Genomic DNA, 576,716 nt, shown 5'->3' on the forward strand with positions numbered 1-576,716 from the left:
CAGGACCTTTTCAGAATGGCAGGCAGTGACTAGTGGGGTACCGCAAGGCTCAGTGTTGGGACCCCAGTTGTTTACAATATATATTAATGACTTGGATGAGGGAATTAAATGCAGCATCTCCAAGTTTGTGGATGATATGAAGCTGGGCGGCAGTGTTAGCTATGAGGGTGCAGGGTGACTTGGATAGGTTAGGTGAGTGGGCAAATTCATGGCAGATGCAATTTAATGTGGATAAATGTGAAGTTATCCACTTTGGTGGCAAAAACAGGAAAACAGATTATTTTCTGAATGGTGGCCGATTAGGAAAAGGGGAGGTGCAACGAGACCTGGGTGTCATTATACACCAGTCATTGAAAGTGGGCATGCAGGTACAGCAGGCGGTGAAAAAGGCGAACGGTATGCTGGTATTTATAGCAAGAGGATTCGAGTACAGGAGCAGGGAGGTACTACTGCAGTTGTACAAGGCCTTGGTGAGACCACACCTGGAGTATTGTGTGCAGTTTTGGTCCCCTAATCTGAGGAAAGACATCCTTGCCATAGAGGGAGTACAAAGAAGGTTCACCAGATTGATTCCTGGGATGGCAGGACTTTCATATGATGAAAGACTGGATGAACTAGGCTTATACTCGTTGGAATTTAGAAGATTGAGGGGGGATCTGATTGAAATGTATAAGATCCTAAAGGGATTGGACAGGCTAGATGCAGGAAGATTGTTCCCGATGTTGGGGAAGTCCAGAACGAGGGGTCACAGTTTGAGGATAGAGGGGAAGCCTTTTAGGACCGAGATTAGGAAAAACTTCTTCACACAGAGAGTGGTGAATCTGTGGAATTCTCTGCCACAGCAAACTGTTGAGGCCAGTTCATTGGCTATGTTTAAGAGGGAGTTAGATATGGCCCTTGTGGCTACCGAGGTCAGGGGGTATGGAGGGAAGGATGGGGCGGGGTTCTGAGTTGGATGATCAGCCATGATCATAATAAATGGCGGTGCAGGCTCGAAGGGCCGAATGGCCTACTCCTGCACCTATTTTCTATGTTTCTATGTTTCTATGAAACATATAAAATCTTAAAGGGATTGGACAGGCTAGTTGCAGGAAGATTGTTCCCGATGTTGGGGAAGTCCTGAATGAGGAGTCACAGTTTGAGGATAAAGGGGAAGCCTTTTAGGACCGAGATTAGGAAAAACTTCTTCACACAGAGAGTGGTGAATCTGTGGAATTCTCTGCCACAGGAAACAGTTGAGGCCAGTTCATTGGCTATATTTAAGACGGAGTTAGATATAGCCCTTGTGGCTAAAGGGATCAGGGGGTATGGAGGGAAGGCTGGTACAAGGTTCTGAGTTGGATGATCAGCCATGATCATACTGAATGGCAGAGCAGGCTTGAAGGGCCGAATGGCCTACTCCTGCACCTATTTTCTATGTTTCTATGTTTTTATAAATGTCTGAAAGAAAAGAATTTGTGAGGGCAAGAAAATTGCGAGCTACTAGATTGTTCTTTCTTGGACTCCGTATTCCTTGGACTTCCACACAGAGAGTGGTGGGGGCATGGGTGCACTACCGGTGGCGGTGGTGGAAGCAGATACAATAGGGTCTTCTAAGAACCTCTTAGATAGGCATATGGAGCTTAGAAAAATAGAGGGCTATGCGCTCGGGGAATTCAAGGCAGCTTCTAGAGTAGGTTACATGGTTGGCACAACATTGTGGGCCAAAGGGCCTGTAATGTGCTGTAGATTTCTATGTTCATATGCATTCTATGGGCTGAATGGACTCTTCGGATGCTGCAGCCAAATTGTGATTCAATTATTTAATATCATTTGGAAACTTACAAATTCACTGCCCTTGTCCAAATAATTTCTATAAATAGTTGGAAGAGTTTTAAGATCAGCCTTATGTATATCATATTCAGTCTTGATTTCACTCCAAATATTCTCTTTTTCTGACAAATCTGTTTCCTTTATATTATATCCCTAGATATGAATTTCCCTCAGGTCTTATATGAACCTTAGCATACAGTTTTCCATGTGTCTGAAGACTTTAATCAACATTGGTGGATCAAAGAAGTTATTGATAAACCTTGCCAATGCTGTGAATGTTTATTTGGTTAGTTATCTGTGAGTAATTGGTTATCCTGCTGAACAGTTCTTCATGGACAACAATGCAGAGATTTCGATTCATGGTCATCCTGGCTTGACAGAGGAAAACAAAGCCTTCAAATATAAAGCAAATTAAGATGACTTGAGTTGACATCACACCTCTGGAGATTTATTTAATAAGCAATGCAACTTTAATTTGTTATATCATCTTCCGCGCGCTATTTGGAACTCCACATTGGAGAGTATACTCCGGCTGCAGCTTTCGATTGCTGACCTAATTGTGCTCAGTCCAGCTCCCCACCAGCATTGCTCCCTGATTGCAGCACAGCCACACAAAACTTCTGTTTTGGCAAACTCTACTGGATCCCTTTCCACATCTATTCCATAGATGTTGCCTGACCTGCTGAGTTCCTCCAACAGTTTCTGTGTATTGCTTTGGATTTCCAGCATCTGCAGATTTCTGCATGTTTGTGATTTATATCTTACCCAATGTTGTTTGGAATACCATAGGTGATAGCGTCGTCCTGTATTGGAGTTTGAAATATGAGCATAATCCCTTGTGGTACTATTTGTCAAATAGCATTGACTCTCTTCAATGACATCAAGCTGAGCACAAGCAATTTTCTAAGGATTTCTTTTCCCATCCAATTGAGCATAGGAGTCATGAGATGCGGGCAGCAGATATTACACACCATCTTCTGTTCCATGATAATCCCCACAGAAGCAGATCATCTTCTTGACCTGGAATAATACTTCAATGTATGTAGTCTAATCACTATCTGTCAATTTTTCCTGCTTCCCATTCCAACTGAGCTGCTCTTCCACTTGAGTTTTCAGTGTACAGGGTATTGGCCTGAGATTACAGCTTGGCATTCAATTTTATGTATAAATTATGACTGTGCCCCTGGAGTTCTGGTGTAGGAATCCTTCATATTGATTGCCTTGTGTTCACTTAATTGGTTGCCCCTTGTTGCAGTCAGCTTTTCCTGCTACAAGTCAATGCAGTATGTAGTGAGACTGTGAGGAAGGACAGGCAGATGATAGGAAAAAATTTGCAGTCAGTGGGATGGGTTAAGGGGCAACATGGGGTAAAATCGAAAAGAGTGTTGAATACAGAACCGAAGGTGTTATACTTGAAATGCACGCAGTATACGGAATAAGGTAGATGTAGCGCATTTAGAGATTGGTAGATATGATGTTGAAGGCATCACTGAGTTGTGGCTGAAAGAAGATCATAGCTGGGAGCTTAACATCCAAGGATACACCTTGTATCAAAAGGACATCCAGGTAAATAGAGGGGTTGGGATGGCTCTGTTGGTAAAAAAAAAGAAATAAAATCTTTGAAAGAGGTGACATTCATTCAGATGATGTAGAATCCTTGTGGATAGTGTTTAGAAACTGCAAGAGTAAAAAGACCCTGATGGGAGTTAAAAACAGGTCTCCAAACACTAGCTTGGATGTGGGTTACAAATTACAACAGGAGATAGAAAAGGCATCTAAAAAGGGCAATGTTATGATAGTCATGGGGGATTTCAATATGAAAGTAGATTGGGAAAATCTCATTGGCGCTGGATTCCAAGAGAGGGAACTTGTGCATAACGCCCTGGTAAAAGTTTTACTGCTAATGTTGTACGACATTTCATGTGATGCTCTTTCTGTATAAGCAGTGTGTTCTGCTGGCAGTGGTTGGATTGCAGTTAATGTTAAGGGATGCTTAGGAATGTGTGTCATCCAATCAGGAGAGTGGAACTGGGAGACGGTTCTAGAGAACGCTGGGGGAGCAGTTTTTGTGACAAACGCTAAGGAGGGTTGAGGTCTCTTTTTTGGCAGGAGATGGACAGAGAAGGAGCTTGAGAGGACTGGCCATAGAATTCGATCCGGCAGGAACATGCGATCCAGTGGAGCCCAAGACAGAAACTTTTATTGGGAAGTGGTGAACAGCAGCCACTGTGCACATGTGACTGTTTAAGTATAATGGTCCCTTATTCTCCACAGCGGGAGGAGAAGATGGCGGCGCGCCACGCATGCGCAGCCCTCCAATGAAAAATGATATCGTGTCTGTTAAATAGGGGCTGTGGACAATTCTGATTTGATGGAGAATGGACGTGAAAGCACAGACGAACATCCGGAGAAATTTCTGAAACACCTGTTCGCTGCTGTCGTTACTGTGTGGTCGGGACTCTTTCGGAGGGTAGGCCTCAAAATCCCCGGCCTTGCCTGCTTTTGGCGATCGAGAAGGAGGTCGAATCGTTCGGACAGAGATGGCTCTCAGTACTCGGTGCTGGAGAGCTGATCAGAGCTCGAAGTTTTCGGACGACTCAGAGTCAGATTGTGGTCGGCATGGCAGGGAGAGTTTTTCTTCCTTCTCCCATCTGCATGAGATGTGGGACATTTGAGAAACTTTGAACTTTACCATGCTCACGGACTTCTTCATCAAGTTATGGTATTGTTACACTGTTTGTAACTATATGTTATAATTATCTCTGTTTTGTCAGTTTTTTCAGTCTTGGTTTGTCCTGTGTTTTGTGATATCACACCGGAGGAAATAATGTATCATTTTTTAATGCATACATTACTAAATGACAATAAAAGAGGACTACGTGTCTTCATAATCATATTTTTTCTTTTTTTTCTTTAATAACTGTTTGCTTAAGTTAACTTCCTTAAATATATTTCTTTATAATTGTATGCGGTGCACAATCTATTATTTCTTGCCGATGGGTGATTGCCAGGTGCAATGAATCACACAGCATTCACACAAATCAGGGTTTTGGTAGGTGGAACATCCCAAACTTATGGATTTGGCGGGATCAAAGTCGTATACACCTTAGACGCTATGTGATTGCCCTAAGAATGATTAAATGGTTTGAGTTTAAGCCTGTGTTAAACTATTGTCTGGGAAAGTGATTAAGATACATGATTATGGATGCCACAGTGATTAAGCGTTGGTGTGATTCAAAGAGATTGCCCACAACTAATGCTTGTGTTCTGAGTGGGGTGGATACCTGCAACCCAGATGGATTTAAAAACGTAAACACGAGGAATTCTGCAGATGCTGGAAATTCAAGCAACACTCATCAAAGTTGCTGGTGAACGCAGCAGGCCAGGCAGCATCTCTAGGAAGAGGTACAGTCGACGTTTCGGGCCGAGACCCTTCGTCAGGACTAACTGCTCTTGGCTCCATCCCTCCTCTTCCTGTCTTCTCCTATCATTTTGGATCTCCCCCTCCCCCTCCCACTTTCAAATTTCTTACTAGCTCCTCCTTCGGTTAGTCCTGACGAAGGGTCTCGGCCTGAAACGTCGACTGTATCTCTTCCTAGAGATGCTGCCTGTCCTGCTGCGTTCACCAGCAACTTTGATGTGTGTTGCCCAGATGGATTGTTGGTTAGGATTTTAAGTACTGTTAGAGCATTAGGGAAAGTTACAATCATGGAGTGGCAACATGAGTAAATGGAGGGGAAAGGTGTGTTAATTCAGTCTAGTGTTGGCATAATGGGAGTGGACCTGCCTGGTACCAGTGGAGTTACTGGAGAGGCGGGGCTATGGGCCACCCATACTTCCAGAGAAGAGGGGAGTGTTATTGGGCATGCTGAATTTGATGCTGAGTTTCCCGTAGCTTTAAAGACAAGTCTCTGTGGAGTGAGGGGAAGGAGTGGTCTTACGTGGAAGGTCTAATGAGTGCTCCACTGGAGGGGTGAAAATTCTGAGTTGGTATCAGCCCTGACATCCCTGGCAGATAAATGGCAAAGTGCACTGGCATAGAGTCAAAGTTATCGTAGGCTGAGAATGTTCTCAGGAGTGAAGGCCACCTCTGAGCGGGAGGAGGAATATGAAACTTGGGCGGAGCAGACCTCTCAGGTGCTGGGTGAGTGGCAAAGCTCTGATAATGTGAAAAGGCAGCAAATGGGAGAGAGTCTAAAATGTCCAACTGCTGAGGTAGTGAAGTTCATCAAGGCAGAGAACGCCTTAACTACTTTCACAGACTGCATACAAGGGCTGGAAAGCATTTTTGGCACAATGAGAATCCCAGTGGATCTCATGATGGGGATTAGGAGCATGTTCCAAGAGAAAGGAGAGAAACTTTCAGCCAACGATTTTCAGCTGTAGAGCCAACTGCTTTGCTTGTGGCAGAAAGGAGTCATTCAACTAGCTGAGGTGAACCAATAAAGGAGGATCAAGTGGCAAAGGGCGCACGGTCACAGGACATGATTGTTTTAAGATGCGCCCCCACCCCCCTCGTTTGTTGAGCCGATCAGAGAAGTAAGAGAGGAGGAAAACACATTAGAGGAGCAGAAGGCCTCTGTCAGAAGTGTACGGTCCTCGGTAGTAGACCCTGTTCCTGAAACAACCCCTGATGTCCCACAGGCAGGGTGTTACAGGAGCTTGTGAAAGTTTTAGAGCTGAGGTATCTCAGCTGATATCGGTGGGTGCTGTCACTAAGCAAGCCAAAGCCAATAGGGAGCCGGACCTACTGATGGGAGGTTCTAAGCAGAGGGCAACTATTGAACGGGGTCCCTTGAAAAGGGGAGTGCCAGTATTGTCTGATACAACTGTGGTGCAGAGGGACATTTCAGGCGGGAGTTTGAAGGACAGGAAAGCCTTTGGAAAGAGAGCCCATGGTTACTTAAACAGAAGGGGAAGTCGGGAAACTTCAGAGAGACCCAATGAGGGAACAGCCTGGCATCTTGAGGGGAACACATTCCAATCAATGTATCAAGGAAAACCCTAAAGTGAAAGATCCTGTTCCTGAAGGCATAGTGGGGCCAAGCTCCAGTGTATTCCTATGGATCGAGGGTATTTATACTTGAGCCACACTTGACACAGGTTCTTAGGTTACTCTGCTGTACCATTTACCGTTGACACCGCTCAGTGTCCTAGAGCTCTTGTGCCTTAGTACTGATGACTACCCGTATGATGGTTACTTGTAGTTGAAGTTGGAGTTTTTGGAGGCAGATGTGTGCGTAGCTGAGGTTCTTCATACATTAGCGTTGGTTTGTCTGGACCCGGTCGAGAAGAGTGAAGCTTCAATTCTTGGGGGAACAAATACTCCAATTGTGAGGAGGCTAGCGGGAGCCTACCAGGAGAGAGTTGAAGAGTCCCACCAGAAGACACGGTACATCATTAAAGACCCCTCACACCTTCTCCATGAACTGATTGTTCTTCTGCCATCAGGCAAACGTTACAGGAGCATCAAAACCAAAACCACAAGGCTACTAAACAGCTTCCTCCCACAGGCAGTCAGACTGCTAAATAGCTGCTCTACCTGACTCTGCTTTGGACACTTTTAATTTGCACTGGACACTTATAACTTGATTTTAATTGACATGTGGCTGTTGTGTTTTACCATTTATTGTTATGTTTATTATTTAGTGTTGCGTTTGTTATGTTATGATTGCACTGCCCCTGAGAAACGCTATCTCATTCTGCCCTGCAGAGCTGATGTACAGTTAGAATGACAATAAAGTTTTTTGAACCTTGAATCTTGAAAATCTTATCCATTCACCCTGTGTTCAGAGCTCCTTTTGAGGAAGTGTGCGCCTGTCCTAGACTGGATGATGAGCATAAACAAGGGACTGTGTGGTACACCCAGTTCAAACCCATCATGTTACAGCCAGGGGAAATAGCTAGAGATACAGGAATCCTCAAATTTCCAATGCCTGATGCCAAGGCCCTCTTAGTGGATGCTCTGGAAGACTATGAAGAGGAGTTATGTTTACCTGCTGGGGTACAAGTGAAGTACACCTTCTTCCCGAGTCTGTAATGTCTAGTTTTCCTGTGGGACAAGCAGGAGAGAAACCATCTCCTGGAAAGGAGAAGTTGACACCCAGATCATTCAACTTTGGTGACTCTCCAGTACCTGGAGATTGGAAGAGGAGACTGACAGAGAAGATGTTCAAGTTTGAAGATGTCTTTTCTACTGACGAGTTTGATTGTGGTTGTTCCAAGAGTACTCGCCACGTCATCCGAGTGACAGAGGACACCTCTCTCAGGGAAAAGTCTTGGCAACTGGCACCTGCTGAGGTGGAGGATGTATGGCAGCATCTGCAGAAGCTGAAGGAAGCTGGGATTATCACTGAGTCCAGGAGTCCCTATGTGTCACCCATATTGGTGGTGAGGAAGAAGAATGGGAAGATACGGATGTGTGTAGACTATCAAACACTGAACCGACGCATAGTGCCTGAAAAGTATACTGTTCCAAGGATTGGATATACACTGACCTGCATGAGTGGAGTGCAATGGTTCAGTGTAATGGACCTGAAGGGTGGGTATTGTCAGATGCCCATGACTGAGGCTGACAAAGAGAAGATGGCATTCGTATGTCCACATGAACTCTTTCAGCTTGAAAGCATGCCCCAGAGCACATCGGGAGCCACGGCTATTTTCCAGCGTGTCATGGAGAAAACTATTGGGAATATGAACTTGCTGGAGGTGCTGCTGTACCTGGATGATCTCATAGTTTTCAGGTCTGCCCTGGAAGAGCATGAGGCGAGACTACTGAAGGTGTTAGGCCACCTGAAGGCAAAGGGTTAAAACTGTCATTGGGTGTGCCAGTTCTGCAAAACGTCTGTCAACTACGTTGGGCACATAGTCTCACAGACGGAGTAGTTACAGGTCTGTCTAAGATAGAGGCGGTGACCACATGGCCAAGGCCCAAGAATGTAAGCACTCTACGCTCGTTCCTTGGATTCTCTGGGTACTATCGAAGGCTCATGAGGACTATTGTTAAGTGAGTCACCCTTTCAATCAGTTTCTGTGCAGTTACCCTCCCCTGGGGAAGAACGAGAGGAGGACAAAAAGAGAAGATAGTAAAGGTTATCTTAGACCTTCGGAGTCTTTTGGAAGAAGGTGGGATGCAAAATGTGAAGAGGCCTTTCAGTTGCTGAAAGAGCTTCTGATGAAACTGCCTGTGTTGGCTTTTGCAAATCCCCAATTGCCATATGTACTGCATACAGACTCCAGCCAAGAGGGCTTAGTTCTATATCAGGATTAGGGCGCAGGGTTGACACCTGTCGCTTCTGAAAGCTGGAGTCTGTCACCCTCTGAGCAAAACTACCCCACGCACAAATTGGAGTTCCTGGCACTGAAATGGGCTATGGTGGATAAGTTAAGTGATTATCTACATGGTGCCAAGTTTGAGGTGAGGATGAACAACAATCCATTGACTTGGGGAAATTGGATGCCACAGGCCATCGTTGGTTGGCAGCGTTGTCTGCCTATGATTCCAGCCTGACGTACCGACGGGGGAGCCAGAACATTGATACCGATGGATTGTCACGACGCGCACAAGATGAGCTAGAAATGGACAGAGAGTGGAAGAACATTCCTGCACCTGGAATTAAAGCAATGTGCCAGTTTTCCATCATGGGGAAGTCAGAGGCGAGGACAGGGCAGGATCGAGCGGTGGACCATTTGGGAGCTTCAGGTTGTGCCATTTCACAAGTTTACTGCAATCTGACCATTCTGAATACAAAGCAATCGCCTGAGTTGAGTCCAGGGGAAGTGGCCGCCACTCAGTGAGATGACCCTTGCATCGGTACTGTTTGGTCAGCTGCTGCAGAAGGGGACGTATGAAACACCCTGCCGTATCTCTACTGCTGAGAGAATGGAACAAACTGGAGTTGAGGAGCCAGGTTCTATACGGGGTCACGTCTCCTCCAGACAGGCCTCAGTATTCCCAGTTGGTCTTGCCTGAGAAGTATCGAAGGATTGTGTGAAGTCACTTCACAATGATTCTTATCATTTGGGGTTTGACAAGACCGATGGATTGGTCCGAGATCGGCTCTACTGGTCCCTAATGAAGCCTAAGGTCAAAGAATACTGTAAGTTATGCATTCGATGTATTCGGAGGAAGATGCTGTGTATGAGGGCTGCTCCTTTATCCCTTTTGCAGAGGGCGGGGCCACTTGATCTGGTGTGTATGGATTCCCTCCCTACAGAGCCTGATTCCAGCAACACGGCGAATGTCTTGTCTGTTACTGATTGCTTTACCAGATATGCTCAAGCCTTCCCTGCAAAGGATCAGAGGGTCTCCATCGTGTCCAAAGTGCTACAGGTGAAGTATTTCATTCATTATGGCTTTCCCAGATGGATACATAGCGTTCGGGGACGGGATTTTGAGAGTAGGCGCATACATGAGTTACTGAGCTGAGAAGTTAAACACTATGCGTTATCACCCCCAGCCTGGGAGGTTCAACCAGACATTGCTAGACATGCTCAGAACCCTGGAGATTCAACAGGAAGAACAAATGGATTCAGAATGTTGGACATCTGGTCCATTGTTACAACTGTACACAGAGTGAAGCTACTGGATACTCACCAAGTTATTTGATGTTTGAGCACATTGCTTGTTGACCTTTGTTTTGGGATTGGTGGGGAAGATTTGCCACAGAAGATCTATCTGAAGTATGTGTCTGACATGAGGAGGGAATTGAAAAACATTTCTGAACTAGCAGAGGTCTCTGCTACCAAGCAGAATCAAGGAAATGAAAGGAGATATGATCAAAAGATTAGGTTCTCCCAACAGTTCTAATAAGGAATTTGGGGCTACCAGGGAAGCATAATTTCACCGATTGCTGGATCACCAGGCCTTACGCAGTGGAGAGTCAGATGCCAAATGTGATTACTTTGTAAAAAGTTGATTACTTTGTAGGTATATAGCCCATAGAGTCAAAGAGTCATAGAAAACTACAGCCACAGAAACAGGCCCTTTAGCCTATATAGTCTGTGCTAAACCATTTGAACTGCCTAGTCCCATCAATCTGCACCCAGATCATAGACAGACTCACAGAAAATTCAAAAATTTTCAAAGGAAGAGTGTTCGCATCCAACAGTGAGGCACAGCAGAGGTTCTCTGCAGGTTTGCAGCTGTATTTCTGCAAATGGAGTTAGTGATCTGGTCAGAGTTAATGGAGTCCTCAATGCTGAGAACTACAAGCAGATTCTCATCCATCATGCAATACCATCAGGGAGATGTCTAATTGGTCCCAGCTTCATTCTGCAGCAGGATGATGACCCCAGGCATATGGCCAAGGTCATAAAGAACTATCTTCAATGAAAAGAAGAACAAGGAGTTCTGCAACAGATGGTGTGGTCTCCACAGAGCCCTGATCTCAACATCATTGAGGCTGTCTGGGATTACCTGGAGAGAAAGAAGCAAGTGAGACAGCCAAAGTCTGCAGAAGAACTGCAGCAAGTTCTCTAAGATGCTTGGAACAACCTACCAGCTGAGTTTTTTTTCTTTTCAGACTGCACGATTTTGTACTAAGAGAATTGATATAGTTTTATAAGAAAAGGGTGGTCACACCAAATACTGATTAAGTTTCATTTTTTATTGATTACTGCTCTTTATAGTATTTTTTTGCTATTTAGAAACTTCTCATTTCATTATTTTTGAAAGCATCTTCACTTTACAATTTTTTTACATATTCCTAAGACTTTTGCACAGCATCTTAAGAGGAGAGTTTGATGGCTCTGGGCTTGTACTCACTGGAGAAGGGAGATCTCATTAGAACCTACCAAATATTGAAAGGCCTAGATAGAGTGGATGTGAATAGGATGCTTCTTATAGTGGGTGAGCCTCAGAACAGATGGATGTCCATTTAGAACAGCGATGAGAATGAATTTCTTTAACCAGAGGATGGTGAAACTGTGAAATTCATTGCCACAGATGGTTATGGAGGCCAAGTCATTGAGTATACGTGGAGTGGATGTTGATAGATTCCTAGTTAGTCAGGGCTTCGGTGGTTATGGGGAGAAGGCAGGAGAATGGGGTTGAGAGGCATAATAAATCAGCCATGATGGAATGGTGGAGCAGACTTGATGTGCTCGGTGGCCTCATTCTGCTCCAATATCTTATGTTCTTAAAACACAACTTACTGCTAGTATGATCGTTATGGCAATTCCCTGAGCTGAAATTGGCTGTGAATGATGACTTAATTGCAGCCAGCAGAATTTAAGCAAAATCTATTGAGCTGTGATATATAGGAAGAGTTGAAATGCATTTATTTAAATAATAAAAATATCAAGAACAATACACTTATTTAAAGAATAACTATCTTATATCCTTAAATATAAACATTTTGCACTCCACAGTTCCCAAGGAAACATTGGATTGTGTAGAAGGAGAAAGGATTCAAAAGAAGGGAGTAAGGTAGTCAGCACATTCTGCACACCACAGTTCCCATGGAGATATTCGATCGCATAGCATGAGAGAGATTTCAAAAAAAAACAGGCGGGAGCAGTTGGGACGTTTTGCACACCACAATTCCCAAGGAGATGTTGGACTGCATAGCAGGAGAGTGATTTCAAACAAAGCGAACAAGGGCAGTCAAGTAATTATGCACAACACAGTTTCTGAGAGATATTGGATTATGCATAAGTAGGCACTTGGCAAAAGCCGAAAAAAATAAGTTAGGTTCAACCAGAGCGGACATTGTGGGAGTGGCCATTGTCTGAGAGGGCCAGTGTTAGAGGGGGAAGTTCAAGCATTGGCTCACAAAGGCTTTGGCGAGGAGAGGTGAAGGCTTTAGGTAGATTTTTTCATTTAATTATTCTTTCTTTCTTTCTTTCTCATTGTACATTTAGAGCAGCGAGGATGCCAGGAAAGCAATAGAATGCTCCTCTTGTAGGATATAGGAAGGCAGGGAAACCTCCAGTGTCTCTAATAACTAAATCTGGCTCTGTGGCTCAGAAGAGCGTTGGAGAGAAGAGGCAAGCTGTAGTGATAGGGGAATCAATGGTCAGTGATTCTGCCGACGAGAATAAGATTCCTGGATGAGATATTGTCTTCCAGGTGCCAGGGTCAGGGAGATCTTGGATCGAGTCCAGAGCATTCTAAGCGGGAGGGTGAGCAGCCAGAGGTCATCATCCGTGTCAGTAGCATTGACATGAGTAAGAAATGTAATGAGGTCTTGCAAAGTGAGTTCAGGGAGTTACATGCTAAGTTAAAGGACCTCAAGGATTGCAATTTCAGGATTGCTACCCAAGCCATATGCTAGTGAGGCAGGTGAGAGCAATTCAGATATTTGGAGGGACGGTTTGCACCTGAACTGGAGGGGGACTAATATCCTTGTTAGACAGTTTGCTGTTGCTGCATGCAGAGGGGGGCAGTGGTTAAACTAGATTTACAAGGGGATAAGAATCAGAGTGACAGAATAGATAGTAGAGTGGTTGTGGAGAAAGATGTTGATAGCCTACATACAAAGTCTGGAATCAAAAGGTTGAGCATAGTGAAACTACTGTTCTGAGTTGCAAGGAGTATTGTAGGAAAGGATCAGCACGTGGAATTATGTCATTGCAGCCAGAGTGAGATTCATTTGCAGGAGGGGTGGGATTGGTAGTTCATTGTTCTAGGGTTCTATTGTTTTAGGTGTTATAGAGCAGTATGGATTAAAGGGGGAGAGGTGGCATTATTAGTCAGGTAACATGCACGACAGTACTCAGAAAGAACAGTCTGGAGAGTTTGTCTACTTAGGCTATATGGGTCGAAGTGAGGAATAAGAAAGAGATGACCATTTTAATGAGATTATATTGTGGATCACACAACAGTCCATGGGATATAGAGGAGCAAATTTGTAGAGAGATCACAGACTGTTGCAAGAAACATAAGTTTGTGATAGTGGGTGATTTTAATTTTCCACATATTCATTCTGTAAAAAGGCAGGATGGGAGAGCTTGTCAAATGTGTTCAGGAAAGTTTCCTTAATCAGTACATAGAGGTTCCAACTAGAGAGAGTGTGATACTTCAAGTCAAATCAAATCAAAAAACTTTATTGTCATTCTAACCGTACATCAGCTCTGCAGGGCAGAATGAGACAGCATTTCTCAGGAGCAGTGTTTCTCAGTGTTACTTGATCTCCTATTAGGAAATGAGACAGGGCAGGTGACAGAGGTTTGTGTAGGGGAAAGCTTTGCATCTAGGGATCATAATGCAATTAGTTTCAAGATAAATGTGACGAAGGATAGGTCTGGTCCTTGGGTTGATATTCTAAATTGAAGAAAGGTCAATTTTGATGGTATCAGAAAGGATCTGGCAAGTGTCAACTGGGACAGGCTGCTTTCTTGCTAAGGTGCACTTGATAAGTGGGAGACTTTCAAATGTGAAATTTTGCGAGTATGTGATGTGTATGTTTCTGTCAGAATAAAAGGCAAGAGTAATAGGGTACAGGAACCTTCATTTTCAAGAGATATTGAGGCTCTGGTTCAGACAAAAAAGGAGATGCACAGCAGGTGTAGGCAAGAAGGAGCAAATGAAGTACTTGAGGAGTATAAGAAATGTAAGAAAACTCTTAAGAAGAAAATCAAGAGTGTTAAAAGAAGGCACAATGTTGTTCTATCAGACAAGGTAAATGAGAATCCCTCGAGCTTCTATAGATAAATTGAGAGCAAAAGGATAGCAAGGGACAAAATTGCTCCTCTTGAAGCTCAAACTGGTCTCCTATGCGTGGAGCTGAAAGAAATGGTGGAGGTCTTAAATGGATTTTTTGTATCTGTATTTACTCAGGAGATGGACACAGAGTCTATGGAATTAAGGCAAAACAGCACTGAGGTCATTGTCTGTATACATATTGCAGAGAAGATGTTTGCTGTCTTGAGAAAAATTAGGGTGGATAAATTCTCAGGCCCTGATAAGCTGTTTCCTCAGACTCTGTGAGATGCTAGTGTAGAAGTATTCCAGAGACCCTAGAAAATATATTTATGCCATCCATGGGTGAGGTGATAGATAATTAGAGGTTAGCTAATGTTGTTCCATTGTTTAAGAAAGATTCTAAGAATAAGCCATGAAATTTTAGGTCGGTGAGCCTGATATCAGTAATGGGTAAGTTATTGGAAGGTATTCTGAAGAATGGGATATATAAGTGATATATATATACACACATATATAAAATGGGATAGACAGGGACTGATTAGTGATAATGAATATGGCTTTGTTTGTGGTAGGTCGTGTCTAACCAAGCTTATATAGTTTTTCAAGGAAATTACCAGGAAAATTGACGAAGACAAGCCAGTGGATGTCATCTACATGGACATTGGCAAGGTCTTTGACAATGTCTCACATGAGAAGTTGGTCAAGAAGGTTCAGTCATTTGATATTTAAGATGAGGTTGTAAATTGCATTAGATATTGGCTTTGTGGAAGAAGTTAGAGAATTGTAGCATATGGTTGTCTCTCTGACAGGAGACCTGTGACTCATGGTCTGCCACAGTGATCAGTCCTGGGTCTGTTGTTGTTTCTCTTCTATATCAACCAGTTGGATGATAATGTGGTAAACTGGATCATCGGATTTGCTGATTACAGCAAGGTTGGGGGAGTAGTAGACAGCGTGGAATACTATCAAAGATCTTTCAGCAGGATCTGGACCAGCTGAAAAAACGTGACTGAAGAATGCCAGATGGAAATTAATGCAGGCATGTGTAAGGTATTGTGTGACAAGTTAAAGGATAATACACTAAAGATCTGTTAAGTTTAAAAAGGCAGAAAATTCAATGCTCTGATAAGGTTAAAATGATCATACGGTCATGAGCAACAATTTATAAGGTGTTTTAAAATTGTTTAAAAACAGTAAAAACATATGCTAAAAGGGGCTAAAATGCTAAAAGGTATTTAATTCATTTCATTCTTTAGTTCATTCTCTATTGTTAAAAGTTAAGCTCTAATCGTATTAGAAGTGATCTACAGAGTAGCCTTGATCTGCTGGCCTGAAGTCGATTGGTCTCCACCCACGTACTCAGGAGAAAGCACGGTCTTCTCCTCATTTTAGTAAATGCTCTCAATGAGGGAACAACCCATCACTGTTGTGATTATTTCTCCCCGTTTTTCAGGTATGTTGTCAGTAATTTACCCTGTTAAAGGGGTCATGATAACTTTTTAATATGTTTAAAGTGTCAAGAGAGTGTTTATGTCATGTTTTGACTAAGTTGAGAATAATGTTTGCTGATTTTATTAAAGAGTGTGAGTGAGTGAAGTCACCACCATTTTGTGTATCCACACCGAGTGCTTTTGCTGTTTTGTGAGTTTACATGTGCACATCTGTAAATGTATTTTGCACAATTGTTTGTGTATTGTTTACTTAGTAACTTTATTAAGTTTTGTGAGAGTTGTCTGAGCTAATGCTACTTATTATTCACCAGTAATAGTAGAGAAAATGAGAATTATGTCTCAGGGAAATACTGTATAGTGCTGTAATTTACAGAGGGTATGTATTCTGCCGCACCCAATTTGTTGTGAAGATATGTTTTTGTACTTTGTATATATTTCTGATTTTTTAGTAAATGCTCTCAATGAGGGAACACCCCATCATTGTTGTGATTATTTCTCTCTGTTTTTCAGGGGCGTAAGAGTTACACTTTGGGAGGACAAACCAAGGTAGGACTTACACAGATTATTAAGCACTGAGGACTGTGGTAGAACAAAAGAATCTGGGAATACAGATCCATAATTTGTTGTTAAATGGCATCACAGGTAGATAGGGTTGTAAAGAAAGCTTCTGGCATTTTGGGCTTTATAAATCAAAGTACTGAGTACAGGAGGTGGATGTAATATTAAAGTTGTATAAGACATTGGTGAAGCCTAATTTGGACTGTTGTGTGCAGTTTTGGTCACCTACCTACAGGAAAGATGTCCAAAAAATTGAAAGAGTGCAGAGAAAATTTACAAGGATGTTGCTAAGACTTGAGGACCTGAGTTATAGGGAGAGGTTGAAAAGGTTAGAACATTACTCCCTAAAGCATCAAAGAACAAGGGGAGATTTGATAGCGGTATACAAATGACAAAGTACAAAGAACCATCACCCAGGGAGGTGGAGGGATGCTTACAGGACTGCACTGAGTCAGTGGACTGGACAGTATTCAGGATTCAACTTTGAGTCTGGAAGAATATGCCACAGTTGTCACTGACATCAGTAAAACCTGTGTGGATGAGTGTGTGCTTACGAGAACATGCTGTACATACTCAAAGGAAAAGCCATGGATGAACCAAGAAATTTGTAGTCTGCTGAGGGCTAATTTTAAGTCTGGTGATCCAGCACTGTACAAGAAGGCCAGGTACAACATATGGAAGGCTACCTCAAGAGCAAAGGAACAATTTCAATTGACTTTAGAGGCTGAGTCGGATGCATGTCAACTCTGGCAGGGTTTACAGGCCATTGCTTCCTACAAAGCAAAACCTAACATCATGAATGGTAGTGATGCTTCAGTCACAGATGAGCTCAATGTTTTTCATTTACATGTTGAAAAGGAGAATAAAACTGCAGCTATGAGGAACCCCTGTAGCATCTGGTGATCCTGTCATCTCTTTCTTGGAGGACAACGTCAAAATGTCTTTCAAGGGGATGAAATCTCCCAAGGAAACAGGTACCAATGGTGTACCTCATAAGGCTCTGAAAATCTGTGCCAACTAACTGGTGGTGGTGTTCAAAGACATTTTCAATCTCTCATTGCTACAGTTGGAAGTTCCTGCCTATTTAAAAAGGGAAACTATCATATCAGTGCCCAAGAAGGGCAAACAAGAGGAATTCTGCAGATGCTGGAAATTCAAGCAACACATATCAAAGTTGCTGGTGAACGCAGCAGGCCAGGCAGCATCTCTAGGAAGAGGTACAGTCGACGTTTCAGGCCGAGACCCTTCGTCAGGGTGAGTTACTGTACTGACTGTTGTCCAGTAACACTCACATCTACTGTGATGAAGTGTTTTGAGAAGTTAGTTATGGCTAGAATCAACTCCTGCCTAAGCAAGGACCTGGACCCACTACAATCTGCCTATCCCCACAGTAGGTCTATGGAAGGTGCAATCTTATTGGCTTTTCACCAGGCCTTGGGTCACTTGGACAATACTAATACTTAAATACTTACATTAGGCTGCCATTTATTGACTACTGCTCAATGTTTAACGCTATTATTCCTACAGTTCTGATCAAAAAGCTCCAATATATAGGCCTCTTTTAGTCTAAGAGATGGCTGAGGCAAACTAAGTAGCAACTTTGGAAAGCAAATTGGGTAAGCATTTGAAAGGACTATATATGGCCGGTTGAATTAAAAGCAGGATAACTGAACTGATTTGATGGCTCTTTCAGTCAGCATACACAAGTATGATAGCCATCTAGTCTCCTTCTCTGCAACATGATTCTTTAAATCTTTGGTTAGATGTGACATCAGGGAACACTCAGCTTTGGAAACTTTTCAGAACCACAGGTCTTAAGATACATATTCCTTCTGTTTATTATGTTAGCTCATATTCATTGTACTATATATCAAATCTTAAAACGTAATTTACTCTGACTCTTGCTCCAACAGCTCTATTTTCAAGTTATCCATTCTTGGATGATTGTTAGTAATAGTATGGGAAAGATTTATCTCTGTTCCTAGTTGCTTTAGGGAAGGTAGTTTTCTGGATGAGTGATAACAGTTCAAGTAGTAGAGATGGATCTTGCAATGCCATGAGATACAGGACTCCAGTATTTTGACAAAGAATCAGTGGTATAAAATATGAGCCAAGAGGGTGGAGGTAAGGTAATGACTGGGTACAGAACTGGAAGAGAAATTGTAGGATCCCTTGAAGATACAGTTTTCCTTCAAGCTGTCTGAACTTCTAGGCTAAAATTCTGACTTCATTTCTCCTTATTATTCATACCATGCTGGGACTGAGTATTCTGGATTCAAGTAAGTATAAGAATCGGGAGGACAACATACTCAGCATCTCCAAACAAACTGTATCAGTCATTCGAACAAAACCAAATAACATGTCTCATGTGAGATCTGACACATTTCCACCAGAGGGATAAATGTAGAAAGTTCATATCAAGTATGAAACTGAAGCCATTCAGATCTAAGACTGAAGTGGTTTGTTACCTGCATCCATTAGATGCTGTACGACTAACTGCATATTGAACAGTGTGACCGAGAGCTTAGCTTAAGGCTCCTCCTATCTGCAGCAGTGTCCAGAAAACATTTCTTCATAATTAGTCTTGATAGTTTATTCTTCTTCTGTTCCATTGAATTATAGAATACACCATTGGCTTCAAAGATATTTTTAGGTCATCATACTGAGAGAATTCAGTTCCTTATACATTTATTTCCCAGAAGTGAAGAATCAATGTTGCTCAAAGAAAACAAAATATATCCAATAACAGAGAAATAACTTTCTGCATCTTGCTCAGAGTTCATACCCACCTAGCCCTGACTTGTCACAAAATTCGGATCTGGTATACTGTCCACTCACCTGTACCTATTTTTCATTAATCTATGGAGCTCACTTCAAGAAATGTAATAATTTGTCTTGCTCATTTGTACAATCCACAACTATCGACTAATCAACAGAAATGGTTTTGGAACGAAGATTATTGTGGTGTTACACTTCTCAATTTGGCATAATTATTCTACTTCTAATGTAGTTATGTTAACCTCAGCAGTTCCTCCAGAATCACCATTGATCAGGAGTTTAACTGGAACATCACGTTGTATTTTGGTGAGATGGGAACTAGATACTTAGTAACTGATGACACACCACCTGGCTTCTCCATGGCTAACTACCTTCTTCAGGACATGAATCAGAAGGGTTATTGGATATTCTCACTCCTAAAAATATGGCAATCCTTCGATAATGGAGAAGATTCTGAGAAGCAGGATTTATAAGCATTTGGAGAGGTATAATCTGATTAGGGATAGTCAGCATGGCTTTGTAAAGGGTTGGTCATGCCTTACAAATCTGATTGAATTCTTTGAGGATGTAACAAAACACATTGATGAAGGAAGAGCAGTGGATGTAGTGTATATGGATTTCAGTAAGGCATTTGATAAGGTTCCCCGTGCCAGGCTCATTCAGAAAGTAATGAGGGATGGGATCCAAGGAGACCTTGCTTTGTGGATCCAGTATTGGCTTGACCATAGAAGGCAAAGAGTAGTTGTAGATGGTTCAGATCCTGCATGGAGGACAATGACCAGTGGTGTTCTGCAGGGATCTATTCTGGGACCTCTCCTCTTTGAGATTTTTATAAATGACCTGGATGAGGAAGTAGAAGGGTGGTTTAGTAAGTTTGCAGATGACACAAAAGTTGGTGGTGTTGTGGATAGTCTGAAGAGTTGTCAGAGGTTACACCAGGACATTGATAGGATGCAGAACTGGACTGAGAACTGGCACATGGAGTTCAACCCAGCTAAGCATAAGGTGGTTCATTTTGGTAGGTGAAATTTGAAGATAGAATATAACATTAATGATAAGACTATTGGTGGAGGATCAGTGAGATCTTGGGGTCTGTGCCCATAAGACACTCAAAGCTGCTGCGCAGGTTGACAGTGTTGTTAAAGAGGTGTATGCAAAGTAGGGCAAGACCAAAACATATGAGTTAAAGAGGCTATCTGCCCCGAACATCTATCACAAAAAGGATTAATATGCGAGTAAAAACGCGCTAACTTATCTTTGGACATATGTGCTCTATGAACCACTTTAAATTGAATTAGGGAATGTTTAGCACAAATAGAGGAAGTATTAACTAATTGTAAAATCTGCCCCCAATCATCCACAGAAATGGTAAGCCCCAATTCCTGTTCCCAATCTACCCTAATCTTATCAAATGGAGCTTTCCTAAGTTTCTAAGTTTCCTAACTTTTTGGAGAGATATTTTTAATATTATTTCTAAGGTATTAAATATAGATATCTCTCCTCACCCTATTACTGCTATTTTTGGACTACCTAAAATTTCTAGTAATCTTTCCCCTTCAGCCCGTAGAATGATTGCATTTCTTACTTTAATGGCGAAAAGATGTATTTTACAACATTGGAAAGAGCTTAATGCTCCAACTACCTTTTTTTGGTTTTCTCAGACGATTTTATGTTTGAATTTGGAGAAAATTAGAAGTAACCTTTATGATTCTTCATTTAAATTTGAACAGATTTGGGGACCTTTTATTCGATATTTTCATTTAATGTAATATTTACCCTTCTTGTTTTTTTTCACTGTTTTTAATGGAGGTCGGGATTGAGGACGTGATTTTAAGTTTAACTCTGTTTGGTTTCAAGTTAGCCCATTGCTTTGCTTTGCTTTTAGTTAGTTGCACGGTGGGTTTTTTTTTGGGGGGGGGGGTTTCTTTTTTTCCATTGATATATATAAAATTTAGTATACTATTATGTTATCTTGGTTTCTTATGTTTAAATTACATTGTTTGTAGTATTTTTTTTTGGTATTGATACCTTCTGGAATTTTATTATACTTTAACATTGTATTATTGTTTATATGGCTTACCTTTTTTGTATACTTATTCAATAAAAAGATTTAAAAAGAAAGAAAGAAAAAGGTGTATGGTGTATTGGCCTTCATCAATCATGGGATTGAGTTCAAGAGCTGTGAGGTAATGTTACAGCTATATAAGACTTTAGTTAGACCCCACTTGGAGTACTGTATTCAGTTCTGGTCACCTCATTACAGGAAGGGTATGGATGTTATAGAGAGAGCGTAGAAGAGATTTACAAGGATGTTGCCTAGATTGGAGTGCATGCCTTATGAGAATAGGTTAGTGAACTTTCCCTTTTCTCCTTGGAGCGATGGAGGATGAGAGCTGATGTGTGGATAACCAGAGGCTTTTTCCCAGGGCTGAAATGGCTAACACAAGGGGACATTGTTATAAGGTGCTTGGAAGTAGGTACAAGGGGGCTGTTAGAGGTAAGTGTTTGACACAGAGAGTGGTGGTGAAGGTGGTAGATGTGGATACAATTGGATATTTTAAGAGACTCTTGAATAAGTACATGGAGCTTAGAAAAATAGAGGGCTATAGGGAAGGGAAATTCTAGGCAGCTTCTAGAGTAGGTTACATACTCGGCACAACGTTATGTGTCGAAGGGCCTGTAATGTGCTGTAGGTTTTCTATCTGTCTATGTTTCCATGATAATCTTTAAAATTCACCCGTATTCAGGAAAAACAATTGACTTGAAAGGCTTCCCACTATGATCTTAATATTCAGACCCTTCAGAAAGGGTGTTCCGTGGTTACAATATGTGTAATCTACAAAATGCACTGCTGAATGTTGACAAGGATTGACATGGCCTTCCCAAAAAATACGATGACAAGGTTTTGCAAGTTCAAAGGGAATACGCCTGCGGCGGGCATGGTGGAACACTACAAAATGTAAATTCCACTCCAAATCACATTCCATGCTGACTTGGAAATTTTCTATCACTCTTCATTATTAACATGCAGTTGGATTCTGATCCCAAGGATTTTTCAAGAGTCAAGAAACTGTCATAAAAACTTGTTGCTTCATGATCATTTCACTAACTGCTCATAGAACAGAGGAAATGGAAATGGAAAATGACAAAGTATAATAGCTGAGAACAAAGAACAGAAAAAGATGCAGGCCAATGTGCTCAGCCCTTTTTATATCATAGATAAGAGACTTTCCATTTAAATTTGTAGATAAGAGTTAACCAGTCAAATAGCCCCCATTCAAATAATGCAATGTCAAAGAAGCTTCCAGAATGATACAAAGAACTACAGCTACTAGGCAGCACACTGAAAAGTTAGGTGTATAGAGGAAATTATATAAAATACAAGCAGACATGAGAAAGTTAAATTGAAAAGTAAATAATAATTATCAAGTTTAATCCAACAATCCTCCCTTTGATTCTAAATCACACATTTAGAATCATGACATCTTAAAATTCAGAGGCAGAAAAACTTGTGGTATCTACATTAAATATAAGATAATCATAAAATACCTTAATAGAATTAAAATCTAGCTTGCACAATTTACAGGTACTGTGCACAAGATAGGGATGTGAATGAATGTTCTTCATTTTCCTGATGAATGCATTTAGATTAGATTAGATTAGATTAGATTATGAGGACACGCAGTCCTTGTTTATTGTCATTTAGTAATGCATGCATTAAGAAATGATACAATGTTCCTCCAGTATGATATCACAGAAACACAAGACAGACCAAGACTAAAAAACTGACAAAACCACATAATTATAACATATAGTTACAACAGTGCAAATTAATACCATAATTTGATAAGGAACAGACCATGGGCATGGAAAAAAGAGTCTCAAAGTTTCAAAAGTCCCATCATCACACGCAGATGGTAGAAGGAAGAAAACTCTCCCTGCCATGAACCTCCAGCGCCGCAAACTTGCCAATGCAGCACCCTGGAAGCAGCTGACCACAGCCGACTCTTGGGTCTGTCCGAAAACTTCAAGCCTCTGACCAGCCCTCCGACACTGAACACCGAGCACCATCTCTGCCGAGCGTCTCAACCCTGGCCCCGGCCGCCAAGCACCAAGCAAAACCAAGGATTCAGGGCCTTTCCCTCCGGAGATTCTCGATTGCACAGTAGCAGTGGCAGTGAAGCGGGCATTTCAGAAGTTTCTCCAGATGTTCCTCTGTACTTCTCACATCTGTCTCCATCAAATCAGGTTTGCGTACGGCATCCTACTTGAAAAATACAGATATCATTTACCGGAGAGGGCGTGTGCATTTCCAACAACTCAAAGGATTTCAGCACCTTAGATAGCACCTCTTCCTAAGTATTATTTTTTTGCTGCACAAATACTGATAGGCTGCGATATCTATCATCTACAAAATGCAACACTCAGCTATGTTACCCTCCAAATGTGTGAAATTCTCTACCACAAAGCACTTGGATAGGAGGCATATTGGTACAGTACCACCTGAAGAATTTTCCCTTCTAAGGCACACATTGTACTCACTTGAAAAAAATATCACTGGTCAATGATCACTTCTGAGTACAAATCTCAGAACCAGTACTTTGGGATTACTTTCACCAGAGGGACTGCAGTGGTTCAAGAAGGCAACACATGACCATCTGCTCCGGGGCAATTTCAGATTGAAGATAATTAATTGAGTGTTAATTAATCAATTAATTAATATAGATAAGCAATAAAGTAAGTTGTTTACTGCATAAGCAGTTACCTGATCTGTCTGTGGAAAGCACTGTCTTTTCTGGAGATGAGTAAACTGAATAGGGGAAGGAGGAGAAGAGAATTTTTGAGGGATGACAGCACAGGGTTAAACCTGGAAGACACCTCCACTCCGCTCCATCAACTATGATGCAGGACCTTGGGTGCAAGTGAACCCAGGCATTTACAATCAGCAGCAAAAATTGGGCTGATAGGTCTGTGAACAAACAGTTCACAGACGGGCTGATCTTTGCAGATGACTTCCTGCACCAATTATTTTGAATAGAAATGACAAGGAATTATTTTAAATTATAAAACAATGTCATTTTGGGTGTCACTTTAATTCAAGTATAGTTCAGTACTTTTATTATGATATATGTGAGTATGATTTATTCAGAGCAGTGCATGAAGGTCAGTTACGAAGTAATTAAAGTGAGCATACTAAGAAACACAAATGGTGAATAGAATCGAAATTAGGGGGCTTGGTAACAATAAGTTCTTGGCTAATTTTCAATAGCTCCGAGCATAGTAAAAAAATACAAAATGTTTTCTATGGGGGTGCAATTAGGTAAAATAGATTTAATGTTCATTTACCCTCATATTACTGGAACCTTGGAAAAGTAAATCTTCAATTTTAATTTTCTTCTGGATAATGGCACCTGATTACTGATTCGACATCAACATCAAAGAATTCAAATTCATTATCAAAGTATGTAAGCAGTGTACAACCCTGAGATTCATCTTCTTCACACACAGACAGCAGTAAACCATGGCACCCGTTCAATGAAAAGGAACATTGACACCTATAGTGCAAAAAAACTAATCGTGCAAAAGCAACAAGAACATCAACTACCTCCTTGTGCAAAAAAAATTGTGCAAACAGCAATAGGAAAGAATGAGCAAAAGCACAGAAACTAAATACAATATTGAAGATTCCATATTCATTTCAGCTCAGTGCTCATTACCTGGAGGCCACCCTGATTCAAAGTCGCCCAAAATAACAACAGAAAAAGGAGCAAACAGGAACTACAGTCCAATTTACAAACCACAAACTCAAAACTTTGGTACCATCTTCCAAACAGATCGAAGGCGAGATAGACCATTTAAACATAGACACCTTCCCTCACTGCAGTCATTATCATGTTTGCATCATGATTATTAATTTCTACTCTTAATTTTTTGATTATTTTATATATATATATATATATATATATATATATATATATATATCAATTGTTATTACAACATTGAAAGCCCTCTTGGCCTACTAGATTTTTGACAGCTCTCTGAGAAATTCCACTCCTTAACTACATTTCCTTGCAACTCATTCTCATCACATTCCCACCAATTCCAAAAACTTTACCACCCACCTACACTGGGATAAGTTCACAACAGCTAATCAACCTTCCAGTCAGCACATCTAATGCAAAATGTGCAGACTTTTATAAATAAGACATGAGAAACCCAAAGTGTGTGTTTGTTTAAGAACTGCTACAGACTATCCCTCTGGAAATTTCTAGAAAACATTATTGTAACCCAGTGGTTAGTTAGTCTAATGACATCACCACAAAGGTGAGCTCTGTTTAGCTTTGCATGCTCAAGATAGTGCTATTGCAAGTAAAATATCTGGCTGAATTTTTTATGCTGAATGATTCCCACAGCAACTGAAATGCCAGGCCTGCAGTTCACCATTTGTATGATTGAGACTCATAGTCATAGCTCTGTCACAAATATAATCAGCAGGCTAACATTCACTCACATTTTAAAAGGTCATTTCTACACATGCCCGTTCAAACATGAAATCTTAATCTGGACTGAGTGCTTTCATCCATTAATCGACACAGAAACTAACTTCTGCACATGATTCAGAAATGTGTTGATGGAATGCCAGATCTTACAGAGTAACTGCATGGTCTCCATCCTTCTCTGCTGACTTGCAATAAATTTGATGCTTTTGGGAGGTGGGTTGCAAATCTTCTGTGGTTTCCATGATGTCCTAGAGTCATAGAAAGGTACAGCATGAAAATTGACCCATCTAGACTGTGCTGAGGCATTTAAACTGCCTACTCCCATCGACCTGCAGCATAGCTCTCTATACCCCTACTTTCTTTGTACCTATCCAAACGTCTCTTAAATGTTGAAACTGAGCTTGCATACACCACTTGCACTGGCAGCTCGTTCCATACTCTCACAACCCTCTGAGTGAAGAAGTTTCCCCTCATGTTCCCCTTAAACTTTTCACCTTTCATACTTAACCCATAACCTCTAGTTGTAGTCCCACCCAATCCCTTGTTTGGTAAGGCATTGAGTACCAATCGGGCATAAGTTTGCCAATAATGTATGATCATATTCCACTAACAAATTTACCTTTTTGTTTTTGTACAAAGCCTGTTTTTGGGCATTTGCATCATAAACATCTAGCACAAAAATGTTTTTCCCTAAATTGTTTTAACTCTTTTTGATGTATAGAGGGAATAGTTCCCTTTTCCCAATGGAACCAGTCTTTGTCTGCCACAATTTCTAGTCTTGTCATAATATCTGCAACTCTCTTGTCATGTCTATCTTCCCTTTCCCCATGCTTATGTTTCAACCTGAGACTTGCCATGATTGATCATGAGCTTCTTGGGCTCATCTTAACAATAAATCATCAGCAGCTTCATTATTTTAATGACTATTATTCCTCATTATCCTCACTGTCAGTGTAAAATTGATGTGGATTTAAAAAAAAAATTTCCTGAAGTCTATTGCAGAGCATATAGGCTTACGGACAAGGGATGTGTACATCTCCATCAAAGTGTCCACTGCCCATGCCTCCAGAACATTTTAGAAAACAGCACTCCAACCTAGAGAGCAGTTTGTAACTTGACTGAATTTTTTAAAAGAGAACAATGATAGTTGGCATAGACAGAAAGTCCTCTGTGTTCCTTGAAACTGCAATATTATGTGAAATGATAGTAAATGGATCCTTCTTCTAGATTGAGACAAAATTATCTTGTGGTTGGGGCTGGGGAGCAGGGCAGCAGAGATTTGAGAACTGGAGGGATGAAAGATGGAAGATATATATTGGTTTATTGTTGATTATTGTCACACGTATCAAGATACAGTGATCCAACCATGTTGATGTCGCGGCCAAGAAAGTTCACCAAAACCCCTTACTCCTTCAGGAAGCTAAAAAGATTTGGTCCATTGACCCTTACCAATTTTTTTCAAGGCACCCAGAAAGCACTTTGTCTAGATGGCAGCTGCTTTGCACGTGACTGTAAGGAACTGCAGAGAGTCATGGACACAGTTCAGCACATCATAGGAGTCATCCTTCCCTCTATGAACTCTGTTTTACTGTAGGCTCAGTAAAACAGCCAGCATAATCGAAGACCCCACCCAGCCTGGACATTCTCTGCTCAGGTAGAAAATACAAAAGTATGGAAGCAGGTACCACCAGGCTCCAGGACAGTTTCTATCCTTCTGTTATCAGACTCTTGAACAGCTCTTGTCCGATAAGATGGGCTCCTGGCCTCATAATCAACTTTGTTATCTTGCAATTTATAGTTTACCTGCACTCTACATATCCAGTAACTTTTACACTATATTCTGTGTTGTTATTCTAGCTTACTACATTGGCTAATGGTTTGATCTGCATAAACAGCATGCAAGAAAAGCTTTTCACTCTGACTTGATACACATGGCAGTATTAACCAATAACAATACCAAGACATTGATTTGCATGCCGTCAATACAGATTATTTCATGACATAAGTACATAAAAATATCAGCAGAATGCAGAATAAAGTGAAAGTATTACAGAGAAAATGTCTTGCAGGAAGATGACAAGGTTCAGGGGCCATAATGAGGTAGGTTGTGAGGGTTTCTGTCCCGTACTTCACTTGGAACTCTGAAAAGTGACAAAGAACCTGACCAGCTAGTGAACTATGATTTAATAATAAAAGTCACTAACAGATTGCAATTTGATAATGAAACAGTGATGTATGTAAAGATATTAAGAAGGACTACCTGTAAAACCTCTCCTACCCACCTTTTGCTTCATTTCTGTTTCCATCTCTTTAGTGTTAAAATGTAAGTATGTACAAATGCAAATGCCTTATCTGAGACTGGTAAATACAAAGCAAATCTTCTGTTCGCTGGTAAGTCATGCGGTTGGGAGCATCATGTTTCTACCAGTGTGCTCCTGAGCAGTCTCCTCAGGAGAGTCAAGGCCCTGTACACGGCAAAGCTTTCTGGGTCCTAACTGCCTACCCCATGCTGGAATGTTGTTATCCAGTAACTACAGAGATACTTTTGTATTATAATAATCAATTAATGTTGCTAATTTTATTACAGCTGGTATAATTGCAATACAGCACCATTATCTGCTGACATTAGACGAGTTAATATCTATAAATTTAAACTTTTTCATTGGCTCCTGGTACTTAAAGAGTGATTTTTCCTTCTGTTTGCTTAATTGATTCCTTGCTCAAATAGGATCCTCATTGAAACCATCTAACTATCAATATGGATGTATTAGTATATCATATATAATTCTCCTTAAGGTGTTTCATAGTTATTAGAGACTCTGAGTCCTGCTCAGCATCCGTCATTGGTTTAATGAAATTAGTAAATGTGCAATAATCGGCAGTGTGTGTGGCCTCACCCTGAGGCTTTGCAGAAAACCATGCTTTTGGCCCATTCCCTCACTTGCTCTAAGCCTATGATAAAGGCTCAAAAATGAATATTATTGATTAGGATATATCAGAATATGAGCAGATATGTACCTTTAATTGTTTGCTTGCATTCTGGTCAGAAAAACTTGTAAATGCCAGCAAGTATGGGAATGTCAGCAAACAGTCCACCAAGTGACACATTCCAACTACCTGAATGGCAACAATTTGAGAAAATGAGGATACAGCAGTTGTAAAAGAAACCATAACACTTTATCATTTCACCAAGATATTAGTATTATTAAACTAAAGCTATAATAAATGAATTGTTCAACTAATTGCATTAAAAATGCATATTAACTATATTAAATAAATAGTAATACCGTAATAGTTTATATTATTTATGAAGAAGTTTTCATAAATTTCCTATATTATGGATGATAATAAATAATGGATCTTTCATTAAGTGATGAGCTTTTGCAAATATAAAATAAACTACGTAATGCTTAAGTAATCTACTATACACGTTTAGCATTTGAGCTAGGATAAAGTCATTTAATTCAAAATACAAACGTACTTCAGTGTAGTAGAAATGTAACTGCAAACACAAAAGAATAGTTTTACTATGAAACACCTTAAGGAGAATTATAGATGATATACTAATACATCCATATTGATACTTAGATGGTTTCAATGAGGATTCTATCTGAGCAAGGAATCAATTAAGCAACAGAAGGAAAAATCACTCTTTAAGTATCAGGAGCCAATGAAAGAGCTTAACTTAATAGATATTAACTCATCTAAAGTCAGCAGATAATGGTGCTGCGTGATTGCAATTTTACCAGCTGTAATGAAATTAGCAACATTAATTGATTATTATAATACACAAATATCTCTATAGTTACTGGATCAGCAGAAATTACAGGCCAATTTTCCAGACCTAGTCTAGTACCACCCACTGGGAGTAGATTGGAGGTCACACTTGATGTGCATTTTGATAGGGAGTTATGATCATTTCTATGCCGTATGTCTATTCCACACACGGTCCCAAGTGTAGAAGTTCAGTGAGCGGACTATGTCAGTGGGATTTCCAGCAAGCATTCAGTTCTTTAAAGGCTGCTGCATTCAAATAAGGGGCATCTCCATGGGAAAGTTGTTCTAGTCAACAGAGCAAAGATCAACTTTCTTTAGTCTACTGTGCTGTATGTCTTTTATGAGAATGTCAAAGAATGAATGTTGCGAAATTTTGAATACATTCAGCCCTGTGGAAGATTGATAGAAGTGTACTGGCCAGAAGTTATGTTTTTGTAGTAACATCACATGTAAAAATGCAGATAAACGGTCGACTTTTCAGGATGAAAGGCCTTGGCCCAAAACATTGACTGTTTATTGCTTCCGATAGATACTGAGTTCTTCTAACATTTTGCATTTGCTTCTCTGCATTTTAGTATTCGCAGAACTCCTTGTGCTAATGTAATGGAAGTTTTTTTTTCATATGTCAAATTGCTCCAGTTAATTAATGCCAAATATAAGGCTGTCTGGTAATCTTGAGCTTGCTCACACATCCATATGCATGAACACTGCTGCAGAAAGCATTTGTTGCTGGGGGACAAGTGTGAGCTCTTGTTTGCCTGCATTCTATTAAGAAAAACTTGTAAATGCCACCAAGTATGGGAAACAAAAGGCCAACAAAAGATGCCAGCAAAATAAAAGTAGAAAATGTTGTAGATATTCAGCGGGTAAGGCCACATCTGTGGGATGAGGATTATTGTTCTTCAGTTCAAGGCTCTCCATTTTCTTCCCACAGGCATGGTCCGACCTGCTAAGTGTTTTCAGAATTTTCTATTTATAGTTTCCACTTCCAGCTTCTGAAGAAGGATCTTGGCCTGAAACGTTGATTGTTTATTCTTTTCCATAGATGCTGCCTGACCTGTTGAGTTCCTCCTGCATTTTGTGTGTGTTGCTTTGGGCTTCCAGCATTGGCAGGATTTCCCTTGTTTATTTTTTTCTGATTTTCAAAACCTACTTGAAAACTGTACATTTATAGGCTCACACAAGGTTAGTTGACACTGCTTTCAATATGTGGGTTGGAATATCTCTGCTTTTTTTTTTGTAGTGTACTGATCATTTCTTAAAGGAGAAATCCACTTCTCATTGGCAGTAATAGTGGAGCAGAGAAAAGATTTTGATTATTGACCATGAAACTTAAGGGAAGATGAGAAGATGGGAAAGACAGAAGATATAGTAGCATAAGTGACATTCTGAAGGTGTAAACAAAACAAATGTTTGCTCAGTGGCCATTTATGCAAGTGCTGAATTCATACTCGGAGATTATTGTTCTTTCTCTAATCAGATAGAACAATATATTTTCCTGCCATAATTTGAATCTTTAAAAAGACATTATCAGCAGCGCTTCATACTTTACATAGTTTCATTGCTACTGAGGTGAGCATTCGGTCCATGATGATGGACGAGAAAAGTTTGTTTATCTCAACTGATGTCTTTATTGCAACAAGCACAAAGATAGACTGGGTGATATAACCCGGGGTGGGGGGGAACCCAATCAGTCACATACAGATGGAGGGGGGTGCAGTAGTGATTATTACGCACCCCAGTTACAGTCAGGATGACCCACAAACACACATGTGAATATTTGTACAACCGAAGCTAAAGTTTAACAATAAATGAACTTGCACATCTCACCATAATCCCATGAAAGCATTTTAAAACAAGAACAATAAATAGCACTGGACACTAGGAATGCGGGGGCGGGCTGGCAGTGGTGCCCGTGGGAACGCCACACTGCCCCCACCTGAGGGGTCAGCTGTCCTCACCAATTCCAAAGTCCAAAGGTCCAGCGGTGGTCAACGTCGCATCCTGGGGCGATGTGTGGTGTCTGTAGCCAACTAGCCAACTAAGCCCACCCCCTCCGTGGAGGCCTTGATTGAGTTTGGCAAGAGGCAGGGCACCCTGGATAACCCTTCCTCCTTTCACCTCACTGGTTCCTTTCTTCAGCCTTGCAGCATCAGCAGTGGCCATTCGGTCGCAGTGCAACACGACTGCCTTCCACTGCTCAGGCAACTGCACCGCACCCAGGATACCACATCAGAGATGCAATTAAGCACCTCTCCCAGTCCCTTTCAAGCTTCCAAGCTTTGGGGATAGTCCATTAATCTTTTTTTTTAGATTATGAGAACACTCAGTCCTCTTTTATTGTCATTTAGAAATGCATACATGCATTAAAGAAATGATACAATGTTTCTCCGGAGTGGTAGCACAGAAAACAGGACAAACCAAAGACTAATGCTGACAGAACCACATAATTATAACATATAGTTACAGCAGTGCAAAGCAATATCATAACTTGATGAAGAACAAACCATGGGCACGGTAAAAAAAAGTCTCAAAGTCCCCAAGTCGATTGACTCCTGAGTCCCCGATAGCGGCGGCAAAAGGGAGAAACTCCCTGCCATTAACCTCCAGGCGCCGACAACTGCCGATGCATTGGAAGCAGCTGACCACAGCCAACACTGAGTCCGTCCATCCGAAAACTTCGAGCCTCCGACTAGCCCCTCCGATACAGCCTCCGGAGTGCCATTCTCTGCTGAGTACCTTCGACCTAGCCCCGGCCGCTGAAACAAGCAAAGCCAAGTATTCGGGGCCTTCTGCTCCAGAGATTCCAGTCACCACACAGTAGCAGCGGCAGCGAAGTGGGCATTTCAGAAGTTCTCTAGATGTTCCTCCGTACTCCCACATCCGTCTCCATCAAATCAGAATTGTGCACAGTCCCCTCCCTGACAGATTACAGATATCATTCACCGGAGAGGCCGTGCACGCTGTCGTCTGGGTGGGACAGTGGCCCAAACTGGAGCCCCCACCAGGTACTACTGCACTGGCACCATGGACTGGTATCTTGGCTCCTTCTGGGACATACAAGTGTTGCAGCAGTGCGTGAACATGTCCTGCCTGTACCCAGGCCAGTAGAAGCATTGACTCAGCTTGCTCAATGTCTTTGCAAACACAAAAAGGCCGGCCCCCACCAGCCCGTGCATCAACCACAGCACTGTGGCATGGAGCCCCTCAGGGGACCACCAAGCGCAGGAGATGACCGCCGCCATCGGAAAGCTGCCACCGCCAGAAAAGTAGCCTATCGCACACCTCCAGTGTGCCCCACTGGGAGTATAAGGCTTTGGTCTCTGGATCGAGGTAGGAGACCTCAGCCCACTCTGGCCACTGTCCCACACTTACCCATCCCCTCACCTGGGGCAGCCCAGAATCGCTCACCTGCTTGCTGTACAGCTGCTGGTCAATGGTGGCGAGGTCTCTCTCATCGCTAGCTGCAACCACTGCTGCTTGCCCCCGCTTCTGCTGTGTTACATCGAGCCGCTGAGGGGTGCTGTGCCCTGTGGCGGTCCGCTGTGAGACTGGTGAGGGTTGTTGCTGCCCCTGCTGGGTCCGCTTTCTGGAGCCGCCCTGCCGGAAAGCCACGGCTTCAGTGTTACCCCCGGCACATCCACACGGGTCTCCAAGTGGGATTGCTGGTCCAGGCCAATGATGCAGGAGTCCTGAATGTCGGCTAGCCACACCTCGTGCTCCACTGTGTTTCCCCCACTGCGATGTGCAGCCTCCTCTTCTCTCGCATCACTGCTCTGTCGCTGGTGACCATAGCTAGCTGGACTGCCATCGTTGTCCACCCAGGCGAGGATGGCTTGTCTGTGTTGGGGAGAACACAGGGATGGATGATAGTGATGTTTGACCCCGTATCCACCAACCCATGGCATCCCTCCACCACACAGTCCATGTATAAGCCTTACTCTTCACCTGGATGGCCCACCCAGAGAGGTGACAACGTTTAGGGATCCTGCTGGAGGTTTCGGGCTGTGCTGCCCGCTCCATGTTTCACGATGGCTGTGCTGGGCCATAGCGTGGTACCAGGGCAGTCCCGGGTCACAAGGCCTGCCTCGCCACACCGGAAGCAGAGACTGATTCATGGCACATGGAGGGCGGCTGGGTCCTGTTCGGATCTGTCTCATAAGCTCCTCCTTGTTAGTTTCCTCCTCCGCCTAGGTGACATGAGCCTGGTCCTGCGGCGTTTAGGGTGACGCTGGAATGCCTTGGCGGTCTAGAATTGTCTCTGCCCTCTCCACCTCGGCCAGCGATGATGGTTTTGTCAGGTGAACACCTGCCAAAGGCACTCTGGCGTCAGTGCCTCTACAAAGGCACGGAGCACAAACTCTTCCTGGGCTATGGGAGGGAACTGGGACATCTACCAGGCCTTCTCCCCACAGCACCACCTCCTGCCCAGTCCTTCCCTCATTCCTTCCTCCAATGTCTCTCCCCAAAATGCTGCTCCAGCATCATTAAGAGGGCCTGTAGTCACATAGCTCAGCCAGCGTTAGGTCACGGAGAGCCAGCAGAGTACCCCCTTCCAGTGCCAGGACAAGATGCACTGCCATATCAGAGAGGCTCCACCTATTGTGCCATGCGGCAAGTTCGACTTGTGCCAGGTAAAGCTCCAGGTGTCTGGCACCATTGTATCTGGGGAGCTCAGGGCGGACCTTGTGGTGTTAATCGCTGAGGCCTGTTGGTCCTCCTCTTGTTCCGTGGTGTTGGGGGTGCCTGCCATGTTGCCCATCCTACCATAGCTGTGGAGTCTTGGGTTCCCTGGTGTGGGCCATGAGGGAGGTGGGTGATATGCTCTGCCATGTTTCCCGGGTTGGGGAAACTGGGTACGCTCACCACTTTGGGGTTCCCTGGAAAGGCACAATGCTGGGTTTCCAGGTGCTCCCTCTGGTTTGGCGTCCCATCTTCGGGAGCCCAGCCCAGGGTTGCAGTGAAGGCATACTGCTCGGTCCCTCGACTTCTTCCCCAGGTTTTAAGGTGCTCCATCTGATATCATAGCTCCTCAATCTCGCCATTAATTTCTAATCCCACTCCTGCCACCAATGTGGCGAGCTTTTGTTCCAAGATGAGAGACGTGTTTATCTGAAATGATGCTTTTATTGTGACAATCACAAAAACAGACCGGGTGTTATGACCTGGGGAGAGAACCCATTCTGTCACACACAGACAGGGGAGGTGATTATTACTCACCCCAGTTACAGTCAATGTGACCCACAAAAAAAATTTGTGAATAACTGTATAACCCAGACAAAAATGTAACAATAAATGAACTTCCCAGTATAATCCCACAAAAGCATTTAAAACAAGAACAATAAATAGCACTGGCCACTAGGAATGCTGGGGCATGCTGAACACCACTGCACCTTCCGCGACCCCCCCCCCACCCCCTGGAGCGCCACACAACCTTTCCCTTTGATAGTGTGTTGTAATTAACATGCAAAATTGTCACTGGTGTTGGATTTCTACACATCAACTCTATACATTCAACATAAAAATTTATTAATCAATTATGTAATTATGTAATATTTCAATTATAACATCGATAAGATTATTCCCTTGCACTCTAATTGTTGTGAAATACAATCTAAAGTTTTAACACATTTGCCTAACATGAAAGAAAATCTGGAATGTTATGAACACTTTATCTTTCATAGCAATTAATATTTCATATTATTTAATTGTGTATTATGAGGACACAAATGTTATTTACCTAATCTGCTCCCATATTGAATAAAATTAGCAAATTTGACAGATGGACTACTGTATGTGTAATAAATTTGAAAGTGGCTGCTAAAAGAACAATATATTGGAAACAAATAATACTGGTGCGTTGATATAAAGGTTTTATACACTTCAGCCTTTTCCATCCTTTAGTAAGATCATGGCTGATAGGAAAACACATGACTATTTTTCTGCCTCATCTACTTGAAAGCCAAAAGAAAATTTCCGGTGCTGGAAATCTAAGATAAAAAAAATGTATTTTGAATGTTTAGTAGGTTGGGCATCATCTGTATAGAGAAAAACAGAAGATACTGATTCAGGTCGATAACATTTCTTCAGATGTTCCGGTGAAAGGCCATCAATGTGAAATATTAACCAATGAGGCTTGATCTCCTTTGAATTCACCAGAGTAAGGCTTTAATATATTCAATTTATAGTCTTCTGTGGGAGAGAAATTCTATGAAATCAAACACATTAACGAATGAAATGTCTCTTCAGTTCTAAATGGCAATTTCTTATCCTAAAACTGTAACTCTTGTTCCAGACTGCTCAGCCCTTTTCCCAGCATTGACCCCGTTCAATCATCCTCAGGAGTTTACCGGCTTCAACTATTCACTTCTCATATTTCTAATTTTAAGGGAGTTTAGGTCTATTCTATCAATTTTATTTCCATTTGAGAATTACTTCATCAAGTTAATCATATTCAGAATTTTACTAACTTATTATGAGCTGCTGACCCTGAAAATATGAATGATCTTTCTTAATGTGGAACCACCATTACCCAATATTTACTCACAAACAAGCCTGATACTCAATTACAAGCTCCTGTGAGATAACTTGCCGTTAAACCTGTAAAATATGACAACAAACTATGTTTGGATCATAGAAAAAAAATAATGAAAACATTATTGATTGTTAAGAATAAAAGAAAACAAAAATAAAACAGAACATTTAAGAATAGGTGTTAAACTAAAAATAGTAATGACATTTAATAAATTCAAAATAAATAATTTCCTAATGCTTACCTTCCTCTCCATTCAACTGGAAGCAAGCACCATTCCTGAACCAGATTTAACCCAGTTTTAAGTTTTCAGGTGAAATCACTGATTATAAATGCTGAGGTATTGCAACGTTTTGCCAGTGTTATCCATTTGGAGTCCAACATTGTTGTGTGCACCAGAAAATGCTTTCAAAGAAAGAGAAATAGGCAGGAGGAGAAGATGGTGGCGCGCCGCGCGTGCGCAGCCTTCTGGTGAAAAATGATATCGTATCTGTTAGATGGGGGCCATGGACAATTCTGATTTGATGGAGAATGGATGTGAAAGCACAGAGGAACATCTGGAGAAATTTCTGAAACGCTCATTCGTTGCTGTCGTTACTGCGTGGTCGGGAATCTTTCGGAGGGTAGGCCTCAAAATCCCCGGCCTTGCCTGCTTTTGGCAACCGAGAAGGAGGTCAAATTGTTTGAACAGAGATGGCGCTCAGTACTCAGTGTCGGAGAGCTGATCAGAGCTCAAAGTTTTCGGATGACTCAGAGTCAGATTGTGGTCAGCATGGCAGGGAGAGTTTTTCTTCCTTCTCCCGTCTGCGTGAGATGTGGGACATTTGAGAGACTTTGAACTTTACCGTGCTCATGGACTTCTTCATTAAGTATTGTTGCACTGTTGTAACTATATGTTATAATTATGTGGTCTTGTCAGTTTTTTCAGTCTTGGTCTGTCCTGTGTTTTGTGATATCACACCGGAGGAAATATTGTATCATTTCTTAATGCATGTATTACTAAATGACAATAAAAGAGGACTACGTCTCTTCATAAACTAAAAAAAGTACATTTGGGACTTTTACTTATGCTGGAATCTGGAGCTTGATGGAATTTACACAGATGATTGCCACTCCTTTCATATAGAAGTATTTGTATTCCCTTGGAGAACCCAGTCCACACTAGTGTAAGCATCATAATATCAACTGATATAGGTCAAGTGTATACTTTACTTGGTGTGGACTACAAAACTGCAGAAAGTATTTGAAGTGCATATTTGTCAATGCCTGGTGCAGTTCGGCAAAACTTTCTTACTCTTCTACTTACCGCAACACGTATCTGCCTTGCTCTACCTCTGAGTTTCATTTCTTGGAATGTGGAAGTTTTGGAGAGGGTGCAGAAAAGATTGGCCTGGGTGGTGCCTATTATGAGGAGAGGTTGAACAAACCTGCATTGTTTTATTTTCTGTAATGCCAGAAACTGAGGGGTGACCTGATGGAGATTTATTAGACTATGAGAGGCATAGATAGAGTATACAGCCAGGCTCTCTTTTCTCATTGTCTAATATTAGAGGCCATCTAGGGGATAAGCTCAAAGGATATGTGCAGGGCAAGGTTTCTTTTTTTAAACAGAGATTGGCGGATGTCTGGAAAGCACTGCCAGGGATGGTAATATTCCAAATTCGATGGAGATGGTTAGACAGGCACATGGATGTACAGGAAAAGAAAGGAAAAGGACACTGTATAAGCAGAAGGGATTAGAATCAGAATCAGGTTTATAATCACTGACATACTATATGTTGTGAAATTTGAGGTTTTGTTGGCAGCAGTATAGTGCGAGACCTAAAATTAATGTAAGTTACAAAAATAAATGGTAGTGCAAAAGACAATCAATAAGGTAGTGTCCATAGGCTTGTGGACCATACAGAAATTTGATGGTTGAGGGGAAGAAGCCGTTCTTAAAATGTTGGTATCAGATCTTCAGATCCCGGTAGTAGGAAGGTGAAGAGGCCATGTTCCAGATAGTGAGGGTCTTTAATAACGGATGCTGCCTCTTGAAGATGTCTTCAGTGGTGAGGAGGGTTCTGTTTGTGATGGAGCTGGCTGAGTCTACAGCCCTGTGTTGTCTCTTGTGATTCTTGTATTGGAGGCTCCATACCAGGCCATGATGCAACCAGTCAGAATGCTCTCCACTGTGTATCAGTCAACATTTGATTTAATTATTGACTTGATTAGTTTGCAAAGCATCACTGGGCAAAGGACCTGGTCCTGTGCTGTGCTGTTCCATGTTCTATTTCTGAGCTTTGAGTGTAAGATTATCCAAATTTCTCTCAAAATAATTATTTGTAATTCCCCTCACATACAAAATATTCTACTCTGTTTAAATTAAATTTAGCCATCTCACATTTTTACCCACAATACATCCCACATCACCTTCCTTTATTCTGAACATCATGGGAGATCACTCAGCCCACCAAATCTTCCTCAGAGACAAATCTCATGGCCCTTTACTTTTACCAGTAATCTTTCCTCCCATTCATATCATCTCCAACCATCTTCTATCACTCACCCCCACACTATATAGAGTGCGCGGCCAATTAACTATTCGACTCACACAGTCTTTGTTGTAGGAGGAACTGGATTACCAGAAAAAAACCCATGCTGTGACAGGGAAGATGTGTGAGTCCCCACCGACACCAGACATCAGGACTGAACACAGATGACTGGAGTCAGTAGGAAGCAGCTCAGCTGGCAGAACCAGTATGCCCCCAACTCAGTTATCAATATCTAGAGTCCCATGGCAAATTCTTCATGGTTCACTTTATTACTTAGATTTATACCATCAATAACTGAAGATAGATTATACTGCATCCCTCATAAATGTCATTGATATGGATTATACACTGTTGAGATCTCAACAGAAAACCCAGTTACAATCTATCAGTTACAGCCTGGCCCATGTAAAAATGAACTATTTTCCTTATTATCTTTTATCCCCCTCAACAAATTCTCCCAGATAAATTGTACCCTTCACACCATGAGTTCTTAATCTTTGGAGTATCTTTCATTTATTAGTTCCAGATATAACACATACCTCCTTATCAATGATAATAGATTTGGTGGGTTTTTGGTCAAGTTTGTGGACAATACAAAGATAGGTGGAGGGACAGATAGTGTTGAGGAAACAGGGAGTCTACAGAAGGTTGTGGACAGATTAGAAGAATGGGTAATGCAGAGGCAGATGGAATACAGTCTGGGGAAGTGTATGGTCATGCACTTTGGACTGTAGGCTCTTTTTCTAAACAGGAAGTGAATTCAGAAATTGGTGATGCAAAGGAACTTAGGTGTCCTTGTGCAGGATTCCCTAAAGGTTAACTTGCAGGTTGAACATGTAGTAAGGAAGGCAAGTACAATGTTAGACTTCATTTCAAGAGGACATTTCTGGAAGACTAAGAGTACAAAAGCCAGAATGCAATGCTGAGATTTTATAAGGCATTGGTCAGACTGCTTTTAGAGTACTCTGAGCAGTTTTGGACTCCATATATAAGAAAGGGTGTGTTCACATTGGAGAGGTTCCAGAGGATGTTCATGAGAATGAGCCTGGAAAATAAAATGTTAATGTATGAGGAGCATTGCATGACTCTGCAGGTACTCAGTGGAGCTCTGTGAAATAAGAGGGATCACGTTGAAATCTACTGAATATTGAAAGGCCCAGATCGAGTGGACATGGAGAGGATGTCTCCATTAGTGGGAGAGTTTAGGATCAGAAGGTACAGCCTCAGAATAGAAGGAGTTCCTTAAGGACAGAGATAAGGAGGAATTCTTTATCCAGAGGCGGAAAATCTGTGATACCCTGACTAACCAAGGACCTATCAACCTCCATTTCAAATATTCTCAATGACTTGGCCTCCACGGCTGTCTGTGGCAATGAATTCCACAGATTCACCATTCTCTAGCTAAAGAATTTCCTCCTCATCTCTGTTCTAAATGGATGCCTCTATTCTGAGGCCATGCCCTCTGGTACTGGACTCACAGACTACATGAAAACTCCTCTTCAATTCCAGTCTGTCTAGGCCTTTCAATATTAAATAGGTTCAATGAGATACCCCCTCGTTGCTTTAAACTTCAGCAAGTACAGGCCAAGAACCATCAAACGTTCCTCATAGGTAAACCTTTTCATTCATGAATCATTCTTGTGAAAATTCTTCTGAATCTCTCCAATATCAGCACATCATTCCTTGTAATTTCTTAGTCTCTCCACATCTGATCCCTCTATGAGGATTGGCTCATGTCCCCTTGTTCTATCCTTCCTGAAGTCCACAATCAGCGCTTTCCACTGACACTGAGTGCAAGGTTTTTGCTGCGACACCATTCAACTAGCTGGTATATCTCATTCCTGTACGTCCTCTCATCTCCGTCTGAGATTCTGCCAACAATGGTTGTATCATCAGCAAAATTATAGATGGCATTTGAGCTATGCCAAACCACACAGTCATGGGTATAGAGAGAGTAGAGCAGCGGACTATCCACACCCCCTGAGGTGTGCAGGTGATGATCGTCAGTGAGGAGGAAATATTACCAATCCACGCAGATTGTGGTTTTCCACTTAGGAGGACAAGGATCCATTGCAGAGGGAGGTACAGAGGCCCAGGTTCTCTAGCTTATTCATCAGGGCTCTGAGAATGATGGTGTGAGATGCTGAGCTATAGTCGGTGAACAGCACCCTGACATAGGTGTTTGTATTGTCCAGGTGATCTAAGGCCTATGAAGAGTCATTGAGATTGTGTCTATAGTGGGGATAAGCAAATCACAGCGGGTCCATGTCCTTGCTGAGACACAGCTTTATTCTAGTCATAAGATACAGGAGCAGAGTTGAGCCTTTTGGCCCATTGAGTCTGCTCAAAAATTTCATCATGGCTGATCCATTTTCCATCTCAGCCCCAACCTGCCTTCTCCCCATAACTCATAATGCCCTAACTAATCAAGAATCTATCAACCTCTGCCTTAAGAATACCCAATAACCTGATGAAGGTTCTCAAGATAACCCGAAGAAGGGTCTTGGCCCAAAATGTTGACCAATGACTCTTTTCCACTGATGCCGCCTACCCTTCTGAGTTCCTTCAGCATTCTGCGTGTATTGCTTTGATTTCCAGCATCTGCAGATTTTACTTTGTTTGCGTAAGGATGAGGAAGGGGTAGCTGGTTTACAAACAGAGACAATGTGTAGTGAATTTAAAAACACAAACACGAGGAAATCTTCAGATGATGGAAATTCAAGCAACACACATCAAAGTTGTTGGTGAACGCAACAGGCCAGGCAGCACCTCTAGGAAGAGGTGCGGTTGGTGTTTCAGGCCGAGACACTTCGTCAGGACTAAGGAAGAGCTAGTAAGAGATTTGAAAGTGGGAGGGGGAGGGGGAGATCCAAAATGATAGGAGAAGACAGGAGGGGGAGGGATGGAGCCAAGAGCTGGACAGGTGATTGGCAAAAGGGATATGAGAGGATCATGGGACAGGAGGCCCAGGGAGAAGGAAAAGGGGGAGGGGGTGAAACCCAGAGGATGAGCAAGGGGTATAGTGAGAGGGACAGAGGGCGAAAAAGGAGAGAGGGATAAAGAATATGTGTATATAAATAAATAACGAATGGGGTACGAGGGGGAGGTGGGGCATTAGCGGAAGTTTGAGAAGACAATGTTCATGTCATCAGGTTGGAGGCTACCCAGACGGAATATAAGGTGCTGTTCCTCCAACCTGAGTGTGGCTTCATCTTTACAGTAGAGGAGGCCATGGATAGACATTTCAGAATGGGAATGGGACGTGGAATTAAAATGTGTGGCCACTGGGAGATCCTGCTTTCTCTGGCAGACAGAGCATAGGTGTTCAGCGAAATGATCTCCCAGTCTGCGTCGGGTCTCGCCAATATATAGAAGGCCACATCGGGAGCACCGGACACAGTATATCACCCCAGCCGACTCACAGGTGAACTGTCGCCTCACCTGGAAGGACTGTCTGGGGCCCTGAATGGTGGTAAGGGAGGAAGTGTAAGGGCATGTGTAGCACTTGTTCTGCTTACGAGGATAAGTGCCAGTAGGGAGATTAGTGGGGAGGGAGGGGGGGGGACAAATGGACAAGGGAGTCGCGTAGGGAGCGATCCCCGTGGAAAGCAGAGAGACGGGGGGAGGGAAAGATGTGCTTAGTGGTGGGATCCCGTTGGAGGTGGCAGAAGTTACAGAGAATAATATGTTGAACCCGGAGGCTGGTGGGGTGGTAGGTGAGGACCAGGGGAACCCTATTCCTAGTGGGGTGGCGGGAGGATGGAGTGAGAGCAGATGTGCGTGAAATGGGGGAGATGCATTTGAGAGCAGAGTTGATGGTGGAGGAAGAGATGTGCCTTTCTTTAAAAAAGGAAGACATCTCCCTCGTCCTGGAATGAAAAGCCTCATCCTGAGAGCAGATGCGGCGGAGACGGAGGAATTGCGAGAAGGGGATGGCGTTTTTGCAAGAGACAGGGTGAGAAGAGGAATAGTCCAGATAGCTGTGAGAGTCAGTAGGCTTATAGTAGACATCAGTAGATAAGCTGTCTCCAGAGACAGAGACAGAAAGACCTAGAAATGGTAGGGAGGTGTCGGAAATGAACCAGGTAAACTTGAGGGCAGGGTGAAAGTTGGAGGCAAAGTTACAATGTGTAATCTTCTTTCAGCCACATTTCAGTGACGTGTTCAATGTCATACATACCAACCTGTACCTATGCTAAAAGTTCATTTACATTATATTCCAGTCATGTATTCAACACCCTTTTTGATTTTGTCCCCATTTTCATTGCAGCTCATCCCATTGGTTGGAATTTTGCCCTGAAATCAGCCTCTCCTTGCTAGCCATCTCACTACACATTGGCTCTGAAAGCTCCTGGGTCCTCAGAGGTTGAATGTTCTGCCTCAGAGGGTTGAATGTCTGAGGGGATGGTAAAGACCCGACACGGATGAGAGCTGGGATCAGAGGTGGGAGGGGAGAGGCTGGGGGTGTCAGTGGAGAGGGGAGGGTTGGGGTGAGAGGAAGACGGAGCCTCTGAGGACCCAGGAGCTTTCAGAGCCAATGTGTAGTGAGATGGCTAGCAAGGAGAGGCTGATTTCAGGGCAAAATTCCAACCAATGGGATGAGCTGCAATGAAAATGGGGACAAAATCAAAAAGGGTGTTGAATACATGACTGGAATATAATGTAAATGAACTTTTAGCATAGGTACATGTATGACATTGAACACGTCACTGAAATGTGGCTGAAAGAAGAATACACATTGTATCGAAAGGACAGGCAGGTAGGCAAAGTGCTGAATCTACAAATTACAATGAAGATAGAAAATGCATGTCAAAAGGGCAATGTTATGATAGTCATGGGAGATTTTAATATTCAGGTAGATTGAGAAAATCAGGTTGGTACTGGATTTCAAGGGGGGAATTTCTAGAATGCCTACAGGATGGCTTTTTAGAGCAGCTTATTAATTGCAAGTTCGGAGGAAGAACTACAAAACTTAATTGATATAATTGTTGAAGTAAGTGCAAAATTGGGTCTATCTGTCAATTGCAAAAAGATAGAATGTACGGTGATATCCAAAAAGAAGGAGAATCCTATCTGCAGGCTGAGAATAAATGGGGAAGACATAAAACAAGTACAGAACTTTTGCTACTTAGGAAGCTGGGTGACATCAAATGGCAGGTGTGACATAGACATCAGAAGAAGAATAGGGATGGCAAAAGACACCTTTACGAGAATGAAGAGTATACTGACCAACACTAAACTAGGCATGACAACCCACCTCAGAGTACTGAAATGTTACGTTGATCCAGTTATGTTATATGGCTCAGAATGTTGGACAATATCTAGTAACATGAGGAAATGAATTGAAGCAGCAGAGATGTGGTTTTTGAGGAGGATAGAAAGAATATCATGGATGAGACGAATATCTAACGAGGATGTCATGAACAGAGCAAGCACAAAAAGCGAAATAAAGTATGAGATCATGAAAAGGCAAAGTAACTTCATTGGACATGTGATTAGGAAAGAGGAGTTAGAATGCACGGTAATTATGGGAAAGATTGAAGGGAAGAAAGCAAGAGGAAGACAAAGACAAATGATGATGGAGGCAGCAGCTAGAGAACTAGAAATGAATACCACACTTTACCTGAAACAGGAATGTGTGGGCCATGGCAGTCAAAGCTGAAACTGGGCACAGCACCTGATGATGATGATGATGATGATTGTGGCTGAGCTCACTATAAGTTTAGCTACTTAGAAGTGGGTATTGCGCAATGAACCAGAATTGATTAGGGAGCTTAAAGTAAGGGAGCCCTTAGAGTACAGTGATGTTAATATGAGAGAATTCACTCTGCAATTTGAAGAACAGAAGCTGCAGCTAGACATGAGCATTACAACGGAGGTCTCAAGGTGAATTACAGCGACATTTCCTTGCCCGCCCAACACCTCCCTCTGCTGCTCCTTCCCTCTTTTCTTTCTTCTGTGGCCTTTCGTCTCTTTTAGAAATTTACTTCCCAGCTCTTTGCTTCATCCTCTCCCCCCTCAGAATTCACCTGTCACCTGATATTTCTCTCACCATCCCCCCACCTTTTAAATCTACTCCTCAGCTTTTTTTTCTCCAGTCCTGCTGAAGGGTTTCGGCCCGAATCATCGACTGTACTCTTTTCTAGATGCTGCCTGGCCTACTGAGTTCCTCCAGTATTTTGTGTGTGTTGCTCTGATTTCCAGCATCTGTAGGTTTCTCTTGTTTGTCGCGTGAGAGATGATCTGGCCACCACTGATAGGAAGAGGGCACTAGCAGCAGAGCAACAATGGCTAGAATTTTTGGGAGCAATTTGGAAAGTGCTGGATAGATCCATCCCAAAGAAGATGTATTCAAAAGGTTGGATGACATAACTGTGGTGGACAAGAGAAGTCAAAGCCAACATAAAAGCCAAAGAGAGAGGTTATAATAGAGCAAAAGTTAGTGGGAAATTAGAGGAGTGTGGAGCTTTCTAAAACCAACAGAGGTTATAAAGAAGCAAAAGATGGAATAGGAAGGTTAGATAGCCAATAATATTAAAGATAATAGAAAACGTTTCTTCAGATAAGTGAAGTGTAAAAGAGGGGCGAGAGTAGATATCAGGCCATGGAAAATTATGCTGAAGGAGTTGTAATGGGGACAAAGAAATGGTGGGTGACCTGAATAAGTATTTTGCATCAGTCTTCACTGTGGAAGATATTAGCAGTATGTTGGAAGTTCAAGTGTGTCTGGGACTGGAGTGAGTGAGGATGCCATTACTGAGGAGAAGGTGCTTGGGAAACTGGAAGATCTCAAGATAGATAAGTCACCTGGACCAGATAGTCTACACCTCAGGGCTATTAAAGAGGTAGCTGAAGAGAATCTGAAGGCAAGAGAAATGATCTTTCAATAATCAATGAATTCTGGCATGGTTCCAGGAGAATGGAAAATTGCATATTTCACGCCACCTCTCAAGAAGTGAGAGAGGAAGAAGAAGAAACTATAGGGCAGTTAATTTAACCTCAGTGGCTGGGAAGATGTTGGAGTTGATTATTAAGGATGTGGTTTCAGGGTGCTTGGATGAGTATGATAAAATAGGCTGTAGTCAGCATTGTTTCCTTATGGAAAAACCTTCCCTGACAAATCTGTTGAAATTCTTTGAGGAAATAACAAGCAGATTAGACAAAGGAGAATCAATGAATTTTGTGTACTTGGATATTCAGAAGGCCTTTAACAAGGTGCCATACATGAGCCTGTTTAACAAGTTAGGAGCTCATGGCATTACAGGTACAGGAAACATACTAGCATGGATAGTGCATTGACTGGTTGACAGGAGGCAAAGAGTGGAAATAATTCGAGCCTTTTCTGGTTGTCTGCTGGTGACTAGTGGTGTTCCACAGGGGTCTGTGTTGGGACTGATTCTTTTTACGTTAAATGTCAATAATTTGCGTGATGGATTTGATGGCTTTGTGGCCTAGATTGTGAATGATATGAAGATAAGTGGAGTGATAGGTAGTTTTGAGGAAGCAGAGAGGCTACAGAAGTTTTTAGACAGATGAGGAGAATGGGCAAGGAAGTGGCAGATGGAATAAAATGTTGGGATGTGTATGAATATGCACTTTGGTGGAAGAAATAAAAGTACAGACTATTTTCAAAATGGAGAGAAAATTTAAAAGAAAACTGAAGTGCAAACGGATTTGGGAGTCCTCTTGCAGAATTCCTTAAAGGTTAATTTGGAGGTTGAGTCAGTGATGAGGAAGGCAAATGCTTTATTAGCAGTCATTTTGAGAAGACTAGAATATAAAATCAAGGATGTAATGTTAAGGCTTTAAAAAGCACAAGGGAGGCCACATTTGGAGTATTGTGAGCAGTTTTGGGCTGCTTATCTAAGAAAGGATGTGCTGGCACTGGAGAGGGTTCAAAGGAGGTTCACGGAAATTATTCTGTCATTGAAAGAATATGTGGAGCATTTGTTGGCTCTGGGCCTGTACTCACAGGAATTCAAAGTATGATGGGAGGGGGAGGGAGCGAACGTTGACTCAGACCATGAGAGGCCTGTGTCGGGTATTTTCATGTTTCATGCAGATTGGAAGTCTGTGTGGGGCACCACTCCTCGCACAGACACTAGAGCAATGTTTGGTTAAGTGCCTTGCTCAAGGACGCAAACACGCTGCCACAGCTGAGGCTCGAACTAGCAACCTTCAGATCACTAGACGAACTTCTTAACCACTTGACCACGTGCCCAACACTAATGATGGGAGATCTCATTAAAACCTATCAAATATTGAAAGGCTTTGATAGAGTGTTTGTGGAGAGGATGTTTCCAATGGTGGGGGAGTCTAAGACCAGAGGACACAGGGTCAGAGTAGAGGGATGTCCATTTAGAAAGGAGATGAGGAGGAATTTCTTTTAACCAGAGAGTGGTGAATCTGCGGAATTTGTTGCCACAAGCAGCTGTGGAGGACATGCCATTGGATATACTTAAGGCAGAGTTTGATAGATTCTTGATTAGTCCAGGCATGTAGGGATATAGGGAGAAGGAAGGGGAATGGGACTAAGAGGAAAACAATGAAATAGCAGAGCAGACTCTTGGAAAACAAAACAGAACAGGTGACAGATGTGTGTGCAGGGGGAACACTTTGGAATCTAGTGATCAAAATTCCACTGAGGCCCTCCATTGATCAGGGTCAATCATGGCTAGTATATCGTAACTGTCTATATGATATGTAAACCAGTACCCATGCCAGAGCTGTAGGACGTGGAGAGCAAGCTGTTGTCCATGTATCAGGCTCTCCCTCTCCACAAAGCTGATGAATCCAACGAAATGGCAGAGACCAATAACGTTTGGCACCAGGAACATCACAGGAGTTGCCAGTCAGTGTGGAACTCAACATAGGGACTTCAGTTCTGGATCTTTCAGCTTACTCCCAACGCCATCCCCGTGAGTGAGTATAGCCACAGGGCAGTGGAGATTTGACTTCAGACTTTTCATACTCCAAGATGAGCTGCGAACCCTGGCTGATGAGCCCCGTATGCCTGAATTTGCTGCTTTTATGGTGGCAGTAAACCTCTTTTGGACCTTCTCTTGTCTGTAGAAACAGTTCTGCTGGGCTTAGTAGCCAAGCCACGCCACGTGTGAAGGCCAGGAGCTGGACTTGGGTTGTCAGAGGCTATTTAAGATACACGCCATTAAGAGCATTTAACAGGTAGTAGGTGGTTACCCCGACTACCAGCTCTCCTCCCCCGGCTGTGACAACCTGAATGAACTATTAGTTACAAGATAATGATGGGGAAGGACAAGACTCTTGGATTCATCTTTGGATTGCGATGCTGAATTCGAGAAAGGCCAATTTTGTGGCATCTGAAACGATCTAGCAAGTATGGATATGTTGTTTTCTGGTAAAGAGGTGCTTGATAAGTGGACGGTTTTCAAAGGTGAAATATTAAGAGCACAAGATTCGTATGTTCCTTTTGGAGTAAAAGGCAAGGCTAGCAGTTTTTGGGAATTGTGGTCATCAAGGATTATTGAGACCCTGGTTAAGAAAAAGAAGGACAGATAGGATCAAATGAGGCACATGAGGTGAACAAGAAATGCAAGAATCCTCTAAAGAGAGAAATCAGGAAGGTAAAAGAGGACATGAGGTTGCAGTGCTGTACAAGGTGGAAGAAAATCCCAAGTGTTTCTATCGCTATCTTAAGAGCAAAAGGATAGGAATAGACAAAGCAACACACACTGGAAGAAATCAGCAGGTCAGGCAGCATCTATAGAGATGAATAAACAGTTGATGTTTCAGGCTGAGGCCCTTTTTCAAGACTGAGAAGGAAGGGGAAGGTTCCAGAATAAAATGGTGGTGACAGGGGAAGGAGGTTGACTGGAAGGTGATACGTGAAGCTGGGTGGGTGGGAAAGGTCAAGGGTTGGAGAAGAAGAAATCTGATAGGAGAGGAGAGGGGACAAAAGGAAGAAGAGAAAGAGGAGGGGATGCAGGGGACAAAATAGGCAGGTGAGAAGAGTTAAAAGGCCAGGGTGGGGAAGAGGGAAGGTGAAAGGATTTCTTTTACTAGAAGAAGAAATTCCATATTCATGCCATGAAGTTAGAGACTACCTAGAAGGAAGTTGATATGTTGCTCCTCCACCCTGAGTGTGCTAAGATATCAGGCAAACTTGAGGGTGCCTGGGCTGTGCCAAGCTGAGGCCATGAACTGACATGTCAGAACAGGAGTGGGATTCAGATTAAAAATGTTTGCCACTGGGAGGTTCTGCTTTTGTCGGATGGAGCAGAGGCGCTCGATGAAGTAGTTCTCCAATTTACAATGGATCTCACCAATGCATCGGGAGCACCGGACACAATAGAATCCCAGAAGAATGTCAAGTGAAGTGTTGCCTCACCTGGAAGGTCTATTTTTGGGCCTGAATTGAGGTGAGAGAGGAGATGTATGGACAGGTGTAGCACAGAGGTCACCTGCTGGGATGTGCCAGGAGGGAGATTAGTGGGGAGAGAGGAATAGAAAAGGGAATCGTGGAGAAGTGAACCGCACAGAAAGTGTGGGGGGGTGGAAATAAGGTTAAGTTTAGTGGTGGGATCCCTTTGGAGATGGCAGAAGTTGTGGAAGCTGATGTGTTGGATGTGGAGGCTGATGGGATAGTAGACAACAGACATACCTGGTCTTCTTGAAGATCAATGTGGTCGTCTATGCGTGGAACCTAAACAAAGAGGGGAGAGTTGGAAGATTTGTAACAGTATATACTTGGGAGACAGACACAGATTGTAGAACTGAGACAAATAAAGTAGTGAGGTCATGGACCACACCTGGATTACGGAAGAGTAGGTGTAGGCTGTTTGTGGCAAATGAAGGTGGATAAATTGCCAGGGCCTCAGAAGTTGTCCCTGTGGGAGGCTAATGCAGAATCTCCAGGGACCCAGGCAAGGTTAGTTAAAATATCATTAGTCATGTGTGGGGTGCCCGAGGAGACAGGAGGGGTAACTAAGGTTGTCGCATTGTTCAAGAAAATTTCTGTGAAATAGCTGAGAAATTTTATTTATTGATTTATTGAGATAAAGCATGGAGTATGTCCTTCTAGCCCTTCAAGCCGTGCTGCCCAGCAAACCCCAATTCAACCCCTAGCCTGATCACAGGAGAATTTACAATGACCGATTGACCTACTAACCAGTCCATCTTTTGGAAGGTGGGAAGAAACCGGAGCACCTGGAGGAAACCCACATGGCCACAGGGAAAACGTACAAACTCCTAACAGGCAGTGTTGGGAGCCTGATTGGTTAGTCATTACTAACCAATCTTAAAATATTTTGAAGAGTTACCATGATATTTGTCTCTGACTAGAGGCTTGTAACTAGTGGTGTGATGCAGGGATCAGTGCTGGGTCTGTTGTTGTTTGTCATCTATATCAACAATCCAGGTGATAATGTGGTACACTGCATCAACAAATTTGTGAATGTCACAAGAATGGGGGCAGAGTGGGCAGTGAGGAAGGATATCAAAGGTTGCATCATAAGTGTTGGGATGTTGGTGAGGCCAGCTCTAGAGTATTGTGTGCAGTTCAGGTCATCTGCCTACAGGAAAGATGTCTATAAGTTTGAAAGAGTGCAGAGAATATTTAATGGATGTTGCCAGGGCTTGAGAACCTGAGTTATAGGGAAAGGTTGAATAGAGTCATAGAGCAACACAGCATGGAGTAATACAGGCCCCTTGGTCCAACTGGGCCATGTGGACCACAGGATTCTCCCTGTTAGTCCCAGTTGCCCATATTTGAACAATAGCCCTCCAAGCCCCTCCCTTCCTGTTTCAGTCAAAATATCTCTGAAACGTTGCAATTGTACCATCTTGACAACCTTCTCTGGCAGCTCACTGGCCTCTGTGTAAAGAAGTTACCTCTCAGGTCTCTTTTAAACCTCTGCCCTCTTCTCTTGTATTAATGCCCTCTAATTTTGGACTCCCCAACTCCGGGAAAAAGCATTCAAGTTCAAGTTTAATTATCATTCCTCAATACATCAATACAGCCAAATGAAACAGTGTTCCTCTGGGGCCAAGTTGTAAAAGATACACAACACAACACAGCACAAGACACACACAGCACATTCAAGATAGCAAGCACACATACAGTTATGCAATAAATATATATATAGCTCCTTTCCCTCAGTGACATGTCTGCAAATTGATTGTGCAGTTCCTGCCAGAGAAAAATAGACCATCATCTGTATCTATATTTCACGTGATTTTATAAACTTCTGTGAGGCCACCTCACATTGTCTTGCACTCCAGGTAATAAAGATCCTGTGTAGCCACCTTCTCCGGCACTCAGGCCCTCTAGTCCAGGCAACATCCCTGTCCATCTTTTCTGCACCCTCTCCAGCTTGACAATATTTTTCCTACAACAGAGTGACCAAATTTCTACACAGCACACCAAATGCAGCCTCACCTCACGGTTAGTACTTTATTCCCTGGAGCGCAGGAGAATGAGAGCAGATCTTATAGAGGTATACAAAATTATGAGGGGTATAGATAGGGTAATTGCAAGCAGGCAGCTATTAACGAAGTAGACGTTTTTCCCCTCAGGTTTGGTGAGAGTGGAACTAGTGATCATAGGTTTAGGGTGAAAGGTGTGTAACACCCTGGTAAAGTTTTCACTGCTAACGTAATGGTCTTTCTGTAGAAGCAGTGTTAGAGTTATGGTTAGAGATAATGGGTGCTTCGGAATACGAGCCAGCCAATCAGGGGAGCGGAGTTTTCTTTGTGTGCCTGACACCGGTGTGAGCTGGGGTCTTTTGTTTGGTGAGTGATGAAGTGAGAGGACGCTGGAGAGAACTGGTTGTAGGATTCGAGCCGGTAAGGATCATGATTCGTCGGAGCAGGGTATGGAAGTCTACTGAAGATCAGTGATTATGACGTTTGGAAGAGTTGAGCTCCAAATGTGCTGTGCACATTTGACTGTTTAATTATAATTGACCCTTTTTGTTTGTTGACTTTCTTTTCTTTACTAACCCCTTAGTTAAGTTAACATTCATAAATATTATTCTTGTAATCGCATGCAGTGTGCAGTCTGTTATTTCTTGGCACTGAGTTGTAACAGGGTGGCAAATTATACAGCATCCACACAAACCAGCGTTTAGGGTGAGAGAGCCATCCCAATCTCATGAGTTTGGCATGATTGGAATGTGAATCCCATAGACTTATGCAGCCCAGGGAAACCAGGGTTTCATTGTGGGGGTATCATCCTGGTTTGATCCAGTGGGTTGTGTATGTAAGCCTGTGTTAAACTATTGTCCGGTAAAGTGATGAAGATACGTGCCTATGGCTGCTGCAGGGGTTGAGCAGTGGTGCGAATCCATGGGTTTACCAGTAACGAATGTGTGTGTATTGAGTGGGGTGGACATTCATAGCCCCAGTGAATTGTTGACTGGCACAGAGTACCGTTAAAGCCTTGGGAACAGTTACGATCATGGAGCGGAGATTTGACAAAATGGCCGGCAAAGACTTTGTTTTAGTTCAGACTAGTGCTGACGTAACAACAATGGTACTACTGGGGCCCCAGGAGAGGAGAGGGGTTGGGGGCGTGGGGTGTCCATACTTTCCGAGGGAAGGGGAACGTAGGCGAGCTTGTCAAATCGGATGCTGAGTTTCCTGTAGCTGGGGGCGGAAACTTCAAAGGTAGGTTGCTCTTGTTTCTGCAGAGCGAGGGGAAGGAGTGGTCTGATTTGAAAGGTTTAACGAGTCCTCCAGCAAGGGGAGAGCATTCTGAGTTGGTATCGGACCTTACCTCCCTGGCGAATAAATGGCCAAGTGGCCAGGTGCAAAGTCCCAGTTATCATAGGCTCAAAAATGTTCTTGGGGATAACCTCCAGCCCCCGAAGGGGAAGAGGATTATGAGACTTGGGTGAAGCAGACCTCTCAGAAGCTGGATGAGCGGCAGTGCTCTGATAATGTGAAAATACAGCGGCTGACAGAGAGTCTGAGAGGTCTGGCTGCTGACAAAGTGAGATCCTTAAAGACACCGAGCCCTGTGGCTATATCCATGGGCTACATGCAAGTGCTAGAAAATGTTTTTGGCGTAACGGGAAGTCCAATGGAGCTTATGACGGGGTTTAGGAACATGTTTCAGGAGACGGGGAGAAACTTTCTGCCGACATTTTTCAGCTGAGTTGCTTGCAGCATGGGGGCCATTCAAGCTGCTGAGGTGAATCAGTTAAGAATGGACCAAGTGGTGAAAGGCGTGCAGTCACAGGACATAATTGCATTGGGTCTCCAAGTGTCTCATTAGACTCGCCCCCCTGTCCTCGTTTGTCGAGCTGATCAGAGAAGTATGAGAGGAGGAGAATGCGATGGAGGCACAGGCTACAGTCCTCAGTAGTAGCCCCCATTGCTGAAGTGACCCCAGGTAGCCCACCCCTGGTTGTGTTAAAGGAGCTTGTGGCAGAGTTAGAACTGAGATGTCCCCGTTGTTATCGGTGGATGCGGCCACCCTGCCTGACAAAGCCACCAAGGAACCGGGTCCAATGAGGGGACAGACGAAGCAGAGGGTTGCTATTGAACAGGATCTCGTGGGGCGGGGGGATGGGGTGGGGGCAGAATAACTGGTATAATCTGCTATAACTGTGGGGAAAAAGGACACTTCAGGCGGGAGTGTGCAGGACCGGAAAGCCTTCAGAGAGTGAGCCCCCAGGTACCCAAGCGGAGAGAGACGTCAGAAAAGACCCAGTGAGGGAACTCGGGGAGAACACATTCCAATCAATATTTCAAGGGACATCTTAAAGCAAAAAACCCTATTCCTGAAGGCTTAGTGGGGCCAAGCTCCAGTGTATCATTACGGATTGATGGTATTTATGCTGGAGCCATACTTGACACAGGCTCTCAGGTTACTCTGCTGTTCCGTTTGTTTTACAACTGATATTTGATGCATTAACCATTGACGCCACTCAGTGCCTTAGAGATCTGGGGTATCAGTACTGATGACTACCTGTATAATGATTACTTGTCATTGAAGCTGGAGTTTTTGGAGTAGCTGAGGTTCTTGATACATTTGTTTTGGCTTGTCCGGACCCCGTCGAGAAGGGTGAAACTCCATTTTTTGTGGGGACAAATATCCTATTGTGAGGAGGCTAGTGGTATCCTGCAAGGAGAAGGTTGGAGACAGCTTTCTGAATACTTTGTCCATTCACCATGTGTTCTGAGCTGCTTTTGAGGAAGTGCGTGGCCGCAGTGGACTGGATGATAAGCATAAATGAGGAACTGTGCGGTACCCAGTCCAAACCAATTGTGCTACGGCTGGGGGAAGTAGCTAGAGTGACAGGAAACCCCAAATTTCCTGGAATGCCTGATGCCAAGGCCCTCTTGGCAGATGCTCTGAAAGACTACGAAGAGGAGTCACGCTTACCTACTGAGGTATTGGTGAGGCTCGAACTGCAGAAGCTCTCAGTTGTATAGGTCAACAGGATGACAGTGATTCTCAGGAACACCTCTGAGAGGGAGGTCACCCTCAGGTGGGGGATGTCAATGACCCACCACTTTCTGATGATGGTAGTGTCTAGTGTACCTGTGAGAAAAGCCAGGGAGAAACTCTCTCAAAGAAGGGAAAATTAACCACCAAGTCATTCAACTTTAGGGACTCCCAAGTACCTGGAGGTTGGAAGAGGAGGTTGATAGAGAAGATGTTGAAGCTGGAAGATGTCTTTTCTACTGATGAGTTTGATGTGGTTGTTCCAAGGGCACTTGCCACACCATCTGGGTGACAGAAGGCACGCCGTTCAGAGAAGGGTCATGGCAACTGGCACATGAAGAGATGGAGATATTCTGCAGCATCTGTGGAAGCTGAAAGAATCTGGTATCATCACTGAGTCCAGGAGCCCCTGTGCGTCCCCAATATTAGTGGCCCAAAAGAAGAATGGGAAGGTACAGATGTTTGTAGACTATCAGACTCTGAACAGGCATAGACCCCGACTGGTATATGGCCCCGAGAATCGAGGATGCATTGGCCTGCCTGAGTGGTGTGAAGTCGTTCAGTGTGCTGGAGTTGAGGAGTGGATATTACAAGATCCCCATGGTGAGGCCGACAAAGAGAAGATGGCATTTATATGTCCACATGGATTCTTCCAGTTTGAAAGGATGCCTCAGGGCATAATGGGATCCCTGGCACCTTTCCACAATGTCATGAAGAAAACAGTGGGGGACATGAACTTGCTTGAGGTGCTTGTGTACCTGGATGACCTCATAGTGCTCGGCTCCACCTTGGATGAACATGATGCGAGGCTACTTAAGGTGCTCAGCCACCTGAAAGCTGAAGGGTTAAAACCTTCCCTAGACAAGTGCCAGTTCTGCAAGACATCTGTCAACTATATTGGGCACATAGTCTCATGGCATGGAGTAGCTATAAATCTGTCTAAGATAGAAGCGGTGACCACATGGCCAAGGCCCCAGACTGTAATCGTCCTGCGTTCATTCCTTGGATTCTGTGGGTAATATTGGAGGTTCATAAAGGACTACTCTACAGAGAGTCACTCTCTAAATTAGCTTCTGTGCGGTTACCTTCCCTTGGGGAAGAAAGGAAGGAACATGAGAGGAGAGGATGGTAACAATTATCTAAGCCCTTCAGAGCCTTTTGGAGCAAGATGGGATACAACATGTAATGAGGCCTTTCAGTTGCTGGAGGAGCTGCTGAAAACGCCTGTGTTGGTTTTTGCAGACCCCCGATTGCCATATGTACTGCATGCAGATGCCAGCAGAGAGGGTGTAGGGGGTGATATGTATCAAGATCAGGGCACAGGATTGAGACCTGTCATGTTTGTCAGCCGGAGTCTGTCACCCTCTGAGTGAAACTACCCCACGCACAAATTGGAGTTCCTGGCATTGAAGTGGGCTGTGGTGAAAAAGCTAAGTGACTAGCTAAATGGTGGTGAGGATGGATAATAACCAATTAACATATCCTAACCTCAGCAAGATTGAATGCCACAGGCTATCACTGGTTGGCAGCATTGTCTGCCTACGATTTCAGCCTGAAGCACCGGCCAGGGAGTTGGAACATTGATGCTGATGCTTTGTCCCAATGTGTGCATGAAAGGCCAGACAGGGATGAAGACTGGGAGAGTGTTCCTGCACCTGGAGTTAAAACAATATGCCAGTTTTCCCTCACAGAGACGTCAGAGGCAAGGCAAGTTCAGGATCGAGCGATGGATCATTTGGGAGCATTCCACCAGTTTACTGCAAACTGACTGCTCTGAAGCCAAAGCAGTTGCCTGAGTTGAGTCCAGGGGAAGTGGCCACTGCTCACTGAGGTGACCCTTGCATCGGGACTGTTTGGTCAGTAGCTGCAAGAGGGGATATGGCCCAAGTGGACAAGATGAAATACTCTGTGGTATCTCTACTGCTGACAGGATGGTTCAGAGTAGAGTTGAGGAACCAGATCCTATACTGGGTCATGTCGCCTCGGACCGACCTTGATGTTCCCAGCTAGTTCTGCCTGAGAAGTATCGGAAGATTGTGTTGAAGTTACTTCATGATGATTTAAGAGTTGACAAGACCTATGGATTGCTCAGAGATCCGTTCTACAAGCTCTGAATGAAGCTGGAGATCAAACATACTGCAAGTCATGCATTCAATGTATATGAGGGAAGACGCTGCCTGGAAGGGCCACTCCATTATCTCATTTGCAAAGTGCAGGTCCACTTAGTCTGGTGTGCATGAATTTCATATCAATAGAACCTAATGTCAGCAACAAACGAATGTCTTGGTCATTACGGATCACTACACCATATACAGTACAGGCCTTCCCTACAAAGAATCAGAGGGTGTCCACTATGGCCAAAGTGTTATGGGAAAAGTATTTTGTTCATTATGGCCTCCCCAGGTGAATATCTAGCGATTAGGGACAGGATTTCAAGAGTAGGCTCATACATGAGTTACTTAGCATGCTTGGAGTCAAGAAGTCAAGGACTACACATTATCACCATCAGAGTGATCCCTAGCTCGAGAGGTTCAATTGGACCTCGCTAGACATGCTCAGAACTTTGGAGATCAGCAAGAAGAACAAGTGGAGTCAACATATTGGGTATCTGGTCCACTGCTACAACTGTACACAGAATTAAGCTACCGGGTACTCACTTTGCTATCTGATGTTTGGGCGCAAAGCGAGGTTGCCCGTTGACTTCTGTTTTAGGTGGGGAAGATCTACAACAGAAGACTTATCTGAAGCATATGCGTGACATAAGGAGGGAATGCAAAGGGCATATAAACTAGCCGAGGTCTTGACTACCAAGCAAAATCAAGGAAATAAGAGAGGGTTAGGTTCTCCCAACTAGTGCCCGGAGACTGAGTTCTCATAAAGAATATGGGGCTGCCTGGGAAGCATAAATTGGCTGACCACTGGGCAGCTAAGCCCTATGTAGTGGAGAGTCAGATGCCAAATGTACCAGATTGCCAGGTGAAACTAAAGGATACAAATGGGCCTGTCAAGATTCTCCTTCGTAGCCACCTTCTACCTCTGGCACAAGAGGTACGTGTTGAACCACAGCTTGACCTGGACCCTACACCAACTAAGAAGGCTCTGCGGAAACATGGAAGAGCAGAAGGACAACAGTGGAAGGGTCTGGACAAGACCTAACCACTGAATGTGATACGGACTCAGAGGGTGAGGAAATGGGAGCATGGTATATGCTGCTCTTTGCAAACTCACAAATAATTGACGAAGAGATTCCCAATCTTTCCCCTGAATAATAAGTTTACTGTCCTGGATGCTGTTGATGGGGACGACCGTCCAGGTGTGAGCCACTGTGGTAGGGCCTCTGGCACTGAGTCTGACTCTGTGGTGCAGAAGGGTGGGACAGAGAAGAGGAGAGCTGTCGTCATTGGAGACTCTATAGTCAGGGGAGCAGACAAGACATTTTGCGGACATGAGAAGGACACATGCATGGTCTGTTGCCTCCCAGGTGCCAGGGTCCAGGATGTCTCTGACCGGATGCACGACATCCTGGTACAAGAGGGAAAGCAACCAGAAGTCGTGATACATGTTGGCACCAATGACATAGGCAGGAAGAGGGATGAGGTCCTGAAGTGTGAGTTTCGGGAACTAGGCAGAAGGCTGAAGAACAGGACCTCAAGGGTGGCGTTCTCAGGATTGCTACTTGTGCTATGTGATAGTAATAGTAAGAATTGGTGAGATGGCAGTTGAATGCAAGGCTGAGGAGTTGGTGCAGGGGGCAGGGTTTTAGATTTTTAGATCATTGGGATCTCTTCTGGGGAAGGTGGGACCTGTACAGATTGGATGGGTTGCACCTGAACTCGAGGGGGAGCAATATCCTTGCAGGTAGGTTCGCTGGCATGGATCAGGAGGGTTTAAACTAATTTGCAAGGGGGATGGGACCCGGAGCGATAGAGCAGTGAAAGAAGTGCATGGAGTAAAGCCGGATCTAACATATAGAGAGGCTTTGAGGAAAGAGAAGCAGAATAAACGGTGTAAAGGTAGTAAGGTAGAAGGGCTGAAGTGTGTGTACCTCAGTGCAAGAAACATCAGGAACAAAGGTGATGAACTGAGAGCTTGGATACATAAACATGGACTTATAATGTAGCTGCCATTACAGAGACTTGGCTGGCACCAGGGCAGGAATGGATTCTCAATATTCCTGGATTTCAGTGTTTTAAAAGGGATGGGGGGACGGTGGGGAGGAGGGGTGGCATTACTGGTCAGCGATACTATTACAGCCACAGAAAGGGTGGGTAATGTAGCAAAATCGTCTTTTGAGTCAGTATGGGTAGAAGTCAGGAACAGGAAAGGAGCAGTTACTCTATTGGGGGTATCCTATAGACCCCCTGGTAGCAGCAGAGATACTGAGGAGCAGATTGGGAGGCAGATTTTGGAAAGGTGCAAAGATAACAGGGTTGTTATCATGGGTGACATTAACTTCCCTAATATTGATATGCACCTGATTAGTTCCAAGGGTTTGGACGGGGCAGAGTTTGTTAAGTGTGTCCAGGACAGATTCCTGTCACAGTGTGTTGACAGGCCAACTAGGGGGATGCCATACTCGATCTAGTATTAGGGAACGAACCAGGTCAGGTCACAGATCTCTCAGTGGGTGAGCATCTGGGTGACAGTGACCACCGCTTCCTGGCCTTTAGTACTATCATGGGAAAGGATAAAATCAGAGAAGACAGGAAAATTTTTAATTGGGGAAGGGCAAATTATGAGGATATAAGGCTAGAACTTGCTGGTGTGAATTGGAATGATGTTTTTGCAGGGAAATATACTATGGACATGTGGTTGATGTTTAGAGATCGCTTTCAGGATGTTAGGGATAAATTTGTCCTGGTGAGGAAGATAAAGAATGGTAGGGTGAAGGAACCATGGGTGACAAGTGAGGTGGAAAATCTAGTCAGGTGGAAGAAGGCAGCATACATGAGGTTTAGGAAGCAAGGATCAGATGAGTCTATTGAGGAATATAGGGAAGCAAGAAAGGAGCCTAAGAAGGGGCTGAGAAGAGCAAGAAGGAGGCATGAGAAGGCCTTGGCGAGTAGGGTAAAGGAAAACCCCAAGGCATTCTTCAATTATGTGAAGAAAAAAAGGATGACAGGAGTGAAGGGGGACTGATTAGAGATAAAGGTGGGAAGATGTGCCTGGAGGCTGTGGAAGTGAGCGAGGTCTTCAATGAATACTTCTCTTCGGTATTCACCAATGAGAGGGAACTTGATGGCGAGGACAATATGAGTGAAGTTGATGTTCTGGAGCATGTTGATATTAAGGCAGAGGAGGTGTTGGAGTTATTAAAATACATTAAGATGGATAATTCCCCAGGGCCTGATGGAATATTCCCCGGGCTGCTCCATGAGGTGAGGGAAGAGATTGCTGAGCCTCTGGCTAGGATCTTTATGTCCTCGTTGCCTACGGGAATGGTACCGGAGGATTGGAGGGAGGCGAATGTTGTCCCCTTGTTCAAAAAAGGTAGTAGGAATAGCCCAGGTAATTATAGACCAGTGAGCCTTACGTTTGTGGTGGGAAAGCTGTTGGAAAAGATTCTTAGAGCTAGGATCTACAGGCATTTAGAGAATCATGGTCTGGTCAGGGACAGTCAGCATGGCTTTGTGAAGGGCAGATCGTGTCTAACAAGCCTGATAGAGTTCTTTGAGGAGGTGACCAGGCATATAGATAAGGGTAGTGCAGTGGATGTGATCTATATGGATTTTAGTAAGGCATTTGACAAGGTTCCACACGATAGGCTTATTCAGAAAATCAGAAGGCATGGGATCCAGGGAAGTTTGGCCAGGTGGATTCAGAATTGGCTTGCCTGCAGAAGGCAGAGGGTCGTAGTGGAGGGAGTACATTCAGATTGGAAGTTTGTGACTAGTGGTGTCCCACAAGGATCAGTTCTGGGACCTCTACTTTTCATGATATTTATTAACGACCTGGATGTGGGGGTAGAAGGGTGGGTTGGCAAGTTTGCAGAGGTTGGTGGTGTTGTAGATAGTGTAGAGGATTGTCAAAGATTGCAGAGAGACATTGATAGGTTGCAGAAGTGGGCTGAGAAGTGCAGATGGAGTTCAACCTGGAGAAGTGTGAGGTGGTACACTTTGGAAGGACAAACTCCAAGGCAGAGTACAAAGTAAATGGCAGGATACTTGGTAGTGTGGAGGAGCAGAGGGATCCATGTCCACAGATCCATGAAAATTGCCTCACAGGTAGATAGGATAGTTAAGAAAGCTTATGGGGTGTTAGCTTTCATAAGTTGAGGGATAGAGTTTAAGAGTCGCGAGGTAATAATGCAGCTCTATAAAACTCTGGCTAGGCCGCATTTGGAGTGCTGTGTCCAGTTCTGGTCGCCTCACTATAGGAAGGATGTGGAAGCATTGGAAAGGGTACAGAGGAGACTTACCAGGACGCTGCCAGGTTTAGAGAGTATGGATTATGATCAGAGATTAAGGGAGCTAGGGCTTTACTCTTCGGAGAGTAGGAGGGTGAGAGGAGGCATGATAGAAGTATACAAGATATTAAGAGGTATAGATAGAGTGGATAGCCAGCACCTCTTCCCCAGGACACCACTGCTCAATACAAGAGGACATGACTTTAATGTAAAGGGTGGGAAGTTCAAGGGGAATATTAGAGGAAGGTGTTTTACTCAGAGAGTGTTTGGTGCGTGGAATACACTGCCTGAGCCAGTGGTGGATGCAGATACACTAGTGAAGTTTAAGAGACTACTAGACAGGTATATGGAGGAACTTAAGGTGGGGGGTTATATGGGAGGCATGATTTGAGGGTCGGCACAACAATGTGGGCCAAAGGGCCTGTACTGTGCTGTACTGTTCTATGTTCTATGTTCTAATCTTCCTTACGCTGAGGCGGGTGAAATGGGGGGAAGCAGTAGTGGGCAGGCAGGTTTACGGTCAGACAATGATGGGAGGCTGGACTCTAAAGTAACTGGGCATGAAGCTGAGCTCAATCAAGTGACATGGCGACCTGAGTTGGTGAGAGGCACAAGTAATGGACAGGGAGGTGCCTTCTCATGTTGACAGGAAAGAGGCCAGGGTCTGAAACTGAAGAAGTAGATCATGGGTAAGGAGATCTCATAAAGTCAGGAACCCCCAGATCGATTTGCCTATGTCGCACTGGGTGAACAGAAAATGGCGCCTATCCCTTTGGTGAGATATGTCACTGCCAGTTACACCTGGATCAGAGGTCACGATATCATGAAATTTCTGTGAGGATTTGTATTATTCATGAAGGGTGATAAATTATCTCAAAGTCAGGAGGACATGGCTAGTTTTGGTGGGGGGAGAGTGTAACATCCTGGTAAAGGATTAACTGCTAATATTCCAATGTATTTCATGTAATGGTCTTTCTGTAGAAGCAGAGTCTGGGTTATGGTTAGAGATAACGGATACTTTGGAATGTGAGCCAACCAATCAGGGGAACGGGTTTTTTTTGTGCCTAGCACCGGTGTGAGCTTTGCACATTTGACTGTTTAATTATAATGGGCCTTTGTTGTTTTTTTTTACCTTAATTTCTTTACTAACCCTTTAGTTAAGTTAACATTCACAAATATAATTCCTTTAATCGTATGCAGTGTGCAGTCTGTTGTTTCTTGGCACTGAGTTGTAACAGGGTAGCAAATTACACGGCAATCCACACACGCCGGGGTTTTGGGTGTGAGAGCCATCCCAATCTCATGGATTTGGTGGGACCTGACTGTGCATGCCCTAGACTTGTGCAGCCCAAGAAAACCAGGTTTCAGGTGAAATATTTAAGGGGAATTGGAGAGCATTATCTGAATGATGGGGATCCTTCATAATGGATGCTTCTTTCCTGCAACAATGCTCCATGTAGATGTACTCAGTAGTACGAGGGCCTTTACCGTGATGGACTGGGCTGTATCCACTACTTTTTGTAGGCTTTTCAGTTCAAGGGCATTGGTGTTTCCATTCCAGGCAGTGATGCAGCCAGTCAATATACTCTCCACCACACATCTGTAGAAGTTTGTCAAGCTTTTAGATGACATGCTAAATCTTTCTAACCTCTAACAAAGCAGGGGCACTGCCATGCTTTCTTTGTAATGGCAGCTACTTGTGGGAATCAGGACAGAATCTCTGAAATGCCCAGGAATTTGAAGCTTCTGACCCTCTCCAACTCTGATCCACCAATGAGTACAGGCTCAGGGTTTCTGCCTTTTGTAGTCAATAATCAGCTCCTTGGTCTTGCAAACTTGATGTGTTGATTGGTCTAATCCTGCTCCTATGTCTCATGGTGTTACAGTCTTAGTCCATGCAGGCTCTAAGGCAATCCCATTCCCACACCTATTTCCCTGTAACCTATTCCCCTTCACTTATTCTCCTGACAACCTGCTGTCAGGGAAGCTCCTCACTTCAGCAGTGGGTTCAAGAACAGGAGAATGTAGAATGAAGGGTCTTGGCATGAAATATCAACAGTTTATTCCTTCCCTTAGATGCTCCTTGTCCTGCTAAATGCCTCTAGATTTTGACTGTGTTCTTGTAGAATCAAGATATTTGCTAAATAAACTAGGAGTGATGAAAGGAAATATTTTTACACTTCAATTATTTAAGGTCTGGAGGGAAATGTCTGTTGGAAGAGTGGAGGCAGATTCATATGTTATATTCACTCAAGAGTGACGTGTACCCAGAGTCCTCAGGAATGTGACATTCACAAATCGGACACTATTTACATAGAAAGGACAATATTTCCAAATGTCTCAGCCATTTCTTTGTTTCCAACCACAATTTTAACACCGAATCTCTCATAACCTAGATAAGGGGCAGGGAAAGTGAACAGTCCCACTTCTATCATTCCCAAGGTCACGGACACAGGGTCACCATGAAAAACAGTTATTCCTTTCACCCTCATGACATTATTGTAACACAGACAATGACTTAGGCTTTTGCTAAATACAGAGGTGTTGAGACATGACCACTTAGCATGTCATATCACAAGGCCACTGTGACACAAGCGGGACGCATCACAATGAGATGCATCATCACCACCAGATTCAAACTCTGGTTACTTGGAGACCAGACACAGATAATGCAATAATGTGGATGCCAACTGCCGTAAAAACTCTAAGAAGAAGAAGAAGACCAGAGGCAGATATATGCAAGGCAGGAAGTATGTATGGTGGCTACGTATCAAAGCAGGTTCAGGGAAGGAAGGAATACTATGGATCCAGTGTTGTGTCCAGAGGATGAAATAAGAAAAGCTCAAGTAAATAAAGAGACAGTGGTTGCAGTTTTTTTTTCATGTTGAGAAAACTTATGATATGTTACGGAAAGAGGGGCTCCTAATCAAGCTACTTTTATAGGGAATTGGTGGGGGGTGATGTTCAATTGGGTTAAGGACTTCTTAAATGGGAGAACTATTCAGGTGAAGATAGGATCAGAGCTATCAAGCCAGTGTGTTGTAGAAAACGGGTTGCCTCAGGGGAGTGTAGTGAGTCCAACTTTTTTCCCCATTTTAATAAATTATATATTTATAAATATTCCAATGGAAGTGGGGAGGTCATTGTTTGCAGGTGATGGGGCTTTGTGGAAAAGAGGGAGAAATATTGAACGTATAGTTACAAAAATGCAAGATGGAATTAATCAAGTTGAAGAGTGGCGGACAAAGTGGGGTGTTAAATTTTCAGTGCAGAAGACAAAAGCCATGTTCCTTACAAGGAAACAGTTCAGGGGACTTAATATTAATCTATATGGAAGTAACCTGGAGAGTTGAAAGTTTTCAGTTTTTGGGAGTGCACTTGAGATTAACATGGAGAGAACATGTTAGATATGTAGTTAGTAAATGTGAAAATGTGATAAATGTCATGAGGTGTCTTGCTGGATTGGAATGGGCTGCTGATTTTGCATCACTGAAATATATTTATGTAGCATTAATAAGATCAAGATTAGACTATGTAAGTATTGTATACAGGTCAGCAGCAAAATCTGTGCTGGCAGAACTGAATATTGTGCAAGCTCGGGCTCTAAGGGTGTGCTAGGGAGCGGTTAGAACTTCCCCAGTGTGTGCACTCCAAGTTGAGCCAAATGAAATGCCATTGGGGCTGCGGCGTAAACAGCTGGAGGCCAATTACTGGATTAATTTAAGGGGGCATGGTGATAGCCATCCTACAAAAAGGGTGTTGCAGACATGCTGGGAGAAGGAGAGGACACAAAAAGAAAGTTTTGGCTGGACAGGAAAGCAAACGGCAAAAGATATGGGTGTATTCGATAAAGAGTTTTGTGCAAGTGTGGTGTGGCCTGTTAGACCTTTCTGGGTATTAGAAAATCCCTCTGTAGATTTGGAATTGCTTAAGATTAAGCACAGTAATAAGACTGCTGATATACTCAGTGAATATCATACTTATAGGGAATGTAAATATAAAGGCATACAGATTTTTACCGATGGATCAAAGGATCCAGAAACAGGTGCAACAGAATCTGCAATTGTTGTACCAAGTTATCGAGTGGAAATTAGCAAGAGAACACCCGATTGCTTGAGTGTATATGCAGCTGAAATGTTTGTCATGTTGTTAGCACTAGAATGGAGTGAGCTGGTTGATTGTAATAATATTGTGATGTGTAGCAATTCTGTATCAGCCCTTGCAAGCATTAAGGTGTGTCACCAGGATCTGCTTTATGAAATCCTGTTTGCAAATTCAAGACTGGCTAGACAAGGCAAAAATATCGCATTCATGTGGGTTCCAGCACATTCGGGTATTATGGGAAATGAGACAGGGAGATAGGCTGGCAAAAACAGCAGTCAAAAAAGGATCTGTAGAGGTCAATATTAAACTATCAAAATCAGAGGGGAAGAGCATAGTGTGGAGAAGGATAAATCAACAGTGGCAGCAGCATTGGAATAGAGCAGTAAAAGGAAGACATTTACATTCAATTTAGAACAGAGTAGATATGGGAAGAAGTAGGAGAGTAAAGCAGAAGGAGCAAGTAATTATAAGTAGATTGTGAATTGGGCACAGCAACCTTAATGGCACTCTGGCCATCATAAATAAGCATCCAACAGGTTTTTGCAATCTATGTCAAGAGACTGAAACAGTAGAGCATATCCTTATTTCATGCTGGAAATTTGCACAGGAAAGGCAACAAATGTTACAACAATTACGCAAAATAGGATTGGTAGAGAACAGTGTTAAAGGTTTATTGGAATATGGGGAGAGTGATCAGGGAGGAAATGGTTGTTTAGTTTTTTAAGGGCAACGGGACTGGAAAGACGGCTTTAAAGTGAATGGACAATGAGGGACAATAAATCCTGAAGATGGTAGTAATGCAACAGTGTGGATACCAACTGCTGTAAAAACTCAAGGAAGAAGAAGGATTCTTGCATATCTACATAGATAGTTCAGAAGATCCAGTGACAAGTCATTCAGGTGTTTCTGTTTATGCTCCAGAATTTCAGGACGAACAATTAGTGAGGTTGTGCATGACATCAGAATGAGAGTGTGGTGAAAATGAGAGTTGTCTGAGGTTATAATGGAATGGAGACCACCTGGGAAAATGGGCCAAGGAATGGCAGGTGGAACTTAACTGGGCAAGTACAAGTTTGGGAAGTTAACCAGAGTAGAATATGCAGAGTGAATGACAGGGGCCAGGGAGAGTTGTAGAACAGAGAGACCGAGGAATAGAGGTACAGAATTCCCTGAAAGAGGCGCACAGGTAGACAGGGTAGTGAAGAAGGTGTGGATGGATTCTCATGCTGTGTAAGTCTTTGACTGTCAGTGTAAATGGTCCTGTCATTGTCTAGTTGTAAGCCGATGGATTTACTTTCTCTTTCTTCTGCCAGAGCAACAAGACTGTCAGAGGATTGCGAAGTTTTAAAACCAACAGAAGCCAACTAAAAGAAGATATAAGGATGGAAAAGATGGAATACGAAGGTAAGCTAGCCAATAATATGAAAGAGGATACCAAAAGTTTCTTCAGATATACAAAGAGAATAGATATGAGACCATTATAAAATGATGCTGGAGAAGTAGTAATGAGATACCAGGAACTGGCAGATGAACTGAAAAATTATTTTGTATGAATCTTCACTGTGGAAGACACTAGCAATATACAGAAGTATGAATGTATCAGGGGCTGAAGTGAGTGAAGTTGCCATTACCAAGAAGAAGGTTCTTAGGAAACTGAAAGGTCTGGTAGATAAGTCTCCTGGATCAGATAGCCTACACCCTAAGGTTCTGAAAGTGCTGGGTGAAGAGATTGTAGAGGTAAGTGTAATGGTCTTTCAAAAATCAATGGACCCTGACATTGTTACAGAGGACTGGAAAATTGCAAATTTCACAAATTTCGCGACACATGCCGATGATAATAAACATGATTTTGACTTCATGAGGGGAGAAAGACAGAAGAAAGGAGATTATAGGATAATTAGTCTGACCTCAGTGGTTAGGAAGATGTTACATTCATTTGCTAAGGATATGGTTTCAAGGTAAATGGAGGCACATGATAAAGTATATCAAAGTTTGCATGCTTCCCTTAAAGGGAAGGTCCTGCCTTACAAATTTATTAGAACTTTTTGAGTAAATTACATGCAGGATAGACAAAGGAGAAATGCTGTTTGTTGTGTACTTAGAATTTCAGAATGCCTTTGACAAGGTGCCACTCATGAAGATACTTAATAAGTTAAGAGCCCATGGTATTACAGGAAAGATATTCACATGGATAGAGCATTGGCTGATTGGCAGATGGCAAAGAGTGGGAGTAAAGGAAGCCTTTTTTTGGTTGGCTGCTGGTGACGTGGTGTTCCACAGGAGTCTGTGTTGGGACCACCTCTTTTTATGATGTAGGTCAATAATTTGGATGATGGAATTGATGGGTTTCTGACCAAAAATATGGACATTATGAAGACAGGTGGAGGGGCAGGTAATGTTGAGGAAGCAGGGAGGCTGCAGAAGGATTGAGACAGATTAGGGGAATGGGTAAAGAAGTGGCAGATAGATTATAGTGTCAGGGATTGTATGACCATGCACTTTGGTAGAAGAAACAAAAACATACACTATTTTCTAAATGCACAGAAATTTCAAAAGTCTTGGGTCCTTGTACAGGATTGCCTAAATGTTAATTTGTAGGTTGTGTCGGTGGTGAGAACAAATGCAATATTAGTATTCATTTCGAGAGGATTAGATTATAAAAGCAAGGATGTAATGTTAAGGTCTCATTTGAAGTATTATGAGCAGTTTTGGGCTGCTTATTTAACAAAGGATGTGCTGATATTGGAAAGGGTTCAGAGATAGTTCATGAAACGTTAATTTAGAATAGAGATGAGGAGGAATTTCTTTATCCAGAGAGTGCTGAATTTGTGAAATTCATTGCCACAGGCAACTGTGGAGGCCAGGTCATTGAGTATAATTAATGGAGAGTTTGATAGATTCTTGATGAGTTAGGATATTAAGGGTTACTGGGAGAAGGCAGGAACTTGGGGCTGAGAGGGAAATGGCAGAGCAGACTCGATGGGCCAAATGGCTTAATTCTGCCCCTATATCTTATGGCCTAACATACAGAGTGCATGACAGGGCTTAAGGAGAGTGGTAGAACAGGGAGACCGATGGTTTACAAGTACAGAGTATCCTAAAAGTGGCAAGTGGACAGTTCAGGTTTTTTGAACTCTAACCAGGTTATTATGTTGATTTATTTCTAATTTTATAAGTTGCCATTTCTGTGTGCCGATGTGTGTTTGTCATTCCAAATAGTTCTGCCTGAATTAGTTTGGTCTGATTGTTTCTTTGTGAAAATTGATAATGGGAGTTTCCCTTGTTGGACGTTCATGTCCAGTCTTCATGATCCTGCATCGGCAACTTAACCAACCCTGCTCCAGCACTAGGCTCAGGTCAGCATTGCTCAGAGTTACCACACTGGCACTGGAGAGGACCCAGTCCATGTGGTCAATTCTGGCCAAAGGTAGCCAGGGGCATATAAACGTTCCTCATATGTTAACTCTGTCAGGGGCATATAAACGTATCATATAAACGTTCCTCATATGTTAACTCTGTCATTCCCAGAATCATTCTACGTCTGTAGTTTATTTTGAGGAGCTGAACTACAACAGTTAAGCTGCTTTGTTTTAATCCTCTGTTGGCTCGATCCACGGCAATTGTTACTCTCATGGACTTGGTTGTGTTAATTTGTCAGTGAATCAGAAGTACAGGTTTCCCCCGCCATCCAAAGGTAGAGAGTTCCTATGAAACGGTTCGTAAGCCAAAATGTCGTAAAACGAAGAAGCAAGTACCATTTACTTATATGGGAAAATTTTGTGAGTGTTCGTAGACCCAAAAATAACCTACCAAATCATGCCAAATAACACATAAAACCTAAAATAACAGTAATATATAATAAAAGCAGGAATGATAAGATAAATACACAGCCTATATAAAGTAGAAATACATTTCCACAATCATTACTGCACTGTTCTCTGCAGCGAAAATCTCACGCAAGCGCTGTTGGCAAAAATACCTTCTCCAGTAACCTTTAAGCTATGAAACTGCCAAATCATACCAAATAACATGTAAAAATACACAGCCTATATAAAGTCGAAATAATGTATGTACAGTGTAGTATCACTTACCGGAATTGGTTCAGCGCCGAGCACACTGATGATGGTGTGTTAGGCTGAGTCGTCGGAGTTTGGGTGGTGCAGTGGCCCCCACTCTCCAGGCCGCCGACAGATACCGAACCGCGAAGCATGCAGTGGTACAGCGGTAGCTGGGAGGCACACAGCACATCTTTAAGAAAAAAGCCGAAGTAAACATGCTAATTAATTAGGTGCTGCCTGGCACATAATTGTCGGCCCAGATCAGTGCCGATTTCCGAATGCGTCGTCTCTGATCTGAACCGACAATTATGTGCCAGGCGGCACCTAATTAATTAGCATGTCTATTTCGGCTTTTTTCTTAAGGATGTGCTGTGCGCCCCCCCAGCTACCGCTGCATTCTCCACGAATCGCGGGGTGGTGGGATACTGGTGTGTCATCTCGTCGTCTGTTTCCGTTAGAACAGGCAGGTCATCTTCTCCTATAACTGCCCGCCTCAATGTCGAAAGTCAAGGTTCATCGTCTGCTGTGGCTGATGCGGAAGGCTTGCTTGACTGCTGAGCCTCGCGCATTTTTCTATCATACAGTTCTTTGTAAGGACTCAAACCATCCTGCAAATATCCCCTAAACCTACGTACCCTTTCAAAATTAAAGTCGTACTTTATCATTGCAGCGAAAATCTCACGCAGTTGCTTCACGTTCAGTTCCCGGACAACTTCACTTTCGGTCCGTTTGCTACTGCATTCAGTTTCAATTGTTATCTTTTCCTGTTCCAATTGCATCAGCTCTTCATCTGTCAGTTCTTGGTCATGGGATGCCAAAACCTCTTCAACATCATGTTCGTCAGCTTCCACAAGCCACACTCACTTAGTCCTTATTTCGTTCACCATGATCGAAACGCTTAATTATGTCTAGTTTTACGCTAAGTGTATCACCCTTACGAGCTCTGTTAGGCTTTTCCAATACCTTAGAGCTCATCTTGCAAACAGCTGCTCACAGGCATGTGTTTAAGCAATGCCGTTCCGAATCTGAGGGAGAGCGCTGCCTTTTATCGCGCGCTGATTTTTTTTCGTAACAGTGAAAACACCTTCTGAAAGCGAAAGCAGGGTAGTAATGTAGGTCTTTCGTAACAGTAAGGTTTCATAAAGCGAATGTTCAAAAGCGGTGGATACCTGTACCATACTTTTCCATGACACTGACTGAGTATTCAATAATGAATTTTCAAGAATCACTAGATTTTGGAATGGTTCCAAGAACAGGAAAATTGAAAATGTCACTCCACTCTTTAAAGAGGGAGGGAGAAAGAAGAAAGGAAGTTATAGGCTAGTTAGCCTGACTTCAGTGGTTGGGAAAATGTTAGAGTCCATTATTAGACCATAAGACAAAGGAGCAGAAGTCAGCCATTCAGCCCATCGAGTCTGTTCCGCCATTTTATCATGAACTGATCCATACTCCCATTTAGTCCCACTCGCCCGCCTTCTCACCATAACCTTTGATGCCCTGGCTACTCAGATACCTATCAATTTCTGCCTTAAATACACCCAATGACTTGGCCTCCACTGCTGCCCGTGGCAACAAATTCCATAGATTCACCGCCCTCTGACTAAAAAAATTTCTTCGCATTTCTGTTCTGAATGGGCGCCCTTCAATCCTTAAGTCATGCCCTCTCGTACTAGACTCCGCCATGATGGGAAACAACTTTACCACATCCACTCTGTCCATGCCTTTCAACATTCGAAATGTTTCTATGAGGTCTCCCCTCATTCTTCTAAACTCCAAGGAATACAGTCCAAGAGGGGACAAACGTTCATTATATGTTAACCCTCTCATTCCTGGAATCATTCTAGTGAATCTTCTCGGTACCCTCTCCAACGTCAGCACATCCTTTCTTAAATAAGGAGACCAAAACTGCCCACAGTACTCCAAGTGAGGTCTCACCAGCGCCTTATAGAGCCTCAATATCACATCCCTGCTCCTATACTCTATTCCTCTAGAAATGAATGCCAACATTGCATTCACCTTCTTCACCACCGACTCAACCTGGAGGTTAACTTTAAGGGTATCCTGTACGAGGACTCCCAAGTCCCATTGCATCTCAGAACTTTGAATTCTTTCCCCATTTAAATAATAGTCTGCCGGTTTATTAAACGTGAGGTTTTGGGGTACTTGGAGGTGCATGATAAAATATGCCAAAGTCGGCATGGTTTCTTAAGAGGAAATCTTGCCTGAGAAATCTGATGGAATTTATGGAGGAAATAACAGGCAGGATAGACAAAGGAGACTCAGTCGATGATGACAAATGGACATTCATGTGGTTTTTGACAAGATGCTGCACATGAGACTGTTTAACAAGATATGGTATTACAGGAGAGATAGTAGCATAGGTAGAAGATTGTTTGACTGGCAAAAGGCAAAGAGTTGGAATAGTGCCTGCCAGTTTTCACTGGCTGCCGGTAACTAGTGGTGATCGGCAGGGTTCAGTATTAGGACTGCTTCCTTTCAGGTTACATGTCAGTGAGTTGGATGACAGAATCTATGGCTTTGTACCCAAGTTTGCAGATGTACAAAGGTAGATGCAGGGTAGATAGTTTAAAGCAAGCAGGGTATCTGCAGAAATAATTGGACAGATTGGGAGAATAAGCAAAGAAGCAGCAGATGAAATATATTGTAAGAAAATATATAGTCATGCACTTTGGTAGGAGGAATAAAGGTGTGGACAATTTTCTAAATAGGTAGAACATTCAGAAATCAGAGGTGCAAAGGAACTTCCATAGATTTCCCTAAAAGTTAACTTGAAGGTTCAGTTTAAAAAAAATATAAACACGAGGAATTCTGCAGATGCTGGAAATTCAAGCAACACACATCAAAGTTGTTGGTGAACGCAGCAGGCCAGGCAGCATCTCTAGGAAGAGGTACAGTCGACGTTTTGGGCCAAGACCCTTTGTCAGGACTAACTGAAGGAAGAGCTAATAAGAGATTTGAAAGTGGGAGGGGGAGGGGGAGATCCAAAATGATAGGAGAAGACAGGAGGGGGAGGGATGGAGCCAAGAGCTGGACAGGTGATTGGCAAAGGGGATATGAGAGGATCATGGGACAGGAGGCCCAGGGAGAAGGAAAAGGGGGAGGGGGGGCAAACCCAGAGGATGGGCAAGGGGTATAGTCAGAGGGACAGAGGGAGAAAAAGGATAGAGAAAGAATGTATGTATATAAATAAATAACAGATGGGGTACGAGGTGAGGTGGGGCATTAGCGGAAGTTAGAGAAATCAATGTTCATGCCAAGGTTCAGTTGATTGTAAGGAAGGCAAATGCAGTGTTGGCATGATAAGGCTTTAGTCAGACCACATTTGGAATAGTGTGAGCAGTTTTAGGCCCCCTGTTAAAGAAAAGTTGTGCTGGCATTACAGAGGTTCCAAAGAATGTTCACATGAATGATTCCATGAATGAAAGGATTAATGTTTGAGGAGCACTTGAACACTCTGGGCCTGTACTCTATGGAGTTTGGATGAATGAGGGGGATCTCCTGAATGAAGCGAATATTGAAAGGATTAGATAGAGTGGATATGAAGACAACTTTCAAATAATCTGTGAGTCTAGGGCCAGAGCGGATGGCCTCAGAGCAGAGGATGTTCATTTAGAACAGAGATGAGAAGGAATTTCTTCAGCCAGAGGGTGGTGAATCTGTGGAATTCATTACCACAGATGGCTGTGGAGGCCAAGTCATTGTGTATATTTAAAGCAGAGGTTGTTAGGTTTTTGGTTAGTCAGGGTGTCAAAGATTATGGGGAGAAGGCAGGAGAATGGGCTAGAGATGGAAAACCAATCAGCCATGATGAATTGACAGAGCATCTCAACTGCTGAATAGCCAAATTCTGCTCCTATGCCTTATGGTCTTATTGAAGACATTAGTGAGGCTACTCTTGGAGTATTGTGTTTAGTTTTGGTCGCTCTGCCATTGGAAGATGCTGTTAATTTGGACGGAATGCAGAGGAGACTTACGAGACTTTTGAGTTATGGAGAGAGGTTGGGCAGATTGGGACTTCATTTCTTAGTGTGCAGGAGATTAAGGTGTGACTTTACACGGGTTATAAAGTCATAAGGGACGCAGATGGGCTGAATGAAGGCAGTCTTTTTCCCCACGTTTGGGGAAGCAAGAACCAGGGGGCACAGGATTAAAGTGAGAGGGGAAAGATTTAATGGAGACCCAAAGTGAAAATTATTAACCCAGAAGGCGGTGCAAATATGGAACAAGTTGTCAGAGGAAGTGGTTGAGGCAGGAACATACATTAACAACATTTAAAAGACACTTGGACAGGTACATGGATAAGAAAGGTTTAGAGAGGTACAGACCAAGTGCATGCAGATGGGACTGGCTCAGATGGAGATCCCTCCAACCCCTTTCCCTCTTCACTCTGCCTTCTGCCTTCTCTACTCTCATGTCATCCAGTTCAAGAATATATATTCACTTAAGAATAATGATGTCACAACAGGTCCATCAACAACCACAGGATATCGATAACATTGACGAATGCTTCCAGACCACTCTCTGTGATTGGCTCCAGGATGATGACATCACTGACTAAATTGACCAATCCCATGGCTCTGATTGGTCCCAGAGCTCTAACATTTCAACAGGTTCTGCACTAATGGTCCTGTGATTGGCTCTGGGTTTTTTCCACGGTGATGGTGATTGGTTCCAGAGCTCTGATATCCCAGTGCAATCTGACCAATTTCACCTTTATGATGGACTCCACCAGTGGCTCTGTTAGCTCCTAGCCTGCTTCACTGGTGATTGACTCATTCCCTGTAACCCAGCAATGGGCTTCTCTCCAGCCCTCACCTCTCTCTCATGGGCAGTACTTCAGCAACAACATCAGCTTTTGTCTTCTGTGCACTGCCATCATCCATTGGCTCACCTGCATCAGCATCACTGAATGGCTCCTACCCTATAACACTGCTGATTAGCTCAAATAAGAATCCCTACTGGGTTATCTCATTGGCTGGCATATCATTGGACTCCAACCCAACACCTTTGTATGGCAACACCAATGTGCTCATCACAATTCCAATGCAACAGCCCCGATTGTCCCATTGATTGACACCAGGATGTCACCTGTGATTGGCTTGTTGTCAATTTCAGTATGACTTTGCAAATTGGATCCTCCAGTGATCCAAGAATGACAACACCAATTGGTTCACTAAACAATTCAACTCAGGTGGCACTTCCAATGACTCAAGTACAATACCATCAACTGGCTCCTTTGAAGACTCAGGCATGGTGCCACTGATTGGCTCATCCCCTGGGTTAGCTCGGTGTCAGCCAATGAGCTCACAAAACAACTTAGATTAGATCATGCTGGTTGGCTGATTGAATGATCAGTGTTGACTAATCCGGGAGCACCTCAAAAACTCCACCGGTGACGCCATCTCTTCGGCCCCTAGCCCCACACCCTCCCCTCCCTCACATTCCACAAACCCCCACCTCTACCCGAACACTGTCCTGGCAGTCCTTGCTGCCACTGCCTGGGCACTCCAGTGAGAGAGCACCTCCCTCCTCCTCCCTCATCCCTACTGTTCTCTCCCCCTCCCCTCACACTTCCCTTCACCTCCATCTCCTACCCTCCCCTCCCACACACCCTCTCTCCACACCCTTTCCCTCCCCTCCATCCCCCACCCCTCCTACACACTTACCCCATCCCCTCCCCACCACATTCCCCCCTCTGGAACCTTGTGAGGGAGCCATCATTCCATACTCCTCCCTCCCATTCCTCCTCACTCCCCCTTCCATAATCCATCCCCCATCCTTTCACTCTTCATTCCCCTCCCCATCCCCTACCCCTCTCCCTACACCTTACTCCCCTCCTCTTCTCCCTTCCCCTCTCCTTCACCCTATCTCTCTTCCTTCATCCTCCCCCTCCCTGCCCCTCACTCCTCTCCCCTTTCTCCCTCACCTACCTTCCATCCCCCCAGCTGTGTGTGTGAGAGAGACCTCCTCTCCCCTCCAGCCTCCTCCCTCCATCACCCATGCCTCCTTTCACCCAATGCAAGACTCGTTTCCACCATAACCCCAGCAAGCTCCGCAACTCCATGTGGGCACCACGAATCCCAGGCATACAACAACCCTCGTATGCACAGCCGCCCTCATCCTCACCGTAATCCTCCAGTCATCACAATCCTGATGGGCACGGCCACACCAGCACACTGAAGCACACACACACACACAAGGCCCCATGTGCTGCAACGCCTACACATCCCACAGCACCTACTCAGAAACTACCATAGGCACAACTACCCCTGTACACACCACAAGCCCCTTGACCACCAGAATTCCAGTCCTCACTACATCCCCCCACGATACCACAGCCTCCGCAGTCTGGAACTCTTGCACACAGCATAAGTTTCACGTGCACTGCAGCCCCACACACACTGCAACTCCTGTGGGTACAATGCACACTGCAACTACCCTGCCACCTCACATTCCATTCGCACCCCGTAACCTCCATGCATTCTGCAACCTTTACTCACACTGCAAAACTCGCGCACTGCCCCCAATGCAACCCGTGTACATAGCAAATGCCATGCCCACTGCGAACCCCATATCCAATGCAGCCCAAATGCACACTGCAATACACACACACACACACACACACACACACACCACACAATCCAAAACCCCTGCACACACCTAACACCCCTATGTGCACTGCAACACATGTACACAGCAGACCCTGTGTGCACTGAAACCGCTGTGCATACCACAACCTTCACGCCCACTACAAACTCATAACAACTGGACACCCCTTCCCCATTGCTCCTTGCCAGCTCCCCCTTCCCCCACCCTACACCTTCTCTCTCATCCACCCTATCCCAGCTCTCACCCTTCCCCTCACCCATGGATGAGAGCCAGATCCAAGATGTCTCTATCAGGCATCTAGTACCTCCTCTCTGGTCCGAATCCTTCCTGGTCCACAAGGTTTTGTTGAACACCTCAAACAGTACACGAGTCCAAAATTCTTCTCACCTTCTCCCCATCAACAAAGCCGGCTGGCAGTGGGGCTGATAGTGTTTGGGCTAAAGGCAGGTGTTCACAGGCTTTAACTTGGAAATGTGGAAAGTGGAATTGATCTTGAGGGTCTTGCAGCGTCGGACTAGATCTTCAGCTGCAGGAACCCTAACCTCTACCTCCTGCTCAGAGAAGAGTGGCGGAGAATAACTGGATTGGCATTGAAAAGGAAACATCCTGTGTGGCAAATGCCGTAAAGTGTTGTGGGCGACCTCAACCCGCACCAAATGGTCGCTCCACTCGGTCAGTCTTTCAGAGGTCAGGCATCTTAGGGTACATCTATATCTTGGTTCACCTGCTCTGTCAGGCCATTGGACTGTGGGTGAAACCCAGAGGAAAGACTTTCTGTTGCCCCAATAAGTTTACAAAATGCCCTCCAGAAACATGATGTGAATTGCCGACCATGATCCGACACAACGTCCAGCAGAAAGCCATGGATGCTGAAGACCTGCTGCAGGACAAGCTCAGTGTCTCCAATGCAGATAGAAGTCTATTCAAGTCAATGAATTTGCAGGCCTTTGAAAAATGATCCACAATTACCATGATAATGGTCTTCCCCTTGGAAGGAGGAAGACCTGTCACAAAGTCCATGGAGGTGTACCCATGGTCAGTCCGGAACAGGTAGGGGGTAGAGAAGCTCTTAAGGTCGGATATGAGGCTCCTTGTTCTGGGTGCACACCTCGCGTGCCTGCACATACTGTCAAACTTCCTTTGTCATTCCAGGCCACCAATACTTCCTCTTGATAATCTCAAGGGTCCTGGCAATGCCTAGGTGAGGAGTCATTGTTGATGAATGTCCCCTTTGGAGTACCTGGGGCCGGACGGAACTTGGGACAAACGGCTGACTTGGAGGACTGTTCTTAGAAATGTCCCCCTGTGCTTGCGTCAGCGAACGAGAATGTCAATTCCCCAACAAACTGGTTCTACCACCTTGGCTTGGGGCAAAATTGTCACACTGGGGGGTGTTGGAAGTGGACCCAAATCCAAGACACAGACACTGAAGTACAAGGAACAGGACTTGACTAGAGTAGGGATGTGACAGGATACAGACAAGTAGCAGGGACAAGAACGCAGACTAAGGCTTGGACCCTGAGCCCGAGACTGGACAAGGATCCAGAACCTGGGTCTTGCCTCAGGCTCGGGCCCCAGAACCAGGCATAGACATGATATGACTGCCGGACTGGAGGCTGGGGACTTAAGGATTGAGGTTTGGAGACAGGCTTGGAGACAGGCTTGGGGTCTTGGGTCTTGAGGCTTGAGCTTGGAGACAGGCTGGGGTCTTGGTCTTGAGGCTTCAGCTTGGAGACAGGCTGGGGTTTTGGTCTTGAGGCTTGAGCTTGGAGACAGGCTGGGGTTTTGGTCTTGAGGCCTGAGCTTGGAGACAGGCTGGGGTTTTGGTCTTGAGGCTTGAGCTTGGAGACAGGCTGGGGTCTTGGTCTTGAGGCTTGAGGCTTGGGGTCTTGGTCTTGAGACTGAAGGCTGGGGTCTTGGTCTTGAGACTGAAGGCTGGGGTCTTGGGTCTTGGGTCTAGGGTACTTCGAGGCTTGTGTATGGATTCCGAGCCAGAGACTGGGCAAGGACCCAGAACCTGGGACTTGACTCGAGCTCGGACTCCAGAACTAGGCGAGGACAAGACGAGGCTACAGGACTGGACATGGGTTGGGTGTGGAACTCCTGGGTAGGGCGAGACAGAAGGACAGGTAAAGGTACATGGACAGGACTTGTATAGGACTGGACTAGGTACGGACTGGACGAGGGCCTTCAGGAGAACGGAGCCTTGGACTAGAAGAGACAGGAGCATGGAACACAGAGCCAGGACCCCTCCTTGGGAACAGGATGGAGTGCCGGGACTCATACACAGAACATAGAACATGAAGAGATGGATCCCAATACAATGTGGCGGCAAACAGCCAGATCCACCTAGCGAAGGTGTGGACACAGAGAGAACATGCCACACAATAAAAGACAGTTCCTTATCTTGACTTAAAAAGGCTACAGTCTTGCTCCGGCAGTAAGACTTCAGTGATACAGGCAGGGTATCCAGGCTAGCTGAGCAGGCAGAGAGTCAGGCGAGGTGTCCGGGCAGAGAGTCAGGCGAGGTGTCCGGGCAGAGAATCAGGCGAGGGGGGAAAAGACAGGAGGGGAACAGGACAGTTCAGCAGGAAATCCTTGGTTTGCAGAGGTATTTATGTCTCAGCTCCAAAATGAGAAACGTTCCCACAACAGAAACTGGGGAAAACTAGAAACCCCGGAACAAGTAACCTTGGACCAGACCGTGAATCGGAACATGGATTTCACAGACCGGACTATGACAAAAATGGTGGTTGGCTACTCTTCTCATTCTGGTTCATCAAACTGATGGGACAAGGCATCTGGTTTCTGATTTTTGACTCCAGTCAATATGTCAGAATTAAATTAAAGTGGTTAAAGAACAAAGAACACCTGCCCTGCCTGGAATTCTCTTGGTCTCCTGATTATAAGCCAAGTTCTTGTGGCCTGTCCAAACAATAGAAGAGTTCTTGGCCTCCTCTGGCTAGTGCCACCATTCTTCTAAAGGTAACTTAACTACAAGAAGCCCCTGATTTCCCATGTCATAGTTCACCTCTACTGGGGGTAGCTGCCTGGAAAAGAATGCAGATGAGTGCAGTTTATTGTCGAAGCTGTCTGCTGAGACAACACTGTACCCACTCCAACAAACCAGGGTGTCCTCCTCCGCAATGAAGTGAAGGTCCAGGTTAGGTGCAACCAAAATGGGAGTTGTTGTAAACCTCCTATGAGCTCTGCGAAGGCAGCCTCTGCTTCAGTAGTCCAAACAAAAAGACCCGTGGATCTCTTTGTTTTTACTGCCACTGGAGCCACCACTGAGCTGAAGTTTCTGATGAACTTTCAGTAAAAGTTGGAAAATTCAAGGAATCGTTGGACTTGTTTCACACTGGATGGCTGTGGCCAGTGTCCAATGGCCTGCATCTTACTAGGGACCATCTTGAGATTGCCATTAGAGGTGATGAAGACCAAAAGAGACATGCTGGTTCTGTGAAATTCAGACTTCTCCAGCTCGACATAAAGTCCATGATCTAGGATATCTCTGACGTGAGCGATGTGCTCCTCCATGGACTTTGAGAAAATTAGGATGTAATCCAAGTATACGAAGGAGTACTTATGGAGATCATCCCAGAGGACATGATTTATAAAGGCCTGGAAAACTGCTGGCGTGTTCCCAAGGTCAAAGGGCATGACCAGATACTCAGAGTGCCCTGTCAGTGTGTTCAACACTACTTCTACTCGTCCTTTATGCAAACCAGGTTGTATGCACTCTGCAAGCCCAGCTTCCAGAATACTCTGGACCCTTGGAGAATCTCGAAAGCCATGTTCATGATTGGAAGAAGGCAATGATTCTCGACCGTTATGCGATTAAGTCCTCTATAATTAATACAAGGCCAAAGACTCCCATCCTTCTGCTGTACGAAGAAGAAGCCAGTGCCAGTTGGTGAAGTGGAGGGCCAAATGAATCCCAGGGCAAGAGCCTCCTTAATATATTCCTCCATAGCACTTCTCTCTGAGAACGCGTATAATCAGTCCTGTGGAGGACAAGTACCTGGCAGTAGATCTATTGCACAGGCATGGATTCAGTGTGGTGGAAGAGTCGAGGCCTTTCCCTTACTGAAGCCCTCTTCCAAATCCTTGTAAACAAAGCGATTTCTACCAGATTGGATGCTGGAATTACCCCCAAACCTTTCTCCGATGATGACTGATGACTTCTGAGACTCTGTTGGTAGTGGGAGTGCTTTGGAAGGCCCCAGAGTCCCCCCCATAGGTCCACAGGAGTCTTTAGTGAAAACAGAAGCTAAATCACAGACCAAATCCTCGACTATCTCCTCAGATATTAGCAGTGAGGTGAAACAAATGGTCCCTGTGCTCCTGGGACTAGGTTCCAAAAATATCCATCTTAGAGCCTTCCCTTCAGATGGAACCTGGCAACTACAGCCCTTTGGGGACAGCCACAGGGCTGCAAGGAGAGAGCGGGCAGAGGGGTAAGTTCGAGGACTGACGCAGAGTGGTGACAGGATAGGAAACGGGATTTTCTTTCAGGTCAGACAGAGCTATGGAGAGAGAGTGAGGTGGGACAGTGAGACATGGGAAGCAGTGGTATTTGTTTGGGGACTGGCTCAGGCTGTCGTATACTATTTTAACTACCCTATCAATTTGTGTGTCAACTTTGAGTAATCAATGGGTTTGGACCCCAATATCCCTCTGTTCCTCCACAAGGCTGAGTCCTGCCATTAACCTTGTAATCTGTCATCAAGTTTGACCTCTCACAATGTATCACATCACACTTTTCTGGATTGAACTCTCATCTTAGCTCTGCATCCTGTCAATAGACCTTCTGACAGACCCTCTGAATGATAACACCAATGAATTTGAAGTTGCTCTCTACCTCTGATCCCCCCGATGAGGACTGGCTCCGGGATCTCTGATTTCCTACCCCTGAAATCTTTCTTTCTTTCTTTTTTAATCTTTTTATTAATTTTCAAGTTTATAAATATAATAACAATAGTGATACAAAGAGATTGGAATTACCTTATTGTTATTAAACATATACAAAAAAAAGACTGCAAATAGTAGAAGTGTAATAGACTTCCAAACTCTTGATATAGTTAATCATGGAAAAAAATAAAAAAGAAAAGGATATTGCAAAGAAACCCCCCCCAAAAAAAAACAGAAAAAAAACAAAAAAAATAGAACTAATGACTAAACCCAAAAAAAGGCAAACAGAACAAAACAAAGCTGAACCAATATATTAGATCGAATACATTCATTAATGTCGTCAACTCCACTCCTCTATTCATATATTCTAAGTTAATAAAAAGGATTCGGAAAAGGTCAAACTACATCATATGAAAATATTGAATAAATGGCTTCCAAGTCTCTTCAAATTTAACCGAAGGATAAAATGACACTTCCAATTTTTTTCTAAGTTTAAAGGTGATATAGTTTGGGAAAACCATTGAAATGTAGTAGAGGGTTGGTCTCTTTCCGATTCAATAAAATGGATCTTCTGGCCATTAGAGTAACAAATGCGATCATCCAACAAGCTGAAGAGGATAAAGATCTATGTTCCGTCACTGGCAAACCAAAAATTGCCGTAATAGGATGGGGTTGTAAACCAAAACGCAAAACTGTTGAAATAATATCAAAAATATCTTCCCAAAATTTTTCCAAGAGAGGGCAGGACCAGAACATATGAGACAAAAAAGCCACCTCAGAGTGACACCTGTCATATATATGACTTATATGGGAGTAAAAATGAGCTAGTTTATCTTTAGACATGTGAGTCCTATGCACTACCTTAAATTGTATCAGCAGATGTTTAGCACATATAGAGGAAGAACTAACTAATTGAAAGATTTTTTCCCATTTCTCTATAGGTAGGCAGAGTTGAAGTTCCCTTTCCCATTCATTTTTAAATTTATCAGATATACCTGGCTGTATTTTCATAATTGTATCATAAATAATTGCTATTAATCCCTTCTGATAAGGATTTAAACCTAAAATTTTGTCTATGATATCAGTAGAGTGTGAAATTGAAAACGTAGGCAGCACAGTATTTAAGAAGTTTCTTATTTGTAAATACCTAAAAAAATGGGATCTCGGCAAGTTATATTTATTAGATAACTGTTCAAGAGACATGAAACAGTTATTCAGAAATAAATCATGGAAACATGTTATACCCTTCATTTTCCATATCAAAAAGGCTTGATCCATAATTGAGGGTTGGAAAAAAATTAGATATAATAGGGCTTCATAATATGAATTTGTTCAAACCAAAAAAATTACGAAATTGGAACCATATTCGTAATGTATGTTTAATTATTCGATTAACCAATTATTTATTCAATTTAGAAAATACAAAGGGAAGTGAAGTTCCTAAAATAGAAACCAATGAAAATCCTTGTACAGAGTATCCTTCAAGGTTTACTAATTGTGGACTTGGAGTTATATCCCAATGTTGTGTCCAAAATATTAAATATCAAATGTTAATTGCCCAGTAATAGAATCTTCAATTTGCCAATGCTAAACCACCATCTTTCTTTGTCTTCTGTAAATATTTTTTACTTAACCTGGGATTTTTATTCTGCCATTTATAAGAGGAAATCTTAGAATCAATAGTATCAGAAAAAGATTTAGGGAAAAAAATCGGTACCGCTTGAAATAAATATAAAAATTTAGGTAAGATAATTATTTTAATAGCATTGATTCGGCCAATCAGTGATAGAGACAATGGGTACCATTTAGTAAGCGATTGTTTACTCTGACTAATTAACAGTGAAAAATTGAGCTTGAATAGGTCCTTATGTCTCTTAGCAATTTTAACCCCCAAATAAGTAAAATAGTTAGTAATCAATCTGAATGGTGAACATCTATCAATGGGAATCTGCATATTTAATAGAAAAAGTTCACTCTTACCAAGATTCAATTTGTAACCAGAGAAACTACTAAACTGAGCAAGCAAGGATAATACTGCCGGAATGGATTTCTCAGGGTTAGAAATATATAATAGTAAATCATCTGCATATAGTGATAATTTATGTATCTCATTCCCACGGGTAATACCAAATATATTAGGCGAGTCATGAATAGCAATAGCTAACGGTTTCAGGGCAATATCGAATAATAATGGACTAAGAGGGCAACCTTGCCTAGTGCCACGGAATAACTGAAAAAAGGGAGATCTTTGATTATTGGTAAATACCGAAGCCAAAGGAGTACGGTATATCAATTTAATCCAAGCTATAAATATCGCACTGAAATTAAATTTCTCAAATGTATTAAACAAATATATCCATTCGACTCTATAAAAAGATTTCTCAGCGTCCAATGAGATGATGCATTCTGGAGTTCTAGGTAAAGAAGTATAAACAATATTCATTAATCTCCTAATATTAAAGAAGGAGTAATGATTTTTAATAAATCTAGTCTGATCAACAGAAATAATTTGAGGTAATACATTCTCCAGTCTCTTTGCCAATATTTTCGAAAAGATCTTAGAATCCACATTCAACAAAGATATAGGCCTATAAGATGCACATTCAGTAGGATCCTTATCTTTTTTAAGAATTAAGGAAATAGAAGCTCGATTAAAAGATTGAGGTAATTTACCTACAGATACTGCGTCCCTAAAGGTTCTACATAACAAAGGAGAAAGTATAGTAGAGAAGGATTTAAAAAATTCTACTGTATAACCATCTGGACCAGGTGCTTTACCTAAATTCATTGAGGAAATAGCATTTTTTATTTCTTCTACCATAATAAGTACATCTAGTTTTAAACGTTCATTAGGTGGTAATTTTGGAATATTCAATTTCTTTAAAAATTCGTGGATTAAAGTGGAGTTATCAGGAAATTTTGATTGGTATGAAGAGGTATAAAATTCTTGAAAGGATTTGTTTATCTCACCATGATCAACCATCAGAGTACCGTCATTTTTACGAATCTTAACAATCTGGCGTTTAACCGAAGCCAATTTCATTTGATTAGCCAGTAGCCTCCCAGTTTTATCACCATGTATATAGAATTGACTCCTAGTTTTAATTAGTTGATTTTCAATTGAAGGTGATAGTAATAGACTATGTTCCATTTGAAGTTCAACTCTGTCTTTAAAAAGCTCTTGATTAGGAGTAATAGAGTATTTTTTGTCGATTTCTTTGACCGTGTCAACCAGCTTAAGTATTTCCTCATTAGTTCACTTTTCCAGTCCAGCAGAATATGAAATAATTTGTTCATGAATATATGCTTTAAAAGTGTCCCATAGTACCCTGCTGGAAATTCCTTCCGTAAAATTCATTGTGAAGAAAAAATTAATCTGTTCCTCAATAAAATTAACAAAGTCCGAGTTCTGGAGCAGAGTGGTATTAAATTGCCATTGTCTAGTACTAGAAGAAGTATCCATTGACTTAATAGATGGTTTCAATGGCGCATGATCGGAGACAACAATGGAGTCATATTTGCAGTCAGTAACAAGTGGAATTAATCGAGAGTCAATATGAAAGTAATCAATTTTAGAATAATGATGATATACATTTGAAAAGAATGAAAACTCTTTATCGTTGGGATGTAGAAATCTAACAAATTTCTGAAATTCCGGAGTCAATCATAAAAGAGTTAATAAGAGTAGCCGATTTGTTCGGGAGTGCCTGATTAGACATAGATCTATCCATCAAAGGATTTAAACAACAGTTAAAATCTCCACCCATAATCAGCATATAATCGATTAAGTTAGGAAGGGATGTAAAGAGATATTTTAAAAATTCAGGACAATCAACATTTGGAGCATAAATAATAACCATAGCAACTTTTATGTTAAATAACAGACCAGTAATTAACAAAAATCTACCATTTGGATCTGAAATAGTCTCATAATGCAGAAAGGAAATTGAAGGATCTATAAAAATAGAAACACCTTTCACTTTGGATTCGAATGGTACTGTTAGCCCTTCCAAAACCTAAAAAAACGCTGATTATTCTCTTTCCGCACGAGTTTCTTGTACGAAAATAATATGAGCATTCATCCTATGGAATACTTTAAACATTTTCTTCCGCTTAATCGGGTGGTTTAAACCATTTGTATTCCAAGAAACCAAATTAGTAATCTCATCCATAGTACTGAAATTGAGCATAAGGTATGTAGAGGGTTAACCAGAATACAAACTCATGACCCCGGAAGAGGAAGAAAGGTTCAAAGAGGAACCGGAAGTCACGACTTTTTGGACATTTTGGTAGTTTCAAGTCAGCCTGTTTAAAGAAAAATCTAAATTAAAAATAAGAACAAAAACACCACCCCCTCCCATAAAAACCCAGAAAACAGCCAGAAACTGGCCAATGCTAAATCTAATGCTAAATCTCACCCCATCTCTCCAGAAGGCAACCCAAAAGAAATATGTTTTTCTTAAAAAACACTACCCGTGGTCAAAAAAGTAAAAAAGCAATTACTATAAATGAAAAGAAAAGACTACAACAAATACAAACATAATATAGTTTCTCCTTACTCATATTTAAAAAAAAATAGACCAAGCGCCAACTCATATTATTAAATCTTCATATATAAATGATCGGAAATGATGCAACAAGAAAAAATAAATTCTGAGAAGAAGGAAAGCAATCCACCATCTTAAGATGTAATACTTCTCCAGTTAAGTTTCAAAGAAAAGGAAAATCAAACACTGAATCTACTACTTAATTACTCTCAAAAGCAAAAAGATTAAAAGTGAAAACTACAAACAAACACTAACGAAAAAAAAAGAAAAAAGCCGAAAAGCAAGTTAGGAAAAAAAAGAGAACAGTGCATTAGTTAGTCCTTAGCAGAGGGCGACAGATTGTTGAGAAAACTTTGAGCTTCATCTGGAGTTTTAAAGAAACGATGAGATTTATCCGCCAGAACAATTCTCAAACACGCTGGGAACAGTAACGCTAACTTGAAGCCCTTACGATAGAGTTCTGACATCTGTGGTTTAAAAGCCATCTGTTCCCTCAATACTTCCGGGCTGAAATCTTCAACGATGCCAAATCTGAAACTTTGAAATTTGATCATACCTTTCCACCGAGCAGCTTGTATTACTTGTTCCTTAATATGAACATAGTGAAACCAGACAATGATAGGGCTCGGTTTAAATTCTTTGGAAAGTTTGCGGCGTAATGTACAATGGGCACGTTCTAGCAATGGAGGGGCATCCAAAACTTCTGGACCAAACACATCCAATAACAATTTAGAAAGGTATTTAGTAGGATCGCCCGTCTCAACATCTTCAGGAAGCCCAATTATTCGCAGATTCTGTCACCGAGAACAATTTTCAAGATCGATAATCTTTGATTTATAATGTTCCAACTGCTGAGATGTTGAAGCTAGATTTTTCTCAAGAGATTCAATTTTTCGGTCCCTGTTTTAACCAGCTTCATCTAGCTCTGAAATTCTAATGCATTGTTGATCAACTTCGCGTCTCAACGATTTAACATCATCTTGAATCGTTTTCAAAACGTCTTCGAACACGGCAAATCTTTGGTTAAGTGTATCCTCTAAAAGTTTCGACATGGTTTCAAAAGTTAATGGAATTTGCTTAGATGCTTTGGGATCACCATCTTTCTTTCCCGTTCCTGCCGGAATTCTTCCTGTTTTTAACTTCTCGTCCTCTGGTCTGCATTTTCGGTAAGTTGAAATCGAAGTTCAAAGATATCATTGTGGTATAAACCCTTTAGTGTAGATATAGATAAAATAAATAAGAGAAGTAAAAGGAATAAAGGGAATGAAGGTAAAAGAAGTAAAGGAAATGGAATGAAGCCAAAGTGTATCTCACGCCATGAGCGCCTCCTGGAGGGTCCCCCTGAAATCAATAATCATCTCTTTGGTCTTGCTGACATTGAGAGAAAGATTGATGCTCTGACACCACTCAGCCAGACCTCCCTCCTGAATGTTGATTCATCGCCACTTTTATTTCGGCCAACAACAGCAGTGTCATCAGCAAACTTCAATATGGCAATAGAGCTGTGCTTAGCCTCACTGTCATTCATATAAAATGAGAAGAAGAGGGTGCACCTGTGCTGATGGAGATTGTGGAAGAGATGTTGTTGCCAATCCAAACTGAACAGGACTGAAACCCCCACCATGACCATCCCCTGCCCCCTATCCAGGGACCTGTGCTTTCCTTCCAGATGAAGCAATGATTCAGTCGTACGTTTCACCAATCTAATCCACACTGCATTCGGTGATCACACTGTGATCTCCTCTGTGCTGGAGAAACCGAAAGCAGATTAGGTGAGCGCCTGGATTCGGTCTTCAGGAGAGACCCTAATGTTCCCTGTTACTGTCTCTGGAGCAGCCATTAATCTGAAGCTGAACATGGTGGGCTTCCCATTTTGTGGCTGGACTGTTGGGTGACACTTGCGGGCTGCTCCAGTACATTCGTCGAGGTGTTAATTGTTAATGCAAATGACGCACTTCACTTACATTTCGATGTGTATGTGATAAATAAATTACAGAAGGGGAACAGTCAGCGAGGGTTTCACAAACCTCCCACTGGAGAGAGCAGGAAATCTTCTCCAAAGCCGCCATTCCGTGAATGGAGTCGGCCGTGCAGGGACAGCACAGGCGCTGCCCGACCCGCTGAGCTCTTCCAGCGGCTGCCGTCTCTGGAGCCTCCTGTCACTCTGCCCTATCGGTCTGTGGCTCCCTGCACTGCGGCACTGAGGACTAACACAACACTGAGGAAAGAGGAAAGACCATCATCGGTCTGGGAATGTTGCAGCTTCTAGCTTCCATATTGAACTGTACAGCAGCACTACGCATGCGCAGCCGGCTGCAGGAAACAGCAGAAGCTCGAGGTGCTTTCAAATGGCCTTGTGGCAAGATACAGGACCACGGCGGAGCTTTGGACTGTGACCAAGGAAGGAGGTGCTTGCGTCCAGGGAACCTGTAGAGGCGAGAGTAGCTGGGCCTTGCGGCGAAGCGCAGCAGAGCTACGGGATGAGACAATGAGGAAGGCACGCAGCCCAGGGACATGTAGTGGTGAGAGCAACATGGCCACTTCGCCACCACTGAGGAAACATACTTGCTGCAACAAAATGGAGCCTGTATTGTACCAGAGTGCTTTGTGAATACTGTTTGTGTTCCATTATGCTGATGGAACCTGAGCCCTTGCCAAACTGCAGACCAAATCTCCATTACTGGAAGAATGCCAAATACAGTGATTAAGACCATAAGATATAGGAGCAGAATTAAGCCATTTAGCTTATTGAGTCTGCTCTGCCAATTCATCATGGTTGATCCATTTCTCCTTCAGCCTCAACCTCCTGACTTCATGTCCTGACTAATCAAGAACCATCAAACACTGTCTTAGATATACAAAATGACTTGTCCTCCACAGTAACCTGTGGTAATGAATTCCACAGATTCACCACTCTCTAGCTAAAAAAATTCTCTTCCTCATCTCTACTCTAAAGGGACATCCTTCTATTCTGAGACTGTATCCTCTGGTTTTAGACTCCATCACCACAGGAACCATCCTCTCCATATCCACTCCATTGAGGCCTTTCAATACTCGATATGTTTTAATGAAATCCGCCCCCCATTCTTCTGAATTTCAGTGAGTACAGCCTCAGAGCCATCAACGCTTCTAGTATAATAAGTACTTCAATCCCACAATCACTTTTGCGAACCTCCTTTCAAACTACTCCAATGTCAGCACAACCTTCTTAGATTGGGAACCCAAAACTGCTCAGAAAACACCAGGTGAGGCCCCTCCCTTGCCTTATAAAGCTTCAACTTTACATCCTTGCTTTTATATTCTAGTCCTCTCAATATTAATGCTAACATTGCATTTGACTTCCACACCACTGACTCAACCTGCAAACTAATCTTTAGGGAATTGTGCACAATGTCTCTCAAGTCCTTTTGCACTTCAGATTTTTGAATTTTCTCTCCATTCACATAATAGTCTATGCTGTTATTTCTTCTACCAAAGTGCATAACCATACACTTTCCAACACCATATTCCATCTGCCACTTCTTTGCCCATTCTCCTAATCTATCTAACACCTTATGTAGCATTTCTGCTTTCTCAAAACTACCTACCCCTCCATATACCTTCATATTGTCCGCAATCCTGGTCACAATGCCATCAATTCTGTCATCCAAATCATTGACATATAATGTAAAAAGAATTGGTCCCAACACAGACCCCTGTGGAACACCACAAGTCACTAGCAGCCAATCAGAAAAGGCTCCCTTTATTCTGGCTTATTGCCTCCAGTCAGTCAGTCAATGCTTTATCCATGCTAGTATCTTTCCTGTAATACCATGGTCTCTTAAATTGTTAAGCAGACTTATGTGTGGCACCTTGTCAAAGGCCTTCTGAAAATCCAAGTACACAACATCCAGATTCTTCTTTGTCTGTCCTACTTGTTATTTCTTTAAAGAATTCCAACAAATTTGTCAGGCAAGATAAAGCCCTTAAGAAAATAATGCTGACGACAGCATGTGTTATCATGTATCAGAAAACTCATCCTTAATGATGAATTCCAGGCTCTGAGGTGAGGCTAACTGGCCTATAATTTCCTCATTTCTTAGAGAGTGGAGTAAGATTTACAATTTTCTGGTCCTCCAGGTGACTTATCTGATTTAAACCTTTCAGTTTTCCAAGCACCTTCTCCCTAGTATAGTAACTTCTCTCACCTCTGTCGCTTGACACTCTTGAATTTCCAGCATACTGATAGTGTCTTCCACAGTGAACACTGATGCAAAATACTTATTCTGTTCATCTGCCACTCCCTTGTCCCTCATCATTACCTCTCCAGTATCACCTTCCAATAGTCCAGTATTTACTCTCACCTCTCTTTTAAACTTCATATATCTGAGGAAACTTTTGGTTTCCCCTTTAACATTATTGGCTAGCTTACCTTTGCATTCCTTCTTTACCTTCTTTATGACTTTTTTAGTTGCCTTCAGCTGTTTTTAAAAGCTTCTCAATCCTCTAACTTCCCACTAATTTTACCTTATTACACACTCTCTCATTGGCTTTGATGCTGGCTTTGAATTATTTTGTCAGCATATAGTATCAATGATTAAATTTGAAAGGTAAGAGTGTCAGGGAGACCTCTGGCAACAGAGGTATACCAGAAAAAAGAATAAGTAAGAGTGGGATTTGTGGAAACTGAGTTCATAAATTTAATCCCTACAGGTCGCTGTAGTAAACAAAAGAAAGAAAAAATACGGTAAGTATGGTGAGGAAGAGTCCAAGTCGTTTACTGTAATTTAACTATATACAGGTATATAACAAATATAATCACATAAAGTATATTGAAACGAGACAACATTTCTTCGAACCAGGGTGTAAAGCACAGCAGTCATATAATACACAATAACTTGCAGACTCCAAGTTTCCTGAACACTATCTACCCCTCCACCTATCTATGTATCATCTGTAAATTTGGCCACAAAGCCAACAATTCCATCACCCAGCTTATTAACATATAGCATGAAAAGCAGCAGACCCAACACCATCTCCTGCTAAAACACCACAAGTCACCGGCAGCCACACAGAAAAGGCCCCCTTTATTCCCACTGTTTGCCTCCTTCCAGTCAGTCAATCTTCTATCCCTCCCCGTAGATTTCCTGTAATACCATGGGCTCTTGGTTAGTAGCCTCATGTGCGGCATCTTGTCAAAACCTCATGAAAATCCCAGTGAACATCTTTTTAGACGATCCTGCCTGTTATTTCCCCAATGAATTCCAAAGATTTGTCAGGCAAAATTTGCCCTTAAGTAAACCATGCTGACTTCAGCTGATTTTATTGTGTGACACAAAGTACCCCACAGCATATCCTTAATAATGGACTCTATCTTCTTGCCAACAACTGAAGAATGCTAACTGACCTTTAATTTCTTGTCTTTTACCTCCTTCCCTTCTTAAGAGCAGAGTGACAATATTCCAGTCCTTCAGAACCATGTCAGAATCGACTGCTTCTTGAAAGATCACTACCAAAGCCTCTCCAGTCTGTTCAGCTGCCCCATTCAGAACATTGGGGTGTTGGCCATCTGGTCCAGGTGACTTATCTACCTTCGACATTTCAGCCTCCCAAGCTCATTCTATTTGGTAATAATGACTGTACTCACTTTTGTCACGTGCTAGCAAAGTTCTTATTCAGTTTTTTCACCATTCCTTTTTTCCCATTACTAACTCACCAGTGTTATTTTCCACCACTCCAATGTCCAGTCTAGGCTTTATTTTACTCCTCATATCTCTGAAAAAAGTTTTTGTCATCATCTTTTATGTTACTGACTACCTTTCCTTCATATTTCATCTTTTCTCTCCTTATTCTTTTTTAGTTGGCTTCTGTTGGTTTGTAAAACTTCCCAATTCTTCAGCTTCCCACTAATTTTTGCTGTGTTGTATGCCCTCCCTTTTGTTTTTTTCCTGCCTTTGACTTTCCTTGTCAGCCACAGTTGCCTCATCCTCCCTTTTGCATACTTTTATCTTCGGGATGTATCCATTCTGCACCTTCTGAATTGCCCCCAGAAACTCCAGCCATTGCTAGTGTGCTGTCATCCCTGCTAGTGTCCCATTCCAATCAACTTTGGCCTCTCCTCTCTGATGCTTCTGTCATTCCCATCACTGCACTGTAATACTGATACATTGGGGAGGGTGCAGAAGAGGTTCACCTGGATGCTGCCCGGAGTAGAGGCATGAGCTACTGTACAAGGAGAGGTTGGGCAAACTTGGGTTGGTTTCTCTGGAGTCGCGGTGGCTGAGGAAAGACCTGGTAGAGCTTGATAAGATTACAAGAGGCACAGATAGAGTAGATAGCTGGTATCTTTTTCCCCCAGGGCTAAAATGTTTAATACCAGAGACCGTGCATTTGCAGAGATGAGGAGGAATTTCTTTAGCCAGTGGAATCCGTGCAATCCATAGCCACAGATGGCTCAGAAACCGAGTCAGTGGGTATATTAAAACAGAAGTTGATAGGTGCTTGATTTGTAAGGGGATAAAGGTTATGGGGCGAATGTAGGAGAATGGGGTTGAGAGAGAAAATAAAAAAAACAGTTGGACAGGAACGCAGAGAGGAAACTTTGGAGGGAGATGGGTCAAGCACAGGCAGATGGGACAGACTCAGGTGGGGGTTCGTGGCATGCACGGAGCAGTGGGGATGAACACCGGTTCGTTTTTCACTGTCAGACCTTCACTGAGGCCATTTCTCATCGGTACATGTTTTATAAATAATACATTTCAAAGTTTAAGTTAAGTCAATTTATTATCCAAGTACAAGGGGGGATTGATAAGTTCGTGGCCTAAGGTAGAAGGAGTCAATTTTAGAAAACCTAGCACATTTATTTTTCAACATAGTCCCCTTCTACATTTACACACTTAGTCCAGCGGTCATGGAGCATACGGATCCCTTCTTTGTAGAAGTCGGCATCTTGGACCTCCAGAAGTGGTCCACAGCAAGGGGTGATTGATAAGTTTGTGGCCTAAGGTAGAAGGTGATGAGTTATACAGCTCTCATTACATGCACATGCAGTTCAACTCTTTGAGTGAAAATGCAGAAAGTTTGTTAATAATTCATCTCCTTCTACCTTAGGCCACAAACTTATCAATCACTCCTCGTATGTTAACCATGTACTATCTAGCATTCATTTACTTGCAGAAAACTTATTGCTTACCCCCAGCCTGGAGTACGGAATGGGGCCAATTCCAGAGACGGAGGGTGAGGGAGTCTGGCACCTTGTGAGGGTGGCCTCTTTCCATCCTCCTCCTCCTCACTTCCCCACCATTCCTACTGCCCCTCCATTCCCAACACTGCCCAAACCATCCCCCTTTCTCCCCTGCACCTCCATTTCCTTCTCCCTCCCTTACTCCTTCCTCTCCACCATCCTCCTCCTCCTGACTCGTGTTCCTCATCCCCTCCTGTTCATTCCCTCTCCCCACTCCCCTGCTCCTTCCTCAATCCCCATTCTTCATCCTTTTCCTCCTCACTACTCTGTTCCTCTTCCCTTCCCCCTACTTCTCCTCCCTAATAGGGAGGAGGAGCACAAGGGCGTTAGAGTGAGACCGAGGAAGGGAGGGACAGCGGGAAAAGGGCATTAAAAACGGGGTTCCCAGTTGGCGCAAGGTTTGCATTGCAGGTGAGGGTTGCGGTTTCGATGTAGTGTGCGTGGGAATTGCAGTGTATGTAGGGACATTCAGTGCACGTGGGGATTGATGTGTGCATTGAGTGTGGCATTTGCTGGGCACACAGAGGTTCCGGTGCCTGCGGAGGGGAGTGCATGATGCTTGCGGTTTTTGCAAAGGTTGCAATCCAATGTAGGTGGGGGATTGTAGGGTGCGTGCGCAGGGGATGTGATGTGGGTAGGGGAGCTGTGTTGTGTGCTGTGGGGAGGCGGGGGTTGCAATGTACGTGAAGTTTGTGCAGTGTCCAACGGTTCCAGAATGCGTGGAGGTTGCGGTACTGCGGGGGGGTGTATGCAGTGAGTGCTGGACGAGTGGGTGGGAGGTAAGGGTAGGGATGAGGAAGGAAGAGGGACGTGCTCCCTCACTGGATGACCCAGGTAGCGACGGTGAGGACAACCAGGACATGGGCAGTGGGGAGGGAGGGGAGGATGGGACTAAGGGCTGAAGAGGTGGCGTCACTGGTGGAGCAGTTGGGAGGTGCTCCAGGATTGATCAGCACTGATCGTTCAATAACCCAATCAGCAGGGTCTGATCAAAGTTGCCCGGCCAGAACATTGGCTGACACAGGGCTGGCCAAACAGTGGCGCCGAGTTTGACTCATTGGAGGAGCTAGTCGGTGCTTTAGTCATTGGAAGAGGCAGTCAATGCGACCTGAGTTGAATCTTTTAGTGAGCCAATGTTGAAGGATTGAAGGATCCAATTGCAATGGCTGTACTGAAATTGTCGAGAAGCCAATCAGAGCTGATGTTCTGATGTCGATCATTGGGCCAATCGGGGCTGTTGCATTGCAATTGTGACAAGCCATCAGTGTTGTACTACATCTAATGACATGCCAGTCAGTAAGGTCACCCGTGGGGATCCTTATGTGGGCCAATCATCGGGGTTATTTGGAAAGGAATCACTCCTTGTTGATGAAAAAGGTGAGCCAATGGGTGATGGTACTCCATTGGAGCCAATAGCTGATGCTGTAGCTGAAGGGCCGCCCACGGGCAAGAGGAAGGGGGCCAGAAGCTAATGGGGCCGCTGGCGGAACCCATCACAGGGGTGAAATTGGTCCAGCTTCACCGTTGTCATGGGAACAATCACAGGGCCATTGGTGCAAAACCTGTGGAACCTGTCAGAATCCTGGGACCAATCACAGCCAAAGCTACTGTAAGTTGGTGATGGCATCATCCTGGAACTAATCACAGAGACTGGTCTGGAAATGAGAAAATCTGCAGATGCTGGAAATCCGTGCAACACATATAAAATGCTGGAGGAACTCAGCAGGCCAGGCAGCATCTATGGAAGAGAGGACAGTTGACGTTTCGGGCCGAGACCCTTCTTCAGGACTGTAGAAAAAGTTCACTTATCACCTTCTGTTTTTCTCTCCCCTCCCCCATCTTTTAAATATATTCCTGAGCTTTTTTCTCCACCAAAACGTCGACTCTACTTTTTTCTATAAATGTTATTTGGTCTGCTGAGTTCCTCCAGCATTTTGTGCATGTTACTTGGATTTCCAGCATCTGCAGATTTTCTCTTGTTTGATATGAGCGAACTTATTAATGACATCATCATCCTTGAGTGAATTATTTCAGCTGGTTTAAATAGCCTAGAGGTAATGGATGGGGAGGGTGCAAGGGGTTAGAGGGATTCCCAGCTACCTGCATTTGGCCTATATCCCTCGAAACCTTTCCTATCCATGTACCGATCCAAGTGTTTTACATGTTGTTAATGTATGTACCTGCCTCAACTCCTTCCTCTGGCAGTATGTGGGCTGTCCTCCTGGTTAATAATTTTCACCTCGGGTCGCTATTAAATCCCCTCTCACCTTAAACCTATGCCCTCTGGTTCTTGATTATCCCAACGTGGGGGAAAAGACTGGGATCATTCACCCTATCTGTTCCCTCATGGCTTTGTACTCCTGTATAAAGTCACCTCTTCGTCTCCTGCACACCAAGAAACAAAAAGTCCCAACCTGCCCAACCTCTCTCCATAACTCAGACCCTCCAGTGCCAACAATAGTTTTGTAAATCTCTGCACTCTTTTTAGCTTAACGGCATCTTTCCTATAGCAGAGCGACCAAAACTGAACACAATACTCTGGGTATGGTCTCACTAATGACTTTCATTAGACTATAAGGCATAGAAGCAGAATTAGGCTACTCTGCCCCTTGTGTTTGCTCAGTCATTCCATCATGGTTGATAGATTATCTCTCACAACCCCATTGTCCTGCCTTCTCCCCATAACCGTTGATACCCTGACTAACCAAGAACCTATCAACTTCTGCTTTAAATATACTTGGTTTCCACAGCTGTCTGTGGCAATGAATTCCACAGATTCACCATCCTCTGGCTAAAGTATTTCCTCCTCATCTCTGTTTTAAATGGATGCCCTCTACTCTGAGGTTGTGCCCTCTGGTCCCAGACTCATAGACTACACAAAAAATCCTCTTCACATCCACTCTATCTAGGACTTTCAGTATTCAATAGGTTTTGTGAGATTTCTACCCTCCCCCCCCATCCCCCCTCCCCATTCTTCTGAACTTCAATGAGTACCCAGGCCCAGAGCCATCAAACACTCTTTGTATGTTAACCTTTCATTCCTGGAATCATTCTCGTGATCCTTCTTTGGAACCTCTGCAATGACAGCACATCTTTTCTGAGATAAGGATAAACTCTTAATATTCCAAATGCAGTCTGACCAATGCCTTATCATGCCTAAACATTACATCCTTGGTTTTATATCCTAGTCCCCTTGAACTGAATACCAACATTGGATTTGTCTTCCTTACAATCAATTGAAACTTTAAGAAAATTCTGCAAAAGGGCTCCCATGGTGGTTTGCAGCTCTGATTTTTGAATTTTCTAGCTATTTAGAAAATAGTCTAAGCCTTTATTTCTTCTACCAATGTGTATGACTATACACTTCCCGACACTGTATTCCATCTGCTACTTCTTTGCTCATTCTTTCAATCTGTCCAAGTCCTTCTGCCAGATTCCTTGCTTGTTCTAAGCTACTTGCCCTGCACCTATCTTTGTATCACCAGGAAACATGGTCACAAAGCCGTCAATTCTGTCTTCCAAATTGTTGACATGTAACATGAAGAGAAGTGGTCCCAATACCAACCCCTGCCAAACTCCACCAGTTACTGTCAGCCAGTGAAAATAACCCGCAATATTCTCACTCTTTGCCTTTTGCCGTTCAGACAATCTTCTATCCATGATAGTATCTTTACTGTAATACCATGAGCTCTTATTTTGTTCAGCTGCCTTATGTGCAGCACTTGTCAAAGACCATCCACTGACTCTCCTTTGTCTACCCTGCCTGTATCCCGAAAACCTCATCCTGAATCATAGACTCTCAACATCTTCTCAGCCACTAAAATCAGGCTAACTGGTCCATAATTTTCTTCTGCCTCCTTCCCCTCCTGAACAGTGGAGAGATATTTGCAATCTTCCAGTCCTCTAGGAACCATTCGAAAATCTAGTGATTCTTGAAAGGTTATTAGCAATTACTTTTAAGATCATTACTCACACAGTCAGAGTCATGGAAAAGTACAGCATAAAAACAGGCCCTTTAGCCCATCTAGTCCTTGCTGAACTATTTAAGCTGCCCAGTTCCATCAACCTGCACCCGGACCATAGCCTTCCAGATCCAAACTAATCTTAAATTTTGAAATCGAACTCACATGCACAGCTTGTGCTGGAGGCTCGTTCCACGCTCTCACGATCCTCTGAGTGAAGGAGATTGCCCTCGTGTTCGCCTTAAACTTTTCCTCTTTCTCCCTTAATCCATGACTTCTAGTTGTGGTCCAACCCAACCTCAGCGGACAAAGCCTGCTTGCGTTTACCTTATCTATAACCCTCATAATTTGGCATGCCTCTACCAAATCTCCATCATTCTACATTCCCAGGAATAAAGTCCAAACCTATTCCATTTATCCCTGTTACTCAGATCCACCAGTCCCTGCAACACCCTTGTAAAATTTCTCTGTACTCTTTCAACCTCATTTACATCTTTCCTGTAGGGAGGTGACCAGAACAGCACACAGTACTCCAAATTAGGCCTCACTAATGTGTAATACAACTTTAACACAACATCCCATCTTCTACGCTCATTAATTTATGAAGACCGATTTGCTGGTCTATTTCTGGTTTATTTTAGAGTCTTTCTTAAACAGTGGAACAACATTAGCTGTCCTCCGGTACCTCATCTATCACTAAGGATGATTTAAATATCTCAGCTAGGGTACCTACAAATTCTGCACTTGCCTTTCACAGGGAGAGGGAGCAGCTTGTTAGGAACTGGGGATTTAATCACCCTGATTTGCCTCAAGGCAGCAAACACCTCCTTCCCTATAATCTGTATAGGGACCATGATCACTGCTGGTTTTCCTCACTTCAATAGATTGTGTCCATCTCCCAAGTAAATATCAATGCAAAAAGTCCATTTAAGATCTTCCTCCATCTCATTTGGCTTCCATACATAGATTACCATACCAATCTTCCAGAGGATCAATTTTGTCCCTTGCAAAGCTTTTGCTTTTAACATGTCTATAAGAACCCCTTGGGATTTTCCTTCACCTTGTCTGCTAGGACAACCTCATTCCTTGTTTTAGCCCTCCTGATTTCTTTCTTAAGTGTTCTCTTGCATTTTTTGAACTCCATAAGTACCTCATTTGTTCCTACTTGCATATACCTGCTAAGCACCTCATTTGTTCTTAAGCAGGGCCTCAATATCTCTTGAAAACCAGGGTTCCCTAAAACCTGTTATCCTTACCTTTTATTCAGATATGTACATACTGTATAAGATTTGTACTCTCAAAATGTCACTTTTGACAGCCTCTCTCTTACCAAGTACACCTTTGCCAGAAAGCAGCCTGTCCCTATCTACATGAGAGATCTTTTCTGATGCTATCAAAATTGGCCTTTCACCAGTTTAGAATCTCAACCCATGGACCAGACCTATCCTTTTCCATATTTACTTCGAAACTAGATGCAAAGTGATCCCCTACACAATCTTCAGTCACGTGCCCTGTCTCATTCCCTAATAGGAGATCAAGTATTACACTCTCTCATTGGGACTTCTAGGTACTGATTAAGGAAACTCTCCTAACGCATTTGACAAACTCTATCCCATCTAGTCCTTTTACAGTATAGGAGTTGCAATCAATAAGTGGAAAGTTAAAGTCTCCGACCATTACAACCTCATGCTTCATGCAATGGTTTGTTATCCCTCGACAAATTTGTTCCTCTAAATCCTTTGGACTGCTGGGTGGTGTGTAATGTATTGCAGCCTCATTAACACGGTCATACCTTTCTTATCTCTCATTTCCACCTGTAAAACCTCAGTCAATGTGTTCTCCAGTCTGTCCTGACTGAACATTGTCATGACGTTTTCCCTGCTAGTAATGCCACCCCTCCCCCCTTTAATCCCTCCCACTCTGTCATATCTAAAACATCGGAGCTCCGGAATACTGAGCTGCCAGTCCTGCCTCTCCTGCAATCAAGTCTCACTAATGGCTACAATAACATAATGACATGCGTTGATTCATTCCCTGAGCTCATCTGCCTTCCTGCAATACTAATACACAACTCAGAACATTAATTGTACCATGCTCAACCTTTTGATACCTGACTTTGACTGACATCTTAATAACGTTGGTCTCCACAAGCTCTCCACTATCTGTTTGGGCGCTCTGATTCCCATCCTGCTGAAACTCTAGTTTAAAATGCTTGTACAGCGCAGGCGAACCTCCCTGCTAAAACTTAGACACTCGCCACTTCAGGTGGAAACTGTGTCTTCTGTACAGTTCATACCTTCTCTGGAAGAGTGCCCAATGATCCAAAAATCTGACGCCCTCCCTCCTACATCCAACTCTTTAGTCATGTGTTAAACTGTATGGTCTTCTGATTTCTGGCCTCACTAGCATGTGGCACAGATAACAGTCCTGAGATCACATCCCTGGAGATCCTGTCCTTTAAATTAACACCTAACTCCCTGAACTCACTTTGCAGAACCTCCTCACTGTTCCTATCTATGTCATTGGTACCTACATTGACCACGACCTCTGGTTGCTCACCCTCCTACTAAAGAATCCTGTGGAGTTGATCCAAGATGGCCCAGACCCTGGCACCCAAGAAGCAACATACCATCCGAGAATCTTGTACTGGTCCACAGAACCTAATATCTGTTACCCTAACTAATGAATCACCTATCACTGCAGCTCACTTCTTCTCCCCACGTCCCTTCTGAGTCACACAGTCAGACTCAATGCCAGTGACCTGACCACAGTGACGTTCCGTTGCTTGGTCCCACCTAATAGTATCCAGAAGTGGTAACCTGCTGTTGAGGGGGATAGACAGTAGGGTACTCTGTACTGGCTGTTTAATCCCTTTCCCCTTCCTGACTGTCACTCAGTCTCCTCAGTCCTGCACCTTGGGTGTAACTACCTCTCTTTTTCCTGTCTATCAGCCCCTTAGCCTCCCGAATGATCCAGAGTTCAAGGTCCAGTTTCAACTCTTGAATATGGTGTGTAGGAGCTGCAGCTGGATGCACTTCTTGCAGGTGAAGTTGTCAGGGACATTGATGGGTTTCCTGCTAGCCCACATCCTGCAAAAAGAGTGGTCAGCTATCCTGTCTGGCATCCCTGCTGATCTAACTGTGCAAACATAAGGTTCACCAGATTGATTCCTGGGATGACAGGACTTTCATACGATGAAAGACTGGATCGAATAGGCTTATACTCGCTGCAATTTAGAAGATTGAAGGGGATCTTATTGAAACGTATAAAATCCTAAAGGGATTGGACAGGCTAGATGCAGGAACATTGTTCCTGATGTTGGGGAAGTCCAGTACGAGGGGTCACAGTTTGAGGATAAAGGGGAAGCCTTTTAGGACCGAGATGAGGAAAAACTTCTTCACACAGAGAGTGGTGAATCTGTGGAATTCTCTGCCACAGGAAAGAGTTGAGGCCAGTTCATTGGCTATATTTAAGAGGAAGTTAGATATGGCCCTTGTGGCTAAAGGGATCAGGGGGTATGCAGGGAAGGCAGGTACTCCTGCACCTATTTTCTATGTTTCTATGTTCCTATAAAGAAGGAAAACAGTAAATAAACCGTGGAAAAAGAAGGCTTTTCGCCTTCTCTCATTCAAGCTTCTCCATGCCAAAACTATGACTCTAGTGTCCCCACAATCTCTTCAGATACCTGTTTCAGAATCCCGGGGTGCAGTCCATCTTGTTCAGGTGACTTGTCTACCTTTTGACCATCCAGCTTCCCAAGCACCTTCTCCTTATTAATTGTTCTTGTACTCACTTCTTCCCACTGACGCTCTTGAATTTTTGGCATTCTGGTTCAATATCCACTCTTACTTCTCATTTACTCCGTATATCTGAGAAGGCTTTTGGTGTCCTCTTTGACTTATTTTCTAGCTTACCTTCATATTTCATCTTGTCTCTCCTTATGCTTTTATTAGTTGACTTCTGTTAGTTTTTAAAAATCTTCCCAATCCTCTAACTTCCCAATACCTTTTCCTGTATTATATGCCCTCTCTTTTGCTTGTCTGTTGTAATTGACTTCTCGTGTTGGCTACAATAATTCTGATTGTTTTTTCTCCCTCTCAAACTGCTGGGTAAATTCTATCGTATTATGATCACTGCCTCCTAAGAGCTCCTTAACATTAGTCTTCCGAATCAAAACTGGTTCATTACACAACACCTAATTCAGAATTGTCTTTCCACTTGTGGTCTCAAGCACAAGCTGCACTGAATAGCCATCTCGTGAGCATTCCACAGATTTCCTGTCTTGGGATTCAGCACTAACCAGATTTTCGCAATCTACCAGCATATTGAAATCCCCCATTACTATTGTAATATTTCCCCTAATACATGCCTTTTCTATTTCCCTTTGAAATTTATGTCCCACATCCTAGCTACTGTTTAGGGGCCCGTACGTAACTCCCTTTAGGTTCTGTTTACGCTTGCAGTTTCTTAACTCTATTCACAAAGTTCTACGTCTTCTGTGCATTTGTCATCTCTTTCTGAGGATTTGATTTCATTTTTTTTACCAAATGAGCCACCCCACCTCCTTGGCATACCTGCCTATCCTCACAATATAATGTGTATCCTTGGATGTTAAGCTCCCAACTATGATCTTCATTCAACAATGACTCAATGATGCCCAAAACGACATACCTGCCAATCTCTAACTGCACTACAAGATCATATTCCTTATTCCATATACTCTGTGCTTTCCAACATAAAACTTTCAGTCCTGTAATCATCACCTTTTTTGATTTTGCTCCTAGCTCTATGTTACATTTCAACCCATCCCACTGACTGCAGGTTTGCCCTATCATCTGCCTGAGCCTCCTCACAGTCTCATACACTCCACTGACATGCATACCAACTGCCCCATCCTCAGCCCTAACACTGCCAAATTAATTGAAACCTTTCCCAACAACTCTTGCAAACTTACCCAGAAAGATATTGATGCCCCTCATGTTCAGGTGTAACATGAGGGCTGAGTGTATGAAAGCAGAGGGTCATCCCTGCTTCGGGTATCCGAGACCCACTCACTAGACTGACTCACCTCTAGTGCTTTCCCCCGAAACCACTGGCAGTGGCTCACTCCACCTGCTATGGTCGCAGACGTGACTGGTTGCAAAACTGATCCTCTATCCCCAGTCTGAATGATGAGCCAACATAGTGTCTGACGTAATGGCATCAGTGCAAGGCGACTGCTTTTGGTTTGTTGGAATGGAAGCAAAGGGCTGCAGCTTTTGTTAAGCACATAAAACGACTCTTGCTTGTTTTATTCACAAAATCCTACAAGGATGATACTGACGCTGTCAGACAATTCCAGAGTTACTCAACGACATATTGACCAATGCAGACACTTTGAAGCAGCCAGATTTCTGGGAGAAGCACGCTACAGTGTCATTTTCACAGGCAGAAGCACAGTTCACACTGTGAGAAATCACCATGGACTAAACCAAATTTTACAACATTATAGCATCGCTTAGTTCTGCTGAGCAAGAGTAGTGAGTCTACTAGAAGACCTACCTGCACATGATAAAAATATGACTTTGCAGACTTACCTAACACAGACTCTTAGACTGTCTGAGTCTAAAACAGTGGCTGTCCTTGCCCGGCCAGGGTGACTCTAGGCCTTACAAACTAATGGACCACATGCTAGAAGACCTGCCTGAACATGATAAATATCACTTTGAAAATTCGCCTGTAACAGTATCTGACCCTGTGCATACTGTGTCATGGGCTTACATTTGGCTGACGTCAACTTCAGGGAAATAAGAGTTTCTGTCTCAACCAGATGCCCTTGCTCCAATGTGCCAGCAAACCAGAAGCATAATGTTCACAGTGTTTTTAACCACATTCACAGCCTTTTGCATCTGGATGGGAAGGCTTTACAGAAGCTAATTGCTTTTAAGTTTCTGTGGCACAGCCTTAAGGCAGATTTATACTTGTGCGTACCAGCTACGCTGTAACCTATGCAGTAGGCCTGATTTATACTTTTGCGTAGCCTTACGCTGTAGCGAGCATGCATAGTTGTGTTTTCATCGCTCTGCAATTCACTACCAAAACGCTAGTTGGCGGTCTGGTTTCTATGCCACTGTGTTGAGATTCTTCGTGAGGGAGGCATGGACGAGGAAATGCATTTCAAATATTTTCGGATGTCGACAGGTAGATTTGACGATTTGGTTTATCGTCTCCAATCATTTATTTCGCATCAGTGTACAGACATGGCGAAGAAAAGCAACTGAAAATGCATATGAGAAAATGCGATGCTACCAAACGGACCAATCACATTTGTTGCGGTCTGCGTCGCCGCGACACGTGTGTTACATTTTTGGGGAGGTGCATGTCACCCTATGGAGTAGGGTACATGGTACCTACTGCATTCATTTGATGCACAAGTATAAATCAGCCTTTAGGAAGGACGTGCAAGACTACATTGCAGCCTGTGTTGTCTGTAAGAAGGTAAAAGAATAAACGTGGTCGGGCACATTGGCACCTTTCGAGGTCCCTGAGTGACAATTTGACCACATCAATGTGGACCTAGTTGCACCTCTCTCCCCCTCTCATGGATTCACACTTCTTACCATGGAGGACCAGGAGGCCAGAGGTTGTACTCCTCGTGTTGATAACAGCTGTGAATATGGCTTCGGCGGTCATTAACACCTGTGTCACTGAATTTGACACCATCTGATATTTCTTCCGACCATGGTCTCCAATTCATGTCAGATCTCCGGGACCCAATGACACAGAACCACAGCGTTAAATACATCAAACTACAGCCTATCACCCACAGTCCAATGGCTTGTGTGAGCAGTTTCACCGTTCATTAAAGGCTGCTCTGAGGGCCTCGCTGACAAACGAGTTTTGGCAGGGTCACCTTCCATGGGTCCTGCTAGGACTCAGAATGGCTCCAAAAGAGGACGTGCAGCTCTCCACAGCTGAGTTGCTGTATGGGCGGCTGCTACAGGCGCCAGGTGATTGTATTCCTGATGCCATGACTGCCTTGTCAGAGTCTCAGCAACGTTCCACCCTGCTCAATAAACTCAATTCTTTCACACCTATTCCTACTGCACATCAGGCAGTACCGCACTCCTGGGTTCCATTTAACCTACATTCTACCTCCTTCATTTTTGTCTGCCATGGTGTACATCATCATCCCTTTTAAGCCCTGTTACGATGGTCCATAATGACTTTTATTGTAGATAGGAAGGGTAAAGCTGAATGTACTTCTGTAGATCACATTAAACTGGCTCACCAAGACCTGAATGGTACCACGACCATACCCCCTGCATTGTGACATGACCATGTCCGTGTCAGCACACAGCTGGACAAGCCAGTGACACCTGCGGTTACTCCATCCAAGGTACATAGGACCTGAACCAGGCGGTTCTTACGAGCTCCAGACGGGCATACAATGCCAGTTTTGGTGAATTCTGGAGCAGGGTGGGGGCACCTGTTTAAGGTAATGCGATGGGTAACAGATGACACATTTTTTATAATAGAATCTGTTTTACGTTATTTACAAACACCGTCATTGAATTGTCGTGTTCACTTTAAGAGATGGTGCGATGTAATAACATAGTGTAAGGCTTTTGGTTTGTTCGTAATGGAAGTAAAGGGCTCTTGTTAAGCAGGTAAAGTGACTCGTGCATGTTTATTTACAAAATCCTATAAGGACAGCTATCCAGGTCTGAGCTCGATGAGCCCTGCTACGCAGGGGGGAGGTGCTACTGGGGCCCATATATCCTTGCTATGTGTGCCATATGCAAGGAAAAAAAGATGCCCCCCCCATAGGAATTGTTGATAAAGGTTGCAGGTGGGTCCAAATTGGAGAATGGGGAGTTACATAAAGAGCCAATCGAGATCTGTGACTGCCCTCCCTGATGTTCAACACACCCAGAACACAAGTACCCCTGAGTGGGGTGAAGTCCAGAAGGGTGGATCCACAAGTGAGCTGGTGGCAACTGGAAACCAGGGGCACAGGGCAAGGATGGTGCCACCAGAGAGCATGATGTGTGGCTTTCGTGAAGGACAAACCAACAGTAGCTGTCAGTGATTGGGGGAACCAGCTTGATTCTGGTACAGGTGGACAGAAACATCTCAGAGCCAGCTGGTGCCAGACAAGAATGCTTCCTCTGTTCTGGGAGGTCATAGTACCGTTGTGTACCAGGGTTTACCTGACTGTATAGCCTGGGAGGGAACCAATTAGTTGGCAAATGGCCTTGACTTCCCCCTCCCTCTCCTCATCATCAGGTATAATAACTGGGGGACTGAGATTCTGTTTACCTCAGGCCAGGGTTGAGCCCCTGGATATCTTTGGCCAGAATTGACCACATGGACTGGGTTCTCTCCAGTATCAGTGCGGTAACTCTGAGCAATGCTGACCTGAGCCTGGAGCTGGAGCAGAGTTGGTTCCTGTTGCCGAAGCAGGGTCCCAAAGACTTGACATGAAGGTCCAACAGGGGAAACTCCCATTGTCAAATTTCACCAAGACACAAACAAACTAAACAAATTCTGTCAGAACTAGTTGGAATGACAAACGCACATCAGCACGCAGAAATGGCAACTTCTAAAATGAGAAATGAAGCCCCTGACCTGGAATTACACTTTGACTTCGGTTCTTTGCGGGAATGGGACCTGCTCTCAGGGCCTCATGACCGGCTGCTTTTTGATATCCCAAAGGCGCAGCCCAAAAGACTAGCACGCCTTCAGGGTGCCGGATTTTCAACTGAGGCCTTACCACTGGCTTTTAAAGCCTTAATATTACATCCTTGCTTTTATATTCTAGTCCTCTTGAAATAAAGGCTAACATTTCATTTGCCTTCCTCACCACCAACTCATCCTGCAAATTAACCTTCAGGGAATCCTGTATGGGGACTTCCAAATCCATTTGCATCACAGATCTTTGAATTTTCTCTGCATATAGAAATAGTCTACACTTTTGTCTCTTCTACCAATGTGCATGACAATACAGTTCCCAACATTGTATTCCATCTGTCACTTCTTTGCCCAGTCTCCTAATATCTCTCAATTCTTCTGCAGTCTCCCAACTTCCTCAGCATTCCCTGCCCCTCCACCTTTCTCAGTAACAGTCATAATAATGGCCACAAAGCCATCAATTCCATCATCCAAATCAATGACATATAAACATGAAAGAACTGGGACCAGCACAGATCCCTATGGGGCAGCACTAGTCACCAGCAACCAACCAGCAAAGGCTCCCTTTATTTCCATTCCTTGCCTCCTGCCGGTCGGTCAATGCTTAATCCATGCTAGTACCTTTCGTTTATTACCATGGGCTCTTAGCTTTGTTATATAGCCTCAGGTGTGGCACCTTGCCAAAGGCCTTCTGAAAATCCAAATATACAACATGAACTGATTCTTCTTTGTCTATCCTGCTTGTAATTTCCTCAAAGAATTCTAGTAGATTTGTCAAGCAATATTTTCCCTTGAGGAAACCATGCTAACTTTGACCTACTTTATCATGCACATCCATGAATCTCGAAACCACATCCTTAACAATTGACTCCAACAACTTCCCAACCACTGAGTTCAGACTAACTGGCCTATATTGTAAATTCCTTTCTTCTGCCCCTCTCCTTTCTTGAAGAGTGTTGTGAAATTTGCTAATTCTTACTCCTCTGGAACCTTCCCTGAATCAATTTGTAGACCCCCTGGCCAGCCTCAGGGTTGTTCGGCTCGCTGTCGTCTAGGGAAACAGCCCTCGGCCCCGCCAAACTGCATAATTAGTTTGTGTGGATGCTGTGTGATGTACCCCACCCCACCCAATAACAGACAATACACCAGATACGATTAAATGATTTACAGCTTATAGATATTAATGGAACTATTTAATTAATAGAGAATAAAATATAAAAGGAAAATATAAGGCGCCACACTTATCAAAGTTCAATCTCTTCGTGCACAAACAGTTGGAGCTCAGGACCCTTCTTCTTCACCCTGCGACCCCTCGGACCACCTCGACGGGCCGCCTGGGACCAACAACGGTGGTCGACCAGACACTCCACACAAGTCCGTCTCCATCTCCTCTCCTCGCCGAACACCCTCCTCGGGGTCCAACCCCGTTAGCGGACTCACAGCACCTGGTCCATCCTCTGTCTCTCTCTCTCCCGCCTTCTGCCTCCAAAACCCCACACATACAAATCTTCCAGATTCACCAAAGTCATAACAACTATCCCAATTGGTTTGTAACATATTCTTATCACCGCCTAACCCAAAACAAGCTGCTAGTGCAAAAAACTTTCTCAGCGTTTAGCATAACAAAGAAGCATTCCCAAGTATAACATAACAAAGTAATCATTTTAATTAGCCTACGCAGTAACATAAGAGACGAAACCTCCTTGCACTCTCCCCCCACCAAATAAAGTCATGTCCTCATGACTTCTAAATAACTCACCAACCAGTCCTGCAGACACACAACACACACATAAACAGATACACACAGTGACAGTGCTCCCCAAACAGTGGACCTTATGCCCGTCCCACGGGCGCTACATAGGCCAACCTATCTGGGAGTTTCTTAACCCTCCGAGACCTCCGTACCACCTCACCTAAACCCAAAAGGCTCAGACACTACTAGGGATACCTCGGGCCTGCTTGCCAACTACTCGCTCACTCAGGCCACCATTACAACTCGGAGACCCCTGTCCCGTGTCCGGGGCCCCGCTTCTTTTCCTTCCTGATCCTGCCATAACTCAGACTGCCCACAGCTAGCCCTCCCCACTACACCTGACTCAGTGCGAGGAGGGCCAAAGGTCTCTTCCTCAATCACGGGGAAGTTAGCGAAAGGCAGCATGTACCACATGTGCAACACATCGTCCTTCAAATCCGTATTCTTCCTCATTCCCTCGATTGGTAGCTGCTGTTTAAGTTTCTCCAAACTGAAACATTTAGCCGGGGCTACCCCTTCAGCCTCCTGCAGTCGAGACGTCAGCTTCTTCGGGGACTCCTTCAACTCTCGCCACAGCCTCCGCAGTTCTGACTCAGGGTTCCTGGCCATCTCAGTCTGGGACGCAGTTACCCCACCAGCTTCTCCCACCCTGATCTGAAAAGCAGCAGTTAAAGAATGTTCAGCCTCCGGTTGTTTCTTCCTGATGATGTCTTCCAGGTCAACTTTCAATTTTTCCACTTCATTTAAACTCGCGATTGTCATCTTCAGGTTCCTTTCAAGCATCCGCCTCCCTTTTCCGAGATCTGTCCTCCATTTCTTCACCTCCTCGGGAGTGTAGTTAAATTCCCCTCCCTGGGCTCTCGGTTTTCTGTTGGCCTTAGTCACAACATTTTCTTGAACTTCCCCAACTTGTAAATCTTCCAATCTTTTCTGAATCGATGTCTTGAGTTTCTGCTGATCTCTTCGAAGGTGGGTCATTGTTTCTTCTCGCTGGCTTAATTCATCAGTACATGAGCGCAGTGTTGGCTCGAAATTCCGTTGCCCCTTCTCCACGTTGACGAGCGTAAATTCCAAGTCTGCAATGTTCGTCCCACAAGTGCGGCACTCAGTCTCCGGCCGGCATTCTGAGCACTCAGTTCAGCGGTGCAAATCCCCTCTCTCCCCTGTGTCTCATTCAGATTGACGACCTGGGTTTCCATCCCCAGGTCCACCACTGTCTGTTCCAACACCAGGAAGTTCAACTGGTATGTCGGGTCAATTTTCTCACATTGCACCAAACTCCTCCGGTCAAAAACTCCTCCACATTTGACACTTCGCTTCTGACGCCCGGGCTCAGCCACTCGCCTCGCTTCATAGTCCCCCCAGGTGAATCCAAGCTCTAGGTGATCATCCACATACGTCAAAACTCCACACACCTTCGCTTCCCCCATGGTCTCCCTCATGCCCCGCGGGAAGGATGCAGGGGCTCTGGATATGCCCTTGGGCATCTTTTCAGCTCAGAAGAATCTTAGGGAACTAATAACGGCCATCTTCGGCTCGACAGCCGCACTCCTCGGGATCTGGCAACATCCACTCCTCAGATCCAGCACATTAAACCACGTCGCATAATCCACACACACGCTGCCTCCATCTTCCATGGCGCCAGGGTCCTGCTGCCGTGACCTGTCTCACACTGAGGTGTCTTCAGCGGTCAACTCCCCTCCCTCGTAGTATTTCGGAGCATCTACTAAGAGGGTCTCACTCTCAGCTACTTTCCCCAGGCCGTACCACCGCTGGGTCTCGTTTAAATTCGGTACCGGCTCAAGGCTGCTACACATGTCCTCAGAAGCAACTCAACACGCTGGGTGCCCAGACAATGCCCCTATGAATTCCAGGGTCATTAACCAATCATCGTCTTCTGGATAATTACTGGCACTGGTACGCAAAATCTCCGGTGCCCTTGCAGTTGTCAAGGGTAAATGCTTCAGACACCGGTTGTAAAACAAACTGTACAACAACTTGACCTGTGCCCCGGGGTCGAGGATGGCTTTAGCATTGCTTCCCTCTATCCATAACGACACCCTGGGGCATGGTCCCTCTAAGCCTTCAGGAATAGGGTCTTCTCCTTTCGGAAGTTCATTGGTACATTGCTGGGAACGTGCTCCCCCAGAGACCCCAAGCCGTTCCCCCACTAGGCCTCCACTAAGTTTCCCGACACCTCTCTGATCAGCTGAACAACTGAAAGAGGGGCTGACCCCCTGTAATGTTCCCCCTGGCCTTGCAAGCAATTTAGCCACCCTCCTAGCCAGAGAAGACACACTGAAAACTTTTCCCCCTCTTTCAAATAACTGACAGCTGTCACTACGGTGTAAGTGAACCTGACAGCTCTAACAGCGTCACCAGCCCGCCAACTCAAACTTTCAACCAATCCCTGCTGTTCTCCCTCAACCGAGCACTGCCACTCATCCAACAACTGAGAGATCCACTCCGCCCGCGTCTTGCACGCCTCCGCCCCTCTTGGGGTGGACACTATCCCAAGCGCCAGGCGGAGCCTGCAAGAGCTAGAACATTTATTCGCACACACTATTTCCAAATCAGACCACTCTTTCCTCTCTCTCCCAACAACATGGACAGCCCCGAGTGCCACCTCCAACTCATCAATGCCAGCCTAAACTCGAACAGAGACCGCACCCACCACGCATACAGCAATAACCAGCAAATAACCCACAGAGACACACATTACAGATTTAAACAGGGCACCCACACAGCATACCAGTAGACCCAATCCCGGACAAAAGCTCACACAATGTAGCACCCCTGGCCACCCTCAGTGTCGCTAGGCTCGCTGTCGTCTAGAGAAACATCCCTTGGCCCCGCCAAACTGGGTAATTAGTTTGTGTGGATGCTGTGTGATGTACCCCACCCCACCCAAATAACAGACAATACATCAGATACGATTAAATGATTTACAGTTTATGGATATTACTGGAACTATATAATTAATAGAGAATAAAATATAAAAGGAAAATAAAAGGCGCCACACTTATCAAAGTTCAATCTCTTCATGCATGACAGTTGGAGCTCAGGACCCTTCTTCTTCACCCTGCGACCCCTCGGACCACCTCGATTGGCTGCCTGGGACCAACAACGGTGGTCGACCAGATGCTCCGCACGAGTCCGTCTCCATCTCCTCTTCTCGCCGATCGCCCTCCTCAGGTTCCGACCCCGTTAGCCGACTCACAGCACCTGGTCCATCCTCTGTCTCTCTCTCTCCCGCCTTCTGCCTCCAAAATCCCACACATACAAATCTTCCAGATACACCAAAATCATAACAACTATCCCAATTGGTTTGTAACATATTCTTATCACCGCCTAACCCAAAACAAGCTGCTAGCGCAAAAAACTTTCTCAGCGTTTAACATAACAAAGAAGCATTCCCAAGTATAACAGAACAAAGTAGCCATTTAATTAGCCTACGCAGTAACATAAGAGACGAAACCCCCTTACAAATTGATTCTTGAAAGATCATGGCTAATGTCTCCAGCTATGTCTTTTAGAACCCTGGGATGTATACCATCTGGTCCAGGTCACTTGTCTAACTTCAGATATTTCAGTTTCCCAAGAAATTTCTCCCTAGTAATGGCAACTTCGCACACATCTGTCACCTGACACTCTCGAACTTCTGGCATACTGCTAGTGTGTTTCACATTGAAGACATGTAAAATACATATTTAGTTTGTCCACGATTTTTTCCCAATTACTACTACTTCACATCTTTTTCCAGCAGTCCAATATCCTACTCTCGCCTCTCTTTGTATTTCTGAAGAAACTTTCAGTGTCCACTTTAATATTATTGGCTAACTTACTTTCATAAGCCACCTTTTCCAACTTCTTAAATTCTTCTTTTAGTTGCTTTCTGTTGTTTTTTTAAAAAGCTTCCCAGTACTCTAACAGTCTTGTTGCTCTGGGAGAAGAGGAAGAAAGTAAATTCATTGGGTTACAACCAAACAATGATAGGACCATTTCACAGAGCCACAGACTTACACAGCATGAGAATCCATCCACAACTTCTTCACTGCCCTGTCTGCTTGTGTTGCCTCTTTCAGGGAGCTCTGTGCTTCTACCATTCTGTCTCTGTTTTACATTTCTCCCCGGGCCTTGTCATTCACTCAGTATGTTCTACTCTGGCTTAACTTACCAAAATCATACTTGTCCAGTTAAGTTCCAGCAGCCATTCCTTGGCCTACTTTCCCAGGAAGTCTCCATTCCATTGTAATCTCAAACAACACTCATTTCACCACACACTCATTTTGGTGTCATCCACAACCTCACTAACTGTTCGACCTGAAATTTTGGAACATAAACAGAAACACTGGAACTTCTGAAGCATCTGAGTAGCTACGTAATAATCCATATCATTTGCTTTACATGTAGCTGCCTCTGGTTTCCAGGTAACCAAATTTTAAATCCTGTGGTGATGCTGCATCTGGTGATGTGTCCACTCGTGTCACAGTGGCTTTGTGATGTCAGGATTTGACCTCTCCCCTGAGTAGTTACACCTCAACATCTCCATATTTAGTAAAAGCCTTGCTCATTGGTTGCGTTACAATGATGTGATGAGAGTGAAAAGAACTGGTCTTCATGGGTCTGTGAATTCGAGAATGGTAGAGGTGGGACTGTTCACTTTCTCTGCCCTGTGTCCAGGTTAATGGAAATTCAGTGTTAAAATTGTGCTTGAAAATAAAGAAATGGCTGAGACATTTGGAAATATTGTCCTTTCCATGGATACAGCCAAGTGCCCCATTTGTCAGTGTCCTATTCCTGGGGACTCTGGGGTGTATTCTCACTCCTGGGTGAATGCAATACATGAATCTGCCTCTACTATTCCAACAGACATTTACCTCCAGACCTTAAGTAGTTGAAGTTTAAAAATATATTTCCTTTCATCATTCCTAGTTTATTTACCCAACATCTTCATTCTACAAGAATACAGACAAAACACTGGAGGCATTCAGCAAGACAGGCAGCATCTAAGGGAAGGAATAAACTGTTGATATTTCATGCCAAGACTCTTCATTCTACATTCTCCTGTTCTTGAACCCACTGCTGAAGTGAGGAGCTTCCCTGACAGCAGATTGTCAGGAGAATAAGTGAAGGGGAATAGGTTACAGGGAAATAGGTGTGGGAATGGGATTGCCTTAGAGCCTGCATGGACTAAGACTGTAACACCATGAGACATAGGAGCAGGATTAGACCAATCAACACATCAAGTTTGCAAGACCAAGGAGCTGATTATTGACTACAAAAGGCAGAAACCCTGAGCCTGTACTCATTAGTGGATCAGAGTTGGAGAGGGTCAGAAGCTTCAAATTCCTGGGCATTTCAGAGAATCTGTCCTGAATCCCAGAAGTAACTGCCATTACAAAGAATGCATGGCAGTGCTCCTGCTTTGTTAGAGGTTTGCAAAGATACAGCATGTCATTTAAAAGTTTCACAAACTTCTATAGGTGTGTGGTGGAGAGTATATTGATTGGCTGCATCAGAGTGTGGTATGGAATCACCCAATGCATTTGAACAGAAAAGGCTGCAAGAAGTAGTGGATATTGGCGAATCCATCACGGTAAAGCCCTTCCCACCATTGGGCACATTTACACGGTGCCCTGTGGCAGGATAGGACCCCCACCATCCAGAACATGCTCTGAGATTCCCCTTAAATATTTCATCTTTCACCCTAAACTTATGATCACTTGTTCTAGTTTCACTCAACCTGAAGGGAAAAAGCATCTACTTCATTTACAGATGCTGCTTGTATCTACCCTATCTATACCCCTCATAATTTTGTATACCTCTATAAGATCTGCCCTCATTCTCCTGAGCTCCAGGGAATAAAATCCTAACCATGTTGTGAGGTTGGATTTGGAGTGTTGTGTACAGATTTGGTCACTCTGTTGTAGAGAAAACATTGTCAAGCTGGAGAAGGTGCAGAAAAGATTGACAGGGATGTTGCCTGGACTAGAGGGCCTGAGTGCTGGAGAGGTTGGCTACACTGGATCTTTATTACCTGGAGTGCAGGATAATGTGAGATGGTCTCACAGAAGTTTATAAAAACATGTGGGATATGGATAAGGTTGGTGGTCATAGTCTGGTCTATGTTCGTCTGTGGACTGCCGGGAGCCTCACCATCAATTTGCAGGACATGTCACTGAGGGAATTGGGCTATATATGTCATTTAGTTTGTGTAACTCTATGTGTGCTTGCTATCCTGAATGTGCTGTGTGTGTCTTGTGCTGTGTATGTTTTGCACCTTGGCCCTGGAGGAACACTGTTTTGTTCATCTGTATTGATGAATTGTGGAATGATAATTAAACTTGAACTTGAACTCTTTTTCCCAGGGTTGGGGAGTCCAAAATTAGAGAGCACAGACACAAGATAAGAGGGCAGAGATTTAAAAGAGTCCTGAGAGGTAACTTCTTTAGACAAAGGCTCATGAATACCAGGAATGAACTGCTAGGGAAGGTTGGCCTTCCTCCAATTTAGCACGAAAATCTTAGAATGAGCCCTGGCTTTGAAACTAATGGTTCTTTAAGGTTGTCATAGCCAGGGGAGCGAAGGTGGTAATGGGGATAACCTCCCACTACCTATTAAATGCTCTCAAAGGCATGCATCTCAAATAGCTTCTAACAACCAAGTCCAGCTCCTGGCCTTCACATTTGGCTTAGCTAATAAGCTCGGCACAACCATTTGTACTGAGAGGAGACGATGCAAAGGTGAGTTACTGGCACCTTAAATCCAGTCGCTTCAGGCAGAAGGGTCTCGTCAGCCATGGTAGTCAGCAGATCTAGACTTAAGATGCTGATCTCAAACCTCCTCTGCCTTTTGGTTATACCCACTCATGGGAATAGCTTTGGGCGTAAACCCCGAAGAAAAATCCGGAATCGCTAAAGCAGTCTTATGTTGAGTTCTATGCAGACTGACAATGCTTGCGATGCTGCTGGTTCCAAAATGTATCTGTTTCTCCACTTCACTGTATTCATCAACTCATTGGACAAGGAGATCCTGCTCCATGGCAACAGCCCTGTCTTGTTCTCCACATCCTACAGCCCTGGCTTATGTACTGGCTTATGTATGATATAGACAGCTCAGATGCAATAGCCGTGGTTGACCTCAACCAATGACGGCCTCAATGGAATTTTGATCTCTGGATCCAAAGTGGTCCCCCTACACACACTTCTGCCAGCTTTCCTGCCTTATTGCCCAAGTGGAGATCCAGTACCTTTTTTTAAATAAACTAAACTATGTTCATAATAAAAATAATATCTACAAGTATAAACCATTCAATGCCTTTTCATTCTTTACTTATATAGTCAATGCATCAACTCCAATGGAAATTATCAAATATTCCTTTTTTAGACTGCTACAGCTGTAATACACAGCTATAGCCAAAGACATTACAGTATGTAACATGGCCTTAAGGTGTTTCAAAAGACGGAGACTTAGATAATCCCCCACCATTCCGATCCCAGCAATACAGTTTGCTGGCTTCACAATTCATCGCCAAGATAAGACTGTTGAGTCTTTCAAAAGCAGAGGAGGTGGAAAATGTTTTACGATTAACTCATCATGATGTACAAATGTCGTAGGTCTGTGCCAGTCCTACTCGCCAACCTGGAACAACTCACATTCAAATGTTGTCTATTTTATATGCCACAGGACTTTCCAGCCATCATCTTACACCATAAAATATAGGGGCAGAATTATGGCATTTGGCCCATCGAGATCCTCTCTGCCATTTTGTTATTTCCCTCTCAGCCCCGATATCCTGCCTTCTGCATGTATCCCTTCCTTCCCTCACTAGTCAAGAATCTACAACCTTTGCCTTAAATATACTAAATGACTTGGCCTCCATTGCCATCCATGGCAGTGAATTCCACCACTGTCTGGCTAAAGAGATTCCTCTTCATCTCCATTCTAAATAAACATCCCTCTATTCTCAGACTGTGTCCTCTAGTCTTAGACACCCCACCATGAGAAACATCCTCTCCACATTCACTCTATTGAGGCCTTTCAACATTCGAAAGGTTTCATTGGGATCCCTCTTCATTATTCTGAATTCCAAAGAGAACAGGCACAGAACCATTAAACACACCTCATACGACAAGCCTTTCAATCCTGGAATCATCTTCAAGAACATCCTTTGAACCCTCTCCATTGCCATCACATCTTTTCTAAAATGATGGGCTCAAAACTCTTCACAATTCTCCAAGTGAGGCCTTACCAGTGTCATTGAAATCCTCAACATTACATCCTTGCTTCTATTATCTACTCGTTTTGAAATTAATGCTAACATTGCATTTGCCTTCCTCACCATTGACTAACTTGCAAATTAACCTTAGAGGAATCCTGCATGAGGACTCTCAAGTCCCTTGGCACCTCAGATTTTTGAATTTTCTTTCCATTTAGAAATTAGTCTATGCTTTTATTTCTTCTACCAAAGTACATAACCACACACTGTATTCCATCTGCGACTTTTTTGCCCACTCTCCAAGTCTATCTAAATTCTTCCGTAGTCTCTCTATTTCCTCAAAACTACCTGCCACTCCACCTATCTGCATCAAATCTGCAATCTTAGCTGCAAAACCATCAATACCATCATCCAAATCATTGACATATAACATAAAAAAGAAAGGGACCCTGTGGGATGCCACTAGTCAATGGCAGCCAAGCAGAAAGATGATAGGAGAATAGGGTTAAAGGAGAAATAAATCTATCGTTCTTGAATGGAGAAGATGATAGGCCAAATGGCCTAATCCTTTTCCCATGTTTTGTGGTCTTAATCTGCATCTACAAAATTATTAGAATTTTCAGCCACAATTTCCTTTCCACAAAACCATTTTAATTTTGTCTAATGTTAATAGATTTGATATAATTTCTAATGCTTACTTAGCATGTCTTTAGCAATGAATTGGAACATTTCCCCACAAAACTGCTTCATGCTGATTGCATATAAGTAATAGCTCATTACTTTCTGCCTCCTGCAGCTTTACATTTGTAGCTATTGTGTGTTGCTGGGAATGCTCCAAGATCAAGTCAGTGGAGGATGATCACTAATCCATTGGCCATGTCCACCCCCACCTCTTACTGAACTCTTTAACACAAAGGAGTCAGGCCACAACAAGAAATAGGAACCAAAGATATTTGTTAAATTAAAGGTTGGTTGGCAGGCATCCGTCTGTCTCGAAAAGCAACGGATGATCCACATCATCAGCACAAGCCTGGGGGGCACTCCAAATTTGCTGTCTGGGTTCACTCCCATAGCCTTCATCTTTCCCCATGCTCCCCACAATACAGGGGGGCTATTTACCCATTCCTGGGGATTTGTTCCACAAGCACCAGGGCACATCCACACACCGGTGAGCCTGTGTGCTACATGTGCGAGGGCCAGACCTCCTCCCTGTCCTCCGTAGTTCAGTCTGAGTCTGAAAGGAATACAGTTTCCGTGTGTTGCCAGCGAGGAGGCACTACATGAGACTTGTTAGAGAAGCTGTGTACTGGCAGAGAGAGATTTACATATTCAGCTCTCCTTTTCCAAAGACTGCTAGCCAGTGGTGGAAGCTGAAAGTGAGAGCGACAAGCACTACCCACTACACTCCCACACTAGGCGCGTCACAGCAACGATTTTGACAAAAGTACGGTAAGGGGAAAAAGGGTCATGTGGGGTGTGGTAGTGCTGGCTGCAGAATGGGAGAGGGAGAGAGAGATCTTTTTTAAGCATTCTCCAGCAGGCGCCAGCAATGAATCGGTAATTGCATTTGTCCCATGGAACTCCGGCAAGGTTAAAGAGGAAATATGGGCCAGGAAATGTACAGGACGTAACAACTCATTCATACGTTCTTATTAAGCTTAGAGAATATGAGTTCTTACTGAGCTCATCAGTGGATTTGTTGACTTCTCATCAAGTCATAGAGTTACAGATCATGGAAATGAGCCCTTCATCTCAATGGGTCCGTGTTGACCTACTGCAGATGCTCCAACCAAGCTTGACCCATTTGCTACCCATAATCTTCTAAAATTTTCCAATCCATGCACTGGTCCAACTGTCTTTTAGAAGTTGTAATTGTACCTGGCTCAACCACATCCGCTGGGAGCTCACTTCACATATATACCACTCTGTGTGATAAAGTTGCCCTTCACATTCCTACTAAACCTTTCCCCTCTCACCTGAAACCTATGCTCTCTGGTTCTTGATTTCACAACCCTGGGAAAAAGACTGAATGCATTCACCCTATCTCTGTCATTTGTGTTACACTTCTATAACCTTCTATTATTCACTTGTATAAGATCAGCTTTCAGACTTAGATGGTCTAAGTCCTAGCTGTTAAGTTTTGTAACTTCAAGACATTAACCTAATTCAAAGGAAGCAATGGGGGTCCTAAATGCAGGTTTAACTTGTGTGCACATTTTGCATGGTAGCATGTTGGCACTTGCAATTCACACATTTTTATATATAACCTGTCATGAATTATTTAAATAAACAAGAATGCTTAATCAACCAACATACCGCCAAGATTACTCAAATATTATTGAAATGATTAAGACACAACATTAGTCTTCCCAGACTCTCCCTATCACTCAGGCTACGTCCACACTAGACAGGATAATTTTGAAAACACCTGTTTCACATAAAGATGATAGGTGTCCACACTAGGCATTTTTGAAAATACCTCCGTCCACATTAAAAGGGGTATTTGGGCGAATCTCCTCCTACTGAGCATGCACAGGACACATCTACAGAAAACAAGCGAAGAGGAAACGGTATACTTGGTGCACGTTTGTCCAGTTACAGACTAGAAAAACTTAAAAGGAAATTACCAAACGATGGACAGCTGTTGAATCTCGTGCAGGAGGACTTAAGACTAAAAAACAAATACTGGAGCGTATAGAGGCAACCGACAAGGAGTTCATGGACAGTACGACCCAGCTGACGACGAACATTGAAAAACTGACTAACTCTGTTGTAGAGGGATTTGCAATGATGAGGAATATGATGGCTTCTCCCACCCCCCCCCCCCAGCAAGTACTTTTCATCGCCACAATACCAGCCTCACAGCCACTACAATAGCTACACATACGGACACATAGACCCCAAGGTGGCCCCAACAACATCTTCCCCACTGCCACAGTGGGGTCAGCCTGGAAACATTTCCTATAGCCATAGTCCCTTCACCGATGAAAGGGACGACAGGTTTTTTAAAACCTCCGGTTACCCTGTGCACACTACACTGCCCAACTGGCGTTTTCAGATTTAAACACTCTGGAGAGCGTTTTAGAAAAGCTCCATTTTCAGGGGAGGAAAACACTATTTCAGTGTGGACGGAGGGTCAAAACGAAGAGAAAAAGCTTCGGTTATGGATTTATCCGGTCTAGTGTGGACGTAGCCTCAGTCCCTTCTGATCCACTTTATTTTAGTCCTATTTTCTCTTTCATTGGATCCGTGGTTTACAATTATTTCTGCTAAATTTATGTTTTCTGTTATGAACAGTGATACAAAACCCCTGTTGAATGGTTGAGTCATTTCATTATTCACCAAGGAGCTACATTTTTCTTTGCTATTTCCATTTCATAGTGGTATAGATATTCTTATATTCTTGTATACTTCTTGTTGGTCTTTTCACATTTTCTACCTTATCAAAGTATTGGTGATCTCTGAATGTTTATTCTGTCACTCCTCAGGCTTATTGGAGTTTTTGTAACACTATAAACTTCTGTGTTGTTCAGTACAGTTCTATAATTGACCTCTTCAATTATCTCTTGCTTTCTGCCCATTACACATGCTGGTGTTCAGGGCAGCAATGAATGCCCTCCATCTGTCTCTCCTTGGCTACTCAGATGTAGAAGGATTCTTCACTGCTGTTTCCATAACAATTTTGATTTACCAGTCAGGATTATTAGCCCTGAGCTGAACCCCCAAACCTGGAGGACCAGTAGACCACTCTTTGTTTAGCCTCAACTCTTTGACCTGTTTGGCGTGGGTGACCCTAACAAGAGCCAAAGCATAAAGCCCTGACTCCAGCCAACATAGCTCCCCAGGTCATTGACGCATACAAGCCTCCAAACCATGACAAGGTTATGGTCCTCTTGGAGGTTCGGTTATCTCGACATGGAATATTTTTTCCACTAGAAGCATTTATTTCCTCAATAGAATATGAATCTGTTAAAAATTATTGAACTTTTAGTTAAATGTTAGCTAGATTCACAAGAGACTGGATCCTGGAATCTGGAGCAACACAGAAAGCATTAGAAGAACTCAATGGGTGAGGCAGTATCTGTGGAAGAAATGGACAGACGATGCTCTAGACTGAAAGAAAGATGGGATATAAATGTTAGCTATTGTTCACTGCAAAGTTTTTAATCTAATATGCATGTCTATCATATCTGACTCACCCCTCACACCTACCACTTCTAAATTAATTTGCAGCAGGCTCATAGAAACACAACAGACACCTAATTTGGAACTTTACCACTAATCTGGGTCACATTCTTACCTAATAGTCCTTTGGGGGTTCCTTCAATGCAGAAATGCAACATTTCAAGGATTTATTTTACCTACTGCTTCTTCAAGAATAATCAAAAGTGGGCTTTGAATGCTCACATTGTGAGAATTTTTAAAAATAAATGAGCTAAAACTTTATTTCAATGCCAGCTCAAGTATTGTGTATGAACTGCACTTTAGGAAAGATGCAAAGGATTTAGAGAGGTTACAAAAGAGGAGAAGAATTGGGAGGAGAAGATGACGACGTGACGCAGCACGCGCAGCTCTCCGGTGAAATGATATTGTATTTGTAAGTAGGATGCCGTGAACAATTCTGATTTGATGGAGACAGATGTGAGAAGGCACAGAGGAACATCTGGAGAAATTTCTGAAACGCCCGGTTCGCTGCCGCTGCTACTGTGCAATCGAGAATCTCCAGAGGGAAGGCCCCAAAATACCTGGCTTTGCCTGCTGATGGTGACTGAGGCTGGGGTCGAAGCGTTTGGCAGAGATGGTGCTCGGTACTAGGTGTCGGAGGGCTGATCGGAGCTCAAAGTTTTTAGACGACTCAGAGTCAGACTGCGGTCGGGCATGGCGGGGAGAGTTTTCTTCCTTCTCCCACCTGCGTGAGGTGTGGGACTTTTGAGAGACTTTGAACTTTTTTACTGTGCCATGGCCTGTTCTTCATCAAGGTATGGTATTGTTGTACTGTTGTAACTATATGTTATAATTATGTGGTTTTTGTTAGTTTTTTAGCCTTAGTCTGTCCTGTGTTTCTGTGATATCACACCGGAGGAATATTGTATCATTTCTTAATGCATGCATTACTAAATGACAATAAAAGAGGACTGTGTGTCCTCATAATCTAATCTAATCTGAAAGAGATTGGTTAATAGTTTCCAGGTATTAGAATTTCACCTTTATCGAGCCAGAGATGCTATACTTGTTCTACTTAAAGCAGTTGGACAAGTGGAAGTTCAATAAAAGTGTTTAAAATCATGAAGAATGCAAACACTGTAAGAAAAGAGAAATAGTATACAATAGCTGAATGTTTCTTAACTAAAGGACACTGTAAAAGAACCATAGAAGACATAAGGATTTTTCTTTTGCATGCTGAGTGTTTAGGATTTGGAAAGAAGGGCTTAGTATGTTGGGGTATTAATATTTGGTACTAACCTTCCATCAGGAATTGGATAACTATTTGAAAGAGAATAAAAACTGTTTTAGAAAAAAAAGATAAAATTACAGTAACTGGATTGCTCTTTGAAAAAGCCAGTGTTTTCTGAATAGTCTCTTTCACTGGTGTACTATCCTATAATTCTATGTAATTACTTAAATGTGTGAAATTATTTCTCAATCAGTTAGGTACCAATGCATAAAATAAAACTTACAGTTTAAATATTTTTGTTTAATAGCCTGTCAGATACTAGGAAGAGATAAACTAATATGAATTCAATAATTCTTCAATGAATTATGTCTTCAATAAAGTTATTGATTTCCACATTAACAAGAAAATGCAGTAGAGAGTAATACATTCTGATCAAGCCAACAAGAACAAGAGACTGTGTTGCCATATGGGTGCAATAACCCTACATGCATATATATAGTTCTATTGTTTGTCTTTTGACTTGTCTGTTTCATAGTGGAGAAATAGCAATTTCTCGTGGATAGGCTGCCATAACCTCAGGCTAACTGAAAAGTATTACAATGTTTCTGAATTTCCAGTCTTAGCACAGAGAAGATTTAAACAACCAACAACTTGTTTTTTCCATTGATTCAGTAGATCGATGTCTGTCCGTATCTGTATTACATCAATATTACAAAAATAACATGTATTATAATATCTCCCTGTCTTGATCATGGGAAATTGCACTTGAAATCAAATCAAAGATAGTTTGCATTTTTTTCCTAAATTTCACATTTCTGTTTCAATTATGGATGTTCAATGAATTTCACTCTTGTCCCTTTTGTCACCATAACATTAATTTACAAAATGATGCTTTGTTGGTGTTCATCTTAACCCCATTTGCCTTAATATACTGTAGATAGCTGCAGTCTTTTGGTGTACTGAAGCGTGGCTGCTGTTGCCTCAGCTCAGTCGTATCCCCTTCTAAATCATAGAACCTAGAACAGTAAAGCATAGTTCAAGTCCTTTGACCCATGATGTTGTGTTGACCTTTTAATCTGATCCACAATCAAGCTAACTGTTCCCTTCTACCTAGCCCATAACTTTCCATTTTTTCTTCATCCATGTGCTTATCTAAGAGTCTCTTTGAAGCTCCTAATACGTTAGCCTCCAACACCATCCCTGGCAGTGCAATCCACACACTAACCACTCTCTGCATTAAAAAATAATCCACCTCTGACATTGCTCCTAAACCTTCCTCCACTCACCTTAAAAGGATGCTCTCTCGTATCAGCTATTTACACCTTGGGAGAAAGGCGCTAACTGTCCACTCTATCTACATCTCCTATCATCTTATGCACGTCTATTAGGTCATATCCCATCCGCTTCTGCTTCAAGGGGAAAAGCCCCAGCATGCTCGACCTTACTTCAAGTGTAGTCTAACCAGAGTTTTATAGAGCTGTAACATTATCTCATAGCTCTTGAACATAATCCCTTGACCAATTAATCTATATTTGTCAGAGCAGGAACTTACCCAACGTCCTGCGTCTCTGGGAAGTTTGTGATGTAGTAACCCATAAGGTACATTCTTAATGGCAACCTGGCTGTTGAAATACAGGTAAAGCTCAATTTAGAAATGTCTGATTAACAGCTGATTATTATAGCAATTGATTTTTCAAGGAACATCCCATTAATTTACAAAGCTTCTTATCATTACAACAAGAAATCTTTAATTTTTGGTAGTTAGAAAGATAACATCAATATAAGCAATAATCTGCAATTAAAATCTAAAGCCTGGTTGTGTCTACAAAGATCACTATCCATTAAATTAATAGCTGCAGTGAGATACACAGATTATTGACATAAATATTTACTGAAGCAATCGGCAACCTCTTGACATTACTGACTACAGACATAATTGACTTGTAAAGATCTGCATGTGTGCTATTTGTTACCAAGGGCAGATGTATCATAATGATAAAAGGTTTATGCATTTACATAAGTAGAAGGTCAAAAGCAGTTGGATGTGTCCCTTGTTATGATGATGATCCAAGGAGAAACAAAATTATTGTGGGAAGATTTGAAAGAATGTGGGGAAATTGATGAGTCTTCTGAAGTTCCTGATGTATTCCAGCTCATCCATAAACCAAGTATAAGGAATCATTAGGTTTGAGTTATAAGAAGAGATTGAAAAGGCTGGGACAGTCTTCTCTGGAATGAAGAAGGCAGAGGGGTGACCTTATGGAGGTTTGTAAAACAACAAAGAGCAGAAGAGACAGTGATCCCTACCAGAGCCTTGGACAGGGATGGAAATAGACAGTATGGGAAAGTATTTATCTGGGAGAGGGGCAGCAAATTATGATGCTACTAGGCAGAAACTTGTGAGTGTAAATTGGGAATGGATGTACACAGGGAAATGTACAACAAAATTGTGGAGGTTGTTTAGGGAGCATTTGTAAGGGGTTCTGGATAGCTTTGTCCCATTGAGACAGGGAAAGGATAAAGGAACCATGACTGACAAGGGATGCAAAATATCTAAACAAGAGAAAGAAAAAAAATGCTTAAAGTTTGGGAATTAAGAATCAGACAGGACTCTAGAGAGTTGCAAGATGGCCTAGAAGGAGTTTAAGAAGGGATTTAGAAGAGCTACAAGGGGATATGAGGTGGTCTTGGTGAGTAGGATTAACGAAAACCCTAAGGTGATCTACAATATGTGAAAAATAGGAGAATGTCCAGGGTGAGGGTAAGACTGATCAGCAATAAAGGAGGAAACATGCCTGGAGTTGGAGGAGTTATGTGAGGTCCTTGGTGAATATTTTGCTTCAATATTTATCAGTGAGAGGAAACTTGACCAATATGAGGTCAACTTAAAACTGGCTGATATGCTGGAGCATGTTGATGTTGAGAAAGAGGATGTGCTGAAACTTTTAAAAGATATTAGGATAGGTACATCCCTGAAGCCAGACAGGATATACCCTAGATTACTACAGGAAGTGAGGGAAGACATTGCTGCATCTTTGGTGATGACACTTACCACTCTTTACTCCTCTTTCCAGAGGAGTAGTGCCAGCATGGTAAATGTCATCCCTTTGTTCAGAAAGGAAATAGGGATAACATCGGATATTATAAACCAGTGAGTCATATATCAGTGTGGGCAAACTATTGGAGAGTATTCATAGAGAGAGAATTTACAAGTATTTGGGAAGCATTGTTTGATGAGGCATTGTCAACATGGCTGTGAGGGTCAGGTCACCTCTCGAGCTTGATTGAATTCTTTGAGAAAGTGACAAAACAGATGGATCAAAGCGGTGATGGAAGTGATGTCAATGGATTTTAGTAAGGCAGTTGACAAGGTTCCCTGTGGTTGGTTCATTCAGAAAGTCAGGAAGCAGTGGATCTATGGAAACTTGGCTGTTCGGATTCAGAATTGGCTTACCCACAGAAGGCAGAGAGTGATAATAGACATTCCACAAGGATTTGTTCTGGGACCCCTGCTTGTTGGGATTTTTATAAATCACTTAGATAAGGAAGTCAAAGAATGGGTTAGTAAGTTTGCAGATGATATGAAGGTTGGTGGTGCTGTGGGTAGTGTAGAAGATTGCTATAGTTTGCAATGGGATGTTGATAAGATGTAGAGCTGGGCTGAGATGTGGCAGATGCAGTTCAATATGGAAAAGTGTGAAGTGATTCCCTTTGGAAGATTGAGCTTGAAGGCAGTGTATAGGGTTAATGGAAGGGTTCTTAATAGTATGCAGAAACAGAGGGATCTTGAGGTTCACATTTGTAGATCCCTCAAAGTTGCAATGCACGTTGATAAGGTGGTTAAAAAAGCATATAGTGTGTTGACCTTCATTAGTCAGGGAATGAGTTCAAGAACCACAAGGGAATGTTGCAGCTCCAAAAACTCTGGTTAGACCATACTTGGAGTATTGTGTTCAGATTTGGTCTCCTCATTATAGGAAGGATGTGGAAGCTTTAGAGAGGGTACAGAGGAGAGGTACCAGGATGCCGTCTATATTAGAGAGCATTTCTTATGAGGATAGGTTGAGTGAGCTAGGCTTTTCTCTTTGGAGTGAAAAAGTATGAGAGGTAGTTGACAGAGGTGTACAAGAGGTGGAGCAGGAGTGATGATGACGCTAACCGGCCACTCCTTTGCTTTCATCTTCAGAGACAGCTCTATTCCCATCTTTAATAGCGTGATCTGGAGTTGCACGCTGACTTCAGTTCTTTGCGGGAATGGGACCCGCTCTCAGGGTTTTATAACTGGCCGTTATTCGACACACCGAGCGCTCGGGCTAAGAGTCCATCTCAGATTTGGAAGCCTTAGATCTCAGGGCTCTGGACACAGGCGGGTCGAGGGTCAGTGTCTCAGCAGGAGACCCGTGTGTCGTCGGGGGAGTTGAAATATCTACGGCTGTGTGCCCGGAGGCCCAAGATCTTTGAGATCTTCAGGCATAGAGCTGGGAAAAAATGATGTAATGGACTTTTAATGTTGTAAACCAGTGAATTGTTTCTTATGTTTCCACACTCACTGGGAATACGGAGACACCTCCTTCTCCCTTATTAGGGAGGCAGAGGCTGTTGCTTTGCTCACGTTTGAGTGCTTGGTGGCGGGTGCCTATGCTTTATTTTGCTGGTGCTTGTTGCTTGCTGCTGCTTACGCACGGGAAGGAGGGGAGCTGGGGGGGGGGGAGGAGGCTTTGGGGTTCTAACATTTAACTGATGTTCGTTCTTTGGGACACTCCTCTGTTTTCATGCATAGTTGCGAAGGAAAAGCATTTCAGGATGTATATTGTATACATTTCTCTGACATTAAATTGGACCTTTGAGCCTTTGAAGATATGTAGAGCAGAACGCCAGAGATTTTTTCCCAGGGCAGAAATGGCTAATACAAGGAGTAGAACTTCAAGTTGATTGGAGGAAAGTATAGTAGGGATGTCAGAGGTAGATTCCTTTTACACAAGGAATGGTATGTGTATGGAACACGCTGCCGGGGTGGTGCTAGAGGCAGATACGTCAGGGACATTTAAGCAACTCATGGATAAGGACATGGATGAAAGAAAATTGAAGGGCTGGAGTATACGGCAGAGAAGAGTTAGATTAATCTCGGAGTAGGTTAAAAGGTCTGCACAACGGCATGGGCCAAAGATCCCGTATTGTGCTGTTCCATTCAATGCTCTATTTTCTAATGACAGGATAGGAAGTCAAAGACTCATTATCATTGTGAGGGGATCGAAAATTAGAGGCCATAAGTTTACTGAGAGAGAAGAAATATTTAAAAAGGACGTGAAGGATATATATTTCACTCAGAGGATGGTGGGTATATGGAGCAGGCTGCCAAAGGAGGTGGTACAGGCAGGTACATTTGTAACGGAAAGAGATATTTTAACAGGTATTTATTTGTTTATTGTATTTAGAGGTATGGTATAGAACAGGCCCTTTGGGCCCAACGAGCCGTGTCGCCCAGCAACCCACCTATTAAACATTAACCACGTGACAATTTACAATGACCAATTAACCTATTAACTGGTATGTCTTTGGATTGTGGGAGGAAACCAGAGCACCTGGGCGAAACCCATGAGGTCATGGGGAGAAACGTACAAACTCCTTACGGAGAGTAGTGGGATTGAACTCCAAAACTCTAGAATGCCTCAACCTGTAATCTCATTGCGCTAACTGCTTTGCTACTGTGGTGCCCACTACATACATAGGAAAGATGAGGAGGAAAACGGTTCAGACACAAGCAATTGGGTTTAATGTCAATAGTTATCTTAGTCAGCATAGGTGAGTTGGGCCTGGGGGCCTGTTTCTCTGTTCAATGAGTCTATGAATCCAAAAAGTATGAAAGCCTGCACAATATTCATCTTGCAAGGGAAACAGCAAGCTCAACTCTGCGTTTCAAAGAACTTCCAATGGAGATGAAAATAAAAATCAAGAAATCTGATAAATTTAAAAGCATGTTCTTGTGTCTATTCATCTCAAGGGAAGAGAAAACTGATCCAGGTCCACAGAGAATATGAAAGTGAGCATGGATTCCTTTTAGAGTCATAAAATCATAGAAAAGTACAGAAACAGGCCCTTCAGCCAATCTAGTCCATGCCAAACTTTTTGTCTGCATGGGAGCTCTAGAAGTGAGAGGACTGGCAGCACTCCAGTACTCTTCTGCTCAAGCTGCCTAAAGCGAGCTCCAAGGCTCCAGGACAGGTATCCTAATGTCAGCAAGGTTTTCCCTTAAAGTGCAAAGTGTAAAACAACTAACTAACACTATGCTTTTTGTATCCCAGAGATGATGTCAGAATATCAATTGGAAAAGCAATCAGCAATATTGACCTGAGTGGAAATGATATTTATGTCAATAATGACACCACTTCTGAATGAATTTTGTCCCAGAAGAATGCCAAATGCATCAATGTGCATCACAGCATTGCCTGGTGCAGTTTCATGATTCAAAAATGTTCACTAACATGATTTCCTCTGCACAAAAACAAATCTTGCATGCACTTCATAAAAAACAAATACTATGCCATCCAATTTCTTGACAACTGGAAGTGACTTTAAGGAGAATGCATACAAAGGAATTCTCAAATGGCAAAATAGTACAACTGTGGCTGACAAGGGAAGTCAAAGCTGATGTAAAAGCAAAAGAGAGGGCATACAACAAAGCAAAAATTAGTGAGGACAGGAAACCCGACAGAGAACAACTAAAAGAATCATTAGGCAGGGACAGATGATATATGAAAGCAAGCTAGCAAACAATATCTTTTTTTTCAATCTTTTTATTAATTTCAACATCATAAACATTACAAAAAATAAGTACAGAGCAATTGGGATTATATTGATAATTGTTAGTTTATACAAGTATAAACTCAAATGGCACATACTTAATAAGCCTCCCAAAATCTCACAAAATTACCAATATAGAAAAAATATACATAGAAATACAAAAATATCATAAAAAAAACAAAAAAAGAAAAAAAAAATCCCATTAAAAAAAAACGAATCTAACCAAAGTAGAAGAAAGCTAGAGAAAAAAAAGAAGAAAGGGCTATTATGATATCTCAGATAAAACCAATAGTGTCATTAACTCCGCTCCTCTCCCCATATATTGAAGTAACAAAATAGAATTGGAAAGGGTCAAATTACATCATGTGAAAGTATTGAATAAATGGTCTCCAAATCTCTTCAAATTTAATAGAAGGGTCATAAATGACACTTCTAATTTTTTCTAAATTTGAACAAGACATAGTTTGAGAAAACCATTGAACTGTAGTAGGAGGATTAATCTCTTTCCAATTGAATAATATGGATCTTCTAGCCATTAGTGTAACAAAAGCAATCATCCGACAAGCTGAGGAGGTCAAATGACGTTATTCTTTCATTGGTAAACCAAAGATGGCAGTAATAGGATGAGGTTGTAGATCAATATTCAAAACAGTTGAAATGATATCAAAGATGTCATCCCAGTATTTCGTCAACAAAGAGCATGACCAAAACATATGAGTTAGTGAAACAATCTCAGAATGACATCTATCACATACAGGATTTATATGAGAGTAATAACGAGCTAATTTATCCTTAGACATATGAGCCCTGTGTACAACTTTAAACTGTATCAACGCATGTTTAGCACATATAGAGGAAGAATTAACTAGCTGGAAAATTTTTTGCCATTTCTCAGTAGGTAAAGTAAGCTTAAGTTCCCTTTTCCAATCGTTCTTAATTGTATTCGAAACATCTGGATTTATTTTCATTATCGTATTATAAATAATTGCTATTGAACCATTCTAAAAGGGATTTAAACCTAAATTTTTTTCCATTATATCAGTAGAATATGAAATTGGAAAGGTAGTAAGAACAGTATTTAAAAAGTTTCTGATCTGTAAACATCTGAATAAGTGGGATCTAGGTAAATTATATTTATTAGATAATTGTTCAAAAGACATAAAACAATTATCTGAAAATATATCAGAAAATCATATTATACCTTCTGTTTTCCAGACTGGATAGGCTTGGTCCAAAAAAGAGGGATGAAAAAGGAAATTGGATACAATAGGGCTTGCTAAAATAAATCAAATCAGTCCAAAAAATTTTCGAAACTGAAACCATATTCGAAGAGTGTATTTAACTATTGGGTTATCCATTTGTTTGTTCAATTTAGAAAAATCAAAGGGAGCGGGGTCCCTAAAATAGAGCCCAATGAAAACCCTGAAACAGATTTACATTCAAGATTAACCCAATATGGACTTGAAACTGTGTCCAAATTCCATGTCCAAAATTTTAAACAACAAATTTTAATTGACCAGTAATTAAATCTAAAGTTCGGCAATGCTAAACTGCCCTCCTTTTTGGGCTTCTGTACGTATCTTTTACCTAGTCTAGGATTTTTATTCTGCCATATGTATGAGGAAATTTTTGAATCAACATTATCAAATAAAGATTTCGGAATAAAAATTGGCAGTGCTTGAAATAAATATAAAATCTTAGGTAAAATAATAGCAAACAATATCAAAGTAGATAGTAAAGCTTTTTCAAGTACGTAAAAAATAAAAGAGAGATTAGAGTGGATATAGACCTGCTAGAAAATGATGCCGGGGAAATAGCAACAGCGGCCAAGGAGATGGCAGATGAACTAAATAGGTATTTTGCATCAGCCTTCACTGTGGAAGATACTAGCAGTGTGCTAGATGTTGAAGGGTGTGAGGGAAGAGAACTGACTGCAGTTACTATTACAAGGGAGAAAATGCTCAAAAGCTGAAGGACGAAGGGTACATAAGTCACCCAGACCAGAGGAACTGCACTCTAGGATTCTGAAAGAGGTAGCATTAGAGATTGTGGAGGAATTAGATTAGATTCAACTTTATTGTCATTGTGCCGATTACAGATACAAAGCCAATGAAATGCAGTTAGCATCTAACCAGAAATGTAAAGAATAGTGTTATTTACAAAATAACTGTGAATAAAAAGTAAGTGCTACAGCACACAAATATAAAAGTACTGAGACAGTACAATCTGGGTACTGATCTTTCAAAAATCATTGGTATCTGGCATGGTGTCAGGGGACTGGAAAATTGCAAATGTCACTCCACTCCTTCAGAAAGGAGGGAGGCAGCAGAAAGGAAATTATAGACCAGTTAGCCTGACCTCAGTGATTGGGAAGATGTTGGAGTTAATTGTTAAGGAGGGGGTTATGGAGTACTTGGTGACACAGGACAAGATAGGACAAAGTCAGCATGGCTTTCTGAAAGGAAAATCTTGTCTGACGAATCTATTGGAATTCTTTCAGGAGATTACAAGTAGGATAGATAAAGGGGATGTAGTGGATGTCGTATATTTGGATTCTCAGAAAACCTTTGACAAGGTGCCACACACGAGGCTGCTTACAAAGTTAAGAGTCCATGGTATTACAGGAAAGTTACTGGCATGGTTAGAGCATTGGCTGATTGGCAGGAGGCAGCAAGTGGGGATAAAAGGATCCTTTTCTGCTTGGCTGTCAGTGACTAGTGGTGTTCCACAGGGGTTAGTGTTGGGACCAATTCTTTTTATGCTGTATATCAATGATGTATGATGGAATAGATGGCTTTTTTGTCAGGTTTGCAGATGATATGAAGATTGGTAGAGGGGCAGGTAGTGTTGAAGAAATAGGTAGGCTGCAGAAGGACTTAGACAGTTTAGGAGAATGGGCAAGAAAGTGGCAAATCAAATACAATGTTGGAAAATGCATGGTCATTCACTTTAGTAAGAGAAATAAATGTGCAGACTATTTTCTAAATGGGGAGAAAATCCAAAAATCTGAGATGCAAAGGGACTTGGGACTCCTTGTGCAGAACACCCTAAAGGTTAACTTGCAGGTAGAGTTGGTGTTGAGGAAGGGAATTGTAATATTAGCATTCATTTCAAGAGGTCTAGAATACAAGAGCAAGAATGTGATACTGAGGCTTTATTAGGTACTGGTGAGGCATCACCTTGAGTATTATGAACAGTTTTGGGCTCCTCATCTAAGAAAAAATTTGCTGGCATTGGAGAGGGTTCAGAGGGTGTTCACAATGATGATTCCAGGAATGAAAGGGTTATCATAAAAGGAACGTTTGATGGCTCTGGGTCTGTACTTGCTGGAATTTAGAAGGATGAGCGGGGATCTCATTGAAACCTTTTGAATGTTGAAAGACCTAGAAGAGGAGATGTGGAAAGGATATTTCGCATGATAGGGGAGTCAAGACAAGAGGGCACACCCTCGGGATAGAGGGGTATCCATTTAAAACAGAGATGTGGAGAAATGTCTTCAGCCAGAGTGTGGTGAATTTGTGGAATTTATTACCACAGGCAGCTGTGAAGTCCAGGTCATTGGCAGAGCTTGATCGGTTTTTGATTGGACACAGTATCAAAAGTTATGGGGAGAAGGCTGGGGAGTGAGGATGAGGAGGGCAGAAAAGGAACAACTATGATTGAATGCTGGAGCAGACTCAATGGGCCAAATGGTCTAATTCTGCTCCTATGTCTTATGGTCTACATGTTTGAGTGTGGGTCATGGTTAAAACCAGCAAACAATTATGGGTATGCAAGGCTGCAGGCATCAAGGCAGCATTAATTGTCAACATGCACTCATCTCAATAAGGTCAGCACACTTTTAAATGTACATCCATCAATATTCAGTATATAATGTTCTTTCCTTTGATGCTGCTCAGAAATGGCTTGTTCATAGTACATTTGTGGGATGGCCATTTTCTTTGCTGAATCACATAGGGATGTTTAGATGTGCAAAGGTCAATATGACCACCAGCAGGAGGCTGCTATTCAGCATCAGCTGCTGGTCATTGGAAAGAGAATAGTAACAGAGGAAATCAGTTCATGATAAGATGGCTAGCAGACATAGAGGACGGATAGAAAGGTGTTTTTTGATGGGAGAAAGGTAGTGACCCCCAAGAAAGTGGTTGTAGCATCAGCCAACTATTATCACCAGCGGCAGTGATAGAGCCTGTGAGCACATGTTGTCCACAACTTTCAAAAGTAGCCATTACACTGATTATTCTTTTGTTGTTTCTGAATCCTGTCAAAGTTCTGCTTGAGACGTATCCAGAAATTACCTGTCCTAGGTTCTCAAATGCATAAGATAAAAATAAATGACAGGTGGCCCATTTAGTAGGCTGGTGATTTTGTGAACTCTGGCAATAATGCAAGAGCACGGCTTTGCACTTGTGTTTGTTTTGCACCCTTGCAGCCTGTAGTTGTGGCAACCTTTTGAACCAGATTAACAAGTCAGTGGAAAGGGCTTGCACTCTCTCAATGTGCTGCTGTTGTAGCTGTTGTACAACAAAAATTATATTTCTGTAGATTTGTGCAATAGATTCTGAGAGAGTTATCACGATACCATCCTGTGACAGTCCAAGCTTCCTGATGTGCTTGGACATGTAAATTGGAACATGCCCTTCTTCATCGTTGGACAGTTATTTTGCTTTAGTTTTGTTCCAGAGTTCAATTGGAAGCACCACATCTATTTTAACGTTAAAGCTGTTACCAAGAGGTGTGGTGACAGCTTTAACATTGAAGTAGATACTTATTTTCAACTCAGCAACTCTGAAACTTCAATAAAGCCTATGTCACCTAAGGATTCATTACTGGTTCCAAATATACTGTAGATATGCTTTTCTCTATTGCTTTCATACTTCTGGAGAAGATACAAGGAAAGAAATCTGTGATATCATAAACCAATCTTGTCTTACCTCCATACTGCAACCGTTCATTGGTTTTTCCTTGCCTGATAATCTGAGGTTCTTTTTCAAATTCATATCGGAAACTAGTAAAGCACAACATTTTGAGTTATGTAATTCTCTCTTCCACGCTTCTCAATGCCAATAGTTGGCCTTGTTCCTTCAGCTTGATTTCTCAATGAAAAATATATTGCTTTGGAATAAAATCACTTTTAATGTGGCAATGGGGATTTAGGTATCCATTCTGCTGGTTAAAATAAATGAAGAACCATCTACCAATCACTTTATGACAAATTGTTGCATGGGATTCTCAACACTCTAATGCTGAGTACTTGACTAAATAAAATGATTGGAGAAGATTGTAGTGCGAAGCTATCTACCTGTTTTCTACATAAAATTTTAGGGTGCCTTTTCTGGCTAGCTACCAGTGACTAGTGGTGTTCTGCAGGGGTCAGTGTGAGGACTGCTTCTTTTTACGTTATATGTCAATGATTTGGTTGACAACATTGATGGCTTTTTGGCCAGGTTTGTGGACACTATGAAGATAGGTGGAGGGACAGATAGTGTTGAGGAAGCAGGGAGTCTGCAGAAGGAGTTAGGTAGATTAGGAGAATGGGCAAAAAAGTATCAGATGGAATATAGTGTAGAGAAGTGTATGGTCACGCACTTTACTAGAAGGTGTAGAATGTTGTCTAAATGGGGGGAAAATTCAGAAATCAAAGGTACAAAGGATCTTGGAGTCCTTGTGCAGGATCCCCTAAAGATTAATTTGGAGGTTGAGTTAGTGGAAAGGAAGGCAAATGCAATGTTAGCATTCATTTTGAAAGGACTAGAATATAAAGCAAGGATGTGATGCTAATGCTTTATAGGGTATGGATCAGTCCGCACCTGGAGTATTCTGAGCAGTTTTGGGCCAATTAGCTAGCAAAAGATGTGATGGCATTGGAGAGTGTCCAGAGGAACGTCACAAAAATGATTCCGGGAATTAAAAGGTTAAAGTATGAGGAATGTTTGATGGCTCTGGGCCTGTACTCGCTGGAGTTTAGAAAAGGGAGGGAGGATCTTATCAAAGACCTAGACAGAGTGGATCTGGAGTGAATGTTTTCTATCATGAAGGAGTCTAAGACCAGAGGGCACAGCCTCAGAATAGAGAGATGTCACTTTAGAACAAAGATTAGAAGGAATTCCTTCAATCAGAAGGTGGTGAATCTGTGGAATTCATTGTCACAGATGACTGTGCAGGCTAATTCAATGGTACACTTAAAGTGGTCGTTGATAGGTTGATTATTAAAAGCTTCAAAGGTTATGAGGAGGAGGCAAGAGAATGTGTTTCTGAGGGATAATAAATCAGCTATGATGCCACGGTGGAGCAGACTCGATGGGCTAAATTAGGGCTTTTGCCTCCTCTGTCCTATGTTCTAATGGTCATTTGCTATGTTTGGATTCATGATATTTCATTTGCTTAGTTTTAATAAATGTTTTGAAAGAGTTCTGCGTTGTGCTACTCTGTGAAACGATTAGCTTTACTCCCCCCTAGAGATGGCTCAGACCTATCTCTGATGGCAACTGTGAGAGGAAATCATCTCTAAGCCTTTAATTTTTCCATTCCATATGATTATGCAACATATGGTCATTTCATTCCCAGCCTTACAGTGATAAATGTGGCTTGGCACTCAGTAAGAACAGTCACAGTCTCCTCAGGTAACCAATATGGCTGGATGGATTAGTATTCACTTATCCAACACAGTCAACAGTGCATTTCCATAGTACCCTTCACAGCACTGCTGGTCTCAATGTTCTACAGTCATTAAGATGTTTGCAGTGTACTTGGTGTTGCGGTTATAATTGATTTGAAATAATATACCCCAGCAGTATTATGTCTGTCTGATATGGGGGGTGGGGGAGGGACTACTGCACAAGATTGGAGTAAGTTGCAGAAACTTAAAAAATTAGTCAGCTCCATCATAGGTACTAGCCTCCATAGTATCCAAGACATCTTCAAGGAGTGACGCCTTAGGAAGGCAACATCCATCATTATGGACCCAGACATGCCCTCTTCACGCTGTTACCATTGTGAAGGAGGTACAGAAGCCTGAAGGCACACACTCAGCGATTCAGGAACAGCTTCTTCCTCTTTGCCATCCGATTTCTAAATGGACATTGAACTCATGAACCCTACCTCCCTAATTTTATTATTTCTGTTTTTAGCACTATTTATTTTAAATTAACTATTTAATAGAAATATATATATATGCACTCACTGTAATTCAGTATTTTTTCTCCATATTTTTCTTGTATTTCATTGTACTGCTGCTGTAAAGTTAACAAACTCAGTAATATGAAACCTGATTCTGCTCCTTGACGTCTACGATGGGGTAGATGACTGTAATTCCATAGCTAGGAGGGAAAGACAGCAACAAACAGGTCATGAAATGTTATGACTGATTTCTCCAGTTATTCATGTTTACAAAAATAATGGCTGTATAATAAAAATGCTGCTTTATTATTGATATGATATCCTTAACGTTCCATCACACTGCTGTTGTCCACAGAGAGGGAGAACAGGAGATCTTACACCATTGATTAAAAATGGCTGATAAATGTAGCCCGAAGCTACAATATAAATTTGCGGAGAGCTCAGTCACCAGCAGGAGATGGTGTTGAATACATCATTTTGAACACAACAAAACAGATGTATCCTATTTGGCTGCAAACACTTGCTGTAAATGAGAGAGCCAAGCAGAACAGAAATATTTACCCAACATAATTGTCGATCTGCCTACTGTTGATCATAGTGTTAATGGTTACAATGAAGTAGCAGATCTGACTTTCCAATTTGGAAAACCATTTTTCAACAAATGCTTTAATTAGATCCACATCTGTTATTTCACCATAAAACCTGTAATATAGTCACAAAAGGAAGAATTAGTTCCCTATCCTCAAGGTGAGAATAATATAATTTTCCTCTGTTTTGATAAAAAGTCTTTATCAACTTCCTCATTTTTGTCTACTCATCCATTTTTACATGTTATAAACTGATTAGATTAGCTTATAATTAAACTGAATACTACTTTCTGGAGTTTAAGAGGTGGTCAGTTAATAGTCAGAACTTATTACACCATCTGGTAAGTCAATTGCTGAAAAGTAAAACTCCAAGGTGTACTCTCACTGCAGAGCAAGCAATTATTAAGCCTTTCTTTAAGTATTTTGAATAAATTAATTTCTTTTAAATTTACCATTGCACTTGAACTTCATGCAGTAAAGAAGCAATCAAAGAAGGCCATGGTTAAAATTACAGCAATTGCCTTGTAAGACTTGTAAGGAAAATCAGTCATCCCTGTATGAGCAATTTACCTTTGCTTCACCAAGAACTAGATTGTTTATGCATTTCTGGAAAGATAATTTCCTGATTGTTGTTTTACTCGGCAAAATGAAAATCACACTCACCCTGAAGAATTGACAAAATTATGAAATAATCGTCCATTATGTGGGCAACACTCTGGTTCTGCGGGCTGTGTGAGTCTAGCGAAGACACCCTCCGGCCCCGCAAAACGTGGGAGATCAAAGCGCAAGCCCCCCAATCCCCCCCCCCACCCGCCCGCTTTGTGTGGATGCTGCGTGATTTGTTACCCTGTTACAAATAAGTACCATGGAATAACAGACAGTACACCACAAACAAGTAAAGATTTAGCTTTATAATTCTTAATTTGACCAAAGAGTTAATAAAGAAAAGGCAAAAAAAAAAACCAGAAAAGAGCCCATTTTAAATGAAACAGTCTAATGTGCAGAAGTTGGAGCTCACAGTTTCCCTTCACTGACCCAAACAAACAGCTTACAGAGAGAACAGAAAAGCAATTCAGAGAAAAAATATGAACCATGTGAACCAAGGCATTACATATCACTCTATAGAATTTATTTCACAGAACCTAATTCTAGGAATCACAAATATTTTGGTATTTCTTTGTATTTTTATTTATTCCAGCTATATGAGTTGGGGTACAAATGCTATCATGTGGTCCAGTGTTTACCAGAAACTGTGCATTGTGCACAGATGGAATACTTTGATAAATTGTAACACGGTCCTCCATATATTCAGCAAGCATAGTTAGTGAACAGCAGGCAATTATAGTGAGAAAAATGGCTTTGGATGCATAATTGGTGTTACTTGTATCATTTTTAAAAGCCTTATGTGGCAAAGTCAAAGTCAGTTTATTGTGATATGTACAAGTACTTGTATGTAAAGGTGTAATGAAAAGCATGCTTTCAGCAGCATTACAGACACATAGCATCAGGTGCACAACATTCACAGGAAGGGCCTAAATTAAACATAAATATTATAGCATCAGATGCACAACATTCACAAGAAGGGCTTAAATTAAACATAAATTTTACAGTTTTTACAAGAAAGTAATCAATTTTATGTTGTCATTTATTTCCCTTGTTGGTCACAGTTGCATCATCCTCCCTTTAGCATATTTTTTCATCTTTCAGATGTATCTATCCTGTGTCATCTGAATTGCCTCCAGAAACTCCAGCCATTGTTGTTCCGTTGACATCCCTGTTAGTGTCCCCTTCCAATCAACTTTGGTCAGCTCCCCTCTCATGCCTCTATAATTACTTTTAATTGTAACACTGATAGATCTGACTTTAGCTTCTCCCTCTCAGGCTGCAGCATGAATTCTATCATATGATCACTGTCTCTTATGGTTCCTTTACCTTAAGCTTCCTAATCAAATCAAGTTCATTACATAACACCCAATCCAGAATTGCCTTTCCCCTAGTGGACTCAACCACAGGCTGCTCTAAAAAGCCATCTTGTAGGCATTCTACAAATTCCCTCTCTTGGGATACAGCAGCAACCTGATTTTTCCAATCTACTTGCATATTGAAATCCTTATGACTATCAAAGCATTGCCCTTTTTATCATGCCTTTTCTATCTCCCTTTGTAGCTTTTATCCCACATCCTGGCTACTTTTTTGAGGCATATATCTAACTCCCATGAGGACCTTTTCACTGTTTTATAAATCTACCCATAAGGATTCTACAACCTCCAATCCTATGTCACCTCTTTCTAAGGATTTTATTTTATTTTATTTTACCAACAGAGCCGTCCCACTCCTTCTGCCTACCTGCCTGTCCTCTTGATTGAAGGTGTATCCCTGGTCTCAAGTGATGCTATGTCTTAGTTTGGAGAAAATTAGAAGTTGAACCTTTGAACCTATGTTTGATTTTGAGAAAAGATGGGGTTCATTTGCTCATTATTATATTATTATCATTTGAGTTGATTGATGGATTCTCCATGATCTAATTGCAAATTTTTTTCGTATTTTTTTTTGCTGGCAGTTTGATGTTTATCTTTAGAAGCTTTATGTATTACTCATGGCTCTGGGATTGAACACCTAATGGCATTTTTCTTTTTTCCCACTTTTCTTGCTTAGTAGGGGTTTTTTTTCATCACAAAATTTTTTCAATCTTTATATAATTTTTTTTTCTCTTGTGACATTGTAAGTATTGTTTACTTCGATGTACTCATGTTTATTTTTGGAAAAAAAAATGATTTAAAAAGAAAAAAGGAAAGGTGTATTCCTGGATGTTAAACTCCCAACTATGATCTTCTTTCAGCCGCAACTAGGTAATGTCAAAAACATCATACCTGCCGATCTCTAGCTGAGCTTAAATTATCTCTAACAAGATGGCCTATCTTATTCTGTATACTGCAGCCATTCATGTATAACACCTTCAGTCCTGGATTCAACACCTTTTGATTTTGCCACCATGTTATGCTTTAACTCCTCCCACTGACAGCAATTATGCCATATCATCTTCACCTGTCCATCCTCACGGTCTCACTACACACTGCATTTACTTGTCTACCAACTACCCCACCCTCAGTCTCATTACTCTGGTTTCTATCCCCCTGTCAAATTAGTTTAAACCTTCCTCATGAGCTCTCACAAACCTGCCCACAAGACTACTGGCTCCCCCTCAGGTTCAGATGTAACCCCGTCCTTTTTGTACATGTCATATTCTTCCCAAAAGGGATCCCAATGATCCCCGGCATCTCTTCCATGCCCACAGAATCTCCTGTCTACTCCTTTAACTATGGAATCCTTTATCACTTCTACACTCCTCTTCTTCTTCTTCCTTCTCCTGTAAGCCACAGAGCCAGAGAGCCTGTCACCATGGCTTCTGCTGGTAGGTCATTCATCCCTCAACAGTATCCAAAGCGGTATACTTAATATTGAGGGTTATTCTGCACTGCCTTCTATTCCCTTCCCTCTCCTGATAGTCATCCAGGTACCTGCCTCCCGCAACTTAGGGATGACTGCCTTCCTATGAAAGAAGCTCATATCTGTGAGCCAAAGATCATTGAGTTGCAGCTCCAGTTCCTTAACATGGCCTCTAAAGAGTTGCAGCTGAATGCACTTCATGCAGATACAGTTATCAGAGAGACTGAAGGTCTCCCAGAGTTCCCACATTTTTTTTGTATAATTTTTATTGATTTTTCAAAGTGAATACATGAAAAGATAATACCTACCCTACCCCCTCCCCTTAACCCTTCCCCCCGATATATACCCCTACCTAAAAAGAAAAGAAAGAAGAAAAAAGAGAACCACCTGGATATTGAAAGATTTCCACATGCTCCATGGGATTCAAAATAAATTTAGTATATTTATTTATTACTTTCCCCAAGGGACCAACATCTTTATCATCGGAGCAACTAAATATGCCATCCTATCATTTGTAAATAAGGGGGACAAATATTCAAGAATGTTTCATATTTATCTCTTAAATTATAAGTAATTTTTCGAGTGGAGTAGAACTAGCCATTTCATTGTTCCAACGATTCATACTTAAATACGAATCAGATTTTCAAGTAACTGCTACTGCTAGTGCAATTTTTATGAATTCTTTCTGATATTTATTCAATTTAAGTTTCGGTTTTATCCCTTCAATATCACCTAATAGAAATAATACAGGGTTATGTGGAAATTGAGTTCCAGTAATTTGTTCCAATAAAGCTCTTAAATTTATCCAAAAAGGTTGAATTTTAGAACAAGACCAAGTAGAATGTAAGAAAGTACCAATTTCTTGATTACACCAAAAGCATTGATCAGATAGATTTGAATTTAATCTATTTATTTTTTGTGGTGTAATATATAACTGGTGTAAAAAAATTATATTATACTAATCTAAGTCGAACGTTTATTGTATTTGTCATACTGTCAAGACACAGTCTTGACCAATTTGCTTCATCAATATTAATATTCAGATCCGTTTCCCATTTTTGTTTCGACTTGTGGATTCCTTGTTCAATTGTCTGTTTTTGAATCAAATTATACATACAAGAAATAATTTTTTTAATTTTTCCTTTTTGAATTAAAATTTCAATTTCATTAGGTTTTGGCAAAAACGTTGTTTGACCCAGTTTGCCTTTTAAGTAAGCCCTTAATTGAAGGTAACAAACGAAAGTGTTATTTGATATTTTATATTTATTCTTTAGTTGTTCAAATGACATCAATATACCTCGTTCATAACAGTCTCCTATAGATCTAATCCCTTTTTGGTACCAGTTATATAAAAGTTGATTATCCATTGTAAAAGGAATAAGCCTGTTTTGGATCAAAGGACTCCTTGCTAATAAAGATTTCTGTGTTTCATTATCAACATTTATCTTATTCCATTGATCAATCAAATGTTTTAATATAGGAGATTCTTTCTTTTCCCGTATCCATTTAGATTCCCATTTATGTATAAAATCTTCAGGTCTATTTTCTCCTATCTTGTCTAATTCTATTCTAATCCATGCCGGTTTTCATTCGTCAAAGAAAGGTGCAATAAATCTAAGTTGATTTGCTTTATAATAATTCTTAAAGTTTGGAAGTTGTAACCCTCCTAACTCAAATTTACATGTCAATTTTTCCAATGATATTCTTGACATTTTACCTTTCCAAAGAAATTTTCTCACACATTTATTTCACTCTTGAAAAAATTTCTGTGGCAATTGTATTGGTAATATTTGAAACAAATACTGTAATCTAAGAAATATATTCATTTTTACAACATTGACTCTACCCACTAATGTTATTGGTAGTATCATCCATTTGTCAAGATTTTCTTGAATTTTTTTCAATAGTGGTAAATAATTAAATTTATATAAATTCTTTACGTCATTATCAAGTCTTTTACCTAAATACTTTATACCATTTACCGGCCATCTAAATTGGGTTGCTAATTGACATTGGCTATAGTCTCCTTTAGTAAGAGGTAAAATTTCACTTTTATCCCAATTTATTTTATACCCTGATACTTTCCCATATTCATCCAATCCAGAAGATAATCTATGTAACGAATGCTGTGGGTTTGTTAAGTAAATCAAAACATCATCAGCAAAAAGATTAATTTTATATTCCTCCTGATTAAATCTAAAACCCATACTATCTGGATAAGTTCTAATTAGTTCTGCTAATGGCTCTATCACCAGTACAAGTAAAGCAGGTGATAATGGACAACCTTGTCTAGTCGACCTTTTTAACTGAAATGGTGTTGAAATTTGACTATTTGTCACTACTTTAGCATTAGGGTTAGTATTTAAAGTTTTAATCCAGTTTATAAAAGATGTTTCTAACCAATATTTTTCGAATACTTTAAATAAAATATCCCATTCCAATCTATCAAATGCTTTTTCTGCATCCAAGGCTACTACTATACTCATCTCCTCCCTTTTTTGTGCCAAATGAATTATACTGAGTAGCCGAGTTACATTATCTGCCAATTGTCTATTTTTAATAAATCCTGTTTAATCCATAAGTATTAATTTTGGTAAATATTTAGATAATATATTCCATAAAATTTTTGCTATTATTTTATAATCCGAGTTCAACAAAGAAATAGGCCTATATGATGTTGGTTTTAAAGGATCTCTGTCTTTTTTTGGGCAATACTATTACAATCGCTGTTGAAAAAGATTCTGGGAGTTTATGTATTTTTTCTGCTTGACGTATTAACTCCATAAAGGGAGAAATAATAAATCTTTAAACTTTCTATAAAATTCAGGTGGAAAACCATCTTCTCCTGGAGATTTATTACTTTGAAGTGATCCTAAGGCTTCTTCAACCTCTTTTAATGTAAAAGGCATATCTCATCCCTTCTGTTCTTCTGAATTCAATTTTGGAAGAGTTACTTGTGATAAAAACCTTTCCATCTCATTAACATCATTTTGTGATTCTTATTGATATAATCCAGAATAGAAGCTTTTGAAGGTTTCATTAATTTCTAAAAGTTTATAAGTAATTTTATTTGCACTTGTTCTAATTGCATTTATCGTTTTGGAAGCTTGTTCTGTTTTCAACTGCCAAGCAAGAATTTTATGTGCTCTCTCACCTAACTCATAATACCTTTGCTTAGTTCTTACGATTGCTTTTTCCATTCTGTATGTCTGAAGCATATTATATTGTAACTTCTTATTGACAAGTTGCCTTTGTTTTTCTTCTGACATATGTCTTTGAGATTCTTTTTCTAATTTTGTAATCTCTTTTTCCAATTGATCTAGTTCTGCCATATATTCTTCCTTAATTTTAGACGTATAGCTTATTATCTGACCCCTCAAATATGCTTTCATCGCATCCCATAGTATAAATTTATCATCCACTGAATGAGAGTTTGTATCCAAAAAATATTGGATCTGCTTTTTCATAAAATCACAAAAATCTTGACGTTTTAATAATGTTGAATTAAATCTCCATCTATAAGCCACTTCTTCCTTATCAGTCATTATTATTGTCATTAATAGAGGAGAATGATCTGACAATATTCTTGCTTTATATTCCGTATTTTTCACTGTGTTGAATATGCATTGATAATAGGAAAAGATCTATCCTTGAATAAGTTTTGAGTCTATTAGAATAGAACGAATGGTCTCTTTTTTTAGGATTAATTCTTCTCCATATATCTATCAAATTTAAATCTTTCATCAATGATAAAGTTAGTTTTACTACCTTCGATTTTGTGATAGCCTTAGTTGATCTATCTAAGACTGGGTCTAGGCAAAAATTAAAATCTCCTCCTATTAATATTTTTTCATGTGCATCAGCCAAATTCAAAAAAGCTTCTTGTATGAATTTTGCATCATTTTCATTTGGTGCATAAATATTCATGAAAGCCCATAATTCAGAAAAAGTTGACAGTGTATAATCATGTATCTTCCCGCAGAATCGGTTATTACATTTTGTATTCTAATTGGTAACGTTTTATTGATCAAAATTGCTCCTCCCCTTGCTTTTGAATTAAATGAAGCTGCAACACTACCCACCCAATCTCTCTTTAATTTCTGATGTTCTGTTTCTGTTAAATGCGTTTCCTGTAAGAAGGCTAAATCTACCTTCATTTTCTTAATATGTTTTAAGATTCTTTTTCTTTTCACCGGTCCATTAAGCCCATTAACATTAAAACTCAAAAAATTCAATAAATTAGTCATTATTCTTAACAAAGTTACTCCAATCTAAAACATTACTTAACTTCTCAACTCTCATAGTTCCTTGGGGAATCTCTTTAACCTTCACCTTGTTGCTCTGTGTTTCCCTCCCAATCATCCAGGCAAAAAGAAAGAAATAAAAGATAGATATGATACCAAAAAAGAAAAAACAAAATACCCCCCCACTAATGTTGTGAATGAAAAGATACACAACACTACCCCCCTCCATTGTGCAGGTCGTGGCTATTGCCACGCTTGCACATATGAATAGCATAGCAATTGGTCAGTATTTCTTCCAGCTCCCCCGTAACAAAAAAATTTTATATATATATATAAATTAATATCACTATTCCCAGCTAGTATTCCTCAAATTTTAACATTCCTTCACCTCCCTCATATAATTAATAATATATTTATATATTCTTCCACCTTTAAAAATCCAGCAGGTCTATTCCTTGACCCAATCTTCATCTTCAATCCATCTCTCTCCCCTGGGTTTGTTCTTGTATCTGGTGAATATTCAAAGAATCTCGCACAGTCTCCTCCGCTTTCCGGTAATCGTCAAAAAATCTTTTTTCTCCACCAGCCAAAAAAATCTTCAAGGTTGCAGGATAATGTAATATAAATTGATAACCGTGATCCCATAGGACTTTTATCGTTGGATTAAATTTCTTCCTTCTCTTCAAAAGTTCATAACTTATGTCAGGGTAAAAAAAATATTTCTTCCCTTCTATCATCAGTGGCCCTTTTCTATTCTTGGCAGCTTGGGCAGCCGCCTGTAGAATCCTTTCTTTGTCTTGAAATCTTAAACATTTTATTAAAATTGATCGTGGATATTGGTCGTCTTGTGGTTTTGGTCTTAGAGCTCTATGTGCCCGCTCAATTTCAATTGATCGGTCTCCCTCTTTCATTTGCAAAGTTTCCGAGATCCAGCTTTGAAAAAATTCTACTGGATTGTCTCCCTCTATACCTTCATTAAGACCAAAAATTTTAATATTGTTACGTCTACTAAAATTTTCCAACACGTCCACTTTCTCCAAGAGTCAATTTCTTTCCGTGTTCCAGACAAGCACATTATTTTCATTTTTTTTTCCACTCTATCGTTAATATGCTCCATTGTTCTTTCCATCTTCTGAAGTTTCTTATCCATTTTGTCCTGTCTTTTCATAGCTTTATCATAGCACATCTTCATGTCTCTAAGCTCTGTTCTTAATTTTCTTAGTTCAGCCGTTACTTGCAATAAAGCCTCTCTTATGTCTCCGTCGCCTCCTTTACTTCCAGTCTCTTCCAGTTCTTCCTCCTCTTCTTCATCTGTATTCTCTGAGGAATCCAATTCTGACTCTGAGTCACTTTCACTTGCAGAGGCTGTTGGTTCTTGTAGTTTGAGTTGTGTCGATTTGCGCATGCGTACTTCTTTACGCATGCGCAATTCCAGCATCTTCTTCCTAGATACTGCTACAGCCACCATTGCTCCCTGTTCTTCTACGCCAGAGATAAAATACGTCTCCTCCGAAGGAGATCCAACCTGAATCCGAGGCTCCATCGCTGCAGTAGGCCCTTTTCTCTTCCCATCTCGCGGCGACTTCACAACAACAGACTTCTTCTGTTGCGGTTTACGAGGCATATCGTAAAGTAGTCTTGCGAAGTTTATAAGTAATTTTCGGAAAGTATTTATTAACTTTGCTTTGTTTAAACGGTACTTTGCTGATTTTTTACGGGAGAGCTGGATTTACACGTCTCAATCCCACGTCAAAACGTGACGTCCCCCCGGAGTTCCCACATCACACGTGAAAAGCATACCACCAACCTTTAGTACATAACACGAGCTATGTACTAAAAGACAAAGAAAGAGAAAAAGAAAGCTTACTAGAAGCATACTTAGAGCCTCCGCCTATTGTCACCCAAGCCTGTTCTTGCTGAAACCTCTAGAGCCTAAGCCTGACCACTTTAACACTGTCCATTCCAACAATGGCTGCACCACTTTACCTCATTTCTTTTTATTGACTTTACCAGGAGCCTAATAGATGGCTATGATTGCAGTCAGCCGAAAAGTTCTGAGAAGATCCGAGCTCTTTTTAAACCTCGGGCTGCCTCTTCCAAAGAAGAAACTGCTGATGATGATTGCATCCTGCTGAAAAGTCCTGAAGGGACTCAATCTCTTTTAAAACCTCACAGCATCTCAACCAAACAAGCGACTGCTTGAGATGATTGCAGCCCACATCTAATATGCTAGCTCAAATTACTGAAGATATAAAGCAGAGTACTATAGACTGTTTAATGAGAAAATGACTTTCTCCCTTAAACATGACCTATAATCAATGCTTACATATATCTCTCCCTGATTATGTAGAGGTGTTCAGTCCTGTTCACAATTCCCTTCCAGGGTATTCTTGAACTGCAAGTGTTACTCAGGTCTTTGACTTTGTTGCCAGCTCCCTTATAATTGCCAATGTTTGTTCTGAACCCTCCTTTATAATCCAAAAACCACACCTATGATAAATTTTACTGATAAAACTTGTATCTCTTTCACCAATCAACTTCCCATCTCTTTTTTTCACTCTTCTGCCCTCCCAGTTGCTCCTAGCACCTTGTGTTTTTCCCTCCCTTCCCCCACCTATTATATCTACTCCTCATCTTTTTTCTTCAGTCCTGTTGAAGAGTCTTGGCCCAAAACATTGACTGTACTCTTTTTTAGATGTTGCCTGGCCTACTGAGTTCCTCCAGCATTTTGTGTGTGTTGCTTGGAAACACCAAAGCACTTGAATGGCAAATCCTACAAAAAGCAATTGATACAATCTAGCCCAACACGGGTAAAATCCTCCCAACCATTGTGCACATCTCCATGAAATGCTGTCGCAGGAAAGCAGCATCCATAGCAAGGATTCCCACCTCCCAGAACACACTCTCTTCTCACTGCTGCCATCAGGAAGAATGTACAAGACCCTCAGGACTTGCACTACCAGATTCAAGAACAGTTACTACCCCTCAACCATCAAGCTCTGGAATCAAATGTTCACTGAACTTCACCTGCCCCATCATTGAAATGTTCCCACAACCAATGGACTCACTTTCAAGGACTCTTCATCTCATGTTCTCAATATTTATTGTTTGTTTGCTTGTTTGTTTGTTTATTTATTTATTTATTATTCTTTTGCATTTGCACATTGTTGTTTTCTACATTCTGGTTGAATGCCCAAGTTGGGAGGTCTTTATTTGTTATAGTTATTAATTTATAGGTTTGTTAAGTATGCCCACAAGAAAATTAATCTCAGGGTAGTATATGGTGACATGCGTATACTTTGAAAATAAATTTTTTTTGAACTTTGAAGATTTACTTTGATGCCCACATTTTCTTCATAGTGGAGCAATATTGAAGTTAACAATACAAACTGAGCCCTCTACCATGCACTGCACAATGTCTCCACCCATTCTCTCACACTTGCAACCATCCCAGCCTCATTTTTTAACATTCACGTTCCAGTTTGTCTCTCACCTGTGAATGCTGTGACCTTTTTAATCTCAAAAAGTTCAATTCTGATCATGTTTCCCACTCCTAGCACAGCAGACTAGATTGTTCACAGAAATACAACAAAAACATGCCAATGAAAACCCAGAATCAAATAATTTTTCACATTTCTTCACCAAATAGCATTACCAAGAGTGAAGCACAGAAAATTTGTGTATATTTTCTAGGGAGGTTGAAAGAAAACATACCAGTCCTCTTTGAGGGGTCAGCAGCAGAAAGGACGAACAAGATCCTGGGTGTCAATGTCTCGGAGGATCTATCCTGGGCCCAACCTATCGATAATAATTACCTGACACATGCAAATTCACAAGCACAATTGCCATATCTACTGCACTGCCAAATCCGTAGTTGTGACACACTCTGGCTAAAGAAATTTCTCCGCATTGCTGTTTGAATGGACACCCCGCTATCTTGTGGCTGTGCCCTCTTGTCCTAGACTCTATTAATAAGGACCTCCAGCACCCAGGGCATGCCCTTTTCTCACTGTTACCATCAGGTAGGAGATACAGAAGCCTGAAGGCACACACTCAGCGATTCAGGAACAGCTTCTTCCCCTCTGCCATCCGATTCCTAAATGAACTTTGAAGCTTTGGACACTACCTCACAGTATAATATACAGTATTTCTGTTTTTGCACTTTTTTAAAATAATCTATTCAAGATACGTAATTGATTAACTTGTTTATTTATTATTATGTTTTATTTTATTTATTTATTTTTCTCTCTCTGCTAGATTATGTGTTGCATTGAACTGCTGCTGCTAAGTTAACAATTTTCACGTCACATGCCGGTGATAATAAACCTGATTCTGATTCCCACCATGGGAACTTCCTTTCCACATCTACTCTGTCTAGGCTTTTCAACATTCGAAAGGTTTCAATGAGATCCTCCCCTCAGCCTACTAAATTTAAGCGAATACAGACCCAGAGCCATCAAACATTCCTCATATGATAATCTTTTCACCCTTGTGAACCTCCTCTGGACCTTCTCCAATGCCAGCACATCTCTTCTAAGATGAGGAGCCCAAATCTGTACGCAATACTCAAGGTGAGGCCTCACCAGTGCTTTATAAAGCCTCAGCATCACAACCCTGCTCCTGTATTCTAAATCTCTTGAAATGAATGCTAACATTGCATTTTCCTTCCTCACCACCGACTCAACCTACAAGTTAACCTTTAGGGTGCTCTGCATAAGGACTCCGAAGTCCCTTTGCATCTTAGATTTTGGATTTTCTCCCCATTTAGAAATAATCCACACATTTACCTCTACTACCAAAGTGCATGACCATACATTTTCCAACATTATATTTCATTTGCCACTTTCTTGCCCATTCTTTCTCCAGAGCCACGAGATCCCAGAATTCCAAAGGCGAGCTAATCTCCTAGGCTGCATCCTTGGCATATCGAATAATTGCCAGTCATGCAACCCTGAGAGTGGGTCCCATTCCCGCAAAGAACTGAAGTCAGTGTGTAGCTCCAGATCAGGGTCTTCAAAAGAACCCTGAAAGGGGAAAAAAGAGATATTAAAGATAAAAATAGAGCTGTTTCCGAAGATGCAAGCGAAGAAATCACCATTAGGGGCCATTGTCTCTCCTAAGCTCTTCTTTCTCCTTCCTTCCATAAATAACACATTCATGGCCACATACTATTGCTATTTGTGAGTTGTGAGATTATTCCTTCAGAGACATCAAGAAGACTTGATGAGAGGCATTGATCATGTGGATAGTCAGAGGCTTTTTCCCAGGACTGAAATGGCTAACACGAGAGGTCCCAGTTTTAAGTTGCTTGGAATTAGGTACAGAGGAGATGTCAGGGGTAAGTTTTTTACACAGGAAGTGGTGAGTACGTGGAATGGGCTGCTGGCGGCGGTGGCGGAGGTGGATACAATAGGATCTTTTAAGAGAGTCCTGGATAGGTACATGGAGCTTAAAAAAACAGAAAGCTATGGGTAACTCTAGGTAATTTCTGAAGTAAGTACATGTTCGACACAGCATTGTGGGCTGAAGGGCTTGTATTGTGCTGTAGGTTTTCTACGTTTCTATGTTTTCTCCTAATCTATCTAAGTCCTTCTGCATCCTACCTGTTTCCTCTACACTACCTGTTCCTCCACCAAACTTTGTTATCATCTGCAAACTTGGCAACAAAGCCATCTATTTTATCATCTAAATCATTTATATACAGCATAAAAAGAAGTGACCCCAACACCAACCCCTGCGGAAAACCACTAGTCACTGGCAGCCAACCAGACCAGGATCCTTTTATTCCCACTCGCTGCCTTCTTCCAATCAGCCAATGCTTTAACCATGTTAGTAACTTTCCTGAAATACCACAGGCTCTGAACTTGGTAAGCAGCCTTATGTGTGGCACCTTGTCAAAGGCCTTCTGAAAGTCCAAATATACTACATCCACTTTATCTATCCTACTTGTAATCTCCTCAAAGAATTCCAAAGGATAGCATTTGCTTTGGATAGCATTGCAGAATTTCCACACATGCTTTCAGAGTCATCCCTGGCAACCTTCTGTAGGTGCAGCTGAACCAAAAGGGGGAAATTTTAGAAGAATGTGGGAGGATCTCACTGAAACCTACTGAATGTTGAAAGGACTAGATAGGGTGGATGTGGAGAGGTCGTTTCCTATGGTGAAGGTATCTGGAACTAAAGGACACAGCCTCAAAACTGAGGGACAACCTTTTTGAACAGAGGTAAGGAGGAATTATTTTAGCCAGAGAGTCGTGAACCTGTGGAATGCTCTGCCACAGACTGCAGTGAAGGCCAAGTCCGTGGGTATATTTAAGGTGGAAGTTGACAGTTTTCTGATCAGTCATGGCATCAAATGGTATGGCGAGAAGGCAGGTGTATGGAGTTGAGTGAGATCTGGGATCAGCCATGATGGAATGGCAAGCAGGTTCGATGGTTTGAATGGCCTAATTCTGCTCTTATGTCTTATGGTCTATGGTCTAAACATGCCCTCTTACACCAAAAAATGGCTCTTATAGATCCAGTTCTTATCCCACCTGTCTATATCCCTCTGAAATCTTGGGAGCAATCTCTCAACTCTTGTGATCAGAGCATCCATTCATTCAATAGGAGCACACCATAGTAGATTGTTTCCTTTTGTGGTGCATCCCTTTCCAAACTGGCTACAAAGCTCACACTTGGTGGTGAGAAGCTATCTGCTACAAGAGGTTTCACCCTATAAATAAGGAATATAGAACTGGAATTGGCATTGTCAGTCTCAGTGAAGATAGCGTATTGAGAAACACACTTGAAGCTCCTGCTCTCTATGCAGATTTCTCAAATAGCATTAATTAGGATGGCCTGGAGCGCTGATTCCATGTTAACAAAATGGCATGCCACGATTTTGTGGCCCATATGCTATGCCTCCTTAAAACTTTATAGACACAGTTATACAAATAAATACAAGAAAGAGGCAAACAAGTTTATTAAAAGGAGTTAGAAGCTGAGAGGAAGACAGCCTCAGGAAAGACAACTCCACTGTGAAGTCTCTTCAACATATGGCCAATTTGAAGTTCTGTGAGATGCTCTCTCCCTGCTCATTCTCCCATTGCTATCTAGATCTTCTCCACTTCTTCCCTCTTTTCTTCATACTAGCTGTCTATCCTCCACATGAAGGATCCTAACCTGAAACATACTCCGTCCACTTCCCCCCACAGATGCTGCCTGAATAATTGAGTAGCTTGTTCCTAGAAAACGAGTCGTCAGGAAGATAGAAGGAAATGAGGAAGAGGCAAAATGGATTTTACAGTCATGTCAATGAAGAGTTCACTTGAAAGTCTTGGAGAGGCAGACACAAAATAGCGATGAAGCAAAAACACTGTTACAGTAATAAGGAAAGCTTTTTATTTACAGTGCACCTTAGCAAATTGAAGTACTGCAAATCATTTCACACTAAATTAATAACCTTTGCGGTCTGATACTTGTAATTATCCAGAAAGTGAAGAGCCTCTCTGCATTTATCAGTAGCCATTACACAGCCGTGAGGTAAATGACTACTTAATATTTGTTAATTTTAGTTTTATTAACTGAAGGAGAAATCTTGGTCATCTCATGAGAGAGCAGCTCTTTCGAAGGAACACGCATAACACGCTGGACGAACTCAGCAGGTCGGGCAGCATCCGTGGAAATGAACAGTCAACGTTTCGGGCCGAGACCTTTCATCAGGACTGAAGAGGGAGGGGGCAGGGTCCCTATAAAGAAGGTGGGGGGAGGGTGGGAAGGAGAAGGCTGGTAGGTTCTAGGTGAAAAACCAGTAAGGGGAAAGATCAAGGGGTGGGGGAGGGGAAGCAGGGAGGTGATAGGCAGGAAAGGTGAAGGAGGAAATGGGGAAAGCACAATGGGTAGTAGAAGGAGGTGGAACCAAGAGGGAGGTGATAGGCAGCTGGGGGAGGGGGCAGAGTGAAACTAGGATGGGGGAAGGGAGGGGGAGGGAATTACCGGAAGTTGGAGAATTCAACGTTCATGCCCAGGGGCTGGAGACTACGCAGACTGTATATGAGGTGTTGTTCCTCCAACCTGAGTTTAGCCTCATCATGGCAGTAGAGGAGGCCATGTATGGACATATCTGAATGGGAATGTGAAGCAGAGTTGAAGTGGTGGCAACCGGGAGATCCTGTCTGTTGTGGCGGACGAAGCGGAGGTGCTCGACGAAGCAGTCCCCCAATCTGCAGCGGGTGTCACCGATGTAGAGAAGGCCGCACCGGGAGCACCGGATGCAATAGATGACCCCAACAGACTCACAAGTGAAGTGTTGCCTCACCTGGAAGGATTGTTTGGGGCCCTGAATAGTGGTGAGAGAGGAGGTGTAGGGACAGGTATAGCAGGGATACGTGCCGGGTGGGAGATCCATGGGGAGGGACGTGTGGACCGGGGAGTCGCGGAGGGACCGATCCCTGCGGAAAGCGGAGAGGGGTGGAGGGGGAAAGATATGCTTAGTGGTGGGGTCCTGTAGAAGGTGGCGGAAGTTGCGGAGGATAATGTGCTGGATCTGGAGGCTGGTGGGGTGGTAGGTGAGGACAAGGAGAACTCTGTCCCTGTTGTGGTGACAGGAGGATGGGGGTGAGGGCCGAAGTGCGGGAAATGGAGGAGATGCGGGTGAGGACATCATTTGTGATGGCAGAAGGGAAACCACGATCCTTAAAGTAAGAGGACATTTGAGATGTCTTGGAACGGAAAGCCTCATCCTGGAAGCAGATGCAGCAGAGACAGAAGAACTGGGAATAGGGAATGACATTTTTGCATGTGGCAAGGTGGGAAGGGGTATAGTCGAGGTAGTTATGAGAGTCAGTGGGCTCATAGAAGATGTCAGTGGACAGTTTGTCTCCAGAGATGGAGACCGAGAGATCGAGAAAGGAGAGAGAAGTGTCCGAGATGGACCAAGTCAATTTGAGGGCTGGGTGGAAGTTAAAAGCAAAGACGATGAAATTGACGAGCTCAGCATGGGTGCAGGAATCAGCACCAATGTAGTCGTCAATGTAGTGAAGGAAAAGTTGGGGAGCAATACCAATAGATATTTGGAGCATAGATTGTTCCACATAACCAACGAAGAGGCAGGCATAGCTAGGGCCCATGCAAGTGCCCATAGCTACACCCTTGGTCTGAAGAAAGTGGGAAGAGACAAAAGAAAAGTTATTAAGTGTGAGTACCGGTTCCGCCAATCAGAGGAGGGTAGTGATGGTGGGGAACTGGTGAGGTCTATTGTCCAGAAAGTAGCGGAGGGTTTGAGGCCTTCTTCATGGGGAATGGAAGTGTATAAGGATTGAACATCCATAGTGAAAATGAAGCGGTCGGGACCACGGAACTGGAAGTTACTGAATAGGTGGAGGGCATGGGATGTATCCCAGATGTAGGTGGGGAGGGACTGAACTATGGGTGACAAAATGGAGTCCAGGTAGGCAGATACAAGTTCGGTGGGGCAGGAGAAGGCAGAAACTATGGGTCTACCGGGACAGTCAGACTTGTGGATCTTGGGGAGGAGGTAAAACCGAGCGGTGTGGGGTGTGGGGATTATGAGCTTAGCGGCTGAGGATGGAAGGCCTCCAGAGTTGATAAGGGCCGGTGGTGGTATGGGAGACAATGGTTTGATGTTTTTTCGTGGGGTCCTGTTCCAGGGGTAAGTAAGAGGAGGTGTCAGAGAGCTGCCGTTTGGCCTCAGTGAGGTAGAGGTCTGTCCACCAGACTACTACGGCACCACCTTTTTCACGTAAAAGGTTGCTTACTATTTACGTGAATTATCAGTACAGGTAAGCGAGTCCTCAGTTTACCATTTCCAATACTGCAGCAATTCCAGGCTATTGAGATGATACATGAGGATCATGCACTAAAGGAAAAGAGCCAGACTTTTTAATTTGCCTATTGCATTACCATAGTAGACTAAATTCATACAAATTCATTAAGAATTAAATGACATAACACCTCCTGTTAGGAAGTGATCTCCAGAATTCCATTAAGCAATACAAATTTATATTTCTTCACTTCTTTACAACTCATTTTGCTTTGTGTCGTTTCATTGCCTGTAGGTGTGCAACCTGCTTGCAAATGTCTCCCAGTTTTGAGTGACTGACTTAACATTTAATGGTGCACTTTGGGAAGAAGTATTATTTTTGCAAAGATAGTAAGGTGGAATTTTAATGCTTTTTAATATCAAGCAGTAGTGAATCAAGGGAACTGGATTTGCCGTGGCATCTAGAAGACTGGAAAACCCATCGCTGGACAGAGGGTATCAGTTACTTACAATGCAGTACGAACATCTCTACCCCAGCATCTCAACAGTTCACACCTCCATTCATAGAAAAGTAAGACTAATGATCCTCTCATTACCTCTATGACTCTTAACAACCCTCAGGTGATTGCTATACCTTTAAATAACTCACAGAGTTTATAAGCTAGAAAACTACGCACTATGGGTCAAAACTGAAGAAGCCTCTTGGATGAGTGGTGAAATGTCTTCTAGACAACTCAGCAAGTCCAGCTCCATTAATCCACTACTGCTTGATATACAATGACCTGGATGATTGAGAACCTTCATAGACACAATGCTGTTTAATGTTTTCCTCCTCCTGTGGGAGAGATCAAGTTCCTTAACCCACAGTAGTAACGTTGTGGAAGAGCAACTGGGGCCTCCCACTGTGCAGGATTGTAGGAGTCCTTTAAAGAAAAAGACTCATGACAACACTGCAGAATATGCTGTGTGCTGCAACAAAGGCACTTCCTCAGGCAATGCCATACATGTAACTGGCTATTACATGAACACTTCAAAAACCCAGCAATAAGAAAAACAGTAAATCAGACTATCAGAAACTTCTACCTACAGAAATTGTGTAATATTTCAACAAATTGATGCCTGTTAGGTTTTGGGGGAAGAAAACACTCTTGACTGCGGTCATTTTCCAGTCTCAGAAAAAAATGGTGAGCTCTCAGAAAATCCAAACATGTTGGAGGAACTTTTGACCTCGCTGCCTGCTAGAGTTTTTCACATGGTTCTGCTGTGAGGTTGAGGGGAGATTCATGAGGAAGCTTTTAAAGGAACCTAGAGGAACAGACAGGTAAGATACTAGAAACATAGAAACATAGAAAACCTACAGCACAATACAGGCCCTTCGGCCCACAGAGTTGTGCCGAACATGTCCCTAACTTAGAAATTACTAGGCTTACCCATAGCCCTCTACTTTACTAAGCTCCATGTACCTATCTAAAAGTCTCTTAAAAGACCCTATCGTATCTGCCTCCACCACCGTTGCCAGCAGCTCATTCCATGCACTCACCACTCTCTGAGTAAAAATCTTAGCCCGACATCTCCTCTGTACCTACACTCCAGCACCTTAAATCTGCGTCCTCCTGTGGCAACCATTTCAACCCTGGGAAAAAGCCACTGACTATCCACACGATCAATGCCTCTCGTCATCTTATACACCTCTATCAGGTCACCTCTCATCCTCCTCCACTCCAAGGAGAAAAGGCCGAGTTCACTCAACCTATTCTCATTAGGCATGCTCCCCAATCCAGGCAACATCCTTGTAGATCTCCTCTGCACCATTTCTATGGCTTCCATATCCTTCCTGTAGTGAGGTGACCGGAACTGAGCACAGTACTCCAAGTGGGGTCTGACCAGGGTCCTATATAGCTGCAACATTACCTCTCAGCTCCTAATTTCAATTCCACGATTGATGAAAACCAATACACCGTATGCCTTCTTAACCACAGAGCCAACCTGCGCAGCAGATTTGAGTGTCCTATGGACTCGGATCCCAAGATCCCTCTGATCTTCCACACTGCCAAGAGTCTTACTATTAATACTAAATTCTGCCATCATATTTGACCAATGAAAATGAACCACCTCACACTTATCTGGGTTGAACTCCATCTGCCACTTTTCAGCCCAGTTTTGTATCCTATCAGTGTCCTGCTGTAACTTCTGACAGCCCTCCACACTATCCACAACACCTCCAACCTTTGTGTCATCAGCAAATTTACTAACCCACCCCTCCACTTCCTCTTCCAGATCATTTATAAAAATCATGAAGAGTAAGGGTCCCAGAACAGATCCCTGAGGCATACCACTGGTCACCGACCTCCATGCAGAATATGACCCATCTACAACCATTCTTTGCCTTCTGTGGGCAAGCCAGTTCTGGATCCACAAAGCAATGTCCCCTTGGATCCCATGCCTCCTTACTTTCTCAATAAGCCTTGCATGGGGTACTTTATCAAATGCCTTACTGAAATCTATATACACTGCATCTACTGCTCGTCCTTCATCAATGTGTTCAGTCACATCCTCAAAAAATGCAATCAGGCTCGTAAGGCATGACCTGCCCTTGACAAAGCCATGCTGTCTATTCCTAATCATAGTCATAGTCATAGTCATACTTTATTGATCCCTAGGGAAATTGATTTTCATTACAGTTGCCCCAACCAAGAATAGAGTATAAATATAGCAATATAAAACCATAAATAATTAAATAGTAATATGTAAATTATGCCAGGAAGTAAGTGCAGGACCAGCCCATTGGCTCAGGGTGTCTGACCCTCCAAGGGAGGAGTTGTAAAGTTTGATGGCCACAGGCAGGAATGATTTCCTATGACGCTCAGTGTTGCATCTCAGTGGAATGAGTCTCTGGCTGAATGTACTCCTGTGCCCAACCAGTACATTATGTAGTGGATGGGAGACAATGTCCAAGATGGCATGCAACTTGGACAGCATCTTCTTTTCAGACATCACCGTCAGAGAGTCCAGTTCCATCCCCACAACATCACTGGCCTTACGAACGAGTTTGTTGATTCTGTTGGTGTCTGCCACCCTCAGCCTGCTGCCCCAGCACACAACAGCAAACATGATAACACTGGCCACCACAGACTCGTAGAACATCCTCAGCATCGTCCGGCAGATGTTCAAGGACCTCAGTCTCCTCAGGAAAAAGAGACGGCTCTGACCCTTCTTGTAGACAGCCTCAGTGTTCTTTGACCAGTCCAGTTTATTGTCAATTTGTATCCCCAGGTATTTGTAATCCTTCATCATGTCCACACTGACCCCCTGGATGGAAACAGGGGTCACTGGTACCTTAGCCCTCCTCAGGTCCACCACCAGCTCCTTAGTCTTTTTCACATTAAACTGCAGATAATTCTGCTCACACCATGTGACAAAGTTTCCTACCGTAGCCCTAGTGTAACGTTTGGAGAGGTATAATCATATTATACCTCTCCAAATGTTCATAAATCTTGCCTCTCAGGATCTTCTCCAACAACTTACTAACCATTGAGGTAAGACTCACAGGTCTATAATTTGCTGGGAAATCTCTACTCCCTTTCTTGAATAAAGGAACAACATCTGCAACCCTCCAACCCGCCGGAACCTCTCCCGTCCCCATTGATGATGCAAAGATCATTGTCAGAGGCTCAGCAATCTCCTCCCTCGCCTTCCACAGTAGCCTGGGGTACATCTCATCCGGTCCCGGCGACTTATCCAACTTGATGCTTTCCAAAGGCTCCAGCACATCCTCTTTTGTAATATCTACATACTCAAGCTTTTCAGTCTGCTGCAAGTCATCACTACAATCACCAAGATCCTTTTCCATAGTGAATACTGAATTGAAGTATTCATTAAGTACCTCTGCTATTTCTTCCGGTTCCATACATACTTTCCCACTGTCACACTTGATAGGTCCTATTCTTTCATGTCTTATCCTCTTGCTCTTCACATACTTGTAGAATGCCTTGGGTTTTCCTTAATCCTGCCTTCTCACGGCCCCTTCTGGCTCTCCTAATTTCCTTCTTAAACTCCATCCTATTAGCATTATAATCTTCTAGATCTCTAACATTATCTAGCTCTCTGAACCTTTTGTAAGCTTTTCTTTTCTTCTTGACTAGATTTATTACAGCCTTTCTACACCACGGTTCCTGTACCCAACCATAACTTCCCTGTCTCATTGGAACATACCTATGCAGAACTTCACACAAATATCCCCTGAATGTTTGCCACATTTCTTCCGTACATTTCCATGAGAACATCTGTTTCCAATTTAAGCCTCCAATTTCCTGCCTGATAGCCACATAATTCCCCCTACTCCAATTAAACACTTTTCTAACTTGTCTGTTCCTATTTCTCTCCAATGCTATTGTAAAGGAGGTAGAATTATGACCACTATCTCCAGAATGCTCTCCCACTGACAGATCTGACACCTGACCAGGTTCATTTCCCAATACCAAATCAAGTACAGCCTCTCATATTGTGTCAAGAAATCTTCCTGAATACGCCTGACAAACTCCACCCCATATAAACCTTTTGCTCTAGGGAGATGTCAATCAATATTTGGGAAACTAAAATCTCCCATCACGACAACTCTGTTATTATTACACTTTTCCAGGATCTGTTTCCCTATCTGCTCCTCGATATCCCTGTTACTATTGGGCGGCCTATAAAAAACACCCACTAAAGTTATTGACCCCTTATTGTTCCTAACCTCCACCCAGAGAAACTCAGTAGACAATCCTTCCATGGCGTCCACCTTTTCTACAGCCATGACACTATCTCTGATCAACAGTGCCACGCCCCCACCTCTTTTGCCTCCCTCCCTGTCCTTTCTGAAACATCTAAAACATGGCACGTGAAAATATTGAAAATAGCCAAAAGACATCAAAGTAACATTCAGAGAGTGAAGAAAATTAAAGGATATGGTGAATATGTAGGAAGAAAATAGACACAGCAGAGCATGTATTGAACCAATAATCATCTGAAAAACTTAGAGAAACAGCACCATAGAAACAGAAAAAAATCCATCTGCAACACAATGCCTCTGGCATTATTCTGTTTATTCATTTTTCAATCCTAAAAGCTTTATGCAATCTACATAAAGCTCAATGCTGGAGAGGAGCAAAATAATAGCCCATTGATGTGAAAATCTTAAATACTTTATGTGGTTCGTAATAAATCTCAGCATTAAGCTGGAGGTCAGAATTATGTAGCTCTGGGAAAATAACTGTGATGCTGCACAAACTCAAGTTTTATTTGCCTTTATTCAGTTCCTTCCATGAAATCATCAAATCCACTTTGTGGACAAGGTCTAAACTCAAAATAGTGGTGAACTGGAGACTGAGCCCATGGTCAAGATGGGGTTAACCCTAAAGGGTGGATTTTGCTACTGTGAGGTTAAGAAAGTTGGAAAAGGGGCTACCTTGAATAGCCTGCACTCCTTAATTTCTGTCATGAAGCCAGCCCAAGTTATAGGTAGGTGATCATTAGATAAGAAATCTAGTGCACAAAGCCAACACTTGTAATGACAGGTAGATGGATGTGGAAGGTAATAAGAGATTAAAGGAAAGATGGCTGTCAATCAGTGGCACCTCAACTGGAGAGGGTCTTTCAGTTGCTGGGTGTAGTGCACCTGGCTCTTACAGAGTGCCAGGAGAGTGTCAGATGGATATATTCTTAATTTGAATTTAAGAGTGTCAAAGATTACGGGTTGAAGGCAGGTGAGTGGGGTTGAGAGGGTTAATGAATCAGCTATGATGGAATTGTGGAGCAGACTGGATGGTTCTCATTCTGCTCTTACGTTTTATGGTCTTATGAATGAAAATCATGGGCAGGAAAGCCCGAGTAACAAGGGACTAACCAGAATCCGGTTGAGGTGTCCCTGATAAACAGTCATCCTCCCTTTAACATCTCACCACGGATAGTGATTATGCACAATCCCAGTGACCGGATGGATGATGGATGTCTGGGGCTGTGTGTGAAGGAGCGGGGGTAGGGGGTAGATTGCACAGACCTTGTCTTAATCAGGGAAGGAGTCCAGCTCAGGGGGTACAGTTCATCGTTAAATGCGGAAAATTCTGATGGCGATAGAGATCTGATCCACTCACAGGGAAAGTTAGTGGTGGCTGGAGTAGTGGATGGTGAGCAGATGGTGTTCATAATAATGAGCAGCATGTACAGGGAGAGAACAACCCTCCCAGCCTCTGGCAGCCTGGCTTAATGTTCAAGCATTTCTCAAAATGATGCCGTGTTTAACCTCAATGCTTCAGTGGGGTGTCCGGGCTAGTTTTCATCTTTTCCATTCATATTTTTGAGACTGGTTATTGAGCGTGCCATCCACATTTGTTCTAGGTATGGAGCAGCTGAACCAATGATCCTTAAAGAGAGAGGGCCTTGGCAAGTAACTGAGATAAGCTTATAAATAACTTTTTTTTTCAGCCAGGAATAAAGATGCAGCTTCTATCAGTGCCCAAAGGTCTCGCTCACCTGGATCTCTTCATTGGTTGGAAATGAACATGCTATAGACGTTTGAAATTTGCTGCCTCTTCCTTATCAATAAATGATTCTGCCCACCAACTATGTTTTACTGTTAGCAATCCCATTTATTGAGTTAAGTGCCTGATATTGATTTTGCTAATGTAACTATTATTCTGATTACTGCTGGAAAGCTTTCTCTGTTGGAGATAACAGTCAATATCGGTCTTTTTCTTCCTAGCTAGCCTCTTGTGGTTGAGCGTGTCTTGCTCCTGTTGCAGTTCTGAGAAGCAGCAAATGCATGAAGCCGTTTAATGTGAAATAGCATTTCACACATGGATCTGAGAGAGTGAGATCTTACTCTAATGTCAAGGAGATCCAAGATAAATGAAAAGCAGATTCAACTGCACATACACACAAACACAAATAACAGGCAAACACACACACACACACACACACACACACACACACACACACACACACACACACACACACACACACACACACACACACACACACACACACACACAGAAGCACACACTCACATACAAGCGTGCATCTATATGCGAATATACGCTTGTCGAAATGTTTCTCCTCAACAACGCAGCCCTTCCTGACTCCATGCCTGTTTCGGAACCCATTCCTTTAATCTCCCCACTTTTATCCCACTCTATTAAATGCTTCCCATAATCTCACCTCTCCTTGGTGATTGTGCATTTTGAATGATGATGGCAGCTAAATGTTCTCACATAATGTATTCAACTCCATTGACCAAGAAATCATCTAAAGAGTCCTGGAGAGTGAATCAGGCAGCACCAGTGGACAGCACTGGTTCGGAAGATTCCTTGAAGGTGTCTGGAAGTACCTGGGAGGGTCTGGGGTCAGTGGTATACTTTGAGCAGCATGGCTAAGACAAAGAACAGGAAGATTATGAATGTTGTGTTTGTAGGTGTTGGGCATGAAGATCTAGATGGTTTCAGTCAGATGATGGCAGAAGGGATGCAGTCTGACAATGCCAGAGAGTAAAATTATGGCATCTTTTAGTGGGGGACAGGAATGGTGGAAATCAGATGAGTGAGGAAATCGAGAAGCAAAGAAAAAGAAACAGCACGTACAAGAAAGGAACAATTAGTGTACTGCAGAACAAGAGGGTTGGCTGTTGATACAAATGATGCATTTCACTCTATGTTTCAATGTAAATGTGACAAATAAAGCTAATCCTTAAATGATGGTGACTGTCAGGGTATTTTGTAGACTTGACATTTACTGATCTCACGACAAGAAATTTACAGATGGCAGCATCATTAGGTTTAACAAAAGATTATTTGCAGAGTTTTTTTCTGGTACTTTTGATTAATATGAATTATACGTCAAGTATATCTACATAGCATGATGACAGGAAGATTAATCAGACAAAAGGAAGGATGCGGACTAAATAATGTATTACAAGGGAATCTGTGAGAAAGTCCTTGACGAGGATGGCTTAGACCCAAATGCTGGATTATCCAGAGCAAGGATCAAGACATGGTTTCAAACTGAATTGAGAATCTGAGCACAAAACAAACACCAGACAAAGTCATGAGTAGACTTATGAATCAGCACTGACTCTCAGTTCAGGGGCTCTTTAATTGCTCAATCCTCGGCACCAAAAACAAACATAAATCCCAATTAGCAGGACCGTCCTGAATCTTTAAAAGGGACAATGACAGCTATCCATACTCCGGGAAGTTAGAGCGTTAAATGTCAGAAGCTGGTGCATGTCGAAGCAGGGCCCCTCCCCTATGGCTGACTCCTGACGGCCTTGTCTGCGCAGAGAGACGATGATTGTAGTCGTGGATGAGAGCCAGATCCGAGATGTCTTTCCCAGGCACTCAGTATCTCTCCTCTGGTCCAAATCCTTCCCAGTCCACGAGATATTGCCGAACACCTTAAACAGTACGAGAGTCCAAAATTCTTCTCACAGTGGAAATCCATTGTGCATCAACAAACCTGGGCGTCAGTGGGACTGATGGTGGTGGGACTAATAAGCTGGTGTTCCCAGGCACGAACTTAAAGACGTGGAAAGTGGGATTGATCTTGAGGGTCATGGGGAGCTGCAAGGTGTAGGCCTCTGTGTTTACTTTCCTGAGAGTCCTGAAGAGTCCAATAAACTTGGGCGCCAATTTCCTGGACTCCACTTGCAGAGGCAAATTCTGAGTTGACAGCCAAACCTGTTGCCCAGGTTGCAAAACTGGTGCCTGTCTTCTCTTGTGGTTAGCCTTTACCTCAGCCTTCCGAGTAGAAGCTAAAAAAATCCCCCTTGCTCTAGTCCATCTCTGCTTGCTGCGTTGGACAACATCTTCAGCTGCAGGAACCCTGACCCCTACCTCCTGCAATGGTGGAAGAACGGTAGAGCATACCCAATTTGGCATTGAAAAGGAGACATCCTGAGTGCTAAATGCCATAATGTGTTGTTGGCAACCTCTGCCCACACCAAATGGTTGCTCCGCTCATTTGATCTTTCAGAGGCTAGGAACAAATAGACATTCTGAGGAACCTTCCCCTGTGCCGGGGCCTTGTGAACAAGTGTGTCAATCTCCCAGTGAATTGGCACTATCACGTTGGCTTGGAGCACAATGGTGGCAGGCTGCTTTTCTCCTTCAGGTTCATCGAACTGACAGGACAAGGCACCCGGCTTCTGGTTCTCAAATCCTGGTTGATAAATCAGAATAAAATTAAAACATATAAAGAAAAGAGACCACCTGGCATGCCTGGAATTTTGTTCCTTGGTCTCCTGAATATAAGCTAAGTTCTTGTGGTTTGTCCATATGATAAAAGGGTTCTTGGTTCCCTCGATCCAGTGATGCAATTCCTCCAGAGCCAACCTGACTGCGAACAGCTCTCTATTCCCAACGTCACAGTTAATCTCTGCCAGGGATAGCCGCCTGGAAAAGAATGCACAGGGGTGCAGGTTATTGCGGAAAGGTGTCTGTTTGGACAACACTGCACCCACTCCGACGTCCGAGGCATCCACTTCCACGATTGGAAGGGAAGGTCCGGGTAAGGTGCGACCAGAATGGCAGCTGTTGTGAACCACTGTTTGAGCTCTGCAAAAGCAGCCTCTGCCTCAGGAATCCAGACACCTTTTGGTTAGTGCCATCAGCAGAGCCACCACTAAGCTGAAGTTTCTAATAAACTTTTGATAGAAGTTGGCAAATCCCGGGAATTATTCGACCTGCTTCACACTGATGATGGTGGCCAGTCTCCGACGGTCTGCATCTTCTAAGGTCCATCTTAAGGTTACCATTAGAGATGATGAAGCCCAAAAATGAAATAATGGTTCAGTGAAATTCAGACTTCTCCAGCTCGATGTGAAATCTATGATCTAGAACCCTTTTTAGGAGATCTCTGATGTGAATGTCGTGCTCCTCCTTGGACTTTGAGAAGATTAGGGTGTCATCCAAACAGATGAAAGCACACTTATGGACAGCATCCCAGAGCATGTCATTTATAAAGGCCTGGAAAACTGCCGGCGCATTCACAAGGCCAAAGGGCATGACCAGGTACTCATAGTACCTGTCGGTGTGTTCAATCCCATCTCCCAGTCGTCATCTCCTTTATGTTAGCCAGGTTGTATGCACTCTGCAAGACCAACTGTGAGAATACTCTTGCCCCTCGGAGAATCTCAAAAACAGTGTTCATGAGTGGAAGAGGGGAACGATTCACAACTGTTATGCGATTCAGTCCTCTATAATCAGTCCTCCTGTCCTGCTGTACGAAGAAGAAGCCAGCGCCGGGTGGAGAGGTGGAGAGCCAAATGAATCCCCGAGCAAGAGCCTCCTTCATATACTCCTCCTTAGCACTTCCTTCCAGGCCTGAGAATGTGTCTAATCAGCCCCGTGGAGGTCACGTACCTGGCAGTAGATCTATTGCACAGTCCTGGGGATAGTGCGATGGAAGAGCTGAGCCCTTTCCCTTACTGAAGGCCTCTTCTAAATCCTTGTAAACAGAAGGGATTTCTACAAGTTTGGGTGCTCGATTACACTCAAATCTTCCTCTGATGAGGACTTCTAAGTCCCAGTTGATAGCAGGTTGCTTCGGCAGATGCCAGAGTCTCCCCCATTGGTTCACAAGAGTCTTTAGTGAAAACAGAAGCCAAATCACAGTCCAAATCCTTGTCTGTCTCCTCAGACACTGGCAGCGAGATCTTCTTCCAGTGCATGGATGGGTTATGCTAAGACAACCGAGGGTGCCTGAGGATCAGGGGTATGAGTGGACAGTCAATAACGTAGAAACTAATGTCTTCCACAAGCCCTATCCTCATTTACAACATCACAGTCTTTCTCTAGATCTGCCTGGAACTTAGCAGGCAGCTGTCCCAGACCGTTGCGGGCAAGGACTGACTCAGCTCTTGCAGTGGTATGTCGAACTGATGGGTGGTTCCCTGATCCAAAAAATACCCACCGCCCCAGAGTCCACAAAAGCCTTTTCCTGCCTTGGGTTCTTACCCCAGGTGAACCCCACCTTCAGTACGAAACCAGAATCTGTAGGGTTGCCGTGGTGGCTGCTACTGTCACAGTCCTCCCGATGTTGGACTGCCTTAGCAGTCGCACAGGTGGCTGCAGCTTTGAACATTCAGGCTGTGGGTGATCTGCTTCCCCACAGTAAAATCAGCAACCTTGACTCTGGCACCAGGAGCTCTCATGGGCGGAAAGTCTCGTGCTTCGACCTGCATGGGTTCAGCTGGATCTTGAGCAGGTGAGGTTGGGGAGAGAAACAACAATGTATTTAGTCCGGGCTCAGCCTAGACCTCTTTGACCTCATGATGCAGACCCACTTACGATAATCGAGACAGATGGACTGGTCAATGAGAACCTCTAAGTTCTCTGCTGACTCTCCCAAGGCAAGGGCATCCTTCAGTTTAGATAGATACTTTATTCATCCCAAAAGAAAGTACAGTGTCACAGTAACATTACAAGTGCACAGATATACAAATATTAGAAGAGAAGTAAGAAAGAATAAAAAATAAGTTACCTCAAACAGTCTAACATGAGGGGCGTCATCACTTTCTCAGATGTAGATTGACTCATTATAGAGCCTAAAGGCTGAGGGTGAGAATGACCTCATGTAGCGCTCTTTGAAACAGTACTGTTCTCTTAGTCTATTACTGAAAGTGCTCCTCTGTTCAGCCAAGGTGGCATGCAGAGGGTGAGAAACATTGTCCAGAATTGACACGATTTTCTGTCGAGTCTTTTGTTCTACCACAGCCTCCAGTGTGTCCAGTTTGACTTCTATACAGAGCCAGCCTTTCTGACCAGTTTATTGAGCCTGTTGGCATCACCCGTGTTGATGCCATTGCCTCAGCACTCCACCTCATAGAAGATTGTACTGGTGACAACAGACTGGTAGAACATGTGAAGGAGAGGCCTGCACACTCTAAAGGACCTCAGTCTCCTCAGGAAGGAGAGGCGACTCTGACCCTTCTTGTACACAGCCTCTGTGTTGGTGCTCCTCTCAAGTCTGTCATTCAGGTGCACCCCCAGGTACTTGTAGGTCCTCACCACATCCACGTTAGGGTTGCCAACTTTCTCACTCCCAAATAAGGGACAAAAAGTGGCGTGCCACGGTGGTGTGAGTATGGTGCAGGCCCGGGATGAAGTGACTGAGGGGGCTGGCAGCTAGCAGATGGTAACAGGGATCTTTTCAAAAGAGAGAGAGAGAGAGAGAGAGAAACACAACAAACCTGAATAGGTAAACAAATCCAATATATGAACCATGTATACATATCTTCAGTATTATATATGAAATGTAACACCAAATTATAACACAGCATAATCTGACTACCAGTCAGACATGAAATAACACCAAATAACCCTATCTGTCTGTGCCTATAGAGTAGACATACATTCATTGCAAAAGAGAAAAGAGGGGGGACTCACCAAGTCTACTTTTTCCATGAAGATTTCTTGCTGCTCTTGACTGATTCAAGTAGTCCTTTGTCCTTTTGCACGGCCAGAGAGAAGTCCTTACATGACAAGTCACAGTTCACAGATATTTGAAGTTCATTTTTGATCAGCTCTGTGCTGCATCTGTTTCTTGAGTCTGACCATTTCATGGTCATCAGAGAGAAGATCGTCTCTACAAAGGCATTTGAGCCTGGCACACTGAGGACAAACGAGACAATCCTGAACATGTTGATCAAGTTTCAAGTTGGCTTTCTTTATGTTTTGGAAAACTGCCACCCACTTCTCACTGGTGGATTTTGTGGTATCCTCTCCAGCTTTCTGTATTTCCCCCCAGCTAGCACAAGACTCTTCACAGAGTTGGTCCATATTGACTGCCTCTGAGGACAGTCACCACCTGCTCCAGGGCAGTGAAGGAGAGATTCTCATAGAGACCAATCGGTTTCAGTTTCATCATTACATTTTCTGGTGAGAAATCAAACCACTTGTCAATGTACGTAATGACAGAGTTATAGAACCTCACAAAGTCCTGTTGCTGCTTGGACCTTTGTGCTGCCACTTGTTTGTCTATCAGCCGCTTGGTCTGGTATCCAAAAACCTGTCCTGTTTCCACTGAAGCATCTTCATTTTGACCTTTCGGACTTCCTCGTAAACACCTCTGATGCATAGTTCTGTTTCCTCCAGCTTTTTTACGAGTTGGTCAAAAACACACCCCACGTTGTGGAAAAAGCACAGATAAATTTCAGTAGCTCCAGTTTTTTCTTCATCCTCAAAAATCCTCTTCAGTGCCACAGGACAGGTCTCAAGGGACCTGAAGTATGACGTAAGAGCTGGCCAGCTTTGCAGGAGGCATTCGACAGCTGGATGAAGAGAGAATCATGGTGTGCAAACATGATGCAGAATTTCACGCCACTCAATGTCAACAAAGGCAAAAAATGAACGCAGTTCCTCTCTTCGGGAAGCAGATATTAAGAAGTGGCTGTAGACCTTTATAACAATTGTCTCAAAATCCACTGACAGCTGATCACAGGCGTTGTGAGCTGTGTGAGCTGGGTAATTAGCTTTCAGAATGCGATTGTTGGCACTGCTTAATAACTGGTAAACTGAGTGGTGTTTTTGCTGCATAGGCTGTGGCGTGTCTAATATTCAGTTCATACTTTTCCAGACAGCTCATCAGAGCTTGATGTATGCCATTTGCTGTTTCATCACTGTCTTCATAAAAGTCAAGTAACTTACACTGCACTCCATCAGACACAGAGAAATATCTCACACACACTGAAAACATTTTTCTAGCTCCCTTGTTTGAGGCATCGGTGGCAACTGAGAAATACGCGAGCTCCGCAAGCTCACCTTCTTCGGTCGGGGACAGATCATCCATAATATCCCGCACAGTCCTTGGTCCTAAAACATTCACTGTAATCATCTCAGCTTTCGTTCTTCCCAAGTGCATCTTCTTCACAACATTTGAGTCATTAAACAAAGCACAGAGGAGCTTAGCAAGACAGTCGGTGCTGTTGTAGCTGAGTCCGTGTTTAACCGTATGGTACACATACGAGGACTCACTTGCTGTGATTTTGTCATTTTCCGCAGTAGATTTCATGAAGAATGCACCAATATTGCTTGCAACCTTAGCTAGTGTGGCCTTCTTGTGCACTTCTGCTGAGTTAGGTCATTCTCACCTCCATGGCCAAATGAGAATTCCCGACGGCATAAAGTGCAGAAGGCCTTCGTCGACTTCGAGTCACCGCTGATGGGCTTAACCCATATCTTTTTTGCTTCCGAGATTGCTTGTTATAACTGCACAGTCTTTTCTTTTTTGGAGGTTTATCCATATTGGCACATGCCAAACCGACCTAACAACACCAGATTTTACTGAAACTTTTTGTTTTGGCAGGAATTGGCAAAATATAGCACACAACTGATCCACATAAGGGGGCCTGTGATTGGATGACAGGTGAATCACTGGTGCGTGGCATCAACAGCACATGCAACACGCAACACGCTGTTGTATCGGATCTAGGATCTGTCTGTGAGCGTGCCCTCTGGTGATTACAGAGCAGTAGCAGTCAAATATGGGACAAGGGCGGTCCCTTATGGGACAAACCAATTTAGCCCAATATACAGGATGTCCCAGCTAATACGGGACAGTTGGCAATCCTAATCCACGTCCTCACCATCAATAGTAACAGGGCGCAATGCAGGTTTAGTCTTCCTAAAATCCATCACTATTTCCACCTCCTCCTTGCAAAATTTGACCCATGGATACCTGAAGGTCATGTATCTCCTGGCTCTGTCCAGTGCTTCTTAAATGCTCAATCCTTAGCACCCAAAATAAGATTGCCAATTAGCAGACTTTCCTGAATCTTTAAAAGGGCTGCACCAGCTATCCATTCTCCAGGAAGTTAGAGCATCTAAACCTCGGAAGCTGACACGTTTGGATGCTTGTAACAAATTAGGATTAATAATAGGCATATTCAAGGAACAAGTTGTACCCAAACAACTGAATGGTTAAAATAAAGCTTGAAGAGAGTTTAAAAGGGGTTCATTGGGCCTAAGTGAAGGAACTAATTAAAACCAGACTTGGCTTTGTTGCTTAAACCTCATTCAATGAAATTACTTGGATAGTTAGTCTTTTTCACTATACCAAGTATTTCCTTAAGTTCTTGGATACATCAAATAGCTTATGCCCTTATATCATAATATTTCTGATTGAATATTTACAAAACCTCTTCATAAATGCAAATAGTGTTCGATATCATACAAAGTTATAGGTTAATGAGAAATGTTAAAATACTAAAAGATTACAAACTATTTGCTTTCCTTCTTGAGTTATAAATACCATGTTAAAAAACCCTTTTTCCAAACAACCCATAATTTTATTACAAGACATAAGGCAATAACTTAATTTCAGTTTTATTGCTGATGACAAACTTCAAAACAAATGGAAGTGAATTCAAGCCAGCCAGTTGTCAAAGCTCTGAATTGTATTTTGTCATCATATTTAAGATACTGCAGGGAATAAAGAAATTCAACTTGACAGGAAACTATAATGCAAAATGCAAAATGCAAAATGAAAAACTTGAGATATTTCATAAGCTAAATTAATTACAAATTTATGCACTAGAAAATAAATCAGAGAGTAAAAATCACTTCTGGCATACAAATAACTAAACACGTGCTTTAAGTTATTGTAATTGATGTTAGAGAGCCTGTATATTTATTTCAAAAATAAATTCTCACTGGTGGCAGCAAATGTTTGCTATGTCCCAGAATTTATGATTACTTTTTTATCAACTATCTAAATGTGACTGAGTAATTTAACAAACGCAGAATGCTGGAGGAACTCAGCAGGTCAGACAACATCTTTGGAAATGAATAAACAATCAACGTTTCAGGCCGAGACCCTTCTTCAGTCCTGAAGAAGAGCCTCAGCCTGAAATGTCAACTATTTATTCATTTCTGTAGGTGCAGCCCTGATTCACTAAGGTCCTGAAGCATTTTGTTTGTGTTGCTTTGGATCTCCAGCATCTGCAGACTTTCTCATGTTTATGAGTAATTTAATGCTTATCTAGAATTCTTCAATCACACTTGCAATGCTGGACACAGTGTAGCAAGAAAGATAAGGGCAGTAGGTGCACTGACAACTCAGTTTCCCTCACTGATGATTAATTGCCTTGGAAATATAATCACTGCCTTGTCGTTGTCACAGGATTGAAATTTTTCACCACTGCAAATATACACGACCTACAGCAGTTCAACAGAATACTACATAATCACCTTCAACGGGCATTGAGGAAGGACATGAAATATTGCCCTGGCAATTTAAATTAAATGCTGAAAATCAGTATCAAAAAACAAGCTGTAGAGTTGGGGTTTCTAGAAAGAATGCATCGAGATAGAAAAAAGTGCTCAAAGTTTGAAGAAAATTAAAAAGAGACACAAGGGGCTGCAAATTCGTACCAGCATTGGTACCAACAACATAGATAGGAAAAGAGAGGAGGCCTTGATGACAGAATATAGGCAGTTAGGCAGAAAACTGAAATTCAGGACCTCCAGGTTAGAAATTTCTGGATTGCTGCCAGTGCCACTTGCTAGTGAGGGTAAGAATAGGATGATTTGGCAGATGAATACATGACTGAGGATTTGTTAAAGGTTTTATAAAGCATTAGTCAGACTGCACTTGGAATATTGTGAGCAATTTTGGACCCCTTATCAAAGAAAAGATGTTCTGTTATTGGAGAAGGTCCAGAGGAAGTTTGCGAGAATGATCCCAGGAATTAAAGGATTAATGTATAAAGACTGTTTGATAGCTCCGGACCTGTACTCACTGGCAGTTAGAAGAATGAGGGAGCAATCTCTTTGCAGTCTATTGAATTCTGAAAGATCTGGATAGAGTGGATGTGAAGAGGATGTTTCCTGTAGGAACAGAGGGATCAGCCTCAGAATAGAAGGTCATCAATTTAGAAAAGAGATATGAAAAAATTTCTTTAGCTAGAGGGTGATGACTATGTGGAATTCATTACTACAGTTGGTTGTGTAGGCTAAGTCATTGGGTACATTTAAGACATAAGTTGGTATGCTCTTGACTAATTAGAGCATCATAGTTTATGAAGAGAATGCAGGAGAATAGGATTGAGAGTAATAATAAGTCAGCCATGATGTAATGATGGAGCAGACTTGATTGGCCAAACGGCTTAATTCTACTCCTATGTTTTATGGTCTTTTGGTGCCATGATTTTGAAATCTGAACAACACATTCAAAGTGCTTGAGAAACGTAATAGGCAGATAGAATCCACGGTTAGTAGTTGACAGCCAAAGTTTCAGGTTAAGGCCTTTCATCTGGACTGGAAGAAATAGTATAAAATGATGGAGGAAAAAGATAGATCCAGCTGAGCGATCGGGGACAATGAGAATAAAACCAGATGTGATAGGCCACTAAGGGAGTGGGGGAAGTGAGAATGATGTCAGAAGCTGGAAGGTGATAGGTGGAATTGACAAAGAACTGAAGATGATGGAGCAATAGAATTCTGATGCCTCCTCCTTTTCCAGAGATTAACCTACAACATGGGAATTGATATGAGAGGATGGTGGAACATGAACGAAAGGGAGGGAGATGGGAAGGGGACTTGGTGGGAGGCGTGTGTGGGTGAAAGTAGATAAGGAGGGAAAGGGGGAGGGTGAAGTAAGACATAGGGTGTTGGAGGACACTTGGATCAGGCAAAGAGGAAAAGGGATAGATGGACAGTGGTTACGGGAAGTTCAAGAATTCAATGCTTATGCCATCAGGTCAGTGGACTGTCCAGGCAAAGTACAAAGTGCTGTTCCTCTAATTTGTGTTTGGCCATGACCAGGCAGTGGAGAAGTCTGTAGGCACAGTGTGGAAATGAAAAGTCAAAATGAAATAGTTGACACCACAAATATCTCATCTGGTACAGCAGACCAAAAAAAGATGCAACTTACACCACATACAATGGGACCCCACCCCTTACCCTACTCTTCTCTTTCCTCTTCTCTTTCAAAAGGGATCAACATGTCTATCTACAGTTTTTTTCCACTGCCAGGTGATAGGTAAATATAAATTGTGCTGCTGTAAGAAAATTAAATCTGACTTTGTAAATATATAATATAGTTTCCTCTGAATCCTCTGGCAAAATGTTGTGATGAAGAAGGAGGTAGTGCTGGTTCTCTTGAAAATTATTGAGGTGGATAAGCCCACAGGTTCTGCTGGGACCCTGGAGATTTCTGAGAACTTAATGAAGATTTTGGTATCCTATCTAACAAACATATAAATCCTCAGAGGACTGGATTGCAGGAGGGGTGTGGTTGGCAACTAAATATTCCTGGATTCCGTTGTTTCAGGTGTGATAGAATTGGAGGGACAAGAGGGGGAGGTGTGGCATTACTTGTCAGTGAAAATATTACTGCTGTGCTCTGGCAGGATAGATTAGAGGGCTCATCTAGGGAGGTAATTTGGGTGGAATTGAGGAATGGAAAACGTGTAGTAACACTTATAAGGGTGTATTATAGACCACCTAATGGGGAGTGAGAATTGGAGGAGCAAACTTGTAAGGAGATAGCAGATATTTGTAGTAAGCACAAGGTTGTGATTGTGGGAGATTTTAATTTTCCACACATAGACCAGAAAGCCCATACTGTAAAAGGGCTGGATGGTTTGGAGTTTGTAAAGTGTGTGCAGGGTAGTTTTTTGCAGCAATACATAGAGTTACCAACTAGAGAAGGGGCAGTGTGGATACCTGTTAGGGAAAGAGATAGGTCAGGTTATGAAGGTATGACGGAGCACTTCGGGTGCAGTGATCACGATGCCATTAGTTTCAATATAATTATGGAGAAGGATAGGACTGGACCCAGGGTTGAGATTTTTGATTGGAGAAAGGCTAACTTTGAGGAGATGAGAAAGGATTTAGAAGGAGTGGATTGGGACAATTTGTTTTATGGGAAGGGTGTAATTGAGAAATGGAGGTCATTTAAAGGTGAAATTTTGAGGGTACAGAGTCTTTATGTTCCCGTTAGGTTGAAAGGAAAGTTTAAAAGTTTGAGAGAACCATGGTTTTCAAGGGATATTGGAAACTTGGTTTGGAAAAAAGAGAGATATCTACACTAAATATAGGCAGCATGGAGCAAATAAGGTGCTCAAGGAATATAAAGAATGTAAAAAGAATCTTAAGAAAGAAATTAGAAAAGCTAAAAGGTACAAGGTTGCTTTGGCAAGTAAAGTGAAAATAAACCCAAAGAGTTTCTACAGTTATATTAATAGCAAAAGGATAGTGAGGGATAAAATTGGTCCCTTAGAGAATCAGAGTGGACAGCTATGTGTGGCGTCAAAAGAGATGGGGGAGATTTTGAACAATTTCTTTTCTTCGGTATTCACTAAGGAGAGGGATATTGAATTGTGTAAGGTAAGGGAAACGGGTAGGGAAGTTATGGAAACTATAATAATTAAAGAAGAAGAAGTACTGGTGCTTTTAAGGAATATAAAAGTGGATAAGTCTCCGGGTCCTGACAGGTTATTCCCTAGGACCTTGAGGGAAGTTAGTGTGGAAATAGCAGGGGCTCTGACAGAAATATTTCAAATGTCATTAGAAACAGGGATGGTGCTGGAGGATTGGCGTATTGCTCATGTGGTTCCATTGTTTAAAAAAAGTTCTAAGAGTAAACCTAGCATTTATCGGCCTGTGAGTTTGACGTCAGTGGTGGGTAAATTGATGGAAAGTATTCTTAGAGATGGTAGATATAATTATCTGGATAGACAGGATCTAATCAGAAACAGTAAAGGTGGATTTGTGCGTGGAAGGTGATGTTTGACAAATCTTATTGAATTTTTTGAAGAGGTTACTAGGAAAGTTGATGAGGGTAAAGCAGGGGGTGTTGTTTATATGGACTTCAGTAAAACCTTTGACAAGGTTCCACATGGATGGTTAGTTAGGAAGGTTCAATCGTTAGGTATTAATGTTGAAGTAGTAAAATGGATTCAACAGTGGCTGGATGGGAGATGCCAGAGAGTAGTGGTGGATAACTGTTTGTCAGATTGGAGGCCGATGACTAGTGGTGTACCTCAGGGATCTGTACTGGGTCCAATGCTGTTTGTCATATACATTAATGATCTGGATGATGGGGTGGTAAATTGGATTAGTAAGTATGCAGATGTTACTAAGATAGGTGGTGTTGTGGATAATGAAGCAGGTTTTCAAAGCTTGCAGAGAGATTTAGGCCAGTTAGAAGAGCGGGCTGAAAGATGGCAGATGGAGTTTAATGCTGATAAGTGTGAGGTGCAACATTTTGGTAGGACTAATCAAAATAGGACATTCATGGTAAATGGTAGGGCATTGAAGAATGCAGTAGAACAGAGTGACCTAGGAATAATGGTGCATAGTTCCCTGAAGGTGGAATCTCATGTGGATAGGGTGGTGAAGAAAGCTTTTGGTATGCTGGCCTTTATAAATCAGAGCATTGAGTATAGGAGCTGGGATGTAATGTTAAAATTGTACAAGGCATTGGTAAGGCCAAATTTGGAGTATTGTGTACAGTTCTGGTCACCGAATTATAGGAAAGATGTCAACAAAATAGAGAGAGTACAGAGAAGATTTACTAGAATGTTAACTGGGTTTCGGCACCTGAGTTACAGAGAAAGGTTGAACAAGTTGGGTCTTTATTCTTTGGGGTGTAGAAGGTTGAGGGGGAACTTGATAGAGGTATTTGAAATTATGAGGGGATAGATAGAGTTGACATAGATAGGCTTTTTCCATTGAGAATAAGGGAGATTCAAACAAGAGGACATGAGTTGAGAGTTAGGGGGCAAAAGTTTAGGAATAACACAAGGGGGAACTTCTTTACTTAGAGAGGGGTGGCTGTGTGGAACGAGCTTCCAGTAGAAGTGGTAGAGGCAGCTTCAATATTGTCATTTAAAGAAAAATTGGATAGGTGTATGGACAGGAAAGGAATGAAGGGTTATGGGCTGAGTGCAGGTCGGTGGGACGAGGTGAGAGTAAGCATTCGGCACGGAGTAGAAGGGCGGAGATGGCCTGTTTCCGTGCTGTAATGGTTATATGGAGAGTAAATAATTTGTTCTTTTGTTCTAGAAGAGAAATAGAGATCATCTTGAAAATTATAGACTAGTGCATTTCATAACAGTGGTAGAGAAGCTACCGGAGAGGGTTCTTAGGGATAGGATTTATGTGGACTTAGAAAAATATGACCTTGTCAGGTATAGTCAGCATGGCTTTGAGCAGGTCAGGTCATGCATTACAAACTTGACTGAGAATTTTAAGGAGGTGACGAAGGTAATTGACAAAGTTTTGGGCAATGAATGTTGGTCACATGGACTTTAATAAAGCAATTGACAAGAAAATTTATGGATGACTAATCTAGAAGATCCGACACAGGAGATTAGTGTGCAAACTTAAAGCACACTGTATTGGGGGTAAGGTATTGATGTGGATGGAGAATTGGTTAGCAGACAGGAAGCAAAGAGTGGGAATAAACGGGACCTTTTCAGAATGGCAGGCGGTGACTAGTGGGGTACTGCAAGGCTGAGTGCTGGGACCCCAGTTGTTTACAATATATATTAATGACTTGGATGAGGGAATTAAATGCAGCATCTCCAAGTTTGCGGATGACACGAAGCTGGGTGGCAGTGTTAGCTGTGAGGAGGATGCTAAGAGGATGCAGAGTGACTTGGATAGGTTGGGTGAGTGGGCAAATTCATGGCAGATGCAATTTAATGTGGATAAATGTGAAGTTATCCACTTTGGTGGCAAAAATAGGAAAACAGATTATTATCTGAATGGTGGCCGATTAGGAAAAGGGGAGGTGCAACGAGACCTGGGTGTCATTATACACCAGTCATTGAAAGTGGGCATGCAGGTACAGCAGGCGGTGAAAAAGGCGAATGGTATGCTGGCATTTATAGCGAGAGGATTCGAGTACAGGAGCAGGGAGGTACTACTGCAGTTGTACAAGGCCTTGGTGAGACCACACCTGGAGTATTGTGTGCAGTTTTGGTCCCCTAATCTGAGGAAAGACATCCTTGCCATAGAGGGAGTACAAAGAAGGTTCACCAGATTGATTCCTGGGATGGCAGGACTTTCATATGAAGAAAGACTGGATGAACTGGGCTTGTACTCGTTGGAATTTAGAAGATTGAGGGGGGATCTGATTAAAACGTATAAAATCCTAAAGGGATTGGACAGGCTAGATGCAGGAAGATTGTTCCCGATGTTGGGGAAGTCCAGAACAAGGGGCCACAGTTTGAGGATAAAGGGGAAGCCTTTTAGGATCGAGATTAGGAAACACTTCTTCACACAGAGAGTGGTGAATCTGTGGAATTCTCTGCCACAGGAAACAGTTGAGGCCAGTTCATTGGCTATATTTAAGAGGGAGTTAGATATGGCCCTCGTGGCTACGGGGATCAGGGGGTATGGAGGGAAGGCTGGGGCGGGGTTCTGAGTTGGATGATCAGCCATGATCATAATAAATGGCGGTGCAGGCTCGAAGGGCCGAATGGCCTACTCCTGCACCTATTTTCTATGTTTCTATGTTTCTATTTGGTAATTTGGTAATTTGGATTCAGAATTGCCTTACCCATAGGAAGCAAAAGGTTGTGATGGAGGGGTGTTACACAGCTAATGGTTCATGATAACTCACAAACAAGAGAAAATCTGCAGATGCTGGACATCCGAGCAACACCCACAGAATGCTGGAAGATCTCAGCAGGCCAGGCAGCATCTATGGAAGAAAAAGTACAGTCGACGTTTCAGCCCGAAACCCTTTAGCAGGAAATGTCAACTGCACTCTTTTCCATAGATGCTGCCCGGCCTGTTGAGTTCCTCTCAGTATTTTGTGTGTGTTGGTTCATGACAAATGATGTTCGCCAGCAATTAGTGCTGAGGCCTCTTGGATCAAACTGTTGATGGGTGGGTGCACTTTGGGAGGTGAAATATAAGGGCAAATAAAATTACCTTATTAACACCGTGCCTGTTTTGGGGAAGAGAAGGTTATTACCCTGGTAAGTAAACAAAACACGGGTTCTGTTTTCTCTACCTGCCATCTGGAATGTTTTTCTGATGGAAAGTGCCATATTCACTTTATTAAACTTAACTGGCTGTTCACAGCAAGGAAAATGAGAGCTGGATTTCTTGATGTGTGTGTCAATCTTGGTAACAGAGGCATAAAACTGAGGGCTTATACAGGATTTCTGAAGTCCTCAAGGTTTGAGGAGTCAAAGGACAAGCACGGGGTATTGTTGCATTAATGAAGCTGAAACTGATAAAATGGATAGGAGAAATTTTATTTCCCAATGTAGCCTGCTTACTAATGATACAAAACCTTGTGACAAAAACCTCATTCTTCTCCCTTGCAGGAAGGGCATCAAAGGGTAGGCTGAGTAGCACATTTTCACTGTGTGCTTGACAATGATAAGTGAACCTCATCTTATGAGAGATTCACTTACAAATCAATGTATTCCCATAGCCTAGCTGAACATATATTAAAGCAAAGTGCATAAAATGCTTAGTAGGTCAGTCAGCAAGTTAATGTGCTAAGTTGAAGACCCTTCACCTAAAATGGAAAGATGCAAAGTCAAATTGATATTAAATTGCATAGAAGATAGGGGGTGGTAGATGGGAGAAAGGGAAAATCTCTGAAAGACTGAAGCAAGGTTACTGTTGTGATTCCAATACTTATTGAATGGTCTTGTTACTAGATTGATAAGGATAATTAGAAACAAAATTTTGATGTTGACTTTATTCGAGTACTTGTTTTTTATTGTAGCAGAACTCTCATTGAGTTCCTACATCTCTGCTCTCGCTACCTACTTCCCCATCAAGAATGAGATTAGAATTCCCACAACAACGTACCCCCTTCATTTCCCAAACACGCCTCTTCATTCAACACATTGCCTTTCACAATTTTCACTTTAAAATGAGAAGTATCTGCTTTTCCAGATTATATATAAGTAGGATGTAGCTTCCCTCACCTCCCGATCTGCAATTATAAATTGACAGATCTCAGTGAGCCTACACTTTTATCTCCACCATCTGCTCCCTCTTTTACGGCAATTTCCAATCCAATTGCAGAAGATACAACATCTACTTTTTTACGGAAGTATCCACATGGTATCCAAACAATGTCATAAGGGGGCGTTGAGAGCGCACCCAACTGCAAGACACGGACACTGAAGTACTCGGAACAGGACAGGGTTTATCGAGAAAGCAAAGGGAGGCAGGAAGAAATGACGCTGGACATGGACACAGGCCTGGACGAGACAAGGACAGTTGGCAGTTATTTATAGGCCTCCAAACAGCTGCAGGGATGTGGACTACAAATTACAACTGGAAATAGAAAAGGCTTGTCAGAAGGGCAGTGTTATGATAATTGTGGGGGATTTTAACATGCGAGTAGATTGGAAAAATCAGGTCGGCACTGGATCTCAAGAGAGAGAATTTGTAGAATGTCTGTGTGATGGCTTTTTAGAACAGCTTGTTGTTGAGCCCACTAGGGGATCGGCTGTAATGGATTGGATATTGTGTAATGAACCAGAGGTGATTGGAGAGATTGAGGTGAAAGAACCCTTAGGAAGCAGTGATCATAACATGATTGAGTTCACTGTGAAATTAGAAAAAGAGAAGCCGAAATCTGATGTGTCGGTGTTTCAGTGGAGTAAAGGAAACTACAGTGGCATGAGAGAGGAACTGGCCAAAGTTGACTGGAAAGAGACACTGGCGGGAAAGACGGCAGAGCATCAGTGGCTGGAGTTTATGCGAGAAATGAGGAATGTGCAAGACAGGTATATTCCAAAAAAGAAGAAATTTTCGAGTGGAAAAAGGATGCAACCGTGGTTGACAAGAGAAGTCAAAGCCAAAGTTAAAGCTAAGGAGAGGGCATACAAGGAAGCAAAAATTAGTGGGAAGACAGAGGATTGGGAAGTCTTTAAAACCTTACAAAAGGAAACCAAGAAGGTCATTAAGAGAGAAAAGATTAACTATGAAAGAAAACAAGCAAATAATATCATAGAGGATACTAAAAGCTTTCTCAAGTATATAAAGAGTAAAACACAGGTGAGAGTAGATATAGGACCGATAGAAAATGATACTGGAGAAATTGTAATGGGAGATGAGGAGATGGCAGAGGAACTGAACAAGTATCTTGCATCAGTCTTCACTGAGGAAGACAGCAGGATACCGGACACTCAAGGGTGGAAGGGAAGAGAAGTGTGCGCGGTCACAATTACGACAGAGAGAGTACTCAGGAAGCTGAATAGGCTAAAAGTCGATAAATCTCCTGGACCAGATGGAATGTACCCTCGTGTTCTGAAGGAAGTAGCTGTGGAGATTGCGGAGGCATTAGCGATGATCTTTCAAAAGTCGATAGATTCTGGCATGGTTCCGGAAGACTGGAAGGTTGCAAATGTCACTCCGCTATTTAAGAAGGGGGCAAGGAAGCAGAAAGGAAATTATAGACCTGTTAGCTTGATGTCGGTGGTTGGGAAGTTGTTGGAGTCGATTGTCAAGGATGAGGTTACAGAGTACCTGGAGGCATATGACAAGATAGGCAGAACTCAGCATGGATTCCTTAAAGGAAAATCCTGCCTGACAAACCTATTACAATTTTTTGAGGAAATTACCAGTAGGTTAGACAAGGGAGATGCAGTGGATGTTGTATATTTAGATTTTCAGAAGGCCTTTGACAAGGTGCCACACATGAGGCTGCTTAACAAGATAAGAGCCCATGGAATTACAGGAAAGTTACATACGTGGATAGAGTATTGGCTGATTGGCAGGAAACAGAGTGGGAATAAAGGGATCCTATTCTGGTTGGCTGCCGGTTACCAGTGGTGTTCCACAGGGATCAGCGTTGGGGCAGCTTCTTTTTACGTTGTACATCAACGCTTTGGATTATGGAGTAGATGGCTTTGTGACTAAGTTTGCTGACGATACGAAGATAGGTGGAGGGGCTGGTAGTGCTGAAGAAACGGAGAGTCTGCAGAGAGACTTGGATAGATTGGAAGAATGGGCAGAGAAGTGGCAAATGAAGTACAATGTTGGAAAGTGTATGGTTATGCACTTTGGCAGAAAAAAATAAACGGGCAGACTATTATTTAAATGGGGAAAGAATTCAAAGTTCTGAGATGCAATGGAACTTGAGAGTCCTCGTACAGGATTCCCTTAAAGTTAACCTCCAGGTTGAGTCGGTAGTGAAGAAGGCGAATGCAATGTTGGCATTCATTTCTAGAGGAATAGAGTATAGGAGCAGGGATGTGATGTTGAGGCTCTATAAGGCGCTGGTGAGACCTCACTTGGAGTACTGTGGGCAGTTTTGGTCTCCTTATTTAAGAAAGGATATGCTGACATTGGAGAGGGTACAGAGAAGATTCACTAGAATGATTCCGGGAATGAGAGGGTTAACATATGAGGAACGTTTGTCCGCTCTTGGACTGTATTCCTTGGAGTTTAGAAGTATGAGGGGAGACCTCATAGAAACATTTCGAATGTTAAAAGGCATGGACAGAGTGGATGTGGCAAAGTTGTTTCCCATGATGGGGGAGTCTAGTACGAGAGGGCATGACTTCAGGATTGAAGGGCGCCCTTTCAGAACAGAAATGCGAAAAAATTCTTTTAGTCAGAGGGTGGTGAATCTATGGAATTTGTTGCCACGGGCAGCAGTGGAGGCCAAGTCATTGGGTGTATTTAAGGCAGAGATTGATAGGTATCTGAGTAGCCAGGGCATCAAAGAAGGCTGGGCAGTGGGACTAAATAGAATAAAATGGATCAGCTCATGATAAAATGGCGGAGCAGACTCGATGGGCCGAATGGCCTACTTTTGCTCCTTTGTCTTATGGTCTTATGGTCTTATGGACACCGGGCCTGGACTAGGACTAAGACTAGGAAAGCGGGACCAGGACAAGGAACTTGGAACTAGGGGCCTGGGCTTGGACTCCGAGCCAGAGACTAGATAGGGACCCAGAACTTGGGTCTTGACTCCGGCTCGAACCCTGGATCTAGGTGAGGACAAGACATGGCGACAAGACTGGACGTATAACTCCTGCACAGGACGAGAACACAAACTCTTGACTTGGACAGGACGAGGTTCTTGGACTAGGCTTGAACTAGACGAGGTTCCAGGATGTGGCTTGGACTAGAGAACTCCAGCACAGACAAGGCTCTTGGACTAGGTTTGGCTCGGTTCTTGGACTCGGCTTGGTTAGGCTGTTGGGTATGGAGCCGGGACCCTTTCTAGAACGTAGGGTCAGGACCCTTTCTAGGATGCAGGGTCAGGACCTTTTCTAGAATGCAGGGCCAGGACCCTTTCTAGGATGCAGGGTCAGGACCTTTTCTAGAATGCAGGGCCGGGACCCTTTCTAGGATGCAGGGCCGGGACCCTTTCTTGGACGCAGGGCCGGGATGATTGCCAAGGATACTTGCCGAGGTGACTGCTGAGGAAACCGCTGAGGAAACTATCAGGGATTCAGATGGGGAGGGAAGGGAACAGTCCATCAGGGAATCCCTGGTTTGCAAAGGTATTTATGTGCCAGCCCAAAACGAGAATCAAGTGCTTCAATTAAAGCACCCAATGGAACAAGGGAAAACAGGAAAACTCGGAATAAGGATCGATGAAGCAAACAGTGAACTGGAATGCGGATTTCACGGACCAGACCATGACAAACAATCCTTTCAGGCGAAGCATCAATTCACTTGCATTTCTTCCAATCTAGTGTATTGTATATAGTACTCAGGACATAGTCCTCTCTGGATTGGTGAAGCCAACCTCAATATCATAGACAAATTGCATTTTCTTTTTTTTCTTGGTATCAGAACTGGTCACTTCTGTTGTAAAGTTATCTATCTGTAATATTAACTCTTTTTTTTCACTTACTATGAACATTGCCAGATCTTTTGAACTTTTCTGGCCTTCTCCTTTTGGTTCCAGTTCTCAGCAATAGTTCTTACCTGACAAACTTCACAGTTTTATGTGCCAAGTTGTCTATTTCCTAAATCTCTGACAGCTCTTATTCATCCATCAGCCACACGGCTCCATTTGTGGATGATACAAATATAGTTGGAGGAGCACATAGTGTTGAGGAAGCAGGTATTTAGCAGAAGAACTTGGACAGATGAGGAAAAAGGACAATGAAGTGCAGTGTAGCAAAGTGTATGGCCATGCAACTTGGTGAAGGAGTAAAGGCATAATCTGTTTTCTAAATAGGAAATGAATTCAGAAGTTGGAAGTACAAAGGGACTTAGGAGTCGAAATGCAGGATTCCTTAAGGTAAAGGTTCCCAACCTCTTTTTTATGCTAGAGAGCCCTACCATTAACAGAGGGGCCCATCATTCCCCGATTGGGAAACCCTGGTCTAAAGGTTAGTAGCTTGCAGATTGAGCCAGTAGTAAGGAAGGCAAATGCAATGTTAGCATTTATTTCCAAAGGGCAGATGTAATGCTGAAATATAAAGCATTGGTCAGGCCACACTTGGAGTAATTTGAACAGTTTTGGGCCCTTACCTAAGTAAAGACGTGCTCGTATTGGAGAGGGTCCAGAGGTGGTGCATGAAAATGGTCCAGGGGATGAAAGGGTTAATAAATGAGGAGCATTTTGCTGGCTCTGGGCCTATATTCACTGGAGTTTAGGAAAATGAGTGAGGACTCATTGAAACCTATCAAATATTGCAAGGCTTAGACAAAGTAGGGAGGAAAGGACTAGAGGGCACAGACTCAGACTAGAAGGATGTCCCTCTATAACAGATTAGGAACAATTTATTTTGCTAAAGGGTGGTGAATCTGTGGAATTCATTGCCACAAATGGCTGTGGAGGTCATGTCATTGGCCATATTTAAAGCCCTCCCTGTCCCCACTGCAATTGGCTGTTTTCTTAGTTTCTTTGTCGTGAAGTTCTAACCCTGCTTCTCTTTCCACAGATGCTCTCTAACCTGCTCAATATGTCTAGCACTTCCCTTTTTTCTTCAGATGTCCTGCATCAGTAGGTGTCTTCAATATATTTCCAAGACCTTTCCTAGGATCTCTCAGGAATGTGAAGACATCCGGACCTACTGAATGCTTGGTTCTGGACTTAATGTTCATGAATAACACATTTCAGAACAGATGGGCATGTATGTCAAGGGAAACATTTCTTTAATGGCATGCAAATGGATGAATATTATGAATGAAAATGTGGCTTATGTATTTATGGCAGTGATGAGTTTAAAACAAATGAATACCTGATTTTTTTAATCCAAATTATAACATTTTTTTCAAATCCTACACCCTTACCTGTCTCTCTATCTACTTCACTCTCACACACACAGACACAAAATCATATTAAAGTCTTGACTTTTTTATTGAAATTTGAAATTGCATTGAAGATTGTAAATCAAGCCCAAATGAGAGTTTAAATCCTCACGAGTGATATCTTGTATGTGATACAAACTAAATGTTAAGCATATGGGCAAGTTCCTGCTCTTTTCAATGGTATGAAAATGATTTAAATTCAAAGATTCAAAGGATTAGCTTTAGGTTAGCTTTCTCTTGTTTGGTCTGAGTAACTTGAAGGTAAAATGATCCACTTCTGCTATTTTGAAAAATTTGTACAACATACAATAAAAGCCAATAACTGTAATCCACGTGAGGAATTAAGCAATGATAAACAGAGAATATAAGCAAAAAAGCAATGTGTTCTTAAGGATAGAACTAAAAGGAGAAAAAAACTTCACTGTTCTTAAGAAGAGTTAAAGCAGCATTGTTTGACACTGGCAGAGTGTCCGTGTTGTGATTTGTCAAAATGGAACTGTGTGCCATTTGGCTTCCCTGTGTATTACTTATGGTCTCCACCCATATGTATGCAATGTGCATGAAGTAACTTAAATGTATACCAGGAAAGATACTGAGGCCTCCATTGGATGGGATCGAGCACTGATATTGTGTCCGAGCTGTCTTTGTGATATGCAATCTGATACACAAGCCAGAGCAGCAGAATATGGAGAGCATGCTGTGCCATACAGCAGGTCACCCCTCTCCACACAGCTGACGAATCCAAAGCAATGGCAAAGATGAACAGAATTTGCCACCAGCAGTGTCACAGGAGCTGCCAGCCGGTGTTGAACTCAACGTTGGGCTGTATTAGGGACTCCAGCTCTGGATTTTTCCTTGGGTTTACTCCCGAAGCCTTCCCCATGAGAGTGAATAGCTGCAAGGGAGCGGAGGTTTGAGATCAGAGTTTTCCTTGTCCTAGACAAGCTGCCAATCACAACTGATGAGCTTTAAGGTGCCAGTAATTCGCCTTTGCCCCATTTCCTTTCAATAGAAACAGTTCCACCAGGCTTAGTAACTAAGCCACATGTTAAGGTCTGGAGCTGGACTTGGTTGTCACAAGCTATTTGAGACGCATGGCATTAGGAGCATTTATAGGTAGTGGGAGCTTATCCCCATTACCACCCCCAGCTATAACAAACTTAAAGTACCAGAAATGTACTAAAAATACAGTAAATAATCTCATTCTGAGTTATTGACTTTTTGATGATTTTCCGCTGGGTAATGACCAAAATATTCAAAAGAACTTCCAGTCAATCCTTTTGCCATAATGTTAAGGTAACACAGATTCCTTAGCGACAGAAGCAGGTGATAAGGTAATTGAAAATGAAAAAAGATTCAGGCATCTGAAATAATTGCTTTGAATTAATATTCACAGTAAAAGGGAAAAATACCAGATAAGAGGAAAGGCTAAAATTAACTCAGGGGAAGTACTCACTAAATGCATTATAAATGAACGAAGAGTTATGGGAAGTGTGATTACAAATATGTTCGGAGAATCTCCAGAGCCAGGTTGTATAAGTTGTCATGGATTTGAACAGTCCAGACCTGGAGCTGTAGAAACTGTCACACTTTCCAGTGAGAAGGGTGGCTGGCGGCATTATTCATTTCCTCAGGCTTTCTTTTCAGCTCCAGTGACAAACAAGATTGCACATTCAAGGTTGTTTAATATCATTTCTTGTACGCAAGTGTAAGGAGAACAAAATAATTGTTACTCTGGATCTGATAGAGCACAGTAAAACACACACAACAGAAAAAGAACACTAATAATACAAAAAACTACACAATAAATATAAGTACAGTACATATGGTAGTTTACAATCTTAGATTGATTGAATGCCCATAAAGTGACTCCAAGCTGTACACAAGGTGACAGATGGGGGGAAAAAATAAAGTAGAGGTGGAATTACTGGCTGATCAGTCTTTCTGCTTGGGAAAGTAACCGTTTCTGAGTCTGGTGGTTCTAGCATGGATGCTATGTAGATTCCTCCATGATGGGAGTGGGACAAACAGTCCATGAGCAGGATGTGTGGGCTCCTTCATGATGTTACTGACCCTCACAGGCATCTTCGCTCTGTGGGCCACTTGATCAACAGAACGAAGACCATCATCCTCGTCCTCGAGGGATAGCCATGAAGGACAGAGACTGATGTGATTATGGATGTGCCAAGTCCAGCTCTCTTCAGCCTCCTCAGGAAGTAGAGGCATTGGTGAGCTTTCTTGATGGTGTACGATATGTTCTGAGACCACAAAAGGCTGTGTGTAATGAGCAGTCCCAGGAGTTTGAAACTTCTCACAATTTCCACTGTTGTGCCAAAATATAAAGGAGGGGGTGAATGCTGCAAGTTCTCCTGATGTTGATAATCACCTCCTTTGTCCTGTTGACATTAAGGAAGAGGTTATTTGCCTGGCACCAGACCTTGAGCACTTGCAGAAGAGAATCATTTCTCTTCTAAGCAACTTTCCAGTCAATGAAAGACTGGGTGCTTTGAGGAAAAAGAAGAAAATTTGGGAGATAGTCAACAGATAAGGCAGCCTTATCATTAACCCTAAGTACTAATTCTGTTGTTCTCTTGGTAGGTGCTGCCTGACCCATTGAGAATTGTCAGCATTTTCTGATTTTATTTCAGATGTCCAGCATCTGCAGTTTGTTTCAGAGCTATTGAGATTGCTTGACTGCCTGTTCTTCCCAGATCATGATTGTATGCTCTTATCTGGAGCTGTGCTTTCAAAATGTCTCTGTGAAGACTTCACAACAAAGATGAGGGAGCACACACCAGGGATCAGAATGGGAAAGAGTGAGCAGTTTCAAGTTCCTGGGTGTCAACATCTCTGAGAATCTACCCTGGGTCCAACATATTGATGTAGTTACAAAGAAGGCACAGCAGCGGTTATATTTAATTAGGAGTTTGAGGAGATTTGGTATGTCACCAAATATACTTGCAAATTTCTACAGATGTACTGCAGAGAGCACTCTAACTCACTGTATTGCTGTCTGGCATGGGGTGGGTGGGCACTGCACAGGATCGAAATAAGCTGCAGAAAGTTGTTAACTCAGTAGAATCCATCATGCACTTTAACCTATCCCACATCTAGGCCATCTTCAACGAAGCATCCTCAACAAGACAGCATCCATCATTAAAGGCCCCCATTGCTTCCATTGGGAAGGAAGTACAGAAGCCTGAAAGCACACACTCAATGATTCAGGGACAGCTCCTTCCCCTCTGCCATCTGATTTCCGAATGGACATTGAACCACGAACACTATTTCATTCCTTTTCCTCTTTTGCACTACTTACTTAATTTAACTTTAGATATATAGGTATACACTTCTGACTGTAATTTACAGTTTTTATTATGTATTGCAATGTACTGCTGTCGCATAATAACAAATTTCACTATATATGGTACGTAAACCTGATTCTGATTCAGCATAGGATCACTGGTCAAATTGTAATTGGGAGTATAACACTTGTATGGGAAGTTAAAAGCTGGGCATGCATGCTGAGTTTCTTATGCAGAAGAATTACTGTTGAGGATGAGTGATTCAATGCTGATGAGTTGACTTTGGTGAGAACACAGGTCTTTGTACAGTACACCTCCCACTATCAAACTAGGGAAAAGTGACATATCTAATGTTTAGGGCACCCTTCTTAGCTTCTCCAGAGGGAAACCTAAAATAGTCCATTCAATAACAGTAGCAGAATTATACCTCTGTTCCAGTTCAAATATCTAATGACCATTTGCTGCAATGGATGTAGACTTGTGATCAGGGATTTCAAATTCACCAGTCTTGTTCCCATTATGCCATGTCTATTGTCATGGAACTTGAAAATTTGGATGGTTCCTGGTAGAAAAAACACTTCTCGACTTTTTTTTTTGATGCTGTGAGAATTAGTATATCAGTAATCACCCTGCCTTAACAGGTGAGACATCTGGAACTCAGTGGAAGAAAGCACATTCCTGATATTGTTTTTGCCCTCTAGAACAGATTCATCAACCAGTTGACAGAAATCCCCATTAGCATCTCAAACCATGTTTTTCCCATGACTCTAGCTTAGTAACTATCACCCTGCTATTGCAATCAAGATATAAATCCAAACTGTAATTCTGATGAGGATGTCAACTAATTGTTCCATTTTAAAAGCATTAGGCAAGCCAATTTTTAATAACTTCGTCAAAATCTTGTAAAGCTTTTATTTCATTTTGGAATTCCCCACTTAAATAGGAAAATTTATTCTGTTGTTGAGAAGGACAGAGGAAAGAAACCATTAAGCAGTAGACTTATTAGAGTAATGTCTGTTTAATATGAGCTACTAAAATCAGCAAGCACAGAATGGAACTAGTAACTGAAATATGAACTGATTAAAGAGATACATCATTGATTTATGAAGAGTGGGTCATGTCTATCACATTTAGTTGATTTTTTAAGGAGCTGGATAATATGACAGGTAAGAATGCTTCATTTATTAAGACTGCAGAAGAAATTCAATAAAAATCCACTTAAGTATTATTAGCTAAAGTGAACTGTGAAAAGCTATGTTCACCCTGTTGACACAGAGGCAATCACTAAGCAAATGGGAGATAGAGTTCATATTGTCTGGTGTGACCAGGGATCTAAATTACACCTAAGTGTTTCACTATTTTTATTAGTGACATTAATTGGGACACAGAGTGAGCATAGTCATTGGAAACAGGAAGTTACAAATGGACATTGAAAGATTAAGTAAGTGTGCCAAATTATGGCAGATGGATTTTATTATGAGCTGGTCAGTACCAATTTCATTTCCAAGATAAGAGAACATTTTCAGATCATAAAAAATGGGAAAATAGAACAGTAGGCAAAATTAGGAATTCGGAAATGTTAGTAGATAGGTAGAAAATAATTAAGTTCATAATAGTAGCTTTGTCTTAGAGAATGTATAATGCAAATGAGAGGAACGATATTAGTATGAAGATTTGGTTTGATTATCATTGGGGTCTTGATTTTTGAATACAAGAACTTAGGACAACATTGGAGATGGTGTAGTGTGCAGATTCACCAAGGTGAAACCATAATTAATGTAATTACTTGCAGGAATAGATTGCACAGAGTTGCCTTGTGTTCAATAAAGTTTAGAGATCAAACATTATGATCAATGCATTATACAGATTCGGATATAGGTTCCTTTATTTCAGATTCAGACTCATTTACTTATCACACATACATCAACCCATACAGTGAAATGCATGGTTTACGTCAACAAACAGCACAAAGGACATGCTGACAGCAGCCCACAAATTTCTCCACGCATTCCGTGTCAACATAACATGACCACAATGTTCAGTGCAACAAAACAGAACAATACACACAAAATGCTGCAGGAACTCAGCTGGTCAGGCAGCATCTATAGAAATGAATAAACAGTTGACGTTTTGGGCTGAGACCCTTCTTCAGGGCTGAGAAGGAAGGGGGAAGATGCCAGAATAAAAAGGTGGGGGGAGAGGAAAGAGGCTAGCTGGGGGGGTGATAGGTGAAGCCAGGTGGATGGGAAAGGTCAAGGGCTGGAGAAGAAGGATTCTGATAGGAGAGGAGAGTGGACAATAGAAGAAAGGGAAGGAGGAGGGGACCCAGGGGGAAGTAATAGTCAGGTAAGAAGTGAAAGATCTGATTGGGAAATGGGGGTTGAGGACGGAATTTGCTCACCTGAAGGAGAAATTGATATTCTTGCCAACAGATTAGAAGGGTACCCAGATAGAATACAATGTGTTGCTCCTCCACCCTGAGGGTAGCTCCACAACTTGGTATAAGAGGAGGCAATGGATTGACACATCAGAACAGGAATGGGAATTAGAATCAGGACCACCAGGAAGTCCCACTTGTGGGGGGTGTTTTGGAGGTGCTTGACATAGCAGTGCCTCAATTTATGATGGGTCTCACCAATATATAAGAGGTTGCGTTGGGAGCACTGGACACAATAGATGACCTTAGCAGAATTGCAGAAGTGTTACCTCGCTTGGAAGGATTTTTTGGGGCCCTGAAGGGAGGTAAGGGACGAGGTGAATGGGCAGATGTAGCACTTGAGCTGCTTCTGGGGATGGGTGCCAGGAGAGACGAATGGATGAGGAAATTACGGAGGGAGCGATCCCAGCATTAAAGGGAGTTGTGGGTTTTGGGGTAGGTAAAGATATGTTTAGTAGTAGGATCCCTTTGAAGGTGAGCGGAAGTTGTGGAGGATAAGGTGTTGGATGCAGAGGCTGATGGGGTGATAGGTAAGGACAAGAGGAACTCTATCATGATTATGGCGGCAGGAAGATGGGGTGAGAGAGGATGTGTGGGAAATAGAGGAAATGTGGGTGAGAGCAGCATCAATAGCAGAGGGAGGGAAACCCCACTCTTTAAAGAATGAGGATGTCTTTGATGTCCTGAAATGGAAAACCACATCTTGGGAACAGATATGCTGAAGGCAAAGAAACTGAGAAAAAGGACTAGCATTTCTGGAGGAGACAGGTTGGGAAGAGATATAGTCAAGATAAAGCAACAAAACAGCTACAGCAGTACAGAGTAAATGAAGAGAAATATTACTCTTTTTGTGAACTCCACAGAGTAAAGAACAACCTAAAATTAGAATACAAATACTGCAGATGCTGCAAATCTAGAAAAACTCAATATCTCAGGCCTTAGTCCCTTCTCTGGCAAAGGTCTAACGAAGAGTTTCAAACCAAAAAATTTAACTACTCTTCTTTCTACAGATGCTGCTTCTAGCTTCTAGCCAAAAATTAAAACTTAGCCAAATCTCTAACTTCCTTGCAAAAAAAGTTGGTAGAAGATTGATTAATAGTTTTTTTTAAAAAAGCTACAGTAAGTTTTGTGATAGAATACTGGAGAAGCCATTTGCACTCTCTAGCACTTTAGATTAAATTAGACCCTAATTTTCTGGAGGATGTAGATGGAGATGTATCTGTACATGTATAGATTTATTAATTTCTTCACCAGTTTCAGTATAAACCGCTAAGAGATCCATATGAAGGCTTAACATTGTAACAATTACCAATCACTATCTACTAAACTCAAAAATAAAAATTAAGTTTCAGCCAGTCAGATTTGTGTGAACTTGTAATAATGCAATTAGTCATAACTATTGTCAAACAGCTAGCCGAGCACACACAATTTAACTTATTACAACAGTGTCTCAATTTAATTGATCTACATATTTTAAAAATGCTTGTTACACTTTTTCTATCTGTCTCTTTCATCTCCCTCTTACTCCTTTCCTTTTCTCCAACTTTATGTTGCCTGTTAATTATGGTTTAATTAAGAAGAGAAGATGGCAGGGGTTAAACCATGCACAGAATTTTATATTATAACTGAGGAGAAATCTTTCCTCTTGCATGTCTCTAAGACAATTGAATATTCAATCATGTTGAAGTGGTTCACAATCTCCACTGATCCCTCTAGAAGACCCAAGCTACAACTACCCCTGAAAATTCTCTGCACAGTAAACAGAAAATTGATATTCATTCACCACTGTCAGAAGATCTTAGCTTAAACTTTGTTAAGGTAGGATGTTAAAGACCATGGTGCTAAGACATATAAATTGAGTTGAAATAGACATTGTCCATGGTCTTATTTAATTACAGAGAAGGCTCAAAAGACTGAATGTTTCCAAATGGAAGCACGACTGTTTCCAAATGTCTGGCTTTGCCTGCCCAAGGAATTCTTATCTCTGAAATAGATGAATAGTTATTGGCCTAAAATTAAGTTTCTCTAAAATGTTCAGTTATCGTTTCCTCTCGTTATGCTCTCTGGCCTGAACTTCTCCACAAAAGCTGTAAATGATTAAAGTGCACATCATACAGAGGGTGTTTCTCCAGCCAAGTGTTCCAAGACTGAACACTAGGATTGAATTGAACTGACTAAACCTTTTTTCATCCTGGGAGCTGGATGTGAATGATAGATCAGGCTTTGGAATTGAAATCTTCACTGTTGAAGCTATGTAAATTTCTTTTAAAACATAGATAGTATTTACACTTTGTATTAAATTTTAGTAAATTATTTATTGTTGGGAAAATGAATCAGTGTATGGCGAGGTAAATGGGATTTCATCTCAAATTGCTTTTGTGCTTGCATTAATAACTGGATGAATATATGTATGCCACTAATTTTAGCTTTCTCATTATACTTCTTAACTACTTAAAGAGGAAACGTCCACAATCATACAAATTTCTCTGCTATCATTTAGTATCACTGGAGGATGCACACCAACTTGGAGTTTCAGAAAAGATTTTTAAAAAGCATATAAACATTCAGATATATTCTCTGTGAAGGTGGCACTAAGGGCTTTCCAGACAAAGATATAACAGCTCCATTGAAACCTAATGAGTGAAAAATGATTCAGAATGACAGACAGGTAATAAGTGGGGCCACAGGAATACAATTATTCTGATCTCAAAGTTAATGTTCTGTTGGCCAGAAGAACTACATTCTACAAATAAGTGAACAGGAATGATGCAAGGGAGGTAGAAACAGACACAACCAAAGGTCTTTTTCCTTTCCACACGTTGGTAGGATTATGCTTTGTAATTCCAAAACATAAAACTCAGTGCAAGGAAACATGAGGTCAGGAATGTATGTCTTAGTTTCATTTTTACTTTAAGTGAGGTGTGCATGTATGACATGATGGTGTGATGACGTTTGCCATTTATGTACTTTTACATATAACGTAGTGAATTATTTAAATGAACAAGACTGCTTAATCAAAGAATATATGTACAAAATTACACAAATATTACTAAAATATTAAAAAACACCAGGTAGTAATGGAGGTGGCCATTTTGTGATGCTGTCCTTGTAGCTGCCATTTTGTGAACTGATAGGTAAACTGATTCTTGCTGTAAAATAACTTAATCTGAGCAATTGAATGTGGACACAAGGAGTTTCTGCTGATAATCTGTTAAACCTGAGACAATTCTCAAATAAGAAGCTGTTTATTATGTAAAATGACAGGTTTGCAGAAGGAACGGCTTGTGATCCGGTCGACTGGGCCCAGTGTTTAGGTGACCTGGTTAGACTGGTTTGAACCATTTTGGGTTGGACAGAACAAAATAAATCAAAATAAAGCACAAGGCTGAAGGGAGAGATATAAAGCAATACAGCTTGTAGCCTTGGGGCACTTCCAATCAGAAGCTGACACAGGTCAGTCAGATGACTTTGAGCCAACAAAATTGAAACATCATACAGTAGATTGATCCAATAAAGAATTTCGGAGCACAGGTAGTAACAACTCTCTGGAGACCAAATATCACCGATGTGGAAGATCCCACATCCAACATGTGGAGATCACACTGGGACAAAGGTACTTGTCAGTAAATGGAGATCCTCTCTGTGTCCAACTGATCAATATAATTGAGGGTTAATCCTTGTAAAATGATTTTACAGGTGATGGTGCCTGCATACAACGCTCCTTCAGTCAACATCTTCTGGATAGATCATGAAACCATATATTTCACTTCTCTTATGTCTTTTATGTTTGTTTTTAATTTTGGATGTGATTCCGGAACTGTTGGAGCTTGTGATTCGGTGTTTGGAGCTTGCTTTGGTGTTCCAACACACTGCAGTCTCAGAGAGGCTCCTGGGAGGCGGAGGCAGTATGCTCGAACCTCATGGCGGGCAGGCCGTGAGGCAGTATTTGACTCCATTTCGTCAACCATAGCTTCCATTGTTCGCAAATTAAAGTGACAAGGGAGATTGAAACATTGAGGCAAGTGCGGAAGTTTGGAGGTAGTTTGGGTGCTTCAGCGCTCTGCAGTCACTCGCACCCCATCCCACAGCCTTCCCGCCATGAGGTTCACACACACTGCATCTGCTTCCCGGAATCCTCTCAGAGACTCCAATGCCAGCACATCTTTTCTTAGATGAGGAGCCGAAAACTGTTCACAGTACTCAAGGTGAGGCCTCACCAGTGCCTTATAAAGCCTCAGTATCACATCCCTGCTCTTGTATTCTAGAACCCTTGAAACAAATGCTAACATGGCATTTGCCTTCCTCACCACTGATCCTATCTGCATGTTAACCTCTAGGGTGTTCTGCACAAGGCTCCCAAGTCCCTCTGCATCTCAGATGCCTGCATTTTCTCCCTGTTTATAAATAGTCCACATGTTTATTTCTACTACCAAAGTGCATGACTATTTATTATATTTCAATTACTTCTTTCTTGCCCATTCTCCTAATCTGTCTAAGTCCCTTGTAGCCCACCTGTTTTTTCAACACTACTTGCCCCTCCACCAACCTTTGTATTATCTGCAAACCTGGCAACGAAGTCATCTGTTCCATCATCTAAATCATTAATACATGGCATAAAAAGAAGCTGTCCCAACACTGACCCCTACAGAACACCACAAGTCACTGTAGCCAACTGGAAAAGGATCCCTTTATTCCCACTTGCTGCCTCCTATCAATCAGCCAATACTATAAGCATGCCAGTAACTTTCCTATATTATCATGGTCTATTAACTTGGTAAGCAGCCTCATGCGTGGCACCTTGTTAAAGGCTTTCTGAAAGTCCAGATATCCAACATTCACTGCATCCCTTTTATCTATCCTACTTGTAATCTCCTCAAAGAATTCCAACAGGTTTGTCAGACAAGATTTTCTCTTGAGGAAGCCATGCTGAATTTACCCTATCCTGTCTTGTACCACCAAGTATTCCATAACCTCATCCTTAGCAAACGACTCCAACATCTTCCCAACATCTCGAACCACTGAGGTCAGGTGAACTGGTTTATAATTTCCTTTCTGCTGCCTTCCTCCTTTCTTAAAGAGTGGAGTGACATTTGCAATTTTTCCATTCCTCTGACACCATGCCAGCATCCAATGATTTTTGAAAGAGCAATATTAATGCCTCCACAATCTCTACTGCTACTTCTTTCAGAATCCTAGGGTGCAGTTCATCTGGGCCGGGTGGCTTCTGTACCCTTAGGTCTTTCAGCTTTTTGAGCACCTTCTTGCTTGCAATAGTAACTGCATGCTTTCCCTTTCAAAGTTCTTTTGAAAACCCTGAGTTGGAGTTACACTCTGACTTCAGTATTTCACAGGAATGGGACCCGCTGTCAGGGCCTCACAACGGGTCACCTTTTGATATGCCAAGGACGTGGTATGGAAGGCTCGCGCACCGTCAGGGTGCTGGATTTTCATTTCTCTGGAGGCTGGCGACTTCAAGGCTGGTGCCACTGCCAACGACTGATGCATTGTGGGAGAACAAGGAAGATCAGAGGCAGTGGGCTTGCTGTTGCCCATGTGCCCAGAGGCACAGAGCTTGGAAAAAACCATGTGACAGACTTAACACCATAAACCAGTAAGTTGTTTTGTTATGTCTCCCCTCTCACTGTGAAAAGGGGGACACCCCTTTTTCCCTTATTAGGGACAGAAAGAGCCAGTGATATGTCGAATACTGGGTGAACGAGTGGTCTTCGGGGTACTGCAAGTCTGTATCTTTATTGATGCTTTGCTGTGCGCTTGAGTGCCCAGTGGAGGGCACTGATACTTTTTTGCTGGTGGGGAAGGGGGAAGGGTTGTTGCCTTGCTGCTGCTTGTTCGTGGGTGGGGGAAGGTGGGGGGTGCTTTGAGGTTCTAACATTTAACTGTCATTCATTCTTCATGGATGTTTGTCAAGAAAAAGAATTTCAGGATGTGTATTGTATACATTTCTCTGACATTAAATGTACCTATTGAACCCTATTGAAACTTATTGAACTCACTTCTCTTCCCTCACACCCTTCAACATCTGGCACACTGCTAATGTCTTCCACAGTGACGATTGATGCAAAATACCATAGAAACCATAAACCATAGAAACCATAGAAACTACAGCACAGAAACAGGCCTTTTGGCCCTTCTTGGCTGTGCCAAACCATTTTCTGCCTCGTCCCACTGACCTGCACACGGACCATATCCCTCCATACACCTCCCATCCATGTATCCGTCCAATTTATTCTTAAATGTTAAAAAAGAACCCGCATTCACCACCTCGTCTGGCAGCTCATTCCATACTCCCATCACTCTCTGTGTGAAGAAGCCCCCACTAATGTTCCCTTTAAACTTTTCCCCCCTCACCCTTAACCCATGTCCTCTGGTTTTTTTCTCCCCTTGCCTCAGTGGAAAAAGCCTGCTTGCATTCACTCTATCTATACCCATCATAATTTTATATACCTCTATCAAATCTCCCCTCATTCTTCTACACTCCAGGGAAAAAAGTCCTAACCTATTCAACCTTTCTCTGTAACTGAGTTTCTCAAGTCCCGGCAACATCCTTATAAACCTTCTCTGCACTCTTTCAACCTTACTTATATCCTTCCTGTAATTTGGTGACCAAAACTGAACACAATACTCCAGATTCGGCCTCACCAATGCCTTATACAACCTCATCATAACATTCCAGCTCTTATACTCAATACTTCGATTAATAAAGGCCAATGTACCAAAAGCTCTCTTTACGACCCTATCTACCTGTGACGACACTTTTAGGGAATTTTGTATCTGTATTCCCAGATCCCTCTGTTCTACTGCACTCCTCAGTGCCTTACCATTAACCCTGTATGTTCTACCTTGGTTTGTCCTTCCAACGTGCAATACCTCACACTTGTCAGTATTAAACTCCATCTGCCATTTTTCAGCCCATTTTTCCAGCTGGTCCAAGTCCCTCTGCAGGCTCTGAAAACCTTCCTCACTGTCTACTACACCTCCAATCTTTGTATCATCAGCAAACTTGCTGATCCAATTTATCACATTATCATCCAGATCATTGATATAGATGACAAATAACAATGGACCCAGCACTGATCCCTGTGGCACACCACTAGTCACAGGCCTCCAATCAGAGAAGCAATTCTCTACCACCACTCTCCGGCTTCTTCCATCGAGCCAATGTCTAATCCAATTTACCACCTCTCCATGTATACCTAGTGACTGAATTTTCCTAACTAACCTCCCATGCGGGACCTTGTCAAAGGCCTTACTGAAGTCCATGTAGACAATATCCACTGCCTTCCCTTCATCCACTTTCCTGGTAACCTCCTCGAAAAACTCCAACAGATTGGTCAAACATGACCTACCACTCACAAAGCCATGTTGACTCTCCCTAATAAGCCCCTGTCTATCCAAATGCTTGTAGATTCTGTCTCTTAGTACGCCCTCCAATAACTTACCTACTACTGATGTAAACTCACCAGCCTATAATTTCCCGGATTACTTTTCGATCCTTTTTTAAACAACGGAACAACATGAGCCACTCTCCAATCCATTTAGTTCATCTGCCATCTCCTTGTACCCCATTATTATTTCTCTGTTTTGTTCATTTTTAGTGCAGGGAGGGGTTTTGGGGATTGATGATGGTGCTTTTCTTTCTATTCTTCCTTGGTTTCATGGCTACCCAGAGGAGAAGCATCTCCAAGTTGTATACTTTGGTAGTAACTGAACGTTCGTATCCAGAAAAGAGCTGGTATCAGAATTGATGTTCCTGAGTGGGCAGGAGGATAAAACTTTCCATTGAGTCAGCTAGACCATGTGAGGTAAAGAGAGATCTGGGGCTGGGTAGTTAGCTGCTAATAACCCAGGATGAAGAAATTCCGGAAGTTTGTAAATCCAGGCAAATTGAATTGTTTTGATTGGAAGGGACTCCACAAGAAAAATGCCTAGCTGAAATGGCCACAATATGGGGAGTATATGTTGGTTGCACCAGCGGTGAAGGGAAAACCACCGGGGAAGCACTTTGGAAGATTTCTCAAGGGTAATTGTCAGATCAGTAATTTAAACAATGACGGGATACAGCTGTTGGCTGTTTAATTGAGGATTGGATAGAATGTTGACAGACAGCTAAAATAGAGTGAGAAAGATCAGAGGATGAAAACCAAAAATGTCAGGAGAAAGCTAAAAGAGAATAGAACAGATAAGCAGAGGAAAACCTGGAATACTGGCAGAAAGCTGAAGCAGAGCAAGATAGCTATGAAGAGGAAAACAAAAGGCTGTACGATGAGGTAGAAAACCTTAAAGAGCAGCTTACTGATTTGCAGGGTCAGAGGATTGTGGATTTGTTGCATTTGTTTCAGTTACAGTATGGAAAGCTGGTTAAACAGGAGAGTAAGCAAGAAGTAGCCCAAGTAGCTAAGAACGAAGTGGAGAGGTTGAGAAAACCGTGCAATGATTTAAAGATGGCTGTGAATGTGATACAGAAATCAGCATATGAAAAGAAACACAATACTGGAGACCCTACAAAGTGTTGAAAGCAGATACAAAAGCTGCAGGACCAACTTGCTGCACAGAAAGGAATAATATGTGCTTTTGGATCTGAAAGAGGGGAGGAGAATGATTATGGAGATATGGATTGGAGAGATTTAGCAGATAAGGTGATCCTTCTCCTGAGGATCCCCCGGTGACATACAACCAAACGAAGATAGTGCCGTAGTTGGCATGATTGGTCTCCCTAGTTACTTTCAGGGGGGAGCGGTGAGCCAGGGCAGGAAATCAAAAAAATATAACATGCACTCTTCCATTTGGGGTACAGCAACTGACGGATATTGCTAAGGATAGGATGATTTGGTAGATGACTGTGTGGCTGAGGAAATGGTGCAGGGGGCAGGGTCCATATTTATGGGACATTGGGATTGTTTCTAGGGAAGGTATGACATGTACAAAAGGAATGTGTTGCACTTGAACCTGGGGAGTGTGGGGGAACCAATATCCTTGTAGGCAGGTATGCTAGAGCTGTTCAGGAGGGTGTTAACTAATTTGGCAGGAGGATGGGAACTACAGTGATAGAGCTGAGGATGAGGTTTACAAACAGAGGTAATGTATAGTGAGACTGCCAGCAAGGAGAGGCTGATGACAGAGCAAAATTGCAGTCAACAGGGTGCATATAGAACTGAAGGTGTTAACTTTGAATGCACTCAGTATATAGAAAATGGCAGATGAACTTGTAGCATAGTTACAGACTGGCATCTATGACATTGTGGGCATCGCTGAATTGTGGCTGAAGGAAGATTATAGCTGAGAGCTTAACATCCAAGGATACACATTGTATCAAAAGGACAGGCAAGTATGCAGAGGGGATGGTGTGGATCTGTTGGTAAAAAAAAATAAAATTAAATCATTAGAAACAGGTGACATAGAATTGAAAGGTGTTGAATTGTTGTAAGCAGAAATGCACCTGCAAAAGGACCCCGATGGGAGTTACATTCAGATCCCCAACAATAGTAAGGATGTGGTCTACAAGTTACAATAGGAGACAGAAAACTCATGTCAAAAGGACAGTGTTACAATCAACATGGGGAACTTTAATATGCAGGTAGTCTGGGAAAATCAGGTTGGTGCTGGATCCCAAGAGGGTGAATTTCTGGAATTCCTACGAGATGGCTTTTACGAGCAGCTGGTGGTTGAGTCCACTAGGGATCAGCTATTCTGGACTGGGTGTTGTGCAATGAACTGGAATTGATTAGAGAGCTTAAGGAAAAATAACCTTTAGGGCCAAGTGTTCATAATATGATAGAATTCACCCTGAAATTTGAGTAAAAGAAGCTGAAGTCTGATGTATCATTATTACATTGGAGTAAAGGGAATTTCAGAGGCATGAGTGAGGAGTTGCCTATAATTTCTAGAGTAATTCTGAACGCATAGGATATATACGTCACAAAAAGGAAGAACTATTTTCATGGCAAGATAACACAACCGTGACTGACAAGGGAAGTCAAAGCCAACATAAAAGCCCAAGAGAGGGCATATAATAGAGGAAAAATTAGTGGGAAGGTAGAGGATAGGGAAGCTTTTAACAACAGAATGCAACTAAAAAAAGTCATAAAGAAGAAAAAGATGGAATACAAAGATAAGCCACCCAATAATATTAAAGAGGATACCAAATGTTTCTACAGATATATAAAGTGTAAAAGGGAGGTGAAAGCAGATGTCAGATTGCTGGAGGATGATGCTGGAGAGGTAGTAATGGGGGACAATGAAATGGCGGATGAACTGAATAAATATTTTGCAAGCCTTCAATGTGGAAGATACTAACAGTATACTGGAAGTTCAAGAGTGTCAGGAGGCAGAAGTGTCTAAAGTTGCCATTACTATGGAGAAGTTTCTTTGAAAGATCTTTTGAGAGCAGATCAATTTGACAGAGCTTTACAAGATTATGAGAGGCATAGATAAAGTGGACAGGGAATATCTGTCTCACAGGGTTTAAATGCCTAATACCAGAGGGCATGCATTGAGAGGGGGTAGGTTAAAGGGGGATGTGAGGGGTAAGTTTTTTACTCAGACAGTTGTGAATGCCTGGAATGGGGGTAGGCAGGTGGATCAAAGGAAGATGGAGGGATATGGACATGATGCAGGTAGGAGGGATTAGTGTTTGGATGTTTTCGATTTGGTTTTTAGCTGGTTCAGCACAACATGTTAGGCCAAATGGCCTCTTCCTGTGCTGTGCTGTTTGATGTTCTGTGAAAATGAAAGGTCTGAAGGAAGATAAATCAACTGGACCAGAGAGTTCTGAAAGAAGTGACTGAAGAGATTGTGGAGGCATTAGTAGTAATATTTCAAGAATCAATTGATTCTGGCATGGTTCTGGAGGACTGAAAAATTGCCAAAGTCACTCCACATTTCAAGAAGAGAGAGAAGCAGATGAAAGAAAATTACAGGCCATTATAGTTTCGCCTCAGTGGTTGGGAAGATATTGGAATCGATTGTTAAGGACATGGTTTCAGGGTACTTGGAGGCACATGATAAAGTAGGCCTCAGAGTAAATCATAGCTGACAAATCTGTTGGAATTCTTTGAAGAAATAACAATCAGGATAGACAAAGGAGAATCAGTGGGTGTTGCATACTTGGACTTTCAGAAGGCCTTTAACAAGGTGCCGCATGTGAAGTTGCTTAAAATTTGAGATCCTTTATGAGAGCCTATGGTATAACAAGTTAAGAGCCTATGGTATAACAGGAAAGATACCCGCATGGATGATTGGCAGGAGGCAAAGAGCAGGAATAAAGGAAGCTTTTGTTTGTTGGCTGCTGGTGACTAGTGGTATTTCATGGGTCTGCTTCTTTTTACATTATACGTCAATGTTTTAGGTGACAGAATTGATAGCTTTTTAGCCAAGTTTGCAGACTATATAAGTGGAGGATCAGGAAGTTTTGAGGAAGAACAGAAGGACATAGACAGATTTGGAAAATGAGCAAAGAAGTAGCAGATAGAATACAGAATTAGGGAATGAATGGTCTTGCACTTTGATAGAAGAAATAAAAAGGTTGACTATTTTCTAATTGGAGAGAAAATTCAAATATCTAAGGTGCAAAGGGACTTGGGAGTCCTTGTGTAGAATTTTCAGAAGGTTAACTTGCAGGTTGAGTCTGCGGTGAGGAAGGCAAATGTGATGCTAGCATTCATTTTAAGAGGACTAGAATAAACTGTAAAAGCAAGGATGTAATATTGAGGCTTTAGAAAACACTGCTGAGGATTTACTTGGAACATTGTGTGCAGTTTTGGGCCCCTTATCTAAGAAAGGATGTGCTGAGATTGGAGTGGGTTCAAAAGAGGTTCACAAAAATGATTCCTGGATTGAAAAACTTGTCATATGAGGAGCATTTGATGGCTCTGGACCTCTACTCACTGGAATTCAGAAGAATGAGGGGTGACCCCATTGAAACCTATTGAATGGTGAAAGGCCTCGATGGAGTGGATGAGTGGATGAGGAGAGGATGTTTCCTGTGGTGGGGGCTTCTGAGACCAGAGGATACAGCTTCAGAATAGAGGAGCATCCTTTTAGAATGGAGAATAGGGGGAATTTCTTTCCTTAGAGAGTAGTGAATCTGTGGAATTTCTTGCCACAGGTGACTATGGAGACCAAGTCATTGAGTATTTTTAAGATTCTTGATTGGTCTGGGCATGAATGGATACAGAGAGCAGGCAGGAGATTGGGGTTGAGTGGGAAAATGGATCAGCCATGATGAAATAGCAGAGTAGACTCAATGGGCTATATGGCCCCAATTCTGCTCCTATATCTTGTGGTTTTATAGTCTTATACACATTGGGAAATATTTGGTCGGGGATGAGTGTAGGGAGCAATTAGTTACCAAGAGCAATACACAATCTAGATGATGCCGAGGAAAGGAGATTAATTATAACATGTTTGTATCTGAACATACACTCCACCTTGCCAGAAGGACAGTGACAAAGTAGGGAATGAATGAGGTGGTAAAGAATGTGATGCTGACTATTATGGGTAGAAACAGAAGGGATCCAATAAATGAGTTATGCAAATAATGGAAAGGAGAACGCCCACATTGCAATTGCGTCCCGTCTATGGATGGTGTTCCAAAGAGTATATGAATTAATGTTAGTTTAAGATGATTTTGAACCAGAATCTGCAAACAGATAGTTAAGAATATTAGTGTCTCATATCACTGATGAATGAATCTAGAAAGATGATGCTGTTTGATTCCAGTGACCCTACACATACTGAGGCATGGTTACTGAGGAAAATGATTAGAGCCTGAGAGAATGAAGTGTAGGAGTTGGACTTTAACTTTAGTAGTAATTCAGAGGCAACTAAAGTGTTTTTCCTTCAAGAAAATACCCAGGCTATCATGTGGTGGAATGCAGGTCAGGGTACAAGCCAGCAGAGAGATTGTGGAAGAGAAGTAACACAGTACTGGAGTGCACTTTCACCCAATCAAGGAAGTTATTGTGGGGTGCAAACATCCCAGTATAGAGCTCAAACCTGCTCTTTCAGCTGTGGTAATGTGAGTCATTATATCTGGTACTGTACATTAAACAGTTCATTTGATCTGAATCCGAACATAGAACAGAGGTTGGAGTTACAGAAAGGTCAGAAAATGTTGGAAATTTGGATAATGTGGGGATGTCATGATTTAAATGTTTTGAACGTTGTTTATTTGTGAACAATGAATAACTTGCTGCACTTCTTTTTTTTAAGTCTTAAAGTAACCTATTTCTTCAAATTTCCCTGATGGTAACTTAATATCTTGGAGCAAGTGATTTTCTGGTTTAAAGTATGAATGGTTTGTATGTTTCAAATGTTTCATGAGAGGTGGCCACATATGAGTTCACTAGAGAGAGGGAGAGTATGTGTGTGTTTGCCCAATCACTATTGGAAAGAAGGTTGAATTAATCATAAACTTCAGAGGAAACGTTGATGAATTGAAATATTTGGCTACTCTGAAGTGAATTTGCAGGAGCTCTTGTCCTTTAAGAGCTCGTACCCTTTTGTAAGAGGTTGTGTGACTGTATCGGGGGTTCCACCCACCTAGATGTATTTTCTTTCTTTGTCCTTTGAAAAATGTATTAATGTTTTTCACAGTGGGAATTAACAGTTTATTCTAAGTTCTGCAGTTAATTATGAAGGTTCTGAAGGAAGAAAAGTACAAGCATAAATTTTTGATTTGTCTTCTCTGCTTTTGGTTTGCGTTTCTTTATTTGTTTTCCACGGAATTGGTTTCAGAGAGAGACCCAGATTCTATACTGACCATGTGGAGTCTAGATTAAGGTGATGGAACTCTCTGTATGTCTATTCTGGACATGAGATGTCCACATTTTAGAGAAAAATGGGCATTTGGGGAGACTATTCATTGGTGGACAGTTAAACTGGGAATTTGGAATTGATATGTTGGAAGATTGGTATAGTTGAGCAATTGTAAAAGTTGTTTTTACTATTGAGAATGTTTTCTTATTACAGAATATAAAATATATTGTTCAAGATCTTTGACAGATTGATTTTGAGTTTGAATTTCTTTGGAAAATAGTATTGATGAAATCATAGTGTTTATCAAGTAATTACAAATAAAAGCTTATTTTAAATATTGCACTGGTCCAAACAGTAGTTCTACCTTAATTTCCTCATCATCTTAAAGCACATATTCATTCAGCTGCTGCTGAATGTACGAAAAAAAATGATTTGGTCAGTGTCACATGATCGGCAACAATTAATTATTAATTGAGGCAGGTTTTATAAACAAACATAAACATTTATTGAACTCTGCTCAACAATAGCGAAAAGTATTCAAACAACTAACTTAACCAGAAGTTAAGTGCTATACGGCAACTCTGGAACAGTTCTTAAAAGGGTAAATTCGAAAACAGTTCTTAAAGTGGTAAATTCGAAAGTCCAGATGATTTACACAGTCAATAAGGAGAGACTTCTCTGGAAACGGATTTCTTGGAAAACATGATGTTACTGCTGATTCTCCAATGGATCCACAACGAAGGAAATAAAACAGCTCAAAGGAACTGACCTTTTCCTGGCGAGTGAACACTGCACAAGCTTCTCTGCTCTTGCAGGAGTTATCTCAGATACAGGACACTTTTCTGAACATAGACTTAATAAGGTCGATCCTTCGTTAAACCACCGAAAGACTCCAACTTTCTTCCGATCCTTCAGGTTCCCGTCCTTTAGTAAGGTCTTCACTCTCCAATACTACTGTAAAGGTAAATCAAAGATACACCAACAAAGCTGGCAGCGATTGGTGAAACTGCCAGCACAACGATTTTACCTTACAATAGAAAGTAGAACTCCGTTTTAAGACGAAACTGCGTCATGAGATGAATACGCAGCATAACGGAGTAACTAACGAAGCAAACAACAACTCAACTGAAAACTACTAACCGCGTCACACCAGGGGTCTCCTTTATACCTGCTGAGAACAGGTCATCATGTGACCTCACACTGGCGGGAAAATTACATCATGTGACCTCCATAAGACCATTACATCATGCTCATAAGACAGTCACAAGATACCCACAAGGTATGTAACATCAGTTAGCCATGACACTGCAGGGCTGAGATGTAGTTGTGAAGGGTATTAAGGTTTTAACTTTCTTTTCAGATAGATTTCATTGTACTGGAAAACCACACTGGTGTCAGGATATGATAGTAAATTATAGCAAGAGACTATTGGTATCAAAATAATAAGGGGAGCAGGGAGGTGGAAGGAGATCAGATCAAGGAATACCTAAGTATAAAGACACAAACAAAGGAAAAACTTTTTTTTTGCATATGGTTCCTCTCTTGTACGGGGTGGTGAAAGGAGACATCTGTGGGATATATCTGAGGGTAAAAGGACACAGAGTCATAAAGGTGAAATCTCACTCAACATTACCCGGGATGAATAAAAAAGGCTGACAACTTTCTTAAACACAAGTGCTGCAACCCAACAGATCAATTGCAGATTGTGGAAATTGGAAGACAGAAGGAGCAATAGGTTAAGGTTATGTATTTAACAAAAGACAAGAAGAAAAAAGAATTTTAAAATTGATAGGAGGAGCATAGTCAGAAATATGCAAAGAGCACAAAGGATTACTTACTAAATTCTGAGTGGTCTTATGTGAAATAGGTGGCTGGAAGAGAGTGTAAACCTTTAAACCCAGGATTTCATTTAACATAAAATGAAGGGAATTTGTTGCAATAGAATTAACTATGACTGGGACATGGCCAGTCTTGTTCCAAAGACTTTACAGCAGGCAGATGTGTCAACAGTGATGTTGATAGTTGGAGAATACTCAGTGACCAAAAACAATTTTTCTCAATGGAATTGGGTAACATGGGGCTAACAAAGGAGGAATAGAGATTCAAGTTTGCGTTATGCCAGGGTGGATAGTTTGACATGCATGGACAAAATCTTAGGTGTCCCAGAGGGTACAAATCCACAGTTCTTATATAAAATTCTAGAGGTGACATTATCCAGCATCCCAGAGGGAAAAATAATTAGTTTTTAGTTCTAGTTGTTGAGTAGCCTGAGGTAATGATGGCCTTGGTAAGATTACAGTTCTCTGGGATCACACTCATGTCAATACTGAGTGGGACATTGATTCCCACAAGAGATATCTAATGGGGTAGTTAAACCAGGTAGTTTCCAAAGGAAGCTTCAATCATTATTAACTGTACACAGGAGAACATTGTATGGAGGAAAGTACAGTGATAAGGTTCACAACATGGGCATACAGTATATAATGAGAATATCTACGGTTTCAGTACTAATGAAAATTGTTCATTGTCTTTTTTGCCTGTGAATAATCAGTTTTTCTTGCTATATGCACTGGTGGGACAAACATATCGTGACAGTAGCACAAGTTATACCAAGGGATGTACACAGTTTTCTTTGGAAGGTCACAATGTCACCATTGGAAATGTACCTTTAGATTTAGCTATTGGGAAATGAGCTTTGCCTCATGCAGAGATAGAAGCAGTTATGAAGGAGAACCTCACAATCCAATCAGTGCTACAGATCAATATTTGTGGGGCTATGTTGTTACCAAGTTGCCACCAATTCATTTGACTGCAGACTGCACATCAGTTGTGGAGGAGGTAAGGGATATAAGGGAAATGGACTGAACACATTTAAGTAATTAAAACACATGCTGATAAGACAAATGAAGTATTGAGTAACTCAGATTTCTTGGATAAGTTTTGGAACCAGAGATCGAATGTTCAAATACATCCATGTGTAAGAGTAAACATAGAAACATAGAAAATAGGTGCAGGAGTAGGCCATTCGGCCCTTCGAGCCTGCACCGCCATTTATTATGATCATAGCTGATCATCCAACTCAGAACCCCGCCCCAGCCTTCCCTCCATACCCCCTGACCCCCGTAGCCACAAGGGCCATATCTAACTCCCTCTTAAATATAGCCAATGAACTGGCCTCAACTGTTTCCTGTGGCAGAGAATTCCACAGATTCACCACTCTCTCTGTGAAGAAGTTTTTCCTAATCTTCATCCTAAAAGGCTTCCCCTTTATCCTCAAACTGTGGCCCCTCGTTCTGGACTTCCCCAACATCGGGAACAATCTTCCTGCATCTAGTCTGTCCAATCCCTTTAGGATATTATACGTTTCAATCAGATCCCCCCTCAATCTTCTAAATTCCAACGAGTACAAGCCCAGTTCTTCCAGTCTTTCTTCATATGAAAGTCCTGCCATCCCAGGAATCAATCTGGTGAACCTTCTTTGTACTCCCTCTCTGGCAAGGATGTCTTTCCTCAGATTAGGGGACCAAAACTGAACACAATACTCCAGGTGTGGTCTCACCAAGGCCTTGTACAACTGCAGTAGTATCTCCCTGCTCCTGTACTCGAATCCTCTCGCTATAAATGCCAGCATACCATTCGCCTTGCTGCTGTAATACTAATTTTATGTACATTGATAATTGTAATAGTTGATGTATATCTTTATAAGGTGGAAGGCTGAAATTATGCAATAGTTAGAGGATGATGCTCTTATAAACAGAAGGGATGATTGTAAGTATAATAATGTGTGAATTCAGCAAACAGATGTTATGATTACCTTTATATAATGTGAGTGTAGCACACCTACTGGGGCTCCATGGAAATCCTGTGGGCAGCCAACAGAATGAGAGGAGGTTAATGATCCTAAGATAAATATCTTTGGATCAAGAGGAGAGAGATGTTGTCCAGAAAGAACTGCAATCTACAAATAAGTGAATAGGAATGAGGCAAGGGTGGTGGAAACAGACAGAACCAAATGTTTTTGCTCTTGCCATATGTTGGCAGTAATGGAGGCAGCCATTTTGTGAGACTGTCCTTGCAGCTGCCTTTTTGGGAACTTGTCTTGCGATAACTTAATTGAATGTGCACAAGAGGAGTTTCTGCAAATAATCTGTTAAACCTGAGGCTATTCTCAGATAAGAATCTCTTTATTGTGGAAAATGGCAGGTTTGCTGAAGGAAAAGTCTGATCAGACCTGGTTAGATTGGATTGAACCAGTTTGAGTTGGGCATCAAAACAAGTCACTTAAGGTATAAAGTTGAAGAGAGAGCCATAAAGCAATACTGCTTGTAGCCTTGTGCCTCTTGCAATCAGAAGCGACACAGGTCAGTCAGACAACCTCAAGCCAACAAAATTGAAACTCAGTAGATGGAAATGGTAAAGAAAAGTATGAGAATGAGGATTTGGGAGCACAGCACTCTGGAGATCAACTGTTGTGGATGTTAAGGCCCCCACATCCAACATGTGGAAATCATATCAGGACCATGAGGAATACCTGGCCAGTGTAGGTGCTTTTCCATGGGTATTACCTTTTCTCCTCTTTGATTGTTCATGGAGTTTCAGGGAAGCCTAGCAGATGTGAAGAGCAAGAGGATGAGCCATGTGAGAATAGGACCAATCAGGAGTGAGAGTGGAAACATGTGTGGAGCCAGAGGAAGTAGTGGAGGTACTTAATGGATACTTTGCTTCAGTATTCACCAGGGAAAAGGACATAGACAATTATAGGGATGACTTAAAGTGGACTGAAATGTTTGAGTCTATAGACATTAAGAAATAGGATGTGCTGGAGCTTTTGAAAGGTACTAAGTTAGATAAGTCACTGGAAATGGACAAGGTATACCCCAGGAGACTGTGGGAGGCAAGGGAGGAGATAGCTGTGCCTGTGGCAATGATCTTTGCATCATCATTAGGGACGGGAGAAGTACCAAAGTTATGGAAGATTGCTAGCATTGTTCCCTTGTAGAGAGCAGAGATACACCAGGAAATTATAGACCAGTGAGTCTTACTTCAGTGGTGGGCAAGTTGTTGGAGAAGATCCTGAGAGTCAGGGTTTATGAGCATTTGGAGAAACATACTCTGATTAGGGATAGGCAGCATGGCTTTGTCAAGGGCAGATGATGCCTTACGAGCCCGATTGAATTCTTTGAGGATGTAACAAAACACATTGATGAAGGTAGAGCAGTGGATGTAGTGCATGTGGATTTCGGTAAAGCATTTGATAAGGTTCCCCATGCGAGGCTCATTCAGAAAGTAATGAAGCATGAGATCCAAGGAGACCTTGCTTTGTGGATCCAGAATTGGCTTGACCACAGAAGGCAAAGAGCGGTTGTAAATGATTCAGATTCTGCATGGAGGTCGGTGACCAGTGGTGTTCCACAGGGATTTGTTCTGGGACCTCTCCTCTTTGTGATTTTTATAAATAACCTGGATGAGGAAGTAGAAGTTTGTAAGGTTGTAAGTAAGTCTGCTGATGACACAAAAGTTGGGAGTATTATGGATAGTCTGGAGAGTTGTCAGAAGTTACAGCAGGACATCAATAGGATGCAGAACTGGGCTGAGAAGTGGCAGATGGAGTTCAACCCAGCTAAGTGTAAAGTGATTCTTTTTGGTAGGTCAAATTTGAAGACAGGATATAATATTCTGGTAAGACTCTTGGCAGTGTGGAGGATCAACAAGATTTTGTGGTCCATGTCTATAGTACATTCAAAGCTGCTGTACAGGCTGATAGTGTTGTTAAAAAGGCGAATGGTGTGTTGGCCTTCATCAACTATGGGATTGAGTTCAAGAGCTGTGAGGTAATGTTACAGCTATATAAGACCTTAGTTAGACCCCACTTGGAGTACTGTGTTCAGTTTTGATCACCTCATTACAGGAAGGATGTGGATTCTATAGAGAGAATGCAGAGGAGATTTACAAGGATGTTGCCTGGATTGGAGAGCATGCCTTATGAGAATAGGTTGCATTAACTTTGCCTTTTCTCCTTGGAACGATGGAGGGTGAGAGGGGACCTGATAGAGGTGAATAAGACGATGAGGGGCACTGATTGTGTGGATAGCCGGAGGCTTTTTCCCAGGACTGAAAAGACTAACACAAGGGGACATAGTTTTAAGGTGCTTGGAAGTAGGTACAAGGAGGATGTCAGAGGTAATACATGCAATTTGCATTATATTTTATTAGCTTATTTTTGGTAATATTTTGTTCTATGTACTGCATGTGATTTATGTACTGTGGGTGCATTGTGGTCCAGAGGAAAGTTGTTTTGTTTAAATGTATTTATGGACAGTCAGATGAAAATCAACTTGCATTTGAACTTGAACTTAAGACCATAAGACAAAGGAGCAGAAGTCGGCTATTTGGCTCATCGAATCTGCTCTGCCATTCTATCATGAGCTGACATGAGCTGATCCATTCTCCCATTTAGTCCCACTCCCCCACCTTCTCACCATAACCTTTGATGCCCTGGCTACTCAGATACCGATCAATCTCTGCCTTAAATACACCCAATGACTTGACCTCCACTGCCGCCCGTGGCAACAGATTCCACAGATTCACCACCCTCTGGCTGAAAAAATTTCTTTGCATCTCTGTTCTGAATGAGTGACCTTCAATCCTGAAGTCATGCCCTCTTGTAGTAGACTCCTCCACCATGGGAAATAACTTTGCCACATCCACTCTATCCATGCCTTTCAACATTCGAAATGTTTCTAAGAAGTTCCCCCCCCCCACTTCTTCTAAACTCCAAGGAGTACAGTCCAAGAGCAGACAAACGTTCCTCATATGTTAACCCTCTCATTCCCAGAATCATTCTAGTGAATCTTCTCTGTACCCTCTCCAATGTCCCCACATCCTTTCTAACATAAGGAGCCCAAAACTGCACACAGTACTCCAAGTGAGGTCTTACCAGCGCCTTATAGAGCCTCAACATCATATCCCTGCTCCTATACTCTTCCTCTAGAAAAGAATGCCAACATTGCATTTGCCTTCTTCACCAATGATTCAACCTGAAGGTTAACCTTAAGGGTATCCTGCACAAGGACTCTCAAGTCCCGTTGCATCTCAGAACTTTGAATTCTCTCCCCATTTAAATAATAGTCTGCCCATTTATTTCTTCTACCAAAGTGTATAACCATACACTTTCCAACATTGTATTAAATTTGCAACTTCTTTGCCCATTCTCCCAATCTATCCAAGTCTCTCTGCAGACTTTCTGCTCCCTCAGCACTACCCGCCTCTCCACCTATCTTTGTATCATCAGCAAATTTAGCCACAAAGCCATCTATTCCATAACCCTAATCGTTGACGTACAAAGTAAAAAGAAGTGGCCCCAACATGGACCCCTGTGGAACACCGCTGGTAACCGGCAGCCAACCAGAATAGGATCCCTTTATTCCAACTCTCTGTTTCCTGCCAATCAGCCAACGTTCTATCCACGTATGTAACTTTCCCATAATTCCATGGGCTCTTATCTTGTTAAGAAGCCTCATGTGTGGCACCTTGTCAAAGGCCTTCTGAAAATCCAAATATACAACATTCACTGCATCTCCCTTGTCTAGCCTACTTGTAATTTCTTCAAAAAATTGCAATAGGTTTGTCAGGCAGGATTTTCCTTTAAGGAAACCATTGTGAGTTCTGCCTATCTTGTCATATGGTTCCAGGTACTCCAAAATCTCATCCTCGACAATCGACACCAACAACTTCCCAACCACTGATGTCAAGCTAACAGGTCTATAATTTACTTTTTGCTTCCTTGCCCCCTTCTTAAATAGCAGAGTGACATTTGCAATCTTCCAGTCCACAGGAACCATGCTAGGATCTATTGACTTTTTTAAGATCATTGCTAATGCCTCCGCAATCTCCACAGCTACTTCCTTCAGAACACGAGGGTGCATTCCATCTGGTCCAGGAGATTTATCTACCCTTAGACTATTCAGCTTCCTGACTACTTTCTCTGTCGTAATTGTGACTGCGCACACTTCTCTTCCCTGCCACCCTTGAGTGTCCGGTATACTGCTGATGTCTTCCTCAGTGAAGACTAATGCAAAATACTCGTTCAGTTCCTCCGCCATCTCCTTATCTCCCATTACAATTTCTCCAGTATCATTTTCTATCGGTCCTATACCTACTCTCACCTTTCTTTTACTCTTTATATACTTGAAAAAAGCTTTTAGTATCCTCTTTGATATCATTTGCTAGCATCCTTTCATAGTTCATTTTTTCCCTCTTAATGACCTTCTTAGGTTCCTTTTGCAAGTTTTTAAAAACTTCCTAATCTTCTGTCTTCCCACTAATTTTTGCTTTCTTGTATGCCCTCTCCTTTGCTTTAACTTTAGCTTTGACTTCTCTTGTCAGCCATGGTTGCATCCTTTTTCCATTAGAAAATTTCTTCTTTCTTGGAATATATCTGTCTTGCACCTTCCTCACTTCTCGCATAAACTCCAGCCACTGCTGCTCTGCTGTCCTTCCCGCCAGAGTCCCTTTCCAGTCAACTTTGGCCAGTTCCTCTCTCATGCCACTGTAATTTCCTGTACTCCACTGAAATACTGACACATCAGATTTCAGCTTCTCATTCTCAAATTTCCACAGTGAACTCAATCATGTTATGATCACTGTTTGCTAATGGTTCCTTCACCTCAATCTCTCTAATCATCTCTGGTTCATTGCACAATACCCAATCCAGTACAGCCGATCCCCTAGTGGGCTCAGCAACAAGCTGTTCTAAAAAGCTATCTCATAGACATTCTACAAATTCTCTCTCTTGAGATCCAGTGCCGACCTGATTTTCCCAATCCACTCGCATGTTAAAATCCCCCACAATTATCATAACACTGCCCTTCTGACAAGCCTTTTCTATTTCCTGTTGTAATTTGTCGTCCACATCACGGCAGCTGTTAGGAGGCCTGTAAATAATTGCCATCAGGGTCCTTTTACCCCTGTGATTTCTTAGCTCAACCTATAAAGATTCTGCACCTTCCGATCCTATGTCACCTCTTTCTAATGATTTACTATGATTTCTTCCCAATAAAGCCACACCACCCCCTCTGTCTACCTGCCTAAACTTCTGATACACCGTGTATTCTTGGACGTTCAGCTCCCAGAGACATGCATTCTTTAGCCACGTCTCAGTGATTGCCACAATATCATACCTGCCAATCTGTAGCTGTACGACAAGATCATCCACCTTATTCCTTATGCTGCGTGCATTTAAGTATAACACCTTAAGTCCAGTATTTGGTACTTTTTGCTTTGATTTCACTGCAACTCATCCCAATGGCTGCAAATTTGCCTCATCACCTGCCTGTCCTTCCTGACATCTTTACTGCTCACTGTCTTAGATTTATGTCTGTTTTGCCCCTCCTCCGCTCTATCATTCCGGTTCCCATCCCCCTGCCAAATTAGTTTAAACCCTCCCTAACAGCTCTGTTAAACCTTCCCGCCAGGATATCGGTTCCCTTCGGGTTCAAGTGTAACCCATCCTTTTTGAACAGGTCATACTTCCCCCAGAAGAGATCCCAATGATCCAAGAATCTGAAGCCCTGCCCCCTGCACCAGTCTCTCAGCCACGCATTCATCTGCCTGATCCTACTATTCTTGCCCTCGCTAGCACGTGGCACAGGTTGCAATCCCGAGATTACTACCCTGGAGGTCCTGCTTCTCAGCTTCCTTCCTAACTCCCGGAAATCTCTCTTCAGGACCTCCTCTCTTTTCCTATCTATGTCATTGGTACCAACATGTACCAAGACAGCTGGCTGCTCGCTCTCTCCCTTCAGAATATTCTGAATATTCTTACGAGCCTGATTGAATTCTTTGAACTTGAACCTGTGTGCAAAATACTCAACACTCTCTGTGTGAAATCTGCTAAGAAATCTGATTTTCTGGCAACAAATGACACATACAAAGTGTTGGAGGAACTTCACAGGTCAGGCAGCATTCATGGAAAGGGCCAAGACCCTTCATCAAGTCTGGAAAGGAGGGGCAAGAAGCCAAAATAGTAAGCTTGGGGGTAGGAGGGGAAGAAGTACAAGTTGGACGATGATTGCTGTAGCCAGTTGAGGGGTAAGTTAGGTGGGTGTGGGAGGGGAATGAAGTGAGACGCTGGGCGGTGATAGTTGGAAAAGGTGGCGAGCTGAAGAAGCAGGAATCTAAAAGGAGAGGAGAGTGGAACATTGGAGAAAGGGAAGAGGGAGGGGCCCAAGAGGGAGGTGATTTGGGTCAGCCTCAGATGTATCACTAATAACAGAGATACAACTCTTCCTCAGCTCAGTGCTTTATGTGATGTCTGTATTAATTAGATCTAGTAGTAGGATCGTGGCTAGCTAAGTCAAGGGGTAAGCATGCCTTTGCTACTTTGTAGGTTATGCCTCTTCAGGCAAAGGCTGCACCCAACGAGGACGCCGGCAGCAGGGTGCCTGATGGTGTCTGTGGCAGATGAATCCAAAAGGGTCAATGGTACAGCCACCTTGGTGGCATGTGGAGGAACCAGAGTGCTGGTTAACGGATGGCATCACTAGACTAGTTAGTTGTCACTGTGGGGCAGCTTCCTTATCCACTAAGTCTGTTACACTCCTGTGTACCACTCAGCATCAGATTTGGAAGCCCAGAGAGACTGTATGGTGGGGGCACGACACCATCTGTCTGACTACTGTGCAAGGCGTGTAGAACCAGTCAACGTCGAAATCGATGGACAGCTGAAGAAGCAGAAGAAGAAGTATTAATTGTAGCCACTCCTGATCTGACCTACATAAATTATTAGAATAATGAGAAATGGCTATAATTCAAAATATTGTTTAAAACAATTCCCATGAAAACCTTAGCAATTATATGAGATGGAAATTGCAACAGTTGATACATCAATCAATTCAGTTGTCTCAAAGGATCCTTAGTACCTTTGGGGGCTTCCTGACAGTGTTTTATTGGAATCAATTGTTTGCAATAGAATAATTATCTTGGCCTGTTGTGTGTTCTCTGTAAGCACAGGTACAATGACAGAAGTCGAATATTGTGCTCTGCCTGATTAATAGAATGAACAAAGGCAAGCGAGTTAAAAGGAAGTGTGGTTATTCTATTGTATATTGCCCTGTAAGGAAAGTGCATTCTTTATCTACCACAGTGAAAACTCTATATAATGGAGCGTGGCACACAATTAGACCTCCTCACATTGTCCATAAAGAGAGCCTCCCTTCAACATCACCAACCCTTTTGCCATTTCTTGTGCTTTTCACTTCCTACCTGAAACTCTCAGCCAAACAGTGAGCTCTTATGTTAGTTGCAAAGTGCATGGTACAATTCACAATGGAACATAATGTATTGGAAGGCATCTTGAAAGTAGTGATGATATCTTGTGCCAAGCTTGTTGACATTGTTCAATAGACTCCTGGTACAACTGTGTCTTTTCATGGAGAAGTGTTCATCCGCACCCAAATGACAAAGAAGGAGGGCTTATCCACCAATATCCCATAGGCAGTCCCAAATAATGGAGGCAATATAGACTATCTAAGAATAAAATAGTCATACAATTTCTCAGGGTAAATGCCATTGAGTATTAGAAATTGTTTCTCATTGTTTACTTTGACTTGCATGCTAAGAGATTGATAGTCTTCACAATTCATAAAAAATTCTGGATTCTGAAGGGTGGTCCAAATTGCAATAAAAGCAAAATCTAGCACCTGAACCTTTTGGAAGGATCTAATGATTTAAATCTGTGTGCTCTACAGTCTTTGCTTCAAGAAAAATATATGTTTCCTTGTCTATCACTGTAGATCATTGTTGATGTCCCTGCAGCAAGTTGTGGGATGCAGTTTAAACTAGCTACCATCACCACCTGGGGTGATCTAGCGAATAGGAAGTTGAGGGTGACCTTGACCTTCATGGATGGAGCAAACCAAATGCATGTATAAGGCTGGAGGTGTTTTTGCAAAAGGCCCCCATAGCTTCTTTAAATAAAGAAGAAGGCTATTTGGCCAATGAAGTATGTGTTTCTCTTCGAGCAATCCCGATGCCCCACCCAATTTTCCCCATGACCTTTTCACTCCACATTTATGATGACTGTCCCCTAGATTTGACCATTCACTGATACATTAAGGATGATTTCCGGTAGCTAGTGAACTGACCATCCAAGACATGGAAAGTAACTGGAACTCTCCAACAAAACTTGCACAGGAACAGGGTTAATGTGCAAACTCCACACAAACACTGCCAGAATTCAGGATTGAACCTAGATCATTAGTGCATGAAGAAGCCATTTTACTGGTTGTCCAGCCATGCCACCCTAAATCACCACTGACCTAGTCAGCACTAAATTCCTGAAGCTTTTCCCATCAGAGATCAGTAACAGAATCCATCCCTGCATTCTCTTGAGAGGGAGGGACTGTGGACATGAGCTCTGCTTGGTGTTAAGACGTGTCAGCCTGATTTTCTTGTTTACTGACTCTGCAGTTCCGGTTCATGTTGCAAGTAATCACGTACAAACCACCTAAGGTAAGGAGATTTTCAGTATGGAAACAGGGCGTGGACATTATTGCAGACTCCATAATCAGTGCAAATTGAATTAACAGTCAGCCTCGACTGTGATACAACAGATCAGGGGTTCCCAGCCTCTTTAATACCATGGACCTATACCAATAAACAAGAGGTTTGTGAATCCCCAGGTTGGGAAGCCCAGTAATAAGTGCAAGGTGTGTGAATGGCCCTTTAAATTCTGCTGTTGCATAAAAAACTGCATTCAAAACCTATGTCTGACCCAAGATAAGATCTGATTTGAAGTATCAACCTTAGTTTCCTGGACCCTCCAAAGGAACAGCACACAAGGACAGATCCTGCCATTGAATGTGGGTTATTAACTTGAATTGTGGCAAGAGGTGTTCAGTGTAATTTCTGAAGTGGTGAAATTAGACTGCAAAGCTGTGCTTTCCAATTCCATTCGCGAAAGCATTGATTTTCCCACACTTAGCAATAACACTGTGAAAAACTGGAGATCCGTAATGATGATTCATTTTTGCCCACATAACCTTGTGCTACATCTTGTCATCATTTATTTGAAGCCCATTTTGGCCCTGGATCGTACAGCACAGGCACGCCAGAGAAACATTTCAGCTCTGAGTGCCCTTGTGGTTGAGTGGGCAAATGATCTGATTACCAGGGATTTAAAAAGAAAACAAAACGGGCAGGAAAAACAAACAACAGCTCAACAGTGACTTTTTTTATTCAAAATCTTTGTTAATTCACAAATACTTCAATCTGTTAGAGGCTGTATAAGTACTGAAGAGAGACTGATCTGCAATAGATGTAGTGAACAGCTAGAATGATTTTATGATGTTGCCTCAATTAGGCTTGTAAGATTCCTTTCACCATTTATCACTGTGTGCAGTATTTAAAAATGCATTTTTTCTTGCTGTTTCCAAGTTACTTGGTACCATTCCAACTTTTTGGTGATGCAAGACATGCCACTGTCACATGCTCTGGCCTGATTGTAGATTTTCCTCATGTAATATATTGAAAGCAGGAGAAAGGAAGGCCACTCATTTAGCTTGCAGAACCGGCCACCTACTGTGAAGCAATCAATTCACCAAGATCTCCCACTGTGCCCAGTTTTAACATCAGAGGTGTCCCTACATAATTGCTAAATATGCAATATTGTTCAAAGCAAAGTACACAAAGCAATATTCAAATAAATATTATACTTGTGGGGAACAATCTCACCTATAAATAAATAGAATTTTCACCATAAGCTTCAAACAAAGGAGGAAACAGTGATCCCTGGAACGCGTGGGGACGTATTGTTGGCACCCAAAGCATGGGGCATGATGGGGAACATGTGGTCAACATCTGGGGCAGGAACAGGTTAGGTGGTCAATGCCTGGAGCAGGAAGAGCTATGTTCAACACTCAGGGCAGGAGCCTAGGTAAGTGCCTGCAGTGTATTTAATACATAGCACAATATGTCATATAAAGTAATTGAACCTCTAGAAGGATGTAACTGTGAAAGCCTTTCTCAAAACTTTTCAATCTCTAGCTGGTGTTACCAGTGTGGAGATTCTCCAGACTTCTCCAAATCTTTTAATAATATTTCAAAAATAGACATTATTCATAACACAAATATACACAAAAATGTGTCATGTAAAACATTTTACACTCTTAATGTTATGTGGTTGAAACAATCAGTAGTTAACACATCTTTTAAACCATAGCATCATTGGCACTTATATGGTCTCTGGGGTAACATTTGCTTTCAATCTTTGTAGGGCTTCACCACCAGCTCAAGCTCTGTATATGCAGAAGTGGAAGGAGCCTACACCGTGGTCCTTCCCCACAGAACCTCAGCATTTGCTGCCCTAAACTTCAGAGCATCCCTCAGCATGTATGCCAGCAGCCTGGAATGTCCATCTGGCAGCAGTTCCTTACAGACATCGGATTGTGCTGGAAGATCAGATGATCCAGCAGGCAGAATGTGCTTCAGCCTCTGTCAGAATGGACCTTTACCTGTTCTGGAAAGGCTTATTTCTTGCATGTTATGACTTTAGTGAATATGGTTAACTTTATCATACGTTCAATCATCTGCAAAGTTGTTGAGTGGCCTTCTCCATATTTATTTCATTTGCGGTATTTCCTTGGTTTCTCCTCCTTCTGCTATAACAATGCACATCTCTTGGGAACTGTTACATCTGTAGTGTCCACATTATAGAGCCTGTAGTGTCAATTACTATATTGTTGCTTTTAACCCAAAACAGTAACCTAATGATAAATGACAGAGTTGAGGAGCGACCAATCAGCAGGAGGCAGTGCATAAAAAGAGTTGCCTTTCAGTCAGGTCCGTGCTCAAGATTTAATAAGCAGAGCTTTAAGCAGTTTTCCCCGTGTTGGACAGCCAGCTTCAGGGTGTGTGTAAAAAGAGCTAGCTTTCCATCAGGATGGCGATTGATATTTCAAAGGCGGAGCTTCATGGCTGTTTCTCTGAGTTGAGGAGTGGCCAATCAGCAAGAGGGATTCATTTGAAATGGCCAATAAAAATAGAACATCTGCAAGTGGAGCAGCCATTCTTGTGAGGGTGTCAGTCTTTAGAGTGGCTTTTGTTCATCAGGCTTGGGTGAGGTAGATTGTCTTGTAAGTTACTCTCTTTCTGTTCTTATTTGTTCATTCCTCGTCAGGTAGGACATAGTAGTTTAGTGAGAATGGCTCCAGGAGAAATGTTTTGCATTGTGTGTGGGATGTGGGAAGTCTACGAAACCTTCAGTCTCCCAGATAAACACATCTGCACCTGCTGCACCGAGTTGTAGCTCCTGAGAGAACGTATTAAGGAACTGGAGCTGCAGCTTGATAACCTTTGACTCATACAGAATGAGTTGGTGATAGACAGGAGCTACAGGGAGGTAGCTACCCCTAGGCTGCAGGAGACAGGTAACTGGGTGACTGTCAGGAGAAAGGAGGGATGGGTAGTACAGCCATTGCAGAGTACACCCGTGGCCGTTCCCCTCATTGATAAGTATGGAACTTTAGATACTATTGAGGAGGACAACCTACTAGAGGGGAGCCACAGTGACTGGGTCTCTGGGACTGAGTCTGGTGCTGTGGCTCAGAAGAGCAGAGAGGAGAGGATGACTGCAGTGTCGATAGGAAATTCCTTAGTCAGAGGCACAGAGATGACGTTCTGTGGGTGCGATAGAGACACCTGGATGGTATGTTGCTTTCCTGGTGCCAGGATCAGGGATGTTTTGGATTGAGTCCTTGGCATTCTCAAGGGTGAGACTGAGCAGCCAGAAATCTTGGTATATATTGGCATCAATGACATAGGTAGACAAGGTAAGGAGGTCCTGAAGAGAGATTTTAGGGAGCTAGACAGAAAGCTGAGAAACAGGACCTCCAGGGTAGTAATCTCTGGATTTCTGCCAATGCCATGTGCCAGAGAGGGTAGAGATAGGATAATTGGACTGGTGCATGTGTGGCTGAGGAAATGGTGCAGGGAGCAGGGGTTCAGGTTTATGGATTACTGGGATCCCTTCTGGGAAAGGTAACACCTGTAGAAAAGAGATGGGTTACACATGAACCATAGGGGTTCCAATATCCTTTCGGGCAGGTTGGCTAAGGTTGTTCAAGAGAGTTTAAACTAATTTTGCAGGGTCATGGGAACTGGAGTGATGGTACTGAAGATGAGGTAGCTGGTTTACAAACAGAGGCAATATGTAGTGAGGAGGGACTGATGATAGGGCCAAATTGCAGTCAACAGGGCCAGTTATCATGAAAAAAGGTGGACAAAATCGAAAAGGGTGAACACAGGACTGAAGTTGTTGTATCTAAATGCATGCAGCTTACGGAATAAGGTAGATGAACTGGTAGCACTGTTGTAGGTGGGCATGCATGATGTGGGCATCACTGAATTATGGCTGAAAGAAGATTATATCTAGGAGCTTAATGTCCAGGGATACACAATGTATCAAAAGGACAGTCAGGAAGGCAGAGAAGGTAATGTGGCTCTGTTGGCAAAAAAATGAAATCAAATCATTAGAAAGAGGTAACATAGAGTCGGAAGGTGTTGATTCATGTGGATACAGCGAAGGACCTGCAAGGGTAAAACAACCCTGACAGGGGTTATATACAGATTCCCAAACAGTAGTAACGATGTGGTCTACCAATTACAACTGAAGATAGAAAATGCATGCCAGAAAGGCAACGTTTCAATAGTCATCAGGGATTTCAGTAGATTGGTAGATTGGGAAAATCAGGTTGGTGCTGGATTCCAAGAGGGGTACTTTCTAGAACATTTATGAGATAGCTTTCTTGAGCAGCTCATGGTTGAGCCCATGAGGGGATCAGCTATTCTAGATTGGGTGTTGTGCAATGAACTGGAATTGATTAGAGAGCTTAAGGTGAAAGAATGCTTCTGGACAAGTGATCTTAATATGATCAAATTCACCCTGATATTTGAGAAGGAGAAGCTAAAGTCAGATGTTAACAGTATTGAAGTGGAGTAAAGGGAATTACAGAGGCATACAAAGGGTACAATTGATTGAAAAAGAACACTAGCAGGGATGGTGGCAGACCAGTAATGTCTAAAATTTCTGGAAGCAATTCCAAAGGCACAAAGTATTTACATCCCAAAGAGAAAAGTATTCTAAAGGCAAGATGACACAACTGTGGCTGACAAGAGAAGTCAAAGGTAACATAAAAGCCAAAGAGAGGGCATATAATAGAGCAAAAATTAGTGGGAAGTTAGAGGATTTGGAAGCTTTTAAAACCAACAGAAGGCAACTAAAAAAGTCGTAAAGAAGGTCAAGTAAGCTTGCCAATGATTTTAAAGAGGATACCAAAAGTTTCTTCAGATACATAAAGTGTAAAAGGCAGGCTAGAGTGGATATCAGACTGCTGGAAAATTATACTGGAGAGGTGGTAATAGGCCATAAGGAAACAGCGGATGAACTGGACAAGTATTTTGCATCAGTCTTCAATGTGGAAGACGCTAGTGGAAGTTCCAGGTGTTAGGGGTTTATTGTATGAAGTTATCATAACTAGACATTAGGTTCTTGGGAAACTGAAAGGTGTGAAGGTAGATACGTCAACTGGACCAAGCGGTGCATACCTCAGGGTTCTGAAGGAGGTGGCTGAAGAGACTGTGAATGCATTAATAATGATTTTTCAAGCATCACCAGATTCTGGAACGGTTCCAGAAGACAGGAAAATTGGAAAATATCACTCCACTCTTCAACAAGGGAGAAAAGCAGAATAAGGGAAACTATTGGCCAGTTAGTTTGACCTCAGTGGTTGGGAAGATGTTGGAGTCAATTATTAAGGATGAGGTCACAGGATACTTGGAGGCACATGATGCAATAGGCTGTAGTCAGCATGGTTTCCTCAAGGAAAAACCTTGCCTGGCATATCTGTTAGAATTCTTTAACGAAATATCAAGCAGGATAGACTAAGGAAAATCTGTTGATGTTGTGTACTTGGATTTCCAGAAGGCCTTTGACAAGGTCCCACACATGAGGCTGCTTAACAAGTTACGAACCCATGGTATTATAGGAAAGATTCTAGCATGAATAAGGCAGTGGCTGAATGGCAGGAGGCAAAGAGTGAGAATAAAGGGTTATGAAGATAAGTGGAGGGGCAGGTAGTTTTGAAGAAATACACAGGCTACAGAAGGACTTTGACAGATGAGGAGAATGGGCAAAGAAGTGGCAGATAGAATACAGTGTCAGGAAGTGTACAGTGATGCACTTGGTAGAAGAAATGAAAGTGTTGACTATTTTCTAAATGAGGAGAAAATACAAAAAAACAAAGCACAAAGAGACTTGAGATTTCTTGAGCAGGAGTCCCTAAAGGTTAATTTGTAGGTTGAGTCTGTGGCAAGGAAGGCAAATGTGATGTTCTCATTCATTTGAAAAAGACTAAAATATAAAATCAAGGATGTAATGTTGAGACTTTATAAAGCACGAATCAGTCCTCACAGAGTATTGTGAGCAGTTTTGGGCTCTTATCTTAGAAAGGATGTGATGAAACTGGTAGTTCATGAAAATGATTCCTGGATTCAATGACTTGTCATTTGAAGAATGTTTGATGACTCTAGGCCTGTATTCAGTAGAATTCAGAAGAATGAGGGGTGACCTCATTGAAACCTATCGACTGGTGAAAGGCCTTGATAGAGTGGATGTAGAGGGAATGCTTCCTATGGAGGTAGAGTCTAAGACCAAAAGACATAGCCACAGAATAGAGGGGCATCCTTTTGGAATGGAGACGATGAGGAATTCTTTTAGCCAGAGAGTGGTAAATCTGTAGAATTCTTTGCCACAGGCAGCTGTGGAGATCAAGTCCTTATGTATATGTAAGGCAGAGGTTCTTGACTGGTCAGAGCATGAAGGTATATGGGAGAAGGCAGGGGATTGGGGCTGAGAGGAAAATTGGATTAATGCGAAACCCCAATGCGAGGAAATGGCAGAGCAGACTCAATGGGCCAAATATTCTAATTCTGCTCCTATATCTTATGATTTTATTGTCTTATAAAGCCAAAAGCTGAAGTTACTGAGGGCAAACACATGCACTTTAACTGTTGTTTCAAGATACAACAATATTTCCAGAGCCATGCCATGTAGCATACCCCTTTCTTTGTGTACCTTACACAATATATAACTGTGATATAGACCTACAGTTTTAAGTTAGAATAAATAAGGGGTATTATTGTCCATATAACTCCATTATCAACCAGTCCAATCCTGATGAGAACAGAGGAATGCCAACTATCTATTTCCACAAATATAGCTCCTCACTCCTTCCAACATCAATGACACAAAGCAAACTGACATTCAGCACAATAATGAACACTTTTACCAGTATATGTTTTAACTGTTTGAAATATTAGTTCACTAATGTGCTGTGAAAGTCTCGTATGTATATGTTACAAGTTCTTGTTGGATACATCCCTGGCTCTGGGTGAGCCTGAAGACCCAGACTCAATGATTCTTGAACAGCTTCTGCTGCTCCATCACCAGATTTCTGGATAGTCCGGTACCTCCTCCCTGACAGTAGTAACAAGAAGAGGCCATTTCCTGCATGGACAATGTTCTTTATGATGGATGCCATCTTCTTGAAGAGCCACTTCTTTAAGATGTCCTCAGTGATGGAGAGGGTTGTGCGTATGATGGAGATGGCTCAGTTTACAACCCTCTGCAGCCTCTTACGATTTTGTGCTTCAGAGCCTGCTTATCAGGTGGTGATGCAACCAGTCAGAATGCTCTCCACTATACATCTCATCTTCTGGCATCTTGTCATGTGACACATTAGTGTTTGTCCATCGTCAACATCGATGAGGACCATAATGATGGTGTCGAGACTAGTGCGTGATTTGGATTTGAGTGAGGGAGAGTTGTGCAGCATCAGCCTCACTCACTCTCTCTTCCCAATTCCCATCTGGGTCCAGTGGCAAGACAGTTGAGACGGCTGGAGATGGGACTAGGTGCAGTGGATGACCAGGACTTCTTCTGTGTCTTGTCCTGCTCTACACGTTCCATGATGCTTTCAGAGACCGCCTTCTTGACCGTTGGACCTTCCATTGGTCTCATCCAGTCAATCCGCTGGAGTCTGTCTTCACATGCTGGGATGGACAATCTATCCCACGTGACACAAGCCCTCAGTTTATAATCGTGATTATTATCATTGTTAAAACTTTAAGGACTGCAATTAGACTCATTAGTTCTCAAGGAGTCCATTTATGATCAATAACTTTATAATAACTTGCTTTGAACTTTCTCATCTGACCAGCATACTGGGTGGGTGTTTTTATTATTGGGGTTCAGGTGGTACAATGAAAACCTTAGATTCTCATTGCATCTTACTTACTTTCTGTGAAGATCCTTTCAAAATAAATGATAATAAAATATTGAGAGTTAGAAAAATTGTTACTGTCAGACACAAAGAAACCAATATTATCAACAGGATCCTACCTTCAAAGGTTTATTTGATCAATGCAATTTATATTTGTGTAACTGAAAACTTGAAGACACAAGATGTTTTTATTTGATGCAAGGTACAATTACATTATTGGCTAGCATACAAGTTGTTACAGATGACGTTTTAAATTCATTCTCAGGATATAGGCATCGCCACCAAGCCAGCGATGCCAATTATTGTTAGACGCTCGAGGTTTATGTAACAACTAGTCCCCTAGCTTCAGGTTGCATGTCGCTTGCATATAGTTCAAGAGTGTCATTGTAAAAATTAAAAGGTTTTGTTCATGGCATTGTGCCAAGACTTGTTACCCAGGGAAAGCAAAAACTGCATAAAGGAAATACACAGCTGCCAGCAGTTCCTAAGTAACAAGGTTCTGAGATTGGAAGAGTCTGAACAGTGTTTTCCTTCAGCACAGGGAAGATGTGAGCAGAAGAACAGATATACTTATTTGAATTCTGTTATAATATTGATGTCATTGTATAGCCGGAGAAGATGTTTTATTTGACTGATTAAGGAAATTAGCTGTTGCTTTTCCAATTCAATCAAGACTCAAATACCCTGCTCCCTTAGTCCTCTATTATATGCTCACACTTTTAGCAACTTGCCATCTAAAAAATACTCGAGTAATGGCAGAAACCATTGGGCACCAGGACATATCATAGCCCATTACTAAAGTGTATGTTAACAATGTTATCCCAAGGGAGGTTTTATGTTTAATGTTTGTGGCCCATGATTGGGCATCATCACATGGAGTCAGGTGGTAATATATTAATGGATTTCAATGTCGTGGCCACATTGCAAATGATTATGTTAACTCATGACTTGAACCCAGGAAGACATGGACAGTATTTCCATAGCAATAGGTTTACTTACCAAAATAGTACATCTCTTCAGAGAAGTGACATTCTTTTCCATTGAACGTCTTGCAAGCTAGAATGGCACAGTGGTGTAGTGCTCAGTACAACACTTTGCAGCACAGGTGACCCAGATTCAATTCCCGTCGCTGTCTGTAAGGAGTTTGTACGCTTTCCCCGTGACTGTGTGGGTTCTGCCTTGCACTCCTCTTTCCTCTCACAGTTCAACGGCATACTAGAACCATAGAACAGTACAGCACAGAAAACAGGTCATTTGGCCCTTCTAGTCTGTGCCAAAACTTTATTCCACTAGTTCCATTGACCTGCATCCAGAGTGAGCCCGCATTTACCACGTCAGATAGCAACTTGTTCCACACTCCCACCACTCTCTGAGTGAAGATGTTCCCCCTGAACCTTTCTCCTTTCACCCTAAAGCCATGTCTTCTCGTATTTATCTCTCCTAATCTAAGTGGAAAGAGCCTACTTATATTTACTCTGTCTATACCCCTCATAATTTTGTAAATCTCTCTCAAAGCTCCCCTCATTCTTCTACGCTGCAAGGAATAAAGTCCTAACCTGTTCAATCTTTCATTGTAACTCAACTCCTGAAGATCCGGCAACATCCTAGTAACTCTCCTCTGCACTCTTTCAATCTTACTGGTATCCTTCTTATAGTTAGATGACCAGAACTGCGCACAATACTCCAAATTTGGCCTCACCAATGTCTTATACAACCTCACCTAGTTGATGGATTATTGGTCATTGTAAATCATCCAGTGATTAGGCTAGTATTAAATCAGGGGATTGTTGGGTGGCATGGTTTGAAGGGCCGGAACAGCCTATTCCGTGCTGTATCTCAATAATAATAATATACATCTCCTTTGGTTCCGGGTTAGGGAACCAGAGATGCAACTCAATGATCTTTGTCTGGTCAGGAAGAGTAAGGAGGTAATAGGGAGGAGTTATAGGCAAGTAGTCACACCAGGGCCTGGGGAGACAGATAAGTGGGTAACAGTCAGGAGAGGGAAGGGCAGGAGTCAGATACTAGAGGGTACCACTGTGGCTGTCCCCCTGAACAATAAGTACTCCTGTTTGAGTACTGTTGGGGGAGACGGCCTACCTGGGGGAAGCAACAGTGGTCGCGCCTCTGGCACAGAGTCTGGCCTGTGACTCAGTAGGGTAGGAAAAGGAAGAGGAAGGCAGTAGTGATTGGGACTCTATAGTTAGGGGGTGAGACAGGCGATTCTGTGGACGCAGGAAAGAAGTATGGATGATAGTTTGCCTCCCAGGTGCCAGGGTCTGGGATGCTTCTGATTGCATCCACGATATCCTGAAGTAGGAAGGTAAACAGCCAGAGGTTATGGTATATATTGGTATCAATGTCATATGTAGGAAAAGGGAGGAGGTCCTGAAAACAAATTACAGAGAGTTAGGTAGGAAGTTGAGAAGCAGGACCTCAAAGGTAGTGATCATGGGATTACTGCCTGTGCCACGCGACAGTGAGAATAGGAATAGAGTGAGGCGGAGGATGTGGCTGAGGGATTGGAGCAGGGGACAGGGATTCAGATTTCTGGATCATTGGGACCTCTTTTGGGACAGGCGTGACCTGTACAAAAAAGATGGGTTGCACTTGAATCCGAGGGGGACCAATATCCTGGTGGGGAGGTTTGCTAAGGCTATTGGGGAGAGTTTAATCTAGAATTGCTGGGGGGTGGGAACCGAACTGAAGAGATGGAGGAAGGGGTGGTTGGCTCACAAATAGAGAAAGCTTGGAGATAGTGCGAGAGGGAGGATAGGCAGAGGATAGAGAAGGGATAAGCTCAGACCGATAGTTTGAGATGTGTCTATTTTAATGTAAGAAGCATCATGAACAAAGCGGATGACCTTGGAGTGTGGATCGGTACTTGGGGCTATGAGGTTGTGGCCATTACAAATACTTGGATGGCTCAAGAACAGGAATGGTTACTAAGAGTTTCAGGCTGTATATGTTTCAGAAAGGACAGGGAGGGAGGCAAAAGAGGTGGGGACGTGGCACTGCTGATCAGAAATAGTGTCATGGCTGCAGAAAAGGGGGAAGTCATGGAGGGTTTGTCTACGGAGTCTCTGTGGGTGGAAGTTAGGAACAGGAAAGGGTCAATAACTCTACTGGCTGTTTTTTATAGATGACCCAATAATAACAGGGACTTCAAGGAGCAGATAGGGAGACAGATTCTGGAAAGGTGTAATAATAACAAGGATCTCATGGTGGGACATTTCCCAAATATTGATTGGCATTTCCCTAGAGCAAGGGATTTAGATGGGGTGGAGTTTGTTAGGTGTGGTCTGGAAGGTTTCCTGGCACAATATGTAAATAAGCCTACAAGAGGAGAGACTGTACTTGATCTGGTATTGGGAAATAAATCTGGTCAGGTGTCTGGTCTCTCAGTGTGAGAGCATTTGGGAGATATTGATCACAATTCTATCTCCTTTACCATAGCATTGGAGGGGGATAGGAACAGACAAGTTAGAAAAGCATTTAATTGGAGTAAAGGGAAATATGAAGCTATCAGTCAGGAACTTGGAAGCATAAATTGGGAACAGATGTTCTCAGTGCTGCAGAAATGTGGCAAATGTTCAGGGGATATTTGCGTGGTGTTCTGCATAGGTACGTTCCAATGAGACAGGGAAAGGAAGGTAGGAACCATGGTGTACAAAGGCTGTTGAAAATCTAGTCAAGAAGAAAAGAAAAACTTATGAAAGGTTTAAAAAACTGGGTAATAATAGAGATCTAGAAGATTATAAGGCTAGCAGGAAGAAGCTTAAGAATGAAATTAGGAGAGCCAGAAGGAGCGATGAGAAGGCCTTGGCGAGCAGGATTAAGGAAAACCCCAAGGCATTCTACAAGTATGTGAAGAGCAAGAGGATAAGATGTGAGAGAATAGGACCAATCAAGTGTGACAGTGGAAAAGTGTGTATGGAACCGGAGGAGATTGCAGAGGTACTTAATGTATACTTTGCTTCAGTATTCACTACAGAAAAGGATCTTGGTGATTGTAGGGATGACTTACAGTGGACTGAAAAGCTTGAGCATATAGACATGAAGAAAGAGGATGTGCTGAAGCTTCTGGAAAGCATTAAGTTGAATAAGTCACCAGGACCAAACGAGATATACCGTAGGCTACTATGGGAGGTGAGGGAGGAGATTGCTGAGCCTCTGGCAATGATCTTTGAATCATCACTGGGGATAGGAGAGGTTCCAGAGGATTGGAGTGTTGCAGATGTTGTTCCCTTATTCAAGAAAGGGAGTAGAGATAGCCCAGGAAATTATAGAGCAGTGAGTCTTAATTCAGTGGTTGGTAAGTTGATGGAAAAGATCCTGAGAGGCAGGAATTATGAACATTTGGAGAGGCATAATATTACTAGGAATAGTCAGCATGGCTTTATCAAAGGTATGTCGTGCCTTTCAAAACTGCCTGAATTTTTTGAGGATGTGACTAAACATATTGATGAAGATAGAGCCATAGATGTAGTGTATATGGATTTCAGCAAGGCATTTGATAAGGTACCCCATGCAAGGCTTATTGAGAAAGTAAGGAGGCATAGGATCCAAGGGGACATTGTATTGTGGATCCAAAACTGGCTTGCCCACAAAAGCAAAGAGTGGTTGTAGACGGGTCATATTCTGCATGGAGGTCGGTGACCAGTGATGTGTTTCAGGGATCTTTTCTGGGACCCCTTCTCTTCGTGACTTTTATAAGTGGAGGGATGGGTGAGTAAATTTGCTGGTGACGCAAGGTTGGGGGGTGTTGTGGATAGTGTGGAGGGCTGTCAGAGGTTACAGTGGGACATTGATGGGATGCAACACTGGGCTGAGAGGTGGCAGATGGAGTTCAACCCAGATAAGTGTCAGGTGGTTCATTTTGGTAGGTCAAATATGATGGCAGAATATAGTATTAATGGTAAGATTCTTGGCAGTGTGGCGGACCGGAAGGATCTTGGGGTCCGAATTCACAGGGACTCTGAACAGGTTGACTCTGGTTAAGAAGGCATACAGTGCATTGGCCTTCATCAACCATGGGATTGAGTTTAAGAGCCAAGAGGTAATGCTACAGCAATACAGGACCCTGGTCAGACCCCACTTGGAGTACTGTGCTCAGTTCTGGTCACCTCACTACAGGAAGGATGTGGAAACCATAGAAATGGTGCAGAAGAAATTTGTAAAGACGTTGCCTGGATTGGGGAGCATGCCTTATGAAAATAGGTTGAGTGAACTTGGCCTTTTCTCCATGGAGTGGTGGAGAACAAGAGGTGACCTGAACTTGATAGAGGTGTATAAGATAATGAGAGGCATTGATCATGTGGATAGTCAGAAGCTTTTTCCCAGTACTGATATGGCTAACACGAGAAGGCACAGTTTTAAGGTGCTTGGAAGAAGTTACAGAGGAGATGTCAAGGGTATGTTTTTTATAGAGAGAGTAGTGAGTGCACGGAATGAGCTGCCAGTGACAGTAGTGAAGGTGGATATGATAGGGTCTTTTAAGAGACTGCTGGATAGGTACATGGAGCTTAGGAAAATAGAGGGCTGTAGGTAATCCTAGGTAATTTCTAAGGGAAGTACATGTTCAACACAGCATTGTGGGCCAAAAGGCCTGTATTGTGCTGTAGGTTTTCTATATTTCTATGTTGAACGGCATGGCCCTTGGGGCAGAAAGTACATAGTCTCCTTACAGTGGTAAGGTGAGTTGCATTGGCTGAGGCATGGAGATGTTATATTACTGTTGAACAAATCTTTCATTAAGCCTCACCTGTACATGCAAATCTGGTTGCCATACGAGGCGAAGAATGTGATTAAACTAGAAAGAATGCAAGAAAGCTTCACAGGAATGTTGGCCTGACTGGAGTTATCAGAAGAGCTTGGATAGGCTGAGCCTGTTTTCCCTGCAGCACAAGAGGCTCAGTGGTGACCTATGAAATGTTTATAAAATCATGAGGGACATAGCTGGCCCCATTGTTCCCAGGACAAGAAGTCTAAAACTAGAAAATACGGGTTTAAAGTGAGAGGGGTAGGATTTTAAAAGCATCTGAAGAGCACATTGCTCACACCTACAGTCATGGGTATATGGAACAAGCAGGCAGAGGAGGTAGTAGAGACAAGGACTATTACATTTGGGCATGTGCGTGGATAGGAAAGGTTTAGAAGGGTGTAGGCCAAGCACAAGCAAATGGTATTAGCATAGACAGGCATCTTCATCAGCATGGAAGAGTTGGCCCAAAGAGTCTGTTTTCATGCTGTACAATTGTTAATCTATTATGCCTGCAGAGGGCTGACATGGTTTTGCAGGGCATGGAAGCATAATCAGTAAGGTTAATACTTATTGCACCTCCCTCACTGCCCTTGATGGTTTGAAGCACTTGTTTTTAAACCCGTAGTCCTTCGAATGTAGGTTCTGATTTAGTGCTATTGGTTAAGAACTTCCAGGCTATGGACCTGTGACAGCAATAGAGCCTCAACCCGAAACGTTGATTGTTTATTCACCTCGATAGATGCAGCCTGACTGGCTAAGTTCCTCCTGCATTTTGTGTGTCCTGCTGAAGATTTACAGCATCTGCAGTTAATATATTCCAAGTGTCAAGTCATTGTCCACCAGTATATCAGCAAAGTATTTCCTAGTCAGGACGCTATGATATGGAGGGAGCATGCAGGCGGTGGTGGTTCCAAAGCTACACACACAAAATGCTGGAGGAACTCAGTAGGTCAGGCAGCATCAACAGAGATCAATAAACAGTCGACACTTCAGGCTGAGACCCTTCTTCAGGATTGGGAAGGAAGGAGGAAGATGCCAGAATAAAAAGGTGGGGTGGGGGTGGAGAGGAAGGAGGCTACCTGGAAGGTGATGGTTGAAACCAGGTGGGTGGGAAAGGTCAAAGGCTGGAGAGGATGGAATCTAATAGGAGAGGTGAGTGGACTATAGGAGAAAGGGAAGGAGGAGGGGACCCAGGCGGATGTGTTAGGCAGGTGAGAAGAGGTAAAAAGTCAGATCAGAGAATGGTGCTTTCAGTTCTTGGTATTCTTGAAGTCATGGGTTTTGAGAGAGTGCTGTCAGTGTGTCCTATCTATTTAGATGTTGCTGAAGCTGCACCCATTCAAGCAAGTAGAGATGATTCCATTACTCTCCCGACTTATGCTATGTAGATGGTGGAAAGGACGTGGTAAGTCACTCATCTTCAGACATGTTGCGGAGTATAGGAGCTAGGAGATCATGTTATATCTGTACTAATCCTTGGTTAATCTGCACATAGAGTACAGCTTCCTCTATGATTTATCCATGTAGCCATGTTATTTGTGAATAGTTCTATCGATTGTTGAAAGTTGTTGGTGGAATTGTTGAGTATGCAGGATAGGTAGATAAACTGCCGTTCTCTTGTTGGACACAGTCAGATCCTGTGCTGATAGGCATCCCCAAATGTTGAGTAGATCTTGTTGTATGCAGGAATGAACTGCTTCATTTTCTGCACAGTACATTATAAATCATCAGATGTTATGGTGGAAGATCATTAGTGAAACAAGTGAAGGGTGCTCCAACGTGAAACAGTCATTCTGCTCTGGGAGCAGCGCAGGTATATAGAATAGAGTAAAGAAATTAAGATCGAAAACAAGCCAGTTGTCTTGAGGGAGAAGGAGAATTTGGATGAGACACAGAAATGAAAACATTACATAGGGGAAAATTTTATTTAACACTATACAACTAGAATCCAAGAAATGATTGTTTAAATCTGATAGGAAATAGCAGTGATTTAAAATATTTATGTATTTTATTTATTGCGATACAGCGCAGATTTGACCCTTCTGGCCCTTTGAGCCAATCACCTAGCAACCTCCCAATTTAATCCTAGCCTAATCACAGGATAACTTACCAACCTGTACATATTCGGACTGTGGGACGAAACCGGAGCACCTGGAGGAAACCCACATGGTCACGGGAAGAACGTACGAACCCCTTACAGCCAGTGGCTGTAATTGAACCCGGCTCACTGGTACCGTAAAGCTAACTACTACGCCACCATGCCACCCCAAATGCTAAAACATGTGTGTTCTCAGCAAGGAAAAAAGACACCTCTCTCTATAATGCAAAGCCTGTTTTACTTTTCCCAGCTCCAATAAAATACCATTGGCCCAAAATATAATTGGTTCTCCCCTTAGAGATGCTGAATATTCCCACATTTTCTATTGCTCTTTTGGGCCCTAAAGGTGCTCTGGAAGTGTTAGTCACATTACTTGGTAGAATTCTGCACTATCTGGCAGTCCTCAAATGTGATATTCCTCAACATTGAACTTTCTGCTGACATTTCCATTTCTAGGATCTAAATATCTGTAATTCAACAGTGGCTGTGATTTTCCCAGATGATGAATTACAAAGGTGCAAGTTATATGGGGAAGTGCTGATAAAATAAGACAATGATCCTTTGCATGCACACGAAATGTCATGAATAATACAATTCTGCAAATGAACCTTTGTCTTTGGCTAACTCAGTCCAACATATCAATGTAGCTATAAAGAAGCCAAGACAGAGGCTATATTTCATTAGGAGCTTGAGGAGATTTGGTTTGTCACCAAAAGCACTCGAAAATTTCTACAGATTTACCATGGAGAGCATTCTGACTGGCTATGTCACCGACTGGTACTGGCAACTGCACAGGATTGAAGTAAGGTGCAGAAAGTTGTAAAATCAGTCAGCTTAATCATGGACACTAGTCTCCATAGTATCCAAGATATCTTCAAGGAGCGGTGTCTTAAAAATGCAGCGTTTATCATTAAGAATCCCCCACCACCCAGGGCATGCCCTCTTCTCAATGTTACCATCAGGAAGGAGGTACAAGACCATAAAGCACACACTCAGCGACTCAGGAACAGCTTCTCCCCCTCTGCCATCCAACTTCTGGATGGACATTGAACCCAGGAACATCACCTCAGTACTTTTGTTTTACTTCTGTTTTTGCACTACTTATTTTAATTTAACTGTTTAAGATAGATATATATATAACCATTGTAATTCAGTTTACTTCTTTATCATGTATTGCATTGTACCGCTGCCACAAAGTTAACAAATTTCACAACAATGCTGGTGATATTAAACCTGATTCTGATTCTGAAACTATGGGAATTTATATTCACCCAGCAAAAACGAGAAAGGCATATCAGAAAGATTAGGGATGTGCTAGATATTTGTAATAGCAGCTGAGTTCCAGCTCTTGGCTGACGGAGGACAGAAATAATAGCTTTATGCATTGCTTTCTTCTGGTAAGATGGTGGCAGACTCGGACCCAGCAGCCTCTCAGGGACCAACCAGCGGTGTTTCTTTCACTTTTTAAATGTCATTTTTACGATTTGTCATGGTCCGGTCCGTGATATCCGCATTCCGGTTCACGGTCCAGTCCATGGACTCAGGACTCCAGGTCTTCCAGCTGTCCTTTGTTTGAATTAATCATAGGCACCTGATTCCCATCTTTGGGCTTGCAATATAAGTAGCCTTGGGATTGAGTGTGGGCTGCTGGTTTGTCTCATCAGTCTCCCTTGGAGCAACCTGCTGATGGAAGGCTAGTGAAACCATTTGTGATCTTGAGGCCTGGTTGGAGGACCACTGCTTCATGGAGCCTTGTTGCCACTCATTGGAGTGGTCTTTACAGTATGGATTTGGTTGTTTCCCAGGCCAGCTGAGTGGCTGCTAGCCACTCCAAGCTAGGTAGGGATCTGGCTGTTTCCGTAGCCAGCTGAGTTGCTGGCTGAACTGAGACTCGGAGCTTCCCTGGAGCAGAGATGGAACTGTCTGTCATTCTCTGCTGTTTGTCTCTTCTTGTCCTTGCCTCTGTGGGGTAAGCCAGGATGTTTTGCTGTTGCCCTGCAGGGAGATCTGTCTTGTCTTGTCCTTGTCTCTGTGGGGTAAGCCATTCCAATTTGCTGTTGCCCTGCGGGGGGACCTGTTTTGTCTTGTCCTTGCCTCTGTTGGGTAAGTCTGACCGTTCTGCCGTTACCTGACGGAGAGACCTGTCCTACCTTGGTGTGGAGATGAAGTTGAGTCCTGGCTTGTTGTAGGATAAGTCCCGGCTCTATGTCTATGTTCTGTCCTGTCTCATGTTTGAGTTGTGTTAAAGATAACTCCTGGCTGTTGAAGGATAAGTCCTGCTCTATGTTGATGTTCAGTTCCCTGTCTGTCTCTCAGCTCCAGTCTGAGTTATCAGCCTCTGCATTTCAAGATGAAGATCCCGAGCCAAGCTCCAAGGATCCCGAGCCAAGCTCCAAGCCTCGAGGATCCCGAGCTAAGCTCCAAGACCCAAGACCCCAAGCCTCGAGGATCCCGAGCCAAGCTCAAGACCCAAGACCCCAGCCTCAAACCATGCCATGTCCTTGCCTAGTTCTTGGGTCCGAACCCGAGGCAAGACCCGGGTTCTGGATCCTTGTCCAGTCTTGGGCTCGGAATCCGAGCCTTGTCTTGTCTCCAAGATCAGGCCTCTAGACCCCAGCCATGTCCTGTGCTGAAGCCATGTCAAGTCCTTGCCTGGTTCCGGGGTCTGAGCCTGAGGCAAGACCCAGGTTCTGGGTCCTTGTCCAGTCTCGGGTTCTGAGTCCAAGCCTTGTGTCCTAGTCCATGGTTCCTAGTCCTGGTCCTGCTTTCCCTAGCCCAACTCTGCATTCTTGTCCCTGCTCCTTGCCTGAATCCTGTCTCATCCCTACTCAAGTCCTGTTCCTTGTACTTCAATATCTGTGTCTTGCATTTGGGTCCGTTTCCCAGCACCCCATTGTGACACAATTGTAAGACAATGGTGGATTCCAAGATCATGGGTGCTGCACGTCTACCCTCATCAGTGAACTGTTCGTTGACAGAGGTGCTGGACTTGGTACAGACCATTTTGCTGCCTGCTACAGGAAGGCATCAAAGGTAATGAAGTTGGTGTGAAAAGGCAGCATGCAGTGTAACCATGGGTGATAGTCTTGGATGTTTCTCTTACAATCACAAGACCCTGTTGGACATTGATCATTTAAGATGCCGCAAGATATAATATAATAGTGGCCAAAGGACCTAGAGTAATGGATGAACTGAAGGAAATTTATATTAGGCAGGAAATGGTGTTGGATATACTGTTGGGTATGAAGGCTGATAAGTCCCCGGGACCTGATGGTCTGCATCCTAGGGTAATTAAGGAGGTGGCTTTAGAAATCGTGGACACATTGGTAATCATTCTCCAATGTTCTATAGATTCAGGATCAGTTCCTGTGGATTGGAGGGTGGCTAATGTTGTCCCTCTCTTCAAGAAGTACTTCCCCTTTTCCTAACTTGACTCCATTTAGATAATAATCTGCCTTCCTGTTCTTACCACCAAAGTGGATAACCTCACATTTATCCACATTAGACTGCATCTGCCATGCATCTGCCCACTCACCCAGCCTGTCCAAGTCACCCTGCATTCTCATAACATCCTCCTCCTATTTCACACTGCCACCCAGCTTTGTGTCATCGGCAAATTTGCCAATGTTACTTTTAATTCCCTCATCTAAATCATTAATATATATTGTAAACAGCTGCGGTCCCAGCACTGAACACTGCGGTACCCCACTGGTCACCGCCTGCCATTCCAAAAGGGACCTGTTAATCGCTACTCTTTGTTTTCTGTCAGCCAGCCAATTTTCAATCTATGTCAGTACTCTGTCCCCAATACCATGTGCCCTAATTTTACCCACTAATCTCCTACAGGGACTTTATCAAAGGCTTTCTGAAAGTCCAGGTACACTACATCCACTGGCTCTCCCTTGTCCATTTTCATAGTTACATCCTCAAAAAATTCCAGAAGATTAGTCAAGCATGATTTCCCCTTCGTAAATCCATGCTGACTCAGACCGATCCTGTTACTGCTATCCAGATGTGTCGTAATTTCATCTTTTATAATTGACTCAAGCATCTTTCCCACCACCGATGTCAGGCTAACTGGTCTATAATTCCCTGTTTTCTCTTCCTCCCTTGAAGAGAGGGACAACATTAGCCACCCTCCAATCCACAGGAACTGATCCTGAATCTATAGAACATTGGAAAATGACTACCAATGCATCCACGATTTCTATAGCCGCCTCCTTAAGTACCCTGGGATGCAGACCATCAGGTCCCGGGGACTTATCAGCCTTCAGACCCAACAGCCTATCCAACACCATTTCCTGCCTAATATAAATTTCCTTCAGTTCATCCATTACCCTAGGTCCTTTGGCCACTATTATATCTGGGAGATTGTTTGTGTCTTCCCTAGTGAACACAGATCCAAAGTACCTGTTCAACTCGTCTGCCATTTCCTTGTTCCCCATAATAAATTCACCCAATTCTGTCTTCAAGGGCCCAATTTTGGTCTTAACTATTTTTTTACCTTTTCACATACCTAGGTGTTCTTGTACATCAGTCACTGAAAGCAAGCATGCAAGTACAGCAGGCAGTGAGAAAAGCTAATGGCATGCTGGCTTCATAACAAGAGGAATTAAGTATAGGAGCAAAGAGGTCCTTCTGCAGCTGTACTGGGCCCTGGTGAGACCACACTTGGAGTACTGTGTGCAGTTTTGGTATCCAAATTTGAGGAAGGATATTCTTGCTATTGAGGGAGTGCAGCGTAGGTTCACAAGGTTAATTCCCAGGATGGCGGGACTGTCATATGTTGAAAGATTGGAGCGACTGGGCTTGTATACTCTGGAATTTAGAAGGCTGAGAGGGGATCTTATTGAAACATATAAGATTATTAAGGGATTGGACACGCTGGAGACAGGAAGCATGTTCCTGCTGATGGGTGAGTCCAGAACCAGAGGCCACAGTTTAAGAATAAGGAGGAAGCCATTTAGAACAGAGTTGAAGAAAAACTTTTTCACCCAGAGAGTGGTGGATGTATGGAATGCTCTGCCTCAGAAGTCAGTGGAGGCCATGTCTCTGGATGCTTTCAAGAAAGAGATGGATAGAGCTCTAAAAGATAGTGGAATCAAAGGTTATGGGGATAAGGCAGGAACTGGATACTGACTGTGGATGATCAGTCATGATCACAGTGAATGGCAGTGCTGGCTCGAAGGGCTGAACAGCCTACTCCTGCATCTATTGTCTATACGCCTGTTTTGTGTTTGGTGGCATGACAGATGGATCTGTGGCTTCAACTGAAGTGAGGACTAAGCCTTGAGTTGCAGGCTTGCCTGCTGCTGTGGCCCAGGAGAGGAGGCACCAGAGTTGTGGTGTCCATGCTCAGTTGGAGGGTGGCCTCTCCCACGCTGCCCTCTAATGTTCAATCAGTGAAATGACAGGTGTGTGTGTGTGTGTGTGTGTGTGTGTGTGTGTGTGTGTGTGTGTGTGTGTGTGTGTGTGTGTGTGTGTGTGTGTGTGTGTGTGTGTGTGTGTGTGTGGCCAGGCATTGCACCATCAATTTGTGGGATATGTCACTCAGGGACTTGGGCTATATTTATATATTTTTTGTGGTGACTGTATGTGTGCGTGCTATCTTGGATGTGCTGTGCATGTTTTACACCTTGGCCCCAGATGAACCCTGTTTCTTTTGGCTGTATTCATGTAGTTATTTGATTTGATTGTAATAATTCTATAGTCCTATTTTCACTTGCATATTAACTATATTTATCCACAATGCCCTGGTTCACTTAGGCACTTGCAATGTTTTTTGCAAGCACAGTGGGTGATCTTTAGAAAGGATTTTCCTTCCAGGATTAAAATTATAGAGATCAGCAATACAAAAAATGTTGAACATTGAAATGCAAATTGGCCATTCAGAGATTTAAGCTTTATTCAAATTTTTGCATTAGGAAATGCTTTTGTGGCATGTCAAGTCTGACATTTGAGTCTTGGTCTCTTGGTGCTCTCATTATAAGCAAGTACACAGGAAATAGGAGCAGCAGCTAACCCTGCACTTTCAAACTTGGTTGTACTAATATTACTCATATCCCATTGAGACATTTGGAATTTTAGCAACACGCACAACACGCTGGAGGAACTCAGCAGGTCGGGCAGCATCCGTGGAACTGAACAGTCAACGTTTCGAGCCAAGACCTTTCATCAGGACTGAAGAGGGAGGGGGCAGGGGCCCTATAAAGAAGGTGGGGGGAGGGTGGGAAGGAGAAGGCTGGTAGGTGCCAGGTGAAAAACCAGTAAGGGGAAAGATCAAGGGGTGGGAGAGGGGAAGCAGGGAGGGGATAGGCAGGAAAGGTGAAGAAGGAATAGGGGAAAACACAATGGGTAGTAGAAGGAGGCGGAACCATGAGGGGGGTGATAGACAGCTGGAGGAGGGGGCAGAGTGAAACTGGGATGGGGAGGGAATTACCGTAAATTGGAGAATTCAATGTTCATGCCAAGGGGCTGGAGACTACCCAGATGGTATATGAGGTGTTGCTCCTCCAACCTGAGTTTGGCCTCCTCATGGCAGTAGAGGAGGCCATGTATGGACATATCCGAGTGGGAATGTGAAGCAGAGTTGAAGTGGGTACAGGAATTTGGAATTTTGGTCCTGGGAAGGGACACCAATTTGCAAGAATCGGTGATACAAAAGATTTTGTTTCAGGTTGTATTACAATCATTATACACGGTGCCATATCATGTCATGTGCTTTAGTGTATGCACTCTTGAATGTGAAGAAACTTCGAGTTACTTTCATCATGCATTGTGTGTATATCAGTTTGTACACTGTGTAATAGACTTTATTAGATTTACCTTGTAATTGAGACAAGAATGAGATAACTAGGAATCACAGATTTCAAACATTGTGTTGATGTCAAAGACATTAAGGATTGTGTTAAATCTAATCTTTCTGCTATACTGGAGCCTTTCCAGTCTGATTATCGCTCAAAATGGTCCGCTGATGATGGCATAACCTCTGCCCTCCTCTCCACCCTGTCCCACCTGGAAAATGGTGCAGCATGCGCCAAAATGCTCTTTGTCGACTTCATCTCGGCATTTAATATAATCATTCCTCAGAAGCTGGTGGGTAAACTGTCCTCAATGGATCTCAACACCTCTCTCTGTCATTTGATTCTGGCCGTCTTGACGGAAAGGCTGCAGTCAGTCTGTGTTACAAACAAAACCTTTAGCTCCATCACGCTGAGCACCGGCGTCCCCCAGGGCTGCATGCTCAGCCCCCTGCCGTTCACACTGTTGATTCATGACTGTACTGCTAGACACAGTTCAAACTGAATCATCAGATTTGCTGATGACACAACAGTGATTGTCATTGTTGATGAGGACAACGAAACAGCACACAGAGAGGAGGTGGAGCAGCTGGCAGATTGCTGCGAGCACAACTTGATGTGGACAAGTCTAAAGAGATGATTGTGGACTTTAAGGCTGACCACTCCTCACTGCACATAAACAGCTCCTTGGTGGAGAGGGTTAGGAGCACCAAGTTTCTCATCTGGTCCCTCAACACCACCTCTTTAGTCAAGAACAGCAGCATCTCCACTTCCTGAGGAGAGTGAGGCTCACCCCTCCCTCCACATATTCGACCCAAGTTTTAGTGTCCCCTGACCAGCTGCACCACCACCTAGTATGAGATTTGAAAGGCATCCGACAACAACAGCCTACAAACGACCGTGAGGACTGCCGAAAAGAACTTTGGGGTCTCACTTTCAACCACAGAAAAAGGTGCCACAGTGCTGTAGTGGTTAGCGAGAAGCTATTACAGCATCCCTTCCATTCGTCCAACAATCTCTTTGACCGCCCCCCCCCCCCACCATCAGGAAGGAGGTACTGTAGCATTAGGACATTAGGACAAGGACTGTTAGGATGCAAAACAGCTTCTTCCCCCAGGCTGTGAGACTACTGAACTCCCTGCCACCACCCAGGTCTCACCACTTATAGAACAACAGTAGTGTTATACTGTTGACTTTTCAAATTGTGTCATAAATAACCTTATTATTTGTTAATTTATTTGTGGTAATATTACCTAATGTGTGTTTACTTTATGTCTGTGGCTTTATATGTTGTCTGTGAGTTGTATGTGCATCTTGGTCCAGAGGAAAATTGATTCGTTTGGCAGCATACATCTATATGGTGAATGACAATAAACTTGAACTTGATCTGAAGTCTCAGTAACTAAGTCAAAGTGCAGGATCTATTCAATATGCAGTAGGTTCCGGTTAATTGGAACACATCGGGACCAGTACACTTTGTCCCAATTAACTGGCTGCCCCAATCAGCCCAAGTTTCATGGAAATAATTAAGAAGGTATGAGAATGACAATCTGTAACAAATTATGTATTTAAATAAAATACAGAACAATTTAGAACACCATCAATAGTAACTAGTGTATTAGTTCCTAATAGTTATTGATGGAGGAATTCATCCAGTGTATGCTACTGTGTTCTTTTGATTGTAAATGAACAAAATCAGTTTTGACATCTGGTACAGATAATGGACTGCCTTCATACAATACTTCCTCCAGATCTTCATTTTGACTGTAACATACAAGATGATTGTTGATACCTTCAAATACTTTGTAGTTCCTAACTTGTTAAATTATGGTGAAATCATTTCATTTTCACGTCCAGCCGTTTCTGACATCTCCAAACCTAAATGCATGAAACCACAGTGAGCAAAACAATTCTGACTGCTTACCTCTCGCTAACTATCAGTGACAGAAATTACTGCTTTTTGAACATAAACACATGCAACTGACATGATTTAAACATTCTTCAATCCAAGCACAGTGTAACGTCTAACAGCCTTACAAGTGAATACAACTATGCCAGTTAGAACCTGTTTGGCAACAGTCTCCTGCCCTAAGTAAATGGCATAGAGTCCCAATAAACAAAGGAAATCCCATCAATTTTCTTGATTAGTTTTTGTTCCTAAAGAATTGTCCCAAATAAGTGGCTGCCCTGATTAGCCAATGGCCCAATTAACCAGGATCCACTGCATGAGAAGAAAGAACAGTGATGTTTTGCAGGGTGATTCACATTGTCAAAGCAGAAGATATGGCACTCAGAATGAAGCTGTGCAGAAATTAGTATCGATGCCTCATTCAAAGAGATAATAGAAATGCTTGAAAGTTATTTGGTTAGGGAGTATTCTGGTGTTAGGTTATATAACAAATATTAATTCCACCGGCAGCCAACCTTCAGACATGAACGTGGATTGTAGATTGAATTTAAAATACAGCCCCTAAACAATAGCTTTCCTGAGGCTGTAGTTGATTACAAACCAGACAATGCTGATTAACATTCACTTTGGGTATCTGGAGTGTGAGTGTGAAGAAGGAGGTGTGTGAAAACTATATATAGTCCGAAGGATGCATTGTAACTATAGAATTGCCCCGCTGTTAGCTTTGATCTTTAGCATATAAAAAATGTCATCTCATATTAGGACTGGAGGACTCTTCCTCCAAGGGGGTCTCAATATGAAGCTTGCTGCTTGTTGTTGTTGAATAAACCATTTCTATATGCATTAGCTTCAGTGACTTTGTTCACAATACAACACTATCACCCTGAGTTATTAAAGATTGTGAATATTCATCAGTATAGGATCTGCAATCAGAGGTCAGGAGGGACGATAAGCGACTTCATAGCTGTTTCAAAATAATGGTGAGGCTTCGCAGCTCTGATGCTTTTTTGTGTGGAGATTAATGATGAGAACACGCCATCGAATCCACTAAACAACCGAGTCCTAACACTCAAACAGGACTGCAAGACATTAATTGGCCCAAATGGCCTGTTAAATTGTGAAGGACTTTCTGTCAGCATGAACCCTTATGGTAACGGTGGAATGCAGACCAGCGACAGGAACAAAGGCAGGACGTCTGATGTACGAGGGGTGATTGATAAGTTTGTGGCCTAAGGTAGAAGGAGATGAGTTATACAGCTCTCATTACATGCACGTGCAGTTCTACTCTTTGTGATTATTCAGAAAGTTTGAATTTAATAACTCATCTCCTTCTACCGTAGGCCACAAGCTTATCAATCACCCCTGCTGTGGACCACTTTCTGGAGGTCCAAGATGCCGACTTCTACAAAGAAGGGATCCGTATGCTCCACAACCACTGGACTAAGTGTGTAAATGTAGGAGGAGACTATGTTGAAAAATAAATGTGCTAGGTTTTCTAACACTGACTCCTTCTACCTTAGGCCATGAACTTATCAATCACCCCTCATAGAATCTAGGCCACATGAGCAGGAATGATGCAAAGGTAAGGGTTTGGCAGGAAATTCTGTTACTGTTGCTATAGGAATCGTTCAGCATATGTGTCATATCAGAGCTGTACAGGACTTTATTTGCAGAAATTTTACTTCTGATTCTGAAAGCAAGGCGCATAGGTGCCTGATTGAATAGCTAAGCAGAGTATAACAATCAAAAGTGTGATAGTCAAGCAGTGCCTGATAAAAAGAACAATTTCAGAAGGAAAACCTCAGGAAAATAATTTTGCATTACAATGAGGCAGATGTGCAATATCAGGAGAGTATTTAGAATAACATTCACCGCCCCAGTGGTGATACTAACAAAGAAGAGATTTCAAATTAAAGAACAATAATCAAATTGTCAGAATGAATATTGAAGGTGCTATTGACTTTTGCATTACGGAAAGGCATTTCAATGGCTAGGTGTTCAGTAATATACCAGCAACAAGCAGCACTTTAAAGCTGGGAGCTTATTCTGGAAAGGCCTTCTATATTGGGATGAATGGAATCCGTAGTCCTCTACAACTGGACAAACCAACACAGTCAATTGTCAAGGTTGATTATGTCAACAAATCATCACTGAGGAAGATATTGGATGAAAGGGTTATGCATAGATTGAAAAATTCCATTAAGCAGTAATGCATTAAGGGTACATTTAAAGTAGTTTTGAATGATGTGAAGATGTATGTAAGGGTTTAGACATGGACTGTAAACTGCAAAATACCCACACATTGAAGCAAATGCCAAATTGATCTATTGTATTCCTACACCAGTACCATATGCTCTGCAAATCCAGATAGGTAAATAAATTGGCACAAAACAGTGTTAACAGAATTGTTGCAGAACAATTTAGTGCTACTGACTTTAATGGCATCCACAGTGATAAAACTGTTAAGGTCTGCAGGATTATAGAACAATCCACAATGAAATGGTGGATGATTAAAATTATTCCCTGCCTGCATCTTAAGATTTGTATAGTGAATTACAGTCCTAAAGATTCTTGCTTAGTTAGTGCCAGTGTTCAGATAGATGTAGAAGAAAAAACAATATTACTCAACACCTAATCCCAAAAAGCTGTTACATTTGTATACAATGATGTGAAATAGCACTAAAATAGTCTCGGCAATTATGGATAAAATGCTGCTGGGAAGCCAGCATTGTTTTTGCAACCAGGCTGACAAATTCAGTGCAACGACCATTACAGAAGAAATGCTTTTCAACGCTCGAGGATGTGCTCAGAAGTATTTATTAACATAATGTCAGATATATAAAAAAAAGTAAATGTGTATGTGCAGAAGGAAGTGATTCATGAAAGTCCATGAATAAATGAAAGTGGACTGCTGAGAAAGTCATAGCCACCATTAAAATCAAAAATTCCTACACACTGCTGAGTGCTCGCCATTTCTGGGAATGAACGTATGCTATGCAAGCAACTCAAAAATGCCTTTCAGACTTATTATATGGTGCGATTCTCAAAAATGTGAAACTAGACCATTCATGTTCTAAGAAATTGTAATTAGGGTTTCTCCTGGTTTGAAGCAGTAAAACAGGATCTGCATTTCCACAGAGAACTGCTGGTGCACAGTTCCCATATTGACTGCTGGACAGAAGGTCAGCTCATGAAAAAAACACACTCTGCATGGCAGCCTTGGAATCTGTTGTGTTGATGGGGGAGAATTTGTCAAGTGTGGCGAGGAAGAGAAGTATAGACAGAAAGAGTTCGCTGGTCTCCTTAGGGATATCTTCCTGCCCCCTTGGTGAGGAGCTTTACAATCTTGCCTTGTACCACAAGTGACCTTTAAAACCAGGGTGATCCTTTTTTTTTGTACTACAATCCCTTACTTTCAGCTTAATTTTCTATAAGTTTTATGTTTTTTTGTTGTGAATTACATTACAGTTTTGGTAGTCGGCATTATATTTTCTTTTTTTATATATATATTTACAGCTCTGTGGGGTTGAATGCTCTGATTAATTTTTGTTTTACACATAGAAATAGTTGGCCTGGGGTATATAGTGGGAGGGTGGGGAAGACACTAATTTTATATGATCTTATTTTGGGTGCTTTTTCCTTATTGTTATGAATCATACATTGGACACATTTGTTTTGCACTGTGTAAATCTCCATTTTGTTGATTTTTTTGTTTTATTTTTATCCAATAAATGCATAAAAAATTAATAAAACAAAATAAAACCAGGGTGAACAGTGAAAAAAGCTGCAATTTGAGTAGGACTCTCTATATAACAAAGTCATACATGTATGTGTATTAAATTGACTTTATTACTTACATCCTTCTTATACATGAAGAGTAAAAATCTTTGTTACGTCTCTGTCTAAATGTGCAATGTGCAATTTATAGTAATTTGTAATAAATAGTATGTACAACAGTACAGTCAATACAACATAGAAATACAATTGTATCAGCATGAATTAATCAGGCTGATGGCCTGGTGGAAGAAGCTATCCCGGAGCCTGTTGGTCCTGGCTTTAATGCTGTGGTACCATCTCCTGGATGGTAGCAGCTAGAACAGTTTGTGGTTGAGGTGACTCAGGTCCCCGGTGATCCTTCGGGCCCTTTTTACACACCTGTCTTTGTAAATGTCCTGAATAGTGGGAAGTTCACATCTACAGACGAGCTGGGCTGTCCGCACCTCAGAACATTGTCCAGCAGAGACCCTATGACATGCTGGAGGGAGGTAGAAATGAGTGTTATGCATATAAAAGATGTCATTATGACAATGGAGCATTGACACCATTGTTAAGGTGAACATTGCCCAAACTGGCCAGACCAATTCCCTGATGGGCAAAGCCTCAGCAAGATATGAACACCAACATTTCAAGCCACATTTGAAATTAATTTCGTCCACAATTTATGCAATGTGAACAGGTGCATATGGGTCCAATTCTCTGGCATTTTGGCATCACTTCATCACCGAGAATTTTTTAGAGAAGCCTTGTTGAGATGAAGGTCAGTAAACTGCTTATATGTTATGGATGAAGGTTCATACAGTTGGAGACTGGAGTAGGAAATGCAACAGGCTTTATCCAATCTTAGAGCAAGGGAAATATAGTAAGAAAGTCTTTCCCGAGGATTAAAACACATTGTCTCGACTCTTTGATTATAATGATAATCTGTCTCAAGTGGTTGTCAATGTGACAATAACCATTGCTGGTAAAGAACAAGAACCCTAGTGTTTCTGTATCATATACACGGATGAAGAGTGAAATCTAAGTTCAGATGGGAAAGGCACTGTTGGCAATTATATTTAGAGTTACTCAGTGAAGAACACTTGGGTATACTGAGTGTGGCATGGTGGAGCAGCTGGAAGATCTGCATCCAGAGCACCAAAGGCCTAGGTTCAATTCTAACCTTGGCTGCTCTCTGTGGGAAGTATGGAAGTTCTCCTTGTGACTGTAGGTTCTTCATACCCCAAAGATGTGTGGGCTTGTAGATTAATTGGACACTGTTTTGCCAGCCAGTGTGTCAGTGAGGGGTAACCTCTGCAGGAATTGATGAGACTATGGAGAAGAACAAAAATGAGATTAATATAGGATTAAGTTGAATGGGTGTTTGGTGGCTGGTGTGGATTTGGTGGGTCGAAATGCTTGTTCCAGTGCCGTCTCTCTATGACACTATGAAGGTGCTACTGGAGATTTGTCTCTCAGCTCAGCACAGACAGAGATATAGGAGCCCCAGTATGTAGAAGTAGAGTATGTCAGGACTGCAGAACACAATCTCCTGAAGCACAATTCCTGGTGTGAAAGTAGTTTACAATTCTGCTGCAGTAAGTCTACAAAGATGTTTGTGAAAACCAGCACAACTAAAAGCCATTGTATGTGGTAAGAAGCAAGATACTTACCACAGAATGCACAATATTGGAATTCAGGTCTACTTTGGATACACACATATCAGATAATGGCCCGCTGTTCAAATTGTTTCGGTCTTTGACGGGCGAGGAAATGATGCACTTTCTTCCCATCCAGCTTCCAGTGGGGAAAGGGAAAGGCCAGTTCATATTGAGGAAACAGGCCATGGAAGGTCAATGAGGCATCTTGAAATATCAACTAACCGTAAACATAAAATAATCTGCAGATGCTGTGATTAAAGCAACACATTAATAAATAACCGATGTAGAGGAGTCTGCACCGGGAGCACCGGATGCAATAGATGACCCCAACAGTCTCACAAGTGGAGTGCTGTGTCACCTGGAAGGACTGTTTGGGGCCCTGAATGGTTGCAAGAGATGAGGTGTAGGGACAGGTTATTAATAAATAACCGATGAAACCCGACGCAGATTGAGGGACCGTTTCATCGAGCACCTCCACTCCGTCCGCCACAACAGACAGGATCTCCTGGTAGCCACCCACTTCAACTCTGCTTCCCACTCCCATTCAGATATGTCCATACATGGCCTCCTCTACTGCCATGATGAGGCTAAACTCAGGTTGGAGGAGCAACACCTCATATACCGTCTAGGTAGTCTCCAGCCCCTTGGTATGAACATAGAATTCTCCAACTTCCGGTAATTCCCTCCCCCTCCCTCCTCTATCCCTATTTCACTCTGCCCCCTCCCCCAGCTGCCTCATGGTTCCGCCTCCTTCTTCTACTACCCATTGTTTTCAGGGCTATGACGTCAATGCTTCCCCTCCCCCACCCTTTGTCTTTCAAATTACTGGTCTTTCAACTGAAGCTACAAGCATTCTTCAAATCCTTCCCCATCTTTCATTCTTCAGTCCTGACGAAGGGTTCCGGCCCGAAACGTCGACTCATCGTTTCTGACTGATGCTGCCCGACCTGCTGAGTTCATCCAGCGTACTGAAAGTGTTGCTTGAAATATCAACTTGCAGCCTTTCCTCAGCTGTAGAACAAAACCACACTGCAACGTGAACGGAAGTGCACAGAAGGATGAGGATGCAGTTGAGCTTGTTCATCAGAATCAGAAGGAAGAGAAAGAAGCAAGGCTGACGAAACAGATAAGACAAGTTGCAAATAAGTTATGATGGAAGATAAGAAAATGCCCCTTCAGGAAGACAGAGGTGGGGTACCGTTCCAAGAGCTATCTCACAGGGGTTGAAAAGCTATTAAAAATTCTTACCGGGATCACTGGATACAAGAACATATTACACAGGAGAACAGCAAGGGTGGTTGTAAGGTTGAAGATGTTTCAAAAATAGATCCTAAAATTTTCAAGAAGAGGCAAGGTATAACATTTCTGATGGGCATTAAGTTAAGAGACCAGAGATAAAAGATACTCCAACATCTGGTGGAGTAGTACTGCAAAAAAAACTAGTGGCTTGGCAAAATTTACAAAATTTGTAATTTGTCAGTATATGCTTTTCCTTACTTCAGAAAAGGTGTAGTAAAAGCAAATATATGCGATATAATTTATAATGTATGATATCAGGTATCTGTGACCATGTGAATATGTTACTTGTTTAAAAAAAATCAGTAATGAATTGCATAGAGCTGAGAACCTTGTGTCTTATACACTACAATCAGCTTCACTGAAAGTCAAGAACTCCTTAAAGTACACATACCCTGCAAGGTTATTTCTTTACAATTTCCATTGAACAGAGCAAATCCTAATTAAGTTATCAATGAAGTCCTAAAATTGCTTTCTATCAAGAAAGAAAGAAAACAGTTGTTTCGAGTGGAAGTGTTCTTAGGCTTTCAGTGTACAGGTTAGGATTTCAAAATCATGCAGCTAGGTGCACAAAAGTGGGAGAGAAATGGGGTGAGAGACAGATGAGCTGAGAATCAAATAAGGGTGGTGCAAAGGAGGTGAAAGGGAAGGGGAGGAAATGGGAAAGAGAGGAGAAACAAGACTGGAGGGAGAGAGACAGACAAAGGGGGAGAGGAATGGAGGAAAGACAGAAAGGAGATAAGAGAAACAATATGGGGAAAGAGAATTGAAAATATAGTGATAGATGGAATAAAGACAGACAGAATAGAAAGAAAAGACAGGAGAAGAGAAGTAGTGGTGGTGGGAGGAGAGATATATGACAGGGATGGAGAGGAGGGGAGAATGTTAAAGGGGGGAAAGAAGGCATAAGTGAAAGAGACAGAGGGGAAAGGATTAGGGGAAAGATGCAGAGAGGAAAGGGAGACACAAAGATACTGAGAGACGTGAGTTGGAAGAAAAGGTACTTGGCTAATTGAGGTAGGGAAGACAGGATAAGGGAGTCAGGAGATGAAAGAAAGTGTGCAAAAGCCCCATCGCTTGCTGTACTTTCTTCTGTCGCCCTGCCATTCTTCACCTTTTCCTTCCTTCCTGTCCATTCTGCTTTCTCCAGTCAACTCTAACCCCTTTCTTCCTCTCACCTTCAGCCTACCCTCCTCCCTTCCCTTCCCTAAATTCTCTAATCCCCTTACCTGTCATCTCAATCATTGTCATCTCTCTCCTTTCTCACTTTCTCCTTGTCACCTCTCATCCATCTCTCCATTCTCTCATTTGCCTAGTCATTGGTTCCTCCTTCCCAATCACACCCTTCACTCCCATACTCACTGTCCCTCACATCGTTCCACCTGCTGAATAAACTATTTCTTCACCTTTGTTTCTCTTCCTTCTTTCTCCTCACTTACTCTCATTCCACTCTCCCTCTTCTATTCTCCTCTCCTTCTTTTACTTCTCACTCCCTTTCCTTCCTGCCTTCTAACTCATTCCTTCCCACAATCTCTCCCTATTTTATCTCAAAATTCATCAATTATTTTTCTGATTGCTTGTCTCTTTTTTCATTCTTATTTCCTCAGAATTAATGTTTTCCCATTTATTACTTTGGTCTTTGTCTTAAGCATTTTTAATTAATAGTTTGAAGTCTTAGTATCCTGTGATTATTATTATTATTATTAATTAGTCACCCAATGCTTAAATATTTCACCTGTTCTGGGTTGTTTCCCACTGCTAACTCAAATACTGATTCCTTCATTGTTGGACTTCTGATATGCTGAGGGGTGAATCACTGGTGATCAATATCCTCAATATTTCTGATATATCCTAAATAACTTTCGTCAATTTTGAAGAATATTTTTCCGAACTCTTTTCATTAGTAATTGATAAATATTTATAATGTAGTGAGGATTAACGTTAGTCACACGTGATTTAATCAATGGTTGAAGACGTGTGTCAAAAATGTGCCCAAATTTTAGATTTAGGGCAGAGGTTAATAAAGCATTTAGGTTATTGACATGAGGTAACATTTACAGTATTTTCCTTCATACTCTATAGAGCCCTGCTAACAATATACAAATATATATTTCAAAATGAATATGAAACTACATAAAAATAGAGGATGCTGGAAGCACTCAGCAGGCCAGGCAGCCTCTGAGGGAAAAGAAACAGTTAACATTTCAAGGCAATGACGCATCATCAAAAACAAATGTCCTGGATGACACGTCTCTGTTATGAATTGTTATATAATATGTTATAACTTAAAGCTTCCGTTTTGGTTGTGTGCTGCTTGACCATGGTTATCGGTCGAGTGCCGGCCACTCGGAGAGATTCGGCGGGGGGCCGTGGTTGAGTGGTCGGCGAGTTGGGCCGGCTCCCCCACCAGACTTAGTCTGGTGAGGAGAGTGTGAGGACACCCAGCAGGGCTAGGAAAAACAAGACCTGACAAAGGACAGATGAGCTCCTTGTGAGCCAATGGATATCTTCCGTGGAAGAGATTAAAGCCTCACCACGTATCTACGAGTTGTATGCTATGCACTTAGTTAGAAGAGACATGATGAACTTGGGTGCTGCACCGTGTGCCTGGACTTCCCAAGGCCTCCGCCTAAGGAAGGGCCGAGCCCGAAGAAACGGCCGCGGCTGGAGGCCAACATGGCCTCGGGCTCGAGTTCGGCGGGGTCGGAGGCAGGCAATGCCAAGGTGGCCAGCGATAACAAACTGGAGGAGAGGCTGTACTTGGTACTGTCACAAGATCGAAGAAGGTGGAGGTGCATAGCCGCCAACCCCAGATTCAGGACGGCATCCACTGACTGACTGATAACTTAAATATGGTCTGCTTATGGCACTGCATGCCACAGTTCCTGAGGAGATGTTAGAAACATAGAAACATAGAAAATAGGTGCAGGAGTAGGCCATTCGGCCCTTCGAGCCTGCACCACCATTTATTATGATCATGGCTGATCATCCAACTCAGAACCCTGCACCAGCCTTCCCTCCATACCCCCTGATCCCTTTAGCCACAAGGGCCATATCTAACTCCCTCTTAAATATAGCCAATGAACTGGCCTCAACTGTTTCCTGTGGCAGAGAATTCTACAGATTCACCACTCTCTGTGTGAAGAAGTTTTTCCTAATCTCGGTCCTAAAAGGCTTCCCCTTTATCCTCAAACTGTGACCCCTCGTTCTGGACTTCTCCAACATCAGGAACAATCTTCCTGCATCTAGCCTGTCCAATCCCTTTAGGATTTTATACGTTTCAATCAGATCCCCCCTCAATCTTCTAAATTCCAACGAGTACAAGCCCAGTTCATCCAGTCTTTCTTCATATGAAAGTCCTGCCATCCCAGGAATCAATCTGGTGAACCTTCTTTGTACTCCCTCTCTGGCAAGGATGTCTTTCCTCAGATTAGGGGACCAAAACTGCACACAATACTCCAGGTGTGGTCTCACCAAGGCCTTGTACAACTGAAGTAGTACCTCCCTGCTCCTGTACTCGAATCCTCTTGCTATAAATGCCAGCATACCATTCGCCTTTTTCACAGCTTGCTGTACCTTCATGCCCAATTTCAATGACTGGTGTATAATGACACCCAGGTCTCGTTGCACCTCCCCTTTTCCTAATCGGCCACCATTCAGATAATAATCTGTTTTCCTATTTTTGCCACCAAAGTGGATAACTTCACATTTATCCACATTAAATTGCATCTGCCATGAATTTGCCCACTCACCCAACCTATCCAAGTCACTCTGCATCCTCTTAGCATCCTCCTCACAGCTAACACTGCCACCCAGCTTCGTGTCATCCGCAAACTTGGAGATGCTGCATTTAATTCCCTCATCCAAGTCATTAATATATATTGTAAACAACTGGGGTCCCAGCACTGAGCCTTGCGGTACCCCACTAGTCACTGCCTGCCATTCTGAAAAGGTCCCGTTTATTCCCACTCTTTGCTTCCTGTCTGCTAACCAATTCTCTATCCACATCAATACCTTACCCCCAATACCGTGTGCTTTAAGTTTGCACACTAATCTCCTGTGTGGAACCTTGTGTAGCAGGAGAGAGATTTCAAAAGAAGCAAGCAGAGCTAGTCAGGGCACTCTGTAGAATGTCCTAAAGAGATGTTGGATTGCGTAGCGGGAGAGAGATTTCAAAGGAAGTAGGTGGGTTTGTCAGGACATTCTGCACACCTTTGTTCCCTTGGAGATGTTGGATTGCTGCATAATTAGGCACTTAGAAGGGCCAATAAAAAGAAGTTAGGTTTCCATGGAGCAGCCACTGTGAGAGTAGCCATTGTGGGACCAGCCATGTGATGTCGGCCATTGTGGGAGCAGCCACTGTGAGTGGGGAGTTCCAGCTTTAGCCGATAGAGGCTTCAGCGAGGAGAGGCAAAGGTTGTAGATAGATAAATTTTCATTTATTTTTTCTTTTTTATTTCACGGTTAAAGCAGTGGGGATGCCAGGCAGAATCGTGGAATGCTCCTCTTGTGGGATATGGATAGGCAAGGGATTTGATGACTACACCTGCAAGAAATGCATCCAATGTTAAGGAATTGTAGTTGGACCTGGATGTACTTCAGTATATTCGGGAGGCTGAAGGGTTGATCGACAGGAAATGGGGGGAGGTAAATGCATCCACGAGTAACTGGATGACTGAAGGGAGGGGGAAAGGAAGTGGGCAGTCAGTGCAGAGTACCCCTGTGGCTATTCCCTTCAACAACAGGTATACCACTTTGGATTCTGTTGGGGTGGGGATGACACGCTGAGGAAAGTCACAGCGGTCAGGTCCCTGCCATTGAGTTTGGCTCTGTGGCTCAGAAAGGAAGGGGGAGCTGTAGTGATAGGGGATTCATTGGTTTGGGGATCAGACAGGTGGTTATGTGGACAAGAATGAGATTCCCAGATGGCATGTTACTTCCTGGGTGTCAGGGACATCTCAGTTCGAATCTCACAATATTCTTAGTAGAGCGTGAGCAACCAGAGGTTGTGGTTTATTATGGTGCCAAGGTCAAGGGTAAGAAAGGTAATGAGATCCAGCAAAGTGAGTTCAGGGAGTTAGGTGCTATGTTAAAGAACAGGGCCCCCAAGGGTGTGGTCTCAGAATTGCTATCCACACCGCATGCTAGTGAAGCCAAAAATAGGGAGACACATGGCTGAAGAGTTGGTGTAGGAGGGGGTGTTCAGATTTCTGGATCATTGGGCTCTCTTCCAGAAGTACAGAAGGGGTGGTTTTCACCTGGAGTGAGACCTTGTGGGAAGGTTTGATGATGCTGCAGAGGTTGATTGTGGGGGAGTGGGTGTAGCATTTAAACTAGAGTTGTAGGGGGTGGGAACCAGAATGCCAGAGCAGATAGTGGAATATTTGTGGAGAAAAATGCTGTTAAGCATACAGAAAGAGTCAGGAATTGTAAGATTGAGTATGGTAGGACTAATATTCTAAATTGTGTATATTTCAATGCAAGGAGCATTGAGGGAACAGCAGATGAGCTTAGGGCATGGATCAGCATGTGGAATTATGACTTTGTAGCCGTTATTGAGACGTGGCTGCAGGAGGGACAGGAGTGGCAGCTCAGTATTCCAGGGTTCTGTTGTTTTAGACATGATAGAGCAGGAAGGATTAAAGGGCAATACTAATCAGGAAAATGTCACCGCAGTGCTCAGACAGGACTGACTGGAGATTATATTATACATCACTAGGCAGTCCACAGGATTTAGAGGAGCAAATTTTTAGCAAGATTGCATACTGTTGCAAGAAACATAATTGTGTGCTAATATATGATTTTAACTTTCCACATATTGAGTGGGACTTCCATAATGTAAAAGGACCGGATGGAATAGAGTTTGTCAAATATGTTCAGGAAAATTTCCTTAATCAGTACATAGAGGTCCCAACTAGGGAGAATGCAACACTAGTCCTGCAACAGGGAATGGGATGGGGCAGGTGACAGAAGTTTGTGTAGGCGAACACAAAGCTAGTGATCATAATGCCATGAGTTTCAAGATAAATATGTAAACCAATCTAATCCACACATAGATTACCACTCTGAACTTTCAGAGGACTAATTTTGTCCTTTGTTATCCTTTTCCTCAATATATCTGCAGAAGCCATTAGGATTCTCCTTCACCTTGTCTGCATGAGCAAACTCATGTGTTCTTTTATAGCTCCTGATTTCCTTCCTAAGTGGTCTCTTGCATTTCTTATACTCCTCAAGTACCTAATCTGTTCCTGTCTGCTTATACTTATAATGCACCTCCATCTTTTCCTTAACCAGGGCCTCAATATCTCTCAAAAACAGTGGTTCGGTAAACTTATTCTGACAGGAACATACTCTCAAAATTTCACTTTTGAGGCCTTCCACTTACCAAGTGCATCTTTTCCAGAAGACAACTGGTCCCAATCCACATATGCCAGATCCTTTCTGATACCATCAAAATTGTCCTTTCTCCGATTTACAATCTCAACCCAAGGACCAGACCAATTCTTTTCCATTATTACCTTAAAACTAATGGCATTTTGATCACTAGATGCAAAGTGTTTCCCTATACAAACTTCTGTCACCTACCCTATCTCAATCCCTAATAGGAGATCTAGTATCACACTCTCCGTCTCTATGTATAGATTAAAGAGACTTCCCTGAACACATTCGACAAACTCTCTCCCATCTAGTCCCCTTACAGAATGGGAGTCCCAGTCAATATGTGGAAAGTTAAAATCACCTACTATCATAACCTTATGTTTCTTGTAACAGTCTTCAATCACTCTACAAATTTTCCCTCTAAGTTCCACAGACTGTTGGATGGCCTGTAACATAATCCTATTAATGAAGTCATAGCTTTCTTATTCCTCAGTTCTACCATAAAGCCACACTAGATAAGCTCCTGATCTGTCCTGACTGAAAACAGCCATAATATATTCCCTGACTATATACCATCCCTCACTCTCCATCACATCTAAAACAACAGAATGCTGGAACAATGAGCTGTCAGTCCTGCCCCTCCTGCAACCAAGTTCGACAGATGTCATAGTTCGACATACTGATCCATGCCCTAAGCTCATCCACCTTTCCTACAGTATTCCCTGCAAAAAATATAATGAGGCTCAGAACATTCATCCTTTCAATTCTTGACCCTGTATGTAGGCCACACAACATCTTTCCCCACAACCATTCCATTATCTGTTCTGACGCTCTGGCTCCTTTTCCTCGGCAACTCCAGTTTAAACACCTTGTGCAGCACTAGCAAGCATTTCCACTAGGATATTAGTCCCCCTCCAGTTCAACTGCAAACTTCCCTGGAAAAGAGCCCAATGATCCAAAAATGTGATGCCCTCCCTCTTGCACCAACTTCTTAACCATGCATTAAACTGTATGATCTTCCTACTTCAGACCTCATTAGCAGACGGCATGTGTAGAAATCCTGAGGTTACAACCCTGGAGGTCTAGCTCCTAACTCACTGAATTCACTTTGCAAGACCTCATCACCCGTACTACCTGTACCAAAGTTACTGACATGGACCATGCCACTGGCTGCTCAACTTCCTACTTAAGAATGTTGTAAACATGATCCGACTTGCCCCTGAGCCTGGCACCTGGGAGATATCAAGCCATCCAGGAATCTCATTCTCATCCACAGAACCTCCTTGCTGTTTCCCTAACTGACAAATCCCCTTTCACTACGACTCGCCTCTTCTCCCCCACTTCCCCTCTGGGCCACTGAGTCAGACTCAGCACAAGAGACCTACTCTCTGCAGAATTCCCCCTTCCACCCCCCCCCGCCCCGCCGCCCAACAGTATTCAAAGTGATAAACTTAAGGATCTACCCTTTAGTAATAATGATCAGAGAGACACAGAGAGAATCTGTATTGACTGGCAAGTAACCTTTATTGTCTCAACTAAAAAGCACGTGGGTTCACAAACTAACTAACTGTGTGCACCCTACTAGAATCCCTGGCTCTCCATGAGCAGTCAATGAGGAGGAAAAAGTATTACCCTGGAAGTATTACACTGGTCAGGCATTCCTCATGATCCTAATTACCACGTGTCCGTAGGGTACTCCTCATCAGTGATGGTTGGTCTCTGGTTGCTGGAAAGATATCGCCCCTCTGTATTTGGATTTGGAGCTCCTGACTCTTACAGTATTCTTCATCAGTTGAACTGATGGATCTTCATCCCATTGGCTCAAGGTCACCTGACCCACCTGTGTCGCTTTCTTACTGGCTCTGGTCCAGGGCTACAACCAACATTCTTCCATGGTTTCTGTGCCTCTGCTTCGTGCCTTTGTTGCTTTCAACTCTGACTGGTTCAAACCAGTTAAACTAAGTGGCCTAGACACTGAGGCTACGTCGTCACTACGCCGCATAATTTTGAAAACGCCTGTTTCGAGTAAAAACGACAGGCGTCCACACTACGCGTTTTTCAAAATATCTCTGTCCACACCAGAACGGATATTTGGGCGAATCTACTCCTACTGGGCATACGCAGACACATCTACAGAAAACAAGCGAAGAGGAAACGGTATAATATTTACGTTTCCGCGGCGGCGTTGTGCTATATCCGTGGAATAAAGCTAGAGTACGAACAACAACTGCGAAAGAAAGTTTTCAACAATGTCTTCGAGGAATACAAAGAAAACCTCCGCTGGGAAAATCAGACCGGACTTCTCCGTTTAGACAGACAATGAGGTCGAGCTGTTTCTACGAGTTACAAACGACTACAAAGTCAGCAAAGCAATGGGGAACGTGGATATGTTTAATTCCAAACAAACTATTAACGTAGACAATAAAGTAAACACATGCATGAAGCCGTCCTCTACCCAAGATCAACAAGTGAGTGGAATCTTCTGCCGCCAGACCTGCACAGTATTTCTGACATTAATATTTTTAAAGATAGACTCAATCAAATCAATTTAGGGGATCTAGTCAAAAAAGCTCACTTTACAATTTAACTCTCACGCCGTTCACACCGACTGCGCGTTATAACAGCGGTGGTCAGTCAGCGACAGTCCCGCTTTGGAGACCCTGGGGTACAGGAGATCGAGGGTACAACCACCGCAGACTGGGAGGCCGGAGGGTACGAGCAGAAGAACAGAGGATGCAAACAGAGAAACCGAGGGGACCAGCTTGAAAGCCACCTCCAGTTTAAATTCTGTGCGGAATATTTTGGGAGGATCAAGAACCAAGAACCAGGAACCAAGAACAGCCGTCCAGCAATGCTTGCGCAGTCCCAAACAGACGCAGAAAAAGCATTGTTGTTGTGGTGTTGTCATGACAACGTTTTAAAATCTCTCCGTTTACCCCGTACACATTACAACGCGAAACAATCGTTTTCAAATTTACACACTCTGGAGAGTGTTTTCGAAAAATCACCGTTTTCGGGGGATGAAAACGCCAGTTCAGTGGAGGGTCAAAACGAAGAGAAAAAGTTTCATTTTCAAAATTATCCAGTGTAGTGAAAATGTAGTATTAGTCTAATGGGATTACAGATTGCTTCTTCAGTAAATCTGCCACTTTACATAATAAATAGCTCTCAGGTTTAGCAGGTCATTAGCTGAAACTCCTTGTGTCTATATTCAATTGCTCTGATTAGATTATCTCAGACCAAGAATCAGTTCAGAGTCCACAAAATGGGGGGGGGGGGGAGGGAGAGCTGCAAGGACAATCTCAGCAATGGGTGTCTCCATCTCCTTCAAGCACATGGCAAGAACAAAGAGAATTGTTTGGCTACTTCCACTGTCCTTGATTCATCCAAATCCACTGATTTCTAGACTGTAGTTCTTTCTGGCCTACATTATTGAGAGGATTTGCCACAGGAGTACTCTTCATTGGTTATTTATCCCCTTTCCCTCTCCTGAGAGTCACTCAGGCACCTGCCTCCAGCAATTTAGGGGTGACTACCTCCAATCTATCACCTCTTCATTCATCTGCATGAGCCAGAAGTCACTGAGTTGCAGCTCACGTTCCATAACATGGTCTCTAAGGAGCTGCAGCTCAGTGCACTTGGTACAGATGTAGTTATCACAGTGACTGCAGGTCTCCCAAAGTTCCTACAATTCACACAAGGAACATACCACTAACTCTGGACTTATTCTCAGTGCACTAGCTATGTACTAACAGAGAAAAAAAGTCTTCCTGGAAACTTACTTAGAGCCTACATCTGCACTTACCCAAGCCAGTCCACTCCACTGCCCCACCCACACAATGGCCTCTCCAACAATGGCCACCCCACTTATACCTCCGTTCTTTTATTGGCTCAAACAATGACTCACTCTTGATGAGTTGTGCAGTTTTCAAGAGGCTACCGCCATGCAAAGCGTCACTCTCTTACTCTCAACTTGAAACCATATGGTCTAAGCACAGGTCGATGGGACTAGGCAGATTCATAGTTCAGCATGGACTAGATGGGCTGGCGGTCCTGTTTCTATTGTAGTGTGTTATGACTCTATGACTCTATATGCTTTCATAAGCTACCAATACTAATTTCACATGTCTCCAATCTCATGGGAGTTCAGTAAGCCAGTTGAAATATTTATTTCTGCACATCATTGTTTGGATCTTCATTGGGAACATTTTATTGTTTAAGTATTTTATCCTATATACAGTACAGCAGAATTCAGATAAGGGAGGAAAAAAGAAAGGGATAGATTAATGGGATGAGATGAATAGGGGTGGGAGGACATCCTTATGGAGCATAAGCATTCATGGAGTCAAAGACTCATTGCTATACTATAAACATTACTTAACTCTAGATAGCATATAACTTCCTTGAGGCTTATTTGGGAGATGAGTAGAATAAACATGAACAATAATTAGGACTGACTTTGTTTTTCATGCAGATAATTAATACTGTTACTGGCTGAAAATCAGAAAATGAATTTGAACATAAGAACATAACAACACTGGATCTGGAGAAGGCCAGTTGGTTCATTCAGAGTAACTTGTGTCTCAATATGATCATGACAATCTGTCCCAGGGCTATACTATTCTGTGAAACTTCTCCAGAGCTCTAAATTCCCTGATTTATCCAATTGTTCTTTATACTTCTGTGACCACTTTATTAGGTACATTTTTTCACTAATAAAGTGATCACTAAGTATATTTTCATGGTGTCCATTCACTTCAAGGTTCAACATGTTTTGTGTTCAGAGGTGCTTGTCTGCACACCACTATTGTAACACGTTATTTGAATTATGTCACCTTCCTCTCAGCTTGAACAAGTCTGGCTATTCTCCTCTGCTCTCTCTCATTAACAAGGCATTTTTGCTCACAGAACTGCTGCTTACTAGATGTCATTTTTGGTTTTTGACATCATTTTCTGTAAACCCTAGAGACTGTTGTGTGGGAAAATCACAGGCGATCAGCTGTTTCTGAGATACTCAAACTAACAATCATTCCACTGTCAAAGTCACATAGATCGCATTGCTTCCTCATTCTGATGTTTAGTCTGAACAAAAACTGAACCTCTTGGCCATGTCTGCATGCTTTTATGAATGGAATTGCTGCCACATAATTGGCTGATTAGATATTTGCATTAACAAGCAGGTGTAGAGGTGTGCCTAATAAAGTGGCCGCATAGTATATATCCTCCATAATTCCCTAGAGCAGAGAAGTTCAGAGCTTCACGACCCTCTGGGTGAAGGAGGTCTTACACACTGTATGAGGAGGCAGTGATTTTAAAACTACATCTTCCCACTTGAGGTTCACCCACAAGTGGAAACATTTCAGCAGCCACCCTGTGATGTCCCAAATGATCTTTAATGCTTCATTAAGACTACCCTCCATTCTTCTAAATGGCAAAGAACTTAGACCCAATTTATTAAGCTCTTCGTGATAGGATTAGTTTCTCATATCAGAAAGTAGCCCAATGAATCTCTTTTGGACTGCTGCCAAGGAGAATATCCTTTGTTAAATAATGAATCAAAACAGTGAACAGTACTCCAAGAATAGCCCCACCAGCACACTGTACAATCGTAATAAATACTTCCCTATTTCCAAACTGCAACCCTCTCATAACAAAGGCAAAGCATTTGCTATACTCACCTGCAATTCATGTACACAAACACTTGTGCGCTTCTATCCTTCTCAATCTTTCTCCTCGCAGGCATTTCTCAGCCTTTGCCTTCCTCTGCTGAAGTGCATAAGCTCACACCTTGTGTGACAACTTGTCAAATGCCTTTGGAAAATCCAAATATACTATATCTCCAGACTCCCCTCTATCAGCTCTGCTGGTTACATTCTCACTAAACTGTAATAATTTGGTCAAACAGGATCTGTGTTTATAACCATATAACAGTTACAGCACGGAAACAGGCCATCTTGGCCCTTCTAGTACGTGCTGAACTCTTATTCTCACCTAGTCCCATCTACATGCACTCAGTCCATCACCCTCCATTCCTTTCCTGTCCATATACCTATCCAATTTTACTTTAAATGACAATATTGAACCTGCCTCAACCACTTCTGCTGGAAGCTCGTTCCACACAGCTACCACCCTCTGAGTAAAGAAGTTCCCCCTCATGTTACCCCTAAACTTTTGCCCTTTAACTCTCAACTCATGTCCTCTTGTTTGAATCTCCCCTACTCTCAATGGAAAAAACCTATCCACATCAACTCTATCTATCCCCCTCATAATTTTAAATACCTCTATCAAGTCCCCCCTCAACCTTCTATGCTCCAAAGAATAAAGACCTAACTTGTTCAACCTTTCTCTGTAACTTAGGTGCTGAAACCCAGGTAATATTCTAGTAAATCTCCTCTGCACTCTCTCTATTTTGCTAACATCTTTCCTATAATTCAGTGACCAGAACTGTATACAATACCCCAAATTTGGCCTCACCAATGCCTTGTACAATTTTAACGTTACATCCCAAATCCTATACTCAAATGTTCTGATTTATAAAGGCCAGCATACCAAAAGCTTTCTTCACCACCCTATCCACATGAGATTCCACCTTCAGGGAACTATGCACCATTATTCCTAGATCACTCTGTTCTACTGCCTTCTTCAATGCCCTACCATTTACCATGTATGTCCTACTTTAATTAGTCCTACCAAAATAGGTAGATAGATAGATAGATAGATATACTTTATTGATCCTGAGGGAAATTGGGTTCCGTTACAGCCGCACCAACCAAGAACAGAGCGTAAATATAGCAATACAAAAACCACGAACAATCAAACAACAAAAAGCAAACTGTGCCAGATGGAAAGTAAGTCCAGGACCAGTCTATTGGCTCAGGGTGTCTGACCCTCCATGGGAGGAGCTGCAAGTTCGATGGCCACAGGCAGGAACGACCTTCCGTGCCGCCCAGTGTTGTATCTCAGTGGAGTGTGGCCGAAGTCCAACAGTAGAAAGTTCTATATCCTGTCTACAAACACGTTCCTCGATTGTAATATGACCCGGATTGCACCATCTGCTGTTAGCCAGAACAGTAAGCAGCCAATTCCTTTACGCTTACCGCTCTCAGTGCACTTCTGGTCAGCCCAAACGGTCTGGAAGCCGTCCACGGAGAAGTTTTGATCGGATATGTCCTCGTGCAGCCCCGTTCCAGTGAAACACATAACACTGCACTCCCGAAATGTTCTCTGACGCCTGGCTAGCGCCGTGAACTCATCCATTTTATTACTCACCGAACTCCTCTTCTCCATAAATCTCTGTTGTCTCGACCCGGTCTTCTTTCCTCGACTTTGTGATCCCCCTCTGCATTCTCTGTGTGTTTTCCTCCAGATTTCAGCAGGGGTGTCCACCGCTCTGCTCACTAAACCAGCCGGCATTAGCGCAAACAGCTGGTCCCTGGAATACACAATGCGACCATGCTTCTGTCCCATGTGTCGGGCTGTAACTATTTCCAGCGCTAAAAACCCAAATAAAACTCTCTCTACCAGCGTGTTAGAGAGGGTGCAGCTTTGACGTGTTACCATGAAAAAAAAATACAAAAAATAATGTAAGTTAAAAAGTAAGAAGAAGAAAGTAAGGATACTGATCGGAACGGCTGTACCAGGCTGCATGCACGACCGGCATATGTGCACATTTGACAAATGTAGCACCTCACACTTATCAGCATTAAACTCCATCTGCCATCTTTCAGCCCACTCTTCTAACTGGCATAAATCTCTCTGCAAGCTTTGAAAACCTACTTCATTATCCACAGAGCCACCTATCTTAGTTTCATCTGCATACTTACTAATCCAATTTACCACCCCATCATCCAGATCATTAATGTATATGACAAACAACACTGGACCCAGTACAGATCCCTGAAGCACACCACTAGTCACCGGCCTCCAATCTGACAAACAGTTATCCACCACTACTCTCTGGCATCTTCCCACTGTTGCATCCATTTTACTACTTCAATATTAATACCTAACCATTGAACCTTCCTAACTAACTTTCGTGTGGAACCTTGCCAAAGGCCTTACTAAAGTCCATATAGACAACATCCACTGCCTTACCTTCGTCAATTTTCCGAGTAACCTCCTCAAAAAATTCAATAAGATTTGTCAAATATGACTTTCCACGCACAAATCCATGTTAACTGTTCCTATTCAGACCCTGTCTATCTAGATAATTATATATACCATCTCCAAGAATACTTTCCAGTAATTTACCCACCACTGACGTCAAACTTACAGGCCGATAATTGCTAGGTTTATCCTTAGAACTCTTTTTAAACAATGGAACCACATGAGCAGTACACCAGTCCTCCGGCACCATCCCTGTTTCTAATGACATTTGAAATATTTCTGTCAGAACCCCTGCTATTTCTACAGTAATTTCCCTCAAGGTCCGAGGGAATATCCTGTCAGGAGCCGGAGACTTATCCACTTTTATATTCCTTAAAAGCGCCAGTACTTCCTCTTCTTTAATCATCATAACTACCCTACTTGTTTCCCTTACCTTACACAATTCAATATCCTTCTCTTAGTGAATACACACAAAAGAAATTGTTCAAAATCTCCCCCACTCTTTTGGCTCCACACATAGCTGTCCACTCTGATTCTCTAAGGGACCAATTTTATCCCTCACTATCCTTTTGCTATTAATATAACCGTAGAAACCCTTTGGATTTATTTTCACCTTACTTGCCAAAACAACCTCATATCTTCTTTTAGCTTTTCTAATTTCTTTCTTAAGATTCTTTCTACATTCTTTATATTCCTCGAGCATCTTGTTTACTCCAAGCTGCCTATATTTATTGTAGATCGCTCTCTTTTTCCAAGTAACTCACCTTCCATCTCTCCGGAGGCTATCAACCATCTACTCATCTGCCTGGATAAATGCAGCTTCAGCTACACTCAAGTAACTCAACACCATGCAGAATCCAGCAACCTGCCTGATGGGCACCTCATCCACCACCATTCACTCACTCACCCACCAATCCACCATAGCAGCAGTTTGTGCCATTTACATGAATTAAAAAAGGTTCCCGATATAGCAGCTTTCAAACCTACAACATTAAGTAACTAGAAGAATAAAAGAAGCCAAAGCATGGCATCATCACCACCTGGAAGTGCCTTTCAAGCCCTACACCCTCCTGACTTGGAAGTATATCTCCATTCCTTCACTATGACAAGGTCAAAATCCTTAAGGCATTGTGGATTCACCCACATCTCAAGGTTTAGGTCACCACCACCTCCTCAAGGGCAACTATAGATGGGCAATGTTAGCTCAACCTGTGAAACCTCAATCACTTGAATGAATGAAAAGAACATCTTGATTCGATTGTCTACACATCATGTATTACCCACAACTTTCCCATTATCCACCTACCCAGTCTTGACCAATCAATAATTTATGCGAAATTTAACATATTTTACTTGGCATTATATCAATATTTCCAGCCATAACCGACAGTTTTTACGCATCGATCAGTTGTATTGCAGTGTTCTCAGAACCACACTTCCTTCTCCCTTCCAAGAAGAGATAGTGCACAACAAAAGGCAGCAGCAACGAGTTAGAGTGGGGCATGTTTTAATTTCCAGGGCGGGTTTCTGTTGTCCAGTAGAGAAAGGGTGTGAGGCTGGAATATACATGTGTCTGGAGGGATCAATACTGAAGATGCAGCTTTTCAGTTTTCTATCATCTTACCAGCGTGGTGGACACCTTTTGGGGGTCTTGATTCACAATCATCCATTGATGGTTTTATCCAGTGGAGCATGAGTAGAAGTTGCCATCAATAGCATGAACTTTCTTCTATAACATGTGTATTGCTTTCTCTCAGTGGATTGGTCAGTCGAGCAGAAAGCAGCAAGATATCTTGTCATCAGCCATGGGCACTAATGTTGTTTTCCTCAGCATTCTTCTGCATAAGCTATTCATACTATTAAGCTAAAGGAATTGCATGCTACCTTGGCAACAGTAATGGGTAGAGAAACTGGATACCTTAGAATTTCATGAAAGAGATACATATACACATGTAAACACACACACACAGTGCCTATAAAAGTATTCACCCCCTTGGACATTTTCATGTTTTATTGTTTTACAGTGAATTACAGTGGCTTTTTTGACACAGATCAACAGAAAAAGACTTTTATGTCAAAGTGAAAACCAATCTCTACAAAGTGATCTAAATTAATCACAAATATAAAACATAAAATCATTGATTGTGTGAGCATTCAAACCTTTTAATATGACGCACCAAATCATCACCGGTGCAGCCAATTGGTTTTAGAAGTCACATAATTCATTAAATGGAAATCTGTTTTGGAGACCTATGTGTAATTGAAGTGTCTCAATTGGTTGTGTAAAATTGCATCTGCATCTGGAAGATCCAACTGCTGGTGAGTCAGTATCCAGGCAAAAACTACACCATGAAGACAAAAGAACGAGCACCTCTGTGAAAAGGTTATTGAAAAGCAGAAGTCAGGAGATGGATACAAGAAAATTTCCAAGTCACTGAATATCCCTTGGAGTACAGTTAAGTCAATCATCAAGAAATGGAAAGAATATGGCACAGCTGTAAATCTGCCTAGAGCAGGCTGTCTTCAAAAAATGAGTTAGTGTGCAAGGGGACTAGTGAGGGAGGGCACCAAAAGACTATAACTCTGAAGAAATTACAATCTTCAGTGGCTGAGATGGAAGAGACTGCACAAACAACAACTGTTGCCCAGGTGCTTCACCAGCTGTAGCTTTATGGGACAGTGGCAAAGAGAAAGCCACTTGAAAAAAAATCTCACACAAAATCTCACCAAGTTTGCCAGGATGCATGTGGGAGACTCTGAAGTCAGCTGTAAGAAGGTTCTATGGTCTGAGGAAACCAAAATTGAGCTTTCAGGCTGTCAAACTAAACACTATGTTTGGCATAAGCCAAACACCACACATCATCAAAAACACACCACCCCTACCGTGAAGCATGGTGGTGCTACATCATGCTGTGGGGATGTTTCACTGCAGCAGGCCCTGGAAGGCTTGTGAAGGTAGAGGGTAAAATGAATGCAACGAAATACAGGGAATTGATGCAGTCTGCAAGAGAACTGTGACTTGGGAGAAGATTTGTTTTCTAATGACGACAACCATAAAGCCAAAGCTACACAGGAATGGCTTTAAAACAGCAAAGTTAATACCTTGGAGTAGCGAAGTCAGAGTCCAGACCTCAATCCAAGCTGGGCTTGAAAAGGGCAGTTCACTCATGACCACATGCAATCCGACAGAGCTTGAGCAGTTTTGTAAAGAAGAATGGGGAAAAATTGTAGTGTCCATATGCCCAAACCTAATAGAGACCTAGCCACACAGACTCAAGACTGTAATTGCTGCCAGAGGTGCACCTCCTAAATACTGACTTGAAGGGATTGAATATTCATGTAATCAACTATTTTGTTTCATATTTGTAATTGATTAACTCACTTTGTAGAGATACTATTTTCACTTTGACATGAAGAGTGTCTTTTTCTGTTGATCAGTGTATCAAAAAAGCCAAATTAAATCCACTGTGATTCAGTGTTGTAAAATAATAAAACATGAAAACTTCCGGGGGGGGGGGGGTGGTGAATACCTTTTTTATAGGAACTGTATATACGTATAGATTAGATTAGATTAGATTATGAGGACACTCAGTCCTCATTTATTGTCATTTAGAAATGCATACATTAAAAAATGATACAATGTTCCTCCAGAATGATATCACAAGAAACACAGGACAAACCAAGACTAACACTGACAAAACCACATGTAGTTACAACAGTGCAAAGCAATACCGTAATTTGATAAAGAGCAGACCATGGGCACGGTAAAAAAAAGAGTCTCAAGTCCCAAGAGCCTCATCATTTCACGCAGACGGTAGAAGGGAGAAATTCTCCCTGCCATGAACCCCCAAGCACCGCAAACTTGCCGATGCAGCACCATTGGAAGCACCCAACTGCAGCGGATTCTGAGTTCGTCCGAAAACTTCGAGCTTCCGATCAGCCCTTTGACACCGAGCACCGAGCACCATCCTCTGCCAAGCGCTTTGACCCCGCCCCAGCCACCGAGCAACAAGCAAAGCCGAGGACTCGGGGCCTTCCCCTCCGGAGATTTCGGACCACACAGTAGCAGCAGCAGCGAAGCAGGCATTTACGAAGTTTCACCAGATGATCCTCCGTGCTCTCACGTCCGTCTCCATCAAATCAGGATTGTGTACAGCACCCTATTTGACAAATTACAGACATCACCACCAGAGTGTCCACTGCGAGCTGCGTCGCGCCACCATCTTCTCCATATATATATACACACACACAAAGAACAAAAATAGTGAGGTAGTGTTCATTGGTTACTCTCTGAAACATCATCCACTGCACCAATTCATCAGCCAAATAATCTTATTGTTACTCTCACTGGTATGTGGCACAGTGGGTGTTGTTTAGTTGGATTATCAAGAGTCTTTATGTCAAGGTGTCACACATGAGGCTGCTAAATAAAATAATAGGGCAGGATACTACAGGAAAAATACTACCACGGATAAAAGATTGGCTGTCTGGCAGGAAGCAAAGAGTGTAAACAATGGAGACCTTTTCTGGTTGACATTCAATTTCTATTGCTCTGTAGCATTCTATGTTGGGACTGCTTCTTATCATGTAGTATGCCAATGATTTGAATGACAGGATTGAATGCATTGCGGACAAGTTTGTGGATGAGACAAAGGTAGGTGGAGGAGCAGGTAGTGTTCAAGAAGCAGTAAGTCTACAGAAGACCTTGCACAGATTAGGTGAATGGGCAAAGATGATGCAGGTGGAATGTAGTGGAGGGAAGTGTATAGATAGATTATAGTCATACACTTTGGGAAAAGGAATAAAGGTGTAGACTATTTTCTAAGTGGGGAGAAAATTTAGAAAATTTAGAAATCAGAGATGCAAAGGAACTTGGGAGTCCTTGTGCAGGATTCCCTAAAGTTTAATTTGCAGGTTGAGTCTGTGGTAAGGAAGGCAAATGCGTTGTTAGCATTCATTTTGAGAGGATTAGAATATAAAAGGAAGGATGTAATACTGAAGCTTTAACCAGACCGCACTTGGAGTATTGTGGGCAGTTTTGGTCCCCTTATCTGAGAAATGATTTGCAGGCATTGGAGAGTGTCCTGAGGAAGTTGAAGAGAATGCTCCTTGAATGAGGAACATATGAGGAGTATTTGATGGTTCTAGACCTTCTCTCACTGGAGTTTAGAAGAATACTCAAAGGCCGAGATAGTGTAGGCATTGAGTGGGTGTTTCTTATAGTGGGGGAGTCTAGAACCAGAGGGCACAGCCTCAGAATAGAGGAACATCCCTTTAGAAGTGAGATGAGGACTATTCATTTAGTCATGAGGAGGTGAACCTGTGGCTATGGAAGTTAAGTCATTGAGTGTATTTAAAGCAGAGGTAATCAGTTCTTTATTTGTAAGGATGTAAATGATTACAAGAAGGCAGAAGAATAGGGTTGAGAGGGTTAATATATCTGTCATGATGAAATTGTGGAGCAGACTCGATGGGCTAAATGGCCTAATTCTGCTCCGATGTCTCATGGTCTTGTGGCTTGTGTGGGTTTCACTTTGGGCAGGTCTTGCTTAACCATGCTGGGTAGGATTCCTCCCGCAATTCTCAGATGTTCTTGCTCAGAGGGCTGCTGCATAGTAAATTACTTTCTCTTTGCATTCTCCAGAGCTCTGCTGACAGTAAAACCCTAGCCTTTAGGTCAGCCTGGACCTCAGACTAAACCACGGTAGAACATCAGGAATGTCATTGCATCAGGAATGTCAATGTAGCTTGCAAAATAGGATATTTCACACTTAATCAGTGGAGGTCTTGCTCAAGGAGGAACTGTCAGCAACTCTAAATGAGTTCATATCATTGCTTCAAAGATGCAATTTCAATTACCAGTTAATTTTAGACACATTGCCCAGCTCTTACACTCTCTGGTGAGCTGCCTGAGCTTGCTTGTCATCTGCCCTCAAATCTTGTCATACTCAGTGTGGGTTCCTGGATGCCACCTCCTCCTGTGCTGGTGGCTGCCTGTTGGTGGCAATGAACAGCAGTGGGACTTTCCAGAGTGAACCAGACAACTCTCAGCCACAGAATTACTTATAGAACAATTCAGGCACAGAGATAAAGGGATTTACAGCTGTCAGACAGTATGAAGGGGATTGAATGCTTGAGGGTGGATCAACAACATTTCAAGGACTTCAAAATATAAAAAGTACTTCTTAACAAAATGAGACCCTCCACTGGTCAGGGTCAACAATGGATATTGTGCCCGAGATTATCCTAGCTGCCTATGTGATGCACAAACTGGTACACAAGCCAGGGCAATACAATATGGAGAGCAAGCTGTTGCCCATGCAGCAGACCCCACTGCTCCACACAGCTGATGAATCCAAAGGGACAACAGAGACCGATACTGAACCAGTGGCATTGCAGTAATTGCCTGTCAGTGTTGATCTCAATATTAGACTTTGTTAGGGACTCCAGTTTCGGATTTTTCCCTTGGGGTTTACCCCTGAAGCCTTCTCCATGAGTGGATATAGCACAAGGCAGCAGAGGTTTGAGATCAGAGTTTTCCTCCTAGATGAGCTGCCCATCCTAGCGAACAAGCCCCATCTGCCTGAAGCAACTGGTTTTAAGATGCCAGTCACCCACCTTTGCCCTTTCTCCTTTCAATAGAAACAGTTCTACTGGGCCACACATGAAGGCCAGGAGCTGGCCTTGGTTGACAGGGTCTATTTGAGTGATACAGCACTGAGAGCATTTAGTAGATAATGGGAGCTTATCCCGACTGCCTCTCCAGGTTATGCCAACTTTAGGGAACTTTCACAAAATAGTATAGGTCTTTAGAAAGAATTAAAAATACCTAAAGCTATTAAGTGAGAACTAAGCAACACACATCAAAGTTGCTGGTGAACGCAGCAGGCCAGGCAGCATCTCTAGGAAGAGGTGCAGTCGACGTTTCAAGCCGAGACCCTTCGTCAGGACTAACTGAAGGAAGAGTGAGTAAGGGATTTGAAAGTTGGAGGGGGAGGGGGAGATCCAAAATCCAAAAGGTGAGATCTAATATCAATTAAGCATTTAAATTGGCACAATTGCATTTATTTAAAAAGGACATTACCATGCACTTACACTTTTGTTTGCAGCTGGCGTTTTTTGCCAATTCAAACCTCTACAGGTCAATGGCAGAATGCAGACATTCCAGGATTGACAATTAGCTGAATGGAAGTTTGAAATTGCTCTCTGGCTAGGAACTCTCAAACTTACACTCTCTTACTTAGGTAAAAGCGCAGCAGTGGCAGTAGTAGTAGTGCAATTACTTAAGTCAAGTGTGATGTTCTCTTAAGAGGCTGTCTGTTAGTCTTCAGCTAGCTGTAGAAGCTGATCTGGGATCCAAATATTCTGGTGCATTGTGGGCAAGAGTATGCAATGGCTGGGTCTAAAGGCAGTAGCTCCACTCAAAATTGTGGGCCTTAACCAGAAGGTCCAACCTGTTGTACTTGAGGATCAATTCTTAACGGCAATCACAATTTATCGTTGCTCAAGAAAAGAAACCATTATGACATGCAGCAGATTAAAAAAAACAGCTGTATCACTTAAACTTTACATGTAACTTCTAGTAAATTGTGGAAAAAAACTGACTTTTCAATTAATTTTAATCCAACAGAAAGTCTGTGCTGATTCCATCTTAGTACAGATTTTCTCACTGACGTAAGCAGTTACTTCTCAAACCTGGTGTCACCTTTTGTGATTCCACTTACATTATCTCTGGTTGTGAAGGTCACTGCTGCCAAAAACCTTTATTCTGTTTGCATCTTTTCATCTCTGTGGGGTGATTATGCAGATATCTCATGGGTAAGCATGTCAAACTGGCTATGCAAGATTACTGGTGCACAGCTAATAAGGGTTTCTCAATTACTATATTTTTTAGAAAAGAGAGAGCAGCAGGAAGCCAATTAAGTAGGTTTCATGGCAGACTCAGCTATTTAAGAGTAATTGGTTTTGTTGAGCGCACACGGGGTCTACCCAGAAAATGCTTTCCTACATTAATGGCTAAAACGTAAGTAAATGTACCCTTGGCAGATCGCCAGGTTCAGCATATCTCCTTCATTCTACCTCTGTCTATTCTGCAATGCTTGACTTCATGGATAGCTCATAGGAAGATGAAGGCAGTGCTGTCAAATCATTGCTGGTGGCTCCATTATATGTTTCTTCTGAATGTAGCCACAACATATCACAAAATCCATTTTGTGATTGGAGATTCAGATTACTGTAGTTTGCTGACTGGACAATCTGGCCATTCATCAGTATTTCCATGAATGTTTTGTAATATATATACTGTAAAATTTAGTTATAAAAATATGACAAATGTAACTATAATGATAAAATATTTTTATGATTTTTTTGATACAAAATTATTTTTTACTACATAGGATCCCAAATGTATTTAAATCAGGTAGATCGATTCTCAGGGCAACAAAGCTAAGGGCAAATTTCTAAACAAGAATTGGTAAGAAAAATTCAGGAGTGAGACTTGTATTCAGTTAGGTACGTAACTGGCCCTATAAAAAGTCTTCGTACACTGGTATGAGCACAGCAAGCAGCAATTGGCTTAACATTAGGAATAATGGATGGGGCATCTATTATAAATACATGCAATGTTAATGCTAATCCATAAATATCTTCACAATTAAATGGTGTGATTGAAGACATCCATCTTTGGAGCAGATGACGACGAAAAATAAGGATGGCAGGGTTTGGGAAGATTGGTTGACAAAAGATATTTTAAACTCAGTAAAAAAGAAGAAGGAAGCCTGTGTCATGTTTAGGAAATTAGGTATATAAAGAAAGCGAGGAAGATTTTAAACAAAAATTTAAGGGCATAAAATATTCTTGGCAAGCATTATTAAGAAGAATCCCAAGACATTTTAAATGCATATTGGGAGAAAGTAAGTGTCAAGGCAAAGGGTAGGTACACTCAAAGTTCAAATTCAAGGTAACTTCATTATCAATGTGTGTATACCATCTTAAGATTCATGTTCTTGCAGGCATTTACAGGAAATAAGTACAATAAAATTTTATGAAAAAGCTATAGTTAAACAACAGACAGGATCTACCGGTAGCCACCCACTTCAGCTCTGCTTCCCATTCCCATTTGAATATGTCCATACATGGCCTCCTCTACTGCCATGATGAGGCTAAACTCAGGTTGGAGGAGCAACACCTCATATACTGTCTAGGTAGTCTCCAGCCCCTTGGTATGAACGTAGAAGTCTTCAACTTCTGGTAAGTCCCTCCCCCTCTCTTCCTCTATCCCTATTTCACTCTACACCCTCCCCTAGCTCCCTCATGGTTCCACCTCCTTCTTCTACTACCCATTGTTTTCAGGGCTATGACGTCAATGTTTCCCCTCCCCCAACCCTTTGTCTTTCAAATTACTGGTCTTTCAACTGAAGCTACAAGCATTCTTCAAATCCTTCCCCATCTTTCATTCTTCAGTCCTGACGAAGGGTTCCGGCCCGAAAGGTTGACTCATCGTTTCTAACTGATGCTGCCTGACCTGCTGAGTTCATCCAGCGTACTGAAAGTGTTGCTTTGATCACAGCATCTGCAGATTATTTTGTGTTTACGATTCATTACTGTGAAGTCTCTTCGAGGTATGCCTACCCTGAAGAAGTTTAATTCCTCTCTTCGACGGGAGTTCAGTGAAACCCTCTCTCACTGCTCCTCCTCTGTGATCTCTGCCTCTCTCCGACTCTTCGACCACTTCCTGACTCAGACCCACTACCACAGCCATGTCTCCTTCCTGGGAATGTGTCTCCGCCGCCATCTGTTACCACAGGGATTCCAGCTCCGGTTCCAGGCCTCCCAGTTCGGGCCCAGCAAGGATCCCAGGTACCTCCGTTTCATTGACCACTGCTCCCACTGGATTCTCCGCGCCACGCTCGCTGCTATGCGAAGATACCTAAGGGCCCTGTCCCTCTCTCTGCCACCACTCCGGGCCTCGCTCTCCACCGTCTGCCATGGACCTCTCCTACACTTCATTCTCCGCCGGATTCACGCCTCAAACCGACATTTCTTCTCCTTCCTCGCGTCGAAGAAGGATAAGAAGCTCGCCCACCCGAAACCCACGACGACGACCGGCTCCAGCCTGGACCGCGACCACTCAGACCTCAACTTCTCAGGCCTTCGGCAGGCCGGAGACCCATCCGCCTCTGATTCTAACCCCGAATGGAACCACTGCCTCCGGAAAAGGGGAACCAGCCCCCGAGGAGCCATGGACTAACTTGCCTCCGAGGAGCCATGGACTAACTTGCCTCCAACTCTGACCTCAGTTCTGAGGCCCTGCAGGCTACAGGATGCGTCACCCCCAGCTCCGAATCCAGCTCGGATCAAGATCCCGACACTCTCCAAACCAGAACTGCTCCTACTACCACTGGGTCCCACCGCCCACCTTATTCCCCCACTACTCTCTTTCCACCCAGCGACTCCCAAACTTCCCTCTACCCCTCATCTCCCCTCCGTTCCTCTGATCCCTCATCCTCCCCTAACCCCACTCTCCCTGAACATCCCAACCCCCCTCTCTCTCCTGATACCTCCCACTCTTCACCCTCCTCCAACCTCAGCCCCAGCCCTTGCCGTGTCTTCACCATCCCCTCTGACCTTCCCCTCTCTGAGGCAGAACGTTCTGTCCTTAGCAAGGGCCTCACTTTTGCTCCCCCCCGTCCACACCTCAGTGAGTTCCATGCCCGCCATGACACTGAACCCTTATTCTGTCGCCTACGTCTCCGAGCCTACTTCTTTGGCAAGGATTCGCCTCCCACTACAGATGATCCCTTCTCCCATCTTCAACCCTCCTCCTCCTCCTGGACACCTTGCCCGGGCCTTCTACCTGCACTCGATCTTTTTATCTCCAACTGTCGCCGAGACATCAATCGTCTCAACTTCACCACTCCTCTCTCCTGTTCCAACCTCACTCCCTCTGAACGCACTGCCCTCCACTCTCTCCGCTCTAATCCCAACCTCACCATCAAACTTGCTGACAAAGGTTGTGCCGTAGCAGTCTGGCGGACGGACCTCTACCTCACTGGGCCAAAACGGCAGTTCTCTGACACCTCCTCTTACTTACCACTGGAACAGGACCCCACCAAAAAAAATCAGACCATTGTCTCCCATACCATCACTGCCCTTATCAACTCCGGAGACCTTCTATCCTCAGCCACTAAACTCATTATTCCCACACCTCATACCACGCGGTTTTACCTCCTCCCAAAGATACACTAGACTGACTATCCCGGTAGACCTATAGTTTCTGCCTGCTCCTGTCCAACCGAACTTGTATCTGCCTACCTGGACTCCATTTTGTCACCCATAGTTCAGTCCCTCCCCACCTACATCCGGGATAAATCCCATGCCCTCCACCTCTTCAATAACTTCCAATTCCCCGGTCCCAACCGCTACATTTTTACTATGGATGTCCAATCCTTATACACCTCCATTCCCCATCAAGAAGGCCTCAAAGCCGTCCGCTACTTCCTGGATAATAGCCCTCACCAGTTCCCCACCACCACTACCCTCCTCCGGTTGACGGAACTGGTTCTCACACTTAATAATTTCTCTTTCGGCTCTTCCCACTTTCTTCAGACTAAGGGTGTAGCTATGGGAACTCGCATGGGACCCAGCTACGCCTGCCTCTTCGTTGGTTATGTAGAACAGTCTGTGCTCCAAACCAATTCTGGTACTGCTCCCCAACTTTTCCTTCGGTACATTGATGACTACGTTGGTGCTGCTTCCTGCACCCATGCTGAGCTCGTCAATTTCATCAACTTTACTTTAAACTTCCACCCAGCCCTCAAATTCACTTGCTCTATTCAGACACTTGTCTCCCCTTTCTCAATGTCTCGGTCTCCATCTCTGGAGACAGACTGTCCACTGACATCTTCTACAAGCCCACTGACTCTCATAGCTACCTCAACTATATCTCTTCCCAACCCACCACATGCAAAAATGCCATTCCCTATTCCCAGTTCCTCAGTCTCCACCGCATCTGCTCTGAGGATGAGGCTTTCAGTTCCAGGACATCTCAAATGTCCTCTTTCTTTAAGAATCGTGGTTTCCCTTCCACTGTCATCAATGATGCCCTCACCCGCATCTCCTCCATTTCCCACACTTTGGCCCTCACCCCATCCTCCCGCAACCACAACAGGGACAGAGTTCCCCTTGTCCTTACCTACCACCCCACCAGCCTCCAAATCCAGCACATTATCCTCCGCAACTTCTGCCACATTCAACAGGACCCCACGCCTAAGCACATCTCTCCCTCTCCATCCCTCTCCGCTTTCTGCAGGTGTCAGTCCCTCCGCAACTCCCTTATCCTCACGTCCATCCCCACTGATCTCCCACCCGGCACTTATCCCTGTAAGCGTAAGTGCTACACCTGTCCCTACACCTCATCTTTTGCAACCATTCAGGGCCCCAAACAGTCCTTCCAGGTGAGACAACACTTCACTTGTGAGTCTGTTGGGGTCATCTACTGCATTCGGTGCTCCTAGTGCGGCCTCCTCTACATCGGTGAAACCCGACGAGATTGGGGGACCGCTTTGTCGAGCACCTCCACTCCGTCCGCCACAACAGACAGGATCTCCCAGTAGCCACCCACTTCAACTCTGCTTCCCACTCCCATTCGGATATGTCCATACATGGCCTCCTCTACTGCCATGATGAGGCTAAACTCAGGTTGGAGGAGCAACATCTCATATACCATCTAGGTAGTCTCCAGCCCCTTGGTATGAACATAGAATTCTCCAACTTCAGGTAATTCCCTCCCCCTCCCTTCCTCTATCCGTATTTCACTCTACCCCCTCCCCCAGCTCCCTCATGGTTCCGCCTCCTTCTTCTACTACCCATTGTTTTCAAGGGCTATGGCGTCAATGCTTCCCCTCCCCCACCCCTTTGTCTTTCAAATTACTGGTCTTTCAACTGAAGCTACAAGCATTCTTCAAATCCTTCCCCGTCTTTCATTCTTCAGTCCTGACGAAGGGTTCCGGCCCGAAACGTTGACTCATCGTTTCTAACTGATGCTGCCCGACCTGCTGAGTTCATCCAGCGTACTGAAAGTGTTGCTTTGATCACAGCATCTGCAGATTATTTTGTGTTTATAGTTAAACAAAAACTAACTATAACCAATGTGCAAAAGAAGACAAACTACAAATAAGAATAACTCTAAGAACATAAACTTTCAAGAGTCCTTGAAAGTGATTCTGTAATCAGTTCAGAGTATTGGTGAATAAATTTATCCTCGCTGGTTGAGGAGCTTGATGGTTGAAGCATAATAACTGTTCCTGAACCTGGTGGTGTGGAACCTAAGGCTTCCGTATCTCCTGTCTGATGGTATTAGAAAAGGGCATGGTGAATGTCTTTCATGTTGAATGCTATTTTCTTGTGGAAGCGTACCATGTAAATGTACTCAATGGTGGGGAGGGCTTTGTCTGTAAAAGACTAGGCTGCTTCCACCACTTTCTGTAGCCTTTTCCACTTCTGAGCATTGGTGTCTCTATACAAGCCCATGGTGCAACCAGTCAGGATATTCAGTTAGAAGGTTTGTCAAAGTTTTTTGTGACATGCCAAGTCTACTCGAAGTTCTAGGAAAGTGGAGGCACTGTTGTGCCTTTTTTGAGATGACATTTATGTGTTGGTCTCACTCAAGAACAAAGGAGCAGATCTATGCTTAGAACTAGAGGAGGTGAGTGAGATCCCTAATAAGTACTTCACCAAAGAGAAGGACAGTGATTATGGTGAGTTGAGGAGAGGTGTGTTGATATTATAGGGCATGTCAATATTAAGAAGGAAGAGCTGGGTGTCTTGTAAAATGTTGGGAGGATAGGGCCTGATGGGATACTAAGGAAGCAAGGGAGGAGTTTGCTGTCACCTTGACAGAGATCTTTACATCCTACTTAACCACAGAAAAGGAGCCAGAACACTGGAGAATAGCCAATGTTATTCCTTTGTTGAAGAGGGGTGACAGGAATAAATCAAGAAATTATTGGCGGATAAGTCTTACATCAGTGGGAGGGAAATTATTGGGGAACATTCTTAGGGACTGGATTTACTCACATTTGGAGAAGGGATATCCAGTATGGCTTTATGCAGGGGAGGACCTGTATCACATATTTAATTGAGATTTTTGAAGGCATCTGATGAGGGTAGAGCAGTAGATATGACTTACATAGACTTAATTAAAGTATTTGACAAGGTCTTTTATGGCAGGCTGGGCCAGAATATTAAGTCAGATAAGTCCATGGGGAGTTAGTAAACGGAGTCCAAAATTGGTCTGGTCATAGATGACAGAAGGCCATGGTAGAGGGATGTTTATTCTCTCTGGAGGTCTGTGACAAATAGTTCTCCTCAATGATCAATACTGGGAACTCTGGTGTATATAATCCAAACAATTTGATGAAAATGTAGTTGTGTAAATGAAAAAGTTTGTAGACAATACAAAAATTGGCAGAATGATGCATATTGAGCAAATTTATTAGAAGATATAGCAAAATATAGATCATACAACATAGAACATAGAACAGGACCACACAGTATAGGCCCTTCGGCCCACAATGTTGTGCCTACACTATAGCCACTCTAACCCCTACCCCCCATAAAGCCCATAACCCTTCATTTTTCTTACATCCATGTGCCATTCTAGGGGTCTCTTAAATGTCCATAATTTATTATCCTTTGCCACCACATCAGGCATGTTCCAGGCATTTACTACTTTCTGTCTTAATAACCTGCCTCTGAAACTTCCCCTAAACAATCCTCCAATTACCTTAAACAATATCACTTTGTATTGGCTACTGACTCGCTGGGAAAGAGGAGCTAGCTGCCCATTTTATTTAAGGTCTCATAATTGTATACAACTGCAGCAAGTTCCTTCTCATCCTCTTTCTCTTCAAAGTGAAAAGCTCTAGCTTGCTCAGCCTTTCCTTGTAAGATATGTTCTCTAATCTAGGCTGCATTCTGGTAAATCTCCTTTGCACCCTCTCGAAAGCTTCCACATCCTTCCTATAATAAGGTGACTAGAACTGAACACAACATTCCAAGTGTGATCTAAGCAAACCATAATATTACCCATGGCTCTTGAGCACAATCTCCTGACTAATGAGGGCCAGTATGCCTTATTATCCACCCTATCAACTTGTGTAGTATCTTTGAGGGTACCTCAAGATCTCTTTTCCTTCACACTGCTGAGAATTCTGCCATTAACCTCGCCTCAGGTTCAACATTCCAAAGTCAATCACTTCACACTTCTGCGGATTAAACTCCAGCTGCCACTTCCCAGCCCAGCTCTGCATCCATAGCCACCCTATCAACTTCCTCAGCAATTTTGAGAGATTTATGGAAATGAATCCCAGGATCCTTCTTTTTCCCCACACTGCTAAGAATCCTAAAATTAATCTTATAGTCTGCCTTCAATTTCAACCATCCAAAGTGTATCAGTTCACATTTTTCTGGATTGAACTCCATCTGCCTCTTTTCAGCCCAGTTCTGTGTGCTATCAATGTTCTGTTGTAACCTGCTACAACCTTCTGCACTATCCACAACTCCCCAATAACGTTCGTTTCATCTGCAAACCTATTAACCTACCCTACCACTTCCACATCCAAATTATTTATAAAAATCACAAAGAGCAGATGTCCACAGAACACCACTAATTACCAACCTCCAGGCGGAATATACTCCATCTACAACCATCCTCTGCATTCTGTGGGCAAGCCAGACGAAATTCATGCAGCCAGGCTACAATGGATCCAGTGCTTTCTGGATGGGCCTACTAAGGGGAACCTTGCCAAACACTTTACAAAATTCCATATACACCACGTCCACCAATCTAACTTCATCAATCTGTTTTGTCACCTCCTCTTAAAGCACAGTCAGGCTTAATGAGGCATGACCTACCCCTCTCAAAGCCATACTGACGATCCCTAATAAGACCATACTTTTCTAAATGCTTGTAAATGCTGTACCCATGAATCTTCTCCATTTATTTACCCACCACTGAAGCAAGACTCACTAGTCTATAATTCCCAGGATCATGCCTATTCCCTTTCTTGAACAACAGAACTCTTTGGAACATTGTTTGATCATTGCTTTCTAAACCTTATGTATCCTTCCTGCTTACTCTTGACACGATGTTCCACCTCTCTTACCCTACCATCCATTCTGTGTCTCAGGAGGACAAACCGACCCAGAACTCCGTACAACTGGTCCTTAAACAACCTCCACATTTCTGCTGAAAGAACATCTGTTCCCATTTATGCTCCCAAGTTCCTGCCTAGTAGCATCATCACTGTAGGAAGGACATGAAGGCTTTGGAGATGAAGCAAAGGAGATTCACCAGCATGTTGCCTGGATTGGAATATTTTACCAACAAAGACAGTTGGGACCAACTTAGAATTTTTTTTCAGGAGTGTCAAAGGATGAAGGGACACCTGATAGAGGTACAGTATATAAAATTATGAGAGATAAAGATAGGGTAGATTGTCAGAGGAGTAAATACAAATGTTGGAGGAACTCTGCAGGTCTGGCAGCATCCGTGCAAAGGAATCTTCTTCCCAGCTTGGCTAACTAACTATGAGAGGGCATAGGTTCAAAGTGAGAGGAGGAAAGTTTAAGGGAGATTTGGGAGATTTTTACACTGAGTGCCAGTGGAGGGAAAAATGCAGAGGGTGAAATATGCAGAGAGAGGGGAACATGTGCAGTGGAGGGGGAGATGTGCAGAGAGAGAGAGGATCATGTGCAGTGGAGGGGAGATGTGCAGAGAGAGAGAGGATCATGTGCAGTGGAGGGGAGATGTGCAGAGAGAGAGAGGATCATGTGCAGTGGAGGGGGAGATGTGCAGAGAGAGGAACATGTGCAGTGGAGGGGAGATGTGCAGAGAGAGAGGGGAACATGTGCAGTGAAGGGGGAGATGTGCAGAGAGAGAGAGGATCATGTGCAGTGGAGGGGAGATGTGCAGAGAGAGAGGGGAACATGTGCAGTGGAGGGGGAGATGTGCAGAGAGAGGAACATGTGCAGTGGAGGGGAGATGTGCAGAGAGAGAGGGGAACATGTGCAGTGGAGGGGGAGATGTGCAGAGAGAGGAACATGTGCAGTGGAGGGGGAGATGTGCAGAGAGAGGAACATGTGCAGTGGAGGGGAGATGTGCAGAGAGAGAGGGGAACATGTGCAGTGGAGGGGAGATGTGCAGAGAGAGAGGGGAACATGTGCAGTGGAGGGGGAGATGTGCAGAGAGAGAGGGGAACATGTGCAGTGGAGGGGAGATGTGCAGAGAGAGGAACATGTGGAGTGGAGGGGGAGATGTGCAGAGAGAGGAACATGTGCAGTGGAGGGGAGATGTGCAGAGAGAGGAACATGTGCAGTGGAGGGGAGATGTGCAGAGAGAGGAACATGTGCAGTGGAGGGGGAGATGTGCAGAGAGGGAGGGGAACATGCAAAGAGAAAGGGGAGTTGATGCAGAGAGTGCACAGAAACAATTACCGAGAGTGAGGGGGAAATGTTGTAGGGAGTGCGGGCAAAGTGCTGCAAGTCAAGTTTTACTAAGTGCCTGTAAAAGCAGATACAATAGTGATGTTTAAGACATTTAGACAAACATATGGCCGGGCAGACAATAGAGGGATATGAAGCACATTCAGGGAAATGAGATCATTTTAATTTTCTATCATGGCAGACATCCCACCCTGCAAAAACTCATTTCAGGGAGGTACCACCACCATTTCAGGGAGGTAGCACCCCCCGCCCCACGCCCGTCAACCTCCAAGGGTGTAGGTAATACTTTTGTTTAGTGATTTTGTCTAATCTGTAAACCAAGTTGGGTATATGCAGCAAATGTGACATTAAAATATGTACTTATATTATATTATATTATCATGTTTATTCTATTACTACTTTAAGCAAGTCTACAGGGAGTTTGGCCTCATCACGTAGGACATCAATAGAGTAGCTCCTTAGCAGCCAGCCAGCTAGTTTAAATAACGTTAGCTATGCTGTAATGACAGCTGTTAAACTCACCTCAACACGTCTTTTACATTTTAACCCACCATGGGCAATAGAAAATTCACTGTTGCAAACAGTGCAGCGAGCAACACTGTCATTATTTTTGAGGTCGACTGTAAAGCCCGCCCACAGACAAAACTGATAGGTTTACTTAGCAGGGGTCCCCAACATTTTTTGCACCGCAGACCGTTTTAATATTCACAATATTCTTGCGGACCAGCCAACCGGAGTGGGGGGGGTGTGTTAATCACGACCGGAAGATAGGTGATAAGTCAATAGCATCATAAAAATTTAAGTAATATTTGGATATTAAACACACAGCGCATATTTTCCCTGTATGAACTGTTACGTACCCCGTAACTGGGTTGCCAAACCAGCAGAAATAGATCACTCAGTTGGAGTCTGGATTACTAGAACTAAGAAAGTTTTATTAAAGAAACAAGCAACACAGTAATCGAAAGGATAATAAATGCAACAGTTCAGCAATGATAAACACACATGTGCACAGAATTAAGATAACAGCATCAATCAAGCTCTATCATTGTCTACGGATAAATGACCAATTTCAAAGTGACACAAAATTCAGTCCAATTTAGTAGTTCAGTTCGCAGTAATCGTTGCCATGGCGATGGACAACGTGGGGGGAGAGAGAGAGAGAGAGAACGGGAACGACTGATCATTCAGACACGGCTTCACTCACAGACCAGCGATATTGCTCACAAGCAGCTTTCCAGGCGGGTCCTTTGTGATGTCACCTGCGGTCACCGACTGTGACCCCTCCTCCAGATGCGGTCGATCCTCTGCAGTGAATCCGGCACCCAAGCGAGGGTGGACACACACCGGGTTCCCGCTGATCGTACCTTTCCACCCTGTGCGTTTGTGGCCCGATACTTCCCACCGACTCGTGAGAGGCGCACCGCTTCCAGGGTCTCGTTACCTCGGGTGTCGTGTGTGTCGCCTTAGCAAAACCTGTCCCTTTTTATCCCCCTGCTGGGGTATCGCCTGTCATCACTTCAAACAGTTCAGGGTTCAAAGGGGGAGCCGATCTTGACAGCTCTCTCTCCCGTCCCTTCATTACACATCTCCAGATCGCCTGTCCATTGTGTTCCTTATCTCTCTCTTGAAGACAGGTGGCAGACCAACTGCTGATCACACAGGACAGCTAACATCTTATCTATGTGTATTCTTGCCACAGAACATATAAAATCATTGCAACACACCAATATCGCTGAATCAGTGCAAGCCCTGGGCTTGTTTTCCTGCAACAAGATGGTCCCATCGAGGGGTGAGGAGAGACAGTGATACTCGAAGGGGGTTCCTTATGTCCAGTCTATTCCGCAATTTAGTTTTCGTTGCATTCATTGCAGAAAACTCCGCTTCGCAGCGATATGATGTTGGAAATGGAAGCCACGTTTTCAGTTCTGCCGTGGCTATCTCAGGATATCTAGCCTTGACTTTGATCCAGAATGCCGGCAGAGATGTTATGTCAAACAATCTTTTCAGCCCGCCGTCATTTACAAGCTCGATGAGTTGATCTTTTTTCCCGTGCTGACATGGATGACGCGCGGGTAATGACCTCGCGTGCGTTCAAGTTCAACAGTGCATGACAGGGAATGAGGAAAGGTGCAAATGACTCATATCATTTCATACCGCCAAATCATATTGTTTCCTCATGGCCCGGTGGTTGGGGACCACTCTTAGCACGAAGAGAGACGAATCAGGATGCTCGCTCTCCCTCTCCCTCTCAAAAAAACTATTTCCAGGATATTGTATATAATTTCCGGGCATCAGGGAGCCACTATCGATATGCGGGAGACTCCTGGATCTTCCGGGAGAGGTGGGATGTCTGTCATGGCCAGTGCAGCCATTGTAGGTTGAAAGATCTGTTTCTATACTGTACTCATTTATCTTGAGAGTAATCTTTCTCTCATATCTATTGTGCCATATCCTTAGCATTGATTACTATTGAAGCAATTACAGTTAGGAGAGAGGATAACCAATCGCACTCACCAGCTCTGTGTCTCACCATCTCTTGGCTAAGACACCTTGTTCACATCTAAGTCTTAGGGCCCAGCATAATGTATCCATTTTGGAAGAGCTCCTTTGCTATGTATGACAAAAGACCGGGGGTGGGGGGGGGCATTAAGAGGAGTTTTACCAAAACATTTTGTCACTTTATTGAGTGATTGAAGGACTTCAGGGAGACAGTTTTATTTTAATATTATCAATTAAAAGTGCTTGTTCAAGATCAGGCTTTTAAATGCCTTATTAATTCTCCATACCCCAGCAATATGAAGCCCATAATGACCAGAATTCACAAGGAAATAATAGAGATATATTTCCTTTTTGTTGTTAGACTAAAAACTTCATGTAGCATGCCTTCCAAGTGATTTAGATCAAAATTTGCTGTGGATTCCATTTGAAGGGGAAAGTATGAGTGGTGGCCTTGAGCAATTTGGCTGTAGTCTTCCACGAGACAACAGAAAAATAATTCTACTCAATTGAAAGATGTTTCTTAAGGTTTATTATTAATTAACATTTGGCTGCCCTTCTGATGACAACAATTCCATAATTCATTTAATGCCTCCAAAAATAACTTGAATGTGTGTATTACAGTTAATGTAGTGAAATGTCCCAAGGCACTTTGCATGAGAAATATCAAACCAAATTTAATACAAAGGCACACAATTAAGAGGTAGCTTTGAAGGGAGTTAAAGAGTCAGAATAAAGGGAGTCTTTCTGACTGGCTGCTGGTGACTAGTGATGTTCCATAGGACTTTCTGTTGGAACGGATTCTTTCACCGTTATATGTCAGTGATTTGGATAATGGAATTGATGGATTTTGTTGCAAAGTTATCAGACAATACGAATATAGGTGAAGGTGCAGGTCGTTTTGAGGAAGTAGATTCAAAAGGACTTTGACAGATTAGGAAAATGGGCAAAGAAATGGCAGATGGAATACAGTGTTGGGAAGTGTATGGTCATGCACTTTGGTGGAAGAAATGAAAGGGTTCACTGTTTTTAAATGGGATAAAATACAAAAACTGATGCACAAAGGGATTTGGGAGTCCTCATGAAGGAGTCTCTGAAGATTCTCTAAAGGGAATGGTTCAGATTAGGCACAGGTTGAGTTTGAGGTTATAGATAGTATCTTGTGACAGGCCATGCAGAGCTGATACAGGTCAAACATTGGAATGAATTTACACTCTTTAAATATCTGAACTGTTTGAGTTATTTATCTGTCTCTGTTCAGAGAAAAGAAGAGAAGAAAAGGGCAAGGTACTATTTTTTGTGAAATGTTTACTATAATGTCATAAACATAGGAAAGTCTGAAGATGCTGGAAATCCAATGCCACAGACACAAAGTGCTGGAGAAACTCTGCAGGACAGGAAGCATCTATGGAAATGAATGAACAGTCGCATTTCAGGTCGAGACCCTTCTTCAAGACTATAATGTCATGTTATATTCTACCAAAGTTTAAAAATTGTTCACTTTTAAAGAGGTAACTTACATATTCTAAAATAATGTGCATGTTGCAGGGTAGGAGCATCCTGGTGTTAATGCAATATGGCTCTACATCTGCTCCCACTGTAAAATATGTGTTCATTAGCAGTGAGGTCAACATTCATTCATCCTTAGTTTTCTTATATAATTATGCAGCTTGTTGGATCACTTCAGTTAAAAGTTAACCAAACTAATGTGGATTGTACTCATTTGTAGGTCACATTGCTAAAGTACTTACATGACATTCACAAACTTGTTTTGACTTACAATGTTCTAATGGTTCACAGTTGTTGCTGAGGAAGCCGGCCAGAAAATCTGTGTGTCAAACAATATAACACACTCTCATTATTGGGAAGTAGGCAGGACAAAATACTCCATTAGCAGAATGAGACAAACCCCTCACTCAGATGTGAATTTACCAAGGATTGGGGTGGGCACCTTGTGAATGCAGTGCAGGACTTGCAGAGCTTTCAGTACTCGACAGCAAAACTAAAGGCAAATTTATCACCGCACTGAAATCGGTCATCAGCGCTTGACTTCTGGTTGTGACTTCCATTATAATCTGCTCCTCCTGCCATTGCAGCTTGCAGAGGACTTCTAAGCCTCTACAGATACAGGACATCAGTTGTCTTCACTTCCTCCACTGGGGCATCAAAGTTACAAGCCCATTGTTTCCTACCTGGCACATTTCCTGAATACCTTAGTGTGAGCTCCATAATGCTTTATGATATACGGCCAACACCAAAGCATCTTCCTTTTAAATTACATCGGTGTAATGTCCTGGTAAAGATTTTACTGCTAAATGTTGTAGGGTATTTCAGTTAATGGTTTTCTGTAGAAACAGTGTTTTCTGCCAGTGGTGGTTTTGGTTACTGTTAAAGATAAGGAGTTGTGATGTTCAGCTTTAGGAATGTTGTGTCATCCAATCAGGGTGGTGGAATTAGAAGAAGATTCTAGAGAATGCTGGGCGGAGAGGTTTTTGTGACTGACACTGGGGTGTTTTAACATCCATAAATATACTTTCTTTATAATTGTATGCAGTGTATGATCTGTTGTTTCTTGCCAACAGCACATTGCATGAGGCAGTAGTAGCACAGTATTCACAAAGACCGGGGTTGGGGTGAGCAAGACATCCCAACTTACCAGGTTTGGTGGAACCCAAGTCATACCAACCCTAGACATATGGAGCCTGAAAAACGTGGTTTTGTCTCCACTGAGTCCACTGGCTGTTGGCGAGAGGCTAACGAGCCACATTTCTAGAGACGCCCAGAAAAAAAGGGGTTCCAGAGGCTAACTTCTCAGTCAAGCAATTGGCCCTCAATTGAGGGATTCCTCCAGTAAGCAGCACAGGTAGGCCTTGATGCAACCACATATCCCTTTTACTTCTGTGACTTCTTTAATTATGGGTAAGTAGCTGGTGCATAAGAGCAGAATTAGATCATTGGGCCCATCGAGTCTGCTTCACCATCCCATCAAGGCTGATTTATTACCCCTCTCAACCCCATTCTCCTGCCTCCTCCCTCAACCTTTGACAACCTTACTAATCAAGAACTTATCAACCTCTGCTTTAAATAGACACAATGACTTGGCCAAGCAGTAGGTGGCAATGAATTTCATAGATTCACCACTTACAGGCTAGAGATATTCCTCTTCGTCTCTGTTTAAAAGGCATGCCTTTCTAATCCGAGGCTGTGCCTTCTGGTCCTAGACTCTCCCACAACTGAAAACATCTTCTCTGCGTCCACTCTTTCCAGGCCTTTCAGTATGTTTCAATCAGATCCCCCCCACCCCCCATTCTTCTAAACTGCAGTGAGTACAGGCCCTGAGCCATCAAATACTTCTCATATTAACTATTTCATTCTTGGGATCATTCTGGTAAAGCTCCTTTGGACCGCCTCCAATACTAGCATGTCCTTCTGTAGATATAAGCCCCAAATGTACAGTATGTAGTACTGTTTGTCATCCAAATGCTTGTAGTATTGGCATAACTTAGTGCACAACAATAACTTTGACTTTTGAATCTATCCATTGATAGCAACCGAATTGACAACTTCTTTATTCCTTTATTTGATCATAGGATGAGGACTTCACTGCAAGTTTCAGCATTGTTGTTCATTCCTAATAGCCCCTGAGCTGAGGGAAGACTGAAGGATCAGCCACACTGGAAGGTCCAGTGTCCCACAAAGGCCAGGGTAATGAATGCTAGCAGTTTTCTCTTACTGAAGGTAGTAATGAACCAGTTAGGTTTTTACAATAGTTTTACAGCAACCATTACAAGAACAGCATTTAAAAAGAAAATCAGATTTATTTAATGAATTTATTTTCAAATTGGCAGCTGCAGTGATTGGATTCTGGATCAATGGTCTGAAAATCCAGATTTAAATCAGTAACTTAAACACTAGTGTACCGTATCACCAACCTTCAGTCATTAGAGTAACACACTTTATTCTTGTGTAATAAAATCATGGTTTTGCCCTTTCAAAATTGTTGCACGTTTCATATTTTCCATCCATCCAAATGAGTACTAACACATAACAGTCATTTGTTCTCACACTTAGGTTCTAAATTATACCATGTAGAATAATTCTATAATCTTTCAAATTGTACCTGTACTGTGACCCTCATAATAGTTTCATTTTAATTAGTCCACAGAGTAACACTTGTTTGCTCAAACTATCAGACTGCCCTGTCTCCTGAAGCTCTGGGATCAGGCTGTTAATGAGATTTGTGAATAAACTCTGCAGGTAACAATCATATCCCAGTGAAGTCACAGGATATTCAAACACTTTTTAGAAATGGTAATATCAAGGTCCTTGTTTGACTGAAATCCATTTACAAGCCCTCTAGACTAACAATAATACTGACACTATTAGGCACCAACCCCATCAAGGTACTCCTTTATGGGCAACAACAGTATATTCATAAGCTACCATTTATTCATCACAGCTCAGGATTCTGCATCATCATTCCCTCAGTACTAACCAACAAGCTTCAAAACCTGAGCCTCTGTACCTCCCTCTGCAACTCGATCTTTGACTTCCTCATCAGGAGACCACAGTCAGTGTGGATTAGTATTGACTTTGTCATGTACCAACTAGCTGGTGTATTCACAGTTACCTTCAACCTCTCGCTCTGGTAGTGTGTGGGGGTACCCACCTGCTTCAAGCAGGCTTCAATCGTACCAGTGCCCAAGAAGAGCATGGTAACCTGTCTAAATAAATGTCACCCAGTGACACTTACATCCAAAGTGATGAAGTGTTTTGAGAGACTGGTGTTGAAGCATATGTGCTCCTGTGTGAATGGTGACTTGGATCTGCTCCAGTTTGCCTGCTGAATCACCAGGTCTACGGAAGATGTTATCTCGTTGGCTCTTCACACAACCCTGGGACATCTGGACAGCAAAAACGCATATATCAGGATGCTTTTTATCAATTACAGCTTGGCATTTAACACCATCATCCCCTCAAAACCAAACAGTAATCTTCAAAACCTGAGCCTCAATACCCCATTGTACAATTGGATCCTGGAGTTCCTCACTTGCAGACCCCAGTCAGTTCAGATTGGCTAAAATATCTCCTCCACAATCTCCATCAGCACAGGAGTACAACAGGGATGTATACTTAACCCTCTGCTCCACTCACTTTATACCTTTGCCTGTGTGGCTAAGTACAACTCCAACACCATATACAAATCTGTGACCACACCACTGTTGTGGGCTGTATCAAAGGTGGTGACAAATCAGCATACAGGAGGGTGATTGAAAAATTGTCTGAGTGGTGTAATAACAACAATCTCTCACTCAATCTCAATAAGGCCAAGGAACTGATTGTAGACTTCAGGAGAGGGAAACCAGTGGTCCATGAGCCAGTAATCATCAGAGGATCAGAGGTGGAGAGGGTCATTAATTTTAAATGCCTGGTGTCACTATCTCAGAGGATCTATCCTGGACCTATCATATAAATATTATTGTATAGAAAGCATGACAGCGCTTCTACTTCCTCAGGAATCTGCCGAAGTTTGGCATGTCATCGAAAACCTTGGCAAATATCTATAGATGTGTGGTGGAAAGTGTGCTGACTGGCTGCATTACAGCTTGGTATGGGAACACCAATGCTTTTGAGCGGAGAATCCAACAAAAAGTGGATTTTACAAGTGGAGCCAAGTTTCTAAGTTTATCAAGAGGTTTATCTCTTTTGTTTTGAGACCACCCAAAATCATTTTAGTTTCATCTACATTTGGTTTTAGGAAATTATTGCTCATCTATTTATTTATTGCAACCATACCAGAAGTCAAAGAAGATAGGGTGATATCACCATCAGGCTCGACCGAGATATACAATTGTGTATCATCTGCATAACTGTGGCAATCAAGTTTATGCTCTCTAATGAAGTTCCCTAAGGCAAGCATGTAAAAGAAGAATAGGGGAAGAGTCGATGGCATGGTGAGGATACGTCTACCAAAGGAGGTGTAAGGCGCACCGCTAGCGGGCAGGTTACCCTTGGACAAGGTGTAGCATCTGCTTAGCCTCCTAGTCAGGGTCACATGAAGCCGTGGAGCAGGTTGTATGAGCAGCTGATGCATATTACAATTCCTGGTGATGTGACCACTGACACCAGGCAGACAATCTCTGAAGAGTATTGATAATGCCTGGGGTCACTCGTCTTGTAAAGACACTGCTCAGAAGAAGGCAATGGCAAACCAGTTCTGTAGAATTTGCCAAGAACAATCATGGTCATGGTCCATAATCACCCACATCATATGACACGGCACATGATGGTGATGACGAGGGGACCAATACAGATTTCCTGAGCAACACAAAAAGATACATTGTATCTCTTAGAAAATTGGCTTGCAAGATCGACAAAAAAATTCTCTCTCTAAGATATATAAACAAAACCAGTTAAGGGCCAAACCTGTTCTCAATGCAATCTAGGCAAATGTAATGGGCAATTGTGTCAAAGGCAGTACTTAATCTGGAAGAGTTAGAACTGAGACCTCATTGGCATCAATGCTGAACCAAAGGCCGCCGATAATTTTGGTAAAGGCCGTCTCCATGACGTAGTTTGCTTTAAAAACCTGACTGATACCTTTCTAGAGCATTGTTCTCATTCAGAAAGTCATTGAGTTGGTTGAAAATGACTTTCTTAAGAAATGTGCTCAGGAAGGGAAGATTTGTTATGTAGTTAGCTAGTACCTCACTATCAAGATTTGTGTTTTTAGGTACGGGTTTGACAGCTGCAGTTCTGAGGACATCTGAAAAATCTCCAGTTTCAAGAGATGTGTTAATAATTTTCTTAACAGAATTGAAAATATTATTAAAAAAGCCCTTAAAAATTGTGGTGGGGCAGTGTGGAGACAGCAGGTAGACAGTTTAACTCTTTGTTACAATCTTATAGAGTTCTGAATCAGAAATACTGCACTTGTAAGTTTTGTCAAGGTTACCATCTCTTTAAGTGGTTGGCTGTAGAGGTTACCAGTACCTATAGCTAGACTGTCCTTAATGGAAGTCATCTTCATCATCATTATGTGCTGTGTCGTATGACGTGGGCGATCATGGTTTATGACCATGATTGTTCTTGGCAAATTCTACAGAAGTGGTTGGCGATTGCCTTCTTCTGCTAATGTGGTTGATTAAAAAATATTGAGAATTCCTCACATTTTTTGGAAGACGATTGACTAAGGACATTATAGGTTGGGGCAGGCTTCAACAGTTGGTTTTTAGTTGTGAACAATATTCTTGAATCACTGCTATTTTCTGAAGTAATCTTGGAAACATATGCTTTTCTTGCAGAAAACATAGCAGCATTAAAGGGGGCTATCTTGTCCTTGAAAATAGTTTGGTGGATTTCTGGTCTGGTTTTCCTCCACTTTCTCTCAGCTACTCTGCACGAACTTTTGAGTTCACAGAAAGAATTTGTTTAACCATGGTGACATTTTACGAAGTGATTTCTTTTTAACCCTAAGTGGGTTCACTACGTTTAACATATTTCTCAAGTTATTGTTGAAAGAAACAGTCGTTTCACTTACCGAGCAGTGTAAGTCACATGGGTCAGATAAACTAGCCAACTCATTATTTAAGAGGTGTTGCAGCATCAAGAAACCATATTTTTAAATGTAAATTTTTCTGTCATCTTAGTTCCAGGCAGGAGGGCGTCAAAGAGAACACAAAAATGATCAGGTATCAGACAGAGAGTCATTATTATAAACCCTTCTGCCATTACTAAGTCAAATGTAGTTTCAGGTCAATGGGTGGGCTCAGTGCCATGCTGCGTATGATCTAGGCTGTCTAGTAAGCTCATGAATTCAGTTGCCATAGAGTTCATATTTGAGAGATCATTAATATTAATACTGAAATCACCAGCTATGAGAATCCTGTCACACTTCAATGTAAAAAAGGGTAAGATTTCTGAGAATTCCAAGGGAAAGCAGGCATTAGATTTAAGAGGATCATAAATAATAATGCAGAGGACAGGTTCTGTACCACAAATTTAAACCTATGTACCTCAAGACTTAAACAATTGTCGATAGATGGTAGATTGCACCTAAAATGATATTTGAACGTGGTGGTAAGCCTGCCACATGTCCAGTAGGCTGTGGTACACTGGAACTGTGATAGTCAGGGGGACACAATTCAGACAACTGGCTCTATTCATCAGGTATAAACAGGTCTTAGTTAAGAACATAAAATCAAAGTCTATAGAGGTAACAAAATAACTTAAAATAAAAGATTGAAAAGAATCTCACATTTAGAAAGGGTCTAGTAAATTTCTACAGTTTTTTTGACTGGTTGCCTCAGCGGTTGGTATGGAGGTTCCAATGAGTAGACTCAGACAATTCCATTAAGAGCACAAGCTTCCACATTTTCGAGGTGATTTTCAAGATGCAATGCATTCAGAAAATGGCATCCATCATTTAAGATTCTCGTCGTCCAGCGTATGTCATCTTCTCATTACTGTTATTGGGGAGGTGGTACAGAGTCAAGATTCAAGACTGTTTAATGTCATTTCCAGTACACATGTGCAAAGGAAAACAAAATTATTGTTATCATTAAATTATTAAGTTAAGCCTGAAGACCCACATTCAATGATTTAGCAACTACTTCATATCCTCCTGCAATAAGCACTACCTCGTTGCTCTTTTTCTTTGCGCTTTTTTGGCAACTCAGTGATTTATATGTCTTGCACTATACTGCCTGGTTCCTTAAGGTGGTTGTAGCTGGGGGTGGTAATGGAGACAACTCCCACTATATATTACATGCTCCCAATGGCATGTGCCTCAAATAGCCTCTGACAACCAAGTCCAGCTTCTGGCCTTCTGCCAGGACGCTGAAGCAGGGACCCAATCGCAGACCAAACACTGTGCACACTGTGATATTTCTTGAGTAGCAAATCTAGAGAGGCAACAAAGTCAGTGTCAACGTTCAAGAGGAGATCAAAAATTCCAGAGAAATCCAAAAACCAGAATCGGGAAACAGGCAGAGTTGATAGACGGACAGAGTCAGATACAAATGCTGGAAAACTCACTGGTACAATCTAGCAACAAACAAGTGAAATCACAGGACTAAAATACACTGAGCAATGAACAGAGAGGCAGATGATAGGTGGAGCACAATGAGACACAGGTGGCAGCAAAACAGGTAATAATGAGAAACAGAGTACTCTAATACAGGGGCCAGAGTAGAGCAAGAGTGGGGACAGGAGCACATGGGGCATGAAAACAAACAAGAGCGCACGGCAATACAAAACCACAGACTGACAGCTAGGGGGAAACACAGAAAAAGAGAGTTCAACTGGAAGTACTGACACCTTCACATGTGTCTGAGCTACTAATCACACCAGAACTGTTTTTACTGACAGGAGGAGCAAGGGCTGGTTACTGGCACCTTAAAATCCATTGCTTCGGGCAGATGGGGCTCATCAGTTGAGGTTGGCAGCTCATCTAGGAGAAGGAAAATTCAGTTCTCAAACTTACACTGCCTTGCGGCTATACCCACTCATGGGGAAGGCTTCAGGAGTAAAGTCCAAGGTAAAAATCTGGAGCTGGAGTCCCTAAGGCAGTCCTACATTGAGTTCAATGCTGACTGGCAACTCCTGCAATGCTGCTGGTACCAAACTGTATCGTTCTCTGCCGTTCCTATGGGTTCATCAGATGCGTGGAGAGGGGGAGCTTGCTACATGGGCAACAGCTTGCTCTCCATATCATACTGCCCTGGCTTGTGTATCTAGATAGCTTGAACGCAATATCTGTGGTCAACTCTAACCAACAGAGATCTCAGTCCATACTGCTACCTCAGCAACAACTTCACAACATGCGTCAGTGATAATTAACCTGATTCTAATTCTAATAACTGAGCATTAAACAAAATTAGGAGTCTTTCTGGAGGTACCAATGACCTGGGCATGTAATTAATGTAATGATCATAAACTTTTGCCTGGCTATGGTATCTAACCTGTCCTTGTCATTATATTAACCACTCAGATTTATGTATTTTGTGAGGAAATATAATAAAAAGGTAGCCAAGACTACCTGCCATGTCATGTTGCCAGTAATGAAATAAGTGCTATTTGTGACCACAAGGTATTGCAGATGGGTCGAGAAGAAAAGCGACTTGTTTGATGGAGGAAAGCCAGTCGCTTTCTCCAGGATTGCTAGAGTGCAGAAAACTTCAGTGACAATTTTGAATGAAAGAGGGTGCTGATCTGGTTGCACATGTAATCAAGAGATTGTTTAATCGTATTATCCTTGGAATAAAACTAGTGATAATGAGACTAAGTTCTTTCAGAATTTTAGCAACTTGTAAGGAAACTGGAATGGTTTGATCACCAATAATAAAGAGAAACAGACTTCTGGAAGTGACCAACAAGTAAATAGTGTTTGAAATCCTGGAAACTGTATATTATTGGTGATTAATATTAAAGGGAAAGATGTATTAAAGTCAGCTTTTCTTTTATTTGTCATCCAATAGACCATTTCAAAATGCACAATGCAAAGTTCTTATAAATCCTCTGTAGAAACTGTACGCACCACCATATCAGGTAACACAGTCCATTTTTAATAGTTGGGTGTCCAGTAAAAAGTAATTTTTTTTTGAGTTACTTCTAGTTTTATTGCCAACAAGAAGTCAGTGACCTTTTCTGGAAAAGAATTCATCCTAATTGACTCCATCTAAATGCTGAGTAAACTAGTGAGCAAAATGGTGCCTGTAAGTTATGATGACATGTTACAGACTGCTGACAAAACTTTGATATATACTTCTTCTGATGAACTCAGCAGGCTTACCTCTCAAGCGTGCAGATACAGCATCTTTAAGTAGATGAAGGTACATTGTCGTGGCCATAAGACAAGGAGGAGGGAAGGACTCCAAGCCAGGCTGTGATGCAGAGGAATGAATCTCCCTCAACCAATCATCTTGTTAGCAAATGTACAGTCACCGGAGATCAAGGTAGAAGACCTAATTGCAAGATTGCTGTATTGAAGGGAAATGAAGAATTGTTCTGTGTGTTTCATGGAGACATGGCTCGTTCCAAACACACCAGATGTGTCAGTAAGATCCAAAGTCTTCTCAATTCACAGGATGGACTGAACTGCTGATTTGAGGAAGGCAAATGATGGGGGTCTCTGTGGAGCTCCTTGTGGTGCTCTGGCATGGCGGTTTTGTCGTACTCTTGTTTGCTTAACATAAAATATCTAATGATTAAGTGCTGACAGTTCTACTTACCAATACAGTTCTCTGCCATGACCCTGACCGCAGTTTACATACATTAATTAGGTACTTGAGACATTGAATTCTGCCATTACCAAACAAGAAATAGCCCACATTTCAAATCATAGTCAGGGATCTCAATTAGGTTTGTTTGAAGAAATCTCTGCCCAGTTATCATCAGCATATAACCTGCACACCAAGGGTCCCAACACACTCGACCACTGCTATACTATGACAAGGAATGCCTACTATTTCATGCCCAGACTGAATTTCAGAAAATCTGATAAACTTGGCTGTCCTTCTCCTATTTGCATTCAGGCAGGGGTTAAAGCGCGAAGCTCCAGAGAAGAGGACAACAAAGAGATGGTCAGGGGTGGCAGAGAAGCAGTTATGAATTACTTCAAGTTGGTGGACTGGGCCATGTTTACAGGAGTCAGAAGATCTGAACGAATACACCATAGACATGATAAAAACAGCCATAGATAAGTGTGTCCCCACAAAATTATTCAGTCTTCCCAAACCAGAAGCCCTGGATGAATCATGAGATCTTCAGTCTACTAAGGGCCAAATCAGTGGCATTCAGGTCTGGCAACCAAGTAAGATGCAAGGGGTCCAGGTACGATCTCCAGAAAGCCATCTCGTGAGCAAAGTGGCAATTCCAGGTCAAACTTGAATCACTGAAGGATGTTAGACACCTGAATGCTACTACCTCTTACAAAGTGAAACCAAGCAACATAGCTTCACACCCAGATGAACTTAATGCCTTCTATGCTAACTTTAGCTATCAAAACATGGCGGAATCTTCACCCACTCCCACTGCCCCTGATGTCCCTGTGACTTCAGTCTCTGAGGCCAATAAGACAGCATCCTTCGGGAGGGTGACATGACAGTATCCTTCAGAAATGTCATCCCCTAAAACCTAATCAATAAGTTTCAAGACCTTGGATTCAGTACCTCATTGTGCAATTGGATCCTTGATTTCTTCACTTGCAGAAACCAGTCAATTCGGATTGACAATAACATCTAGATAATCTCCATCAGCACAGGAGATCCACAAAGCTGCGTATTTGGCCTCCTGCTCTATTCGCTTTACTCTTACGACTGTGTGGCTAAGCACAGCTCCAATGCCATACTTAACTTTGCTAATGACACCATTGTTGTTGCCCGAATCAAAGATGGTGACGCACCAGCATATAGGACGGAGGTTAAAAATCTGTCTGAGTGGTATCACAACAACAATCTCTGACTCAAGGGTCAGCAGAACAAAGAGCAGATTACTGACTTAAGAATGAGATGGTTGCAAGCATGGTAGAATGGATGGAGACAGTGTGCAGTACATGGGTCCAGCCTCTGATAGTATTGTTCACTTCAACACTGCTCCACTATGAAGAAAAAATGGGTATCGATATATGCCTTGAATTTTGTTAATAGATACTGTATACTAACTCTGCTTCAATAAGTAGCCTCATAATTTACAAGCAACATTGATGCAAGCAACATTACAAGCAACATTAACTCCTCTAAGTCTACTCAATCTTCCTACTGCATCTGTTGCTTCAATTGTTTTCATCCACTGTGTACTAAGTTTTTATTTAAACTGGGCGGCTTCATCTGACTGTCAGATGAACAGTGGCATGGCCAGTGGAACCGTTTGTTGGGTCTAATATCAGGCAGACCAAGGACTGCTCCTCCAGGTACCAATGAAAGAGAACCACTCCTGGATTCCTCTGGTTCAGCCATCAGATAAAACTGAGTGCTTCTGGATTCCCGTTTGGTGCCTGGATGACCCAAAGAACATATTTCAGAATGTTTGCTGTAAGACTCTGCATATGACATAGTGCAGTGGTCCCCAATCTCCGGGCTCCGGACCAATACATTGCCGTGAAGAATGCAGTGGTACAGCGGTAGCCAGAAGGCACCTAGCACATCTTTAAGAAAAAAGCCAAAATAAACAAGCTAATTAATCAGGTGCCGCCCGGCACGTAAATGTCGGCCCAGATCAGAGGCGACGTAATCGGCAAATGGATGGAGAGTGAATGGTTCTCCCTCTCTCCCTTCCACTTTTCTATATTTTTCTTTTTCATACCTTTCTCTTCTTTTCCACTTCGTTTTTCTCTCTGCAGCTTGTTGATATTAAATTACAACAAGTGAGTTTAGATTGCAAACTATCACTCCATAGAACTCGAATGAGTTTTGCAGGGTTTCCTGAAAAATCCTTGATGTCAAACTTTTCCTGCATCGAGGATCTCTGTTGGGCAACCTGTTGGACATCAAACATTTCCACACACCAGCAGCCTGCTTGTGCTTGAAAGCAGAGCACTGACTCGTTTCAGTGTACTTGCTCCACAAAGAAAAAAGTGCGCCTTTTTTGGTTGGCTGCCAGTAACTAGTGCTGTTTGTCAGGACCAGTTCTTTTCCCATTATATGTCAATAATTTGGATAACAGAATTGATGGCTCTGGGTCCAGGGTTGTGGATGATATGAAGAATGTGAATCTCAGGGTAGTACATGGTGACATAAATGTACTTTGATAATAACTTTACTCTGAGCATTGAACTTTGATTGATGGAGGGCAGGTAGTGCTGAAGAAGCAGGGAGTCTGCAGAAGGACAGACAGATCAAGAGAATGGGCGAACAAGTGGCAGATGGAACATAGTATAGGGAAGTGTTTGGTCATGCACTTTGGTAGAAGGAATAACAGTGTAGATTTATTCAGATTACAGAAGAGGAAGTGTTTGCTGTCCAAACACAAATTAGGGTAGATAATTCCCAAGACTGGACAAGGTGTTCCCTCAGACCCCGCAGGAAGCAAGTGCAGAAATTGCCATGGACCTTGCAGCAATATCTAAATCATCCTTAGCGAGGTACCAGAGGATTCAAGGATAGCCAATGTTGTCTCGCTGTTCAAGAAAGGCTCAAAAAATAAACCAGGATACTATCAGAAGTTGAGCCAGACATCAGCAGTGGGAAAGTTATTGGAAGATATTCTAAGGGACTGGATATATGAGTATTTGAATAGATATGGATGGATTAAGGACAGTCAGTGTGGCTTCATGCGTGGTAGGTCATGCCTAACCCACTTTATGAAGTTTTTCGAGGAAGTTACTTGGAAAGTTGATGAAGGGAAGGCAGTGGATATTGTCCACATGGAGCTTAGTAAGGCATTTGACAAGGTCCTGCATGGGAGGTTGGTCAAGATGGTTCAGTCACTCAGCATTCAAGATGAGGTGGTAAATTGGATTAGACATTGGCTTTGTGGCAGAAGCCAGAGAGTGGTAGTAGATGGTTGCCTCTCTGACTGGAGGCCTATGACTTGTGGAGTGCTGGAGGGATCGGTGCTGGGTCCTTTGTTATTTGTCATCCATATCAACAACCTGGATGATAGTGGTTTACTGGATCAGCAAATTTGTGGATTACACCTCGATTCGAGGTGTAGTGGACAGCGAGAAAGACTGTCCTGGCTTGCAGTGGGATCTGGACCAGCTGGAAAAATGGGCTTAAAAGTGACAACTGGAATCTAATGCAGACATGTGCTAGGTGTTGCACTTTGACAGGACCTAACAGGGTAGAGTTTACATAGTGAATGGTAGGGTACTGAGGAGTGTCGCAAAATAAAGGATCTGGGAATACAGGTCCATAAGTGATGTCATAGGTAGATAGGATCATAAAGAAAGCTTTTAGCACATTGGCCTTCATAAATCAAAGCATTTAGTACAGAAGATGGGATGTTATGTTGAAATAGTATAAAACACTGGTGAGGGCTAATTTGGAGTATTGTGTGCAGTTTTGGTCACCTACCTACAAAAAAGATGTAAATAAGGTTGAAAGAGTACAGATAAAATTTACAAGGATGTTGGCAGATCTGGAGGCCTGAGTTATAATGAAAGATTAAATAGGTTAGGAGTTTATTCCTTGGAATGCAGAAGACTGAGGGGAGATTTGATAGAGGTATAAAAAATTATGAGGAAGGTAGATACAATAAATGCAAGCAGGCTTTTCCCACTGAAGTTGGGTGGGACAATAATCAGAGGAATAAAAGGTGTAATTTGCCTCAGACAAGTGCAAGGTGTTACGCTTTATTAAGTTAGAACCTACACAGTAAATGCTGGGGCCCTGGACAGTGTTGTAAACAGAAACACTGAGCAGTGTAGGTACATAGTACTTTGAAAGTGGAGACCTAGGTAGACAAGGTGGTGGAAATGCATTTGGCATGCTTTTCCTCATCAATCAGGGCACGGAGTGCGGGATTTGGAATGTCATGTTACAACTGTACAAGACATTGGTGAAATCATGTTTGAAGTATGCAGTAGAAAAATTTTAAAGTGACTTGTGAGACAACATCTTCACACACAGGGTGGTGGGTGTGAGGAATGGCCTGCCAGAGGAACCTGTAGAAGTGGTTACAGAAACAACATTTAATCACCATGTGGACAGATATGTCGGGACAGTTTAGAGGGACTTAGACCCAAGTGAGACTAGCTCAGTAGACTACTTGGTCAACATTGACAAAATAAAGTGAAAGGCCTACTTCCCTGCCGTATAATTCCATGTCTCTATCACTTTGAATGCAAATACATTATGTTACCCTTCATTTACTCTGCTTGAACTTTTCTCAAAAACAATCTCTCATAATTTGTTCAAACATGGAAGTCAAGAGTGAGGCAAAAATCCTTTATCAGTTGTTCATAGCAAAGAAATAACGGTGAAGCACTGTGAGCAGGTAAGACCACAGGTAAGTAACTCGAACTGTAACTAACTTGTTCTAACGTAAGTACTTGCCTCATGGTCTTTCTTTGTACTGAAAACTGCACAGACAAGGGAATCTTCTCTGATACGAAACAGCCTGTGAGACAATAAGGACTCTCTTGATTTACACTGTATATCATCTCAGGCTCACAGACAAAGAAACTACAGAAGAACAGAATGAGCTATACCACAAATTACTAAAAATCCACTGAACATCTACAGACAGGCAGATAATTATGCAAACACAAAATGCTGGAGGGATTCAGCAGGTTGGGCAGTATCTATAGAAATGAATTAATAGTTGTTGTTTCAGGCTGAGACCCTTCTTCAGGTCTGAAACATTGAGTATTTATTCATTTCTATACGTGCTGCCTGACCTGCTGAGTTTCTCTAGCATTTTGTGTCTGTTGCTTTGAGTTTAGAGCATCTTCAGACTTTCTCATGTTTATGATTATACAAACATATAAATAAGCATAAAGAAAGCTAAACTACAAAAACAATCACAACCAGTAACAAGTTAGAGGCTGGTCCATTTCTTCTATGATCCCACAATATAAGCTATCCAAACCAGAAGACTTTAGAGTAATATAATAGAGATTGAATTGTGATATTGTACATCCTACTTAAGTTAATTGTTGGCCACTGAGAAAAGCTAGAAAGAGCTGCAAATATTTTCTGAATTAAAGTATAAGGATTAGACAAGACAGTGGGAGCAAAACAAAGAAAATTGAACTGTGAACATAAAGATCAGCTCATACAGGCCAAAGCTGGAATAGTCCTTTTTAATCTGGAGATGTGGAACATACAGAATGTGTAAGGAAACACCCACTGGTATTGCGTTGCAGTTCAATAAAGAATACAGTCTATGTTCCTGACATAATTTTAATGGAACAAATTACCTTCTCTTAATTTGCACTTCTCAATCTTGTACATAATGGGAAAACAAAGAGTGAAACAGATGGTGAAGTCTTTCAGGAAGCTTGTTAGTGCCATGGGAGATGTGAAATCTGAAGTCAGTCAGAAGGGAGATGTTCAAAAATAGTGGGCATAATGAGGTTGCAAAGAGCGACATTTTAAACCTATATTCCATGATTGGTAGCCCTAGTTTGTAGAAAGTAGTTCATTTGAAAGCAATATATTAAGAAAATTAATGTCAAATTACTGACTCCTAATCTTCCATCAGTTGGAAAACAAGATAAATCTGGTGCACTAAGGTGTAGAGGAACAGTCACCAGAGCATTCACCTCCCATTTTACACACTCAGAACGTTAGTTAGTTTCCTTACAGGAATCTACGTTATTGGCAACTGTTATATGGTGTTGTTTATGTAAAGGGAGAAATGATGAAGAATGAAAGGATGGTGAGCATAAACTGTATACATGGTAATCTCAATGAACTGTAATCTAACCAAGCGTCAGTATTTAGTTATTTTTTATTTATTTAATGATACAGCACGGAGCAGGCTCTTTTGAGTCTTCAAGTAAAATTTAAGAGACTACTAGACAGGTATATGGAGGAATTTAAGGCGGGGGGTTATTTGGGAGGCAGAGTTTAAGGGTCGGCACAACATTGTGGGCCGAAGGGCCTGTACTGTGCTGTACTATTCTATGCTCTATGTAAGTAGCACCACCCCAGCAACCCCCACCTGATAACCCTGATTTAACCCGAACTTAATTATGGGACAAATTACAATGACCAATTAACCTACCCAGTACGTCTTTGGGCTGTGGGGGAAAACCCACTCATTCCGTGGGGAGGACGTACAGAATCCTTACAGAGGAAGCCGGAATTGATCTCTGAGCTGCAATAGCATTGCACTAACTGCCATGCTACCGAGGTGCCCGATATATGTTTAAGGGTGCCACTGTGACTCAGTTGGTGGGGCTAAAGCTTCATACCTTTTATAATCTCGGTTGATCCTGACCTCCAGTACGGTCCATGTGAAATTTACGCATTGCACAGGCTTCCACTGTTTGTTAAAAGTAACGCTGGTTTTAAAAGGGTCCAAAGCCATTTCTCCATGTTGGAAAATGTTGGTGATGAATGTATCTGTGAGGAGTCCAGCTAGAACCAAGATCACAGCTCTCCCTCAACGTGAGTAAAGCAAAAGCAAAGCTGATCTTTGACTTCAGAAAGCAGGGCAGAGTACACACCCCCATCCGTAACACCAGTGGTGAGGTGGAGATGGTTGAGAACTTCAAGTATCCAGCTGTAAATGTCACCAACGATCTGTCCTGATCCAGCCATGTGGATGCTAAGGCCAAGACAGTATTCCAACAGGCTTCCTCATCATGTTCTCAGAAGGCACCTGGTCTTCTCAAGCCACACAAATTACAGAGAGATGAGAACACAGCCCAGTCCATAACGAAAATCAAATCTCCCTCCATTAACTTCCCAGTGCCCTTGAGGAACCTTTCCTCCCTCCCCCACTGGGCAGAAGATACAAAACTTTGAGAACCTGTAATGCCTAACTTGAGGACAGCTTCAATCCTGCTGTTACAATGTGGATCTCTTATGATATAAAGATAAACTCTTGATCTCTCAGTCGTTCTCATTGTGCTCTGTGCATTTTAATTATCCACCTGCACTCCACATTCCCTGTAGATGTAATACTATGTTGTGTATTCAATTTTTTTCCCTTTTTGCACTAGCACAATACATTTATTGATGGAGTGACGTGTCTTGATGATAAAAAACTGTCTTGATAATGTGACAATAATAAACCAATTAGCAATTGCTGTGGTTGGCTCAGCTACTCATGGGGTGCTGGAAAGAGTACTTGTCGAAGGATGGGAGTGGGAGGGGCAATACTGAAATCAACAGATAGGAATGTCTGCGGCAGTACACAGTATATGAAAATAGGACGATGTGTTGCATCTCTGATGTTAACATCAAGAATGACACAGAATGGTTGCAGAGTATTTGAAAGGGGGTCAGTAAACAGCCAGAAGTCACGAACAAAGATAAAATCTGCAGATGCTGAAAGTCCAAAGCAACACACACAAAATGCTGGAGGAACTCAGCAGGCCAGACAGCATCTATGGAAAAGAGTCGACGTTTCAGGCTTCGTCAGGACTGGAAAGGAAGGGAAGAAGTCAGGATAAGAAGGTGGGGGGAAGAGGAAGAAGTACAAGGTAGTAGGTGATAGGTGAAACTGGGAGAGGGGGAGGGCGAAGTAAAGAGCTGGGAAGTCGATTGGTGAAAGAGATACAGGGCTGGAGAAGGGGGAATCTGATACGAGAGGGCAGAAGACAATGGAAGGAAGGGAAGAGGGAAAAGCACCAGAGGGAGATGACGGGTAGGTAAGGAGATAAGGTGAGAGAGGCAAATAGGAATGCGGAATGGTGAAAGGGGTGGGGGGCAAATACCGGAAGTTAGAGAAATCAGTTTCATGCCATCAAGTTGGAGTCTATCAGACAGATTTTAAGGTGTTGCTCCTCCAACCTGAGTGTGGCCTCATCACAACAATAGAGGCCATGGAATGACATATCAGAATGGGAATGGAAAGAGGAATTGAAATGGGTGGCCACCAGGAGATTCAACTTTTTGTGGCAGACAGAGAAAAGGTGCTTGACAAAGCAGTCTCACAATCTATGCTGGGTCTCACCGACATACAGGAGGCCACATTGGGAACACCGGATACAGTTGATAACCCCGAACAGACTCACAGATGAAATGGCACCTCACATGGAAGGACTGGTTGGGGCCATGGGAGAGGGAGGAGGTTTAGGGGCAGAGGTGGCACTTGCTCTGCTTGCAGGAAGGAGATTAGTGGGGAGGGACGAGTGGACAAGGGAGTTGTGTAGGGAGCAATCCCTGAAGAAAGCAGAAAGTTGGGGGAGGGACACGCGGTTGGTGGGGCGATCCCGTTGGAGATGGCAGAAGTTACGGAGAATTATGTGCTGAATGCAGAGTAGTCGGGTAGTAGGCGAGGACAAGAAGAACCTGATCCCTGGTGTAGCTGCGGAAGGATGGGCTGAGGGCAGACGTGCGTGAAATGGAAGAGATGTGGGTGATGGCAGCGTTGATGATGGAGGAAGGGAAGCCACTTTCTTGGAAGAAGGAGGACATCTCAGTAGTTCTGGAGGGAAAAGCCTCATCCTCAGAGCAGATGCGGCGGAGACAGAGGAACTGAGGGAAGGGGCTGACAGGGTGAGAAGAGGTATAGTCCAGTTAGCTGTGAGAGTCAGTGGGTTTATAAAAGATACCAGTTGGTAGATGGTCTCCAGAGATGGAGATTGATAGGGAGATCGAGAAAGGAGTGGGAGGTGTCGGAAATGGCCTAAGTAAATTTGAGGGCAGAGTGGAAGTTGGAAGCAAAGTTGATGAAATCGATAAGCTCAACTTGGGTGCAGGAAGCAGCACCAATGCAGTCATCAACATAGCATAAGAAGAGTTGGGGAGTGATGCCAGTGTAGATCTCCACATAGACGATGAAAAGGCAGGCATAGCTGGGACCATGTGAGTGCCATGACTACACTTTTGGTTTGAAGGAAGTGGGAGGAGCTGGTGGAGAAATTGTTGAGGGTGAGGACCAGTTCCACCAGATGGAGGAGAGTGGTGGTGGAGGGGAACTGGTCGGGTCTGTTGTCCAGAAAGAAGTGGCAAGCTTTAAGGCCTTCCATGGAGGACGGAGGTGTATAGCGACTGGACATCCATAGTGAAAATGAGATGATCGAGGCCAGGGAATATAAAGTCATTGAAAAGATCAAGGGCATGTGAAGTATCACAGATGTAGGTAGGAAGAGACAGAACCATAGGGCATAAAATAGAGTTGAGATATGCTGAGCCAATTTCAGTGGGGCAGTAGGTCTGCCCAGACAGTCAGGTCTGTGGATCTTGGCTAGGAAGTAGAAACTGGGTGGGGGTGGGTGGGTAAGGGAACTATGAGGTTGGTGGCAGTGTATGGAAGATCTCCAGAGTTAATAAGGTCGGTGATGGTGTGGGTGACAATGGCCTGGTTTGCCTTAGTGGGGTCCTGTTCAAGGAGTAAGTAAGAGGAAGTGTCAGAGTGTTGCCATCTGGCCTCAGCAAGGTAGAGGTCAGTCTGCCAGACTACTACAGCACCCCCCTTATCTGTGGGTTGGATGGTGAGATAGGGATTAGTGTGGAGAGAGTGGACAGCAGTGCGTTCGGAAGGAGTGGGGTTAGAATTGGAGAGAGGAGTGACAAAGTCAGGACGGTTGATGTTTCTTCGGCAATTAGCAATGAGAAGATGCAAAGCAGACAGAAGGCCAGAGCGGGGTATCCAGGAAGAGGAGGAGGGTTGAAGGGGGAGAAGGAGTCATCGGTGTGGGCTGAAGAGCCCTTGCCAAAGAAGTAGGCATGGAACCGGAAGCAATGGATGAAGAGCTCGGTGTCATGGCGGCAACAGAACACACTGAGGTGTGGTTGCTGGGAGACAAAGGTGAGGCCCTTATTGAGGACAGGATGTTCTGCCTCAGAGAGGGGAAGGTCAGAGGGAATTGTGAAGACCTGGCACAGTTAACAGCTAGGAGCAGATCTGCACTCTCCCCCCAAGAAGGTTGGTAGTGTTTGAGGAGAGAGGAGGGTTGGGATGTTCAGAGAAGGTGGGGCAAGAGGAAGATGAAGGCTCCACGCACCCAAAAGCTGACAGTAGGGCCTGAGAGACACAGGACTGCAGAGCGGTGGTGGGTGAAGGAAAGACTGGAGTTGCTGTTGGTTACTGTCCAGGCTGGAGCTGGAGTTAGAGGTTGTGCAATTAGCAGTTTGAAGGTGCCGGGGTTGTTGGAACCAGCACTAGTCATGTTGTTATCCGGGTTCTGAAACCGATGTTAGTGTCACTGGTACAGAGGTGTCCAGAGCCTTCTGAGCCAGGGATGGATTCAGAGAGATTCATACTCTGGGGGCATCCAATGGTATCAAGTCCAAGGATCGTGGTCTGGGGTTGTCAAAGGCCACCAGCGTTGGAGACAGCGTGTCCTGTGCTCTGCAGATGGGTGATCTTCCAATCCTTGCTCGATGTGAGGAAGGCTAAGAACCGGCGGTTGGAAGCGTGTTTCCAGCAGAGGATGAAGTATCGTGGAAAAGAGAGAATCCCTGAGCTGTGGCAGTGACTTGGACAGGGCCACCAGGTATCTCCTCACGGCGAAAAGTGTGGTGCCTAGAACGCGGTGGGAGAAGCAGCCAATTGAACATGAGTACCTGGGGTCTTCAGAGGGCCCAAACCGAGAAGCTTGAAAATGGATCTGGAAGCCATGTGGCACAAGATGACAGTGAAGACAAGTTGTCAGGAAGCCAGAAGTCACGGTTCCCACTTCCCCTTCAAAATTTAAAGGGGATTTAAAGAGCAACTCTGTGAATCTAAGAGATTCTAACTACGATGATAACATTTGTGTTAATTAGAAAAAAATCGTTAAACACTTGTTACATCAGTGTATTTTAGATAACATTACAAGTATGTTTTACATAGTTAATTTTGTGTGTCTGTTTGACACACAGCAATTTGTAAAGATGTGAGAATAAATGAGACAGAAATCCAGTTTTCACCTGTATCGGAGGTACTATATTTGTAAACATTAACAAGCACTCAGCAAATGCCCAGTCCAGTACTACTCAAAACTAAAACATTTTAATGTTTAATCTTTTCATTTGTAGTTTAAATTTTCCTTTTTAACTTTAGAATTAGGCTTTTTAAATGCATGTTAAAACTCCATAAAATAATGCCTTCAGGGCAATGGAGCTGCTAGCTAGAAACCTTTTCATTAACTAGATCTCCACTAATATAAATAAAGGGACCATTCACTTCACAGCTCCCTCGTCTGTTCTTCTGTTTCCTTTAAACTGTTACTGCTTTATTACACTTGTCCAGGCTTGTGCAACACCTGTTCATTCACCTCTTCCTTCCCCACCAAACAGAGATGTAAACAGTCTGTTAAGGTAAGACCATAAGATATAGGAGCAGAAGTGGGGCATTTGGCCCATCGAGTCTGCTCTGCCATTCAATCATGGGCTGATCCCATTTTTCCAGTTGTTCCCACTCCCCTGCCTACACCCCATACCCTTTGATGCCCTGGCATATCTAGAACCTATTTATCTCTGCCTTAAATACATCCAATGACTTGGCCTCCACAGCTGCTCATGGTAACAAATACCACAGATTTACCACCCTCTGACTAAAGTAAATTCTCCACATCTCAGTTCGAAATGGATGTCCTTCAATCCTGAAGTCGTGCCCTCTTGTCCTAGAATCCCCTACCATGGGAAATAACTTTGTCATATTTAATCTGTTCAGGCCTTTTTACATTCGGAATGTTTCTATGAGATTCCCCCCTCATTCTCCTGAACTCCAGGGAATACAGCCCAAGAGCTGCCAGACGTTCCTCATATGGTAACCCTTTCATTCCTGGAATCATTCTCGTGAATCTTCTCTGAACCCTCTCCAATGTCAGTGTATCCTTTCTAAAATAAGGAGTCCAGAACTGCACACAATACTCCAAGTGTGGTCTCATGAGTGCCTTATACAGCCTCAACATCACATCTATGCTCCTATATTCTATACCTCTAGAAATGAATGCCAACTTTGCATTCGCCTTCTTCACAACTGACTCAGTCTGCAGGTTAACCTTTAGGGTATCTTGCACAAGGGCTCACAAGTCTCTTTGCATCTCTGCATTTTGAATTCTTTCCCCGTCTAAATAATAGCCTTCCCATTTATTTCTTCCACCAAAGTGCATGACCATACATTTTCCAACATTGTATTTCACTTGCCACTTCTTTGTCCATTCCCCTAAACTATCTAAGTCTCTCTACAGGCTCTCTGTTTCCTCAATGCTACCCGCCCCTCCACCTATCTTTGTATCATTGACAAATTTTGCCACAAATCCATTAATACCGTAGTCCAAATCATTGACATACATCATAAAAAGCAGCTGTCCCAACTCCGACCCCTGTGGAACTCCACTGGTAACCGGCAGCCAGCCAGGATAGGATCCCTTTAATCCCACTCTCTGTTTTCTGCCGACCAGCCAATGCTCCACTCATGCTAGTAACTTCCCTGTAATTTCATAGGCTCGTACCTTGCTTCACGTGCGGCACCTTGTCAAAGCTCTTCTGAAAATCCAAGTACACCACATCTGCTGCATCTCCTTTGTCTATCCTGCTTGTAATTTCCTCAAAGAATTACAGTAGGTTTGTCAGGCAGGATTTTCCTTCCAGGAAATCATGCTGGCTTTGGCCTCTCTTGTCATGTGCCTCCAGGTGTTTTGTTATCTCATCCCCAACAATCGATTCCAACAACTTCCCAACCACTGATCTCAGGCTAACAGGTCTATAGTTTCCTTTCTGCTGCCTCCCACCCTTCTTAAATAGCAGAGTAACATTTGCAATTTTCCAGCCATCTGGTACAATGCCAGAATCTATCGATTCTTGAAAGATCATCGTTAAGGCCTCCACAATCTCTCCAGCTACTTTCTTCAGAAACCAAGGGTGCATTCCATCAGGTCCAGGAGATTTATCCACCCTCAGACCATTAAGCACCTTCTGAGTCGGAATTTTCACTGCACAAACTTCACTTCCCTGACACTCTTGAATGTCTGGTATACTGCAGACGTCTTCCACTGTGAAGACTAATATAAAATACACATTCAGTTCCTCTGCCATTCTGTATCTTTCATTTCAATATCTCCAGTGTCATTTTGTATTGGTCCTATGTCTACCCTTGACTCTCTTTTACCCTTTATATACTTGAAAAAGCTTTCAGTATCTTCTTTGATATTAGTCACCAGTTTCCTTTCATAATTCATCCTTTCCTTCCTAACGACCTTCCTAGTTTCCTTCTGCAAGTTTTTAAGAGCTTCCCAATCCTCTATCTTCCCACTAGCTTTGGCTTCCTTGTATGCCCTCCCTTTTGCTTTTACTTTGGCTCTGACTTCACTTGTCAGCCATGGTAGTGTCCTCTTCACTTTGAAAATTTCTTCTTATTTGGAATATATCTGTCTTGCACTTCCCTCATTTTTTTTCACAGAAACTCCAGCCATTGCTGCTCTGCTGTCCTTCCTGCAAATGTCCCTTTCTAGTCAACTTCGGCCAATTCCCCTCTCATGCCATTGTAATTTCCTTTATTCCACTGAAATACTGACACATTGGATTTTATTCACGTACACTTTTTCCAATCAATTGTGTGGTTCACAATGTTATCTCCTCCATACTGGAGGAACCACCAATCTGTGGGCCCCTGCATTGTTACAACTAAAGCAAACTTGAGGAACACCTCACCTTCTGGTTTGGGTACATTCCCGACTCAGAAACGTATTCGCAAGTTCTGGTAACTGTCTTTTTCTCTGGATCTGAGCGACTCAAGTGTCTATCATCATTTTACGATCTTTCTCTTAGTATGATCCTTCCTACTGAGCGTATCCCACAGTCCAGCTATTAGCAACACAAAAGCATTATGTGCTTCTGTTTGCAGCCTTAAAATCATTCGTTCTCACCTTATATCTCACCGTGAGATATTCTGTTTATGCAGAACCTCCTCTCCCCACCTTTTCTGTGACTTTCTTTCTTTCCCAGTTTTGATGAAGGGTACGGGACACAAAAGTTCAAAATTCAAATTAAATTTATCATCAAAGTATATAAATATATACAGTATATATATGTCACCCTATGCAAGCCTGAGATTTGTTTCCTTGTGGGCATGCAAAGTAAATCCTAGAAACACTATGGAATCATTGAAAGACTACACCCAACAGGACAGACAGACAACTAATACACAAAAGACCGTAAACTGCACAAATGCAAAAAAACCAATAAATATTGAGAATGTAAGATGAAGGGTCCTTAAAATTGAGTCCATAGGTTATGGAACAGTTGAGTGTTGGGGGCGAGTGAAGTTATCCTCTTTTGTTCAAGAGCCTGATGGCGGAAAGGTAATAATGTCTCCTGAACCTGGTGATGTGGGTCCTGAGGCTCCTGTACCTTCCTCTTGATGGCAGCAGTGAGAGGAGAGAATGGCCTAGATGGTGGGGGTCCCTGATGAAGGACGCTGCTTTCCTGTGACAGCGCTCTGTGTAGATGTGCTCAATGGTGGGGAGGACTGTACCCATGATTAGCAGGTCCATATCCACTACTTTTTGTGGGATTTTCCATTCAAGGTTGCTGCTGTTTCCATACTAGGCCATGATGCAAGCAGTCAATATACTGTCCACCACACAATCGCAAAAGTTTGTCAATGCTAATTACTGATATGTTTGAAAATGATAACAGTTTCTCTTTCCATAGATGCTGGCAGATAATTTCCACCATTTTCAGATTTCTTTTTATTCTGACTAATATAATTTGATAGCAAAATCATATTCTATGATCCTCTGCTGCTGGGAATATCACATTATTACCCTGTTTTTGTCTTCAATCATATGGAAATTCAATTCACAGTTTAAAAGTCATAGCTGCTTTTTATTTCAAAGGTATCAATACTTAGCTGTATAAATAGAGATTTTATTCAAACTGTTCCATTAAGTTGTGGTTGAACAGGGAAATGAGTTCCAATATGCAATAACTCAGCTTTTATATTCTGCTTCAATAATTTTGAATTGATTACAGACATTTCAAAAATGAACTAAATTGTAACCTTACCATCTATCTATTTTATTCCTCGTTTTAAACATCTTACCTATAGTTTCATATCATTTCTATATCAACTGAACTACTGTTTCTGAATTGGGATTGATTTGTTTTGCATGTTAGCTTTGTGCTTTAACAGGAGTACTATTTCATTAGTCAGACCTTGTCTGTTTTAGACAAATAGATACGTGCAGAGTTTCACAAAGGAGTCGCTAAATTTAGGTTTAACTGCACAAAAAAAATAATTAATTTTTTTCTTGCACAATTTGACACATGTTCATGAGTCTTCTCTGGAAAATGCAGATAAGAGCAGCAACTCTCTTACACTCATAGAAAAATGCTGGTGAACACAGCAGGCCAGGCATCATTTATAGGAAGAGGTACAGTCAACGTTTCGGGCCGAGACCCTTCGTCCTGACAAAGGGTCTCAGCCCGAAACGTCGACTGTACCCCTTCCTATAGATGCTGCCTGGTCTACTGCGTTCACCAGCAGTTTTTATGTGTGTTGATTGAATTTCCAGCTTCTGCAGATTCCTTGTGTTTGCGAACTCTCTTACACTGTCCATTCACAGTTTAATTTCAGGTAACACAATGATTCAATCCAACCCTGTGTTACAGCCATTTGGGTAAAAGAAATTAGCCTTAAAAACTTCACAAATTTCTACTCAAAAAATTAATATAAGGAACAAAGTTGCTCTCAGAGAATTCATGTGTCAAAAATAAACAAAGACAAAATGTATTTTATAAAACTGAATTTCCTGTGCATGACAGTTGACATGGCTTCACATTAAAGAAAAAGAAATCACAATATGACCATTTTTGGGGAATGCAAATCCCCCTGGAATGCAGTGGTGACCTGTATCTTGACAAAAATCATGCCAATGTATGCTTGAGTAATCATTTCTCACCTTCTCATGAGACTTTTCTATTTGTATGGTTGTTCTTGATGTATATAATTGTACAGTGCCCCAGTGTACACTGACTTTTCACAAAGCAAAGTTATTTTCACATCTCACAAATGTCAATTAGCACTCTAGGTCTACTGATACAGTTATTGATACAACTAATCCTTTCATACTTCAGTGGCTCCTCTTGTATGGTATCAGGTACAGGTGGACTAATAGAGGGAGATATACTTGTCTAGATATAGGGGAAAAAATATATAGGCATCCGTTAGTCTCGTGAGACCATGGATTTGCGCCTTGGAAGGTTTCCAGGGTGCAGGCCTGGACAATGGTTGTATGGAAGACCGGCAGTTGCCTGTGCCACTCCACACCACTGACGTTGTCCAAGGGAAGGGCATTAGGACCCATACAGCTTGACACCGGTGTCGTTGCTGAGCAATGTGTGGTTAAGTGCCTTGCTCAAGGACACAACACGTTACCTCAGCCAAGGCTTGAACTAACAACCTTCAGATAACTAGATGAATGCCTTAACCGCTTGGCCATGTGCCAACATATAGGAATATATGTTTCTTTTCCAGATACCAAACACAAATGTTCAACACTGTACTTCTCCAGTTCTAGCCTTTTATCCATCCCTAAATTTAATACCTCTATCACTAATCACTATTCCTTTGGCTATTGAATACACTCTGACAATCAACACACATAAAAGTTGCTGGTGAACGCAGCAGGCCAGGCAGCATCTCTAGGAAGAGGTGCAGTCGACGTTTCAGGCCGAGACCCTTCGTCAGGACTAACTGAAGGAAGAGTGAGTAAGGGAGTAAGGGAGTAAGTGAGTAAGAGTGAGTGAAAATCCCTTACTCACTCTTCCTTCAGTTAGTCCTGACGAAGGGTCTCGGCCTGAAACGTCAACTGCACCTCTTCCTAGAGATGCTGCCTGGCCTGCTGCGTTCACCAGCAACTTTTATGTGTGTTGCTTGAATTTCCAGCATCTGCAGAATTCCTGTTGTTTTCTGACAATCAACATCATTCTCCCTTAAGACCAAATGTTCATCCATCTTAATATTGCTTTGTGCAACTTAGTGTCATATTTTGCATGTTCATGCTTCTGCCAAGTGCCTTGGAAATTTTAAAATCCTAAAGGTGCTATATAAATACAAGTCACAATTATTTATGACGGATGAAGGTGGTTGTAGTTTATGCCCAGTTCAAATATGGGCATCAATGAGACTGCAAAACAGGAGACACAATGAACTCCATATTCCAAGTTGCTTTTGGACCTTCCACTTCTTATTTCTGCAATGGTCCTCTTCCAGCTAGAATTCATTGTGAATCCTCCTGGAGTTTGTGTTGTGCCCAGCAAGCTATTTGGCAGTTTGGTTCAGTTCAATGCAATTTTAAAATTAATACTGACTATTAAACTATCAGGCCCTAGACTGAATCAGCTGAGCAGTTAATGCTTCTTAATAAAGCAGAAAATGATAGAAGTACTCAGCAGGCCTGGCCACATCAATAGAACGAGAAACAGAATAACAATAAACTCAAGATTGCAGGGTGGGATTACTCGGGGGTGGCGGTGGGGGGAAACATTTGCTCACATTTCTGAGGACACTGCATTCAGCACTCTGGCCAATATAATGACGGTAATTTGAGAAATATCTTGGTATATGTCCTTGCATCTGCAGCAACCTCAGACACTGCCCTGAAGTGTGGTTTTATGATCATCAGATCCCCAATACAGAGTGGCGATGAGAAATGGGACTGGTTATTCAATCTGTCACTCATTGTCAAAGGTCAGTTAATTTGTGTGATGTATCATAGATTGTTTTTGTAATGCATCATCTACATCATGAATTTTTTGGTAATGCAAACCCTTAATAAAAATTGACAACACACATCAAAGTTGCTGGTGAACGCAGCAGGCCAGGCAGCATCTCTAGGAAGAGGCACAGTCAACGTTTCGGGCTGAGGCCCTTCATCTCGGCCCGAAACATCAACTGTGCCTCTTCCTAGAGATGCTGCCTGCCCTGCTGCGTTCACCAGCAACTTTGATGTGTGTTGCTTGAATTTCCAACATCTGCAGAATTCCTCGTGTTTGCATTTACAAAAATTGACAGTACGTTTCTTTCAAATTTTATCTTTGTTTAGCTAATTTTTCCCATCAATTCGATTGATGTATCTCCAATTAGAAACCATAGAAACCATAGAAACTACAGCACAGAAACAGGCTTTTTGGCCCTTCTTGGCTGTGCCGAACCATTTTCTGCCTAGTCCCACTGACCTGCACACGGACCATATACCTCCATACACCTCCCATCCATGTATCTGTCCAATTTATTCTTAAATGTTAAAAAAGAACCCGCATTTACCACCTCGTCTGGCAGCTCATTCCATACTCCCACCACTCTCTGTGTGAAGAAGCCCCCACTAATGTTCCCTTTAAACTTTTCCCCCCTCACCCTTAACCCATGTCCTCTGGTTTTTTTCTCCCCTTGCCTCAGTGGAAAAAGCCTGCTTGCATTCACTCTATCTATACCCATCATAATTTTATATACCTCTATCAAATCTCCCCTCATTCTTCTACACTCCAGGGAATAAAGTCCTAACCTATTCAACCTTTCTCTGTAACTGAGTTTCTCAAGTCCCGGCAACATCCTTGTAAACCTTCTCTGCACTCTTTCAACCTTACTTATATCCTTCCTGTAATTTGGTGACCAAAATTGAACACAATACTCCAGATTCGGCCTCACCAATGCCTTATACAACCTCATCATAACATTCCAGCTCTTATACTCAATACTTCGATTAATAAAGGCCAATGTACCAAAAGCTCTCTTTACGACCCTATCTACCTGTGATGACATTTTTAGGGAATTTTGTATCTGTATTCCCAGATCCCTCTGTTCCACTGCACTCCTCAGTGCCTTACCATTAACCCTGTATATTCTACGTTGGTTTGTCCTTCCAACGTGCAATACCTCACACTTGTTAGTATTAAACTCCATCTGCCATTTTTCAGCCCATTTTTCCAGCTGGTCCAAGTCCCTCTGCAGGCTCTGAAAACCTTCCTCACTGTCTACTACACCTCCAGTCTTTGTATCATCAGCAAACTTGCTGATCCAATTTACCACATTATCATCCAGATCATTGATACAGATGACAAATAACAATGGACCCAGCACTGATCCCTGTGGCACACCACTAGTCACAGGCCTCCACTCAGAGAAGCAATTCTCTACCACCACTCTCTGGCTTCTTCCATCGAGCCAACGTCTAATCCAATTTACCACCTCTCCACGTATACCTAGCGACTGAATTTTCCTAACTAACCTCCCATGCGGGACCTTGTCAAATGCCTTACTGAAGACCATGTAGACAATATCCACTGCCTTCCCTTCATCCACTTTCCTGGTAACCTCCTCGAAAAACTCCAACAGATTGGTCAAACATGACCTACCATGCACAAAGCCATGTTGACTCTCCCTACTAAGCCCCTGGCTATCCAAATGCTTGTAGATTCTGTCTCTTAGTACTCCCTCCAATAATTTACCTACTACTGACGTTAAACTCACCGGCCTATAATTTCCCGGATTACTTTTCGATCCTTTTTTAAACAACGGAACAACATGAGCCACTCTCCAATCCTCCGGCACTTCACGCGTAGACAGCGACATTTTAAATATTTCTGCCAGGGCCCCCACAATTTCAACATTAGTCTCCTTCAAGGTCCGAGGGAACACTCTGTCAGGTCCCGGGGATTTATCCACTTTAATTTTCCTCAAGACAGCAAGCACCTCCTCCTTTTCAATCTGTACAGTTTCCATGGTCTCACTACTTGATTCCCTCAATTCCATGGATTTCATGCCAGCTTCCTTAGTAAATACAGACGCAAAAAACCTATTTAAGATCTCCCCCATTTCCTTTGGTTCCGCACAAAGCCGACCACTCTGATCGTCAAGAGGACCAATTTTATGCCTTACAATCCTTTTGCTCTTAATATACTTGTAAAAGCTCTTTGGATTATCCTTCACTTTGACTGCCAAGGCAACCTCATGTCTTCTTTTAGCCCTCCTGATTTCTTTCTTAAGTATTTTCTTGCACTTCTTTTACTCCTCAAGCACCTGATTTACCCCCTGTTTCCTATACATTTCATACAACTCCCTCTTCTTCTTTATCAGAGTTGCAATATCCCTTGAGAACCAAGGTTCCTTATTCCTATTCAATTTGCCTTTAATCTTGACAGGAACATACAAACTCTGCACTCTCAAAATTTCCCTTTTGAAGGCTTCCCACCTACCAATCACATCTTTGCCAGAGAACAACCTGTCCCAACCCACGCTTTTTAGATCCTTCCTCATTTCTTCAAATTTGGCCTTCTTCCAGTTCAGAACCTCAACCCTAGGACCAGATCTATCCTTGTCAATGATCAAATTGAAACTAATGGTTTATGATCACTGGAACCAAAGTGCTCCTCTACACAGACTTCTGGGTCACTTGCCCTAATTCGTTACCTAACAGGAGATCCAATATTGCATCCCGTCTAGTTGGTCCCTCTATATTGATTTAGAAAACTTTCCTGAACACATTTTACAAACTCTAAACCATCTAGACCCCTAACAGTATGGGAGTCCCAATCAATGTATAGAAAATTAAAATCCCCTACCACCACAACTTTATGTTTCCTGCAGTTGCCTGCTATCTCTCTGCAGATTTGCTCTTCCAAGTCTCGTTGACTATTGGGTGGTCTGTAATACAATCCCACTAATGTGGCCATACCTTTCCTGTTTCTCAGCTCCACCCATAAGGACTCAGTAGACAAGCCCTCTAATCTGTCCTGCCTGAGCACTGCTGTAATATTTTCCCTAACAAGCAATGCTACTCCCCCACCTTTCATTCCTCTGCCTCGATCACATCTGAAACATCGGAACCCTGGAATATTAAGCTGCCAATATTAACCCTGGAATATTAAGCTGTTTGGTAATGATCTGTGAATTGCTTAAGGATAAAATTCTGTTACCCAGACTGTCAAATGATGGAGATGCATTGTAACTGTTTCTGTTTCCAAAGGTTCTGAATGACATGCTGAGTGTTTTCAGAAATTTCTTTCCATTTCAGATTTCACACATTTGCAGTTTTTATACTTTTTAACACCAGCTTTCAATTCAACAAAACCAAACACGAGAATTCATTCTGTAACATTCATAAAACATAACTGCATGAAAATATACAGATACAGAAACCTAGAAAATGGATTAGAAAAAAACAATATACTTCCGTTTTGCAGTATGTATACATTCTGCATGACAAGCATTGTTTGCACCTATTCCCTGCTGAAGTACAGCCTATCAGGAAATTGAACTGGGCACTTCCTGTTACGATTCACCAGGTGTCCTTTCCTGATCATGTGTGTAGGTGATATCATCATCAATGCAAGTGGGCTGTGTTTTTGACTTAGCAACAGAAATGGAACATAAGATTAAACTGAGAATATCCTATTTTGATTAATTTTATTCACTCGTGTCTATCATCATTAGGCCTATCCATATTAACTCCACTTGCTTGCATTAAGTTCGATATCTCACTTTGCCTTGACATTCAAGTACTTGTCAAAGTGCCTCTTAAATCAGAATCAAAATGAAGTATATTTTCCCTGATGTATCACATGAACTTTGTTGTTTTGTGGCAGCAATATGGTGCAAAACTTAGCAATGAATATAAATTACAATAAATAAAAGAATAAATAAATAATGCAAAGAGGAATAATGAGGTAGTGCTCATGGATTTATGGACTGTTCAGAAACCTGATGCAGAGGGGAGGAAGCTGTTCCTAAGCATTAAGAGTGGGTCTTTAAGTTCCTGTATCTCCTCCCCAGTAGAAGTGATGAGAAGCGGGCACGGCACAGATGGTGAGAGTCCTGAATGTTGGATATCACCTCCTTGAGGCACCTCTTTTTGAAGATGTCCTCAATGATAGAGAGGCTCCTAACACCTCTGCCAAAGTTTCCTTGCAGATCTCCTTTAAATAATCTTTCCCTCACCTTACAACTATGCACTCTAATTTTAGATCGAACTGCCATGGGAAATTGACATTGGTTATCTACCTACTTATGACTCTCATAATTATATACAGTATACCTCAGTCAGAGAACAGTACAGTTCTAGAAAAGGCATTAGGTCCATGATGACTGTGCTATTATAACACCAAATTAAATTAATTCTATCTGCCTGCACATTAGCTACATTCCTTTATTCCTTGCCTGTTGCTGTAACTCTCTAAGTCGTCGTGGCTATCTCTCGAAGTTGAGGATGATGGTCTTCGTTCTGTTGATCTACTTATGGGCTCTCAAGTGGCTTATGAGTCCACTCTTGGCTTTGAAAGTTCTTCTGCATTCAGGACAGGTAGTTCCAGAGGGCATATCGGGCTTTGGTTGTTGCTGCCTCTCTTTCCATTTTCTTCTCTTTTCTTCTAAATCTGCACATCTGTTGGCTTCAAAAGTTGCCAACAGATTCAAAAGTTGCCATTCTTCTCGAATGATGGCTTGCCAGAGTTTCCTGTCCTTCTCATTGGTTTCCCAACTGTTGATGTCGATGTTACATTTCTTCATGTTGGCTTTTAAGACGTCTTTGAATCTCTTCTGTTGTCCGCCTCTTTCACGCTTGCCTTCTTTAAGCTGGGAGTAGAAGATTTGTTTCGGCAGACATTCGTCTTTCATCCGAACAACATGACCGCTCCATCTTAGTTGGTTCTTGATGACATAGGCTTCAATGCTTGTTGTTTTTGCTTCATTTAGCACACTGACATTGGTTCTTCTATCTTCCCAGCGGATATTTAAGATGTTTCGAGGGCAACAGCCCATTGATGACTCCCTAAGCAAAATACCAACACTTGAAGAAGTCGAGGAAGCTATCAAAACCTTGGAAAAACAACAAGGCCGCTGGATTCGATGGAATACAAGCCGAAGGCTACAAAATTGGAGCTAACCTGCTTCATTATCAACTGCATCAACTTCTCATCAATTCTCTAAGTATCTATTAAATGTTGCTATGTTTTGTTCAGTTGTATACATGTGTATTGGTTGACAATAAACTTGAACTTGAACTCTCCTGGTACCAAGTCCCAGAAACCTACCACTCCCTGTGTAAACCTTCACCCTCTCCTTTAAATTTGCCCCATCTCATCTTAGACCTACACCCTCTAATAGTTGACAAATCCTCACCGGGAAAAAGTCTCTGACCACCTACCCTATCTGTGTTCTTATAATAAGACACTCATCCCTCAGCCTTCCATGCTCCAGAGGAAACAATATAAATTTGTTGAACTTCTCCCTGTGGCTAATACTCTAATCCAGGCAATATCCTGGTGAAGTACTTCTGCACTCTCCCCAAAGGCTTCACATGCTTGCTGCAATGCAACAACCAGAACTAAACACAGTACTTCAAACTTAGCTTAACCGAAGTATTATACAGCAACAATATGGGCTTCCCAACATTTATACTCTGCTCCCCAACCCATGAAGGCAAGCATGCTGTACAGTGCCTACCAAAAGTATTCACCTCCCCCTCGCTTGGAAGTTTTCATGTTTTATTTTTTTACAACATTGAATCACTGTGAATTTAACTTGACTTTTTTGACACTGATCAACAGAAAAAAAAGACTTTCACGTCAAAGAGATCTCTACAAAGTGATCTAAGTTAATTACAAATACAAAACAAAAAATAATTGATTGCGTAAGTATTCATCCACCTTTAATATGGCACACCAAATCATCACTGATGCAGCCAATTGGTTTTAGAAGTCACATAATTAGTTAAATGGAAATCTGCTTTGGGAGACCTTTGTGCAGTTGAGGTGTTTCAATTGACTGTAGTGAAAATACACCTGCATCTGGAAAGTCCAACTGCTGGTGAGTCAGTATCCTGGCAAAAACTACAAAAAACAAAAGAACACTTATGTTTTACAAATATAAAACACAAAATGGTTGATTGCATAAGTATTCACCCCCTCCAAGTCAGTATTTAGTAGATGCACTAAAGAAGACAAAAGAACACTCCAGGCAACTCAGCGAAAATGTTATTGAAAAGCACAAGTCAGGGGATGGATACAAGAAGATTTCTATGTCACTGAATATCCCTTGGAGTACAGTCAAGTCAATCATCAAGAAATGGAAAGAATATGGTACAACTGTAAATCTGACTAGAACAGCCCGTTGTCAAAAACTGAGTGACCATGCAAGAAGGGGTCTAGTGAGGGAGGCCACCAAGAAACCTATAACAACTCTGGAGCAGTTACGAGCATCAGTGGCTGAGATGGGAGAGGACTGTGCATACAACAATTGTTGCCTGGGTGCAACAACGGAAAACCACTATTGAAAAAAACTCACATGAATTCTCAGCTAGAGTTTTCCAGAAGGCATGTGGGAGTCTCTGTACTTAACAGGAAGACTACGGTCTGATTAAATCAAAATTGAGGTTTTTGGACATCAGACGAAATGCTATGTTTGACATAAACCAAACACCACACATCATCATAAATGCACCATCCCTACCATGAAGCATGATGGTGGCTGCCTCAGGCTGTGGGGATGCTTCACTGCAGCAGACCCTGAAAGGCTTGTGAAGGTAGAAGTTAAAAAGAATGCAGCAAAATACAGGGAAATCCTGGATGAAAACCTGATGCAGTCCGCAAGAGAACTACAACTAGGGAGAAGATTTGCTTTCCTTCAAGACAATGCTCCCACGCATAAAGCCAAAGCTACACAGGAATGGCTTAAAAACAACAAAGTTAATGTCTTGGTGTGGCTAAGTCAGAGTCCACAACATTTGAGAATTTGTGGCTGGACTTGGAAAGGACTGTTCACTCATGATCCCCATGCAATCTGGGACAGAGCTAGAGCAGTTTTCAAAGAAGAATGGGGGAAAATTACAGTGTCTAGAATTGCAAAGCTGATAGAGACCTATCCACACAGACTCAAGGCTGTAATTGATGCCAAAGGTGCATCTAGTAAACACTGACTTGGAGGGGGTGAATACTTATGCAATCAACTATTTTGTGTTTTGTATTTGTAATTTATTTAGATAAATCTGTAGAGATCTGTTTTCACTTCGACACAAAGAGTCTTTTTCTGTTGATCAATGTCAAAAAAAGCCAAATTATTGTTGTAAAACATGAGAATTTCCAATGGGGGGCACTGTATATCTCCTTTACCATCCTATCTACCTGTGTTGCCACTTTCAGGAGGGATGGACCGCAGCCCAGGTTTCTGTTTTACATCGGTGCTCCTTCGGTTCTGCCAGTTAATAGCAAACATAGAACATAGAAATTACAGCACAGTCCAGCCCTTCAGCCCACAATGTTATGTTGACCTTTTAAGCTATTTTAAGATCAATTTAACATCCCACATAGCCTACCATTTTCCTTTTATTCATGTGCTTATCTTAAAATCTCATGTCCCTAATGTATCTGTCTCTACCTATCACTCCGTTGATGCACCGATTACTTCCTTTATACATATTAAAATTATGCTCTCTCATGTTAGTCACTTCATCCCTGGGAAGAATGTGGTGGCTTTCCAATTTATCTAAGCCTCTTAATATACACCTCTAAAAGTCACTTCTCATTCTCCTTCACTCCAAACAGAAAAGCCTAACTTGTTCAACCTTTCCTCATAAGTCATGATCACTAATCCAAACAGCTTTCTGAAATCTGTATACTTTACTCTTACATTTGACCTCCCAAAGAGCAATATCTTATATTTGTCTGGATTAAACCTCATTTGCCATTTCTTTGTCCATATGTCCAACAGCTCTGTACCATGCTGTATCCTTTAACAATCTTCCTCACTATCTGTCTGCCAATTTTTGTGTCACATACTAACTTACTAATTACTGCAAATACATATTCATCCAAATTACTTATACATATCATAAACAACAAAGGTCCTGGCACTGACCCCTGCTGAACATCACTAGCCAGAGACCTCAGACAAAATTACATGCCTCTACTACTACCTTCTATTTTCTATGGCCAAACCAATTTTGAATCCAGTTCACCAACAGACCATGGATTTCATGTGGTTGAATATCATTTCCACCCGCTATGACTCCATTGCATTAATTTTAGCGTGCTACCACTCATAGACATTCACCACTGATAAAGATCATGGTATCTGGGTATTAGCAACTGTGACTTCAGGCCCCCATTGGCATGATGAAGTAGCCTGATTGCAACATATGCCTCAGTTGCCTTGCTCTATGGAAAGTGAGCCCAATCACATTCCCCATTCACCTCTTCCTACTCCCACTCCAACATTTGATGTTCCCTTTATCACCTTTTTTGATATTCACTCTCTAATTTTTTTCTATTGCCCACCCCCTCCCCCATTTTCCTTATGTACTTATTTAATTACTGCCCATAATGCCACTAGTGCTTAGGGCAGCAATGAAAATCCTTCATCTTTGTCTGTCCTTGGCTGCACACAGATGTAGAAGGATTCTTCATTGTCATTTCCATAACAATTTTGATTTACCAGTCAGGGTTGTTAGCCTTGAACAGAACCCAAAACCTGGAGGATAAGTGGAATACTCTAAGTCTGGCCCCTACCCTTTAACCTGTTTAACACGAGTGTCCCTACCAAGAGCCAAAGCACATAGCCCTAACACTAGTCAGCATAGCTCTCTAGGTCATTCACTGTAGGCAAGCAAGCCCCCAAACCATGACAAGATTGTGGTCCTCTTGGAGGATGATATTTTTTTCCTTATGTGTTCTTGTTTTCTTATGGACAGAGCACTTCAGGAACACTGACTGACTTCTCAGTGAGCCGCCAAGCTCAGGGAGCAGCCATTGGCTCAGAATGTGCAAGTTAGCATTTAATGCTTTTTCACCAGAGAAAATCAAGATAGCAATAGTGAGGATATCCTAAATTAGTGACGATTTAGTGGCGCGAGATTTGGAATTAAGGCAAAAGTCAGTCCCCACACTGCACTAAAATGGGCAAATTTGAATTTCTGAGCTCTAAAACTAATTTCTCTCAGATACGGAATGAAAGAAAAGAAATTAATCAGTTCCCATGAAATTTATATCTTGCAATATTTTCCTCTGATTTCCATAAATCTATCTTTTAAAGAATGATGGAAACATATTGTGAAATTATAACGTTGCTATTTTTATTAACCTTTAAAATATTAGATTCTGTTGCAAAATAGGTGAATAAGTGATTGTGGAATTGCATTTTCTGGTGGGCATTGAATATTATTTTAATGTACCCTTGGAAAAGAATCAATGTGGTATAAGTTATTGTAATTGTCTGTCAAGAATCTAATATTCTGTTTGCTCTGCATCATCAGTAACAGCCGCTGAAAAAATAAATAGGGATGGTGGCAGCAGATGCTAATCTGGCCCACTTATGTATGTCCTGTACTTGATCTAACCAAATCCTAGTGAATTGTGATGTTGTTTTCACAAGGCATTTATGCAATTCCATGGCAGTTGGATTAAAGAGGAGCCGATGTCAAGCGCAAGGACTTTCACTCAAGTTGATGCAAGTATATAATTTCCTACCAGCTACTGTGGTGCTTTTGTCTGGTGGTAATTCACTTTTCCTGATCTCATTGCACCCAGAACCAGATGTCCCAACAGACTACTTGAAGATGAAGGGCACTTGTTGAACGAGGTCCAAGAGCAGTACAATATAGACCGCATGATCACCATATGCCGCAAAACAAGTCAAATTATACCGAATATACACTTCTGTTGCCTTGAACACTGTGAAGGCATGTATTAGCTAAGTTCTCTCGAAAGCTCCTGATGTGCTGCATTTTATGCATTAATGAGTGGAGGCACAATTCAGACCTGCAGAAGAGACAAGGCACAGATTACAGAGGATACAGAGGATTTGAAGGGGAGGAGGAGAACCAGAGATTATAACTTTGCATGAGCTATGCACCTGTAAAGGTACAATAAGGGTGCTGTGTTTATTGTAAGGTGATGTTACCTGTTCCATCTCACCAGTACAAAGCAGTCCTCACATCACTCAGCCCTATCATTGCTCTGTGTCAGTCATGTCTTCTCATTCATCAGCACATGTGTAAAAGGTCTTATTACTACCTAAAATCCATGGATTGCAAATAAATAATACTATATGGTAAGTAGTCAAAATCAGAATCAGGTTTAATATCACCAGCATAGGTCATGAAATTTGCTAACTTTATTGCAGCAGTACAATGAAATACATGATCAATAAGTATAAAGAAAGAAGTCTGAGTTACATCAAGATATATATGTCTATTAAATAAGTAGTTCAAAAAAACAGAAATAATAAAATAGTGAGGTAGTATTCATGGGTTCAATGTCCATTTACAAAGAGAATGGCAGAAGGTAAGGAGCTGTTGCTGGATCACTCAGTGTGTGCCTTCGGACTTCTGTACCTCCTTCTTGATGGTAGCAGTGTGAAGAGGGCATATCCTGGGTGGTGGGGACCCTTAATGATGGACGCCATCTTCCTACGGCAGTGCTCCTTGAAGATGTCTTAGATACTGTGGATGCTAGTACCCATGATGGTGCTGACCAATTTTATAAGTTCCTGCAACTTACTTCATTCTTGTACAGTAGCTCCCCCATACCTGACATTGATGCAGCTGGTTAGAATGCTCTCCAAGGTTCATTTGTGCAGGTTTTTGAGTGTTTTAGTTGACAAACCAAATCTCCTCAAATATCTAATGAAATGTAGTTTCTGTATTGCCTTCTTTATAGCTGCATCATATGTTGCATCCGGATATTGAAATTGCTCACTCTCTTTCCACTTCTGATCCCTGCATGAGGACTGGTTTGTGTTCCCTCATCTTACCCTTTATGAAGTCCGCAATCGAGTAGTAATATAATCGAATAATACACAAAACATTCATGATACCTTTATGCAAATATAAATCTTCACTCTTCATTTAACCAGCCCTTCTTCAGCAGGACACTACTTCTATGGGTTCAGCAGAGGTAGAGGGAGGCTGATGAGACCCCTACTCCAACAGCTGGAAGGCTCTTGGGTGAAATCCTCTGAACTTCTGACAGCCACATCACAGAGTGCTTCTCCTTTGCATAGGCAGGCAGTTATTGGCATATGAGTCGCTTATGACTGGTGGGACAGAGTGAGGTTAGGCATTAGAGTGGAAATGTATTAAATAGAGCCTTCTTCTGTGTCCTCTTAGGTTTGACATTGTTTCCAAAGGTATTCCTGCTGACACTGATGCAGTAGGGTGGTCAAAAGCCAAGTCTAGAGTCCAGTATTTATCGCATTCAGAGTGTGCAAGGTGCAAGTCATTGTGTGATAACTGCATTCAATGCTACAATTTGCCTACTGCTACAACAGATCTACAGCAAATGCAATCTCACTGGCTGTCCACTTAGCCTTGGATCATCTGGATAACAGCATTGCCTACGCCAGGCTGCAGTTTATGGATTACAGCCCATCGGTCAACACCATCATACCCTCTAATCCCCAGTTCTAATCAACAAGCTTCAAAACCTGGTCCTCTGTACCTCCATCTGCAAATGGATCCTTAACTTCCTCGTCAGGAGAACATATTCAGTGCGGATCAGAAATAATATCTTGTGCTGACAATCAACACAGGTGCCCATTGAGGATGCATGCTTGAGGCGATTTTCTCTCTGTGGCTAGGCACAGCTCAAACACACTATAAGTTCACCAATGATACAACTGTTTTCAGCAGAACCTCAGATGACGACAACGGCTTGTAGAGGAATAAGAAGAATCAGCTGATTGAGTGGTGTCGCAACAACGACCTTGCGCTCAGTGGCAAGAAGACCAAGGAGCTGATTGTGTACGTCAGAAAGGGGAAGTCAGCAGAACACATAGCAGTTCTCATTGAGAGGTCAGCAGTAGAAAGGCTGAGCAGATTCAGGTTTCTGGGAATCTACATCTCAGAAGATCTATCCTGGGCCCAATAATTTGAAGGCACACCAGTGGCTATATTTCATTAGGCATTTGGTGAGATCTGGAACATCACCAAAGAATCTGGCAAATGCTTATAGATACACTATGGAGAGCATTCTAGCAGTTTGCATTACCACCTGCAATGGAGGCACTATGCACAGGAGCAGAAAAAGCTGCAAAGGGCTGTAAACTCAGCAGGCTGCATCATGGACATTAGCCCTTCCACCATTGGGGATACTTCGAAAAGCAATGCCTAGAGAATTGACCATCCATCATGAAGGATACTCACTATCCAGGACATGCAGTCTTCTAATGAAATACTATCATAAGGGAGCAGGAACAGGCACAATATCAACATTGTTGGAACAGCTTTTTCCAACAACATTAGTGATAAGAAACCTGATTCTGATTTTGATTCTGATCTACACTTGTTTCCACGGTTCCCATGAATGAAGACATATTTGCAAAGGCCATCCATGATTGAGATAGACTCCTTTAAATTCCTTGCATGCTTGCACAAAGTTCCTGTAACCACCCCATTCGATTGTACTGAATGTTATTGGCTCTGGAAAAGCAGCATTAGTGTTCGTGCCCTGTGATTCTCCCCTTTGGCCCTTGAATCCACCAACTGCCCTTGCTCATTCATAAGTGTAAGTCACCAGGTGAAAGTTCAACTTTCAGTCTCCCCAGCTCACCAGACTGTGTTTCTGAACCTGGATAATTTTGGTGGTGCTACAACTGCGTGCTTGAGTTTCTCTAAGGATTTGTTTCATTGCTTAAGTGCCACAACCTGCTGAAAATTTGTGATGGGGCTGCAGAACGTAGATGTGAATTGGTTTTTTTGATGAATAAATTCTTGGAATTAGTACAATCCAGTATACTAGTTTCAGTGCCAATTCCATTATAAGTTTGTACATTGTATGCCCTGTTTGTGGATTGTCACTGAATGGCATTTAATTGTGTCTCTAAACAGCTGACAGCTCTTCATCTCGAACACAAGACATTCTGAGTGCGCTGATCTCCTCTGCAGCAGTTAGTTGTAGGAGCTGTGGAAATCCACCTCTCCTCTAGGCTCCCTCTAAGTGCATGAGGAGTGAAAGGAAGAGATTGGATCTATTGAACAGAGAGGTGTTTTGGGACAGGCGTGACATCAGAGAAGAATGAGGATACAAGATCCCGGCATATGTTCACAAACAGTAGGGGCTGAAAACAGACTGATGTAATGGGTTACCTCCCTAATTAGTTTTGAAAAGCTAAAGAGAGGGTAGAGGGAGGAAAAACTTGTTTCGCTGTTGTTGGTTTATTGCTTATTGTGTTCTGCGTTGCTTCGCCAAGCATTGTGGGCATGTTATGTTTGCACTAGAATCTGTGGTGACATTTGCAGAATGCTCCCAGCGCATCCCTGGTTGTGCTGGCTGCTAATGCAAACAACACATTTCAATGTATGTTTTGGTGTATAAAGCTGAATCTGCCTTTGAATCGGACCCAGTGATTTGAGAGAAGCAGAATAGACATCAGTTACTATGTAATTTCCACTCAACCTTCTTGCACCACTTACATCACTGAAGCACCTTCAGCATTAGGCAACTAACTTACTGCAGGTAAAAACAGTATCCGACCTTCTGTCTCAGCCTGTCTAGGGAACTAAATTCCAACACGTAAAAATCTAGCAACTAAAGGCGGGATCTCCTTTGCATTAGTTAAATTGCCTCTGCATGACTTTGGTGAAGACAAACATGTAGCTGAGGTAAGAATAGAATGATAAGGATATACAAAGGAACGACATTACTATTGACAAGTACACAGACAAAAGGCTAAGTGTACAAAACAACAATGGAATCAAGTGAGTTTAGTTCTACTGAGGCATGGGAGAAGGAGAGACATGGGAGGAGTGTGGCTAATCAATTGTGAGAAGATTACAAGGAGGCGGTGAAGGACAAAGATTAATGACACTTCAGAATTAAAGTCAGAGAAGATGTGATTCGAAATTTTGATTAAGGCTGCTTCAATTGTGGAACAACAGTATAGACTTAATTACAAGATTCTTATTCTGAGTTACAGGCAAAATCAGCATGGATTTGGAGGATTCATGTATCTCTGCATACACCTGTGTAGATTAGTGTCAGAATGAGTGTACATCTGTTTAAGAGCTGAACAAAGCCATCAAAGTATTGGTTTGTGCTATTAGTGTTATTTTCAAGAAGAACATTTGAATTTTACTTCTTTGCAGAATGGTAAATTGGAAAATCAGCTGTGCAAACACAGGCCGATGAGAGAAATATTGGAAAAGAATTGCTCATTGGGATGAGCTCAGAGAGATTAGAGTCTGAGATAATAGAACACAGCAATTCTGATATCTGTGTAGATATTGAAGGTCCTCATTCACAAACTAGAGGGGATTATCATACACAACAGAGCAAGATGGAAACAATTATTGGTGATACAAAGGACAAAGGGGGAAGGTTAAACATGAGATGATTAGAAATAAAACTTCAAGCATGGATTTTAGAATGAAAGTGAATCTCATTATTTTATTGAAGGTCAAGAACTAAAGGTGTAAAGAAATACAAGTCACCAGACATAAAACAACTGAAAGAAAATTCAGCAATGGGAAAGGGCAGGAAGTAGGTTAATTGAAAAGAACTTTGACAAGTGTGATGTTCCAAATGGCCTCATTCTGAGGTCTGTGATTCTGTGAAGTGTATCAACATAACATTAATATCACTGAGCATGCAGTTTTAACGTTTGATGACATCATGTTATTTTTAACAAAGGAAGAGCATATATAAAATTGGATTTATGGTTTGTATTTGTCTGTTCAGCTATAAAAATCTGTTTGAGTCTGAGTGCCAGGGTCTATAAAACCCTGATGCAGCTCTATAAAACTCTGGTTAGGCCACACTTGGAGTACTGTGTCCAGTTCTGGTCACCTCACTATAGGAAGGATGTGGAAGCATTGGAAAGGGTACGGAGGAGATTTACCAGGATGCTGCCTGGTTTAGAGAGTATGGATTATGATCAGAGCTAGGGCTTTACTCTTTGGAGAGAAGGAGGATGAGAGGAGACATGATAGAGGTGTACAAGGTAATAAGAGGAATAGATAGAGTGGATAGCCAGCGCCTCTTCCCCAGGGCACCACTGCTCAATACAGGAGGACATGGCTTTAAGATAAGGGGTGGGAAGTTCAAGGGGGATATTAGAGGAAGGTTTTTTCACTCAGAGAGTGGTTGGTGCGTGGAATGCACTGCCTGAGTCAGTGGTGGAGGCAGATACACTAGTGAAATTTAAGTGACTGCTAGACAGGTATACGGAGGAATTTAAAGTGGGAGGTTATATGGGAGGCAGTGTTTGAGGGTCGGCACAACATTGTGGGCTGAAGGGCCTGTACTGTGCTGTACTATTCTATGTTCTATGTTCTATGTTCAAATTCAATGGTACATCTTGTATTAGTTTTTGAGATGGGCTGCTGCTGCTTCTTCATGTGTTAATTAGAAGATATTTTACCAAAATATCATTTTCTTATAGAAAATTTACCTCAACAGAGATAAATCAAGAGATGGGGTAATCCCACTTTGTTGAATTATTTCATTTTAGTGACAACAAAAATCATCCTTTACTAGGTGGCGTTCAAAGCTTTTCAAAGAAAAGTCTATGTGGAATCTAATATAAATGTTGTGCACACTACATAACAGTAGCAAAAACAAAAACAATTTAACAGGATACGTACATAAAGTACTAAGAATGGACTACTCTACATCAGAGTCATAGAACTGAGGAGAGATACAGCAGAGGAAGAGGCCCTTTTAGCCCAATGAGTCTACATCAATCATTAACTGTAATCCTACTTTATCCCATTTAAGAGTCAGGTTTATTATCTCCATCCTGTACGGCATGACATTTGTTGTTTTGCATCAGCATTACTTTATACTTTATTGTCGCCAAACAATTGATACTAGAATGGACAATCATCACAATGATATTTGATTCTGCTCTTCGTGCTCCCTGGAGTACAAATCATTAATAAATATTAAAAATTTAAATTATAAATCATAAATAGAAAAAGGAAAGTAAGGTAGTGCAAAAAAACCGAGAGGCAGGTCCGGATATTTGGAGGGTACGGCCCAGATCCGGGTCAGGATCCGTTCAGCAGTCTTATCACAGTTGGAAAGAAGCTGTTCCCAAATCTGGCCGTATGGGTCTTCAAGCTCCTGAACTTTCTCCCGGAGGGAAGAGGGATGAAAAGTGAGTTGGCTGGATGGGTCGTGTCCTTGATTATCCTGGCAGCACTGCTCTGACAGCGTGCGGTGTAAAGTGAGTCCAAGGATGGAAGTCTAGAGTACAAAATTGCTAAATATTACTCAACAAATAAGTAAAGCAAAAAAAGGACTGACGAGGATCATTTATGGATCCTTTTTTTGTAAATTTTCCTCACATTCCTATGAATTCTCCCAGATTCTGCTACTCACCTACACACTAACATACACTGGCCAATTAACCTATGAAAGCACACATCTCTGAGATGTGAATAAAAACTGGAGAAGCCAAAGGAAACTCACGCAATCACAGGGAGAACGTGCAAACGAGACAACGCTCAAGGTGAGGATCGACCCTGTTGAGTATTTAATATTTCAATAATGTTTACGTCATCTTGTATACATATATTGTTTGATTAAATATTCTTGTTAGTTTAAATAATTAATTACAGGTTATATGTAAAAAATATTTTATTTGCATACATCATCACACTACCACATGACACCTGTGCACCTCACTTAAAGCAAAGAAGAAGTTACACCCACATTTCAGAATCTTGTGTCTTCATTTGAACTAGTTTGATGTTTTGAAATTACAAAACATAAGAGAACCTGGCACTCTGGTGCAGTGTGGTAGTGTCACAATTTGCTGTGTCACCAAGCCAGCTTCATTGCTACACATAGGAAATAAGTATAATTGAATACAACACCGCTCTTTCAATATTTTTATTAATATTATAAATTGCATGAATACAAATACAAAATTCATAAGGATACAAGTAAGTAATACATATTACATTACATTTAAATCACAGCAATATGATCACAGTATTACATATTCCAAATCAATCATGTAGAAAAAAATTGAATTATGAAATGGAATAAAATGAAATAATTATATTTTATTTAAAAAATTTACCCCACTACCAAAATGAGCTGGTTGGTTAAAAAAAAGAGAATAAAAAAAACTTTACCATATAATAATAATAATGGCTCAGATCCATACTTTAATAACAGTTCAAAGATTATGAAAATAACTCAGAAAGGGTCCCCATAACATTAGAAAATCACGTTTAGAATCAGAAATTGAACAACGAATCTTTTCTAGATCAAGGCACAACATAACATCAGATAGCCATTGAACATGAGTGGGTGGGGCAGCCTCCGTCCACTTGAGCAAGATCACCCTCCTGGCCATAAGAGACATAAAGGCCAATACCCACAAATTAGATGGCTTCAGTTTTGTAGCACTATCCTCAACAATACCAACAACACCGCTAAAACTGCAGGAACACCTGCAAATCTCAATGAGAAATCAGTCTCGCTGACAAAGAGGAATTTACAGCAATTCACTTCCCAAATGATCCCAGCTTTTTCAAGTAACCTCAGTACCAGAAACAAATTACAGAATCAATCCAATCAAATCTAATTTACAGAGCTGTTGACTAAGTAGCTAGCCAAACAACAATGAAACTAATCTCACAGCCTTAAATTATCAATTAAGCAACTACAGAACTAATCATTAGCGTAACAAAAATTACTTGTCCACAATATAGCACACAAAACTAATTGATAAATTAAATTACATAACCACTTGGAGTAAAAAAGAACAAGAATTAATCTGTATAATTAATTAATAGTATTTGATTGAGCAGGAGAGTGGTATTAAAGAACATAACCAATTAAGCAGAATGATAGTACTTGGCTGACTTTTGAAGTGTACCAGGGACAGTGCAATATGCGATCACGGTGTGCCACAGGTACTTATTAGAATGTAGGAAGGTGTTTAGGCAATTATTGGGTAGATCTGAGGTGCCTAGGTTGTGGGATATTCTGGCACCTGAAGCAGGCACAGTTAAGTCATGTAGGGGCTGGTGAACTTTTTAACTAAAACAGGATTTTGAGGCAGGATCTGATACCCATCATGGCTGCTGTCATACTTCATTACAGTAGGTGGTGGTAATGTGCCTTCCTGATAGGAGTGAGTCGCCATTAGCACAAAAGAAGGGAATAATACTTGGCTTTAGAACAAGATAGTCGGAGATGAATTTAGCTAAGCTAGTTAAATAATATGTACTGCTGACAAAATTAACCTTTTTAGGATATTTATTACATTTATTGTTCAAAGTTGCTATTGCAAAAGTATTCTCGAGGTATTTTCTTAAATCACTGTATTTCTTCGAGTGATAATACTCTTGTAGTATTGCTATGTAGGATTTAAATCTTGGGATTATGAGGGAAAAGCAGGGTATTTCCAAACTAGGACATTGCAAATCTTGGAGGAGAGTATGCACATATGTTGTCAAATACCTGCAGAAGAAAGCTTCATTCACCCATCTGGTCCCTACCGACCAAGATGTCCCATCCAAGTTAATCCTATTTGCCAGCATTTGGACCTAACCTTCTGAATGCTTCCTATCGATATTACTGTCCAAGTTAGTGGACACTGTCACAGCTGTAGGAAACACCTGCGGACAGGTTCCTGTACAGGTACCCCTGGCACATCTCCTGGCTCCCTGACCATAAACCGCCCTGCTGGCATCCCTCTCTCTGGTGTCAGGACTAGATCATTCAGATAACCTGGGAGCTCTTTCCCCTCTCTCCTCCCTGGCAGCCAGAGTATGTGCTGTTGCTGTCTTGGTGCTGTGAAAGGGAGCCTTTAAGGGCTGATGACCTTCTCAGAGAGACATACAACTGACACTATCCTGTGAAGAGCCATGCAGGTCCTAGTACGGTGTGTTGCTGGGTGTAAATCACCAGAGTACTTTTTGCTGAATTCACAACTTTTTGGCAATGGACTCGTTTAACTGTTAGCTTAATTTCACAACACTGACTTACTCCAACGAGAAAGGGTGAAATCCAACTTGAAGGCAAATAGCCTGATAGGTGAACTTGCTCAGATGCTTTACATTAGAAAAAGTATCTATACTGCAGTGCTCAGGCATTACTATAATCGCATTAAAAACTGATTCAGTTAGGGGCAAGAATGGCAAACTTAAAAAACTCAACAGTACAAGAATGGATCCAACGTGAGCTTTGGGGCACGTGCTTCTGAAGTTTCTGATGTGCTCATTCCCAACACGACAGTCAGCAAGACATTGTGATGAATATTAAAATGGCATCTGTCCACTTCCTATTCAGAATACACTGCAGCCTGACACATTGCTGGCCGTCCAGTGGACTTTGGTTGCAATGACAGGTTAAGAGGTACAATTTTCTCATGGGGCATTCCTGTTGCTTAACAAGCAAATGTATTTACCCACTGGGCAACTTGTCTGTTCAGGACTAGTTAGAGCTGCATCAGACCTCAGTTAACAAAAGGAAAAAACATGATTCATATTGTCACATACCCCGTTACGGGTTAAAGAACCAGCAGAGATGGAAAACACTTTGGAGTCCAGTATTGCTATTAATTAATAATATTTATTAGTAACTATGCAATACAGTAATATAAATGTAGATAAATCAAACAGGTTAGCAATGAGTATATGTACGTAAGTGTGGAATATGTATGAAAACCAAGTTTCTTCAAGTCTAGGTGTAAAAAGACACAGTCTTACAATGATAAGTAAAGTTCAGTTCAGTTTGTGGTTTTGAGTTGAGTAGTGATAGAGAGAGATCTGAGTCTTCAGATGAGCTGATGTCGTCGTTCTTCTCATTGTTCTTGGAAATCCTTTAAAAGTCACCGACTGTGACCACAACAAAGGAGACCATTTTTCTGTGGTGGAACTATCAACCCAAGCAAGCGTGGGCACATGGACAACTCCCCACTGGTCACTCTTTTTTCCTCACTGCAAGAGCCACTGATCGATCCTCCAAAAACCCACTTTTTCTGTGCGCTCAACAAAGCTCATTCAGTGTCCAAATCATCTGTCTGAGGTCTATATCATCTGACCTCCTATTTTATCTTACTGGGTGCCAACTGACATCCAAATAACTGCTCCTTCCTTTGTCTGTGTAAGAAACACTAGCATTCCATGTCCTTGGGAAGTATAAACATGCTACCGAAAAATCGTAACATTGATTGTCCATCAAATAATGCCGCCCTCGGTCACCATAGCGACTTACAAGGTGCTTGGTGCTCTCTCTCTCTCTAACTCAGCAGAAATCCAAAAGTTACTCCCAGTGCCTTAAAGTGACAGTCCAAAAGTTAGACTTTGTCTCTCTCTTTCTTTCTTTCTCTCTCTCTTTTCAAAAGCACAGTTCATAGGGGTAATCAGCACAGTTCATTGGGGTAATTCAGGACCCCATCACAACATAAACTTAAAAGGTCCCTGTCTGCTTTAGAATGACAGGCTCTTAGCCACCTGCAAAACACCGCAAGTAAAGAAACAAAACAAGATGGCTGGGTACTTTAGCAGCCTACGTGTGCAATTTCAATGTGATAGGGAAAGTTAACGTTGGATAGAGATGAAAATAAAACCTGCAGTTGCTTGAAACCTGAAATGCAAAAAATTCAAAATGTGCTGGAAAGACTCAGCAGATGAGGAAGCCTCTGTGGACTGAGAAACAAAGTTAAGGTATCAGGTTGAAGAAGACTTCATCAGAACTGTGTGAGAGCATCAGTAGTGTTGCACAACTTGGGTCACACCCTCAGCTCTCCAAGACTTCTGACAAAAGGTTATGTTGACCCTCACTAGAAGCAAGGTTTCCAATGTGCAGCTTGAGTTAAAAAAAGAATTTTATGGATACAATGTTTTAAAAGATGGGTTTACGAATTATTGCGTATGCCGTATGCTGAAACTTTGCCCTTAGAGAAGCAGTAATGTACACATTCATCGACAGGTGATTTCATGTACAAGCCCAGAGGTCCCAGTGTTCTACTACCCCTGATACCCAAGGGATTGTGCATGGTAGGATAGGCCGAGATATCAGTCATGCACTAAAGGTCCTTCTCCTGCTTTCAAGACAGTGGGGATTGCAGAAGGCAATTTTGGACCAAAGAGTTGGGGCTGGGAGTTTAGGATAGGTGTGGGAGGATGAGGTAAATTAAATTAAGTTAGTAAATTAGTTTATTATTGTTATGTGCACCGATGTGCTGTGAAAATCTTAGTTTTGCATGTTGTCTGTGCAGAGTATAAGGAAAAACCAATAACAGAGTACAGGATAAATTGTTGTTGATACAGAGAAACTCCAGTGCAGGCAGACAATAAGGTAAAAGGCCATAAGGTAAACTGTGAGGTCAAGAGTCCAACCTATTGTACCAGGAGATTGCTCAGTAGTCTTATAACAGCATGACAAAAGCCGTCCTTGAGCCTAATGGTATGCGTTTTCCAGTTTTTGTATCTTCTGCCTGATGGGAGGGGTGACAAGAAAGAATGTGTGGGTGGGGTCTTTGATTATGCTGTGGGCTTTACTAAAGCAGCAAGAGGTATAGACAGAGTCCAGGAATGGGAGGGCCGGTTTCAGATGTGAATTCCAGGGTGGTGTGGGGGCGGAGGAAGAAGTGAGGGAAAATCCAACAGAGCTCGGAGTGTGATGATACAGGAAGCGGTCAGTACCGAGAAATTTAAAGGAAGAACAGACCTAAACTTCGGAAGATTAACACAGATAGCTAACACAAAGCATGCTTCAACCCAATCCGGATGTTAAACTTAAAGATCTGGTTGACAGTTGTGCCATTCACACTTCTGCAGAAATTATGTCAATTGTGTCTTGCAGACCAGTTGACACCACAACGTACTTGCCCAATGGCTTTTCAGCTAATGTGCACCACCCAGAGAGAAGACTCAGGTTAACAAAGCAGGAGGACTTACATTTGTGCAGGCACCTAATCACACTGAACAATTGCTTTTTAAATGAAACTTAATTGAGTAATGGGTAAAAAATGCTATTTTTTCTTGCAGACTTGTTGAGTGCAATTACTGTAGGTCAGAGGTCCCCAACCACCGGGCCGCGAGGAAACGATATGATTTGGCAATATGAAACGATATGAGTCAGCTGCACCTTTCCTCGTTCCCTGTCATGCCCACTGTTGGAACTTGAACGCACGTGAGGTCATTACCCACGCGTCATCCATGTCAGCGCGGGAAGAAGATCAGCTCCTCGAGCTTGCAAATGACAGTGGGCTGAAAAGTATGTTTGACATAACATCTCTGCCAGAATTCTGGATCAAAGTCAAGGCTGAATATCCTGAGATAGCCATGGAAGCACTGAAAATGTTGCTTCCATTTCCAACATCATATCTCTGCGAAGCGGGCTTTTCTGCAATGAACGCAATGAAAATCAAATTGTGGAATAGACTGGACACAAGGAACCCCCTTCGAGTATCACTGTCTCCCAGCACCCCTCAATGGGACCATCTTGTTGCAGGGAAACAAGCCCAGGGCTCCCACTGATTCAGCAATATTGGTGTGTTGCAATGATTTTATATGTTCATACGAGGAAAATATGCGCTGTGTGTTTAATATTAAATTTGTTAGATAAGCCCTTTTAGAAACGAAATTGAATATGTTAGCCACTTATAAGTGACTTAGTTGACTTATCACCTATATTCCAGTCGTGATTAACACCTACCCCCACACCCCCCATCCCGTTGGCTGGTCCACAAGAATATTGTCAATATTAAACCGGTCCGTGGTGCAAAAAAGGTTGGGGACCCCTGCTGTAGGTTCAGAAGACTTTGAACAGTTATATATTTAAGGGACTACTAGATAGGTATATGGAGGAATTTAAGGTGGGGGGGGTTATATGGGAGGCAGGTTTTGAGGGTCGGCACAACACTGTGGGCCAAGGGGCCTGTACTGTGCTGTACTATTCTATGTTCTATGTTCTATAATCTAGGACAGGAGTCACTTACTGTTCCATCACTACAAAACTTATCAATAACAGGTACTAAATATTACATCACTTATCTCACCCCAGCTTAAATGATGACCTATCAAATTCCCTCTCTGGTCTACTAATGGCTTACATTAAAAAAAGATTTTTTTTTAATTTTCTGGTACTGACCACAACTTTCCCAAAACTTAGAAACCCATCAGCTTGAGGTGAGGCGAGAGAGACTGCTCTCAGCTTTAGCATAGTATTCATTACCACTTGGCAGCAGGTCCTGGATAACGGAGGATGACTGTACCTTTTGGTAATCACTCCCCTCACACCAGGCGTCACTGCACAGGTTCCTAACCACGAAAATCTCCAGCCGTTCTTTTAATGATTGTGCCTTCAATGAAAAATCAGAGGCAGGCTGCTTACTAATAATTTCACACTATTCACCTTCACCTTTAATTCTGATGAGAACCACATCACTTGGGTAAGTAAGTGGCTGGTACGCAATAATTGTATCACCAAGTATTGGGTTCTTATTATTTCCAGCAACCAGGGGTGACACAATGGCTCAGCTGGTAGAGCAGCTCCCTCAGAGTACCAGAGAGTCGTGGCTTCGCTCCTGACCCCGGACGCTAGCTGTGCAGCTTGCATGTCCTCTGACCTACGTGGGTTTCCTCCAGGTGCTCCAACATCACAGAGGTGCATGGATTGGCAAGTTAATTGGCCACTGTAAATTGCCCCTTATGTGTGTATGTGTGTAGGTGAGTAGTAGAAGCTGGGGAAGCCAATAAGAATTTCTAGATGGGAGAATAAGAAATAAGATTAATGTAGATGGGCTCAGTGTTGGCCAAAGGGTTTGTTTCGGTGCTGCCTCTGTATGTGATTGTAACTATCATTGGGCACTTCAGGCATGCCAGGAGTCACACTCACGTCCTCGTCTACATCGTCAGAACTGTAGTGGAGCGTGTTTCAAGCTTCAAATTCCTTGCTGTCCACATTTCCGAGGATTTCACCTGGTCCCTGAACTCCTCCATCCTGATCAAAAAGGCGCAACAGTGCCTTTATTTCCTGAGGAGCATGAAGAAAGCTCACCTCTGTCCCAAGATACTGATGGACTTTTACTGCTGTACCATTGAGAGCATACTCACCAACTGCATCTCAGTGTGGTATGGCAATTGTCCAGTATTGGACTGCAAAGCACTCCAGCGTGTGGTGAAAACTGCCCAGCGGGTTATTGGCACCCAATTTCCCACCATTGAGAACATCTACCATAAACGCTGCCTGGGCAGGGCGAAAACCATTATCAAGGATGCATCTCACCCTAACCATGGACTTTTTACTCTCCTTCCATCCGGTAGGTGCTACAGGAGCCTCCGCTCCCACACCAGCAGGCACAGGAAGAGCTTCTTCCCTGAGGCTGTGACCCTGCTGAACCTCTCATCACAGCGCTAAGCAGTATTGCATCTGTATTGTACTGTCTCAGTACTTTTATATTTGTGTGCTGTAGCACTTTTTTTATTTGCAGTTATTTTGTAAAGAACACTATTCTTTGCATTTCTGGTCAGATGCTAAATGCATTCCATTGGCTTTGTATCTGTACTCGGCACAATGACAATAAAGTTGAATCTAAATCTAAATTTAAACTTAAAATCTATATGACATAAAACCACATTACTATTATCATATGAACCACAGCATCCTATGGTACAATTGACTAGATGCTCAAATGGACAAGCTACATAAATACTGTCTCCACAAGAGCGAAAACTGAACACTCTGCGGTGAACAGTTTTCCAAAAAAAAGTTTCCATCGCCTCCAAGATTTATCAGATGATGATGCATTCCTCTCAATTGTCTGGATCTGCATAGATGGAACATTAAAGAATCGCAACAACATCGAGAATAAAACAGTTTACTTGGCTGGCAGACCATGCATCACTTTAAAACGTTGATCCCACCCCCATCACAGCATGTTGCTTAAGCAGTCAATTCCTGGAACCCACTGCCTGCAAGTACATCAAAGTTCACTATACATTTATTATCAAAGTACACATACATCACCATATACAACCCTGAGATTCATATTCTTGCGGGCTTTCACAGCAAATACAAGAAACACAATAGAATCGATGGAAGACTTCACCCAGCAGGTGGACAAACAACCAATGAGCAAAATTCAACAACTGTGCAAATACAAAAGGAAGAAAAAAAGGAAATAAGTAATAAATACTGTGAACAGTCCTTGAAAGTGAGTCATTGATTGTATTTGGTCTGAAGTCAATCTTGAAGATTTCAGATTCCTTCATGCTTGCCCTGTTTGCTGGCACTATTCACAGCAGTGGACAAGAACATACAGAGGGATTGTGATGAAGTCTGATCTGAGTATCAGGATAACTGTGCGAAAATGTGAGAGAGATTTGCTAATTTAGTTACCTGTTTGTGAGGAAGAGTTTACAGTGTTGACTTCACTGGGTATGTTAATCGATGTTAGGTGTTTGATGCAGCTTTGTTTCTCACAGTAGCTTTTTTCTGGCAATGGTATTGTGGTACAATGCCTCTCAAAGTCCATCCCAATCGTGACAGGTGGAAACAGGTAAGGCCAGCCAACAGAGCTCTGGTGAAGCTGTACAGACCAATCCCCAATGATTTACAGAAACTTTGATGAACAACCGTACCATCGGATATGGATGATGGAGACGGGAGGTCATCGATGACCTCTGCTCCTCTCGGAGCTCAGGGCCCAAGTAAGTATACGTGTATTAAGGTACAATTAATGTTATTGCTTCAAAGTTATTGAACCTGATGTTTTATTTTTCTCTGATATTCAGTGCCGTCGTGGTCGTTATTTCAGGGCTATGTTTCTCCTTCATGTCTAGATTGCTTAATTGACCAAATATGAAATCATGTCTCTGGTTTGTTAGGGACAGTAGGGTTAAGGGGGAGGGGTTCGGTGTTAGTAGGGTTAAGAGGGAGTGGGTCGGTGGCAGTAGGGTTATGGGGGAGTGGGTCTGTGGTAGTAGGGATATGGGGGAGTGGGTTCGGTGATAGTAGGGTTATGGGGGAGTAGGTCGGTGGTAGTAGGGTTATGGGGGAGTGGGTTCGGTGGTAGTAGGATTAAGGGGAAGTGGGTGGGTGGTTGCAGGGTTAAGGGGTTGTGGGTCGGTGGTACTAGGGTTAAGGGGGAGTGGGTGGGTGGTAGTCGGGTTATGGGGGAGTGGGTGGGTGGTAGTAGGATTATGGGGGAGTGGGACGGTTGTAGTAGGTTTAAGGGAGGGGTTTCGGAGGTAGTAGGGTTAAGGGGGAGTGGTTCGGTGGTAGTAGGGTTATGGGGGAGTGGTTCAGTGGTAGTAGGGTTATGGGGAGGTGGGTCAGTGGTAGTACGGTTATGGAAGAGTGGGTGGTTATTAATAGGGTTAAGGGGGAGTGGGTCGGTGGTAGTAGGGTTAAGGGGGAGTGGGTCGGTGGTAATAGGGCTATGTGGGAGTGGGTCGGTGGTAGTAGGGTTAAGGTGGAGTGGGTGGATGGTAGTAGGGTTAAGGGGGAGTGCGTCGGTGGTAGAAGGGATAAGGGGGAGGGGTTCGGTGGTAGGAGGGTTGAGGGGGAGTGGGTGGGTTGTAGTAGGGTTAAGGGGGAGGGTTTCAGTGGTAGTAGAGTTAAGGGGGAGTGGGTCGGTGGTAGTCGGGTTATGTGGGGTGGTTCGGTGGTAGTAGGGTTATGGGGGAGTGGGTCGGTGGCAGTAGGGTTATGGGGGAATGGGTCGGTGGTAGTAGGGTTATGGGGGAGTAGGTCGGTGGTAGTAGGGCTATGAGGGAGTGGGTCGGTGGTAGTAGGGTTAAGGGGGAGTGGGTGGGTGGTGGTAGGGTTAAGGGGGAGTGGGTCGGTGGTAGTAGGGTTAAGGGGGAGTATGTGGGTGGTGGTAGGGTTAAGGGGGAGTGGGTCAGTGGTAGTAGGGTTAAGGGGGAAGAGTTCGATGGTAGTAGGTTTTGGGGGAGTGATTCGGTGGTAGGAGGGTTAAGGGGGAGTGGGTGGGTTGTAGTAGGGTTAAGGGGCAAGGGTTAAGGTGTAGTGGGACGGTGGTAGTGGGGTTAAGGGGGAGTGGGTCAGTGGTGGTAGGGTTATGGGGGAGTGGGTCCGTGGTAGTAGAGTTAAGGAGGAGTGGGTGGGTGGTACTCGGGTTATGTTGGAGGGGGTGGGTGGTAGGAGGGTTAAGGGGGAGTGGGTGGGTTGTAGTAGGGTTAAGGGGCAAGGGTTAAGGTGTAGTGGGACGGTGGTAGTGGGGTTAAGGGGGAGTGGGTCAGTGGTAGTAGGGTTATGGGGGAGTGGGTCCATGGTAGTAGGGTTAAGGGGGCGGGGTTCGGTGGTTAAGGGGGAGTGGGTGGGTGGTAGTAGGGTTAAAGGGTAGTGGTTCGGTGTTAGTAGGGATAAGGGGGAGGGGTTCGGTGGTAGTAGGGTTAAGGGGGAGTGGTTCGGTGGTAGGAGGGTTAAGGGGGAGTGGGTGGGTTGTAGTAGGGTTAAGGGGGAGGGTTTCGGTGGTAGTAAGGTTATGGGGGAGTGGGTCGGTGGTAGTAGGGTTATGGGGGAGTGGGTCGGTGGTAGTAGGGTTATGGGGGGTGGTTCGGTGGTAGTAGGGTTATGTGGGATTGGGTCGGTGGTAGTAGGGCTATGGGGGGTGGTTCGGTGGTAGTATGGTTAAGGGGGAGTGGGTCGCTGGTAGTAGGGTTATGGGGGAGTGGGTCGCTGGTAGTAGGGTTATGGGGGAGTGGGTCGGTGGTAGTAGGGTTAACGGGGAGGGTTTCGGTGGTAGTAGGGTTAAGGGGGAGTGGGTGGATGGTAGTAGGGTTAAGGGGGAGTGGGTCGCTGGTAGTAGGGTTATGGGGGGTGGTTCGGTGGTAGTAGGGTTATGTGGGATTGGGTCGGTGGTAGTAAGGTTATGGGGGAGTGGGTCGGTGGTAGTAGGGTTATGGGGGAATGGGTCGGTGGTAGTAGGGTTAACGGGGAGGGTTTCGGTGGTAGTAGGGTTAAGGGGGAGTGGGTGGATGGTAGTAGGGTTAAGGGGGAGTGGGTCGGTGGTAGTAGGCTTATGGGGGAGTGGGTGGGTGGTAGGAGGGTTAAGGGGGAGTGGGTGGGTGGTAGTCGTTTTATGGGGGAGTGGGTGGGTGGTAGTAGGGTTATGGGGTGGTGTGTCATTGGTAGTAGGACTGTGGGGAGTGGGACGGTAGTAGGGTTATGGGGTGGTGTGTCATTGGTAGTAGGACTGTGGGGAGTGGGACGGTGGTAGTAGGGTTAAGGGAAGGGGTTTGGTGGTCATAGGGTTAAGGGGGAGTGGGCTGGTGGTAGTAGGGTTAAGGGAGGGGTTTCAGAGGTGTAGGGTTAAGGGGAAGTGGTTCGGTGCTAGTAGGGTTATGGGGGAGTGGCTCAGTGGTAGTAGGGTTATGGGGGAGGGGTTCGGTGGTAGTAGGGTTATGGGGGAGTGGGTGGTTGTTAATAGGGTTAAGGGGAGTGGGTCGGTGGTAGTAGGGTTAAGGGGAAGTGGTTCGGTGCTAATAGGGTTATGGGGGAGTGGCTCAGTGGTAGTAGGGTTATGGGGGAGGGGTTCGGTGGTAGTAGGGTTATGGAGGAGTGGGTGGTTGTTAATAGGGTTAAGGGGAGTGGATCGGTGGTAGTAGGGTTAAGGGGGAGTGGGTCGGTTGTAGTAGGGTTGTGGGGGAGTGGGTCGGTGGTAATAGGGTTAAGGGGGAGTGGGTCGGTGGTAGTAGGGTTATGGGGGAGTGGGTGGGTGGTAGTAGGGTTAAGGGAAGGCGTTCGTTGGTAGTAGGGTTATGGGGGAGTTGGTGGGTGGTAGTAGGGTTAAGGGAGAGTGGGTCAGTGGTAGTAGGGTTATGGGGCAGTGGGTCGTTGGTAGTAGGGTTAAGGGAGAGTGGGTCAGTGCTGGTCGGGTTATGGGGCAGTGGGTCGGTGGTAGTAGGGTTAAGGAAAGGTGTTCGATGGTAGTAGGGTTATGGGGGAGTGGGTCGGTGGTAGTAGGGTTATGGGGGCGTGGTTCGTTAGTAGTAGGGTTAATGGGGAGTGGTTCAGTGGCAGGTGGGTTAAGCGGGAGTGGGTCGGTGGTAGTAGGGTTATGGGGGAGTGGTTCGTTAGTAGTAGGGTTAATGGGGAGTGGTTCAGTGGCAGGTGGGTTAAGCGGGAGTGGGTCGGTGGTAGTAGGGTTATGGGGGAGTGGGTCGGTGGTAGTAGGGTTAAGGGGGAGGGGTTCGGTGGAAGTCGGGTTATTGGGGCATGGTTCGGTGGTATTAGGGTTATGGGGGAGTGCGTCGGTGGTAGTAGGGTTAAGGGGGGGATGGGTCGTTGGTAGTAGGGTTAAGGGGGAGTGGGTGGATGGTAGTACGGTTAAGGTGGAGGGGGTTCGGTGGTAGCAGGGTTATGGGGGAGTGGGTCGGTGGTAGTAGGGTTAAGGGGTAGTGGGTCTGTGGTAGTAGGGTTAAGGGGTAGTGGGTCTGTGGTAGTAGGGTTATGGGGGCGTGGTTTGGTGGTAGTCGTATTATGGCGGAGTGGGTCGGTCGTAGTAGGGTTATGGGGCAGTGGGTTCGGTGGTAGTAGGGTTAAGGTGGAGTGGGTTGGTAGTAGCAGGGTTATGGGGGAGGGGTTCGGTGGTAGTAGGGTTAAGGGGGAGTGGGTGGTTGTTAGTAGGGTTATGGGGGAGTTGGTCGGTGGTAGTAGGTTTAAGGGGGAGGGGTTCGGGTGTAGTAGGGTTAAGGGGGTGGTTCGGTGGTAGTAGGGTTAAGGGGGAGTGGGTCGCTGGTAGTAGGGTTAATTAGCAGTGGGTGGGTAGTAGTAGGGTTAAGGGGGAGTGGGTCAGTGGTAGTGGGGTTAGGAGGAGTGGGTCGGTGGTAGTAGGGTTAAGGGGGAGTGGGTCGCTGGTAGTAGGTCTATGGGGGAGTGGGTCGGTGGTAGTGGGGTTGGGGGAGTGGGTCGGTGGTAGTAGGGTTAAGGGGGACTGGGTCGCTGGTAGTAGGATTAAGGGGGAGTGGGTTGGTGGTAGTAGGTTTAACGGTGTGTGGGTCGGTGATAGTAGGGTTATGGGGGAGTGGGTCGGTGGTATTAGGGTTATGGGGGAGTGGGTTGATGGTAGTAGGTTTAACGGGGTGTGGGTCGGTGATAGTAGGGTTATGGGGGCGTGCTTCGGTGGCAGTCGGGTTATGGGGGAGTGGGTCGGTCTTAGTAGGGTTAAGGGGGAGTGGGTGGGAGGTAGGAGGGTTAAGGGGGAGTGGGTCGGTGGTAATAGGGCTATGTGGGAGTGGGTCGGTGGTAGTAGGGTTAAGGTGGAGTGGGTGGATGGTAGTAGGGTTAAGGGGGAGTGCGTCGGTGGTAGAAGGGATAAGGGGGAGGGGTTCGGTGGTAGGAGGGTTGAGGGGGAGTGGGTGGGTTGTAGTAGGGATAAGGGGGAGGGTTTCAGTGGTAGTAGAGTTAAGGGGGAGTGGGTCGGTGGTAGTCGGGTTATGTGGGGTGGTTCGGTGGCAGTAGGGTTATGGGGGAATGGGTCGGTGGTAGTAGGGTTATGGGGGAGTAGGTGGGTGGTAGTAGGGCTATGAGGGAGTGGGTCGGTGGTAGTAGGGTTAAGGGGGAGTGGGTGGGTGGTGGTAGGGTTAAGGGGGAGTGGGTCGGTGGTAGTAGGGTTAAGGGGGAGTATGTGGGTGGTGGTAGGGTTAAGGGGGAGTGGGTCGGTGGTAGTAGGGTTAAGGGGGAAGAGTTCGATGGTAGTAGGTTTTGGGGGAGTGATTCGGTGGTAGGAGGGTTAAGGGGGAGTGGGTGGGTTGTAGTAGGGTTAAGGGGCAAGGGTTAAGGTGTAGTGGGACGGTGGTAGTGGGGTTAAGGGGGAGTGGGTCAGTGGTGGTAGGGTTATGGGGGAGTGGGTCCGTGGTAGTAGAGTTAAGGAGGAGTGGGTGGGTGGTACTCGGGTTATGTTGGAGGGGGTGGGTGGTAGGAGGGTTAAGGGGGAGTGGGTGGGTTGTAATAGGGTTAAGGGGCAAGGGTTAAGGTGTAGTGGGACGGTGGTAGTGGGGTTAAGGGGGAGTGGGTCAGTGGTAGTAGGGTTATGGGGGAGTGGGTCCATGGTAGTAGGGTTAAGGGGGAGGGGTTCGGTGGTTAAGGGGGAGTGGGTGGGTGGTAGTAGGGTTAAAGGGTAGTGGTTCGGTGTTAGTAGGGATAAGGGGGAGGGGTTCGGTGGTAGTAGGGTTAAGGGGGAGTGGTTCGGTGGTAGGAGGGTTAAGGGGGAGTGGGTGGGTTGTAGTAGGGTTAAGGGGGAGGGTTTCGGTGGTAGTAAGGTTATGGGGGAGTGGGTCGGTGGTAGTAGGGTTATGGGGGAGTGGGTCGGTGGTAGTAGGGTTATGGGGGGTGGTTCGGTGGTAGTAGGGTTATGTGGGATTGGGTCGGTGGTAGTAGGGCTATGGGGGGTGGTTCGGTGGTAGTATGGTTAAGGGGGAGTGGGTCGCTGGTAGTAGGGTTATGGGGGAGTGGGTCGCTGGTAGTAGGGTTATGGGGGAGTGGGTCGGTGGTAGTAGGGTTAACGGGGAGGGTTTCGGTGGTAGTAGGGTTAAGGGGGAGTGGGTGGATGGTTGTAGGGTTAAGGGGGAGTGGGTCGCTGGTAGTAGGGTTATGGGGGGTGGTTCGGTGGTAGTAGGGTTATGTGGGATTGGGTCGGTGGTAGTAAGGTTATGGGGGAGTGGGTCGGTGGTAGTAGGGTTATGGGGGAATGGGTCGGTGGTAGTAGGGTTAAGGGAAGGGTTTCGGTGGTAGTAGGGTTAAGGGGGAGTGGGTCGATAGTAGTAGGGTTAAGGGGGAGTGGGTCGGTGGTAGTAGGGTTAAGGGGGAGTGGGTCGGTGGTAGTAGGGTTAAGGGGGAGTGGGTCGGTGGTAGTAGGGTTAAGGGGGAGTGGGTCGGTGGTAGTAGGGTTATGGGGGAGTGGGTCGGTGGTAGTGGGGTTGGGGGAGTGGGTCGGTGGTAGTAGGGTTAAGGGGGAGTGGGTTCGGTGGTAGTAGGGTTAAGGGGGAGTGGGTCGGTGGTAGTAGGGTTAAGGGGGAGTGGGTCGGTGGTAGTAGGGTTATGGGGGAGTGGGTCAGGTGGTAGTAGGGTTAAGGGAAGTGGGTTCGGTGGTAGTAGGGTTATGGGGGAGTGGGTCGGTTGTTGTAGGGTTAAGCGGGAGTGGGTCGGTGGTAGTAGGGTTTTGGGGGAGTGGGTCAGTGGTAGTAGGGTTATGGGGGAGTGGGTCGGTGGTAGTAGGGTTAAGGGGAGTGGGTTGGTAGTAGGGTTATGGGGGAGTGGGTCGGTGGTAGTAGGGTTAGGGGGAGTGGGTCGGTGGTAGTAGGGTTAAGTGGGTCGTGGTAGTGGGTGGGGAGTGGGTCGGTGGTAGTAGGGTTATGGGGGAGTGGGTCGGTGGTAGTAGGGTTAAGGGGGAGTGGGTCGGTGGTAGTAGGGTTAAGGGGGAGTGGGTCGGTGGTAGTAGGGTTATGGGGGAGTGGGTCGGTGGTAGTAGGGTTAAGGGGAGTGGGTCGGTGGTAGTAGGGTTAAGGGGGAGTGGGTCGGTGGTAGTAGGGTTAAGGGAAGGGGTTCGGTGGTAGTAGGGTTATGGGGGAGTGGGTCGGTGGTAGTAGGGTTAAGGGGGAGTGGGTCGGTGGTAGTAGGGTTAAGGGGGAGTGGGTCGGTGGTAGTAGGGTTAAGGGGGAGTGGTTCGGTGGTAGTAGGGTTATGGGGGAGTGGGTCGGTGGTAGTAGGGTTATGGGGGAGTGGGTCAGTGGTAGTAGGGCTATAGGGGGTGGGTCGGTTGTTGTAGGGTTAAGCGGGAGTGGGTCGGTGGTAGTAGGGTTAAGGGGGAGTGGGTCGGTGGTAGTAGGGTTAAGGGGGGAGTGGGTCGGTGGTAGTAGGGTTAAGGGGGAGTGGGTCGGTGGTAGTAGGGTTAAGCGGGAGTGGGTCGGTGGTAGTAGGGTTAAGGGGGAGTGGGTCGGTGGTAGTAGGGTTAAGGGGGAGTGGGTGGGTTGTAGTAGGGTTAAGGGGCAAGGGTTAAGGTGTAGTGGGACGGTGGTAGTGGGGTTAAGGGGGAGTGGGTCAGTGGTGGTAGGGTTATGGGGGAGTGGGTCCGTGGTAGTAGAGTTAAGGAGGAGTGGGTGGGTGGTACTCGGGTTATGTTGGAGGGGGTGGGTGGTAGGAGGGTTAAGGGGGAGTGGGTGGGTTGTAATAGGGTTAAGGGGCAAGGGTTAAGGTGTAGTGGGACGGTGGTAGTGGGGTTAAGGGGGAGTGGGTCAGTGGTAGTAGGGTTATGGGGGAGTGGGTCCATGGTAGTAGGGTTAAGGGGGAGAGGGTTCGGTGGTATTAGGGTTAAGGGGGAGTGGGTCGGTGGTAGTAGGGTTAAGGGGGAGTGGGTCGCTGGTAGTAGGGTTATGGGGGAGTGGGTCGGTGGTAGTAGGGTTAAGGGGGAGTGGGTCGGTGGTAGCAGGGTTAATGGGGAGTGGTTCGGTGGTAGTAGGGTTAAGGGTGAGTGGGTCGGTGGTAGTAGGGTTAAGGGGAGTGGGTCGGTGGTAGTAGGGTTATGGGGGAGTGGGTCGGTGGTAGTAGGGTTAAGGGGGAGTGGGTCGGTGGTAGTAGGGTTATGGGGGAGTGGTTCGGTGGTAGTAGGGTTAAGGGGGAGTGGGTCGGTGGTAGTAGGGCTATGGGGGGTGGGTCGGTGGTAGTATGGTTAAGGGGGAGTGGGTCGGTGGTAGTAGGGTTAAGGGGGAGTGGGTCGGTGGTAGTAGGGTTAAGGGGGAGTGGGTCGGTGGTAGTAGGGTTATGGGGGAGTGGGTCGGTGGTAGTAGGGTTAAGGGGGAGTGGGTCGGTGGTAGTAGGGTTAAGGGGGAGTGGGTGGATGGTAGTAGGGTTAAGGGGGAGTGGGTCGGTGGTAGTAGGGTTATGGGGGAGTGGTTCGGTGGTAGTAGGGTTATGTGGGAGTGGGTCGGTGGTAGTAGGGTTATGGGGGAGTGGGTCGGTGGTAGTAGGGTTATGGGGGAGTGGGTTGGTGGTAGTAGGGTTAAGGGAAGGCTTTCGGTGGTGGTAGGGTTAAGGGTGAGTGGGTCGGTGGTAGTAGGGTTAAGGGGGAGTGGGTCGGTGGTAGTAGGGCTATAGGGGGAGTGGGTCGGTTGTTGTAGGGTTAAGCGGGAGTGGGTGGGTGGTAGTCGTTTTATGGGGGAGTGGGTGGGTGGTAGTAGGGTTATGGGGTGGTGTGTCATTGGTAGTAGGACTGTGGGGAGTGGGACGGTGGTAGTAGGGTTGGGAGGGATGTAGTAGGGTTAAGGGGGAGTGTTTCGGTGGTAGTAGGGTTAAGGGGGAAGTGGGTTTGGTGGTAGTAGGGTTAAGGGGGAGTGGGCTGGTGGTAGTAGGGTTAAGGGAGGGGTTTCAGAGGTGTAGGGTTAAGGGGAAGTGGTTCGGTGCTAGTAGGGTTATGGGGGAGTGGCTCCGTGGTAGTAGGGTTAAGGGAAGGGGTTTGGTGGTAGTAGGGTTAAGGGGGAGTGGGTCGTTGGTAGTAGGGTTAAGGGGAGTGGGTCGGTGGTAGTAGGGTTAAGGGGGAGTGGTTCGGTGGTAGTAGGGTTATGGGGGAGTGGCTCAGTGGTAGTAGGGTTATGGGGGAGGGGTTCGGTGGTAGTAGGGTTATGGAGGAGTGGGTGGTTGGTAGTAGGGTTAAGGGGAGTGGGTCGGTGGTAGTAGGGTTAAGGGGGAGTGGGTCGGTGGTAGTAGGGTTATGGGGGAGTGGGTCGGTGGTAGTAGGGTTAAGGGGGAGTGGGTCGGTGGTAGTAGGGTTATGGGGGAGTGGGTCGGTGGTAGTAGGGTTATGGGGGAGTGGGTCAGTGGTAGTAGGGTTATGGGGGAGTGGGCTGGTGGTAGTAGGGTTAAGGGAAGGGGTTCGGTGGTAGTAGGGTTAAGGGTGAGTGGGTCGGTGGTAGTAGGGTTAAGGGAGAGTGGGTCGGTGGTAGTAGGGTTATGGGGCAGTGGGTCGGTGGTAGTAGGGTTAAGGAAAGGTGTTCGATGGTAGTAGGGTTATGGGGGAGTGGGTCGGTGGTAGTAGGGTTATGGGGGCGTGGTTCGTTAGTAGTAGGGTTAATGGGGAGTGGTTCAGTGGCAGGTGGGTTAAGCGGGAGTGGGTCGGTGGTAGTAGGGTTATGGGGGAGTGGTTCGTTAGTAGTAGGGTTAATGGGGAGTGGTTCAGTGGCAGGTGGGTTAAGCGGGAGTGGGTCGGTGGTAGTAGGGTTATGGGGGAGTGGGTCGGTGGTAGTAGGGTTAAGGGGGAGGGGTTCGGTGGAAGTCGGGTTATTGGGGCATGGTTCGGTGGTATTAGGGTTATGGGGGAGTGCGTCGGTGGTAGTAGGGTTAAGGGGGGGATGGGTCGTTGGTAGTAGGGTTAAGGGGGAGTGGGTGGATGGTAGTACGGTTAAGGTGGAGGGGGTTCGGTGGTAGCAGGGTTATGGGGGAGTGGGTCGGTGGTAGTAGGGTTAAGGGGTAGTGGGTCTGTGGTAGTAGGGTTAAGGGGTAGTGGGTCTGTGGTAGTAGGGTTATGGGGGCGTGGTTTGGTGGTAGTCGTATTATGGCGGAGTGGGTCAGTCGTAGTAGGGTTATGGGGCAGTGGGTCGGTGGTAGTAGGGTTAAGGGGGAGTGGGTCGGTAGTAGTAGGGTTAAGGGGGAGGGGTTCGGTGGTAGTAGGGTTAAGGGGGAGTGGGTCGGTGGTAGTAGGGTTAAGGGGGAGTGGGTCGGTGGTAGTAGGGTTAAGGGGGAGGGGTTCGGGTGTAGTAGGGTTAAGGGGGTGGTGTTCGGTGGTAGTAGGGTTAAGGGGGAGTGGGTCGGTGGTAGTAGGGTTAAGGGGGAGTGGGTTCGGTGGTAGTAGGGTTAAGGGGGAGTGGGTCAGTGGTAGTGGGGTTAGGAGGAGTGGGTCGGTGGTAGTAGGGTTAAGGGGGAGTGGGTCGCTGGTAGTAGGTCTATGGGGGAGTGGGTCGGTGGTAGTGGGGTTGGGGGAGTGGGTCGGTGGTGAGTAGGGTTAAGGGGGAGTGGGTCGGTGGTAGTAGGGTTAAGGGGGAGTGGGTTGGTGGTAGTAGGGTTAAGGTGGAGTGGGTCGGTGGTAGTAGGGTTATGGGGGAGTGGGTCGGTGGTAGTAGGGTTAAGGGGGAGTGGGTCGGTGGTAGTAGGGTTATGGGGGAGTGGGTCGGTGGTAGTAGGGTTAAGGGGGAGGGGTTTGGTGGTAGTAGGGTTAGGGTGAGTGGGTCGGTGGTAGTAGGGTTAAGGGGGAGTGGGTCGGTGGTAGTAGGGTTAATGGGGAGTGGTTCGGTGGTAGTAGGGTTAAGGGGAGTGGGTCCGTGGTAGTAGGGTTAAGGGGGAGTGGGTCGGTGGTAGTAGGGTTAAGGGGGAGTGGGTCGGTGGTAGTAGGGTTAAGGGGGAGTGGGTCGGTGGTAGTAGGGTTAAGGGGGAGTGGGTCGGTGGTAGTAGGGTTAAGGGGGAGTGGGTCGGTGGTAGTAGGGTTATGGGGGAGTGGGTCGGTGGTAGTAGGGTTAAGGGGGAGTGGGTTGGTGGTAGTAGGGTTAAGGGGGAGTGGGTCGGTGGTAGTAGGGTTAAGGGGGAAGAGTTCGATGGTAGTAGGTTTTGGGGGAGTGATTCGGTGGTAGGAGGGTTAAGGGGGAGTGGGTGGGTTGTAGTAGGGTTAAGGGGCAAGGGTTAAGGTGTAGTGGGACGGTGGTAGTGGGGTTAAGGGGGAGTGGGTCAGTGGTGGTAGGGTTATGGGGGAGTGGGTCGGTGGTAGTAGGGTTAAGGAGGAGTGGGTCGGTGGTAGTAGGGTTATGGGGAGGGGGTCGGTGGTAGTAGGGTTAAGGGGGAGTGGGTGGGTTGTAATAGGGTTAAGGGGCAAGGGTTAAGGTGTAGTGGGACGGTGGTAGTGGGGTTAAGGGGGAGTGGGTCGGTGGTAGTAGGGTTATGGGGGAGTGGGTCGGTGGTAGTAGGGTTAAGGGGGAGGGGTTCGGTGGTTAAGGGGGAGTGGGTGGGTGGTAGTAGGGTTAAAGGGTAGTGGTTCGGTGTTAGTAGGGATAAGGGGGAGGGGTTCGGTGGTAGTAGGGTTAAGGGGGAGTGGTTCGGTGGTAGGAGGGTTAAGGGGGAGTGGGTGGGTTGTAGTAGGGTTAAGGGGGAGGGTTTCGGTGGTAGTAAGGTTATGGGGGAGTGGGTCGGTGGTAGTAGGGTTATGGGGGAGTGGGTCGGTGGTAGTAGGGTTATGGGGGGTGGTTCGGTGGTAGTAGGGTTATGTGGGATTGGGTCGGTGGTAGTAGGGCTATGGGGGGTGGTTCGGTGGTAGTATGGTTAAGGGGGAGTGGGTCGCTGGTAGTAGGGTTATGGGGGAGTGGGTCGCTGGTAGTAGGGTTATGGGGGAGTGGGTCGGTGGTAGTAGGGTTAACGGGGAGGGTTTCGGTGGTAGTAGGGTTAAGGGGGAGTGGGTGGATGGTTGTAGGGTTAAGGGGGAGTGGGTCGCTGGTAGTAGGGTTATGGGGGGTGGTTCGGTGGTAGTAGGGTTATGTGGGATTGGGTCGGTGGTAGTAAGGTTATGGGGGAGTGGGTCGGTGGTAGTAGGGTTATGGGGGAATGGGTCGGTGGTAGTAGGGTTAACGGGGAGGGTTTCGGTGGTAGTAGGGTTAAGGGGGTGTATGTGGATGGTAGTAGGGTTAAGGGGGAGTGGGTCGGTGGTAGTAGGGTTATGGGGGAGTGGTTCGGTGGTAGTAGGGTTATGGGGGAGTGGGTCGGGTGGTAGTCGTTTTATGGGGGAGTGGGTGGGTGGTAGTAGGGTTATGGGGTGGTGTGTCATTGGTAGTAGGACTGTGGGGAGTGGGACGGTGGTAGTAGGGTTAAGGGAAGGGGTTTGGTGGTAGTAGGGTTAAGGGGGAGTGGGTCGGTGGTAGTAGGGTTAAGGGAGGGGTTTCAGAGGTGTAGGGTTAAGGGGAAGTGGGTCGGTGGTAGTAGGGTTAATAGGGAGTGGGTCGGTGGTAGAAGGGTTAAGGGGAAGTGGGTTGGTTGTAGTAGGGCTATGGGGGAGTGGGTCGGTGGTAGTAGGGTTATGGGGGAGTGGGTGGTTGTTAATAGGGTTAAGGGGAGTGGGTCGGTGGTAGTAGGGTTAAGGGGAAGTGGTTCGGTGGTAGTAGGGTTATGGGGGAGTGGGTCAGTGGTAGTAGGGTTATGGGGGAGGGGTTCGGTGGTAGTAGGGTTATGGGGGAGTGGGTGGTTGGTAGTAGGGTTAAGGTGAGTGGGTCGGTGGTAGTAGGGTTAAAGGGGAGTGGGTCGCTGGTAGTAGGGTTGTGGGGGAGTGGGTTAGTGGTAGTAGGGTTAAGGGGGAGTGGGTCGGTGGTAGTAGGGTTATGGGGGAGTGGGTGGGTGGTAGTAGGGTTAAGGGAAGGCGTTCGGTGGTAGTAGGGTTATGGGGGAGTTGGTCGGTGGTAGTAGGGTTAAGGGGGAGTGGGTCGGTGGTAGTAGGGTTATGGGGGAGTGGGTCGGTGGTAGTAGGGTTAAGGGCGAGTGGGTCAGTGGTGGTCGGGTTATGGGGCAGTGGGTCGGTGGTAGTAGGGTTAAGGGGAGGTGTTCGGTGGTAGTAGGGTTATGGGGGAGTGGGTCGGTGGTAGTAGGGTTATGGGGGCGTGGTTCGTTAGTAGTAGGGTTAATGGGGAGTGGTTCAGTGGCAGGTGGGTTAAGCGGGAGTGGGTCGGTGGTAGTAGGGTTATGGGGGAGTGGTTCGTTAGTAGTAGGGTTAATGGGGAGTGGTTCAGTGGCAGGTGGGTTAAGCGGGAGTGGGTCGGTGGTAGTAGGGTTATGGGGGAGTGGGTCGGTGGTAGTAGGGTTAAGGGGGAGGGGTTCGGTGGAAGTCGGGTTATTGGGGCATGGTTCGGTGGTATTAGGGTTATGGGGGCGTGGGTCGGTGGTAGTAGGGTTAAGGGGGGGATGGGTCGTTGGTAGTAGGGTTAAGGGGGAGTGGGTGGATGGTAGTACGGTTAAGGTGGAGGGGGTTCGGTGGTAGCAGGGTTATGGGGGAGTGGGTCGGTGGTAGTAGGGTTAAGGGGGAGTGGGTCGGTGGTAGTAGGGTTATGGGGGAGTGGGTCGGTGGTAGTAGGGTTAAGGGGGAGTGGGTCGGTGGTAGTAGGGTTAAGGGGGAGTGGGTGGGTGGTAGTAGGGTTAAAGGGGAGTGGGTCGGTGGTAGTAAGGTTAAGGGGGAGGGGTTCGGTGGTAGTAGGGTTAAGGGAAGTGGTTCGGTGGTGGTAGGGTTAAGGGGGAGTGGGTCGGTGGTAGTAGGGTTAAGGGGGAGTGGGTCGGTGGTAGTAGGGTTAAGGGGGAGGGGGTCGGTGGTAGTAGGGTTATGGGGGAGTGGGTCGGTGGTAGTAGGGTTATGGGGGAGTGGGTCGGTGGTAGTAGGGTTATGGGGGAGTGGTTCGGTGGTAGTAGGGTTATGGGGGATTGGGTCGGTGGTAGTAGGGTTCTGGGGGGTGGTTCGGTGGTAGTAGGGTTAAGGGGGAGTGGGTCGCTGGTAGTAGGGTTATGGGGGAGTGGGTCGCTGGTAGTAGGGTTATGGGGGAGTGGGTCGGTGGTAGTAGGGTTAACGGGGAGTGGGTCGGTGGTAGTAGGGTTAAGGTGGAGTGGGTGGATGGTGGTAGGGTTAAGGGGGAGTGGGTCGCTGGTAGTAGGGTTATGGGGGGTGGTTCGGTGGTAGTAGGGTTATGTGGGATTGGGTCGGTGGTAGTAAGGTTATGGGGGAGTGGGTCGGTGGTAGTAGGGTTATGGGGGAATGGGTCGGTGGTAGTAGGGTTAACGGGGAGGGTTTCGGTGGTAGTAGGGTTAAGGGGGTGTATGTGGATGGTAGTAGGGTTAAGGGGGAGTGGGTCGGTGGTAGTAGGCTTATGGGGGAGTGGGTGGGTGGTAGGAGGGTTAAGGGGGAGTGGGTGGGTGGTAGTCGGGTTATGGGGGAGTGGGTGGGTGGTAGTAGGGTTATGGGGTGGTGTGTCATTGGTAGTAGGACTGTGGGGAGTGGGTCGGTGGTAGTAGGGTTAAGGGAAGGGGTTTGGTGGTAGTAGGGTTAAGGGGGAGTGGGTCGGTGGTAGTAGGGTTAAGGGAGGGGTTTCAGAGGTGTAGGGTTAAGGGGAAGTGGTTCGGTGCTAGTAGGGTTATGGGGGAGTGGCTCAGTGGTAGTAGGGTTATGGGGGAGGGGTTCGGTGGTAGTAGGGTTATGGGGGAGTGGGTGGTTGGTAGTAGGGTTAAGGGGAGTGGGTCGGTGGTAGTAGGGTTAAGGGGAAGTGGTTCGGTGCTAATAGGGTTATGGGGGAGTGGCTCAGTGGTAGTAGGGTTATGGGGGAGTGGGTTAGTGGTAGTAGGGTTATGGGGGAGTGGGTCGGTGGTAGATAGGGTTAAGGGGAGTGGATCGGTGGTAGTAGGGTTAAGGGGGAGTGGGTCGGTTGTAGTAGGGTTGTGGGGGAGTGGGTCGGTGGTAGTAGGGTTAAGGGGGAGTGGGTCGGTGGTAGTAGGGTTATGGGGGAGTGGGTGGGTGGTAGTAGGGTTAAGGGAAGGCGTTCGTTGGTAGTAGGGTTATGGGGGAGTTGGTGGGTGGTAGTAGGGTTAAGGGAGAGTGGGTCAGTGGTAGTAGGGTTATGGGGCAGTGGGTCGTTGGTAGTAGGGTTAAGGGAGAGTGGGTCAGTGCTGGTCGGGTTATGGGGCAGTGGGTCGGTGGTAGTAGGGTTAAGGAAAGGTGTTCGATGGTAGTAGGGTTATGGGGGAGTGGGTCGGTGGTAGTAGGGTTATGGGGGCGTGGTTCGTTAGTAGTAGGGTTAAGGGGGAGTGGGTCGGTTGTTGTAGGGTTAAGCGGGAGTGGGTCGGTGGTAGTAGGGTTATGGGGGAGTGGGTCAGTGGTAGTAGGGCTATGGGGGAGTGGGTCGGTTGTTGTAGGGTTAAGCGGGAGTGGGTCGGTGGTAGTAGGGTTATGGGGGAGTGGGTCGGTGGTAGTAGGGTTAAGGGGGAGGGGTTCGGTGGAAGTCGGGTTATTGGGGCATGGTTCGGTGGTATTAGGGTTATGGGGGAGTGCGTCGGTGGTAGTAGGGTTAAGGGGGGGATGGGTCGTTGGTAGTAGGGTTAAGGGGGAGTGGGTGGATGGTAGTACGGTTAAGGTGGAGGGGGTTCGGTGGTAGCAGGGTTATGGGGGAGTGGGTCGGTGGTAGCAGGGTTATGGGGGAGGGGTTCGGTGGTAGTAGGGTTAAGGGGGAGTGGGTCGGTTGGTAGTAGGGTTATGGGGGAGTTGGTCGGTGGTAGTAGGGTTAAGGGGGAGGGGTTCGGGTGTAGTAGGGTTAAGGGGGTGGTTCGGTGGTAGTAGGGTTAAGGGGGAGTGGGTCGGTGGTAGTAGGGTTAATTAGCAGTGGGTGGGTAGTAGTAGGGTTAAGGGGGAGTGGGTCAGTGGTAGTGGGGTTAGGAGGAGTGGGTCGGTGGTAGTAGGGTTAAGGGGGAGTGGGTCGGTGGTAGTAGGGTTATGGGGGAGTGGGTCGGTGGTAGTAAGGTTAAGGGGGAGGGGTTCGGTGGTAGTAGGGTTAAGGGTAGGCGTTCAGTGGTGGTAGGGTTAAGGGTGAGTGGGTCGCTGGTAGTAGGGTTAAAGGGGAGTGGGTTAGTGGTAGTACGGTTAAGGGGGAGTGGGTTGGTGGTAGTAGGGTTATGGGGGAGTGGGTCGGTGGTAGTAGGGTTAAGGGGGAGTGGGTTGTTGGTAGTAGGGTTAAGGGGAGTGGGTCGGTGGTAGTAGGGTTATGGGGGAGTGGGTCGGTGGTAGTAGGGTTATGGGGGAGTGGGTCGGTGGTAGTAGGGTTAAGGGGGAGTGGGTGGGTGGTAGTAGGGTTAAGGGGGAGTGGGTCGGTGGTAGTAGGGTTATGGGGGAGTGGGTTGGTGGTAGTAGGGTTAAGGGGGAGTGGTTCGGTGGTAGTAGGGTTAAGGGGGAGTGGGTCCGTGGTAGTAGGGTTATGGGGGAGTGGGTTCGGTGGTATTAGGGTTATGTGGGAGTGGGTCGGTGGTAGTAGGGTTAAGGGGGAGTGGGTCGGTGGTAGTAGGGTTAAGGGGGAGTGGGTCGGTGGTAGTAGGGTTAAGGGGGAGTGGGTTGGTGGTAGTAGGGTTAATGGGGAGTGGGTCGGTGGTAGTAGGGTTAAGGGGGAGTGGGTCGGTGGTAGTAGGGTTAAGGGGGAGTGGGTTGGTGGTAGTAGGTTTAACGGTGTGTGGGTCGGTGGTAGTAGGGTTATGGGGGAGTGGGTCGGTGGTAGTAGGGTTATGGGGGAGTGGGTCGGTGGTAGTAGGGTTTAAGGGGGAGTGGGTCGGTGGTAGTAGGGTTATGGGGGAGTGGGTCGGTGGTAGTAGGGTTATGGGGGAGTGGGTCGGTGGTAGTAGGGTTAAGGGGGAGTGGGTGGGAGGTAGGAGGGTTAAGGGGGAGTGGGTCGGTGGTAATAGGGCTATGTGGGAGTGGGTCGGTGGTAGTAGGGTTAAGGGGGAGTGGGTCGGTGGTAGTAGGGTTAAGGGGGAGTGGGTCGGTGGTAGTAGGGTTAAGGGGGAGGGGTTTGGTGGTAGTAGGGTTAAGGGTGAGTGGGTCGGTGGTAGTAGGGTTAAGGGGAGTGGGTTCAGTGGTAGTAGGGTTAAGGGGGAGTGGGTCGGTGGTAGTAGGGTTATGGGGGAGCGGTTCGGTGGTAGTAGGGTTATGGGGGAGTGGGTCGGTGGTAGTAGGGTTATGGGGGAGTGGGTCGGTGGTAGTAGGGTTATGGGGGAGTGGGTCGGTAGTAGTAGGGTTAAGGGGGAGTGGGTCGGTGGTAGTAGGGTTAAGGGGGAGTGGGTCGGTGGTAGTAGGGTTAAGGGGGAGTGGGTCGGTGGTAGTAGGGTTAAGGGGGAGTGGGTCGGTGGTAGTAGGGTTAAGGGGGAAGGGTTTGGTGGTAGTAGGGTTAGGGGGAGTGAGTCGGTGGTAGTAGGGTTAAGGGGGAGTGGGTGGGTTGTAGTAGGGTTAAGGGGCAAGGGTTAAGGTGTAGTGGGACGGTGGTAGTAGGGTTAAGGGGGAGTGGGTCGGTGGTGGTAGGGTTGTGGGGGAGTGGGTTAGTGGTAGTAGGGTTAAGGGGGAGTGGGTTGGTGGTCGTAGGGTTAAGTTGAAGGGGGTGGGTGGTGGTAGGGTTAAGGGGGAGTGGGTCGGTGGTAGTAGGGTTAAGGGGCAAGGGTTAAGGTGTAGTGGGACGGTGGTAGTAGGGTTAAGGGGGAGTGGGTCAGTGGTAGTAGGGTTATGGGGGAGTGGGTCCATGGTAGTAGGGTTAAGGGGGAGGGGTTCGGTGGTTAAGGGGGAGTGGGTGGGTGGTAGTAGGGTTAAAGGGTAGTGGTTCGGTGTAGTAGGGATAAGGGGGAGGGGTTCGGTGGTAGTAGGGTTAAGGGGGAGGGGTTCGGTGGTAGTAGGGTTAAGGGGGAGTGGGTCGGTGGTAGTAGGGTTAAGGGGGAGCGGTTCGGTGGTAGTAGGGTTATGGGGGAGTGGGTCGGTGGTAGTAGGGTTATGGGGGAGTGGGTCGGTGGTAGTAGGGTTATGGGGGAGTGGTTCAGTGGTGGTAGGGTTAAGTGGGAGTGGGTCGGTGGTAGTAGGGTTATGGGGGAGCGGTTCGGTGGTAGTAGGGTTAAGGGGGAGTGGGTCGGTGGTAGTAGGGTTATGGGGGAGTGGGTCGCTGGTAGTAGGGTTATGGGGGAGTGGGTCGGTGGTAGTAGGGTTAAGGGAAGGCTTTCGGTGGTAGTAGGGTTAAGGGGGAGTGGGTCGGTGGTAGTAGGGTTAAGGGGGAGTGGGTCGCTGGTAGTAGGGTTATGGGGGAGTGGTTCGGTGGTAGTAGGGTTATGGGGGAGTGGGTCGGTGGTAGTAGGGTTATGGGGGAGTGGGTCGGTGGTAGTAGGGTTATGGGGGAGTGGGTTGGTGGTAGTAGGGTTAAGGGAAGGCTTTCGGTGGTGGTAGGGTTAAGGGGGAGTGGGTCGGTGGTAGTAGGGTTAAGGGGGAGTGGGTCGGTGGTAGTAGGGTTATGGGGGAGTGGGTCGGTGGTAGTAGGGTTAAGGGGGAGTGGGTCGGTGGTAGTAGGGTTATGGGGGAGTGGGTCGGTGGTAGTAGGGTTATGGGGGAGTGGGTCGGTGGTAGTAGGGTTAAGGGGGAGTGGGTCGGTGGTAGTAGGGTTAAGGGGGAGTGGGTCGGTGGTAGTAGGGTTAAGGGGGAGTGGGTCGGTGGTAGTAGGGTTAAGGGGGAGTGGGTCGGTGGTAGTAGGGTTAAGGGGGAGTGGGTCGGTGGTAGTAGGGTTAAGGGAAGGCTTTCGGTGGTGGTAGGGTTAAGGGTGAGTGGGTCGGTGGTAGTAGGGTTATGGGGGAGTGGGTCGGTGGTAGTAGGGTTAAGGGGGAGTGGGTCGGTGGTAGTAGGGTTAAGGGGGAGTGGGTCGGTGGTAGTAGGGTTAAGGGGGAGTGGGTCGGTGGTAGTAGGGTTTAGGGTGAGTGGGTCGGTGGTAGTAGGGTTAAGGGAAGGGGTTCGGTGGTAGTAGGGTTAAGGGGGAGTGGGTCGGTGGTAGTAGGGTTATGGGGGAGTGGGTCGGTGGTAGTAGGGTTAAGGGGGAGTGGGTCGGTGGTAGTAGGGTTAAGGGGGAGTGGTTCGGTGGTAGTAGGGTTATGGGGGAGTGGGTCGGTGGTAGTAGGGTTATGGGGGAGTGGGTCAGTGGTAGTAGGGTTATGGGGGAGTGGGTCGGTGGTAGTAGGGTTAAGGGGAGGGGTTCGGTGGTGGTAGGGTTAAGGGTGAGTGGGTCGGTGGTAGTAGGGTTAAAGGGGAGTGGGTCGCTGGTAGTAGGGTTGTGGGGGAGTGGGTTAGTGGTAGTAGGGTTAAGGGGGAGTGGGTCGGTGGTAGTAGGGTTATGGGGGAGTGGGTCGGTGGTAGTAGGGTTAAGGGAAGGGGTTCGGTGGTAGTAGGGTTATGGGGGAGTGGGTCGGTGGTAGTAGGGTTAAGGGAAGGGGTTCGGTGGTAGTAGGGTTAAGGGGGAGTGGGTCGGTGGTAGTAGGGTTAAGGGGAGTGGGTCGGTGGTAGTAGGGTTATGGGGGAGTGGGTCGGTGGTAGTAGGGTTAAGGGGGAGTGGGTTCGGTGGTAGTAGGGTTATGGGGGAGTGGGTCGGTGGTAGTAGGGTTATGGGGGCGTGGTTCGTTAGTAGTAGGGTTAATGGGGAGTGGTTCAGTGGCAGGTGGGTTAAGCGGGAGTGGGTCGGTGGTAGTAGGGTTATGGGGGAGCGGTTCAATGGTAGTAGGGTTAAGGGGGAGCGGTTCGGTGGTAGTAGGGTTAAGGGGGAGTGGGTCGGTGGTAGTAGGGTTAAGGGGGAGTGGGTCGGTGGTAGTAGGGTTAAGGGGGAGTGGGTCGGTGGTAGTAGGGTTAAGGGGGAGTGGGTTCGGTGGTAGTAGGGTTAAGGGGGAGTGGTGGTGGTAGTAGGGTTAAGGGGGAGTGGGTCGGTGGTAGTAGGGTTAAGGGGGAGTGGGTCGGTGGTAGTAGGGTTAAGGGGGAGTGGGTCTGTGGTAGCAGGGTTAATGGGGAGTGGGTCGGTGGTAGTAGGGTTAAGGGGAGTGGGTGGTGGTAGTAGGGTTATGGGGAGTGGGTCGGTGGTAGTAGGGTTATGGGGGGTGGGTGGTAGTGGTTATGGGGAGTGGGTGGTGTAGTAGGGTTATAGTGGGTCGGTGGTGTAGGGTTAAGGGGGAGTGGGTCGGTGGTAGTAGGGTTATGGGGGAGTGGGTCGGTGGTAGTAGGGTTAAGGGGGAGTGGGTCGGTGGTAGTAGGGTTAAGGGAATGGGTTCGGTGGTAGTAGGGTTAAGGGGGAGTGGGTCGGTGGTAGTAGGGTTAAGGGGGAGTGGGTCGGTGGTAGTAGGGTTAAGGGGGAGGGGTTCGGGTGTAGTAGGGTTAAGGGGGTGGTTCGGTGGTAGTAGGGTTAAGGGGGAGTGGGTCGCTGGTAGTAGGGTTAATTAGCAGTGGGTGGGTAGTAGTAGGGTTAAGGGGGAGTGGGTCGGTGGTAGTAGGGTTAAGGGGGAGTGGGTCGGTGGTAGTAGGGTTAAGGGGGAGTGGGTCGGTGGTAGTAGGGTTATGGGGGAGTGGGTCGGTGGTAGTAGGGTTAAGGGGGAGTGGGTCGGTGGTAGTAGGGTTAAGGGGGAGTGGGTCGGTGGTAGTAGGGTTAAGGGGGAGTGGGTTGGTGGTAGTAGGGTTAAGGTGGAGTGGGTCGGTGGTAGTAGGGTTATGGGGCAGTGGGTCGGTGGTAGTAGGGTTATGGGGGAGTGGGTTGGTGGTAGTAGGTTTAACGGGGAGTGGGTCGGTGGTAGTAGGGTTATGGGGGAGTGGGTCGGTGGTAGTAGGGTTATGGGGGAGTGGGTCGGTGGTAGTAGGGTTAAGGGGGAGTGGGTCGGTGGTAGTAGGGTTAAGGTGGAGTGGGTCGGTGGTAGTAGGGTTATGGGGGAGCGGTTCAATGGTAGTAGTGTTAAGGGGGAGTGGGTCGGTGGTAGTAGGGTTAAAGGGGAGTGGGTCGGTGGTAGTAGGGTTATGGGGGAGTGGGTTAGTGGTAGTAGGGTTAAGGGGGAGTGGGTCGGTGGTAGTAGGGTTAAGGGGGAGTGGGTCGGTGGTAGTAGGGTTAAGGGGGAGTGGGTCGGTGGTAGTAGGGTTAAGGGGGAGTGGGTTGGTGGTAGTAGGGTTAATGGGGAGTGGGTCGGTGGTAGTAGGGTTATGGGGGAGTGGGTTGGTGGTAGTAGGGTTATAGGGGAGTGGGTCGGTTGTTGTAGGGTTAAGCGGGAGTGGGTCGGTGGTAGTAGTGTTTTGGGGGAGTGGGTCAGTGGTAGTAGGGTTATGGGGGAGTGGGTCGGTGGTAGTAGGGTTAAGGGGGAGTGGTTCGGTGGTAGTAGGGTTAAGGGGGAGTGGGTCAGTGGTAGTAGGGTTAAGGGGGAGTGGGTCGGTTGTAGTAGGGTTATAGGGACGTGGTTTGGTGGTAGTTGGGTTAAGGGGGAGGGTTTCAGTGGTAGTAGGGTTAAGGGGGAGTGGGTCCATGGTAGTAGGGTTATGGGGGAGTGGGTCGGTGGTAGTAGGGTTATGGGGGAGTGGGTTCGGTGGTAGTAGGGCTAAGGGGGAGTGGGTCGGTTGTTGTAGGGTTAAGCGGGAGTGGGTCGGTGGTAGTAGGGTTATGGGGGAGTGGGTCGGTGGTAGTAGGGTTAAGGGGGAGTGGGTCGGTGGTAGTAGGGTTAAGGTGGAGTGGGTCGGTGGTAGTAGGGTTAAGGGGGAGCGATTCGGTGATAGTAGGGTTATGGGGGAGTGGGTCCGTGGTAGTAGGGTTATGGGGGTTGGGTCGGTTGCAGTAGGGTTAAGGGGGAGTGGGTCGGTGGTAGTAGGGTTATGGGGGAGTGGGTCGGTGGTAGTAGGGTTAAGGGGGAGTGGGTCGGTGGTAGTAGGGTTAAGGGGGAGTGGGTCGGTGGTAGTAGGGTTAAGGGTGAGTGGGTCGGTGGTAGTAGGGTTATGGGGGAGTGGGTTGATGGTAGTAGGTTTAACGGGGTGTGGGTCGGTGATAGTAGGGTTATGGGGGCGTGCTTCGGTGGCAGTCGGATTATGGGGGAGTGGGTCGGTCTTAGTAGGGTTAAGGGGGAGTGGGTGGGAGGTAGGAGGGTTATGGGGGCGTGGTTCATTGGTAGTTGGGTTAAGGGGGAGTGGTTCAGTGGTAGTATGGTTAGGGGGAGTGGGTCGGTGGTAGTAGGGTTATGGGGGAGTGGGTCGGTGGTAGTAGGGTTATGGGGGAGTGGGTCGGTGGTAGTAGGGTTATGGGGGAGTGGGTTCGGTGGTATTAGGGTTATGTGGGAGTGGGTCGGTGGTAGTAGGGTTAAGGGGGAGTGGGTCGCTGGTAGTAGGGTTATGGGGGAGTGGGTCGGTGGTAGTAGGGTTAAGGGGGAGTGGGTCGGTGGTAGTAGGGTTAAGGGGGAGTGGGTCGTTGGTAGTAGGGTTATGGGGAAGTGGGTCGCTGGTAGTAGGGTTAAGGAGGAGTGGGTCGGTGGTAGTAGGGTTATGGGGGAGTGGGTCGGTGGTAGTAGGGTTATGGGGGAGTGGGTGGGTGGTAGTAGGGTTAAGGGGGAGTGGGTCGGTGGTAGTAGGGTTATGGGGGAGTGGGTCGGTGGTAGTAGGGTTATGGGGGAGTGGGTCGGTGGTAGTAGGGTTAAGGGGGAGTGGGTCGGTGGTAGTAGGGTTAAGGGGGAGTGGGTTCGTTGGTAGTAGGGTTAAGGGGGAGTGGGTCGGTTGTAGTCGGGTTATGGGGGAGTGGGTCATTAGTAGTCGGGTTATGGGGGAGTTTGTGGGTGGTAGTAGGGTTAAGGGGGAATCAGTCGGTGGTAGTAGGGTTATGGGGGAGTGGGTCGTTGGTAGTAGGGTTAAGGGGAAATGCTTGGGTGATAGTAGGGTTAAGAGGGAGTGGATCGGTGGTAGTAGGGTTAAGTGGGAGTGGGTTCGGTTGTAGTAGGGTTATGGGTGGGTGGGTCGTTGGTAGTAGGTTAAGGAGGATTGGGTCGGTGGCAGTCGGGTTTTGAGGGAGTGGGTCGGTGGTAGTAGGGATAAGCGGGGGGGTTCAGTGGTAGTAGGGTTAAGCGGGAGGGGTTCGGTTGTAGTAGGGTTAGCGGGAGGGGTTCGGTGGTAGTAGGTTTAGCGGGGAGGGGTTTGGTGGTAGTAGGGTTAAGGGGGAGGGGTTTTGTGGTACCAGTGTTAAGGGAGAGGAGGTCAGTGGGATGGACGAAGCTGCCAAGGAGATGAAAGTTGTGGGAATGTTTTGAGAAACAACATAGATTTGGTTGGATACATGGCTTTGTATATTGAGAGAAATATGCAAAATGAAATGATAGGAAAGGTTTTAAAGCTACTCTTTATTGTCTCTAATCATTTAATCCCATTTGCTGATGGAATGGGTTAAAATCTGAATCTGAGGCTAAGAGAGAATGCAGCAAAGTTTGTTGGCCTAGCTTTGAGCTTTCTCTGAAATAGTGTTCACCAGTTCAAGACATAAACGTGCCCATTGATGGAATTCCTGTATTCATTCCAGAACAATCTTTTCTGAGAGAGCAAACGTATAAAATTGCAGCTTCCAAGTGTGTTATGCTATTGATGTAATTTTTAAAAATGGTTTTAAATAGTGAAAGGAATGAGTTATATTGTGTCATGCAGTTCGTAACAGAAAGTGTTACCAAATATTAACTACACAGCTCCAGGACACAAAATAGGTCTCAAATTATATTGGGTGTTAAGGTTAATATCCCTTTTAAAATAGGTTAGTGCATTTTTGATACAAAACTATAATTTGCTTTTTATTTGATGTCTTAAATACAAATTCAATGAATGGTTTATTAAAGAGTTGGGACTCAACTATTCAGTGAAACGCACTGCGTCGCTATAGACTTGAAATTTTTGGAAGTCAACAGGCTTGACTACTGCTGTTTATTTTGTAATCCATTCTTTCCAGTAGATTAGGTGTACAGGAAATATTTCATGTTGAGTTATCATCTCAGAGATGGCACCTTCTACAGACGATTACATATTTGGACAACATTTCTACTGTACGAATACAGAGCTTCTTTTGGCTCAGGAGTCAAAATTCTGATCACGCACAATAAAGGCATACTTCGGCCACCTTTTTGTGTGATTACTTGTATTGGTTTATTGTTGTCACATGCACTAAGATACAGTGAGAAGTTTTATTACTGTGCCATCCAGGCAAACTATGCCCTACTAAATTGCACTGTGGTAGTAAAAAGAAAACAGGATACAGAATCTATGACCGTCACAGAGAAAGTGCAATGCAGGTAAATAAATGAAGTGCAATGGAGATAACTCGACTGATTGGAAGATTATGAGTTCACCTTTTTAGCAAATGATAAGCTCATCCAGGAGTATGACGGTACGAAGATAGAAACTGTCGCTTAGTCTGATGGCACATACTCTCAAGCTTGTAAATCTTTTGTCTTATGGGAGGAGAGTAGAAAAAATGACCAGGGGAGAGTGGAGGTCGGCGGGGGGGGGGTGGGGAGGGGTGGTGGGAGGTGGATTGTCCTTGACTATGTTAGCTGCTTTCCCAAGGCAGTGGAACAGGGAGATGGAGGCTGGTTTGCATGATCTACTGACACACTAAGCTGTGATGCATTCAGAAAGAATGATTTCTATGGTGCACCTATAAAAATTGGTGAGAGTCATCAGGGAACTTCCTTGCACTTCTGAGGAAGTAAAGGCATTGATGTGCTTTTCTGGCTGTGGTATCCATATTGCTGGAACTTGAATCTTTCAACCATCTCCACCTCAGTACCATTGAAACAGATAGGGGTGTGTTTTCCAAAAATCAATTGCAAGATAGCTTCAACAGGTTACTTTTTATTAAATGTCTTCCTTTATCCATGTCCTGATCATCCAAGGACTGTAACCCATTGGGAAAAGCTACCATGTTCTCTGGGGCATGATTAAGAGCTGCCTTGTCAAAGCGGATATTCCAATATGGCAAATGCCTCGACAGTCACTTCATGAACTGATGCATTGACTTTATCTGTCAGTCCTTATCACTGGATCAGAGGTGGAGAGGCTCAATAATTTTAAACTCCATGGTGTTATTAAACCAAAGGATCTGTTCTGAGACGAGCACAACTGCCGTCACAAAGCACCTCTAGTTTTTAAAGTTTGTATAGATCTGGTAAGTCACCTAAAATTTTGACAAACTCTATATATGCACAATGAAGAGAATTCCGACTGGTTGCATTATGGCCTGGTATAGAAATAGCAATGGTCAGGGTCAGAAAAGTCTACAGAATGTGGCAGATACAGCTCAGCCTATCACAGGCAAATTCCTCCCCACCATTGAGCTCATTTACAAGGAGCACTGCCACAGTCATCAGCATCCATCATCAGGGAACCTCCACCATCCAGACCATATTCTCTTCTTGCTGCTGTCATCGGACAGAACGTACAGGAGCCTTAGGTCCCACACCACCAGGTCCAGGAACAGTTATTACCTTTTTACATTCAGGCTCCTGAACCAGTGAGGATAACCTCAACTCTGGTTCCACAACCTACAGACACTTTCAAAGACTCTACAATTCATGTTTCAGTATTATTTATTTTTATTATTTATTTCTTTATTTTGCAGAATTTGTCTTTGGTTGTCATGTTAATGTATTTTTATAAATTCTGTCGTATACCTTTACTTTTGTGTAAATACATACTTTAATAATAGATTTACTTTGTGATCTGATTGAATTTTGGATGTTACACTCGCCCACAGACTTCATCATACATCCACACCAAACCTCTTTTGTCACACTTAATCTGTTTCTTTCTTTCATTCAATTCTGTAGAATTCTTTATAAGGTTAAATATCTTACGTGCAGTACATTCTTCATGTATTTATCATTGGTAAACCCCTCTATTATGTTTATCATGTATCACTTAATAACCACAGAATCACAGAACACCACAGCACAGAAACAAGCCCTTCGACCAAACAATTAATCTGGCTAGTCCCATTGACCCACACCAGAACCATACCCCTCCCATCCATCTCCCTACACAAATGTCTTCTAAATGTTGAAATCGAACCCACGTCCACCTCCACCACTTCGACTGGCTGAATATTTTTTAATGTTCTTTGATGCTGCAGTACTTTGCCCTCCAGTAGCCAGCATCAATTTGCCTTTCGATGTTCAGTACCAGTGGAGTAGATGAGAAGCTCTTCAACCTGAGGTAACTTCATGCTATTACCAAAGTGAAGGAGACTGTTCTGAGAGACTTCCTCTTTGCCGATGACTGCGGTCTGCATGCCGGCTCGGAGCCAGAGATGCAAATCAATATGGACAAATTCTCCACGGCTTGTGACAACTTTGGACTCACCATCAACATCAAAAAGACCGAAGTCATACACCAGCCTGCTCTTCATGCACCGTACGCAGAACCCAAAATCACAATCAAAGGACAGAAACTACAGGCAGTGGATCAGTTTACTTACCTTGACAGCACTCTCTCCCAAGCAGTGACTATTGATACAGAAGTTAACTGCAGAATAGCGAAGGCAAGTCCTGCTTTCGGTAGACTGTGCTCCACTGTATGGGAACGCCGAGGAATCAGTCCAGCAACAAATCTGAAGGTCTACAGAGCTGTGGTACTCACTACCATCCTGTATGCCTGTGAAACATGGACTGTGTATTGAAGGCATGTAAAACAGCTCCACCATTTCCACATGACTTGGCTTTGCAGAATATTAGGCATCAGATGGCAAGACACTGAAGTTTTCTCTAGAGCAAGTCTACCATCAGTCCACACACTGCTGATGAGAGCACAGAGCCGGTGGGCAGGTCATGTCATCCGCATGCCGGACGAGCGCATAGCCAAGCAGCTCCTTTTTGGGGAACTCTCTGCTGGAAGACGCTCGCATGGAGGGCAGAAGAAACGTTACAAAGACACACTAAAGGCCTCCCTGAAGTCGCTTGACGTAGACACGACCACCTGGGAAACGCTGGCACAAAACCGCCCTACCTGGCGCGGCCTCATCCACAAGGGCTGTCAAGCTTACGAAGCAAGGCGCAATGCTGAAGCACAACATAAGCGCGAGCTGCGCAAGTCCAGAGCCACCAGCGCAACAACTGCAGTGCCTACACGTCTGCCCAACATGTGCTGGGACATTCCATGCCCGAATTGACCTGACCAGTCATCTTCAGACACACTGCATCCAGTCTCAAAATGACTAATGGTGTCGAGGTCTTCATCGACGACGATGGATGAACCACACCAGTGCAGTATCAATGCAGCCAACATCTCCGTGGGTGACCATCCTAAAACAGGATTTGTTTAATTTTCTGTCGTTGTTGGCATAGAGGCAGGCATCCCAAATTGTGTTGGGTGCAGCTGAAGACCTGGTCTAAGTTCACACTCTGGGATTACTTGTTCAGTCTTGTTCTCCACCTAGCTTCTTGGTTAATATTGTGAATTTATTGATTTGGAGACACAGTATGGCAACAGAGCCCTCTGGCTCAACCAACTAGTGCTGTCCAATTCCACCCGTGACCAATGACCGTCCGCCTTTTGGACTGTGGGAGGAAACTGGAGCTGCTGGAGGAATCCCACACGGTCTCAGGGAGCACATACAACCATAAGAACATAAGAAATAGGAGCAGGAGTAGGCCAGCTGGCCCATCAAGCCTGCTCTGCCATTCAATATATTCATGGCTGATTTGGCCATGGACTCACCTTCACCTACCTGGCTTTTCCCATAACTTTTAATTCCCCCACTACACAAAAATATGTTTACTGAGGTAGCCTCCACTGCTTCCTTACAGACAGCGGCAGGAAATGAACATAGTTCACTGGCACTGCAATAGCATTACACTAACCATTATGCTATCAATATCGCCTCATCGCTTCCATGCACCTTAAATCTAAACAGGATTTAGACCCCACTTCCTGAAGTCATTGACCAAAACTTTTGTTGCTCTGAAATTAGGGGAAAGGTTGTTGTCATGACACCATGTCTTTAGGCTCTATCTCCCTCCTGTACTCTGACTCATCATCGATTTGACTATGACCCACTACTGTGGTATTGTCTGAAAAGCTGTGGATAAAGTTAGAGCTGAATCAGGTTATGCAGTTGTGAGTGTTATGGAAGTGGGGAAGGAGGCAGAGGACGCAAGGAGCCAGTGTTGAGAATAATCGTGAAGGAGTTATTGTTGCCTGAACATGCTGATTGCGATTTGCTGGTCAGGTTGTCAAGGATCCAGTTGCAAAGGGAGTTGTTGACTCCCAGGGTCCAGAGTTGGGTGATGAGTTTGCTTGGTATTACAATATTGAAGGCAGAGCCATAGTCAATAAACAGTGGTCTAAAGTGGTTGTCTTTTCTCTCCACGTGCTTCAGAAATGAGTGCAGAGCCAGAGAGATGGTTCCCGGCATTAACCTGTTTCAGTTGTAGGCAAATTGTGGTGAGCTGAGGTTGTCTAGGAGGCTGTAGTTAATGACTAGTCTCTCAAAACACCGGGTAAAATCATTAAGGCATATCACCTTGTTTATCTTGGCTGCCAGGATGATTGTTGCCTTCTTAAAGTAGGTAGGAATTTTAGAATGAAGTAGGGAAGGAAAAAAAATGCTTGCAAATAGCCGCACCAGCTGCTTTGTCTGATGCACCAGTGGGTTCTCAATGGCAGGGGCTCTGGGAGTGGGCTGTTCACCCTGCACAGGCTTTTATACGGACGGGCCTCTCCTAGGCATTGATGATTGTCTCCATCTAGGTCCAGGAGCCAGGTCAGTGGATCGGTAGCTTCTAGAGGTCAGAAGATAGCCACACCTGTCAGCAGATTTATAGGAATATCACTTATAACTCGTAGAGATATAGAATTTAGATTTAAAAGAGTATAACAACTATAATAAAAGAAATGAGAGGATCCCCAGGGAGCAGCTCACTAGGTGTCTCCACACTCTGCGTCATCGTGTTCCCACTCCATCCTCTTCCTGGCCATTTTCTCCACTCTCCTCCCATCAGACAGAAGATGATACATATCCTGGTGAATATTTCCATTTTTCTGTTTTTGTAATAGAACCTGGGCCTCTGTACCTCCCTCTGCAATTGGATCCTCGACTTCCTAACCGGAAGACCATAGTCTGTGCGGATTGGTGATAACATATCCTCTTCGTTGACGATCAACACTGGTGCACCCCAAGGGTGTGTGCTTAGCCCACTGCTCTACTCTCTGTATACACATGGCTGTGTGACTAGGCATAGCTCAAATACCATCTATAAATTTGCTGATGATACAACCATTGTTGGTAGAATCTCAGGTGGTGACAAGAGGGTATACAGGAATGAGATATGCCAACTAGTGGAATGGTGTCACAGCAACAACGTGGCACTCAACGTCAGTAAGATGAAAGAGCTGATTGTTTTTCTTCAGGAAGGGTAAGACGAAGGAACACATACCAAACCTCATAGAGGGATCAGAAGTGGAGAGAGTGAGCAGCTTCATGTTCCTGGGTGTCGAGATCTCTGAGAATCTAACCTGGTCCCAACATATCGATGTAGTCATAAAGAAGGCAAGACAGCAGTTATACTTTTATTAGGAGTTTGAAGCGATTTGGCTTCAACAAATACACTCAAAAACTTCTATAGTTGTACTGTGGAGAGCATTCTGACAGGCTGCATCACTGTCTGGTACGGAGGGTCTACTGTACAGGACCAAAAGAAGCTGCAGAAGGTTGTAAATCTGGTCAACTCCATCTTGAGCACTAGCCTACAAAATACTCAGGACATCTTCAGGGAGCGGTGTCTCAGAAAGGCAGCGTGCATTATTAAGGACGTCCAGCATGCAGGGCATGCCCTTTTCTCACTGTTACCATCAGGTAGCCGATACAGAAGCCTGAAGGCACACACTCAGCGATTCAAGAACAGCTTCTTCCCCTCTGCCACCCAATTCCCAAATGGACTTTGAAGCTTTGGACACTACCTCACTTTTTTAATATACAATATTTCTGTTTTTGCACATTTCTTAATAATCTATTCAATAAAAGTAATTGATTTACTTGTTTATTTATTATTATTATTTTTTTCTCTCTCTCTGCTAGATTATGTATTGCATTGAACTGCTGCTGCTAAGTTAACAAATTTCACGTCACATGCCGATGATAATAAACCTGATTCTGAAATTGAATCTTTGTAGTTGGTACCTTATTCCTTTACACACACACACACACACACACACACACACACACACTCTCTCTCTCTCTCTCTCTCTCTCACACATGATTTCTGCCTCGTTCCAGGCCATGTACTGCAATGCACTGAAGAAGTGGAAGAGACATTAAACTAAGACTCTGCTTCTCTTTATGGTTCAAGTTGCAAAATAAAGTAATGGACTGGTGGCATTGGTCTTTTGTTAGTAGGGCCATGGGTCATTCTCTGTAATTATAATCACTTTCAACAAGAAGCATGTTCTCCTTTCCTCCACTCTTAGAATCCTAAAGGACCATTCACTCAGAAACTCCCCGGCCCACTTTTCCAACTGCATTAATGCCCAAATCCCCCGTATGCCACTTTCCCATGCAAATACAGGCGATGCAGCCCATCCCCCTACATGGCCTCTCCCCACCAGACTGAAGTTAAGCTTTGTGATGTCATCTCTTGACCCTCAGTGCCCCACCTCATGCACATGGGAAGCTCAATTCACCCAATAATACTCTGCTAATCTCTTTGATCCCCTTAAGTTAGGAATGCATCAAGATAAACAAAATCGCTGATGCAATGAGTCATAAAAGTAGATTTAGTCTGTGACAGAAAGGGAAGGAGGAATCCATGCCTTTTTGGAGAAATTGAACTGAAGGGTAAACGTTACACTGCTTTGATAATTGTGATGGCCCTCTGTATCATGCAAATAAGTTTGGATAAATCTCAAAGGAGTCACTATTGTGCATGTGATCACAGCATAAAAAAGAATAAACTTGGCAAAGAATGGCCTTCTCATTCAGTTGGGTTATAAGGATGACTGGCATGGGAAGGAGAAATTATTTGAGTTTTGCATTGAGACCTCTGTTCCATCTGCCAGGACTCAATTCAAATGCAGGTCCTCAAGAAAAAAAGAGCACTGTGCTAATCCATTGTGTCTTCTGTTCCATTTGGCTAATAACTTTACAGGGACGATAATCCCTATTTAAATAATTAAAACACTTAAATATTCATTATTATAATAAATGATTTAATTTAGGTTTTAATTTTATTTATTTAATTTGAAGGCAATGGAAATCAAATTAAAATAAAGCATTATAATGTAATTGAGTTCCAGGACAATCTTGCATAATTTACCTCACTTCATATTAATATATTATTGAAAGTTAAATTTATTTTTCAGGCTGTGTGGTAAATACTCCACAAATCAAGCTTCTCAATGGATTAGTAATTGTTTTAAATGTTCTGTAGCTTGGCCAAATATATTTCTTTTATTAAGATTATAATGTATTGCCTTTGCTGTCTTGTGTTATCTAAACACTTTGCATTGATAGCATCTTAAGATTCTAAGAGTTAATCACGTTACTTTTTTACTATGTTGATCTAAATTGGAGCTTAAAGTATGGTATTATATAACCTTCATTAATAAATATACTTAATATTTTGAACAATATGGACAGCTTTGCTGATTGATGAACACTGATCGATTTTTGAGGAGAGAGAACTTTATTTCAGTCCTGAGAGTCCTCATCAAAGCTTCAAGTACCAGCAAAAAAATTTTCCCATAAATCTCCTACAGTTATAATTTGAACTGCAAAAATAAAACATAGTGCTCAGATCATCCCTTTGTTGAACTAAATCCTGAGTACCCTTTCACATGGACACAAATTGTTAACTTTTACAGATTTGAAGGATAAAAGCTTTGCAGCATCAAAAAGGATATGCATGCAGTGACCTGTTTATCCTATCTCACGATGGAGAATGATTAGGAGTTTTGGATTAAATTACTTGCATATGCTTCCAGCGATGAGCCCCTGGATTGGCAAAGTAATTTCATAAAAGTTGTGCATGAAAGTTTACAGATTTGTGTCAACTAAAAAAAGTCTTAGCAGCTTATTACTGAAAAATATGCCCTCTGCTCCCTTTCTTCCTATTACACCAGTGTTCCACACTAGGTTGACAAGGTTGTGACAGAAGCCTGTTCTATTTCTTTCTGTGGTCAGTGCATTAATCATCTTATAGAGGCAGCAGAGGTTCATTTCTCAACTTCTGGGTTGAAAATGTTATGTTGGATTGTCAGGACCTAGTCACTCAAATCAACTGAATTGACAATAAACCAGCTTCCTCAATATCCAGATTTTATTTAAGTGTGGATAGTTAAGCATGATGGTAGTAGCCTACCTCATGATTAAAATCATTGCTGGTAGAGTCAGTGAAATAGCGGCAGAAAAGAATTGAAGTTTAGGGTGAAGTATAACTACTCAGTCAGTAGCTGTAGAAAGTTGTTTCAATAGGGAATAAGGCCCTTAATGCTAAGATTTTACTTCAACATTTTGGAAATCAAATGTTTAATTATACAATAAACAAAGAAAAAAATGTCTTCAATTATTTGGAAGACCAAAACCAAAGGTGACAAGAATAAAAAATAGCCAGTAAAGTTGAAAGGGAAATGGACAGAGGATGCATTGTTGCTACAAAGAATAGTTGAGGGAAATGCCATGGTGTATTTGAGGAGAAACACATGAAGAAGAGAACAGAACTGAAAGATATGCTGAGAGGGTTAGATGGAATAGGAGGAGAGGGATCTTGCATTCAGCATTGTGTGTGTACTCCATGGCACTCAGTTACGTTAAAGTGTAAATACCACCAAATTCCTTTCAGACAGATAATCATTTATCTTTAAATTTATTACGAGTAATTATGTTTAAAAGGCTTACAAGGAAAACCACTCAATAGGCCCAGTTATATCCAGATAATACGAATTAGTTTCACACAATATATCTATTTTTATAAATGAACCTGTACATTCATGCAAAGAAAGAAATTGAAACTGATGTTGCAGGACAAAATTCTGGCACTTTGAGGAGTTCCTGTCCTATTTGAGTGGCAGTGCTGAATGTTTTAAATAAATAATGTCACCCTTTTTGCTAATGTACCATCATGAATAATTTTGAATCAGTACATTTATCATTTGCACCTATGAATCTACCATAATATTTCAAGGGTCTTAATAGTCTACTTTAAATCATTGAATAATTGTGTTCAAGAAGAATTAATGTTATATTTTGTAAGATTATACTCTCTATTTGAGCTCTGTAGAAGAGATTATTTTTTAACAAAGAGTAAATATGTGCAAATGAACTGATGTGCTTGAAGAAAATTTACACATTTTTAATGTAGGCTTCCATTGATAAGCGAGTATTTATTCTCAGCACCAGGTGATAAAGATTTAAATTGAAGGACCTGCTTCCAGTTTTGAATGAAAAGTTCAAACTCGTGGCCATCTTGCTATCATCTCTCACAACAAAGTACAGTTTAATGTATTACAATGAAATCAAGCTACAGTTTTTTTTTGGAAGTTGTGAGATCATCTATGACCACATAACTAGGAATGCATCTGGTGAGTTCTGAAGCAGGTCACTGAATGTGACTTGCTACATTGGGGCATACTAAAAGTTAATGTTAAGTAGGAGATGATATTTTGATTTGATTGGTAAATGGCAAGTAAAGAATATTGAGGAATACTAATAGGAATTAAATGTGAGGTAGAAGTCAGGTCAAGATGATAATGATTAGATTAGATTATGAGGACACGCAGTCCTCTTTTATTGTCATTTAGTAATGCATGCATTAAGAAATGATACAATGTTCCTCCAGAATGATATCACAGAAACACAAGACAAACAAAGACTAAAAAAACTGACAAAAATCACATAATTATAACATATAGTTACAACAGTGCAAAGCAATATCGTAATTTGATAAAGAACAGACCATGGGCATGGTAAAAAAAAGTCTCAAGGTCTCTCGAAAGTCCCATCATCTCACGCAGACGGTAGAAGGAAGAGAAACTTTCTTCCTGCCATGGACCTCCAGCACTGCAAACTTGCTGCTGCAGCACCCTGGAAGCATCCGACCACAGCCAACTCTTGAGTCTGTCCGAAAACTTCAAGCCTCCGACCAGCCCTCCAACACCGAACACCGAGCACCATCTCTGCCGAGCACTTCGACCCCAGCCCCGGCAAGAGGCAATAGGCAAAACTGAGGATTTGGGGCCTTCCCCTCCGGAGATTCTGGATCGCACAGTAGCAACGGCAGCGAAGCAGGCATTTCAGAAGTTTCTCCAGATGTTCCTCCGTGCTTCTCACATCTGTCTCCATCAAGTCAGGATTGTGCACGGTACCTACTTAACAAATACGATAACATTTCAGAGCAGCCGAGCGCGTTGCGTCGCGCCGCCATCTTCTCCTCCCTAGATGTGTTGAAAGATCATAGAAACCTGGATCCTATTCAGTATTTATAGGAGAGGGAAGGTATAGTTTTGGGCTAAGAAACCCTATGCTTGTGCTCCATTGATTCTTCTGGACTATTACTCTGAGCACTGTCACTCCCCAAGGCTGTGTGCTCAGCCCACTGGTGTTCACACTGCTGATGCACGACTGTGTCGCAGGATCCCGCTCAAACTGTGTCATCAAGTTTGCAGATGGCTCAACAGTGATTGACTTTATCAAGAATGATGATGGGATGGAGTATAGAGAGGAAGTGGAACAGCTGGCGGATTGGTGTGTGAAGAACAACCTAAGCCTGAACGTGGAGAAGACAAAGAAAATCATTCTGGACTTCAAGAAGCTGCAGAGGAATCATCTCCCTCTGTGAATACATGGCTCTCCATAGAGAGAGTTAAGTGCACCAAGTTCCTGGGAGTTCACATCACAAATTTCACACCACATGCTGATGAAAATAAACCTGATTCTGATTCTGATTTTGGGGTGACCTCACCTGGTCCCTTAATATCACCTCCCTGAACAAGAAGGCACAGCAATGCCTCGACTTCCTAAGAAGACTGAGGCAAACAAGGCTCTCCCCTCTCCATTTTAAATGAGTTTTACAGGAGCACCATTGAGAGCATCCTGATAAATTGTATCTTCATCTGGTCGAGCATTGGACTAGAAGTCCCTACAAAGGACGGTGAGAACAGCTGAGAGGATCTTAGGGATCTCCCTGCCATCCACTGGGGTCATTTATCAGAAGTGCTGCATATGCAGGGCCCTTGGTATTACTAAGGATCCCACCTATCCATCCAGCATCCTCTTTGACTTTTTACCATCAGGCAGGAGACTACAATGCATAAAAACAAGACAGTCAGGATGAGAAACAGTTTCTTCTACCAGGCCATTAGGCTTCTGAACTCACAGCCGAATCATATTTGAAGTGTCACTCGTTTATTTATTCCTTACCTTACAATATTTAGTATTAATGCACTTTACTTTGATATTTATGTATGATTCATCTGTACATTTTATCCTTACCTTCATAAACTATTGTGTGTTATGTGTACTACTGTGCTTTACATCCTGGTTCAAAGAAACGTTGTCTCCTTTCTACATACATTATATGTTTATATATCTTATATACTTGTATATAGTTAAATGAATAAACTTGACGTGATTTGACTTGATTATAAACTGTCAAAAATGCCAAAGTGCCAAAAATATTGGAAAAGCAGAGGCAACAATGTGATGGTCAAGTGCTTATGGCTGACAAGTCTGCTGCAAAGTGAGGAAAGATAATGTATTTAAAAATTATGAAGAAAAGTATATGACAATTGGAAATAAATAAAATGATTAAAAATAGGATAGAATAAGTTAACCTTCCAAAGCAACACACAAAATGCTGAAGGAACTCAGCAGGTCAGGCAGCATCTGTGGAAATGAATAAACAGTTGACATTTTGAGCTGAGACCCTTCATCAGGACTGAAAAGGAAGGGGGAAGTTGCTAGAATAAAAAGGTAGGAGGGAGGGGAAGGAGGCTAGCTGGATGGTGATAGATGAAGTGATTAGGTCGGAAAGGTAAAGGGCTGGAGAAGAAGGAATCGTCTTCTTTCTCCCTGCTCTTTTAACTATTACGTCCATTAAGAACATCACTCATCTTCTGACTCACTCTATTGTGGGTCTCCTCCCGGGTGACCCCAGGGACTGTTAAATGAAGCCACACACGAAAAGCTGGAGGAGATCAACAGGCCAAACAGCATCCATGGAGGCAAACGGTCAGTCAACTTTTCGTGTTGAAGCCCTTCATCAGTCCAAATACTATCGGAATACCAGGATGTATCCTTTGTATTTCAGTCTTGATTTTCCTTCTTTTATATAGAGTAATATTTGATGAAGAATACCAGATTATTTGACCTTTGACTCAGGTGAGTGCTCTTTAATATTTTAGATCAATCCAGAAATTCTGTATTATATATTTTTATAGAATTATTTATAAGCTTTGGGAAAACCATTGGAAGTCATTTACTAAAGATCATAGGCAAGATTTGTAAATGATTTACACAATCAATTAAAATGTGAAGAGATCTACTGAATAGCTGCCATCTATTTAATTCAAAGCAAGTAAGTCCGCATAATTTCAAAGGTAATGAAAAGTAACATCCAAGCTGATTTGATGTAATTAAAAGCAAATACGTACCAAAGCTGGCATGGCTCATGCAAAGAATTTTGACTTTCATCTCCCCTCCTCATGAAGTTAAAATGCTTATCACTACATTTAATCCCATCAATAATGATTTAAGATTTAGATATCTGTGATAACAGATTCATTTTCTTTGAAGTCACACAACTTCTTTTTCTTTACAATAAAATTTCACATTTTAATGAACATGTAGTTGGGGACTGCTGCTACACGGTGTTCAGTTCTAAGGTTGCCTCTATACCCTCTGGCTTCCCAACCAATCTTAAGATACTTGTTCATGATGTCGATCACATGAAGCTTTATATTAGTTGGAATGTTGGTGTGTCTTTAGCTAATACAATGTGTTGTGTTGTATGGGCAGTTGATGGCATCAACCAATATGCACTACTAATCCGGCGTTCATAATAGACCTCAATATTCCAGTTAATTAATTAATTTAAAAGTGCAACGAGGAGTATGGATTCAGCACAGACTCCCATCTGAACAGTATTTAAAGAGACCTTCAATTGGTTGCAGGTTAATTGATGTTTAATTACTACCTGCTGCTGTAACAATTCCACAAACTTTTACTGAGTTTGAAATTTCCTTACAGCAGCTAAAGTCTACAGCTTCAGTAAGAATATGTCCTGGCCCTCAAGTTGTAAAGTTTAACAGATAAAAAGATATGGACATTTCTGAGAAGACAAGAGGGTGTAGTAGTGGAGGATTAATGCTATCTTCCACTATCCTGATAATAACTATGATACAAGAACTTTAAATGGTACAATGCTCTTAAAATGCATTCAAGAATGTTTTCGGTCAGTAATGATTCTAATGTCTGATGATGGAAGAGTAATTTGGTGATAGTCATCATAATTTGCTTACATTTGGCATGTCTGAGAGAAAGGTCTCAGACTATTTAAACGTAAACCTCATCAGCAGGGAGTAATCATTATTTTAGCATGAGGAAAATTAGAAAAAGTGGTTTGGAAACAGTGTCAATGAGGTGAAAAGGTTTGAACAGATAATAAGGAATCTGATGGAGAGGAATTGTAGGTTTCCAAGACACCACCACCGTGATGAAAGTCAAGAAGCATAAAGGAATAGGATGTGGTAAAGGCAGTGAAATTCTATCAGATATTAAGAACTTAAACCTAAAATAAATCTCCAGAAAAGAAATTCAATGTGAAATTGGGAAATACCATGCAGAAATAGTGATGAATGCAATCAAAGAAACCCCAAATATGTTTTATAAAAGCACAAAGTATAAGCATAATTTGAGAGACAACAAGATATTAAAACTGGATGTGAGATGAGACAGAAGACCTCATGATTCCTCCAAAGATAAATCCTGTCTTCTCCAAAGAGGAGTCATACGCATTGCTCTGCTAGGGTAGATATAGAAGAACTGAGTTTGTTGTGTTTGCCCCAAGTACCTGAGAGTGACTCTGAGATATTTATTCATATATATTAGAATGAAAACCTGCAAGCTGTTGTCAGCAATTTACCATTGAGAAGAAGACTGTATTCTAAATCTGGACTTCTCATGGAGTCCTGTGTGAAAGCAGAGTTTTCTCTAAATGCCATAAATTTGCATTCTAAACATGCCAGAAAATTTTGTGCCAGATCTGAGGAGACACAAAGGCCCTTTTTCCCCTTGGTTTGAATGGAAGAGAATAACTAAGAGGGGCTTAGGTAGGAGTTTGTTCATCTAAAAGATTTTCAACTGGGTCATAAGACTAAAACGTAGCTAATTTTTTTCTATATTTCCTTTATTAAAAACTTAAACATTTGTAGAATGTTATATCTTTAAATTGTTTAAATCTATTCAGTTGTTTTAATTTTCATTTTTAATCTTTAATATTCCTTTAACTCGTTTTTTTTATTTAGTTAAATTTAGAAAGATTCATGAATTGTTCTGACTTTTCTGGATTGTTTCAGAAAAATATGCAAATATTTAAAGAATGTTCATAAGATTTTAAGACTTTGACAGTTTAACTAATACATTGAGCACATTGTAGCAAGGAATCCTTTTTTGTTCCTTATTTTGTGGGTGGCACTGGGTTAGCCATTCCATATGATGCTGTTCATGATTCAACAGAACTTACTATGGAGGACTGTCTCATGGTTCCTAAAAACTCCCTCCAGCAGACACACCAGTGGCACCTGTGTGAACTAACAATGCTGACTGCTGAAAAAAATCCTTCCTTCCTTCGTAAAGGAGGAGGAGATTGAAAAATTATATTGGGTGAAAATAACCAGAAAAGAAATACTAAAATATTTGACAGGGTCTGAGAGACATGGGCATAAACTCTGGTCAATATTTCCCAATCTCTGCTTTCTTCATGTATGATACTTGTTGACTATCAACATGTTATCCTTGATTAGTAAAGGAGAATGAGACCAAATGAGTAACCACAAGATAGTCATCCTAATACTGATGGGGCTAAAGTACTGGTAAAGTAGCATTTCAAAAAGTAATAACTTAAGGGAATTAATAGACGGAATGGTCAGCCTTGGATAGACTGCATTAAAATTCTGGAGGCTGAGGAGAGATTTAATTTGAATTTATTAAATCAGGAGATAACCAGAATGAGAAGATGGGAAGGTGTTATTCCCCTTATAAAACATGTGGAAGATAGATATAAGAAATTTAAAGGAATTTCTTTTTAACTCAGAGAGATAGAGATGGGAACTTTCTGATGAGAGATTGCTAGAGGTAGAAATGCTCATCAAGCTTATAAAGAATATGCAAAGGCATTTAATATATTGTATTCTCCAAGGCAATGAGCCAAGTGTTGGGATTAGGTTAGTCTCAAGGGCCATTTGCAGACTCATTGTAAGTCAGCAGACTCCTATAAATCTCTGTAATATACACAAGACCACGACTGCAGATAGAATAACTAATGCAATGCAATTTGTGATTTCACTGTCTCCACACAGCCAGTACCTATTATGCTGAAATACATCAGTGCAATGGCTGGATATACTGGCCTCAAAGAGACCAACAACTCATCTGACTGAGAGTATAGCTTCTATTTCCCATTCATCGACAGTTCCATACTTATGCCATCAACATAGAAGAGGGTCATCTGGGCCATCAAGTCCATGCAACCCCCTCAATCCCATTCCCCAACTGCTTCCCTGTAATCTACTTTTTCCTCCTTGCCCATCTGTGGTCCACCGTCCACACCAAGGGTAACTTAGAGTTGCCAATTCAGCTACTGACCCGCACATCTTTGATATGTGAGTAGAAGCCATAATACCTGGAAGAAACCCGCACAGTCACGGGAGAATGTGTAAGCTCCACATAGACAGCACTAGAGATCAGTATCAAACCTTGGTAGCTGGAGGCATGAGACAGTAGCGCTATTGCACACTTCTGAGTTTTTCTTTTGAAGTTCATAGTCATTCTGGGATTTATAACTTCACTCTGGGGTATTTACTTTCTGTTATCTACTTGCATTGCGCCGAGTGGAAGCTATAACAGGCTGAAGCAGAGGACAGCAAAAGTATGGAAGTGTCAATAAATGGGAAATAGGGGTTATGCATGGTGTTGGTGGTAGAGGTGGATACAATAAAGTCTCTTAAGGGACTCTTAGATAGGTACTTGGAGCTTAGGAAAATAGAGTGTTATGTGGTAGGGAAATTCTAAGCAGCTTCTAGAGTAGGTTACATGGTCAGAACAACACTGTGTGCCGAAGGACCTGTAATGTGCTGTATGTTCTATGTTCTATGTTCCATGTTATACTATCAATCAAACGAGTTGCTGGATTTTTCTAGGCCAGAATATCGAGTGGTTACACTGAGGTACCTCAGCATAATAGGTACTGGCGGTGTGGAGATGGTGAAATCACAAATGCTGCCCTCCTGAGAGAGGAAAACAGATGTTTCCTTGCTGGAACTATTGCTCCTCCATTAGGTTTCTTTGAACAGTATGTAACGCACTGTTACATACTGTTAATGTAATGGCCACTCTGTAATGTTCCACTGCTAAGATAATGGTTTCTCTGTAGCAGCAATGTTTGGGATATGACCAGGGATAACGAGGCCTTTGGAATGTATGTTAGCCAATGAGTGGGATGTTGTTCTTTCTTGTAGGTCTAGTAGCAGGGATTTTGCGTTTTTTGCTGGGGAAAGATGAGGACAGAAGATGCGAATGGAGAGAGCTGGTAGACCGCCAGACGGAGTGGACTGGGAGCGAGGGTCCGAGGGTCTGAGGGTCCGATGGTCGGTTACGCTTGGGGAGGTCGACGGGAACAAATGAATGGAACCGTGAGCTCCAATGTTGTGTGTTAGACTGTTTCATAAGAATGGGCCCTTTTCTTTTTTTTTTGGTTTCTTTACCAACCATATAGTCAAATTAAGAATTATAAAGCTCAATCCTCGGGAACGTACACTGGTCAGGGTTGGTGTGCCTGTTCAGAGTCCTATAGTCTACACACATCCATATCTACGCTTGTAATTTCATGGTATTGATTTGTAACAGGGGACACATCATAAAGCATCCACCCAAACAAGATTTCTTATGTTTGTCTGGGTGAGGACTGTCTTCCCCAAGATTAAGCCGCTAGCCTAACCGAGAGTTACAATTGTAGGGCTCGTCTGGGATTGGTTTCTTTGGATGCTCTGTGATTACCCTGAGCATTGAACCATGGGTAGATATTCGTACTCCAGATGAATTGTTAACTTACCTGTTAAGTACTGTTAAAGTTGCAATTGCAGGGCAGATGTTTGATAAAATGGCAGGCGCAGCTCTCGTTTTAATGCAGACCAGCGTTGAGGTAGCGGTAGTTGGGGGTGGAGATTACAAAGCCAGTGTTCCATCATTTATGAGCAGTGAGGGGAAGGATTGGTCAGATTTGGGCTGTCTAATTAGTCAACGTCCATCGGTGAAAAGTGAGAATTTTGAGTTAGTATCTACGCTTACCTCTCCGGCGAATAAATGGAATAATGCCCAGGTTCAAAGTTCCTGCTATGGTAGGCTCTGCCTATTCTCTGGAATAACGCCCACCCCTAAGTGGGTGGAGGAGTATGAAACTTGGATGGAGCAGACCTCTCATTTGTTAGATGAGTGGCAGTGCTCTGATGATGTAAAGAGACAGAGATTGGTTGAAAGTTTGAACGGGCGGGCTGTTGATGTTGTGAGAGCCGTCAGGTTGTGGTATCCCATAGCAACAGCTGTCAATTATATGCAAGCACTGGACAATGCTTTTGGCCTGACGGGAAGTCCAATGGAGCTCCTGGCGGGGTTTCAGAACATGCGTCAGGAGAAGGAGGTGAAGCTTCCTGCTTGTATTTTTTGGCTAGAGAGGCAGTGCAGAGGGGTCATTCAGGCAGCTGAGGGGATCAGTTAAGAGTGGACCAGATAGCCAGTCCCAGGACCTGATTGCTTGGGATCTCCAACAGTCTTGTAAGACGCGCCCCCCTCCATCTTTTGTTGAGCTGATCAGAGAGGTACGGGAAGAGGAGAATGTGGTGGAGGCGCGGGAGGACTCCGTCAGCAGGGTACAGTTCTTGGTAGTAGTCTCCTGTGGTGAAGTGACCACCGATAGCCTACCCTGGGGAGCAGTAGAAGAGATTGTGGCAGAGTTGAGAACAGAGATGTTTCGGCTGTTATCAGCGGGTGTAACCCTCCCCCATATGATGGAGCTGATGGGGGGGGGGGGTCAGGCGGATCCCCTAAGGGGATGAACAATGCGGAGGGCTGCTGGCAACAGGTATCATGCGAGAAGGAGAGTGAGCCCCTGGGTACCTCAGCAGAGCGAGTCGTTGGGAAAACCTAGAGGAAACCCAGTGAGGTAATGGACTGGTGTCTCTGGGGGAGCATGTTCTCAGCAATGTACCGAGGAGCCCCCAAAAGTGAAAGGTCCTATTCCTGAAGGCTTAGTGGGACCATGCACCAATGTGTCACTATGGATAGAGGGTATTTATGCTGAAGCCATACTGGACACTGGGTTGCAGGTCACATTGTTGTACCATTCGTTTTACAACCAGTATCTGAAGCATTTACCCTTGACCCCATTCAGGGCACTGGAGATCTGGGGGCTTAGTGCTATTGATTATCCATACAATGGTTATCTGTCAGTAAAGATGGAGTTCTTGGAGGCCAATGTGGGAGTGTCTGAGGTCCTTGATACATTAGTGCTGGTGTGTCCGGACCATGTAGAGAAGGGAAGTGTTTCAATTCTGGTGGGGACCAACACCCCTCTTATGTGGATGCTCATGGGGGCCTGCAAGGAGAAGGCTAGCGAGAGCTTTCTGGGAATATTGTCCTTGCATCTGGTGTTTCGAGCTGCTTTTGAGGAAGTGCATGGCTGCATTGGGCTGGATACCGAATTTAGATGAGGCACTGTTTCGTTCTCCCAGTCGAAGCCAATGGTGGTACGGCCCGGGAAAGTAGCAAGAGTGATGGGGACCCCCAAATTTCCCAGAGTTCCTGAGGGCGAGGCCCTCTTAGCGGACGCTCTGGACGGCGATGAAGAGGAGTTGGGATTTCCTGCTGGGGTACTGGTGAGGCCCGAACTGCAGAAGCCCTCGGTTGTACAGGTGAGCAGGATGGCAGTGATTGTCAGGAACACTACGAAGCGGGAGGTCATCTTCAAGCAGGGAATGCCCCTGGCACATTTGTTCCTGGTGACAGTAATGTCTAGTGCCCCTGTGAGACAAGCTGGGGAGAAACTATTGGAAAAAGGAGGAAAGTTGACCGCTGAGTCATTCAACTTTGGGGACTCCCCAGTTCCTGCGGGTTGGAAGAGGAGGTTTGTAGAGAAGATGCTGAAGCTGGAAGCTGTCTTTTCCACTGGTGAGTTTGATGTGGGCTGTTCCAAGACCACTCATTACACTCTCCAGGGGACTGAGGATACCCCATTTATAGAAAGATCGTGGCAACTGGCCCCTGCAGAGGTGGAGGATATGTGGCAGCATTTGTGTATGTTGAAGGAAGCTGAGATCATCACCGAGTCCTGAAGCCACTATGCATCCCCAATAGTAGTGGCCCGAAAGAAGAACGGGAAGGTACGGATGTGTGTGGACTATAGGATTCTGAGTGGGCGCGCCGTCCCTGACCAGTATACTGTCCCAAGGATTGAAGACACACTGGCCTGCCTGAGTAGTGCAAAGTGGTTCAGTGTGCTAGACCCAGATCCCCATGAGTGAGTCCGACAAAAAGAAGATGACATTTATATGTCCCCTGGGATTCTTCCAGTTTGAAAGGATGCTCCAGGGCATCTCGGAAGCTCTTGAAACCTTCCAGCGGGTCATGGAGAAGACGGTGGGGGATATGAACTTGCTTGAGGTATTGGCGTACCTGGATGACCTCGCAGTGTTTGGATCCACCTTGCAAGAGCATGAAGCAAGGTTGCTAAAGTTGCTGGGCCGCCTGAAAGCCGAAGGGTTAAAACTTTCCCTGGACAAGTGCCAGTTCTGCCAAACGTCTGTTAGCTATGTTGGGCATATAGTCTCATGGCATGGAGTAGCTACGGATCCGGCTAAGATTGAGGTGGTGACCACTTGGCCAAAACCCCAGATTGTGAGCGCTTTGCGCTCATTCCTCAGGTTCTGTGGTTGCTATCGGAGGTTCGTGAAAGGCTAAGCGAAAGTCAGTCACCCTTTGAATCAGCTTCTGTGCGGTTACCCTCCCTTGGGGAAGAAACAGAGGAGGGAGGAAGGACAGGAGGGTGAAGAGTATCTTAGCCCCTCAGAGTCTTTTGGACCGAGGTGGGATGCAAAATGTGAGGAGGCCTCTCAGTCGCTGAAGGAGCTGCTGACCCAGGCCCCAGTGCTGGCTTTTGCAGACCCCCGATTGCTTATGTACTGCACATGGATGCCATCCAAGAGGACTTAGGGGGCATCCTGTATCAGGATCAGGGTACCGGGTTGAGACCCGGGAAGTAGGAACGTTGATGCTGATGCTTTGTCCCAATGGGCGCATGAGGGACTGGTCAGGGACAAGGAGTGGGAAAGCATTTCTGCCCCAGGGGTGAAGGCCATGTGTCAGTTTGCCATTATCATGAAGGCAGAGGGAAAGAAGGGGCAGGATTGAGCAGTGGATCAATTGGGAGCTTCTGACAATGCCATCCCCCAAGTTTATTGTAACCTGACTGCTCTGAAGACAAATCAGCTGCCGGAATTGAGTTCTGGGGAAGTGGCAGCTGCTCAGCAAGACGACCCGGGCATTGGTACCATTTGGTCAGCAGTCGAAAAAGGGAGACATGGCTCAGGCAGAGAAGATGAAACACGCTTCGGTGCCTCCATTACTGAGAGAACGGCCACGGTTGGAGTTGCAGAACCAGATCCTATACGGGGTCACGTCACCCCCTGACCAACCTCGGCGTTGCCAGCTGGTTTTGCCAGAGAAGTATCAGGGGATTGCTTTGAAATCATTTCATGATGATTCTGGACATCTGGTGGGTCGAAATGACCTATGGATTTCTCAGAGACTGGTATCGCTGTCCCCGAATGAAGTCGGAGGTCGAAGAATACTGCAAGTCCTGCATTCAGTGCATATGGCGGAAGACGCTGCCTACACGGACAGCTCCCTAATCCCAATTGCAGAGTGTGGGGCCCCTGGACCTGCTGTGTATGGATTTCCTGCCAATAGAACCTGATGCCAGCAACACAGCGAATGTCTTAGTCATAACAGACCACTACACTAGATATGTTCAGACTTTTCCTATCAAGGACCAGAGGGTGACTGCAGTGGCGAAAGTGTTATAGGAGAAATATTTCATCTATTACGGCCTTCCCAGGTAGATACGTAGTGATCAGGGGCGGGATTTCGAGAGCAGACTCATCCATGAGTTACTGAGCATGCTTGAAGTCGAGAAGTTGAGGATCATGTCCTATCATCCGTAAGGCGATCCCCAGCCCAAAAGGTTTAATCGGATCTTGCTAGACATAGTCGGGACCTTGGAGATTAGCAAGAAGAGCAAGTGGAGTCAACATATTGGGCATCTGGTTCACTGTTACAACTGTACACGAAATGAAGCTACTGGGTACTTGCCATACTATCTGATGTTTGGGCGTGAGGCGAGGTTGCCCATTGACCTTTGTTTTGGGACTGGTGAGGGTAACCTTCCACCAAAGGCTTATCTGAATTATGTGTCTGACATGAGAAGAGAGCTGAAAAGGGCTTATGAATTAGCTGGGGTTGCAGCAGTCAAGCAGAATCAAGGAAGTAAGAGGAGGTATGATCAAAAGATGAGGTTCTCCCAACTCCTGCCAGGAGACAGAGTCCTCATAAGGAACTTGGAGCTACCTGGGAAGCATAAGTTGGCGGACCACTGAGAGGCTAAGCCCTATGTGGTGGAGAGTCAGATGCCAAACCTACCAGTTTTCCAGCAGGAACCAGAGGATGGAATGGTCTGTCAAGATTCTCCATCGGAACCACCTTCTGCACTGGGACAAGAGGTGCGGTTTGACACAGAGCCTGACTTGGAGCCTACACCTAGTAAGAGAACTCTGCGGAAATGTGGGACGACTGTAGGGCCCACGGCAGGTGAGGTTAGACTGGCCCCCCCACCCCTGACAGGGATACTGATTCGAAGGATGAGGACCTGGATGTGTGGTATATGCTGCCTTTTTCTAACTCTCCATTGATTGAGGAATAGACTCCCAACCCTTCTCCCACTGAGTCAGGTGAAGTGGTGGTGGGGGGTCTATCTGTGGACAGCCTGGGTTGCAGCGGGACCCTGCAAGGGATGAAGCGGGGCTTGGACACAGGACAGAGGGCTCCGAGTTGCAGGTGGGCATGAGTGATAGGTCGGGAGAGGCCTCGGCAGGTAGACCAGAAGTATCCCCAGCAATGTCTGAACCTGAAGAGTTAGATGAGGGGGTACGGAGGTCTCAGAGAATTAGGAGACCACCAGATAAGCTGGTCTACGCAGCACCGGGGGAACAGAGTGTGGCCCCTACCATTGTGGGGAGCTAAGTCACTGCCTTTTACACCTGGATGTACTTTGTGTTTTGCAGGAAGGGTCGGCAAATTATCTCAAAGTCATGAGGACATGACTAAATTGAGTGGGGGGAGAGTGTAACGTGCTGTAAGGTTTCACTGATAATGGTTTCTCTGTAGCAGCAATGTTTGTGTTATGACTAGAGATAACGGGGGCTTTGGAATGCAAGTTAGCCAATGAGTGGGATGTTGTTCTTTCTTGTGGGTCTGGGAGCAGGGATTTCGTGGTCTTTTGCCGGGGAGAGATGAGGAGAGAAGACGTGAATGGAGAGTGTTGGTAGACTGCCGGATGGAGTGGGGGAGGAGCGAGGGTCCGAGGGTTGGCTACGCTCGGAGGAGGTCAACGGGGAACCAGTGGACTGAACCATGAGCTCCAACATTGTGCATGAGACTGTTTCATGAGAATGGGCCCTTTTCTTATTTTTGGTTTCTTTACTCACCATACGGGCAAATGAAGAGTTATAAAGCTCAATTGTTTAATAGCATATTGTCTACTGTTTGTTATTTAGTGGCACATCGCACAGCATCCACCCAAACAAGATTTCTTAAATTTGGCCGGACTGAGGGCTGACTTCCCCTAGATTAAGCCGCTAGCCAAACCGAGAGTGATAAGTAATTGCTGAATAGGCAGATTGCTGAAGAGCTGCGGCTCTCACGGGAAATCTTCAGAGCACGGGCTTCCAGAACCATGAGGGCAGCAATCTGTGTGATGCAAGAACAGGCTTCCACTGAATGATAGTGAATGGCTTCATGGTGTGGAAGGAGGTAGGTTGAAGTGAAGAGAGTGCTCTGACAGAACAAGGAACTGAGAATGTGGAGAAGGAAATGGTGCCAGTTAAATTTCAAAGTAAATTCATTATCTAAGTACATATATCTCGCTATATACAACCCTGCTATTTATTTTCTTGCAGGCATTCTCAATAAATCCATAATAGAATCAATGAAAGACCGCATCAACTTGGGCATTCAGCCAATGTGCAAAACACAACAAACTGTGAAAATACAAAAAGATAAATAAATAAATAAATAAATAAATAAATAAATAAATAAATAAATAAATAAATAGATAGATAAATAAATAAATAAATAGATAAATGAATAAATAAATGAATAAATAAATGAATAAATAAATAAATAAATAAATAAGCAAGCAAGCAAGCAAGCAATAAATACTGGGAATCTGAGACGAAAAGCCCTTGGAGGCGAGTCCATAGGCTGTGGGAACATTTCAATGGTAGGGCAAGTGAAGTTGAATGAAGCTATCCCCTTTGGTTCAAGACTCTGATGGTTGAGAAGTAATAACTGTTCCTGAATTTGGTGGTGTGAGTTCTGACAATCCTGTACCTTCTTCCTGATGGCAGCCGTGAGAAGAAAGCATGACCTGGGTGTTAGGGGGTCCCTGATGATGGATTATGAATCAGAACAAATGATTTAACAAGGGTGAAATGTAATGTTGCCGGCTGGTGGCGTAGTGACATCAGCGCCGGACTTCGGAGCGAAGGTTCCTGAGTTCAAATCCAGCCAGCTCCCTTGCTTGCTTTCCATCCATGTTGGGTCGAGCATCGAGCTAGCAACTTGGCCTTGTAAAAATTAGAAAGCCTGCTAAAAAAAACACTGTCATGATGGAGTCTGGACGACTCCACTCAGAGTTAAGGGCAAAAAGAAAAAGAAATGTAATGTTAGAGCTGGTTCAGTGTGAGAACTCCCTTCTTGTGGATTTTGAGTTCCTTGTGGATTCCTAACATTTGCAGAGTCTGCAGTCAAAAAGACAAGAGGTCCAAAAGTCTGCTTTAGTCAAGGATCCACAGACTGTCTCTATGGAACTTTTTGTGAACATTGTTCCCCAACACAGAGCATTTAATCAAATGCCACAGTCCTTAAAGAAGTAACTTCTTTAAAGCAGCATTTATTGTTCACAACCAATATTACAAATGCTGCGGTAATATTTCATGGCTTCACCCCAATCTGTAGCAATATATCAATAATCGTGAGAAACCTATAACCTCCATATGGAGAAGGTGATGCTTTCAAATCGGTCCCCAGCCTCATGGCTGCTGCAAGCTTTAGACATCCACCCATTATTCTGAAAGAGAGAGCAACTGTGTCACCAAGTGTTGTGCAAGGTGTATGGTTAATTTGTCATCATTATTAGTGGTGTGAAGAAGCAATGAGATGTGGATACGAGCTTTACAACAGCACAGAGTATGTAAAGCCCCAGTGGAGCACATGAAGATTCAATAAATTGTTTGGGGAGTGTTGCCTTGAGCCGTATCTGAAAGCTAGTAATCCAAAGCAACACACAGAGGAACTCAACAGGCCAGGCAGCATCTATGGAAATGAAAAGATAATCAACGTTTCGAGCCACAACCCTTCTTCAGGACTGAGGAGGAAAGGACTCAGAATATAAAAGATGAGGGGAGGGGAAAGAACTAGCTGGAAGGTGATAGGTGAAGCCAGCTTGATGGGAGCTAGTAATGCTGTTGGTGGAGCTTTGGAAGATGAACTGACTGACTTTCAGTGTGTGAGGATATTAAAGGCAATGCCCAGGGTGTGTATGAGTTTTCTATTCCCGAGAACTATCTATAAGCAGATTTCTCCATAAGTCATAAACTCTCATTTTCTATAGCTACCCATGTCATATCATTCTACATACAGTTGCTATAATCCTTTTGTTTCCTATCACTACCCATAATTAAACTTATGAAATGCATACACTCAGTGGCCTCTTTATTAGGTACATCTATATACCAACTTGTTAATGCAAATATCTGATCAGCCAATCATGTCGCAGCAACTCAATGCATGTAAACATGAAGACATGATCAGGGGATTCAGTTATTGTTCAGACCAGATATCAGAATGGGGAAGAAATGTGATCAAAGTGACTTTGACTGTGAAATGATTGTTGGTGCCAGACAGGGTGATTTGAGTATCTTAGAAACTGCTGATGTCCTGGGATTTTCATACACAACATCTCTAGAGTTTACAGAGAATGGTGTGAAAAACAAAAGACATTCAGTGAGTGGCTGTTCTGTGGGCAAAAATACCTTGTTAATGAGATTAGTCAGAGGAGAACGGTCAGACTGATTGAAGCTGATAGGAAGGTGACAGTAACTCAAATAGGCATCCGTTACAATAAAGGTGTGCAGAAGAGCATCTCTGAATGCACAACATATTGAACTTTGAAGCAAATTGGCTACAGCAACAGAAGACCACAAACATACATTCAGTAGACACTTTTTTTAGGCAGAGCAGGTACCGAATAAAGTGGACACTGAGTGCATATACTATACTGAATCATTAATGAAAGCCAAGAATCATTTTATTATTGTTATTACTAGCTTGAAAACTGCTTTCAAAATGTATGGGAGAATTGGAGTAAAATTAGATATCCATAAGTCAGGTCAATCATAAGCCGGGGTGCCATTGTTTATTTCATGAGGTTCTACTTTAAAGTTTTCTTCCGAATATATGTGTGGAAGGTCTTCCCCTCCCCCTAATTAAAAGACATCTCTTTTCCTTTCCATCATTTCCAGTAAGGCCTAAAGTAGTGTGAGGTATTTTTTTAATACCTTTTGGATCAGTATGGCTGCAGAGTGCATTTTGGAGCCTGTTGCTGCCACAGTACACTGGCTTGAAGTAAAGCAGGCTGGCTGTAGCTGGAGCTCGCCATGAATAATATTGTGCCCCTGACTTGAGATAAGCCAATTAGCCATGGCTATAAGCAATTCTTTTAATGAACAAGCAGCATGAAGTTGGTATACAACCTTTGCATCAGGATTTCAGGCACAGTTTAATTGTGATCGTGCAGCCTGGGTCTGCCAAAGGTTGGATTCAATTTAGTCCCCTTGATTATCAAACACCAGCTAGGGGCACATTTTTCTCTTAAATGTTTTCATGTTGGTGTGGGGAACAAGGTAAAACAAAACAGTTGATGTGATGTTCATTACCTTGCCCACAAAGACATGTACATTGGCTGCGGCTTCTCATTTAAAACGAATTTAATGGTATATATTGAAAACTTGCTTATGGACAAGAGATTTCTTGTCACCTACATATCACACATCCTGACGTAATGACAATTAAACAATAATGAATGTCTGGGTGTACCTTACCGTGAAATTGAAAAGAAGCTGATGAAAGAAAAGTCAATTCATTTATTATAATGGTATTTTTCCTCAAAGGGACCGGTCACCAGAATGCAAGTCTATCTAAATTAAGTTTTTAAAATTTCCATATTTACTTAATGGAAACATATTGCTTAATTATTTTGGCACTCCTTTCCCCATTGTTCATTTGCATTAAAGCAATTTTTGTTCGGTCTCGGGAGTGGTCTTCATTGTTCAGGGCCCCATTGTAGCATTTTACCACCAGAAAGCAATCAAGCATAATCTAGAGAGGTTGATTGGACAAATAAATGACAGAAAGAGGCCTCCGTTAGTTTTCTTGTTGTTTGATGCGAGCAGAACTGGCTGCTAACCATTGGTTTGGAAGGTCTCTCATTTTTCTCCTAAACTCCACTTCGTATCCTGACATGCGCTGTTATTTGCATCGTTTAATCAATTAACTGCAGTACATGATTTTCAAATGTGCTGAAGCATGGGAACATTTATGATCCCTGGTTACTTTTCTGCATGGTAAACTGGGGCAGTGATCCAAAGCGTGCAATTATATCGAAAAAAAGGGTAAATAATATCTCTAAACACAAGAGATCTGGCAGGTGATGGAAGACCAAAGCAGCACGCACAAAATGCTGAAGGAACTCAGCAAGCCAAGTAGCATTGATTAAAATGAATCAACAGTCAACGTTTTGATCTTCAGGACTGAGGAGGAAGGGAGAAGACACCAGAATAAAAAGGTGGGGGTAGGGGAAGGAGGCTAACGAGAAGGATACGTGGCTCTGGCGAGTACATGGTCAAAGAGTCGAAGGGAAGCAGAGATCCTAGAGGGGGAGCTCTGAGAGAAGGATTCACCGAACTTTCACCCAAGAGAAGATTTAAACTTCAGGCTAGGCATCCCTCAAAGAGACTCCAACCACTGCCCATTTGCAATCACATAAACCATGCACCTTCTCTCCTCCGTTTCACTTAAATTCTTCATAATACAGTTGGTAAAGATGATAAAATATAACATGTTAACATTTGAAAACCACTGGAAGATATTGATTGAAAAATACAGGAGTGCTAAAGGCAGGCTGCAGCTCCCGAGGATTAAGGGAGATGTAGTAAATTCAGAGTTCCCAAAATTTATTGATTAATTTACACCACTTCCTCATTTCTTCAGGCAAATACCATCAATCCCTTAGTTTCTTTGTTATTAATTACTAGCTAGATTCCCATAATAATTAGCTATTAAACTCATGATTTATTAACTGCATTTATGCCTTTTAATGATTTGTTCACAGTTAATACAATATTAATTTATCTTTTTAACAGAGTGAATTGTTCATTTAAAAATGTAAAATGTTATGTTTTAATTTTTCTTACTTTCTATGACTATTTTTTCCTCTCCCTCTTAATTCCATCTTTTATTCATTCAATTTATTTCTCTTCCTGCAACTGCTCTGAATGACTTTACCCATCTCTTCTGTGTTTCCATCTTCAAGTCTTAGTGGTTAATGAAATATTATTGGTTACTTTAGTCAGTCTGCTCCCAGTGAACCTGCAACACTGCTGTACGTTTCCACCAACATACTGTGCAAGTTATAGTCAATGTGAAGGGGGCAGGAAGTGTCTTACCAATGATACCTCCCACAGCATTCCCTGCTCCAGCAAAATCTACCCAATACAGTTTTCCTCAGTCTCTTGATACAGGCATTGTTAGCATCACTGAACTGCGATTTGAACATTTTCATAAGCCCATAAAACACAGGAGTAGAATTAGGTAATTCCGCACGTCGAATCTGCTCTGCCCTTCAATCCTGGCTGATTTATTTTCCCTCTCTCTGTAGCCCTTGGTGGTCTTACTAATCCTGAACTTATCAACCTCCACTATAAATATAGCCAATCAATTGGCCTCTGCAGCTGTCTGTGGCCATATTGCAGCCAAACAAAATCTAAAGGAACACCACCTCATTTTCTGCCTTGATATTCTCCAACCTGATAATACGAACATCGATTTCTCCTATTTCCAATACCCGCACTCCTCTGTCTGTTTTTTTCACTTATCCCATTGGCCCCTTCAACCCATCTCTTTCCCCTCTTGCTTTCTCAAGCTGCCCATCACCCACACATTCCTCCCTGTGATTTCTCCACCTCACTCCCTCTTCTCATCCATTTTATTCCATAGTCCTCTGTCCTCTCCTATCAGACTCCATCTTCTACAATCATTTGTTTCTTCCACCCATCACTTCACAGCTTCTTACATCATTGTCACACTATCCCTCCCTCACCTGCTTATCATTCCCCTCTCACCTGTATTACTCTCTGGCTTTTGATCTCGCCCTTCCCCTATCTTCATGTACTGGCTATCTCCCCTCCTTTTTTCCAATCCCGATTAAGGATTTCAACCCAAAATGCTGACTGTCCAGTTTCTTCTGCAGATACTGCCTGATTCATTGAGTTCCTCCTGTACATTGTGTGTTGCTCCAGATTTCCAACACCAGCAGTCTCTCCTGTGTCTAATAAGTTTTCATTTTGCCTCGGGTGAAGCGTTTGAACATCAAGTCCTCAAAACTCACTGTCTGTCAGAAGTGGTTTCTGAACTCCTGAAAGCTTAAGAGACATTGCACCAACCACATAGAGACAAGCCAAAGTGCCACAGAGTTATCTCATGATAAATTTATAACCAGTGAGCATAGTTACATAAAAGAGAGATCTTGTCTGACAAATCTGTCAGAATTCATTGAAGAGGTAACAAGCAGCTTTGAGAAAGAAAAGTCAATGGATGCTATTTACTTATATTTTCAGCTCTATTCCTACCTTTGATATCTTTTTATTTTCCTTTTCAAGGTTCCTTTGAAGACCTTAACCTGGAGTTACGCAATGACTTTGGTTCTTTGCGGAAATGGGACCCACTCTCAGGGCCTCATGACTGGCCACTTTTAGATATGCCAAGGATGTGGCCTGGAAGACTAGTGCACCTTCAGGGTGCCAGATTTTTGTGGCTCCAGCGGCGGGCGGTTTCAAGGCCAGTGCCACTGCCTGATGTGTTGTGGGAGATGGAAGATCGTAAGCAGCAAGCTGGCTGCTGGCTGTGTGCCCAGAGACCCAAGTTCTTTGGGCACAGAGCTCAGGAAAAGCGACACAACAGACTTTTAACACAATAATTCAACAAGTTGCTTTGTTATGTCTAATCTCTGGCTGTGAAACGAGAACACCTCTTTTTCCCTTATTAGGGAGAGAGAGAGAGAGAGAGATAGAGAGAGAGAGAGAGAGAGAGCCTATGGTATGTTGAATACCGGGTGAACAATTAGTCTTTGGGGTACTGCAAGTCTGTGTTTATTGATGATGCTTTGCTGCACGCTTGAGTGCTCGGTGGGAGCGCTGATGCATTTTTGCTGGTGGGGCTAGGGGGGTGGTTGCTTTGCTGATGCTTATGCATGGGGGGGAGCGGGGGGCTTTGGGGTTCTAACATTTGAATGTCATTCATTCTTTGAGGCACTCCTCTGTTTTTTTTTGATGTTTGCAAAGAAGAAGAATTTCAGGATTTATATTGTATTACATTTCTCTGACATTAAATATATCTATTGCAACCCATTGAGAAGTCATTTGGCATGAAGTCACACGTGAGGCTGCTAAACAAGGTAAGAGTCTATGGTACTAGAGGCTAGATAATAGCATGGATAGATAATCTACTGTCTGGTTAGTCGGAGAATGGGAATAAATGGGTTCTTTTCAGGATAGTTGTTGATGACCTGTAGAGTTCCACAAGGGTCAGTGTTGGGGTCACAACTTTTCACTTTGTACATTAATGACCTGGATGAAGAAACTGATGCCATTGTGGCCTAGTTCGCAGATCATACAAAGATAAGTGGATGAATAAGTAATGACACAAGGGCAGAGTATCTACAGTAGGACTTGGACAAGTTGGGAGTAGTGGAAAATGAAAAACAATGGAGGGAAGTGTAGGGTTATGCCCTTTGGAGGAAAGAATCAAAATGTGGACAGTTTTCTAAATTGGTGGGTGTGAATTGAGAATTTGACTCAAGGTGCAATGGGAGCTGGGAGTCTTAGACTGGTATTCTGTCGAGGTTAACTTGCAGCTTAAGTCAGTAATAAAGGAAGCAAATGCAATTTAGCATTCACTTCATGAGGATTGTACGGCATTGTTCAGAACACATCTGGATTATTGCAAGCAATTTTGGGCTCCTGTATCTGATGATGTGCTGGTGCAGGAGAGAGTCTAGAGAAGGTTCCAGGAATGAGGAGTTTTTGATGTCCCTGGACCCTGTACTCCAGAAGGACAAGGGGGTGTGGAGGCGGGGGAGATCTCACTGAAAACTATAGGATACTGAAAGGAATGGATAGATACGAGAACATGTCATTATGGATCAGTGACACCCTCTCTCACTTGCGCTTGGCCATGAAATGTAGTGGAAACACAATGAAAATTGGGCCTAGCCGTCAAGATCATCCATCTTTCCCTGTACCCATCATATTCCCTTTAGATCTCTTAGTTCACATCCACAGGTTTGTTTCTAGAAAAAAAAACATCTTCATTCTGGTGAAAATACAACATTCAGTCTCAATCGGCCCTGTTGCATGTCCTCAACCTCCGTTGTGTAAGAGTTGTCCCCGTTTGGAAATGTATGCCTCAATTATAAATCAAAGCATATTGGATCCAGCACATAAGACTCTGAAATACCAGAGACAAAGTAACCTTCAATAATTATCAAGAAAATGGCTTCCTCAAAATGACCAATTTCTGAGAGAAGCAACACACATCAAAGTTGCTGGTGAACACAGCAGGCCAGGCAGCATCTCTAGGAAGAGGTACAGTCGACGTTTCAGGCCGAGATCCTTCATCAGGACTAACTGAAGGAAGAGTTAGTAAGAGATTTGAAAGTGGGAGGAGGAGGGGGAGATCCAAAATGATAGGAGAAGACAGGAGGGGGAGGGATGGAGCCAAGAGCTGGACAGGTGATTGGCAAAGGGGATATGAGAGGATCATGGGACAGGAGGCCCAGGGAGAAAGACAAGGGGGGCAGCGGGAAACCCAGAGGATGGGCAAGGGGTATAGTCAGAGGGACAGAGGGAAAAAAAGGAGAGAGAGAGAAAGAATGTGTGTATATAAATAAATAACGGATGGGGTACGAGGGGGAGGTGGGGCATTAGCGAAGTTAGAGAAGTCAGTGTTCATGCTATCAGGTTGGAGGCTACTCGGACGGAATATAAGGTGTTGTTCTTTCAACCTGAGTGTGGCTTCATCTTTACAGTAGAGGAGGCCGTGGATAGACATGTCAGAATGGGAATGGGATGTGGAATTAAAACGTGTGGCCACTGGGAGATCCTGCTTTCTCTGGCAGACAAAGCGTAGGTGAAAGCCAGAGAAGGCAGGATCTCCCAGTGGCCACACATTTTAATTCCACATCCCATTCCCATTCTGACATGTCTATCCACGGCCTCCTCTACTGTAAAGATGAAGCCACACTCAGGTTGGAGGAACAACACCTTATATTCCGTCTGGGTAGCCTCCAACCTGATGGCATGAACATTGACTTCTCAAACTTCGGCTAATGCCCCACCTCCCCCTCATACCCCATCCGTTATTTATTTATATACACACATTCTTTCTCTCTCTCTCCTTTTTCTCCCTCTGTCCCTCTGACTATACCCCTTGCCCATCGTCTGAGTTCCCCCCCCACCTTGTCCTTCTCCCCGGACCTCCTGTCCCGTGATCCTCTCATATCCCCTTTGCCAATCACCTATCCAGCTCTTGGCTCCATTCATCCCCCTCCTGTCTTCTCCTATCATTTTGGATCTCCCCCTCCCCCTCCCACTTTCAAATCTCTTACTAGCTCTTCCTTCAGTTAGTCCTGATGAAGGATCTCGGCCTGAAACGTCGACTGTACCTCTTCCTAGAGATGCTGCCTGGCCTGCTGCGTTCACCAGCAACTTTGATGTGTGTTGCTTGAATTTCCAGCATCTACAGAATTCCTGTTGTTTGCGTTTTAAATTTCTGAGAGAACTTCACTCAGCTGCTCCATGATTCTTTTTACACAGGAATGGAAATTTACTTTGTAAGACTATTTCCACATCTTGAAGTTTTGTTGGTTCGGGTCTAGACTCTTTTTGATGAATCTAAGGCAATTGTGTCTGACAACTTCTTTTTCTCCAATCATGGGACATAAATTTAACCGTTCAAAGAGAGGAGTGCAGGCACTTGTGCATAAGCCTTCGATGTTTGGAGTGATTGTAGATAGTGCTGAGTATGGTGACTTTTTGCAAGTTGCTCTCAGCAGAACTATTCATTGCATCAATTATAACTGTTCGACTCTTATAGAGTAATACAGAAAATAAAAACCCTTCCGTGCAGACAGCAGATCCTTACTGCTAGATACAGTTGCCCGTGTTTGGCCATACATCTCAAAGTCCTTCCCCTCCATGTACTTATCCAAATGTCTCTGAAATATTGCAATTGTACCCACCACAACTAAGTACCACAACTTTGGCAGCTCACTAACCTCTGTGCAAAAAGAAGTTACCTCTTAGGTCTCTCTTAAATCTCTTATGTCTGCGGTCTCGAGTTTCAGACTCCCCAATCCTAGGGAACAGACTCTGACCATCCACCTTATTTATACTCCTCACAGGTTTATATAGTTTTGTCCGATCACCTCTTATTGTCCTACTCTCCATGGAATAAAGGTCCAACATGGCCATTATTATTCAGCCTCTCTAGTCCAGGCAACATCCTTGTAAATCTCTTCTACATTCTTTCCAGCTTGACAATACGTCCCCTTTAGCGGGCTGACCAAAACTGTACGCAATACTCCAAGTGTGGTCTCACCAGCGGCTTATAAAACTGCAACATAATGTGCCTACTTTTAAATTTGACTCCCTGACCAATGAACGTGAGCATACTAAATGCCTTCTTCACCATTCTGTCTACTTGCATGGCTCCTGTTAGTGATTGTGCACTCATATTCCTGGGTCCTTCTGTTTGACAACACTCATCAGTATCCTATTATTCATTGAATAGATCCTACTCTAATTTGAATATCCAAAATGCATCACTTCACACTTGTCTAAGTTGAAAACCATTTGCCATCCCTCAGTCCATCTCTATAACTGATCAAATTATCTTTGTAATTCATTGTAACTTGCTTCACTACAAAAAAGACCCCATAATTTAATATCTGCAAACTTGCTAATCGTGACATGTACACTTACATCCAAATCATTTATATACATAATGAATACCAGAGGTCCTAACACTCACTGAAATTTAAATTCTATAAAAGTAAGAATTACTATTTTCCACATTCTGTAATTGCTTTTCCCTTTTTTCCTTTCTGGATGTAATTATATTTTGAAATGATCTGTATGTTTGGCACGCAAAACAAAGTTTTTCACTGTATCCCAGCACACGTGACAATAATAAACCAACTATTAATTATGTACTGTGCATCATGGACCTCTTTTCTGAATAACGAGGTGGTAGAAATCTCCAACCCATTTATCAGACCTCTGTGACTTAGGGTTGTGGGAGGTTGAGACCACAACCTGTTGAGACTGCATATAGCAAATATAGAGCTAATTTTGTTCCTTCCACTTCCCCGGTTTTCAGTCATAGTTTTGTGATCAGAGCATTTCAGGTGCACTTATTCAGGTACCTTTTAAGTGTGATGGCAGCTTCTGTCTCAACAAAGCCTCCACTGTTCTGAATGTAAAATGTTTTCTTATCTGTGAAGTTATTTTGAGCCACTGTACTGTATCCATCAGAATGTTGCTCCTGTAAGGAACAGTATGGCTACACATATGCCCCTGCTAAATCAAACTGTGATCAAGTCTATCTTTGGCAATTTTTTTCCAAAATTAATGTTACTATAAAGGTAAATAAGATAAAAACACACTATAGTAACACAAACCATTTATAAAGTAGAGAAAGCTTAGTGAAGCCATTCGGCTCATAATTAGGCTGTTTATAGACTGTAAACTAATATTTGTTATCAGAGGAATCTGTTCCTGGCCTGTCTTATTTATAGCAGTGAGCATGCATCCTCAGCAGCGGAGGCAGTAAATTGCTCCTCATTTGCATGTCTTAAACTAACATCTTAAATTCCCCAAGAGCATATGCAAATGATTTACTATACTGTGAGCTTTAGCTATTCAACTGACGGATTTGTTTCCATTATAATTATAAACCAGGAAATTATCAGGATTTGACCCAGCAAATACTGTAAACTCTGGGTCTGAGGTCCTTCTTGTCTTCTTCTCTTGTTCTCACAGCCAGCGAGACTTCCGAGGTAGGAAATGATGGTTGCTGAACAACAAGCAGAGTGTAAATATTCAGTCGTAATTTAACACACATGGAGCATAAGGGAACGTGAGCTCCCATAGGCTGTAACTGATAATTTGATAGTGTTGAAATAGTATATCTTAAATGTTATGAATTATAGGTTCCATTTTTTTTTTGTAAGTCACCATTTGAATTAAACTTAAACCAATATGCAAACATTACACTTAAAATACCATTTCAGACTTAACAAAAATATTTATATTTTAAGGAATACTGAAAAGTAATTCAAATTAAGAAACCATTTCCCTCAGAACTGAATCGTACAGTCGCATCTTTTGTAAGTTACCTACAAAATTCTAACAGGACTGATATTGTATGCTGTATGTATATGAAGGAATGAGGTTGTTGATGGCAGGGGAGCCCCAGACCATGGGTCACTATATAATTAGGAGAAATTTCTTATCCTAGAGACAGATAAACTTGTGGAATTCTCTACCACAGAAGACAGTTGAAGCTAGCTCATTAAGTATTTTCAAGAAGGTCTTCATAGGGCTTGAGGTATTAAGGATTATAGGAATAAAAGATTCTGACTACGGAGAATCAGCTATGTCATTTGAATTGCAGAAGAGGCAGAAATGATTAAATGGCCGACTCCTATTCCAGTTTTCAATGTTTTGATTTTTTATAGCTAAGCAGGGAGGAGTATTTAATATTTCAGTGATATTTGAGTAATATTGTAAATATATTGTGTGACTTAGCATTCTCTGTTCCAATATTTCATTATGGGCTATATAAAAGTGAGCAAATGGCACATGTCATCGCACCACCACGTCATATGTGCGACCCTTGCTAGAAGTGAAAAAATAAACTAGGTGTATATGAGTTATTACCGGCTCCATGTTTTCTTTTCAATTAGCTTTACTTTTTGGAGTTACAGAGCATAGAATACCCCCAGACTTACCATTCACCTCATCACCACTCCCAGTCAGTCTGCATTTAGTTCACTTCTCCAACAAAACCCAGATTTGATGTTAACATTTTCCCTTCCCCTCCTACCTTGTCCAAAACCTCCAATAATGCTCAGTCAGTGTCCCAGTGCCCACACGCCACTCTAACTTGAGTACCTGTCTGCTTGACCAACATCTACCCATTGTCCCAATAGCATTAGATCCCCTCATCCACTTCTCACATATTCCCATCCACCTCTAGTACACCTCTTGGGCCCACCTTCACCTCCTCAGCCACAATAATCTTCCTCTCCCCTGCAGCTTGATTACATAGAAACATAGAAACATAGAAAATAAGTGCAGGAGTAGGCCATTTGGCTCCTCACCCTCCCACTTCATTACAACTCACATCTCTCAACCATTTCCCACCCAGCTGCAAACAGAGCTACCCCCTCCACCCAGAATCCATCCCTCCCAATGCACTTGACCACAGCAACAGCCCCACTCCTCTATCCAGCACTGCCTGTCTCAACTGCAGCAATGGCCTCTTCTGCTTTCTTTTCCTAACACTCTTCTTCACCCATCCCCAAACTCAGCACTGAAAGCAAATAATACCCGCACTCCCTTGACCACAGCGCAGAAAATGCCTGGACATTTGATCACCGAATGCATCTGCACCCCAGCTCCCCAAAGGCCATCCTCAATCCTGACCCCAGTGTCTATTCAGTCACTTTTGGTCAGCTCTGATCGCCTCATAGTCGGAAGGAAGTGGAAGATTCAGAGCGGGTTCAGAGGAGATTTGCCAGGATGCAGCCTGGATCAGAGAGCATGTCTACTGAGCAAAGGTTGAATGAGCCAGGGCTTTTCTCTTTGGAGTGAAGGAGGACGAAAGGTGACTTGATAGAGGTGTATGAATTGATAATAGGCATAGGTATAGTGGACAGCCAGTTCCTTATTCCCAAGGTGGCAGTGATTAATATCAGAGGACATCCTTTTAAAGTGACTGGAGGAAAGCTAAGAGGAGATGTCAAAGGTAGTTTTTGTTTTAAACAGAATGGTAGATGATTGGAGTGTACTTTTGAAGGTGGTGGTCGAGGCTGATACATTAGGGACATGAAAGAGGCTCTTAGATAGGCACATGCATGACAAAAAAAATAGAGCTATGGGTTAGATAAAGTTGGGTAAAGGGTCGGCACAGCATTATGGGCCGAAGGGCCCAGTCAATACTGTAATGTTCTATGTTCGATGTTCTAGTACTCAGCTGATACAAAAGTTCACATTGAGGTCTGAAATGAAGGGGCTGTCATATAACTTCACAGCAGTGATCATTTGCTGCAAAAATCACCATCCTCTCTTAAGGGAAGTCTGCCATCTACAGGCACTCTGGTGGAAAATACAGTTACAAGGATTACTAATTGGTGAGATCCCTCACTGCAATCAAAATTGACCACAAATATATTCAAGCTGCTCCCTCAGAAGCTTTCTCTAACAGCGACCGAGTTCAATATAAGGCCGCTCACAACACCTGTTCAACACTTTAAACCAACTAGAAGAGCGTTTCATGGTGAGTCAGCACTGTCATGGGATGTGACACTCTCTGAATGGTTCTGGGTGACTGAGCCAGCTTAGCTTTGACCCTGCACCAGAGATCGAAAGAGTTTGGCCAAGGTAGGAGCCAAATCTGACATAGTCATTATTATTGAATCATTGCCATCAGGCAACTCTCTTGAATCTTCCAAACCATCCCGGGACACTTTCTGCCCCCAGTGAAGTGTTACTGAGCGGTGGTGAAAATGCAGTGAGTGCAGCCAGGTGGATGTATCTCTTCCACACAAGGTTGCCTCCATCAAGTGGGGCACAGAAAGTAAGAGCAGGGAAGTTGCAGTGCAGCTGTGTAAAATCTAGTTGGCCCACTGTTGGAGTGCAGTGTACAGTTCTGTTCCCCAGATTGGAGGAAAGGTGTGATAGCACTGGAGACACTGTAGAGAAGATTAACCAGCATGTTGTCTGGGATGCACGAGTAGAAGCAAGGAACAACAGCGTTCCAACTCAGTTTGGTTAGGAATGCTTTTGCTGCTCACTTCTTTTGTTTGTGTCATTTGTTCTGTTTTTGTTTCCTCTTTCTTGGTGGGCACTGGGAGTCGGTCTTCTTTTCAACTGGGTCCTTTCAGTTCCTTGCTTTGTGACTTCCTGTAAGCAAACAAATCTCAAGGTTGTATAATTTATAGATTCTTTGATAACAAAGGCACCTTGAATCTTTGAATCTTTGAATATGGAGAAACGCTTCACTTCAGTGGATTTACCTACACCAAAGGATATAGGTTTAAATTAGGAATATATAGGAACATGAGGAAAATGTTTTCTTCGCCCATATGATGATTGAAGTTTGGAAGCTACTGTATGAGGGAGTGGAGGAGGCAGGAACTCCCAAAATGGATAAGTATTATGTGGACAAGCACTGGAAGTGCCCTGCCATCGAAGCTACAGGCTGAGGGTAGGTAGTTGATAGCAGGCAGAGACACAATGAGCTACAGAATCTGCAGTGTTTCTGTGCTGTTTTACACCATGACTATATAAATCAATGATAGTCCAAAAGAAAGCATTGCCCATGTTTGGCACTCCACTCAATCACACGAACCATTCATTCTATCTACCACCAGCACATTGTGGCTACATTGTGTAGCATCTGCAAGTTCACTGCCAAAAGAAGCTACAGAAGGTATGTAAATCTAGTCAGCTCCATCTTGAGCACTAGCCTACAAAGTACACAGGACATCTTTAGGCAGCGGTGTCTCAGAAAGGCAGTGTCCATTGTTAAGGACCCCCAGCACCCAGGGCATGCCCTTTTCTCACTGTTACCATCAGGTAAGAGGTACAGAAGCTTGAAGGCACACACTCAGCGATTCAGGAACAGCTTCTTCCCCTCTGCCATCCGATTCCTAAATGGACATTGAATCTTTGGACACTACCTCACATTTTTTTAATATACAGTACAGGTGTCCCCCGCTTTTCGAACGTTCGCTTTACGAAACCTCACTGTTACGAAAGACCTACATTAGTACCCTGTTTTCGCTTTCAGGTGTTTTCACTGCTATGAAAAAAAAATTAGCGCGCGATAAAAGGCAGCTGCTCTCCCCCGGATTGGGAACGGCTTTGCTTTAACACGTGCCTGTGAGCAGCCGTTTGCAAGATGACTTCTATGGTATCGGAAAAGCCTGAAAGAGCTCGTAAGGGTGTTACACTTAGCGTAAAACTAGACATAACTAAGTGTTTTGATCGTTGTGAACGAAGTAAGGACAACGTGAGTTTGGCTTGTGGAAGCTGACAAACATGATGATGAAGAGGTTTTGGCATCCCATCACTAAGAACTGACAGATGAAGAGCTGATGCAATTGGAAGAAAAAAGGATAACAATCGAAACCGAATGAGTAATGATAAAGTACGACTTTAATTTTGAAAGTGTACATCAGTTTAGGGGATATTTGCAGGATGGTTTGAGTCCTTATTAAAGAACTGTGTGATAGAAAAATGCGCGAGGCTCAGCAGTCAAGCAAGCCTTCCACATCAGCCACAGCAGACGACGAACCTCGAACTTCGACATCGAGGTGGGCAGAGATAGAAGAAGATGAGCTGCCTGCTCTAATGGAAACAGGCGACAAGATGACACCCTAGTGTCCCACCACCCCAACCCCCAGGCCAAGGACAGATACAGATTTGTGGAGAATGCAAAGGTAGCCGGGAGGCACCCAGCACATCTTTAAGAAAAAAGCCAAAATAAACACGCTAATTAATTAGGTGCCGCCAACACGTAATTGTCGGCCCAGATCAGAGACGACACAATTGGAAATGGGCACTGATCTGGGCCAACAATTACGTGTGGGGTGGCGCCTAATTAGTTAGCATGTTTGTTTTGGCTTTTTTCTTAAAGATGTGCTATGTACCTCCCGACTACCGCTGGACCTCTGTGTTCTTCATGGCAATGTATCGCTCAGCGGCCTCGAGGGTGGGGGCCACTGCACCACCCAACCTGCAACAACTCACTCTAGCACACCATCGTCAGTGTGCTCGCTGTCATCCCGATTCCCGCAAGTGATACTACACTGTACATACATTATTTCTACTTTATATAGGCTGTGTATTTTTATGTGTTATTTGGTATGATTTGGCAGTTTCAACGTTTAAAGGTTACTGGAGAGAGTGTTCTTGCCAACAGCGCTTGCGTGAGATTTTTTGCCGATGGCGCTTGCGTGAGAATTTCGCTACGGAGAACAGTTCAGTAATGTTTGTGAAAAAGTACTTTATATACTTTATATAGGCTGTGTATTTATCATATCCTTCCTGCTTTCACTATATGTTACTGTTATTTTAGGTTTTATGTGTTATTTTGCATGATTTGGTAGGTTATTTTTGGGTCTGCAAACGCTCACAAAATTTTCCCATATAAATAAATGGTAATTTCTTCTTCGCTTTATGACATTTCGGCTTACGAACCATTAAATAAGAACACTGTACCTTCGGATGGCAGGCAAAACCTGTATTTCTGTTTTTCCACCTTTTAAAAATATCTGTTCAATATACATAATTGATTTACTTGTTTATTTATTATTTTTTATTTTATTTATTGTTATTATTATTATTATTATTATTTTCTCTGCTAGATTACGCAGCATTGAACTGCTGCTGCTAAGTTAACAAATTTCACATCATGTGCCGGTGATAAAAAACCTGATTCTGATTCTGTTTCTTAGTGACATCTGCTGCCAGGATGAGCAAGATCAACAAATACACAGAGACACCACCATCTCTATAAGTTTGCCTCTAAGTCATAAGCATCTGACTTGGAAAACATATTGTTGATACCTTCATCAGTAAAAGGTCAAAATCCTGGAACTCCCTACTCAACAAGGATGTCCGTATCTAGGCTCAGAAACTTACTGTTGATTTAAGAGAGACTGCAACGTCATCATAAGAAATTATATAGTCTGTTCACCTCAGGGTCCTGCCATCTGACCTGATCACTGCAGTGGTAAAAACATCACAAGCAGAAAAGGTTGTCATTAGATGACAGGAATTAAAAGATATAAATATTAGAAAGCAGTAAGGGTGGAGAGGAGTTACAGAGATCAGGACATCAAGTCCACTCTTCAACCTCAACCCAAGAAGGATTTCTTCCCAAAGCTTTCTTTAGCGACTGAGGGTACCCTTGTCTGCAACTCATCGGTGTGGGTTTGTAGTTTGTAAGAGTTACGCTTGTGGCTGGAAATCTTTTGTAGAATTAGAATCTTTGTTAGGAATATTCCTCAAAACAAATATGTTTCACTTTAAATAAAGCAACTGTGTTTAATCTGCTGTTGAATGTTTAATCTGTTGTTAACTGGAAGTAATTATTCACAGCTAAACCCCCCTCAGAAATGAGAATGAAGTAGTTAAATAAATCAGTCTTTGAATTATATTTTGATATAATATACTTTTCCTTAAGTCAAGGTACTTATAGACACCTCTAAACGATAAGACTTAAAGTCCTGTCTTAAGTTTTGGGATCTAGAATGGGTACACCCATCACAGTTCCAGAGGGATCACATTTTAATATTTCCTCTTACACTGAAAGCATACAAGCAAGTTGTACATTTGTATTCCTGATTCATCATGCATTGAGAGGGTGCAAATCAACACTAGCACAGCAAATCCAATTTTTAGATATGGTCAATCTCTGATAATCTACTGTCTAATTTTTCCAAACTCCTGATGGTCCACCATTTAGCTCACAGGTGATGTTTCCCACACTCTCCAGAAATACCCAAGGGTCTGTTAACCACATCCCCCAGAAACTCACAGGGGCCCCAGTTTCAATGTTCCTCTGAAACTAACCTGGGCAGGTTCTCACTTACCAGGGCAGAGTTACCTTTACAGTTGAACAAAGGTGACCTCAGAGGCATGAGGGAGGAGCTGGCCAGAGATGATCAGAAGCCACACTAGCAGGGAAGAATGTGCAGCAGTAATCCGAAGGAAGAAGAAGACGAGGTTATCATGGCTGACAAGGGAAGTCAGGGAAAGCATTAAAGCAACAGAAAGCATACAATATGGCTAAGATTAGTGGTAAGCCCGGGGAGTAGGAAGCCTTTAACAGCCAGCAGAGGACAACTAAAAAAGCCGTAAGAACATGAAATATGAGTGTAAATTACCAATAAGATAAGAGAAAATTCCATTTTCTTTAGATACATAAAGGGTAAGAAATAGACAAGAGTGGACATTGACTGCTTGAATATAGTAAAATGCAACAGGGGAATGGCAGAGCAGCTAAGTAAGTACTGTAATTCACAATGTGCTGGAGGAACTCAGCAGGTCAGTCAGCATCAGTTGAAAAGATTAGTCGACGTTTCGGGCCGAAACCCTTCATCAGGACTGAAGGAAGAACTTTGGGGAGGGTTTGAAGAATGCTGGTAGTTGAAAAAAACAGTAATTTTAAGACAAAGGGGTGGGGGAGGGGAAGCAGGGAGGTGATTGGCAGGTGAACAATAGTAGAAGGAGGCGGAACTATGAGGGAGGTGATGCGAAATAGGGATAGAGGAAGGGAGGGGGAGGAAATTACCGGAAGTTGGAGAAGGTAATTCCCTCCCCCTCCCTTCCTCTATCCCTATTTCGCATCACCTCCCTCATAGTTCCGCCTCCTTCTACTTCGCATTGTTCTCCTGCCAATCACCTCCCTGCTTCCCCTCCCCCACCCCTTTGTCTTAAAAATTACTGTTTTTTTTCAACTACCAGTGTTCTTCAAACCCTCCCCAAGTTCTTCCTTCAGTCCTGATGAAGGTTTTCGGCCCAAAGCGTCGACTAATCTTTTCAACTGATGCTGACTGACCTGCTGAGTTCCTCCAGCGCATTGTGAGTTTTCCTTTGACAACAGCATCTGCAGATTGTTTTGTGTAAGTACTGTAATTTGTGTCCAGCCTCACAGTAGAAGACCTCAGTAGCATGCTAGAAATTCAAGTGAATCAAGAGCCAGAAGTGAGAACATGGGCCATTGCCAAGGATTAGGTGCCGAGGAACCTGAAAGGTCAGAAGATGGGTAAATCACCTGGAATAGATGTACTACAGCCAGTTCTCTGTGAGGTAAGTGAAGAGATTACGGTAGCATTAATAGTGATCTCTCAAGAATTACTAGGATCAGGGAGAGTCCCAGAGAACTGGAAAATACTGTATAACCTTCTCACTAGAGCTTGTAACAAACTTGGCTGATTAACTAACTCTGGCTAACAGCCACTGGACTCAACATCACTTGAGTAATGGTGAGAAGACCACTTTCATTAAATAGCACATAGTGTCGGTATGATTCAGGTTCGATCAAATGGGAAAGTTGGAATCTTCTGATGAGAAAACACAAATTGTGGTGAATGCTGTGTAAATACTGCCCCATGCAAAGTTATCGGTCACCAGGAAATAACAGATCATACACCAGCATAAAATTACAAAGGAAGTATGCATCAATATTTCAACTTTAACAAACAGTTAACAGAAAAAGAAAAGAAAATTAAAAGGGCCCACTATTGCTTAACCAGTCTAAATGAGCACATAAACATTGGAACTCATTTCTGCAGTAGTTGGATGTATCTCTTTACTCATGGTGCTGAATTCCCATCACCAGCCACAGGTCAAACTTCACTCAAAGAACAAACTGGAAAACTCAGAAGCATTAACACTTTCTCCTTGATACCATTTCTCTGCTCAAAGCACTCCTTGAAATAGGGTCTCCCCTTCGGGTGGGGTTTTCCAAGCGTCTTTCCTTGTGCTCTTCTCTCCACACTTCCTCACCAAAGACTCCAAATGGGCTGCTGTTCTTCTGAGATCTAATCTTGCCTAGCTCTCTCAAATCTTCCATCGCATCCCATTGGGTAGAATGTTACAAAATGTACCAAGACAAACCTAATTGGCTAATGCAACATTCCTAAATGGGGCAAATGGCTCCTTATCTCCTTCTGAAACCAAAACACTAGTCTATGAAGCTGGCTAACAGAACACACCACGTTTGCGAAGACTGCAGAAATAAAATGCCCAAAGGCATAGCAGTAGAAATTTAATTTTAACGAGGACATCACAAATACATTAAGAGGGGATGGAGGCAAAAGATAAACCGGTTAGTTTTAATTTAGTGGTTGATAAGATTTAGAGTTCATTATTAAGGAAGAAATTTCATAGTCCTCCTAAGTATATGATAAAATAGTATGAAGTCAGCATGGCTTCCTTAAGGCAAGGTTTTGCCTGACAAATATATTAGAATTCTTTGAGAAGATAACAGGTTAGACATAGTCAATGGATGTTTTTGGATTTTCAGGATGCATTTGGCAAGGTGCCACACACATAATGTTGCTGAACAAAAGCCACGGTGCTGGAGGTGCTAGCAATCTACTAGGTAGATTAGCTAACTGGCAGAAGTCAGAGAGTGGGGATAAATGACACACACAAGGAGGCATGGGATCCAAGGGGACATTGCTTTGTGGATCCAGAACTGGCTTGCCCCCAGAAGGCAAAGAGTGGTTGTAGACGGGTCATATTCTGCATGGAGGTCGGTCACCAGTGGAGTGCCTCAGGAATCTGTTCTAGGACCCTTACTCTTTGTGATTTTTATAAATGACCTGGATGAGGAAGTGGAGGGATGGGTTGGTAAGTTTGCTGATGACACAAAGGTTGGAGGTGTTGTGGACAGAGTGGATGGCTATCAGTGGTTACAGTGGGACTTGATAGGATGCAAAACTGGGCTGAGAAGTGGCATATGGAGTTCAACCCAGATAAGTGTGAAGTGATTCATTTCGTTAGTTCAAATATGACGGTAGAATATAGTATTAATGGTAAGCCTCTTGGCAGTGTGGAGGATCAGAGGGATCTTGGGGTCCGAGACCATAGGACGCTCAAAGCAGCTGTGCAGGTTGACTGTGGTTAAGAAGGCATACGGTGTATTGGCCTTCATTAATCGTGGAATTGAATTTAGGAGCTGAGAAGTAATGTTGCAGCTATATAGGACCCTGGTCAGACCCCACTTGAAGTATTGTGCTCAATTCTGGTCGCCTCACCACAGGAAGGATGTGGAAGCCATAGAAAGGGTGCAGAGGAGATTTACAAGGATGTTGCCTGGATTGGGGAGCATGCCTTATGAAAACAGGTTTTCTCCTTGGAGCGACGGAGGATCAGAGGTGATCTGATAGAGGTGTATAAGATAATGAAAGGCATTGATCGTGTAGATAGTCAGAGGCTTTTTCCCAGGGCTGAAATGGTTGCCACAAGAGAACACAGGTTTAAGGTGCTGGGGTGTAGGTACAGAGCAGATGTCAGGGGTAGGTTTTTCACGCAGAGAGTGGTGAATGTGTGGCATGGGATGCCAGCAACGGTAGTGGAAGTGGATACGATAAAGTTTTTTAAGACACTTTTGGACAGGTATATGGAGCTTAGAAAAACAGAGGGCTATGGGTAAGCCTAGTAATTTCTAAAGTAGGGACATACTCGGCACAAATCTGAGGGCCGAGGGGCCTGTATTGTGCTGTAGGTTTTCTATCTTTCTATGTTCTCAGGATGGCTGCCAGTGACCAGTGAGATCCTCAGGGGTCAGTGTTGGGATTGCAACTTTTCACTTCATACATTAATGATCCGGATGAAAGAACTGATGGATTTTGAACACAATAGATTCTGCAGATGCTGGAAAGCTGAGTGACACACACAAAATGCTGGTGATCGTCAGCAGGTCAGGCAGCATCCATGGAGAGGAATAGACAGTCGATATTTCAGGCTGAGACCCTTCATCAGGTCTCAGCCCAAACCATTGATTGTTTATTTCTCTCCATTTATGCTGCCTGACCCGCTGAGTTCCTCCAGCATTTTATGCATGTTCCCAATGGTTTGTGGTTAAGTTTCAAAGGTCAAAGTAAATTTGTTATCAAAGTACATATACATCACCAGATACAACCCTGAGATTCATTTACTTGTGGGCATACACAATAAATGCTTACATCAGGTGGGTAGAACAGACTCAACACGAGAGGTTAAAGATCTCAGTGAACAGTTCAGCCAGTTGATCAGTACAGGTCTTTATTACTTTGCCAGATACCCTGTCAGGGTCAGATATTTTTCATGGGCTCCCCCTCCTGAAAGCTGCTTGCACGTTGGCCTTAGAGAATGCAATCGCAGGATTATTGGGGATGTGAGAGTTTGTGATGGTTCCTCCATGTTTTGATGTTCAAAGAGAGCATAAAAACCATAGGGTTCATTTGGAAGCTAATCCCTGTTGTTGCCTAGGTAACTTGATTTAACTTTATAGGAGGTATTCAAGCCCTACAACAACTGTCAAGCATTCTTCGTCAATTCAAGTTTGCTCCAAAATTGCCACCATCCATGAGATGGCTTTCCAGAGATCGTACCTGGACCTCCTGTAACTTACTTGGTCACCAGAATTGAATGCCTCTGATCTGGCCCTCAGCAGATGGAGGAGCTCATGATTCATCCAGAGCTTCTGAATGGGGAGGGTTCAAAATGATCATACCAGAATAGGTGGAGGAACTGATAGTGTCACAGAGGCAGCAAGTCTACAGAAGGACTTAGACATACAGGAACAGTAGCCAAAAAACTGGCAGATGGAACACAGTGTAGAGAAATGTGTGGTTATGCACTTTGCTAGGAAGAATCAGAATGTAGACTAGTGGTCGCCAACCAGTCGATCGTGATCGACCGATCAATCTTTGAGACTTTGCCAGTAAATCCTGGAAAAAAATGAAAAATAAATACACAAATACATTATGCCTGATAAACCTTTTGATGCAAAAGCAAATTTTAGACCTAGAACGCATATATGAGTCATATGTAGTAACTTCTACTTTGAAAAGGGACCACTCAACAACTTCATGTCCAAAGGAACAACTTCTTTATCTGGGACAGCAAAACCAATGCAGCAAAGGGGCTTATACACATATGTGTAGAAAAGATCGGAAGTAAAACCCTGCAACCCCGGAAACAACCTCTGTTTGCAAACAGATTTCCGTAGCACATTTCAGGGATCTAGCAGAAAGTATTCAACCCCAGTCACCACACTGAGTGCAACAGTCAATTTTCATTCATTTATTTTTCATTTTGAAATAAAATTAAATAATGAAACTTAGAATTAAATGTGTTGCAATGTGAGCATTATAATGATAATTTAATACCAATTAGGATCATGGTAATATAGCAATACTCCCGCTACGGAAAGCTGTTTGTAAACAGAGGTTGTTTCTGGGGTTGTGGGGTTTTACTTCTGATCTTTTTTGTGCATGTGTGTATAGGCCCCTCTGCCGCATTGGTTTTGCCATCGCAGATGAAGTTGTTCCTTTGGACATGAAGTTGTCGAGTGGTCCTTTTTCAAAGTAGAAGTTACTACAAAAGGTATGAAGTATTGTAATATTCTTCAAGAAAGACAACTATGGCCTGTTTGATATGCTAATTACAGTGTTTTCTTGGTTGAATTAATTTGAAAGTTTAACAAAAGCATTTTATGTAATTCAAGTACAATTAGCCCAAATAAAAGGCCTCAAGCTGGAAGTACGATCTGAGCTGTTTTTTCTCTAAACGATTTAGTAGGTAGATCTTGCCTTTCATTAAGGCCGAGGTAGGGGATCTTGAGCTTAAAAAGATTGGCGACCACTAATGTAGACTATTCTCTAAATTGTGAGTAAATTCAGAAAGCCTAGTTAGGATCCATCCCTTCAAGTTGAACTTGCAGGTTGAGTTAGGAGTAAAGAAGTTGATTGCAATACTAGCATTCTTATTGAGAAGATGGGAATATAAAAGCAAGGATGTACTATTGAGGATTTATAATCATTGGTCAAACTGCATTTGGAATATTTTAAGCAATTTTGGCCCCTGAATTCTAATGGAAAGGATGTCCTCATCCTGCAGCAGGTCCAAAGATGACTCATAAGAATGATCCCAGAAATGAAAAGCTTAGCACATGAGAGTCTGATGTCACTGGGCCCATGCTCCATGGAGTTCAGAGCGATGAGGGCTTATCTCACTAAATCCTACCAAATACTCAAAGGCCAGGATTGAGTAGAAGTGGAGAGGGTGTTTCCACTAGTTGTAGAGTCTAGGATGTGAAGGCACAGCCTCAGGATAATGATTTGTCTCTTTAAAACTAAGATGAGGAGGAATTTCTTCCGCAATGGGGAATGGGAGAGGGAGGAGTGTCTGTGGAGGACATTGCCACAAAGATTTGTGGTGGTCACAGAGTTGGGTGTATTCAAGGCAGAGATTGATATGTCCCTAATTGGCAAGGTGATTATGTGAGCAGACTGGGGAATTGGATTAATAAGTACACCTATGATTCAAAGGCGGAAGCGAGTTGTTGGGCCAAATAGCCTAATTCTGCTCCTATATTTTATTGCCTTTAAAGGAAATTTGGCTTTTGCACTTTTGCACTTTTGGGAAGGTTTCAGCAATATGGTCTTTGACCAGTAGATGGTGGTATTCACTAAGTTAGTGCTACTGGTCTAACAATTTGGCTCAGTGAGGTATGGATGTTAAAGCATCAGAATACCTGGTTTCTGTCGACTCCTTTATTCAGTTTTTTTCTGAGATGTAATGTTATTTGTAAGATCACTATTCATTACCCACTCTTCATGTTCTTGAGAAGGTGGTGCCTTTTTGAACCACTGCTCTTCCACATAGGTGCAAGAACTCTAATAGTGGATATGAAGTTCCAAGGTACAAATCCTGTGACATTGGAAGGACAGCAATATATTCTAAAATCAAAATAATACCTGATTTCCTGAGGAGACTGAGGTCCTTTAACATCTGTCGGACGATGCTGAGGATGTTCTATGAGTCTGTGGTGGCCAGTGCGATCATGTTTGCTGTTGTGTGCTGGGGCAGCAGGCTGAGGGTAGCAGACACCAACAGAATCAACAAACTCATTCGTAAGGCCAGTGATGTTGTGGGGATGGAACTGGACTCTCTGACGGTGGTGTCTGAAAAGAGGATGCTGTCCAAGTTGCATGCCATCTTGGACAATGTCTCCCATCCACTACATAATGGACTGGTTGGGCACAGGAGTACATTCAGCCAGAGACTCATTCCACCGAGATGCAACACGGAGCGTCATAGGAAGTCATTCCTGCCTGTGGCCATCAAACTTTACAACTCCTCCTTTGGAGGGTCAGACACCCTGAGCCAATAGGCTGGTCCTGGACTTATTTCCTGGCATAATTTACATATTACTATTTAATTATTTATGGTGAAACTGTAAGGAAAACCAATTTCCCCCTGGATCAATAAAGTATGACTATGACTATGACTATTATTTGTAGAAGAACTTGAAAGTGCTCGCCTTCTCACTCAACTACTGCCCTTGATGGTAGAGTTGGCAAGTGAGGACAGAGCTATTGGAGTAGTCCGGACAAGTACTGTACTTCCTTTATAGATGGTACAGACTGGAGCCAGCGTTCAACAGACATGGGATGGGGGCCGAGGGCTGTGATGTATGTTCTGCATTGTGGGCAGGGTAGCAATGGTTTTGTCTTAGATGATATCGAGCTTTCTGAGAATTCTTGAAGTTGTCCTCATCCAGGCAAGTGGAGGATATTCCTTCACATCTCTGACCTGTGTCTTGCAATGGGTGTTATGTTTTAAGCCATTTTACTGCACTAAATGCAGCCTCCAATATGCTCTTGCGGGCAAGATACTTATTTGAGCTTCTGGTCAATGTTAACCCTAAAGATATTGATGGTGGTGGCTTTGACCAAAGTATTTCTTGTTGGAGATAGCCATTGCCTGTCTTTTCCGTTGTGCAAATGTCATTTGCCACTTATTAGCCCCGACCTGAATTTTGTTTGGATCTTGTTGCATGCAGATGTGTGTTCCTTCATTGGCTGTGGGATTGCAAATAGAATTGTATGTTGCACAATCAACCACTGACATCCCCTCTTCTGCCCCTATGGTGGAAGGAAGATTATTGATGAAGCTGCTAATGATGGTTGGGTCCATAATACTTCCTGACGAGTTCCTCTATGATGTTTTGGGACAAGGGTAATTGACTTCCATCAACTACTATAATTTTCCACTGAATAATTTACTTCCCCTCGATGCCAATACTGCAGTTTTACCTGGACTCCTTGACATCAGATTTGTTCAGAGACCAAGGCAGTCAATTTCACCCAGCAGTATTTGGACCAAGTATCTGATTAGTCTTGATTGATAATATAGTTTGCTTTTGTGCTGTTGTGCTGTTGCATTCTGTTGTTAAGTAAAATTGATTTATTAAGATTTGAGGCCTTACCTCAATTGAGTTCTTCAGCTTTCTTTGCTTCTCTGTTGCAGAACATCGAATGCAATGGATGTCCCAAACCATCTATACATATTGCACTTACACTTGTTAGTTCACGTTGAATGTCATATTTGGTGTATATCAGCTTGTTTCTGGTTTAGTTCCTCTTAAATTCTGCTAAAGTTACAAAGTTGTATTCTAGCAAATTCAGAAGTCCTATGAATATTCATAAGTTGTAGAAATTCAAAGTTCAAAATAAATTGATTATGAAATTATGTATAGCATATACAACTTTGAGATATACTTTCTTGCAGGCACCCACAGGAAAACAAAGAAATACAATAGAATTCACAAAAAATAACCCATAAGACGAACAAAAATTCAATGTGCAAAGGAGGACAGATCATGCAAATAAAAAAAAAGTAAATAAATAATACTGAGAACATGGTCATAGACACAAGATTCACACATACTGTACTTCTAGTGTTTTGCCTAGCCAGCAGCTCCATAGTTTCCTGGCCACTGTTTTAATAGCACAGCATAGCACTTAGCAGACTTCTGCTCCTATACAGCAGAGCGAGAAGTAGGAAAACCATACCCATCTGAACTCTCACTTAGATTAGATTATGAGGACACTCAGTCCTCGTTTATTGTCATTTAGAAATGCATGCATTAAAAACTGATACAATGTTCCTCCAGAATGATATCACAAGAAACACAGGACAAACCAAGACTAAAACTGACAAAACCACATAATTATAACATATAGTTACAACAGTGCAAAGCAATTTGATAAAGAGCAGACCATGGGCACAGTAAAAAAAAAGTCTCAAAGTCCCGATAGCCTCATCACCTCACGCAGACGGTAGAAGGGAGAAACTCTCCCTGCCATGAACCTCCAAGCGCCGCAAACTTGCCGATGCAGCACCATTGGTAGCACCCGACCGCAGCGGACTCTGAGTCCATCCGAAAACTTTGAGCCTCCAACCAGCCCTCCGACACAGCCTCTCTGAGCACCATCCTCTGCTGAGTGCTTCGACCCCGACCCCGGCCGCCGAGCAACAAGCAAAGCTGAGGACTTGAGGCCTTCCCCTCTGGAGATTCTGGATCACACAATAGCAACAGCAGCGAAACAGGCATTTCAGAAGTTTCTCCAGATGTTCCTCCGTGCTCTCACATCCGTCTCCATCAAATCAGGATTGTGCATGGCACCCTACTTGACAAATAACAGACATCACTGCCGGAGTGGCCGCTGTGAGCTGCGTCGCGCCGCCATCTTCTCCTCTCTGAATCAGGGTCCTTGAATAAGTCATTAAACTGAGAGGACAGACACACTTTGTATCTAGCTCCTTAAAATTCTACTAAAGATTTTAATTATTTTTTGCAATTTCAATATCTTTCATTTTCCAAAGGTCTTTGATCTTGAGAATATCAGCTTTGAGAAGACCATAGGGGCAGTCAGTAAGGTGGGGCTCAGTTTGAGAAGATTATTGGGCAATCAGTAGGATGGGTCTCAGTTCCTTGCCAACCAAGCCATTATATTATTTTTCAGAGCAGAATTAGACTATTCAGCCTATCAAGTGTACATTGCCATGACTGATTTATTGTCCCTCTCAACTCCATTCTCCTACTTTAACCCCATAACCTTTGACACCCTTACTTATCAAGAGCCTATCAAACTCCTCTTTAAATATACCCAATGACATGGCCTCCACAGTCACCTATGGGTAAAGAAATTTCTCCTCATTACTCTTCTAAAGGGACATCCTTGTCTTTTGAAACTGTGCCATCTGATCCTTCACTCTGCCACTATAGGAAATACTCTCTCCGCATCCACTCTCTCTAGGCCTTTCAATGTTCAATAGGTTTCAATGAGATCCTCCCTCACTCTTCTGAACTCCAGTGAGCGCAGGTCCAGAGCCATCCAACACTCCTCATACCGTTCAAAAGACCTCTCATTCTTGGATTCATTCTCATGAACCTCCTCTGGACTCACTCCAATAAAAGTACATCTTTCTTAAATAACAGACCCAAAACTGCTTACAATACTCCACCTGCAATCTGACCAATGCCTTATGTCTCATCCTTGCTTTTATACTCTAGTTCTCTCGAAATTATTGCATTTGTTTCTTTACTATTGACTCTACCTTCAAGTTAACCTTTAAAGAATCCTGCACAAAGGCTCCCAAGTCCCTTTGCACCTGTGATTTCCAAATTCTCTGTTTATAAAATAGTCTAAGTCTTTATTCCATCCAGCAAAATGCATGTCCATGCATTTCCCTACATTATATTCCATCTGCTACTTCTTCGCCCATTCTCCTAATCCATCTAGGTCCTTTTTCAGACTCCCTGCTTCCTCAACACTACCCCACTCCATCTGTCTTGGCATCATCCACACAAAGCCATCAATTTTGTCGTGCAATTTACTGCCATATAACATGAAAAAAGTGGTCCTAACGCTGTCCCTGCAGACTCCACGAGTCACCAGCAGCCAGTCAGAAAAGGCTGTGTTTACTTCCTCTCTTTGCCTTCTACCAGTCAGCCAATCTTCCATCCATACCAGTACCTTTCCTGTAATACCATGGGCTCTTATCTTGTTTAGCAGTCTTATGCATGACACCTTATCGTAGACCTTCTGAAAATGCAAGTTATAAACATCCACTGACTCTCCTTTGTCTATCCTACCTATTGTTTTCTCAAAGAATTACAACAGATTTGTCAACAAGATTTCCTCTTAAGGAAACCATGCTGACTTCGATCATTTTTATCATGTGCCTCAAAGAACCCTGAAACCTCATCCTTAATAATGGACTCCAACATCTTTCAGACAAAAAAACACTGGAGTCAGGCTAACTGGTCTATAATTTCCTGTCTTTTATGTCCCACTTTTTAAAGGGTGCAGTCATATTTGCAATTTTCCAGTTCTCCAGAACCATACCAGAAGCTAGTGATTCTTGAAAGATCACTGCTAATGCCTATACAATCTCTTCAGCTACCCCTTTCAGAACCCTGATGGGTAGTGCATCTTGTCCAGTTGACTGATTTACCTTCAGACCTTTTAGCTTCCCAAGCACCATCTCCTTAGCAACAGCAATAACACTCACTTCTGTCCCCTGACACTCTCAAGCTTCTGGCAGATTGATGCAAAATACTTATACGAGGGTTGATTGATAAGTTTGTGGCCTAGGGTCGAAGGAGTCAATTTTAGAAAACCTAGCACATTTTTTTTCAACATAGTCCCCTCCTACATTTACACACTTAGTCCAGAGGTCATGGAGCATACAGATCTTGGACCTCCAGGAAGTGCCCACAGCAGGGGTGATTGATAAGTTTGTGGCCTAAGATAGAAGGAGATGAGTCATACGGCTCTTGTTATATGCACATGCAGTTCAACTCTTTCAGTGATTATGCAGAAAGTTTGAAGTTAATAACTCATTTCCTTTTACCTTAGGCCACAAACTTAACAATCACCCCTGCCGTGAACACTTTCTGGAGGTCCAAGATCCGTATGCTCCACGACCGCTGGACTAAGTGTGTAAATGTAGGAGGAGACTATGTTGAAAAATAAATGTGTTAGGTTTTCTAAAATTGACTCCTTCTACCTTAGGCCACAAACTTATCAATCACCCCTCGTATATTACGTTTGTCCGCCATTTATTTTTCCCCATTATAACCTCCTTAGCATCATTTTCCAGCAGTATGATATCTACTCTCACTTCTGTTTTACGCATTGTCTGAAAAAATTTGGCATCCTCTTTGATACTTCTGATTAGCTTACCATACTGCAACACACACGCGCCCTCATAGAGGGACCAAAGATGTAAAGAGTGAGCAATTTCAAGTTCCTGGGTATCAACATCTCTGTGGATCTGTCTTGGGCACAACATATTGATGCAGTTACATAGAAGGCATGGCTATATTTCATTCGGAGTTTGAGGAGATTTGGTATGTCACCAAAGACACTAGCAAATTTCTACAGATGTACCAGGGAGAGCATTCTAACCTGCTGCATCACGATCTAGAGTAGGCAGACCACTGCAGAGGATTGATATAAGCTGCAGTAAGTCATACATTCAGTCAGCTTCATCATAGGCACTCAGAAAGGCAGTATCCATCATTAAGGACCCCCATTATCCAGGACATGCCCTATTCTCATTGCTACCATCAAGAAAGTGGTACAGGAGCCTCAAAACACATGCTCAATGATTCAGGAACAGCTTCTTCCCTTCAGCTGTCAGATTTCTGAATGGACATTGAACCCATGAACACTACTTTTCTACTATTATTTAGCACTACTTATTTAATCAAACATTATATATATACTTACTGTAATTCACAGTTTTTATTACAATGTATTGCAATGTACTGCTACCGCATAAAAAATTCATGAAATATGCTGGTGATATTAAATCTGAATGTTTCTGATTCATATTTCATCTTTTCCCTCCTTACTGTATTTTTTGGTGCCATCCCACTATTTTTTTATGATACTTTGCTCTCTCTTTTGCTTTTATGCTGTTTTCACTTCTCTTTTCAGCAACAGTTGCCTCATCCTCCCTTTAGAGTACTATTTCTTTGGGATTTCTCTATCTTGCATCTTCTGAATTGCTCCCAGAAATTCCAACTATTGCTGTTTTGCCATCATCCCTTTCAATACCTTTGTAATTCCCTTTACTTCACTGTTATTCAGATACATCTGATTTTAGCTTCTCTCTCTCAAACTTGAGGGAGGATTCTATCATATTATGATAAATGGCTCCTAAGGGTTCCTTTACCTTAAGCTCCTAATCAAATCTGGCTAATTACACAACACCCAATCTAGATTTGCCTTTTTCCTAGAGGACTCAACCTCAAGCTGCTCTAAAAAGCCATCTTGTAGCCTTTCTACATATTCCTTCTGTTGGGATCTAGCACCAACCTGATTTTCCCAATCTACTCTTATATTGATATCACCCATTTCTGAAGTCACATTGCACTTTTCACATGACTTTTTATATCTCCCATTGTAATTTGTATCCCACCTTCTGGCTACAGTTTTTTTGGGCCTATATATAACTCCCATTAGGATTGTTTCATCCTTGCAGTTTCTTAACTCAACCACAAGGATTCTACATCATGAGGGGACATCACGTGATAACGTGGGATTGAGACATGTAAATCCAGCTCTCCCGTAAAAAATCAGCAAAGTACCGTTTAAACAAAGCAAAGTTAATAAATACTTTCCGAAAACTACTTATAAACTTCTCAAGACTATTTTACAATATGCCTCGTTAACCGCAACAGAAGAAGTCTGTTGTTGTGAAGTCACCGCGAGATGGGAAGAAAAAAGAGTCTACTGCAGCAATGGAACCTCGGATTCAGGTTGGATCTCCTTCGGAGGAGACACATTTTATCTCCGGTGTAGAAGAACAGGGAGCAATGGCGATGGTAGTGGTCCCTGGGAAGAAGATGCTGGAATTGTGCATGCGCAAAGAAGTAGGCATGCACAAATCGATACAACTCAAACTACAAGAACCGATGGCCACTGCAAGTGAAAGTGACTCAGAGTCAGAATAGGATTCTGCAGAGAACACAGATGAAGAAGAGGAGGAAGAACTGGAAGAGACTAGAAGTAAAGGACATGATGGAGACATAAAAGAGGCTTTATTGCAAGTAATGATTGAATTAAAAGGATTAAAAATAGAACTTAGAGACATGAAGATGAGGTATGATAAAGCTATGAAAAGACAGGAGAAATGGATGAGAAACTTCAAAAGTTGGAAAGAACAATGGAGCATATTAACGATAGAGTGGGAAAAACAGAAAATGATGTGATTGTCTGGAATACGGAAAGAAATCGACTCTTGGAGAAAGTGGACGTGTTGGAAAATTTTAGTAGATGAAATAATATCAAAATTGTTGGTCTTAAAGAAGGTATAGAGGGAGACAAACCAATAGAATTTTTTCAAAGATGGATCCCAGAAACTTTGCAAATGAAAGAGGGAGACCGATTAATTGAAATTGAGCGGGCACATAGAGCTCTATGACCAAAACCACAAGATGACCAATATCCACGAACAATTTTAAAAAAATGTCTAAGATTTCAAGACAAAGAAAGGATTCTACAGGCAGCTGCCCAAGCTGCCAAGAATAGAAAAGGGCCATTGATGATAGAAGGGAACAAAAATTTTTTCTACCCTGACATAAGTTATGAACTTTTGAAGAGAAGGAAGAAATTTAATCCAATGAAAAATGTCCTATGGGATCACGGTTATCAATTTATATTGTGTTATCCTGCAACTTTGAAGATTTTTTTGGTAACAGAGAAAAAAGATTTTTTGACGATTACCACAAAGCAGAGGAGTTTGTGCGAGATTCTTTGAAGATACAAGAACAAACCCAGGGGAGCGAGATGGATTAAAGATGAGGCTTGGGTCAAGGAATAGACTTGCTGGATTTTTAAAGGCGGAAGAATATATAAATATATTATTAATTATATGATAAAGGGGAAGAAAGGTTAAAGTTTGAGAAATATTAGTTGGGAATAGTGACATTAATTTTTCTATATATATACAATTTTTTTGTTGCGGGGGAGCTGGAAGAAATACTGACCAATTGTTATGGAATTCATGTGCTCAAGTGTGGCCATAGCCACAACCCGCAAAATGGAGGTGGGTAGTGTTGTGTTTTTTTTCATTCACAACATTAGTAGGGGGGTATTTCGTTATTTTTCTTTTTATATCATATCTATCTTTTTTTCTTTCTTTTTGCCTGGATGATTGGGAGGGAAACACATAGCAACATGGTGAAGGTTAAAGAGATTCCCCAAGGAACTATGAGAGTTGAGATGTTAAGTAATGTTTTAGATTGGAGTAACTTTGTTAAGAATAATGACTAATTTATTGAATTTTTTGAGTTTTAATGTTAATGGGCTTAATGGACCGGTGAAAAGAAAAAGAATCTTAACACATATTAAGAAAATGAAGGTAGATTTAGCCTTCTTACAGGAAACGCATTTAACAGAAACAGAACATCAGAAATTAAAGAGAGATTGGGTGGGTAGTGTTGTTGCAGCTTCATTTAATTCAAAAGCGAGGGGAGTAGCAATTTTGATCAATAAAACGTTACCAATTAGAATACAAAATGTAATAACCGATTCTGCGGGGAGATATGTGATTATACACTGTCAACTCTTTTCTGAATTATGGACTCTCATGAATATTTATGCACCAAATGAAAATGATGCAAAATTCATACAAGAAGCTTGTTTTGAATTTCGCTGATGTACAAGAAAAAAATATTAATAGGAGATTTTAATTTTTGCCTAGACCCAGTCTTAGATAGATCAACTAAGGCTGTTACAAAATCGAAGGTAGTAAAACTAACTTTATCATTGATGAAAGATTTAAATTTGATTGATATATGGAGAAGAATCAATCCCAAAGAAAGAGACTATTCGTTCTATTCTAATAGACACAAAACTTACTCAAGGATAGATTTTTTCCTATTATCAATGAATATTCAACACAGAGTAAAACATATAGAATATAAAGCAAGAATATTGTCAGATCACTGTCCTTTATTAATGACAATAATAATGACTGATAAGGAAAAAGTGACTTATAGATGGAGATTTAATTCAACATTATTAAAACGTCAAGATTTTTGTGATTTCATGAAAATACAGATCCAATTTTTTTTGGACACAAACTCTCATTGGATGATAAATTTATACTATGGGATGCGATGAAAGCATATTTGAGGGGTCAGATAATAAGTTATACGTCTAAAATTAAGGAAGAATATATGGCAGAACTAGATCAATTGGAAAAAGAGATTACAAAATTCAAAAAACAATCTCAAAGACATATGACAGAAGAAAAACAAAGGCAACTTGTCAATAAGAAGTTACAATATAATACGCTTCAGACATATAGAATGGAAAAAGCAGTCATGAGAACTGAGCAAAGGTATTATGAGTTAGGTGAGCGAGCACACAAAATTCTTGCTTGGCAGTTGAAAACAGAACAAGCTGCCAAAATGATAAATGCAATTAGAACAAATGCAAATAAAATTACTTATAAATCTTTAGAAATTAATGAAACCTTCAAAAGTTTCTATTCTGAATTATATCAATTGGAATCACAAAATGATGTTAATGAGATAGAAAGGTTTTTTATCACAAGTAACTCTTCCAAAATTGAATTGGGAAGAACAGAAGGGATTAGATATGCCTTTTACATTAAAAGAGGTTGAAGAAGCTTTAGGATCACTTCAAAGTAATAAATCTCCAGGAGGGGATGGTTTTTCACCTGAATTTTATAAAAAGTTTAAAGATGTATTATTTCCTCCTTTTATGGAGTTAATACGTCAAGCAGAAAAAATACATAAACTCCCAGAATCTTTCTCAACAGCGATTGTAATAGTATTGCCAAAAAAAGATAGAGATCTTTTAAAACCAGCATCATATAGGTCTATTTCTTTGTTGAACACGGATTTTAAAATAATAGCAAAAATTTTATCGAATAGATTATCTAAATATTTACCAAAATTAAAACATATGGATCAAACAGGATTTATTAAAAATAGACAATTGGCAGATAATGTAACTCGGCTACTCAGTATAATTCATTTGGCACAAAAAAGGGAGGAGATGAGTATAGTAGTAGCCTTGGATGCAGAAAAAGCATTTGATAGATTGGAACGGGATTTTTTATTTAAAGTATTAGACAAATATGGGTTAGGAACACCTTTTATAGACTGGATTAAAACTTTAAATACTAACCCTAATGCTAAAGTAGTGACAAGTAGTCAAATTTCAACACCATTCCAGTTAAAAAGGTCAACTAGATAAGGTTGTCCATTATCACCTGCTTTATTTGTACTGGTGATAGAGCCATTAGCAGAACTAATTAGAATTGATTCAGATATTAAGGGTTTTAGAGTTAATCAGGAGGAATATAAAATTAATCTATTTGCTGATGATGTTTTGATTTACTTAATAAACCCACAGCATTCGTTACGTAAATTATCTTCTAGATTGGATGAATATGGGAAAGTTTCAGGGTATAAAATAAATTGGGATAAAAGTGAAATTTTACCTCTTACTAAAGGAGACTATAGCCAATGTCGCTTAACAACCCAATTTAGATGGCCGGTAAATGGTATAAAGTATTTAGGTATAAGACTTGAGAATGATGTAAAGAATTTATATAAATTTAATTATTTACCACTATTGAAAAAAATTCAAGAAGATCTTGACAAATGGATGATACTACCAATAACATTAGTGGGTAGAGTCAATTTTGTAAAAATGAATATATTTCCTAGGTTACAGTATTTGTTTCAAACATTACCAATACAATTGCCACAGAAATTTTTTCAAGAGTTAAGTAAATATGTGAGAAAATTTCTTTGGAAAGGTAAAATGTCAAGAATACCATTGGAAAAATTGACATGGAAATTTGAGTTAGGAGGGTTTCAACTTCCAAACTTTAAGAATTATTATAAAGCAAATCAACTTAGATTTATTGCACCTTTCTTTGACGAATGAAAACCGGCATGGATTAGAATTAGATAAGATAGGAGAAAATACACCCAAAGATTCTATATATAAATGGGAATCTAAATGGATACGGGAAAAGAAAGAATCTCCTATATTAAAACATTTGATTGATCTATGGAATAAGATAAAAGTTGATAATGAAATAAAGAAATCTTTATTAGCAAGGAGTCCTTTGATCCAAAACAGGCTTATTCCTTTTACAATGGATAATCAACTTTTATATAATTGGTACCAAAAAGAGATTAGATCTATAGGAGACTGTTATGAACGAGGTATATCGATGTCATTTGAACAACTAAAGAATAGATATAAAATATCAAATAACACTTTCGTTTGTTACCTTCAATTAAGGGCGTATTTAAAAGGCAAACTGGGTCAAACAATGTTTTTGCCAAAACCTAATGAAATTGAAATTTTAATTCAAAAAGGAAAAATTTAAAAAATTATTTCTTGTATGTATAATTTGTTTCAAAAATAGACAATTAAACAAGGAATCCACAAGTCAAAACAAAAATGGGAAATGGATCTGAATATTAATATTGATGAAACAAATTGGTCAAGACTGTGTCTTGACAGTATGACAAATACAATAAACTTTTGACTTAGATTAGTACGATTAATTTTTTACACCAATTATATATTACACCACAAAAAATAAATAGATTAAATTCAAACTTATCTAATCAATGCTTTTGGTGTAATCAAGAAATTGGTACTTTCTTACATTCTACTTGGTCTTGTTCCAAAATTCAACTGTTTTGGATAAATTTAGGAGTTTTATTGGAACAAGTTACTGGAACTCAACTTCCACACAACCCTCAATTATTTCTATTAGGTGATATTGAAGGGATAAAACCGAAACTTAAACTGAATAAATAACAGAAAGAATTTATAAAAATTGCATTGGCAGTAACCAAGAAGGCTATAGCAGTTACTTGGAAATTGGATTCGTATTTAAGTATGAATCATTGGAATAATGGAATTTCTAGTTGTATTCCATTCAAAAAAATTACTTATAATTTAAGAGATAAATATGATACATTTTTGAATATTTGGCGCCCTTATTTACAAAAGACAGGATGGCATATTTAGTTGCTCTGATGATAAAGATGTTGGTCCCTTGGGGAAGGTAATAAATAAATATACTAAATTTATTTTGAATTCCATGGAGCATGTGGAAACCTTCCAATATCCAGGCAGTTCTTCTTTCTTTTTCTTTTTTATCTTTTTTTTTCAGGTAGGGGTATATATCGGCGGGGGGGGGAGGGTTAAGGGGAGGGGGGAGGGTAGATATTATCATTCTATGTAATCACTTAGAAAACTCAATAAAAATTATATTAAAAAAAAGGATTCTACATCATCACCTCTTCACCCCCTTTGCCTACCTGCCTGTCCTTTAGATACAACGTGTACCCTTGGATGGTATGTTTCCAACTACGATGTTTTTCTAGCCATGACTTAGTGATGCCCACAACCTCATACCTGCCAATTTCTAATTGTACTACGAAATTATCTACATTATTACAGATACTACATGCATTTAAATATAATACCTTCAGTTCTATATTCATCACCCTTTTTGATTTTATCCTCATTTTGCACTGCAACTTATCACACTGAATGCAAATTTGCCCTGTCGTCTACCTCTCTTTCCTCACAGTCTCACTACATACTACATCTACTTGCATACCAACTACTCCATCCTCAGCCCTATCACTCTGCTTCCTATAACCCTGCCAAATTAGTTTAAATCCTCCAAAATCTCTAGCAAACCGGAAAATTGATATCCCATTTCCAGCTGTAACCCATCCTTTTCATATAGGTCCTACCTTCCCCAGAAGAGATCCTAATGATCCAGAAATCTGCAGCCCTGCTCCCTACACCAATACTTCAGTCACACACTCATCTGCCAAATTATCCTATTCTCATCCTCAATGGTGTGTGGCACAGATAGCAATCTAGATATTACTACTCTTTAGGTCCTGTTTTTCAGATCTTTATCTGACTCCCTACATTCTCTCTTCAACACCTCATCCTTTTTCCTACCTACGGTATGTTGTTAGTACCAATTTGTAACCATGAATTCTGGCTGCTCACCCTTCTCCTTTAGAATGCTGTGGACCTGATCTGAGACATCCCTGACCCCGGCACCAGGGAGGCAACATATCGTCCAGGTGTCTCATTCATGTCCATATTATCTTCTGTCTTCTAACTTGGAATCCCCTATAGATCATAGTGTTTTAGTATAACCATTGGAAAATTATAATGTATTTGTCAGCTTCATCATGATCTAACCCAGAGCTTTGCACATATAACAATAAGAATTTAAATCAAACTTACGATTCTCAGTAAAAGATCTTCCCCCCTTTAAAAAACTTTTTAAATCTCAGGCTTTTTCTACAAGAAGTAACTCCAAAGTGCTAATTATTTTGCAGCATCCATCCATTTCCATACAAATGTCTTTTATGACTTGCCATTGAAACAATGAATGTGGTCTGTGTGATCTCCTGAGAATCCATTCAGACCTGTTTGACTCTATGTAAAAAATGCATCAGCCTAAAAAAGGGCAGGAGTTAGAATGTGGAATTTTAATCATTATCAGAAGACTATCCAAGTTTCTTGACAGTTTTTCAGTTGTAGTTACAATATTGTGTTTGCACTGCAGTTGCATCTTTCTTACTCACCTACTGCCCATTATGCCCCAGGAGTTTAGGGCAGCAATGAAGCTCCTCCATCTCTGGCAGTGTTCAAGGCTTCCTTCATCATATCAGTAGCTTCCTCTCAGTAAGTCATGCAAGTCCCAGGTTGAGACACGGGAGTACCATCGTACTCAGACGTAGAAGAATTCTTCGTGGCTGTTTCTGTAACAATTTTGTTTTTACCAGTCAGGGTTGTTAGCCCTGAACTCAACCCCCAATCCTGAAGGTCTGGTGGACCACTCTTAGTCTGTCCTCTACCTTTTTGACCTGTTTGGCACAGATGATCCTACCAAGAGCCAAAATATAAAGCCCTGACTCCAGCCAGCAGAGTTCTCCAGGTCACTGAAGCACATAAGCCTCCAAACTACAACAAGGTTTTGGTCTTCTTGAAGGAAAGTGTAATCTCTTATCACTTAACTAGCATAATTTAAATCATGATAGAAAGTAACATTCAAAACAATTCTTGAAAAGTGACTGGGTTCAAGACATTCTGGGTTCAGGCATAGGTGCTTCTCATAAAATGAAGTTAGCCAAATGGTTCAATGGTTCAATTAAATGCCAGAGAATGTATACAGTATATGACCTGCAATCCTTACATCCACCACAGACATCCACCAAACAGAAAGCAAAAATACCCCAAGAATGAATGACAGAAAACTTTAGAACCCCAAGACCTCCCTTCTCCTCCCATACACAAACAGCAGCAAATCACAAACTCTCTCCCCCTTGGTCTAGCAAAAAGAATCAGCACCCCACCACCTACCATGATCTACAGTCCATCAAAAACTATTGTTCATCCCGACAACTCGACATCTCAACAGGCCCTCTCTCACTAATGACAGTGAGAGGGGAGGCCAACAGCTCACTGTTTTGATGTTACCATCTGCAGCATCGTTTATTTCGAGTTCCACTGATTCAAAAATCAGCAAGCCTTCTCTCACCATCGAGAGAGAGAGATCACCTGAGTGCAGAGGCCTCCGACAGCATGTGCCTCAATGTTTCGATCACCTAAGGTGTTTCAGTCAGCGACATCAGCGAGGAATCAGGTCGTTTTCAGGTCTGCACCCTGAAGGCTCACGTCTTCCAAGCCGCAATTTCATAGTCTTTCAATACAAATTGACTTTGTCCAACCATCATCCTGTTATTCTGAACTAAATCTTTACTAAAATGACATATGTAGTGTTAAAAGTTCTTAAGTTATTGTTCTTCAATGTTGACTTTACATCATAGTATACAGGGGATCTCAGGAGTTTGATCCCTGGAATTACTAACACTTATTAACAAATTGGCTTTAACAACAAAAAGTGTTTTACCTTATTCATCACCTTTTCATTCTTGTTGAAATATTGATATAGCAACTGTAAGCCTTATTTCATAAAGTTAATGGAAGTTACTTAGCCAAATTAGCAAGCTCATTTATTTTCATTTCCAATGTACTAGAGATATGTTTCGAGGATGTAAATAAATAACATCTGAACTGACTGAAGGTTATTAAATTGTCTTCAGATATTGATAAGAAATTAATTTGAAAACATAGGTTTCTTTTGCAATGAAAATACAGTAAAAGCACAGTCTGTAATCTGAAGGAAGTAATTATTTAATTCTTCAGATCTCACGGCATATCAATTTCTTTACCACTGTCCTGTTGCTGTTAGTCATAGCAAGTCTTTGAGTAAATTGATAAACTAAATTAGTGATTGACACTGGTAAGAAAGCAGAGGGTGGGATTATTGTGTGTTTTTTAAGAGGTCAGTTCCATTCAACAGGATAAATTCCAGCTGGGAAGTATATCTAAAGTGAATTATGATTTAGTGAGATAAATAAATTTGCAACCTCACTGAAAGCATGTTTAATTTTAAGGTTGCATTATCTTACAAGTCTATGTACTATCAGTACACTGTGCTGCAGAGTTCAAAAGCACTGCAAGCTATGAAAATCTAATTCACTTCCTCTCAACTAAGATTCAAATGAAAGCAAACCTGAGGAGCACTGGAGGATTTGATATGACATATTCAATACACTGTAGCCTGAACTACTTGTATCATAGTCACAAGTGAATCTTCAGATGTTGGAAATCCAAAGTACACACACAAAATTCTGGAAGAACCAAGCAGGTCAGGCAGCATCAATGGAGAGGAACGACAATCGACGTTTCAGGCCAACACCCTTCATCAAGACTGGAAAGGAAGGGGGAAGAAGTCAGAATAAGAAAGTGGGGGTCATGCTAGAGGGTGATAGGTGAAGCAGATGAGGTCTAAGGGAGAGGGAGGATGAATTAAGAAGCTGTGAAGTGATAAATGGAATAGGTAAAGTGCTGATGAAGAATGAATCAGATAGGAGAGGAGTGTGCCTACTAGTTCCTTGTTTCTTGTCTAGTGATGGCAAGCAATATGACCCACCCAGGTGAATAAAGTCCCCTCACCCACCTCAGCAGTATCTTACTTCTTCCAGTTTTAGTTCTCTAGGAAGAGCGGAGACAGTCAGTGTGGTACATTGTTTATGTGAAGAGCTTATCATGGGTGAAAAGCTTGTAGAGCGCAGAAGCTGTGAAGATTGCTCAAGAATCTTCCGTCAGCTCTGTTAATTGAGTAATTGAATTGATATTAGGGAGCCAGAAAAAGGAATAATTGGTAGGTAGCTGATGTGGAAGTTGTGTTTTGAACAGCATGCAAAGCTTCCAGTGTAGATGCTGGGATATTTGTAGATGTATTCATTGATTTTGACCACACAGTCATGAGTGGTTCCAATGCCACATCTAGATTCTTGAAATTTTCTATAGGTGTACCATACCACTGCCTTTTGACTGAGTGTCTTCTGGTCCTGTACTGACAGAAGGTATCTCCCTCTTCATCACATCCTGAATTAATGGATTCAAAGTATCTTCAGGAAATTATAGAATACTCTCTCCTATTTTGTGCCATGTGTCTCTTCATAAGCTATAACATTTTCATGGTATTGATAATCTACATCCCACAGTACCAAAAGTATTGGTGGATCACTGGTAATTTTCTCAAATTCTTTAAATTCTCATAACAGATGGGAAGATGTAAAATGTAACTCCACTATCTAAAAGAAAGTAAAAAAAAACAAACAGAGAATTATAGATCATTGGGCTTCGCATTAGTAGTGGAAAAAATGCTAGGAACTATTACAAAAAATGAATAACAGAATACTTTGGAAGCATTAATGGAATTGGATAACTTCATCAAAAGTTTATAAAAAGGAGATTAGGCTTAACAAATCTACTAGAATTTTTGAAAATGAAACTTAACAAATAGATTAAGGTAGAACCACTTGATATGATGTATTTAGACCTACAGAAGTTTTTAATAAGATCCCATATAAGAAATTAATGTGTAAAATTAGAGGACGTAGCATTAGGGTCATTAGGCAAGGATGGAAAATTGATTGACAGACAGAAAACACAGAGTAGGAATAAATGCATCTTTTTCTGGGTCGCAGCAACTGACTAGTGAGTACTGCAGGGATCTAGCTACTCACAATACAGTATATATCAATGAATGAGTGAGGGGAACAAATGTATCAGGTAATATATAGTTGAGGTGGGGAGGATTGTGAGCCATGATGTGCTTCCATCAAGGTTCTAATGTGACTTAGACAAATCTGGCAAGTGGACAAGTGCATAGGTGTTGCAGTTTAGTGTGGGTAACTGTAACGTTATTTGCTTTGGTTCAAGAACAGAGAGACATTATTATCTGAATTGTGATGAATCAAGGTAAAATTCGCAGTGTAATTAGATCGTGACATTGTATACAGTAGGTGTGTGTGAATGTTACAGGTGCAGCAAGCAGTTAGGAAAGCAAGAAGATTTCAGTAGAGGAGCAAGAATGTCTTCATTTTTTGCTCCTATAAGGACTCCATCTGAAGGTTTAGGTGCAACTTTTGGTCTCCTTATATAAGGAAGGTTATTCTTATCATTAGTAAAAGCTTACCAGACTGAATCCTGAGGTGACAGGACTGAATTATGAGTAGAGTTTGAGGGTTAATCATGAATAACATGAAGGAAACCTGGAAGTCGAACCTGCCCAGAGGGCTTAAAAAGAGGATCTTCATAGCAGTAATAGAGTCCATTCTCACGTACTGATGCGCGGCGTGGACACTCACCAAGACTATGCAAAAGTCTCTAGATGGTTGCTATACACGAATGCTCCAGATGGCTCTTGACGTGAGTTGGCAACAGCACATGACGAACGTCGAGCTCTATGACAACCTACCGATGCTCACCACTAAAATCGAGGTGAGAAGACTGCAACTAGCAGGGCACTGTCTATACCACCCCGAGCTACCTGCCAGCCTAGTCATCATATGGGAGCCCAAGCATGGGAGGATGAACTCTGGGCGCCCTCCCAAGACTATGGTCAACACACTCCTAGAAGACAGCGGTGCGGCTAATGTAGATGAACTGAACACACTGATGAGGGAGAGGGAGAAGTGGAGAGTCCGTCATCGTGCCTGATGCCGGCCCCCTAGGCCTGAGTCGACGTAGTAGTAGTAGTAGTTGAGACTTAGTCCATAAATTCTAACAAAACTGGATAAACTGGATACTGGGAGGAGAGCCTCAAACCAGGGGACAGAGTTTACGGATTCAGGGAATATCACTTGGAAACAAGATGAGGATTTTTTTTTAACCCAGTGAGTGTTGAATCAGATAGTGAAGAGGGTGGAAGCCAAATCATTAACTATACTCAAGATAATGTCTAAGGGAATGAGGGATATGGAGAGAAAGCACTACTAGTGCCCTGAAGTGAATGATCAGCTTTCATCATAATGAAAGGTAGAGCAGTGCCAAAGGGCTACAGTTGTTCCTATTTTTTTATGTTTTTATGGTTCTATTTATGAAAACTTTGTCACTTGAAGCTTCCACTTTTAAGAAATGCAGGTTGGTTTTAGTAATGCAAGCTGATTTTATTGAAGGAACATGTGGCGATGTTTATCACCACAATCAGCACTGACTCACACCAAAATCTAAATAATGAGTAACCAGCACAAAACTTGTCTGTTTTCAGCACTTTGGTGAATGGACCACAATCTTGTAGCAGCGACGGACATAGAATCATAGGATGACCTAACCAGTGACAGAGTCATTGGCTGAAAAAGCTGGTAAGAAAACTTGGGCATTTTTTTTTCACTGTAGCAGCTAGTGATGTCACTCAATTTCTATAAATCAAAGGAGCAGCCTTGGTCACTGGCATGCAACTCCCACCTACACCTATACTTTTGTTGGCTACATGGAACAGCCGTTGTACCACTGCCCAACTCTTTTTCCATACTTTAATGTTTATATTGGAATTGCTTTCTGCATCAGCGTGGAACTCATCAATTTTAGTACTTTCACTATTAATTTCCACACTCCCCCCAAATTCACGCAGACTCTCCCTTTTCTGAATTTCTCTGTCTCCATTTCAGGAGGTAAATGGTCCACTGATATTTATTATAAACCCACATGACTTTCACAGCTACCTTGACTACAACTCTTCCCACTTTGCCTTCAAAAGTTCAACACTTTCTCTCAGATTTTCCACGCAAACTCCATTGCTTTCAAGACGAGAGCAATGCAGTTGCTAGTCAATAATATTAAAGAGGATACCAAAAGTTTCTTCAGATACATAAAGTGCAAAAGAGAGGTGAGAGTGGATACTGCACTGCTGGAAAATGATGCTGGAGAGGTAGTAATGGGGGACAATGAAATGGCGGATGAACTGAATAAGTATTTTGCATCAGTCCTCACTGTGGAAGACACTAGCACTGTGGAGAATTACCAGGTATCAGGGGTCATGAACTGTGTGAAGTTACCAACACTAGACAAAAAGTTATTGGGAAACTGAAATGTTTGAAGGTAGATAAGTCACCTGGACCAGATAGTGTGGTGTATACCCCAGAGTTCTGAAAGTGGTGGCTGAAGAGATCGTAGAGGCATTAGTAATGATCTTTCAAGAATCATTAGTGTCTCGAATGGCTGCAGAAGACTGGAAAATTGCAAATATCACTCCTTTCTTCAAGAAGGGAGACATGCAGAAGAAAGAAAACTATTAGTCAGTTAGTCTGACCTCAGTGGTAGGGAAGATGTTGGAGTTGATTATTGAGGAAGATGTTTCAGGGTAGTTGGAGGCACATGATAAAAAAAATAGCAGTCAGAATGGTTTCCTCAAGAGAATATCTTGCTTGAAATATCTGTTGGAATTCTATGAAGGAATAACAAGCAGCATAGACAAAGGAGAATCGCTTGATGGGGTGCACTTGGATTTTCAGAAGGACTTTGACAAGGACCCACATGTGAGGCTGCTAAACAAGCTATGAGCCCAGGAAAGATTCAAGCATGGATAAAGCAGTAGCTGATTGGTAGGAAGCAAAGAGTGGGAATGAAGGAAGACTTTTCTGGTTGGCTGCCAGTGATCAGTGTTCCACAGGGGTCTGTGTTGGGACGGATTCTTTTTGTTTTATGACAGTGATTTGGATGATAGAATTGATAGCTTTGTTACAAAGTTTGCAAGACAGTATGAAGATAGGTGCAGGGGCAGGTAGTATTGAGGAAGTAGAGAGGCTACAGAAGGACAGACAGATTAGGAGAATGGGCAAAGAAATGGCAGACAGAAAACAGTGTTGAGAAGTGTATGGTCATGCACTTTTACAGAAGAAATGAAGTGGTTAACTATTTTCTAAATAGAGAAAAAATACAAAAAAACTGAGGTGAAAAGGGACTTGGGAATTCTCAAGCAGGATTACCTAATGGTTAATTTGAAGGCTGAGTCAATGGACTGGAAGCCAAGTGCAATGTTAGCATTCATTTCAAGAGGATTGCAATATAAAAGCAAGGATGTAATGTTGAGATTTTATAAAGCACAAGTGAGACCTCACTTGGAGTATTGTGAGCAGACTTGGGCCCCCTTATCTTAGAATGGATGTGCTGAAACTGGAGAGGATTCACCACGAGGTTCACAAAAATGATTCCAGGATTGAATGGCTTGTCATATGAAAAGCATTTGATGGCTCTAGGCCTGTATTCACTAGAATTCAGAAGAATGATGGGTGACCTCATTGAAACCTATCAAATGTTTAAAGACCTTGACAGAGGGGATGTGGAGAGAATATTCCCTATGGTGGGACAGTTTAAGCCCAGAGGACACAGCCTCAGAATAGAGTGGCATCCTTTTAGAGCAGAGATGATGAGGAATTTCGTTAGCCAGAGAGTAGTCTTTATGTATATTTAAGGCAGAGGTTGATTGATTCTTGGTTGGTTGGGGCATGAAGGGATATGGGGAGAAGGCAGGAGATTGGGGCTGAGAGGAAAAGCTGGATCAACCATGATGAAAAGGCAAAGACCTTATGGTCTTATGAGGGTTTCCTTTATGGTGAATAGAATTGGCCTTCTTTTCAGTCAAAAGTGGTCCAGTCCCCCACTGTAGTTGATGGAACACTTACTCACAATTCACAAGACCATAAGACATAGGAGCTGAAATGGGCCAAACAGCCCATCATGTCTGCTCCTCCATCCCATCATGACAGGTGCACCACAAGGCGGTGTTCTTAGCCCCATGCTCTATGCACTTTATACTTATGACTATGTTGGACCTCTGTTATTTTTTTATCCTTAGGGTTCATCAAGGGGTCAAGAATGTTGAGCACACTTAATTCTTAATGATCATTTATTTCAAAATTTAAGCAACCATACAAACATTAAACAAACTAAGTGAAGAGCCGAGAAGCAAAGCAGTGAAAAGCAAAGAAGGTGAAGACAAAAAGGGGAAAAGATGAAGATGAAGATGGGATGGCACTTCTGAAAAGTCCATCACCTTTTAAAATCCAGAAAACAGAAAATTCCTTAAATAGGAATAAACCAATCTATGGTTGAACAATTACACCACGTGGGTAATGCGTTAACACTTAGTCAATGAAAAATGAAAAGATATATGTAAATGCTATACTGCCTTCTGCTAGTAAGTGGGGATGAACCACCATATACTGTGAAAAGTACACGAGTTTGTTAAATGAAGTACAAATTATGATTAAACTATGACTTTGATCTTATATTAATTCATCTAATATCTTATAAAAAGTATTTAAAATAAACAATGAGGCTAAGTACAGTTCCAAGTTTGCTGATGACAGATCAAAGGTGGTGATGAATCATCTTTGGTGGGACACTAAAGACCTAGCTTAGTGGTGCCACAATAACTTCTCAATCAATGCCAGAAAGACCAAGGAGCTAAATGTTAACTACAAGAAGAGAAAACTGGAGGTCCATGAGATGTGTGGTGGAGCATATATTGACAGTTTGCATCATGGCTTGGTACAGAAATACCAACACACTTCTACAGAAAAGCCTTCAAAAGGTAGTGCGCAGCCTAGTCCATCACTAGTGGAATCGATATGGGCAGAGCCGTGTAACACTAAGGGGCAGAAGACGCTGGTGGGAGTTGTGTACAGGCCACCTAACAGTAGGAGTGAGGTCGGAGATGGTATTAAACAGGAAATTAGAAATGTGTGCAATAAAGGAACAGCAGTTATAATGGGTGACTTCAACCTACATGTAAATTGGGTGAACCAAATTGGTAAAGGTGCTGAGGAAGAGGATTTCTTGGAATGTATGCGGGATGGTTTTTTGAACCAACATGTCGAGGAACCAACTAGAGAGCAGGCTATTCTGGACTGGGTTTTGAGCAATGAGGAAGGGTTAATTAGCGATCTTGTCATGAGAGGCCCCTTGGGTAAGAGTGACCATAATATGGTGGAATTCTTCATTAAGATGGAGAGTGACATAGTTAATTCAGAAACAAAGGTTCTGAACTTAAAGAGGGGTAACTTTGAAGGTATGAGACGTGAATTAGCTAAGATAGACTGGCAAATGACACTTAAAGGATTGACGGTGGATATGCAATGGCAAGCATTTAAAGGTTGCATGGATGAACTACAACAATTGTTCATCCCAGTTTGGCAAAAGAATAAATCAAGGAAGGTAGTGCACCCGTGGCTGACAAGAGAAATTAGGGATAGTATCAATTCCAAAGAAGAAGCATACAAATTAGCCAGAGAAAGTGGCTCACCTGAGGACTGGGAGAAATTCAGAGTTCAGCAGAGAAGGACAAATGGCTTAATTAGGAAGGGGAAAAAAGATTATGAGAGAAAACTGGCAGGGAACATAAAAACGGACGGTAAAAGCTTTTATAGATATGTAAAAAGGAAAAGACTGGTAAAGACAAATGTAGGTCCCCTGCAGACAGAAACAGGTGAATTGATTATGGGGAGCAAGGACATGGCAGACCAATCGAATAATTACTTTGGTTCTGTCTTCACTAAGGAGGACATAAATAATCTTCCAGAAATAGTAAGGGACAGAGGGTCCAGTGAGATGGAGGAACTGAGCGAAATACATGTTAGTAGGGAAGTGGTGTTAGGTAAATTGAAGGGATTGAAGGCAGATAAATCCCCAGGGCCAGATGGTCTGCATCCTAGAGTGCTTAAGGAAGTAGCCCAAGAAATAGTGGATGCATTAGTGATAATTTTTCAAAACTCGTTAGATTCTGGACTAGTTCCTGAGGATTGGAGGGTGGCTAATGTAACTCCACTTTTTAAAAAAGGAGGGAGAGAGAAACTGGGGAACTATAGACCGGTTAGCCTAACGTCGGTGGTGGGGAAACTGCTGGAGTCAGTTATCAAGGATGTGATAACAGCACATTTGGAAAGCGGTGAAATGATCGGACAAAGTCAGCATGGATTCGTGAAAGGAAAATCATGTCTGAACGAATCTCATAGAATTTTTTGAGGATGTAACTAGTAGAGTGGATAGAGGAGAACCAGTGGATGTGGTATATTTGGATTTTCAAAAGGCTTTTGACAAGGTCCCACACAGGAGATTAGTGTGCAAAGTTAAAGCACACGGTATTGGGGGTAAGGTATTGATGTGGATAGAGAAATTGGTTAGCAGACAGGAAGCAAAGAGTGGGAATAAACAGGACCTTTTCAGAATGGCAGGCGGTGACTAGTGGGGTACCGCAAGGCTCAGTGCTGGGACCCCAGTTGTTTACAATATATATTAATGACTTGGATGAGGGAATTAAATGCAGCATCTCCAAGTTTGCGGATGACACGAAGCTGGGTGGCAGTGTTAGCTGTGAGGAGGATGCTAAGAGGATGCAGGATGACTTGGATAGGTTGGGTGAGTGGGCAAATTCATGGCAGATGCAATTTAATGTGGATAAATGTGAAGTTATCCACTTTGGTGGCAAAAATAAGAAAACAGATTATTATCTGAATGGTGGCCGATTAGGAAAAGGGGAGGTGCAACGAGACCTGGGTGTCATTATACACCAGTCATTGAAAGTGGGCATGCAGGTACAGCAGGCGGTGAAAAAGGCGAATGGTATGCTGGCATTTATAGCGAGAGGATTTGAGTACAGGAGCAGGGAGGTACTACTGCAGTTGTACAAGGCCTTGGTGAGACCACACCTGGAGTATTGTGTGCAGTTTTGGTCCCCTAATCTGAGGAAAGACATCCTTGCCATAGAGGGAGTACAAAGAAGGTTCACCAGATTGATTCCTGGGATGGTAGGACTTTCATATGAAGAAAGACTGGATGAACTGGGCTTATACTCGTTGGAATTTAGAAGATTGAGGGGGGATCTGATTGAAACGTATAAGATCCTAAAGGGATTGGACAGGCTAGATGCAGGAAGATTGTTCCCGATGTTGGGGAAGGCCAGAACAAGGGGCCACAGTTTGAGGATAGAGGGGAAGCCTTTTAGGACCGAGATTAGGAAAAACTTCTTCACACAGAGAGTGGTGAATCTGTGGAATTCTCTGCCACAGGAAACAGTTGAGGCTAGTTCATTGGCTATATTTAAGAGGGAGTTAGATATGGCCCTTGTGGCTACGGGGGTCAGGGGGTATGGAGGGAAGGCTGGGGCGGGGTTCTGAGTTGGATGATCAGCCATGATCATAATAAATGGCGGTGCAGGCTCGAAGGGCCGAATGGCCTACTCCTGTACCTATTTTCTATGTTTCTATGTTTCTATCACAGGTAAAGTCCTCTCCATAACTACAAGGAGGTTGTCACAGGAAAGCAACATCTGCCATCAAGGACCCCACCACTCAGATCATGTTCTCCTTTCGCTGCTGCCATCAGGAAGAAGGTACAGGAGCCTCATAACCCACATCACCAGGTTCCAGAACAGTTATTACCCCTTAACCAACTGGCTCTTGAACTAGTGGAGTAACTTCACTCAGCTTCATTTGACACATCACTGAACAGATCTCATAATCTATGGACTCACTTTCAAGGACTCTTCATCTAATGTTCTTGAATTTTTATTGCTTATTTACTCTTTTTTCTTTTGAATTTGCAGTCGGTTATGTTTTGCACATTGATTCTTTGTCCATCCTGTTAGGTGCAGTCTTACATTGATTCTATTATGTTTCTTGGATTTACTGAGTATGCTTGCAAGAAAATTAATCAGGTTTGCATATGGTGCCATATATGTACTTAGATAATAAATTTACTCTGAACCTTTGGACCTTTTATTTATTATCCCTCTCAATCCCATTTTCCTGCCTTCTCCCCGTAACCTTTCATGCCCTTAGTAGTCTTGAACATATCAATCTGTACTTTAAGTATACCCACTAACCCGGCATGCACAGCCACGTGTGGCAATGAATTCCACCAATTCACTGCCACGTGGCTGAAGAAGCTCCTCTTCATTACTGTTGTAAAAGGGACATTCTTCTATCCTGTGGCTAAGTCCTCCTGGTGCTAGACTGCCCAGCTATGGAAAACATCCTCTTCCTGGTCCCCAATCCAATTTCCACGCACCACCATCCTTCTTTACAGCACTTTCCCTTGCTGCAGACAATGCAACCCAATCCATTCTTTCACTTCTTCCCTTACCATTATGCAGGGCCTAAACAGGCAAGGATTCACATACATTGACTGCAAAGGTGCTCTTCATCTCCCAGTTGCATGCCATTGCAACTTCCTTTCCTATTTGATACCAACCCTTCTGTACTTGACCTCTTCCGCTGCCAGGGTGAGGCCAAACACAAACTTGAAGGACATCACTTCCTATTTTGCCTGGGCATTCTACAACCCATCGGTATGAACACTGAATTTTCCTGCTTCATGTAACCTTTACCCCCCATCTTTCTCCCTCTCTTTCTTTCATAGAAGCATAGAAACATAGAAAACCTACAGCACAATACAGGCCCTTCAGCCCACAAAGCTGTGCTGAACAAGTCCAGTCTACTTTTACATCTTCTCCACCAGTCTCCCATCATCTAGTTTTGTAGCCCTTCCATCCAGTTCAAACCACCCATCTTCTGGACGAGGTGGCATCGAGTTGCAATGTCCATCCACTTCGACTTAGTTTTTCTTTTAGGTTCATAGGGATGCTTTTGAGGACAGTGCAGGGAGTTTGGGGTCAGGATAAGATTTAGGCACAGGGATGTGGAGAGTTTGAGTTCAGGACAGTAAATGAAGAGTTTGGGCAGAAGTTTGAACCCAGATCAAAGTATTCTGTGCGTCAAGGTCAGTGATCCTGGAAGTTGGGTCGGCAGATATGGATTCCAATGTCGGAGGTCCATGCGTGTGGGTAGTTTTTGGTTGGTCTATATGGGCAGAATTCACAAGGGCTGCTGACTCCTCCCCTCAGGTCACTGCTGTCTAAAGTCTGTGCGAGTTTGGAAGTCAAATTCTAAAGGTCAAACTTGTGATTGGTAAGTCCTGGGTCGATAGTCAAATGCCGGCAGGGTCTGGATTTGGAGGCCAATATCTGCGAGTCTGGGTCTGAAGCAAAGGACTGAAGGTCTGGAGGTGGTCTTTTCTGGGTTTGGAGGTATGTCTCTGTGTGAGAGTGGGAAGGTGGGAAACAGACTTGGGCCTAGGACGGGTCCTCTGAAATAATAACACAGAGGAATTGAAAGTTGTTGACCCTCTGCACCTCTGGTCCTCGAATGAGGACTGACTCATGGGTGTGTGGTTTCCTTCTCCTGAAGTCAATAATCAGCACCTTCGTCTTGCGGACACTGAGTAAGAGGTTGTTGTGGCATCTCTCAGTCAGAGTGCCAGTCTCTCTCCTCTAAGCTGTTTCATCACCACCTTTGATTTGGTCTGACTTTGATTCTGTTTGCTCCTAACTGATCATTATCCCTTATTAAATTTTGATACACCTAGAGGATTTATCACCTCCAGTTTCCAAAAGCTGTCTAAGGGTGCCTGGTCCCTCCATATTAATGATCTCCTTATTCAGCTGTAGATCAACCACTCCTTTGAACATCTACCCAGCAACCTCCATCTACTCTTATCGATGATGTTCTCACATTGAACAGCTTATTCCACAACTCTGTTCATTTTCATTAATGAAAGATGGTGCTGTTGATGGGGAGTATTCTGGAGTTATGTGAATATAGCAAAGATTAATTCAAACAAGAACCAGGTTTCAGTTCTTATTGTAAGTGCCAAAATGTTCAGGAAGCTTGCAATTAACTTTCAGTGTTTTCTAAATAGCAAGCAGTAAATTGAAGTTAAGAGCACAGGCTGCTCCAAGACTAAGAGGTTGCATATGCAATAGACAGAAGTTAAGACAATGGGGTCATGTTAATTGGCTTGCAACAAACCAGGCAAGATAGCTAAGGTATTTTCATCATTGTGACTTGAGTGAAAGCTGGCAGACCAGTCGGATGTTGTAACTAAGCATATCAAACATGGACACAAGTATAGACAATCAATCGTTTCTATGTTCTTAACATATTGATTTACTCAGAGACAGCCCTGACATTAATTTTGGGTTTCCGACTCTCTGATGACAAATGTTTTAAAATTAGTTAATTAGTGTTAATTAGTTTCTCCCAAAGGCATTTAGATCTTTAGAGGTGTCTTATCAATTACAACGTGCTTCCACTATGTATCCCAAAGGAACTATTTGTCAACCCAAAGTCTTGAAGTAAGCAATATCACTGTCACTATTGAAATTGTACTGCTACCTTTGATCCGAAGGGTAGAATAATGTGATGTACCAACAGTGTCTCCCGAATGATGTCTGTTTCTATATCACTAGCTTCAGTGTCTCTCCCGTGATTTTGATCAAACTCATAACACTGTGATAGAATCCTTCTTTTAACCTGAAATGCATAAAGCACAGAGGAAAAAGGGACAACAAAGTAAATTTAGGTATAAAAAGAGAAATTGAGGAATGAAAACAATATTAGATTGAGAGGTAGAAAAGAAGAAAAGTTAGAATTTTTGTAATTGACTATTTAAAAACTAAGTGACAAGTGACTTCACACAGGAATAAAATTCAATAATCTAAATTGCTTTCATTAGGGACCAGAGAAGATGTTTGGCATTGTCGTAACAATGATCATATCTCATTTATCAGGCCCTCACACTACTAACTTATTTGCATTGAGTAAGCTGCTTAATGCACATGTAATTTGCAAATGCATCCAGTTTATATAAAGAGGGAAGGGAGATAAAGCTGAAATGTTTGTTTCTAAGGCATAAATCAACCAGCTGGTTTTGAATTCAGAACTTATCTTGCATTCTCCAGAACTTGTTGAGCTATGTGCAAATAAACAATGGCATTTGCTGTGAACATGATATCATTCTTCCAATAGATTCTGCCTCATTGCTCCCTCTCCAAATACACAGCAACCATGCTGTTACTTGAAAACAAAAACACATCATTTTTATGAACTCTTAAAAACATCTATGTGTTTATACGTCAAGAGGTTCTGTGCTGCAGGTTAGAATTTATTGCAATGCTTAGTAATGAATGAGTAATATTAAAAAACAAAATAATTGTATTTTGTTTGAAACAACACAATACTTAGCTTGATGCATGTGTTCAATTTGCAAATGTCAAGTGGTTCGCCATAATTGTCAATAAGAACAAAGTGCTTATACTTAGTTTAATTTGATTTTTGATTAACTGAAAACCTGTGCAATATTGGATCTCCTGTTAGGAAACGAATTAGGGTAAGTGACAGAAGTCTGTGTAGGGGAGCACCTCGGTTCCAGTGATCATAACACCATTAGTTTCAATTTGATCATGGACAAGGATAGATCTGGTCCTAGGGTTGAGGTTCTGAACTGGAAGAAGGCCAAATTTAAAGAAATGAGAAAGGATCTAAAAAGTGTGGATTGGGACAGGTTGTTCTCAGGCAACGATGTGATTGGTAGGTGGGAAGCCTTCAAAGGGGAAATTTTGAGAGTGCAAAGTTTGTATGTTCCTGTCAGGATTAAAGGCAAATTGAATAGGAATAAGGAACCTTGGTTCTCAAGGGATATTGCAACTCTGATAAAGAAGAAGAGGGAGTTGTATGAAATGCATAGGAAACAGGGGGTAAATCAGGTGCTTGAGGAGTATAAGAAGTGCAAGAAAATACTTAAGAAAGAAATCAGGAGGGCTAAAAGAAGACATGAGGTTGCCTTGGCAGTCAAAGTGAAGGATAATCCAAAGAGCTTTTACAAGTATATTAAGAGCAAAAGGATTGTAAGGGATAAAATTGGTCCTCTTGAAGATCAGAGTGGTCGGCTTTGTGCGGAACCAAAGGAAATGGGGGAGATCTTAAATAGGTTTTTTGCGTTTGTATTTACTAAGGAAGCTGGCATGAAATCCATGGAATTGAGGGAATCAAGTAGTGAGACCATGGAAACTGTACAGTTTAAAAAGGAGGAGGTGTTTGCTGTCTTGAGGAAAATTAAAGTGGATAAATCCCCGGGACCTGACAGAGTGTTCCCTCGGACCTTGAAGGAGACTAGTGTTGAAATTGCGGGGGCCCTGGCAGAAATATTTAAAATGTCGCTGTCTACAGGTGAAGTGCCGAAGGATTGGAGAGTGGCTCATGTTGTTCCGTTGTTTAAAAAAGGATCGAAAAGTAATCCGGGAAATTATAGGTCGGTGAGTTTAACGTCAGTTGTAGGTAAGTTATTGGAGGGAGTACTAAGAGACAGAATCTACAAGCATTTGGATAGACAGGGGCTTAATAGGGAGAGTCAACATGGCTTTGTGCATGGTAGGTCATGTTTGACCAATCTGTTGGAGTTTTTCGAGGAGGTTACCAGGAAAGTGGATGAAGGGAAGGCAGTGGATATTGTCTACATGGACTTCAGTAAGGCCTTTGACAAGGTCCCGCATGGGAGGTTAGTTAGGAAAATTCAGTCGCTAGGTATACATAGAGAGGTGGTAAATTGGATTAGATATTGGCTCGATGGAAGAAGCCAGAGAGTGGTGGTAGAGAATTGCTTCTCTGAGTGGAGGCCTGTGACTAGTGGTGTGCCACAGGGATCAGTGCTGGGTCCATTGTTATTTGTCATCTATATCAATGATGTGGATGATAATGTGGTAAATTGGATCAGCAAGTTTGCTGATGATACAAAGATTGGAGGTGTAGTAGACAGTGAGGAAGGTTTTCAGAGCCTGCAGAGGGACTTGGACCAGCTGGAAAAATGGGCTGAAAAATGGCAGATGGAGTTTAATACTGACAAGTGTGAGGTATTGCACGTTGGAAGGACAAACCAACGTAGAACAAACAGGGTTAATGGTAAGGCACTGAGGAGTGCAGTGGAACAGAGGGATCTGGGAATACAGATACAAAATTCCCTAAAAGTGTCGTCACAGGTAGATAGGGTCGTAAAGAGAGCTTTTGGTACATTGGCCTTTATTAATCGAAGTATTGAGTATAAGAGCTGGAATGTTATGATGAGGTTGTATAAGGCATTGGTGAGGCCGAATCTGGAGTATTGTGTTCTGTTTTGGTCACCAAACTACAGGAAGGATATAAATAAGGTTGAAAGAGTGCAGAGAAGGTTTACAAGGATGTTGCCGGGACTTGAGAAACTCAGTTACAGAGAAAGGTTGAATAGGTTAGGACTCTATTCCCTGGAGCGTAGAAGAATGAGGGGAGATTTGATAGAGGTATATAAAATTATGATGGGTATAGATAGAGTGAATGCAAGCAGGCTTTTTCCACTGAGGCAAGGGGAGAAAAAAACCAGAGGACATGGGTTAAGGGTGAGGGGGGAAAAGTTTAAGGGGAACATTAGTGGGGGCTTCTTCACACAGAGAGTGGTGGGAGTATGGAATGAGCTGCCAGACGAGGTGGTAAATGCGGGTTCTTTTTTAACATTTAAGAATAAATTGGACAGATACATGGATGGGAGGTGTATGGAGGGATATGGTCCATGTGCAGGTCAGTGGGACTAGGCAGAAAATGGTTCGGCACAGCCAAGAAGGGCCAAAGGGCCTGTTTCTGTGCTATAGTTTCTATAGTTCTATAGTTCTATGGTTCTATGGTTTTAACCTCTATCAGCAATTTTAATATTGAATAAATGCCAACTCTTGTGATTTTAGAATATGTGAAACTAATTATGTTATGTTATGCCATTGAATGCCATATTCAAGTTTGCCTATGAAAAATGTGGTAACTTATCTCAATTATTATCATCCAGGAGTACTTACATCCACTGTGTCGGGTTGTCTTGAGAGGTTGGTGGTGAAACGTATCAACTCCCGTCTGAGAGTTACTTGGATGGCTCCAATTTGCCTGCAGATGGAACAGGTCCAAAGCAGAGCCATCTTCAATGTTCAAGGTACATTTATTATCAAAGTATGTGTGCAGTAAATAACTCCAAACTTAGTCTTCTCCAGACAGTCAAAAAAAAAAGAAAACCATGGAAGAGTGCGGATGGGTCAGTCATTGATAGAGTGCGGATGGTTCAGTCATTGATCAGGAGGACCTGTCCTGGGTCCAGCACATGAATGCAATTATGAAGAAAGCACAGCAGCACCTCCTACTTCCTTGGGAGGTTGTAAAGATTTGGCATGACAGCTAAAATTTTGACATTCTTCTGTAGATGTGTGGTGGAGAGTATGTTGACTGGCTGCATCACAGCCTGGTATGGAAGCACAAATGCCCTTGAACGGAAAGTCCTACAAAAAGTAATGGGTACGGCCAGTCATCACGGGCAAAGCCCTCCCCACCATTGAGCACATCTACACGGAGCATTGTCTCAGGAAAGCAGCATCCATAAAGGGGACCCCATCACCCAGGGCATGCTCTCTTCTTGATGCTGCCATTGGGAAGAAGGTACAGGAGGAGCCTCAGGACTCAAGCCACTAGGTTCAGGAACAATTATTACCTCTCAATCATGAGGCACTTGGACCAAAGAGAACAACTTCACTCAACTTCCCTTGCCAACAACCAATGAACTCACTTTCAAGAAGAATTCATCTCATGTTCAAAATATGTATTGCTTGTTTGTTTGTTTATTGATTGATTGATTGATTGATTGTATTTGCAGCTTGTTTTTTGCACATTGTTGAATCCCTAAGATGATGTGTTCTTTCATTGATTCTATTATGCTTATTATTCTACAATGGATTTATTGAGTATGCCCACAAGAAAATAAATCTCAGGGTTGTACATGGTGAATATATATGTACTTTGATAATAAATGTACTTTGAACCTTGAACTTAAGTAGATTTTTGACATTCAATATTTGCCTTTCAGGTCTAAAATCTCATGAAGGTCATTTAATTAATTAAGTTAATGAGTCACTGTCAGTTTCTTCTTTTGAATTTGCAGTGTTTATTTCAAATTTTAAATATATTTTAACTACAGATTTTTGTTCCAATAATATTTAATTTCAATGTTTCACAGTATGTTGAAGTTTGTCATGCTCAGAAAAACTAAGACTGCGCCTATCCTGCTGATGATCATACCATCAGCTCCTCTCTCTCTGTTGTCAGCAAAGTGACAGAGGGTCAGCAAAGTGACAAAGTAACAGTGCTAACAAGCAGCACATATTCATGTATAAGCTACTCACTGATGGCCAACTTGGGTTTTCAGTTCTAGACCTCTAGGCTACTTTGAACTTTGAACAACCCAATGAGCTGAACTCTAAAGATGAAGCATGACTATCTTTCACAATAATGCATTATTTGACATCTTGGTATAACTGAACAACAGACACAAAATGCTGGAGGAGTGCTGGAGCAGGCCAGGCAACATAAATGGAAAAGAGTACTGTCGACGTTTCGGGCTGAGAACCTTCATGCTGATGTCCTCCCATCATTATTATGTAATTACTTCACCAGAAAGTCAGATGAACTTCAAGAATGCACACACAAACTGCTGGAGAAACTCACATGGTCAGGCAGTATCTATGGAAATGAATAAACAGTCAGCATTATTCATTTCCATAGATGCTGCCTGACTTGCTGAGTTCCTTCAGCATTTTGTCTGTATTGCTTCGGATTTCCAGCATCTGCAGACTTTCTCGTGTTTATGATCTTCAAGAAAACAGCTCACCTCCTTCTCATGAGCAATAAACGCTGGACATGCTATTGACTTTCGGATCCCAAAAATGAACAATAAATATCCTCCAAACATATATTTTGCTTTTCACGCCCAAGGAGGCTATTTTGCTCGTGCATTAGTGAATTTCCTCTATCTCTTGATTCAAAAAATTCCGGGAATGTTCAGCAGGTGAGGCCATGTCCATGGGGGAGAAAAACAAGAGTGTTAATGCTTCAGGTTACAGAACCTTTGTCAGAACTGGGAAAGAGATAAAGGATGCTCGTAAAGCTGTAGTAGGAAGGGGAGAGGGGTTTGTTTCTGAGGAGCTAAAATTGGGGTGACCATGGGGATAGCTGTAAACAAGGTTATATGATCATTCAATGAATGAGGGAAATTAATGAGAGTACAGACAGAAGAACTGCAGGAGTAGTAAAATGCAGAGCAGAAAGTCAGCACTTCAAAGGAATCATTATCATTATGATTTCCTGGTCCATAATTTCATTTATACCCCTACCACCTTTCTTGCAGCTCTTCCCCCTGCAAATGCAGACAATGTAATACATATTATTTTACCTCTTCCCTTCCCGCTATCCAGGGGTTCAAACAGTCTGTGCGGGTGAAACACTGAGTCACCTGTACTATTTTTCATTTAATATTGTTACATACCTCAAGGAGATCTTGTGACTTTCTAGTGAGAATGGTGTAATGGTCTTTTGGAGGTCACCTGATGTAATTTTCCCGCCGATGTGAGGTCACGTGATGACATGTTCACCGTGGGTATAAAAGGGAAGACCTCTGGTGACGCAGTTAGTTTTCCAGCTAGAACATTCGTCAGTGTCTCCGTTCTGTTGCGTATTTGTTTTATGACGCAGTTTCATTTTTAAATTGGAGTGTTACATTGTGTTGCAAGGTACAATAGTGCTGGACTGGCAATTTCCGCTAGATTTGTTGATGTATCTTTCCAGTAGTATTGGAGAGTGAAGACTTTATCGAAGTATAGGACCTGAAGGATTAAGAGAAGTTGGTATCGTTCGGCAGTTTAATAAAGGATCGACCTTATTGAGTCTTCATTGAAGAAGTAGCGACCTGCATCGAAGATAACTCTTGCCAAAAGAGAAAGGTAGTTCATGCAGGATTTGGTCTCGAGAAATTAAGGTCAGTTGTTTTAAGCTGTTTATTTCTTTCCTCATGAATCCTTTGGACAGAACCAGCAGGAAAGTCGCATCTGTGAAGAAATCCTTCTCCAGAGAAGTCTCTCCCAATTGAATGTATCAGTCTGTTGGACTTTTGAATTTACAATTTTAAGAACTGTGTTTGACTTTATCGCTTTAAGAACTGTTTTCGTATTTATCGCTTTAAGAACCAGTGCCGAGTGACGATTTGTTGAACGGCCGCATAGCGATTAACTTCCGGTTAAGGTTTTTGTTTGTTTTTTTATTGTTTATCCGTGTTTAATAAATTTTTGGTTGTTTTTATATAACCTGACTCGATTGATATTCTTTGTTGCCAGTTACGTACAATATATTTGTTTGTTTGTTTCCCACAATTCTGTTGTTTTGTTTTCCTCTGAGGGTTGAGGGCACGCCTCACTGACCAGTCATGTCTTTCTGCTCTGCATTTTGCATCTTCTACATTCTTTTGTTCATGTTCTCACTCTTTGACTGCACACGTTGACAGGTTAATCTTATTTAAATCTTCTCCACATGGTCACCCTAGTTTTACCCGAAGAGAGACATTCCCAACCCTGCATTTCCCATAGCTTAATAAGCTACTTTCATCTCCTTCACAGTTCTTTGATCTGGAACATTAGCTCTGATTTTCTTCCCACAAAAGCAGCTGAACCTATGGAGTATTTCCGACATTTTCTGTTTTATATACTGTATAAGTACTGTTTAATCAAATATTTTAACATATTTGTTTTCCAAACACCTGCAATGTTCTGGTCTTCATAGATTGTGATTCAGACCTGGTTACTACCCTGAGGAACCCCTGCACCAATACCCTGATTCAATAATACTTTGGGAGCTCAGCACCATCCTAGACAGCTGGTCTGCGTAATTGGCCCCAGCTATGTACACAGCTGGAGTGTTTGTCATCTACCAGATGCACTTTGACAATTCTGATATTGGCTTCAAGCAACAAAATTCATCCTCCTTGGCGTAAAACCTGACTCTAGCTGGTGTAGAATTTTGACCGTTTCTGATAGCTTCAACTACACAGGTTCCTTTTGATGGCATTCCATTCTGCAGCTCTTTCCATGGTTCTTTCCAACTTATTCTCCTTCAAGCTGCCTGCCAATTTCCTTATGAAAGCAATGACTAAGTGTGCTCCCACGGCCAAATCAGGAGATAACACTGGATGAAAATCAGGACAGAAACACAAGAAACTGCGCTTGCTGGAATCTGGAGCAAACTAAAACAAACTGCTGGAGGAACTCAGCAGATCAAACTGCCTCTAGTGGAGGAGGTGGGACTGAGGAAGGAATTGTCAAATTATTTTCTCATTTGCAAATTTCGGCAGCTTTCCTTATTTTACGCTAATGGTCCAGGCAAAGCAGTAATTCTGGTGCTCTATGTGCAGACTCGGGAAAACTGTTTTATAAGTTTTCAAGAGTAGCTAGTAAATCAACTGCTCATCTACAACAACTCAGCATTCATCCTCCTTTCAGTGACACAGATGCCTCACTTGTCCAGGGATTTTGCTGTAATTACTTGTTCCAATGTGTGGACTTTTTATGACGGTAATTATTATGAACCAAAATTTGAAATTGGGTCCTGCAAGCTTGCAGTTCCAAGACACTCGGGAAACACTGATGCTGGCACGGTGGCATGGCTGGCAGAGGTGGACTCAGTCCTGGCATTGGTTTGCCATTTTCCCTGTGACTGCATGAGTTTCCTCTGGACACCCGGGTTTTCTCACACATCCCAATGCTGTACAGTTTGCAGGCTAATTGGGCAGTGTAAACTTGCCCCGAGTGTGTAGCTAAATGGTGGGTGGAGTTAATGAGAAAATTAAAAATTAAAAATGATGTCAGACTCTTGTAAAGCTCCAGGTCAGGCTGGAAATAAGAAGCCAATTGGTCTGTTTCTATATTGTCATTCCTTAGCGATCTATTATTTCATCAGCAAATGTGGGGAAAAGGCATATTTGTTCCATAATGTTTCCTGAAAAGGATTGGATTAGGTAGGAAATGTATAGTATTTCATGCTTTGGGAAGAAAGAGATGCTAAATATAGTTCAATTGTGTCCAGGTGCTACAGTCCTTTGAGTCAGATTCAAAATCAGATTTAATATCACTGGCATATGTCGTGAAATTTGTTAACTTTACTGCAGCAGTACAATGAAATACATGATCAATAAATATCGAGAACAAAAACTGAGTTACATTAAGTATATATATCTCTATTAAATAGTTACGTTAAAATAAATAGTGCAAAAAAACAGAAAAAAAGGAGAAAGATAGTGTGTAAACAGAAAAAAAGGAGAGAGGTCGTGTGTATGTGTTTTATGTCCATTTGGAAATCAGATGGCAGAGGAGAAAAATCATTTCTTGAATCACTGAGTGTGTGCCTTCAGGCTTCTGTACCTCCTTCCCGATGGTAACAGTGTGAAGAGGGCATGCCCTGTGTGTTGGGGACCCTGAATGATGGACGCCACCTTCCTCTGGCACCGCTCCTTGAAGATGTTCTGGATACTATGGAGGCTGGTACCTATGATGCAGCTGATTAATTTTACAAGTTTCTGCAACATATTTTGATCTTGTGCAGCAGCGTCTCCCCCACACCCCCCCGCCCCCACCATCCCCATACCAGGCAATGATGCAGCTAGTCAGAATGCTCTCCACAGTACACTTGTGGAAGCTTTCGAGTGTTTTAATTGACAAACCAAATCTCCTCAAACTCCTAGCCACAGTCTTGCCTTCTTTATAGCTGCATCACTACGTTATGTCCAGGTTAAGTCCACGGTGATATTGACACTAAAGAACTTGAAACTGCTCAATCTCTCCACTTCTGATCCCTCTATGAGAATGTGAGATGATGTCATTGTCATGTGTGTGGTGTAAGAATGTTCCAGTTGTTAGTCTGTAGTAATGTGCAAACATTTCCACTGAAGTTCCTTGAGCCTTCAGCAGATTCTCTTAGATCTTAGCAGCATCAAATTCCGGATTTCAGACCATCTCCAAATGGTGACAAAAATATCAACAAGTTTTGGCACCAAGGAAATAGGTTCTGGTTGGAAACTCTTGTACCCACAGCAACTCTGAAGATCATCAGCCATTACCAGACACCAATATTCATCATCAAACATGCATACATGATGCAGACACGCAAGTTCTAACAGCTGGTGAACTTGAGTAGGCACCATTAAGTCAAGAAGAAACATCCTGCAGTAGTCACCCCATAAGAAGGCAGGTCATGCAACATTAGTCTGCTCCTGGAAGGATATGCAAAGCATAGAAGGGTAACACAGAAGTGCCTTGAGCGCAACATTACAGTTTCAGCAGGAACTGGAGCAATTCTAATGCGGACATGATACACACAGTAGGTAGGCAGTCTAAGATGTAATGTGATCATGTAAATTATTCACAGCCTACGTGGAGGGAATGGATACGTTTGTTCTAAAAATATTCCTGAGATGGAAGATGGTGTTAACAAAGCACTTAGATCTGCACTGAGAGAATGAAAGAAAACCTATCTACTGACAGGGTTTGGCTCTGAAAAAAACTACAGGCTTATTAATTTGGAAAGTACAGAGAGCTTAAACATTTCCCATCACACGGGCCCTACGGAAGTTGTAACACTACTTTAAGGCACGGTAATTGAGATATAGAGAGTTTTAAATCTGACATGCCAAGTCAGAGAATAGAATAAACAGAAATCGATTGTTAAATTGATAAATCTTAAGGCAATGCAGTCTTGGAGAAGTTTTACATTGTGCACTGTATGACAGATTTGTGTATGATTTGAATGAAAAGCATATATTTCAAGCTCAGATGTAAAGGGCCTAGCCTTTCAACTGGGTTACAATATTAAAAGCAATGAAATTGACAGAGAAAAATACCAAAGAATTCCACCACTGCCAATCATAAACATGAGAAAGCCTGCAGATGCTGGAAATCTAAAGCAACACACACAAAATACTGGAGGAACTCAGTAGGTCAGGCAGCATCTATGGAAAAGAAAAAGCAGTCAACGTTTTGCTCCGAGACCCTACGTCAGCACGGAGAAGGAAGCAGGGAATGCCAGAATGAGAAGGTGGGGGGAGGGGAAAGAGGCTAGCTGGAAGGTGATAGGTGAAGCCAAGTGGGTGGGAAAGGCCAAGGCCTGGAGAGGAAAGAATCTGATAGAAGGGGAGCGCGGACCATAGGAGAAAAGGAAGGAGGAGTAATAAGTAGGTGAGAAGAAGTGAAAGGTCAGAGTGGGCAATAGAGGAAGGGTGGAGGGGTTTGGATTTGGTTACCGAAAGGAGAAATCGATATTCATGCCATCAGGTTGGAGGGTTACAAAGTGACTGTAGCCTATTGTCAAAAGGCAGTATAGGGACTACATAGAACAAAAAAGGTTCAACACCTTACGAATGTAAGTGTGACAGTATTTTTTTGTTACCAGTGCCAACCATTCCTCATATTCTTGATACCTTCAAGAGACAAAGTGTTATACGTGAAAGAACTAAGGGTCCATGGCAACCATGAATAGCTCCAAATACCGAGCAGTGCTATCACTATAATACCTTCACAGAGAGGGAACCCCACATAGGGATAGAGCAGTCAAAACTAACACAGAATATAATCTGTTCAGTACTTCTCCAATTGTAACAATGACAGGATGATGCAACCACTGTGGTAAATCATTAGTAATCTAGAATAGCACAGCAGCAAATTGTTCCATTATGGACAGAATCCCACTGACAAGGAATTCACTCACCTATCCTTGGCATAAAGCACAATCAGTGTCAACGTTTACTTGCATGAATTTTGGAAGGTACTTTGTCATAAACAAACGTGCGTTACAAATCAACACACACAAAGTGCAAGAGGAACTCAACAAGTCAGGCAGCATCTATGGGGGGAAACAAACAATGAACAACTCGGGCCATGACCCTTTATCAGGACCGGAAGGACTGGAATGAAAATGCCAGAAGTGGGAGGACACAAGCTTGCAGTTGATTGGTGAGTGCAGGTAAGGGGGGAAGGTGGGTGGGTGGGGGAGGGGGAATGAAAGGAATTATGTGAGAAGCTATCTATGTGAGAAGCCTCACTCCACATGATCAATTCCCCTTTGATACTTATTATCAACAGGCCAAGAAAGTGATCTTGGACTACATCCAGGCCATTAAACAGAATGGAATACTAGGCTCTGAACTATATTTGCTTCCCTGAAATTCCTGAATGGTCTCCTTATACTAGATATTTTGATTGCTGTTATCTCATCAGGACCAATGTAAGTAAACACACAGAATCGAATTCTTTGCTGTTCTAAACTATTCACCCCTCTTCAGGAACCCAAGCCTCACAAGCAATGCCTTGTTTTGAATGTTTAAGGTAAAGGCCAGATTTAGAATATTCAAATCCTGTCTTGTCTTTGCATAAATCTTGCACTGAGAGTGCTTCAAAAGGGATGCTCATTTTGATCTTGGTCTAGTTCAATGCAGACCTAATTAAACCCTCTTTTTATCAAGGTTTAATGGATTAATTTGCATATATAGAAGGAACGATTCCATTTCCAGAAACAAAGAAAACAAGATAATAAGACTTCTTTATTATTGCTTGTTGTTACTGTTCCCGAATAAAGGTACTGTTGTTAGATTTAAATAGTGCATTAGTTATTTAATAAATGGAAATAGCTGCTATTCTATGGAGCCAGCTACGTTCAGTCATGGGTGTGATGACACCGTCAGTCGGAGTAATTTCAGAAGATTGTAGAGCCACTACTAAAAGCTTCCTCAGAGCATTGCAAATTCATGAAGTGGCATTCATAATTCTAACAGCATATCAATAAATTATTTTCTATCTGCCATAAAATTACAATGGAATTGCTTTCCCTTTCTTGACAGATTGCGATTAGTAACATTCATTTTGTTTATAAAATTCACTATTGCCAACAAACCTGAGATGCTGGAGTGAAGTGAAACAGTAGTTGAGGACTGGCTCTATAATGACAAAGTTTCCAAATTCAAGTTTAATTTTCATTCTACCATACACATGAATGCAGCCAAACAAAACAGTGCTTCTCTGGGGCCAAGGTGTAAAATACAGTACCAATCATCACACACAGCACAAGGCACATATAGCACAGAAAATTGTGATAGCAGTAAAACATAGTCACATATTTAAAAATAGCCCAAGTCCCTGATTGTCATAGCCTACAGAGTGATGGTGTCCTAGAGCTACGTTTCTGCAAGAACAAGCACACAGCAGTTCAACCTTCACATGATAGTGCAGCCACATAAGAAAAGAATCGAGCTTGTCCTCCACCCAGTGAACACCGGAGGGCAGCACCAATGGGAAGGGTGTAACATTGTAGCAGGTTCACAGGTTTGGTGAGTGAGACAGAAATCACTGACTGTGAATAAGTATATCGAGCATTTATTTACAAACAGTAAAAATTCGGCCAGCCATTCATGTTCCCCCAAGTTGCACAAGCTACAAAGCTGAGCATTTAACAAACAGATACTTAGGTAAAAGTGCACACGGAGCATACCTTCCCAAACGTTCTGTGTCATGAGCCCCAGAGACCAGGGAAAAGAGAAAGAGCTTCTTCATCGAGTCAAGTCAAATCATGTTTATTGTCATTTAACTATATACATGTATATAACGTGTGACGAGAATACACATAAATTAAGATGTTTGCTGGCCTGGGCTAGCACCAGTGGCATCAGCAGTTGGTCTGCCACCTGTCCTCAGGGGAGGGAGAGATAAGGAACAATGAAGCAGCATTTGGAGATGTTAATGAAGGAGCCATCAGTCTGGGTATTGTCAAGATCGGCTCCCGCTTTGAACCCTGAACTGTCTGAAGTGATGGACAGGCGATCTGGAGATGTGTAATGAAGGGACGGGAGAGAGAACTGTCCAGAGCGGCTCCCCCTTTGAACCCTGAACTGTTTGAAGTGATGGACAGGCGATACCCCAGCAGGGGGATAAAAAGGGACAGGTTCGCCAAGGCAGGACACACGACACCCCGAGGTAATGAGACCCTGGAAGCGGTGCACCTCTCACAAGTCGGTGGGAAGCTCTTGGATGGCTGATCGCGGGATCAGCCTTAGACGCACAGGGTGGAAAGGTACGATCAGCGGGAACCCGGTGTGTGTCCGCCCTTGCTTGGGTGCCGGGTTCACTGCAGTGGATCGACCGCATCTGGAGGAGGGGTCACAGTCGGTGACCTCAGGTGACATCACAAAGGACTCGCCCGAAAGCTGCTTGTGAGCAATATCGCAGGTCTGTGAGTGGAAGCCGTTTTGAATGATCATTCGTTCCCGTTCTCTCTCTCCCTCCCCCTACATTGTCCATCGCCATGGCAATGATTACTGCGAACTGAACTAAATTGAACTTGACTTTGTGTCACCTTGAAATTGATCATTCACCCCTAAACAACGATAGAGCTTGATTGATCCTGTTATCTTAATTCTGTGCACATGTGTGTTTATCATTGCTGAACTGTTGCATTTATTATTCTTTCGATCACTGTGTTGCTTGTTTCTTTAATAAAACTTTCTTAGTTCTGGTAATCCAGACTCCAACAGAGTGATCCATTTCTGCTGGTTTGGCAACCCAGTTATGGGGTACGTAACAAACGTATATAACCATATAACGTACTGTATATAGAAAGGAGACAACGTTTCTTTGAACCAGGGTGTAAAGCACAGTAGTACACATAACACATAATAATTTATAAAGGTAAGGATAAAATCTACAGATGAATCATACGTAAATAACAAACTAAAATATGTTAATATTAAATATTGTAAGGTATGGAACAGATTAATCAGTGTCACTTCGAATACGATGTGACTGGATGTTCAGAAGCCTAATGGCCTGGGGGTAGAAAATGTTTCTCATCCTGACCATTTAAGCTATTATGATTGTAGTCTCCTACCTGATGGTAGAAAGTCAAAGAGGATGCTGTATGTATGGGTGGGATCCTTAATAATACTAAGGGTCCTGCATACACAGCGCTCCTAGTAAATGTCCCAGATGGATAGTTTGGAGACCCCTATGATCCTCCCAGCTGTTCTCACAGACCTTTGTGGGGACTTCTGGTCCGATGCTCAACTGCTCCCATACCGGATGGAGATGCAACTTGTCAGGATGCTCTCAATGGTGTTCCTGTAAAACGGAGTTAAGATAGGGTTGTTGGGAAGCATTGCTTGCCTCAATCTTCCTAGGAAGTGGAGGTTTTGCTGTGCCTTCTTGTTCAGACGGGTGATGTTAATGGACCAGGTGAGGTCATCTGTGATATAAGCTGCTAGGAACTTGGGTCAGTTAACTCTCTCTATGCAGGAGCTATATATTTACAAAGGAGGATGGCTGACCTGCACCTTCCTGTGATCTACAATGATTTCCTTTGTCTTCTCCACATTCAGGCTTAGGTTGTTCTTCTCACACCAATCCATCAGTCACTCCACTTCCTCTCTATACTTTGTCCAATCATCATTCTTGATAAGGCCAACCACTATTGTGTCAAAGGCAAACTTGATGTCATGGTTTGAGCAGGATCCTGCGACACAGTCATGCATCAGCAGTGTGAACAGCAGTGGGATGAGCACACAGCCTTGGGGAGCGCTAGTGCTCAGCATGGTGGGACGAGAGATGCTGTTGCCCACACAGACTGACTGTAGACTTACTGTTAAGAAATCTAGTATCCAATTGCAGAGGGAGGTGCTGAGATCCAGTGAGGACTGTTCCCCCACCAGTTTCTGGGCTATGATGGTGTTGAATGCTGAACTGACGTCTATAAGCACACACGCTAGCCTTTATACCCAGGACATTTGAGTCTGGACACCAGGGAGCCAACCAATGGGAAGAGCAGCTGCAGATTCTAACCTAACCAATTATATTGGAAGCAGCTTTCAACAAGCAGAATAGACCACACACCACCCTTTGAAATTTACGACACCATGATGGTCTAACCCTCAGTCTAGTATGACCCTTGTAAACTCCCTACTAAGCTACATATAAAACACGAGACCACAACACCCAGTACTGTAAACCCAACAGTCACTACCTAGTATACCATAGGAGTTCACCAGTCTCCCCGCACCCCAAAAGGCCACCAGCCCCACCCACAGTGTAATAGCCAGTGATCTGGTCCCCCACTTAATCTTATGCACTGACTCTCAGATATGATCAACCAGGTGAGTGATGTTTCCTTACCCATGAGAAATGTAGGTTCAATATTCTTGACCTATGGTCCAAGTGTGACCCTTTTTGTGAACAGGAACTCTAAGGCCATCAAAATCAGTTCCTGGGATCATCTGGCTGCACTAGGCTATCATTAAAAAATATTCCTTTGTAATAGCCCTTACTATGCTGACCAGCATGGGCAAGGTGCTCATACAGTGCACTGAGGTGGTATATGTAGAACACCACTAAATGATTGCCCCACCCTATTGACTAGCAACTGCATATCCAGTAAGGCCATTGAATGTCCATCAAGTGCCCAGCTTCAAAACAGCATCTGGCATAGACCCAGCCACTCCAGGATACTATTCCTCCATATACTTGCCATCCACCTTGCCACCTTGTACCTGTACTCAATATACCACCTACACCAACACTCCCTGTCAGGTGGGAAATCACTTTAAGAGTCAGGACCTTCCAGTTAACATTGGGAAATACCAGCCCTAAAAGCACTTACTCCACCAGGGCTATTTAGGCTTAAGTCCCTTAAGGCTGTTAACATACTCTGTGTTGAAGGTGGCTGGAATGGACTAACCCCTTCCAGTAACCCCAAACCAGAATATCAAAACCCGAGAAACCAATAATGTTCTGCAACATTCTTTTTCCTTGTCGTCAAAGGAATCAATATTAGTGGCATCCCTTCCACAATGTAGTACAGAATACTCATACAAATGCAACAATATGACTCATTGGTCCAGTGTGCAAATTCAAAACACCTTTTCCAAGAACGTATCACAGGACCTCCCACCATGTCAGCATCACCACTTTGCCATTCTTTAATGTAGGGAGATACAAATGTCCCTCGCTCCTGATTAGTTATTGAGTATTTAGGAAACACAAAAACATAACCACCAGAATTTCTCCTCAAATGCTTATGTCACTCTGACATTTGGGTATCCCATATCTTGAATAAAGTTGCCCAAATTTCTACCCCATCAACTCAGATTTCACATGACCAGTGTGAAATGTGGGTTATCCCTAAACCCAATCGCATGGGAAACAAATAACAGAACCAAAAAAAAATGTAACGGATTAAGAAAACACACGAAAGAAAGCCCAAGCTGTACTCCTCTTCTTTAAAAACTGCGTGTAAATCAGACAGTTAAACAGACAATTAATTTCCCTTTGGGTAATAGCACAGTTATCAGAAAATAACTGAGAAGGAAAAAAGTAACTGTGCAGAGCCAAACATATTCACACAGTCTCGTAAAGGCAAAATCTCCTAAAGGCATCGTCCTCACACACACATACTTCTCTTCTTCGGTTGTCTATCGAAATCCGATGACGACATCCACTCCTTTAACGGTGAGATCTTTGATGACTATACAATCCTATCCTGGACCCACAAACTCTATTGCAGGTGGGACATGTATATGTGGTCATGTCATGTTGGTAGTGGTGGCAACCATGGCTGCATTTCTACTGGCTCTCAGGCGGTTGCAATTTAGCCACTTTTTATTGGGTTTTTGTCCCCCCTTGCGGCTTCAAAAACCCACCCTGGGTCTCTTCATCACTCCTACGGGGGGGGGGGGGATCCTCTCTTTCAAATAACCTTTTAAAGAAATGCATTTTCTGCTCAAACAACCAAAAATCCGGTTTGTTGTGCCGAAATGTAATGTTGAAGCAGATTCTGAGATTTGGTGAATCAGACAGAAAACACCGACTGCGAATAATTATATTGATCATTTATTTACAAGCAATAAAAATTCGACCAACCATTCATGTTCTCCCAAGTTACACAAACTAAAAAGATGAATATTCAACAACAGATACTTAATTAAAAGTCCACACGGAGCATACCTTTCCAAAGGTTCTGCGCTGTGAACATCAGAGACAAAGGGAAAGAGAAGTAGCTTCTACATGTGCTAGTCTTTACACCCAAGATATTTGAAACTGGACACCAGACAGCCAGCCAATGGGAAGAGCAGCTGAAGTTTCTAAACTAACCATTCATGATGGAAGCAGCTTTCCACAAGCAGAATAATCTGTGCCCCCCACCCCCACAGGACAAGGGTCCAGTCCCAACCTAGCACGGATGCCCTTCCTGCCACACTGCCTCCAGCATCTCCTCCCCTGGGCAGCTACAACAGTTGGCGCTGTGGCATGAGGACCTTGTCCACACAACAACTGAGGTCACTCAGTTCCCCCTTCGGTTTCGGCAATGAACTAGAGAAATAGACCTGCAGTATTCTACATTACCAATGTCCAACAGAGTCTTGCAATCACAAGAAAAATGTCCAAGACAATCATTTTCGCTGTTTGTTGGACCATGTATCGCCTCCATGCACCTTGGGAGGCTGTAACAGGCAGGGCAGCAAAGAGGCACACAACAAGTCAAGCTCCATCACTGTCGAGCAACTCGCTGAAGGGATAGAATTGCAGCACCGTGTTCTTAATATCCAGCAGTGTCTTGCGATCATAAAAAACCATGTGATGGACAAACAGTTATACCTTAGTTTGGACCAGAGAATCATTCAGTAATACTATCAGTGCTGGAAGTAGTCTAGATTGTTCTGAAAATAATTACAGGATGCAAATGAAATCTGAAAAGTTAATCAGCTGGAAAATTGTCCAAGGGCCATGAAATCGTTTAGGTTGGTTATTCTCATTTTTGAAATTCTGTCAAGGGTGCCCAGGCAATGAAAGGGTCAGGTGTTTATCTTCCCTTCATAGACGTCGCTTAGCCGAATTCATAACAATCCTGTCAATACTCTCAGCTGGTGAGCAAGGAAACGTGCAAAGTGAATGACTCTCTGTGAGGTCTTCAGGGCAATAGCCTAAGTCCAACCATCTTCAGCTGCCCCATTATTAGGTTAGCAGCGGGATGGTCACACATAGCACTGTGTACAGCCCACTTGCAACTCTACAGAAAGCCCCATATCTGTAACTAGCACAAATGCAAGAGATTCTGCAGAGGCTGGGAATCCAGAACAATACACAAAATATGCTGGATGGATGCCTTCTGGCCTGCATATCGTGACAGTAACTAACAGTCAGTACTTGCATGACTCTCTTTCCATGGTGGACAGACGCTGTCTAACCTACAGAGCTTTTCCGCATGTTGTCTTTGATTTTGACTTTTGCACCACAATAGAAGACCTTCAGCAGGAGAGAGCCTAACCCCACATCCTGGCTTCAGATCAGTACCCTGAGGGCCAACATAAACCAGGATCTAGAGCAGGCCTGAGAATGAGAAGCCTGCAGCAAGTAACTCACATTGTGACAACCCAAAGCCGTTCCACCATCTGGAAGCCCCAGATGAGAGCAGCTCCATGAACACTAAAGAAGATCATCCAAAATATAATAAAAGCTTAGCAGAATCTAACTGATCTGTAATAGGCTTCCAACACAATAAAATGATAGCACGTCAAGGAGCATTTTTAATAGCAAGCAATAGTACAATCTTCGTGACATTTATTTCAGGTCATATCCAGCCGCAAGATCTATATTACAGAGATAAGCATCTGAGTCATCTCAATGAAAGGCAGAGAACAGAGAAGGAGTGGCTTGTAATCTGAGAGACACAACAAAGCAAGAAGAAAAGATTATTACAGGAGCTTAAAGGTAACGAAGGTGGACCCTGTTTGAGTGGCAGATGGGGTGAGGCGGGAGAATTTCAAACTTTGCTCAGGAGGTAGAAAGAGATGGGATGACTTACTGTACACTGAAGATTTTAAGTGTTTGTATCTTCTAGGCTAAATTGGAATCCTAGGTGGAAACAAGAGATGATATTAATGGCATTAAGAAACAAAATATGGTTAAAAGGAAAGGAGGATTATGAATACAGATATGTATATTCAATATTCCTTATCCCCTCATACTGTATGTATAACAGTAAGGCTAATCGATTACATGGTTGGACTGACAAACCTGTTTTTTTAAATTACTTCTTGTAGTATGGCAAACCACATATTGGATGGACAGCAAATATTTTGTAAAGCAATAGCAGGCATCAAAGTATTTTGATGTGGGAGAGGTATTATAAGAGAAAGGCCTGAAGAACCATGGGAAAACCCATAACTACTTGAAGCAGAGATAGAACATCACAGATAAGAGCCTAATTATTAATTCTTTAATATAGGTGCAAATTAGGGAAGCTTTAATTTTTAAAAGAATCCAAAGATTGTGAAATAAGAATATATCAAATTTACAATATTGAAAATAATTTTTGGAAAATCAGTAGACTAAATTGAGAAAGATCAATGGGGCAGCAAGAGTGATCTCATCACTAATCACGAATAATTTTGAAACAGCAAATCAATGTTCAGTTACGGTTACTCATATTTTGAGATCATTTAAAGGAAAGGTCTGTTTGGAAAATCAATGAGGGTAGGAAACATGTTGGCGCAGGGAAGATAATATATTCTTGCCCTTGGGAAATTGTGGAAATGTCTAAAAGGTGACTAGTCTTCTGAGACGGTCCCTCAGGATAAAGAATGATTTGTTTCTTCTCTACTTTTGTGTGTTCTGAATCGCTGGTGATAGTCACTGTGGAAACTACAAACTTTTCCACAGATGAGTCAGTAAGTGTCTAATGAAACAGGCAGGCAGATGGGTAATTTGTGAGATTGTGCTCTTCTTCCATCATTTCTACAGGACTTCTGTGATTTCCCGATGCACAGTGTCAATATTCACCAATAACAGTCAAAATAATTCTCCACTTTCAGTAATCACAGGCTAGAGATTCCTAGGAGTCAGTGGGGATGTTATGTATGTTCAAGGGAGCTACAAGTACATCCTTAATGTTTTTGTTTGTCAGACTGATTACCTCCTCCCATGACATTGCTTGGGATAGAGTGTCTCTTCGGGAATCATTCAAACAAATGACAAAACCAGTTAAATGGAGCTAATTGAAATTAACTAGTGCCTCGTTGTTATGGATGTTGCCTAATCTTGGTTTCCATATTCCTTCAGTGAATCTGAAGGATTTTGCAGAGAGTGGTGGTACTCTTCCAGTGCCTACAATTAGGCTGGATCTTGGAACCATACCAGAGATCAGGGATCATTGCTGCCTGATAGGATGTGAGCATTGTGCCAGGCCCAATGCTCCACCATCACACAGAATACACTGGCACATTGAAAACTTCATTGTGGCTATCCCCTGAGGTCAAGGATGATGGTCTTCGTTCTGTTGATCTACTTATGGGCTCTCAAGTGGCTTATGAGTCCAATCTTGGCTTTGAAAGTTCTTCCGCATTCAGGACAGGTAGTTCCAGATGGCAGATCGGGCTTTGGTTGTTGCTGCCTCTCTTTCCATTTTCTTCTCTTTTCTTCTAATTCTGCACATCTGTTGGCTTCGAAAGTTGCTGTTCCTTCTCGGATGATGGCTTGCCAGAGTTTCCTGTCCTTGGCATTGGTTTCCCAATTGTTGATGTCGATGTTAGATTTCTTCATCTTGGCTTTTAAGACGTCTTTGAATCAATGTGATTGAAAACAACCATGACTAGGAATCTACGATGGAAAAGATGTAGTTTGCGCTTTACTGATAAGCTGCTCTTAGTTCTTCTCTGGGGTTTCATCCCTAAAAGGCAACAAAAAAAAGAGACATATCAAGAATCCTAATTTATAGAGCTAAGCTGGGCAAATGGAGCTGACATACAAATTCAGAGGGCTAATTATGTTCATTTATTAAATAACACAGCTACCTAAAGGACAGGGTGTATAGCTGGACCTGGATGGGAGCCAAAATGAATGTTCCACATTGAGTATCTACTTATCTCAAGAAAAGAGTAAGCAGAGCAAGTTGATGTTAAACACCGTATATCAATTAGAAGAATAATATTAGGGACAAGAATAAATAAGTAAATATAGCTTACATATTCAGCATTCTGATATGGCATTATGCTTGATAATCATTAAAAATCTGTCTTTAATTCAGAAGATGAATATTGGAGAGGGTCTACACGCTGATTCAAAAAGAACTAAATAATATATTACATAGAAGGTGATATTTGGTTGAAGCAGACAATTTTTTGGATTCACTGGAAGGAGAAGAAGGAAAAATGTCCTATTCACAGATCTCAATCTTCTTACTCACTGAAGGCACTGTCTTGAAGGACAATGATTGGGACTGAATTCATATGAAACCCAGATATACAGCATGTCCCGGTGATCGCACTGGCAAGACATTTTTGTGTTTCCTTATCACTTAGAATGAATGCCAGGAAAAGCTCACTGAGCCAATTCATTTCAAATATTTACAGGGGCATGCTAAGCATGCAATTTGCTGGAATATAGAAGAGAAAAATTTGAAAGGATAGAATCTGGGTGTACAAATGTCACTGGACACCTCACAAGTTGTGATGTTGGTGATGGCTTTTTACATGGTGTAACTAAACTCTGCTGATAGGAAGAAGAAACCTAGCAATGAGATAAAGATGAATGGCTGGGGATTGCAGCAAAGATGAAAGGCTGGGGGTTGCAGCAAAGTTGGAAGCAACAATATGGTGCCAAGACACAACCTTACCTCACAAAGACAGAAATTCAATGGATAGTCTGTAGAAAAGCGTTTGTTAAGCCATCATACAATATGTTTCCGAGTGGAGATGAAAGTGGATGCAATATTCAGTATGCAGATTTGAGCACATGTTTAGAATAAAGAAATTATTTTGCATAGTCCAGCATTTTAATGCAATAAGCAAGGTACTCATTGGATGGATCATATTGGCCATTAATTTTACTCCATTTCTTCCATTACTATCACAGGCCACAGACAGAAAGGTCAGAATTAGAGCTGAATGAAAAAAAACACGATGGTCAAGGTCACGCCTGCAGACTGAATACAAGTACTCTGCAAAACAGTCAGCTAATCTGCATTTATTTTCTCCAATAAAGAAGAGATCACATTGTGAACACCAGTTACCCTTCTCTAATATGGCTCAGTTCACTTCTCCCCAGCAGTAGTATCCGATGGCTGGGCAGTTCCTACAACTCTGCATTTCACAGCCACTCCACATCTCTTTGTGTTTCCTCCCACTTCTTGCCTCTCTAACTTCAGAATCAGAATCCTTTATTATCGCCAAGTATGTGGACACATACAGGGAATTTGATGCCGATTTCCCTGAGCTCTCGCTGTACAGAATCAAAAAGCAAACAAAACAATAGTGCAAATAATCGTGAACTATATACAATAAGGTATATCAGTGTACGTACAGGTGGACTTGGTTTATGATAGACTAAAATTCAAGTGCTCATAAGACTGATGGCATACGGAAAGAAACTGTTCTTGTACCTATTTGTCCTGGCATACAGTGATCTAAAGCGCGTACCAGAAGGAAGGAGTTGGAACAGGTGATGTCCAGGGTGTGATGGGTCTACAATGATGCTGCTTGCTCACTTCCTGACTCTAGATGCATATAAGTCCTGGATCGAGGGCAGCTTCACACCAATAATCCTTTCCGCAGCCCTGACGGTTCTTTGGAGTCTATTCTGGTCTTGTTCGGTAGTTGATCCAAACCAGACAGTGATGGATGAACAGAGGACAGACTGGATTATTCCTGAATAGAATTGAATCAGCAGCTCCTGAGGTAGGTTGTACTTCCTGAGTTGACATAGGAAATACAACCTCTGCTGAGCCTTTTTGATAAGAGTGTCCGCGTTGGGTGTCCACTTCAGGTCCTGAGAGATTGTGACACCCATAAACCTGAAGGTCTCCACAGCAGACACAATACTGTTGAGTATAGTGAGTGGGGGGGGGGGTATTGGGGGGCTCCTCCTGAAGTCCACTGTCATCTCCACAGTCCTGAGCGTATTTAGCTCCAGATTGTTCTGACCACACCAGAGGGCCAACCGTTCCACCACCCGTCTGTATGCAGACTCATCACCGTCTCAGATAAGGCCAATGACAGTTGTGTCATCTGCAAACTTCAGGAGTTTAGCAGATGGATCCTGTGAAGTGCAATCATTATTGTAAAGGGAGAAGAGCAGTGGGGAGAGCACACGTCCCTGGTGGGCACCGGTACTGATTGTCCGGGTGCTAGAAATGATGCTCCCCAGCCTCACTTGCTGCACTCTGTCAGTCAGGAAGCTTGTGATCCACTGACAGATGGCGGGGGAGACAGAGAGCTGGGTGAGTTTGGAGTGGAGGATTTCTGGGATGATGGTGTTGAACGCCGAGCTGAAGTTCCTGGGTTGTCGAGGTGTTGTAGTATGTAATGCAGTCCCACGTTGACTGCATCATCCACTGACCTATTTGCCTGATAAGCAAACTGCAGGGAGTCCAGCAGGGGGCCTGTGATGTCCTTCAGGTGAGCCAACACTCGTCTCTCAAAGGACTTCATGACTACAGATGTCAAGGCAACAGGCCTGTAGTCATTTAGTTCCTTGATAGTGGGTTTCTTAGGGACTGGAACGATAATGGAGCGCTTGAAGCAATGAGGGACTTCACACAGCTCCAGTGATCTATTGAAGATCCATGTGTAGATGGGGGCCAGCTGATCAGCGCAGGTCTTCAGGCAGGAGGGCGACACGCTGTCTGGGCCTGGCACTTTCCTGGTCTTCTGCTTCCGGAACAACTGACTTACCTCCCTCTCACAGATCCTGAGTGCAGGTACAAGAGGCATGTAACGTCAGGCAGTGCAGCGTGGCAGATTTAAAAGGGCAGAAATCCTGCTTTGGGTTTGATTCGAAGAAGGAAGTCTGAGAGTCGGAGAGGGAGTGCCAAGAAAGGCATTTTTGAAATTTTCATTTTTTTTTTCTCCAACCGCATTCAGAGAGGCGGGACTGCGCAGGCGTGTGACGTCGGGCAGTGCAGCGTGGCAGATTTAAAAGGAACAGAGCCTCATACAGCGGGCAGCGAAAGAAAGATATAAAACAGATTTGGTAAATGCATTTAACTGTCATGTGATGGAAAAGTATAGTGATTATACTCACATTTATACGGATGGTGCGAAGGAACTTGAAACAGGAGTGACAGGGTTTGGGGTGGTAATACCAGCAAAAGAAATTGGAATCAGCAGAAGAACATCTAATAAGTTAGGGGTGTTTACAGTGGAGATGCTGGCAGTGTTGGTTGCGTTGCAATGGGTGCAGAAAGCCAGACAAGCCAAAGCATTGATATGTTCAGATTCATCCTCGGTTCTAGCAAGTTTAAAGTCTTTTCACACAAACAGTCGACAAGATGTACTTTATGAAGTCCTTCAGTTAGTTACAAGAATTGCAAATCAGGGAGATCAGGTAAAATTTCTATGGGTTCCAGCACATGTAGGGGTGAAGGGGAATGAGAGGGTGGATGAGTTGGCAAAGAGGGCGTTAAAGAAAGAAAATGTGGAAATACACATTAGTATCAGTAAAGCAGAGGTTAAGTGTGTAATCTGGGAAAAAGTCAACCGAATGTGGCAAGAAAGATGGGACAGGGAGGGGAAAGGGAGGCATTTATATCAAATACAAAAGAGTGTTGCAGTTACTAGGGTAGGTAGTGGAAACAGAAGAGAGGAAATTGTGTGGACTAGGTTAAGGCTGGGGCGTTGTGCATTAAACAAAACACTGAAAATGATAGGGAAACACCAGACAGGATTGTGTGAGGAATGGCAGGAAGAGGAGTCAGTAGAACATGTAGTTCTGAGTTGCAGGAAGTATGGGATACAGAGAGAGATGATGAGAATTAAATTAAGGGAGTTGGGGGCGCAGGAATTCACATTAAAAGGGTTGCTGGGCATGGGTGAGAGAGCACAAGTCCGGGTATTTTTAGCTTTTTTAAGGGGTACAGGGGTTTTTTATAGAATATGACGAATAAACAGGAATAGGATACTAGGATGGTCAAAGATGGGAGGGTGAAGTGTAGGTTTGTGTGTGTGTGTGTGTGTGTGTGAGATTGGGTGAAGGGATTTAGAATGTATGTCTAGTGCACATTCTGGAGCAGAGGGTGGAGGTAATGCACCATTAAGCTGGATGCCAACCGCCGTAAAACAAGATACAGACAGACAGACAGACAGCGGGCAGCGTAGTTTGCGGGTGGCGGAGTGAGCCGGGAGCAGAGTGAAAACTTAAGGGCTTCGGCTCACCAGGCTTAGGCGGAAACGGGCGAGGTGAGGAAGGTTTGGTATTCATTTTCTGTTGTTATTTGAGGAGAGGGGCAGTATGAGTGTGAGGGCAGTTTGTTGTTCTCGGTGTCGGATGTGGGAGGCCCTGGAGTCTCCAAGCCTCCCGGACGTCTACATCTGCGCCAAGTGCATCGAGATGCAGCTCCTAAGGGACCGCGTTATGGAACTGGAGCTGCAGCTCGATGACCTTCGTCTGGTCAGGGAGAGTGAGGAGTTGATAGAGAGGAGTTGCAGGCAGGTGGTCACACTGGGGCCACGGGAGGCAGACCAGTGGGTCACGGTTAGGAGGGGGAAGGGGAAGAGTCAGGTAATAGGGAGTACCCCGGTGGCTGTGCCCCTTGATAATAGGTACTCCTGTTTGAGTACTGTTGTGGGGGACAGCTTACCCGGGGGAAGCGACAGTGGCCGTGCCTCCGGCACAGAGTCCGGCCCTGTAGCTCAGAAGGGTAGGGCAAGGAAGAGGAGGGCAGTTGTGATAGGGGACTCGATAGTAAGGGGGTCAGATAGGCGATTCTGTGGACGCGGTCCAGAGACCCGGATGGTAGTTTGCCTCCCTGGTGCCAGGGTCCGGGATATTTCTGATCGTGTTCAAGATATCCTGAAGTGGGAGGGTGAGGAGCCAGAGGTTGTGGTACATATAGGTACCAATGACATAGGTAGGAAAAGGGATGAGGTCCTGAAAGGAGAATATAGGGAGCTAGGAAGGGAGTTGAGAAAAAGGACCGCAAAGGTAGTAATCTCGGGATTACTGCCTGTGCCACGCGACAGTGAGAGTAGGAATGCGATGAGGTGGAGGATAAATGCGTTCCTGAGGGATTGGAGCAGGGGGCAGGGATTCAAGTTTTTGGATCATTGGGACCTCTTTTGGCGCAGGCGTGACCTGTACAAAAAGGACGGGTTACACTTGAATCCTAGGGGGACCAATATCCTGGCAGGGAGATTAGCGAGGGCTACTGAGGTGACTTTAAACTAGAATGGTTGGGGGGTGGGAATCAAATTAAAGAGGCTAGGCGAGAGAAGGTTAGTTCACAACAGGGGGATGGGAACGAGTGCAGAGAGACAGAGGGGTGTAAAATGAGGGTAGAAGCAAAAAGTAGTAAGGAGAAAAGTAAAAGTGGCAGGCCGACAAATCCAGGGCAAGCATTAAAAAGGGCCACTTTTCAACATAATTGTATAAGGGCTAAGAGAGTTGTAAAAGAGCGCCTGAAGGCTTTGTGTGTCAATGCAAGGAGCATTCGTAACAAGGTGGATGAATTGAAAGTGCAGATTGTTATTAATGATTATGATATAGTTGGGATCACAGAGACATGGCTCCAGGGTGACCAAGGATGGGAGCTCAACGTTCAGGGATATTCAATATTCAGGAGGGATAGACATGAAGGAAGGGGAGGTGGGGTGGCGTTGCTGGTTAAAGAAGAGATTAACGCAATAGAAAGGAAGGACATGAAGCCGGGAAGATGTGGAATCGATATGGGTAGAGCTGCGTAACACTAAGGGGCAGAAAACGCTGGTGGGAGTTGTGTACAGGCCACCTAACAGTAGTAGTGAGGTCGGAGATGGTATTAAACAGGAAATTAGAAATGTGTGCAATAAAGGAACAGCAGTTATAATGGGTGACTTCAATCTACATGTAGATTGGGTGAACCAAATTGGTAAAGGTGCTGAGGAAGAGGATTTCTTGGAATGTATGCGGGATGGTTTTTTGAACCAACATGTCGAGGAACCAACTAGAAAGCAGGCTATTCTGGACTGGGTTTTGAGCAACGAGGAAGGGTTAATTAGCAATCTTGTCGTGAGAGGCCCCTTGGGTAAGAGTGACCATAATATGGTGGAATTCTTCATTAAGATGGAGAGTGACATAGTTAATTCAGAAACAAAGGTTCTGAACTTAAAGAGGGGTAACTTTGAAGGTATGAGACGTGAATTAGCTAAGATAGACTGGCAAATAACACTTAAAGGATTGACGGTGGATATGCAATGGCAAGCATTTAAAGATTGCATGGATGAACTACAACAATTGTTCATCCCAGTTTGGCAAAAGAATAAATCAAGGAAGGTAGTGCACCCATGGCTGACAAGAGAAATTAGGGATAGTATCAATTCCAAAGAAGAAGCATACAAATTAGCCAGAAAAAGTGGCTCACCTGAGGACTGGGAGAAATTCAGAGTTCAGCAGAGGAGGACAAAGGGCTTAATTAGAAAGGGGAAAAAAGATTAAGAGAGAAAACTGGCAGGGAACATAAAAACTGACTGTAAAAGCTTTTATAGATATGTAAAAAGGAAAAGACTGGTAAAGACAAATGTAGGTCCCCTACAGACAGAAACAGGTGAATTGATTATGGGGAGCAAGGACATGGCAGACCAATTGAATAATTACTTTGGTTCTGTCTTCACTAAGGAGGACATAAATAATCTTCCAGAAATAGTAGGGGACAGAGGGTCCAGTGAGATGGAGGAACTGAGCGAAATACATGTTAGTAGGGAAGTGGTGTTAGGTAAATTGAAGGGATTAAAGGCAGATAAATCCCCAGGGCCAGATGGTCTGCATCCTAGAGTGCTTAAGGAAGTAGCCCAAGAAATAGTGGATGCATTAGTGATAATTTTTCAAAACTCGTTAGATTCTGGACTAGTTCCTGAGGATTGGAGGGTGGCTAATGTAACCCCACTTTTGAAAAAAGGAGGGAGAGAGAAACCGGGGAATTATAGACCGGTTAGCCTAACGTCGGTGGTGGGGAAACTGCTGGAGTCAGTTATCAAAGATGTGATAACAGCACATTTGGAAAGCGGTGAAATCATCGGACAAAGTCAGCATGGATTTGTGAAAGGAAAATCATGTCTGATGAATCTCATAGAATTTTTTGAGGATGTAACTAGTAGAGTGGATAGGGGAGAACCAGTGGATGTGGTATATTTGGATTTTCAAAAGGCTTTTGACAAGGTCCCACACAGGAGATTAGTGTGCAAACTTAAAGCACACGGTATTGGGGGTAAAGTATTGATGTGGATAGAGAATTGGTTAGCAGACAGGAAGCTAAGAGTGGGAATAAACGGAACCTTTTCAGACTGGCAGGCAGTGACTAGTGGGGTACCGCAAGGCTCAGTGCTGGGACCCCAGTTGTTTACAATACATATTAATGACTTGGATGAGGGAATTAAATGCAGCATCTCCAAGTTTGCGGATGACACGAATCTGGGTGGCAGTGTTAGCTGTGAGGAGGATGCTAAGAGGATGCAGAGTGACTTGGATAGGTTGGGTGAGTGGGCAAATTCATGGCAGATGCAATTTAATGTGGATAAATGTGAAGTTATCCACTTTGGTGGCAAAAATAGGAAAACAGATTATTATCTGAATGGTGGCCGATTAGGAAAAGGGGAGGTGCAACGAGACCTGGGCGTCATTATACACCAGTCATTGAAAGTGGGCATGCAGGTACAGCAGGCGGTGAAAAAGGCGAATGGTATGCTGGCATTTATAGCGAGAGGATTCAAGTACAGGAGCAGGGAGGTACTACTGCAGTTGTACAAGGCATTGGTGAGACCACACCTGGAGTATTGTGTGCGGTTTTGGTCCCCTAATCTGAGGAAAGACATCCTTGCCATGGAGGGAGTACAAAGAAGGTTCACCAGATTGATTCCTGGGATGGCAGGACTTTCATATGAAGAAAGACTGGATGAACTGGGCTTGTACTCGTTGGAATTTAGAAGATTGAGGGGGGATCTGATTGAAACGTAGAAAATCCTAAAGGGATTGGACAGGCTAGGTGCAGGAAGATTGTTCCCGATGTTGGGGAAGTCCAGAACGAGGGGTCACAGTTTGAGGATAAAGGGGAAGCCTTTTAGGACCGAGATTAGGAAAAACTTCTTCACACAGAGAGTGGTGAATCTGTGGAACTCTCTGCCACAAGAAACAGTTGAGGCCAGTTCATTGGCTATATTTAAGAGGGAGCTAGATATGGCCCTTGTGGTTACGGGGATCAGGGGGTATGGAGGGAAGGCTGGGGCAGGGTTCTGAGTTGGATGATCAGCCATGATCATAATAAATGGCGGTGCAGGCTCGAAGGGCTGAATGGCCTACTCCTGCACCTATTTTCTATGTTTCTATGTTAAGAGGGTTGAAGTGAAGTGGGGTGGGGGAGCAGTTTTTGTAATGTGGGGTGAGAAAGCGGATACTGAGATGTCGGGGTGATGGATGATGGGGGTCTGTGTTTTGGCTGGGGGAAATGAAGGTGTCGAAACTACAATAAAACTTGTTCAGATCGTCAGCCAGTTGATGGTTCTCCACAGCCTGGGGGAATGGTGATCTCTTGGAGCCCCTTCCACACTGACACTGGGTCGTTGTCTGAAAACCTGTTTTGCAGTTTTTCAATGTAGCGTTTCTTCGCTGCCTTAATCTCCCTTGTCAGTGTGTTCCTGGCTCGTTTGTACAGAATCCTGTCCCCTCTTCTGTATGCCTCCTCCTTCTCCCGACGAAGCTGCCTGAGTTGTGATGTGAACCAGGGCTTTTTGTTGTTGAATGTGCAGAAGGTTTTTGTTGGAATGCATGTCTTCACAAAAACTGATGTATGAGGTCACGATGTCAGACAGATCATGAAGATCTGTAACTGCAGCCTCAAAGACACTTCAATCCGTGCAGTCGAAACAGGCCTGAAGTTCCAGCTTTGACTCGTTAGTCCATCTCCTGACCGTCCTGACACCAGGCCTAACCGATCTTAGTTTCTGTCTGTATGTCGGGAGAAGGTGAACCAGGCAGTGGTCGGGGAGTCCCAAGGCTGCCCGTGTAACAGATCGATATGCATCCTTTATTGTCGTGTAGCAGTGGTCTAGTATGTTAGTGTCCCTGGTGGGACACTTAATATGTTGTCTAAATTTTGGAAATTCGTGGCCAAGATTTGCTCTGTTAAAATCACCAAGAACAATGAGCAAGGAGTCTGGATGTTTGTTCTCCACTTCAGTTATCTGGTCAGCCAGGTGTTGTAGCACCTCCCTGACGCAGGCCTGGGGTGGAACATAGACGCTGACCAGAATAAATGAGAACTCCCGCAGTGAATAAAACGGTCTACAGTTTATAAGAATTGTCTCTAGATGTGGACTGCATGATTTTCCTAACACCATGACCTCCGTGCACCAACCTTCGTTTATGTAGAAACAGATTCCGCCTCCTCTCCCTTTCCCCAAGAGTCCCGCATCTCGGTCCGCTCGGAAGAGTTGGAATCCCGGAAGTTGTAGTGAGTTGTCCAGGATGTGCTCACCCAACCAAGTTTCAGTAAAGCACAAAGTTGCGAATCTGGAAAAGTTGCCGCGAGTTTTATTGAGTAGCAGCAGTTCATCCAACTTGTTAAGAAGAGAACGGACATTTGCCAGGTAAATTGACGGGAGCGCAAATTGAAATCCTGGCCGTCTCAGTTTAATGAACGCGCTGGCTCGCTTCCCTCTACAGCGTCTCGCGCACAGACCAGTCAGAGCTGCTGCAGCACCTCGAACCAAAACTTCACTGTTAATGTATCAACCAGATGCTTTATGTCACCCTGGCAACTCTGGCCTTATCTTGTCGGAGGTGCTCCCTTTTCCTTTTCTATCACTGCCCCTCCTCTCTGCAATTTAAAACTAACTCACTTTCTCACATTTCCACTGACATAGGTGCCTTGGCCTAAAACATTAGCTTTGTTTTTTTTGTCCCACAGATTTTATCTGACTTGCCCATTATTGCAGGTTTCTTGCCTGCCAGGTCAGACTACTGGCTTTGAGGCTCAGTCCATAGCCATTGTGGTTCCAGATGTAGGGTTTATAGTCGCTTTCAAGATGTCACAGTATTCTTGAAATCTAGAGATTACTAGAATTACTGAGACACTACTCAACCTTGAGTGTGGAGTTGGTGTCCTTACTCAGAGTAAAAACATTCCTGATCCCAGACTCTGATCTCTATTGACTTCTTACAATAATTTATTTAATTCACACCCCTTTGTAACCCTGTGGCTTTTGTTTCATTCATTGTGGACTTTTACATCAGGTCTCAAAGAAGAAATTTTAAATAGCTCAAATCATATAATTTGAGAAAATACAGGTTCTCCCCAGCCTCCAAACACCATGCCTATGTACAGTGCATGTGCACGAATATCACATCTATGCATAGCTCAGACTTACAAATAAGCTTTTTGAAAATGACAGCATGAATTTGATGAGTAAGTTACAAACAGTTCACAGGAACAGAATCCTGCTATAAACTGAGGAGCACCTGCTATGGAGAAAATGTCACATTGCATCTCCATTATTGATGCTGCCCTCACCCCCATCCCCTTCATTTCTTGGACCTTCATACTCACCCCATCTTCCTGCTGCCTTAACAGTGACAGAGTTTCTCTTCTCCTGACCTATCACCACATGAGACTCTGCATCCAACACATGATCCTCTGAAACTTCCACCACCCGCAAAGGGATCTTACAAACAAATACATCTTTATCGCCCCCAACTCTTCTCTTTTTGCAGGGATCGCTCCCTCTGTGATTCTCTTGTCCATTCATCCCTCCCCACTAATCTTCCTCCCAGCACTTATCCCTGCAAGTGGCCAAAGTGCTAAACCTGCCTATTCACCCCCTCCTTCACCTCTGTTCTCTGCCCAGAACAGTTTTTCCAGGTGAAACAACATTTCACCTGCAATCCACCTCATCATCTGTTGTGTCTGGTACCCCGGATGCAGTTCCCTCTATATTGCTGAGTCCTGTCACAGACTGGGGGACTGCTTCATCGAGCACTTCTGCTCTATATGCCGAAAGAGGAACTTCCCAGTGGCCACATATTTTAATTTTGACTCCCATTCCCATTCCAACATGTCAGTCCATGGCCTCCTCTTGTACCACAATGAGGCCACCCTCAAGGTATATTCTGGATGGGTAGCCTTCAACCTGATGGTGTGAATATTAATTTCTTCTTCTGGTAAAAAAATATATATATTCCTTCCCCTTTCCCACTTCTATTCCCCACTCCCACTCTGGCTTCTTACCTCTTCTCAACTGCCTATCACTTGACCCTGTTCCCCCTCCTCCTTCCCTTCCACCTATGGTCTACTCTCTTCTCCTGTTTGATTCCTTCCTCTCCAGCCCTTTGCCTTTCCCAAACACCTGGCTTTACCTATCACTTTCTAGCACTTAACCACACACATTGTTCTAGTGTCTGTACAAGGAGTGGTGCCCCACACAGACTTCCAATATGCGCCTTGTAAGGCATGAAAATGCCCGACGCAGACCTCTCATGGTCTGAGTTGACGTTCCCTCCTCCCTCCCCCTTCTTGCTATCCTCCTTCCCCTCTCCCCACTTTTTTTTTCTGGCATCTTCCCCCTTCCTTTCCAGTCCTGATGAAGGGTCTCAGCCCAAAATGTTGACAGTTTGTTCATTTCCCTAAATGCTGCCTGACCTGCTGAGTTCCTCCTGCATTTTGTACATGTTGCTCTGGATTTCCAGCATCTGCAGAATTTCTTGTATTTAAGATGTAGAACTAAATGCTTTAATTGTTTTCTAGATTGATTGTGATGATGAGGTAAGTCCAATTAAAACAATAACACCAGCGTTGTTACTGATAGCAACAGTAAATTTACAGAGTATGGTGCTTTCTATTAACATGCAGTGGGAATAAATAAAGGTTTACACATAAGTGTGTACCAAGGCAGTAAACACATCAGGGGTTTCAGACATGATCTAATAACTGCAGAATCAACTTTTCAAAGCTTTATTGGCTGTTTAAACCTAAAGGCTATATGCTGTTGAAGTAATTCCACCCTTTGTTAGCTTGAGCAGTGGAGATTAAAATCAAATTAAATGAAAATCTGATCAAGTTTAATTACTATTCAAACCATACATAGATGTAGTCGAATGAGACAGCATTCCCCTGGGGCCAGGGTGCACAATATACATTCAAAATAGTTAGAGAGAGGAAAGAAACACATATCGTTACACAAGAAAACACATGTATAGTCCAAGTCCCTGAGCAACATGCAAATTGATGGTACAGCTCCTGGCAATCCAGCCTGTCATTCCACCGATCGAACACTGGAGGGCAGCACTGACAAGAAAGGCCAGCTCCCAACCGAGCACGGATGCCACACTACACCACCTCCAGTGTCTCCTCACCTGGTCTGCAGCAGCAGGTGAGCCCACGGCTTGAGGCCTAGTCCTTACTACTACCGAGGCCAGCTAGCAAGGAAAATAGGCCTGTGGCATCTTATAGCCTCTTTCTTTTTATTGTTCCTCATGTTCAATGACTACGATCAATAGTTTAATTAGGCTGTTCAACCAAATTTACCTGTGTGACTTGAACAGCAATGACCAGACTTTATTTGTGGTAAATAATATATAGAGAATTATATAATTTGCATTTTATATAAATGTTTTAGTCCTGCCTTGATAATGTTTCATCAGCCCTACAATATTGCTGGTTCTCTATCTTGGAACTACCTATTCAAGAGAATATTGCAGAATCTTATTACATTGGTTTGAGAAGGCAATTCAAAGATCAAAGTTCAAAGTCAATTTTATTATCAAAATACATATATGTCACCATATATAATCCTGAGACTCATTTTCTTGCAGGCATACTCAGCAAATCTGTAGAATAGTAACTATAAAAGGATTAAGGAAATGTAACCCTTAGGCTCGCCCAGCTCGTGTTCGTCTAGGGGAAAACAGCCTTTGGCCCCACTAAACTGAGCAATCATGTTTGTCTGGATGCTGTGTAATGTACCACCCAGTTACAAACCCACAACACAAAATATCAGACAGTACCCCATAAGCAATTAAATGATTGAACTTTATGAATCTTAATCTGAATATAGAGTTAGTAATGAAAATAAAAAAGAGCCCAGTTCAAGGAAAAGTCAAAAGTGCACGTTGGGGCTCACTCATTCGTCATTCTTCCACCATCGATCTCCTCCGAGCGTCGCTGACTTTCGGACCCTCAGATCCCAGTTCACTCCGTCCAGTGGTCTACCAGCTCTCTCAACACGTGTCCACCCTCTCCATCTCTCCTCAACAAAGATCGTGAAAAACCTCCTTCCAGATTCACAAGACAGACCAACAATATCTGATTGGTTAACATGCATAACCATAGTCCTGTTATCTCCAGCCATAATCCAAACATTGCTGCTACAGAAAAACCGTTATCTCAGCAGTAAACAATACAGAGAAGCCATTACATTAGCGTTAGCAGTGAAACATTACAAAGAAGCCATTACATTAGCAGTGAATCCTTACAGTGTGTTACAGCTAGATCAACTGGAGTGCAGACAGCAACAAACTGTGCAAATGCAAATATAAATAAATACCAATAAATAACGAGAACATAAGATAATGAAACCAAGAGTCCTTGAAAGTGTGCAACTGGGTGCAGTAAACATACAGCCACCTTCTCAAATACATTTCAACATTATCAATAAGAGCTGACCTTTACTAGATAAGCCCTTATCCTATGTGTAATCACAAAGAAATCCAACCTCACTTTGAATCTGGTCATGCAGTGGTAGAGAACTTCAGTTCAATTTAATTTTTGCCTTTATTCTTCCTCTTATTGTGTCCACAGATAGTCTATACATGGCCCAGCCAGAACTGGACACATGTTTATGCCTTGTTGTTGAATCCGGCAAGATCTGCAACAGTACAGGGTTCCTCCAGCAATGGGCATTGCAGGAGATGTTGCAGAGTTTGTGACTGAATTCCACATTCACAAGTTGTCGGGCTGGTTGTATATCCCCATTTACTTAGTAACACCTTTGAACGACCTACACCAGTCCTAAGTCTGTTAAGGCACTTCCAGGTTGCCCAGTTGCAATTAGCTCCTGGGGGAAGGCTTTCATCCGGGGGAATTTCCATCATTGGGGGCTGTTTGAGACTGGCGAGCCGGTCTTTCCACAAGGTGATGCAGGCTTCAGATGGGGTTGATTGTAATGGAACAACACTGTTCATGAAGCTCTTCCTTGACTTTAGGCAGCTGGGTGTAGGTGTATGAACATGTAGAGGGTACCTCTCATCTGATGTTTGACAGAGTTGTTCTTTCTTGCTGGCTACCGTTCTTCTTAATTAAGGGGGAGCAATACCCGCCAGGATATATAGGCTGTTGATGTTTGTTGGTGTTAAAGAACTTGTGATAAGTCGGCAGCTTGCATTCAGAATGGCATCCATCTTCTTAGCATGAGTAGATCTTCCCTATGCAGGGCAGGCATATTGCGGCCAAGGTAGAAGCGTTCACGTCGCTGCCCTGTTTCAACCAATTCTACCACCACCATCCGCAGCAAGTAGTGTATTCAACATTTTTGCCTTTATAAAGCCTAACATCTATCAATTCAGTCCTGTGAAATGTTAATTCTTTGTAAAATGTTAATTCTTAGTTGTATTCCAATATATTGTGTGCATACTAGAAGCTATTTTGAGCTTAATCAAAAATTTTCAAAAATTTGGCATGAAAGACTTTATAAGGAAATTGTCAACGAGAAGAAGGTAGCTCTATTTTTAATAATTCAGAGCCAAACACTGATAAGTATACCACTGTGTATATTGACGACCTTTCTGATGGGAGTTAGGAGAATACCTCAGGGTTTTATTTATTTATTGAATGTTATCATAAACTACACACTGTGGATGTTTTTTGTATGAAGTAGTTACTTTGTTTCAGCTGGTACCAAAGAGAACACAAATACATAATGGCATTGAGGTACAAAGCACTCATCTCCAGCTACCATTTCTCAACACACCTACAACACAGAAGGCACAGGAACTTATTTGTCATGGTGCATACTTGCAGGACTGGGCCCAAATGTGGAGGAATGGCAGGCATTCTCTGTCACTGCAGCTGCCGGCACTGACTCAACCGGGGAGCGGGTGGAAGGCAGCCTCATACACGAGAAGTGCTTACAACGGCTCGGTCCCAGGAGCATAGAAACATAGAAACATAGAAAATAGGTGCAGGAGTAGGCCATTCGGCCCTTCGAGCCTGCACCGCCATTTATTATGATCATGGCTGATCATCCAACTCAGAACCCCGCCCCAGCCTTCCCTCCATACCCCCTGACCCCCGTAGCCACAAGGGCCATATCTAACTCCCTCTTAAATATAGCCAATGAACTGGCCTCAACTGTTTCCTGTGGCAGAGAATTCCACAGATTCACCACTCTCTGTGTGAAGAAGTTTTTCCTAATCTCGGTCCTAAAAGGCTTCCCCTCTATCCTCAAACTGTGACCCCTCGTTCTGGACTTCTCCAACATCGGGAACAATCTTCCTGCATCTAGCCTGTCCAATCCCTTTAGGATCTTATACGTTTCAATCAGATCCCCCCTCAATCTTCTAAATTCCAACGAGTACAAGCCCAGTTCATCCAGTCTTTCTTCATATGAAAGTCCTGCCATCCCAGGAATCAATCTGGTGAACCTTCTTTGTACTCCCTCTATGGCAAAGATGTCTTTCCTCAGATTAGGGGACCAAAACTGCACACAATACTCCAGGTGTGGTCTCACCAAGGCCTTGTACAACTGCAGTAGTACCTCCCTGCTCCTGTACTCGAATCCTCTCGCTATAAATGCCAGCATACCATTCGCCTTTTTCACCGCCTGCTGTACCTGCATGCCCACTTTCAATGACTGGTGTATAATGACAGCCAGGTCTCGTTGCACCTCCCCTTTTCCTAATCGGCCACCATTCAGATAATAATCTGTTTTCCTATTTTTGCCACCAAAGTGGATAACTTCACATTTATCCACATTAAATTGCATCTGCCATGAATTTGCCCACTCACCCAACCTATCCAAGTCACCCTGCAACCTCTTAGCATCCTCCTCACTGCTAACACTGCCACCCAGCTTCGTGTCATCCGCAAACTTGGAGATGCTGCATTTAATTCCCTCATCCAAGTCATTAATATATATTGTAAACAACTGGGGTCCCAGCACTGAGCCTTGCGGTACCCCACTAGTCACTGCCTGCCATTCTGAAAAGGTCCCGTTTATTCCCACTCTTTGCTTCCTGTCTGCTAACCAATTCTCTATCCACATCAATACCTTACCCCCAATACCGTGTGCTTTAAGTTTGCACACTAATCTCCTGTGCGGGACCTTGTCAAAAGCCTTTTGAAAATCCAAATATACCACATCCACTGGTTCTCCCCTATCCACTCTACTAGTTACATTCTCAAAAAATTCTATGAGATTCATCAGACATGATTTTCCTTTCACAAATCCATGCTGACTTTGTCCGATCATTTCACCGCTTTCCAAATGTGCTGTTATCACATCCTTGATAACTGACTCCAGCAGTTTCCCCACCACCGACGTTAGGCTAACCGGTCTAGAATTCCCCGGTTTCTCTCTCCCTCCTTTTTTAAAAAGGGGGGCTACATTAGCCACCCTCCAATCCTCAGGAACTAGTCCAGAATCTAACGAGTTTTGAAAAATTATCACTAATGCATCCGCTATTTCTTGGGCTACTTCCTTAAGCACTCTAGGATGCAGACCATCTGGCCCTGGGGATTTATCTGCCTTTAATCCCTTCAATTTACCTAACACCATTTCCCTACTAACATGTATTTCACTCAGTTCCTCCATCTCACTGGACCCTCTGTCCCCTACTATTTCTGGAAGATTATTTATGTCCTCCTTAGTGAAGACAGAACCAATGTAATTATTCAATTGGTCTGCCATGTCCTTGCTCCCCATAATCAATTCACCTGTTTCTGTCTGCAGGGGACCTACATTTGTCTTTACCAGTCTTTTCCTTTTTACATATCTATAAAAGCTTTTACCGTCCGTTTTTATGTTCCCTGCCAGTTTTCTCTCTTAATCTTTTTTCCCCTTCCTAATTAAGCCCTTTGTCCTCCTCTGCTGAACTCTGAATTTCTCCCAGTCCTCAGGTGAGCCACTTTCTCTGGCTAATTTGTATGCTTCTTTTTTGGAATTGATACTATCCCTAATTTCTCTTGTCAGCCACGGGTGCACTACCTTCCTTGATTTATTCTTTTGCCAAACTGGGATGAACAATTGTTGTAGTTCATCCATGCAACCTTTAAATGCTTGCCATTGCATATCCACCGTCAATCCTTTAAGTGTCATTTGCCAGTCTATCTTAGCTAATTCACGTCTCATACCTTCAAAGTTACCCCTCTTTAAGTTCAGAACCTTAATTTCTGAATTAACTATGTCACTCTCCATCTTAATGAGGAATTCCACCATATTATGGTCACTCTTACCCAAGGGGCCTCTCACGACAAGATCGCTAATTAACCCTTCCTCATTGCTCAAAACCCAGTCCAGAATAGCCTGCTCTCTAGTTGGTTCCTCGACATGTTGGTTCAAAAAACCATCCCGCATACATTCCAAGAAATCCTCTTCCTCAGCACCTTTACCAATTTGGTTCACCCAGTCTACATGTAGATTGAAGTCACCCATTATAACTGCTGTTCCTTTATTGCACACATTTCTAATTTCCTGTTTAATACCATCTCCGACCTCACTACTACTGTTAGGTGGCCTGTACACAACTCCCACCAGCGTCTTCTGCCCCTTAGTGTTACGCAGCTCTACCCATATCGATTCCACATCTTCCCGGCTTATGTCTTTCCTTTCTATTGCGTTAATCTCTTCTTTAACCAGCAACGCCACCCCACCTCCCCTTCCTTCATGTCTATCCCTCCTGAATATTGAATATCCCTGAACGTTGAGCTCCCAGCCCTGGTCACCCTGGAGCCATGTCTCTGTGATCCCAACTATATCATAATCATTAATAACAATCTGCACTTTCAATTCATCCACCTTATTACGAATGCTCCTTGCATTGACACCTAAAGCCTTCAGGCGTTCTTTTACAACTCTCTTAGCCCTTATAAAATTATGTTGAAAAGTGGCTCTTTTTAATGCTTACCCTGGATTTGTCGGCCTGCCACTTTTATTTTTCTCCTTTGTACTTTTTGCTTCTACCCTCACTTTACACCCCTCTGTCTCTCTGCACTGGTTCCCATCCCTCTGTTGTGAACTAACCTCCTCACGCCTAGCCTCTTTAATTTGATTCCCACCCCCCAACCATTCTAGTTTAAAGTCACCTCAGTAGCCCTCGCTAATCTCCCTGCCAGGATATTGATTCCCCTAGGATTCAAGTGTAACCCGTCCTTTTTGTACAGGTCACGCCTGCGCCAAAAGAGGTCCCAATGATCCAAAAACTTGAATCCCTGCCCCCTGCTCCAATCCCTCAGCCACGCATTTATCCTCCACCTCATCGCATTCCTACTCTCACTGTCGCGTGGCACAGGCAGTAATCCCGAGATTACTACCTTTGCGGTCCTTTTTCTCAACTCCCTTCCTAGCTCCCTATATTCTCCTTTCAGGACCTCATCCCTTTTCCTACCTATGTCATTGGTACCTATATGTACCACAACCTCTGGCTCCTCACCCTCCCACTTCAGGATATCTCGGACACGATCAGAAATATTTCCATATCTGGGTGTTTATCCAAATTGTTCCATTCTCTGACTGCATGCTCTTAAACTTGTTTCAAGTTCAAGTTTATTGCTATAAGCATACATACTGGGGTATAAATGCCATGAAAATTATCTTTTTTTGCGGCAGCAGCACAGTATGTTACAAGCATAAACAAAACAAATTTAAATTAGCATAAATTACACATAATTTACATGACAAGAAATAAATATAATGATACTTGTGCACGTTAAGGGACAGATACTCTGAAGAGTATTCAACAGTGCCTCCTTGCGGTATCTCAGCAACTCTGATCTGTTGTGTTACAATATACAAATAATGATTCAATATCTAAACTCTGTATTAAGCTATAAGATAAAGGTTGTGCTGTTGCTACCTACATCAATATCTTCATCAGGTATTCTGGATAAAGAATTATATTTGCATTCTGTTTGGATAATTATTGCTTAATAATATAATCATATTGGATAATGTACTCAGCCTGTATTCGGGAAGCTGTCACAGTTGGAGTTGCCAATTTTGGATCCCAAGTAATGATTGAGGTACCTTACTAATAATTATGTGAAATACCTTCTCTCCAGATGACTGGTGCTTCTTTTCCTTCAGCATAGGGTTCTGTTCACACTTGCTTGAAGAGCAAGACAGAAGTTACTCTTTGTCAAGCCCTACACTAAAATCAGTGCTCCCTCTGCAACTGGATCCTCGACTTCCTAATCGGACTGGTGATAACCTCTCCTCCTTGCTGACGATCAACACTGGTGCATCTCAGGGGTGTATGCTTAGCACACTGCTCTACTCTCTATATACCCATGACTGTGTGGCAAGGCATAGCACAAATACCATCTATAAATCTGCTGACAATACAACCATTGTTGGCAAAATCTCAAGTGGAGATGAGAGGGCATATTTGAGTGAGATGTGCCAACTAGTGGAGTGGTGTCATAGCAACAACCTGGCACTCAATGTCAGTAAGATGAAAGGGCTGGTTTTGGACTTCAGGAAGGGTAACATGAAGGAAACATACCAATTCTCATAGAGAGATCAGAAGCGGAGAGAGTGAGCAGCTTCAAGTTCCTGGGTGTCAAGATCTCTGAGGACCTAACCTGGTCCCATCATGTTGACGCAGTTATAAAGAAGGCAAGACAGCGACTATACTTCATTAGGAGTTTGAAAACATTTGGTATGTCAACAAATAAACTCAAAAACTTCTATAGATGTACCGTGGAGAGCATTCTGACAGGCTGCATCACTGTCTGGTATGGGAGAGCTACTGCACAGGACTGAAGGAAGCTGCAGAGGGTTGTAAATCTAGTCAGCTCCATCTTGGGTACTAGCCTACAAAGTACCCAGGACATTTTCAGGGAGTTGTGCCTCAGAAAAGCAGCGTCCATTATTAAGGACCTCCAGAACCCAGGGCATGCCTTTTTCTCACTGTTATCATCAGGTAAAAGATACAGGAGTCTGGAGGCACACACTCAGCGATTCAGGAACTGCTTCTTCCCCTCTGCCATCCAATTTCTTAATGGACATTGAACCCTTGGACACTACCTCACTTTTTTAATATGTATTATTTCTGTTTTCCATGATTTTAGTGTATTCAATATATGTATACAGTAATTGATTTACTTACTTTTTTCATTATTGTTACTATTTTATTATTTTTTCTTCTTCTATATTATGTTTTGCATTGAACTGCTGCTGCTAAATTAACAAATTTCACAACACATGCCGGAGATTATAAACCTGATTCTGATTCTTAGTCTATAATTACCGGCAGACTTCACTGCCCTTTCTATATTAAAATGTACAAAAGAAGGATACACCATCTGAAGTCAAATGCATTCAATTGATCCTATTACATCTCTACTTTGATACTCTGCAAAGCATTTCATCACTTTTAACCTGACATGCACTATGCTTGAATGGATGAAAAGTGTGTTTATTTTCTTTAGATATCACGCCCTGGTGATGTAAATATTAGAGAAACTTTGCTAACATGTAATAATGGTTTTCCTCAGTGTTAGTAGCAATGAGAATGTCACCTTGTCACACAGTCACTCTCCTAGGCCTTACAGGATCTTGTCTATTATTGGCTGGAAACTTTCAGTGACGACTTACCCTGATGAGGCAATTTTATGTTACATTATTTTTATGGTGAAACAATATGTATTCTTTTTATTTACATTTATTTGAGTATATTGTAATCTCATACACTTCTCTGCACTGACCCATATCCCTTGATACCCTAAATATTTAAAAATCAGTCTATCCCCACTAACATCGTTCATGTTAGTTATTTTTCAGTTTGGATTCATATCCTCATTAGATGATACTCCTGACATATTAAACACTTTCTCTCCTAGAGTGAATGTCTGTCATTACATCTGTAGCAAGAATCCATGCCACTTAGAACCATATGTTGTAGATCGCGTTCCAGAAATGGAGCCCTCGCTGCTGCCATTTAACCATAAGCAATTGCATGTTTGAACCTGCTGATGGACAAAATTTCTTTGCAAATTTTGCTTCCATTTCCATTTTACAATTTTGCAAACTGGGTCAATTGTAATAATTGAAGTGTTTCATAATTTGGATTGGGACCATTCACCATTTTAGCCATAACAAAATGTAGTTTAAATTTTAAACTAAGTTGCATTTCCTGCAAAAAATCCTTTAATCCAACAATGGGGGGGCCCAGAATGCTTTTCGTTCTCTTTATTTTCTCGTGCCAAGTTTGCAGCATTCTGCCTTTTTAAATAGCTGCGCATTGAAATAATTCTCCATTTTTTTCTGATTCCTGTGGAGCTATCATGTTATTAAGAACCAATCTTTGTTGCCTTCTCAATATGATATGTCTACCCATTGCCCACATGGTGCTCGATTTCCAGAATGCAATTTGGAATTGAGAACATTGCCATATTTCCCATATATGTAATGAAGGACAATCATAAATTCTTAGGCTCTCTATATGCTCTGCTTGTACCTAAGCTGCCATCTGGCTCTGTTTGCCACTTAACAATAATGTTTCTTTTCTATAATGTGGACACCCATCCTGTATTTAAATGCCTTTCATTTCTGCAGCTATCTGCATCTGTTCCTCTCAGAGCACTACTGATTTCTGCTGCTTTTTCCAGCAGTCACCACACTGTGTTTCAGTTTATGTCTTTCCTGATGTATATCTAAATCACGAATCCCTTGCAGGTTCTTGGAAAAGCTTTTTCAAAACATACCATTGCTTTGGTATGAGAAGAAATGTATCACTGAGAGCTCTAGATTACCATGTTGTGGAAATGCTCCCCCAAATCCTGAAGTGACTGTCAATGAAATACTGCTATGGATGATCAAAGTTCAATATTCAAAATAAATTTATTATGCAGTAGGTCACATTATATTACCTTGAGATTAATTTTCTTGCAGGCACTTACAGGAAAATAAAGAAATTCAATAGAATTCGTGAAAACTATAGATAGCAAAGACTGACAAACAACGAATGAGCAAAAGAAGAGAAATTCTGCAAATAATTACTGAGAACCATAGAACCATAGAACCATAGAAACTACAGCACAGAAAAAGACCTTTTGGCCCTTCTTGGCTGTGCCAAACCATTTTCTGCCTAGTCCCACTGACCTGCACACGGACCATATCCCTCCATACACCTCCCATCCATGTATCTGTCCAATTTATTCTTAAATGTTAAAAAAGAACCCACATTTACCACCTTGTCTGGCAGCTCATTCCATACTCCCACCACTCTCTGTGTGAAGAAGCCCCCACTAATGTTCCCTTTAAACTTTTCCCCCTCACCCTTAACCCATGTCCTCTGGTTTTTTTCTCCCCTTGCCTCAGTGGAAAAAGCCTGCTTGCACTCACTCTATCAAAACCCATCATAATTTTATATACCTCTATCAAATCTCCCCTCATTCTTCTACGCTCCAGGGAATATTCAACCTATTCAACCTTTCTCTTTAACTGAGTTTCTCAAGTCCCGGCAACATCCTTGTAAACCTTCTCTGCACTCTTTCAACCTTATTTATATCCTTCCTGTAATTTGGTGACCAAAACTGAACACAATACTCCAGATTCGGCCTCACCAATGCCCTATACAACCTCATCATAACATTCCAGCTCTTATACTCAATACTTTGATTAATAAAGGCCAATGTACCAAAAGCTCTCTTCACGACCCTATCTACTTGTGACGCCACTTTTAGGGAATTTTGTATCTGTATTCCCAGATCCCTCTGTTCCACTGCACTCCTCAATGCCTTACCATTAACCCTGTATGTTCTACCTTGGTTTGTCCTTCCAACGTGTAATACCTCACACTTGTCTGTATTAATCTCCATCTGCCATTTTTCAGCCCATTTTTCCAGCTTGTCCAAGTCCCTCTGCAGGCTCTGAAAACCTTCCTCACTGCCTTTAAGTTGTGGAGACAGTTGAGCATAGAAGTGAGTGATGTTACCCATGCTTGTTCAGGAGCCTGATGGTTGACGAGTAATAACTGTTCCTGAACCTGGTGATGTAGGACCTGAGTCCGCTGTACCTCCTGCTTCACGACATCCTGGATGATGTCAATAAAACAGCAAAATCTGAGCCGTTGATTACATCACCATTTTCCTGATTTTGAATCAGATTTATTTAACCTCTAAATCATGTTACTTAAAATATTTTATTTCAGAGTAAATATCTTTAAAAAATAAGGCATAAGAATTATTCTAATATTGAATAAAGACAAAAAGCCCCTTAATGGCCAATTAACATAATATTAGCCATTATGTTGGATGAATTACAGAGTAATTTAATTGTGAACTGATACAATTTCAGACAGAAACCTTATACATCATTCTGTCATTTTAACAGACAAAAGGCTAATAAATAAAATGTAATGTTTTGTGTTATATTAAATTAGATTTAATGGACATATCACATTATCAATTTTCAAGCTGAAAAAATAATTCATGCTTCGTGAATAAATGGATCATGTAACTTGGCCAGTGAATCTTCACGGAAATGCTTTCAGTATAAATAAACATGTTGAGTTTGGCTTCCCGGTTGTTTTGCTCCAGCAGGCCACAACAAAGAGTAGGAAACAAAATGGAGAGAAAAATAATTAATGTATTACCTGTGAAATATTGATAATGTTTTCCATGACCTCAAAGCATCCCTGACTGCTTCATAACCAAACAAATACTTTTGAAGTGTAATCAGAGTTGTCATTCAGGTTGAAACCCTTGCACTTACTTTCATAGAGTTACTGATCACAACTATGACCGTGTGAGGATATTGCAGATTGGAATCCATCCATCGGACAGCAATTTAATCAGAGCTTTCCACTTATTCAAAAAAGCATGGCAACTGCGAGCATCCTAACTGCAGCTGAGATTTCACCTTCCTTAATACTGATAAGTATGGTACAAATCACGGTTTGATTCCTGCATTAGCAATGACGCTGCTAAATTCAGTGATTCAATTTTGAAAATGCTTTGGCATAGCATATTTATAATTCCGTAAGTAATAGAAGCAAAATTAGGCTATTCAGTCCACTGACTCTGCTCTTTCATTCAATCATAGTTGATTTATCTTCCCTCTTAACCCCATTCTCCTGCCCTCTCCCCATAATTTTTGATGCCCTTACTAGTTAAGATCCTATCAACCTCCACTTCAAATATACCCAGTGAATTGGCCTCCACAGCTGCCTGTGGCAAAGAATTCAACAAATTTTCCATTTGCTAGCTAAAGAAATTCCTCTTCATCTCTGTTCTAAAGAGACGTCCTTGTAGTCTGAGAGTATGGCCTCTGCTCCTTGACTATCCCACTATTGGAAACATCCTCAGCATGTCCACTCTATCCAGGCCTTTCAATACTTAGTAGGTCTCAATGAAATCACCACCTCATTCTTCTAAACTGAATACAAATTTTTTTTCAATTCTGTCAGCTGGCCCAGTGTCTAGTTGAAATTCAGTGTACAACTGATAAGTTATCATTGCAATTCACATTTGCTTTGCTGCTCAGCTGTTTACTGTATTGTAGATATGCAGGATTATTTTGTTCACCATTCTGAAAATCAGAAAGTCCACAGGTGTTGGAAATCTGAAATAAAAATGGAAATTGCTGGTTCTGATGAGAGGTCTTTGACCTGAAAGTTTCTCTGTTCACAGATTTTGCCTGGTTTGTGATTCCTGCATTTTCTATTTTTACTAGTTAACCTCTTCTCTGCTTCCTTGCATTGATGCATTGCCTACACACCCAAAATTATATTGTGTAACTAGTAGAGTGGATAGAGGAGAACCAGTGGATGTGGTATATTTGGATTTTCAAAAGGCTTTTGACAAGGTCCCACACAGGAGATTAGTGTGCAAACTTAAAGCACACGGTATTGGGGGTAAGGTATTGGTGTGGGTGGAGAATTGGTTAGCAGACAGGAAGCAAAGAGTGGGAATAAACGGGACCTTTTCAGAATGGCAGGTGGTGACTAGTGGGGTACCGCAAGGCTCAGTGCTGGGACCCCAGTTGTTTACAATATATATTAATGACTTGGATGAGGGAATTAAATGCAGCATCTCCAAGTTTGCGGATGACACGAAGCTGGGTGGCAGTGTTAGCAGTGAGGAGGATGCTAAGAGGATGCAGGGTGACTTGGATAGGTTGGGTGAGTGGGCAAACTCATGGCAGATGCAATTTAATGTGGATAAATGTGAAGTTATCCACTTTGGTGGCAAAAATAGGAAAACAGATTATTATCTGAATGGTGGCCGATTAGGAAAAGGGGAGGTGCAACGAGACCTGGCTGTCATTATACACCAGTCATTGAAAGTGGGCATGCAGGTACAGCAGGCGGTGAAAAAGGCGAATGGTATGCTGGCATTTATAGCGAGAGGATTTGAGTACAGGAGCAGGGAGGTACTACTGCAGTTGTACAAGGCCTTGGTGAGACCACACCTGGAGTATTGTGTGCAGTTTTGGTCCCCTAATCTGAGGAAAGACATCTTTGCCATAGAGGGAGTACAAAGAAGGTTCACCAGATTGATTCCTGGGATGGCAGGACTTTCATATGAAGAAAGACTGGATGAACTGGGCTTGTACTCGTTGGAATTTAGAAGATTGAGGGGGGATCTGATTGAAACGTAGAAAATCCTAAAGGGATTGGACAGGCTAGATGCAGGAAGATTGTTCCCGATGTTGGGGAAGTCCAGAACGAGGGGCCACAGTTTGAGGATAGAGGGGAAGCCTTTTAGGACCGAGATTAGGAAAAACTTCTTCACACAGAGAGTGGTGAATCAGTGGAATTCTCTGCCACAGGAAACTGTTGAGGCCAGTTCATTGGCTATGTTTAAGAGGGAGTTAGATATGGCCCTTGTGGCTACAGGGGTCGGGGGTATGGAGGGAAGGCTGGGGCGGGGTTCTGAGTTGGATGATCAGCCATGATCATAATAAATGGCGGTGCAGGCTTGAAGGGCCGAATGGCCTACTCCTGCAGCTATTTTCTATGTTTCTATGTTTCTATGTATAATTATTTAACCCACTTACTTCAAGATCTTCCTTAAAAGAATTTTGCAAAAATAGTTCATACAGCCTTTTGAGCTTGTAATTCATCCCATATTAATTCTGCTATATTTTAGCCAAGTTAATTTTAATGGGTTAGTGTCCCTCTAACAAAACATATCAAAAACATGTATGTTGATCCAGCATATAGAAATTCACCTTATGTTAGGCCAAGTGGAACAGTTATCAGGAGCATTTAGGAAATGGCAATCATAATGCCATAAGGTTTTGCATGGCTATGATGAAAAATTTAAACTGTCCACATAAATATAGTCAATCGAGGAGGGGCAATCATAATGCAGCAAAAAAAGAAACTACTTGGTTAAAGTGTGGCAATCAACACTGTAATTGAATAATGATAATCACTTAATTTTGAAACACCTCAGCTACAGACTATTTTCCCACGCAAGCAAGAGGAAGGAAAATTAAAGCAACAGATAAAATAATGCCAAGTTCTTAGTAAAAGCTGGTTACTGAAAGTTAAGGGGAGAATTATTAAAAAAAAGGAAAGTGAAAAGAACAAGAGATTATATAAAAAAAGATCAGCACCAAATATAAAAAGGATTTCTGGATTACTCCCAGTACCCTGTCCAAGTCAGGCCAGGAATAGGATAATAGTACAGGTGAATGAGTGGCTGAGGAAGGGGTGCAGGGTTTAAAAGGTTTAAAGTTTAAAGTTTCATTATATTGTCAAGGTATGCAACTCTGATATTCATCTTTTCCAGATAGCCATGAAATGCAGAAAGACCATAGTAGTTGTTGAAAGAAAAGTAACCAACTCCCTCCCCACCCAGCATGAAAAAGAAAAAGAAGCAAAACTTGCAAACCCCAAAATCCCCCACCTCTCCATCGCAGAAAAACAATAACAATAGCATCAAATCCCTAACCTCCTCCTCCGCAGCAAGGCTAGCAACAATAGCATCAAATACCTAACCCCCTCTCTTGCAGAAAAGAATCGGCAACAATAGAATCAAATACCTAACCCCTCCCCTGAAGAAAAACAGCAACAATAGCATCAAATCCCCACAACCCACCACCCCCCACAGAAAAACCTAGCAAATCACCCACCCGCCAATTGGCCGTAAGAAGGAAAATACTGAAAAACTGAAGGAGACCAATATACAGTCCAATAATCACATAAATCTCAGAACACAGAAAACATCTCCCCATCAGCATTTGAGGACAGCTGCCGCACGAACTCAAGCTCCGTGAAGAGCGAGCTGGTTACTGACCGTCATCGCCCCATGACCTCCGTTAAGAGTGCCTGCTGACCCCCTCCGCATTCACGTCGATGCATCAATCTTCCTCAACACAATGACATGGAGTCGTTCATAACCCTATGCCCCGTTTCTGGTCTTTTGCACGAGTCAGCTCGCGTTCTTGATCCTTTTCGGGACCTTGGCTCTGGGTTTCTCCATGAGGCAGCTCTCCAGACACAGCAGAGTTCTAGATCATTTGATCAAATCCCAAACTGCATGTCACAGGCTCCAACAGTTTCTATAATACAATCAGGACAAAAAGAACAAGTAGAAGGCATAGAAAAAGTGAAAAAAAATTGAAGTTGGCTATCTGAAAGATGTCGCCTGAGGAATCATTCTTCACTGGCGACATCTTGACCGGAAATAGGGCAGAGTGTCAGATTTCTGGATCATTGGAATCTCTTCTGGTGGAGGTATGACCTGCACAAAAAGGATGGGTTATACTTGAGCCCAAGAGGAACCAATATCCTTGTGGGCAAGTTTGCTAGAGCTGTTGGGGAGGACCTAAACTAATTTGGCAGTGAGATGGGAGCTGGAATGATAGGGCTGAGGATGGAGCAATTGATACACATTAATGTATTATGTAGTGGGACTGAGAAGAGGGACAGGCAGATGATAGGGCAAAGTTGGGGACAGTGGGATGAGTTGAAGTGTAACGTGGGGGTATCATCAAAAAGGGTGATAAATACAGGACTGAAGGTGTGATATGTGAATGCACACAGTACACCAAATAAAGCAGATGATTTAGTAGTGCATTTAGAGATTGGCAGGTATGATGTTGTGGGTATCACTGAGTCGAGGTTGAAAGAAGATCATAGAAGGGAAAAAAATTTTGCGTGTAGAGTTAAAAACCTGCAAGGTAAAAAGACCTGCATAAGAGTTATATACAGGCTCCCAAACAGTAGCCAAGATATGGGATATAAATTATAAAGGTAATGTTATGATAGACATGGGGATTTCAATATGCAGGTAGATTCAGAAAATTAGTTGGTGCTGGAATCCAGGAGGGGACTTGCCATCCCAAGACGTGGCTCTTTATAGTAGCTTAAGGTTGAGCCCACTAGAGGAAAGGAAATTCTGGATTGGGTGTTGTGTAATGAACCAGATTTGATTAGGGAGTTTGAGGTAAAGAACACTGAGGAAACAGAAAGAATTCATCCTGCAGTTTTCTTTGAGGAAATAGCAGGCGGGATAGACAAAGGAGGGTCAATGGATGTTGTTTAATTGGATTTTCAGAAGGCCTTTGACAAGGTGCTGCAATGAGGCTACTTAACAAGGTAAGAGCCCATGGTGATACAAACATAGATAGAAGATTTGTGGATTAACAGGGGGCATAAATGGGGCCTATTCTGGTTGCTTGTCAGTGAATGGTGGTGTTCCGCAGGGATCAGCATTGGGACCAAGTCTTTTCATGTTATATGTCAATGATTTCAATAACGGAATTGATAGCACTGTGGCCAAATTTTCAGATGATTCGAAGATAGATAGTGGAGCAGAAAGTGCTGAGGATACAGGGAATCTGCAGAAGGACTTAGACAGATTGAGGAAAAGGGCAAAGAAGTTGCAACTGGAATATGGTATAGTCATGCGCTTTGGTAGAAGGAAAAAAGGCATAGACTGTTTTATAACTGGGAAAAAAATCAAAAAACAGAGGTACAAAGAGACTTCGGAGTCCTTCTACAGAATTCCCTGGTTTAACTTGCAGGCCGAATCAGTGGTAAAGAAGGCAAATTCAATGTTACTGTTCATTTTGAGAGGACTAGAATATAAGAGCAATGATGTGATGCTGAGACTTTATAAGGCATTTGTCAGACCACACTTGAAGTATTGTGAGCAGTTTTAGGCCCCTTATCTAAGAAAAGATGTACTGATATTGGGGAGGGTTAAGAGGAGGTTTATTAGAATGATTCTGAGAATGAAAGAGTTAATGTATGAGGAACGTTTAGTGGGTCTGAGCCTGTACTCACTGGAGTTTAGAAGAATATAATGAGATCTCATTGACACCTATAGAGTGGACACACATCAAAGTTGCTGGTGAATGCAGCAGGCTAGGCAGCATCTCTAGGAAGAGGTACAGTCGACGTTTCGGGCAGTTTCTACCTCCTACCCAAGATCCACAAACCTGGCTGTCCTGGCAGACCTATTGTCTCAGCTTGCTCCTGCCCCACCAAACTCATTTCTGCATACCTCAAAATGGTTTTATCCCCCCTTGTTCAATCCCTTCCTACCTATGTTCATGACACTTCTCACGCACTTAAACTTTTTGATGATTTTAAATTCCCTGGCCCCCACCGCTTTATTTTCACCATGGATGTCCAGTCCTTATATACTTCCATCCCCCATCAGGAAGGTCTCAAAGCTCTACGCTTCTTTTTGGATTCCAGACCGAACCAGTTCCCCTCTAAGACCGCTGTGCTCCGTCTAGCGGAATTAGTCCTTACTCTTAATAATTTCTCCTTTGGCTCCTCCCACTTCCTCCAAACTAAAGGTGTAACTATGGGCATCCGTATGGGTCCTAGCTACGCCTGCCTTTTTGTTGGCTTTGTGGAACAATCTATGTTCCATGCCTATTCTGGTATCTGTCCACCACTTTTCCTTCGCTACATTGACGACTGCATTGGCGCTGCTTCCTGCACGCATGCTGAGCTCGTTGACTTTATTAACTTTGCCTCCGACTTTCACCCTGCTCTCAAGTTTACCTGGTCCATTTCCAACACCTCCCTCCCCTTTCTAGATCTTTCTGTCTCTGTCTCTGGAGACAGCTTATCTACTGATGTGTACTATAAACCTACTGACTCTCACAGCTACCTCTCACCCTGTCTCTTGCAAAAATGCCATTTCCTTCTCGCAATTCCTCCGTCTCCACCGCATCTGCTCTCAGGATGAGGCTTTTCATTCCAGAATGAGGGAGATGACCTCCTTTTTTAAAGAAAGGGGCTTCCCTTCCTCCACCATCAACTCTGCTCTCAAACGCATCTCCCCCATTTTATGCACATCTACTCTCACTCCATCCTCCCACCACCCCACTAGGAATAGGATTCCCCTTGTCCTCACCTACCACCCCACCAGCCTCTGGGTCCAACATATTATTCTCCGTAACTTCCGCCGTCTCCAACGGGATCCCACCACTAAGCACATCTTTCCCTCCCCCCCTCTGCTTTCCACAGGGATCACTCCCTACGCGACTCCCTTGTCCATTTGTCCCCCCCATCCCTCCCCACTGTTCTCCCTCCTGGCACTTATCCTTGTAAGCGGAACAAGTGCTACACATGCCCTTACACTTCCTCCCTCACCACCACTCAGGGCCCCAGACAGTCCTTCCAGGTGAGGCGACACTTCACCTGTGAGTCGGCTGGGGTGAAATACTGCATCCGGTGCTCCCGATGTGGCCTTCTATATATTGGCCAGACCCGACGCAGACTGGGAGATCGTTTCACTGAACACCTACACTCTGTCCGCCAGAGAAAGCAGGATATCCCAGTGGCCACACATTTTAATTCCACATCCCATTCCCATTCTGATATGTCTAGCCACGGCGTCCTCTACTGTAAAAATGAAGCCACACTCAGGTTGGAGGAACAACACCTTATATTCCGTCTGGGTAGCCTCCAACCTGATGGCATGAACATTGACTTCTCAAACTTCCACTAATGCCCCACCTCCCCCTCGTACCCCATCTGTTATTTATTTATATACACACATTCTTTCTCTCTCTCTCCCTTTTCTCCCTCTGTCCCTCTCACTATACCCCTTGCCTATTCTCTGGGTTTTTCCCCCTCCCCCTTGTCTTTCTCCCTGGGCCTCCTGTCCCACAATCCTCTTATATCCCTTTTGCCAATCAACTGTCCAGCTCTTGGCTCCATCCCTCTCCCTCCTGTCTTCTCCTATCATTTTGGATCTCCCCCTCCCCCTCCCATTTTCAAATCTCTTACTAGCTCTTCTTTCAGTTAGTCCTGACAAAGGGTCTCGGCCTGAAATGTCGACTGTACCTCTTCCTGGCCTGGCCTGCTGCGTTCACCAGCAACTTTGATGTGTGTTGCTTGAATTTCCAGCATCTGCAGAATTCCTCGTGTTTGCACCTATACAGTGGAAGTGGAGAGGATGATTTCAATAGTGGGGGAATCTAGGACCGGAGGGCACAGCCTCAGAATAGAAGGACATCCATTTAGAACAGAGATGAGGAGGAATCCCTTTAGCTAGAAAGTGGTGAATCTCTGGAATTCGTTGCTACGGATGGCTGTGCAGGCCAAGTCATTGAGTTTGTTTAAAACAGAAGTTGATGGGTTCTTGATTAGTCAGGTCATAAAAGGTTGTGGGGAGAAAGCAGAAGAATGGGTTTGAGAGGGACGCTAAATCAGCCATGATGGAATGGTGAGGCAGACTCAATGGGCCACATGGCCTAATTCTGCCCCTATGTCTTATGGTCTTATTGTCAAAAGCACTCATTGGACCTGAGAACTGAAAATAAAAGGTTCAAAGTGGAAAGATGGAACTGACTTGAAACTAAAAATAAAATTTACTCATGGAATTAGAGGAACTAAATGAGCTTTTTCACATCAATCCTCACGAAGGTGATGATGTAGGATTTGCAGCAAAGAAAGGTTTAACTGGGATACCAGAAAAGCTGTTTGCAATTAAAGCAGACACTACACTTGGATAAAGGAGGAAATTGCAGAGTATTAGAAGTAATCTTACAATCATCAATCATTTCAAGACTGGTTCCAAAGGACTGAAATCTTGGAAACATTACACTTTGATAAAAAGGGAAAACCGGTCAGTCCATTGTGGGGAAAGTTCCAAAAACTATAATTAGGGACATTATTAACAGTTACTTGAACAAGTGTGTTTTGACTAGAGAAAACTAGCATGGATTGGTTAAATACAAATTAAATTTAAATAACGTGATGGCCTTTGCTGAAATAACAGAGAGTTCATATGGAAATACAGTTGGTGTGGTACACAAACAACACACACAAAATGCTGGAGGAATTCATCAGGCCAGGCAGCATCTATGGAAAAAAGTACAATCGACATTTTGGGCTGAGACCCTTCAGCAGGACTGGAGAAAAAAAGCTGAGGAGTAGATTTAAAAGGTGGGGGAGGGGAGAGAGAAACACAAGGTGACAGATGAAACTGGGAGGGGGAGGGGAGAGGGGTGAAGTAAAGAGCTGGGAAGTTGATTGGTGAAAGAGGTACAGAGCTGGAGAAGGGGGAGTCTGATAGAAGAGGACAGAAGCCCATGGAAAAAAGAAGAGGGGTGAGGAGCACCAGCAGGGGGCAATAGGTGGGCAAGAAGATAAGGTGAGAGAGGGAAAGAAGGGTGGGGAAAGGCCTCCAGTCCTGCAGAAGGGTCTCAGCCTGAAATGACAACTGTACTTTTTTCCACAGATGCTGCCTGGCCTGCTGAGTTCCTATAGCATTTTGTGTGTGTTGCTTGGATTTTCAGCATCTGCAGATTTTCTCTTGTTTTTGATGTGGTATATGTGGATTTTAAAAATGCTTCAATAAATGCCACATAGTAGACTTAATATCAAATTCATGGGCCATAAATTTAAAAAATAGGCTGCAGCACCATGGATAGAAAATTGACTAAGTAACAGGAAATAGAGAGAAATAATGATAGCTGGTTTTTCATGACGGGAGGACTCACAGAGTCAATACAAGAAATGGGACTTTTCTAAAAATATAATAATGATTTGGACTTGGACATGCAAGGCATAGTTTCCAAGTTTGCAGGTGACACAAGACTTGGAAACATAGTGAACTATGAAAGTATAGAAATAGACCTCAAAGTGGTACAGACAGGCTAATGGAATGAACAAGTAGATGGTAGATAATGTTTAATGCTAAGAAATATGATAGGGACAACACCTTGACAGGAACAACAAGAAAAAGCAACATAAACCAGAAGGCATTGTTATAAAAATGACTCAACACAGTGATGAGCTGGGATTATAAACATGCATAGTTTGTTAGAACTGATAGGGAATTGGGAAAATAATTTAAATAAAACATAAGGAATCCTGGACTTTATACTTAAAGGCATAAAGAGCAAAGAAGTTATGACAGTCTTTATTAACCATTAGTGTGGCCATAACTGGAGTAGTATCCATTTGTAGAAACCTGATGTGCAGTCAGAAGTCTGGAAGTCAAGCTCTGATGGCCAAATCCCTGGTTCTGTGATTCCATGGATACACCAAGGAAGTCAGAGGTCTGACGTCTGTGAGTCTGCAAGTCGACTGGAGGCTGGACCCAGGGCCAGCCTGTCCTGTGGTTGGAGGGCTGTCTGAGTGTATGACTGGTAGGAGAGAGGAAAGGGGCTTGTTTTGATGTTGTTTTGTCACTGTTGTTACTGTTGATGTTGCTGCTTGTGATGTTCTGCAGAACGTTGCTATGTTGGCACCAGGATGTGTGGTGACACTTGAAGTCTGCCCCAGCACATCCTTAAGTTGTGTTTCTTGTTAATGCAACTGACGCATTTCACTGTATGTTCCGATCTATATGTGATAAATAAATAAATCTGAATCTGAATCTGAGGATGTCAAGGATATGGAGGAGGTGCAAAAGTATAACCAAATGTAGCATTTGTTTATATAAATAGCTTTTGTTGGTATCATCACCATGGTAACTAAACAAATTGATGCCTTAGACATGAGGCCACCAGGCTCTGCAAAGGCAAAAATTTATAAAACATTTGATGGTTATACAGGAAAAGTTATATCTGAAGCAGTTGATCATACATCTTCTCATCTCATATTTGGCAAGCAGTGATAACTGAACATATGTATTGTAGATCAGTGAAAAAGTTGCACCTTTTATCTCTAAATGCCTATGATGATCCTAAGCTTTATATAATTGAAAAGAGAGTGTGTGGACCTTTCCCATCAGGTGTACAGTCTTTCTCTTTCCTCAATTAAAAGATTGAGCAAATAAACATGCTTCTTGTTGACTTGAGAACAGATTGTGAGAGTGATTTTCTTGCTCTATAACAATTGGCATAGTTGGCAGGATCGTCCTATAGAGTTGATTCATGTCGGACCTGGAGCATCCCTGAGGTGAGTAAGGTAAGCAATCGATCATTTTCTGCTAGTACAAGATCGGTAACTGAGTAGTCAACATGTAAAACAAATGTATAACGATCTGAGTAATAAGAAACATTCAACCATATAGAGAAGGACCTTGGTCATGAAGACATTAACTTATGAATTTGATGTGATGACCTGGCTCCTAAGAAAAGAACCCTACAGGTTACTAATTTGAAATAAAGTAATAAGTTGTTCTCTGAGGCCTCCATCGCTCAGAGTTGACTATGGTTATTGCATCCTAGCTCTCTATATCAATAAGCCTGGGTGGTACAATATGGAGAGCAAGCTGTTGTCATGTAATATGCTACTCCATACATCTGATGAACCCAAAGGAACGTCAGAGACCGGTACAGTTGGTACCAGAAGTGTGGCAGGAGTTGCCAGTCAGCATTGAACTCAATATAGGGATTCCAGCTCTGGATTTTTCCCTTGGAGTTTACTCCCAAAGTCTTGCCCATGAATGGGTATAGCCACAAGGCAGCAGAGGTTTGAAATCAGAATTTCCTTCTCCTAGATGAGCTGTCAACCATGGTTAATGAGCCCCACCTGCCCGAAGCAACTGGTTTTAAGGTGCCAGTAACCCACCTTTGCCCCTTTTCCTGTCAGTAGAATTTGTTCCGCTGAGCTTAATAGCTATGCCTCATGTGAAGGCCAGGAGCTGGACTTTATGGCCAGAGGCTATTTGAGGTGCACACCATTGGAAGCATTTAGTGGGAGCTTGTTCCCATTACCACCCCTGGCTATAACCACCTTAAGGAACAGTGATAATTTGTTACACAAAATGAAAATAGGTGAGGTGGGACCTAAACTATGATCCTGAGGAAGGAAGGGAATGATGTAACAATCAACATAAAAATAAGCTGGAGTTAATTCCTTCAGAGGACAATACATGGTGTACTGGAACTAGATGAAACCTGCTTTAACACTAAGGGCAAGGATGAAAGATCATGCAATGGATCCATTCTCCTCCAGGTACTTTTTTTAAAGGAAGTGAAATCACCGAGATGCTCAGGATTAAAGCAGGGGCCCTGTGGATTGATGCTGACTGGGGACGTTGGTATTAGACACTCAAAGACAGTTTCATTCAGTTATATCGTCTGAAAGGTGGGGTATTTTTTGGCTTGGCTTCTCCCACAGGGGTTCAGTTGGGCAATAAGAAACCATAAAATTGAACAATTAAAAATGTTAGTTATGATTTTAAATGCCCTATTTAATTTTGAAGATTTGGTGAGTTTTTAAATGTCAAAAGGCAATGTAAGGGAATGAATTTATTGCAATTTTGGTCCATTACTTGAAATGCTGCCTGTGTGGGTAAGTGCAGAGGAGATGAACCTTCTACTGCCAGCTCTTTTTGTTTAGAATGCCAGAAGATGCAGTTACAACTGGAGAAGCTTTGACAGAAACTTCCAATGGAAGGGTTGTTTCTAGTTCAGAAATTGAAACAGAGCACACACACTGCACATTGACAGATTTCTGGTATTAAATTCATGATTGCATATGAGTTCAGTCTTGAAGTCTGTCAGGAAAAGTGTGGTAATTAATTACTTTCTTGTGGGGGAAATGTGCCTTTTTCTCTGAAGGCCGAAGGATAGCTTGCATTAGATGGTGTCAGTGGCATTGTGCTGGAATGTCAGAGTAGCTATGTAGATGAAATATATGGTGAGCCTGTTCTGAGAAGCAGGTTGTGAAGTGGTTAGTATTGATTCTAGAAGAGGCAGAGAGGAATAACTCAGTGTGCCCTCAAGCCAATAACACCAAGTCCAAAGAGAAATTGAATTTGAAACAATTGAGTAGGAGCCAAGCCATATGGATTAATTAAGACAACTCAACTTTGGGGGAAAAGTAATTGCAGAATTTGTATAGGAAACATTGATAACTCAGGAGAGGTATTAATTCACTCTCTTTGGGATAGGAGATTTAAAAATGAGCATTGAAAATCCTTTTATGCCTATTTTTCCCAATATCAAATTTGCAGTATTTTGTTACAGCATGGAATTGTGAAAGAAACCATGTGAACCAATGATGGTTAATCTGATCCCACTTATGCTGCAGTAACACAGAAGAATTAGATGAATGTCATAGCACTGTCATTTTGACCAAGAAAGCGATGCCACATCAGGAGTCTCAACATAAATGTAAACAAGGAACACAACTCATCAGCAGAATTCCTTGGATGGCATGGATATACAGCCCAATATATAGGGCAATGTGAAGCGCTGATGACCAGTGATAGTGCTGTGTGTGTGTGTGTGTAGGAAACCTACATGGTCACAGGAAGATCTACAATCTTCTTACAGAGAGCGGCAGAATTGAACCCAGGTCACTGGCACTGTATGCTAATAGTGTTCTGCTAACTGCTGCATTACTGTACCATCCTAAGTGACCTGGATCATCGTTATGGGAGTGTTGCAAGAATTTGTGGACCCTACTTGAGGGGTTAATTTGATTGGTAAGTTCTACAACCGGGAGAGCTGTTTGGATAATGGGATAGGACCTGATCAACAACTGGGTTAGACACTGCCATTCATGCTAATGGGCAGGATGATGGGGTTTTGACATGTCAATTGAAATATATGGAGCTCCTTATAATTCCTGCCAATGTGACCTAATTATAGTGGAACATAACTATACACATGCCACAATGGCCCCAATTTACTCAGAGAGTAACACACATCAAAGTTGCTGGTGAATGCAGCAGGCCAGGCAGCATCTCTAGGAAGAGGTACAGTCGACGTTTCGGGCCGAGACCCTTCATCAGGACTAACTGAAGGAAGAGCTAGTAAGAGATTTGAAAGTGGGAGGGGGAGGGGGAGATCCAAAATGATAGGAGAAGACAGGAGGGGGAGGGACGGAGCCAAGAGTTGGACAGGTGACTGGCAAAGGGGATATGAGAGGATCATGGGACAGGAGGCCTAGGGAGAAAGACAGGGGGGGGGAAACCCAGAGGATGGGCAAGGGGTATAGTGAGAGGGACAGAGGGAGAAAAAGGAGAGTGAGAGAAAGAATGTGCGTATAAAAATAAATAACGGATGGGGTACGAGGGGGAGGTGGGGCATTAGCGGAAGTTAGAGAAGTCAATGTTCATGCCATCAGGTTGGAGGCTACCCAGACGGAATATAAAGTGTTGTTCCTCCAACCTGAGTGTGGTTTCATCTTTACAGTAGAGGAGGCCGTGGACAGACATGTCAGAATGGGAATGGGATGTGGAATTAAAATGTGTGGCCACTGGGAGATCCTGCTTTCTCTGGCGGACAGAGCGTAGGTGTTCAGCAAAGCGGTCTCCCAGTCTGCGTCGGGTCTCGCCAATATATAGAAGGCCACATCAGGAGCACCGGACGCAGTATATCACCCCAGCCGACTCACAGGTGAAATGTCGCCTCACCTGAATGGTGGTAAAGGAGGAAGTGTAAGGGGATGTGTAGCACTTGTTCCGCTTACAAGGATAAGTGCCAGGAGGGAGACCTGAACACCTATGCTCTGTCTGCCAGAGAAAGCAGGATCTCCCAGTGGCCACACATTTTAATTCCACATCCCATTCCCATTCTGACATGTCTGTCCACGGCCTCCTCTACTGTAAAGATGAAGCCACGCTCAGGTTGGAGGAACAACACCTTATATTCCGTCTGGGTAGCCTCCAACCTGATGGCATGAACATTGACTTCTCTGACTTCCGCTAATGCCCCACCTCCCCCTCGTACCCCATCCGTTATTTATTTTTATACACACATTCTTTCTCTCACTCTCCTTTTCCTCCCTCTGTCCATCTGACTATACCCCTTGCCCATCCTCTGGGTTTCCCCACCCCTTGTCTTTCTCCCTAGGCCTCCTGTCCCATGATCCTCTCATATCCCCTTTGTCAATCACCTGTCCAGCTCTTGGCTCCATCCCTCCCCCTCCTGTCTTCTCCTATCATTTTGGATCTCCCCCTCCCCCTCCCACTTTCAAATCTCTTACTAACTCTTCCTTCAGTTAGTCCTGACGAAGGGTTTCGGCCTGAAACGTCGACTGTACCTCTTCCTAGAGATGCTGCCTGGCCTGCTGCATTCACCAGCAACTTTGATGTGTATTGCTTGAATTTCCAGCATCTGCAGAATTCCTGTTGTTTATTCAGAGAGTGGATTTCTTTGGCAGAATGAGATTTTTTAATTATTTGAGAAAATGAGACATATAATTTTATTGGAGAATGTTATTCAAATGTACTTAAAATTATCTGCATGATGCTTCAAATGGGTGGTATGTACAATGCACCAGAGGCTGGCATATGTTGCCCTGTAGGGGGCAGCAAATGACAAGGCTTGAGTTGTTATCAGTACCATTGCCTACATCAGCAGAGACTGATATAAGAGGAGCTGACAGGAATAAACACCAAGACATCACCAGTGATTGTGATAGATTTCTAAGTGGTTCAGATACAAATGGATTCCCTAAGACTTGTTAATAGACATCCATCATTAGAAAACCACACCAACAGGGCCATGCCCTCTTCTCATTGCTGCCATCATGCAGGAGGTACCAGAGTCTGACAACTCACACCTCAGGTTTGAATAACAGCTTCTTCCTTACTACCATCAGGTCCTTCAATTAACACAAAGAGCCCTAATGCTACCTCAGATTATATTTCCCTCAACTTGCACTAATATGGTTATATTTACTTTTGTTTGTTTTGTCATTAGTGATATATAAGTTACATTAATTTATGTCATTTATAGTGGTTTTGTTTGTACTATACGGTACTGCTCCTGCAAAAGGCTATTTTTATGGCATTAATACCTGGGCTATTTATGCCTTTCTGAAGAAAGATGAACTTGAACTAAAGATGGTAAATAGACAAAGATGCTGAACTGGCTAGGGGCAGCAGTGGTGGGAATGGTGAAATCCAAACAACCAGTCACTTGATGAAGAAGATAGAGGAGCACTTGAACACCATCAATCATCTAACAAACCGATAATGTGAGAGGCAAGCTAAATAGCCCACAGCCAGCACCAGCAACACTTTTGGCAGCCCGATGATTGGTGAAATGAATCAGAATCAGAGTCAGGTTTACTATAGAAACATAGAAAACCTACAGCACAATACAGGCCCTTCGGCCCACAAAGTTGTGCCGAACATGTCCCTACCTCAGAAATTACTAGAGTTACCCATAGGCCTCTATTTTTTAAGCTCCATGTACCTATCCAAAAGTCTCTTAAAAGACCCGATCGTATCCGCCTCCACCAACGCCGCTGGCAGCCCATTCCACGCACTCACCACTCTGCATAAAAAAGCTACCCCTGACATATCCTCTATACCTACTCCCAAGCACCTTAAACCTGTGCCCTCTTGTGGCAGCCATATCAGCCCTGGGAAAAAACCTCTGACTATCCACACGATCAATGCCTTTCATCATCTTATACACCTCTATCAGGTCACCTCTCATCCTCTGTCGCTCCAAGGAGAAGGGGCTGAGTTCACTCAACCTGTTTTCATAAGGTATGCTCCCTAATCCAGGCAACATCCTTGTAAATCTCCTCTGCACCCTTTCTATGGTGTCCATGTCCTTCCTATAGTGAGGCGACCAGAATTGAGCACAGTACTCCAAGTGAGGTCTGACCAGGGTCCTATATAGCTGTAACCATAGAAACCACAGAAACTACAGCACAGAAACAGGCCTTTTGGCCCTTCTTGGCTGTGCTGAACCATTTTCTGCCTAGTCCCACTGACCTGCACACGGACCATATCCCTCCATACACCTCCCATCCATGTATCTGTCCAATTTATTTTTAAATGTTAAAAAAGAACCCGCATTTACTACCTCGTCTAGCAGCTCATTCCATACTCCCACCACTCTCTGTGTGAAGAAGCCCCCCCAATGTTCCCTTTAAACTTTTCCCCCCTCACCCTTAACCCATGTCCTCTGGGTTTTATCTCCCCTTGCCTCAGTGGACAAAGCTTGCTTGCATTCACTCTATCTATACCCATCATAATTTGATATACCTCTATCAAATCTCCCCTCATTCTTCAACGCTCCAGGGAATGAAGTCCTAAGCTATTCAACCTTTCTCTGTAACTGAGTTTTTCAAGTCCCGGCAACATCCTTGTAAACCTTCTCTGCACTCTTTCAACCTTATTTATATCCTTCCTGTAATTTGGTGACCAAAACTGAACACAATACTCCAGATTCGGCCTCACCAATGCCCTATACAACCTCATCATAACATTCCAGCTCTTATACTCAATACTTTGATTAATAAAGGCCAATGTACCAAAAGCTCTCTTCACGACCCTATCTACCTGTGACGCCACTTTTAGGGAATTTTGTATCTGTATTCCCAGATCCCTCTGTTCCACTGCACTCCTCAGTGCCTTACCATTAACCCTGTATGTTCTACCTTAATTTGTCCTTCCAACGTGCAATACCTCACACTTGTCTGTATTAAACTCCATCTGCCATTTTTCAGCCCATTTTTCCAGCTGGTCCAAGTCCCTCTGCAGGCTCTGAAAACCTTCCTCACTGTTTACTACACCTCCAATCTTTGTATCGTCAGTAAATTTGCTGATCCAATTTACCACATTATCATCCAGATCATTGATATAGATGACAAATAACAATGGACCCAGCACTGATCCCTGTGGCACACCACTAGTCACAGGCCTCCACTCGGAGAAGCAATTCTCTACCACCACTCTTTGGCTTCTTCCATTGAGCCAATGTCTAATCCAATTTACCACCTCTCCATGTATACCTAGCGACTGAATTTTCCTAACTAACCTCCCATGCGGGACCTTGTCAAAGGCCTTACTGAAGTCCATGTAGACAATATCCACTGCCTTCCCTTCATCCACTTTCCTGGTAACCTCCTCGAAAAACTCCAATAGATTGGTCAAACATGATCTACCACGCACAAAGCCATGTTGACTCTCCCTAATAAGTCCCTGTCTATCCAAATGCTTGTAGATTCTGTCTCTTAGTACTCCCTCCAATAACTTACCTACTACTGACGTTAAACTTACTGGCCTATAATTTCCCGGATTACTTTTCGATCCTTTTTTAAACAACGGAACAACATGAGCCACTCTCCAATCCTCCGGCACCTCATCTGTAGACAGCGACATTTTAAATATTTCTGCCAGGGCCCCTGCAATTTCAACACTAGTGTTCTTCAAGGTCTGAGGGAACACCCTGTCAGGTCCCAGGGATTTATCCACTTTAATTTTCCTCAAGACAGCAAGCACCTCCTCCTTTTCGATCTGTACAGTTTCCATGAACTCACTACTTGTATCCCTTAATTCCATAGACTTCATGCCAGTTTCCTTAGTAAATACAGACGCATTACCTCTCGGCTCCTAAATTCAATTCCACGATTGATGAAGGCCAATACACCGTATGCCTTCTTAACCACAGTCAACCTGCGCAGCTGCTTTGAGCGTCCTATGGACATGCACCCCAATATCCCTCTGATCCTCTACACAGCCAAGGGTCTAACCATTAATGTGATATTCTGTAAACATATTTGACCTACCAAAATGAACCACTTCACACTTATCTGGGTTGAACTCCATCTGCCACTTCTCAGCTCAGTTTTGCATCCTATCAATGTCCCGCTATAACCTCTGACAGCCCTCCACACTATCCACAACACCCCAACCACTGTGTCATCAGCAAACTTACTAACTCACCCCTCCACTTTCTCATCCAGGTCATTTATAAAAATCACGAAGAGTAAGGGTCCCAGAACAGATCCCTGAGGCATACCACTGGTCACCAACCTCCATGCAGAATATGATCTGTGTACAACCACTCTTTGCCTTCTGTGGGAAAGCCAGTTCTGGATTCACAAAGCAATGTCCCCTTGGATCCCATGCCTCCTTACTTTCTCAATAATCTTTGCATGGGGTACCTTATCAAATGCCTTGCTGAAATCCATATACACTACATCTACTACTCTACCTTCATCAATGTGTTTAGTCAGATCCTCAAAAAATTCAATCAGGCTTGTAAGGCACGATCTGCCCTTGACAAATCCATGCTGACTATTCCTAATCATATTATACCTCTCCAAATGTTCATAAATCCTGCCTCTCAGGATCTTCTCCTTCATCTTACCAACCACTGAAGTAAGACTTACTAGTCTATAATTTCCTGGGCTATCTCTACTCCCTTTCTTGAATAAGGGAACAACAGCCGCAACCCTCCAATCCTCTGGAACCTCTCCTATCCCCAGTGATGATTCAAAGATCATCACCAGAGTCTCAGCAATCTCCTCCCTCGCCTCCCACAGTAGCCTGGGGTACATCTCATCTGGTCCCGGTGACTTATCCAACTTGCTGCTTTCCAAAAGCTCCAGCACATCCTATTTCTTAATATCTACATGCTCAAGATTTTCAGTCCGCTGCAAGTCATCACTAAAATCACCAAGATCCTTTCCTGTAGTGAATACTGAAGTAAAGTATTCATTAAGTACCTCTGCTATTTCTTCTGGTTCCATATACACTTTCCCACTGTCACACTTGATAGGTCCTATTCTTACACATCTTATCCTCTTGCTCCTCACATACTTGGGGTTTTCTTTAATCCTGCCTGCCAAGGTATTCTCATGGCCCCTTCTGTCTCTCCTATTATTATGTGTCACATGCTGTGCAGTCTGTTCTTTTCTGGTAACGGCACCATGCAGGACATCAATAAATCACCATAGATCAAAAATAAATCTATACATAAGTAGGTAAGTATAGTAAATATATACATAGTGCAAAAGAAGAATAGCGAGGTATTGTACACGTGCTCATGGACTGTTAAAATCGCTGATGGCCGAGGGGAAGAATCTGTTCCTAAAACGTCGAGTGTACACCTCTCCTTCACCCTGGTAGTAATGACGAGAGGGGATAGCACAGGCGGTGAGGGTACTTCATGATGGATGCCACCTTCTTCAGATGTCATCTTTTGAAGATGTCTTCAACAGTGGTGAGGCCTGTGGCCATGGAAGAGCTTGCTGAGTCCACAACTCTTTGTAACCTCTTTCGATCCTGTGCATTGGAGCCTCCATACCAGGCAGTGATCAACCAGTCAGAATGCTCTGCACTGCACATCTGTCAAAATGTGCTAGTGTTTTGGTGCAAACCACATCTCCTCAAACTCCTACTGAAGTATAGCCACTGGCATGCCTTCATCATGATTGTGCCAACATGTTGGTTCCAGGGTAGATCCTGGGAGATGTTGACTCCCAGAAACCTGAAGCTGCTCACCCTTTCCACTGCTGAATCCTTAATGATGACTGATGTAAGACCATAAGACCATTAGATATAGGGGTAGAATTAGGCCATTTGGCTGGTCGATTTCCCTCTCAGCCCCCATCTCCTTCCTTCTCTTTGTATCCTTTCATGCCCTGAATAATCAAGAATCTATCAACCTCTGACTTAAACATCTCCAATGACTTGTCCTCCACAGCAACCAGTGGCAATGAATTCAATAGATTCACCACTGTTTGGCTAAAGAAATTCCTCCTCCTCAGGCTGGCTGGTGGCGCAATGACATCAGCGCCGGACACGGGAGCAGAAGTTCCCGGGTTTGAAACTAGTCGTGTCCGCTCCCGAGTACGCTTCCGATCCATGACGGGTTAAGTGTCGAGATCACAACTCGACCTCATAAAATAAAGGGAAATTACTGCGAAAAAGTCTGTGTGAGGAGTGGCCCGCCACACAGTCTCTCTCTCTCTCCTTGTAAAAGCCATAAAAAAGACATCATCACGGACGCACGCATGGACATGCAGACGCACACACACAGACTTGCACACATGCAGGCACACGCAAAAAAAAAGAAATTCCTCCTCATCTCTGTTCCTCTAATCTGAGGATATGCCCTCTGGTCTTAGACTCCCTTGCCATAGGAGTCATCCTCTCCACATCCACTCTATCAAAGCCTTCCAACATTCAATAGGTTTCAATGAGATTTCCTCACCTCCCCCCCATTCTTCTGAAATCCAGCAAGTACAGGCCCAGAGCCATCAAAAGCTCCTCATATGATAAGCATTTTAATCCCAGAATCATTTTCATGAACCCCATTTGAACACTCTCCAATGTTATCACATCCTTTCTTGGCCATTAAGCCATCAATTCTATCATCCAAATCATTGACATATAACACAAAAAGAAATGGTCCCAAAACATACCCCTGTGGAACAGCACTAGTCACTGCCAGCCAACCAGAAAAGGCTTCCTTTATTCCCACTCTTTGCCTCCTGCCAACCAGCAACAATATTCATGCTAGAATCTTTCTTGTAATACCATGGTCTCTTAATTTGTTAAGAAGCCTCGTGTGTGGCATCCTGTCAAAGGCCTTCTGAAAATCCAAGTACACAGCATCAACCGATTCTCATTTGTCTATCCTGCTTGTTATTTCTTCAATTAATTCCAACAGATTTGTCAGGCAAGATTTTCCCTTAAGGGAACCATGCTGACTTTGGCCTATTTTACCATGTGCCTTCAAGTAACATAAAACCACATCCTTAGCATTCAACTCCAACATCTTCCCAACCACTGAAGTCAAACTAAATGGACTATAATTTTATTTCTTCTGTCTCTCACCCTTCTTGAAGAGTGGGGTGACACTTGCAGTTTTGCATTCCCCCACAACCATGCCAGAATCTATCAATTCTTGAAAGATCATTACTAATGTGTCCACAACTTCTTCACTATCTCTTTCAGAACTCTAGGGTGTAGGCCATCTCATCCAGGTGACTCATCTACCATCAGACCTTTCAGTTTTACCAAGCACCTTCTCCTTCGTAATGGCAACTTTACTCATTTCTGTCCCCTGACACTCTCGAACTTCCAGCATACTGCTAGTGCCTTTCACAGTGAAGACTGATGCAAAATACTTATTCAGCTTGTCCAACATTTCCTTGTCCCCCTCGACTACCTCTCCAGCATCAGTGTGTTCTTGTGACTTCCCCTCCCTGAAGTGCACAAACAATTCCTTGGTCTTGCTGACACTGAATGCAAGGCTTTTGTGGTGATACTACTCAACCAGCTAATCTAGCTCACTCTTGTACACCTCTTCATTGCCTTTGGAGATCCTGTCAACAACAATGGTGTAATCAATGAATTTATAGATCTATCTGAGCTGTGCTCAGGCACATAATCATTAGTACAGAAAGCGTAGTGTAACAATATGAAAATGGACAAGGGAGAGCCAGTGGATGTAGTGTACCTGGACTTTCAGAAAGCCTTTGATAAAGTCCCACGTAGGAGATTAGTGGGCAAAATTAGGGCACACGGTATTGGAGGCAGAGTACTGACATGGATTGAAAATTGGCTGCCTGACAGAAAACAAAGAGTAGCGATTAACGGGTCCCTTTCGGAATGGCAGGTGGTGACCAGTGCTGTACCACAGGGTTCAGTGCTGGGACCACAGCTGTTTACAATATATATTAATGATTTAGATGAGGGAATTAAAAGTAACATTAGCAAATTTGCCAATGACACAAAGCTGGGTGGCAGTGTGAAATGTGAGGAGGATGTTATGAGAATGCAGGGTGACTTGGACAAGTTGGATGAGTGGGCAGATGCATGGCAGATGCAGTTTAATGTGGATAAATGAGGTTATCCACTTTGGTGGAAAGAACAGGAAGGCAGATAATTATCTAAATGGAGTCAAGTTAGGAAAAGGGGAAGTACAACGAGATCCAAGTGTTCTTGTACATCAGTCACTGAAAGCAAGCATGCAAGTACAGCAGGCAGTGAAGAAAGCTAATGGCATGCTAGCCTTCATAACAAGGGGATTGAGTATAAGAGCAAAGAGGTCCTTCTGCAGTTGTACAGGGCCCTGGTGAGACCACATCTGGAGTACTGTGTGCAGTTTTGGTCTCCAAATTTGAGGAAGGACATTCTTGCTATTGAGGGAGTGCAGCGTAGGTTCACAAGGTTAATTCCTGGGATGGCGAGACTGTCATATGTCAAAAGATTGGAGTGACTGGGCTTGCATACTCTGGAATTTAGAAGGCTGAGAGGGGATCTTATTAGATATATATAAGATTATAACGTACAAGATTATTAAGGGTTTGGACACGCTGGAGGCAGGAAGCAGGTTCCCGCTGATGGGTGAGTCCAGAACCAGAGGCCACAGTTTAAGAATAAGGGGTAGACCATTTAGAATGGAGTTGAGGAAAAACTTTTTCACCCAGAGAGTGGTGGATATATGGAATGCTCTGCCCCAGAAGGCTGTGGAGGCCAAGTCTCTGGATGCTTTCAAGAAAGAGATGGATAGAGCTCTTAAAGATAGCAGAATCAAAGGTTATGGGGATAAGGCAGGAACTGGATACTGATTGTGGATGATCAGCCATGATCACAGTGAATGGTGGTGCAGCTCGAAGGGCCGAATGACCTACTCCTGCACCTATTGTCTATTGTCTATAACAATAAGCTAAGCACACATCCTTGAGGTGCACCTCCTCTGATGGGGAAGTCAAGAATATAGCTGCAGAGGTATGGTACAGAGGCCCAGGTTCTGAAGTTTGTTGACTACATTGAGGGGATGATGGTGTTAAATGCCAAGCTATAATTGATAGACAGCAATATGGTATAGGTACGGCTGTTGTCCAGGTGATCCAAGGTCAAGTGGAGAGCCAGTGAGATTGCATCTGCTGTAGACCTGTTATAGCTGTAGACACATTACAGCAGGCCCAGCTCTTTGCTCAGGCAGGAATTAATTCTAGTCATAGCTAATCTTTCAAACTATTTTATGACTTTAGATGAGCATGCTACCAGGCAATAGTAGTTGAAACTTCACACTTGCGCTTTTTGGGCGCCAATATAAATTATGTCCTTTTGAAGCAGGCGATATAATCTCAGCCTAGATCCAAAAAGATGATGTTTCAAAGTGGATTTACAGCATTCATTTCTAAGTAGAAGTCCAGTGAATGGCCCAAACCAAGTAATACAGACATTGTAACTCATGATATCCAATACATTTCAATGATTTAGTAATCCAGCAAAGAATAAGGATATTTCCCCATTACCACAACATGAAGAATGCAATATAGGCATAGGGAGAGGACATTATTTTAATGTCCTATACTGCTAGGAGAAATGATGTTACATGAGACAGATTGGGTAAATGACAACTGATCGACAAACGGTAGAAGGTGGGAAGGCAGTCCTGTCCTCTCAACCAGACCATGGTGTGTGGAGGAGAGCAATATGTTAGATATGGAATCATTTGTATACCTCTAACAAATCTCCCCTCAATCTTCTAAACTCCAAGGGATAAAATCCTACTCTAATCAACCTTTCCCTATAACTCATGTCCTCCAGTCCTGGCAACATCCTTGTAAATTTCCTCTGTACTCTTTCAACCTTGTTTACAAACATACATTTTTCCTGTGGGCAGGTGACCAAAGCTCACACAATGCTCCCAATTAGACTTCACCAACATTTTGTACAACTTATACATGATATCCTGTGCTCAATACTTTGATTTATGAGGGCCAATGTGCCAAAAGTTTTCTTTACAATCCTACCTACCTGTGCCACCACCTTTAATGAATTATAGGGAGTTCGGGTAGAAAAACTTGATTAGATATTTCATTACACCCTCTCAGAAATCCCATAATAGTAACTCCCCTGCTTGCTGGAGAAATTCTGGAAATCAAAATGCAAACCATTATCATATTTTCTGGGTATGCCCTGTTATCAAATACTATTGGAGTGGGATACATAATGCCCTACAAGAAATCTTTAAATGTGAAATACCCTTAGCGAGTAAGACCATATATTTTGGGTATATACCTCAAGAATGGCTGAAAAGAGATAAATATTTAATGAATGTACTGCTGGTGGCTGGAAAAAAGACCCTTACCAGGGAATGGTTATCTCAGGAGAGCCCAACTTTAAATGTATGGATGGAAATTACAATAGACATTTACAAGATGGAGACGATAACAGCATCTGTTAATCATAAGTTGGAACAATTTTATTCATACTGGAAAAATGGTTTAATTACATAACACCTCATAGGCCTGATTTTATTCTCACAAGTCAATGAATATGTTGTAAGAAAAATCACTCCCTACTCTGTACATAGTTTTCTTCTTTCGATTGTTCTTTCTTTCCTCTCCTTTCTATAAGTGTATACCTCAGATAAATATTATGTGGAGATCTGTGCTCAGTACTTTGATTTATGAAGACCAATGTGCCAAAAGTTTTCTTTACGATTCTATCTACCTGTGCCACCACCTTCAATGAATTATAGACCTGTAAACACCTCACTCTTGTCTGCATTAAATTCTATCTGCTATTTTTTTTCATTTTTCCAGCTGCTCCAAACCCTGCTGTAAGCTCTGATATTCTTCCTCACTGTCCATTACACCCCCAAACTTGGTGTCATCTGCAAATTTGATGATCCTGCTCACCACATTATCATCCAGATCATTGATATAGATGACAAACAATGGAGCCAGCACTGATCCCTGTGGCACTCCACAAGTTACAGGCCTCCATTCAGAGAGCCAACTATCTACTACCACTCTCTGGCTTCTCCCACACAGCCAGTATCTAATCCAATTTACTACCTCAGCTTGAATGCCAAGTAACTGAACCTTCTTGACCAATCTCTGATATGGGACCTTGTCTACCCTACTTACGTGAAGTGAAGGGAGAGATTTTTGCAGTAAGACCCTAAGAGGGACTATACAGGAACAGTAAGGAGAGTTATAATGTTCACACTCCTATGCAAGTGATTGGGGTTGTCTACGGAATCTCTGTGGGTGGAAGTTAGGAATAGGAAGGGGTCAATAACTCTACTGGATGTTATTTATAGGCCGCCCAATAGTAACAGGGATATCGAGGAGCAGATAGGGAAACAGATTCTGGAAAGGTGTAATAATAATAGGGTTGTCATGGTGGGAAATTTTAATTTCCCAAATATTGACTGGCATCTCCCTAGAGCGAGGGGTTTAGATGGGATGGAGTTGGTTAGGTGTGTTCAGGAAGGTTTCTTGACACAATATGTAGATAAGCCTACAAGAGGAGAGGCTATACTTGATCTGGTATTGGGAAGAGCACTTTGGAGATAGTGATCACAATTCTATCTCCTTTACCATAGCATTGGAGAGGGAGAGGAATAGACAAGTTAGGAAAGCATTTAATTGGATTAACGGGAAATATGAGGCTATCAGGCAGGAACTTGGAAGCATAAATTGGGAACAGATATTCTCAGGGAAATGCATAGAAGAAATGTGGCAAATGTTCAGGGGATGTTTGCGTGGAGTTCTGCATAGGTACATTCTAATGAGACAGGGAAAGGATGGTAGGGTACAAGAACCATGATGTAAAAAGGCTGTTGTAAATCTAGTCAAGAAGAAAAGAAGAGCTTACAAAAGGTTCAAAAAAACTAGGTAATGATAGAGATCTAGAAGATTATAAGGCTAGCAGGAAGGAGCTTAAGAAAGAAATTAGGAGAGCCAGAAGAGGCCATGAGAAGACCTTGGCGGACAGGATTAAGGAAAACCCCAAGGCATTCTACAAACATGTGAAGAGCAAGAGGATAAGACATGAGAGACTAGGACCATTCAAGTGTGACAGTTGAAAAGTGTATATGGAACCGGAGGAGATAGCAGAGGTACTTTGCTTCAGTATTCACTACAGAAAAGGATCTTGGCAATTGTAGGGATGACCTACAGCGAACTGAAAATCTTGAGCATGTAGATATTAAGAAAGAGGATGTGATTACGAATAATCAGCATGGCTTTGTGAAAAGCAGGTCATGCCTTACAAGCCTGATTGAATTTTTTGAGGATGTGACTAAACACATTGATGAGGGTAGAGCAGTAGATGTAGTGTATATGGATTTCAGCAAGGCATTTGACAAGGTACCCAATGCAAAGCTTATTGAGAAAGTAAGGAGGCATGGCATCCAAGGGGACATTGCTTTGTGGATCCAGAACTGGCTTTCCCACAGAAAGCAAAGAGTGGTTGTAGATGGGTCACATTCCGCATGAGGTCAGTGACCAGTGGTGTGCCTCAGGGATCTGTTCTGGGACCCCTACTCTTCATGATTATAATAAATAACCTGGATGAAGAAGTGGAGGGATGGGTTAGTAGATTTGCTGATGACACAGTGGTTGGGGTGTTGTGGATAGTGTGGAGGGCTGTCAGAGGTTACAGCGGGACATTGATAGGATGCAAAACTGAGCTGAGAAGTGGCAGATGAAGTTCAACCCAGATAAATGTGAGGTGGTTCATTTTGGTAGGTCAAATATAATGGCAGAATATAGTATTAATTGTAAGACTCTTGGCAGTGTAGAGGATCAGAGGGATCTTGGGGTCCGAGTCCATAGGACACTTAAAGCTGCTGTGCAGGTTGACTCTGTGGTTAAGAAAGCATACGGTGCATTGGCCTTCATCAATCATGGGACTGAGTTTAGGAGCCGAGAGGTAATGTTGCGGATATATAGGACCCTGGTCAGACCACAGTTGGAGTACTGTGCTCAGTTCTGGTCGCCTCACTACAGGAAGGATGTGGAAACCATAGAAAAGGTGCAGAGGAGATTTACAAGGATGTTGCCTGGATTGGGAAGCATGCCTTATGAGAATTGGTTGAGTGAACTCGGCCTTTTTTCCTTGGAGCGACGGAGGATGAGAGGTAACCCGTTAGAGATGATGAGAGGTATTGATCGTGTGGATAGTCAGAGGCTTTTTCCCAGGGCTGAAATGGCTAGCACGAGAGGGTACAGTTTTAAGGTGTTTGGAAATAGGTACAGAGGAGACGTCATGGTGTAAGTTTTTTTTACGCGGAGAGTAGTGAGTGTGTAGAATGGGCTGCCAGCGATGGTGGTGGGGGTGGATAAGGTAGGATCTCCTGGACAGGTACATGAAGCTCAGAAAAATAGAGGGCTATGGGTAACCCTAGATAATTTCTAAGGTAAGGACATGTTCAGCACAGCTTTGTGGGCCGAAGGGCCTGTATTCTGCTGTAGTTTTGCTATGTTTCTATATTTCTATGCTGCTTTAATATTTGAGTTTTTTCAGCATTTCCTGCTTTTTTTATTTTACAATTGTCTTATGCTGATGAATACAACCAATGAACAATTATTGAAACAAGTAGGCAATACATAATTAGCGTAAACACAAGAAAGTCTGCAGATGCTGGAAATCCAAAGCAATTCAGGCTTGCTGTGTTGGAAACAATGAACATGGGTTATCTGCTTATTCTGATCCCAACACCTAATTTCAGGGCTACCAAGTGTATTCCCAAAATCAAGAATCTCACTGAATAAAGGCACTTTAATAATTTTCTTTACTGCTGTGACTTTTTCTAATATTCTTTTAGGGTGACCAATAAAATCAGAGTAATATCAGTAAGTTTGGCCAACTGCTTTTTATATCATGCAATAAATGATTTCAGTCAGTGGTTTGATGATTGCACATTAAAAATGCTGTGACCCATTTCTCTTTCAGAAATGTCAGTGCCATGGAAAGTTGCTGATTCCCTGCAGTGTTAGCTAAAGCAGAAAGTGTAAACACACCTGAAGCAGGAGACAAAGGAAGTGGTGGTGTAATAGGTTACGGCAAATGAAGAGGAGTAAGAAAATCAAAGGGCATTTAAGGACAATAAAAATGAAATGGTGCAACTCGAAGCCACAAAGAAAACGGACATAAGCTGCTAACTGCAAGCTTTTTTTTAGCATCTTCTGTTATCTTTTAACATCTGCTGGCTTCAAAATGAATGAGAGAACCTGGTTTGATGGTAACATGAAACAAATTAAATTTGTTTGTAGCAGACCTGTGAGACTTCACATATTGCTCATTAAGCCATAATGATTTAGCTCAAATGTAGGATTTCAGTCCTGATGAAGGGTTTCAACTCAAAATGTCAACAATTCCTTCCCTCCCAAAGATGCTGCTTGGCCTGCTGAGATCCTCCAGCAAATTATTTGTTGCTCCAGATTCCAGCACCTGCAGTCTCTTGTCTCCATTATTTTGCTGTGCCAAATACAAACTGCGAATTGCGTTCATGCAAATTTGGATCTGAGAAGAAGTATGTGTAATTGGCCAAAAAGATGCTTGAAATAGTATTGTCCAGAAGCTCGTTCTACAACAAGACCTGCACTGAACTGAACACAACTTTTGACAATTTGTTGTGGAGCTGTGTAAGAAAGGCTTCAATCCATAAGGCTAACCTTCTGATATGAGATTGCAGTAATATACACTGTGGCTGCTCTGGGGAAGCAGAGGCTGCAGGGCAGATGGACAGCTTTGGCGCAGGAACTAGGCCATTCGAGTAACCGAGAAATTTGGAAAGGTATATAAACAGAAAGCAGAGACATGGTCTTTGATATTAAGCAACACAATGAAGAGACAAGGCACAGGGACAGGAGGATAAGGCACTAAGAGCACAAACCTGAACAGACAGATGAATTAGACAAACCAGAAAGGGACAAGGAAAACATTAAGTGTGTATGAATTTCAAAAAGACTCTAAAGGAATTTTTGAGTGTGCTAGGATATCGGTGAAAATGAAGTAGAGAAGGATTATCAGTGCCACAGCCAGTAGAACTGCTGCTAGAAACCCAGGATCATCCTGACATCAGGTGCTGTCTGTGTGGAGTTTGCAAGTTGTCCTGTGACCGTGTGAGGTTGCTCTTTGTGCTCTTGTTTCCTTCCACCTTCCATGTGGACAGGTAGATCAAGTGGTAGAATCAGAGGCAGAGTTGATGAGAATACAGAGAATTTTAAAAATAGTATTAATGTGGGATTACTGTAACCAGGGCATTCAATATTCAATAGTTGTCATGGATTTGAATAGCCTTTCCCTGTGCTTTATCGCTCTATAGTTTTACTGGACATATGAGTTACTACCAGAACCCAAAGGATGAATCTCATGGAACAGGATGCAAGCCAGGATGAAGCTGAGACAGAGATTCAAAAGGATGTCAGTGGTACAGGCAGAAAGGCCTACCACTATCACTAACATTCAGAGCAGATACAGGGAAGTGGAGCTGCAGCAGAAGTCACAAAGGATTAATACATTTGCAATAGACTTCAATTTCTTGCTGTATGTATATGTGCGTAGGTTCTTAATACAGCATAAGTAAGTTTACAGTTTCATGACAGCATAACACACACAAAACGCTGGAGGAACTGAACAGGTCAGGCAGCATCTATGAAAACAAATAAACAGTCGACTTTTCAGACTGAGACCATTCTTCAGGACTGGAAAGGAAGGGGGAAGATGCCAGAATAAAAAGGTGGGGGGAGAGATTAGCTGGAAAGCGATAGGTGAAGAGAGGTGGGTTGGAAAGTTCAAGGGCTGGAGTAGAAGGAATCAGATAAGAGAGGAGACATTTAACAGACATGACAGACATTTTAATCTACTAGCTTTTACATGTTGTTTACAGAAGTTCACCTTCTCCTATAGCATTGATCCTTTATATTTCCTTTTAAAAAGAGCTGTTGTATGGTATGAGTTGTGCATATTAGTTGTTAAGTATAACAATTACTTTAAGGTTGCTGACTTGATTATTATCTTATAAATCTATGGCATATGGTAAACCATTGTGAAATTATATGGCTGTCATTGAATAAGCTCTTCTCAGGCTTCCAGCGGGTACAGATATCAATTATAACCAACGTTTCGATGACAAGCTCTGCCGTCCTCTTCAGAGATGCATCATCCCTGAAGAAGGTGGCAGAGTTTGTCATAGAAACACTGGTTATAATCGAATCCTGTACCCAGCTGGGATCCCGAGAAGAATTTATTCATTATATATGCCGGGAAAGCACAAGATCCTTTTACCACTAGCACCGACTGTCAGAACTAACAAATTAAGCTTCCATTATGGCCTTAACACAAGTGAATCATATAATAATCCACAGTACAGTATAGAAAGAATCAGGATAAACTGTCAAAACCCTTCCTGTTAAGGTTATAAAATATGTGATTTATATAATATTGACAAACGCAAGGAAGTCTAAAGATGCCGGAAATTCAAAGCAACACACAAAATGCTGCCCTACCTGCCAAGTTCCTCCAGCATTTTGTGTGTGTTACTATATAATACTGAGTAGTCCCCTTTAACTATTGTACCATCTCTCTCTCTCTCTCCAAATCCTTAATAAAACCATTTGTCAAATTAACCGAACAGCTACAATATTCAGATATCCTGATGTTGTACCTTTTCACTTGACACCTTGTATAAGTATTACTCACTGTCTTAGGGTGTCAAGTAAAACAGTATAACATTTCGAACTCATGGCCAAATCTGAAAACTGAACATTCGGCAAAATCCCTCCCAATTAAGTTAACATATGGTTACATGTTGTGAGTGCTGGGAGGAAGCAAGCTGTAAGACTCAATTGAAATACATACCATGGAACAAATAAAGGAGCCAGAGTAATGCTTAATAACATAGGCAGTGGAAAAAATCCTATGTTTGTTGTTTATCTTACATTGCTACTCAATCCTGTACTGAGCTAGATAAACCATAACAGATGAAGGTTAAGATATTCTTCAATCTCGTAAGCTATAAGGGGAGAAAATTGTACCATGCCATAAAACACTCATGCGAGACCCTGAAGAGTGTGTTAGCTACTTTACAAAACACGTTGTAATCTGTCCAGAAATGAGACAGCTGAACATTATTAGTTCTTTCTCACAATTAGGAATGAGGAAAATCCTTTGATACTTTCTTACTGCAGTAAGACTGTTGGCAAACAGTTCGAGTTTTACAGATTTGAAGGTCTGGCTCAGCAGTGATCGAATTATTTGTGGGATCTGGGACTCCATCCCAAGTTAAGTCTAGAAAAGAACATAGAAACATGAAAAGCTATGGAACTACCCTGATCCCGGTGAATATGACCAGCAGAAATAAAGTCCTGTGGTGAATGAAGCACAAGGCAAATGGTAGACTGGAAAAGTACTACCAAATGGTATAAGTATCACAAGTACTTTGGATGTCATCATAAGTGGCTGAGAAAGAAATTAATGCATAAGGGAAAGATTGAGTGTGAGCATCAAACTACTGGAGATAAACAAAAGGAGACCCTCATCTGCTACAATAGAGGTGCCAAAGAGAAGGAGACACCATGAGGATGAAGCCTATTGTCACGAGAGTGGTGTCTCAACAATACTATAACCTGGTTACATCAGGCCATAGAAGGGTGACACAAAACAGGTGGCATCTCAGGAAGTCTGTCATCAGCTAACAAAAGCAGAACTGGTGATGCCAAAGGATGAATAACTAATCTCACAGAGAAGAACCACCACAGCTCAACAACAAGCCACAGGAGACATAACATGTTCGGACAAGGTCTGGAAGGACAATCAAAGTATACGAAAGAGTTTGTGTTAAAGTAAAAGACAGATAGTGTCCTGTCCTTTTCACACACCTTGCATGAATTGACAGGCAGATGAACTCCATCCCCAATTACTACACTGACAAAGACATTCCAAATCGACGTTCTTTAATGTAACAACTGGCGGTAGGGTAAAACAGACAGAAAGAAAAACATACAATCAAAAGGTGTCCGAATTCCCATTATGGTAAGTACAAGGCAAGCATTAAGTATACCACAAATGATACAAAATAATACACAAGATACTGTATACAAATAAGTTCCAAATATATCATAAAGATAGGCTACTGGCAAGCAAGATGTTGCTACATACAATGTATCTTATGCACATTTTCTCACTACAGGTTAGCCAGAGCATGTGGCCTGCATGAATATTCCATCTGTATTTTATCTGCACACAAACCGTTTAAATATCTCTGATTTGTGGGAACATGCATATACATCAATAAATAAAGACCTGAACGTCAGGATGATATTGGATGAAAAGACATAAGCTCTCCCTCAACCCTACATGGAGAACTGTCTCGACGCCTACTGATGATGTCATCAACTAGTGACACAGATCACATGATCTAAATGAATGCTTTACAAAACTACCAGCAAAGTGTGCTAAATGACAAATAAAATAACTGACTACTAAGGCAGCATAGATAGAATGGAGATGTTATGGTACGCACTCCTTTTAGATGCTCCGATTCACTGGAGTATGGATAGCTGGTGCGGCCTCTTTAAAGATTCTGACCCACTCCACTAACTGGTGACCATGTTTTGACACCAAGATTTGGATATTTATAGAGCACCTGAACTCAAGTTCTGTACTCAGTTGTCAGTCCAACTTTGGTTCTGTCTGCGATTGTGTTTAGGATTTCTGTCTCACTTGGATTTTCGTCTAGTCTCATCAGGTTCTTATCTAGCATCTAGTCAACACTCCTGTTCTTGTCTTAGTCTCAAAATGATGTCTTGATTCTATTCTCAGATATTTCAGCACTTGGGCCTCGATCATCCTTGTATAGGCCTCTTGTCACGGTATAATTGAGCCAATATGGATCCAGAGGGTTAACGGAGCCTCTTGTCAATTGTGGCCAGCCACAGCAAGAAGATCTCAAGACTGGGCCTGGAGATACATGACCTCCAGGTTGCCATGTGCCAACTGTCACCAGAATGGAGTCAATCTGCCTTCTAACCCTGGAGAGGTTCGGCAGTGACCCAAGTTCTTGCCGCAGCTTCTCACACAGTGCCAAATGGTTTTTGAACTCCATTCATCCTGGCTTCTCATGGAGAGCGGAAAGGTGGCCTTCATGATTTCTCTCCTGACTGGGAGAGCTCTGGCCTGGCCTGGGCCACCACACATTGGGAGCGTTGTTGGAAATTTGCTCTGATTCGGAAGAATTCATGAGCACCATGAAGAGGGTGTTCCATTTTCCCGCTGGAGCTAACAGATCCTCGGACAGTCTGATGAAGATGCGTCCAGATAGTCAGTCAGCTGCTGACCAGGCATTGAGTTTCAGATTTTGGTCGAGGACTATGGCTGGAACAAGGAGGCCTTTGCTACTCTGTACTGCCATGGATTCTGAGGCAAATTAAAGGATACCCTATCTTTGAGCGGGTTGGTAGAGGATTTAGAAGCTCTGATTGATCAATCCATCTGCCTTGATAATCGCCTGGCAGAGCAAAAGTGAGACTACCTCAAGTGGCCCAAGCCCAACCTCCTCACATCATAATTCCACTCCCTGACCACAGACAATGAGCAGCCCGTCTCCTGCACAAGACCTAATCAAGCCAATACAAATAGGCTGCACAAGACTCTGCACTGATGAGAGGTTCTGGTGTCAGAGTCAAGAGTTCTGCTACTACTGTGGGGAAGCAGGTCACCTATGGGTCAAATGTCTGAAGCTGCAGTGGTCAAGAACCATCCAGTCTTGGGAGGTCTGTGACAGTAGCAGCCATTACTTCCAACTCTACAGATTCTGGTGTCATGCTGAAGATGGAGATCTCCAGGGGAAAGAACCAACGAAAGGTGAATGTCTTTGTGGACTCTAGGGTAGCTAGTAAATTACTGGGCTTGGGGACAGTCCGTTGGCTCAACATACCTCTACAGGAGATGAGGCAGCACATAACCACAACTGCCCTGGACAGACGTCCTCTTCGGTCCGGGCAGATCTCACAGCAGACATCGGTTTTGCAAATGAGAATAGGGTAACATGCAGAAGACATGCTTATATATCATAATTTCTCCTCACATACCCCTGATTCTTGGGCACCATTGGCTCTCCAAGCACAACCCTTCCATGAACTGGAAGGAAGAGAGAATCATCACATGGCAAGTCTTTGCAAGAAGGGATGTTTTCAGTTTGGTGTTCCAATCCCCAGACTCTCCCAAGACCAGTGGACGATGAGGATGCAGACCTTTGCTTGGTTATCTGAAGCCTTCGGGCGACCCAGTCCTGTTTCCAAGCGTGGACAAGCCAGCTCCTGTCAACAGGACCGTGCGAATCCTGACCCTGTCTAGTTGGAAGTGCACTGGAACCGGAGAGAAAAGGTTTCATGTTCAGAAACAAGCCAAGAAGCTCACCAAGGATGTACCCAAGAATTCTGGAGCCCTAGCAGCCAAGCCTGAGGAAACCAGTCGCTAGGTCCAGCCTAAGGGAAAAGCTCCTAAGGGTAGATCCTCGGAACCTAGTTCCAGGAGAACAAAGACTATTCACAGTCCCTCATTAGCCTGTGTAGCATAGTGGTTAGCACATCACTTTATAGTAGCAGCAACCTGGTTTCATTTCCCACTGCTGTTTGTAAGGAGTTTGTACTTTTTCCCTGTGACCACATGAGTTTTCTTTGGGTGCTCTGGTTTCCTCCCACAGTCCAAAGATGTACTGGTTGGTTAGATAATTGTTCATTGTAAATTGCCTTGTGATTCAGCTAGGGTTAAATTGGGGGATTGCAGAGTGGCATGGCTCAAAGGGGAAGAAGGGCCTATTCCATGCTGTATTTCAATAAATAAATAAGATTTGAACTCTGATTTGGTCAAACCTCTGGAGTCAGATAAGGACTCCAATTTGGACTCTGTTTCGACAAAGGACTCACGATAACCCATGGCGGAGACTCTGGGGTCTGCTGAATTGTGCCATTGTATCTAAGGAGCCTCTGGAGTCATCCTCGAAGGGATGTACTGGGGTAGTTGCAACACCTGAGCCAGTTGAAGTTCCCTCCAGCTACAAGGATTCGGAACAGGTCTTCACCGTAAAGAAACTTCTGGATTCTCAAACTGTTTGAGGTGTTTGGCAGTTCTTCGTTGACTAAGTAGGGTTCGGATCCGAGGAACGATGCTGGGTTCCAGAAATGAACAACCTAGACCTGGCACTGATCCAGATTACCATCAATGTCACTGAGTGGCCAGGGCCGCATGAATCGGCCGTAGGCCAGGGGGTCCTGTTAAAGTACGCACCCAATCGTGCCAGCCTCTGGGGTTGAGATGCTCCAGTTCTCCAGAGTATGGAGAGCTGGCACGGTCCCTTTAAAGATTCTGGCCCACTCTGCTAATTGGTGGACATGTATTGGCGCCAGGGTTTGAATATTTAAAGAGCACTTGAACTCAGGTGTGGTGCTCAGTCGTCAGCTTAACTTTGGTTTTGTCTGTGATTGCATTTAGGATTTTTGATTCTCGACATGTCTTGTCAGGCTCTCATCCAGCATCTAGTCAAGAACGCTGTTCTCGTCTCAGTCTCGAAATTGTGTCTCAATTCTCCAGAACTTGGGTCCTTACCACCCTTCCCTAGGCCTCTCATCACAGGAGAGTTATTTTGAATGCTTATTTTTTCTCTCTCCCTCTCTCGCTCTCTCATCTTTGCTCTGTCACTCTTTCTTTAGAGCCATACAGTCATACAGCATGGTGAAAGACAATTCAGCCCAGCTCTTCATGCCAACGGTGACACCCATTTGGCTAGTCCCACCTGCCCATGTTTGACCCACAGACATCCAAACCTCCCTTTTCCATCTACTTAACTAGAAGGCTTTTAAATATTGTTAATGTACCCAAATCATCCACAACTTTTCTGACAGCTCATTCCAAGTACACAACACCCAATAGAGCATTTTGTTAACTTATTGCCTATCCTCCAGTATCTTACAGAGAAATACAGGGATTATCAGAAGGGCTGCCTGCAGTGCTGGAAAATGCTAGTGATAGATACACCAGCTGTTCCTTATTGAAATCAAAACAGATAAATTAATCTTGATAGAAATACAATGCTGGGTGATGTTTCTGATGTGTATTGAGCAGAAAATTGAGAGACCAGCTGCAGCCACTTGAATAGATCCTGTGGTGAAGAATTTGAGAGATATTGTGCCCTCCAGTTCCATAGCGAGAGCAAGCAGTCCATGCACAAAACCATGGCTGAAGGATACCCAAGGGTTGCTACATAGCTTAGATACAATAGCCTTGGAAGACCTGGGCATATGAGTACATTCTTCATTGGCGAGGTCCTGGTAGGGTGTGGTGTCTATGAATATTCTCCAGAGGTGGTCTCTTCACTGATGCACTTTATTCCTGCCCTGCAATCCTTGTCAAAACTTGAGTAGCCAGTTTTTGCTACAAAGAAGCTACAGATGTTGGACTGCTGCCAGTAATGTCACCTCTGTGGCACCCTCACAGAATGAATAACTCAAAGTTATACAGAACATTTCCTGTTAGCTTAAGCACCCTTTGTGCACTTTGGAACTTGAGTGGCCTGCAGTGAGTTCTAAAGATGCTAATCACTTATTCCAATGTCAGTGAAGTACACCTTTAAAGGGTGATAAAAGCTATAAAGTTGTGTCATATGTCCCATAATTATACTGATTCATATCTGATTTATATGATTGAATGATACTATTTCTAGGCTTTATTCTTTAATACTGTTTGAGTTTACCTAACTTTGTTCTCAGTAACAAAATGATTCAATTAAAAACTCCTCTTCACTGAGAAAAGCAATATTGTGAATGTGACGCTACAGTTTTCGCACAACTGAACGCCTGGATCAGGAGTGATTTCTCCTCTACGAAAAGGGGATGAAGTCCATGTTCAGAGTAAATTTTATTACCAAAATACATATATGTCACCACATTCAACCCTGAGATTCATTTTCTTGTGGGCATACTCAACAAATCTGTAGGAGCTGAATTCTGAAGGAAGGCAGTTTTTTTTAAAAAAACTCCTTCACGTGCAAGGAGGACAAGACTGCGCAGGCGCGTGATGTAACAGGACAGCACGGAGAGTTTAAAAAGGAAGGTTACTCCAATGGCTTTCTTTCGGGACAACAGAGCAGCGTGGGAGCTGAATTCTGAAGGAAGGCAGATTTTTTAAAAACTTCTTTGAGTGCAAGAAGGACGAGACTGCGCAGGCGCGTGATGTAACAGGACAGCGCGGACACTTTAGAAAGGAGACAACCCTATACAGCGGGCAGCTGTCGGAGCGGGCAGCGGAGTGAGCGGTAGCAGAGTGTAGGGCTTTGGCTTCAACGGGCTTCGGCGGTAAATGGAAAGAGGTGAGAGTGAAGCACCAACTCTCCTCCCACCCCTTTGGCGAATTGGCCCAGACAGACAGGAACAGCAGGGCTCTCACAGCTAACGGTACGAGATAACGGTTTAAAAAGTTTGTATGTTTGGCGAGGTAAGTGGGTGAGTAGACTTATTTTTCCTGTTTCATTCCTGTAGAATCAGATAGCATGCCTGCAGGGTTAGTGCTTTGTTCAGGGTGTCAGATGTGGGAATCCTGGGAGACCTCCAGCCTCCCTGATGGCCACATCTGCGCCAGGTTCACTGAGATGCAGCACCTCAGAGACCGTGTTAGGGATCTGGAGCTGCAGCTTGATGACTTACTGCTTATCAGGGAAAGTGAAGAGGTGATAGACAGGAGCTACAGGGAGATAGTCATCCCTACAGGGGTCAGAAAACTGGGTGACTGTCAAGAGAGGGAAGGGAAATGCCCAGATCGTGGACAGCACACCTGTGGCTGTCCCCCTCAGCAACAAATATCTTGTTCTGGATGCTGTTGAGGGGGATGACCTGACAGGGGACGCCCACAGTAACCGGGTCTCTGGCACTGAGCCTGGCGCTGTTGTGCAGGAGGGAAGGAGGGAGAAGAGGAATGCGGTAGTCATAGGGGATTCCATAGTCAGGGGAAAGGACAGGAGATTCTGTGAGCCTGATAGAGATACCCGCATGGTGTGTTGCCTCCCAGGTGCCAGGGTATGGGATGTCTCGGATCGGGTCCAGAATATTCTGAAGGGGGAGGGCGAACAGCCAGTTGTCTTGGTACATGTTGGTACCAATGACATAGATAGGACAATGGAGGAGATCCTGAAGAGAGATTTCTGGGAGTTAGGAAGGAAGCTGAGAAGCAGGACCTCCAGGGTAGTAATCTCGGGATTGCTACCTGTGCCATGTGCTAGCGAGGGCAAGAATAGTAGGATCAGGCAGATGAATGTGTGGCTGAGAGACAGGTGCAGGGGGCAGGGCTTCAGATTCTTGGATAATTGGGATCTCTTCTGGGGAAAGTATGATCTGTTCAAAATGGACAGGTTACACCTGAACCCGAAGGGGACCAATATCCTGGCAGGAAGGTTTAATAGGGCCATTAGGGAGAGTTTAAGCTAACTCTTGATTCAACTTACACCCTACATCCAGACTACTGTTTGGGGGCCTGTAGATAACTTCCATTAGGGTCTTCCTATCCTTAGAATTTCTCAGTTCTATCCATACTGACTCTACGTCTCCTGATTCTATGTCCCCCCTCAGAAGGGACTGAATATCATTCCTCACCAACAGAGGCACGCCACCCCCTCTGCCCATCAGTCTGTCCTTTCAATAGGAAAGAGGTGGTATAGGATCGGAAGGTGCAGAATCTTTATGCGTTGAGCTAAGAAATCACAGGGGTAAAAGGACCCTGATGGCAGTTATTTATAGGCCTCCAAACAGCTGCAGTGATGTGGACTACAAATTACAACAGGAAATAGAAAAGGCTTGTCAGAAAGGCAGTGTTATGATAATTGTGGGGGATTTTAACATGCGAGTGGATTGGGAAAATCAGGTCAGCACTGGATCTCAAGAGAGAGAATTTGTAGAATGTCTGTGAGATGGCTTTTTAGAACAGCTTGTTGTTGAGCCCACTAGGGGATCGGCTGTACTGGATTGGGTATTGTGTAATGAACTAGAGGTGATTAGAGAGATTGAGGTGAAGGAACCCTTAGGAGGCAGTGATCATAACATGATTGAGTTCACTGTGAAATTTGAAAAAGAGAAGCCGAAATCTGATGTGTCGGTATTTCAGCGGAGTAAAGGAAATTACACTGGTATGAGAGAGGAACTGGCCAAAGTTGACTGGAAAGGGACACTGGCGGGAAGGACGGCAGAGCAGCAGTGGCTGGAGTTTATGCGAGAAGTGAGGAAGGTGCAAAACAGGTATATTCCAAAAAAGAAGAAATTTTCGAATGGAAAAAGGATGCAACCGTGGCTGACAAGAGAAGTCAAAGCCAAAGTTAAAGCAAAGGAGAGGGCATACAAGGAAGCAAAAATTAGTGGGAAGACAGAGGATTGGGAAGATTTAAAAACCTTACAAAAGGAAACTAAGAAGGTCATTAAGAGGGAAAAGATTAACTATGAAAGGAAGCTAGCAAATAATATCAAAAAGGATACTAAAAGCTTTTTCAAGTACATAAAGAGCAAAAGACAGGTGAGAGTAGATATAGGACCGATAGAAAATATTGCTGGAGAAATTGTAATGGGAGATAAGGAGATGGTGGAGGAACGGAACGAGTATTTTGCATCAGTCTTCACTGAGGAAAACAGCAGGATACCGGACACTCAAGGGTGGCAGGGAAGAGAAGTGTGCGCAGTCATAATTACGACAGAGAAAGTACTCAGGAAGCTGCATAGTCTAAAGGTAGATAAATCTCCCAGACCAGATGGAATGCACCCTCATGTTCTGAAGGAAGTAGCTGTGGAGATTGCAGAAGCATTAGCAATGATCTTTCAAAAGTCGATAGATTCTTGCATAGTTCCGGAGGACTGGAAGATTGCAAATGTCACTCCGCTATTTAAGAAGGGGGTAAGGAAGCAAAAAAGAAAATATAGAACTGTTAGCTTGATATCGGTGATTGGGAAGTTGTTGGAGTCGATTGTCAAGGATGAGGTTACAGAGTACCTGGAGGCATATGACAAAGTAGGCAGAACTCAGCATGGATTCCTTAAAGGAAAATCCTGCCTGACAAACCTATTACAATTTTTTGAGGAAATTACAAGTAGGCTAGACAAGGGAGATGCAGTGGATGTTGTATATTTGGATTTTCAGAAGGCCTTTGACAAGGTGCCACACATGAGGCTACTAAACAAGATAAGAGCCAATGGAATTACAGGAAAGTTACATACGTGGATGGACCGTCGGTTAATTGGCAGGAAACAGAGAGTGGGAATAAAGGGATCCTATTCTGGTTGGCTGCGGGTTACCAGTGGTGTTCCACAGGGATCCGTGTTGGGGCTGCTTCTTTTTACATTGTACATCAACGATTTGGATTATGGAATAGATGGCTTTGTGGCTAAGTTTGCTGATGATACGAAGATAGGTGGAGGGGCCGGTAGTGCTGAGGAAACAGAGAGTCTGCAGAGAGACTTGGATAGATTGGGAGAATGGGCAAAGAAGTGGCAAATTTAATACAATGTTGGAAAGTGTATGGTTATACACTTTGGTAGAAGAAATAAATGGGCAGACTATTATTTAAATGGGGAGAGAATTCAAAGTTCTGAGATGCAACAGGATTTGAGAGTCCTCGCGCAGGATACCCTTAAGGTTAACCTCTAGGTTGAGTCAGTGGTGAAGAAGGTGAATGCAACGTTGGCATTCATTTCTGGAGGAATAGAGTATAGGAGCCGGGATGTGATGTTGAGGCTCTATAAGGTGCTGGTAAGACCCCACTTGGAGTACTGTGGGCAGTTTTGGTCTCCTTATTTAAGAAAGGATGTGCTGACATTGGAGAGGGTACAGAAAAGATTCACTAGTATGATTCCGGGAATGAGAGGGTTAACATATGAGGAACGTTTGTCCACTCTTGGACTGTATTCCTTGGAGTTTAGAAGAATGAGGGGAGACCTCATAGAAACATTTCGAATGTTGAAAGGCACAGACAGAGTGGATGTGGTAAAGTTGTTTCCCATGATGGGGGAGTCTAGTACGAGAGGGCATGACTTAAGGATTGAAGGGCGCCCATTCAGAACAGAGATGCGAAGAAATTTTTTTAGCCAGAGGGTGGTGAATCTATGGAATTTGTTGCCACGGGCGGCAGTGGAGGCCAAATCAGTGGGTGCATTTAAGGCAGAGATTGATAGGTATCTGAGTAGCCAAGGCATCAACGGTTATGGTGAGAAGGCAGGGGAGTGGGACTAAATGGGAGAATAGATCAGCTCATGATAAAATGGCGGAGCAGACTCGATGGTCTGAATCGCTGACTTCTGCTCCTTTGTCTTATGGTGTTATGGTCTAATAATAACGATAACAGAATCAATGAAAGACTGCCCAACTAGGATGTTCAACTGGAGTACAGCAGACAACAACCTGTGCAAATGCAAAATGAAGAAACAATAACATAAATAAAAAGAAATAAATATTGAGAAGGTGAGATGAAGAGTTCATGAAAGTGAGTCCATTAGTTATGGGAACATTTCAATGATGGGGCGATTGAAGTTAAATGAAGTTATCCTCTTTGGCTCAAGAGCCTGATGGTTGAGGGGTGGTGATTGTTCCTGAACCTGGTGTTGTGAGTCCTGAGGCGATTGTACCTTCTTTGTGATGGCAGCAGCAAGAAGGGAGCATGGGTAGTGGGGGCCCCAATGATGGATGTTGCTTTCCTGCAACAGTGTATCATGTCGATGTGCTCAATAGTTGGGAAAGCTTTACCTGTGATGGATTGGGCACCACAACCACTACTTCTTGAAGGGGATTCACTGCGTTGAAAGCTGAGAAGCTATGGATTGACTTAGGGAGACCACCATCTTTCTAACCATTGCAATGTTGCTATCATTTTGAAAACAAGGTGGATGATCTTAAAGGGAGACTCACCTACTACAGGGAGATGCAGAACTGCTGTGTATTCTGTTTCACCGAAACCTGGCTCTCTCCTGCCACCCCCGACTGTGCCATCCGACTGGAGGGATTTTCGATCCATCGGGTGGACCGCACGGCATCTTCAGGCAAGATGAGGGGAGGTGGTGTCTGCCTACTGATCAACACTGGGTGGTGCTCGGACACAGTGGCACTGACAAGCTCCTGCAGCCCGAACCTGGAACACCTGTCAGTGAAGCGTCGTCCCTACTATCTGTCACGGGAATTCACCTCGGTCATACTGACAGCAGTCTACATTCCCCCCAAGGCGGACATGGAGTGTGCTCTGAACATACTGTATGCCAACATCAGTGAACTTGAGACCAGGTATCCAGAGGCTTTGCTCATTACAGCCGGGGACCTTAACCAGGCCAACCTCAGAAAGGCGCCGCCAAAGTTATACCAACACGTCTCCTGCCCCACTAGAGGCCCAAATATACTTGACCACTGCTACACAGCAGTCAAGGATGCCTACCGTTCCATCCCACGACCTCACTTCGGAAAATTGGACCATCAGGCTGTACTCCTCGTCCTGGCTTACAAACAGAAACTGAAGCGGGAGGTCACGGTGTCAAAAGTAATGTCGCATTGGACGGAGGAAACGGATGAGGTCCTCCGTGACTGCTTTGAATCGGTGGACTGGTTAGTATTCAAGGACTCGGCAGCTAACCTCGATGAGTATGCCTCAGCTGTCACGGACCTTATTTGGAAATGCACTGAGGACTGTGTGTCTCACAAGACGATCCGGGTATTCCCTAACCGGAAACCTTGGATGAATTATGGGGTCAAGTCCCTTTTAAAGGCTAGAGCTGCGGCTTTTAGGTCCAGGGATACCAGTCGCTACACGGAATCCAGACGTGAACTCCAAAAAGCCATTAGGGGCGCCAAGAGGCAATATCGAGCCAAGTTGGAAGCCCAGGCTAACCAAAGCGATGCCAGTAGACTATGGCAGGGTCTAAATGAGATCACTGGGCGCAAAGAAAAGGCAGGGAATATCAATAACTGTGGCGCTTCTCTTCCTGACAAACTTAACGTATTCTACGCAAGATTCGAATAGAAGAGGAGCGTCCCGCTCCCTCCGGATGAACCGGACTTGGTGGCATCGAGACTCATCATCACTGAGGAGGACGTTAGAAGGGCCTTCCTGAAGATAAATCCAAGGAAGGTCCAGATGGCATCCCAGGATGGGGTCTCTGGACCTGTGCAAGCGAGCTAGCTGGAACGTTTGCTGACATCTTCAACTGATCCTTGCTTCAGTCTAAGATCCCCTCGTGTTTTAAGAAGGCAACAATAATCCCAGTGCCAAAGAAGAGCAAGGTGGCATGCCTGAATGACTATCGACCTGTGGTTCTGACATCAATTGCTATGAAGTGCTTCGAGAGATTGGTTATGGAACACATCAACCACAGCCTGCCGGTCAACCTTGACGCTTTGCAATTCGCCTACCGGAGCAACAGGTCAACGGCAGATGCCATCTCTCTAGCCCTACATTCCTCCTTAGAACACCTGGAGAATAAAGACGCATACATAAGGCTCCTTTTCATTGACTACAGCTCTGCCTTTAATACCATCATTCCAAATAAACTGATTCCTAAGCTCCAGAACCTGGGCCTTACCACTCAGGTCTGCAGCTGGATCTTCAACTTCCTCACAAACAGGACCCAGGCTGTAAAAATAGGGGACAAGCTCTCCTCTACAATCACTCTGAGCACCGGTGCTCCACAGGGCTGTGTACTCAGCCCCCTACTGTACTCACTGTACACCCATGATTGTGTAGCCAAGTTTCCATCGAACTCAATATATAAGTTTGCTGATGACACAACAATTGTAGGCCATATCTCGGGTAATGATGAGTTTGAGTACAGAGAGGAAATTAAGATCCTGGTGGCACGTTGGGAAGACAATAACCTATCCCTCAACGTCAGCAAGACGAAGGAATTGGTTGTTGACTTCAGAAGGAGTAGTAGACCGCATGACCCAATTTACATCAGTGGTGCGCAAGTGGAACAGGTCAAAAGCATTAAGTTCCTTGGGGTCAATATCACAAATAACCTGACTTGGTCCAACCAAGCAGAGTTCACTGCCAAGAAGGCCCACCAGCACCTTTACTTCCTGAGAAAACTAAAGAAATTTGGCCTGTCCCCTAAAACCTCCACCAATTTTTATAGATGCACCGTAGAAAGCATTCTTCTAGGGTGCATCACAACCTGGTATGGAAGTTGTCCTGTCCAAGACCGAAAGAAGCTGAAGAAGATCGTGAACACGGCGCAGCACATCACACAAACCAATCTTCCGTCCCTGGACTCACTTTACACGGCAGGCTGTCGGAGCAGTGCTGCCAGGATATTCAAGGACACGACCCACCCAGCCAACACACTTTTCATCCCTCTTCCCTCCGGGAGAAGGTTCAGGAGCTTGAAGACTCGTACGGCCAGATTTGGGAACAGCTTCTTTCCAATTGTGATAAGACTGCTGAACGGATCCTGAGCCGGATCTGGGCCTTACCCTCCAAATATCCGGACCTGTCTCTCGGTTTTTTTTGCACTATCTTACTTTCCATTTTTCTATTTTCTAATTATGATTTATAATTTAAATGTTTAATATTTACTAATTTTAACTATTTTTAATATTTTTAATATTTAATATTTGTAATCCAGGGAGTGTGAAGCGCAGAATCAAATATCGCTGTGATGATTATATGTTCTAGTACCAATTGTTTGGCGACAATAAAGTATAAAGTGCAAACAAACTAAAAAACAGAGTCCCAATATGTACAGCCAACAAATTTGTAAACTATTTATGACATAAAGCAATTTTTAAGGATCTTTACAATATTTTCCTGGTATACCTGGTAATATTTACATGGTACTGTAGATATTCAATGGGGGATAAAAACTAGATCCAATTAAAACCAAAAGGAAGGCTGGTCTTTCACAGAATATATTTTGACAATTTCTCTTATTGACTTTTACATTCACAGAGTGCTCCCTATGAAAAAACAAGAAGAAAGCTGGCACTGAAATAAGCAGTTAATAAGGAAAGATAGATTTATCATGAAGAAAATCATTTAGATTCTTTTAAGTTTAATGCATCCTCCATGGCTATTTCTGTTCATTATTTTTATATGCTCCATATCAAGCAAGCATGTGTAAATTACTGCCCTTTCACTGAAGAGAATTCACCTCAACCACTCTGTGACAGACATAAATGCAAATAAGTCATCTGGGACATGTGTTGAACTGAGAATCATCTCATTTCTTTCACATTTTCTGTAATAACACTAGCAAAAGCATTACAGGAACCACAACTTGCTGTAAGGAAGCATATCTCACATCTTGTGCTAAAATGTTAAGCATAGCATTCACAGTTTTGCAATTACATTTGAGTCATCATTTTACAAGGCAAGAGGGGAGATGTTGCGGCCCAAGGCATGATCTCATTTGTGCCGTCATCTCCAAAAGCAAGCTCAGCTAGATTGTTCCTCACTTCACTTCCTTCATTTGTAATGACCATTAGTGCACAACATAGATCACCACCAGACATTGGCCTGCAGGCACTTGGCCAAGACTGAAAAATTCCAGCAATACAACATTTGTCTAAACCTTGCATCTCATCATTAAGTAAACTACAGAAAATTGAATTAATTTTTCACTTTTACATTACCCTAATATCTACCAATTTTCCTATTCTCAACATTGCAGTGTTGAAGAGTTTTTTTTTAAAGTCCTGCACATGCATCAATATTTACAATGAATGCAATCATGAGTAGAAGTGCCAGAGAAAGCAACATAAAAACAAATTTCTGTGTGACCCAAAGTAACTGCCATGGCTTCTTCTGCACAGGAAAATAGATTTCTCATAAATAGTGGCAGACAATAAAAAAATACTGGTGTTCAAAGAAATTTGGGTGTCTTATACTGGAAGCATACCATGTTAACATGGAAGTATAGCAAGTAATAAGGTAGGCAAATGAAATCTTGGCCTTCATTGCGAAAGAAATGGGGTATAAAACCTTGCTATGTCTTCATAAGGCCTTGATGAGACCACACATAGATCACAGCATAAATTTATTGTTTTCTTAATTAAAGAATAATATACAATATATTCCAATTTATGGCAGCTCATGAAGAGCAATTCGCTCTTACTGGCATATTTGAGATGCAGAATAAAAATTCACCTTTACAGAATTTATGTAGAATAAATAAATTATGTAATATTATACAATGCTCAATGAAAGTTCCTTCAATAATTAAAATTAACAAATAAGCTTAATTGAAATATTATTGGATTAAATCTAAAACATTTGTAATTAGAACAGCTAAATACCAACTGCTCAGTTTGCACTAATTTACTGGTCTGACAAAAGTTAAGTATGGAGAAATGAATTCACAATGTAATGCTGGGAAATGCCAGCCAAAGACTCTGCTATTGGACTCTACACAGCACAAGCAGCGGAACAAAGTAACAAATGCACTGGCATCCATCTCTCAAGTAATTTCAGGGTTATAGCAGTTCCATTACTAGTCCTCGGATTTATTTACCTCAAAACTGCTGAATACTAGCTGTTTGTGATTTGCAATATCCTAGTACTTCTGTCACTTCTCTGACAATTTAGCAGTGTAATAGAGACCGCACTTTAAAGTAAATTATTTAAGGGAGACATTGGGAAATTGTTAAGGTGCTACATAACTGCAAGTTTTTATTTTAAACTTAAAAAAGGATTAACTGTGATCAAAGCACTAAATGATTATCCATGAATATACATTATCAACACTTTGAATCATTAAGTGATGAAACCATATTCCCATTTTAAAAGTAAGCAAGATATTTGACACTCTGGTGTTTCCGAGATCAAAGTGATTGTGATAGCAATAAAGTTCAGGAATGAATCTCCATTTATAATATGGGATTCAATGGGGAAGAGGTTTAGAAACATAGAAAACTTACAGCTCAATACAGGTCCTTCAGCCCACAAAGCTGTGCCGAACACATCCTTACTTTAGAACTACCTCGGCTTACCCATAGCCCTCTATTTTACTAAGCTCCATGTATCCATCCAGGAGTCTCTTAAAAGACCCTATCATTTCCTCCTCCACTGCTACCACCAGCAGCCCAGATAACGCTACAGAAGATTGCAATACATACAATTTTCTTGGAACGCACCCCAATTTGACCCAGGGGCACACTCTACTTGTCTTGGAGGTGAAACGGAGAAGATTGATTCCTCAGGTAATCAAATTGTCTTGGGACCTGAAATCTGGGAAAATAAGTGGTCAATTTAGCAAGGTGAATAGGCATGACCAGCAGGAGAGTGGACAGTATTGAGGAAAGCCTATTGAATTAAATTGCATTTATTTCAATTCAGGAGATCTGAGAGGCAAGGCAGATGAACCCAAGGCCTGGATGGTAACGTGGGACTGGGGTATTTTAACCCAGTGCTTCGCAACCACCGGGCTGCAGGCCGGTACCGGGCCACAAAGTATGTGCTACCGGGCCACAAGGAAACAATATGATTTGGTGGTATGATGAGTAAAAAACAAATGTCACTTGAGAGTTTCTTTGAAAAAGGTGGTAGGGGATATAAAAGGGCTAATGATGATGATAACGCAGAGACAGCTGAGGCCGAGACTACAATAAAAAAGAAAGATTCTTTCAACAGGAAATACGACGAGTCGTACATAAAATATGGCTTTATTGCGACTGGCGACTTGCACGCTCCAAGCCCCCTATGTGTGATATGTAGAGACAACCTGTCTAATGAGGCAACGAATCCCTCAAAACTGCTTCGGCACCTTGAGTCCAAGCACCCTGCACTTAAAGACAAACCCATTGAGTTTTCTGAGCGGAAAAAATGTGAACAAGCGGGACAGAAGCAAATGCTGAGAGCCACCGCCTCCACAAATGCTGCTGCTCTGAGAGCGTCGTACCTAGTGGCTAGCCGTATTGCTAAGGCTTTGAGCAGCTTTTCAAGGAAATGGAGGATGCAGAGCACAAATGTTTCTCTTACACACTGAAGTCAGGTGGCTATCAAGGGGGAGAGCCCTGGCCAGGATTTTTGAGTTATGAGAGCAGCTACAGAGATTTCTTTCAGGAAAAAAGTCACCTCTGGCAGCACACTTCAGTGACGAGGAGTGGATAGCAAAACTCGCGTATCTGTGTGACGTCTTCAACCTGCTCGATGAATTCAATTTGTCACTTCAGGGGAGAATGATAACTGTCTTCAAGTTGGCAGATAAAGTGTCTGCTTTCAAAACCAAACTGGAACTGTGGGGATGGTGAGTAGACAGGGGCATATTTGACATGTTCCCAACATTAGCTGGGATGTTGGGAGAGACTGAGGCTGCACCATCTTTCTCACAGCTAGTACGCGATCACCTATCTTTGCTGTCGAAAGAATTCAAGCGTTACTTCCACACCGCAAATGACCCAAGACGTGCAAAGGATTGGGTCCGTGACCCATTTGTGAATGTCCCCGGTGAATCGTCCATGTCAGCACGGGAAGAAGATCAACTCCTTGAGCTTGCAAATGACGGTGGGCTGAAAAGTATGTTTGACATAACATCTCTGCCGGCTTTCTGGATCAAAGTCAAGGCTGAATATCCTGAGATAGCCACAAAATCACTGAAAACGTTGCTTCCATTTCCAACAGCATGTTATCATCACATTTCCAAGGTCCAATTGGCAAAAAGGTTATCAATTAACTCTTTTTCATGGACAGAACAGATTCAAAATCTGGACACGAGACTGCAGACACTGGAATCCAGAAGAAAGAAAAAAACGTGCTGGAGAAACTTGTTGGCTCGAGCAGATGAACGGAAGCCACTGGGACATTGAGGAACAGCTGATTACGGAAAGGTGTACAAACAACAGAGTTGTTGGAGTGAGTGACTTCAACTTCACTGGTTTATACTGGGATGTTCTTAATGCAAGAGGTTTAGTTGGGGCAGAAATTGTTAAGTGTATGGAGAAGGGTTTTTTAAATCAATATGTAGATAGTCCTACAAGAAGAGGACCTCTATTTGACCTGGCACTGTTTAATGAGTTTGGGTAGGTGACTGACTTTTCTGTGGGAGAACAGTTCAGGAATAATGACCACAACTTTTCAAGTTTTAAGATTTCTATAATTAAGGAAAAGTATGGACTTTATGTGAGGGTATTAAATTGGAGCAGGGCAAATGATGAGAGCGTTAGGCAGGAACTAAGGGGAATTGATTGAGAAAAGCTGTCTATGGGTAAGTCCTCATCTGACATGCGGAGGGAATTTAAGAACAATTGCACAGTGGACAGGACAGGTGTATAACAGTAAGAAGGAACGGTAAGGGTGGCAAGTTAAGGCAACTTTGGATGCTGAGAGAGATGGTGAATTTAATTTAAATGATATGTGCAGTATATAAGGTTTATGAAGCTAAGATCAAACAGAGCCCATAAGGATTACAAGGACACCTGAAAAGAATACACTCAAGAGGTGAATTAGAAAAGTCGGGATGGACCCTGAAAAATCTTTGGGAAATAGTACTAAATAGAATCCCAAGGCATTCTATATATACATAAAGAGCAAGAGGATAATTAGGGAGGGGAATGACCATTCAAGAATAAAGGAGGGATCGTGATTGGAGCTGGAGAATGTGGTGAGATCCTAAATAAGACCATAAGTAATAGGAGCAGAAATTAGGCCATTTGGCCCATCGAGTCTGCTCTGCTATTTCATCATGGCTGATCCATTTTCCTCTCAGCCCCAATCTCCTGCTTTCTCTCATATCCCTTCATGCCCTGACTAATCAGGAATCTATCAGCCTTTGCCTTAAATATACTTAATGACAGCGACATGTGGCGAAGAATTCCACAGATTTCTGGCTAAAGAAATTCCTCCTCATCTCTGTTCTAAATGGGCATCCCTCTATTCTGAGGCTGTGTCCTCTTGAATACTTTGCATCAATTTTGACCAAAGAGAAGGATGTGGAGGAAGATGGATATGTTCCTAGGACCTGATGAGATATATCCTAGGTTATTGAGAGATGGAAGAGGTCGGATTACTGGGTCTTGATCAATATCTTTGTGCTCTCTCTGGTTATAGGTGAGGTTCTGAAAAATCCATAGACCAGGAAGTCACATGTCAGTGGTAGAGAAGTTACTGGAGACCATTCTTAGTTATAGGATTTATGACCACTCGGAAAGCTGTCACTTAATTAGGCTTTGTGTATGTCAATTCATGACTTATTAACTTGATTGATTTTTTTGAGAATGTAACGAAGGTGATTGATGAAGGCAGAGCTATGGATGTTGCCTACATGGAATTTGGCAAGGTGTTTAACAAGGTCCTTCATCGGAGGCTCACCCAGAAGATTTAGATTCATGGGATCTATGGTGAATTGGTCATTTAAATTCAGAACGGGCTTCCCTATAGAAGACAGAGGATAGTGGTTGAAAGATCTTATTCTGGCTGGATGTCCAGGACTAGTGGTGTTCTGTAGGGATCCACACTGGGAACCGTTGCTATTTGCGATACATATAAATGATCTGGATGAAAATGTAGATGGGTAGGTTAGTAAGTTTGCAAATGATGTGAAGGTTGCTGCTGTTGTGGATAATGTAGAAGACTGGCAAAGGATACAGCAGGATATAATTTAGTAGCAGGTATTGGGGGGGTGGATTATAGATAAAGCTTAACCCAGCCAACTGTGAAGTGTTGCAATTTGGGAGATCAAATACAAAGAAATGATACAGTAGTAAGATCCTTAACAGTGTGAATGTGCAGAGAGACCTTGAGGTCCAAGACAGTAACTGTCTGAAAGTGGCTACACAGGGTTTTAGGATGGTAAAGAAGGCATATGGCACGTTTGCCTTTATTAGTCAAGGAACAGAGTTCAGGTGTCAGGAGGTTGTGTTACAAACTTAGGCCACATCTGGAGTATTGCATTCATTTCTGGTCACCCCATTATAGGAAGGATGTGGAGACTTGGAGAGGGTGCAGAAGAGGTTTACCAGGATGTCACCTGGATTATAGAGGGCTGTTTTCTCTAAAGTGGCAGAGGTTGGGGTGAGCTGAGAGGGTTATATGTTTATAAAAGGCATGGATAGAGCAGACAGTCAGTATCATTTTCCTCAGGGTTGGAATATGTAATAATAAAAGGCAGATGTGCATGGAAAACAAGACAGAAACTGCAGATGCTGGAAATCCAAACAACACCAACAAAATGCTGAAGAAACTCAGCAGGCCAGGCACCATTTATGGAAAAAAGTACAGTCGACGTTTTGGGACAAAACCGTTTGGAAGGACTGGAGAAAAAAAAAGATGAGAAGTAGATTTAAAAGGTAGGGAAGGGGAGAGAGAAACACAAAGTGATAGGTGAAACTGGGAGGGGGAGGGATGAATCAAAGAGCTGGAAAGTTAATTGGTGAAAGTGATACAGGGCTGGAGAAGAGGGAATCTGATAAGAGAGGACAGAAGGCCAGGGAAGAAAGAAAAGGGGAGGAAGAGCACCAGAGGGAGGCAATGGGCAGGCAAGGAGATAAGGTGAGAGAGGGAAAAAAGGATGGGGAATTGTGAAGCGGGGGGCGGGGGGGGGGGGCAATACCGGACGTTCGAGAAATCGATGTTCATGCCATCAGGCTGGAGTCTACCCAGACAGAATACAAGGTGCTGTTCCTCCAACCTGACTGTGGCCTCGTTGCGACAGTAGAGAATGCCATGGATTGACATATCAGAATGGGAATGGCAAGTGCAAATTAAGTGAGTGGCCACTGGGAGATCTCACTTCTGGCAGATGGAGCGTAGGTGCACTCCAAAGTGGTCTCCCAATCTACATCGGGTCTCACCGATGTAGAAGAGGCACACCAGGAGCACTGGACAAGGTATATGATCCCAACCGGTTCACAGGTGAAGTGTCACCTTACCTTTCAGGACTGTGTGGGGCCCTAAAAGGTAGTGAGGGAGGAGGTGTAGGGGCAGGTGTAACACTTGTTTCACTTGCAAGGATAGGTGCCAGGTGGGAGATCGGGGGGAGGACATGCATGCATGGCAAGTTGTTTCAGCAGAGTGTGGTGAATATCTGGAATGTACTCTGTGGGGTGGTGGGGTGGTGGGGAGAATACAACAGAGACATTCAAGAGGCTTTTAGATGTGCATATGAATGCACAGGAAATAGAAGAATGTGGGCATAGTGGAGGCTTAGTTTCAATGGGCATTGGATTATTAATTTCATTATTTCAGTGCAATATTGTGGGCCAAGGGGTCTATTCTTGTGCTGTACTCTTCAATGCTATCTATTCTATCATGGCCCAGGCACCTGTCTGACTAATTGAACCTACCTCCCTCTCCAAATCATGAACCCTACCTCCCCCCTACAAACTGTAGCTTGGAGAGGAAGAATGATCCTTGCCCACACAAAGTACGGAGGGGCTTTTTTTTCTCTTAAACATTTTGCTTTAGGACTCACATCTGATAGCCTCGTACTGCCAGGCTTTTGCAAAAAAAAAACAACTTGTGTAGCTTCTTGTACAATACCACTTATAAAAAAGGCCTCTTCAGAAATCACAAAACTTCTAGCCCTAAGAATTTATTAAATATTCCCATAGTAACTTATTACATATTGTTAAATCAGTTTCATAGCACTTTAAGCCAGAACTGTTGTTTAACAGCCTGAAATCCTCAATAAATATTTCAAAATGCTGCAGTTTAAAAAAAACAATTTTGACATAATTCTATTTATAGCATTTCAGATTATACTGTACTGTATCTTCCTATTTTTATTCTAAACTTTGTAAAGTATTTAAATGCTCACTGAGAATTCTGATTTTGATTTCTTGTTCTGTTGTGTGTGACAATTCTGCAATATGACTGGTTGTTTGATGTTGGAATAGAGACAAATATTTGGGGTACAGCTTTAATTTAATGTCGCTGAAAAAGCTGACACCACAGTATCAGAGGCATTGGTGGTTGTTATTCATGTACGTTTGTAACACAGCAAACTTTATTGTCTGTTGCATAGACATTGAAGTACAACTTCACTCACACAATGATATGGGTTTTTGACCCCCAGAACACCAAATTTGAAACTACATTACTAGTTTTTCAGAGAGTAGTGAATTTTCTTCGCACTACAGAACATGACATCTCAAGACATATCAACATAAGAAATAGGAGCAGGAGTAGGCCATCCGGCCCATCGAGCCTGCCCTGCCAGACTGATCTGTCCATAAACTCAGCTCCATCTACCTGCCTTTTCCCCATAATCCTTAATTCCCCTACTATGTAGAAATCTTTCAAACTGTATCTTAAACATACTTAGTGAAGAAGCAGCCTCAACTGCTTCCCTGGGCAGACAATTCCACAGATTCACCACTCTCTGGGAGAAACAGTTTCTCCTCATCTCTGTCCTAAATCTTCTCCCCTGAATCTTGAGGCAATGTCCCCTAGTTCTAGTCTCACCTACCAATGGAATCAACTTTTCCACTTCTATCTTATCTATCCCTTTCAAAATGTTGTATGTTTCTATAAGATCCCCACTCATTCTTCTGAACACCAGAGAGTATAGTCCCAGGTGACTCAATCTCTCCTCATAGGTTAACCCCTTCATCTCTGGAATCAACGTGGTGAACCTCCTCTGCACTGCCTCCAAAGCCAGTATATCCTTCCTCAAGTATGGAAACCAGAACTGCACACAGTACTCCAGGTGCGGCCTCACCAGTACCCTGTATAGTTGCAGTATGACCTCCCTGCACTTGAATTCAATCCCTCTTGCAATGAAAGCCAACATTCCATTGCCTTCTTAGTAACCTGTTGTACCTGCAAGCCAACCTTTAGCGATTCATGCACAAACGCTCTGAAGTCCCTCTGCACAACAGCATGCTGCAATCTTTCACCATTTAAATAATAATCTGCTCTTCTATTATTCCTTCCAAAGTGGATGATCTTGCATTTACCAACGTTGTATTCCATCTGCCAGACCTTAGCCCACTCATTTAACCTATCTACATCTCTCTGCAGACTCTCCACATCCTCTGTACAATTTGCTTTTCCACTCAGTTTAGTGTCATCAGCAAATTTTGCTGTGCTACACTCAGTCTCCTCTTCCAAATCATCAAAGTAAATGATAAACAGCTGCGGGCCCAGCACCGACCCCTGCAGCATCCCACTCACCACCGACTGCCAACCGGAGAAACACACATTTATACCAACTCTCTGCCTTCTATCGGTTAACCAATCCACTATCCATGCCAATACACTTCCTCCAACTCCATGCATCCGTATCTTATTTTTAAGACTCTTGTGCAGCACCTTATCGAATGCCTTCTGGAAATCCAAGTATACGATATCCACCTGTCCCCCTCTATCCACTGCACTCATTATGTCCTCAAAGAACTCTAGTAAATTTGTCAAACAGGATCTGCCCTTTCTGAATCCATGTTGCATCTGTCTAATGGAACTATTCCTTTCTAAACGTTTCAATATTTCTTCCTTAATGACAGCTTCAACCGTTTTCCCGACTACAGATATTAAGCTAACTGTCTTAGTTGCCTGTCTTTTGCCCACGTCCTTTTTTAAAAAGTGGCATGATATTTGCTGTCTTCCAATCCGCCAGGACCTGCCCAGAGTCTAGAGCGTTTTGGTAATGATTACCAACACGTCTACTATAACCTCTGCCAACTCCCTCAGCACCCTGGGTTGCATCCCATCAGGACCAGGGGACTTATCTACCTTCAGGCCCTCTAGTTTGCTCATTACTATCTCTTTAGTGACAGTGATTTTATTGAAGTCCTCACCTCCCATTTCGTCCATAACATAATCCTTTGGCATATTAGACGTGTCCTCCACCGTGAAGACTGACATGAAATAGTCGTTCAGTGCTTCAGCCATTCCCTTATCACCCAATATCAATTTCCCCCTCTCGTCTTCCAAGGGACCTATGTTGACTTTAGCTACCCTCTTCTGCTTTATATATTTATAAAAACTTTTGCTATCTGTTTTTATATTTTTCGCTAATTTACTTTCATACTCTATGTTCCCTTTCCTTATTATTTGTTTAGTTGTTCTCTGTTGCTTTTTAAAGTTTTCCCAATCCTCCAGTCTCCCACTACTCTTTGCAACTTTGTACAAATGAGCTTTTAATTTGATACTATCTTTTATTTCCTTAGTTATCCAAGGCTGGCGCTCCCCACACTTACTGTCCTTACTTTTGACTGGAATATACTTTTGTTGAGCTCTGTGAAAAATCTCTTTGAAAGTATTCCACTGTTCCTCAATTGTCCTACCAGATAGCCTGTGCTCCCAATCCACATTAGCCAACTCTTCCCTCATGCCATTGTAGTCTCCCTTGTTCAATCATAATACATTAGTTTTGGATCTAACTATTTCATCCTCCATCTGAATGCGAAATTCAGTCATACTATGATCACTCTTTCCAAGAGGATCCCTGACTACAAGATTGTTAATCTTACCTGTCTCATTGAACAGGATGAGATCTAAGATAGCATTTTCCCTTGTAGGTTCATTAACATGCTGCTCAAGAAAACTATCACAGATGTATTCTGTGAAGTCCTCCTCAAGACTTCCTTGACCAACCTGATTCACCCAATCTATGTGGAAGTTAAAATCCCCCATGACAACTGCCCTTCCGTTCTTACAAGCCTCAGTTATTTCTTGTTTAATCGCCTCTGCCACTGCAATATTTTTATTAGGTGGCCTATAGACAACACCCACCAGTGATTTTTTTCCCCTTTACTGTTCTTAATCTCTGCCCAGATGGATTCAACATTCTGCTCCATAAATCTTATATCATCTCTCACAATTGCCCTGATCTCATTCTTAATTAAGAGCGCCACCCAACCTCCTTTGCCTTCCTGCCTATCTTTCAGTATTACCTGATACCCTTGGATATTTAATTCCCAGTCACCTCCACCTTGCAACCAGGTTTCTGCAATGGCCACTAAATCATATGCCTTGGGACTGATCTGTGGGCATGTGGCCAAGTGGTTAAGGTGTTCGACTAGTGATCTGAAGTTCGTGAGTTCGAGCCCCAGCCGAGGCGACGTGTTGTGTCCTTGAGCAAGGCACTTAATCACACAGTGCTCTGCGATGACACTGGTGCCAACCTATATGGGTTCTAATGCCCTTTCCTTGGACAACATCGGTGTCGTGGAGAGGGGAGACTTGCAGCATGGGCAACTGCCAGCCTTCCATACAACCTTGCCCAGGCCTGCGCCCTGGAGAGTGAAGACTTTCCAGGCGCAGATCCATGGTCTCGCAAGACTAATGGAAGCCTTTACTTTTGGGACTGATCTGTGCCACAAGTTCACTAACCTTGCTTCGAATGCAACGGGCATTTAGATAAAGTGCCCTAATACTCATTGTCCTTTTAGAATCTAGTGATCTATGTGATTTTTGCTGTTTATATTTATGCACTCTACTCTTAATTTTTTTCTTCACTAACTCTAGCTTTGGTCTCTGCATCACTTCCCTCTTCTTTCCTGTGTGGGTTCCCTGTGAAGGTTCATTACATAAATCTTATATATATATAAAATATACATACATACATATATACACACAGAGACACACACACACAAACACACACACACACACACACACACACACACACACACACACACAGAATGGCCACAGCTAGTGGTACTGCTGTCCCACGCCTCCTGTAACAAAGGAGGTTTAACCCTGACCAGTGCTGTCTGTGTGGAGTTTATACATTTTCCCTGCAGTGACACGAGTTTCCTCTGGGTGTTTGAGTTTCCTCTCACTTTCCAAAGACAAGAACTTTGTAGAGTAATGGGTCACTTAAAGGAATGGCAGAAACAAGAATATAACACGTCAACATTCCAGAGTTAAATATTCCACTCATAAATAAATATCTATGTGGCAGAGAAGTCTGAAAATGTAGAATCAGCTTTGCATCCACAGATAAAATGTACTTTGGAAGAATATTCTTTGGGGTGGCGTGGTAGTGTAGTGGTCAGCACAACGCTTTACACTACCAGTGACACAGGTTCAATTCCCATCGCTGCCTGTAAGGAGCTTGTGCGTTCTCCTTGTGACCACATGGGTTTCCTCCGGGTGCCCCGGTTTCTTCCTATGTAACAAAAATGTACGGTTGCCAGGTTAATCGGTCACTAATATACCCCACCCAAGTCAATCCCTTCAGCCAGCGTTGGCCCATAACCTTCTAAACCTTTCCAATCCATGTCCCACAAAGAATAATTTTCAGCATGTAGTCTTCTGGTCAAGGTCGTGTCGAGCTGCAGTCTCTGTCAATGTTGAGGCTCAGACAATTTTTTTAGGTTCTCAGAGATGGCTTAGGGTACATCACAGGGAGTCAGAGGTCAAGTTAGGGTTTCAGGACAAGAATAAGGGAGAATGAAGAGTTAGGTGTAGGAGCTGGTGTTTGGGTTCCAGGTTGGAATGCTCTGTGGTTGAAGGTCTATAATCCCAGAAGTCGGGTCAACAGATGCTGAGAAGACCAGGTCAGTGTGTACCAAGTCAAAGGCCCATATGGGTGGGACTCACTAGAGCCTGTTTCCTCTCCCCGCCATCCCATCATTAGGGTTGGTGGTCCATGCAAGTCCAGAATCTAAGGCCCAGAGATCAAACCTGAGATCAGCGAATGCTGGGTTCAAGGATCGAAGATCAAACTGATGATTGGCAAGTTGTAGTGTGAGGCCAAAACTGTCATCAGCAAGTCCTGGGGTTGATACCCCAAGGTTGCCGAAGTCCAGAGGGCAAAGCCGAAGGTCAAAGTCCAGAGTTCGGTGATTCTGGAGGTGGAAAGCCAGTGAGCGCGGGGATGGAAGTCTGTGAGTGCAAGACCTGGGACTAGAGTTTGGATCCCTATGCCTACAAGTCAGAGACTCCAGGGCCAAGGACTGGAGGCACAGTGGTGGCCTGTCCTGGGGCTGGAGTCCTATCTGTATGAGTGAGGAGGTGGGGGGTTGAAGGGTGAGAAAAGGGCCTTGTTTTGTTGTTATTGTCTTGTTTTTTTTTCTGTTGTTACCGCTGCTTGTCTTGATCAGCTGAATATTGTGGGCATGCTAAGCCGGAGTTGGAATGTGTGGCAACACTTGAGTGCCACGCACAGCGCGTGTTTGGGTGTGTTGTTTGTTAATGCAAATAATGAGATAACCTACAATAATCAATTAACCTACCAACTGGTACATCTTTGGGCTGTGGGAGGACCCAGAGGAAACTCATATGGTCATGAGGAGAATGTATAAATGCCTTACGGACAACGGTGGGAATTGAATCTGGGTCGCCTGTACCGTAAAGCGTTGTGCTAACCATTACACTACCTTGCTACCCACGGAGATCACCTCTCAGTCTCCTACGTTCTATGGAATAGAGTCCTAGGCTATCCAAGCTTCCCCTAGCTCAGTCCCTCAAGTCTTAGCAGCACCCTTGTAATTTTTCTGCACTCCTCCCAGTTTAATAAAATCTTTCCTATAGCAGGGCAACCAAAACTTAACACAGTATTTCTCAGCTGCATCCTATATAATTACACCATTTCCTCCCAACTTTTATACTCAATGTTCTGTCTTTATGAAGGCCAGTGTGTCATAAGCCTTCTTCAGCACTCACTCTTCCTGTGACTCCACTTTCAGTGAACCACGTACACCGACTCTGACTTCTCCTCCTATTTTCCAGTCCTGGTGAAGGGTCTTGATCCAAAACATTGACTGTTCACTCTTTTCCATAGATGCTGCCTGGCCTGCTGAGCTCCTCCAGTATTTTGTGTGTGTGTTGCTCTTTAGATTTCCAGCATCTGCAGATTTTCTTGTGTTTGTGGTACATATATTCCAAGGTCATTCTGTTCTGCAACACTCCCCAGGGCCCTGGTATTCACTGTGAACTTCCTATCTGGAGCTGCCTCTCCAAAATACCACCAGCTTGCATTTAAACCTATACCTTTCCTACCTGTGGGCCCTTTTCCCGCTAACAAAATACGCTAATCAATCTTTGTAAAGTTACTTAGAATACGTTCATTAGAGTGGAATTTCTGGTGGCCAACCATTTTAATTCCTATCCCCATTCCCATTCCAATATGTCTGTCCATGGCCTCCTCTTCTGCCATGATGAGGCCACACTCAGGATTTAGGAGCAACACCTCATACTCCGTCTAGGTAGCTTCCAACCTGATGGCATGAACACTAAGTTTTTTTTCTCTCTTTTTTTCTTTTCCTGTCCTCCTTCCCTCTCTTTCTGTTCCACACTCTAGCCTCTTACCTCTTCTCCTCACCTGCTCACTTTTTCTCCCTGTTACTCCTCTTTCTCCCACGGTAGTTGCAGAACCTGGGCCTCTGTACCTCCCTCTGCAATTGGATCCTCAACTTCCTAACCGGAAGACCACAATCTGTGCGTATTGGTGATAACATATCCTCCTCGCTGACGATCAACACTGGTGCACCTCATGGGTGTGTGCTTAGCCCGCTGCTCTACTCTGTCTATACCCATGACTGTGTGGCTAGGCATAGTTCAAATACCTCCTACAAATTTGTTGACGATACAACCATCGTTGGTAGAATTTCAGGTGGTGACAAGAGGGTGTACAGGAGTGAGATATGCCAACTAGTGGAATGGTGTCACAGCAACAACTTGGCACTCAACGTCAGTAAGACGAAAGAGCTGATTGTGGACTTCAAGAAGGATAAGACGAAGGAACACATATCAATCCTCATAGAGAGATCAGAAGTGGAGAGAGTGAGCAACTCCAAGTTCCTGGGTGTCAAGATCTCTGAGGATCCAACCTGGTCCCAACATACCGATGTACTTATAAAGAAAGCAAGACAGCGGCTATACTTTATTAGGAGTTTGAAGCGATTTGGCATGTCAACAAATACGCTCAAAAACTTCTATAGATGTACTGTGGAGAGCCTTCTGACAGGTTGCATCACTGTCTGGTTTTTTTTGGGGGGGCGGGGGGGGCTACTGCACAGGACTGAAAGAAGCTGCAGCTCCATTTTAGGCATTAGCCTACAAAGTACCCAGGACACCTTCAAGGAGCGGTGTCTCAGTAAGGCAGAGTCCATTATTAAGGACCTCTGGCACCCAGGACATGCCCTTTTCTCACTGTTCCCATCAGGTAGGAGATACAGAACCCTGAAGACACACACTCAGCGATTCAGGAACAGCTTCTTCCCCTCTGCCATCCGATTCCTAAATGGATATTGAAACATTGGGCACTACCTCACTATTTTTTTAATATACAGTATTTCTGGTTGTTGTACGTTTTTTAATCTATTCAATATACATATACTGTAATTGATTTATTTATTATTATTTTTATTTTTTTTCTTTTCTATATTATGTATTGCATTAAACTGCTGCTGCTAAGTTAACAATTTTCACTTCACATGCTGGTGATAATAAACCTGATTCTGATTCTGGTACACACTCCTCTTCAATCAGATTCCTTCTTCTCCAGCCCTTTACTTGTCCCGCCCACCTGGATTCATCTATCATCTTCTAGTTTGCCCTCTTGCCTCTCCCCCCCCCCCAACTTTTTGTTCTGGTGCCTTCTCCCTTCGTTTCTAGTCTTGATGAAAGGTCTCAGCCTGAAACGTCGACTGTTTATCCACTTTCATAGATGCTGCCTGACCTGCTGAGTTCCTCCAAGATTTTGTATATGTTGCTCATACCATTAAAATTCAACTTATCCCAACTAAGAACTTGAACCTGTGGAATAGTTCTTTTCTCTTCCATTTTTAAAAAGTAATAGAGCAATGTTTACTGTTCAAAACTGCTCCCCCATTGTCACTTCAGTCACTTGCCTTGCCCTATTACTCAGGAGTAGATTGAGCTTTGTTTTCTCCCTTGCAGGGCCCTATATATATATTGCTTGAGGAAATTTTTCTGAATACACTTAAGTCCTTACCAGTGTGGCAGTCCCAATGTATGTTGGGAAAGTTAAAATCCCCTACTATGGTAACCCTATCATTCTTACAACTGTGCACAATCTCTGCATACTTGTTCTTCTAATTCCTGTAATACAATCCGACAATGTCATTATCCCCTTCTTCTCATCTCCACCCGTAATAGTTCAAAGTTCAAAGTAAATTTATTATCTGTATGTCACCATATACCCAGAACATTAAGCTGCCAGTCCTGGCCCTCCCTTAGCTATGTTTCCATAATGGTTAAAACAGGTGTCCCCAACCCTTTTTGCACTGCAGACTGGTTTAATATTGACAATATTCTTGTGGACCGGCCAACCGGTGGGGGGGATGTTAATCACGGCCTGAATATAGGTGCTAGGTCAACTATAAGTCACTTATAAGTGGTTATCAATTTCGTTTCTGAAAGGGTTTATCTAATGAATTTAATATTAAACACACAGCACATATTTTCCTCGCATGAATATAGTGATAAGTCAATAGTATCCTAATCTTTTAAGTAACGTTTGGATATTAAACACACAGCGCATATTTTCCTCGTATGCACATATAAAACCATTGCAACACACCAATATCATTGAATCAGGGGGAGGCCTGAGCTTGTTTTCCTGCAACAAGACGGTCCTATCGAGGGGTGATTGGGAGACAGCGATACTCAAAAGGGGTTCATTATGTCCAGTCTATTCTGCAATTTAGTTTTCGTTGCATTCATTGCAGAAAATCCCGCTTGACGTTAGAAATGTATTAAAAGTAATTTTTTTTAATTTAAGGAATTAAATCCAAACAACAGCAATTATGAAGATATGAAAATTGTTGGCTATGATTGATTGGACGAATATACTGAAATATACTGACAGAGGACAGGCAACAGCATTTAAAGAAACAACACATATGTTACAAAAATACATGTTCCTTTAAAGCATAAAATCCCAAATGGAAATATGAATCATCTGTAGCTGACAAGAGAAATTAGTTTCAATATTAAATCAGAGGAAGAGGCATATAAAGTCCTGAAATAGCAGTAGGCTTGAGGATTAGGAGAATGTTAGAGGTCAGCGGAGGTCCAAGAAGTAAATAAAGTAAGGCAAGACAGTATATGCAAGAAGGCAAACAAAAATTATTTAAGTGTCTTTGTAAGTGTGGTCTCCCCCTGTTTCTTCAGTATTACTTATTATGTTATTATATTATCTTATTACCTTATTATGTAATGTTATGTTGTGTTTTTTCTCCCGGATGAAGGATCTCGACCCAAAATGTTGACTGTCCGTTTCGCTGCCTGACATGCTGACTTCCTCCAGCAGTAAAGTGCAAAGACATAAAACTACTATGAATTACAAAAATAAATCAATATATTTCAAAAATCAATAAACATCGCAAAAAAATCATATTCATGGATTCATGGACTATTCAGAAATCTGATTGCAGAAGGAAAGAAGCTGCATCTAAAATCACTGAGTGTGGCTCTTCAGGCTCTTGAACCTCCTTCTTGAGGATAGTAATGAGAAGAGAGTATGTTCCAGACTGATAGGTCCTTAGTGGCTTATGCTGTCTTCTTCAGGCAGAGAGTAAGGAGAGCTGTGCCTATAATGGATCTGGTTGAGTCTACAACCCTCTGAAGCCTCTTGCAGTCCGATACACTGGAGCCTGTACCCAGCTAGAATGTTCACAACTGTACATCTATAGAATTTTGCAAGTGTCTTTAGTGATAAATCTCAAACTCTAACCAAGTAGAGACAATGGTTTGCCTTTTTTGTGTTGGGCCCAGGAGCAATCCATTGAGATGTTGACTCCCAAAGACTTGAAGGTACGCACCCTTACACTACCTACCCCTCAGCAAGGACAGGTGTGTGTTCTCTTGAAGTCTGCAATCAGTTCCTTTGTCTTGCTGATGCCTGATGCTACCTACCAAGACTCTTGGACATTCAGCTTCCAATTTCAGTCATACTTAGATAAAAAGCAATTAGATCAAAAACTATACTATTATTGTGGCATTAATTCTGTGTTGTACGCATATAGTGTCCTTAATTTTATCATTTTTCTCCACACTTCAGCCCAACTTGCTGCTTGATTTTATTTTCTCTGCTTATTTATTTTACTTATTCTATTTCTAATTTTTAACCATAGCATTAGTTCTCTCTTTCCTGTATTCCCCTTAAAGTTTTCAACCATCACCTCCCCCAGAGGTATGATTAAATCCTTCCCAAACTCCACAGCAAACTCTCTACTAGGATATTTAACCCAGTCCTGTTGTGATGTAACCTGTCCAGTTTGTGAAGGTTCCATGTACCCTGGGAATGGTCCCAATGTCTCAGGCATATAAGATGCTATTATATGCATCACCTCTCCAACCACACAATCATCTGCTTCATCTTTCTATTTCTATACTTGCATTTACGTTATAGAATCATAGATGATGAAAGCAAGTCTCTGGCACATTGAGTCTGAGCCAACCAATAAAATCTTACACCAGTCGTATACAAATCCATTCAATTCTCACTATTCTTCTACCAGTTCATCCACAAAGAGAAAGTTTCACACGGACTGCACTGCAGGTCAGGATTAAAAACCAAGTCACTTGAGTTGTGAGGCAGCAGGTTTATTAGTTGCATGTGGCACTGAAAATAATCCTGAGATTTTTTCTTTAAAAACCTGTTTTTTAAAACCTTTCCCACTTTCCATAAAAACTTGCCTCAAGAATGTCATCATCTTTTTTATCTACATTGTTAGTACCCATGTGGACAGGCAAGACAGAATCTGCAGATGCTGGAAATCCAAGAAACACACGCAAAATGCTGGAGGAACTCAGGAGGCCTGGCAGCATCTATGGAAAAAGTACAGTTGTTGTTTCGGGCCGAGATCCTATGGCAGGACAGTTGTTGTTTCAGGCTGAGATCCTTTGGCAGGACAGGTGATGTTTCGGGCTAAGATCCTATGGCAGGACAGTTGATGTTTCGGGCCAAGATCCTTTGGCAGGACAGTTGTCATTTTAAGCCGAGATCCTTTGGCAGGACAGTTGTTGTTTTAAGCTGAGATCCTTTGGCAGGACAGTTGTTGTTTTGGGCCGAGATTCTTTGGTAGGACAGTTGTTGTTTTGGGCTGAGATCCTTTGGCAGGACAGTTGATATTTCGGGTCAAGATCCTTTGGCAGGACAGTTGATGTTTCGGGCTGAGATCCTTTGGCAGGACAGTTGATGTTTCGGGCTGAGATCCTTTGGCAGGACAGTTGATGTTTCGGGTCAAGGTACTTCGGCAGGACAGTTGTCGTTTTGGGCTGAGATCCTTTGGCAGGACAGTTGTCGTTTTGGGCTGAGATCCTTTGGCAGGACAGTTGTCGTTTTGGGCTGAGGTCCTTTGGCAGGACAGTTGTCGTTTTGGGCTGAGATCCTTTGGCAGAACTGTTGTCGTTTCAGGCTGAGATCCTTTGGCAGGACAGTTGATGTTTCGGGCCAAGATCCTTTGGCAGGACAGTTGTCATTTTAAGCCGAGATCCTTTGGCAGGACAGTTGTTGTTTTAAGCTGAGATCCTTTGGCAGGACAGTTGTTGTTTTGGGCCGAGATTCTTTGGTAGGACAGTTGTTGTTTTGGGCTGAGATCCTTTGGCAGGACAGTTGATATTTCGGGTCAAGATCCTTTGGCAGGACAGTTGATGTTTCGGGCTGAGATCCTTTGGCAGGACAGTTGATGTTTCGGGCTGAGATCCTTTGGCAGGACAGTTGATGTTTCGGGTCAAGGTACTTCGGCAGGACAGTTGTCGTTTTGGGCTGAGATCCTTTGGCAGGACAGTTGTCGTTTTGGGCTGAGATCCTTTGGCAGGACAGTTGTCGTTTTGGGCTGAGGTCCTTTGGCAGGACAGTTGTCGTTTTGGGCTGAGATCCTTTGGCAGAACTGTTGTCGTTTCGGGCTGAGATCCTTTGGCAGGACAGTTGATGTTTCGGGCCAAGATCCTTTGGCAGGACAGTTGTCATTTTAAGCCGAGATCCTTTGGCAGGACAGTTGTTGTTTTAAGCTGAGATCCTTTGGCAGGACAGTTGTTGTTTTGGGCCGAGATTCTTTGGTAGGACAGTTGTTGTTTTGGGCTGAGATCCTTTGGCAGGAGAGTTGATATTTCGGGTCAAGATCCTTTGGCAGGACAGTTGATGTTTCGGGCTGAGATCCTTTGGCAGGACAGTTGATGTTTCGGGTCAAGGTACTTCGGCAGGACAGTTGTCGTTTTGGGCTGAGATCCTTTGGCAGGACAGTTGTCGTTTTGGGCTGAGATCCTTTGGCAGGACAGTTGTCGTTTTGGGCTGAGGTCCTTTGGCAGGACAGTTGTCGTTTTGGGCTGAGATCCTTTGGCAGAACTGTTGTCGTTTCGGGCTGAGATCCTTTGGCAGGACAGTTGATGTTTCGGGCCAAGATCCTTTGGCAGGACAGTTGATGTTTCGGGCCAAGATCCTTTGGCAGGACAGTTGTCATTTTAAGCCGAGATCCTTTGGCAGGACAGTTGTTGTTTTAAGCCGAGATCCTTTGGCAGGACAGTTGTTGTTTTGGGCCGAGATTCTTTGGTAGGACAGTTGTTGTTTTGGGCTGAGATCCTTTGGCAGGACAGTTGATATTTCGGGTCAAGATCCTTTGGCAGGACAGTTGATGTTTCGGGCTGAGATCCTTTGGCAGGACAGTTGATGTTTCGGGTCAAGGTACTTCGGCAGGACAGTTGTCGTTTTGGGCTGAGATCCTTTGGCAGGACAGTTGTCGTTTTGGGCTGAGATCCTTTGGCAGGACAGTTGTCGTTTTGGGCTGAGATCCTTTGGCAGGACAGTTGTCGTTTTGGGCTGAGATCCTTTGGCAGGACAGTTGTCGTTTTGGGCTGAGATCCTTTGGCAGGACAGTTGTCGTTTTGGGCTGAGGTCCTTTGGCAGGACAGTTGTCGTTTCAGGCTGAGATCCTTTGGCAGGACAGTTGTTGTTTTGGGCTGAGATCCTTTGGAGGAACCCTCCTACTCTTATACTTGCTACCTGCCTAGCAGATACATATTCACTTTCTGCCTGTACACTTTCAAGCAGTGATGTGATCACCTCCCAAAACATACCATCCCTGACAGCCCCACCCTTATGGATGCACCTGATGATTCCTATTGCCATTCCAGCCCTGCAACCTGGAGTGCAGTATGCTGCAACTGGAGACACTTCCTGCATACCTGGCTGCCTTAGACATTGAGCTTTCCGTACGGCACAAGATTCACATACTATTCTTCTCAGCTGCCCTGCCATTCCTTACCTTGATAAGCTACAAATTAAAAAGATGAGAATAGACAGTGGAAATTACTCAATAACTACTCACCAATCAGCTATTTGTCTTCTGCTAACATTATTACCTTTGACTTTCTAATCATTGACAGCTTTGAATCCCTGTCTGTCACTGTCCAGGTCTACTGCCTTCACTTTCTCCTGACTTCTTGCTCTTTGTACTCTTTACTCATCTCTCACTTCCTGTTGTCACCTAGCTCCATTGACTTCAGACCTCCTTCGGTGTGTAGGGCCCAGATGTGGAGAAAAGTATGCAACCAGCATTGCCCGCTATCTGGTATCACATGGTCTCTCACCTAAAACAGCAAAAACTTGGAAGCTCAGAATAATTTTCCAAGAGCGCACTGTTGATGCATTGGAACCCAAACACATTGGGCAATCAGGTTATGATTTAATCACATTGCACATAAAAGTGTTACCTTAAGAAAAGGAATACTTGACTCTTGAATTTCTCCACAGGCCACTGATTTCCCCTTTTTTTCCAAGGGAAAAGTTACTAAATCAGCCAGTGCATGAAAAGGTATTGAATTGCTGACAATGACTCTGGGATTTCTACATATAATTGTTTACCTGTATACTGCTGACTTTGTTGTCAGATTCACAATATATTCCTGCGAAATGCTGACTGTTTCACTGTCATTACAACTGTAAAATTAGGCAATAGTTCTGTGATGAAAAAGCACCTGAAGTATAATTGAGTGCAAACACAATGCAGAGAAACAGTTTTCTTCAACAGATCTTTTTTGCCATTTATCAAACACGTGTAGCATAACACTTAAATTCATGACACGGATTCATCCCACATATACAAAAAACATATGCATATAGATGGAAGCAGAGCTTTTAAAGTGCCCCTTGGTGCTTTTAGTAATCCTGTGTAGAAAGCATCAAACAAAAACGTCATTAAGTTTATTCAACACCCAAAATGCAAAATGTGTGCTGATGTGATTCACACGAGAGTGCATATATATGCTGATATATGTAAAAGACAAGGAGGAAAATTCTTCACAGCTGCTCATGGGAAATGCATGCATAAATATCAATCACATTTATGCTGACATCTGTACAGTTTGTTCTAATAACTTCATGGAAATTGCATACACTAAGTTTAACACAACTGGTGAACAATACTCACAAATACATTTGGCAATCATGATCAAAGATAAATATTAACCTCCAAAATAATACATATGGTTAAATTGTCCATACAAGTTATTTGCTGTAATTTTTTTCTCTTTAATTCAGAGACTGTTTGTTACCTCTTGTTTAGCCATGTAAAACAATTTTCCAAATGGATTTGAGAAGTGTTTAAGTAGAGTTTAATTCACATTCATTCTGCCTGGGCTATTTTTCTGAGGAATATTCCATATATTGCAAGGAGATCTCTCTTAGCCTCTATCTGTTGTATCAGTAGGAAGAACAGCTCGTTAAGCTGATCCCAGGACACACTCTCTTCTCATTACTGCTACTAGTGAGAAGGTACAGAAGCTGAAGATACACACTTAACATTTTAGGAACAGCTTCTTCCCTTCTGCCATCAGATTTCTGAATGGACAATGAACCAACCTACAAACCTACCTTACTACTTTTTCTCTTTTTTGCAATAACTATTTAATTTAGTTTTTCATTATGTATATTTCTTTTGTATACTAGTTATGTATTGCACCATACTGCTACCACAAAACAGCACATTTCATGACATATGTCAGTGATAGTGAACCTGAGTTGATTCTGATTCTGACATTAGGCATGTCAACTAAACCATTTAGGACCTCATCCTCAAAATGCTCCATTGTATGTAGTCATGGAATCGTAGAAGATACAGCATGAAAACATGACCAATGATTGTTTGCATTGACCAACAAGCACTCATTTTACACTAATCTCTACATTATTCCATTTTTTGTTTAATTCTCCCCAGATTCTCTTCAACTCTTCCCAGATTCTACAACTCACTTACACACTCGGGGCAACCTCAAGTGACCAATTAACCAACCACTTGCCATGGCTTTGAGATGTGGGAGCAAACCAAAACACCTGGAGAGAATCTACTCAGTGATCAGAAACTTGAGCAACACACGCAATGAAGGAGGAACTCAGCAAGTCAGGCAGCAGCTATGGAGGGGAATAAAAAGTTAATGTTTTGTCCAAGACCCTACATCAGGACTGGAAAGGATGGGAGGAAGAAGCTAAAATAAAAAGATGGGGAGAGGGAATGGAGTACAAGGTGGCAGGTGAGATCAGGTGAGGGGGGAAGGTAGATGATGTAAGAAGCTGGGAGGTGATAGGTAGAAAAGGTAAAGGGCTGAAGATGGAGGAATCTGATAGAAGAGGACCATGGAAGGAAAGGAAGGACAAGGAAAAGCAGAGGGAGGTGATGGGCCAGTGAAGAGAAGAGAAGGAGTAACCGGAACAGGAATGGAAAGGAAAAAGAAGGAAGGGAGAGAATTTACTATAAGTTAGAGAAATCGATGCTCACAACATCAGTTTTGAGACCCACCCCTAGACAGAATAAGAGGTGTTGCTCCTTCAAAGTTTGGCCTCATCATGACAGTAGAGGAGGCCATATACAGACATGTCGGAATGGAAATGGGAAAGTGAATTGAAATGATTGGCCTCCAGAAGATCCTGTCCCTTGTGGTGGACAAAGCAAAGGTGCCTTATAAAGTGATCCCCCAATCTGTGTCAGTTCTTACGGATGTCCTAAACGACATCATAGTGGGAGCACCATACACTATAGTAGACACCAACAGACTCACAGGTGAAGTGCTGCTTCACCTGGAAGGGCTGTTTGGGGCCCTGAAGGTGGTGAGGAAGGAGGTGAAGGGACAGGTGTAGATACCATCTGGGACATGGATGCTTTATCAAAAGACTTTGGTCAGCTTCATTTTTTTGTATCCTGCTTTTGTCCACAAAGTTCACTGACAAAGATCACATTTTCCGCTCAATTGAAAATCCACTGATTGTTGTCCTTAAGAGGCTATAGCGCACAATGTCTTTGTGATTCATATCGAAATGCTTCCTTATATGAGGAGGTGATCTCCTCCTACCCCTGTAATTCTTCTTCTTCCTGATATCTTTTTGGTACTGCCATGGGGAATGCTCTACAAGAGCCAATTTGTTCCCCGATGGTCAGTGTACAATAATACAGCACCTCTGATCTCATGAGCTTGATGCATTTGAGAATCGTGCAGATGATTTGTTTACAACTGGGGTTTTCACCAATTTTACACTTTTTCTGTAGGTCATCTAACTGGGTGCTAGTGCTACGCAGAGAGCCTGTTCAGCATATCAGCAAAAGGGTGAAGTGCAATTTCTTGGCATAAGTATGCAAAAAGAGACTGGCAAAAAAGGATTTTGCTTGGGGTTACCTGTTTCATTGACTTCAGCATGTGGACACCAAATGGAAGAAGTGGAAAGAGCTCGCAGTAATCTAACCAACATCCCACACCCAGTATGGTCCTGTAAAACTTCACCTGATCCACCCAAGCAGGCTCTGAAAACCCCATATTGGGCTTGATACCCATCTCAGAAGGCACAGACTGAAGCGCAGGCAAATCGTTCTAAATGCCAGGGGAATGCTTTGTAAGGTTACAGCTCAGACACCTTTCAATGGTTGGGTGCTGGTGGGTGGAATAAAAAGAAAGGGTCTATTGATAGCTAAAGGATTGTTAAAATGCAAGTAGAGGAAGAGGAGGTACTTAAGAAGAGGGCAGGCTCCAAAGAAACCTAGTTTGGATGGAAGACATACAGTACATATCTTTGAGGGATGTAAAAGAGGCATCCATTCTCTTTGACTTGGTTTCTCCCTGGTGTTCATCCCTAGAAATACCATCTCCTTCCTCACAGCTTCAAAGTCCTGGGTGGTGTTGTAGCCTCCTAAATTCATGCCCAACTATCCTGAAACACTTCGCTTGAATGCCTCCAGTAAAGTTTTTGTTCTCCTGTGTTGGCCAGGTGTGTGGGTCAACATTTACCTGATTCAGTTTATATCCACCTGACTAGAGTCAAATAATTAACCATTTGCAATATTTTCAATTTCTATGCCTGCATAGTAATTGCTGTGTCCCCAAAGATAGATCTTTGCCTCTATCCCTTTATCATCTTCATGGTGCCCTCATAGAATAATGTACTGAAAATAATCAATTCTCTTTCTAGATTGCTATCTCTGAATTGTTAGGCTGCCAGTCTGATATCCTGTATTGCTGTGTACATACATCTATTGATGCTTCTGGACACATCTTCAGTGATGTTTCCTGGAATCATCGGGTGTTTCGGGTCTTTCAACATCATACAACTGCCTCCAGGTGACCCAGCCGGGGCTGATCAGACCCCAGCTTGTGTCCAGATGGCTAGCTACTTATGACTCCATGGCTCCCCTCTTTTGAGCCACAGCCATCTTGAGGCCCTCTCTGCCCCATCGGTGGTACTGTGGATGGCTCTCCTCTTCCTCTCTCCCTCGATGCCCAAAATGCTGAAGGCTCTAACTAAAGAATGGGCTACGAATCCCCTACAACCAGCCTCCACTGGGAGACACCTCGCTCTCCATCCAGCCTGCTGACAGTTGCTGACCAGTCCTGCGTACTTGGAGAGCTTCCTTTCAAAGGCCTCTTCCAAGCTATCTTCCCATGGGACTGTCAGCTCCAGCAGCACCACTTGCTTAGTCGACTCAGACACTAAGACAATGTCTGGTCGTTGAAAAAATTCCATCCAACTAATTATTGGGCTCGATCATGGAATTCCTATGGTAACATTTATTTTCCACGAGTATACAGCTCTTACTCTCCTGCCAGACCAGCAAAGCAGGTTGGTCTATGAACAAAGACAGAGCTGCAGACATGAAAACAACCCCCCCCACTTATCGACCAATCCTTGTAGCTTTGTGAACTGATGAAAAGATATGAATATTATCTTTGGAAATTATAATTTAAATTACATTCCTAAGAAAAAGCAACAGAAACACAAAGAAATTTTTTTACTTTTTTTTAGTAATGGTTGGTGACCTATTCAACTGAGTAAGATCATGCCAGATACACTATTTGTGGCTGTCATAAAATTGATGAGCAACCAAAGAATGTAACTTGCCATTCAATTCAGGATGAGCAAGAACTGCCCATGGAGTGTATGAGCCCGGAAGTTTGGAAATACTGTCATATTGCAACATTGCAACTATCTGATATGTCTCTATAGAGCTGCTTGTTGGCTGTTAATGTGATCTCACCCACTGAATTAAAAAAGGTCTTATTTTCGGTTCCCCTCTTAACGCAGAACCTTGGTCACTGGCTCCATTTTGCTCTCTGGCATTTACTAGCTACGGAACTGATCATACATTTAATTTTTCTGCTTTTTGTTGGTTCTGCCTTCAATTGATAACATTGTAAGTTCCAACTTTCTCTCTTTTCTTCTCTGAGAAGCTTCTTAAAAATCAACCTGTTGACCATCTTTTGAGGCTCTCTCCTATGTGACCTTATTTGTCTTGGTGTTGTGACAAGAATACACATAGATTAAGATGTAGCTGGCCTGGGCTGGCACCAGTGGAATCAGCAGTTGGTCTGCTACCTGTCTTCAGGAGAGAGAGAGAGATAAGGAAAACAATGGTGCAGCATTTGGAGATGTGTAATGAAGGGGAAGGAGAGCTGTCAAGATCGGCTCCCCCTTTGAACCCTGAACTGTTTGAAGTGATGGACAGGTGATACCCCAGCAGGGGGATAAAAAGGGACAGGTTCGCTAAGGCAGGACACACACGACACCCGAGGTAACGAGACCCTGGAAGCGGTGCGTCTCTCACAAGTCGGTGGGAAGTTTTGAAAGGCACGATCAGCGGGAACCTGGTGTGTGTCCGCCTTTGCCTGGGTGCCAGGTTAACCGCAGAGAAACGATCGTATCTGGAAACGGAGGGGTCACGGTCGGTGACCTCAGATGACATCACAAAGGACTCGCCCGAAAGCTGACTGCGAAGGTCTGTCTGGAAGCCGTTTTTGAATATTCATTCGTTTTGCTCTCTCTCTCCTTCCCCCACACTGTCCATCTCCCACGGCAGCGATTACTGCGAACTGAACTGAACTAAATTGAACTGAACTTTGCGTCACTTTGAAACTGGTCATTTACCCCGAGACAACGATAGAGCTTGATCGATCCTGTTATCTGAATTCTGTGTACATGTGTGTTTATCATTGCTGAACTGTTGCATTCATTATCCTTTTGATTAGAGTACTGTGTTGCTTGTTTCTTTAACAAAACTTTCTTAGTTCTAGTAATCCAGACTCCAACTGAGTGATCCATTTCTGCTGGTTTGGCAACCCAGTTACGGGGTACGTAACTGTGTCAAACTCCCAGCATTTCCAATTTTGCTTGTCAGTGTTAACGTGAAGAAATGCTTGTAATACTCTTCTGCATTAGAAGCCCAAACTGGCCAAAGTTTATTATAACAATGGTGGTTTCAATTCAAAATCTATATCTCTTTTCCTATTCCTTCGCAGTTTTTCCCTCATAAATTGAGGTGATTGCCTTCCAAGCTTCAAGGGGATGCAAAAGGTCTGAATTTTGGTCTGAAAGGCCTAATTCTGTTCCTATGTCTTATGGTCTTATCGAGAAGGCAGGTGTATGGGGTTAAGTGGGATCCGGGATTAGCTAAGATGCAATGGCAGAGCAGACTCAATGGGCTGAATGGCCTAATTCTGCTCCTTTGTCTTGTGGTCTTATGGTTTAACTATCGCACTGTAATAGGAAAGCAACATGCAGGTTCCCATTGGAGGGGATGAGTAGCATTAAAGGATCAGTTATCCAATTGAGATAAGATCCCACCAAAAATAATTCCCATCACTTTCAAGCAACACACATAAAAATTGCTGGTGCACACAGCAGGCCAGGCAGCATCTATAGGAAGAGGTACAGTCAACGTTTCGGGCCGAGACCCTTCGTCAGGACTAACTAAAAGAAGAGATAATAAGAGATTTGAAAGTGGGAGGGTGAGGAGAAGATCTGAAATGATAGGAGAAGACAGGAGGGGGAGGGATGGAGCTAAGAGCTGGAAAGTTGATTGGCAAAAGGGATATGAGAGGATCATTGGATGGGAGACCCAGGGAGAAAGAAAAGGGGAGGGGGGAGCCCAGAGGATGGGCAAGGAGTATAGTGAGAGGGACAGAGGGAGAAAGAGAAAGAGAGAGAGAGAATATATATATTAAATAAATAAATAACGGATGGGGTACAAAGGGGAGGTGGGGAGTCAAAGTTCATGCCATCAGGTTGGAGGCTACCCAGACAGAATATAAGGTGTTGTTCCTCCAACCTGAGTGTGGCTTCATCTTTACAGTAGAGGAGGCCGTGGATAGACATATCAGAATGGGAATGGGACGTGGAATTAAAATGTGTGGCCACTGGGAGATCCTGCTTTCTCTGGCAGACAGAGTGAAGGTGTTCAGCAAAACGGTCTCCCAGCCTGCGTCGTGTCTCGCCAATATATAAAAGGCCACATCAGGAGCACCGGACACAGTATATCACCCCAGCCGACTTACAGGTGAAGTGTCGCCTCACCTGGAAGGACTGTTTGGGGTGCTGAATGGTGGTGAGGGAGGAAGTGTAAGGACATGTGTAGCACTTGTTCCGCTTACAAGGATAAGTGCCAGGAGGGCGATCGGTGGGAAGGGATGGGGGGAACGAATGGACAAGGGAGTCGTGAAGGGAGCGGGGGGGTGGAGGGAAAGATGTGTTTAGTGGTGGGATCCCATAGGATCTGCAGATTTCTTCGTGTTTGCCCATCACTTTCAGTGTGAGTCCACTACCGGACAATCTTTCTTTCCTGTTTCAGCATTGCAGCAGAACAGTTTCCCCCATGGTTCAGTCTTCTGTCTCCATCAATAACCACTCCCCTTTTTCCAGCTCCTTTCTTTGCAGCCACATGAAATGCAATACCTGCCCTTTTACTGGTTCCCTTCCCACCCCTGAGGGAACCATCTGTCTAGGTGACGCAACAAATCACTCCTTCCTATTCAGTGCACTGCATTTGGTGGTCCAGCATTGTCTCTTCTGCAACGGAGAAGCCAAACACTAACTCAGTGACTACTTTGAGAAGCACATCCATTCCATCCAAAAGGGTAACCCCTAACTTCTAGTTGCCTAATACATTAATTTTCCAGCCAATTCCAATTCTGAACTCTCTGTCATTAATTCTTTATTGTTCTAATAATCTGACTAGCTACATTGTAGACATCAGTCTTAACAGTAAAGTCAACAAATTGAGACAACCAGCCTTTTCAATTTGTTTGATAACTGGCCATCTCTCCTAAAAGGTGATCAGCCTGATATGTCAAAACTATCTTTTCCTTCCCTACAGATGTTGCTTGAGCAGCTGGATATTTCCACTATCTTTCTGTTTGCTCTTATTTCAACTGCTCCATCATGTTAATTCGGCAGGTAGTCCTGTGCTTTTTATTTTGCATTAATCTGATTCCCAGTAATGCAGGGCATTATTTTGGCTGAAGGGGTGAAAGTAGTCAATAAGTTAGTGCTATGTTGATAAAAACACATCTGAAAATCATTCCTCCTAGCTGTAGTGATAATGAAAAAGTGAGGGCTACTTTAATTGACTAACAATGACAAGGGAAATTGACAAAAACTGCATCTGATGCTGTCTGAGTACAAGCACAGACTGAGCTGATATTTCAACTTAAGATCTGTGTTGGTCACATCCTTACCTCTTCCGACCTGATGTGCTGGAATTCTCGAGCTGCCACTGTTTATTTTGTAAGTAAGCACATTTACTAATTCATCTACTGTGACGCTCAGCATTGCACCATGTATGTGTCTCAAAATGATTCCAGAATATTCGTGCTGAAATGCTTATCTTTATAGAATTCAATACCCCTGCACTAATTTGCAATTTGGATGTGTTTCCACGCTCCACCCACGCCAGCTCCCCAGCGTCAGTGCACCTGAGAACCTAAGGAATCAGATGGCCAGCAAATTTGAACCCTGAAACACCGGATAACCAAATAATCTGAGATTGAATGCCTCAGGTTATAAAGACTCAATGAGCCAAGATTACATTCATTGGAAGGAAAGAAGATTAAGGCATGATCCAGGCTTTGAAAATGCTTAAGTTAAATTACTTGGTAGATTTTCTGAGTCCTTGCCCAGAGGAATGTATGATGCTTGCCCGGAGCATTTTCAATTATAGCTCCATTTTCAATCTATTCATTTTAAGTTTGCTGCTGGTGGTTGGATCAGACCTGATAATCAAACTGCTGGTAGCAGACTGAAGATACAAGTGACTGTATATAATGGAATGTAGAGCAAGAAAGCAAATTGCTGGAGGAACTAACTCACAAACTTCATCCAGAGGAAGCAAGGATGATCAAGGGAGAGGGAACGACACACATTGTCGCCATTAATTCCTTGCAAAAAGACAACATCCTATAAAATGCAGCAATGAAATACTTACTCAGATGCTTTTGGGTCTTAAGATATTAACCTACATTCAGTGTAGAAATGAACTCATCAACCTTACATAAAGACGATTAGTGTAGAACAAAAACATTAGCCTAAAGGCAAGAAAAAGCAATAAATGAATATCGCAATCAAAACACATCTCTCTTCAAACACTGCAAGCACAGGCTTTACAAAGTGAACTAAATTATCAAGGATTTTTTTTGCCTTTGAATTGACAGTATGTCAATGCAGGGAGTAAGTTGAGAGGAAATGACAATCAACTTCAAAAGGATGAACACCTGCTGACTTAAAATGTGCAGTCTAAAAGGCAACAGAAAGTTTCACTGCTTGGCAAATTATAACAAGAAGCTTTTAAATATCAATTGGTCAGCTTGCTGCTCCATTTGCCTAGCTCTTACATTTCAGAAATCTGAGGCTTAGTTGACACAGGCATCTTCTAAGTAGAGATTAGTGATGTTGAAGAGTATGTTTACAATTTTGATGGAAACACTAAACAGAAATTCCAATAACATGTTTATTATGTTGTCACATGTAGCAACCTGATGGATTTTTCATCGGTAGTTTAATATTGGTGAGCTTGAGAACATATCATGTCGTTTATCTTTTTCTTGAGCACATGACTACGTAAGGAAATCAACTTTGATTGCCCTTCCATTTTAATGGATACAGTTACACATTAGGGGTTGCAAAGGTGCTGGGTGCCAACACATTTCCCATTTCATAGATTCATGGATTTACATTATATCACATGGAAATAGGCCTCTCGGCATTACTTACTCATGCCAACTGTAGTGTCTATCTAGGCAAATCCCATTTGCCCTCATTACGGCCAAATCCATCTCAACGTTTTCTGTCTGTTTACCTGTTCAAATGTCTTTTCAATACTGTAATTGTATGTGCCTCCACCGTCTCGATGCCTGGACTCTCCCGATGACTCTGTGGGCTGGGGTTTTATATTCTGTGTTTTTTTTCCTAATTTGTGCAATCTTTTTTTTTGCACTTGGGGGGTTGGTGAGATTGATATTTTACTTTGAATGGGTTCCATGGTTTGCTTTGTTTTGTGGCTTTCTGTGGGAAGACAAATCTCGGGGTTGCTCATTTCATATATCTATGTGAAAAACTTGCACTTCAGATCCCTGTTTGATCTTTACCACCTCACCTTAAACCTGTGCTCCCTCATTTTAGAGTTCCTTACTCTAAGAAAAAGATTGTGACTATATAGCATTTCTACACCCCTCATAATTTTACAAACCTTTGTAATATCATCCCTCATTCTTCTTTGCTCCTGGGAAAACAGCCCCAGCCTATCCAATGTCTCCATATTAGTTCCTCCTGTCTAGGCAACATTCCTGTGAATCTTTTACAGGTGGACAGGTATATGGAGGAATTAGACAGGTATATGGAGGAATCTAAGGTGGGGGCTTATATGGGAGGCAGGGTTTGAGGGTCGGCACAACATTGTGGGCCGAAGGACCTGTACTCTGCTGTACTATTCTATGTTCTATGTTTTCTGCACCCTCTCTAGTTTAACCACTATTTTCCTATATTGGCAGATAGAACTATACACGATACATCAACTGCAGTCTGGACATTTTAGTATGCAGAGCAAAAGCATGACAATTGTGATCTGCCATGCTGCTTACTATGTAGAGAAAGCCATTAGCACATTTGAAACACCTGTTTGCCTGGAGTGGGCGGTGTAAACTGATCATGATTTTGAAGAGTTCAATTTCAATGCTGCCAAACCAGATCATAACAAGGTCGGCGAATCTATGTGCTCAACGTAATAAACCTCAAAACCTTTTTTTTTTGCTTTTTAAAGGCAATAAAATTTCATTTTGTGTCACCCTAACAAGATTGTTTAGTATCCCATATAGGGAATAATTTCAGTTGTAGGTTCCTAGAAAAGTATTGTCAGGTTTTATTGCCAGATTAAAGCAAACCAAACCAGTTTGATTTAGTTTACTTTAATGTGTGATGTATACATAAAAGAAGAGCACTGATTGATCCAGTTTATAGCTTATTGACTGAACTTTGTAATAAACATCTTACAAATATCTCCCAGAATTAATGAGACTATCAGAATTCTTTTATCTCCTGCTTAAATGGTCAGTCTGATAATTTCCCACTTTGCGTTCTGGTTGACAGATCTTTGCCCCTTCATTTAACCTATTTATATTCCTCAGTAGCTTTCTAATATTCTCTTGCCTACCATTATGTCCAAAACAAACTCGTAACTGCACCTTTTGGCCTCTTTATCCAAGCCTTACTTATCTTACAATGATATAGGAGGCTATTCAGCCCATTAGATCTATGGCAGCTCCCAAGGGAGCAATCCCCTTCTTTTCCCCTTACTTCCCTGTATCCATGTAACTTATGGTCTAGCATAACTGTCCAACAACCCCCTTTGTTCCTTTTTGTTGCTGTTAACCTGCATTGAGCAGTAAATTACATCAACCGTTTAACCTACCGGCCCATCCTTGGAGTGTGGAAGGATAGTTGAACATGCAAAGAAAATCCATATAATAACAGAGTAAACATGTAAATTCTGCGTAAACAGCATTCTATGTCAGTTATACAAAGTTGAGGCACGGAAACTGATTCCTCGTGCAAAAGACTTGTCATATCTTACCAGCTAGACAGTTCCCATACGTTCTGTTCCTGAAAAGTACCAATCTCAGCCTGGCTTCTACCCAGTGAATGAGGTTCTGCATCATGGAAAGAAGGGAATTTCAAAGATTTACAATAATCCATTTTAACATAGTGTGTTCTCCTTATTCACTCCTGATTGGCTGATCCTTATCCACAGACTACATACCCTATATATGATCTATCTATCAAGAAAACACAGTTTCTCAGTGTCTTCCATTAATTCTTCTCAAAAGTTCTTGACTTGTCACCACCAATTTGAAACTCAGTAGGTTTTGGAAAATCTACAATCATTCTTCATAGGAAAACCTGAACATTCCAAGAATAAACTTTGTAAATCCACACTGGTTTCAAGACTACTTCCTCTTATTATTTTATCTTCTTCTTCTCTCTCCATTTCCTCCTCATTTTATCATCTTATCCCTCAAATAGTGATATAGCCGTTGAATAACCTGGATGGCTATTCAGGGGGTTATTTTGGTGTTTTTTCTGCTACATTTGCAGACAGCAAAAGCACCGTATCAGGCTGCTGCTTGCATGTTTGAACATCTCCTTTGAGGCAATAAGCACGTCAATGAACCCTAGGAGTGCAGCTGTGAATCAATTTCCATCCAAACCCAAACTTTGTTCAAAAGCCATCCTCTATCTTTGAGGAGTGACTCACATGCTCAAAGTATAAAAACATTCAAACAGAGTGAAAACAGACTATTATCTTTACTGAACAGAGATCTGCATGATGCTCTGCAGATGATTTGAAATGTATTCTGCAGACGAAGTTTCCAGAATTGGCACAGAGAGCTAATAAAGTGAAAAAGCTGTAGACTTTACAGGGAAATAGGGGGAATGAGATTGTTCTGCTGGGAGTCACCGTGGATCCAATGGGCAACAGGGCCTTCTTCTGTGTCACAGTATCTATAGAAGTAATCAAGCTTGTTTTGAGAAGTTTAACATACTGAATGTGCACAATATAGTGATCTCTTACTTCAGCCGTATTAGAAAGAAGTATTGGTTTTCATTCAAAGTCTCAGTTATATCTCTCATAATAAATGAAAGCTTATTATTACTTTTCAATGCAAATGATAATAAATTAATAAGTTAGTGCCACAGAAGAGTAAAGCAATGGTTACCATGACTGCAACAGTTGTGTGTAGAAGAGTATCTCTGAATGCACAACACATCAAATCTTGAAGTGAATGAGCTACAGCTGCAGAAAACCACGAACATACAATCCTGTACCTCCTGTAAAGTGGCTACTGAGTGCATTTTTGTGGCAACCTTATTATCAAAATGAAACAACTCCTGCACCACAGATGAGATAATTCAAACACCTGAAAATTTTTAGTGTCTGGGACCAATGGCTGAAAACCCTGCTCCCTCACCTTCTCCTCTTTCTGTCTGTTCTTCACCTCTCCCCATCGTCATCATCTTCCCCTGTTTTGCTCTCCACCACATTTCACCGAAACATGGCTCACACCTGCTTCACCTGCACAGCACCATACAACCTGAGAGCTTCTCATTCATTTAATGAACTATAGGGTGTCCTCAGACAAAGTTCAAGTCAGAAGGGTCTGCTTCCTAATCAATACCTTGTAATGCTTGGTTGTGACATTCCTGGTAAGTTCCTGCTTACTGCTTACTAGAATAATTATGAGGTGGGCCCATACTACCTGCCAAGAGAGTTTCACTTCTGCTATCCTGACAGCAGTCCACATCCCACCCCATGCAGACGTGAAGCCTGCATGCAATGAAATCTGTGATCGACAATCTTAAAATAGGATGCCTTGAGTCTCTCTTCATCATCATCAGTAACTTCAGCCTGACCAACTTCAGGACTATGTTACCAAATTTCAAGACAGAATATCTCCTGTCCCACTGGAGGATCAAACTTTGTTGTCCATTGCTGCACAGCCAACAAATGTGCCTACCAAGCTACCTTCTTCCACACTTTGGTAATTCAGACCACTGGGCTGTGCTCCTTCTCCATACGTAGAAACAGAAGCTGAAATGGGATGATCCAGTGCAGAAAGTTGTACAGTGCAGGCCTGACGAAACAGATGAGCTTCTATGCAAGTGGTTTGAGTCAGTATATTGATCCATGCTGAAGATTCAGCACTCCACCTAGATGACTATGTCACTACATCCACAGACTTCATCAGCAAGTGTGTTGAGGAATGTGAGACAAAGAGTACAAGTAGATGTTCCCAAACTGGAAACCATGAATGAACCATGAGATCCATTCCCTTCTGAAGTCCAGGACTACGGTGTTCAGATCAGGCAGTCATGACCTTGAGAAGACTTGAGAGGTTAACTCCATGATGCCATCAAGGATGCCAAGAGACAATATCCGTCCAGAATTAAACACCAAACTGGTCATCAGTTGTGGCAGGACCTACATACCATAAGGGGCTACAGAACAAAGTTATGCAGTATTGTCAACAGCAACACAATCCTTCCCAATGAGCTCAATTCATTCTATGCACATTTTGAACAGAAAGGGATTGAAATGGTACCACCCACCCTAATACCTTCCAATATACTTAGTCACCATTGCAGACATAAGGTGGACCTTTTGGAGAGTGAATCTGTGGAAAGCATTTGGCCCATATGGTGTTCCTGGTTGTGTTCTTAGATCCCTTGGTAGGGGCATTTGTGGATACTATGGCAGCATCTATGGCAGACATAATCTCCCAGCCATACACTCATATCTGGAGCATTTGGTGAGTAAAGGCGCCAATGTTAAAGTATTATTTATTGACACCACTCTACCTTCAATACTATAATTCCAAGTGTAGTCCCTCCCCCCCCCGCCACCAGCCACCTTCAGGGTCGCTCAGCTCACTGTCCTCAGCCCCGGCAAACTGAGGAATTCGTTTGTGTGGATGCTGTGTGATGTACCCCACCCCAACCAAATAACAGACAATACATCAGATATGATTAAATGATTTACAGTTTATAGATATTACTGGAACTATATAATTAATAGAGAATAAATATAAAAGGAAAATAAAAGGCACCACACTTATCAAAGTTCAATCTCTTCGTGCACAAACAATTGGAGCTCAAGGACCTTCTTCATCACCCTGCGACCCCTCGGACCACCTCGACCGGCCGCTTGGGGCCACCAATGGTGGTCGACCAGACGCTCCACACGAGTCCGTCTCCTCTCTGAACGCCCTCCTCGGGGTCTGACCCCGTTAGCGGACATCACAGCACCTCGTCCATCCTCTGTCTCGCTCTCCCGCCTTCCGCCCCAAAACCCCGCGCATACAGTATCTTCAAATACACCAAAACCATAACAACTATCCCAATTGGTTAATATCACCCTCTTATCACACTTTAAACCAAAACAAGCTGCTAGTGCAAACTTTCTCAGCGTTTAACACAACAAAGCTGCATTCTCCATTAACATAACAAAGACGCCATTTTAATTAGCCTCCGCAGTAACATAAAAGTCGAAACCCCCTTACACAAGCAAGTCCATGCCAAACCCCTAAATATGGGACTCAACATCTTCATAGCAATTGGATCCTTGACTTCCTGACCAATAGATCTCAGACTATAAGGATAGACAGCAACACCTCTGCCATAATTATTCTCAAACCTGATGCTTCACAAGGCTACATACTCAGCCTCTTACTCTACTCCTTACTCCGAATGTATGACCATATTCTACTCTAAATCTGCAGATGATAACTCTGTAGTGGGCCTCATCTCAAATAATGATGGGTCGGTGTATAGAGAGCATAGTAACATGACAACAATGACAACCTGACAATAACTATTCCCTCAATTTCAGCAAAACAAAAGAGTTAGATAGTCAATGATGTCAGGAAAGGGGGAGATGTACATGCTCCTCTCTGCATCAATGCAGCTGAGGTAAAAACGGTTGAGGTCTTTAACTGCTTAGGAGTGAACATCACTGATAGCCTGTCCCGGTCCAATCATTAGATGCCACCGATAAGAAGGCTCACTATTGCCATTACTTCCTCAGGAAGCTAAAGATATTTAGCTTGTCCCCACCCCTTTTAATGACACACCATAAAGATCATCCTATGTGGATGCACAGCAGCTTGCTATGGCAACGGATCTGTATGTGACCACAAGAAACTGCAAAGAGTTGTGGATATAGCTCAATACATCTCTGAAACCCATTCCTTTCCATGGACTTGATGTCTATAATTCTCATTGCTTCTGTAAAGCAACCAGCACAATCAAATGCCCCATTCACTCTGAATATTTTCTTTACTACCTCCTCCCAAGGGACAGAAGATACAAAAGCATGAAAGCACATACCAGCAGATTCAAGGATAGCTTCTACCCAACTATTAGAAGACTATTGAATGGCTCCTTAGTAAAATAAGATAGACTTTTAACTTCACAATCTACTTTGTTCTGCCTTGCAACTTTCTGTCTACTAACACTGCACTTTCTCCGGACTGTAGTGCTTTATTCTGTACTGTTATTTCTTTATCTTGTTCTACCTCAATACACTGTTATAATGATTTGATCTGTACGAACATAGAACATAGAAATCTACGGCACATTACAGACCCTTGGGCCCACAATGTTGTGCCGACCATGCAACCTACTCTAGAAACTGCCTGGAATTTCCTTAATGCATAGCCGTACTGTATAAACACATTTTTTGCTGTACCTTGGCTCATGAGACAACAGTAAACCAATTTAATGATTTGCTAGTTCAAAAGGTGCTTCATTGCCTCTTGTCATATTCTGTACCAGAGGGAGCCTCACCAGGTCATACTTATATAACCATATAACAATTACAGCACAGAAACAAGCCATCTCGGCCCTTCTAGTCCATGCTGAACTCTTACTCTCACCTGATCCCATCGATCTGCACTCAGCCCATAACCCTCCATTCCTTTCCTGTCCATATAGCTGTCGAATTTAACTTTAAATGACAATACCGAACCTACCTCAACCACTTCTGCTGGAAGCTCGTTCCACACAGCTACCACTCTCTGAGTAAAGAAGTTCCCCCTCATGTTACCCCTAAACTTTTGTCCTTTAACTCTCAACTCATGTCCTCTTGTTCGAATCCTCCCCACTCTCAATCGAAAAAAGCCTATCAACATCAACTCTATCTATCCCCCTCATAATATTAATTACCTCTATCAAGTTCCCCCTCAAATTTCTACGTTCCAAAGAATAAAGACCTAACTTGTTCAAGCTGTCTCTGTAACTTAGGAGATGAAACCCAGGCAACATTTTAGTAAATCTCCTCTGTACTCTCTCAATTTTATTGACATCTTTCCGATAATTTGGTGACCAGAGCTGTACACAATACTCCAAATCTGGCTTCACCAATGCCTTATACAATTTCAACATTACATCCCAACTCCTATACTCAATGCTCTGATTTATAAAGACCAGCCTACCAAGAGCTTTCTTCACCACCCTATCCACATGAGATTCCACCTTCAGGGAACTCTGCACCATTATTCCTAGATCCCTCTGTTCTACTGCATTCTTCAATGCCCTACCATTTACCATGTATGTCTTATTTTGATTAGTCCTACCAAAATGTAGTACCTCATGTTTATCAGCATTAAACTTCATCTGCCATCTTTCAGCCCACTCTTCTAAGTGGTCTAAATCTCTCTGCAAGCTTTGAAAACCTATTTCATTATCCACAACTCCACCTATCTTAGTATCATCTGCATATTTACTAATCCAATTTACCACGCCATCATCCAGATCATTAATATAAATGACAAACAACATTGGACCCAGTACAGATCCCTGAGGCACACCACTAGACACTGTCCTCCAATCTGACACACAGTTATCCACCACCACTCTCTGGCGTCTCCCATCTAGACACTGCTGAATCCATTTTACTACTTCGATATTAATGCCTAACGATTGAACCTTCCTAACTAACCTTCCATGTGGAACCTTGTCAAAGGCCTTACTGAAGTCCACATAGACAACATCCATCGTTTTACCCTTGTCAACTTTCCTAGTAACCTCATCAAAAAATTCAATAAGATTTGTCAAACATGACCTTCCACGCACAAATCCATGTTGATTGTTCCTAATCAGACCCTGTCTACCCTGATAATTATATATACCATCTCTGAGAATACTTTCCATCAATTTACCCACCACTGACGTCAAACTCGCAGGCCGATAATTGCTAGGTTTCCTCTTAGAACCCTTTTTAAACAATGGAACAACATGAGCAATACACCAATCCTCCGGCACCATCCCCGTTTCTAATGACATTTGAAATATTTCTGTCAGTGCCCCTGCTATTTCTGCACTAACTTCCCTCAAGGTCCTAGGGAATATCCTGTCCGGACCCAGAGACTTATCCACTTTAATATTCCTTAAAAGCACCAGTACTTCCTCTTCTTTAATCATCATACTTTTCATAACTACCTTTCTTGTTTCCTTTACCTTACACAATTCAATATTCTTCTCCTTAGTGAATACCGAAGAAAATAAATTGTTCAAAATCTCCTCCATCTCCTTTGGCTCCACACATAGCCGTCCACCCTGATTCTCTAAGGGACCAATTTTATCCTTCACTATACTTTTGCTATTAATATAACTGTAGAAACCCTTTGGATTTATTTTCACCTTACTTGCCAAAGCAGCCTCATATCTTCTTTTAGCTTTTCTAACATCTTTCTTAAGATTCTTTTTACATTCTTTATGTTCCTCGAGTACCTCATTAACTCCAAGCTGCCTATATTTATTGTAGATCCCTCTCTTTTTCCGAACCAAGTTTCCAATATCCCTTGAAAACCATGGCTCTCTCAAACTTTTATCCTTTCCTTTCAACCTAACAGGAACGTAAAGATCCTGTACCCTCAAAATTTCACCTTTACATGACCTCCATTTCTCTATTACATCCTTCCCATAAAACAAATTGTCCCAATCCACTCCTTCTAAATCCTTTCGCATCTCCTCAAAGTTAGCCTTTCTAATTGCATATCCTGATACAATTTTCATTCAGAGTACAAGGGCCACATCAACACATGAAAAATCGAACTATTCCTTGTGGATTAGCAAAAAGCTTCAATTAATTCAAAACACATACAACTATAAAAAAAGCAAAAACTGCATGACCTCTTTTCGTAGACGGTGCTTCACCCCATTTCTGTTGAACTGGGTAAGGCCAGAGCAATGATTTCATTATTAAATTCAAAAATAACAGCAGGGATTTGTAACCAACATTCTACCACTCATAAAAGCTAACAAAACAGGAAAGCCGTCAGCTCACCATTGATTATCATCCCAGTCTCCTAATGTTGCACACCATGACTGTCAATAAGCGCAAACGCTCTAACTGCTGAAGCTGGGCCGCACATCATGCACTTCTCCTCAGAAGTGGACACACGTGGATGTTATTCTGGAAAGTAAGTACCATCTGGACCAACTTACCCCCTCTGGCTCTTGTAATCATTTAAAGTCTTCTACTCTCACACACAGAAGAAAATATATGGACACTGTGAAAGAACTAACAGATCTAAGTGTGCGAGATATCATTGACGCTGCGTGGGATCGTTTGATGTGGAAAGCCATGATCGCCCAAGTGTGTAATGCTCAAGGCACATGAAGAAGAAGAAGAAGACTCCCACACTACTGTATTTTCCTGAGCGGACTGGTGCACAATGGTCTGCTATGTTTTGTTTTGTTTTGTTTAGGCAATCTTTTCTTTAAGTTTTTATTTCTATGAATCATTATCAAGATTGTTTGATGTCAATCATATTTATACAGGTGCTTATTTCCACTTTATGCTATACTCCTTTTGGAAGATATGTGGCAATGTTTCCAATGGAAATATCATTTATCATTGTCACTTCACTAGCTATTGTATTGCTCATGTCTTGGTACAAATTAACAGTTGCTTTTTATCTGGCAAATATTTACAGCTGAAAAATATGCTCACTTGTATGTTGTGCGTGTTCTGTAAAAATTTGCTTGTTTGATTTACGTCAGCTTTTTAAAACTAGATATTGTTGCGCCGGTAACAATGATTTATATGCCAGTTTACCAGACTTGTAAACAGAAACATATATGACACAGTGATCTCATAGCTTTACTGATATTAATTTATTACAAATTTTTAAAGTGCGTGCAAACTCCATACGGAGATTGTTTGCACAGAATTAATGTTCCCAGCAGATTTTTTAAGAAGTGCACTGCAGACTGTGCTGAATAGCTGTGAGACACTGTAGATGCTGGAATCTGAAAACAAGCTGCTGGAAGGGCTCAGTGAGTCAAGTAGAAAATGTGTTGAGGGATGGTTGACATGAGGAACTTCTCCACTGCCATTTCCCTTCCTCCCACCCTCCGTTACCTGGATTCATCAGCCAGCCACACCTGGCTCCATCTGCCCATAACACACACTTGGGTTTTCTTCTCTATTCACCTATCCTTCCTATCCACTCCCCCATCTAATTCCATTTGCCTATCATCCTTTCCTTATCTGCTTCCTTTTATCACATTCCAGCCCTTCTTTACTTGTCTCCCCACTCCACCCCACCAACCCCCTTTCAGATTAGTTTGCCACATACCCACAGAGGTAAATTACAACAGCAATTAATCTACCACAGTTCATTTGAAATGTAGAAGGGTACGGGAGCCCTACATGGTCACAAGGAGAGTGTGCAAATGCCACACAGGGAGAACCAGAGGTCAGGATTGAATTTGAGTCCTTGGAGGCAAAAGTTCAAATGTCAAACTAAATTTACTATCGAAGTGCATATTTGCCACTGTCATTAACCCTTTGGACCAGCAAGATAACGGCAGGTCTCGACACACCTGAACATCATTTATCAAGTTATTGGAAGTGCTGCTACTGTGTTTTTTGTTGTGGTCGTAATGTGAATATAGATTCCTTGTGCTTCTCATTCTTAAGTGATTAATTTTTGATTTTGACCTGTGTTTTATGTTCTATGTAAGGTTATTCTGGACCTGTGCTCATCGCTGAGTCCTGGATTCGAGTTCTGTGCAAACTAAGTGTGTGCTTGAGTCCTGAGTAAGAGAACTCTAAGGTTGATTATTCCCTATATTATTCTCTGAATAATTCTTCATTGTTAATCTCTACTTTCAAGACCTGAGTTTACTCCACATCTAGTTCCACCCATCTGAAGGTTGTTGCAGCTGGACCTAGTCAATCCTGGACCCAGTGGAAATTGAACAACTTCACGCAGTATTCGCCTGTGTCAAAGACAGGCAGTTGGGTGGAATGAGCACGTTCTCCAGGAGATGCTTGCGCCATTGCAGAAGGACGCTAGTTTTGAGCATTTGCCTGTGTGTCCTGCTATGTGTTCCCAGAACTATCTGCCTGTGGTACAATGGGGACCCTGAGTCTGGCTGTGGGTTCTTAAATCAATGCTCCCTAGTCTTTGAATTACAAACTACTAAGTTCCCCTTGAACAGAAGTAAGGTGGCCTTTATAATTTCCCTCTTCTTGAGCATCTTCTTCCAAAAAGAGGACTTGTACCACTTTGAGCAATTCAAGAGATGTCCAGGGATATGCATCATCAGTTCACATCACTGGATATGCCTCATTGGTATTCCTCTTCTTTAATCTACACTTCTTTAGGGTTCTGCTGCAAATGGTAGAAATCTTAGTGAAAGCAAACCCTGAAGCCATATCTGTTGAGGAGGAAAATGGTACAAATTGGGTCTTCTATTGTCCGAGCGTCAAAGTCCTTTGCTGAGTGGTAGAGCTGCCACCTTAAAGATCCAATTAGCCATGCTCAGTCTTGACCTCTGCTGCTGTCTGTGTCCATTATGTACATTCTCCCTGTGCCAGCATGGGTTTCCTCCCACTACCCCAGATTTTGTAGCTTTGTATGTTAATTGGACACTTTTAATCGCTCTTAGTGTCAGTTAAGTGGTCAAAACTGGGGTTAGGAGTGGGTGGGAGATGGAGTTGATGGGGATGTGGAAGAATAAATGAGTTAAAGTAGAATTCAGGTAAAACTAGGTCTTTGATGTTGGCATGGATTTAGTAGGCCAAAGGGCCTGTTTCTGTGCTGCATCTCTGTATGACTCTCTGTGGAAATCAGTTACAGTGCTATTAAATAGCCAAGAAGCTCGAGGGGTATTATGTCCTACTTCTGTCCTTATTTCTAATGTTCTTGAATTCTTATCAATGTCCATGATACTTAGATAATCTAAACTTAACTCAGCAGTAGTTCAGAGAATCCACCAAAAGAACATTGCAAAGGATCATAGCTAACCTGTTCTGTTTTCCTGCATTAATCCCTTACTTCTTGATTCCAAACATCCTAAAATTTATTAATATCTGTCTTTCATACCCAAAGCAACTGAACCTCCACAGCAATCTTGGATCAAGAGTTCCAAAGATTTGCTATTATTATAGGTGAATAAATTCCTTCTCATCTCAGTAATGTATTCTCTTCGAGACAGTGAATCCTGATTCTAGATATTCCATCCAAGGGAAATATCATACCTGCATCTACGCTGTCAAGCCTAACAAGATTTTTAATGTTCCGATTTATTCTCCTAAATTGAAGGGAATCTATAGGCTCAAGCTGCTTAATCTCCCCTCCCAGGACAAATCCTCCATCCCAGAAGGCAATTCCAAGGATATTCTTTCATAGATAGGATAACCAAAACTGTACACAAGATTTGCTAAATAGTTTCTCCTTGTACTTAAACATTCTTGCAATCAAAACCAATATACTGTTTGCCACCCTAATTACTTGCAGTAACTGTACCTAGCTTTCAATGGTTTGAAATCGTTGAAGGCTGATTTAAGACATTTGGGGTCCCAGCACAAAGCTCAATAGTACAGGTTAATTGTGCAATATTTCCTCCGGTTAGCATGATATGCCAGCTCTAGTTCTCTAACCTTCTTCCCGATACATTCCTAAAGTTATATTTTGTCCTTGTTCCCACTTCTTCTTTTTCCCCTTGCCATAGCCAATCATCCTATACTTTTCCATTTTGTTCCTCTTCAGGCTCTTTCTCCTTCCCCCTTCTCCACCCATTGAAAGAAAATGGACTTTGCCAATATTGCCTGAACATTCTTTCACTTTGGTTTGGTTTTCCGAACTATAATCATCTCTGGACTACATTATAAAGCAATCCAGTATTCTAAGGAACCTAAGGGGTAATAAGTGTATATTGATCATGCTAAATATTTGTTTAAACTTAGCTTATTGGAAAAATGGAAGAAGAACTGTTGCAAATCATTCACTCAGCTTTGAGAGTTAAGGGCATTTAATCAGAAAAATTATTCTCTGTGGCTGAAGATTATTGATTTTCTGCTGAAAAAAGAATTAATATTGTCTTCAGAACTGAAATAAATGATTTATAAGCACAGCAGGAAAGAAAGTCAAAGTGAATTGAAATCTGATAATAAAGAAGAAACAAAATCAGGTGTAAGATTTTTACACTTTAGATATTTAGGAGTCCTTTTATTTGAAGCATCCTGCCAAAAACAAGTTTCAAATTTAATCCCCTATCAAAAAGAGCAGAGAATTGAAGTGGGACTCCTGACAAGCTCATTTGATTTCCGTTGAAAGCACTCTCACTTCTGAGCTAGCAGAAGGCGAGGAATGGAATTGAGTTAACCTTCTGCTATCTCCGAAATGAGAGTGTTTTCAACTTCAGTGCAACTGTGATAAAAAGCATGACGTTTTCAAAGGTGCTGAGATCTTGATGGGATGTTAAACTAGGGTCTTGTTCACAGCAAGCAGTGGGGGTGGGGGGGGGTTCATAATAGTTACCCAGGTTTACTATCTTTTCATATCATGTACTGTACAATTTTTGAAACTGATTTCCGCCTAGTGTGAAAAACTAATATTAATCAGTTGCTCCCCTATGCTGAAAACTGATCCACTAAAGATCTGAGACTGGTATTCATTACTGGTGATATTCATTATTGTGGTACGGGTGTGCATGGTGGGGGTTATTCTTTGTCTTCTAGCATCATCAGTGATAAGTTGCAGAATAAGTCTACAAAATAATTGTTTTGCAAGTGACAAATGGAATGCAGTGTAGGGAAGTGCATGGTCACGCATCTGGGTAGAAAGAATAAAGACGTAGACTATTTTCTAATGGGGGAGCAAATTCAGAGACTGGAGGTGCAAAAGGGACTAGGGAATCCTCGTGCAGGATTCCCTAAAGGTTAATTTGCAGGTTGAGGAAGGCAAATGTCATGTTAGCGTTCATTTTAAGAGGACTAGAAAATAACAGCAAGGTTTAATGCTGAGGCTTTACAAATCTTTGGCTGGATCACACGTGGAAAATTGTGAGCAGTTTTGGGCCCCTTATCCAAGAAAGGATGTGTTGGCACTGGAGAGGGTCCAGAGGGGGTTCATGTGAGTGACTCATTGAATAAAAGGTTAACACAAGAGTCGTTTGATTGCTTTGGGCCTGTACTTGCTGAAGTTTAGAAGAATGAGAGGGGATTTCATTAAAAACTATCAAATATTGAAACGTCTAGATAGAGTGGATGTGGAGACGATGCTTCCTAAATGGGAATAGTCTAGGACCAGAGGTCGTGCCATCAGATTAGAAGGACATCCCTTTAGAATGATAATGAGGGGGAATTTCTTTAGTCAGAGAGTGGCGAATCTGTGGAATTCATTGCCACAGATGGCTGTGAAGGTCAGATCATTGGGTATATTTAAAGTGGAGGTTGATAGGTTGTTGATTATAAGACAAGATATAAGAGCAGAATTAGGCCATTTGGTATATCGAGTCTGCTCTACCATTTCATTACGGCTGATCCATTTTCTCTTTCAGTCCCAGTCTTCTATTCTCTCCCCGTATCCCTTCATGCCCTTATTAATCAAGAATCTATCAACCTCTAGCTTAAATATACCCAATGACTTGACCTCCATAGCCACCTATGGCAATGAATTCCACAGATTCACACTAGGAAGGGCATCAAAGTTTATGTGGAGAAGGCAGGAGAATGGGGTTGAGAGGGATAATACATCAGCCATGATGGAATGGCGAGGCAGACTCAATGGACTGAAGTATCTAATTCTGCTTGTCTTATGGCTCCTATGGGGATGCAGAGAGCACTGAGAACGTCTGGTGATGGCTCTGCTGCACACTATGGCCCTAACTCCGAACATCTCTATTGGACACAATGCCAAACCACAGTTGCTAGTTTCCAGGGAGAAATTAGGAACAAATTGAGAGAAATATCCTAAGAATATATCCGTTGCATGAAATCAATCACATATAATGAAACAAAAAACTTACCCAAGTAGTTTTCAAATTACATTCTACAACCCTATTTAAATGAATGGGCCCACGTTAGATGCACCAACTAAGGTTCAGGGGCCAGGTATGAAGTATATCCAAAGCTTCAGCTCATAATTGACAGAACTCTGAAATCAAAACAGAAAACGCTGGAAATTCACAGCAGGCCAGGCAGCATTCTGGAGGTGAGAAATGGAATTAAGATTTCAGTTCACTTTTTTCTTTTATTTTCAGATTATCCTACTTTTTGATTTTCAGCTCAATTATGGACACTGTGTCTGAATGAGATGTGTTGTGTACATAAATCTGACCTCTCGGCTAAAGTCCAGAACATTTTCTTCTTGATTAGCCATCAGCACACTTCATTCTGTGATCTCTTGTTACTTCAAAAATAAGTACATTTACAAACTATATTAACTGATTGATTTTGACCTTTGTATAATAACAGATCAAGGTTTTCATGTGTTGAATCTAGTTTTATACTTAGATGGCAAAATGAAGATCTAATATAGGCAAATGAGGTAAAGGGACCTGAAAAAGCAAAAACATCATTGCAATTACAAGTGGTGATTGATAAGTTTGTGGCCTGAGGGAGGAGTCAACTTTAGAAAACCTAGCTCATTTACACACTTAGTCCAACGGTCGTGGAGCATACGGATCCCTTCTTTGCAGAAGTCAGCATCTTGGACCTCCAGAAGTGGTTCACAGCAGGGGTGATTGAGAAGTTTGTGGCCTAAGGTAGAAGGAGGTGTTTTTAGCTTCAAACTTTCTGCATTTTCACTCAAAGAGTTGAACTGCACGTGCATGTAACAAGAGCTGTATAACTCATCTCCTTCTATCTTAGGTCATGAACTTATCAATCACCCCTGCTGTGGACCACTTCTACAAAGAAGGGATCTGTACGCTCCACGACAGCTGGACTAAGTGTGTAAATGTAGGAGGGGACTATGCTGAAAAACAAATGTGCTAGGTTTTCTAAAACTGACTCTTTCTACCTTAGGCCACGAACTTATCAATCACCCCTCATACCTGGTGAAATCAACTACGATACTATTAGACCAACCAGCTGCTTCTTGAGTTAAAAGCCTGTAATTTCCTTAGTCTCCACACCTGCCTATTTCTCATATAAACTCATACATATGATAATTCTGCTCTTTCTGAGTGTTGGAGAACATCTCTACTGTATTCTTGGTCTAGGTAAACTCATCCCTAATCTAATTCTTCGAGAATATCTTTCTCTTCATTCATTCATTCCATATCAGTAAATAAATAAAAACTGTATTTTCAGTCATATGGTTAATATGTTGCAAATGATGCTCTGTTCTACAATGCAAATAAAATATATTTGTTATTTAAATGTTGCAACAAAGTTTTCTATAGACATCTGGAAGTTTTTATGGATAAGTACAGTGCTGATAAAAAGTATTCACCCTCTTGGAAGTTTTCATGTTTTATTGTTTGACAACACTGAATCACAGTGGATTTAATCTGGCTTTTTTTGACACTGATCAACAGAAAAAGTCTTCTGTGTCAGAGTGATAACAAATTTCTACAAATTTGTCTAAATGTATTATACTTATTAAACACAAAATAATTGATTGTGTAATAACTGACCCCCTTCAAGTCAGTATTTAGTTGATGAACCTTTGGCAACAATTACAGCATTGATAGTCTGTATCATAGATAGATATGTCTCTGTCAGCTTTGCTCATCTAGACACTGCAATTTTTCCCAATTCTTCTTTACAAAACTACTCATGTTCAGTCAGATTGCATGGGGATCATGAGTGAACAGCCCTTTTCAAGTCCAGCCGCAATTTCCCAATTGGATTGAGGTATGAGCTCTGACTTGTCCACTCCAGGACATTAACTTTGTTGATTTTAAACTATTCCTGTATAGCTTTGATCATTATCTTACGGGAAAACAAAGCTTCTCCTAAGTCACAGTTCTCGTGCAGACTGCATCAGGTTTTTCTCCGGGATTTCCCTGTGTTGTGCTACATTCATTTTACCCTCTACCTCCACAAGCCTTCCAGGGCCCGCTACAGTGAAACATCCCCACAGCATGATGCAGCCACCGCCATGCTTCATGGTAGGGGCGTTGTGTTTTTGATAATGTACGGCGTTTGGCTTACGCCAAACATACCGTTTAGTCTGATTCCCAAAAAGCTCAATTTTGGTGTAATCGGACTAGAGAACCTTCTACCAGCTGACTTCAGAGTCTCCCACATACAACTGGCAGACTCTAGCTGAGATTTCATGTGAGTTTATCCAACAGTGGCTTTCTCTTTGCCATTCTCCCAGAAAGCACCCAGGCAACAGTTGTATGTGCAGTCTCTCCCATTTCAGCCATTGAAGCTTGTAACTCATCCAGAGTTGTCATAAGTTTCTTAGTGGCCTCCCTCACTAGTCCCCTTCTTGTATGGTCACTTAGATTTGAGGACAGCCTGTTCTAGGCAGATTTACAGCTGTACCATATTCTTTCCATTTCTTGATGATTGACTTAACTGTACTCCAAGGGATATTCAGTGACTTGGAAATTTTCTTGTATCCATCTCCTGACTTGTGCTTTTCAATAACCTTTTCACAGAGTTGCTTGGAGTGTTCTTTTGTCTTCATGGTGTAGTTTTTGCCGGGATGCTGACTCACCAGCCATTGGACCTTCCAGATAGAGGTGCATTTTTACTGCAATCAATTGAGACACCTTGACTGCACACAGTTAAATCACCATTCATCTAATTATGTGACTTCTAAAACAAATTGGCTGCACCAGTGATGATGTGGTGCATCATATTAAAGGGGGTAAATACTTTGCAAACAATTATTGTGTGTTTTATATTTGTAAGCAATTAAGATCACTTTGTAGAGATCTGTTGACACTAAAGAGTCTATTTCTGCTGATCAGTGTCAAAAAAGCCAAATTAAATCCATTGTGATTCAATGTTGTAAAACAATGAAATGTGAGAATTTTCAAGGGGGAGGCAGGTAAATACTTTTTATAGGCTCTGCATGGTGCATCAGCCTGGATTTCATTTTCTTACTTTTTATCCAGGTTCTCAGAATACAAAGTTCCCATTGTTAAAACGAGCACAAGAGGCAATACAAACAGGATTTCAATGAGCAGGATGGATCACACTGTGTCAAGTGTTTTAACAAGAATGGAAAGTTTAATCTCAAGTTTCAATTTCTATTTTCTCCTTAATTTGCAAGTTTTATACAGTCAACACTTTGTCATCTCTGATGTATTTCAGTCTGAAGCATAGCAGGTAAGACATTTCCCAGCATCTGTAACAATAAGCAAATCCAACAGAGTAAATATTGGTTAAGTGGGAAGATCTTCAAGAACACTCTTATTCTTCTTCCAGTAATTCAAGGGCAGGAAAACAGAATGGGTTTTATTCTCATCTTACTAACACGCCTACCAACCACAATGTAGGCAGTGACAGACAGTGCAGATGCAGACCTGTCTTTCCTGGAGCATGACTGCCAGTGCCGTCATTAGTGAAGAGGAGACGACTGAAACTTGTGGAGGTCTGGATGAGTGGACACAAAGCTGGCAGGCTTAAGCACTGGTTGCCCCAGGTGACACAGACTGGCCCCCATCATTGTACAAATAAGCAATTGCAATAGATATCATTCCATGTGCTGCGCCCCTCCCTGACATCACATGCAACCAGACCTAAATACAGTTGTGTAAAGGAGACAAGAGACCGCAGACGTTGGAATCTGGAGCAGCAAGCGATCTGCTGGAAGACCTCGAGCAGCATCTGTGAAAGGAAGGGAAATGTTGAGGTTTCAGGTTGAACCCCTGCATTTGGGTGAGAGTGAGGAAGTGAGATGGGGAATGGCAAGGAAGGATTCCAGGGTGATGGGTGGAGTGAAGAGGGCTGTAAGATCACAAGCAGGTAGATTCGGAAGACTGTGGCAAGTGGATGTTAAATGGAGACAGAGGCAGAGGAAAAAGAAAAGCAGAACAGGTGGATAGAAAAGGTGGAGGGAAGGGATTATGAAGCTAGGAGACTGCTGGAGGGAGATAAGCAGGAACGCAAAGCACAAACGGTGCTGGTTTCCGATAAGCAAAGGAGGTGAGAAGGGAGAGGTGAATGACAGTCGGAACCAGGTGGGGGTGTGAGTCTGTGGGGAAACCTGGGTGTGAAGTGGGTGGATGGAACCAGCAGAAGGAAGGAGACAAAGGTGAGTGAAGGGAGGAGGGAGGGAGCAGGAGTGAAGAGAGGGAAATAAGACAAAGGAAGGAGATTTTCATTGTTACATGCCTCAAGGAGATCTTTTTTTTTAGCTTGTAGATTTCCAGGTAGAACGTGCTGTGTCTTCATTTCTGTTGCGTGTTTGTTTTATGACGCAGTTTCATTCCTAAAATGGAGTGTTGCGTTCTGTTGCAAGATGCAATATTATTGGACTGGAAATTTTTGGCTAGATGTGCTGATTTACCCTATTCCAGCAGTAGAAGAGAGAGTGAAGACTTTATCGAAGTACAGGACCGAAGGATCGAGAGGAGTTGGCATCGTTTGGCAGTTTAACAAAGGATTGACCTTATTGAGTCTTCGTTGAAGGAGTAGCGATCTGCATCGAGATAACACTTGCCAAAAGAGCAAAGAGTTCATGCAAAGGTTTGCTCTCTGTAAAAGAAATTAAGGTCAGTTGTTTTAAACTGTTTATTTACTGCATCGTGAATCCTTTGGACAGAACCAGCAAGCAAGTCGCGTCTATGAAGAAATCCTTCTCCAGAGAAGTCTCTCCCAATGGAACGTATAAATCTGTTGGAGTTTCAAATTTACCATTTTAAGAACTATATCTGACTTTATTGCTTTAAGAACTGTTTTCGCATTTAACGCTTTCAGAACCAGTGCCCAGTGGCGATTTGTTGAACGGCTGCATAATGGTTAACTTCCGGTTAAAGTTTTCGTTTGTTTTTTTTAATCATTTATCCGTGTTTAATAAATGTTTGGTTGTTTTTATATAACCTGTCTCGATTGATATTCATTGTTGCCGGTTACTTAACAACATAGAATTGGTAAACTCGGTACTCATGCCATTGGATTGTAGATTGCTCGGGCAGAATACAAGTGTAACTCCTCAGTGTGCATTGGGCTTTATGCAAGTAGTAGAGAAAGCCAAACATGGACAGTTCACAGTGGGAATGAGAAGGGATATTGAAATGGTCAGCAACTGGGAGCTTGGATTGGCCGTTGAGGACTGGGCATAGGTGTTCTGCAAAATGGTTGCCAAGTCTGTGCTTAGTCTCACTGACTTAGAAGAGGCCACTTTAGAAGCACCACACCCAGAAGTCTAGTTTGATACAGCTAAATCCCTGCCTCACTGGGTAGCAGCGTTTAGATCCCTAGATGGTGGTGAGGGAGGAGCTTTAAGGGCAAGTGTTACGTATACTGCGAGTGCAGGGGAAGGTGCCAGGAGCAAGCAAATGATTGGTAGAGAGTGACAAGTGGACCAGGGAGTGGCCCCTGCAGAAAGCAGAAAGAGCTGGTGGTGGGATCACATTGCATT

At 42.9% G+C, this 576,716-nt stretch overlaps 1 long non-coding RNA gene across 2 annotated transcripts; it reads left to right on the forward strand.

Annotated features, from left to right (window-relative positions):
* Window positions 1-16,379: 16,379 nt before the first annotated feature.
* On the forward strand, window positions 16,380-317,678 carry LOC134344900 (uncharacterized). Of its 2 annotated transcripts, XR_010017556.1 has the most exons (4): window positions 16,380-16,455; window positions 65,842-65,932; window positions 312,995-313,197; window positions 317,635-317,678. It is a non-coding gene; the product is annotated as an uncharacterized LOC134344900 (long non-coding RNA). The 2 variants fall into 2 exon arrangements; XR_010017555.1 differs by lacking the exon at window positions 317,635-317,678 and having other exon boundaries at window positions 312,995-313,730.
* Window positions 317,679-576,716: the final 259,038 nt, after the last annotated feature.

The sequence above is a fragment of the Mobula hypostoma genome, chromosome 4 (assembly GCF_963921235.1).
Source record: "Mobula hypostoma chromosome 4, sMobHyp1.1, whole genome shotgun sequence".
Classification (NCBI taxonomy): Eukaryota; Metazoa; Chordata; class Chondrichthyes; order Myliobatiformes; family Myliobatidae; genus Mobula; species Mobula hypostoma.